This window comes from Amphiura filiformis, chromosome 9 (assembly GCF_039555335.1).
Source record: "Amphiura filiformis chromosome 9, Afil_fr2py, whole genome shotgun sequence".
Classification (NCBI taxonomy): domain Eukaryota; kingdom Metazoa; phylum Echinodermata; class Ophiuroidea; order Amphilepidida; family Amphiuridae; genus Amphiura; species Amphiura filiformis.
Genome location: NC_092636.1, coordinates 56,937,779 through 57,458,601, shown reverse-complemented (window position 1 = coordinate 57,458,601; position 520,823 = coordinate 56,937,779). Strand labels below are relative to the sequence as shown.

Below are 520,823 nucleotides of genomic sequence, written 5' to 3'. Positions count from 1 at the left end.
TTAGATGATATACGCACACCGGCGCGGAGGTTATTGATATCCATCAATGACCTCCGCGTATGCTTACGCGGTACAATGACTTCCGCGTAGTGCGCGCGCATATGCTGCGCCGGAACACTTCACACGCACGCAACTACCATATTTGCACATGGCGTGATTGCGCAGTGCTGTGATTGGTAAGTCCGTTTTAGCCTGTTCGACTTTTTGAAGGGCGAAATATAAGTTTTGATAAAATTTATTTATTTCAACACATTTCGGAGAATAAAATCTTGAGATTTGGTTGAGTGATGAGTTAAAAGTGACGGTTATGAATTCGGTTAATAACTTTACATCAGTTATATGTCGGGCATTGTGAAAAATCTAAACATTTTGCTTTGGACCTAGGAATATTCCTCGGTTCCAAAGGCAAAATGTTTAGATTTTTCACAATGCCCTCCAAATAACTAATGCGCAGTTATTAACCTCTAATTAAGAGACGGGTAACCATGTTGCTTTGCTTTGTGTGACTACATTAAAAACATTTCTTTGAATAGCGAGTCGCAAGGTGAATTTTCCTCACACAAGTGCATACTGCATATATATGAAAGGCAATGCATGGACAGTTGGACACCCATTGATTAGGACGATTGTCTGTATAAGTACACAGCATGTTGCTCGAGATTTAGTTGATCCTTTTACATAATGTGCTCGTGTTAACGATTTCTTATGAAAGCCCTTTTTCTATTCATGCAATAGAAACGGACGAATGCAACATACATTACAATGATTTGTTGCCTCAAATCCAGGGCAATGAGGATCTTCCTTCAGGAAGGATTTACAGTAGCTTCAAGATCTAGGATAATGGGACTTGTGGCGTGAATAGCAGACATGATAATTGATGACGAATTTAGTGCAAGGACAGAAACATCTGGTCTTTTGAAACTAGGCGCCCGACATATCAACTCAAACTCACGCACAGCATGTTAATTTAGAGGGCATGTAAACTGACTGATGATATTCATCATTTCAATTAAAACGTTCCGTATTATCGAACATTATCACTATGCACATAATTTGGATTGTGTGCAGTCACCCGTTTGCATCGTCCTTCTAACTTTTTAGAACGGATCCACTTACCGGTTTTACATTCTTTACATAATATTTTCAGATTTGTGCATTGTTTTCTTATTTCTTGTTCGAAGGCCTAGTTACCTCATTGGCTTGTTTTGCATTGTGGTTTGAACAATAAAATAAGTCTAAATCGAAATTTACTAGAAACACGTGGTCACGGTGCTGGTAAATAACTATAAATCGAAATGTACTATGGTCTGTTCACATAGAAGTACAAAGTAAATAGACCTCGGAAACTAGAGGTATGAGAATAATTATGTCAGTGCAATGCTTCTTTTGTGCGTCAATTGCTGCGCGATTTGTACTTGCCGAGCGCACCACGCTCTTTACGCGTCGCGTTCGCGTGTGACGACCCCGATGCCACAGATTTGGTTTGTACTTCTATGTGGACAGACTGTAGAAACACATGGTCGTGGTGGTAGTATATTATCTCTACCCACTTCCTGTGACCCGAGGTCCCGATATTGCTCTTATGAGCCCTCACTCTCCTGATATACCATACGATAATGGAAGCCTCTAGCTCTCTTAATCCCTGTCTTTGTAATTGACGCCACGGGCATACCGAGCACATGGGATAATGAACGCATCACTTTCCCATAAGAAAATCGTCCAAAACACATTTTAAAATTATAACTTTGATGTCTCAAGCCACATGTGCTAACCTTATTGCCCTACTATAATTTCTAAAACGATTAATAACAATACACAAAGTAACAGAAAAATAATATTATATTTGACATCTCACCTGATAACGTCTGTGAAAGCAGAATAACGAACGGGTTTCCCACGTCACCACGTACGGGCAAGAGGCGGCCAATCAGGGCAGGCCATTTTCATGATGTAATGCAGACATAAAAATTAAATAGATACTACATAATTCGGAAATGAAAATTAAAAGGATATTACCTATAAAAAATTATATGAGTTGGTTTGTCCTACCAATACAGTTTCAGAAATAAAATATAAGACCAGACTCCATTACTCTACGACAAATACCATTCGTGTCCTGTACAGTCTGTTAAAGCTATAAATGTATTTAAGAAGAGGCAAAAATTGAGATGGAAACATACGATATGACGCTCATGGTTATGAAAGAAAGGGCCAAAATAGGTAGCGTAGTACAACTTCAGCTTAAATGCTTTCGAATGTATAGTGTATACTGTATATAACTAGAACGAGGTCAGCCATATAGTAAATATTCAACGAAACAAATCAAGTGGGCTTTTAGTTTCAAGCATTAATTAGACAAAATGAGATTTGATAATAGATTTGAATGAAACATGACGGTGTAATAAATAATCAATTATATGGCTTGATTGTGGCAAGATATACTTTATAATATAATAAGGGTAATTGTAAAACTTTTTTACCAGATATGGCGTGTTACAGTCAAAATAATTGAGAGCTTGCGTCGCCACTGCGTACTTGTACGCGTACACCCGGTAAAACTATTCAATATCACTCTTCTGTTGAAGGTTTTTATTTGGCGTAAGTAATGACATATGATATGAAATCAACACCTCTCAACCCGGGCCTCTCAAATCTATTCACAGATCAGATATGATATCTTTTTTACGTATTATAAAATAATATGTGACGTCGTCTACGCTTTCCGGCTATGTTGCAATTGCGCACGCTACTACTGCTATCCAGGCTATTCTGTCTTTGGTCTGTGTCAGAATTTGTTGATCTACTTCTTTCTGGATTTGCGCCACCCACGTTGGGTTTGTTCGCCCGACAGGGCGTTTAGTTTTACGATGGACTTCAGCTAGGGCTTGATATGCTGGAGTTTCGTCTGGGAGTTTGTATAGATGACCTACCCAGTTTAGTCGTTTTCTTTTGATGGTTTTGCTCCATGGTTCAGTATTTGTGTTTGTATATAGATTTTGTCTAATTTTATGATTTTCTTTGAAAAACATCTACTTTGTGTTCTAGTTTTGTTATCAGTGTCCATAATTCACTGTTGTATAGAAAAATGGACCCTACATAAGAATCATATAATTGAATATATGAATACAAAACCCACCCAAGTCCATACGTTGGCCAAATTGAGTTAAGCATGAGAAATTTTTGCTATACATAGGCCTGTCATATGTATGAAAGAACAACTCAAATTCATCATCTGTGTCTATTGAGCATGTGAGAAATAGCATGTATGAAAGAACCACTCAATTCCGTATTTGAGTCTTGTAACACATTGATTCAAATCCAGTATGTATAAAAGTCCACTTGTAACACATTCATTGCAGGAGAGTGACTTTTGAAAAAAAAAAAAAAGGTTTATTAAAGGAACGGGTGTGGTTTATATTAGATGGCAGAATGCTTATCAACATTATACATACCTGTGTGCTTTATTTTGTATTATCATACTAGTGGTAATCTCATTCAAACATTGTTGTCTTTGTATATGATTCAAAAAAACCACCCAAGTCCAAAAGTTAAAATGAACACCACGACGCCCCAGAAATGCTAATCGTCATACTTTATACAGTTTAATCCACTCATTTGCCCGCAAAACTTACCATATTGACCAGGTAAATCTAACTTAAGGAATTAAAATGATACACAGGTTTTTCTCTCAAAATCACTTCCCATGGACTTGCGTGGGTTTTGTATTCATGTATTCAATTATATTCAAATCTTTGCTCTTTTGCTTTGCAGAGATTGTTTGAGTTCATTATATATATGATGCTATTTGTTATTTTCTCCTTTTTATATCTTCGTTAGTATCTAGTAATTTTCTTAAGTATTTCCATTTTTTCCAGTCTGATGGATCATCATTGCAAGTTCTAAACTATTTGTGACAAATATACTTAGATGGGATATGTTGTCTTCGTGATTTTTCCATCCGTAAAGAAGGTGGATACCCACGGTAACATATGAGTACATGTACACGCAATTTCCTTTGAAATGAGGTTCAGAAATTACTGATGTCCCGGGACAATTATCTCATTCACTCTATAAACTGGTCCATCTGAGTCGGTACAATTTCCATTATCATTAACGCTGAAGTGTTTAAATGTAGAAATCAAGTATATTTACGTGACTCTTGATTCAAACGATGTACAAATAAATTACAGCTTTTTCTTTCATTGTGCTCGAAATAAACACAAACTTTATTAGCATTCGTGCTCTGCGGGTTTTGTGAATGATCATTTTGCAGCTAATATCATTATGTTATGCTAATAGCTGTTATGCTAATAGCTTGAGTCCGTGTCTTACATAGTCTATGAATGTACATCAAAACAGACGAAGGTTCCGAGTTTAATTTTCACCTGCAATTTCGAGTGTGGTTATGCATTCCAAATTTCAAATGAGGTAAACTAAAGTAAACATTACTAACGTTGGAGCTAATACACAAACGCACGTCATGATTTGTGGTTGTGAAGTCAAAGTTTTGAAGTTAGGAAACAACACTTAACTCCAGACTTAATACTTCTTGCATCTGTCACGCTCATACTCATGGTATCTTAATATCATCTAGGCAGCTTGCTGCTAGTCTTCATTTCTTCCGCCTATCTTCCGCCACCCCTTCCACAATTGATTTCTCAAAGCATGCATGACATCCAAAATAGGACAGCTATCGTTAAAATATTTCACCACGTAGTGTGATCTTTGTTCTATTCTCTCTTAGGATCATTCGTTTGTTATCTTTTCTGTCCAAGATACCCTTGGGATTGTGAGGTAGCACCAGAGTTCGAATGAATCTCTAACATTATTAGATTATTTCGGCAAACTGCTTGCAGCTGGGCTAACAGTAATTATCACACTAATTGAAGCTCTTAAATATATTTTGTGTTTCCAGAATCGCTAATATTACCTAAAAGGTACATTTAAGTTGAAAGAAAATATGATATTTATGAGGATCGGCAATGGGAAGTGGCGTATCGTGAGGCATCCCATGGGGGTACCGACTATAATGGATGGCACCGGGCCTGATATTGGGCACTAAGCTGTTTTGCAGCAATTTTCCTATCGGATTTTCTAAATTTTCAAATCGATGGGGCATGGTAATCTATGGTACAGTACAGAATTAACATTGTAATGTTATGATATATTTAAGAGTAAACCATTAGAGTAAACCAGTCCTCTTTATTTTTGAACGTATTTCTTGATTTCCTGTTTCCCGTATGGAGCTCCAGTCGGATGTTGTTTATGCCACCACCTTATATTTCTTTTATATATTTCCATTCAGTAGGTCTAGGCAGGTTTATCCCTGGAAAAACTAACACTTTTCCTTGCTAGAACCATGCTTGGTACATATGTTACTGGGGTTCAAAGGATAAAAAAAAAAGGCCACGGGCCACCTCGATTTTTTTCTGAATCCCAGATGGCGGTAAAAATCCCAAAATTCCACTAAAATCATTAATAACTCATGTTTAAAGTCTTAGAATGTTATGGAACTATTTTATTTTTGAGTAAGTCAAACAGCGTATAACGTTTGGTCATTTTACGGTCACATGATTAGTCGGTTTAACATTTGTTAAACGATATAAGTTACTTTCTTGTGAACAGAAGCATATTATTGTCTTACCAAAAACAAATTACATTTTGGTTTAATTTAGGTTATCATTTCTGAATTTTTCAATGTGTCCCATGCTTGATATTAACAATATTGACGATGTGGGTAAATCGCGTCAATTTGTGCTAAACTTAAATGTAAAAACGACAGTGTGCTTGTACAACTAGTTTCCGTTGTAAATTCATATCCAATAGGTTTTTAAAAAATTTTTTTTAATCAGTCTTGATCCTAATATTGATCTACACTTGCCGCTGGAGTCAAAACATCCCACTCGAGTATTCCTAGTATGTTAGTAGTCTAGGTCATGTAATGCTCTGCAGTTGAAACCCTGTTTGTGATTAATGAATACGTAAAGTGGCTTTATATGAAAAATGATACTTAATGCAAGAGCACATCTTCATGTTCATAAACATAACTCTGGTGACGCCAGAATGAAACCAGAAGCAGTCCCCATGACAGTTTATTCCCACTATGTGCTCGATAAATTTAATAGCTGTACAGTTTAGGTTTTGATCCTATGAGTTCTATGAATATGAATTGTGATAATATCAAAACGATAAATGGCAAGACATTTATTTCATCACGCATCACCGACTTTATTTGCACACATAAAATATCTTGGGACTTATGAACCCTACTCATTAGGAACATATAGACGAATCCAACGAGCCAAGTCATGGTCAGGATTTGGTCGGCCATCTTTGGGTAGCCGCTAGCACCAACCTGGTGTTTTGAGCGCCCCATTGTGCAAATAAAAGCCGCCTAACACCTAGAGAAGATGCAAGGACGAGGAGGGTTAATATAATAATTTATACAATAGAGGTAATCCCGTCGCATCTATTCATACATAGTCCTTTTGTTCGCAAGTACATCCATTTGTAGGGTTTGATATGGTGTAGTTAATCCGATTATTATGTCACTTCAACAGCGAATAGACCATGTAGAAGCTGTGTGTTTTGCCGAAGGAACTATAGGGCCTATTGTGTTGTAAACTTTAATCATTCTTTTGTCTACCTGTGTTTCCGAATCTAAATTCACGCATTCCTACACCTGACTAGCAGCCTTTAGTTGGGTAGCCGTCGGCTACAATGTACTCAAAATGTGAAATGATTCGGCCTTGGCTGAAATTTTAAACTGCATTCCATCACCCGTTTTACACCTTAATACATAATAATCGGATTAACTACACGCGGTATCTATGCATTGATGTACTTGCGAACAAAAGGACTATGTATGAATAGATGCAATGGGATTACCTGCGGAATTATCTGTATTATATATATTATTCTATTAACCCTCCTCGTCCTTGCATCTTCTCTAGGTGTTAGGCGGCTTTTATTTGCACAATTGACGCTGAAAACACCAGGTTGGTGCTAGCGGCTACCCAAAGATGGCCGACCAAATCCTGACCATGACTTGGCTCGTTGGATTCGTCTATACACAGCAGCCGGCAAAAAAATGGTACACGTTTGTAATAATATATGCAATTATAAAAATTAATATATGAAAGAAAACATTCAGTACTTAAAGACAGACAAATAGACAGACAGAAAACGAGAAATAGAGCAAAACAGACTAAGATATAACAAAGATGAAAAGAATAAAAAGAAAACGAATTCTTTTGAAGTTTTTCTTTTGAACAATGGTTGCTTTAAAAGTTTACTACCTATAAAAATATACAAAAATCATTACAACACACACGTCAGAATCGGACGTTTGTAACAAACATTTGTTATAACAAATATTACAATGATTGCGTTTGTTCGGCTCTTGTGCTATTGCTCAAGAAGCATGATAATAACAACTATACACAGCAGCCGGCAAAAAAAATGGTACACGTTTGTAATAATATACCGGTATGCAATTATAAAAATTAATATATGAAAGAAAACATTCAGTACTTAAAGACAGACAAATAGACAGACAGAAAACGAGAAATAGAGCAAAACAGACTAAGATATAACAAAGATGAAAAGAATAAAAAAAAAAACGAATTCTTTTGAAGTTTTTCTTTTGAACAATGGTTGCTTTAAAAGTTTACTACCTATAAAAATATACAAAAAATCATTACAACACAAAACGTCAGAATCGGACGTTTGTAACAAACATTTGTTATAACAAATATTACAATGATTGCGTTTGTTCGGCTCTTGTGCTATTGCTCAAGAAGCATGATAATAAAATTGCTCGTGACGTCACGCCATATTCGATTTGCGATTTCGTGTTGAGAACTATTATTCATTTATGCTGGTCTGTGTTTTGAACCTGTAACGAACTACTTTTCTGTAGGATTAAGTTGAGCAAAATATCACACCAAATCAAATGATCTATGGCGATGTTGCCAAATGGTGTTGATTACAAAATTCTACCCGATATAATGTCAATTATATGAGGTTGGAGAAATGTATGTCAAAGTTTAATTGTATAAATATATTTAAGAGTGGGTAATCCTAGGTAAGCGTTAAAGTGTAATATGATTACGATCTTCTATATATCCTGTGGCTACAGAGTTAACAATCTGTGATCTTTCACTTTCTAAGCGGTTTTCAGTAAACAGGAAGAACTACTTTACAAGCACCCTGTGGCAAATGGCTTCTGCGCCACTGACGATTATTGACGAAAAAAACGTGTCTTAAGTTCAAACTTTTATTTAATCAAAATAGATTCAGACAGATTACGCAACATGAATTCAAAAAAAATGGAAGACGGTACCAATCAAGCAATACTTATTCTGTGCTACTACTTTACACATCTACGCAATATAATGCTTGATAATGATCTTCAATGCATATTGTATCACTGGGTCGTTGCTCCAAGTAATATTCAAACATCTGTCGACTGCACGAAAATGTCTTCATACATCCCAGGTTTATTGAATGTCAAGAAAGAACTTGCATGTGTATTTTTTTATTCAGATGATCTGGCTGCTAAGCCAAAGAGTAAGTGAGCGCAAAATTCAAAACTGATATTTAACTGAAAATGATAAAGGCATGAGAAATATTATCACCTGCAAAAGTTAATAATAAAGAGATTTTGTAACAACAAACAACGTTATGTTAGAGGGTAATATTGATTGTGTTTTCATCCTGAAAGTTCCGATACGATATCCGCATTCTGTAAAATATCATTTAATGACATGGATTATCATCATATAAATCGTCGGTCGCAACATATGGTGGTGTAGAGTGATTCTTTTAAATCTTCCGTTTCACATAGTGCCGTAAAGGTTTGGAGCTAACTATATCGTACATTGGTTATAGTTATTTAAAAAAAAGGAGAGATAGGGTTAGGGATTAGAGTTAGGGTTTAGGGTTAGAAAAAGAACCACTAACCGCGAAATGTGGATATCCAACTAGTTTGCCCCGCAGAGGCTACAAAGAAGTACTAACCGCGAAATATTGATATCCAACAAGCTTAAACTATACATTAGCCCCCGAAAGACACAGGGCTTGAAGAATGAGGGAAATTATGGGGTAAAAAGTAAAAGAAAAAAAAAAGTAGAGTTAGGGTTAGGGATTAGGGTTAGGTTATAGGGTTTAGGGTTAGGGTTAGGGTTTAAGGTTAGGATTTTGGGTTTAATGTTAGGGTTAGTGTTTAGGGTTAGGGATAGGGTTAAGGCTAGCAATGTCCATCTTCGTAATCTTTACCACATCCGTAAATTCATTGAGCAGGATACCTGTCACCATGCTGTTCGTTCTATCATACTGTCCCGACTTGATTCTGGCAATGCAATTCTCTATGGTATCACTTAAGGTGAATGTAATAGACTGCAGAAGCCTGTGCGTTTGATATTCTCTGTTTTTTGCCCAGGACTTTGCTCTGAGGGTCCAGATTTTAACATTAACAATCAATACAGCATAATTGTAAATCTTTGGGAAAATAGTTTTATTAGATGACAAACAATTATTTTGTGCGCAACTTTTTCGTGTGTGGTCATACAAAATTGCTGTATAGACCTTTAATACGAGAAATTTTACATCTTTATATTGTATATCCCTAGGTTGTCAAGTTTGCACAGAAATTACTGCGAGACAAAATAATTATAGTGAATTTAAAATGCCCTTTAGTTTTCCAATTGCTGCAGATTTTGTTGCATTTCCACCATATGTGGCCGCCCTACTAGAAGTACATATTTGTGTTTAATGCACGTTCGCGCACTCCGCGCAGTGCTTTCGGACGCGTTATTTTTTTCTTGCGGTTTGATGTATTGATATTTGTAATCCCGTGAATTTCAATATATTTCCGACATTTTAGTAACATTTTTTTGTTGCGATGGATTTTTTTTTCGTGCATCTCAGCATTATTTTGTACAATTTCGCTGCCAACAAGTAATACGCATTTATTAACCGATAACTTTTATCATCTGGATACTAAAGTACAAATAGTTATAGAATTAATTAATTCATCATCGAATTCGCCAGTAGGCTATAGTGTCTTGTACTGCTACCTTATTTATTTTAATCTCTGTATATATAAATCCAAAATGGTAAAATAATTGTAATTGTCATTTTCCCAATGTTTCTTTATTTTAAACTGATTTGAACTGATTAAACTTTAACATAAATATCAAATACTTCTTTTGTGAACTTAAAAATCTGTCCAATACTAAGATTGCCTCTTACTAATGAGCGGCACGTCGACGCGTGTGCTACTTAACTAAAATTGGACCCTCGGGATGGACCTTGATACGTAAATGACGCGTGTCTTTTAGCTTTTAATTTTACATTTTCCGTAAGAGCCGAAATTAAGGTCAACATGGAATAAGTGCTGTAATATTTTTAAGCGAAGCTGTTTTTTGTTTTGTTTTGATTGTTTGTATATTTTGTTTGTATATTTGTTTGTTTGTTTGTTTTGTTTTATGTTTGATATTGTTTTTTTAAATAGGCAAAGGTTAAAATAAAAACGATTAAAAGAAAAAGAGCACACATGGCTTTTTGAATTTTTACTCCAAGTAAACACAGTTACGTTGTTACGTCGTCTGTGATTACAATGTCATTTTACAGCTTACACTATTACCATGAACTAACTCATAACACGATTGCATATGTAATGTTAGATGTTTTAATATTTGTTTTTGTCAAATTATTAACAAGACCTCGTGAGTTTTCTATTACGATAGATAGGCCAAGTGGTATAGAGAAATCAAATTATCAGATGCACCGAGATTCATGGCGTCACTTGCTGTTCTCGTTGCAGTGAGCATATGCGCAATTAAGTTGAGTCCAATGGATAAAGATGCTTCCTCTAATAATCATTATAAGATACGTATCTTTTTATACAATAAGCACGTGATATCTATGTCTCTCTGGGATTATTCAATTAGGTATGATAATTGTTAGTGCAAAAAGGCTGACTTGTATATTTGTTTTGCCATAAGCCAGATGTTACATGAAGGTTATTGTGTAGCACTTGATGGTAAGTCACAGTATTAATGTAGTAGACATATAACCTGGTCTTTAGCTTAACCTAAATTTATAGATGAGTTTATATACAACAAATTACTTGAATTGTATCAAGGCGCTTGCAGTCTAAGCAGCTGGACTAATTGATAGTAAATGTGTTGAACTAGTAGATTGGTTGAATCAAGATCTACAATTGTCTCGGTCCCAGCCGGTTTGTGTTCTTCCGTCACTAAACAACGCGTTTGTTTAGTGACGAAGGAGCACAAATCGGCTGGGACCGAGACAAGATCTACAATAGAGAGGAGCCAATTGAAGTGTATGCTATCCATAACCACTATTGTTTTTTCCTAAATTTCGGGTATCTATGTAGATATATTTTATGGGAAAGTAAGATGCAATATCAATGTCGTTCTTCCTGAACTTGGGTGGCCCATGCATGAGAATAATATTTACTCAACAAGTGCTATACTAGCCATGAACTGAGCCACACCCTCATAGTCGCTGAAGATGTCGATACAAATTATTTAAGGTCAAGTTTATAGGCACCGAATGGGCCTCCAACAAGACCACTTTTTTTCATGTCTCATGGTAGTAAATGACTGCGAAGAGCAACTTAGGGGACCTTTCATGAATACGGGAGCAGCATCAGACGATGTACAGACGATGTTCATGGAATGTAAACGGAAAGACATTTTAGCTTGACAAAACCCAGTGAATTTTTACTCACTACAATATTCCGTCATACATCGGAGGACTTCATCAGGTATGACTGATGTGGTCATCTGATCCACTTTCCCGGGAGATGGGTTTCCGGTGATGTTTAGACTCATTTCCAGTCTTTTTTAAAAGCGGATCATATACGTGGCTAAGGAAATAAAGTTCATGGAATGTATAGCTTGTCACTTTTAAACTGGAACTTCGTCTATTCAATTGCCTGTAACTTTACTTCTTGAAGTCACATTGGATTCAACGTGGTGTCATAATGTGCAGAATTGGATAGTGAATTCTAATATGGTTCAGTTTTGCAATTGCAATAATATTCCAAGTGAAAGGATACTTTTGGGCGCAGTATAGATGGCATAGTGAACGAGTCACAACGAGATATATAATCAATTGCACCTGTGCGTCTTCTCGTTTTCTGCCTCCATTTATTCTATTTTGGCCTTTCAATTCCTTGACATTATCAAATGATATCTTTTTTTCGTTGACAAATTCTCTCTTTTCCTCATCAACGTTTTTCTGCTGTTATTTTATGTGCAAAAGTGTTTTCCATCATTTACAGTGCAAAGGAGTTTTCCACTTTATTTGTTATAGGGCCCCTGCGTTTTTATGTGCATTGATGCTAATCGTTATGATATGTCTCTGTCCTCCTTTTCTCTATAATTATGTAGGTAAGATATGAAAACACAAACAGGCATTTTCTTAAATTCTCAAATTTCTATTTCCAAGTTGAAAAATCCTACACAAACCAGCCTTATATAAATAAAATACTATTCGTTCTTTACTTTGCAAATTATTTCTTATAACTATTAGCTGGTTTCTAATAAATCTAAGATCCGATGCTATTTAGTTTCATGTGCTCTAAATTGAATGAATGAAATGGTGTTTAGAATGAAAACTCTCTGAATCCATTATTTCGATTTAATTACGATGTTTAGAATGAAAACTACCCGAATCCATTATTTCGACATTTACTTACGATGTTTAGAATGAAAACTACCTGAATCCATTATTTCGACATTTAAACGTTTATTCAATGATAATTCAGACAATAAGAACGAGGGAGTTCTGCTATATAAGAGTTATATAGGAATAATAGATGGACTTGTTCTCTAATGCACTGATTGCGTCATTCTTTAACCCAGAAAATAGTACAAATAATTCCTTTTAAATTTCAATACAAACATTAACAGCACAGGCCATACCTATTCAATTCCGATCCAAAAAAAACATCACCCATGCAACTTTCGATTTGCAATAGCTACTCTCTGTTGAAATCAGACGTATTACGCTGTATTCGATTTAGATGACAATTTTCTTTTCCATTTTGAAAGTGGATACCTTATCGACTGTTTTGCCTTTTGAACCGGCATCACAGAAACCAATCATGCTGCATTCTGGGAAACACATCTGGTGATCGTCTCATCTGTTACATTCGCCCTATTTTGTCGATTGTTTTCATTTGGAATAAAATAAAATTGAATACAGAACGAAGTTTGTGATCTCAAGGTATTCATTACATATACATGGAAAGAAAAACCATGCTTCGTGATATGTTCTTATATTTTAACACTATTTATCTTGTGTACTCGGACGGATTATCAGGCTGGTGTAAATATAAAAGCAAAAGCAACACGTGATACATAGCATTTCACTAGCGATTGCAAATCGCAATCTTTAAATAGCAATCTAGTGTACATTCAGCTGTTTATATTCACGATGATACACATTTGTCATTTGGCAGAGTGCTTTAGATTTACACGAGTCATAAGTACATTAAGTTCTCTTTCAAGGGCAAACTCCATACAACATACACCCGCTGTGTTTTTTATGATTGTATTTGCTGTTTACTTGTCCACGGCAAGTGATTGTGAGCATGTTTCTTCTGATCAATATTGATGTTAAAGGGTCGGTCACCCACCATTACACATCAATTTTTGTGGGGCATTAGAGCACACCAGACATATCAAATTGTATTATGAATACGAAGAATGTCCTTCTGATGTCAAATGATTTTTGGAAATTTGTGGGATTTTCGGATTAGCGACCCTTCGGACTAGAAAACCTTCGGACTAGCGACCCTTCAGTCTAAACGCAGGACAGCCGATTGTTATTGTTCTGCAAGGCTCACTCAGTCAATTAATAAGGCAATACAAACGATCGAATTTGGTATTCAAATGAACAAAATTTTGAGTTACACCTTTTCAGTGTAAAATTTTTTTTCTCGGCCAAATTTTTTCAGTAAATGTCAGGAAAAACTGTAATGCTTGATACTGTATTTTTTTTCAAATCTTAGTGTTAAACTTAGTCGTGAAATTCAGTCATTTAGTGTAAGATTTTCGATTTTGATAGGCTTCAACTCTGCCCGCGAGCCTTTTTTGGATCAACCTTTTAGCTTTTCAAAGTAATATAGTTCGCTAAAGAAGGATTTTTCCCAACTTTCTAACGCACATCACCGTGAGCGATATATCATAGTTTTGTCAGAATTTCCGTTTTGATTCCATAATTTTTGACTACCAGCTGAAAAATTTCAAATCCACGCGTGAAATACTAGCATTGTGGATCGATATCTCTGGGTGCCCGGCCTGGATACAGTTTTGCCAGAACTTCAATATAGCAAAGAAATTACCTAGTGTTTCGGTATAGTGCCTTTTGTTTGTGTTTGTTTGAAATTGCTCAAACCCACCGAAAGTCATAATGAAGCAGCCAAAACAATACAAGGTTAAACACGGAAGTTTATAACAACCTATTATAATGACCTAAAGGAAAAATCATTTATGGTAACAATGAGCCTTGCATTGTAAGTCATGGTTAAAATGTGTTGAGTACCCACCTCACCCCCATAGGCCTACATAATATTACATACCGGTACCTTATAATATTTATATAGCACGGCTATAGCTATACATTTAGAAAGTAGGTCATATAGCGCTAAATTATGACAAATAGGCCTACAAAAACCCGAACGCAAGTCTGAAGGGTGTAATGAAAATGCCAACTCGCGATGGGGGGGGGGGGTCATTCAAAATTCACCTGGAGATAGGAGGGACAGAAAATTAGAATCCCCTCTAATAACACGCGAATTTTTCTAGGTTTGGACAGTGGATTTTCCCATGGATCTCATCCTAGGTAAATAAATAAACAAACAAACAAACAGACAAAATGGTTTTCATAATCATGGAATCCATAGCCCCTATAAATTGAAATTGCAGGCTATCACGGGAGCAAATTTCCAAAATCCACCTCATTTACCAAATCGCTGGTCAGGCAATCCTGGTTTTCAATGGAAAAGGGACCTGGGTTGACAACAATTGAAATATCGATTATTTCTGCTGGTTGCTCTCGAGGTAAACTACTAAGTTTGACATTTTCGGAGCATGAAGGGGAAAAGGGTAAAATAAAAACGGAAATTCTGACAAAACTATAATATATAGACCCACACGATGTGCTTTACAGAGGTGGGAAATGTCTTTCTTCAGCAAACTATATTAGTTTGAGACGCTAAAAAATGAATTCTGTAAAAAGCTCACGGGCGAACTAAAGGCCTATAAAAATCAAAAATATCACACTAAAAGACACAATTTGATGCTTAATTTTAACACCGGGATTTTAAAAAAAAATGTTCATCCAAGCACTATGTTTTTATTTGACATTACTGAAGAAAAAAAATTTTGCTTTATATTTGACCGAGAAAATAAATTTCATAGCAAAAAGGTGTATCTCGGAATTGTGTTGATTTTAACATGTATCGATCGACTTTTAGCGCGACTAAGCAGAACAAAAGATCGGTTGTCCTGCGTTTAGACTGCCTTTGGACTAGAGAGAAGTCACGGTATTCAGAATATAATTCGATATGTCTGATGTGCACAAAAATACTATCCCATAGTGGGTCATATTATTTTGTTTGATTAATTATTGACAGCATTTACTGCAGAAGCTTATATTTGTCTCTCCTGTATTGCCATTTCATTGTTTACGTGACCATTTTTATTTGTCTTCAATCACAAGCAAAATAAACACTCACTACACAGACATTACAGATAAACCATAATATGAATATATACCATAGTAGCAGTTGTTAGGAAAGAGTATCATATAAATGCATTATATGATATTACAACAGTCACTTATACTTCAGAAAGACACAAATAACAGAAACCAGGAAAAATTCAAGAAATATCTGCCATGGAGAAAAAATGTCTAGACTAAATCTTTGTTGCCTCTTTCATACTTTTTTCTTGTATATGGTATTGTGGCTATATGAACTTGAAGTCAACTTGTAGTATAAAATTATGTATTCTACATGAGTTTAATTTGATTTGTAGGTCGTTTATCTTGTCGCATTAAAGTCGTTATAAATAGACGTCTTTACGTCAGACGTTCTATCTGTTATCCTACATCGTGAAGCTAAAAGACTTCAAATTTTGCCTGAAGAACGATTGCCATGGCTTGGTTTTTTCACACGATAGACCGTTCAAAGAAGAAGAAAAAGCTTCGAAATATCCTTTACACCGTGTGTTTTAATAGATATGATTTAAAATTACGGAATGGGATAACAACGTTTGCACAGTATTTTTGTGGATCACAACGGATAAAGATAATACACATGGAAGTTCTCTATAATTCAATGAACTTTGAATGGTAGACATTTAGTGTAGTCGGCGAATAATGTTTTAATATTATTTGCAGAAACAAAACAAACTCATGATAGAACATACAAGTCATGTTATGTACACACTCAGAAATAAAATGGCCAAAGATTTTTTCTGATAGTGTAATAATGTCTGAATCGATTTTAACTGACCAATCGATTGCATTTTAAGTTTTCCCACGAGGTCAAGTAGTTTTCCTGTATACTGCAAACTGCTTATAAAGTTAAGGATTACAGAGTATCAGTCTTTACCCAGAGGACATATACACGATCCTAATCATAATTATTTGCAATTGTTATGAGTCGTAAATGACTCAAGGTCAAAAACATCTTTTATCCAAATTCACTTCAGAATGCACAGTAAAATACACTGTTTATACATGTTGTATAACTTAACAAAATCTTAATCTTTAATGAAAAGTAAAGTATGATTTAAAAATATCTAAGACATTTATTTCATCACGCATCACCGACTTTATTTGCACCCATACAATAGCATGGGACTTATAAACCCTACTCCTTAGGAACATATACACAGCAGCCGGCAAAAAAATGGTACACGTTTGTAATAATATCTGCAATTATCAAAATGAACATATGAAGGGGTGGGTGTAATAAAGTCCTAACCCTCTCCCTTTTTTCGGTGCACTTGTTACTGGTTTCAAATCAGTTGCAGTTAAAACATAGATTGGACAACTACTTAATCCATTTTTATAAAAAGTAATCTTTATATTGTACTTATTAAAATAATGTGTAATTGTTGCACCAATATGAACTTATTGGCATGATTACAGCTATGTTATGTTCCCTGTTTTTCTTCAAAAAAGAAATGTGGGTTAGCACTATAATGCTACCGACTTTAATCAACAACGACTAGATTCGATATTTTTTTTGAAAGAAATATCCATCTCATAAGTAGTTCCAGAAACTAGTGTGGAATTCGTGGGGCAAAAAGGTCATAACCCACTAATTTTGACTGGTTTGTGTGTAAAAATTGTACGAATGATTTCAACAAAACAGTTAGTCTGTTGAAGAAATCCTATACTTTATGCTTGTATACTTTACTTATGGAAATTCTCATGTACTTGGTCAAAAAACAACTTGTCGCGAAACCAGTAACATGTGTTTAAGGTGGGTTAGGACTTTATTACACCCACCCCTTCATATGAAAGAAAACTTCCAGTACTTAAAGACAGACATAAAGACAGACAAATAGACAGACAGAAAACGAAAAATAGAGCAAAACAGACTAAGATATAACAAAGATGAAAAGAATAAAAAAGGAGACGAATTTTTTTGAAGTTTTTCTTTTAAACAATGGTTGCTTTAAAAGTTTACTTCCTATAAAAATATACAAAACAATCATTACAATACACACGTCAGAATCGGACGTTTGTAGCAAATATTTGTTATAACAAATATTACAATGATTGCGTTTGTTCCGCTCTTGTGCTATTGCTCAAGAAGCATGATAATAAAATTGCTCGTGACGTCACGCCATATTCGATTTGCGATTTCTTGTTGAGAGGTATTATTCATTTATGCTGGTCTGTGTTTTTGAACCTGTAACGAACTACTTTTCTGTAGGAGTAAGTTGAGCAAAATATCACACCAAATCAAATGATCTATGGCGATGTTGCCAAATGGTGTTGATTACAAAATTCTGCCCGATATAATGTCAATTATATAAGGTTGGAGAAATATATGTCAAAGTTTAATTGTATAAATATATTTAAGAGTGGATAATCCTAGGTAAGCGTTAAAGTGTAATATGATTACGATCTTCTATATACCCTGTGGCTACAGAGTTAACAATCTGTGATCTTTCACTTTCTAAGCGGTTTTCAGTAAACAGGAAGAACTACTTTACAAGCACCCTTTGGCAAATAGCTTCTGTACTACTGACGATTATTCGCGAAAAAACGTGTCTTAAGTTCAAACTTGTATTTAATCAAAATAGATTCAGACAGATTACGCAACATGAATTCAAACAAAATGGAAGACGGTACCAATCAAGCAATACTTATTCTGTGCTACTACTTTATACATCTAGGCAATACAATGCTTGATTATGATCTTCAATGCATATTATATCACTGGGTCGTTGCTCCAAGTAATATTCAAACATCTGTCGACTGCACGAAAATGTCTTCATACATCCAAGGTTTATTGGATGTCAAGAAAGAACTTGCATGTGTATTTCTTATTCAGATGATCTGAGCGCAAAGTTCAAAGCTGACATTTAACTGAAAATGATAAAGGCATGAGAAATATTATCACCTGCAAAAGTTAACAATAAAGAGATTTTGTAACAACAAACAACGTTATGTTAGAGGGTAATATTGATTGTGTTTTCATCCTGAATCCAAGTTCCGATACAATATCCGCATTCTGTAAAATATCATCTAATGATATGGATTATCATCATATAAATCGTCGGTCGCAACACATAGTGGTGTAGAGTGATTCTTTTAAATCTTCCGTTTCACATAGTGCCATAAAGGTTTGGAGCTAACTATATCCTACATTGGTTATAGTTATTAAAAGAAAAAAGTAGAGTTAGGGCTAGGGATTAGAGTTAGGGTTTAGAGTTAGAAAAAGAACCACTAACCGCGAAATGTGGATATCCAACTAGTTTGCCCCGCAGAGCTACAAAGAAGTACTAACCGCGAAATATTGATATCAAACAAGCTTAAACTATAAATTAGCCCCCGAAAGAGGGCAGGGCTTGAAGAATGAGGGAAATTATGGGGTAAAAAGTAAAAGAAAAAAGTAGGGTTAGGGCTAGCAATTTCCAACTTCGTAATCTTTACCACATCCGTAAATCCATTGACCAGGATACCTGTCACCATGCTGTTCGTTCTCTCATACTGTCCCGACTTGATTATGGCAATTCAATCCTCTATGGTATCACTTAAGGTGAAAGAAATAGACTGCAGAAGCCGCAAAATCGTGCTGTGCGTTTAACAATCAATACAGCATAATTGTAAATCTTTGGGAAAATAGTTTTATTAGATGACAAACAATTATTTTGTGCGCAACTTTTTCGTGTGTGGTCATACAAAATTGCTGTATAGACCTTTAATACGAGACATTTTACATCTTTATATTTTATATTCCTGTGTTGTCAAGTTTGCATAGAAATTACTGCGAGACAAAATATAGTGAATTGAAAATGGCCTTTAGTTTTCCAATTGCTGCAGATTTTGTTGCATTTCCACCATATATGGCCGTCCTACTAGAAGTACATATTTGTGTTTAATGCACGTTCGCGCACTCCGCGCAGTGCTTTCGGACGCATTAACGGGTTGATGTATTGATATTTGTAATCCCGCGAATTTCAATATATTTCCGACATTTTAAGTGACAATTTTGTTATCATGGATTTTTTTTTCTCGTGCATATCAGTATTATTTTGTACAATTTCGCTGCCAACAAGTAATACGCATTTATTAACCGATAACTGGTATCATCTGGATACTAAAATACAAATAGTTATAGAATTAATTAATTCATCATCGAATTCGCCAGTAGGCTATAATAGTGTCTTGTATATGAACTGCTACCTTATTTATTTTAATCTCTGTATAAAAAAAATCCAAAATGGTAAAATAATTTTAATTGTCATTTTCTCGAATGTTTCTTTATTTTAAACTGATTTGAACTGATTAAACTTTAACTTAATATCAAATACTTCTTTTGTGAACTTAAAAATCTGTCCAATACTAAGATTGCATCTTACTAATGAGCGGCACGTCGACGCGTGTGCTACTTAACTAAAATTGGACCCTCGGGATGGACCTTGATACGTAAATGACGCGTGTCTTTTAGCTTTTAATTTTACATTTTCCGTAAGAGCCGAAATTAAGGTCAACATGGAATAGTAAGTGCTGTAATATTTTTAAGCGAAGCTGTTTTTTTTTTTTTTTGCTTGTTTGTATAATTTTGTTTGTATATTTGTTTGTTTGTTTGTTTTGTTTTATGTTTGATATTGTTTTTTTAAATAGGCAAAGGTTAAAATAAAAACGATTAAAAGAAAAAGAGCACACATGGCTTTTTGAAATTTGACTCCAAGTAAACACAGTTACGTTGTTACGTCATCTGTGATTACAATGTCATTTTACAGCTTACACTATTACCACGAACTAACTCATAACACGATTGATAGGCCAAGTGGTATAGAGAAATCAAATTATCAGATGCATCGAGATTCACGGCGTCACTTGCTGTTCTCGTTGCAGTGAGCATATGCGCAATTAAGTTGAGTCCAATGGATAAAGATGCTTCCAGTAATAATCATTATAAGATACGTATCTTTTTATGCAATAAGCACGTGATATCTATGTCTCTCTGGGATTAGTCAAGTAGGTTTGATAATTGTTAGTGCAAAGAGGCTGACTTGTATATTTGTTTTGCCATAAGCCAGCTGTTACATGAAGGTTGTTGTGTAGCACTTGATGGTAAGTCACAGTATTAATGTAGTAGACATATAACCTGGTCTTTAGCTTAACCTAAATTTATATGCGAGTTTATATACAACAAATTACTTGAATTGTATCAAGGCGCTTGCAGTCTAAGCAGCTGGACTAATTGATAGTAAATGTGTATAACTAGTAGATTGATTGAATCAAGATCTACAATTGTCTCGGTCCCAGCCGGTTTGTGTTCCTCCGTCACTAAACAACCCGTTTAGTGACGAAGGAGCACAAATCGGCTGGGACCGAGACTAGATCTACAACAGAGAGGAGCCAATTGAAGTGTACGCTATCCATAACCACTATTGATTTTTCCTAAATTTCGGGTATCTATGTAGATATATTTTATGGGAAAGTAAGATGCAATATCAATATCGTTCTTCCTGAACTTGGGTGGCCCATGCATGAGAATGATATTTACTCAACAAGTGCTACTAGCCATGAACTGAGCCACACCCTCATAGTCGCTGAAGATGTCGATAAAAATTATTTAAGGTCAAGTTTATAGGCCTCTAACAAGACCACTTTTTTCATGTCTCATGGTAGTACATGACTGCGAAGAGCAACTTAGGGACCTTTCATGAATACGGGAGCAGCATCAGACGATGTGCAGACGATGTTCATGGAATGTGAAAGGAAAGACATTTTAGCTTGACAAAACCCAGTGAATTTTTACTCACTACAATATTCCGTCACATCGGAGGACTTCATAAGGTATGACTGATGTGGTCATCTGATCCACTTTCCCGGGAGATGGGTTTCCGGTGATGATTAGACTCATTTCCAGTCTTTTTTAAAAGCGGATCATATTCGTGGCTAAGGAAATAATGTTCATGGAATGTATAGCGTGTCACTTTTAAAACTGGAACTTCGTCTATTCAATTGCTTGTAACTTTACTTCTTGAAGTCACATTGGATTCAACGTGGTGTCATAATGTGCAGAATTAGATAGTAAATTCTAATATGTTTCAGTTTTGCAATTGCGATAATATTCCAAGTGAAATGATACTTTTTGGCGCAGTATAGATGGCATAGTGAACGAGTCACAGCGAGATATACATTCAATTGCACCTGTGCATCTTCTCGTTTTCTGCCTCCATTTATTCTATTTTGGCCTTTCAATTCCTTGACATTATCAAATGATATCTTTTTTTCGTTGAAAAACTCGCTCTTTTCCTCATCAACGTTTTTCTGCTGTTATTTTATGTGCAAAGGAGTTTTCCATCATTTACAGTGCAAAGGAGTTTTCCACTTTATTTGTTATAGGGCCCCTGCGTTTTTATGTGCATTGATGCTAATCGTTGTGATATGTCTCTGTCCTCCTTTTCTCTGTAATTATGTAGGTAAGATATGGAAACACAAACAGGCATTTGTTTGAAAGTTGAAAAATCCTACACAAACCGGCCTTATATAAATATAATACTATTCGTTCTTTGCAAATTATTTCTTATAACTATTAGCTGGTTCCTAATAAATCTAAGATCCGATGCTAGTTTCATGTGCTCTAAATTGAATGAATGAAAACAAGTATGGTGTTTAGAATGAAAACTCTCTGAATCCATTATTTCGATTTAATTACGATGTTTAGAATGAACACTATCCGAATCCATTACTTCGATTTAATTACGATGTTTAGAATGAAAACTACCCGAATCCATTATTTCGACATTTACTTACGATGTTTAGAATGAAAACTACCCGAATCCATTATTTCGACATTTACTTACGATGTTTAGAATGAAAACTACCTGAATCCATTATTTCGATATTTAGACGTTGATTCAATGATAATTCAGACAATTAGAACGAGGGAGTTCTGCTATATAAGAGCTATATAGGGATAATAGATGGATTTGGTCTCTAATGCACTGATTGCGTCATTCTTTAACCCAGAAAATAGTACAAATAATTCCTTTTAAATTTCAATACAAATATTAACAGCACAGGCCATACTTATTCAATTCCGATCCAAAAAAAACATCACCCATGCAACTTTCGATTTGCAATAGCTCAATCAGACGTATTACGCTGTATTCGATTTTGATGACAATTTTCTTTTCCATTTTGAAAGTGGATACCTTATCGACTGTTTTGCCTTTTGAACCGGCATCACAGAAACCAATCATGTTGCATTCTGGGAAACACATCGGGTGATCGTCTCATCTGTTACATTCGCGCTATTTTTTCGATTGTTTTCATTTGGAATAAAATAAAATTGAATACAGAACGAAGGTTGTGATCTCAAGGTATTCATTACATATACATGGAAAGGAAAACCATGCTTCGTGATATGTTCTTATATTTTAGCAATATTTATCTTGTGTACTCGGACGGATTATCGGGCTGGTGTAAATACAAAAGCAAAAGCAACGCGTGATACATAGCATTTCACCAGCGATTGCAATCGCAATTTTTACATAACAATCGAGTGTACATTCAGCTGTTATTCACGATGATACACATTTGTCATTTGGCAGATAGTTGAATCATTTTCTTACGATCCGTGACCATTCATAGCATACCTTTGTTTCTCTGTGGATTTGACTAGATGGACATATTCTAAGAAAAAATAGCTCCTATGTCCCTCCCAAAAATGGCGGGAAAATCTATTTATAGCTCATTTTTCAAAATGGCCGCCGGTGACATTTTGAAAAACATGAATATCTATATACCATGTTCTGGATAGGCTACAATGACAAATAATATGTCCTTTTCCACTATCTTTGGCATGCCCAACCTTTAAAGATAAAATTCAAAGTGTTGAGAGGTCATCTTGAACCCTAAATCCAAGATGTCTGCCAGTTCCATATTGAAAAACATGAAAATCGATATATCATGAAGGGGATAGGCTATAATAACAAACAATGTGTCGTTTTCAACTACATTTGGCATGAAAAACCGTTTAAGATCATATTCAAAGAGTTTGGGGTCACATTGACCACTAAATCCAAGATAACCGCCAGCGCCATATTGACAAAAACATGAAAATCTATATACCATGAAGTGGATAGGCTATACTGACAAACAATGTGTCGTTTTCCACTATTTTTGGCATGCCAAATCTTTTTTTGTCATATTCAAAGTTTTTGGGGGTCATCGTGAACCCTAAATCCAAGATGGCCGCCAGCGCCATATTGAAAAACATGAAAATCGATATATCATGAAGTGGATTGACTATAATAACCAACAATGTGTCGTTTTCAACTATTTTTGGCATGCAAAACCATTTAAGATCTATTCAAAGAATTTGGGTTCACCTTGACCCCTAAATCCAAAATGGCCGCCAGCACCATATTGACAAAAACATGAAGTGGATAAGCTACTCTGACAAATATTCCACTATTTTTGGCATGCCAAACCTTTTCATGTCGTATTCAAAGTGTTTGGGGGCATCTTGACCCCTAAATCCAAGATGACTGTCTAAGCCATGTCGAAAAACATGATCGAACGATATTTAAGATGTGACACACATGAGGCCAATACTTATTTTTACTCAATTACTTATACTATAGATTTTGAAAGTTTTATCTTTGTTCTCTCAGGAAAGTGGCACGTTAAGAGCATGTGATGGAGAACAGAACAGACACTGAAGAGCTACAGAGCAACCAAGAGACTGATAAACTAGAATGCATGCTGAAAGATCATTGCCCTGTAAAAGATAGTTTAGAAAAAGTAAAGAAATGGGAGAACATTAAGGACAAATTTTTACAATGGAAGGGCCTTGATAAATTTCAACATATCAATACAACAGTTGAATGGGATAAAGGACTTTGCATGTGTTGCGACATTGTTGACCAACTGGTCATCCGTTACTCCCAGTGATAACAGCGCGGCCTCGATGTATGTATCGGAAGTGCTTGTATCATACACAAGCTCACTAACTTTCTTCTGAATACGTACGTGAAATCCTCTGACTTTTCCAAATTCTTTGATCAGAAGTTCCTTGAGGCAGCTGGATCTTACTTGGGAAAAGTGCCCGTAGTTTGAAGTAATGCGAATGCAATCTTGGAGCAGTCCTTCAAGGGTGCGAATTTCACGATCTTTAAATATGACTTGTTGGATATGTTGAAAGAACAAAGCTTGAGCCTCCCGAAGGTTAACATGCTGTAGATGCTCTGCATTTTCACTGAGATTATTTCTCGCTTGATTGCTGACATATTGACGCCAGCAATGACCGTGGTATCTGATTTCCAAGCAAAAGGCTGTTTGCCTGTCTGGGATTGACGTTATAAACGTATCTAACCGCTCTCTTGTATCCTCATCTGCAATGTAGATAGTGTGTGCCTTGAATCTCTTCCACGCATCTTGTGTCAAAAGTAACAACAGTGTTTTTGTCCCGGTTACCAGACTTTTGTGGACGCACAATGCCTTATCATGCAGAATACCTATACTTGAACGAAGTTTCTTGGGAGGAGGTCCTGAGAAAGATGATTGCTGACCGGACATGATTTCTCAGATTTGTGCTTGCGTTTTGTGGCTTGGCAGTGAGCGTGTGTGTTAGACATCGTGGTACAACAAGTAGCATGCATATGACAACCCTTAGTTCCTTTATCCCATTCCACTGTTGTATTGACATGTTGAAATTTATCAACCCTGCCATTGTAAAAATTTGTCCTTAATGTTCTTCCATTTCTCTACTTTTCTAAACTGTCTTTTACAGGGCAATGATCTTTCAGCATGCATTCTAGTTTATCAGTCTCTTGGTTGCTCTGTAGCTCTTCAGTGTCTGTTCTGTTCTCCATCACATGCTCTTAACGTGCAACTTTTCTGAAAGAACAAAGGTAACACTTTCAAAATCTATAGTATAAGTAATTGAGTAAAATACGCATTGGCCTCATGTGTGTCACATCTTAAATAAGGATGTTCATGTTTTTCGACATGGCTTAGACAGTCATCTTGGATTTAGGGGTCAAGATGCCCCTCAAACACTTTGAATACGACATGAAAAGGTTTGGCATGCCAAAATAGTGGAATATTTGTCATATAGACTATCCACTTCATGTTTTTGTCAATATGGTGCTGGCGGCCATCTTGGATTTAGGAGTCAAGGTGACCCCAAACTCTTTGAATATGATCTTAAATGGTTTTGCATGCCCAAAATAGTTGAAAACGACACATTGTTGGTTATTATAGTCAATCCACTGCACTTCATGATATATCGATTTTCATGGTTTTTCAATATGGCGCTGGCGGCCATCTAGAATTTAGGGTTTAAGATGACCCCAAACACTTTGAATATGACAAAAAAAGATTTGGCATGCCAAAAATAGTAGAAAACGACACATTGTTTGTCAGTATAGCCTATCCACTTCATGGTATATAGATTTTCATGTTTTTGTCAATATGGCGCTGGCGGCCATCTTGGATATAGGGGTCAATGTGACCCCAAACTCTTTGAATATGTTCTTAAACGGTTTTTCATGCCAAATGTAGTTGAAAACGACACATTGTTTGTTATTATAGCATATCCACTTCATGATATATCGATTTTCATGTTTTTCAATATGGAACTGGCGGCCATCTTGGATTTAGGGGTCAAGATGACCTTTTAACACTTTGAATTTTATCTTAAAAGGTTGGGCATGCCAAAGATAGTGGAAAAGGACATATTATTTTTCATTATAGCCTATCCAGAACATGGTATATAGATATTCATGTTTTTCAAAATGTCACCGGCGGCCATTTTGAAAAATGAGCTATAAATAGATTTTCCCGCCATTTATGGGAGGGACATAGGAGCTATTTTTTCTTAGAATATGTCCATCTAGTCAAATCCACAGAGAAACAAAGGTATGCTATGAATGGTCACGGATCGTAAGAAAATGATTCAACTAAGAGTGCTTTTAGATTCACACGAGTCATAAGTACATTAAGTTCTCTTTCAAGAGCAAACCCATACAACATACACCCGCTGTGGTTTTTTTATGATTGTATTTGCTGTTTTACTTGTCCACGGCAAGTGATTGTGAGAATGTTTCTTCTGATCAACATTGATGTTAAGGGGTCGGTCACCCACCATTACACAGCAATTTTGTGGGGCATTAAAGCACACCAGACATATCAAATTGCATTATGAATTCAAAGAATGTCCTTCTGATGTCAAATGATTTTTTGAAATTTGTGGGATTTTCGGACTACCGACCCTTCGGACTAGAAAACCTTAGGACTAGAGAGAAGTCATGGTATTCAGAATATAATTCGATATGTCTGATGTGCACAAAAATACTATCCCATAGTGGTTCATATTATTTTGTTTGATTTATTATTGACAGCATTTACTGCAGAAGCTTATACTTGTCTCTCCTGTATTGCCATTTCATTGTTTGCGACCATTTTTGTTTGTCTTCAATCACAAGCAAAATAAACACACACTACACAGACATTACAGATAATAAAATTGGATAAAAAACTATAAACCATAATATGAATATATACCATAGTAGTAGATGTTAGGAAAGAGTATCATATAAATGCATTATATGATATTACGACAGTCACTTATACTTCAGAAAGACACAAATAACAGAAAACAGGAAAAATTCAAGAAATATCTGCCATGGAGAAAAAATGTCCAGACTAAATCTTTGTTGCCTCTTTCATACTTTTATCTTGTATAAGGTATTATGGCTATGTGAACTTGGTGTCATCTTGAAGTATAAAATTATGTATTCTACATGAGTTTAATTTGATTTGTAGGTCGTTTATCTTATCGCATTAAAGTCGTTATAAATAGACGTCTTTACGTCAGACGTTCTATCTGTTATCCTACATCGTGAAGCTGAAAGACTTCAAATTTTGCCTGAAGGACGATTGCCATGGCTTGGTTTTTTTCACACGATAGACCGTTCAAAAAGAAGAAAAGGCTTCGAAATATCCTTTACACCGTGTGTTTTATAGATATGATTTAAAATCAAGGAATCGGATAACAACGTCTGCACAGTATTTTTGTGGATCACAACGGATAAAGATAATACACATAGAAGTTCTCTACAATTCAATGAACCTTGAATGGTAGACATTTAGTGTAGTCGGCGAATAATGTTTTAATATTGCTTGCAGAAACAAACTCATGATAGAACATACAATTCATGTTATGTACACTCTCAGAAAAAAGATCAAAATGGCCTTTAAGTACCTTTTTTATATTAAAGTTATTTGTGGCCTATAATGGGATATTTCCGGAAGACCTGAGCAAATCAATCTTTATTGCTCTTCCCAAGAAACCTGGCGCTGTGGATTGTGAACAACACCGTACAATTAGCCTTATGAGCCATGTTACAAAGATAATTCTAACAATCCTATTACTCCGTGCAAGAAGTAGAATAAAACCTGAGATTGGCAAAGAGCAGTTCGGCTTTGTAGAAGATGCTGGTACCAGGAATGCGATTTATGTCTTGAGAATGATAACAGAGAGAGCGGTAGAGATGCAGAAGGATGTTTTCATGTGTTTCATTGACTACTCAAAAGCCTTTGACAAGGTGAGACATGATCAGCTTTTTGAAGATCTTGATAAGCTAGACCTGCATGGAAAGGATCTACGACTGTTGCAGAACCTTTATTGGAACCAAACAGCGTGCATAAGGGTGGGTGGAGATTGTAGTGAATATACAAGCATTAAGAGAGGGATGTGTGATCTCACCAGATCTCTTTAATTATTACAGTGAGCTGATCCTAAGGGAGCTAGAAAAGGAAATGGTCTCGGTATAGGTGGACATAAAATTACGAACATAAGATATGCAGATGACACTGTCCTATTAGCTGAGTCTGAGGAGGATCTGCAAAGGCTTCTTGATGTGGTGGTTTAGGAAAGTGAGAGGAAAGGTTCATCGTTAAATTGCAAGAAGACAGAATGTATGGTGGTATCAAAGACTGAAAGCCCGACATGCATATTGAAGGTGAAAGATCAAAGAATTAAGCAAGTTTCCTCCTTCAACTACCTTGGCAGTCTAATCACAGAAGATGCCAGATGTATTAAGGAGGTTAAGAGAAGGATTGCACTGGCTAAGTCTGCGTTCTCAAAATTAGACATGATCCTAAAAAACAGTGCCCTCAGTATAGAGACCAGAATTCGGGTACTCAACTGCTATGTCGTCCCTGTATTAATGTATGGAAGTGAAGCATGGTCAATAACAACAGACATTAAAAGAAGATTGGAGAGCTGCGAGATGTGGTTCCTTAGAAAAATGATGAAGATCCCGTGGACTGATAAAGTGTCTAATGACGATGTCCTAATTAGAGCAAATGTGAACAGGAAGCTGTTACGTGAAATCAGAGTTAAGCAGCTCAAATTCCTTGGTCATATCCTCAGAAAGGATGGTTTTGAGAGCCTAGTATTGACAGGAAGAATAGAAGGAACAAGGAGCAGAGGCAGGAAGAGAGTGATGTGGTTATCAAATCTGAAAGACTGGATAAAAGATAGGGGAGCTGAACATAAAGCGACAGAGCTTCTGGAGATGGCTTATAACAGAGAATTGTGGCATGACATGATCGCCAACGTCTTAGGATATGGCACCTAGAGAGAGAGAGAGAGAGAGAGAGAAAGAATCTTTTGGGCCAGTTACAGAATCATAAGAACCCTTTTTTTTCTGATAGTGTAATAATGTCTGAATCGATTTTAACTGACCAATCGTTTGCATTTTAAGTTTTCCCACGAAGTCAAGTAGTTTTCCTGTTTACTGCAAACTGCTTATAAAGTGGAGGATTACAGAGTATCAGTCTTTACCCAGATGACACATACACGATCCTTATCATATTTGCAATGGTTATGAGTCGTAAATGACTCAAGGTCAAAAAGATCTTTTACCCAAATCCACTTCAGAATGCACAATAAAAATACACTGTTTGTACACGTTGTATAACTTAACAAAATCTGAATCTTTAATGAAAAGTAAAGTATGATTAAACAAAGCTTTTACAAATAAACGTAAATACATAAAATCATTTGGAATCAATAAAATACACTGTTTATGACTGTTACTTATCCAGAAGCCTTCTTGTTGTTATTGTTGGATGCTAAGCTCTGTTTCAATCAATGTTTTGGACGACTGATCTATTATCCTGATTCACTTGTCCTGTAAATATCACTGTTTAGCGAAGTCTACTGTTGATTTGAAGTATATATCCTTTGGGTATAAAATCCTTGCACAGATGTCAATTTCCAAAATGGTGCTGCTTTCACCAATCATTCACTTTCACCATGTTCACCGGGAAACATGTTTTTTTTCTCTGCACTGACCCATTTTGTTTACAGTTGTGTTGTTTCATAAACCAGACTTCATCAAGTCGTTTGACTTGGCTATGTAAATTGACTGACTCATAGGTACCTGTTTTTGTTGAAGGCACATTAGAAAGTCTTCAACCACTTTCAATCAGAGCTGCCACGAGGGTTTTCGTTTTTCGTTTTTGCAGATTTGAATGGCGCTTTCAACTCAAAAGGTTATTAATTGCGCCAGTACTCACTCCTTTGTTAAACTTCGTATAATCACAAAACGTGTTATGCTTCACTGCACCTTAGTTATTTCCTATCTTCTTGATGCCTCGTTGTATGTCTCTTGCGGTATACTCGTACGGTGAATCCAAATTCATTTCCTTGCAGACCTGGTCAAAAACCAAACGGTATCTCTTCAGAGCCACACCAGGCTGCGTTAACCGAGGAAGGGTTAGAACGTGGCCAAAACTCATACATGATCCTCCGCTAGCTGACTTCCTCGCACCCAAGCCTGCTCCCCATTGCCCAAGTTGGCGTTACCCATCCGACACCACGTGGAGGTTTGGGTTGAGTTGCCCGCGAACAAATACTATACCAGCTCTGCGGACCTTGCCGGACTCTGCCACGGGGGAAACTCTGCATTGCCATTTATACCTAAGTAGTGAGACTGACGATTCCATAGCTACGAGGGTCATTCAAAAGGTTCTACCTCCATCATCACATCTCTGTCATAAAAATGTTTTCCAAGATGTTGTTGTCCAATTGCTTACTCAGGATACATATTTGGTCCGATTTGAGCTCACTGACATGTCTTGGGACTTCAAAATAAAATGAAAAATGTTTTATATGAGAAGAACGCATCGAAGGGTTCAACAGACATTAATGGTAGTGAAATTTGCTCGATTTCGAATAGATCACGTTTGAGGGTAATTCCTAATTACGCCCTATTTAAAGCAATGGATGCATCTAGATTACTATTTAATAACTTATGAAAGAATTAATATGACTTAAACCAACAGGTGCTCATCCGATCGAAGTCAACAACCTATGGAAAGGGTCAATACGAAGGCTAGTCTGAACATGTATCGGTTTTGTTGTACAAAAGACACGATACCCAATAAAACTGTACTATCTGCACGCAAAAGATATTGATTGAATTATTTGAAAAAAAGATAAAGCAATTTAATAATTTTCAGAAATATATCTGTAATGACTTCCACATAGATGTTGGCAAAATTTTTAATCAAAATCAGCCTTTCTTTTCAGACCGTTGCCGACGTATCAAATATGTATTCACTTTAAACATCACATCTTATCAACATTTTAATCAAATAAGTTTTATTTTGTAGCCAAGATGTAAGAGTATAACCATGGGTAAATATAATATTCTGGCACGTAAGATAACAGAGATGTGATGATGGAGGTAAAACTTTTTGAATGACCCTCGTATAATTGATCATCTCTGTCACCTTTCCCTTCTTTCATTCATGAGGTCTTTCCTACATCACTCAATAAAACGCTTACTTGGCACTACACATCCTTTGATAAAAGTGTTTTCAATACAGGAAATACTTGAATGGGGTGTTTTTACTCCAACGGCAAGTTTAGATCAATATCAAGATCAAGATTACTTTCCAAATTCAGAACAAGGATTTTGTTAAAACCTTTGAGCATTTACAACGGGGACTAGTTTTTGCCACCGTTTTGTCATCATTATCATCAAATAAATACAAACTGTCAAGCTTTCTTCAGGATTAATTTTGATATTTCAGGAAGATCTAATATTATGAACTAGGTCGTGCGAAAGTCTTATTGGGTTTTCACAGCATATCAACAAATTGGATATGGACGTAATATGCAAATCCCGGGACATTAAGACATATAATGCTATATAATGACAATTTTAGAGACCATTAATTGTCATCCTAGAAAATAAAAGTCGCACCTTTAAGGTTTCCGATGTAACGTCCGTTGCACACAATGGAGAATGACTATTGTGGTAGCTTTAGATACTAGACAGCGGTAGGTGAACGAAGTACGTGAAAGCGTGATGTTAATTTGATGACATTCAAGAGTACATTACGTGACATCGCGCTTTGACGTCCGCGCTCATAGCGCTGTCTATTATCTGCGTGCGTTACCAATATTGATGTAAGCAATGAACAGAGATGAAGTGAGTTTTATTTTTAGAGACAACGATAGGTGTTTTTTTAATTTATATCTGGTATTTCGTAATTACTTTTAATAAGCGATGTCTGAAATTGAAGGTAAAAGTTGTTTAATTTCAGATTTTTGACAGAATTTAAAGTTTTAATTTCAATTTCTGTGTTCTAATTTGAGTTTGATTTGGCCAAACCACCCAATTTAATCAAGTAGGACTTAAACAAACTTGGTATTATATTATCTGAAATGCCGGTTGTGAACCGACATGGGGCTCATCTGTCAATATTATCTCAAACTTAAAAGCGTTTTGCTGTTGATTTGCCTTTTGCTGTATTGTATTTTAAAAAATATAAGCTTGTTAGACATTATTTATCATTAGGTAAAATAAGGAAAGTGTTGGATTTTTTGTTGTTGAAAAAGTCAATATAATATGAAAAGTAGTAAGAGAAAAATTAGTATGTTGAAAATTAAAAAGAATTTAAAAGAGGCATTGTAATTCGAAAAGTTATAAAAGAAAAGGGTTCAAAAAATTCATGAATTGCCGTTTTCAAAAACCAGCTATAATCTGTGAATTTAAGTGTTGATTTTTAAGGAGGCAATGTAACATGTTAGCTAGGAAGGAAAAGGTGTTAAAAACGAAGGAACAACGTAAAGGGGAAAAGTTGAAAGGACGGAAAATGAAGAGGGGAAATAAATAAAATGAAGAGGCAAGCGAATTTACTGGAAAAAGTAACGGAAAAGGGGGCTTCGAGTCTTGCACAGGGCCGCTTTTTTCTATCCTATATTGTGACTTATTGGGCATTGCTGTGCGTGGTACATACCTGGACAAATATACCTGTCTTTGTTTAGTGCGGTGACTAAAAGGTAGGGATATACTCAACTAAACCATGATAATATTGAGGTCAGAGCACATTTAATCTAAGATTGAAATGTTTAATCTAATAGATTAGAGTTTAATCTAATATGAGTTGACTTTACGAACTGATATTAGATCTTCCGTTTTAGAATGCTTTTCAATCTTTGTTTCAATATTTGTTTCTATTTCTCGGTGAAGTTAAGACCCAATTTTGATAAGCAAACCATAAAAGTAATGAGAAACGCTCCTAGTGGTGTTTTGAGAGATCTAACGACATGAGAACTAGAAAACGATCATCGGTCGTCGCTAATAATAGAATTGTCAAAAATATAGTCAAGAATAAAGGTGTTAAATATATATATTTCTTTTCCACGTGGTAAAAATTATAACCAGTAATTAAAGAAAGATATATACCTAATGGTAGGTTCCTCACACGTTAGTGACGTTAACTAGCCAATGTCCTATTACCTATAACATACACTAACCCAGCAAACACAAAACGTTTTCGACATAATTCGCAAAAGGTTATAAAAGGTTGTCAGAAAACGTTTAAATGTCGGGTTATATAAAGGGTATATTAAGAGTATAAAACGTTTTCATAACCTTAAAAACATTTTTGATAATCTACTGCTCAGCAAACAAAAATGTTTTACAGAAAACGTTTAAATGTCGGGTTATATAAAGGGTATAAAAACGTTTTAATAACATTCCAAAAACATTCTTGAAAACTTGATACAAAACATTTTAAACAAAATGTTATATTGTGGATGAAAAAATATTCTGCGAAAAATGTTTGACCAAAATATTTTCAATAACGTTTTAAAACCTTTTTCATGAACTTTATATAACCCGACATTTAAATGTTATTAAAAGATTTTGAAAAAAACATTTTAAGAACATTTCTGTATTTGCTGGATTCAAATATTTTAACATAATGTTATTTAAGTATTGACACAATATTTGGCAAAAATGTTTGCAAAAGAAGTTTACAATAACATTTTTTGAAAACATTTAAAAATATTGTTGTAGTGTGTTTTCATACAAAACGTTTTAAAACGTTATCATAACCTTTATATAACCCGACATTTTAATGTTATTAAAACGTGTTTACCTTAACCAAAAGCCAAAATATAACTTATTTAAAACGTTTTTAAAACGTTTTTGTGTTTGCTGGGAAAACACCAAAGTGCGAATATTTCCAAACACCTAAATTAGCTAAAAACTTAGGACATATTACAAAACTATATTTTCCTGAATTTCAGAGAGTACTTTAAATATTGGCCGGTTATTTTTCACACAGTGACGTTAACTAGGCAATGGCCTACACTTCTATCATACACTATTTGTAGAGGTCACATTTCAATGGTGAGAGCACTGTGTATTGTGTATAGGAACACGGACAGTAACTGCAGTACGGTTTAAATCAATATCGAAAGAATAGCTATAACATAAACACAAAGTCCTTATATTTTAAAAGATTTGTGTTTATATCGAGGAACACAAAATTGTGAATACAATTGAATCACAAGTCACGAAACACAGTGACAATAAATAAGTAAATTAGTTCAAGAACATTGATTTATATATATATGTACATCAGCTTTAATGCTATTAATGGTAACGTATTCGAGGAACTTCACATTCATTTAGCCATATAATGGGAATAGTGACGACTTAGATGGATTAGTTTATAGAGTAAATGAGCTGATTGTTCAGGGAGACCAAGCTATACCAGTCATTTAGTAAATTCATTTGCAAGTACATGCATGTCTTTGAGTATCAACTTTCTTTACAGCGGGAAATATTACGAAGACCTCATAAATTTTGATCATAGTAACAGAAACTCACTTTTAAAACTGTATATTTCAATATAATCAGAAGAATGTTGTTGTAATTTTTAGATTACAAATTGTTGTAAGTGAACTGCGTTTTACTTTGTGCAGGTACGTTTGAAGCAGTATAAATATCATAATAAAAACCCTTTCTTTGCGTATTGTTTCTATAATGACTCGAGCATAAAAAATACAGTGTGTGTGTCAATCCGCATCGATCTCTAGGTATGTGCTTTAAGGAATAGGCAACGTTTGCACAGTATTTTTGTGGGACATCAGAGCACATCAGACATTACCTTTTGAAATGTGCGATATAATACACATTTTATGGCAAATTATTAAAAATTTATATTTTTTATTTCGCATATTTAACAGTTTTAGAAGTAAAATTATAAATCTAATGAAAAAGCCGATGATCATTTGAAAGTTTTGACCTTTCGTATTGATTTTTTTCCTAAAAAGGCCTAATATTTTTTAGGTTTTTTGTGAGTTACAATTTTCAAACGATCGTCGCCTTTTCCTCCCAGGTACATAATTTATATTATATACCTCATATATAGATTCCTGTCATCTGATTGGTTAAAAGTGCAGTCATAAAATTAGCTATGCCCTCCTTTTTAAGAATTACGTAAAAACTTAACTATTCCCCGGGCAATAGTCTTTTAAAAAGACTATTCCCCGGGCATAGTCATTTTCACGTGCGTTCCGATCAAACTCTACGCGCGTGATGGCGTGTTCGCATTACATACGCGGCGCCAACGCGCTGCCTGCCAGTTGCGGTGACGCGATCGGTTCATAACGAAAAACTTTCTTTGTAAATTTTACCATGGCCTATGAACAATAAAATAGGCCTTTTAACCAATCAGATGACAAAAATCTATATTAATGCGGTATATAAAACAAATATTGACTGCTTTATTCGAGTCATGGTTAACATTATAGGCCCGCGGTGATCTCAAAACCATGCTATAACCCTCGGCTGCGCCTCGGGTCATAGCATGGTTTTGAGATCACCTTGGGCCTATAATTTTAACCATGCCCCTCATAGCAGTCAATATTTGTATACTGTGACCCTAGAACTACGAAGGGGGGGTCGCATTTTGTTTTTGGTTAGTCGTAAACCAATTTTGCCTATACTTTTGTGCATAGCCAGAATTCCCCAAATGTGCATGGGCGCTCTCACATGATGACGTCATAGCGACATTATGTGGGGAATGTTTGTACTTATTTTGGTATCACTGGATAGAGGAGACCCATAGTTATACATTAGTACCGCAGGTCCAGATTTACTTTTCTGGGGGCCCTGGGCCAGGCCGAAATTTGGAGGCCCCCAACTCCCCGTGAGGAAGGCATGTGCACTTAAGACTATAGTAGCCTATTCCAGAAAAATAAACTTTTGGGTGGCAACAGCCAAAATAGATTTTGCTTAAAAGTCGAGTGGCCTTTGCCTCATATGAACACTGGTAGTTTTAAATATAAAATTAAACTAGTTAAAACTATTCAACTGGACTCACGGTTTTGAGAGGCAACGGTTTCACACCTTATCCTAGGTGCATATTCAGGCCGTCTGTTGGTCTGTCGGCAATTGGTCACTGACCAGTGGCGAGATGGTGTTTAGCTCCTTGACTAAAATACTGTTTTATCTAATAAATCTGTGTCAAAGACACTAACCTCGGGACGTTTTAGGTATATCATCTGGTGATCGTCTCATCTATTCCATTGACCTATATTTATCTCGATAGTAACCGATTTCATATGATTTAAAATGAAACTGATCTTTTGTATTGAAAAGTAGTTCGACAGGAAGTATAATACAGTGTCCCGAAGAATGAGAACGAAATACGAATTAAAAGGTCACCATACAACAGGTGAAGAAAATATTTCAGAGTAATAACAATCACTGATAGTAACCCGAATAGCTTTGAGTTTCGAATGTGTTTATTAATTTAAGTGAATCGTATAATTGTATTTATAGTACATCCATCTCAAATAAACCTTGTGTCACGCATCCGTTTGACATTATGCATATCAGCAACTGGGAATTCACTGCACCACTCATGACTAGATAAATCTTCTATCTCTTTAACAGTAACTTCACAACCATGAAATGTATGGATGCAAATCAAGCAATAAACATTAGCCTGTTGAATTTTCAATGGCACAAAATATGTGCGCTATAACAAAAATACATGAGTTGGTTGCTCCATAGTCTTGAATTACTTGCTACGAAGTTTCTTAGTTGCGACGGTTTCCAAATTACACTGATCGTAGTATATAGTGACATAATGCCACGAGTATGTGCTTATTTTGCCCTCACTGGATATAAAAGACCTGTGGTAGCTTTACATTTGAAGTCCATATTTGGCATTTTGAGATATGATCGTTTAAACTTTTTAAAATAAGATAATTTGGAAACCAAAGAAGCCATAATAGTGATACTTCTCAGGTACATGGGTATAGGCAAGAAGAATCATTTTGTATATCAACCAAGTAAATATCTGTAATATTGATCGATATTGATCGATTTATCATTTTTGGACTTATGGTCTTCTTGCGCTCGGATTGAAACAAAAGCTTATAACTCAAAACGGAATGCAGATGTTGAAAATATTTAACCATATTGGTAATTTATGTGCAAAGACGAGCAATTTGACACCTTGTTTGTTGAATTTAAAGGTTGTTTTAAAATTTGACCTAAGTTGACCTTTAACCGGAAGTAACCCTCTAACTCATTAACCGAGCTCAAAATGTATGATAAATTATATATTTTCGTAAAACGAGTAATTTGACATGTCTCCTGACGACATTGGAAAACTTTTCATTTTTGACCCCTCACGTGAGTCCTCAGGGGAGGGGCCAAATGTCAAAATAATTGTCAAAATTGTTGTCTTCATCCAATAAATTCAAAACCACCTGCAATTCAATTTCGTCAAAAGTGGACTTACAGTCTTCTTGCGCTCACGTCTTCATTTGTATCAAATATAACGTTTAAGATAGAACATTAGCAACCTCGCCCCCTCTTTGTAGTTTGTGTAACAATAAGTAGTTCAGTAGAACGATGATTAATGGCATTTTTGTCTTTCCTGTTCATTTTAGGTATTACTGTTGTTTGTCGGCTTTTATTAAAGGTGGTGGAAAACAATATATTAATTATTCATTATGTGATTCAGATTGACAGTGTTTTCATAAATTCACGATTGTCTGATGCCGCTATAATGATGTCCCAATTGGTTATATTTAATCAAGTCATCGAATTTATACTATGGCCCTGCTCAGCTAGGATTTTTAAAATTGCAAGAAAATGCCAGGTTGTGTTACAACGTTTCTGTCATCTACGCAGATATAAGGTGACAGAGACAGGTGTAACACATTTAGAGGAAGTCGTTTTTCCGTTGATCCATATCAGAAAAGTCTTTAAACCTTCATCTGAAACATGTAATGCTATGTGTTATGATATGTGACTTTGTACTGTCTTTTTCTTCTACTCAGTCATCTTCTAATTTATCTTAATATTATTTGTACCTTTCTCCATTTCATCTCCTTATCAAGTATTTGATTTTGAAAGCCTCTGTATTGGTGAATTAAATAAATAAACCATATATTACCAAGTCCAATCAAATTTGCTTCCATATTTATTCAGCAACTTTTGTTGTTGTTGTTGTTGTTGTTTTCCTTCTTATTCTCTTTCTTCCAACTCTTCTTTTATTTCGCTCTGTCGTCTGAATGACGTGACCTCTAGCAGAAAACGTACCCTACAAATTGAGTTCACTACCTCCTAGCAGTGATCTAGGGGGGTTTATCTTAACACCTCATGATGACAAACATTGGTAGACATGGGTGTTGAACTCAAACCTATTAAGGCCCGTGTGAGACTGTGTACAAGTAAAGTACACAGTTTAGAAGGTAAGTTCTATACCGTTCCTTGATTCTTATATTAAGATGAGCAATTTGCCAACAATTTTGCCCAAATTGGAGTAAGTTGACATTTTGACCCTCGTACAACCAAAAACATGTCATTTTGCCTAAAAATGCGGTTTTTGTGAGATAGATAGCGCATTATACATTTTCTTAATCCTTGTCATCAGACGAGTGATTTGGACAGTCTCATAAGAAGATCGAAGAATTTTCAATTGTTTACCCCTGGGTGACCTATCGTGACCTCTAGCAAAAAAAGGACCATACAAATTTAGTTCACCCCCCTTCTAGTGATCTAGAGGGTCTATCCATGGTAACAAACATTGGTAGACATTGGTGTTGAACTCAATCCTTAATTAAGGTCCGTATGAGTTTAGCTCCTAGACTAAAATACTGTTTTACCTAATAAATCTGTGTCAAAGACACTAACCTTGGGACGTTTTAGGTATATCATCTGGTGATCGTCTCATCTATTCCATTGACCTATATTTATCTCGATAGTAACCGATTTCATATGATTTAAAATGAAACTGATCTTTTGTATTGAAATGTAGTTCGACAGGAAGTATAATACAGTGTCCCGAAGAATGAGAACGAAATACGAATTAAAAGGTCACCTTACAACAGGTGACGAAAATAGTCCAGAGTAATAACAATCACTGATCGTAACCCGAATAGCTTTGAGTTTAGAATGTGTTTATTAATAATTTAAGTGCATTGTATAAAATATTGTATTCATGATACATCCATCTCATATAAACCTTGTGTCACGCATCCGTTTGACATTATGCATATCAGCAACTGGGAATTCACTGCACTACTAATGATTTAGATAAAACTTCTTATCTCTTTAACAGCAACTTCACAACCATGAAATGTATGGATGCAAATCAAGCAATAAAAATTAGCCTGTTGAATTTCCAATGGCACAAAATATGTTCGCTATAAAAAATTACATGCTGAGTCAGTTGCTCCATAGTCTTGAATTACTTGCTTCGAAGTTTCTTAGTTGCGACGGTTTCCAAATTACAATGATGGTAGTATATAGTGACATAATGCCACGAGTATGTGCTTATTTTGCCCTCACTGGATATAAAAGACCTGTGGTAGCTTTACATTTGAAGTCCATATTTGGCATTTTGAGATATGATCGTTTAAACTTTTTAAAATAAGATAATTTGGAAACCAAAACAGCCATAATATTGATACTTCTCAGGTACATAGGTATAGGCAAGAAGAATCATTTTGTATATCAACCAAGTAAATATTGATCGATATTGATCGATTTATCATTTTTGGACTTATGGTCTTCTTGCAAAACTGAATGCAGATGTTGAAAATATTTAATCATATTGGTAATTTATGTGCAAAGACGAGCAATTTGACACCTTGTTTGTTGAATTTAAAGGTTGTTTTAAAATTTGACCTAAGTTGACCTTTAACCGGAAGTGACCCTCTAACTCATTAACCGAGCTCAAAATGTATGATCAATTATATATTTTCGTAAAACGAGTAATTTGACATGTCTCCTGACGACATTGGAAAATTTTTCATTTTTGACCCCTCACGTGACCCCTATGGGGAGGGGCCAAATGTCAAAAAAATTGTCAAAATTGTTGTCTTCATCCAATAAATGTAAAACCACCTGCAATTCAATTTCGTCAAACGTGGACTTACAGTCTTCTTGCGCTCATGTCTTCATTTGTATCAAATATAACGTTTAAGATAAAACATTAGCAACCTCGCCCCCTCTTTGTAGTTTGTGTAACAATAAGTAGTTCAGTAGAACGATGATTAATGGCATTTTTCTCTTTCCTGCTTACAATTCCTGTTCATTTCAGGTAGTATTGTTGTTTGTCGGCTTTTATTAAAGGTGGTGGAAAACAATAGATTAATTATTCATTATGTGTGTCCCAATTGGTTACTGTATATTTAATCAAATCATCGAATTTATACTATGGCCCTGCTCAGCTAGGATTTTCAAAATTGCAAGAAAAATGCCAGTTTGTGTTACCACGTTTCTGTCATCTACGCAGATATAAGGTGACAGAGACAGGTGTAACACATTTGGAGGAAGTCGTTTTTTTCCCGTGATCCATATCAGAAAAGTCTTTAAACCTTCATCTGAAACATGTAATGCTATGTTTTATGATATGTGACTTTGTACTGTCTTTTTCTTCTACTCCGTCATCTTCTAATTTATCTTATCATTATTTGTACCTTTCTCCATTTCATCTCCTTATCAACTATTTGATTTTGAAAGCCTCTGTATTGGTGAATTAAATAAATAAACCATATATTACCAAGTCCAATCGAATTTGCTTCCATATTTATTCAGCAACTTTTGCTTTTGTTGTTTTTTTCTTCTTTTTCTCTTTCTTCCAACTCTTCTTTTATTTCTCTCTGTCGTCTGAATGATAAACAAATCTACTAACAAATAAATAAAGAGGTTATATGAAAATCCAATCCAATTACCTTTTCTGATAAAAGACTCCCAGGTGAAAAAATGTGAATCATTGGTTGTGTCATCTAAAGGGTGCTTTATTTTTTCCCCTACATGTACACGCGCCAATAATATGGTCTTACTACATGTAGCGTATCATAAAAACAGCATTGTTGGTCGACCACAATCATCCTGCGGGCGTTGTTAGTACATTCCGTAATCATTTTCCTGACATAATCTATCTTTATGTGTAACTTTTACCCATAGTGATCACTTTACAAATGTAATATTGGCAAACACAATAATGACACGATGTTGTTGCTCAATAAACGATGTGTGGTGATCAGATTCGTCTAAATGCATTTGCACATTAACAATCCTCGCAAAACTATGTATTATGTAATACATATTTATTCCTCGCGATACTTAAAGGTGTTTTAATCATTTAAATTGATAGCAATACTGTTAACTCTAAGCGTGTGAAACCTGATTCAATTGAATTTTTGAAGAATAAAGCGAAGGATTATCCCAAGTTTAGTATTTGTGACCCATCACATCGAAACAGACCACCTTGCGGCAGAAATGAAAATGGAGATTTAAACACTAGGATAAACTGATGCTTTTTAGCTTAAAAATGACACCTTACTTGTTGAAATACAGATACAGTAAAAATGTTTTATGAGGCAAAACAAGCTCAACATTCTTTTCTTTATAAATTATATTTTCATCTTCTTTCATTGTTATCTGCCAATGAAGCTAGCCGCGAAGTGCTCTGTTTCGGTATTATGTACGAAATATTAATGCAAAAATTCGGAGAGCTTTAAGTGATCAGATGCCTGAAACTATCGCCTATACATTTTTTTTTCAAATTGGAAAATATAGCGCAATTTTGGTAGAATCTAGTCTGTAGTATTAGATTGGAATGTAACGTACATTTTCATTTATCAACCATTGCAAATAGTTGTAGGTGCAACCTCACATAATATATAATAATACTTTCGCAATATTGTCTTTTTATTTGTAGATTTCGAGATTATTTTATAGGCATAAAAAGTCGAAATATAAATAATGAAGCTATGAACTTATTACAATAAGCAGTAACTATTTATAAATTCACAGTTTTAAGTTTGTTTTAAAACCCCTTATCGTCATTCAAAATAGTTATTCATTAAAAAAACAGAATTCCGAATCCTTTATTGATGTCCAGGAGATACATCATGCACAACTTGCATTCAAAGCTTGCGAATCCTTATTTTCGTCACGACATCATATCTAAGTATGTAATAATGGAAACATTATTAAATCCTAAAGCATACCTTTATAAAATGACAAATCAATACAATCAACGCAGAATTTATTAATATTGAAATTCCAACATTCAGCAATGTTAATAAATATCCTTAATATTGTCTGAAAAATACGATAGTAATTTAATTTGTTGTTGACATGCTACTGGAATACTCTATGGCTGATTCACAACGAAGAAATGTGCCTATTTAAAAGTTATTGTTTAGTTAACATTTGGGAGACGTGTCTAAGACATATCAAATTGCATTCTGAATACAAGCAATGTCCTTCTGATATCAAATAATTTGAATCTTTTTAAATTCGCGATATAATACAAATTTTATGACAATGTATTAACATTTTATATTTTAAAATGTTTGATATTTAACAGTCCTCAAAGTAAACTTTATATATCTAATGATATGTACGTAAAGCGTATGTATAGTCTGTCCACATAGACGTACAAGTAAATAGACCTCGGAAACTGGAGGTATGAGAATAATTATTTCAGTGCAATGCTTCTTTGGCGCGCCAACTGCTGCGCGATTTGTGCACCACGCTCTTTACGTGTCGCGTCGCGCTCGCGTGTGACGCAAAGCATCGACCCCCGATGCCACAGATTTGGTTTGTACTTCTAAGTGGACAGACTGTAGCTGGGATGAAAATGCGAAAGGTCAAATTTTTCAATTGATCGTCGGCTTTTCATCCCAGCTTCATACACTTTACGTACATGTCATTAGATTTAAAAAGTTTTCTTCGAGGACTGTTTGATATCAAAAGTATTAATTTTTAATCATTTGCCATAAAATGTGTATTACATCGCAAATTTCAAAAAATCTAAATTATTTGATGTCAGAAGGACATTCTTCGTATTCTAATGCAATTCGATATGTCTGATATGCTCTCATGTCCCACAAAAATACTGTCCCAACGTTCATACCCCAGCCCTTAAGGGTACACTAGGTATTGTTGATCGAAGCAGTCAAACAATCGATTTTCATTATCTAAATCAATATATTATTGAAAAATAACACTTTGATGTTTTGCACAAGTTCATACTACAAATCATGTACTTTGAAAACTTGTTTGATTTATTGTTGTTAATGAGTTATGTACGTTTTACAATATAACTCAAGAACCACAATAAAAGTACACACTCGCTATAAACTGATTAATGCCATTTTTGGTAAAGCTCACTACCTTTTGCAAGATTCTTTAAAGTACCAAATCGCAACAGTTTGAAATATATAGTTGCTAACCTTAAATTCTTAAAAGAACCAAAAGTTCAGACCCATCAACTACAAGCATTCATATGCGGAAAATTCTTGAAATTGGATACGTGGTGATAAGGAAGATTGCAGATTTAGGAACAGTGGATACCTTTAAATACCCACTGAATGAGTAACCCAGGTAAAGGGAAAAATAAAACCATAGAAGCATTTACAAATTATTTTTTCTTTGTGTCTGTGGTAACGGGAAAACAAAAGAGTCTCAACATTGGCCCGAAATATAGTATCTTAATTCAAACAAAAATATTTAAAAAAGACAAGTTTCCATGTAATGTCAGAAGAATTCTAAATTAATATGTGAAAAATCCTATTGGAAATTATTCCAAATATTGACTTTTTCAACTTTGACATCATGTAAACACTAAATGTGATGAACTTCACGTGGGCAGTTTTATTTATCAAGTGTAGCAGTGAATTTTGCACTTGATTTGTAGGTGTCAGAAGCGAGCTTGTTCCATGGATTGCCAATTACCTCATATCTCGGCGTCATAGAGTGCAATATCAATATGCACTATCTGAGTTGGATGTCCTATCATCTGATCATGTGGTGTACCATTTGCCCTAATCATTTCATTGCTCTTATCAATGATGCATCTGAAAATGCCCAAACTTGCAGTGTCACGTATGCCGACGAGGCTTACAAAGGTCCGCCCTGCCAAGTACATTTAGTCCAAAACCAATGCGTCCAAATACTTTTTATCCAACGTCTCAGATAGATTTGGATGTCCAAGACCGAGGTGATTTGAAAACGTAAGCCACATCAAGCTTAAGGTGAGTCTGCTTCAAAAAGCATCCACCTAATCAACCTGTCGTGATCTAATGATTGCTGGAAAGAAGCTTGAGGGTGTGAATGAAATCAAGATTCTAGTTATCTGTTATTATAAGTTTGCCAATGACGACGATGTATAACGCTTTTATCATATTAATCTGCCTGTCAGATCCTGTCAACGGATCTATTCTTAGAAACACTATGGATAACATTTCAAGTTGTTCCAACATTTAAATAAAACAAAATGAGTTATGAATTATGCGTGATAGCAAGAGTGAATGACTTCAATAAAATCGATATCGCTACTTAATTAAAGACGGTCCCATCCAAATACATGTACAACGAACACGTCGAAATGCTATTGATCGTACAGAAAGTACATGTGTGCGGATTTTATTTTGAAATGCGTGGTAAAACAAGTGCTAAAACAAATAATCATGTTTGGCAAATTTCTCTTATACAGATACTACACCACATTTCGCCATAATTCATTCTAGAAACGCTTGCTGTTAGAATAAGAAAAATTTTAATGCTAAATTATTGCACATTCTAGGGAAGCGTGGTTACTGTTTTGAAATAACCGAGTGAGAGGGTTTTCAAGAAAATATTTTTCCTGTCAAAACTGAAGCATCCTCTGTATAAAAGAAAATATGAATATTAACTGCACATCATATATAACTATTCGTGATACCCAATTGTGGCATATTTGAGGTCGTTTATGAAGCAGAGAATTTTATTTAAATTTTATATACGCCAAAATATTTTTTTTATTGAGCAAGAATAAGGATAGAAAAAACGTTAAAAAATCTATGTATAAATAACATTAGACCCGGCAAAAGATTACTGTTTCGTTTTTATGGTATTCTAATCTTTTATTTCCAGAAGAAACATTTGGGGTCTAAAATGGATTTTTTATGTAATTGATAAAAACATCGAACGTGTATACAAGAAAAATGGTAGGTTTTTCTCTATAGTATTTTACTGACCATGGAAATGTACTGAGACACAAGCACGTGTCAAAATCGATATAATGTATTGTCCATATAGACGCCCAGTTATCATGCTTATCGTTGATTTTTTTGTATAAAACACGCAGTTAACAACAATTGAGCGCTAATAATACACATAAATGTTTTTATTTGAAATATAATTCCAAAATATGGTACGTTTTCTGCCTTTGCTTGTCACGTGGTAGGCCTATGTTGAAGTTGCGATTATATCTTCGAATAAGTTCCAAATGAATTCCAACAAGACGAGTAGCCGAGTGGTCTAAGGCGCTGATGGGTTTATAGTGTGTCCAAAGCAGTCCGCCGCCGTGAGTTCGAACCCCGCCTCCGCCAAACTTTAATGAAGTAAAATTAAAATTGAAATTTTACTTTTAAAAAATTTCATATTGGGGAAATGTGACTGGCAGAATTTATGTATGGCGTGGAGTGGTGTGTACAGATACGGAGAACGAAGATTACGTGAATTACGAAGAAGTTGACGCACAAATCAACAGTGTCTCTAATTTTAAAACGTGGCACACATACCACTAACGTATTCTGTTACTTTCTTAATACGGGGAATTTGAATATTGCGTGGTGAGACACGGCTGTTTATATTTGTTTTTAGGCCAATTTGTTTTAGATAAAACATCGTGATTCATCTCAGGCTTACGCATCAGAATCGATAACAAAATTGCACCAAAATAGGTACTAACAGTCTATAGACCTCCAAAGAACACATAAACCAGAGCCCCAAACCAAAACCAAAAAAGGCTGGTTCATGGAGATCTGTAGACAGTAGGAAATACCTTAAACTACAGCATATTATAAAAAAAAAACATTCTAGAAAAAATATAAGTCCAAAACGAGAAAGTCAGAAACACGCGAACATAAGAAAATTAGATTTTCCAGCCGTGAATATTGAGTTTGAAGAGATGAGTTTTGAGGACACGTTTGAATGAGTCAACAGAGTTAGATTTCTTGTTATGGTCAGGTCATGGTACTACCTTCCAAGTAGTAAGTACCCAGCAAACACAAAAACGTTTAAAAACGTTTTAAAAAGTTATATTTTGGCTTTTGGTTTAGGTAAAAACGTTTTAATAACATTAAAATGTCGGGTTATATAAAGGTCATGATAACGTTTTAAAACGTTTTGTATGAAAACACACTACAACAATATTTTTAAATGTTTTCAAAAATGTTATTGTAAACTATTTTTGCAAACATTTTTGTCAAATATTATGTCAATACTTAATTAACATTATGTTTAAATATTTGAACCCAGCAAACTCAGAAATGTTCTTAAAATGTTTTTTTAAAAACCTTTTAATAACATTTAAATGTCGGGTTATATAAAGGTCATGAAAACGTTTTTAAAACGTTATTGAAAATATTTTGGGCAAACATTTTTCGTAAAATATTTTTTCAACCGCAAAATAACATTCTGTTTAGAATGTTTTGTATCAAGTTTTCAAGAATGTTTTTGGAATGTTATTATAACGTTTTTATACCCTTTATATAACCCGACACTTAAACGTTTTCTGTAAAACATTTTTGTTTGCTGAGCAGTAGATTATCAAAAAATGTTTTATACTCTTAATATACCCTTTATATAACCCGACATTTAAACGTTTTCTGATAACCTTTTATAACCTTTTGCGAATGATTTCGAAAACGTTTTGTGTTTGCTGGGTATAGTACATTTAGTCTAAATCCAATTAAATGCGTCCAAATACTTTTTATCCGACGTCTCAGATAGATTTGGATGTCCAAGACCCAGATGATTTGAAAACGACACATCAAGCTTACGGTGAATTTGCTTCAAAAAGCATCCACCTTATCAACCTGTCGTGATCTAATTATTGCTGGAAAGAAGCTTGAGGGTGTGAATGAAACCAAGATTCTAGTTAGTTATCTGTTATTATATATTTGCCAATGACGACCATGTTATGGCATATTTGCTTATTTCTAACGCTTTTATCATATTAATCTGCCTATCAGATCCTGTCAACGGATCTATTCTTAGAAACACTATGGATAACATATCAAGTTGTTCCAACATTTAAATAAAACAAAATGAGTTATGAATTATGCGTGATAGCAAGAGTGAATGACTTCAATAAAATCGATATCGCTTCTTAATTAAAGACGGTCCCATCCAAATACATGTACAACGAACCAGTGGCGTAGCCAGGATTTTGGAACCGAGGGGGCACAACTTGCAAATGTACCGACGGAAATATTTTTTGCCGACGGAAGGTGTGATTTGTTGACCCAATTGTTTTTTGCATGGTTTGAAAAATTGAAGAGCAAAAAAAAAGTCCAAAACGAGAAAGTCAGAAACAAGCGAACATAAGAAGATTAGATTTTCCAGCCGTGAATATTGAGTTTGAAGAGATGAGTTTTGAGGACACGTTTGAATGGGTCAACAGAGTTAGATTTCTTGTTATGGTCAGGAAGCTTGTTCCACAGTAAAGGAGCAGCGTGGCAGAATGCTCTTGAGCCATATGATACCGTAGACCAGTTCTTGGTTGGTGTTTACAGAAGATTTTGCGTACAAAAATTGGTCGAATCCAACGAAAAGTGTACACGGCATGTTCGGGGTCATAACTTAAAAGTATTAATCAATTGACACTCGTTTTTGTATTGTGTTTATTCGCCTTGGTCATACGCTTCGCGCCATATATAATAAGACCCCCTTCTGTGAAAAACGTAGACACAGAGACCCCAAAACATGCTATTTTTACCCATTTTTTCAAAATATTTCTTAAAGTATTTTTAAAAACATCTAAATCAGTTATGAAAAGAAGTCATTGGATTGAATCTAAATTGATTTCCTGAAAGGTGTGTATTCAAAGATTGCCTGTTCAATTTTTCACATATTTGTACATAATTATGAATTTTTGTGATAATTTTTTGAGTGGTATTTTTTACATTACCTACGAATACAATTTTTCATAGCACTAGATATATCTTTAAAAAATGGAAATCACTAATAAATGCGCAATTGATACAAGCTTTGATATGTCCAATACTGAAATGCATTGCATTCGGACATCATTATTATTGTGTTTAGCTGCCAGAAATTCTAAATGGCACAAAGGTAGATTTGGTAAAAAATATGCATTACCTCCGAATACATGTTAAAAGCTGTGTCATTTCCACAAACTGAGAGAATAGTAAACAATAGTTAAGCAATACACTCTTTATTTCTACCAAGTTTCAATAGCCTGCGTTTAAATATTTCTGAGATGTCAACAATAAAAGCAAGTATTCGTAGGTAAATTTCGATAACCGAATGTTACCTACGAATACAATTTGACATCATGACAGTATTGTGAAACACCGCCATTCATGCCAATGCCCATATTGGTATATAACGAAGGCCTGTATGTTTGCTATCAAATCATATGTCAATGAAAGTTGCGAATTCACATACATGCCCACCATGCAAAACTGAATACGGCTTAATTGTTGAAAAATATGTACTGAAATAGACGACGGTCTGCTCATTTGAAAGAAAAATCATATTCGAAGAAGATTAGAAGGGGTAAATACTTGGATTTGTCAGCTGTCATGTGTGTTTCATTTTAAACGTTTACCGACCTTCTGGTTTCTGAGTAATTTGTGTCCAAATTGGTTTATTCGAAGGTAACTTTTGACGTTTTCGCTAAGTTTACCTACGAATACCATAAACAAAAACGACTTTTCTCATTGTCTCATGATCTAGACAACACAGTGGTGGACCCTAGTATAAAGCTAATTATACTTGCCCTCAAACGAAAGGCCACAAGACGTAACTGACTCCAAGATGGACTTCACAAGTCTGCAATAACGGTTTTAAGCGATTTGTGTGCAATTACAAATTAACGTCACTTTAGTGCCTTTGTTTCTTACTTCAATCCTCTTTCAACCACTGTGAACCGACATTAAATATACATGACAGGGTCTCAAGTATCAATAAACGCACATAAAGAAAATAATACATTCAAAGTGCTTTATAAAATGAAGATTTGATTGCGATATCCACCAAAAGTCTAATTCTTACCTACAAATACTGAAATGTTACTTACGAATACAGCATAATACATGACATATGTAATGGAGTGTCCCTACCAATGGAAATTAATAGACTCCCAGACAATATTATTACCCATATACGGATTCATTAAACAATTATTTATTACATAATAAAATGAATATTAAATCTGTTCATCTGGACTTACTATTTTTGATGCGTCTTGGATGATACGCGATACTGTCGCTATCAAAAATAGTAAGTCCAGATGAACAGATTTAATATTCATTTTATTATGTTTATCTACCTGGATGACTGAGAATATTCACAAAATTATTTATTACGTAAATTTGCTGTTTAACTACTTGTATATCAAAATGAAGTGTTCAAAATCTTGCTAAAAGAATCAAAAAAATTTGATCTAAGGTAATAGTATTTATTCATTTGGACGTACCATCTGAAAGAGATCTAAAAACTACCATTTTATTCATTCATTATCATAATAGCAAAATTTGAACCTCTAAACGTAATATAGATATTGTTAAATCGCTCATGTTACCTACGAATACCCGGGTCTCTTAACCTATTATTTTATAAAGCGTTAGGTGTATGCGTATAATTCCTAATATTCCTGAAAACAGATATCCCACTCGTTCTAATACAATATGTAAATTGATTCATACTCATTTGATAAATAAAATACAGAAACTGACCTAAACTTTATTTTCAAAAATAAACTAGCATAAATTGACTAAGATCATATTGATCGCGTTATAAAAATAAAAACAAATATTTTCTGGTTGAGCTAGCATTTGGTCTACATTACACGAAAAAAGCGTTAATGGGAATATTCCCTTTGCTTTAGGTTGATTAGTATTGCGATAGTGAAAGCATCCTAGTGGTATTCGTAGGTAACATTGGGTTTTGATGTCACATTTACTATCACACGTCCTGGATTTATTTTTCAAGATTAGTGATGGCACTTTTGGTTCCTATAAGGCCAATATGTTATCAATCAATGGGCAAAAGGAAAACATTGTGGAGACATTTTTATTTTGGACTTTTATTTTTGGCCCGTGGACACTTTTGGTTGGATTCGACCACTTGATCTGAGTCCACGGTGACCAGGAGAGTATGTTGTCAGAAGCTTGGTGAGATATGCAGGTGCCAGACCGTTCAGCGCTTTAAATGTCAACAGCAGTATCTTATGGATGGTGGATACCTTCTAAATACGCCTAAGATAACACGCCTAACCTTTGACGGCTAAGAAGCTGTGTCAAGTTGTATACATTAATTTACCTGTTTGAAATTGCGTATAAAGCACAAAGGCCGATCGCCGTTGACACTGTGCAGTCTTGTTCATGTTCACCGAACCAGAAATTACCCATCATGCATAGCTAGTTTGCCGAATAGTCGCGTCCATTTAGTTCCTCGTGGTGACCTCATCCCGCTTGGGATTGATACACAATACAGGTTGTTCTGTCTAGGTATGAGACTACCAGGCCAGTTTGTGTTTCTAAATTTTATTTTACAGTCATATAAATTAATTGCAAAAAACGAGTTAAATCGACCTAAAAATAAGCGAGATACGATGTTTTATGGCATATTTTTTACACAAAAATGGATATTTTGACTTGTTTTCACACAAGAAATTTAGATTTATACCAATAATAACTTTTTATTTCAATACCATAAGCATTGACTGTCGTGCTCATTAAAACTAGAAACACATTTGGTCGGAAATGAAATGAAAGTAGTGAATTTCAACGATATTTGTGGGCCGTATTATGCACTGAATTTTGACATTAAAACATTAAAAACATGTCTGCTTGTTCGTTGCTTGCGTGATTCTTAAGGAAGGAATGTGTATGTTTTATATAGTAAAAGAAGCAAAAATTATATTCTGTGATTTGATACTTTTTTAAGTGAAAAAATTAATATAATATATAAATCATGTAAGAAATGATCACGCTAATGTCTCGATATTAAAATGCCACGATGCGTTTACGCCTATGCACTGTAGATGTAGCGAGGAGATGCTGTATCGATTTTTAATCAAGTTCATTGTTAAACAAATAACGGATGGCCGGGTTAACAATAGATGGGTCAGAATTGGGGAATAATCAATAACTAACGGTACAGTTGTTGATGGTTCATAGTGAAAAATTATTCAATTACTTGTATAGAGGGCAGTGCGAACAAGATTCCCAGATCGGTCGTCGTGAAAGAATCGCTGGGTACACTCTCCGTCAATAGTTGTCAAAAAAAGCATGTGAGTACGCAGAGGGGGGGGGCGGCAAGATTGACTGAATTTTGACGTCGTCATTGGTTTTACACGTAAACACAAAAATGTCTCAAATAATTTCGATAGTGTATGCATGTTATCAAGCACTATTTTATCAGTCTAAATCCGTTGAGGTTCGACAATGAACCTCATTGTAAGTACTGTTTTAAAAAAATTTTTTTGTATGAATAACGCACGATATGTTACGATATATATACTGAAAATTTCCCCCATGAGTACCAATGCGATTACGTGGTGAAGTGGTTACGAATCTCGCCTTCTACGCGGAGGGTCCCGAGATCGGTTCCCCGGCGATGATTAAAAAATGTTCTTCTTCTTTTTTCTTTGAATCTAAAATTATTTATTTTCATGTGAAAATGTATACATTGCACTGGGAAATATATTTTGTGCATTTTTTTTCTGTAATGGGGCCACCCGGCCAATAGAGCTAAAACGCATCTTGGCTCTAAAAAAAAAATTGCGTCCAACGTGCAGGCAGTGTTGCCGTCATATTGTCTGTTTTGTTTACGCTTTTGGCTGTTGCCACATTGAATAATGTCGTCCACCATCGTCTGTGAGTACGCCTGATATCAGCGAGAAATTGATCGGATTGCGTCCGTCGGTACGTTTTGATCAACTTTCCGATACCGTCCATCACTAGTCATGGTAAATGGTCAATATTAGACGTGTGAGCAATCTTAGGCGTGTAAAGTCTTACGCGTCTAAGATCTCATTGGTCAATAATTCAATACGCTTAAGATGATTGGCTGTTTAGGATTTCTGGCCCTGTGATTCGTTGATTTAAGTCTACCGCGAAATACTTAGATGTCTAAGATTGCATCTTAGATGTCTAAGGTTAGGCGTATTATTTCAGGCGTATATAGCGGGTATTCACCATGAGTGGCGGAAACATTCTGAATACGCCTAAGATAAAACGCCTTACCTTACACGTCTAAGATTGCATCTTACACGCATAAGGTTAGGCGTATTATCTTGGGCGTATTAAGAAGGTATCCGCCATCCATAGTAGAGAGATTGCGAAATTTACGTGAAACCTAATACGGGAACGCCAACGGCAAGCTACATTAGTCGAAAATCAGTTAGTATGCCCTGTAGAGGGTGAAGTCTATTGTGAATTGGTCATCGTGGAATTGCCGTAAGGCGATTACGTTGCGGTTGGTAACAAGAAATGGCGTTCCAAAATGACAAAAAAACGCATTATAAAATGCAGAAAAATGTTATGTTTGTCGTGTTATGAAGCAAATCAAAGTATCCAAATAGAGAATAGAGTCCGCCATGTAATATAATTCATTTTGGGGGTTACAATTTGACCTAGTATATACAAGAATAAAGTGAATAAATCTAGATTTTTTTCGACGCGAATTCGTACGGGCAGATTGCCTATTCATTTGTGTATGGAGAATGCCGTCCAAAAATCAGCTTGCGAAGAGGCGTTTTAGGCAAGATCGTGACGTCTTACGACATAATGTGGTAGAATTGTCTGTTTTGGACGAGTGACAGCAGTTCGTGCAACGTCATTTTTAGCCATTGCTATTTCGTTGCATTAAACAGCTAGCTGTCAAAGTGTTTGCTTATCGATAGTATTCAGCAAACACCAAAATATTTTTTAAAACATGACAATGCATAATTATGTTTTTTGGTTTTTAGTTTAAACATTTTGATAACATATCAATATCGGTTTATATAAAAATAATGAAAACACTTTTTTAAAACGTGTTATACTGGAAAAAAAATACAGTGATATACTATCATATTTTTTGACCTTGGCAACGAGTCTGTCAGCTGTATTTTGCACCCGCTGCAATTTCATTATTTACGAATCAGGAAGGCCGTCCAAATGAGACGTAATGAACGCGTGTACGAGACGCTCGGTTGTATGTTGGTCAAGGTATGGACGGATCTGACTAATCTTCCTGATGGCGATGGTAGCAGATTTACAGATGTTGTTCACGTGTGCGCACACAGACAGGTAACCGTCCATGGCAACACCGAGGTTGCGGGCAATGTCAGAAGTCTCGATCGACGTAGCACCAACAGCTACAGAAGGCATTGCAGGAAACGCGACCTGATATGAATGACTTCGGTTTTACTATCGTTTATCATCAGTGTAGTAACGACAGCCCATCAGATATACACTCATCTAAAAGCGGCAAGGCATTTGATCTATCAGATGGCTTGAGAGATGCAAGAATAGTTGAGTGTCGTCGGCGTAGATCATTGAGTGTATTCCGTGAGCAGAGATGATGTCCTCAATATGTGAATATATATTCAAAAATATTGTTCACACATATTTCAAGCAACAGCAGGGCTGTCCTTTAAATTGAAGTGGTTTGTTTACATATTTTGTGGTTACCGTGACATCATACGCTCATACTTGATTGGTTGCTCAAAGTTTACGGGATTCCATTCCCGAGCAATTTCCGAATGGTGTTTGACAAGGTCGCGTGCATTTCATGAGGCTGGAAAGTTCTGCGAGATAATAAGCTAAAGCCACGATTTCTCCGTGTTACAAAATCTAAAATCCGTGTTACAAATTGGACGATTTCCGTGATTTTCCGTTTTCCACAATAAAGCACTGAAAACTTAAAACAAACATGTTTTATTCTGTCTTACCTTTTATCATTGTTTATTGTAGTTTGACCAGAGTCTTGCATCGAAGGCCTAGAATTAATACTGGGATTATTGTTTAATGGTTGATTACTGCTAAATGAACACTTTTCTTTGTTTTATTTTGCAAATCAACACAAAAGGTAGACATTTTGCACACTTTTTGTGGCATTTTCAAATTTCCGTAAGCAAACCCCGAATTCCGTGAATTGTTCCGTTTTTCGGTATCACGGAGAAATCATGGCTTTGTAATAGGCTAAGCCATAAATCTGTTCCAAAGTACTCAAATAAAATTCGGTGCGATGTCGTGTCAAAATAGTCACACTGACGTCAAGCTCGGTTTATCGCTTTAAGTAAGAGAAATCTGCCACACACAAATATCTGTTTTAGCACTTGTTTTCGACACGTATTTTATATAAAGTAGGTAATGGGGTTGAGCTTCCTGCACAAGAACAAAACACAATACTAAACGATTGTTTAACTATTTCGTAGTAAAAGCCCTACTTCGTGCTACTTTGTATCTTAGTTTTAATTTTAATCGACGCGTAGAAAATGCTGCTTTTCAGCCCCAATAGATTATATTATGGAAATGGTCTTATGATCGTGAGTCTGGAGTACTAATGTAATTGATTTGCTTTAAATAACAACCACTGGTATGTAGATCAGAGGCCACATTAAAGGGGATTAAATTTTAAAATTCTTTAATCGACTTATGAAAATTTACCAGTTCTTCCTTTAATCCCAGGGAGTATATTCGAAGTCAATAGTCATATCTTTAGAATCCCTAACTAGTAATATATAGACGAATCCAATTCACACAATCCTACACCTCAATGGCAGCCATTAGCTGGGTCCCCGTCGGCTCTATCTCACCTAAAATGTGAAATGATGCGGCCTTGGAGGGTATTTTAAACTACATTCTATCATCACCCGTGTTACGCGCAGACAAAAGAATGATGACAGTTTACAACACAAATCGAATTTTAAGCGGCTTTAATCCACCCAATTGGGCACTCACAACACCTGTTTGGTGCATGCGGGGACCCAATAATGGCCGATCAAATCCTGACCATGACTTGGCTCGTTGGATTCGTCTATAGTTCAAAATAGATCAAAGGGGAAAATAAAGATTGTACAGGGGTGAAATTCCGATTGCTCCAATTACAAGTCTCAAGTTATCCGTATTTATAAAAGAATATTTATCCGTATTTATCATTATCATTGGTATTATATTTATTCAATTTGGAGCATTTTTAACAATTGATCTATAACATCGTTATTGTACACTTTGACCTATAGCTTATTAATATTAATTATAATTAACGAGCTATTATGTCAAAGGGTACAATAACGATGTTATAGATAAAGTGGGAAATGGTGAATCCAACGGACGAGGACACAAAACACATCAAGGATCAATAAATGATACAAGAGGATACCTTGAATAAGAACAACAGGAAAGAAAAAAAGCAAGGTACACCAACTTGATGTGGAGAAACAAGTAAAATGCAGATTAGACAGTATGCAGGGGGACAAAACAGCAAATGTAGGCAGAAGAAGTAGGCAAAGTTCGATAGCCAAAAATTACCAGTTCCGAGGCCCACAGAAGTAAGTGCTGAACCTGCAAAAACAACAAGGATCAATGGTAATACAAAACTGCACTAGAACAAGTGATGAAAATCACTGTGCATATAAACAGACACGCTAAACCAAACATCCAGAGTAGGCACAAAACAGGCAAAGTTCGATGGCCAAAAATTGCCAATTCCAGAGCCCACAAAAGTGTCAGGAAAACAGTACACTGGAAGTGATGAAAATCACTGTGTACATAGCAGTCAAACACTAAACAGACAAAAAACAACCGACGTTTCGAGCAGATAAACTGCTCTTCTTCAGGGACAGACAACAAAATATAAAGCAAACAACAAGAACTACATGCTGTAGTTTAAAAACAAATTCAAGTCAAAAATTGAACTTTTTTTAATGCTCCAAATTAGCATTCAGTCGAGCAGCTTGATATATTTTATAACTTAAATTATTTTCAAACTTTTATCCCCTGTGTAACCCCTGTGTCGACGTCAATAACTCTAATTTCTCAAAGGTGCCTTCTTAACACCCGGAAGATTCCGAATCTGCATTATCTTCCTTTGATACTTCAAGCAAATAGGAACCATTAGTACGCAACTTCAAGGCTATTCTGTGTCTTCAATGATCTTTTTTATCCTCTGCTTATAATATCTTCAAATGTTGGTCTTTTTCATGTTCAAGTTTTGAATTTTCAAGTGAGGATGCTTTTATGTTGCCAAGTTATCCATTCTATGTAATCAATCATAGAGAGCTTTGCATTCCAGTGTCATGACAAAAACAAATTAAATTTCCTGCTTATCGTTTTGTTCGGACAATATTAACGATTCATATTAACATTGCAAGTTGTTGAAATTTCGAAATTAGATTTTGCGTTGATTGTATTGATTTTCATTTCAGCTGGGAAGATGACTGATTTCTGTGAGTTATGCTTCAAAATTATATATTTTTTTATAAATATATCATATATATCCTCAACCCCATGGGGATTTTGGATGACCAGTTCTACCCCCCGGGTAAGGTGCTGGGGTGAAATCTGTATCACTAAAATGAGCGCAATGGATGTATTTACGATAAGATTAGGTCGTTAGCGCATAAACATACGCGTTTTTATGACGGATAAGAAATCTTGGGGTACACCCCCCCCCCCCCTTCGTAGTTCTAGGGTTGATCTATTGAAAACATACTCAGAGAATTTCCTAATTTCTCATATGCAACCTTAATACTACTAGCAAGTAGGATATTGAGATAACAATGATATATATGAATGGACACGTGAGTAGCCAGAGGTCATGGGGAGGTGATCTTATGAAGAATACCTCTACAGCGCTCCCAACTCAAAGCGCAACTATAATGAACAAATCAGAAACTACTCACATCTGATTGATAAGGTCTTCAATTATTCAGAACAAAAATTAAGTTTGCAGTCAATTTTATTTTGAAGCTATTGCCACTTTATTTGATATCTTGGGTAAAATATGGGGGGAAATCACAAAAAGGACATTTTTCAATCAAAATGTCTCAGTCCAAATCACTTTTCAGAATTGCCAGCCGGGTTAAAGACTTAATCGGTTAATTCTAACCCGGCTGGCACATTTGTCCAAAACTGTTGCAGGGGACCCTGTGTAACTACGAAGTGAACTATCTACTAGTAAGCACACAATAGATTTACGTCATTCAAAAGCACATCACCGTTTCCTATTTCTCGCATTTTTCACTACTTTGAATCTTAGTTTTAATTTAATGTAGAAACACGGACGTCTTAAGTCCCTTAAGCTCCAATAGATTTGTCTCTCAAATATTGATTGAACTTGAGTCAGTTTTTTATATAGGCACATGTGCAAGTATTGAATTTAATAAAAGTGCGTATGCTTTTATGTTGTCAAGCTATTCATTCTATGCAATCAATCATGTAGAGCTTTGTATTCCGCATCATGTCAATAATAAATTCTTTTTCTCGTTTATTGCACTTTTCAGATAATATTAACGATATATTGCTTAATGTTGAAATTTTAAAATTAGATTGTATGTTAATTTGATTTTTATTAAACGTAAGTGAGTTATTCTCCAAAACGTAATGGCTCCATAATTTAAAAAAATTGATGTGAGGTCATTATATAATTTCTAGGATTCGAAAACAATGCCAGCAAATTGTACATAATGTTTCTCCCAGGCATCTTATCTAAAAAAAATTCATGCTGAATTTGGAATGATGGTATGTGTGTTTTAAACAAACTGTCCATTAATATATGAATAGAAATCGCCAGTGTGGGATCAGATCACAGAATAGTATTGGCAAGAATAAGATTTAGCCTTTGAAAGAATAATACATTACCAAGAAAGAAGCAGTATGATTGGAAGTCCTTGTGCACCGACATCAATATGCAAAACTTATATACCATAGAAGTACGTAACATGTTTGAAATCCTTCAAAATAAGGACGAAACTGCCACTGATAAACATTGAAGATTTATCATTGCCAACAAACAGCAGAGCAGGTCATTCCTGCAAGGAATAAACCTCGTACACGGTTGTTTGGTGGCATGTAAAACTGAGTCATTTTAAAGAAAAATTGAACAATGCTTGGAAGTCCTCTTAACTGTATTCATTTTTAAGAAAAGTTGAACACTGATGGCGCTATTTACATTAAATCTTGTTTGCATCTTTACAAGACCTTTTGCATCTTTACAAAACTACTTTTTATCATAAAATGAAAGAAATAACAAATAATTTAACATATATGTAAATAGCTTTCTCATTTTTGACAAAAATCCAGAGTTTATAGAATAAAAATACCACAAAAAGGCAAAAAAAGATGTAAAATTTGATAAATCTCAGTTAAAAATATCTAAAAATATATATGTGTATATTAGTATGACAGATGTTGGTATTGTAAAGGTCAAGAACTGAGAATTATGTAATGTTTTGTTTGAAACAATAATAAATGATCACAGCAAACTACCGTAGATGAAGATGAAGAGATAACACCAATCCTAGATGAACTAAACACCAAATTTGAGTCATTAGACCAGGTGTAATATGAAGAAGGTAAGGCTTCACTTGTTGAAGGAAAGAGTTGCGAAAGGATGGCATACCACCAGAGGTACTCGAAAGATTTGATTTGATTTGATTTGTTCGGGTTTTTGACAACCCTGGATAACCCAAGAAAGCCTCTATTAAAGCTTATTTCAATTGGGGTCCATTTTAACACTGGGACGGGTTGGGAACAGTCAGAGGTTAACACCCTACTCTTTTCGAAACTGGCTGCGAGATACATGTACAGGTATATAATGGCTCTCTGCACACGGGACCGACGGCTTGACGTCCCCTCGGAAAGACGGAGTACTTTCATGATTCATTTACCCAATTCTAAATGAACCATGGGGAGAGCGGAAGTCTGAATTTAGTTTAATCTACTGAAGTTGCCAATTAATTTCAGACTTTTTTTTCAAGTCAATATCCCAGTAAATCGCCACAGCTGTGATTTCAACCCGGGACCTCATGTACTAAAGGCAAGTACCCTAACCATTGCGCCACGCTCCCCCACTGAAAGATGCAACTTGGATGACATTATATTAGACTTCTGCAATGACAATCCTAAAAGAGAAGAAGCCATACCAGTGGTCTATTCTCAACATTGTTCCAATCTCCAAATCGGGAGATTTCAGCTTGGGAGACAACTACTGAGGCATCACTTTGGGCGCTATAGTTGGCAAAACCCAGAGCAGAATGATTCTGAACAGAATTAGGCCAGAGTTATACAAGCAGAATGGCCTTAGAGTTGGGAGATGGTTGATGTAAGAGGTGAAGGCAAACAACCTGCCTGCAATAATCATATTTATAGACTTCAAGAAAACATTTGACACAATCCATCAGGTCAAGATGTTGAAGATTCTGCAAGCCTATGGTATACTCAAACTGATAGTTGATGCTATTGGAAAAAATGTACAACAACATCATGATGCAGTCATGTCTACAATAGAATTCATCTCGACCTTTGCAGGACTTCAAGCCCATGAAAAGCTGTTAAACCCAGATAACACTCATTGAAGCAGCTCAACTGATTAAATCAGATCTTCTCTGGTTGTGCACAAGTGTCTGTTTTACATATGCGACATCGCAATAAAGCTGGTATTATAGCTTCAGTTGGGTAACCGATTATAAAGGAAACGAAAGGAAACAATGGTATGTGTACCTTTGTTCACGAAATGAGACAATGGCCTGCTTTTTGTTAACCAGCATTCATCAAAATGAGCAACATAATGATTGTTGACTTAACACGGTTTGGAAATAATTTCTTCATATTTTTGGTGTTATCTGTCGTTTACATATCCTTCCTAAAACACAAAAGTGCGACCCTCTCCAAACATCTAAATTAGCTAAAAATTTAGGACATGTTACAAAACTATATTTTCTAGAACCTATTTAGAATATTTTAAATGTAGCTTGTACCGTTTTTTTGTTGCATCCTTCAGAACGGAGCGGTCCGTTACCAATATAGCTCAATATTTTCGGTCAAATCTCCATTCAATTAACACGGGGAGTTGGCTAGCTATGAGCTAGCTATGGTTTGCCCTCACTCATATTCTACGAAAGTGCGACCCTTCTGAACATCTAACCTAGCTGTAATTTTAGGTCATGTTAGAGAAATATATTTGCTAGAAGTTTGGAGAATAGTTAAAATATTGGCCGGTTATTTTTCACACAGTGATGTTAACTAGGCAATGCCCATATACCTATAACATACACTGTTTGTAGAGGTCACGCGTCAATGGTGAGAGCACTGTGTATTGTGTATAGGAAAACGGACAGTAACTGCAGTATGTCAGAGCCAAAGTTCTGCTGTAAATTATATAAATGCAGTTTTCGTCCATTTTCAGAAATATCATTGTCACGCCAAAACGAATCACGCTATTTCCATGACAGTCACAGAGTAAGAAGGCGACATGTGTGCTATTATATTGCACTAATCAAATTAAATACACTGTTGACTATATATTTTTAATATTTTTTCAAACACACGGTATAGATCATTCTGTGACACCTTGTACAAAAGCTGAGCTTTGGATACTAGTAATCTTTTGCTAAAATTTAATCTTTAAAAACTCACAAAGTTCATAGCATCGATATCAATTTCAATGATTAAAAAAGGATGTTGTAATCTGCCAAATGGATTTAGATTAATCTGACCCGTTTCATCACAAATTTTGTTGAGCATGACATCGTGAACAGGACGTTTTGCCAATATTAAATGAGTAAAGTGATATATTACCTAACGCACTAGTCAACATGTGTAACAGTTACATAAACATGATAAATAGAGATCATGTCACAAAAGGTAATTACCAAATGTGCTAACAACAACCGGAGGATGCATTGCAGACGACCAACAATGCTCTGTTATACGGAAATAACAACACAAAGAAGTTCCTGTAAATGTACAAAATGTAGGGAAGATGATTTTTAAATTGGATTTGGTGATGAAGAATTTCCAAATGGTATCGTTATTTATTTACTTTGTCAGCATGGTTAGATTGTTGAGAACAGAAACAAGAAGAGAAGGAAAACAAGAGAAAGTAGTGAAATATTTATTTATTTTGTCTAGATGCTTTAAAAAACACATGACGATAAGGAGATGTAGAGGGAATAAGTACATGTATAAAAACAATAAGAAGAGTAGGAGAGCGAGGAAAAGGAAACTAGTAGAGGAGAAGAAGAAAAATAGCAATTAGGGTAATAATTAGTTAATAAATTATTTCTGTATCTTGTGAAGGCCGTCCTTAAAAGTATTCTAAATTACAGATTAAGCTACTGAATTGAAGGTTGTACAATGCCGATGCAAGCTCTACAAGATTTGTTTGTATAGATATCTTGTCTTTATAAATGAATTCATCTTCGAATTTGCCAATAGACAATATAGTCTTGCATAGGAATTGCTACCTTCTTTATATTGATCACTGTATTTTGAGTCCAATGTTTGAAGCACTACTGAAAATTTGAGGTCTTCCAAACAGACTTCTTGAAACTTGAATAATATGATTAAATTAAATATCAGATTTTGTTGTACAAAATTTACTCACGTTTTAATGAAACGTGTAAAATATGAGTAAATTTCGGGACTTGTAGAACAAAATCTGATAATAAGACTTCTTGACAACTTTGTGAACTTAATGACTATGCATTACTAGATTTTCCTCTAATGAGCCGCACGTCGTGTTCTACTAAACAAAAGTGGCCCCATGACGATAGACTGGTACGTAGATGACGTCTGTCTTTTGGCTTTTGAATTTGCATTTTCTGCATGAGCAGTGATTTAGGTCAGCATGGAATAAATAAATGCTGTAAATACTTAAAAATATTTGAAAAATAGCTTAAGTTATTGATGTTCATAACTTTTACTTGCCTTAATCAGTGATACCCATGGTGCAGTGATGCATGAAACAAATAAACTTTAACTTAACCTACCAACCCACAACAAGTAATCGAATGATATCAGGGTGTGTAAATTATGCAAGTCGAAATAGCTGAATAGTATGAACAGGAATCAAGATATTTAAAGTGTGTGCCATATCTGCAGCTACGAGCAATGGTCGGTATATATTCAGGTTAAGGTCAAAGAGGGCTCCCTTCATCAGGTTTATTAACTGTATATAACACTATATTGAACAGCTAAAATGGCTCAACTTTGGGAAGCTTTCTGTCTGCAACTTGCTAGACAAACACATGGGGGCGCTGTTGTATGTGCAGACGTCTCAATAGCGAGGTGTAAACTGCTGTTAGGTGGTACTGGCCGCCGTCCCTGTTCAGACTACTTCCGCTTTTTCTGATGTGTAACGCTTCCCGGACGCCTCTGCCAACCCATGAAGAATCTGTATCCAGGATTATTGGCATCTGCAGTAAGGATGGAGTGTCCGGTGTTCTTGTCGTGTTCTGCTACTATTGAGTGTTCCCTCTATGTAATGTTCTGAACCTCTGATTCATAGGGAGCGTTTTGGTTTTGCCAATATAAGTGGCATTGTAGTTCTGGCATTTGGATGTTATACACGGTATGGCACTTCTCATTCTTGTTAATTGCAAACTAATTCATTCAACTGACCCCCTAGTTATTTATGATACATTTTTTAATTAAAATTATTTAAATAATACATATTTATTACTCTTTCAAAAAAATTGTCCGCTCAGAGAGACAAACATTTATTGCTAATTAGAATTCTGCCTTATGCAGGCTTCCTAAATAATTGTTTATTGTTATGGTAATAATGCCAACATCATTTAATATTTTTAACAAAAGAAAGTGAATAGGAGTCCTTCACTTTGATAGATAGGACAAATAATTAGAACAAAAACAAGTTTGACAACTCAGAATAAAATCGGCAAATTTTGTAGGCACGCAATACAAGAAACGTGCAGCGCACAGTCTTCTCGACCTTATTTGTCAACTTTCCATTTGGGTTGGCCCTTTTATAGTTGTTTTATTTTTCCAATTTACTTCTTCGATAGGCACCGTTTTGTCTGACCCTATTGATCTGTACGAACCCCCCCCCCCCCCACGGCGTCATCCCAAGGTGAATAATTATTTTGTACAGACGGAAACTAACCTATAAAAATACGTCCTAAGGCGAAGCACGTGGCTCAGCAATTACACCGCCAGACCTCTCGCTTACAGGGCGAGCGCTCTAACCACTGAGCTACACAGAAATAAATGAGTAGCAATGAGATGATTTGAAATAACCGAATTGGTATTCATACTTAGATCTTTGAATGCCTACATCTTGACCTTGGTACGAAATCATAACTCTCATTATTTTTGATTTCGAAAACACCTATTGTAAGACTTGCACTTGAAACCCAGCCTGTGCATTGAAATTAAAAGCTGTGAAAAATTCAGATTTTATATGCGCAGAACATAAAAATGAGTCCAACTAGATGCGGGCTGCCGCGCATGCATAATGGGGGAAAAACATACCAATCTATCGTATTTTTATACAATAGCCTGAGTCGGAGTCCGTTGGCTCATCTTTCAAAACTATTAAATAGGTCGGAACAAAATGGCCATGCGTGGCTGTTGAAGAACTAGTGGATTCGGTATACAATCATGGGGATTTCTGCCATGAAGATGACATTCCATCTCTCTCTCCTCTCTCTCTCTCTCTCTCCCTCTCTCTCTCTCTCTCCCTCTCTCTCTCTCTCTCTCTCTGCTCAAGTGTCTGCTCATTTTATTTATTTAAAAATTATAATAACGATATTTAAAAACATTGCTTGATCTTGACATTTCACAATATTCATCTCGATTTCGAGTGAAAACATTATCATTTATTAAGCAGAAATCCAAGAAATCAACCAAACATGCGGTTGAATATATTACAAATCACTCCATCACATACATTATTTTAGCGTTGATAAGTGGCAAGATGCCAAGCTTTGCGCTTGTAATTAGAAGGCTTATTTCTATGAAACACCCCTCTTTAGCTTTAAATCTGCTTAATTGTTGTGGTGCCAACTGCATAAATCCTATTTGCACAAAATGTCGTAGCTTGAATTGCACACTGCAGGTTTCACAGAATGTTTGTAATGAAATAACGTGTATATTAATTTATGATGAATCTAATTTCCTTTTTAAATTTAATCTCTCATTAAATAGTAACAGTTCCTTTTTGATAGTACTGATGCAAATTACTTGAGTTGAATACTAATTGTTTCACATAAATGAATTCATCATATCCCATTTTATGCCCGTGGATAAATGGTCTATGTTTAAGCATTTATTCTGAGGCTTTTTAATACTTCCTTTGTAGAAATGGGGAACTGGTGATAACATTATTACCATCCGAACATTTTAGTATTTTCTATAATTTCTAGTTTAATCTTATTTTACACTGACAAATTTTCCACCAGCAATTGTCCGTTTTTTAACCAGCATTTTTATGCAATGGTATCTCCACATGCTGTTAGCCTAAATGATGTTATCTTGATTTCGCAAATACATCTCACTATGTCGGTTGTGCTATGGCACTCTGGGCTTCTTGATCCCATGCCCACATGGTTAATCAAGAAATTACTTGATTCGCTGCTGCATATTATCACATCCATCGTGAATATGTCCCTTAAAGAAGGAGATATTCCATCTTCAATGAAATCTGCTGTGATTAAGCCTTTGCTCAAGAAACAGAACTTGGATGCTAACAACTTAAAAAACTATCGTCCTGTTAGCAACCTTTCTTTCCTGTCAAAAGTCCTTGAACGTGTTGTCGCTAAGCAGCTCAAGCATTATATGTCTGATCACAATCTCAACGAACCTTTCCAATCAGCATATAAGCAATACCACAGCACAGAGTCTGCTTTGTTGTCTGTGCACAATGACATTCTATGTGCAATGGAGAACCAAGGTGTTACTTTGCTTGTTTTGTTGGACCTCAGCAGTGCATTTGACACTATCGATCACGCTGTGTTACTTGCCAGATTACAGCATCATCTTGGAATAAAGGCTACCATCTTGGACTGGTTTTCATCATATCTTTCGGATCGGAATCAATGTGTGCATATAAACGGGAAGTTCTCTGCTCCACAACATCTACAGTATGGAGTGCCACAGGGGTCTGTGCTTGGGCCCTTGTTGTTTTCGATTTACATCCTTCCTCTTGGTGACATTATTCGTAGACACGGGATGAAACTTCACATCTATGCTGATGACACCCAAGTTTATGTGTCTGTTTGCCCCACATCTTCAAGTGGTGTGAATCTTGCTGTGTCCAAACTTGAGCAGTGTGTGAATGACATAAATACATGGATGTCTGAGAATTATCTCAAGTTGAACGCTGATAAAACCGAGGTCATTATGCTTGGTTACAGATCTCAACTGGCCAAGATCCATCTTCTGAATGTTAACATCGCAGGTGTTGATATAGCTGTCAAATCTGACCCAGTGAAGAACCTTGGAGTTATGTTTGACCCGGGTTTGACAATGGCTGCTCAAGTTGCAAGTATTATTAAGTCCGCCAATTTCCAACTTGTCAATGTTGGTAGGGCGAGGAAAATGTTAACCACAGACTCCGCCAAATTAGCTGTTCACACCTTAGTCACATCTAGACTCGATTACTGCAACAGTTTGTTAGCAGGTATCAACAACAATCTCCTCAAAAGACTCCAGAACATTCAACGCACTGCAGCTAGGTTGATCACCAGAAAGCGAAAATACGACCCCATCTCTGACGATCTCATCAACTTGCATTGGTTGCCTGTTAAGCAAAGAATTGACTTTAAGATCATGGTTCTAACATACAAATCTCTCCACCAACAGGCTCCTGAATATCTTTCAAGCATGCTCCAGATACAGACTGACCGCAGGCCGTTACGTTCCTCCTCTGCACCACTATTATTCGAACCCAGAACTCACCACCGAACATTTGCAGACCGTGCTTTTACATGCTACGCACCTCGTCAATGGAACCGGCTACCGAAACATATCAGAAATGCAAACTCTCTTCTCATTTTCAAAAGACTCTTGAAATGCCATTTGTTTAATGTTGCCTATGGACTGTAATTTTATTTGGTTTAAGTGTTTATCAGCGCCTTAGTACAATTGTTTGGTTTTAGGCGCTATATAAATTTCAGTTGTATTGTATTGTATTGTATTGTATTAGTACATTACAATCGTGTAAACAACTAAATTGTGCAATTGGCCCAAAACATAAAAAGGAAAATGCATAGGGCAATTTTGGAGGACTTAGGCCCGGGCCCATCTGGCTCAATGATATATCCGGTCATGACAATTACACTCTCCTAATTTAGTAACATTTTAGCCTAAATCGTAGACCTACAATAGAGGTACGTTGGATATGGAGCTGAATCAGGCCCATGCAATTTCTCATGATTAAATAATAACAAAAATCACCATTGCTCGAAGTATGGAGTATTGGGTCTTTCAACAAGCAGTCGATTTTTTATTAGAATTGCATATGGAGTCACTTTCAAGTGGTTTATATACGGTGCGCTTCTGTTAATGTAGGCCGCTATGACTTTCATTAAAATGTCTATGTTAGTATAAGGATGAGTTTAATATTTGTGGTCATATTTCATCCAAACTTTTATGTAGGAATGACGATGCGAATATGCCTTTGAATGAGGCCTCCATCATTTCCCCGGTTACTTATGAATATCAGGCCAAAAAAGGGTTGTCTCAAGGCTGACGCTCGCATTGGTTACATTCGTAAAAACGTACTCGTTCCTTTATGACAATAAGATTAATATTTTTAAAAAAATAACTAAGTATAAGACTACCGATAAATACAAATTTTAATCAAAATCCAAGGAAATTATGAGGATTTGTGCAGGGAAAACTATCTGGCAGTTGTTGTGACCACTTGCCTCTCGACGAAGCGATAATCTAGTTGTGCCATACGAGTTCTGTCTGAGTGTTATTTGTTTTGAATTCAGAACATGATAAGTAATGCGAAGCAGCGTGGCTTGTCTGGTATTAAGGAAAACTCTAAGGTGACAAAAACTATAAATAGCGTATTGAAATTGGAAGTTTAAAAAAATATAGGAAGTTTATGCATCAATATTTCTTCTGCTGCAGTATCTATCCTGGTCAAAAGTGTGTGTTTTTATATATACTTTTTACCGATTGCATCAGTGCTTTTATATTTCTGTCTTGCGACCAGTTGTTTCTTATAACTATGATAATGAAGTGTTAGGAAATGTGTTTTCCCTCACCCAAGAATTCCTTCCTCACATACATAAATAAATGAAAGATTAATAAAGGCCACAAAGAAGTAATGTGTAATTTATGGCGTCTGAAATACAGACGATATGCGGCACTGCAGGATTTACCGTGCGGGATTACTAGGTCAGTGTCAGGAAAATATTTTCCAAAGATGCTATGGCTTATTTGTCGGGCCAATTTTCAAACTCAGTCAAAAAAACAATCTGTCGTATACGATCGTCCCGTGTCTTCTTCATCTTTATAACATAAAGTGTATCAGACATCTATTGCTGCACTTTAAATATCAACAACAACAACAACATGGTGAGGTGAACAAAAATGCTATAGATGAGCGTGCCGAACGAGGCGTGTATACAGTGATTCGTGAAAGTAAACTATAACGCTGAATGCTGGCATTTTTAAATGCCGAAATGCTTCAACAGAAGGAACTGCAATGAGAGATAGAGGAATATCATTCCACCACCTTGATAGTGTATGAGTATTTGAAAGTTAATGTCCTTGCACATTGTCGGATGAAATTATAAGTGTTGGCCTCTCAGTGTATCGGTGTTCCGTAAGTTCTGATGCCAAGATATTCAGCAGCAAGAACACTTGAGAGCTCACATCCTTTGGTGTCCCAAATTCCCATTCAGGTTTGATTTCACTTTGAGCAGTATTAGATATCATTGATATCTACGTTTGTGTAAACTGGTATAAGTACATTTACAAATACCAGAAAACCTAGTCTACAAGCATAAAGAGTGTTTTTGATGAAAGCTAAATTAATGTGAAACAACCATATAAGTATGCCAACACAATACAGTAAGTCGAAAAATTAAGATACCCGTTATGTTCACACCCTGTACAGCATGTCTCAAAAAACATGTGTGCAAGTGAAAAGCGCCCTCTTTGGCAGTTAGAAAACACCAACGTCAAGGCCGCAGTCTTAGCTCTCAAATGCCGTTTGTTCTGTTCAATTTGCTAATTTGAATCTCGAGATATGTTTACTTAACAACGAAAGGGTAATATCACAATTGTGCCAGTTTTACTAGGGAAGAGGGCTGTACATGCAAATCAATGATAGCTTCAAGTTTATCAAGAGTTCCTTCGTGAAATCAAAAGAATGCATCGATTACACAACAATACAAAAATTTTTTAACTTTTTTAATCATGGTTCAGGTATAATGATTCTCTTTTCCCACTTAAAACAGATTAAAAGATAAATAAATATTTCACATTCTGCTGTAAAATAAATACATGTACATGTCAATGATTTTATCATGGTAGTTATACTGTTCTCTTTATCACTCACATGCTCAAGACATGTTAAAAGATTGCACACTCTGTTGTAAAATTAAATTAATGCCAATGAAATATTGCGCTAAAAATTTAAAATCCATTGATGATTTTCATCACATTATAATATTTCCGAGTGTGCAGCAGCTAAATCTGACATTCATAGGGCCTGCACTTTGGCTCGTTTTTTGCAGGTTTACATGGTCCAATAATCACAAGATGACTGACATGTGGTAACAAAGGAAGCAGTCACTGCAATTTGATTATGTCCCATATGATTGGCCATTCAAGACACCCCTGTGAATATACTATAGCGGCCTTTTCAAAATATAATACCTGTTTGCTTGACTGCATTGACAATACCCGGGAACAATACACACAGTATATGCATTGGACAAACTTTTTACAATAAGCATGATAAGTGATGATGTGACCTCCAGATTTATACATCGTTCGTCTCGCACAGTGACGACATTTGATTGAATGGACTGCGCCGTGATTACGGTGAAGGACACCGGTTCAAATCCTTTGTTTGGAGCCAATCGATAAAAGCATGCAGGGCCTCTATACCCTATACCCATGTACAGTTTATCCCTTACATAACCTATGTCTTGAATACGCTGGCAAAGTTATGTAATAATCGGATTAATACTATATAGCAGTAGGTAAAAACAAGTTTTGAATAATCCGCGCTACAAAGTCCCATTCAGTGATCCCAGCGAAAGTGAAAAAAAAATCAAATTGTTACGTTTATAATTTTTTTTTAATGAAAAACAAATGGAAAAAAACACAGGAAAACGACAGTATTGACGAAGTTGAAGCCCCATTCAAATACATGTAGCTAATTTATATACTGTCAGTACCGGTATATAAATTACAGACTCACGTAAATGCATTATTTTTTTGTCTTAGACACACGGCTTTCGGCTGAACCACTACACTAGCAAGCTATGTTAGCACATCTATGACAATGACGAAACGTACAAAATCAGCCATAGGCCTTTTATGACCTTTGACATTCTTTTGTGGCGAGTGACATGGTCTTTCAATTCACGCCGAGTGTCCTTGACAGGTTCGACTATGCTTCAGTGGTCATGAAAGAATTCAAAAGATAACCTCTGCCCCAATAATCCCAGGCAATTATCTGAAACTGCTCCTCGGATCATAAGAACTCAGTCCTCAAATGATAATCATAATAATGTCCAAAATATAAAAATTACTGACTATCATTGAAGACTGAGTTCCGCAGTCTAGTATCCAAAATCTGAATTTTGATGATTTTTACGATCGTCGGGATGAAAAAAAAAATCAAAAAATCACTGAATGGGCCTTTAGTTCCCTACTCTCCTTACCCTGACAATATAAATCAAAGAAAAATAAAGAAAAAAATAAATAAAACAAGAAAAAAAGAAAGAAAAAGAAAACGCATTCTGAATACGAAGAATGTCTTTCTGATATCAAATAAATTTCATTGTTTGGAATTCACGATATAATACAAATTTTATGACAAATTATTCAAATTTGATATTTTTCACATTTTTGATATATAACAGTCCTCGAAGTAAATATAATAAATCTAATGATATATTCTTAAACAGTCCCTGGCATACCATACATGTATAGGCCTATGTATAGTACATTAGTCTGCTTTATCTGTTTTGTGCTGTTTAAGCAAATTTAAACATAATTTCCATAAAATGTAAGCTTTTACTGTCAGATATGTCCCTTTTAATTTTGAGCAGAACAAGTGAGGTAAAGCAAAGAAAATTGGAATTTACTACTACTAGCGCCAATGAATGTTATACGATTGTAAAGCGGTACGATCCTCTGGGTGTGTGTGTGGGGGGGGGGGGGGGTGCGTATGTGTGTCCTGCACGCGTATTTTTCTGCAACTATAACGGGACGCAATACGATACCGGTATGTTATAAGAATCAAACTTACAAGAAAGATGGCTCTTGTCAAATCCTACAATTCTGTCAGAGAAAATATGCATATTTGCATTAAATTTTTATTAATTGACATAATTGATTAATTAATAAATATTTTATTTAATGATTTACCATAATTCCAAACATGTCAAACAATATGTCAAATTAAAGCTAATGAAATGCTTTATAAATTGGTAAGAGCACATTTTGCAGAATGCATTTAGTATTTTAGTTACATGATTCCAAACATTCTATTCCAATTTTTTGCTCCGCATAGGAGCTGTACTTTTAGAATCCGCGCCTAATCAATAATAATCTAATAGTCTTTCACTCCATTGTCAAAGTACTGTGCTCCAACGCACTGAATGGTCTATTGTTCTATTGTGTCCGATTTGAGCGCTGACATATTGGAAAATGTTGCCAATCAATATTCATGAGAGTGTACATTCAACGTCCAATTTTCGAAATTGGGTGACTTGTGCTTGGCAGGTGTAAAATACATCTGACTGGGCGTTTTAAATACGTAACGCATAAAGGCATTGGCATCATCGAATGGCTGCCTATAGTGCTGTTAGTGTTAGGCCGGTGTGTGGGGGTGTGTGTGTGTGTGGGCGGGGGGGGCTGTGTTTAGTTTCTATAATAATTATTATAAGGCCTACATTTATTTGTCATTCATTTCTTTTCCTTTCTCTGTACTTGCTAACGTATCACTCCCTCTTCTTATCTCCCTTCCCTTCTCCATCCCCTCTTACGTTTTGTCCCCCTCATTCCTATCATTTTCCTTACCTTTCTATTTATTTACGTCTATTTATTTATATCTCTTTATTTCTTCCTCTTTCTCTCTTCCTCCAGTCCCCTTTCATTCTTCATATCCCTCCTTCAACCTCATCCCTCCCAAGACCTCTCACAGAAGAGCTGCCCCTTCAGTACGCCACTGATTATGACATTCTCCTTCTTAAAATAAAATAAAATAAAATAAAATCTCAATTTGTAAAACAACTTTTATATAGGCCTATACCGGTATACTTATTATATGTTACATGTATACGTAGCTCCCGGGACGTAGCTATTTAATACCATTATAGACATGGCAGGCATGATGTGTAATCATTCAGCAGGCGCATTCAATTTATTTAAATGAAGCACCTAATGTCAGTGGGGTGACAACGAACTATGCATTAGCGGCTAATGTGTGCCTTTTGTGCTTACGGCTACTCAATCACACCCTTGGGTTTATGTATAACAATAGGTACTTTTCATTCCATTAAGCGCTTTCACGCGACTTGCATTTGATCACTTATTGACAGTAGCCTGCTAGGTATAGCGTTAATACACTGTCGGGTCAGCTTACCGATTTAATGGTGGAAGCCCTTTGTCCCAAACAAAAGGTACCTTTCGATGAATAGCTTGTCAGATTTCAAATCGGCACAAGGTTTCAATGCGTTACGTAATCTATTTCCTCTCCATCTTATAATAGCTCCATGCTGTGCTCCTGTAGCATTATAGTGACCAGGTCGCGATATTTATTTTCCTAGTCAACATTTGCATCACATAATACATTTACATGATATAGGCCTATATGAGGCTGGATTGAGCTGTGTTCAGTTTTATACGGCGGATTTATTGCCATAATTATTACCTCTTACTTAAAGGAGGATTTCGTGATCCTAGCATCCTCTTTTTATGACATTTTTCAGTAGATATCCACGAAAAAAGCTTATTTCCAAAATTTCAGTTGATTCCTATTTTGCGTTTGCGAGTTATGCATGATTATGTGTATTACACTGCTCCATAGACAATGTGTTGTAATTTCGTTCTGGTGCACCAGAACGAAATTCAAATTTGGCGATATTTTTGTTAAACGAATTAATCTGCAAGAAATATTTGGTACATAAACATTATGTAGCCAGAGGTATCCAGTGGTGTAAAAATCTCAACTTTTTTGGGAAAAGTGGGGGATGAGGCTGTGGATCACGAAATGCCCTTTAACAAAAGAAAAACAAATTTATTCCAATTAAAATTCTACCAGGGTTCGAACCCACAACCTTTTATTTAACAGTCGAGATCGAATACCACTACGCTGTGAGTGCTTCTGCCAGAAATGCGTTTGTTCATCATACTTATTGATTACGGAATAAATCGCAAACACACGATATACTAGTATATATATATTACTTGTCTATTAGTAATAAATACGTATATAATCTCCAATCAATAATGAACCTTGCCTCCGACTATGCGGTTCCTATGCAAATGTTGACTAGTAAATTAATATAGGCGACCAGGTCCTAGAGTGTGATGGTTTTGTAGCAGATGACAGTGCTCATTCAAGCCTGTCAAGGTCAGTTAGTAGCCACTTGCTGAATGGATGGCCATTATCAGCTATCAAAGAGATGCCTTGTGCAGCTGCCAATCACAGTAGAGGTTTGATAACATTTTGTTAAAAACCCAAATGTGATATAAGGACAAAGCTGTGCATGTTGGTACTTAATTGTTTGGATTCTTATGTTGAAATTCCCTTGTATTAATATTTTTATGTGTAGTGTATATTGTTCATAAATTATATAGCTTTTAAATTTTGGGCATTTTTGCTCTGTTGCACTGTACCATTATGGAATGTGAGCAAATCAATTACCGACACAAGCAGGTAGGCCTATACAGTGTATTATTTTATTTTTATTTCGTATCTCAGGAGCACAGCTCACTTGTAAGGCGTCAGAATTTGGTACACGAGCGCTTCGAACTTTAAATCGGAAGGTGGTGAGTTCGAGCCTCATCACGGTCACATTAATTTTATAAACCAAATATTGTTCGAACTTTTCATATTTGTTTTTCTTTTATTGTTTCTTTTTCTTTGTCTTTTTTTTTTCTTGTTTTATTTAATTTTTTCTTTATTTTTCTTTGATTCATATTGCCAGGGTAAGGAGTGGAGGGAACTAACGGCCCATTCAGTGATTTTTTTCATCTGGACGATCGTAAAAATCATCAAAATTCAGATTTTGTACAATGATATAGTCAGTAATAATCTTTTGATCATTATATGACTATCATCATCCGAAGAGCAGTTTCAGACAATTGCTTGGGATTGTTGGGGCAGAGGTTATCTTTTGAATTCTTTCATGACCGCTGAAGCAGAGTCAAACCTGTCAAGGACACTCGGCGTGAATTGAACTGATTTAATTTATATACTGACAGTATATATAAATTAGCTACATGTAGGCCTATTTGAATGGGGCTTCAACTTCGTCGATACTGCCGTTTTCTTGGGTTTTTGCCATTTTTTCATTAAAAAATTTATAAAAGTAACAATTTGATTTTTTTTCACTTTCGCTGGGATCACTGAATGGGGCTTTGCAACGCGATATATTCAAAACTTGTATTCACCTACTGTTATAGCATTAATCCGATTATTACACAACTTCGCCAGCGTATTCAAGACATCCAATGCAAATAATCACCTAGATTATGACGTTCATACCGTAAATATGGCGGAGTACTCAAATTCATTCAACAAAAGCATGATTACAAGCTATTGCAATCTACCGCGACAGCTCGTCTCACACACATAACAAATGCACTATAGGATCAAATAGGTTGACGACAACGTTTGATTGAATGCACTGCATTGCGCCATGATTACGGTGAAGGACACCGGTTCAAATCCTTTGTATGGAGCTAATCAATAATTTCACGCACATCCTCTATTATTGCCCAATTATTGCCCGGGATGATTGCACACTGTAAAAGAGCTATTGTTATAATGTTTGATGAAATCGTGTTTAACTATTTGCTTAAGAAAGGCACAATACAGATAAAGCAGACAGATTTACTACATGTGGTACATGTATATACATATAGGGAATGTGTTCGAGTATTACCTAATTATAATAGGGGCGTATCCAAAAATGAATTCACACCCCTTTCAAATGTCGAGCCAAAGTGCAGGCCCTATGGCTTGAAATCAACAGTTTAGTCCCTGAGGATGATTTAAGGAAGCCAAATCATGCACTGCAAAAGTGTTATCACTAGAGTCTCAACTGCCACTTTACTTTTCAAATCCCATTGAATTATGTGCAAAAGATGTTGTTTTGGAATTGTGTGTGTGTCATTATTACTTGGTCGATTTCAGAACAAAAGCGATGTATGCATAAAGCATAATTCACACCTTCTGTAGATAACATAAAATGTGAAATCGACCAGCACTTTGAATGTGTTTTTATTGTAAATATATCTGTCCAATTTCAAATTTAGCCATGCATGTCTATGCAGTGGGCGAGCAGTGGTGTCATGTTCACTCACACAGCTATGCTAACCGCAAGTAGTGCTGGGTAGTTATGTGTGATTTGCTTCACAGCGACGCCCTCAATTTTACTCGGATTTCTACTTTTTCATAATTATAATACCCAATGGTGTACTAAAATACCACGTAAAAGACTAAGCCTGAAGTGCTTCAATAACAGTAAAATTTAACTTTTTATATTAAAACTGGGTCGACCCGGTTTTATTCACAGAGTTCATCGATCGACTGCTTGATAACATCACCCGTGGATGTCAGCGTATGTGTGCACACGTCGAGCGAGATGCTCCGTGCAGTATTACATGTTATGATCGGCGAGCGTAATACACGCATTGTAGGCGCTGGACTGAAATCGCAATTTTCTTCGTTATACCTCATTTGCTTTGCTCGAAATTAAAAGGGGATAATGTGATCAGTGAAAACAAACATTTAAATAGGAATATATTCTTTTTGCAAATCACACATTATTGCTTTAAATCATCCTCTGGTTTAGTCCATTCTACACTTTGGTTTTAACATTATTGTTCTTGTACATGGGTCACTCAGAGCCCCTTCCTTCTAAGTGACCGCCGCCTGTAGCAATGAATGTTGCTGCCCTGGCCTTGTCTCCAATTACATTCTGAGCAATTGTTACATACTCATTTCTAATCCTTCAAAACAAACGGTATGTGAAAGCTACGAATGCTCCCTTTACATTGATGTAAGCATCATGTCACACGAGTATTTTCTAATTGCCAAAGATGGCGATTTTCAATTGCACAATTTTTTGTCATAATTGGAACCAGCAGCCAATAGCTGCATCTTTTAGCTCGAATTTGAAATCCAAATACCCAAGGAAGATGCCAATTTCAAAGGTTGCAGTTTGCTCCATTGCAAGCCCTTTTGATTTGTACACAAAGCATGCGCGAACAAGAGAACTAACGCCGTGCTTCCATTGATTAGCACGTTAAAACTAGCGTCCGAAAGCGTCGTGCTTTTATTGATTAGAACACAACAGTGCAACTTTTACTTTCGTTTCTTCATTAGGTTCTAGACCACCGTTTCTTTAATTCTCAACCAATTTTGACAAAGGTCTTAAATCAGAGATTACAGGTATTGGCTGCTTGTTCTAATTTTAACATACTTGTCTTTATTTAGATTATACAGGGGTGACCACAACTGGTACCTTAATTTTTTGTCTTACTGTAGATTGGTATTACAATAATACTGGTTTGTTTACACGTGTATCGTCTGGATTAACCTAGATTTCTTCAACAGCACTGTATTATGCTTGTAGACGAGGTTTTACGGTATGTCATTTAATCATAACAATTTTTATTAATTTTGGTCACAAATAGCAAACGCTTCCTTACTATAAAGATAGATGCCATGATTAAAGTCATAGCGGACTACTTTACTGAATCATATGCGACGCGATCAAGCAAAATCAGTCGGAACTCGGAAATATTAAATTTTCAATTTCTTATAGGATAGTAAAAAACATTTACAAATCTGGATTTTGCAGAAAACACCATTGAAATTGAACAGCCGGTTCCAAAGATATGAGCAATTAAAGAGTTTCCAAAACAACAGGAAACAAAAGGAAATATTTCCTTTGTATGGCTATATCTCAAAATCAATATTTGCGAGTTCCGACTGATTTTGCTTGATCGCATCACATATATCTTGCACTGTCAAATAAACCATTGTAAAGCCGTATGAACGTGTCGAAAAACCAATATTTTGGTGAGTCTTTTTAAATTACTATTACACCCATGAGAAATTGCCTGGGTGTGATTAATTACAATTGTTAATATTTGACCTAGAATTTTCTCAGGTTGCGACATTAAAATTGTTATGATTAAAGCCATTTAAGGCACTAAAGGTCCGCGGTATTATAACTATTATATAAAGAAAATGGCGTATCTTACTAGCGTAACTAGAAATACTACAGCGCCAGCACAGTTGTTGTGGAGCGTTGTCGTGTCGTATTCGTTTTCCTAAAATGTGAGTGGACACTACGAATGAGCCGTAAACTCGGCAAATTGTATTCTGAGATACAGTGCAAAATGTGCGTGCAGGTCGTATTCATAGGTGTCTCAATTAGGCGCGACATGTTTCTCATTTGATAGAGTTTAAACCAATCAATAATCCTATTGCTGAAGAGGATAATAATCTAATCATTAAATAGCTCTAGTCTTTGTTTGCTTTGGCTAAATCCTGTTCAAGTGGTGGGTTACAATTGCATTGTATTTTGTCTAGGTATGTATAAACAACAATAGCAATGAGAGGACATTCCTGAACCTCGTTGACTTGGGGATGATTTGAAATGACCGCCAATTATGACCTTATTACCAGCAATGTGGAAAAAGAGACACACGTAGAATCGAAAAAAGTTACCATTTTGTTGAAGGAGCAGAGTTCAACAAACCACAACACCGCTTCTGGATATCGTTTAAAGTCAAATGATATACTATTTTAAAGCTTATGATAATTTTCTAAACACGAAATAAAACAAAATTGACTGGGGCCGACTTTACGGCTGATTCGTCGTGTCCAGTCACAAATAGATTTTAATAGTATTGATCGAGTTTTTGAGAAAATAATAAAGGGCATTGGGCTTGTGACCATTGTCCAAAATAGGAAACAAACTTTTCCTATAAATGCACACCGAGTAGTTTCTTCAATGAAAATGTTACTTTAGAACGTACAGTCAGCTACCTGCACAACCGATTCTTTTGTTCTGCAAGGCTCACTCAGTCATTTAATGAGGCAATACAAACGATCGAAATTGGTGTTGAAATGAGCAAAATTTTGAGTTACACCTCTCAGCCAAATGAAAAGCAATAATTTTCATTTTTTCAGTAAATGGCTGGAAAAACTATAATGCTTGATACTGATTTTTTTAAAAATCCTGGTGTTAAACTTAGGCCTGAAATTCAGTCATTTAGTGTAAGATATTCGATTTTTATAGGCTTCAGCTCGGCCCGCGAGCTTTTTCTTGGATCAACCTTTTAGCTTTTCAAAGTAATATAGTTCGCTAATGAAGGATTTTCCCCAACTTTCTAAAGCACATCACCGTGAGCTATATATCATAGTTTTGTCAGAATTTCCGTTTTGATTTCACCATCTTTCACTGTCGGCTGAAAAATTTCTAAATCAACACGTGAAATCTAAAGGCTAGTACTAGCATTGTGGATCGATATCCCTGGGTTTAATAGGAATACCGGCATGGCTATAGTGTTGCCAGAACTTCAATATAGCAAAGAAATTCCCAGACCTATAGCGCTCCTACTGATCATGTTTAACCAGAACACCCAATTGGGGATTTAATCGCTGGTCGGGCAATTTGCTTTCAATGAAAAATTGACCTGGATAACAACAAAGGAAATATCGACTATTTCGGCTGGTTGCTCTCGAGATAAAAGTACTCACCATTGCCTAATTTTACTTAGTTTGACATTTTCGGAGACTGAATGGAAAAAGGGTAAAACAAAAACGGAAATTCTGACAAAACTATAACATATAGACCCACACGATGTGCTTTACAGAGGTGGGAAATATCTTTCTTTAGCAAACTATGTTAGTTTGAGACGCTAAAACATGAATTCCGTAAAAAGCTCGCAGGCGAATTCAAGGCCTATAAAAATCAAAAATATCACACTAAAAGACACAATTTGATGCTTAATTTTAACACCAGGATTTATAAAAAAATGTATATCCAAGCACCAAGTTTTTAACTGACATTACTGAAGAAAAAAAATATTGCTTTATATTTGACCGAGAAAATTAATTTCATAGCAAAAGGTGTATCTCTGAATTGTGCTGATTTTTACATGTATCGATCGACTTTTAGCGCGACTAAGCATTTCTAAAGAATTGGTTGTCCAGGCGGCAGACTGCGTAGATACTGCTCCACAAACGAGTGCTGCAATGATAAGTTATTGATTTCCTTGCTTTCTGCCGACAAGGGGGGTTAAGGGGGTCCTAGGGGATCCTAGGGGCCCGTAAAAATAAAGAAAATATACATTAATAGGAAACAAAAGATACCTCGGGGGCTCGTAAAAAGGGGCCCGTGCGTTCATTTTACCCCGGGCCCCTAATGGCTCTCAGCGGCATTGTTTCCAAGCTTTCCTAGATTTGCCAGCTTTCCTTGTTACATTTCTTATAGCAATTTTAAGTAATTTTTTTACTTAACGTTTTTGGTAAATAACACAGAAAATTTGAACTTTATTTTGCGTATCCTGGTAGTGAGTAACAATCACATTAAACTCTCCGACGAGCTAGCAACAGTGCAACGCAATTTAAGTTAGTGTAGGGAAACTACTCTACGTTCATTTGAAAAAGGCTGGTAGCTGATGGTGGCAGCATTCACGTTTCCTATACAATTACATACACGTCTGAAACCATAGGGTTATACTGTTCAAACCAGTTGAAGCCATCAGGCAATAACCACATTGTCAAAAACAAAGATCTAACAAATGCTAATTATAGAACAGATATCATATTTCATCTAATGATTGCTTTGTGCTGATAGTGAAGGAATTTTTTTGATATTCTATAAATATACATAATGCTATGAAAAAAACCTGTTTTACGGGATTGTAATTTGTCTTTGATTTTTCAGATTTGTTTAGAATTTTCAAATATTTTTAGCCTTTGGAATGCTTTAGGAAACTTCATACAAATTTTAAAAGAAGTTTATTCGAGATCACTCCAAAGTCTTTCATGGTACTCTTGGGATTTATTCCTCAGCTGTTTGAAATTTAGAAAATAGAACCTTTTATTTCTGTTCTGTTGCCACATAATACTGCGATTTAAACATAAAATATCACTTTTCGTCCAACTATTTAAAGTTGTTTACTTCAACGTGCTTACGTGTTGATGCCAATTTAGGATTTTAAGCATTTGCGTGTGTGGCGTTACCTTAAGCGATCTAAATTTAGCTCATCACTGTAGTTGCGCTACAGAATTTGTGTAAACAATTTAATCAGACAGACAAAATGGCGGTTTCTAACCTGTGGTATTTACAATTTGTTCTACCACTTAACACACTAAAATGACTAAAAACAGGCTAAGTTAGTATTTTACAGTATTGTGAATCATCAACGAGTATTAAAGCAGTATTTTATTAAGTCAAAACTGTCTTTGGTGCGTATGTCAATGAATCCCAGGTACATTCTGCAAGTAGGGAACAATCTGACTCACATTGGCCAAGAATTCATTCGTCAGGGCGAATTCTCCGAAAAAAAACACTACATTACGTGGAAGAAGAAGAAGAAGAAGAACCCTTGCAAATAAAGAAATATGATTTAGGATAAATAGCGCCATCTATAGTTTGCATCTATAGTTTGAAGAAGAAGAACGATGAGGAAGAGGAGGAGAAGAAGATGATGATGAAAATGATGATGATGGCGATGATGATGATGATGATGATGATGATGATGATGATGATGATGATGATGATGATGATGATGATGATGATGATGATGATGATGATGATGATGATGATGAATACTATCAACACCGTTACGTATTGTTATGAAAGCTAAATCAAGTTCACCTGAAATCGTGAAATCGAGATTAATATTTAAAAATGTCAAGATTGAATGATGTTATTAGATATCGTTATTATAGTGTCTAAGCAGGAAATTTAATTTGATGCAGGCATGCTATAAAGTTCTTCTCATGATTGATGGAATAGGATTGATAACTTGACAACATAAAAGCATCCGCACTATCGAAACGTGAAAATGTTTCTTTTAAAGGCCTTTATAAATTAAAATTAAAAATTTGATTCACACAGTGAAGAAACTCGAGAATCAGATGATGGTGATGTGTTGCAAAATGAGATAAATCTCTTACGTGATTACCGTCATCGGTAATTATGGAATAGATTCTTTGAAATAACAAATGGTTTTAATTTGTTCTTATGTTTAAATGTAATATGTCTAATGTGTCAAATCAGATACTTGAGGTCTTTTTATCTTTTCAGTTTCTGTTTCCGTATTCGTTCCCGTTTTCGTATGTCATTGTTATTCTGAAGTGTAAGCCTCCTAGGTGTGACCAATCTTTTATTCGAGCCTTTTGTTACTTACTGATATCTTGAAACAAGTGAATGTTCGTATTCATTTTCGTAAGTTACGTAAATTTCTGACTTCAAAACTCTAGGTAAGTGGGTACGTGCTCATTTAGACAACAGGAGTATCTAAATTTACGGTCCAAAATTCACGAGAAATTGCACGGCTTCATTCACTTATGTGTACTTACGACTAGGAGTGACTTGCTCGCGAAAATAGTCCAGCATCAAAATATATACTAATCGCCTGGTATTGGAAGTATTGGCTGGCTTTAGGCCTGTATATAGGTATATTTGTTCGTGCAATCGCGCAAAAATCGGTCATATGATTGTGTAGAGATGAAACAGGGAATTATTTTCGTCCCAAGACACACCTTAAAACTTGCGTGTGTGGTAATATGCATTACCAAAGAGTTGCGTTGAAGCAAAACTTATTGATTTCATTAATTGTCGTAACAATTGGGATTGGTAACCTGATAATAGGTTGGGCTTTCATACGAGACCCGAGTTAATTCTAAATGTTTATTTTTGCGGAACTGATTTTTTGTTAGTCATTGATCAAAATGATAAATTTCGCAAAGACGGAGGGGGGGAGATACTTGAGACATTCAGACTGAACAAGTGAGAGTGGGAGGGCGAGGGAGAAAGAGAGGAAAGGGAGATGGAATGACTAGAAAAAGAAGAAGACGAAAGGAGAGAGAAAGGACCGGGGAAGATGGGAGACTGATTGGGATGGGGTGGGGAGATATACATTGATACAAAGACCCGTAGCCAGGATTTATTGTGGTGCGACCGGCTCATGAGGGGACCTTTTGTGATTTAAGGGATTTTTCTTTCAACGTTTTTACTCAAAAAAGTGGACCTTTTTATTCGGATTGGCATTTTGTTCCATTAATCTGAAACAATTTAACAACATCAAAGACCACTAAAAACACCGGTGTTCCATAATCTTGTCTTATCCAGCATTTATCTACCTCTATTGAAACAAGCTGATTCAGCACTTCAAACTTAACAATGAATTCAGGTTACAGATCAACTCACTTAATATGTAATCCTTTGTGTTTTCGTTTCTGAACAAAAGACTGAAAATATCAAAAAAGACATGATGCAGTCATGTCTACAGTAGAATTCACCACGACCTTTGCAGGACTTAAACCCCATTAAAAGCTATTAAACCAAGATAACACTCATTGAAAACAGCTCAACTGATTAAATCAGATCTTCTCTGGTTAAATCCACACTACACATGTTTCTGTTTTACCTGTGCAATGAGCAATGAGCTGGTATTATAGTTTCAGTTGGGTGAACGATTATAAAGCGAACGCAAGGTAACAATACTGGTGGGCTTTTGTTTACGAAATGAGACAATAGTCTGCTTATTGTTAACCAGCGTTCCTGAAAATGAGAAGCATAATGGTTTGCAGACTTAACATGGTTTGGAAACAATTTCTTCATATTTTGTCGTTTACATATCCTTCCTAAAACACCAAAGTGCGAATATTTCCAAACACCTAAATTAGCTAAAAATTTAGGACATGTTACAAAACTATATTTTCTAGAATTTCAGAGAATACTTTAAATATTGGCCGGTTATTTTTCACACAGTGACGTTAACTAGGCAATGTCCTATACTTCTAATATACACTACTTGTAGAGGTCACGCGTCAATTGTGAGAGCTCTGTAGCTGTGTATTGTGTATAGGAAAACGCACAGTAACTGCAGTATGACCCTTGCACCTTAAGGGATGGGGTATGAACGTTTGGACAGTATTTATTGTGGGACATTAGAGCACATCAGACATATCGAATTGCATTCTGAATACGAAGAATGTTCTTTTTTTTAAATTCGCAATGTAATACACATTTTATGGCAAATGATCAAAAATTTATATTTTGATATTTAACAGTACCTGAAGTAAAATTTATAAATCTGATGATTTATACTTAAAGTGTATGTAGGTGGGATGAAAAGCCGACGATCAATTGAAAATTTTAACCTTTCGTATTGAAGATATGGATTTTCTTTCCCAAAACACCAAAAAAATGAGTTCTTTTGGGAAAAAAATCCATATCTTCAATATGAAAGGTCAGAATTTTCAATTGATCGTCGGCTTTTCCTCCCAGCTACACACACTTTAAGAATATATCATTAGATTTATAAAATTTACTTCGAGGACTGTTATTATATCAAAAATGTGAAAAATATCAAATTTTAATAATTTGCCATACAATTTGTATTATATCGTGATTTTCAAAAAATGAAAATTATTTGATATCAGAAAGACATTCTTCGTATTCAGAATTCAATTCGATATGTCTGATGTGCTCTCATGTACCACAAAAATACTGTCGAAACGCTCAAAACGCTCATTCCAGATCCCTTAAAACATTTTAAACCAAGAATTTTGTTGTCATATTTACAACAAAACACGCAATACATCAGTGACCACTCGTCTTTGTTATGATCATGCATTTAAATGTGGCTCGTGAATAAGTAAGTAGCTGTTGTACACTGCTCAATGCGTTTTATATACATAGTTTGGCTATGAATAAATACATCCTAAATCATAAAATATTAAGAAATTCATTGATCATTATTGTATAACAATAAATAGGCGACAATTAGAGAAAAATAGAAGCTCATGGGTGAAAAACCAAGAATTTTGGTCATTTTGTAACAGCAAATAATGATGATTTTAAAAGAGGCCGTGTATTAATTATGGGGTTTTTTTTAAAAAGGTTCGTGTCTCACCCAAATATATTTCATTGATATGTTGTAGTAATGCTTCTTCCACCTTGGTTAAAAATATGGTAATGACTGGTGACTGTAACCGTAAGTTACCACATTTAACTTGCCGCAAGTGCCACTTATTTTAGCTTGCTACTCACACGTCGAACACAACATACTCATTCACAGTGAATAAGTTTATTACCAGTAAATGTCGCTCCAATAAGCAAGTTGACAGGGTGGCATGCTGCACTGAACCGTGGGTGTGAGCCCCAAGCCAAGTCCATGGGTTTTATCTAAATATTTAGACCCTTGATTCTTGTTCCGTGTGAACATAGGGCTTATAAGGATATAAGGTTTTTCATTGCCCTGTTTTTCCCCAAAGGAAAGTATCATTAATTTCTTTTGCGGTAGTGACTATTATTTAAAAATTCGAAGCCAATTTTTTTTTCTGGGAAAGTTGTCCAATAGCCATCCCTGTGTTAATTGGCCTTGGATCAATCTATGGTGGAAAGTGCAGACATCAAACTAAAATTACGTGTTTCAAAAACTACGAGTCTCACCTAAAATATTTAGTACGTAAAGGTGTGCAAAGGTTTCTCAAACATAAATATCATCCTGGAAACGTTTGATATGAGTAACCATTACTTGCCAGATTTGTTAGTCGTGACTGTAATAACCGAAAATGTACTAAGATACACATCGTATATCGACATTTTAATATCAGTTTTAATATTTAAATTCAAGGCAGGATAAAGTGTACTTTTATTCTACTTGTCTGAAATTGTCAAGTCTGTAGCTTTATTTTCAGACACAAAACACGAGTGTTTCTAGAAAAGTTGATAAAACATTTTACGTGACTTCTTCGCTAAGTGAACGATTTTACGGGCTCATTAATTGCACGGTTTCTATGCTTTATAAAGGCGAGTGGTCACTGGCGTATTGCCTGAAAAGTGTTTTTCACAGAGCTGACGAGAAGTTATTTGCGACATGTGGATTTTTAATTTATAATAGTTAAATGAAACCCATTTTTGAGAGTTTTGACTACGAATATTCATAATGACATTATATTCTGATCTATTTCAACGTATATCGTTTTCGGCAGCAGTTCCGTAAAAAACTATGGATAATATTAGTCTTTATTTCATGGATAAAAAAATAAACCCAGCAGTTGTGATTCCACTAGAAATGGCAGAGGTCGGGTTCATAACGTAAGTTATATTCAACATACTAAAGGTTGGCGCAAGAATTTTGATGTCATTTATGTTCAGAAATCGAACATTCTTCCTTATATTGACTTAAATATGTTAATGAAAGTCTTAATAATTTAATGGCCTACTTCTTGAAGTCCCGGGTTGAAGTGCACAATATAGCATGTAATTGTGACTCCACAATTATTATCGAAAGGCCCAATAGGCATAGTGATTATTTTATTATGATGATAAATTGCCAGGAGCGCTTCCACTACATACCTAACATGCTGTTCAGTGTTAATATTACTTGGAACTTACTTTATTTGTGATTATTAAAGCTACTCAAGGTAAGGGAACGTTTCGCATTTGAATCACTCCATTTGATCGTCGTGTTATTCTACTTGGGAACCCAATGTAAGGGAAACTAACATGTGCTTTGATTGGTAAACTCCGAATTACTCAAATGCAAAATGCCCAAATAATACACAAGAGTGAACCAAAAGACTATAGAAATAAACTTTAATTCATGCACTTGCGCATTTATAAATCTAACGGGTTTTAAGCCATGCAAAAGTTATGAACGTCAATCTCTTCGCTCTATGAAAAAAATATAAAGCCATGCAAAATCCAAGCGAAATAAAGGACAAATAATCCATATCTTATAATGATTATCAGAATAAGCATTTTTATCCAATGCACTCAGAATTTAATTGCGTATGCTTACTGCAACGAGAACAGGAAGTGACGCCGTGAATCTCGGTGCAACTGATAATTTGATTTGGCTTATCTGTCGCAATGGAAAAGATGTGGGTTTCTTACTTACTCGCTTACTTTAAGTTATTTGACAGAGACAAATAAAACATATAGTATTACATCTAAAATCGTGTTGTTAGTTACTTCTCTCTAAAACTGACAAATGGCATACGTTACAACGTTACTGTGTTTAGTTACAAGAGTGAAATAATTTCAGAAAATCGTATCTATTTACTTCCTCTTTGATGTGTTTATTTTAGCCTATTCCTATTTTTCAAAACAAAATATTTTTGCTTCTTTTTCTTAAAGTATATTACAGCACTTGTTCCATGTTGACCTAAATTACTGCTCTTACAGAAAATACTAAATTTAAAGCCAAAAGACACACGTCTTATAAAGTACCAAGGTTCATCCCCACAGGGCCACTTTCTTCAAGTAGAACGCGACGTGCCGCGCATTAGTAACATGGAAATCTAGTATTAAACAGACTCTTAAGTTCACAAAAGTTTCCAAGAAGTCTTGTTGGAATCCACGTTAAAGTTTCATCACTACTTTCATAATAAATCACTTTCAAAAAATTGAGGTACCTATGAATACGACCTTCACGCACATTTTACACTGTATCTCAGAATACAATTTGCCGACTTTACGGCTCATTCGTAGTGTACGCTCACATATGTGTTTAACTGGTAAACACATCAATAAAGATTGATATGCTAAACACAACGTTTAAAATAGGTGATATGTGACGTGTTTAGAAACTCAACATGTGACCGAGAATGTGACGTGTTTAGATTGAACTTATTTCATTTACCCCTGCAAAATGGGAAAATGTGGGGTCACCTGGCCTAAAATTGATTTTATGAATTAATTATTGCATTTTGCTTGAAATTATGACTATTTTGATATTTTATGAGTATGTTTGCTGATATCCCTAAATTATGCATGTTAATTAGCATAATTTATGATTTTAAGCTTTTATCTCAACACAAGATGGAACATGGAAATGGTAGAAGGAAACTTCTGAAATTTGGTTAATTAATATAATGACTGCTAAAGTTTTTGGCTAAACACATTGTCCCAAACATGTCATAAATTATGTTGACTAGGCGGTTACCCGTATTTCGCGGTTTTCGGCTAGCATGGTTATTGGCTTTTGCAGATCTCAAAATCAGTGTGTGCCCTTTGGCTGGGATCACTTTCCTCACAGCTGAGCTCAGTTGCAGCTTTTTGTAATTTGACCTGACTTTCGCCCTCAATTTGAAATTTGACCTGACCTTTAACCACAGATGACCTAACAAACGCAAACCTGGGCTTCCTTGGCCAAAGTTATACCCACCCACAAAGTTTGAGCTCCATTATATGAGCAATTTGAAAACGTGCTTTGACCTATGACCTCTTAACCGTAGATCTGACAAAAAGGTCACTGAGGAAAATTTTGTTTGTTAGTCCAAGATCCACCCACCCACCAAGTTTGAACTCCATATGGGCAATTTGAAATGTCTACCTTTTTTGACCTATGACCTCTTAAACGTAGGACTGATGAAAAGGTCACCGTGGAACCTTTTATTTGTTAGTCCAAGGTCAACACACCAACCAAGTTTGAGCTTCATAAGAGCAATTTGAAATTAGACTTCAATTGGACTTGACCCGGTCGTTGACTTTTGACCTTTAAAAATATAAACTGGTTTTTCATCATACCAAGCTGCACCCACCCACCAAGTTTGAGGAACGTGCGATCCCTAGTCTCCGAGAAAAGATGCGGACAGAGACAGACAGACAGACAGATTCCGGTAAGATTTTGTTCAGTTTGAACACCATTTAGTGTGTAATAAGTGTTACAGGTAATTAAACATGCCACAGTGTTTAGTTTCTAAATGCTGTGACAAGTTTAGTTTCTACAGCAGTCAACACCATACTTAGAGACTAAACACTATAGTGTTTAGTTGACCTGGACACTAAACACGGCGTTGACTGTTATAGAAACTACACACTGTGACATGTTTAGAAAATAAATACTGTGACACGTTTCATAAGTGTTACAAAAATGTGTTTAAAATCTAAACAGTTGGATTTTACAGTGTACGTCTTACGCTTCTCAAACTGAAAGCTTGGCCATTTTCCTTCTCCCGATAAAAGCACGTGACACCCCTTATCTCAAGTCTTTACATCTCTTTTATAGAACTCATAACATTGCTCTTGTTTGTTAATTAGCTTATTTGTCTCAATATTTTGATTGCAAACACTGCCGGAATTGAAGTTCGAACTAATGAATTAACTAAAGTTTGATTGAAACAGTTTCCGGGGAAAAGTGACGCAAAACCTTGAAATTAATTACGAAGTATTTTGTCAAATTTTCCTTGTGCACTGTAGGAAGAATTTATTCGATGAGGGTTTTAAACCGTAGGCACAACATCAATTAGGCCTAATGGCTTTTTATTTCCCTTACTATTTCTTCTTTTTCGTAAGATGGTAAAGGATGCTTTGTTGGCGATAATCTTGGCAGCTTGGTGATGTTAAGGGTAAAGCGTTTCACTAATTATTGCCGAGTACGTGATCAATTTGGCATATAGTGTTGACTGAGCATTAACTCTTTGCACTTACATCTGAAACCTGCATTGTTTTGTGGTATGGTTTGTGAATTTGGCTTCAATCGTACTCTATTGTATTCATCCTCTGCTTCTTCATTTTCTCTTCTCATCTCATTCTTATTTTTCTTCGTCATCTGCGTCGACATTTTTAACGGGCCAGCCTCTAAATAATAATGGTTCATTTTGACGTGAAAATCTGTGGATGGATAAACACATTTTTCGCTTCTGCTTTGGCATGTTTGGACACCCAACACTATATATTTTAAGCAATAATTTCTACAATATAGCGAAAACATGTCCACGAAATGGCTTTAATATGGCCTTCATTTCACCAATATAGGGCTTTTTTCAAACAAAATTGTACACAAGTATAGTACCAAAATGGTTTCAATTAGGCCTTCATTTTGCAAAAGTGTCTCATTTTCGAACCCTCGCATTCCCTTTTTCATTGATGGATCCACGAATTTAAAATCTTTTTTTCAACTGTCAGCATTTGTTTCTTTTTTACACCAGTATCGTCAGGAACAAAATGTCACAAGCAGACTCAATAACCTCACATATTTAACTATTGATATCCTCATGAATATATAAATTATAAAAAATGTCAAATGCTAAGATTTGACTGAAGCGGATATTGGAATAATGTGCACAGATTTTGTGTTTGTTTTGCAAGGTAAATGCTCGTCGGCATTTTGTTCATTTTTTCAGCGTACTGTTTTATCTAAAGTTTAGATCAGCATTGAACAAATTTGCCACAGGTTACATCGATCAAGTAACGAGTGTGTGCCTCACCAACCCCCCTCCCCCTTCAATGGTCATTTTTGATGACCAGTCCTGCTCCTGGGTAAGGTGCTGGGGTAAAAAATGTATCACTAAAATGAGCGAAAATGATGGATCTACGATTAACTTAGGTCATTTGGGCGTAAACACCCGCGTTTTTTGTTGTTGAGTCTTGAGTCTTGAGTTGATTCACTCCTTCAGTAAGCTAGGCTTGTCCTAGGAGGATTGTGCTGTGCATACGTGTCAGAAGGTGCTCATAAATTTACAACGTGCAAGTAAAAACCGAAGACCGGCAGGTTACAAGAATTGGTGGGTTGGTGTAGTAGCCATATCCCTGAGGGCTGGTAGTGCCAGGGTCTGGAATTGGCTGACTGTTGTTGCTGCAATGACTGGTTGTGGTAGTCTGTTCCAGATTGGGATGGTGCGAACAAAGAAGGAGTATCTGTATGTGTTTACTCTCGACTGAATGGGTTGGTAACTCAGGGTGTTGGTTGTTCTTCCCAGAGGAAGTGATGGTATAACTACAGTCGGGAAGGGATGTTCACAAGTCCATGGTGGATTTTGAAAACATGGTGCCCTGGTTGAGTAGTCGTCTGGTGGCAAGGGAATCCCATTCAAGGCGTTGTAGCATACTGGTCACACTTGCGGTTCGCTCGTAATTGTTATAAACAAACCTAGCAGCTTGACGCTGGACAGACTCCAAAGCATTCACCTGCTCACAAGAATACGGGTTCCATGCAGCTGAAGCAAATTCCATTTTTGGTCGCACTAGAGCCTGGTAAGCCTTGGTCTTAACATGTATCGGGCAAGATGACAAATTCCGTCGCAATACACCCAGGGTGCTACGGGCACTAGATGTGATGTTTAGGACGTGATCCTTCCAGTCAAGATGTTTGTTAATTGTAACTCCAAGATATTTGTGCTTCGATGACTTAACAATGCTGTGACCGTCTACCTGATAGATGTGATTCAGTGGTTTGGTCTTGCGGGTAGCATTTAGTAGCGTTAAAGCTCATCTGCCACTGGTCAGCCCACTGGAAGACTTTGTTTAAATCATCTTGGAGAGTGTCTTGGTCTTCAGTGCTCTGGATTTCACGATACAGGATACTGTCATCCGCGAATAGACGGAGAGTTGAGTTGATGTTGGTTACGATGTCATTAATGTACAGAAGAAAGAGGGTTGGACCTAGGACTGAGCCTTGTGGAACTCCTGAAATTACCGGTGACCACTTGGAGTGGGTGCCATTGATGGTAACACATTGCTCACGTCCCCCCAGAAAATCCTGAATCCAATTGAGTGTCATAGGGCCTGCACTTTGGCTCGACATTTGAAAGGGGTGTGAATTCATTTTTGGATACGCCCCTATTATAATTAGGTAATACTCGAACACATTCCCTATATGTATATACATGTACCACATGTAGTAAATCTGTCTGCTTTATCTGTATTGTGCCTTTCTTAAGCAAATAGTTAAACACGATTTCATCAAACATTATAACAATAGCTCTTTTACAGTGTGCAATCATCCCGGGCAATAATTGGGCAATAATAGAGGATGTGCGTGAAATTATTGATTAGCTCCATACAAAGGATTTGAACCGGTGTCCTTCACCGTAATCATGGCGCAATGCAGTGCATTCAATCAAACGTTGTCGTCAACCTATTTGATCCCATAGTGCATTTGTTATGTGTGTGAGACGAGCTGTCGCGGTAGATTGCAATAGCTTGTAATCATGCTTTTGTTGAATGAATTTGAGTACTCCGCCATATTTACGGTATGAACGTCATAATCTAGGTGATTATTTGCATTGGATGTCTTGAATACGCTGGCGAAGTTGTGTAATAATCGGATTAATGCTATAACAGTAGGTGAATACAAGTTTTGAATATATCGCGTTGCAAAGCCCCATTCAGTGATCCCAGCGAAAGTGAAAAAAAAAAATCAAATTGTTACTTTTATAAATTTTTTAATGAAAAAATGGCAAAAACCCAAGAAAACGGCAGTATCGACGAAGTTGAAGCCCCATTCAAATAGGACTACATGTAGCTAATTTATATATACTGTCAGTATATAAATTAAATCAGTTCAATTCACGCCGAGTGTCCTTGACAGGTTTGACTCTGCTTCAGCGGTCATGAAAGAATTCAAAAGATAACCTCTGCCCCAACAATCCCAAGCAATTGTCTGAAACTGCTCTTCGGATGATGATAGTCATATAATGATCAAAAGATTATTACTGACTATATCATTGTACAAAATCTGAATTTTGATGATTTTTACGATCGTCCAGATGAAAAAATCACTGAATGGGCCGTTAGTTCCTCCACTCCTTACCCTGGCAATATGAATCAAAGAAAAATAAAGAAAAATTAAATAAAACAAGAAAAAAAAAAAAAAAAGAAAAAGAAACAATAAAAGAAAAACAAATATGAAAAGTTCGAACAATATTTGGTTTATAAAATTAATGTGACCGTGATGAGGCTCGAACTCACCACCTTCCGATTTAAAGTTCGAAGCGCTCGTGTACCAAATTCTGACGCCTTACAAGTGAGCTGTGCTCCTGAGATACGAAATAAAAATAAAATAATACACTGTATAGGCCTACCTGCTTGAGTCGGTAATTGATTTGCTCACATTCCATAATGGTACAGTGCAACAGAGCAAAAATGCCCAAAATTTAAAAGCTATATAATTTATGAACAATATACACTACACATAAAAATATTAATACAAGGGAATTTCAACATAAGAATCCAAACAATTAAGAACCAACATGCACAGCTTTGTCCTTATATCACATTTGGGTTTTTAACAAAATGTTATCAAACCTCTACTGTGATTGGCAGCTGCACAAGGCATCTCTTTGATAGCTGATAATGGCCATCCATTCAGCAAGTGGCTACTAACTGACCTTGACAGGCTTGAATGAGCACTGTCATCTGCTACAAAACCATCACACTCTAGGACCTGGTCGCCTATATTAATTTACTAGTCAACATTTGCATAGGAACCGCATAGTCGGAGGCAAGGTTCATTATTGATTGGAGATTATATACGTATTTATTACTAATAGACAAGTAATATATATATACTAGTATATCGTGTGTTTGCGATTTATTCCGTAATCAATAAGTATGATGAACAAACGCATTTCTGGCAGAAGCACTCACAGCGTAGTGGTATTCGATCTCGACTGTTAAATAAAAGGTTGTGGGTTCGAACCCTGGTAGAATTTTAATTGGAATAAATTTGTTTTTCTTTTGTTAAAGGGGCATTTCGTGATCCACAGCCTCATCCCCCACTTTTCCCAAAAAAGTTGAGATTTTTACACCACTGGATACCTCTGGCTACATAATGTTTATGTACCAAATATTTCTTGCAGATTAATTCGTTTAACAAAAATATCGTTAAATTTGAATTTCGTTCTGGTGCACCAGAACGAAATTACAACACATTGTCTATGGAGCAGTGTAATACACATAATCATGCATAACTCGCAAACGCAAAATAGGAATCAACTGAAATTTTGGAAATAAGCTTTTTTCGTGGATATCTACTGAAAAATGTCATAAAAAGAGGATGCTAGGATCACGAAATCCTCCTTTAAGTAAGAGGTAATAATTATGGCAATAAATCCGCCGTATAAAACTGAACACAGCTCAATCCAGCCTCATATAGGCCTATATCATGTAAATGTATTATGTGATGCAAATGTTGACTAGGAAAATAAATATCGCGACCTGGTCACTATAATGCTACAGGGAGCACAGCATGGAGCTATTATAAGATGGAGAGGAAATAGATTACGTAACGCATTGAAACCTTGTGCCGATTTGAAATCTGACAAGCTATTCATCGAAAGGTACCTTTTGTTTGGGACAAAGGGCTTCCACCATTAAATCGGTAAGCTGACCCGACAGTGTATTAACGCTATACCTAGCAGGCTACTGTCAATAAGTGATCAAATGCAAGTCGCGTGAAAGCGCTTAATGGAATGAAAAGTACCTATTGTTATACATAAACCCAAGGGTGTGATTGAGTAGCCGTAAGCACAAAAGGCACACATTAGCCGCTAATGCATAGTTCGTTGTCACCCCACTGACATTAGGTGCTTCATTTAAATAAATTGAATGCGCCTGCTGAATGATTACACATCATGCCTGCCATGTCTATAATGGTATTAAATAGCTACGTCCCGGGAGCTACGTATACATGGAACATATAATAAGTATACCGGTATAGGCCTATATAAAAGTTGTTTTACAAATTGAGATTTTATTTTATTTTATTTTATTTTAAGAAGGAGAATGTCATAATCAGTGGCGTACTGAAGGGGGCAGCTCTTCTGTGAGAGGTCTTGGGAGGGGATGAGGTTGAAGGAGGGGATATGAAGAATGAAAGGGGACTGGAGGAAGAGAGAAAGAGGAAGAAATAAAGAGATATAAATAAATAGACGTAAATAAATAGAAAGGTAAGGAAAATGATAGGAATGAGAGGGGACAAAACGTAAGAGGGGATGGAGAAGGGAAGGGAGATAAGAAGAGGGAGTGATACGTTAGCAAGTACAGAGAAAGGAAAAGAAATGAATGACAAATAAATGTAGGCCTTATAATAATTATTATAGAAACTAAACACAGCCCCCCCCCCCACCCACACACACACACACCCCCCACACACACCGGCCTAACACTAACAGCACTATAGGCAGCCATTCGATGATGCCAATGCCTTTATGCGTTACGTATTTAAAACGCCCAGTCAGATGTATTTTACACCTGCCAAGCACAAGTCACCCAATTTCGAAAATTGGACGTTGAATGTACACTCTCATGAATATTGATTGGCAACATTTTCCAATATGTCAGCGCTCAAATCGGACACAATAGAACAATAGACCATTCAGTGCGTTGGAGCACAGTACTTTGACAATGGAGTGAAAGACTATTAGATTATTATTGATTAGGCGCGGATTCTAAAAGTACAGCTCCTATGCGGAGCAAAAAATTGGAATAGAATGTTTGGAATCATGTAACTAAAATACTAAATGCATTCTGCAAAATGTGCTCTTACCAATTTATAAAGCATTTCATTAGCTTTAATTTGACATATTGTTTGACATGTTTGGAATTATGGTAAATCATTAAATAAAATATTTATTAATTAATCAATTATGTCAATTAAAAAAAATTTAATGCAAATATGCATATTTTCTCTGACAGAATTGTAGGATTTGACAAGAGCCATCTTTCTTGTAAGTTTGATTCTTATAACATACCGGTATCGTATTGCGTCCCGTTATAGTTGCAGAAAAATACGCGTGCAGGACACACATACGCACACCCACCCCCCCACACACACACACACCAGAGGATCGTACCGCTTTACAATCGTATAACATTCATTGGCGCTAGTAGTAGTAAATTCCAATTTTCTTTGCTTTACCTCACTTGTTCTGCTCAAAATTAAAAGGGGACATATCTGACAGTAAAAGCTTACATTTTATGGAAATTATGTTTAAATTTGCTTAAACAGCACAAAACAGATAAAGCAGACTAATGTACTATACATAGGCCTATACATGTATGGTATGCCAGGGACTGTTTAAGAATATATCATTAGATTTATTATATTTACTTCGAGGACTGTTATATATCAAAAATGTGAAAAATATCAAATTTTAATAATTTGTCATAAAATTTGTATTATATCGTGAATTCCAAACAATGAAATTTATTTGATATCAGAAAGACATTCTTCGTATTCAGAATGCGTTTTCTTTTTCTTTCTTTTTTTCTTTTCTTGTTTTATTTATTTTTTTCTTTATTTTTCTTTGATTTATATTGTCAGGGTAAGGAGAGTAGGGAACTAAAGGCCCATTCAGTGATTTTTTGATTTTTTTTCATCCCGACGATCGTAAAAATCATCAAAATTCAGATTTTGGATACTAGACTGCGGAACTCAGTCTTCAATGATAGTCAGTAATTTTTATATTTTGGACATTATTATGATTATCATTTGAGGACTGAGTTCTTATGATCCGAGGAGCAGTTTCAGATAATTGCCTGGGATTATTGGGGCAGAGGTTATCTTTTGAATTCTTTCATGACCACTGAAGCATAGTCGAACCTGTCAAGGACACTCGGCGTGAATTGAAAGACCATGTCACTCGCCACAAAAGAATGTCAAAGGTCATAAAAGGCCTATGGCTGATTTTGTACGTTTCGTCATTGTCATAGATGTGCTAACATAGCTTGCTAGTGTAGTGGTTCAGCCGAAAGCCGTGTGTCTAAGACAAAAAAATAATGCATTTACGTGAGTCTGTAATTTATATACCGGTACTGACAGTATATAAATTAGCTACATGTATTTGAATGGGGCTTCAACTTCGTCAATACTGTCGTTTTCCTGTGTTTTTTTTCCATTTGTTTTTCATTAAAAAATTTATACACAATTTGATTTTTTTTTTTTTTTTTCGCTGGGATCACTGAATGGGACTTTGTAGCGCGGATTATTCAAAACTTGTTTTTACCTACTGCTATATAGTATTAATCCGATTATTACATAACTTTGCCAGCGTATTCAAGACATAGGTTATGTAAGGGATAAACTGTACATGGGTATAGGGTATAGAGGCCCTGCATGCTTTTATCGATTGGCTCCAAACAAAGTTTGAACCGGTGTCCTTCACCGTAATCACGGCGCAGTCCATTCAATCAAATGTCGTCACTGTGCGAGACGAACGATGTATAAATCTGGAGGTCACATCATCACTTATCATGCTTATTGTAAAAAGTTTGTCCAATGCATATACTGTGTGTATTGTTCCCGGGTATTGTCAATGCAGTCAAGCAAACAGGTATTATATTTTGAAAAGGCCGCTATAGTATATTCACAGGGGTGTCTTGAATGGCCAATCATATGGGACATAATCAAATTGCAGTGACTGCTTCCTTTGTTACCACATGTCAGTCATCTTGTGATTATTGGACCATGTAAACCTGCAAAAAACGAGCCAAAGTGCAGGCCCTATGCTTTCCTCTTATGCCATAGTAAGTTAGCTTGGATGCAAGACGTTTATGGGGCACCTTATCGAACGCCTTGCTAAAGTCAAGAAGCAAGACGTCTGTCTGCCCTCCTCTATTCAACACTTCTGACCAGTCCTGCGTAGCCTGGATCAACTGGGTTTCACAGGCCTAAATCCGTGCTGCTCATCGACAATGATGTTGTTCTTGGCGAGATGTTTTGCAGTATGTGATAACACGATATGTTGTTGTTGTTGTTGTTTTGTTGTTTTGTTGTTTTGTTTTTATGACGGATAACAAATCTTAGGGGTGGCAGTACTAGGGTTAAAAGATTAGAGTGTTTTCGAACTGCCAAATTTCCAATTTTTTCTGGCATTTCTGGCTATATATTTTGCATTGTCACATGTCCCCAAGACATTAAAATCCCAAACATACTAGGGGCCGTTAGTATGTAGTGAGAGTTTACTGGTAACCCTGTGAATTATTTTCATGGAATTTCTCTGTGATCACATAAACACTTTTTTCTTTATATAATTATAGAAGAAATTAATTTCTCTCAATTCTCTGTCATTCTCCTAAATCTTCTTGTCATATGCTATAAACAAACACTGAAGTCAATCAAACAATAAAACTACTGGGGCACTTGACATTGAGTGGGTATTATCCTCGAAAACCCTAAACACGTATAAGCATTGATCTGAAAATGCAGTAGGCAAAATACATACCCTAAGTATTGGCAATATTTTACTTCAAAGGTGAGTAAATTATCAATTTCCTCAACTCTAAACCAGTTTATTTGAGACACAAATCCCAGGTTGTAGAACTGGAAAAGACGTTATACCTTATGTCATTGAATCTTTTCTTACAGGATAATTAATGTGTATATATGATTTTTTTTGCGAAAGGGGATACCCCATCTACATTACGAACGTACCTGATATGGAAAATTACTCTATTTCATGATTTAGGTGAATTTTTGTTCACGGATACTATTCCGAGGTCAATGGTAAGTGCCCCCCACGGAATAAAACACAATTATGTCTCAAAGAATACGGTTTTTATGGAATTCACGGGTCCTGGATTTACTAGAATACTAGTAATTCAAGTTGCTGAAATGCATTATTCAATTCCATTGGGAGCCTGTATAGTTTATCCTGAGCACAGCATAGCCTACACATTTTGGGAAAATGTTTCTTCGTGTGTACGTATAGGGATCAAATCAAAACTCGACCGCCGGTTGACCGCCGAATCTGGACGGTTCCGTCCGGTTGGAGCCGGTTTTTATTGTTCTAAACAATGGCATGCGATTCAACCGCCGTTAACCGCCGGTCAATCGGCGATAAAGTTTTGATCATCCCTTACTCTTCGTGGGGTAGGTGAAGTTGGTATACAAAAAAACCTATACATACTATAAACAAACTGAACCATAATGTCTCAATTTATTTGGAATTTGTAACCTCTTAATTCTGTATCATAAGTGCGAGGAAACAAAACAATGTGGTCAGGTATAAAAAAAAAAGAGGAACAGGAAGCCTACTCGACCAGCGACATAATATATTATATTGCATATGTTGAAGTGTATTATAAAACTACTCATCTCCAAATTGCGGAAAAACGTGTCACAAAGCTTACTTTATTCTAAGCTAGCCTGTGAGCTAGATTTATTCCAGTATTCAGAGTTGTTAATGCTTTTACTTGTTTTTGTTCTCTAAATGATCCATTAGTCTCATTGTGAGTATTCTGACACATATTCATCAAGCACCTGTCCAGTGTCAATGTGACTGATGTCTTTATTTTCTGGGCTAAAACTGACATTCTGTATCTGCATTCTGAATTAACAAGATAAAATGAGTACTCGGTCAAGAATTAGACAATAAAGGTATTGTTTTAGCCGATGTCGTGAATCTATCGTATAACACGGGTACGTGACATCATTATTTCAAAGCCATAATGTGTGACTTGCTTTATTTTTTATCGAATTTTTTGCACCATTGTAATGGCCATCGATGTACATAAATGCCCTGTGAAAGACTAAGCCTGAAGCGCTGTAATTATAGTAAAATTTAACATTTATTCTGAACTCACCGATCGAGTGCTGAATAATTACGTCGCCTGCGTGTGTATATTGAATCATTGAATAAGTGACTACTCGGTGAAAGATGTATTATAACAATCTACCTTTCACCTCGTGATTATCACACTCATAGACAGTTAATATAAAAGCAATACCATTCTATGATATTCACATGATACTCGTTTCATCAATAAATGAACAAGAATATATTAATGAAGGATAAAATAAAACATATACAAAAGAACCATTGGATGATTCATTTCAAACACAAAAAAACACACAATAAACTTCCAAAATTCATCATTATCTTTCAATGTTAGCATTTTACTTATATCAAGTTATATCAATCATTCATATCTTCAAAACACAAATTTTGTCTTGCCAATACTTTAAACAAAAACACCATCCATTCATAGTATTATAGTTGCTCCAGGCAGCAGATAGAATGTTGGACAATTTTTAATCAGGTTGCAAATTTCCCCTGACATTTTAGCGGGGATAAGAATAACACCATTACATTTAGGTCTTCGGAGTATTCATTTCCAAGCATAACAATAATATATAGCACATACATAGCTATTGATGTAAGATACATATTAACATTCGAAGTCATGCCAAGGTCATCCATGATGACAATACAGGAGAACTTGACTTTCTCTTTTTTTTAATCTTCTTATTAGCTGATTACACGCAAAACGAGGCCAATCAATCAATGAAACACAATTATGTCCCAATCATTTCTACTGAACACAAGCATTACTACCAATGAGCTTAGATAAGAAGGAGAGGAAATATATTACGCAACGCATTGTCCCTTTGATGCCGATTTCATTTGCCGACAAGCTGTTCATAAAAGTGGTACCATTGTTTCGAACAAAGGAGTTCCTCCATTAAATTGGTCACTGCCCGGCATCATATTAACCACTTTTCCTGGCATGTGACTATCAAATAAGTGATGGATGGAAAGTTATGTGTACGCGCACTACTTGAGAAAGTGGTACCGTTGTTCTCACGTATCCCAATGGTGTGTCCTTTATCCTATGTAGCATGCTTTTACTGTCGATGTTCATATCTTTAACCGCTTCATTTAAATAAATTTAATGCCTATGCTGATCGATCACACGTCAGAATTTCTTAAGGTTGTCAGGTCCATAATTATTTTTATAGTGCTTTATAATGACAACTGCTACATCTACAACGTGTATAGACCTATAATGTATAGTATAAGCTTATAAAACTTTTGTCATTTCCATTTAATTTTATTTTAAGAAGGAGTTTGGCATAGAAACAGTGCGGGGCAAGGGAGAAGCTGCCACCGTCCCCCTGTGAAAAATCTTACCTCTTACTCATGTACTATCTCTTATTATGGAGGGGCCATAATTGGTCAATTGGCAAAATGCAGTCAGATTAACCTTATATTACCTATTCTATGAGTAATTAAATTTAATTGTTTACAAGCTAAAAGTATTTCATGAGAGATATGAAGAAGGGAAAAGCCCTTTATAGCAATGGTGCAGGAGTTTGTGTGTTATGACATAATTTAGGATAAACACCCATTGGGTTCAATGCTCAAATTCAATGCTCAAAAGGGGTATTAATAATCTTAGGATATCCCCACGGTGCCAGAATGTTTAGTGCATTAGCTAATGTTAATTGGAAAATCCCAGTTAAGTGAATGTGGCAGAATGGTCTATTAATAGATTGTGGGTTTTTTGTGTGTATTAAACTTTGAAGGTGAAAGCAGTTTAGTTTGCTCTTGGCATTTATTTAATATGAAGAGAGATTGTAGACTCTTTTTGTGTTGGTTGTCGTCGCTTCAAAAGAGTACATTTGAACCAGTTTGCATAGCCAATAATGAAGGATATGTTGAGTACAATAATGTGCTCCTCCTCCCAAATGGATTAAGATCCATCTGTCGGAGTTTTAAATAAAACAACACATCTGTCAAAGTGGTTCAGTGTAAGGAAAAAGAGAAAGTGTCATCTGTGGAGATCAGTGCAAGAACAAGCTTGTTTCCTGGAGAAAGTTGTCGTCTATGGAAGGATTTTATGTACGAGGATTTTATGCGTAAGAAACGTAAGAATTGTATACGCAAAGGATATGTGAGTGCAAGTGTGCAGTGAATGTCGCTGAACAGAGATGTTTGCATGACAATAAGGATATACATCAGTCGTCAGAACATCAAAACATTGAGGGCAAACTTACTCATAACGGCTCGTAACATATCAGATACACAAGTTTTCACCATGTGCACTACCTATGTATCAGCCTCTAAGAACTAGTTTGGTTACAAGGAGGTCTATATCATCTAATGAGCCAATCAGAGATGTGGTAAGAATGTTCAGTAAAAGCTATGCTCATGTGGTTAAGTTCCATGGCCATGATAACAGAACATGCATGTGTTTGGAGGTATATGACATATTTTTTTACTGACTTGTTAACAAACGAAGAATAGTTTACTATGGGAAAGTGAATCACCTGTTGATGGAAAACATAATTTTTGGATTTTTTTTTTCATAACCGTATCAATTCATCATTGTTAATATGGTAGATGAAATATTTTATATCTCAAATAAATTCTGAACAAAAAGTAACGCAGCTGTTATAGGTACGCCTACAGCTTGAACAGAATTTGTTATCACAATGTTGTGAAATACAACAAAGGACGGTGTATTTAAGTGATTGGTACCCATCAGTTTCCAGTGATTATGGACATGCAGACTGCTATATCAAAATGCAGCATTCGATTGTGGATGAACGTTATTCAGAGGTCTAAAAAAAAAGCGCAGAGATTTATAGTGCGCTACGCACAGGCACAACGCCTAGACGTTGATCCACAAGCCTCAGACACTTTACAGGTTGTCGCTGACCACTACGGCCCCACATCATTCCATAAACCATTAACAACAAATCAGGGACTTTGCTGCTACAAGAGCGCACACCCTAGACATTCCACAAATAACCATCGCAACCAGGATCAGCTCCCCGAGTTTCGTACGGGTTACAACGAGACAATTAATTAAATTCCTTGTCCAGCGGAATTTCAAGTTAACTCAAGTCCTACATTGGTTATTTCTGGTCATATCAAGAGCATCCAATGTTACATTTCGGAGAGGCAGGCCTTTCAATCAATATCAAAACTAACGGGTACCAAACATTTTGATACAGCTTGTACAATTAATAGTTTAAAGCTTTAGACGTATCTATAACAGCTGCGTTACTTTTTGTGCAGACTTTATATCAAATATATGAACTCCCCAAATAGAGCCTCAAGCATTCCATTAATTTGGTAAAGTAGGTAATGGGGCTACGCATCCTGCACAGCAAATAAACACAATGGGGAACGATTGCTCGCTGCAGAGGAAATTGAATATAGTTAGTGAGAAAGAAAGAACAGTTTACCAGCCTAAAGTGTTACAATGAAACAAGACAACAAATAAACACAAATCCCGACCGGCAAATAACCCAACTGAAAAGGGCAGCAGTCCGCTGGCAACAACACTAATTTACTGGGAAAGTGTCAAAGCCGGCTTGTAGGTATGTTTTCTTTAGCCTGTGTATCTTAATTGAGCAGTTTCTCTCTAGGTCTACCTTTAAAGGAGCATGAGGATGACAGTCCCACATCAGCAAAGAAATTCTGACAATTTCGTTTCACCTCAACTTTAGTAGTGACATAACTACGTATTTATCAAATTTGTGTGGCCTAAAGAAAAAACAAAACTTTATTTTGGGACACGGTGCATTAGGTGGATATGGTTGGTTAGTATGATAGAGCACAAAATAACACGTCTTCTCTTCTTTTCACTTTTATCTTCATTATAGTTTTATTACAAATAGTGTGTACATAATACATGAAAACAATACATGAGAACAAAAATATAAATAAGATGTGGTATTGGCATTTCACTTTATTGCAATGCACTAAATAAGTAAACGAACAAATCTTGATCAAATATATACAGGAATGTAAATCCAACAGTAGGACATAATCAGCTTCAGATGTATTACTTTTGTATTATAAATAAATAAACCATAACATATATCATAAAGACGTATAATATTTATACATTTATTTAAACATCCACGGACTGGATTTCTAGTTTGAGTGGTGGGTGTCCAATTCATGCGCGCCTTTTATTTATTAAACTAACTGAAAAATAGACTTCTGAACGTTTTGAAAAGTACAGAGAAGAACAGAATGAAATAAAAATCAACTGTTTTATGTAAAGATTGACTGAAGAAACTGCGTTGTCTATTTGTTGCGCTTATCGGAATCCTTTCGCCCTGGTCTAATCAAATGCTTGTAACTTTGCTTCTTGGAGTTTCATTGGATACAATGGGATGTCATTCTGTGCAGGATAAGAAAATATATTTACCCAAATATGGTTTAGTTTTAAAATTAAGATTTTCGGATTAAGAATAAGATTAAAGTTAAGATTTAAGAATGCTGATACTTATTTGCATAGTATACAGAGCACAATTTTCACAAAAAGGAGTTGAGACAGGATTGAACTAAACCCTCGATTTATCACATTAAAGGATATTTCATATTATATCAGTGTTAAGATTATGAATGATAAACAGGTAATGAAGTATGATAAAATAACCACGACATGATTGATTTGTATCTTCAAACACAATGAGCAACACAATAAATTTACCTTGACAAAATTCATTATTTCCTTTTAATGTTACCAATATAATTATATCACCTTCAATTCATAGCTTCAACATGAAATCAACACAAATAATGTTTCTTGTCAATATTTTAAACTAAAATACCATCCGTTCATATATCTGCATTTGTCTTGCTCCAGGCAGAAGCTAGAATGTTACATAACTCCCAATCTGGATTCAAATATTTCCTCTGATAGTTTTACCTACATATTTTGCTTCATTCTCATATCCCCACGATATTCAAATCCCAGACAAATCTTAAATTTACCTCAGTAATGTATCCTCTTTTTAGCCTTCTGAAACCTAGGGGATAGAAATAACACCACTCAGTATATTTAGGTCTTTGAAGTATTCATTTCCGAGCATATCAATAACATAATGAACGTAACTATTTATGTAAGATATATCAAGTTCTAAGTCATGGCAAGGTTGTTCCCCCTAAAGTGGGAAAGGGCCACAAAGACTCGTTATCAATCGCGATGAGGGACTTAATTCTTTGAGTCGTGTATACGATCAGCTGCAGCAAACAAATATACACCCTGGAGATGAGAGTAGGATGACCAGAGGTGGCACAGTGGCTGTATCGGCGCATGACAGATAAAATCATCAGCACGGAAGATGAAGCTTCTAAAACTTGAGTAAAATTCTGGACTTGAACAACATAATTTGATATTTAATTTAATGATAAACCTATTCAAAGATATTGTCCAATACTATACGTTTCATTAGATATTCAAATTTAGTTAACTTATACAGTGTGTTTTGGGCCTTAGGTCAATTCGATCCATCAGCAGCTATCTCTCTACACCCTTCTGCAGAAGTACCGCAAATTGCAAAACTACTAAATGTGGATATTCCACCGATCAGTTACTTAAATCATTATAGTGCAACTGATTTTAGTTCGTATGCACTACAATCGTGCAAATTATGTTAAAGTTGTCATATTTGGCAGATGAATAGTACTTATATTGCTAATTAATCTAGGCTATCCAGTTAAAATTAATAGGTAAATTTTCACGGGAAAATTTTCTGGACACGTGACACCCATGGGCGCAGACATATTAGCATTATGGAATGTGACCCCGAGCACAGCGGGTGGTCTACCAATGTATTTGAATAGGAAGAATTCCTCATTTGATGCAAAATAAGTTACTTGTCGCAAGTTAATAATGTTATGGTAAGAGTTTCTGCAGATAGATATTTTTTCCGCAGATAGATATTTTTGAAATTACGTTTTGATGATATTGTGAAGAAATTAAGCTTACATAACATTCAATAAATAAAATCCCACCAAATAAGGGTGCTGTTGAAATGCCTCCAAGTAGTCTATCTCTGCCAAATACGGGGGATATGGCAAATTTAACATGATTTGCACGATTGTTATGGGAATTTATTGGACTATATACGGTATTACACATATTTGCCATTTATACTCTGTGGTAAACATTTTCAGGTGTACTAGATAATTGGTCATCTCCAAAATGGCTGCAGGTCATATGAAAAAACTGTCACAAACATTTAAACCAAGCTATATTATGAATTATAGCTGGATTTACTCTACAGTTTAGTTGTTAATGCTTTTACTCCTTTTTATTCTCAAATAATCCATTGGTCTCATTGTGAGTATTCTGACACATATTGTCAGCAAGCATCCGTCCAGTATCAATATGACTAATACCATCATCCTCTAGGCTAAACTTAGATTCTGCTCATCTCTGAAGGAAGCTGTCAAGTACACTTCCTCAATACTACATTCAATACTTACAAGAATCTACAGGTGATCCAATTACCATGATAAAATGAGAACTCGGTTCAGATTTGTGTTTATAAAAAAATCTTGTAACCCATTGAGAAGCTTCTTGCTATTAAAAATTGAAATTTGTCTCTAGGATAAGGGTTACAGCAAAGGCGACTAAATGCATGAAAGGAGTGAAGCCATTCGCTCTGACATGCTCACTGCTATCAAGAAAGCGCGGACAGTTATCTACCTGATTTTGAATGTACGCTTTATTTGAAATTAGGATATGTGTATGTATTTAAACTAGTGTTTTTCAATATTGTGAATGTCATTTTTTATTTGGCCTCGTCGACAAAACTTGAAATTAAATCTCAGGCATACTCGTACATACATATTCAATATTTCGTTTCTTCACATGGCACCGTAATAAACCTGTTCTGATTAAACTGAGCAAATGTAATTTGCCATCAGTGTCAAAAAATGCTGTAAGATGAACTTAATAGTTACATACACAACTGGACCTCAGGAGCACTACCTGCCTGTGTATCAGCCTCTACTATGACATACATTGTTTATTTTGTTATTGACTTTTTACTATGGAAAGTGCATCACCTGTTGCTGGAAAACAACATTTTTGATTTTTCTTTTTCATAACCAAATCAATTAATATATCCTTATTGCAGATGAAATAATTATGTTATGTCTGTATCAACTATATTAACTCCCCAATAGAGCTTAAACAATCCAATTGGGCTAAACATGAGTTCTATTTGTCCGCTGGCAACCACACTAATTTACTGGAAATGTGTCAAAGTTTTTATTTATCTTTTCAGTTTTCGTAAGTCTATTGTTCAAATACGAAAACGCAAGGGATTAAGTAAGTTTACTGTAATTTGACTTCATTGTTAACTTTGAAGTACCAATCAGCTTATTTCAATAGAGGTGGATGCCTGTGTCAATAAAATTATGGAACACCGGTGTTTTTAATAGTCTAGCGCCCTCTCGTGTTTGATGTCGCTCTGCTGCAGATACAACTCGGCTCTTACTGTACATAAATTAAATGCCAAATCTCTCCACTCTGCCGCAAATAAAGCTTTTTCTCTGGCTGCTCCTGGACTGAGGAACAATTTACCCATCACCATTCGTACTGCAAACTCATTACCAGTCTTCAAGAAATTACTCTTCCCAAAAATTTAACTGTTTTTATTGCTCACTTTGTTTTGTTATATTGTTTTTATGCTTTGAATTTGCTTATGCGCCGTGGTCTAGATGTAACGGCGCTTTATAAAAGAACTGTGTATGTATGTATGTATGTATGTATGTTGTTAAATTGATATGACAATAAATACCAATCCGAATAAAAAGTGCACTTTTTTCTGTAAAAACGTTAAAAATAAACCCTTAAATCACAAAAGGTCCGTTTATGAGCCAGTCACACCCCAATAAATCCTTACTACGGGCCTGTGCAGGGCCGCAGTGTAGCCCTTCCCTCGTATCAATGTCAATCTCCCTATTTTGCTTCCTCCTCCCTCCTCCGAATGAACAGTCTCTCCGCTCCCTCCCCGGTCCCTTTTCTCTCCTCTTGAGTTCTTCTCTTTCTAGTCTTTCCGTCTCTCCCTCTGCTCTCTATCTTCCTCGCCCCCTCCCACTCTCACTTGTTCAGTATCAAGTATCCCCCTCCTCTTTCCAAATTTATCAGTATGATCCATGACTGAAAATAAGCTCTCCAAAAATAAACATTTAAAATAAACCCGAGTCTTGCATTTTGGCCCAACCAGTTATCAGATTAGCTTGCCATTGTTACGAATGAATAGAATAAATTATCTTTGCTCCAATGCAATTCTTTTTTATTGCATTTCAATATAAAACATGATTACCAAATCGCCACCCACTTGTACGCGCCTCATTGGGAGATATTTGGCTATTTCAAGCGCTCGTTTCATCGCCAATATGAAAGAATTTTGCTTATAACTTGGCAACATGGTTAGTATATAATTTCAATGCCAGAGTATTTTTACGAGTCACTCAAGCCTAGGCGTAAGTGCATATACACCAACGCAAGTCAATTGAAGAATTTATGACCGTAAAATTTAGACTCTTCTTTTGTCTTGATTAGCACCAACCCTCTCATCTCAAGGTTTCATGTCAGAAATTAACAATACTTACCAAAACTGATATTCACTTGCTTCAAATTATTAGTAAGTAACAAAAGGCTAGAATAAAAGATTGGTCACACCTGGGAGGCTACCACACAAAAACGGATACGGATACGGAAACAGAAACTGAAAAGATAAAACGACGGAAAAAGCCTGCTTGTAAATACCTAGACTATGCCATAGTCGAATTTTGATTTAAAAAAAAATATGTTATTATTAATCATGATGAACGCAAAATTATACTGATGTTTATTAGCATTAAATTGTTCAATAGTAAAATGGTCATAAAGAGTTTATATAATTAGATGATTAGTGATTAAAAGTTATATTGAATGCAACATATCTTGCATAATCACTTAATCTCACTTAATATTGAACAATTCTGATTTTGGAATCTACCAGTTTATTGATCGCGAAAGCCCGAGTAAAAAATCCGACTATGTACTTTGACTTTTAAGCAGAACTTTACCCCGGGACTTTGGTCTTTAAAACACACTGTCAATCATACTTGTTTATCAATCCAATTTAGCCGCAAGTACCAAGCATAGTAGTAAGACGCGCTAAATGCACGTCCATGCACACCACTGAGAGTTTAACTTTCGCGCCAGATCAAACGTGCCACAAATTCCATAGATTGCTGTGTACGATATAGTTAATGGTAATGGTACGTGCCCGGAGGATTTAAACCATATCGAGATCTAGGCGACCAATCACAAGCCAGATCCATTTAAAGATGCATTAGATCATGGCCAATTTTAGTTAGGCCAGCAATTGGCCTAACTCTCCATAGAGTCCCGTGTTAAAAATGTTAACCGCAAGTCAAATTAAGTAGTCCACTTGGGAAGCTAACTAACAGAGGGAGTACGGTGACTGAAAATATCAGATGTGAAAATCTATCAATTGCACACAAATTAATACAAATCAGCGTTTTATGCTTAAATGTAATAGCCAGAGTATGCAAAATGGGCAAATGGACTACGGAGAAGTCTAGTAAATACCTATTTATAATCATATTTCATTGTCATTCCAGGTAAACGAACACACTTTTCCTTTCACATACTTTTTATTCCACACAAATCGCACTTGCGGTTCCCAAGAAATTGTAACTTGAAGTGAAGCATCTTGAGCGATCAAATGTATTATTTATATATTCTAGTTGCTTTTCAAGTAGTGATATTTATTTATGTATTTTGTTTTTCAAGTGGCGATATATAATATATTTACAGTGAAAAAATATGTATCTCAAAAACCAAATGAGCCTTTATCATGATTGTTGCCAACAATCATCAATATCTTGGTGTATCCATATCCAATAAATTAAACTGGAACAGTCATATTCACGATACCTGTGCAAAAGCAAACCGTTCATTAGGATTCATAAAACGTAATCTTTACTCATGTAACTAATCCACTAAACTTACAGCGTACAGATCACTAGTCCGGCCGCAAGTCCGTCTAATGTCTAATAATATATTATCATTACATAAATTACATTACATTACATTACATTACATTACATTACATTACATTACATTACATTACATAACATTACATTACATTACATTACATTGCATTTTACATTACATTACATTACATACAAGGCATTTATAGGGCGCCATTTCATAAAGACCACGGCGCCAAGATGGAACACAAAATATTTGAAAGGCAAAATAAAACAGCAAACTGAAACAAAGCCACCAGATTATTGTGGGAACAGGAAGGTTTTGAGACCTTTCTTGAAACTTGGCAGAGAAACAGCAGTACGGAGTTCAGATGGAAGTGAGTTCCAGAGTGCAGGTGCGGTGAGAGAAAAACGTGTAGTGTATGATGCAGAACGCAAGCCGAGACGAGTTTGGTTGTACAATGAAATTGATTCAATGAGATAATTTGGTCCATATCCATGCAGACATTTGAACACATAGAGCATGATCTTATATAAAATTCTCTGCTTTACAGGGAGCCAATGAAGTTCTTGCAAAATACGGGCTGGCATGGTCATACTTAGAAGCAGAGAAAATTAATTTTGCACTCCAGTTCTGCAAGCGTTGTAATTTCATGATGTAAGTTGCATTAGTTCCTGCTAATAGTACATTCCCATGATAGTCTAGTCGTGACAGCACAAGAGATCGAACAACATGGGTGCATGTTTCATTATCAAGAAAACGACGGATCCGAGTAATATTGCGTAAGTGATATGTGATGTTCTTTGACAGTGAAGTTATCTGCGGCAACATACTCATAACATCATCAAAGATAACGCCCAGGTTTCTGACACTAGTGGAGGGGTGGACGATGTCATCTCCAATGTGACGGCATGTATCAGGCATCTGGCGTTTGAAGTGCGGTGATGATATAACCAAGAATTCCGTTTTGTCGTTGTTTAATTTCAAGAAATTAAATGTCATCCATGTTCTGAGTTCTTTGATACAAGATGTTATTGATAGTTAGGTCAAAAACCTCAATTTGGTGACCACTCTCTGGCTAGTAAGGTTTGACGACTGATTCAACTTCTATAGACCATAAAGACAAAAAATAGCCCCCATGTCCCTCGCGAAAATCCCGGCATTTTTCGCTAGAGGCCAAAATCCAAAATGGCCACCGCCACCATTGTGAAAATTTAAGTTTTGAACCAGAACACCTATAATAATGCACAAAGACACTTTTTCGGATATGTCGAGTACAAGGATTCCGATTCTGACATTAGTTTGACATTACGGCATCATTTTCACCCAGAAATCCAAGATGGTGGCCGGCACCATCTTGAAAAGTTTAGTTTTGAACCAGAGGACCTAAAATCGTGTACAAAGACACTTTTTTGGATAAGTCGACCACAAGGATTTCATATTTGACATTACTTTGACATTACGACCACATTTTTACCCAGAAATCCAAGATGGTGGCCGCCGGCGCCAGCTTGAAAAAATAAGTTTTGAACCCGAGTACCTAAAATCGTGTAAAAAGACACTTTTTCCGGTAAGTCGACCCCAAGAAATCCGAATCTGACTTTAATTTGACGTTATAACATACTTTTTGCCCAGAAATCCAAGATGGCTCCATTTGGTAGAGCGTAAATGTGATTTTTGAATGAGAGCAGAAGCATAAGTGTGTCATTTCCGCCTTATCTGGGGTTCATATCCCTTATAATGGGTTTAAGCTGCCTTATCTTGGGTTTACATCCCTTATCTAGGGATAAGGCGCCTTATCTGTGGTTTAGACGGCTTTATCCTGGGTTTACGTTCCTTACCTGTGGCTAAGGTGCCTTAACCTTAGCATATCGCAGTCTAAACCCAGATAAGGCATCTAAACCCCAGATAATGCGCCGTAACCCCAGATAAGGGACGTAGACCCCTGATAAAGCAGTCCAAACCCCAAATAAGGCGCCTTAACCCTAAATAAGGAACATAACCCCCAGATAAGGCATCTAAACCCCACATAAGGTGCCTTAACTCTAGATAAGGGTCGTTAACCACAGATAAGGGTCGTAAACCTCAGATAAGGCATCTAAACCCATGATGAGGCGCCTTAACCCCAGATAAGAGACGTAAACTCAGATATGGCAGTTTAAACCCCAGATAAGGCGCCTTAACCCCAGATAAGGGACGTACACCTCAGATAAAGCAGTCCCAACCCCAAATAAGGCGCCTTAACCCTACATAAGGAACATAAACCTAAGATAACATAAACCCCAGACCTGGCAGTCTAAACCCCAGATAAGGCGCCTTAACCCCAGATAAGGAACGTAAACCACAGATAAGGAATGTAAACCCCAGATAAGGCATATAAACCCCAGATAAGGCGCCTTAACTTCAGATGAGGGACGTAAACCTAGGATAACACAGTCTAAAACCCAGATAAGGCATCTAAACCCATATAAGGCGCCTTAACTCCAGCTAAGAGACGTAAGCCCAGATAAGGCAGTCTAACCCCAAAATAAGGCGCCTTCAATCAGATAAGGAGCGTAAACCCCAGATAAGGTATCTAAACCCCAGATAAGGGACGTAAACCCCAGATAAAGCTGAAATGACACACATATGCTTCCATATCCATTACTATTTTATAATTAGCCAAAAAATGGGAGTTAATTCATGATCGTAGGTGCTCCCATTCAAAAATTACATTTACGTTCTACTACCAAATGGGGCCATTTTGGATTTCTGGGCAAAAATTATGTTATAACGTCAAATTAATGTCAGATTCGGATTTCTTGGGGTTGACTTACCCGAAAAAGTGTCTTTGTACACGATTTTAGGTACTCTGGTTCAAAACTTATTTTTTCAAGATTGCGCCGGCGGCCGCCATCTTGGATTTCTGGGTAAAAATGAGGTCGTAATGTCAAAGTAATGTCAGATTCGAAATCCTTGTGGTCGACTTATGCAAAAAAGTGTCTTTTTGGTTCAAAACTAAATTTTTCAAGATGGTACCGGCCACCATCTTGGATTTCTGGGTGAAAATGATGCCGTAATGTCAAACTAATGTCAGAATCGGAATCCTTGTACTCGACATATCCGAAAAAGTGTCTTTGTGCATGATTATAGGTGCTCTGGTTCAAAACTTGAATTTTCAAAATGGTGGCGGCGGCCATTTTGAATTTTGGCCTCCAGCGAAAAATGCCGGGATTTTCGCGAGGAACATGGGGGCTATTTTTTTTCTCTAAATGGTCCATAGAAGTCGAATCAATCGTCAAACCTTAATACTAGCCAGCGAGTGGTCACCAAATTGAGGTTTTTGACCTAACTACAAGGCTGCCTGATGCGTGCATTCCGGGTTCTCGTAACCAATGGAGCATGCTGGTCTAAAACATCAATGACAGTCTTTTCATAAGCTTCAGAAAGTTCATCTACATCAGCAGCAGAGTGGACTAATGATCTAAACTGGTGACCAATATCATTATCAAAGCACTCTTTGTAAATATTGCTAAACTTGCGTGCGGTAAATGTTTCAACGTTCTGAGTTGGTTTTTTAAAAGACAGTTTACAACTAATAATGTTGTGGTCGGATCCACATCTAGGACCAATTTCACAATCCCTGACCAAGTTTTCATCCGGGCGGGCAATGATTAAATCAAGAGTGCCCCCTCTTGATTTATATTGAACGAGAGTGCCCCCTCTTCATCTATATTGAACGAGTTTTGTTTAACAAAACAGTTAAAATAGCTCACCTTTGGGAAGCTTTCTGTTTGTAATTCGCTAGACTTTCTTCAGCCCGTAATAAACACGTGGGAGTGCTGTTGAATGTGAATATTATCATCTGACACGGAAAAACAGAGAACCTGGTAAAAATCATTTTTATTTATTATCATCTGATTTGCATACAAAATCAAAAGTTGTTTTTAGATATAAACGCATTTTTCCCAAAATGATGATTTGTAACCTTAAAAAGATTTTTTATGGATTTTTATGAAATTTGGACAGAATCTACGTCAGGTCGTTTGTCACAAAATGGTGGAGTCATATTTCCTGATCCCCTCTCCCCATTAGTTTGATCTTAGGCCACTTTTGTCCAAAAAAAGGTGCTTTTTAAGTGTTTGGTTTTGTGGGGTTTTGTATGTTTTTGACCAATAAAAATAAAACTGACCCAACATATTTTTTAATAATTATGACCTTTCTCTTTCATCTAAAACAAAAACCAAGTTCCTAGCTTATTTTTGGTCCATACACTATTTTGAAATTTGGCCCTACAGACCAAATTTGGTAATCATAGCCCTTTATTAAAGAAAAAGTGATTTTCATGAGGGTCTTTCTTTGATCATGGTCTCTAGGTCTACCTTTAAAGGAACATGAGGATCTGATGATAGTTCCACATCAGCAATGGATTTCTTACCTGACAACCTCATTTCACCTCAACTTTGGTAGTGACGTAAGTACGTATTTATCAAATTTGTGTGGCCTAAAGGAAAACTTTACTTTTAGGACACTGTATTAGGTGGATATGGTTAGCTATTACATGAGCACAAAATAACACGTCGTATCTTATTTTCACTTTTATCTTCATTATAGTATTATTTCAAATATTGTGTACATAATACATGGTAGTTGCATTGTAACAAACACAAAAAAGATGTGGTATTAGCAATTAAATAAGTAAACAAATAAATCTTGATCAAAGAAATACAAAGGAATGTAAATCAAACTATCTGCTTCAAATTAATTGCTTTTGTATTATAAATACGTAAACTATAACATAATACTGCAAATAAAAATGTATATAGTAATAAAGTGATGTTACTATCACACACAAAAGAAACAAGAACATTGACATTCTATCGCATTATAAATTTATTTTGAATACAAAAACGTTGTTATAGTACTGTTGCCATGATTACTTGCATGTTTTAACGCTACACACAACATGTTAGAGAAATCACAAAATGTTGTAGCAATTGCCGGTTATGCTATAATATGTTATTTTAATGGATACATGCTACAATATATTTAATGGATACATGATTCTTATCGCAGAGATATATAGACCTTGTAACAGTCTATCAGATCTACATTAATCTCCAACTACTTCCATTACCTGCATCCCATCTATGGAATGATATTGCAATACGCAGAGGAAAGTTTATTCCTTGGTTCCGTTTCGATGTGGGAAGAGACGACTATTTCTTATTCATTATTTTCCATAACTTCATTTTCAAATATCCATGGTGACATTCAACACTAGAATCTAGATTCATAAATAAAACATGTTTATGAACACATAGGAAGTTTCTGACTTGGTAACGTAATTAATCAGCTACAAGTTTTGTTTTTTGGAATTTTGCTGGACATGTGCATTTTGTCTCAGGAGTGCAAGCAGCATAATATGGTTATAATTTGGATGAAAATACGAATCGGCTTCAAAAGTAGTACGGTGATGTAATGCCTGAAATGTCATGTTATTGTCCCTGTTGCTGTGCCCCCACTGATATGAACCTCTGTAAAAATGATTAGGAGTAGGAGAAGTATCGACAAGTACGGTTAATTTTCTTTCGTGGGTAATGAAATAATTACAAGCAATGAAAACTATTGGCTGTACAAATTCGTGCAGGCGCGCAACTGGAATCAGCGAATCTACTTTCCTAGATCAATACAATTCAATACAATACAATACAATACAATACAATACAATACAATACAATACAATACAACCAAGCATTTATATAGCGCCCTCCAAGGACCACAGCTCTTTCCAAAAAAGAACACATATAATAATAATAAAATAATAATAATCAATGCCATTCTACATAATAAACATACAATTTCCAGACAAGCAAAGAATTAAACAAACAAATAAGTTTTTAGATAATTAACTTATTCCAATATAATTCTACTTTTTGTAATTCATGAATATTTATACATACATATACTTGGATTCAGTAATGCACATGTTTGACACTCTTGGGTAAAGTTACTTAAGGAAATTTTCTTCTTTCTGCATCACAGATTGAAATTCAAACTTGATGATGTGACTTCATATTTTTATTGTTTAACTTTTAAGAGGGAATTAACGTCTCTTATGTTATTCAAACCATGATACGCAATTAACACGCTTATGGGAAATTGAAAGCACGTGGCGAATCTGTATTCGGCAAGAACAACGCAGATCATATTACATAGCATGGACTCACCAGGGGAATACGTAAGAGGTTTTTTACCACATGAATTGAGTTGCGCTTTTTTATTTCGTTATGTGCATTATAAAATATTAGCAGGTTTCAAAAAGTAAGAAGAAGTAAGAAGATGAGCTGAACATAAAGATATACAAAATAACCACTGCATGATTCATTTGCACCGGGCTTGTTCACATACATTATGTTACCAATATAATTATATCTTCAGCATAAAATCAACATAAATCATTTACCATCCATTCATACATCTGTATTAGTCTTGCTCCAGGTAGTAGATAGAATGTTACACAACTTGCAATCTAGTTTCAAATTTCCCCTGACATCTTTAGCTACATATTTTATTCATTCACATATCCCACGACATTCAAATCCCAGACAAATCTTAACATCGCTTTTGAAACGCAACCTCTCTTTAGCCTGCAGAGACCTTATTTAGGAGCTTTTAGGTCACCGGAGTATCCATTCCCGATATGTAGGATACATATCTACGTTCGAAGTCATACCAAGGTCATTCATGATGACAATAAAGGAGGTCTTCTCTTTCCTGTTTGTTTTTAATCTTTTTTGAGATGATTACACACGAAACGAGGCTAATCAAGAAGTGAAACCCAATTATATCTCAAATATTTCTGCTGAGCACAATTATTACTACCACCAGTAGGCAAATGTATCTTCATTTGTTTGTTTAAACAGTGCCCCGTTTCAAGTTATGAGTTTTCGTTTCTCTTTTGTTCAGAAGGGGATTGTTTATCAAGGGATTAAAAAGATAGGGCATAACTTGTTTGCAATCATAACATCTAAAGTTGAATTTATACTACAAGGTGTCCCAAAAAAATTAAATTTTATTGTACATCACATATGCAAATTTTATTTGATTCGATAGACTGGTTGCAAATTACACAATCGCCCATCAATTCAATTCATTCCAAGTTTGATCAACATGCGCTTTTTATACTCGCTCTGCTCTTGCTAACGTTTGTGTATTTCAGTCAATTGAGTCCTCTTATCTATTTATTTATGTTGTTTTATCAACGTTTTCGCTGAAGGTGAACAACCTGAATATAACTTTTTATTTGACTTCACATTAATACACAGTGGTTGAATTATGAGAAACTTAACATGGATTCCTGAAATTGGATAGTTATAACATTAACATCTTTAATTATTTATGCAATATGTTTTCTTTATTTTTGTCTTTTCAAAAAACCAAATGGATAAAGACATGAGTAAGTGATGAGCTTGTAGCTTCTAATTTTTGATACAATGCAATATCATATTCAATGTTTTAATTATCTGCAATGTTTTGCATTAATTATCATGACAATACTTGAAGCAACAGTTTTTCAAGAAAACTTTGATTTATGCAATTGGAAATCGCACGCCGCTGGATTTTCCTTTCTCCGTGCAATTTCATTTGTTCCGCGAAATTTACTGTGAGATGTGAAAAAAATGGTCTTTTGTTTGTCTGTATTAAAATATAAGCTTTGTTTGAAGCGTCACAGTAATTTAACCATAGATTAATAAACACATGAATGAAACAATTTGCTAATTTGTCTCGTACCATTGCTTACTTTCGCGTACTGTGGGTGCTTCACCTTGGTCTGGGGCGGTCATTTTGAAAATGAATTTAGAAGAGCAGCAACGACATCACTTGCATTACATTCCAGATGTTAGATCTACATCATATGCAAAATTTGAGGAAATTCGCACGAGTCCATTTTATTTTAGGGCCATTTGTCTATAACTGGTCTTTACATGTAGCCTTATGGAGAGAGTGACCGTTGAGGGCGCTATAACCCCCATTTTAGTGATTAAAAAAACGGACTCGTGCGAATTTTCTAAAATTTTCAGAGTATGTAGTATGAACATGTAGAAATATAATCAAGTAGTTGCCCTACCTGCTCTTCTACGAAAAAATAAAAAGTCTTATACCTCAATGATAATGAAACCTAGGTGGCTTCTCTACTTCTGTAACATAATGCTAAAAATACCCTACATGACAAATTTTATAATTTACGTGTGTGTTGTGTTAAAGTTCCGCGCAATCTCCACGCAAATTGCTATTTTCCGCGCAATTGGTTTTTTTTTTCGGCGCAATTGGCTATTTTTTCCGCGCAAATCATTTGTCCCTGACCATAACATACATATTCAATGATCCGTGTCTTGCCATGACACAGTAATAAAAGTAGTGCCCATCTAATGTGCTGATAAGACACAACCTGTTCTGATTAATGTAATTGGCCAATTGCAATTTGCCATCACTGCCACATTTTCTTTGATAATTAGCCTAGCATGACGTGATTTCATAAGAATTTGCACGTACCACTCGACAGTGATGGCAAATACTGTCTCTTGATATGGAGTGAGTGAGGCCATAATTGGCCAATTTAGCAAAATTTAGTAAGAATTTTACTATTATATTAGATACACAACTTATCACCATGGGCACTACCTGCCAATGTATCAGCTTCTACAAACTATTGATTGGTTACAAAGAGTACTATATCTTCTATTGAGCCAATTAAGAATGGTTAGTAAATTACTAAGAGAAATAAAAGTGTTATGTTGATTGCTTACTCAGATCAGGTACCAGGTATATCAGGTAATCAATCACAGATAAAATGCTAGTACCTAATATGTAGTTAAGTTTCATGGCCATGATAAAAGAAGCTGTGGAAGAAGATTTTTAAAATGGAAAAGTACATCACCTGTTGTTGGAACACATAATTGTGATTTTGTTTTCAAAACCAAATCAATTCATCTTTGGGTATGGTAGATTAAATATTTTATATCCAATATTCACTCGGTCGGACATCCGGGAACATTGTCCCCTTCGTCCCCTTTGCACAAGCGCACGCATAGCAACCAGCTCGAGAAAGGGGATCTGCACATGCGTACACTGGTTTTACAAGGCTATTTCCCCTTAGTGACGTCAGCCCGACCGAGAGAATATCAACTCCCCAATAGAGCCACAAGTCTTCCAATTGGGTTACACATGAGGTCTAATTGTCTGCTGCCAACCACGTCAATGTGTCGAAACCAGCTTCTAGGTATGTTTTCTTTCGCCTGTGTATCGTAATTGAGCAGTTGGCCTTTATTTCTACCTTTAAAGAATGAGGATGACAGTCCCATTTTTTATCTGACAACTTCATTTCACCTCAGGTTTGGTAGTGTTGAATGTATGTATTTATGAAATTTATGTGGCCTAAACGAAAGCTTTACTTTTGGGACACTGTATTACACTGACATTGTGAACATAAATAACCCTTCTTCTCTTCTTATTACTGTTACCTTTATCAAGGAAACACATAGGGATGTAAATCAGATAATACTATATAATCTCCTTCACATGAATTGCTTTTGTATTATAAATAAATAACAGTATACTGTAAATAAATATTTAAATCGTAAGTTATGTTACTATCACCCCTCCCTCTCTCACAAACACACCCCCACGTCCTATAACAACCTCCACCCCACGCACACCCCACATACACCCATCAGCATGAACTGTGTCATTCGATCGCGTTACAGACAAACAACTAAAGACAAACAACTAAAGAAAGCACAACACGTTGTAGCAGTTGTCGGTTATGCTAATGTTTAATGGTTCCATGCTACAATATACTTAATGGATACATTATAGTCATTACAATAATACATCAACCTTGTAGCAATCTAAATAGGACTGCAGATTGACATATGCATCTAATGTATGTCAAGCTCCATGACCGGCATCACATATAAACATATCAAAAAAAGTAACTAAACCCCCTGACATACTGACCATTATTCAAAAACGGGTGATTGTATTACAAATCTTTAAAATGCGTTGGAAGCAGAATTTATTTCTGCACATTTTGACACCTAATTTGTAGCAATTGACTAAATATTGACGTCACAACGTACATTTAAATCAATGTAGCCCAAGATTTGAAAGTTGCAGTAAATTCTATTGATTTTGCATTCAGTGTAATGGAAGGAAATCTTTGTAATGATATCTGAGTGTTTTTGTATTGTAAAAAAAAAATTTGTATGTAAGTGCAACTTTTAAATCTGGACCTCACTACATTAAATTCACCGGTGATTTATTGTTTTCTGGCATAAATGCGCATAAATATATTCTGCTTCCAACACATTTTACAGATTTGTAATACAATAGCCCCTTTTTGAATAATGGCCATTATTTAAGGGGGGTTAGTTACTTTTTTTGATATGTTTATGTTATGATATTGCATTAGGCTAATGGAAGTTGTTTCTTTAGTTCCTGTTTCATACTTTTAGATCTGGGAGGAGGTGACTATTTTCTTATTCATTATTTTCCCTTACTTCATTCGCAATTATCAATGGTGAAATTTAGCACTAAAACCTAGATTCATGAATAAAACATGTTAATGGGAAGTTTTTGACTTATTAAACCAATTAATCAGCTTTAATTTGATGTGAAAATGTTTTTGGAAATATGGATTTTCTCTAGAAGTGCAAGCAGCAGGGTGTGTTAATAATTTGGTTGGAAATATTAATACGAGTTGTATGGTGATGTCATAGTGCTGTACACGGTTTTAGTTATACTTAAGGTTATTAACAATTTTAACCTGTTGCGATTTGGTAGTTCACAGCATCTTGCGAATGGCAGTGAGCTTTGGCAAAAACTGCATTACTCATTTCATAGCGAGGGTGTAGAAGAATTCAAATATCACAGATATACTTGTGTAGGTCCTGTGGTTCTTGAGTTATGTTGTAAATAGGGGTGAAACAACAACACTTTTGTAAACCTTACATAACTCAGTACCCATAATAAATTAAGCAAGTTTGCAAAGTATAGGATTTGTAGAATGAAGGTGTTAACAAGGTGTTATTTTTCAATAATATATTGATCTAGATAATGATAATCGATTTTTTGGTTGCTTCGACCAATACTACCTCGTCTACCCTCAAGCGCTCCACAGACTCCGAGTATTGTACGTACAATATTGTATGCAACATATCTACGTTATTTTATCTATTGCCATTCTATTTCCAGTAATGTTTAAGTTCTAACGAATGTTTGATGACGAAAAATCGATAATATGTTACATGTAATATCTAGTAGAAATATATTATCGATTTTACGTCATCAAACATTCGTTAGAACTTAAACATTACTGGAAATAGAATGGCAATAGATTAAACAACGTAGATATGTTGCATACAATATTGTACGTACAATAAAAAGTCTGAATATTGCTTTAAGGAAACAGGCGGACATATTGTAGTATTTGCCTGTCTGGTTACATTGGCGGTATTGTTAGAATCAAACACTTTTGCTAATTAGTGTAATTAATTAATTAAAGTCATCAGTGGAAGTCGCCATGTTGGGCTATAGTGACGTCACATTGCACACATTGGGCGGGCGCTTAGGTCGTGTGATAAGCGATATTGGCAACACGGAAATCATCAACAAATCGAAAACAACGTACAGGTGCAACCATGACTGTTTCAAAATAGTCCGCCAAAGTCTAGACTACCCCGTAGTCCACTTGCCCATTGTGCATACTCTGGATATTGAATTTAAGCTTAAAACTCCGATTTAATTAATTTGTGCACAATTGATAGATTTTCACAACTGATCATCTTTTCAGTCACCGTACTCCCTCTGTTTGTTAGCTTCCCAAGTGGACTACTGACTTTGGATTGTGGTTTACATGCTTAACACGGCTGTCTATGAGCTTCTATGGATGAGATTGTCAGATCCTGGCCTACTAAAATTGGCCATGATGTAATGCATCTGGCTTGTGATTGGTCGCACAGATCTCGTTATGGTTTAAATACTCCGGGCACCTGTCATTACCATTAATAACTACATGGTACACAACTATGCGGCCTTGTATTTCCAGGCTTTGTGCGTGCGGTTAAATTGGATGATAAACAAGTATGATTGACAGTGTTTGTGTTAGGGATCAAAGTCCCGTTTAAAATTGAAAGTCCATAGTCGATTTTTAACTGGGACTTATGCGATTAATAAACTGGTAGATTCTAAAATCAGAATTGTTCAGTATTGAAGTGCTTATATAATGACATTATGATGTTGCATTCAATAATATAAGCCTACGTATACTTTACTTTTACTGTCACTGATATAATTATATAAACTTTTTCATAACAATTTTATACTAGTATTTTGATGTAATAAATATCAGTATAATTTCGAGTTCAACTGAATGCTTTCATCATGATTAATAACATGTTTTATTTATCAAAAATCGACTTTGGCATAGTCTAGCCAAAGTCATGCAGGTAACTCCGAGGTCATGCATTGAATTGGTTTGAATGAGGAATACTACGGGAACCAGCTCCTTTGGTTAGAAGTCGCACATGAGTGAAGTGAATAACCTCCATATGAAAACCTAGCATTGCCCTCTCGGCTGTATCGATACTTGGGCTCAATGTGCTGTAGTGACGTCAAGAAATTATCGAAAATGGCCGCCCCCATACCGGGAAATTTAAAGATATTTTAATTATATTTCTTTATAACAGAGAGGGTTTTTGTACTTTAAACGAACCAGTTATGTTTATTAATTCATAAACAATGATAATAGGGCAAAACACAACCTGCTGATCCCTTTAATAAACTGGTATTAAATGAACAAGTGTCACGTAACTTACTGCAATATAATACTACTTTTTAATTCTTTGTACTTGAATTTAGGACTGAACCGGTTTAAGGCATGGGGTATGGGCGAACTTGAAGTACACGTATCTGGAGAGGGGAAGCAACGAGTTACCCCAAATCACAGCGGCAGGTAGTGACTGGGCCGCCGAGTGCTAATATATATTTATTTTGGAAGGTTCGTGTTTGTTTTAAATTTTGGGGCGTTTTTCCAACATTTGATATTTTTGGTGATATTTCAAAAAGCGACATGTCAAAGACAACTTTGGGCACATAGTTTGTTATTGTTGTTGCAGTTCTTTTCCACATACCTACGTTACCATTCGCTTTGGTGATTTACGAATATTATATATTTTGTGACTGCAATTTGGCGTTTTCAATGCAATTTAAGCTTATCATGAAATTAAGAAAAATATCTGGTCATGCTCCTTATAATTTTTACCTGATCGTCGGCTTTTGCAGGCAACAGAATGCAGATTGGCTCACACGATAGATGTCGTATTCCTCTATGTGGGTCACTTGATGATAAAATTACTTTTAATTCCTTGTATCACAGATGAAAATGTAAACTTCTTTTTTCATCACAGGCATATGCCTGTCAATAACTTTTTATCGAATTTAAAAGGGACAACGCAGCACGAATGATGTTTTTTGTATCTCTGGGGTAACAAGAACTTTATATGTGACTTTAATTTTAAAAAGGTAATTAAAGTCACTTAAATCATTCAAACCATGATACGCAATTAACGCGCTTATGGGAAATTAACGTCCTGTGATGAATCTATATTCAGCACGAACAACACAGATCATAATGCATATCATGGACACCACAAGGGAAATTAATAAGAGCTGTTTCACTACATGATTTTTTTTAATTACGTTATGTACATTCTAAAATATATATTATTCATACTTTTTTACATCTTCAGTGGATCATCCCATTTCACAATCTCCCCTAACAAGTTATCAATTATTCTAGAGTAAGTCTCAAAGGTAAGAATCAGAAAAAAAAGGCGTTCTTCCTGATTTACTCCGTGAAGATGAGCTGAACCACTGTATTATGTTACTCATTACATGTTCATCTGGAGTATTGTTACTTTTACTAATCTATATTGCACATTACAGCTGTGTAGCAGCTGATTGCAACTGCAAGACAGATAAAGCCCCTCAGCAATTTACCCTGGGTAATTAACATCAAGGTCCTTCGCAACATTAGCATCATCTCTATTTTTGCCGAAAATAAGATATATCCATTAAAATAATATATTATAGCATAACCGGCAATTGCTACAACATTTTGTGATCTCTCTAAAGCAGTATGCAGACTCCGAGTATTAGACGTACAATATTGTATGTAACATATCTACGTTATTTAATCTAGTCCCATTCTATTTCAAGTAATGTTTAAGTTCTAACGAATGTTTGATGACGTATAATATCTGGTAGAAATATATTATCGATTTTACGTCATCAAACATTCGTTAGAACTTAAACATTACTGGAAATAGAATGGCAATAGATTAAATTAAATAGATTAAAACGTTAATAGATTAAATAACGTAGATATGTTACATACAATATTGTACGTCTAATAAAAAGTATGCATACTGCTTAACACATGAACATGCTGTTTGTAGCGCTAAAACCAGCAACAGTATTGCAGCGTTGTTGTATTCAAAATAAATTTATAATGCGATAGAATGTCAATGTTCTTGTTTGTGTGTGTGCGTGAGAGTAACATCACTTATGATACAGTATAAATATTTATTTGCAGTATTATGTTATGGTTTATGGTTATTTATTCATATAATAACTAGCGGAACGCCTGCGTTTCGCGAGGGCCTACGCTAGTTGAGTAAACGGGAGCGATTACTAAAACAGGATTATCGCTGAACGGGTTATATGATGATGATAAAGGACCTACACCACACCGAATTGCTATTTTATAACGTAATACTTTAAACCATAACCCCGTACCCCCGTACCATAAGATCCATGTATCGTCCTTCACTGAAAAGGTTAATAATCTGTCCATTCTTACATTTCCTTTTTAACTCTTTTTCCTTCGTGCTTTTTTTCCTTCTCTGCTATCTCTCTCTCTCTCTCTCTCTCTCTCTCTCTCTCTCTCTCTCTCTCTCTCTCTCTCTCTTCTCTCTTTTTGTCTCTCTCTCTCTCTTTCTTTTCATTATTTTTTCTTTCTTCATTATTTTTTCTTTCTTCATTATTTTTTCTTTCTTCATTATTTTTTCTTTCTTCATTATTTTTTCTTTCTTTCTTCCTCCCGACTATTTTTGTAATCTTCATAATCCCTTAATCAGATCGCCTATGTGTCCCGTACGTGTGAGGCAAGTACCGTGTACGGCGACGCGCTAACGACATCGCGCATTCTGCTAGATACGTTGACGCGCCGGTTGGCATAGCCCATACATAGCAACCGCTATTATTTGCGAAAAAATTTTTTTACCGATTTTGTGGCCAATTCTTGACCGTATCCAACCAAATAAAGTTCGTTGCCCTCCTGGTATATTCCTCAATCTCCCGTATGAATTTGGCGATATTTGGATCAAAACTGAAGGAGCCTTTCACATACATACCCACCCACACACATACAACTTTTCCCTATAGTAAGATACAAAAGCGATTAATCTGAAGCGGATTGTTTTATAAAATTTACATTCCTTTATTTGGTTTACTTATCCAATGCATTGTAATAAAATAAAATGCCAATACCCTATCTTATTTGTGTTTGTTATCAATGTAATTAGCATGTATTCTCACTCACTCATTCATCAGGCTGTTTCACCCACTGCTGTGTGAAGCCCCCTCCAGCATTTTCCATCTACTTCTGTTCCTAGCCGCTGATGCCCAAGCTGTTGTACTCATAAAGGTGGTGATGTCATCTCTAGGCAAGCACTTGGTACCCCCTTAGCCTCCCTGGCCAGGGTTACGGCGAAGACCAACGGCGGATCTAGCGAGCTAGCACCAGCAGTTAGCATCGGTAGTGAAGGCGGATGCGTTACGACTTCCAGAGTCAACGGCAGTCTACTGGCGGATGAACAGAGGAGAAGGGAAACGGTGGTCATCCTTAGTCCACCCTGTAGAAAGCTACAGTATTAGCTTAGAGGTAGAGGGTGGTCATGTAGTTTGGTGTGCTAGGCTATCGGTCGGAAGGTTGTAAGATCATGAGCTTTCTCATTTATCCTCTATCCCACTCATTGTGGCCCTAAACGTGTAGACACCACAGCATAGCGTGCAGTGGTTCAGAGAGTCACGTAAAATGGTGGTCCCATGTACCAGAAGAGCAATATCTGGACATTTAAAAGTTGCAGGCCTTTTCGTAAAGAGCAGGGGCAGGGGATCAGCCTGGGCCTGTTGTCTGTCACACTCAGCATTGAGGTCAACCTGCGCTGCCCTTTGTGGCTTGGCAGTGGATAATGCGTGGAATGCGTGGATAAATGCCGTTGTGTTATTATTTTTATTATTATTCTCCTCTTTCTAGTCTTGACTGCCATTCTGTAGGTCTCTTTCGTCCACTAGTTTAAATACATAAACGTATCCAAATAAAACATTTATAATCCAAATGTGCACACGTGGGCGAACAATTAAAAGGGCAACCATACTTCATCATCATAATAGCAGTTTCATGAGATTACTATGAAATACTACCGCGCTTGGAGTGGTAAGCATGTCAGAGCAAATGGCTTCCCTCCTTTTATGCATTTCATAACCTTTGCTGTAACCCTTATCCTAGTGACAAATTTCCATTTTAATAAGCAACACACTTCTCAATGGATTACAATTTTATTTTATATAATTGTTTGCCCATGTGTGCTCATTTTATCACGGTAATTAGATCACCTGTAGATTTATGTTAAATACATGATTCCTTCTTGTACGTATTGAATGTAGTATTGAGGAAGTGTACTTGACAGCTTCTTTTAGAGATGAGCAGAATCTAAGTTTAGCCCAGAGGATGATGGTATCAGTCACAATGACACTGAACAGATGCTTGCTGACAATATGTGTCAGAATACTCACAATGAGACCAATGGATTAGAGGGCATTTAATATTATATCAGGGTTAAGATTATGAATACATGTACGTAATAACGATATAGGCCTACAAAAAAACCTCTGCATAATCATTTGAATCTTCCCCCGCCTTGTTCACACCCACACACCCACACCCCCACCCCACCCCACCCCTACACCCCCACACACACACACACCCACACACCAATGATCAACACAATTAATTTCCAAAGTTAGTATTATTTTAATGTTACCAATATAACATCTTCAATTCATATCTTCAAACATAAAATCAACATAAATCACTTTTCTTGTCAATACTTTAAACCAAAATACCATCCATTCATATACCTGTATTATTTTTGCTCCGAGCAGAAGCTAAAATGTTGGACAATTTTTAATCAGGTTGCCAATTTCCCCTGACATTTTTCGCTACATATTTTGCTTCATACATGGCCCCAAGACATTCAAATCCCGGACAAATATCAAATTATCCCTGTAATGCCACCTCTTTTTAGCCCTCTGAGACCTCGGTAATAAGAAAAACAACACTATATTTAGGTCTTTGGAGTATTCATTTCCGACATATCAATAAACATAATGCACATAGATATTGATGTAAATTCATCCATGTTCTAAGTTATGCCATTGTTATCCATTATATAACAATAAAGTATAACTTCTTCCCATTTTTTAAATCTGATGATTATACACTAAACGAGGCCACGTCGCAATCGACATGTTATGTCGCAAATCTTCTCTTCCTCCTTCTCCTCCTCCTCCTTTTTCTTCTTCTTCTTCTTCTTCTTCTTCTTCTTTTTCGTCGTCTTCTTCTTCTTCTTCTTCTTCCCCTCTGGTATAGCATAGGAAACGGATATATTCTTAAAGTAATCCCTTTAATTTTTATAACAAGTATTGTAAATATTTCCGGAAAAGCATTTAAATTGCCTCAAATATAGCTTTTGATGTGCTGAACATATCAAAATATGAGGTAAAATTAATTAATATCCAAGATGGTAGGAAAATATCATCAATGTTTATAACGGTGTCAAATGTAAAATTTCTCATATCTTGTTGACATTTCATGCCATCTTGGAAAGAAATTAATTTAGCCCCATAACCAGATATGTTCATCGCAACAAAATCTGTACCTTCTATACCTTTCTGCGGAATTCTGAAAGACGATGTCAAGTACACTTCCTTAAAACTACATTTAACATTTACAGGAAGAAATCATACATTTTACATAAATCTACAGGTGATCCAATTACCAGGCTAAAATGGGACCTTGGTCCAGATTTTTCTTTATAAAAAAACGTTTGTTGCTATGAAAAAATTATCTCTAGGGTAACTGTTACAGTAAAGGCGGCTAAATGCATTAAAGAAGTAAAGCTATCTGCTCTGACATGGGGGTGCTAACCCCTTATACTCATAATTTGAGGTGGGTAAAATCTCATGAAACTGAGATATTAAAAACTTCATATTTTTGTAGTAAATTTGCTTCAAATCTATAAGAAATTGAAAATCTGTTTTGGTTTAATTTTGTGTGTGTTTAATGAAGTGCGGATACTTGATTATAAATGTTTGTGCTTTATGTATTTTTAATGTGTATTTCAACTGATTTTCAACATAATTATCTTGTTTTCCTTATCACTTCTGGAGTGCAGTTTGAGGAAATAAGATCTATGTTATAATTTTAAATCATTAAAAAGAAGAATCTTTATACACGACACATTTTTACGAATTTGTGTCACAATTTTGAGACAAACTGTTTTTTATTTGGCTTCATCAACAAACTTTAAAATTAGTTTATGGGCATAGCACATTATATCCAATGGACTGTGTCTTGACATGGCACCCCAAATAAAGTGGTGCCCATCAAATGTGCTGATAAGGTACAACCTGATCTGATTAATGCAATTGGGAGATTGCAATTTGCCATCACTGTCTAATATGTAATCAGTCTAATATGATTTCTTTTAACAAGACATTGCAAGTACCCCTCGCATTGATAGCAAATTACTATCGCTTGATATGGAGTGAGATGAACTTTATATTTCTTACTCTATCAGATACACAACTTAACTCCCAACAGTACTAGCTGCCAAATGTATCGGTCTCTAAGAACTGTTTTGAAATAAATTCAAAGGGAGTTATATATGTATCATCTATTGTGCAATCAGAGATACTTTAAGGTAAGCATGATCAGGGCTTCAAATTACTAAGGGTACTAAAATCTCTATCATGATTGGTGATTCATGCTAGATGAGTGTATCATGTAGTAAGCTAATCACTGTAAAAGAAACCTGCCTACGTGGTTTAGTTTCTTCAAAAAGATGACATTGACTTGTTAACAAAATAAGAATTGTACTATGGAAAACAGGATTTTGATTTTGTTTCATAACTATTTTGATTGGAAATGAGCGCACATTTGCTTTTATGTTCCGACTCGCAACTAGGGCCTCAGTAGTCGAATTGGGTCATACACGAGTTCTTTGAATTGTCTGCAGGCATCCATACTAATTTACTGGGAATGTGTCAAAGCCAGCTTCTAGGTATGTTGTCTTTGAACTGTATCTTAATTGAGCAGTTGGTCTGTAGTAATAACTATAGAGGTCCCACATCAGAAAAGGAATTTCAATTTGACATAGTGTTCTTTAAAAAAAGAGCAAGAAAGTGAATGGTGCCCCCAACCTCTTGGATGTCTATTGTAAGCATTGTGGTTCATAGAGGAAAACAAATAAGGTTCTATTGGTATATACGAACAGTTCCTAGCTATTTCTGTATTACATTCCACTTTATCAAGTGTTATGGGAAAGGGCATTGGCATAATGTCTACGATCCAAAATGCGACGTCCCCATGTCACAACAACACAGCAATGCATAGAATACAACGAAATGATAAATAAACTAAATTATTAGTCTATACTTCATTTCAACTCGGTGCGTATGTTGCCAATCGCGTGATAACCTACCACTGCAGAGCATAATACACACGCGTATACACTCATTTAAATGCATGATCATAACAAAGGCATTTCTCGTTAGCTTTCTGGCTGATTATAAACTGTAGTGAGCAATGTTCTCACATAATCATTTGAACACAGTATTGAATAGGCCAAAGTGCGCACATTTTCAAATACATGCGTGGTTTCTGAAGATGATTACATTAGCTACATAACTTGCGACACCTTGACATTAGAGTCTATAAGCCAGCTTCAACTATGTATAATTCCAAAGCATATGCTGATGATATCGAGAGCAAAGATATTATATATAAGAACATTTTAGAAGCGTTTGTTAACGTTATGCCAGTTATAACAATTTCGTTTGATCCTTTTATTTTGAGATGTATTATAGTTTGACGCCACATAAAAATGTCAAGATAGATGAAACATTAGTCATTCGTTCCAAGGTTATTATCAAATGCAACTCTTATTTATCATGAACCTGATACAATGTTCCATCACAAAGCAACAGTTGGTTAGTCAAGCATAGTATAACCTAAAACGCTCTACATATCAGACACTTTACATTCTTACTGTTTTGATCAAAAACGGATATATTTGTACATTTGGGAAAACTTCAATAACTCAGAATTTCGTGAAATAAACACACAGGGGGACTTTATCAATAGTAATACACTGATAGATGGGTAATAGTACCCTGGGACATTACAGTCAGCATATCACATTTTACCCGCATATAAATCCATAGGTGTTTCTTGTCAGAAATTCTCTGACACCTCTTCCATCAAAGATTGTACACTTCACTGCGTATCGAACATTAAGTTCATGGATTAGACTACCATATCCATTATTTGCAACTTTACTAGATTGCATTGTAAGAAATATTTACAGAATAAAAGATAGGATTTTGTCCTTTGCCTATCCAATATTGTGCTATAATGGATGGGCTGGTCAATATTTTGAGTAGCGGGTACCGGCTACTCATTCTTCCCAGCAAACACAAAATATTTTCGACATCATTCGTAAAATGTTAGATAAGGTTGCCAGAAAACGTTTAAATGTCGGGTTATATAAATGACATATAAAGGGTATAAACGTTTTCAAAATATTGAAAAACATTTGTTGATAACCTACTGCAAATATTGTAACATGATGTTATTTAAGTGTTAACAAAATATTTTGGCAATAACATTTTGAAAACATTTTAAAAATATTGTTGTAGTGTGTTTTCATACAAAACGTTTTAAACGTTTCCATGACCTTTGTATAACCCGACATTTAATGTTATTAAAACGTTTCTATCTTAACCAAAACCAAAAATATAACATGTTTAAAACGTTTTAAAAACATTTTTGCGTTTGCTAGGTTATTCAGTTTAAATGTAATTTTCCCGTTGCTTTTAAATGAACGAAACACGAACATCTAAGCCCCCAAACCAAGTTCTTAGTTCTCCAACGTGTATTACGCGAACGCATTATTGCACGATCGTTGAGGAGCCGTTGCGTGGCAGCGCGCGCTCTGACTAATATCACTGTCCACTATTGTGTGATATTATACACCTGAAAACCAATCAAATTAGTTGAATGCTTGACAAGACGCACCAACTGAATTAGAATTAGAGAATAAAAGATTGGATTTTGTCTTTTGCCTATCCAGTATCGTGTCAAAATATTGGCCAGCCCATCCATTATGACACGATATTGGATAGGAAAAAGACAAAATCCTCTGTTATATTCTCATTCTTATTCAGTTTTGTGTAATTTTCATAAGTAAACTGCCTTTCTTTTCAGAAAAAATAAAGTTACTTTTGTCAGGACATCTCCGTTGTTTTAAATGAACGAAACCGTCACGAACATCTAGGCCGCGCCGCCGAACTGCGTTCTTAGTTTGCGCACGTGTATTACGCGAACGCATTACCGTGAGATCATTGATGATCTACAACCTTGCCGCCGCTGCGTGTTGGCGCGCTCACTGTCTTATATGACTATCCAGTTATCGTCTCTTCATACACTCCTAGATAGTGCGAACCAATCAGAACAAACGTTAGTAAATTACTAGCCGTGCATAAATGTTGTATAATTGTACGGGCGCGCACGTAGTACTCGCAGTGCTTTCGGACGCGTTCATTTTTCTTGCGGGTAGATTTATTTATATTTGCTTGCATTTTCCAACATTTTTAGTGACAATTTTGTTATAGAAATAGCAAAAATTACACGATTTTTATTTGAAGGTTTTATTTCAAACTCTAATGGTGACCCGCAGGTCAAATGGCTAGAATTGTACATTAAACACATCTAAACAGACACAATGCAATTTGCAGGCAGCAGCTTAATCAGCGCCGATATTGCAACATTGAAACAAACAACTATAGAAACATCCAATCCAACCCAACCCCATCCCCCAGTAGGCAATGAGGATAAAGTGCCTTGCCCAAGGACACAACACGTTGGCACGAGCGGGGCTCGAACTCGCAACCTATGGATTATGAGTCGGGCGCCTTATCCACTCGGTCACACGTGCTCCTAATTAATGCGTATCACTTGTTGCTCGAGAAATTGTGTAAAATAATGCGCTTCTACTGAGATGTTAATGCGTCTAATGCACTCCCCCCTCCGGGGCTCGTGTATTAGACGCATCAACATCTCAGTACGCGTACATTATTTGGTACAATTTCACTCACAACAAGTGATACACATTTATTTAGAGGTTAATAACTGCGCATCGGTTATTTGGAGGGCATTGAAAAATCTAAACATTTTGCCTTTGGAACCGAGGAATATCCCGAGGGCGCAGCCCCGAGTGATATTCCGAGGTCCAAAGCAAAATGTTTAGATTTTTCACAATGCCCGACATATAACCGATGCAAAGTTATTAACCTCATTCATAACCGTCACTTTGATCTTTTAACTTTACAAAATAACACAAAATTTTTCCTCAAAAGTTTGTAAAATAAACAATTCTTACATCTTCCCTTTCCCAAAATCGATCAGGCTAAAACAAAACGACCAATAACAAAAGTGCGTATCAGAATCTGTGCAAATATGGTAGCGCGCAATCCAAATACGGCAGCCAGCGCGCGCGCAGTTCGTTGGACGCACAATACGGCGCACGCAGAAGTCAATTGTGTGCGACATTGGAACTATTACGCATTTCGCGGTCAATTGTCAGATATTAATGACCTCGATTTGCGTTCGCGTTTTCACAAATAATAAAATATGATTGGATCGCACGCATCGCGTTTATTAATGAGGTTATGAATAACCTATAAATAATGTATAGGTGAAAACCAATCAATTTGCGTGTTTTCGTGACACGACGCACCAAGTTATTTAGAATTTCTAATAAGATGTCCTGGAAATTGAGTAATGGAAGTAGGTTGATACAATAATACCTTACACATAGCCATGGTACCAGAAAATCAAAAGATTGTATCGCATAATGAATTGTAAAGGTCCTATAATTTCTACATCTGAAACAAGTTTACAAACAAAAAGTTAAAAATCAAAACTATAAGAAGAAATCTGCTTAAAAGCTGATTGTTGACAGCCCTTTTTACTTCATCATTTGTGTAGTACTGGGAAAATGAACTTAATGAGGGCAGCATTGATTATAAATGAACTTAATGAGGGCAGCATTGATGATAATCTCCAGTGCTATCAAAAATTCGCAGGAATAGCGAATAAATATTAAAATAAAAATTCACTAATGTAGCAAGGGGAAATTATAAAGAAATTCCGTCAAGCAACTAGAGGGGGGGGGGCGGTGACTTTTGATCTATGAGTTTGACTTAGCCACCATGGTACTGCAACTTACAAGTACACAAAGCAGTGATGTGTTACCCTCCCCCCTCTTAAGGCAGCTGTGTACTCTCAGACATGCATGTAGTAAAAGTGCCATAACTTTGTAATTATTCACACAAGACATATAAAAGTATACATTTTTATAAAGGCAATACATCAATGCATCTTAATATAAATACAGATTTGGTGTAAAAACAACAATTATGAAGAAAATCACCAAAAAGTGAGTTTTTGGCAATTTTTGTTCGGTACATCATAACAAAAAAACACTCTTTCCAAAAATTTTCGTTTTGTTTTTTTCTTAATCTTGAGACACCATTCCAAAAACGGTTTTTTAGTTTTTTGATATTGGCCTTATTTTTTTTTATATTTTCCAATGAACATAATGCATCAAAATGAACTTTTTAAAATTCACAAACGCCTATTTACTCAAAATGATGCCTAAAATCGGAAATAGACCAAAATATAAAAAATTAGAAAACCGTTTCTTAAGTCGATCATGCTTTTTATGATGAGCATAATTGCTTACCTATAGATGCTGTATTTATTGAGTTATCGTGTACCTAAATCGTCATTTTACCGAGAAAATGAACATTGAAATAAAGGCCGTTGAAGTTTAAAGTGGTCACATTTTGCAATTTGATCGAAGCTCACAGGAGAATGCGACAGTTCTCGTTTTTCTACCTTACATTACGTGAACATCGGGTAAATCCACAGCCCCTTGGGAAGTTTGGGCAAAATCTATTCATATCTTGATGTTTAAATCGGGGGAAAGAACTTGAAAAAATTCACATTTTATCGGCTAAAACGGAGCCATTTGAACGCTAAGTTTTTATGAAATCAGTGCTTCCGTGGTGCTTCCATAAGATGCGCCGCGCATGCAGATACGCGTTGCGTATGCGTAGCGTGTCTGTGCTTTAACAAATTGCGCGTCTACAAAACGCGATGTATTGTTGCGCGTGTATACCCCGATGGTACAACAAAGATTTTCTTTACTTTTAAATTGCGGAAACAGTGAAATAGTGAAATAAAATCCATAAAATAGAGCAGTTGGAGTTAACAAATCTGGATTTTCTTTCCTTGTATTTATAACAAACATAACAAAGTAAATACATTTCAAAAAAGCTCAATTTCGCGAAAGAAACAACGCCTAGAGTACACAACCGCGTTAATAAAGATACGACCCTTTTTACTTCATCATGTATGTAGTCCTAGGGAAATGAACTTGATGAGGGCAGCATTGATGGTAATCTACAGTGCTTTCAAAAATGTGCATTGCGAGGAAAAGTTAAAATAAAAATACACTAATGCAGCAAAGGGAAAGTATAAAGACATTCCAGCAAGCAAACATAGCGAGTGAAGTTGTACTATCCCTATTAAGAAAGATAAGGTGATATCATCTAAAATCAAGAAGCGGGGATCAAATTAGTTCCAAGCGAGAAAAAAGCCAGAAAAGTATACACTTTCTCAAGAACAAAAAAGGTGGTACAAGAAATTTTACCGGAACATTACGTCATTTACCGGAACAAAATGTCATCAACAGATAATGCATGTCTAATTATTCCTATATGTGACTATGAAACATCAGAGGCAATATCCAATGCCAGACATTGCTGCAAGCATCCAGAGGGGGAACGGTGTACACATAGCAGTGAAGTTGTATTATTAAGATAGATAAAGTGATATCATCTAAAATCAATTAGATCCATGCAAGTGAGAAAAGCAAACACTTTCTCAAGAAATTTGGGTACTAAAACTGAAAACATTAAACGTGATCCATATTCCAGAAGCTTAATATTAAAATTACTACTCCAGCTGTTGATTTTAGATTCAGAAGCTCCGGCCTCGTTGAATACGGCTAAGACATCTTCGATCCCCAAAAAGGGAAACCTAAATGAAATATTAAGTGATATAATTTGATCATTTAACTGTATTCATATTTTATATATTTTATGAAAGATGTGAATCATAATAACAAAGTCTATCAGATCTATTATGGAAACTCCCAAAAGATAAATGGAGATCATTTAGGAAATTTTGGGAAAATTCAATTCCCTATGCAGTGTTGTAATGCTAATGTATAAATTTAAGCGATAACGAAGACGATCTGGAATACGCCAAACTGCGCACCTCTTCCAAAAAAGAACATGTTCTTCTGTGAACATGCTGAAGTCTGGTTTATTTTTGAAAAGTCACGTCTGTCAATTTTAGTGGCAAACGAGTGAGTGAGTGCTGGTTTCCTGATGAAAGTGAGTGAATGGTAAAGGAACCACCGTCTGGAAATTATCATATCTGCAAGGAACTTTTACTCCAAATTTTGGTCTTTGCAGTATTTATATCCGAGCATATCGATAACATAATGCACATAGCTATTGATGTAGGATTAAGATCTACGTTCGAAGTTTGATGACAATAAAGGAGAACATCTCTTTCCTGTTTGTTTTTAATTGTTTTGAGATGATTACACACAAAACGAGTCCAATCAAACAATGAAACCCAATTATATCTCAATTATTTGTGCTGAGCACAATCATTACTACCAGTAGGCAAATGTATCACTTCATTTGTGTTTTTAAACAGTTTAGAAGTGTGGGGAAACTGTTTTAAAATCTCTTTTGTGAGGGTTTTAACATTTTTAAAGGAGAAACTATCCTTTGTCTTGCATCCTAAAAATGTGGTTATATCCATCTCTTCTTTCTCACAAAACAAGAAAATCATGACTTGAATAATTGTATCCTTTTAAAAAGGAGTCTGACAAACAAACAATGTTTTGTTTTCCTGGTTTAAATTAGGGAGCCGTTATCCACAACCCTGGCGAAAAATGTTGCCACACCAGAGCGTTAATTGGCCAACATCCTTCCCCGCTCCCTTACTGTAATGTTGATTTGTACAAAATCGTCATCATTTCTACATTAAAAGAATTGGGGTGGGGAAGGGGTGAGTGTAATATGAATGTGCATTTGCAACTATTATACAAAATAATGCGGAACTATCGTATATTTAGCTCCGATTGCATAAGTTCCTAAGTTCTAAAAATTTGTTCTGTACATCACATCCCCTTGAGACTACCCATCTGGTATTACATAGGAGAATGATATCTACAGAATCCTTTGAAATGTGTTATTATGAAAAATTGAAATCTGTCTTACAATTTGTAGGACTGAAATATCATGTAACTACAGTAAGCCAAATAATTAAGGTACCAGTTATGCCTATCCATGTATATCCTACACAAAGACAGATATGTCATACATGTAATTGCACCCAGAAAGAAATAGCTGCATCTTTTAGCTCGAATTTAAGAACTCATTCGTTGAAATTGTTCAAGAAATAAGACACGACGATCCAAAACTCCAAGGAAGATGCTAATTTAAAAGTTGCAGTTTGCTCCATTGGATGCCCATTATTTTGATTTGCACACAAAGCATTCACGAACAAGAGAACTAGCGCCCTGCTTCCATTGATTAACACATTAAACCAGCGCCGTGCGTTCAATGATTAGAACACAAAAGTTTTGATTTCGTTTCTTTATTAGGTTTTAGATCACCGTTTCTTTAATTCTCAAACAATTTCAACAAATAAGGTCTTAAATCAGAGCTTAAGAGTTCAGGTATTGCTTTATTGTTTTAATTTTGACATATTTGTCTTTATGTAGGATATACAGGCATGAACAAAACTGGTACCTTAATTCGGTGGCTTACTATATTAAAAGATGGTGAAATGTGATTTGTTTTTATTGTTTGATAAATGAAGACCTAATGTGCACATTTTGATTGTGAACGTGTGTTTTATTTATAAATGAGATATTTTTATGTATTTAAACTAGCGTTTTTCAATATATCTTGTGAATGTCAACATTTGCATAAAACTTTTCGAAAATGAAATCTGCATATTTTAACTACATGTAAATGTGTGTCAAAGTGAGACAAACTATTTTTAATTTGACCTCGTCAGTCAACAACGCTTTAAACTAAGATCTCAGTCATAACATACATATTCAATGATCCGTGTCTTGACATGGCGCAGTGATAAAAGTGGTGCCCATCTAATTTGCTGGTAAGTCACAACCTGTTCTGATTAATGTAATTGTGGTGCGATCAAGCAAAATCACTCGGAACTCGGAAATATTGGCTTAGAGATATAGCCAAACAAAGGAAATATTTCCTTTTGTTTCCCGTTGTTTTGGAAACTCTTTAATTGCTCATATTTTTGGAACTGGTTGTTCAATTTCAACTGGGTTTTCTGCAACATGCAGCTTTGTAACTGCATTTTACCATCCTATAAGAAACTGACAATTTCATATTTCCGAGTTCCGACTGATTTTGCTTGATCGCATCACAATTGAGCAATTGCAGTTTTCCATCACTGTCACAATTTTGTTGATAATCAACCTTGCGTGGCTTGTTGTCATAAACTTTGCACTTACCACTCAGCAGTGAGTGGACCTAATTGGCCAATTCAGAAAAATGCAGTAAGATTAACTTTACATTACCTACTCCTATCAAATTCACAACTTATCCTCATGGGCACTACCAACCAATGTATCAGGCTCTACGATCTATTTTGAGAGGGCTAAAATTTTCCTTTATTCGCGCAATTTCATTTGCTCTGCCAAATTTAAGTTTTTCCGCGCAATTCTCTATGAAATTGAACAACAATGGTATTTTTTGTTTGTCTGTATTGAATTGTCAGCCTTGTTTAAGAAGTCATAGTATAAATGTAACCATTTGCTAATATGTCTCATATAACCAGTGTTACTTACTTTCGCGTATTTATAATTATTAGTTGCGTGTGAAGAAACTTTGAGGCATGTTATTTAGTCTAAAATATGTTGCATATGATTTGAAAGGGTTTTTGTTTTGTACTTTGAGGTATGTAAAAAGTATGAAATGGTCAAAATGGTGGGAAACTCCCGATAGAGGGCGCTTTTCAAAATGGCCGTCGAAATGCCTAAAATGGTCAAAAATTGCCACAAATTGTGTGATTTGGATATCATAAAGCATTGAGCCTTGACGCGTGGACCAAGCAGTCTTCCAACCAGCAGGCAAATCATCCAGGAACAAGCTGCTTTTAGCCAATCACAACCAATATTTACTTCAGCCAAGCCCTAACAGCCAATCACACACTTCAGCGTAGTGTGTGAGACTACCATGAATGACTGTTCGACCAATTAAAAGCTTCAGCCTTGTGCTTGACACTACTATCAATTAAATCCAAGTATTTTAAACCAGTTTATATTTTAAATTGGTCAAACCACCGAGAGTTTCAATTTTTACTTCAAACTTTTGTTGGAAATATGGATTTTCTTTACAAGTGCAAGCAGCAGGGTGTGTTAATAATTTCTTCAAAAGATACTTAAGGAAATTTACTTCTTTTGCATCACAGATGGAAATGTAAACTTTTTTTTTGTATCACAGGCATATGTTTTTTCATAATTTTTTATCTGATTTAAAAAGATGTTTTGTATCTCTGGGGTAACACGAAATTTCGATATGGCTTTGCATTTTTGTTGTGTAATTTTTAAGAGAAAATTAAATTCAATTAAATTATTCAAACCATGATACGCAATTAACGGGCTTATGGGAAATTAAAAGCCTGTGATGAATCTATATTCAGCACGAACAACACAGATCAAAATATATAGCATGGACACCACAAGGGAAATTAATAAGAGCTGTTTCACTACATGAATTTTTTTAAATTTCGTTATGTGCATTATAAAATATTATTATTCATACTTTTTCACATGTTTAGTGGATCATCTCATGTCTCTGTCTCCCCTAACAAGTTATCCATTATTCTAGAGTAAGTCTCAAAAGTAAGATTCAGAAAAAAGTGTTTTTCCTGTTTTACTCCATGAAGATGAGCTGAACCATTGTATTAAGCTACCCATTACATGCTCATCTGGAGTATTGTTACTTTTACAAATCTATATTGCACATTGCAGCTGTGTAGCAGCTGCTTGTAACTGCAATACAGATAAAGCCCCTCTGCAATTTACCCCGGGCAATTTACATCATGGCCCATCGCAATATTAGCATCATCTCTATTTTTGCCGAAATAAATAATATATTGTAGCATAACCGGCAATAGCTACAACATTTTGTGATTAATAACATGCTGTTTGTAGCGCTCAAACCAGCAAGTAGCCATGGCAACAGTATAACAACGTTTTTGTTATCAAAATAAATTTATAATACGATAGAATGTCAATGTTTTTTTGTGTGTGATAGTAACATCACTTATGATGTTGTGTTTTATTTATTTATTATACAAAAGCAATTCATCTGAAGTATATAGATTGTTTTATTTACATTCCATCTTTGATCAAGATTTATTTGTTTACATATTTAATTCATTGCAATAGAATAAAATGAAAAAGTCATATTTTATTCTCAATGCAACTAACATGTATTATGTGCACCCTATTTTTGTCCCAAAACTCAAGTTTTGTTTTTCTTCAGGCCACAAAAATTTGATAAATACGTACTTTCATCACAACCAATGTTGAGGTGAATCGAGATTGTCAGATTGGAAATCCCTTGCTAATGTGTGGCTGTCATCCTCATGTTCCTTTGTGAGTAGAACTACAGAGCAACTGCCCAATAAGATATACAGGCTAACTAAACGGTACCTACAAGCTGGCCTTGACACATTTCCAGTAAATTAGCGTGATTACTAGCGGATAAATAGAACTAATGTTTAACCCAATTGGAATACTTGAAGCTCTATTGAGAAGTTGATATATGAGATTTAATATATTTCATCTACCATAAGGAAAGATGAATTAATTGGGTTATGAAAAAATCAAAATGGTGCACTTTCATTTAGTAACATTTTGCTGTTGTCAATGAGTCAATATGTCATAAACATATATCATAACCTTCAAAAATATCTTCTTTTATATTAAATAGAAAAGAAAAACATGAGCACTATCATGTTTTCTGATTGGCATTTATTATTATTAATCAACACTTATATGGCGCTCTAAACAATAAGCACAGCGCCAAAATATGCAGGCAAAAATGAAGCAAGAAACAAATACAACCAACATTAATACAAATGTGTTTTACGAATGATCACCAGCTCTCTTATTTGATCGTGGAACCAAGAGCCTTGTTGTATCTGAAGAGTCTGGACCTATCGGAGTCTGGGCCTATTTTCGTGCGTTACCGTGTCGCTGAGCATGGTAAGCAGGTCACATAAATATGGTGGAGCGACATTCATCAAACACTTCTAGACATACAACAATATTTTAAACTGTATTCTGTCCTTCACTTGAAGCCAATGCAAGGAGTTCAGGAGATCCGCAGAGCACCCGTCCCGTCCACAAGCAAAAACTAGCCTGGCCGCCTTATTCTGGACACGTTGTAGCGTGAGGTCGGCTTCACGAGCACCAAACAAAAGAGACAGGACAAGTGCTCTAACGGCATGATGGCAGGCTTCCTGAGAAATAAAACGGCGTATGCGCCACAGATTGCGAATGTGGAAATTGATAGTTTTCAATCAGGTTGCTAATTTCCCCTGATATTTTTAGCTACAAGTTTTGCTTCATACATGGCCCCACGACATTCAAATCCCAGACAATTCTTAAATTACCTCTGTAACGCAACCTCTTTTGAGGCCTCTGAGACCTCGGGAATAAGATAAACACCACTATATATAGGGTCTTTGGAGTATCCATTTCCGAGCATATCAATAACATAATGCACATAGCTATTGATGTAAATTCATCCATGTTCTAAAGTCATGCCACTGTCATCCATTATAACAATAAAGGAAAACTTCGTTTCTCTTCCCATTTTTTTAATCTTCTTATGAGATAATTACACACTAAACGAGGCCACGTCGCAATCGTTATGTTATGTCCGTGTCGCAAGCTTGTAAATATTTACAGAAAACCATTAAAATTGGCAAAAAAATAGCTTTTGATGTGCTGAATGTATCTGAATACGGGGTAGAATTAATTAATATTGGAAGGAAATTAATTAAACCCCATAACCAGACATGTTCGTTTGAACAAACTCTATATCTTCTACGGAACTATTAATTGCACATTGCAAGACTACTACTATACATCAAGTAATCATTACAGCTCTTTATTATTTGAAGACCTGAGCGCAAGAAGACCATAAGTCCATATTTTGCATTTTGAGATATGATCGTTTTAATTTTTTTTAAATAAGATAATGTGGAAACCAAGAACGCCATAATATTGATACTTCTCAGATACATGGGTATAGGCAGGAAGAATCATTTTGTATTTCAACCAAGCAAATATCTGTAATATTGATCGATATTGATCGATTTATCATTTTTGGACTTATGGTCTTCTTGCGCTCGGATCGAAAAAAAAGTTAGAACTCAAAACCGAATGCAGATGTTGGAAATATTTAACCATATCAGTAATCTATGTACAAAGACGAGCAATTTGACACCTTTGTTTGTTGAATTTGAAGGGTGTTTTAAAATTTCACCTTAGTTGACCTTTAACCGGAATTGACCCTCTAACTCATTAACCGAGCTCACAATTTATGATAAATTATATATTTTCGTAATCGTTGTGGTGAGACGAGTTATATGACGTGTCTCTTGACGACATTGGACAATTTTTCATTTTTGACCCCTCTTGGCCCCTCACGGGGAAGAGGCCAAATGTCAAAAAAAATTGTCAAATTTTGTGTCTTCATCCAATAGCTTCAAAACCACCTGTAACTCATTTTCGTCAAAAGTTAACTTACAGTCTTCTTGCGCCCAGGTCTTCATTTGTTCTCTGTGTATCTACCTACGGCAGCCAACTCTTTGAAGTATACTAGACAACTGGTCATCTCCAAAATTGTTGCAGGTCACATAAAAAAAAAGCTTTTAGAGTTGTTAGTGCTTCTACATGTTTTTGTTCTCAAATGATCCATTATTCTCATTGTGAATACCCTGACACATATTCAAAGAGCATCTGTCCAGTGACTGATGTCACCACCCTCTGGCTAAACTAAGATTCTGTTCATCTCTGAAGGACGTTGTCAAGTACACTTCCTTAAAACTACATCTAACATTTATAGGAAGAAATCATACATTTTACATAAATCTACAGGTGATCCAATTACCAGGCTAAAATGGGAACTTGGTCCAAATTTGTCTTCATAAAAGACGTTAAAATTTATCTCCGGGGTAACAGTTACAGTAAAGGGGCCTAAATGCTATCTGCTCTGACATGCTAATTGGGCAAAACTGGAGGTGCTAACACTTTATACTCACAATTTAAGGCGAGCAAAATCCCTGAAAATATGGAATTTGCAATACATTTGCGAGGGCGCTGTTCGAAATGTGAATGAATTATTGTGACCTCAAAGTTTTGGATATGCATTGTATTTATCCTATATATAGCATCCGTAACAATAAACAACAATTAATTTGACAAGATATGTGGATCTAGGGGGACTAAACCAGTTTACAAAACGTTAATTTTATTTTTGCATATTTAATGAACCCGTAACACAACGCGCACATCCCTCCCTCCCTCCCTCTCTCTCTCTCTCTCTCTCACTCTCTCTCTCTCTCACTCTCTCTCAAATTGCAATTTGCCATCACTGTCTAATTATGTAATCGGTCTGATTTTCTTTTAACAAAACATTGCACGTACCCTTCGGCAGTGATAGGAAACTACTATCGCTCGATATGGAGTGAGATGAACTGTACATTTCCTGCTCTATCGGGATACACAACTTAGCCCCATGAGCACTACCTGCCAATGTGTCGGTCACTAAGAAATGTTTTGAATTAGTTTCAAAGGGAGTTATACATGAATCATCTATTGGACAATCTGAGATAATTTATGGTAAGCATGATCAGGGCTTTAAATTATTAAGGAAACTAACATTTCTATCATGATTGGTGATTCATGATAGATAATTGTATAATGTAGTAAGTTAATCACTGTAAAAAAAGCCCATGTCATGTGGTTTAGTTTCTTCAAAATGAAGATGTAAGGTATGTGACATATTCTTGCTATTGAGTTGGTAACAAGATAAGAACTGTGCTATTTTGATTGGAAATGAGCTCACATTGGCTTTTATGTTCCTACTCGCAACTAGGGCCTCAGTATTCTAATTGGTTCATACACGAGTTCTTGTCTGCAGGCATCCATACTAATTTACTGGGAATGTGTCAAAGCCAGCTTCTAGGTATGTTGTCTTTGGACTGTATCTTAATTGAACAGTTGGTCTGTAGTAATAACTATAGAGGAACATGAGATGAGAGTCCCACATCAGAAAAGGAATTTCAATTTGACATAGTGTTCTTTAAAAAAAAAGAACAAGAAAGTGAATGGTGCTCTGAACCTCTTAGATCTCTGTTGTAAGTATTGTGGTTCATAGAGGAAAACAAATAAATTTCTATTGGTATGCACGAATAGCTCCTAGCTATAGATTCCACTTGATCAAGTGTTATGGGCAAGGGCATTGGCATAATGACCACGGTCCAAATACGGCGTCCCTATGTCACAACAACACAGCAGTACATAGAATACAACGAAATGATAAATAAACAAATTTATTAGTCTATACTTCGTTTCAACTCGGTGCGTATGTTTGCCAATCGCGTGATCACCTACCACTGCAGAGCATAATACACACGCGTACGCACGCATCATCCATGTGGCACAACAGTGTAAAACCACTAACTTTACTGCCAAACTCGAGGTGAAATATAGAGTGGCACTGGTTATTATACTTCAATGATAATTTTCATAAACATCCCTATTACCATCTGGTAGTACTTTGATGCTCCATAAACAATGAACTTCTACCAATACTGTAAAGACGGTCCGCAACAGTGGACGCACACATGGATATCGTGAAATTGGCGATCGCATGTTCGAAAATATGGGTTTTGTATGGTATATTCATCATTTATGGAACAGTTTGGTTGACAAACATTATTATTATTTATTTATTTATTGGGGACTTACATACGGAAGAATATGACATTTCTTTAAGTATCTCACATGCAACTCCCTGCTGAAAAGTATTGCAAATATAGTAGGAAATGGTAACTATTTTTACGATGGCATTCACCTACACAAATACACATTTTTATGAGAATGAGAGAGAAAGAGAAATACTCGGCCTCTTTTAGCTTCTTTTAGAAAATGACCACAATTCTTACTTTATTACCTTATTTCATGATTTAGGATATATTCATATCCAAACTACGCACGACCATTGCACAGCAACTACTTACTTATAATCATGAGCCTTACTTAAATACATGATCATAACAAAGGCGTTTCTCGTTAGCGTTCTGGCTGATTATAAACTGGTAATAATAGAAATAACAAAATATAGTGAGCAAAGTCTTTCACATAATCATTTGAACACAGTATTGAATATGCCAAAGTGCGCACATTTTAAAATACATGCGTGGTTTCTGAAGATGATTACATTAGCTACATAACTTGCGACACCTTGACATTAGAATTCTCGAATTCTCTTTTAACTTTCAAAACTGGATTGTTGAGCTTATTTTACATCTAGTTACATGCCTCAATCATAAAAATTTGCATCTCCAGTTCCAGATAAGGGGTGTTTTGAAGAAATTTATATAAATATTGATAAAAGTTTCATATGGCTGGGTGCCATTTGGGTGGGCAATTAAGTTATCTATATTAAATGTGTGTCAAAACTTTACATTATCAATGTATGTCGAGGGGTTACACCCCTAACTGAATTAATATTTTCATTCTTATTTTGCTTGTTACACCCTGTATATTATTTGGGTCACCCTGTATAATGACTCCCATTGTATCGGTTCTGAAATCGTCTGAGTATATGCTCTCAGAATATATATACTATTATTGGGTTCTAATGTAAACTTTTGAAGTAATAGTACCAAACCTGTAAAAGCATGTGATTTGTTTGAAAAATGCACATGCAACGCAACTGGTGCCCAACATAAAAAAACATGATCAAGCGTTTGTTAACGTTATGCCAGTTATAACGATTTCGTTTGATCCTTTCATTTTGAGATGTATTATAGTTTGACGCCACCTACAAATTTCAAGATAGATGAAACATTAGTCATTCGTTCCAGGGTTATTATCAAATGCAACTCGTATTTATCATGAACCTGATACAATTTTCCATCACACACTAACAGTTGGTTAGTCAAGCATAGTATACCCTAAAACGCTCTACATATCAGACACTTTATATTCTCACTGTTTTGATCAAAAGCGGATATATTTTTACATTTGGGAAAACTTCAATAACTCAGAATTTCGTGAAATAAACACACAGGGGGCCTTTATCAATAGTAATACACTGATAGATGGGTAATACCCTGGGACATTACAGTCAGCATATCACATTTTGCCCGCATATAAATCCATATTAAAAAATACATAAGTGTTGAGTGACTTTCTTGTCAGAAATTCTGTGACACCTCTTCCTTCACATATCGTACACTTCACTCCGTATCGAACATTAAGTTCATGCTTTAGACTACCATATCCATTATTTGCAACTTTACTAGATTGCATTGTAATAAATATTTAGAGAATAAAAGATTGGATTTTGTCTTTTGGCTATCCAATATCGTGCTATAATGGATGGGCTGGTCAATATTTTGAGTAGCTGATGCCGGCGCAGCCAGTATCCACTACTCCTTCTTATTCAGTTTAAATGTAATTTTGCGCGATCGTTGAGGAGCAACAACCGTGCCGCCGCGGCGCGCCGTTGCGCCCTGACTAATATCACTATCCACTATCCACTATCCACTATTGTGTGATATCATACACCTGAAAACCAATCAAGAATAAAATATAGGATTTTGTCTTTTGCCTATTCAATATCGTGTCATAATGGATGGGCTGGCCAATATTTTGAGCAGTGGATGTCGGCGGACTACGATATTCTCATTTATTCTCATTCTTATTCAGTTTAGTATAATTTGCACAAGTAAAACTGCCTTTTTTGAAAAGATTTAAGTTACTTTTGTTAGGACATCCCCATTGCGTATCACTTGTTGCTCGAGAAATTGTATAATATAATGCACTTGTACTGAGATGTTGATGCGTCTTCGGGGCTCGTGCATTAGACGCATCAACATCTCAGTACAAGTGCATTATTTGGTACAATTTCACTCACAACAAGTGATACGCATTTATTAACCTATAAATAGCGTATTTTGTGAATAAAATGTATTCTTGACAAGACGCACCAACTGAATTAGAATTTCTAAGCAGATGTCCTGGAAATTGAGTAATATATTTAAGTAGGTTGATACATTAAAACCTTACACACAGCCATGATGCCAGAAAATCAAAAGATTGCATCGCATAATGAATTGTAAAGGTCCTATAATTTCTACATCTGAAGCAAGTATACAAACAAAAAAGTTAAAAATCAAAACTATAAGATGAAATCTGCTTAAAAGCTGATTGCTCACAGCCCTTTTTACTTTCATCATTTGTGTAGTACTGGGAAATATGAACTTAATGAGGGCAGTATTAATGATAATCACAAGTACTTTCAAAAATTCGCGAAGAAATATTAAAATAAAAATTAACTAATGTAGAAAGGGATAATTATAAAGAGGTTCCATCAAGCAACTAGAGGGGGAAATGTGACTTTTGATCTATGAGTTTGATTTAGACACCATGGTACTGCAACTTACAAGTACACAAAGCAGTAATGTGCTAATACCCCTCTTAAGAAAGTTTAAGCCCTTTTTACTTCATCATGATGTAGTTCTGGGGAGAATGAACATGTTGAGGGCAGCATTCATGGTATAAAGACATTCCAGCAGGCAACGGTTGCTTTTCATGTGTGAGTTTGTCTTAACCACCGTGGCCCTGCAACTTGCAAGCAAACATAGCAGTGATGTGCTGCTACCCCTCTTAAAAAAGATGAAGGCCTTTTTACTTCATCATGTATGTAGTCCTGGGGAGAATGAACATGTTGAGGGCAACATTTATGGTAATCTACATTGTTTCAAAAATGTGTTTGACAGACATTGCGAGGAAAAGTTAAAATAAAAATACACTAAAGCAGCAAGGGAAAAATATAAAGACATTCCAACAAGCAAACATAGCAGTCAAGTTGTACTATCCTCATTAAGAAAGATAAAGTGATATTATCTAATATCAAGAAGCATGTGTCTAATTAGTTCCATGCAAGTGAGAGAAAAAAACAGAAAAGCATACACTCGCTCAAGAACAAAAAAAGGTGATAATGAGAACATTATTGAAGAGCTGAATTGGCACATGAAATTTTACCAGAACGATATGTCATCAACAGATAATGCATGTATTCCTATAAGTGACTATGAAATATCGGAGGCAATATCCGATACCAGAAAAGGCCCCTGGCCTGAATGATGAGGACATTAAATGTGATCCATATTCCAGAAGCTTAATATTAAAATTACTACTCCAAATGCTGGCTTTTAGACACGAAAGTTCCGCCTCGTTGAATAAGGCAGAGACCTATTGAATCCCCAAAAGGAAACCTCGATGAAATTTTTAAAAAATTCACTAATTTAATTTAGTCATTTCATTTAACTATTTTTATTTTTAAAACTATTTCATGAAAGATATGAATCCCCTTTCATGTAATCATAAAAAGAAAAGTGTATCAGAACTATTTATTAATTAGGAAACTCCTAGAATAAACATGGAGATGACATCATCTGTGAAATCTTAGGAAAATCCCATAGGCAGTGTAGTCATGTGTAATGGTAATGTCTAAAAAGAAACTTGCAAAATCTCAGATTGCATCATATTTTGCTAAAATTTGTTGTTTACTTTTCAAGTGAATGTAAACGTGATTTGTGGCAGATACTATTGCGTTTTGTGTGATATTTCATGTGATCAGAGTCAAGTGTAAGATGTCAATATGTTACTAATCCAGCAATAACGAAGAGGCCCTGGAGTACGCCAAACTACGCACCTCTATCAAAAAAGGAATATGTTCTTCTGTCAATCTGCTGAAGTCTATTTGAAGTTTATTTACGCCGGTTTCCTGAAGAAAGTGAGTGACTAATGAAATGATCATCTATACGCAAATGATTTCAGTCTATAGTAAGAAATCATCGCTAGTCTAACGCTGGACAAGTTTGAATCAGGGTATATAATATAAGTCGACCAGAACTTTGAGATTGCAAGAAAAGTAAACGTTGTAAATTATGGAAATTCATTTATTGTATGCATTTATGTTTATACGCAAGAATATTGTCCAATCATATTATGCTTCTCTTTTTTTTACTTCTCAAAAAGTGTGTTTTGTTGTGCTGACCGAAGTGAACGTGGGTAAAAGCTGTTTTGCGCCTTCGGTTGTGATTTTGACCCGAAACACAATTTTGTTGAATTCTGGATAAAAAGCTGGTAGATGCGAGTGAATTGAATGTGAAGCAAAAATGTTTCCATGAAGGCGGAAGAGTGTGGGGGCAACATTTTTATGTGTTTGTGTGTTCGTATATCAAAAAAGAGGGAAAATGCATCACATAATCTTCGTTGACCTTCGTTATATATAATTTTGCGGTTAACTCGGTAGCCGGTAAAGCAAGGTAACCGGTTAACTAGGCAACTAATTAACAAGGTGACCGCTTATCTAGAAGACATGTTAACTATATAGGTGACCAGTAGGTAACGGTTTAATTATAACCGGTTACCTAGGTTTACTGGTTCACTATGTAGTCGGTTACCAAGGCTGTCTTACCTGGTTGCCTAGTTACATAGTTACACCTGTATTTTTCATAAACTGTGCAGTCTAGTTTGCAGGCTACGCACAGAACCCGCTTAGTAAACCCCAAACACACACACACAACCCCCCCACACCCCCCCACCCCACACACACACCCCTACCCCCCCCGCCTACATACCAACCACACACCGCACTTGACATTTTGCACGCGTACATAATGTGGCAGATCATATCTCACTTTGGCTGGCAGCTGAGGTGTTTTACCTATTCGCCACTTGCACGGTTCCGCCATTATGCACTATGTGCGGGGAGAGCCTCGAACTGGCAGCATACATGAATGGGGATTGAACCAGTCATATAACATTCTGTGTAAGGTTACGTAATTATTCCTTTCATGTATGCTGCCAGTTCGAGGCTCTCCCCGCATATAGTGCATAATGGCGGAACCGTGCAAGTGGCGAATGGCGGAACTGTGTAAGAAATAGGATGCTGCCCTCTGTGGATTACTTGTTTTGAATGAAATACAAATCTTATTCCTCGCGCCGGGAGGCGCCATGTATTAGTGTTTTACTTCTGAACATGCGGAATTGAAGAAATACCGGAATAAATGAAATGATATTTACCTTAACTTTTTAATTTATGATACTTTCATATTCAATCGACGCTAGTGTGTTAGTGTGACAAATATAACATTTCACTATTTTCAGAGAAAATAGTGGGGTTTTTTTAAATGTGATGCGATCATGCTAAATGAGTATGATGTCGATCAAAATCAGAATTCAGTTTTCAATTTCCTTACTCAGAACAATCAAATACAAAGGAAGTTAAATAATAATGCTATATTTCAAAATCAATATTCCCGACATCCGACTCAGAGTTTGAGTTACTAAGTGTATTGAGCATGCGTGGTGATTAATTGGCAAAAACTTCTTTCGTTTGGGGCGTTTGATAAAATTCCCTTTAAAGGGAAAGCACGGAGGGAAAGCTTAAGCAATAAAATATACGTGAATTTAAAAAGTTATTGATCAAATTATAAAAGGCCGTGTCTGTGAATTTTATTTTGGATCCTTGGTTCTCAAGTGCCATGATAAGGAGGCGCAGGGGTGAAGGGATGTCGGGGTAGGTCATAGGATGTCATTGTTGGTCAAGAGTTGTCATTAAGAGCAAGTGGGTGTCATGATGGGTCAAGAGTGTTATGGTTGGTCAAGGGGTGTCATGGTTAATTAGGGGTGTCATAGTGGGTCAATATAGACTTTGGTGGCCAAGGGGTACATGGTAGGTCAAAAGGTTTTATGGTGGGTCAATGGTGTCTACCCAGCAAACACAAAACGTTTTCGACATCATTCGCAAAAGGTTATAAAGGTTGTCAGAAAACGTTTAAATGTCGGGTTATATAAAGGGTATGTTAAGAGTATAAAACGTTTTCATAACCTTAAAAAAACATTTTTTGATAATCTACTGCTCAGCAAACAAAAATGTTTTACAGAAAACGTTTAAATGTCGAGTTATATAAAGGGTATAAAAACGTTTTAATAACATTCCAAAAACATTCTTGAAAACTTGATACAAAACATTCTAAGCAGAATATTATTTTGGGGTTGAAAAAATATTTTGAGAAAATGTTTGCCCGAAATATTTTCAATAACGTTTTAAAAACGTTTTCATGACCTTTATATAACACGACATTTAAATGTTATTAAAAGGTTTTGAAAAAAACATTTGAAGAACATTTCTGTGTTTGCTGGGTTCAGATATTTTAACATAATGTTATTTAAGTATTGACACAATATTTGGCAAAAATGTTTGCAAAAATAGTTTACAATAACATTTTTGAAAACATTTAAAAATATTGTTGTAGTGTGTTTTCATACAAAACGTTTTAAAACGTTATCATGACCTTTATATAACCCGACATTTTAATGTTATTAAAACGTTTTTACCTAAACCAAAAGCCAAAATATAACTTATTTAAAATGTTTTTAAAACGTTTTTGTGTTTGCTGGGTAATATGATAATTGATATGTACTGAACATAAATACCAGTAAGTGTTGAACTGTACTCAAATAAACAGCGTGAGTTCATTGGACAACCAGTAATACGCACAGTTGTTTTTGTACCGTATATTTATAATATTTGACCCTAGCTGGACATTCAAATTTTAATGCTGTCTATTCAGACCCGTTCCAAACTAGTCTTGGCACTTAATGTAAAGACTGCAGGCTTAGTATGACCCACATGATGGTGTCAAATAAATGAGAAAAAATAAGGAGTAAAACAAAAACAAACATGGGGTCGAACACCTAATAGTTTTATAGTTATAAGAAAAATCATAAAATTTGTGTCCCTATTTTCAAGGTTAGCCATTTCTCCCATGCTTAAACAATAAAATATACGTCACTTAAACGTCAATTTCAAATTAACACCATAACGCCTCTAACACACCATGACCCTTCTTGATGATCCATGATACTACTTTACCCGCCATGACACCCCTTGATTCATCATGACACCCCATGAATAAATAAAGGTTATTAACATACAAAAGAGAATCGTTTGTCATTTTGGATCCTTGGTTCTGGATATTCAATGTACCCCTTGGTATCATGTATTGAATATTGATGATTTTTTGTGTCATCATTTGGTGTGTATTTATTATTACCGCTTTTCTTTCTTTTCTTTTTTATTCCTTTCTTCTAAGTGACATGTAAAAGGTGGCATGTAAACATATACAGGTTGTCCCAATAAAAACAGAACCCTCAGTGTGCCCTCTTTTTCTCCTATTTCTGACAAATTAATAAAATTTATTTTGAAATGTAAAGATATACTCCACAGAGGAGGTTCAAAGATTGAAAGGAATACAAGTACCATGTATGAATATCAAGCATTCCTCAATGATATTTTTATAAAATAACGACCTTTATTTAGGGAATGGGCGTTACCGGTGTGCCTATGGGATATGGATTGTGTTAAGGGTCATTACCTTCTCGGCAAAAAGGAAGTGGAATGGGGCTTCTCTTGCTATTCCTTCAATTAAACTTTTTTTCTTGGTTATGCCTTTTCCCTATGTTTCTTACGTTCTTACTTTGTTTTTTCTTGCTTTCTTTTTATTTACAGCATGTCATTTTCTCTTTTGGGGATAAAAGGTAGCCTGAAAAGGGCTGGTTGGTATGTCCTTGGTTCTTCTGAAGTGAGTTTACTGTGCTACTTTGCCCTCCATCTGGTTGATTCCTTGACGAATACAGGTTTCAGCCCTGGTCCTCATTGCATCAATTACATTGCGTACCCTCCTTGTGCGCCGTATACTTGCGAATGCAGCAGTAATACGGTTGCGAAGATGTTGGAGGCTAGCTGGTGATCCTCGCTCATAGTGAATGCGTTCCAAAGCCTATTGCTATTATATATTCATGTCATTAACCGTGTGTTTCGTTTTAATCTTTGGTGTAAGCAAACCTCATCCGGATAAAAAACGGATACATTTTTTAAAGAGGGCATATCTTCAAATATTGTGAGCCGATTGAAATAATTGTTTTGGTTTATTAAAGCTAACGATTAAAGGTTTCTTTACAAATCAAAATACATTTGATCAACTTTTCAGAAATGAAAGAAACAGGGGGCGCAATGATCGTTTACATCAATCATTCAATTGTACGTGCACTTATGCAGAAAACAATCGAATTTTGACAGATTTTAAGGACAAATCAAACGACAGCCTCAGTAAATAAAACAATCAACCGGAATAAAACTCCCTGTCAGCTTACACGTTACATAATTCAAGCAAATGTTTTGTGGCGCTATTTTATGAACATACGGACATCATTTTGGTTGAGTTGTTAGTATCTAAACCACGCGGGTAACAGCGTCACGTCACTGATAGTCTTTGCCATTGATTGTGACAACTCTAGCTATATACAATCTGCGTTCTATCTGTTTATTGCGTGATAATCCTGATCTCAGACAATGGCTACGACAATTTTCTTTGTCATTATCTTAGGGCATATATTGTTCATCGATTACGTGGCAGCTTCACCCATATATCTCTTAGGCCTCTATCCCATGACTGGGGATTGGGCAGGTGGCCAGGCCATGTTACCAGCAAGCCAAATGGCAGTCATTGATGTCAATGCTAACGTCAGTTTACTGGCTGATTATGAACTCATCATTATCGTCACTGATACGCAGGTGAGTTATATTTATGTGAATCTGCTGCAATTTCTGCAGCCAACACTAGTGAAGTTATGAAGTTCATGATACAACTCCACCAGTGTCGTAGTGTTAGTCATATATGATGGGCGGCACTGGTCGTTTCGTTTTGGTAATTATTAAAATTATTGTTCACTTCAATTAATTTCCTCGTGGTGTTCTAAGACACTCAACATGCCACCAAATGTTTCAAATATACATTATTTGCAGGGGAAATTTTATTACGTATATAACGTATATTTAAATAATCAATAGAGATGCTTAGCCTTTGCTTACGGTCACCTTCAGGTAAAATGTCAATTTTGCGTGCACCCCTTTTCTTACAAACCTAATTTCATTAGGATCGATGTATATAGAAATAGTTTGGGAACCGCAGGCTCTGACACATGTGAATGTGCCGACACATTCCCTTGTCTTTTTTTCCAAGTTGGTGTGTGTGCCGGTCGGGAATTGTGTTTATTTGTTGTCATGTTTAATTGTAACACTTTGGGTTGGTAAAATGTTCATTCTTTCTTATTCAGTTTCCTCTTGTAGCGTGCAATCGTTCCCCCATTGTGTTTATTTGTTCTTGTGCATTACATACTTTACTTATAATTATACTGGGGAAACGATTAAGCATCAGTAATGATCTCCTTCACTTGTGTACTTGCGTAATATTTGTTTGTGTGTATTGTACACCATGACTGCTATAACATTAGACCCAGCTTTAACCACCGTTTATCAGTGGGAGCTGGTAGCCTAATGGATAAGGCGTTTGTCTAGAGATCGGAAGGTCGTGGGTTCGATTCCCATGCCGGCACATTCCCTTGCTTTTTTTTAAAGTTGAGTTGTGTGCCGGTCGGGAATTTTGTTTGTTTGTTGTCATGTTTAGTTGTAACACTTTGGGTTGGTAAACTGTTCATTCTTTCTTATTCAGTTTCCTCTTGTAGCGAGCAATCGTTCCCCATTGTGTTTATTTGTTCTTGTGCAGGATGCGTATCCCCATTACCTACTTTACTAATAGATATGACCTTTAATAAAGGCTCGTTAGCTTTGTCAATTTCATATTCCCATTTTACAACACAAAACGTACCTAATGCCTTTCCCTCCTCCTCCATACCACCTTTATTACAAGGCTCAGCCTATGACATTATATTTAAAAAATATCATGCACCTGTTATACTCTTCCAGAAGTATACTACACTGCTCGTTCCAGTAAACTTAGACTGGAAGTCATGACTGATTTTGTGTACGTTTGGAACAAAAATTATTTAAATCTAATTCAGCAACACGTGGCATGTTTTTTACCCAAACCAAATTAGATTTCCAATAATTGGTATTTTAATCCAATAATACATAAAAGGTAATTATGTAGTATATGAGAAAACTATTGTTCTTAAATTGGCGTATTTTCGTTCATAATTTACGGTTCACTATTATATTTTCGCGTGAAAGGGAATATATATTGCTCGGCCAACATCATATTATTGGCAAGCTAATATTATGAGGACCATGTAAATGACTCCTTTTTTGAGAAAATAAGACGTTTAAAATTAATATTCCGCAAAAGCCAAATGTAAGCGGTGAGTTATTTCGTACGAGACAGATTTGACCTAGAAAAAAAGTTTGACATCATGAAATGAGATGTGCCCGCTTTGAAAGAATGGACTGTAAACACTCTCAATGCACAGAACGTATACTGTTGTTGTTCTCAGAAAAAAAACACCTCCGAATCAGGTATTACAAATTTAATGGTTTTTAAACATATGGATAAAATTCAACCGCTTCTTTTTTTATATATATTAGTAAATTGTGATATTACAGTTCATATGTATATCAACATCATGAGAAATATTTGGACTAACAAATATTTTAGCTTAGCATTTGAGCGTGATCGATATTGTATTTATTGTGTAAATAAACAATTTCAATGGGCCGGTAGATAACCATTTGTCGACCATTGAAGGCCGCGCATTTATACATGAATGAACATAAAAAGAGCTCTAGGCCATGTGTAATCATGACATAGGAGAACGGCGGATAACCCCACTCTTGATATTGGTATGGTTTATTCTACAGTATCTTTCGTTGTTTTAATGTGTAGTAATAGGCTTAAATGAAAAAGTGTTCGGGATTACCCCACCCTCCCCTATACTTTCCTCTTCATTGACTTACGTCATACAGCCCGCTGCCTTGAAAATTAATTTCACTTCGAACGGGAGAAGGACCCGTACGAGCCTGCACTTCACCAACACAATTTCTCTTTTTTTTCAGGAGAAATACGCATTAAAAAAATAATCTATTTTATACATATATCATGCTTAAAATCAAATAATGATAGTTTGATGTTTTGTCCATTTTTTACATATCTTGCATGAAAGAGGAAAAACATTATATATGTAACCTAAGATGAAAATAGTAGTATATTTCTAATCAAGTTGATATACATATGAATTGTAATATCACAATTAAAACAGCGGCCTGATTTTATCCATATGTGTAAAAACCATTAAATTTGTAATACTTGATTTATAGATTTTTTCTGATAACAAAAACAGTATACGTTCTGTGCATTGAAAGTGTTGACAGTCCATTCTCTCAAAGCTGGCACACTTCATTTCATGATATCACATTATTTTTAGGTCAAATCTCACCGCTTACAGTTGGTTTTTGCGGAATATTAATTTCAAACGACTTATTTTCTCAAAAAAGGAGTCATTTTCATTGTCCATAATAATAATAATAATAATAATAATAATAATAATAATAATAATAGCATGCCAATGATATGATGTTGTCCTAGCAATATATATGCCCTTTAAAAGAGGCTGAAATCCGTCTCTTGCACTCGGAAGATTCTATATAGCTTGTTTCTGAGTTGTTTCTGGCCCGGTGTCAGGTTATTTGAACCCGAACTTTAAACCTTAACCCTAACCCCCTAACCCCTAACCCCATGACACTAAACCCTAACAGAAAATGAATCGCGGTTTTTAACGACTAAATATACCTCCCGTATGTATAACTTTGGGCCTACTAAAACAAAGTTAGTGAGAAAAATGCGAAAGTTGTAATGACAATAAAGAGAGATGTCAAAATCAAGAAATAAAAGTTAGAAAAAGAAGATTATTTTTGACCCAAATATAGTTCAATCGTAAGCGACCAATAAATAATAATCAATCCTGTACAATATTGGTGGAGAATAATAAGTTTGACAAAGAAGAAAATGATAGACGAATGAAAGGAAAATAAGACAGGAAAATGTAATAAAAATAATGGTATTAACCGTAAATAGATGAATAATATGAAATGAAATAAATAAAAATAAAAAGAAGGTGAACCTGAACACAACAAAGGAAGAGAAATGTTGAAAGAATGAAATTGAAATACTGCAAGTAATAAAAACATTAATAACGAAAAAATGGATACAAATTAATATAATACAATTTATTGATTCGATAAAAATACGATTTCCTGCATGTTAAGGTGTCCATTATACACTTTGACGTTCATTAAAAAAAATTATACCAAAAAATAGTTTCTTCTTTTGCTGCAACAGGCTTTATTAACGTTCATTTAATAATGCGCGACAAGAAAAAGGTGTCTTTGTCAGAGAATGAATCTCGCGAATCACGTTTAGGGGGTTAAAAACGCAAGTAGGTATGCTTAGTTGGGTGTTATTTCATTGATCCCGCTATTTCGCAAAGCGTGTTGTTTCCTTGACTGATTTGCAACACTTTCAATATAATATATACTTTTGGCAGTGAAAATTTAACTACAAAAAACCTCCGCAATTTTATGACGTCATACGTTTGTAAAAGTAGTTTCATCGTCCTCATTGTATCCAAAATGTAAATTTCGACAAAATTAGACATGTAATATGTGACCGTCCAAGGCGAATGAGCCGTAAATTCCTCCCCCGGTCAATTTTGTTTTATTTCGTGTTAAAAAATAAACATCATAAACTTAAAAATGGTATATCATTTGACTTCAAACGATATCCAGAAGCGGGGTTATGGTTTGATAAACTTTGCTCCTTCAACAAAATTATAGCTTTTTACGTTTTTACATGTGTCTCTTTTTCCACATTGCCGGCAATAAATACCAAACAGTCATGATTGGCGGTCATTTCAAATCATCCCCAAGTCAACCAGGTTTAAGAAAGTTCTCTCATTGTTAATTGTTGGTTATGCATACCTGTACAAAATACAATGCCTGGTAACCCACCACTTGAACAGGATTTAGCAAAAGCAAACAAAGACCAGAGCTATTAAAAGTTCTATAGCCATCTAAGGTAGAAGCTTATTATCCACTTCAACAATAGGATTATTGATTAGTTTTTGACTATCAAAATGAGACGGATGTCCGGCCAGCTTAAGTTACCGATGAATATGACCTTCGTACACATTTTACACCGTAACTCAGAATACAATTTAGGGAATTTACGGCTCATTTGTGCTGCCGGGTCACATATTAAAAATTCAACCAACCAATTAAATTTAAGCATTTTGATGACGTCATACATTATACTTTATATTTACTTTCATCAGATTAAATGGGACCATATACTCCAAAAATAAAATTTAACCTTTCGATGTAGACAAAGACTTCAGGAAACAGGCCTGCATTGCATTGCAGTTGTCCCCCTGTTACTTTGACAGATGCGTTGTTTCATAAACCAGACTTCTGCAAGTCGACAGAGGAATGCATGATATATTCCTTTCTTGGAAGAGGTACGCGTTGTGACATAAACTAAATCCTCTACGACACTACTGGCAGTAATGCTTTTAAGAAATTGGACTGTAAGCACATTAGCTAGCCCAGAACAACACGATAAACTGTGAAGAATTATGTTTACATTTTCTTATATACCAAGCACTGGGAAATCCCATTATTTTAATTGCCAATTGCTATTTTACAACACATGATGTAATCTTAGAAATTTCCAAGGCTTAATTATAACATTAACCTTTCACGTGACGTCACCTCTTGAGGGGATTCCCATATAATATGTTATAAAGTGTGTTTTTGATCAAGTTGATGCAGAGGGGAATTCCCAGACATGTCATCACTCATGAAATGACTCTAATTTTGTAAGCAAAGATAAATAATCAAATTAAATTACTCAGGGTACATCACAAGTGTCATAGAACTTTTGTTTCTTAAGGATAGCAACTATTTTAAACTGGTGCGATTTGGTAGTTCACAGCATCTTGCGAATGGTAGTGAGCTTTTGCAAAAATTGCATTGATCGTGTCATAACGAACACGTAGAAGAATTCAAATATCACAGATACAGGCTGAGTCAAAAAGAAGTAAACTCATGTTTGAGGGGCTGTAACCCGAGATCTGTAAGGAATCTGCTAAAAATGAAAATACCACTGGAAAGAGCAAATTCTACACGTCTAAATAAAAACAGCAATTGTTGCAATTGCACACAGCAAACTCGAGCTATAATCATTTGAATACAACCACCCATTTTTGTAGCTACACACGGTTTCACTTCCCAAGTAGGGCATACCTATTATATTGATTGGGAAGGCGCGATATTCAAATGCAAATAAAGTTCTGTGGCAGGTGTGGTTTCGATCAATAATTCCTACATGTTAAAGGGCTCTTTTCAATATGAATTTTACCTCATTGCACTAAATTTATTATAAAACGGGTCAAATGACAACATGGCACCACAATTTACCGCACGGGAGCGCACGTTTCTGTCGACGAAGTATCATGAAACTAAGAGTCCCACTGAAGTTCAGCGTCCGGGTTTCATGTAAGGGAGCAGTATATAAGAATGTGAACAAGCTCAATGTGCATGGGACACTAAGGAACAGACAGCCGGAAGCTTCAGGCAGACCACGAACTGCTAGATCACAAGTGAACATTGCTAGAGTTAGACATGCGTTACAGCAAGACCAAAGATCAGCTCAATCCTTTACCCAACATTCCCCAATCAAGCTTCTGCCGGAACGTTCGTAAAGACTTAAATTGGTATCCCTACAAACTATAGTACCGTCATGGACTTTGTTGAATATAAATTAAAAGCAAAAGTTGTCTTTTCAACAATAAATCCTGTTAACACTTCGCTGATTCGTCGAGATTGAAATGGATGAAAATCAATCAGCCGTGTGCAGCTACAAAAATGGGTGGTTGTATTCAAATGAGTATAACTTTAGTTTGCTGTGAGCAATTTCAACAATTCTTTGTTTTATTTAGACGTATGGAATTTGTTCTTTCCAGTGATATTCTTATTTTTAGCAGATTCCTTGCAGATTTTGCGTTACAACCCCTCAAACATGAGTTTACTTCTTTTTGACTCAGCCTGTATACTGTGGTTCTCGAGTTATGTTGTAAGGAGGGCTGAAACAACAACACTTTTGTAAAACGTACACAACTTATTAACAACAATAAATCAAGCACGTTTTCAAAGTATATATATGCTTCGAGCAACAATATGTCGTGTGCCCTTAACATTGAGTGGAACAATATTGAACGCCTGTACAATCAATTTGTTGAATGTCTTCTTATAAAATGAAACGTAATATAAACATCTCAAAAAAAGTAACTAACCCCCCTTAAATAATGACCACTGTTCAAAAACGGGTAATTGTATTACAAATCTGTAAAATGCGGTGGAAGCAGAATTTATTTCCGCACATTTTGACACCTCATTTGAAGCAATTTAATATTGACTTCACAGCGAACTTTTAAACAATGTAACCCAAGATTTGAAAGTTGCAGTAAATTGTATTGATTTTGTATTCAGTATAATGGAAGGAAATCTGTGTAATGATATCTGCGTGTTTTTGTATTGTATGTAAGTGCAACTTTCAAATCTGGACCTCACTACATTAAATTGACCGGTGTTTTATTGTTTTCTGGGCTATCGTATCAAATGAGGTGTCAAAATACGCAGAAATAAATTCTGCTTCCAACGCATTTTACAGATTTGTAATACAATCACTTTTTGAATAATGGCCATTTTTAAAGGGGGTTAGGGTTTTTTAGATGTTTATAATGTGCATGCTACAGTGGTTGCTTTCAATAAAGATATCGTTCACCATTGTCAAAGTATTTGACCTGCTTATCATATTAAATCGTATCGTGTATTCTCTAAAATTAATATAAATCGTTGGTCGCATTGCATAACTGGAGGATAGTTTCGGCAAAAACTTAGTTGCGTATGTGCGCTGTATTTGGAAATATCCATGAGGTAAAACTTTTAGCATTAAAAAACACGTATTAAGAATATCAAATCACAATATATGGGTATATTAAGGCTTAACTAATTTATGCGTTTACTATTTCATGACATGATAAATGATCACAACAAGTGACTTGTTAGCAGAGGTACATGGCATCAGTCCAAAATGTCTGTCCGCAACGGCTTCGATCGCTAGTCTTTAGTCCGTCTTTCAAAGAATATCTTTAGTCCGAGTTTGAAAATGCATTAAAAAGCACGTCGCTAGTCCGACTCTGACAAACGCATCTGACAAATTCGAACTGGAAACAAAAAATAGATATGTTGTGTTCACATAACATGGACCTATCAATAGCATTTCAGTGACCTTTTACCTAATATGTGAACACCCAATCAACATGGAAGGTGTGGGTTCGGCTTTTTATTGCGTTAGCGCTGAGTAAAACCCGTAGTCCCTAAAATGACCGTTATTAGCGCTACAACTGTATGTAGCGCGATAATAGCGACACAACGCTAAATTGTGTAATATTGGTAAACGCTACTTAGCAATACTAGGCCAAAAAAATAGTTTGTTTGTCCTCCACAGCTTTGAAAGAGGATGTGCGGGCGGGCGGATTTTTTTTTTTTTTTTTAATTTTTTTTTTTTTGGATTTGCCGTATTCCTGGACCTAGAGAGCTAATTGCTACAATCATTCATGGTGACTTAAAAACCAACATTTTGTTTCTTTAATAACTTTAAAGTTATAATTTGTGTTCATGTCATAGTCTTTTAATGATTTCAAATCCAATGTATTTTGAAGTCACTAAAAATAATAGACTATGACATAAACACAAGTTATAACTTCGTATATTGAAGACACGAAATGTTTTGGGGGGCTTTTTGTATTTTCAACCATGAAAGATTTTAGCATTTAGCTCTAGCTAGGTCCAGAGATACTCCAAATCTGGAAAGAAAAAAAGAATTTTACTTATTTTTATTTTTTTTTAAATTAAAAAAATATTGGTCAGGTCTTAATCAGAGGAGCGGGCGGTGGAGGACAAACAAACAACTTTTTGGCCCTATTATGCGATATTTAACCGGTATTCTACGTTAGAAGCAAGAAAATAGCGAACCAATGCTTAGTTCCAGCAAATGTATAGTTCCAGCAAACACAAAACGTTTTAGAGGAAAAACTTGAATGTCGGGTTATAAGAAATGGTATGAAAACGTTTTAATCACTTTCTGCAAACATTTCTGAAAACGTGATACAAAACATTCTAACAAAATGCTATGACAAATCATTTTGCTAAAATGTTAGACAAAAATATTTTTCAATAACATTTTTTTGTTGGGATGTTAGTATAGTAACGCCAATTTGCGCTGATGAGCAATAATAAGCTCTAATGACGCTAGTAACACGATAGCAATGATTCAATGCTAAATTATGTATTAATAGCAACGATAATTAGCATATTATTGCCGTTAATTAGCGATATGATGCTTCAATTCGTTTGTGTGTTACTGTCAAACTTGTTTATTGCTGATACTTAGGTGAAACGCATGTTAAATCATCAACATTATACACGTATTTTAAAAGCCCTAAATTGGATGACAGGATGTACAGGAGCAAGACGTTAAGTTCAAAACATTCGTATGTACACACTGGAATAAGATGTACACGTATATAATATCACTTGAAGGTTACACGTCAATGATTTAAAGCAAATCAGGTGCGTTTTCAATAAAGAATAGATTCTTATTTGCTATTTATCTACTGGAATTGTACGAAAAGTACACTGTCCATATGGTAGCTATGGATTACTTTCATGGCACCGACTGAAGTGCTCTCATGCGTTTAAACAACATTTTCTGATTTTCAATAACCGAACGTTAAGGTATTTGGATACTTTATGGCAACTTATAGCTACGTTTTGCATTGCCACTACTCTCACATGGCGATGAGTAGGAAATTAATGGATGAAATGAATGAACTAAGAAATCAAATCACTGTTGTTACACTTCAGATCATAAAAGCCTTTATGAAAAGCAAGTTCTACAAGAAACTTATGGAAATTAAGTGCAGTTCAAAGAACATCTTACGACGCAATTAATAAGTAGCTACAAAAATTATATATCAATTTTACTAGTGCTACACTATAGATAAAAGCTTTTAGAATTTTATTCCGTCTATATTAAAAGCAAGTTCAAAAGTTTGACCTTACATTATCTAAAATTCAGTTCAGTTCAGGGCACATCTTTAATACGGCGCTATAAAAATAAATAAATATAATATCGCTATTGATAATGTTTTTGTTACCCTACAGATGAAGCTTTTAGAGCTTAGTTCCTTCTTTAGTGAAAAACCTGCTGAATTAAGTGATCGGATAGCAAAGTTTGCACAGTATTTTTTGTGGGACATGAGGACATATCAGGCACATCAAATTGCTACTCAATACTAGGAATGTCCTGATGATATTAAATAATTTAGATTTTTTGAAATTTACGATATAATACAAATTTTACGTATGTCAAATTATTAAAATTGACATTTTGACAATTAACAGTCCTCATAGTAACTTAAATTAATCTAATGATGTCTATATGTGTAATTAAGTGAATGTAGCTGGAGGAAAAGCTATCTATCATTTGAACAAATTGCATTTTAACTTTTTGTATTGAAAATATACATTATTTTCCCAAAAAGTCAAAATTGACCCCCTAGGATGAGGTAAAACAAAAAGAAAATTGTTATTTCATTCCAGCGACTATTATCGTCGTCAATGCGTGTATAATGTTTGTTTAGCTGGGACGTATAAATAGGACGTAAGACGAATAGCGATATACACACAGTTTATGCACGTCTCAATAAAAATAACCCTGTGGTTTGAGGGGACATAAGTTAAAATATCGGTCGTAAAAGTAAAACTTTCTTAACGATTCACAAACCATGAAGTGTCTTCTATAAATTGGTGCATAAATCATCAAAATCCCTTCACTCATCATTGAGATAAATGGGAAACTACAAATTGACTCATTTTGGATCATGTAGTATGATATTATCTTATTCGGAGGTCGAATTACACTGTACACAAAAGGAAAGCAAAAAACAACAATGAGATAAAGAATAATAATATATTACTTTTGTATTTAAAAATATAAACAACAATTGAGGTCTGAACCCGCTAAAAAGAATCTAAACACACACTATGACAATGTTGTTATGCTGGAGATGGGGCAAATCGTGATTGTTAATGTGTATGTGTGCTGCTACATTTAATTATTTTGCTGATCAACTCGAGTTACTTGCACAAATGTCACTACGTGGAAAGAGAAAGTGACACATTTCTTTATTCCATTAATATAATTAATGGCCAGTGTAATATATTTAAGAGTGAAAACGATGTAAGGAAAAAAAGTAAATATAATATAATAATTTTGCCATAAAAATGGGCACCGTGTCAAATTATCATTAAACTAGTATCCATGGTTTAAGGAATTGGATAGGAACGTTTGCACAGTATTTTTTGTGACATCTGAGAGCACATCAGACATATCAAATTGCATTATGAATACCCAGAACATCGTTTGATATCAAACAGTTTTGCGATAAATTCGCGATATAATACAAATTTTATGGTAACTTATTAAAAGTTGATAGTTAAATTTTTTTGATTTATAATATGTTTAACAGTCCTCGAAGTAAACTTTATAAATAAATGATATGTACTTAGAGTGTATGTAGCTGGGATGAAAAGCCGGCCATCAATTGAAAATTTTGACCTTTCATATTGAAGATATATATTTTTCCCCAAAACTCATATTTTTTTGTGTGTTTTGGGGGTGGAAATCTATATATATCTTGAATACGAGAGGTCAAAATTTGCATATGATCGGCGGCTTCATATCCCAGCTACATACACTTTAAGTGCATGTCATTAGATTTATACAATTTAATTCGAGAACTGTTAAATTTGTCAAAAATATCAATTTTTAATCATTTGCCATAAAATGTCTATTATATATCACTAATTTCATAAAAATAAAAATCAGAAGGACATTCTTCGTATTCAAAATGCAGTTCGATATGTCTGCCGTGTTCTCAGGGCCATAAACAAAACTACATGAAAACGTTCCTATCCGAGCCCTTAATGTCGACAAATTTAGTATCCATGACGTCTCTCTTAAAATCAATTTCTGCCATTTGAAAGTGATGTATCTTTTCATTTACTAATGTATTCAGTACAACTTCAGAGCATATCTCATACAAAACACATTATAGTATAGGAAGCAATTATTTTCCACACAACATCTTAAAGAATTAATTCAGTCTATCAATTTTAAATCATGAATGAGGTGTTTTTTAATAGATTTGAAACATTATTTGAAATAAAAAAAAAAATGCATTTTCTCATTCCTTACAAGTCCTTGAACATGCAAAATTAATCAATCAATCTACACCTTAAATGTTGAAAGAATCCATTATGTTTCTTACTTTTCCTGTGATTCTACCTGAGTCTTTATTATTTTGTGCAACATTTGGGCCTATGTGTTCATTTTAATATAAGAACTGTTAAAACAAACATTTTAGTAATTTTACTGTTACTGTGGGCGGGGAATACCAGGGAATACGATATCGTAAAGACGTAGTATTCACCCACAGAGCATTGAGTGTAAAATAGAGCCAGTCTGAGACGAGCTACTTTGCCTTCGGACGCATTATTTTCATACCAATCTGTCCGACAAAAATGTTGAAATGTTGCCATTTGTCTAGTGGCGTGTCCACCGCCAAAATACCATGACAAAATTAACCAAATTTGTGATGTTTATCTACCGTATGGCCTTTTTATCCTTACTTTGGCCCATTTTATCATTAAATTTTTTAGCGTGGTAGCGTGGCAGGTGAACGATTTTGCATTTTTGCCCACCTAGGAATTTTTGTTTACTGGTAACCAGACACTAGAGCACCGATACAACAAACCAACGTTACAAATAAAATGTATGGTCAGGTTACTAGGTTCCATTTAGGAGCAGCTGATTAGTTGCTTTTGTAATTTTACATACTGCCATAGAGCCAACAACTTTTTTTAAAAGCCGGAAACAGTATTACCTTATTGGCATACATCAATGTAAGAACTAAATTATAATAAATTGCCGTAAACCTAATCGAGCGCGTATTTTAAGCATACATCGCGTATTTACTGCGTTGGACGCACGTGTCTCTGATTGGCTGCTGAGGCGATCTGCTGTTGACGAGTGGAAATTTATGAATGAACTGTGCGCCGTTACACGTGTTTAGCTCCGAATTTGCAACATCACGGTAGTCGCGCTCGTCAAAGGTTTACTGCAAAATAATATAAACATGACACTGCCCCCTTTAAAGTGATAATTGATATAAGTGAAATGTATATAAATTTCATCTAAATTTGTTACATTAATGCTTGTCTACGTGTACTTCCCGTTAATCATGACTAGATCAATATTCGGGGTTATTACATGAACCATCTACATCCAAACTGTTCAGAAAATGAGAAGCTCGCTGCAAAGGGTGGAAACTTACAACAATTGAAAGAGTCCATTTGCTTGAGCTGATATGATAATGAAGAGCATCAAAGGTCCATATTAAGGGTTGAGTCACTTTTTACATCGACGCCGATTTCCACACAAAAACGACAGTACATTTTGGAAACTCTGAAACACCTAGATGTCATTAATTACAGGTGCCCATTCAGTAAATCATTTCCCTGATATAAGGGCCCCAAATATTATCCTGATTTATCTCGCTGAATCATACGCGCCGAAGTAGGCTCTTCTCATAAACATTCCCCCGTTTCAATTAATAAGTGTTCTTGTCTGCAAGCATACATCTAAGCTAAATTTATACTACATAGATGAGCGACAGCGATTGATGAGGTAGAGCGCTTTTTGTTCCGTTGGGAAAGCGACATTACATGTACCTCATTGGTCAACCATCAACCGCTTTTCGCCCACTGATAGAGTAATCAATTCTTTTTTTTTTTTTTTTATAACATTCGGCCGAAGCCAGGGTAATCCCAATAGTGCTCAGAGGCTACTAAATTTAAGGGACGCCATCCGGATATGACGGGACAGGGATATGGGAAGAGGTCCGATTTTAGATGCAGGAGGAAAACCGGAGCACCCGGAGAAAAACATGCGAGGACGAGCATGGATCGGCAACCAAACTCACATGTGGCGCCGCGGGGAATTGAACCCGGGCCACAGTGGTGAGAAGCGAGTGAGAAGACCACTACACTAACCCGCCCTCCCGTAATTTTAACTTAAGTGTACAGACGACCATAAAGATATAATTGCCCATTTTCATGATTGTGCTAAGCAAATATCGGATACATACCCGGTTGTGTTAATATTGAATGTAGACAATTACATATGGATCAGATATCAATCACACGTGAACGGTAACTGGACTGGCGTGGCATGGGTGCTGAAAGTGTAAGCGTCATAAAAACTTTTGTTTGTTTGTTTTTTTTGTTTTTTTGTTTGTTTGTTTGTTTGTTTGTTTGTTTGTTTGTTTGTTTATGTGTTTGTTTGTTTGTTTGTTTGTTTGTTTGTTTGTTTGTTTGTTTGTTTGTTTGTTTGTTTGTTTGTGTGTATGAAACATAAACGATACCTGATGATGGAGATCATTTGTATTATTTACCCCGGAAAGCACAACCCATACCTCTAACATAGACTCCCCTCTCCCCGGCTTAATAACCTCATTCTCTCCCTCTCGCCTCCCCCATACTCGATATCTCCTATGCCCTACACACTATTCCACTTCACTCTCCCCCCTCCTTTCCCATTTTCAATGCTCTATCCCCTCTGATTCTCTTTCTCCCTCCCTTTACCTTATATTATACATGTAGCTTTCTATAAATCCTCTTGCATGCAATATTCACATAAATATAGTAGTGTATATAATGTATATATCACTCTAGTGTCAATTCTTTTGTAATCTCGGTGGAAATGTTTCGATGGTCTATATTTTAGCTTTTAAATGTAGATTGCACTGTACAATTCAAAAACTTCTTTTGTATACTTTGATCAAGGTAACTTCAAACCTGATTTCCTGGGCTGCGGTCACACGATTATGTAACAAACTGAAATGAAAACCGAAACGGCTTTCTACAATTGTTAAGTTTCTTACAAAGGGTACAAACAACGGTATTGGTAATGATGTCAGTCAAGAGTTTATGCAGGATAATAGGAAACCACGTGATCAAAACCAATACCAAAACTTATTATTTGAAACGACGGTAATGTGGGGGTTTCAACATCATGCAGGAAAGGTACTTTGTTCACGGACCCAATCGGGACCCAAAAGTGTCTCCGTTTAACAAAGAATGAATGAATGTATGGATGGATGAAATGAATTATTTAATTAAACAATTTTGGAGCGTTATATAAATGTTAAAATTACTTTGTATTGTAATATACATATCTTTGTTTTTAATGTTGGTAGTGTCTTGGAGGCACCGGTACGGATGTCATGTACAGAGAGCTGTATGACAAGAAAACCACCAAGACCATCATCTTAGGAGGAGGGTGCTCAGTGGCAACAATCCCGACCGCTGAGGCTAGCAAGCACTGGAACCTAATTCAGGTTAGCACGAATAGTGGGACGTTATTTATAAGACAAACATCAGTTCAAATATTACACCATACTCGTATATCCAGACCAGAACGTAAGGTTACGTTCCAAATATAACAATAAAATCGTGTAAGAAGGGCAGTGAAATAAGGTTTTGTATGTGTATGGGCAATGATCTCGATCGTCATCCCCAGAACACCATGAAATTTCAGATTCCTACTTAAACTTCTTAACTGAAACTACTGAGAAGTAAGTACCCTTAATATCGCCGACGCCGACAGTATAGGCAAACATTTCAATCAATCTTGATGTTCACGCTAAATGCTGCATCGTATACTGCCAAATAAATAATAACATTGTTTCAAATTCTTTTTTACAGCTTTCCTTCAGCGCATATCATCCATCATTATCAGATCGAAGTTTGTATCCTCTTTTCTTTCGCATGGCACCAGGGGCCGTTTCTCAGAATCTAGTCATGGTTGAAATCATCAAATACTTTGGATGGAAGAGAGTAGCAACAATTAACCCAGACGACGCAGCCTACTATAATGTGGTAAATCTGACAAATTTGAAAATATTGAATTGTGGACGCATTTTAGGTTTAAATCACGGGTCACGTGATCCTAGCATCCTCCTTTTATGACATTGTAAGTAGATACATAAAAAGCTTATTCCAAAAATTACACAGCCGTGACGTTTAATCATGGCTGTGTCTTTTTTCTTACACATTCATCTTCTTTCTTTCTTCTGTCTACCTTTACATTTGCACTGACCTACATGTCACGGGTCACGTAGGGGTCACAGGTGTCAAAAACGTGTTTTATGTCGGCAAGAAATATTTAAGTTTGGGGAAATATTCTGTACCCTTGCCCCGGGCGCCACAACCCCTAGCTACGTCACTGGATACCTCATGTGTCTGTATAGATCAAAGTTTTTGTCCATTGTGACGCCTCGACTGAAAAACAATGCAGGATCAAAGGTTGCACTAATAAGACACTCAAGTCAGTGTACCGTTACATTTTCTACATGACTGGTCAAAGATGACACGTGGTTGCGAGTGACGAAGGCACTCGAGCAACAAAAATCGGTTTAGGTACATTCTATATTTGAATCTTTTCATTCAAAGGGTCACTATAGCAAAACATTTTCAGCTAAGGCATTTTAATAAAACTGGGTTACTTTTAATAGTTCATTTGTAAACTTTGATACATGAAGGTGGGTAATTACTTTATGTGATGAGATGTTTCATCAATGCCATATATAACATCCAAGGGTCTTTACTACGCATCGTCGATGAAGCAAAGTATCTTGGAGTCACGATTCAGAGTCACGAATAACATCAGCAAGAAGTCAAATAGCACCCTGGGCTTTCTACGCAGGAACCTACGGAAATTCCCACCCAAAGTAAATGAACAGGCTTACAAGACGTATGTTCGACCAACGCTTGAGTTTGCCTCCTCCGTATGGGATCCTCACACCAAGGACATGGTTTCTCAATTAGACATGGTGCAAAGACATGCTGCTAGATTCGTTGAGTCCGACTACCATCCTAGACACAGTGTGACCCAGATGCTTGTAAATCTCCAATGGCAGTCGTTAAATGAACGCCGAGCATATAACAAAGTCACTATGTTATTTATACCGGATTGTTCACGGCCTAGTCGCCATTCCAGGTGGTCCACCCTACTTCATTCCAGCTACTAACACAACCAGAGGCCACCACCTGCAATTTAGACAACAACACTGCAGGATCCAGTCCTACCAGTTCTCGTTCTTCCCGAGCGTCGTTTGCCTGTGTAACACACTACCAGCTTCAGTCGTATCTGCCCTGTCTTTGGAGACCTTCCGAAGCCAGCTGAGTCCACTGTCGCTTCGTTAGACTGGAAGAGGACTTTTTACTCGCACATCAGCACCACTTCATCTGCACTCAGCGAATCCGTGTTTCCGCTCGCACCCTTTGCACCGCACACAGTACGACTATACTCGGGAGTGAAAACTCTTAAATGACTTATTGGAATAAAAAGAAGAAGTGTTTATAACAGTATTATGACGTTTATAGAGTTTCGTAGTCCGTGTTACAAAATATGACTCGTTAGGAAGACGGTTACGGGTGGTGGATTTGAATTCGGGAAAGGCTCAAATTGTTTTCGATGTTGAAAGTAGTGATGAAACCTTGGTAATTCTCTTTAAAAGATCATCTCTCTTTAAACGTTCAGTAAGCATCATATTGTAGCTTTGGATAATCTCCATAACAATGTTCTCAGGATGTGATTGTCCAACTGTTTTCTCAGGATAAATAGTTTAGTCCCAATTTGAGCTCCCTGTGTTTTATATGAGACGAAAATATCGGATGGTTCAACAGACACACAAATGTTTGTGAAATTTGCCAGATATTGACTAGATCGCGTTTAAGGGTAATTCGCGATAACGTCCTCATTTAGGCAATGTATGCATCTTGAGGTGGAATAAGATAAGACGTTTGTTAATAACCTTGTATAATACTTACACAATACAAAAGCTGTGCATAAGATTTATTTGATTTTAACTTATGAACCAATTAATATTACTTGAACCAACAAGTACTTACCCGATCGAAGTCAACAACCTATGGCAGTAGAGTTTTTTCATAGACACCATGGCAACATGGAACAGCAAATTATCATTTATAAACTAATATTGAGACTTTTCGTTTGATGCGCTCCCGATAAGACGGATGTTTTAATTGCTGTTTGGATTCTTAAAGAACATTTTGTAACGTAATATTTTAATGAAAGTTAAGAAAATATTCATTAAGTCCATTTATGAGTATACTTGAAAAGTCAAATATTGAAAATCAAGTTTTATTATTCTTACTATAAATGGATTGACATTCTGTGAAAAGGTTTTGACCTTCATAAGAGAAAATATTTTTTTTGATAGTGTAAAGGACCTATTGTTATACATTCTACCAATAATAAAAACGTTAGGGGTTTTGGTCATTACACAATGAAAATGTATTCATGTTTGTTCAATCAATCTTTATTAACACAGCAATCAAAATTCATACCGTCGGGTGAGTTTGAAAAATGCCGATTTATTATAAGGTTGTGTTGTTGTGTTTTTGCACTAATTTCCAATTTACTGTAGTGTTTAAAGCACCTTCTTGTACTATTTTTACTGAAAATTTTTAACTTTAAAATCGGTAAAAAACGAGTCCAACGTTATACGTCAGTATGTGAAACGGAATGCATCGGCTAGATCAAAAATTGTGACATGTATTGTCTTTTATTATTGCTTGCATGTGCAAGAAGTTCATTCATGACAAATGAGTGTTCTTTTTATTTTGCAGCATGTAGGAAGAGATCCTGATAGACTGACACTTCACAAACTGGTGGAAGACTTTCCCAACACATGATGTCGTTTGGCTACTTCAAAGATTGAAAAGGAGTAACATGCATGAATATCAAACATCCCTTAATGATAACTTTATAAAATAATAACTTTAGGGAATGGGCTTTACCGGTGGGCTTATGGGCGATGGATTTTGTGAAGTGTCATGTGGGCAAAATGGATGTGGGGTGGCACTTCCTTTTGCTATACCTGTATAATTACTATTTTCTTGGTTATTTATGTCTTTTTGTTTTATTATGTTTCTTACTTTCTTACTTTCGTCGTATTTCTTTATGGGATAAAAGGAAGTCCTGAAAAGGGCTGTTTGGTTTGTCTTCGGTTCTTCTGAAATGAGTTTACTGTGCTGCTCTGTCATCTACCTGGTTGCCTCCTTGACGTATACACGTTTCAGCCCTGGTCCTCATTGCATTAATTGCGTTGCGTAACATACTTGTGAGCCGGATACTTGCGAATGCAGCAGTAACACGATTATGAAGATCTTGGAAGCAGCTGGTGGTTTATCACACTAGTGAATGCGTTCCTAAACCTTACGTTTTTATCGTTCCATGTCATTAACCGTGTGTTTCATGTTATTCGTTGATGTAGCCAAACCTCATCCGTGGACAGAGTGAAAACGGGTACATTTCTTTAAAAGGGCATATCTGCTAAAGTTGTGAGCCGATTGAAATAATTGTTCTGGGTTATTAAAGCTAACATTTAAAGGTTTCTGCACATATCAAAATATAATTTGGTCAATTTGTCACAAATAGGAGAAAAAGAGGGCGCAATAAGGGTTCTTTTTTGGGGGGCAGGCGGCGAGTGGCATGATGGTCGGAGAGAGCTGGCAAAACCGCTCGGCCGTATGGCATTTTCCATATATTCGGTTAGTTTTGTGGGGTTCATTATCAAACCCCAACGGTTTTAGCTTGTATTTATGTTATTTATTAACATATACCTATTTGTTAATTGTCAAATTTCAAAATAATCCCATTCAATTACACGGTTGACGATGGACATTTACTGAATTTAGAGAATGCACGGCGCATACCACCTGTTTTTGTGGGGACCACCCTGTACATGTAGTGTATTTTATTTGGGTTCATAGGTCATTAAGGTGTCACTTCCGGTCCGAGACGAAAAACTTTTCAAAATGTCCCTCAAAATAACATGGCAGAGTGATGCAACGTGCATACATGCATTGACATTAGCCAATATCTATGTGATTTTCATAAATTTTGGGGTCAAAGATCATTAAGGGATCACATCACAGCTGTGTTTGTGGTGTTAGACCACAGCTATATCTATTTCAATCTATGTTTGCAAACATACACAGGTGATGAGTGAAACCTGTTCGTAGTGCAGGGCAGAAATACAAAACTGTATAAACCTATAGAGGCCGTCAGCGTGACGTCATATGCCGCCATCTTGTGGGTACACGCTGCGATGGTCGTTCGATCTCCATGCGTGAACAGCAAAATCACTTGTATCATTTGTACCCACAAGATGGCGAAAGGCTGACGGCCTCTATTGCTATGGTAGTTAATCCTGTTACATTAACATTTCTACGTATAAAAAGTATTCAGTATAGCATTCGTTAATCACTTTAATTACAAACTTGGCATGTTATTGTTACCTTTACAATTATTGATAGAATCTATTTAATATTTTTTGCCATGTGCCGATCTTTATCTGCCATTTTCATATTGTACACGAGATATGTTAATAATAAATATAGTGTGTATTTTGAATGAGTAGAGGCACTCGAAATTTAAAGAAATAGTAAAAAAATCAATGTTGATATAAAATTGGATCGACTGAGTCCATATTCATTGGATGCGCTATGAGTCTTAAAAGTAGTCGAGTCCAATATGTTAAAACTCATAATATATTGTGGGTGTTAAGAATCCAATATTATCATTATTATGTTTTGGATCCAGTATTTTTACACACTTGGATTTATCAAAACATAATAATGAGTAAAAAGGGAGCAGAGCAACAAAACTCAATTGATTAAATTTTTACTCAACATTAAAAAAACATTGAGTTCAGTTCATGCAATTTGCTGTTCTGTTCACCTTTTACTAAAATATTTTGTTGTGTGGAGACATGTGTAAAAAATGGATACCTTTGTTCAATTAGGTGCCGATTTGGATAGCATTGTTCAAAGTAAAAAAGGTCTTTTGAGAGCTGATGGTGAGATCTTTCTAAAAATTAATAGAAGTCTAATAGATGTAAACCCTATTATAATTTTTACTGTTCATTAATGAATTTCACAAAAAAAATCGCAAATCTGAGTCAACGCTTTTTGAATGAGGTTGTATGGCAAATAATGATATTGGCAATCAGGATACCATCCGTCCATCCTTTAATTGTAAGAAGCAAACCTCTTCTCATTTTGTCTCGGACCGTCACGATAGTAATTTCATTGTGTATTTGTTATTTTGATTTAATTAACGTCGGAGCTTGATTGGCATCTCTGCAAGCTTCAATTGTAAAGTCAGCATCTGAAACATTTTGTGCATTTCAGTTGGGTTAGCCCAACTCTAGGGGCCTTTAGACCATGGCAATCCAAAAACCATACAATATCATACCCTGGCTATATCCAGAAAACTGCTAAACCCAGTGAACATTCCCCCAGAATTTACACTTTCGGGTGCATTGGTCACTAGATTTTAGTAGTAGTTGTGTAGTATGTTTAAAAGGCACATTAGCATGGCTGACTTGGATGTGCTATATTGGCTAATATATAAGTAAACCCTTTATCCTTTCCCTTTTTATGCAGGCTACTCTGGATTTTCGTCTACAGGCAAAAGCCAACGGCATTGATGTTGTCGTGTCTGAGTCGTTTGAAAATGACCCCACAATTCATATAGCAAATATAAAGGTGACTTTATTTGAGTTTCACTTTTTCACTTTTGTTGTTGTTATTATTGTTATTGTTATTGTTATTGTTATTCCTCACTAACTGCTGCTGTTGTTTTTTAACAGCTGTTATCATTGTTATAAACATCGCAAAAAAGTAAATCATCATCTTGATTAAGGACAGTAATATTTAAATGACAATTTTGTTAGCTACAGTTTGATGCCTCATTCCAACAGGATTTCTGAATCGTCCCCATGTTAACGATCTTATGAAAATCTATTAGATTTCTGTCTCAACACTATTGTGACGACCTTCTGCTCACCAATAGTTGCTTAGCAACACGATTGCTTGTTGGTTTCTTTGTCAAAAAATCATTAAATACGTTCTTTATATGGTGCGTGATTTTCAATCTCACCTTGATCCAACGTCTATATTTGTCTGCCTCTTTGCCTAGAATCTTAGCCTCATCCAAGTCTATGATAAGGTATTTTCTAAAACATGGCCCAAGATCGCCGTTTTGTTAATTGCGAATTGAGCAGCTTTTGAGTTAACGTTGAGAAGGTTTTGATAAACGTTGGATTAAAGAGGAAGTGAAAATCGGGCAACAAGGTACCACAATGAACAGAGACGAAGGGCAATATAATCTCACACACGTATTTGACGATCTTTTGAAGATGAAACCAACTGGAAACCGCGTTGCTCAGCAACTAGTGGAAAATAGAAGGTCGTCCCAACAGCAGTGTTGAAAAAGAAATCTGATAGATTTTGAAACGTCCACAGTCAGTGCTGTTTAACTAAAATAGAACTAAAAATGTTACCTATTGATGACACACGTTGACAGCCACTCACTTCAGACGAGTAAAAAAAATCTCAGGCTAACCAATTTTATACTTCGATTGAATTTTCCATTTTTTCAAATGGCACCAATTTTCACAAAAAATCTTTATACATAGTGAGATCTCAAACTGCAGCCACGAATTTATGTTTATACCAATTCTAATGTTCTTAATCAAGCATGTTAAGAATAATATTATAATGACCACTCAAAGAAGTGCCAACTTTCTTTTTGAGTGGTGTTTATTTTGTAGAACCTTTTTTATTTTGTAGAACCTTCAACATACTTGGTTTTGTTGTAATTTTTTTCTATATTTCACTTCAATTCATATTATTCTAGTTATTTTCAAGTCAATTATTATTGTTCTACCGATATGCATTATGCAATATACGTATTTCATGTTTGCTTCCTCACCTACCAAACACACAAATAAGATGTAAAAACCAAGTAGCAATAAATGAAATGTTTTCCTGCAACAGTTCCTATTCTATGACCTCTTCCACCATATCAATAATCAGATTTGTTTTTGTTTCATTTTGTAGATAATATTTATTCTTATTTCTTGGGTGCTCTTCTCTAAATGAATGTTATTGAGTCAAACCTGAGTGGAGATACATAATGTAGGAGATTATAGGGAATTATTGTTCATCCGTTGTATATCACTTGATGCTTTAACTTATGTAGCCTTCTAATTAATAAATGTTCTGCCAAATAAAATGAAATAAAATGAAACGAAATAATAATTAAATAATTATTCATTACGGAATTCATAACAACTTTGGCCTATTCCATTTTATTTAGCGGCAAAATGCCCGGATAATTATTGGGAACTTCTGGGAACAGGACGCAATCAAGGTCATGTGTGCTGCCTACAAGGAAGGATTATATGGAAGAAAATACGTGTGGATATTGCCAGGTAAATTTAACTTACACCTCCTATATCAATAAAAACAAACAGAGCTTCATTTATCTATACTTCGATAGAAAGTAATCAGATGCATATATTTATCTTCTCATTAAATGTATATCATCATTTCATTTACGCAAGCACTTTATACATAATTATACTAAATATCTCAACAAAAAAACTAACCCCATTTAAATAATGGCCATTATTCACAAACGGGCTATTGTATTGCAAATCTGTAAAATAAGTTGGAAAGAGAATTTTATTTCTGCGCATTTTGACACCTCATTTGATACGATAGTCCAGAAAACAATAAAACACCGGTCAATTTAATGTAGTGAGGTCCAGATTTGAAAGTTGCACTTACAACAATACAAAAACACTCAGATATCATTACACTGATTTGCTTCCATTATATTGAATACAAATCAATAGAATTTACTGCAACTTTCAAATCTTGGGTTACATTGATTTAAATGTACGCTGTGACGTCAATATTTAGACAATTGCTACAAATGAAATAAATTCTGCTTCCATTATTTAAGAGGGGGTTAGTTACTGTTTTGATATGTTTATGTACCTGTCAGTTGTACATGGAGGAAATCCGCCCCATAGCTTTCAATCCCCAATTACCCCCCCCCCCCCATCATAACCAAAACCCATCGAAAATTTGGGCCCAAAAAATGCCAAATTTTCTGATTTCATTGTGTTTCCATTTCCCTGGTGCAGCCAATGACCAGAGTATGAGCTATATTTGGCCAAAGAATGTCAAGATCTAGTAGCTGACTTTTTTTGCAAACTATATACATTTTGTTTGCAAACTTGCAATACTAGTATTTTACTCATTTTCTTGCTAACTTAATAACAACTGTGCATACTTAAAAAAATATAGTGGCAAACTGTTTTGGGTTTTTTTTGTCGAACTGAACAATAATGTGTTTAAACCTTTTCCCAAAAATTCAAAAGTCGCACATCAACATCCAGCTCTCTTCCAACATGCAAGATGTATAGGCGAATCCCACGAGCAAAGTGATGGTCAGAATGTAGTCGCCCATGACTGGGCCCCCGGCGCAACAAACTAGTGTTGTGACTGCCCAATTGGGTGGATTATATTAAAGCCGCTTAAAAATCGATGTTATGTTGTATTGTGTTGTAAACTTTCATCATTCTATTGTCTACGTGTAACACGGGCGATGAAATGCAGTTTAAATTCCCCGCCAAGGGTACATCATTTCATATTCTATGTGGGATATACACTACGGGGACCCAGCTATGACTGCCATTGAGGTTTAGGAATGCGTGAAATGGGATTCGTCTATACAGAGGTTACGATTATACGATTGACTGCAGTGTATTGCTGTTGTGCGTAAGATCCGAACGAGGCATGCTAATACAGGGTGTCCCCAAAAAAGAGGGCTCTCATTGCGCCCTCTTTTTCGCCTATTTTTGAAAAGTCGATCAAATATATTTTGGTATGTAAAGAAACCTTTAATTGTTAGCTTTAATAAACCAAAATAATTATTTCAATCGGTCAACAACTTTTGAAGATATGCCCTTTTAAAGACAAGTACCCGTTTTTCACTCTGTCCACGGATAGCAAACAGAGTGGTTAGGATGGGTCATGCTGTGGAGTGGCCTGCAAGATCACCAGACCTCACACCATTTGATTTGTGGGAAAATCCAAGATCTTTGTATTACTGCTATATTCACAAGTATCCGGCGCACAAGGTTGGTACGCAACGCAATTGATGCAATGAGGACTAGGTCTGAAACCTGTATTCGTCAAGGAGGCAACCAGGTAAAGGGCAGAGCAGCACAGTAAACTCACTTCAAAAAGAACCAAAGACAAACTAAACAGCCCTTTTCAGGGCTACCTTTGATTCCAAAAAGAGAAATGACCTGTGTTGTCAATAAAAAGAAAGCAAGAAACAATAAAGTAAGAAAGTAAGAAACATAAGAAAACAAAAAGGCATAAAATAACCAAGAAAAACATAAGGAATAAGTCATCCCACATCAATTTCGCCCAAATTAATGACACTTAACAAAATCCATAAGGCCACCGGTAAAGCCCATTCCCTAAAATAAAGTGTTTTATAAAGTTATCATCGAGGAATGTTTTATATTCATGCATGGTATATGCACTTTTTAATCTTTGAAGTAGCCAAACCGCCTCCGTGGACAGAGTGAAAAACGGATACATTTCTTTAAAAGGGCATATCGTCAAAAGTTATGAACCGATTGAAATAATTGTTTCGGTTTATTAAAGCTTACGGGTAAAGGCTTCTTTACATACCAACATATACTTGATCAACTTTTCTAAAATAGGAGAAAAAGAGTGCCCAATGAGATGCCTCTTTTTTGGGAGACGCCCTGTTTGTCGTTATGTAAGGAATACTGAAAAGGGGTGCTTGGTAGCTAGACAGAATTAGGAATACCGTCGACGGTGTTAGGAGTACCATGGACTGAGTCAGGATACCAAGGGAAATATTTAGGGGCTGTGCAATAATTATGAGCCCCCCGGTAAAATTTCCGAACGTTCACCAAAAATCGCTTGCCCCCCCCACCGGCCTGCCAAAAATCGCTTGCCCCCCCCCTTTCCACACATGCCAAAATTTTTGGATCCTAATTTGCAAACCTTAAATGGTCTAGATATCTGTTGCGAGCGCAGCAAGCAGGAAAATTTGCATATTAAAGCGTTTCAGTACTGTTTTCCTAAGCCTTTTTAGAGCGATTTATTTAAAAGGCGCCCAATGAATGTGTGCCAACAATCGATAGCCCCCCTCCCTCTTGGCTGGCCAAAAATTGCTTGCCCTCCCCCCTTTCGGCTCGCCAAAAATTTCTTCCCCCATTTTACCCTCCCCAGGGCTCATAATTATTGCACAGCCCCTTAGAATGCCGGGGAAAGCAGTAGGAGTACTAAGGACAGTGTAAGAGGTATCGATGTTAATAATACCACATAAAGGTCGTCCAGCGGTTTTAATATATGAGGGCAAAAAAATTTATTTTGCTATTCAATTCCATTTCCTTATCAAAACTACATTATTTCCAGAAATAACATCCACACCATTAGAAAAACATAATGATTACGTCATCAAATTTCATATATTTTTGCCAAGCTCCTTCAGTTGATTTTGACCAACGTTGGTCACAAGTATAATCAACCTAAGATCAAAATATGTCAAGCAAGGCCATTGATTTATCCCTCAAAATACGTCATCCCCAAATTTATAGCACAGTAATGTCATATAACCAGTGTCCGTGGGTGCTCACAGAATCGGGGTCAAAGGACAAGGATGGGATGGGTCATTTCAGGTATGCGACCAAATACATTAAAAAAATTTTACTTTCCCCTAGTAAGTTATACGCCAGAGTGATGTATACACAAATGGGATCGCTGACGTTGGAAACCCGGGGTCAATGTTACAAAGGAAGACAGGAGGATTAATATGCTAATTGACAATATTTTCTATTTACATTATTTTCCCGTTAAGGTTGGTTCCCTCAAAAGTGGTGGCATGCAGATAATGACAAAGTGAATTGCAGCATCACAGAGCTAGATAAAGTAGTTGAGGGATACCTGGCTGCAGAACTGCTTGCTTTGGCTGGCGGAGACTCTACCACACGCGTGTCCAACATGGTAGGTACAACGAGTATTTGAGGCGTTGTGATGTTCCTTTTACTTCTTGCCACAAAGGACTACAGAGCGCGTACCACCAGTCAAAGGCTACGCCTCATCCGATAATGAGGGCCGATTGTTCCATGAAATGCTCCAGGCGAGACTGCTACGCAATTACCGCGTATTTTCATGGTCTATCGCGTAATCGCGAAAGCACGCAACGCTCTATCGCGTATACGCGAAGCCACGCAGCGCTGGCGTGATTGTTTGACACGGCACGATCGAACAATCGGGCCTCATGAATATGCGAAAACTGGTAGCATACAATACACGGGGACTTTGACAGGTGGTACTTTCTCTGTTTATCTCGTTCCTCTATGCTTCTTGCTCATAATGATACATTTGCCCGTTTATACGCCCGTTAATACCGCATGATGACGCTATGTATCCCAGTTTAAGACGTTAAACAACATATTGTTACACGTGAGCGACGGGGGTTTGCCATTTGGTCTAATACCATCTGGTCTAATATCGATTTCGTCCATATCCATTTCATCTAAACCCATTAGGTCTACACTAGGCACAAAAAGAAACTCGTCAGTTATATTCATCCTTCCTGTTCAATAACTTGATAACTTTGGATTATTCTGAAATATACATTTTGTTAATTTGACTTTGCTTTCTCATTTGACACCCTGTTCGTGAAAAACGAACAAGAATTGACCAAGATATGCGCCTCCAAAGCCTCAAACCCCAAAATCAAAAGTGGCATTTTCAACGATTTTCAATGGGAACGCATCGTTGTATTGCACACAAGCACCACGGGCCAATCAATAAAGCACACAGTGTAACAGGCAAAATTGAATCGTTAAAATTGCAACTTTTCATTTTGGGGTTTGAGAGTTTGGAGGCGCATATCTTGGTCAATTCTTGCTCAATGTTCACGAACAGGGTGTCAAATGAGAAAGAAAGTCCAATTAACAAAATGTTTGTTTCAGAATAATCCAAAATTATCAAGTTATTGAACAGCAAGGATGAATATAACTGACGAGTTTCTTTTTGTGCCTGGTGTATATCCACTACGTCCAATAATAATTTGGTCCTGTAACCATTTGGTCCGATAACCATTTAGTCCGATAATCATTAGTCTATTAACCAATGAATCTAAAACCATTTAGTCTATTCATCATTTAATCTATTATCCATTTGGTCTATGACCAATAAATCTAATAGCCATTTGGTCTACCCATTTGGTCTACAAAAAATTTAGTCTAACAAGCATTTGGTTTACTAACCGATTGGTCTAATAGCACGTGTGAGGCTGCATAGGCACAATAACGCTATACACATATTGTGAGGTCATAGTCAGGGGTCACCGTGGTCCTATAATTAAAGACACAGATAAAAAGAACTTATCGCGTCTGACGTCATCTGTCAATCAAATTCGAGCACGGTTTGTTTACAAAGTGTCGTAATGATGACTTGCTGAACGCGGATTTATAACCGGGCGCCTTATTGTTAATTTTGCACCTTTCGACATGCAAACCATCTCAAAAGTTAGGTCTTTATAGTAGGAAACTTTCTTAACCGAAGGCACCATGTCCACAATGCCTAGAAAAGCTGCTTTTTGCCTTGTAAAAGTACGGCATTTTTCGCCATTTGCTGCTATTCCTTTTCTCCGATCAGCACAAGATAGATCGGTCTTCCTTTTACGCGCTGATTAACCTGTGTTAACCAATCAAAGATCGTAATTGACAGTGACATCAGACGCGATAAATTCTTTTTATCCTTGTCTCCAATTATAATTGAGGGCCTCTGCTCTCGGGGTTCCATAAACAGTGTAACAGGCGTATACATGTATTATCTGCACATAACTACATATGCAAGTGACAAAAACAAGAAAAACCTAATTTTATTTTAACGGTGGAATGAAAGATAACTCATACCGGCACATGCCCCGCACCTCTGATGCATGATCACAATATAATTTAACAGTCTAAGGCTTATGCCCGGTTCTTTTGTCTACTTTCAGCATGTTTTTTTATATCATTATTATAAACCAGGAATATTATGTCGCTTAAGATTAATTGTATTTCAATGCTTCCCTAATATTGTGGTTGCCAAAAACAAATATGTTGGTATATTCAAGGACCACTATATGCATATTTATCATGACTAAAATTATTTACAAAATGATATTTTTGTGGGGAAAATTGGTCGCGTTGCATAAACATTACATCACGTTGCATTACAAAACTACCAATTGCAACGTCTTTTGGGCATTACAGTGGATATTTCTACGGCCAATTTACACAAATTTCAATAGGCATAACAATTGATGTTAATTAATTGTTCGTATGAATGAATCAAATTTCTATACCTCACTGTTGTTTTATTATAAATTTATGACGATTCTTACAAACGAAATGGTTCATATTAATAGTCGGACTTCTCTTCGCATATTTAACATCTTTGAATGTCTTGAAAATTGTATATATTGTAAGACGTACACATTTGTGCATTTTCTGTGTTGTCCACGCGTTCATTTCATTCGTGCAGAATCTTGCATACTGGTTAGATTAGGGACCTCGCTCCGTCTCAGAAGATTCTGTACATTAAAATTAAAGATCTCAAAAAAGGAATGTCCCCATTTGTTTGAGTTTATAAAGTTTCGATTATAATTAAATTAATCCAATAAAATTAAAATAAAATTTTAGCTGCAGTTAATACCTCGCTTTAAGAATATAATAAATAATAAAAGGGAATGTAAAATTGACAATGAGGAATTAGTCGAGAAATTAATGATTCTAGAAAAGTTGTAGCGTCGTTAACTGTGTAAAATGATATGATTTAATGAAACCAACCATGCAATGCTCTCCAAATTGACACGACCACGGATCTTTCTCATCGATGACACATCAGGAATGTGGAGATATTTAAAAGGCAACAATATGATCATTGAAAGTAAACTCCAATGTCCACACATTTGTGATCCTGCTATCACTCCCTTCCTAAACGAAATTCACTGGCTTACTGGTTAAGGGACACATTAAGGGGGTATAATACCATGATTTTCATCAGTACCCCTCTTTTTTTTTATTGCAAATTTATGAAGTACATAAATATGTTCATCACCTCATGTCCTGAACTTACAAAATTACTCTACATACAAAGTGCTTTTATTAAACCATTTTAATAAATCATTTTAGCCCTATATAACAAACCATAATTTATTCTATTCAACATGTTCAAGTAGAGTACATGAATAGAATGCATTAAATCCTTTGTTATACTATCTATAGAAATGTACTCAATGATGCATGCTAAATAACACTGAATACATTAAATAAGCTCTTCCACATGTGGATGCATAGCCAATTTAATACTACGCCATGTATGTATCTTCTATAATGTGTTATTAGGAAAAGAGATTTTAAAAGGCTATATAGGTCATCATAGGTCAGGTTATAGGTCACTTGGTTCAGGTCAAATTTAGGCATCCATTTTTAATACATGTGATAGTCTGTAATATCATAATGAGGCATCAATTTTGATATGTTGTCTGTTACTGGATATATAATGGAAATGTGTGGGTGGATATACTAAAATACCTTGGGGTGTAAATGGTGAGTACAATTTAGATTGGACAAATAAATATAAAATAATTACCAAAATCACAAAAGTGAAGCTTACGGAAAACTACCTAATATGGTGGTGTAGGTGACAAGAAATACAATCTCTTTCAACATTGCTGTAGTGTGGTTGTGGTAACCTGTTACCCATGGCTTAATTAAGTTTCAGTGAAATAATGTCGCAAGTTAAAAATACAAAATATAGCTCAACATTGAAAATAGAAGCATTTTAACCAGTTCGTTTTTTGATAGTTGTGGAGCACCAAGTTCATGAAGTCATAAAAGAAATCAGGAACCACTTATTCCCATTTTACATATCAACATTATATCCCTAATGTGTTAGCAACACATATCCAAAATTTTAACGAAATCCGTTGATAGTAAGCTTTCCAAAATGAAGTGAATTTAAAACATCAGTGATGTACCACCTTTTGGTTTCTACCTTTAGAAGCATGTAAGCTACATTGATACCGATGCCACCAATAGAACGAGAAGATTTGCCCCTTCATTTTGCATACCACTTTGTCCAAATATTTTCTCATTTCTTCACAAAATGCAAAAAATGCAAAAAAAATGGGTGTAGTACCACCTTAAGGTTAGCAACTATTTTAAACTGTTGCGATTTAGTAGTTCACAGCATCTTGCGAATGGTAGTGAGTGAGCTTTGGCAAAAATTGGATTGATCATTTCATAGAAGAATTCTAATATCACAAATATGCTTCTCTAGGTCCTCTGGTTCTTGAGTTATGTTGTAAAGAGGGCGGAAACAACAACACTTTTGTAAACGCACATAACTCATTAACCACAATAAATCAAGAAAGTTTTCAAAGTTTATGATTTGTAGACTGAACCTTTGCAAAACATCAAAATGTTATTTTTCAATAAAATATTGATTTAGATAATGAAAATTGACTTTTTTGGTTGTTTTGACTAACAATATCTAGTTTACCTTTAAGATCCTCCTTTACATTTTCAAATGCGTCAATGGAATTGCTTGGTTGAGCATGCGATCATATTATTCTATTCAGAAAACAAAATCAATTAGAGAGCTAACAAAGTGAAACTTGTTTCTTTCATTTTACCTTATTATTTCGGTTCAGGATAATACAGGCGGTAACCTTTGTGACAGGCCAACATTGTGTGACAATCTTCTGAAAAAACTTTGATTGCCACAAAGTGTATTGTCGCTATTATTTTTACTATTCCCAAGGTCTCGCAATCATCATTTTGAAAGCGCATAGGCTATAAGAACAAATTATGATCAAATGTAGCGAACATCGTTCGAATACAAACAAATTATTTTGCTTGTAATAACTAGATTAAATCCAATTATCTACCAAAAGTGGTTCTCAATTACCATTCTTAGTCAGTGGGTGTGGTTTAGCTTGTAAGCGCTGAATTTAATTGGTTTCTGCAAAAGAGCAGTGTCGGCATCCGCTACTCTGTCTGTCGTGTATCACATGGTAGAGAATAATAAGAACAACAATTCTTTTCATTTATTCTCGATTTATTTTTCAGAATGCGGACGAATATTCAGCTCGTTACAATTCCTTTGTTAGCAACACTCAGGAGTCTCTTGTTGGTTTAGATCACGGTCCGTATGGCTACGATGCTGTATGGGCTGTGGCATTAGCGTTAGAAAAAGCTGACAAAATACTCAAAGAAATGGGTAAGAATAATTATTGTTATGATATAAGATGTAGCCTATATGTTTGTGGAAGTTAAACTGTTGAGGTATATCCATGATAAACAGAGATTTTTAAACAGTTCTATCAACAAATATTTGACTTACTTGATATTTCATCCCACATCCATGGGATTTCATCCGAAAGTGAGGTAGAGCGGTAAACACCTAGTCATGTGAACCATGTGAACCCGGGGTCACATGACGTGATGATCGGCTTGTAGACGCTGCACTGGGTAGCTCGTGTCTCCCTTTGTCCTAGTTGAGATCGGGGTCCAAGGCGGCTATATAGTAGGCTTCCTTGATGCCTCTTTGAAGCCATCGTGAGTCTGAGTCCAATATTTGACATTATCCGAACTGAATTCATGCCCTTCTGAGTTCAAGTGTCCCCCGGGGAAGACGGCCTTTGTGTTCTGTGAGTCGCTTTTGCAAGGGTCTTTCGGTTTCGCCCACATACTGGGAAGAACAATTGTTACACGAGATGCCGCCTTGGACCCCGATCTCAACCAGGGCAAAGGGAAACACGTCATGATGCAGTCATGTCTACAGTAGAATTCATCTCGACCTTTGCAGGACTTAACCCCATTAAAAGCTATTAAACCAAGATAACACTCATTGAAACAGCTCAACTGATTAAATCGGATCTTCTCTGGCTGTGCACATGTGACTGTTTTCATGTGCGATATCGCAATAAAGTTTGCGTATTATAGCTTCAGTTGGGTAACCGATTATAAAGGAAACGAAAGGAAACAATGTTATGTGTACTTTTGTTCACGAAATGAGACAAAGACCTGCTTTTTGTTAACCAGCATTCTTCAAAATGAGCAACATAATGATTGTTGACTTAACACGGTTTGGAAATAATTTCTTCATATTTTTGGTGTTATCTGTCGTTTACATATCCTTCCTAAAACACAAAAGTGCGACCCTCTCCAAACATCTAAATTATCTAAAAATTTAGGACATGTTACAAAACTTTATTTTCTACAACCTATTTAGAATAATTTAAATGTAGCTTTTACCGTTTTTTGTGGCATCCTTCAGAAGTGAGCGGTCCGATACCAATATTTTCGGTCAAATCTCCATTCAATTAACACGGGGAGTTGGCTAGCTATGCCTTGCCCTCACTCATATTTTACAAAAGTGCGACCATTTCTGAACATCTAACCTAGCTGTAATTTTAGGTCATGTTAGAGAAATATATTTGCTAGAAGTTTTGGAGAATAGATAAAATATTGGCTGGTTATTTTTCACACAGTGGTGTTAACTAGGCAAGTGTCCATTCTCCCAACATACATCATTTGTAGAGGTCACGCGACAATGGTGAGAGCACTGTGTATTGTGTATAGGAAAACGGACAGTAACTGCAGTATGTGCTACCCAGCGTCTACAAGCCGATTATCACGTCATGTGACCCCGGGTTACCCCGTGGGTCACATGACTAGGTGTTTACCGCTCTACCTCACTTTCTGATGAAATCCCATGGATGTGGGATGAAATATCAAGTAAGTCAAATATTTGTTGAGAGAACTGTATAAAAATCTCTGTTTATCATGTAGCCTATATACCTTTGTCACCCCTTTGTCTGTTTGTTTGTCCATTGAGAAAGACATAAACATGAAGATCAAGACACGCAGCTATTATCTTTGTTATTTATTTATTTATTTATTTATTTATTTATTTATTTATTTATTTATTTATTTATTTATTTGAGTTACAGTGAATTGTCGCAGATAAAAGTGACTATGTTTTTCCAAACAGGGATACTTTTCGACCTGTTAGCGTATACTGTTCAATTTAAATTGCTATTAGACTGTCCCTGGTTTAATTGTAATTATTATCTTTTTATGTTACTCTCAACAAATAGCAAAGCCACAGCAGCTGCTGTTGACATGAATATATGTGCCTGGACACCTCGAATAAGCCGTAAAGTCCCCCTCTAGTCATTTTTACCTTTTTACATATTTGCAAAGAGCATGTTTCAGGGATTAAAATGATACCTCAATGAACTTCATATGACAATCAGAAGCGAAGTTATGGCTTGTTATAGGTTGTCATGAATCAAAACGCGAAACCGAGAAAAACGCGTTCAAAGTTAGGGAAGTAAAATGACCATTTTTGAAATGAAAACCAGCATATTTGCATAGTAACCAGTATGTTCCTTACATTATAATTGCTTCAAATTTTACAAAGACACGTTATGAGTATTATTACAATAATAAAACAAGATTGAGACTGATATTTTATTGTTTTGCATATTTATTGAGCTGTTAATTAAGCACTGTTGTATGTTTGTTTTATCTATTCTTTTCATCAGACGGGCCTCAGAAAATGTAGATTATTTCATATTTCCACTTATTTCTTTTAAATAAAACTTTGTATGTGTTTAGAAGAAAGCTTAAACATTTCAAATCTGCAAAATCTCATCTTCGCCAAAATATGAGATTTGCATATATTTTCACCTGTAGCTCGAAATGAAGTTTGCCGAGTTTACGGCTCATTCGCCGCGTCCAGCCACATATATCAGACTTGTACCCGAGTCCAGCTTGTCCGAGTCCGAGCCGAGCCGAGTCCATTTGTATCCGAGTCCGAGCCAAGTCCGAGTCCTTTTGTGTTCGAGTCCGGACTCGAGTCCAAGTCCGGGGGTGCCGAGTCCGAGCCAAGTCCGAGTCCAACAAAAATAAGACAAGAGTCCGGACTCGAGTCCGGCTCGAGTCCGGACTCGGTCAGAGTCCATGCCCGGAGGTGGGGGGGGGGGAGGTCATTCAACTTGAATGTGACATTTATATGCTATACTGGCATTGCTTAGTAGGAATTTGTATAAAAATGGGTCATTGGGTATAACAAAATGAAAAAGGGTAATTGGGTATAAAATTTTGAAACAAGGGGGTCATTTGGTATAACATTCTGAAAAAATGGGTCATTATTTCCAAAAAATGGAGCAAAATTATATATTTTGTTTCTAATTTGAAAATTTACAATACAAATTTGCTGAAAAAAAGACAATTTCAAAGTTTCTGCATAATTTTATGGCATTTTGAAGCTCTTTTTGATGATAAAATTGCAGAAAAAGAAGGTCATTGGTCAAGGATCACTCACTATACCACACGCCACTCTCCCTATACACACCCACCCTACTAAACCCCACCCACACAGTTGACATTTCAAAGACTCAACCCAGGGCAACCAACCAACCGTACACATGGTACACACAATACTTCAAAGACCCATACCCATGAGCAGGTACATGTAACTCCTGAAGGTAAAAACTACATGTATCAGGCCACCTGTATCAGACAGCAGTCATGTGGATGAAGTGGGGGTGTTTTTGTGTGTGTGTGTGTGTGTGGCACACTACATGTAAACTCAGGACTAGAGAAGTGTACCAGGCTGTGTGAAGCATAGTGTAAATGAATTGCAATGTATTCAAAATTTCAAATACATTACAGAAAAATAAATGATCATCATCATCAGAGATGCCAACCCTCCATATTTTAGAGGGAAGCTCCCTATTTTTTTTAAAACATTTTTGTCCATTTTGACACCCACATTTGCCAGCCTCCCTACTTCTGGCAAGTTTTGTGCTCTTGAAGTTGCATGCAATTTTGAAAACCTCCCTATTTTTTGTTTGAATCCTCCCTATTTTCTGGATGTTAATGTTGGCATCTCTGCATCATCATCGTCATCATCTTTATCATCATCATCATAATAATAATAATCATACTAACAAAAATTCACCTTTAATTCTAAACATCTTTTCACAATTTTCCCACACAAATGTACTGTGAGTAGTGCAGTGAGCATACACAAACTACAGACACCATAGCCCTGTCATGGTTGAGTAGGGTCCAGTGTGCATGTTTCTCTCTTAAATTTTAATGGATTGGAAAGTTCCATAAAAGAACTCTTAGATATTTTTTATAGTCCAAATATTTAATAAAATTATGCATTTTTAAAATGAATTATCAATTATTTCATTAATACATTAATGATAACAATAATAATTATGATTCTGCTAAGTGACAGATAAATCTAAATAATTTGGTGGATATATAGGATGACAGATCACAGATTTGACAGCCCCCAATTAATTTGGAAAATGGCCAAATAAGTAAAGTCAACAAATTTGAGATCTATTTTGACATTTTAAAATTTATCATTTCACATTTTACATGGATTTTATTGGACTGGACTCGGACCGGACTCGGCTTCGAGTCCGAGTCCTTTTGTGTCCGAGTCCGAGCCAAGTCCGAGTCCAACAAAAAGTTGACTCGAGTCCGGACTCGAGTCCGAGTCCGACTCGAACAATACATCACTGATATATATAAAAGCAACAATTATCGCGACATAATCAAGTATTCTTAAACTTGTGAAATACATGTTTCTTGAATTAAATTGAATAAATTATGTGGGGCAACATAACGGTTTGTCTTTTATTTTCATTTATTATAGATCCACCGAGTTCCTTACTAGATTTTAATTACACCAATGATAATATGACGCGCTTATTTTACGACCAATTCAGCGCTACAGACTTTGAGGGTATTAGCGTAAGTTCAACTACGAAGGGACAATACATTTTTCAACAGCCGATCGAAAACTAATTTAAAAGAGGTTACATACAGGAAACAAATATACCACTACCAAATACTCACTGGTGACAGAGTGTTCGATGATAGCGTGGTATTTTTCAAACCAATCATGCACCGTTCTAAATTACTTGGCGCATCTTATTGAATGTGTTCACGAATGCACGATCAATTGCTAGAAATGGATTGGTTGAATATGTTTTGATGGTCGCGTATCATCAATGTTTTTCGTAAAATCCTCCTAAAAAGGTCTATGGGATCATTGAAATGGCGTAACAATGAAAATGCTTTAGCCTAAGCAAACAAAGACTAAAGCTAATTAAGAATTCTTTACATAGCTAGAAGCTTTATCCTCTTCAACAATAAGATTAATGATTGGTTCAAAAGTTGTTTAACTGAAAGTAGTAAAAATGAGATTCATGTAGCACAAACTTGAGGTACCTATGAATACAAGCTTTATGCACCTTTTGCACTGTAACTCATAATACAATTTGCCGACTATACGACCGGTTTGTGGTGGATGATCATGTGATATAAACAGTTCGGAAAAATCTTTCATTAGGGAATTATATTAATTTGAAAATGATATTAACTGACAGAATGAAAATTATTACTATTTCAAATGGCCGAGAAAATGTATTTTAAGTGAATAGCTCCAATTTTGCTCATTTCAACACGGAATCCGATCGGTCCAGTGCCTAATTAAATGACTGAGTGAACCTTTTATAACAGTAGCCAGAGTGATTAGCGTTCTTTATGCATGTTAGATTTCCAAATGGCTTGAGTTTTTGATGTTTTACCAGCAGTCTAGATCATTGTTTTAACATACTCGCTAAAACTTTGATTCAGCTTTACTCCTGATCTGTAATCACATAAATAACACACATTGTCTATTTTAAAACATTGTTTAAACATTGACAGGGAAAAGTGCAATTTACAAATACTGGCGATCGTCTTGGGCCGATGCGACTGAAACAGGTACAAAGTAAGTAAATAAGGCCAAGAAAAGGGGGGTTTTAAGGGCTACGTGTATTTTTTTTAATGATGGTTTATGATGGTTTGGCAAGATAATGTAAGATACTAAAATGTAAACCTGTATATTAGCTAGGGTATTTCGAGCTAGAGCAACCCAGGATTCACATGTTGTTTATTTACAAGCTTAATAATGTACTTGTTACTTTCCCGTTAATAGACGGTATTATTACAAATGTTGGTTTTTACAACCCTGGCTTATCTGGTGAAACATTATCATGGACAAAAAAACCACCGGTTCATTGGAAAAGTGAGTACAAACGTTTACTTTATTCATTTAGAAAGCACAGCACGTGTTGGTAAAGTTACACATACGAGGGGGTATCCACAAGTTTTTGACATCACCAAGAAGCGAAGGAGCTATATCGATGAAATTTTGTCAGTGCAATTACTGGTCCTTCTCTACATTATGGTCCAAAATGGTCTCATAAGTATGTTTACTTTTTTTACAGGTGGCGCTAGATGGGCAGTAGGCGCATAACCTGTAATATGGTGAAAATTGAGGCACGCAGCGTGATTAAGTTCCTGCATTTGAAGGTTAGGCCTACAATGCTCAGAAAATCTATGATGAAATGAAAGCTATCTACGGTGATGATTGCTCATCATATGGCACTGTTGCTTTTTGTAAAAGGAATTTCCAAACTGGCCACATGTCCCTCACAGATGAGCCAAGAAGTGGACGTCCATCACTTTCGGATGATGCAGCCACAGTGAAGAAATTCAAGAAAGTGGAGGATCTTTAATCATGAAAAAGTTATGCGCCTACATCTAGCGCCACCTGTAAAGAAAGTAAACATACTTATGAGACCATTTTTGGACCATAATGTACATAAATGACTAGTAATTACACACTTAGTCTCATAAGTATGTTTACTTTCTTTACAGGTGGCGCTATGGGCAGTAGGCGCATAACCTTTTCATGATAAGATCCTCCACTTTCTTCAATTTCTTCACTGTGGCCACATCATCCGAAAGTGATGGACGTCCACTTCTTGGCTCATCTGTGAGGGACATGTGGCCAGTTTGGAAATTCCTTTTACAAAAAGCAACAGTGCCATATGATGAGCAATCATCACCGTAGATAGCTTTCATTTCATCATAGATTTTCTGAGCATTATAGGCCTAACCCTTCAAATGCAGGATCTTAATCACGCTGCGTGCCTCAATTTTCACCATTTTACAGGTTATGCGCAGGCGGTGATGGAAGCGATATCGCCAATTTTGAGGTCGCCATTGGATTAACACATAATCATGAAATCTTCACAAACAATTCTAAATTTGTTATGTGGTGTCAAAGCAAAATTATATTACTCTAAAACCGTCGGGGTTCTACAAAGTACCCCACTGCAAGTATGTTAATTTTCCATTTGTAATTGCTAACCGTGTATTTTGAATGGGGCTGTCAGCCCTGTATCTTCGCCAGCCTCGTACGTCACGTGTTGCGCTTCCTATGCCGCCTGGGTTATGCGCCTACTGCCCATCTAGCGCCACCTGTAAAAAAAGTAAACATACTTATGAGACCATTTTTGGACCATAATGTAGAGAAGGACCAGTAATTACACTGACAAAATTTCATCGATATAGCTCCTTTGCTTCTGGGTGATGTCAAAACTTTTGGATACCCCTCGTAGGCCACGGGTGGTTAAAGAAGAAAGGAAATCAAATTCAACAATTTGTACTTACTTTCCAAAAAATACTTTCATTTGCATAAAAATTATTACTTTACGTATGAGTAAAGTAAAAATAAGTGACGAAAAGCCACTCTGTCCTCAGGCAACTCCTATTAAATTAATTATATCATTTTCAATCTCCATTGAATAATAATAATAATAATAATAATAATAATAATAATAATAATAATAATAATAATAATAATAATAATAATATTAATAACACTAATAATAATAATAATAATAATAATAATAATAATAATAATAATAATAATAATAATAATAATAATAATAAAAATAATAATAATGAGACAATACAAACGATCGAATTTGGGGATGAAATGAGCAAAATTTTGAGTTACTCCTTTGCAATGTAAAATTAATTTTCTCGGACAAAAGAAAAGCAATAATTTTCAATTTTTTTCAGTAAATGTCAGGAAAAATCTTTAATACTTGACACTGAATTTTTTTCTCAAATCCTGGTGGTAAACTTAGGCGTGATATTCAGTCATTTATTTTCTAACACATATCACCGTGAGCTATATATCAAAGTTTTGTCAGAATTTCCGTTGTGATTGCACCATTTTCAATTCCGACTACCAATTTTGTCAAAATCAACTCGCGAATGTACCAATGAATGGATGAGTTTGCAAGCCACAATAGAAATATCGATTATTTCTGCTGGTTATATTAAAATGAAGTACTGGTTGGACAATGCTCAGAAAATCTATGATGAAATGAAAGCTATCTACGGTGATGATTGCTCATCATATGGCACTGTTGCTTTTTGTAAAAGGAATTTCCAAACTGGCCACATGTCCCTCACAGATGAGCCAAGAAGTGGACGTCCATCACTTTCGGATGATGCGGCCACAGTGAAGAAATTCAAGAAAGTGGAGGATCTTTAATCATGAAAAAGTTATGCGCCTACATCTAGCGCCACCTGTAAAGAAAGTAAACATACTGAGACCATTTTGGACCATAATGTAAAGGACTAGTAATTACACTGACAAAATAGTCTCATAAGTTGTTTACTTTCTTTACAGACATCCGAAAGTGATGGACCATCCACTTCTTGGCTCATCTGTGAGGGACATGTGGCCAGTTTGGAAATTCCTTTTACAACAAGCAACAGTGCCATATGATGAGCAATCATCACCGTAGATAGCTTTCATTTCATCATAGATTTTCTGAGCATTATAGGCCTAACCCTTCAAATGCAGGATCTTAATCACGCTGCGTGCCTCAATTTTCACCATTTTACAGGTTATGCGCAGGCGGTGATGGAAGCGATATCGCCAATTTTGAGGTCGCCATTGGATTAACACATAATCATGAAATCTTCACAAACAATTCTAAATTTGTTATGTGGTGTCAAAGCAAAATTATATTACTCTAAAACCGTCGGTGTTCTACAAAGTACCCCACTGCAAGTATGTTAATTTTCCATTTGTAATTGCTAACCGTGTATTTTGAATGGGGCTGTCAGCCCTGTATCTTCGCCAGCCTCGTACGTCACGTGTTGCGCTTCCTATGCCGCCTGGGTTATGCGCCTACTGCCCATCTAGCGCCACCTGTAAAAAAGTAAACATACTTATGAGACCACTTTTGGACCATAATGTAGAGAAGGACCAGTAATTACACTGACAAAATTTCATCGATATAGCTCCTTTGCTTCTGGGTGATGTCAAAAACTTTTGGATACCCCCTCGTAGGCCACGGGGTGGTTAAAGAAGAAAGGAAATCAAATTCAACAATTTGTACTTACTTTCCAAAAAATACTTTCATTTGCATAAAAAAATTATTACTTTACGTATGAGTAAAGTAAAAAATAAGTGACGAAAAGCCACTCTGTCCTCAGGCAACTCCTATTAAATTAATTATATCATTTTCAATCTCCATTGAATAATAATAATAATAATAATAATAATAATAATAATAATAATAATAATAATAATAATAATAATAATATTAATAACACTAATAATAATAATAATAATAATAATAATAATAATAATAATAATAATAATAATAATAATAATAAAAATAATAATAATGAGACAATACAAACGATCGAATTTGGGGATGAAATGAGCAAAATTTTGAGTTACTCCTTTGCAATGTAAAATTAATTTTCTCGGACAAAAGAAAAGCAATAATTTTCAATTTTTTTCAGTAAATGTCAGGAAAAAACTTTAATACTTGACACTGAATTTTTTTCTCAAATCCTGGTGGTAAACTTAGGCGTGATATTCAGTCATTTATTTTCTAACACATATCACCGTGAGCTATATATCAAAGTTTTGTCAGAATTTCCGTTGTGATTGCACCATTTTCAATTCCGACTACCAATTTTGTCAAAATCAACTCGCGAATGTACCAATGAATGGATGAGTTTGCAAGCCACAATAGAAATATCGATTATTTCTGCTGGTTATATTAAAATGAAGTACTGGTTGGACATTTTGGCAGTCACTTGTGAAAAAAAATGTGAAATTAAATCAGATATTCTGACAAAACTATGATATATAGACCCACACGATGCACCTTACAGAGGTGGGAAATATATTTCTTTAGCAAACTATATTAGTTTGAAACGCTAAAAAGTTAATTCCGAAAAAAGCTCGCGACCGAAATTAAGGCCTATAAATCTTACGCTAAAAGACACAATTTCATGCCTAATTTTTTACACCAGGATTTGTTTTTAAATGAATACCCAAGCACCATGTTTTAACTGACATTTCTGAAGAAAAAAAAAATTTATTGCTTTATATTTGACGGAGAAAATTAATTTCATAGCAAAAAGGCGTATCTCTGAATTGTGCTGATTTCACCATGTATCGGTCGACTTTTAGCGCGATTATGCATAACAAAAGAAGCTGGTGACTACCATTGTGAATGACATAGAGACAAAATTAATAGCATGCATTTATGTATAAGACAGCCCTTAAAAATGTGACCCTTCAGAGCTTTCGTTTTTCCCCGATAGTTTTCTCAACGTTATTCAATGTTGTAGGGCATGATGGTATAAATGTATAAATAACTGTTTGATGTGCAATTTTGTTATAATAGAAATATTTTTATTATTGCTCAGATAACCAAACCCCAGCTGACTCTTTCACCCACGTAGAAGAATTTCAGGTTATATCGGTTTTGTTATTCAGTGGAATTACTGTGTGTACTGTGTGTGGCATACTTCTGGCTATAGCATTCCTGGCATTCAATTTGGCATTTAGTGATAGAAGGTTCGTAGGAACAGTGCCTTTATTTTTTTAATATAAATATTAGGTGACTATTTTGAAAGGAATATAACTGTCGTCATCTTCAGGGTTGATCATTTTGACAACCTTGACAGCCACGGAAATCTCAATATATTTTAACAAAATATGTGTTAATGGCGAAATTAATTTCAATAAAATTAATAAATATTCACGCTTCGCAGATTATTGATGTAGAAGATTCGTGCGTTGTTGTTGTTGTTGTTGTAATGCTTAGACAAACAACAAAAGTCATATTACCGGTGCTGTTATCATTACGGTATGTCAAAAAGAAGGTCAATTTGACACAAAGGAGCAAAGGAGTTATTATTGTTACATATCGGTTGACTGTATTGAATGTATGTACATGTATGCTAATTGAATTAAATCTATACATTTGGTATGCTTGCAATTTTCTAACCGCCCAGAGGGCTTGTGGAGAGGTGAATCTACGAGCAATTGTATCATAATCAGACGGTGTCTGAAAAAGATAATGATACAGGGTGAGTCAAAAAAAGTCCAATAGAGAAAAGAATCCATTTTTATTTAAGAACCGAGTTGAACCTTTTAGGTTTCAAAACATTTTATATATGGTATATCCATCAGTGACCTTGTGTGAAAAAATTAATGAATTAGCATTTACCGTTTTGTTTTTATGACACATTTTATAGCGCTACCCAATTTTAATGTTTGTCCAAGAGACATCTAAAATTTGAATGTCTGTGTAAGGTAGATTTGGGACTACTGCCATTTTATTAACATCATTGGCATTGAAATAAAATGGAGCATCCAAAGTGTTATTGCCCTTGGTCTTGTTGAAGGAGAAGAACCATTATTTGTTGTTATTTTCATTTTACCATTACTTTAAAGATGCTTATTCTCTATCAAAAACATACACATTTGTAGGCGGGGTTTTCAAATGTCAAAATGAAATGCGCGCAAATTGAAGTGGAGTGAATTACAAAATATCCAGTAAGTTGGACATATTGGGATTAAAGAAACTGGAGTTGGAGTCGAGTGAGGTATGAAGGACTTAAAGTAATGTTAGAAAGTTTGTTTGAACAGAAAAAAAAAAAAAAAAAAAGAAATTAAAATAGCGCAAAAATCAACCTTATTTAAGTTAAAGTCAGTTTCAGATCTGGTGCGTTTACCGTGCACTGTGTGCTCTCATTCAAAATACATGGTACCTCGTAGACAAACAACGAAATAGGGTATCGCAGCAAAAGGACTAATAAAAATTAAACGGTAGTCGCGATTCACTTCATATTTTCACAGAAGGTGGCCAATGAGTGTGGCATTTATAGAATTTTTCAATTTTGGGAAAGTTCGACTTGGTTCTTACATAAATATCGATTCTTTGCTCTATTGCAGTTTTTTTACTCACCCTGTATGTAGGGTGTCCCATGAAAAACTACCGGGTGAATAAATTTGGACATAAGTCGAGAAATAGACATTATAATAAAGAAATTTATGTAAAAATGTAGCTTATTTGTTGTGCATCACATATGCAAATTGTATTTAATTCATTTGACTTGTTAAGAATAAAATGAGGCATTACACAATGAGCCTGTTTATAGTGAGCCAGATTATCCGGTATTTAGGGTATAAGTACATCTTATACGGTATTGGTCGCCACTATAAACAGACCAATAGCGCTATTTGCCGCACATATTATACGGAACTGATATCCTTCGATATCGATGGATATTGCAGTATATTCATTCCGTATACGGCCACTATAAACAGACAGGGATTAACGATACCGTTATTCAAGGAAGTGGAGCAGGGTAATATAACTCTCCGAGCTCAAATTTGTCACTGCAATAACACATCACCTAAAAATATAGTACGGTACTGTAGCAATAATGTTTAAAAAAATGGCCGTTATCGTTTCGACGGCAAACTATTTGAAACTGGCTCCATATTTGTGTCTCCCACATTGCATTGCGGTGACCTCGAACACGCTGAGTTCAATCACCTCAGTTTCAGAATAGCGCTATTGATTGCCACTATAAACAGCCGAGATAACGGTTAAGTCACATTCTATCCTAATCCCATATGCGTATAAGGATACCGTATAAATACCGTACCGCTATAAACACGCTCATAGTGCGCATCAATGCAATTTATTCCAAGTATCATCAACAGGTGCTATTTTCATACTCACCCGCTCATTAAATTTATTATCTGATCCATTTTATAATCATGCATTCACGACCTAAATATAACTTTTACTTTGCCTCCACATTGATACACAGTGGTTATATTGAAAGAAACTTATCATGGATTCATGACATTTGATAGCTATAATATTAACAGCTTTAATTCTTAATGCAATTATATTAAACTTTTCAAAAACCAAGAAGAACATGACTATTAAAGTGATGAGCTTGTAGCCTCTGTGTAGCAACCCTATGACAAAGAAAACTTTGATTCCTACAATTGGAAGATTCACAGCTTTTAATTATTTATGTTTAAGGATTTCATCGTACAAAATATAAAGCCCATTGATATGCTAACACCAGTGCGCATTGTGTTGAATGATCTTTCTTTCAAACTTGGAATGAAGTGAATTGACACATTCGTTATGTAATCGCTCATCTCTTCGCAATCAGTCAACTTATTCAAGTAAAATTAGCGTGTAAGATGCAACATAAGCTTCAGCTACACGCTTTATTTTACATTTCTGGTTTATGATGCCTATTTCTAGACTTATGTCCAAATTCATTCACGCGGTATTTTTTACGGGACACCCTGTATATGTTGTTTTATTTGCCTATGTAGAATAATTAAGATGTCAAGTCCAAGATTAAACAATCTGATCCTATTTGGAGGAATCATCGTGTATTGGTCGATCATATTTCTGGGACTTGATGTGAATCTTTTGTCGTTGTATCAATATGAAATCATTTCTAAGGTACGTAATGCAGAATTTGTATGGAATTTGTTGGCATTTTATCATATGCATAAAAATATTAGGCGCCTCCAACTTGATCAAAGCGTCATGAAAACAAATCAAAAGCAAAACAGAGTACAAAAGCAAACATAGAGTCAATAGGATGGATTGAAACAGACAGGCGTAGCAAGACGGGAATGATCTCCCATCAAACATCAAGGGATTGCCTACCAAGTCTGCTTTTAAACAAAGTGTCGAACAACATCTGGCCAGCAACTCTCTCAGTCAAGAGATGTCTGATTTCACTGTGTAGGCTTTTTTCCCCTTTTGTTCTCTCATCTTTTCTTGGGACCCCATCGGAAATAAGCTTGCCTTTTCTGCGTGCTTAATGTGTTATTCCGGCTTGTCATTTTTTGTATGTGTGTCCTGATCTTAAATGGCTTTGTGGCTGTGGCTGATTTAATTAAGCTTTAATTAATTTGTCACATTGCTTTGCTTTTGTAATGATTTTTCTGTCTCTATAATTTGTTTTTGTATTCCAATGATCTTGCCAAATAAAAAACAAAGAAACAAACAAGAGCATCGGGGCCCATGGACAAGGAGCAGTGCGGGGCTCCTTTATCAGCCATATCTTTAACTCATGCAATAATACCCAATAATACTAATAAGTTATCGGACGTACGTCGATCTATTTAAAACCACTCTCCTGTATCGAAGCGAGGTCACGTATTTAGCCAGTTTTGAAGATTTTCCACGTGCGAAATGAACGTAGATACAACGTTGAAAATGCACAAAATTTGTCCATTTCACGATATGTTAAAGACATTCAAAGATAATTAACATACGAAGAAAAGTCTAATTATTATTATGATCCTTTTTGTTTGCAACAAATCATTATAATAACGGTACAGCGATGAGTTAAAAGTTGACTAAATGTATACGCGATGTCCATACGCAGATATTGCCCATTGAAATGTGTGTGATACTTTGCGTATAAATTCACATTTTGGACTCAACGTAGCATTACAACGTTCGTTCCACGTTGAAATATGCTGATTTTACGACATGTCGAAGTTCATGCAACGCACTTAATTTTCAGGATGAAAAAGTATCATTTTGAATGTAAAGTAATGATATGGATGTAGTGATCCTTAATCTACCAAAATATGGGCAACTATAATATTTGGGGAGCACAAAAATACAGTTAAGTCAAAATTTTAGTCTAAATCAAAAGCGTGCTGTTTGAATCAGGCGGAGACTCGGTAACCAGCGGATACTATTATTTGTTTTTCCCTCTATCGACCTAGATCCGCCTAGATCAGATATTAGAGTATTTATTCCAGCTGCCTTGTTCTCCTTCGTGACGAATGAGCACAATCCAGTTTGGAACCGAGACTAGCAATATTTAACACCGTAATAATGTACGTAAAAAACGCACGTTAAAACGTACGGTCCACGTGCTGCGTATGGAACATCGCAATCCCTCTATTGTCTTCTAACAGACGCGAATAGAGGCGATGGGCTTTTACGTCTGTCAACACAGAAAATATGTTTAGCGGCATTGTTTAGGAGAGATCCGGTCCAGGTACTTTGTTTTGACTCCAAACTGGAGTGCAATGCCGGATGAAGGCACACTTTTGGTTTAAGTTCCTTAGGGAATTAGTCAAGGTCACAATGTATCCATGTTAATTCTATTCTGTCTGTCATCAAAGCAACAGGTGTAAGTCAGTTCTTCTGTGGGAACTAGCCAAGCGGGTCTTCCTGTTTAAGTGAAAGTTGATAGTCATGGACACATGATCGTCGAAAATTATCTACGGAAGTACTGGGTTCAATCCTTTCACTATCAACTTTCAGTTCAACAGGAGAAAGTTTGTTCAGTCCTTGGGTGGTCCCATCAATAAAAAAAACAGTTTTACAGTGATTGCGTCTTAATTTAGTGAAGCACAGTTCGAGTTTTGAAATTGAATTGAATGTCGCGAATTTCACAAATTATTTGATATCAGATGGGCATTCCTCGTATTCAGAATGTAATGTGATGTGCCTGATATGCTCTCACGTCTCACAATATTGCGTAAACGTTGCTATCCGATCGCTTAAACACGTACCTTCACTACAATATAAAGGGCTCGCTTTTTGGGATGATTTTGCAGCGTCTGTTGCAATCTGCAACATTTGAATTTGCATCTTTTTTGTAATATTGGATCACCGTGTCTTGATTTCTTGGCCGAATTCACCAAATAAGATCTTAAATATGAGCTGGAATGTGCTTGTTTTAATTATGACATAAAATGGGGACGGTAAACAGTAAAGTGTCTTTAAAATGTCTCAAAATGGGACAATTTGACCAAATTTGGCTTTGCTCCTCCCACTAAAATCCTGGCTACGGTACTTTATACAAGGGTGAAAGTAACTAGAATCTTAATTCGTTTGCGGTCTGTAGGATGAAAACTACTTAGAAAGTTTAAAGGAATCAATTTTAGAAATTTATTAATTTAACCTTCTCTTTCTGTAGTGTTTTACCTGGTGCTTTGTGATAGGATTTTCTTTGGGGTTTGGTGCTATGTTCAGTAAGACATGGCGGGTACATCGCATCTTTGCACAGAAGAAGCCAACACCATTGAGGGTGAGTTAAAAAGGGTTCTTATCATATCTATAAATAAAGAATAACGAAGAAAGAGTGCAGCCTGTGGGTCTTATTATCCTTTCAGTTTTCGTTAGTCTATTGTTCAGACATAAAAACGCAAAGAATTAAGTGATCTGTAACTTGAATTCATTGTTAAGGGAGTGATCATAAATACTTTGGTGGGGGGTTGGAAAATATTGGGGGATCAAAAAAAAAATTCAGTCCTTAATAGGGGGATCAAAAAATTTTGTTGGCAAAAAGTGCTGGATTCACTGGACTTTAAGAAATTTTCTCCAACCCCAATGTCAAAAAGAAATCTATGCCACTGTTAATGATGTATATTTTTGGTTTCTTTTTTAGGACATGAAGGGGGGGATAAAGCCACCCTTTTTAGGGGGATCAAAAAAAGTCCGAGGTTCCAACTTTTCCAACCCCCCCCCCACCAAAGTATTTATGAACACTCCCTAAGTTTGAAGTACCAATCAGCTTATTTCAATAGAGGTGGATGCATGTGTCAATAAATACTGGATAATACAAGATTATGGAACACCGGTATTGTACACGTAACACATTGTGACAATACGGCCGTATTGGCACGGTAGATGCCGTGCTGGGATGGATAATCTGTATTACAGCATACGTATGGTCACGGTGTATCCCGTTGTCAAAATACCACATACCTTAGTACAGTATTAGCGCCCTCTGTTGGTCATAATTCACTTTAATACGTATTTTCAACGTAGTGAAGAAATATTTGAGGTAATATAACACTATAGAATATAAAAACTAGTATTTTTAGAAGTTACATTTCAAGGTCGTTACATTAAGGTTACTCAAGATTTTAACATTAAGGTTAATTTGTTTTTTAATAGAGACAGCCCGTCACCTTTAAGTTTACAATATCAACCAAAAACATCAAGACAGCAGGGCCAGCAGGCCCGAAGCCGGCGACTCCCATACGACGACTAAACACTCCAAGCGGGACCCCAATATAAGGGCCCCGCAGGGCAAGAAAGCAAGAGTAACCTTAAGGATGACGAGCTGATAACGAAAATTCTGTTATATTTACGGACACCTCGTCACCCATTTATTTCATAGGCCTACTTTTACATTTTTTTACTCTTTACCCCATAATTTCCCTCATTCTTCAGGCCCTGCCCTCTATCGGGGGCTAATTTATAGTTTAAGCTTGTTTGCTATTGTTTTTGGAGCAACATTGTTTCTTTATAAGCCTGCGGCGCAACCTTGAACAATATTGTCTTTGAGCAATATTGTCTTTTGAGATAACGCCCGTAGCCACCCCCAGCCAACCCCATACCTCATTTTGATATTTAACATACCAATATTCTGCTTTTTATTTTCTATGGGGTAGCATATTACCTCAAATATTTCTTCACTATGTTGAAAATACGTACTCAAGTAAATTATGGCCTGCAGAGGGCGCTATTACTGTACCAAAGTACGTGGTATTTTGACCACGGGATACACCGTGACCATACGTATGCTGTAATACAGAATATCCATCCCAGCACGGCACACAATGTATTACGTGTACATAATTTATGTGTGTATCTCGTCTGTGATGCCAATCCACTTTTTGAGTACAAACGTTGAAAATAAGCCCTTAAATCACAAAAAGCTTATGCGCCGATCGCGCCCCAATAAATACTGGCTATTTATTTAGTATACTAAAATAAATTTAAAGACCATTATCAATACACAGGTCATTTAAATTTCCGTCAAAAACTTAGTTACTTTAAAGCCTTAATGTACGATTTCCGTTAAATTTTAATTATGTTATTCTTTATTTAAAATGTTGAAATAATATTAGTAATAACTGCCGCGAAGGGTTACTGTCCATTTTAAGCTGATATAACAAGGTAAAGTGAAAGAAACCCCACTGGTTATTTTGGCCATTTAACATGCAGTTCAATGGGGGACATATTATTATAATTTTTAAATTATGATAATATGTCGAACTTTGCTCTGTTGACCTCCAAAGACAACAAATTTGGTCGATTCCATATAGATGCAAGTTGGGACATGTGTAAACATTACAAATATGCAAAAAAAAAATCGGGTTTAAAAAAATTAACCAATTTCATATTATAAGATCGTACATTATGGCTTTAACTACCTACTTCGAATACATCATCTGTAAAGTTATAATACGATTTATTTTAGATACGAGACAGTCAGTTAGTGGGTCAGGTGGCGGCCGTTGTCGGCCTGGATCTAGCTATCCTTGTATTATGGGAGATCTGCGATCCTCGTCGAGCTAGTACTTACAAAGGCATTATTAAGGTAGGCTATATACTGAATTATATACCTCATATAAAGATTCCTGTCATCTGATTGGTTGAAAGTGCAGTCATTGAATTAACTATGCCCGCAAAATGAACTACATCCATGGAAATGAACTATGGACCGGTCACGTGCGTCACGATCAAACTGCGCGTAAATGATATTACGCACGCGTTAATGTTTTCACGCGCTATAATTACGCAGAAAGCGCAGATTGTAATCTGTGTGCCGTTCGCATTGAAACTATTAATTTCTCTTCCCAAAATCGATGCTTTTAACCAAACAGATGACAAGAATCTTAAGATTTGGTATATAAAACAAATATTGACTGCTTTTTATTCGGGGCATACGCCGAGGGGCATAGTCATGGTTTTGAGATCACCGCGGGCCTATAATTTTAACCATGCCCCTCATAGCAGTCAATATTTGTATACTATTCATTCCGATTAATCATGACATAGCCTATAAACAATAAGCAATTCTGTTAATATTGAAAATAATTATGCAATCGCTCTGTATCTATGTATATATCTATGCCTCATTCTGCATTAAGTTTCTGATGAGTGAGGGCTTATTGGCCCTTACGAAACAGCTCTGTAAAACTATGTAGTGTCAACCAAATCCAAATTCTTTATGTTTATGCTCCCCTAACGGGTTGAGCACTTTTCTTTTGGATGGTTTCAACTTACCTGAATTTAATTATGTATATATATATTAATCTTGAGATGACAGCATTGCGTTAACTGTTTGACCAATTAACACAGAGGACAGTGAACTGAACACACCTGCAGTTATCCCTTAGACTTCTGACCTGTGTGAAGCGGCTAATATCCTCCTATTCTTCAAAGTCTTCCATGAAATTAATTAATTAATTAATTGTTGGAAGGACATCAATGATGGAGTCTCTCCATGCTTGCACTATAGTTCTGCTGGTATATTGTCCATTACAGGTGCCCCCTTACCAGTTTCTTTTATTGCAGCTTAAGAGGCAGTTAATTAATAGATAGATCGATAAATAAATAAATAAATAAATAAATAAATAAATAAATAAATAAATAAATAAATAAATAAATAAATAAATAAATAAATAAGTAAATAAATAAATAAATAAATAAATAAATAAATAAATAAATAAACGAACGAATAAATGAATGCCAAACTATAATTTTTATCATAATTATGGTATTAGACCAATTGGCAATAGACTGACTTCATAATGTTAGAGAAACGTATAAAATCATGATAATTAATTCTCGATAATTTTATTGAATTGACATTCTCCTTGGTTTCAGCCTGATCCGGAAGACGATGATAACATAATTACCGAAATATACACTCAGAACGTGTCAAGGTATCAGCTCTATTGGATCGGCGCGTTATTCATCATCAATGGTTTACTGCTCATATTTGGGGCATTTCTGGCTTGGGAAACACGAAACATTACTATGGCTGCCCTCAATGACTCCAAACACATAGGTTAGTTATAAACGTGGACAAAAATAGGTATTTTGAGGAAAAATATGAATCTTCAATATGAAAGGCCAGCTACACACATTTTACGCACATATCAGTAAATTTTTAAATTTTACTTCGAGGACTGTTAAATATGAAAAATCTAAATTATTTGATACCAGAAGGGCATCCCACGTTTTCAGAATTCAATTCGATATGTCTGATGTGCTCTCATGTCCCACAAAAGATACTGTGCAAACGTTGTTATCCGATCCCTTAATTCCTATTTCGGGATACGCCGACAGTTTCATTACAGAAATCTGAATGAAAAGAAGCACATATCTTTCCAAATAATCCAAAAATTAGAGCAACATACTTAACCATGCATTTGCATCATTTCTTTTGTTTCAGGCATGAGTGTTTACACCGTCGTTGTCATGTCGTTTACAGGGGTACCTGTTTCATTCGTAGTGGAAGAACCAAACTCAAACTACGCTCTTCTGTCTTGCTTCATATTCTTTTCAACTACAGTTACATTATGTCTCGTGTTTGTACCAAAGGTAAGCGGCATCAGTGTCTTAGAAAACCGCAACAACTTCTTATAACTCCATGTACAGACCGCAAAAGAATTAAGGTACCAGTTATATTTACCACTGTACTAGTATATATATCATAAACAAAGGCAAATATGTCAGAATTCAGCAGCCATTACCTTTACCCTTTAGCTCTGATTTAAGACCTCATTGGTTGAAATCGGTTGATACACTAAAGAAATGGCGATCAAAAATCTAAGGAGGGAAAGAAATCAAAAGTTGTACTTTAATATTCTAATCTAATCAATAGAAAACATGGCGCTTGTTCTCTTGAGAACGGTTTGTGTAAAAATCAATAGGACATCCAATGGGGAATTCAGCAACTTTTAAATTGGCATCTTTCTCGGCATGTCCTTATTTCTTGACCGATTTTAACGAAATTGAAATTTGCAGTAGGACAGAGTTTGCAGTTTGGGGACACTTTGGCCTCTGTTATTTGTGCGTAACAGAATATTATTTAAAATGTTTTACTTGAATAAAAATTGTTTTAAAAATATGATTATTTCAGAAATTAATTAATTAAACTATTGCTAATGATAACTTTATTACAATAATAAATGATATTAATAATATTTACAGCAACTTCCCCGATATGTCACAATAGGAATAGGCTTATTCCGAGCTAAAATATACACCTACGGTATTGGTTGCTGTTTCTGGTTGCATTGATCAGTTGATACATATATGTCTTTGTTTTGGATACGATACAGGGGTGAGAATAACTGATACCTTAATTCTTTGTGGTCTGTTTATTTTTGAATTGCAAATATGTTTACATTATCTAAAGAGCTTGGATTCTTATTATTCTGTCTCTTTAACATCTTTTTTTTAAATTCAGTAGTAGCCCCAATAAAAATATTTGACCCATTTCATTTAAAGTTTATTTATAGTAGGTGGACAGAATGTTTACATATTCGGAAACTCTATTGTCTTGAAAAATGTTTGCAGAACAAAATTGTGAAATATTGGTATCATTACTTAGAAGAGCTAAATTAGTTACCTAAAATCCTAAATCTATTAGTAGTATATAAGGGATAAATTATTGTCTTGCGATAGACAAAAGATATTGGAATTAGTGTAACCTAGATCTGAACAACGTTCACCGTCCCGGCTGAAGCATGCATGTAAATTAATAAAAAGAGGTACGGCAAGAATTTTTTTCGCACCACGTACGTCGAAGTTCATTAATAGAGAGATTGCGATGTTCCAAACGCAGCACGCGGAACGTATGTTTTCACGTACGATTTTACGTATGTTAATATGGTGTTAAATATTGCTAGTCTCGGTTACAAACTGGATTGTGGTCATTCGTCACGAAGGAGAACAAGTCAGCTGAAATAAAGACTATAATATTTGATCTAATCTAATCTAGGTCGGTAGAGGGCACAGTGATTGAAAAATTAACAGTAAGCTGAGTCTCTGCCTAATTTAAACAGGCCGCTTTTGATTTTGACTAAAATTTTGACTTAGCATGCTGATTAAACTTTTTTTTTTTTGTGCTCCACAAATATAATAGTTGCCCAAAAACATATATTTTGGTAGATTAAAGATCACTACATCCAAACATCATGACTTTACTTTCAAAATGAGACTTTTTCGTCCTGAAAATTGGGCGCGTTGCATGGACTTAGACATGAGGTAAAATCAGCATATTTCAACGTAGCACCAGCTGCGTTTTATTTTACGTTGGAATCCAAAATGGAAAATCGCAATGTCATTTTTGTACGCAAAGTATCACACACATTTCAATGGGCAATCTCTGCGTATGAATATGCGTTTAAATTTAGGCCATTTTTAACACATCGCTGTACTTTATTATAATGATTTGTTACAAACAAAAAGGATCATAATAATAATTAGACTTTCCTTCGTATGTTCATTATCTTTGACTGTCTTTAACATATTGTGAAATGGACAAATTTTGTGCATTTTCAACGATGTATCTACGTCGATTTCGCACGTGGAATATCTTCAAAAATAGCTAAATACGTGACCTCGCTTCGATACAGGAGAGTGGTTTTGAATAGATCAACGTACGTCCGATGTCTACGTTTGGAAATCGCAATGTCTCTAATAATTAATCAGATAAACCCAAATATGGAGGTATACAAAAGTATGCTAATTAGAAGTTCAACTAATCAGAATACGATCCTGGTATCCAAAATTAAGTTATTGAGTTGAGGTTACGTGAACATGTACAGTACTTCGAATCTAGGGGATACTATTCCAAGATCTTTGCGATAACAGTAACTATTGAATTACGAGCTATGCGCTCAGTTGCAGCTGCGATATTACAGAATTCGTATCTCTGGGTTAAGTAGAAAGTTGCAAACTATTATTGAAGACCGAATTAAAAAGACTAGTTTGCGTATGACGTTTCTGTCAACTATACCAAAAATGATGTACTGCGCAGATCAGCAACTAATCACGTCGCGCTTTTGCCCTGACGTCAGACGCAAACTAGTCTTTTTAATTCGGTCTTCAATAATAATGTATTGCGAATTGAGTTATAAAAATAAAGGTCAAAGGTAAAAAAAAACATTTTCGCACCACGTACGTCGAAGTTCATTAATAATTAATTAGATAGGGGATACTATTCCAAGATCTTTGTGATAGACAGTAACTATTGAATTACGAGCTATGCGCTCAGTTACAGCTGGGATATTACAGAATTCGTATCTCTGGGTTGAGTAGAAAGTTGCAAACTAATGCATTGCGAATTGAGTTATAAAGGTCAAACGTCAAAAATAAAGGTTTAATTAAGATTTTAATTGACTTGATCAAGATATAAAATATCATAAGTTCTTCCTTTGGTCAAAAGGGGTAAAGGATCAATGGTCATATATCTCCAGAATGACGAATTAATGAGGTATAGCTAAACATAGGTCAAACAGTAAAAACGAAATGGTACATAGTTAAAATAAATTTAAATGCTTCAATTGCAAATTTAATTAGTTAAACAAAATCTTTATTAACAGCAATGTTTATGTTTCGTTATCTTCAGATCAAAATGCGTAATGAGGTACATCCTGGCGGTACTATGGCAACGGGAACAACGCATTCGGAGAACGTTACTCAAAATAAATAAAACATGTCTTCTAAATCAAATCATGTATGTCACTTCGAGACTTACTATTTCCAAGCTGTGAAAGCAGCACGGAGGTGGTCACGTGCGTATTTATAAATACGTAGTCATAAATGTAGTCGAAGCATACTGGTGTACTAATCAATAGGGCATCCAATGGAGCAACCCGCAACTTTTGAATTTGCATCTTCCTTCCCGGGTCTTTATTTTTTAAACCTTGTAGTTAGAGGAATATATTGGTATGGTTTCCAAACATTTGACAAACGTTGACATTATCCATGCATAAGCGGCAAATCTCGTTTTATGCAAATTGGCAATTTTCCCCAAACATAACTTGTCTCCTTTTTCAGTAATACAGGGTGTCCCAGACGTCCCGATACCATTTTCAACGTTCATAACTTTAGTATACAGCAACCGACTATAAACATGAAGGTATCTTTGCACAGAGAAAACCCGTGCAATTACTTTGTTATATAAATCCACAGATATAGTACATAATCCACGGTGAAACAGTTGGGCATATTACACATAAAACCATAAAAATAAGTATTCTTAGAATCCACTACCTCCACACAACATCTAGACCAATTTCCCCCATTAAATTAAATTTCAATATTAAAAAGTTCTCATATTATAATAATAGACTATCAAGATGATAATATACAGTGGCGTAACTACGGGGGGGGGGGCAGAGGGGGCAACGTGTTTTCAAGAATTGCCCGCGTCTAAGATATTCTGGGTGTGTAGGGGTGCCAATTTTGTTTCTTGCCCCGGGCGCTACCAACCCTAGTTACGCCACTGTAAAGCCAGTAAAAGCTATATACTTTGTATTATCAAAGTACTTGGAATAGCAATCCGGTGAGTTCAATGAACTACGCCATAATACTGATGGAGTTTTAATGGCGTTTAATGTCGTTTCTTCTCTCCATACACAGATGAACAAATACAATAGATGAAGGTCAACACGTATGACCTCCTACGTGACATGTTATATGAGATGTTCAAAAACCTGAATATCATACAGATCAGTATTCGTTTGTGCATATGGACTGCACATTTACGATGCTAAATATTACTCATTATATATTATGACAAATTAATATTGGTATTATGACAATACGGTATATACATTGTATATAAAACGACTAATAGATCATGGCGTGAGGTCAATGGTTCATCATATCCCGTATGTTTCTTAAAATTCATTCACATTTGAGACAAATTGCTGTGCCCATTTTATAGGTGCACAGGGGGATCCGTGTTTTTTATTTTCGTTTCTTTTTAATGAAAGAATTAAGGTTTTCCACTGCACGTGGCCACAAGGGTGGTACTAAATTAATGCTAACATGAATACGTGTTCCCGGTTGGCTCTATAGCGATTTCACAGAAAAGGTATTTTTAGTACAATGCAGCGTAGCCTAAGTCATTATAGACTCCAAGAATGGCTCTCCATACACAAATGAACAAACACAAAGGAGGGTATTCTCCTCCGTGACCAGCTTGATTTCGATGGAGCGGAACCAAATTGGCTGCGGAGGAGACAGGTCATTTTGCCATGCAAATTTTCCAGTGTCAGCCGCCTTGTCTTATCTTCGGGAAGCTAAACCCCTTCTTCATAAACTGCACTGGCTGCCTGTTGAGCAGAGAATTCTGTTCAAAGTCCTTTTGTGGACAACTTAGCTCCTAATTACATCGCTCAACATTTCACTGTTTATGTTCCATCCCGGCCCCTTCGATCAGCCATGGACACAAACCGGCTTGTGATACCCATGTCTGAATTTGTCACTGTTGGTGATCGAAGTTTCAAAGTGGTCGCGGCAAATGCCTGGAACTCTTTACCGAGACAACTTCGGACTGCTGGATCTACAGAAATTTTCAAGGGAAATCTTAAGACTTTTCTATTTTAAGAACTTAGTTTGTAATTCATTTATTTGTTGTAAACGCTATGGTACCTTGTGAATAGCGTCCTAAATACCTGTTTGTTGTTGTTTGTTGTTGTTTTAATTTTTTCAATTCAAATGTTTTGTGATCACTCATGCATACTAAATACAAGGTCGTTTTCCCATATTTCATTTCTACAAGATAAAAAGTGCAGCTAAATACAAATTAATTAAACTATCTATCTAAATTAAATTAGTCAAAATATAGGCTATATAATATTGTGAATGATCTCAATCATCCAAGCATATTGATAAAATAAAGTAAATATTAAACATTTCCATCTGGTCTTACTATTTACGATGTCTGCAGTATCGAGTCTCATACGAGATCCATAATGATATGGTGCTAACACTATTAAACTAAATCATACGCTTTAATTGTCATTGTTTAGCATAGCAATCATTTCACATTCTAATTTTCCCTCAATATTAAATTTTGAAATTCTTTTCTTTATCTTCTTTATTCTAAATATCATTTTACTATTGCTAGGGTTACAGTTGTTTTTCGTTTGGCTTTCCCTTGATTAATCTTGCGATAATCAATTGTAGTTGTTCTTTGTCTTCGCAAAAAGCCGAATCCGTAGAGGTTAGAATCTCTGTTTCGTCGAAGTCAGACGTCTCGTTTGTGCAGTTTTTATGCGTTGTTGATGGATAGTGTAGCTCCTTTCCTGACATCATCATAAAAGCTCGTCTTGATTCAGAATTTGGAATCTGAAGACAAAACGGAGAAAAAGAAAGAATAAAGAAACAGATTATAGAAGCTTGTATTTTTGAATAAGAATTCTTTTTTGGGTATCCCACGAAAAGCATGAGTTGAAGCCATGAAGAACATGAGTTAAAGCCATATCGAGCTGGGTGCTTTGAATTGAGAATCGCAAAAGACAAAATCTACAGAGGAAATCGTAGTGTTGAAATACATTCGGCCCGTTATTCTCTTGCCCTCGTTATTCTCTCGACAGGTACGAATATTAAAAATTAACAATTAAAACAATTAAACAAATTAATACTAAACCTAGCGCATCAAAGGGCATCAACAATGATGCTTATAACTAAGGTGATTATTAAAACCATTCTTTTCCTACCTTTTCAATCAGAACACAATCTTCATTAATATGTCCATGTGCGATGTTGCTGTTGTGGAGATATTGAAGAGCTTTTACCAAATCTGCACTTATAGCCTCAATGTCTTTCATTGTAAACTCGAAATCATTACGTGACTGGTATGTTGACAACAAAAACGCTCGACACCTGGCGCGTGTCATAAACGGCAGAAGTCGGCAACTTCTTTGAGTAGTAACTGCCATCTTCATCAATGTTCCCACACCTGTGTGGCCAAGTTATTACATTTCATCTTAAAATTCATTTACTTTAAGCTCTTACTTATTCTTTTGTCCATTGTTGGTGTTTGCTAAAGGATTAACAGGCCTCGTGGAATTTTAAAATGTCCACTATCCCGACGCATCGGGCAAGTGAACATTTTACGGCGCCAGACAAACTCTCATGGAAATCCACATGCCCGATTTGATACTACTTGTCCTGCTCTTCACCATGTTTGCATCCATAAACCGTACAAATTTACCATCATGCGAGCGAGGTATATAAGGGGCCCCTTTTATTATCAAAATGTTGAAACGTGCAATTTTGCTATAATTTTGTATAATTTTGATGCGAACTGAAAACGCAGTTGACCATACCATCATATCAATTTCACTCTGGCACAAAAAGCGAAATGTGCATAATATAATTTTGACTGGGGTCAACCACTCACACGTTTATGCGTGCGCGTTTTAAGCCATTATAATATATACGTCTGAATGTTTATAATATTAATAAGGATAATGTCATAGATTATGAGAGTATTGGGATGAAAGGTCAGTGGTTAGCTCCGGGTACTACTAACGGGAAGGGAGATATTTTAAATTTTAAGTAATGGCATTTTTCTGGATCTACACAGGGCCTGAGCCAGGGCAAAAATTTGGAGGGCCCGTTGAACTCACGGCGATGCAGGCATTTGAACTGTGGCTTTGATTTTAGTTTACAAACATGTGCCAACTATGAAATCGATAGTCGCGGCGGAAGCATTACAATTTAGAAGGATATAAGCATATTTTGCTCAGATTTAACGAGGGGGTTTGTTCGCGAAGAGCGCGAAAAAAATTCTAATTTCAGACTATCTTAGGCCAAAATGAATGATGAAATTTCGCTATGTAAATGATGGCCAAAACATGGTATTTTCGGGAAATTTGCCCCCCCCCAAATGTTGGCGGCCCATCTGGCCCAATGGTAAATCCGATACTGGATCTACAGCTCAAGTGGGGAATTACCTAGTATCTTACCTTCAAGTTCATTTTGAACACTTTGACTGATGGTCATCTTGGAACATTCACGACTACTGGACTGTGACTGTAATGACGTCAGTTTTGTTGCACCGGAGTCTTTATCACGGCGCCTCTTCTTCCTAGATGTTTCACTCGTCAATATTGTATACAGGTAAGGATTTAACGACGAGTTCAAAGGTAATACTAATACTGCCGTCCATGCGTACACGTCACCCGAAATAAAAACACCGACTTGAGACATACATCCCATAATGATAACCGGCATCCAGCAAAACAAATCGGTAAGAACTAGAAACACCATACGAGTTGCCAGTTTAATATGATCATTATTTTTGCTGTTACTATGGAGACTTTTAGCTGACGATCTAACGTTAACATAGATTGAAATGTAACAAAAAGCCATTACCAGAAAGAGGGCTAAATTTACTCCAAGAAACAAAGCGACCGAATATTGCCATCCTTTGGGACGTTGGATTGTAAGGGGCAGTGCAAGACACACACTGGACCGTCCATAAAATGCATTGCCAAATTTATTTACGCCTAATACAGGGACAATACTTAAACTGAAGGCAAGTAACCAGATAACAATTACGGTTATTGTTGCCGACTTATTTCTAAGACGAACTTGACTCAGTGGATAAACAATACACAGATATCGGTCAATGCTTATAACTGTAAGAAAAAACAATGATGCTTCGCTCGATACAACAGACGTTAAACCGGCTAATTTACACCCAAAACTATTTTGCCATTGCTCGGCAAAATAAATGTAAACATCTCTGTAATACAAATCTGCAGAGGCAATGACTAACATATAAATTCCCATCAAACAATCTGCAATGGCAAGATTGGACACTAAGATTGATTCAACCTTATTTTTCTTCTTTTGCGTTGAATGCTGCGCTCTGAACCTCCATACAATTACAAAGATGTTACCAACAAGTGCACTTAACCCTAATATCCACATAAGCACTCGTAATGTCCCATTCCTCATTAAGTCTTTGCAAGAAGAGAACTGATCTGCTTCCGGGAGACATTGAGATATTTCTCCAACTAGGCAACAAAATAAGAATTTATCCGTATACCTGTAGAATTTTAAAAAGATCAAAGAAGAAGATTACGATATATGATAATGGTTCTTTTATATTGTTCTATTAAAGCATTTTGTTAATCGAAAAAATAATTTTGTACTACTATATGTCATCAAACATTACACAGTTCCATTATCTATAGTAATCACTTACAGAAAATCTATTTTCGGTGTTTCTACAAATATACTATAATCGAATGTATCCAATTGTGTCTGTCTGATGTCACTGTTATATTAAGAAAAAGACAACGGTAAACATAAAATGAATTATTAAAACTTACAATTATGAGGTCAGCATTACACACAAATATAAGCCTTTACAAATCCCATTTTAGATAGAAAGCTTCGAATATGCTAGGAAATGTTAGGTGTTACAATGATTTGGTTTAAATAAACATGTGCCGATGTTTCTCGTACAAATAACGTAATGCAATCATACTACTAATAATGCCAGATCTGTCAGTGTGTGTGTTTCTCCCTATCCTGGCACTGGCAGGTTGCCAAAGCTCCATAGCCAGCACAGCCTGCATGTTACTGCATGTAGGTACAGGTAGTTTTGGCCTGGACAGCATAATCAGGGGCTTGCACTATAATTGCACAAGCAAGTGCAACAAGTGGCTGAAGCAAGAAGTGGCTAGATTTAATGTATATTTGTACATGTATGATAGAGGAATATCTGTCTATCTCCCAATTGCACAATCAGTTGAAACAATTACTACAAATGGCATTGGCTAAAAGTCATGTAAAGTTTTCAGTATTGAATGAATTGGTGCATTGTGGTATGATATTATTTAGCCCTACATGCAGATCCAGAGCAAGTTTGCATTTGCTAGGTCCTCCAAGGTCAAAGGTCAGCTCAACTTTAAAGTTGCTCCAATTGGGCTGTAACTCGGGGGAAAAAGATCACTGACACTTGGGGAGTATGAAACCGCAAAGGTCATACGAGGTCAAAGGTCAGGTCAAATTTAAAGTTGCTCCGATTGGGCTGTAACTTGGGGGAAACGATCCCTGACACTTGGGGAGTATGAAACCACAAAGGTTATCCAAGGTCAGAGGTCGGGTGAAATTTAAAGTTGCTCCGATCGAGCTGTTACTCGGGGGAAACAATCCCCAACACTTGGGAAGTACGGAACTGCAAAGGTCATCTGAGGTCAAAGGTCAGGTCAACTTCAAAGTTGCTCCAATTGGGCTGTAACTCGGGTAAAATGATCCCTGACACTTGGGGAGTATAAAACCGCAAAGGTCATCCGAGGTCAAATGTAGCAGCAAGAAATGCTGTCGTTCTCTAGTATAATAATTATAAAGATATAAACTCCTACTGCAAAATACGCTCTAAATAGGCAGAGAGTGAGCAAATAAATACTATGTGGTCTGGCTACGCAACTGGTGAATTTGCCCTTTCATTTTAAATCAAGTTGATTTAATATGCAAAGTAAGTAAAACGAAGAATGCTGATGACATTGTAAAGTATTAGCGTTTTATTCTTACAGTATAGAAACGAGTTTTAGTCCTTTGAAGGCTCCTGGCATTACTTCTGTAAGAGGATTATTGGAGACATCCCTGAAAATATATCAATATCATTTTGGAGTAATCTAACTAAAATGACATTCAATTATGGATAGAAAACTACTCATGTTTATTTGGATTTATAACACCAAGCTTTTTATCTTAGCATTTCTTTATATATTGTTCCGGTTGCTAACAATGCCAACCCTGACCTATATCATTTTATTAATTCACCCGACTGATAGCAATCTTTGTTGTTTTGCCTACTTGTGTGTATATTCATTGATGTATTAATGAAGATTGAATGAGCTCTTTACATCAATATTAATTTATTAAGGGGGTACTACACCCTTGTGGTAAATTTGTGACTATTTTTGCATTTTTCTCAAAAATAATAACACTCTGGTAAAAAAAAAGTTATGTATATTATTGGGGCAAGGAATCCAATTACTACACTGAAATGTCAGTGACTCAAGACAAGCGGTTCAGTATATATGATAGGAAATAAAGTATATCCTAGCGGTACCTTATTTCTTATCATAAATATAGAACAACTTGTCTTGGGTCACTGAAATTCCAGTGTAGTAATTGGATTCCTGCCCCTATAATATACATAACTTTGTTACCACTGTGTTATTAGTTTTGAGAAACATGCAAAAATAGACACAAATTTATTGAGGGGTGTAGTACCCCTTTAAGTAGGAGTAAGCGAGTGAATTGTCTCCGACAATTGTTAAAACACTTACAAGTAGTGTAGTCTCTGCAATCCATGAAACACATGGGCCTCTAAGATACTGATTTTGTTACCTACCAATATCCTTCAAAACAAAACGGGAAACAAAAGCTTCAAGAATATTGTTCTTGGCATGGGATAAAGCAAAATTGGACACTTAAGTGTTCGGTCTCCCACCTTTGCACAGTATTATTGTGTGATCTGAGAGCACATCAGGCACACCAAACCTTTTTTTTTTTTTTTTCGAGATATAATACAAATTTTATGATAAATTATTAAAAATGGTCATTTGTGACATTTAACAGTATGTTTTCTATAACCATGATGCCTAAACTTATTTTGCCGTAATCCTTACCGTTATGATAAGGTGTTTCAATTGCAACGCGTCGTATAAAGTCTAAACCCATCGTAGGTTTGTTACATTATAACTCACATGAAAGGGCTATGATGGGGTTGCGTCATTTTGAATTCTTTCTATTTTATTATGTTTAGTAAAGATATTAATCGAACTTTTTCTTTTAATGCGTAAGTAAATTAAAGACTAAACCAACCAATATACTCACAATTGTAGAAGATTCCTTGTTAAAGAAAAGGTGTTTCTTTCGATATATTCAATACCGCAATAGGCGAGTTCTCTGTTGTAGATTAATAACCAACAGAATATTATATTATATTATATTATATTATATTATATTATATTATATTATATTATATTATATTATATAACTTTTAACCCTAGAACTACAAACGGGGGTCCCTAAGATTTTTTATCTGTCACAAAAACGCGCGTGTTTACGCCCTAACGACTTAAGCAAATCGTGGATCCATCCTTGTCTATATTTTTGTACATAGCCAGAATTTCCCAAATTTGCATGGGCGCCCTCACATAAAACCATATCGACATTATGTGGGCAATGTTTGTACTTATTTTGGTATCACTGGATAGAAAAGACCCAATAGTTATACATTTGTACTAACGTTGGTATGACGTTTATAATTGAAAATTAGGGGGATGCAAACCCCCCTCCTTTCGTAGTCCATTTTAGTCCAAATATGGCTGGGTAATGCTAGGGTTAAACTTGTTAGTTTTTCGGCCATCTCATCCATGATTCGATTGATGGTATTTTGTTGTATTGATGTTGCATTGCATGTTTTGTTATTTTCTGTGAATTGTCGGAATTAAATAAATAAATAAATAAATAAATAAATAAATAAATAAATAAATAAATAAATAAATAAATAAATAAATAAATAAATAAATAAATAAATAAATAAATAAATGGATATTATTCAGTTTGAAATACAGGAGAGCTGGTAAAGTACAAAGCAAATTACAGTTTTACAGTTTATACTTACAAATAAGCGACAAGCTCGTAGTCGCTGGGGTGAATGAAAATCGTATCATAAATTGTCTGGTTTGGTTCAATCATCGGAGTACGTCGAACGCGATTGGAGGTGTGCCTTACATGAGATATTATTCTATAATTGGAGTAATGAAACTTTTAATGGTAATCATTAACTGGGTCTATATTATAGTACACTTGCAAAGAAAATACAGATGTAAAAGCAAAAGAGCAAAAAAAAAGCAAAAAAATAAAAGTGGCAGCCTGTCTTTAATTTAGGGACGAAAGAAGACAATGTTGGTGAATTATGGTAGATTTCCTAATAAACCTGAATTCCATAACCTGGAGAAAAAAAACTTACATAGCTCGAGCTGTTCTTGGTATACTTTTTGCCATATTTGGTGTCCATGGGATACCGACGCATTTATATGAGTAACCAACACAATTGCAGCCCTCTGGACACTCATAACCTGAAGTGAGAAGATGATGAGATAGTTTCAACCTTAACCCTAACCCTCCTGAATACTACAAAATACTACTTGATATATGCGCTGTTCGTGCATGCATCCCACGTGGTGTGATGACGCAATCGCCCTAAGTGATATATAGGCACGGTTTCGCTGGCCAGCGAAGCCCAAGACCCGTGGCCAAAAAGCCCCTAGGCGGTTGGGGTTAATAGCTCTGTCACTACCCTTTATACAATATTTTTTGTTAACTTGAGAGCACATCAGTCACACTAATGTCCTTCTGATATTAAGTATATTTTTTTTGAATTTGCGATTAACTACAAATTTAATGGCAAATTATTTAAATAAAAATTTAACATTCTTTTACTTCGAGGACTGTTTTTAATAACTTGCCATAAATCCGTCCTGGAAGTTAACTTTGTAGTATTTTCTGTAGAGGTGGGGTCAAGAGTCCCCCAACCAATTGAATCCCTGAGCATATTTCAAGTATTGGACATATTAGTATATCAAACAAAGAATAAAAGAATATTATGACATTTCAAACTAAAAAGGAACAAGATGTTTGGAATCTAGGAGTTGATAATGAGACATAATGTGCCGACAGAATAAGCTTGGAGTAAACTATAGAGTAAGTTTTGGTACTTCTCGGAACATATTTGGTGCCTGTTTCCATTTAATACTCTTACCACAAAACAGTTCGTCATCACCTCGTGGACATTGTTTGATTCCATCACATGTCTTTGCAATAGACAGGCAGTAACTTTGTCCTTGGCATCGATAATATCCGGGACATGTGTACTCCTCACATCCTACTTCATCTTCTCCATTAGGACAGTCCATGACGTCATCGCATCGATATTGTATGTCAATACAATAGGAACCTGGACACTTCAATGTGTCTTCAGAACAGTTAAAGTCGCCTGTAACATAGAAGTAATGTATTAGAAAGAACACCATATTATAATAGCAAGGCAACCCAGGTTTATTTGGAGCATGAACTACCAATCCTATTAGAAATGTTGGTAAATTATTCACTTTTTCGATTTGCCTTACCACAATTTTCTAGGTGAGTAGCATCACGACATCCCACTGGATATCCAAGTGCGTTGAATTGATACGTACACCTGTTGTTCCCTTTCACATATGCACCATTTTTACATTGAAGATCTGTGCTATTGAAGACGCTAGTCGCTACAAAAATGACAACGACAAAGAAGTATAATAAATTGGTTGTACGTCGGACCCATTATGCTAATGTTGTTTTGAACATTCCGCAAATTTGCGTTTTGAAATTTGCTGTGTAATATAAAATGTATTATCATAATGAAAACGTTTATATCCAGTTTGTAATTACACAAGATATTAGAAAATATTATATGGCCCTTCCTCGGCTAATTTCTTACAACATTCATTAGGTTCATCTTCCCAAATCTTTCCCGTACAGTCTCTATGCTGGTCACAGTAAGCTGACCTCGGAATCCACGAACCATCATAACACTGAAATCCGTCCAATGAATAACCTGGCAAAATAATAATTGCAGGTCATTCTTAAACAAACGCATTGTTTACTGGAATACGGTTACATGCTTCTGAAGAACTATTACTTATTGCTACAAAACTGTTTCAAACCAATTAAGATCATTAAAATAAGTTAGAGCACAATAATTTATTTACAGAATGAGGGGAAAAATTAGGGGAAGAAAAAGAAAAAAAAATGTCTTACGACACTGGTCTTCATCACTTCCATCAACGCAATCGGTGATAAGGTTACATTCCAAAGACTCGTCAATGCATTCGCCATTAGCACAACGAAACTGCGAGGCTGTGCAATTAGGAAACACTGAAAAAGAAGCAGCAAAGTAAAAGTCACTACTACCTTATTATTTACATAATTAAACTTCTCACAAAAAGTGTTTTTCGAGCATCTATATCTCAGATTATTTGTGACATGTTTATATTGTGTTGCAAATCAATCAAAAGCTAATTTGTTAGCCAGGCTATTGTGGCTCCACCCACTATTGAGGTTAATGAATAGTATTGTTTGAGCGCAGAATAATGGTCCCACATTCTGTTTGAGACCCCACCATTAACCATTCACAAGACATGTACTGAAAAGTAATATTAATTTAAATAAGCAATTTATTCAGGAAGAGTCATTAAGGAGAACAAATTGCCGACTTTATCATTTCTCCTTCCGAGAAAGGGCTCCATTCCCTATCCTTGTACCACAAACCTCGTTACGCCCCTGTTGTAAAGACTTTTCGGAATCACCGAAATGGTCTAAAAAATTTACTCTGTCAGAATAATTTTTTCCGGAAAATATCATTCTGCAAAAGGTGTGTGCAGACAAATTTCTTCTTTGGGCAGATGTCTACCGCAACACATAATAGAGATACCTTTCGACAAAAAAATCATTTTGAAAGATTTTATTTTAGTGTTTTAGATTTGATCGTTTTCATGTACATGATAAAAACAGCATCACCGGATTCTGATGACATCTGTTCAAATGCCAAGCTAGCTGAAGTTCCATTCGTCATGTTACTTTTCAAATCGCAACATTTGTTTCCTGATATGAAATTTTAAAACTTTTCGACAAGACGTTGAAAGCAACTATTGAGGCGAATGCCACATAGCAGCCATTTAGGAACTTGTCATAAACAAGCACACATATACATTATACTATTTTTACACCACTCGTAATACATTACCACAGTCATTTTCATCAGATGCATCTACACAATGTGGAATAAAATCACACAAGTATGATATCTGGATACATCCACCGACGGGACATTGGAACCAGCCTTGTGCACATGCCGAGGAAATATCTGTTTCCAAAATAGAAAAAGGTAGTCGAAATATAAGTACGGGTAGATACAACCTCGTATCATTAGCATCACATCGTATTGCGTTTCTTTTCGGGGGCGGGGTAGTTTGAATTGCATGGTATTAACATTAACAACCTTGGATCATAATCCATGAACCCTCCAAATACTGGCCTATTTAAATTGGGATCTAACATCAGATCACTTTCTCCAGGGCTGTAACATAACAATGCACATTATTTTCGGATTGTGACAGTGTAGTAAAGACTTACCATCTTATTGTTTTCAAACCTGTCTATGAGCTAAATGTACAGATATGGCTCTCTGTGTCGAGGGCGTAAGGTAACTTCCAAAGGACGAATTGCTCTCATGGTTCTTTTACCCAATTTTAAATGCGAATTGAATATACAGATATTGCAGATGAAGTTAGGAACTTCGTGTATACCAACCGAGTGGACACCCTACCCTAACCATACTATAAAACATCGATCCACGCTGTCTCTATCAACGAAACTAGTCACTGGACGGGAGATGCCATTAATGATGTGTCCTGCAACTTCGTCTATAATAGCTCGACCCCAATAAACAGATATCGGGTTCGGTATGTTTATAATATCAAAGGTAAGGATTTGTTTTGTTTTGTATAAATATGATATAATATACAAAATCGTACATATAACGCAACATTGGAATTACTGAAAATATGGAAAGAAACGCTTTTTCGTTTATATCTGTAACGAGATGTTATAGTATATGGATTTATGTAATACCGCCCAGCCATATACACCGCGAATGTTACCTAGCTAATTACCGCCCATCATGGCTTCTACAACATGGCCGATTTAGATAAAACCACGTTGACTTTGCCTACTGATTATTCTTATATATTATGCGACTCATAGCCTCCTGATTATTCTTATATATTATGCATTCAAGCAGACATATTGCAATATCATACCATAAAAGGAGGATGTTTGAATTGCAAAAGGTTCCACTTTCTTATGCCAATGCAAGTTTTAGTATTCAAAATCAATGAACCGAACTGTGTGTGATTTACTTCGCAACTTCTCAAATATTTGATTATCATTTTCGGTTCGGAATTTACCTCTGCAATTGAGTTCGTCAGTGTTATCTTCACAATCACGCGTTCCATCGCACACAAACAGACGTTGAATGCATTCACCGGATTCACAAGTAAACATTGATTCATCGCACGTGGTATTATCTATTGTAGAAGAAAACATAAAGCAAAAATAATGGTTCTGATTTTCTGTTAACATCAACCGCTTATATATTGCCTATATATATTGAAGATCCCATTCTGGTGTTTCTAGTTCTATCAAACTAAATACTCCTACAAAAATGCCCCTTCCACATTGGGGTGTTAACGTTTGAAATCCTAGGTCTCACACCATTAGCAAATTGTCTTATTCAATATACATATCATAATCCTTATTATATACCGTATCACATTTCAATAATTACCGTTTAAGTTCTGAGAGTGCGGTGATCGTCCACCTGTAAAATAAAATAGAGGCAAAAAAATTTCAGACAGCTGTATCGAAATACATTTATAAAGAATGTTGGTCATTTTGAGAAATGATAAAATAAAAGCTTAAAAGCCATTAACGGGTCCGAAGAGTTTTATTGATTTGGTGGGTACCGGGTTTGTGTGAATGGTGATGGTGCATTGTCAGGATCTCATGTATAAAAATGAGTCATAAAATGGTTAACAGAAGGGATGCTATTTCGAACCACTTAGTTCGTTATTTAATTATTATTTGTTATTTGTAGCACCCTTACCGAAAAAAGTTTAATTTTAATTTTAGACAGATTTTGTTTAAATTTCTAGACTATCAGTATAATTTGCATCTTTTTTTCATTAAATAATTTCGTGATCATTAAACCATATCAAAATCAAGAACCCTCCTCTCCTCTACTCAAAGCAGCAGAGCATCCGCTTGCATCTAATTTGTTAAGGGTAGACGAGGTATTGTTGGTCGAAGCAACCTAAAAATCGATTTTCATTATCTAGATCAATATATTATTGAAAATTAACACCTTGGTGTTTTGCAAAAGTTCATTCTACAAATCATATACTTTGCAAACTTGCTTAATTTATTGTTGTTAATGAGTTATGTACTTTTTACAAAAGTGTTGATGTTTCAGCCCTCTTTACAACGTAACTCAAGAACCGCAGCACCTATAAAAGTATATCTGTGATATTTTAATTCTTCTACACACTCGCTATGAATTGAGCTATGCAGTTTTTGCCAAAGCTCACTACCATTCGTAAGATGCTGTGAACTACCAAATCACAACAGTTTAAAATAATTAATAACCTTAACGTCTTCAAATTAAGAAATGTATATATATAATAAGATTGTATGTACCTGTTGAAGATAAGGCTGCCTTCATGCAGATAAACTGCTCCGTTTCAGCAGATACACATGGTACATCATGCCAGTTATTAGTAGAATGGATCCGCTCCAAGTTGTACAATGAACATTTCTCAAATTTACCGCCATCGGGTTGCCTTTTCATGAATTAAAATAACACAAAAGATTTTGAAAAGAAAACTGCCAGGGGTTGAGTTCCCGCTCCAAGAAAACCATTTAAATGTTATAGGTGTTTTCAGCAACTTCAGCAACAAGAGCAGCCTCAGAGCCCAGACTTGGTATAATAGGACTAAATGCCCTTATTAAGAATGCCCTAAAAAGTTCTAACAGCTTTAACTTCAAACTTTGAAATCGGATAATTTGGGTGATTAGTACCAATTATTATGTAGAAAACACTATGAAAAACTTGGACCCATTATCATTAAAAAAATATGCTAATGATTCTCTATACTGATCCGGAAATATACTTACTTCTCTGAAACTGACCAGGAAGTAAAACTTACAGGACGTCCATCGGACCACATAAATTCTACGCCTTGTTCCTTGCGTTTCAACCCTGCAAGAGAGACATTCATGGAGACTGATTTCATAATACTTTGTCTAATCTATAGCTTATAAGTCACGGGAATTCATTAGAACAAATGTACCAAATATTCAAAAAAGATAATATCGATGTTTTATAATTACAGGGAAACATATCAATTGAAAAATGCAAAAACACATTAAAATTAATAAAATGAAAAAAGGCTTAGCGACCGGAGGCCGAAAGCTCATGTAAGTGAACATTTTTGTTCGAATGGTGCTGAAATCATCCACATGAATAACATGGGGGATATCATTATTTATATTATTTATATGGTAACAAAGTTATTAAAAATGCAAATAAGTATCTGAAAGCTTTAAACTCTTACCAATATATGTTTTTGTGACATTATTGCTCACGTACGCATCTACAAGCATCATGTGAATAAAGTCCATATCCTCTTGACTTCTGATGCTAGCCAAGTCAGTATCTTCACCGAGTAGTCTACACTGTTGTTGTGCTTTTGACCAAGACACCTTAACGTCCCATTGAAATATGTAATAACATAAGTCGTTCTGAAGCAGCCAATTTTCTGGGCAAAGCGCCTCTGTCGTGTCTTTTGAATTAAAAAAGGATCATTGATTAAAATATTTACGTTGATTTCCTCTATTCGCTGACATCGAAAATCATGCATGCAGCTACTTTTAAAAATAACGGTTATAGATTGCAATTTCCGTACGCTTTCATAAATTACACTCAACTATGAAATTGTAACGCACTCATGTAAGGGGCTGCTTAAGTTGGGATTGGGTGTTCGGGACCGCTGCGCGCCGTAAGATAGAAAAATCACTATTTCAGTATTTCCTAGAATTCTTGCAAAAATCGCGACTGTCACTGCGAACGTTAAAATGATCCAGCATGCGATGTAGTTCCGGTTTCATTTACAAAAGTTTTCTGGATACGCCGAAATTTGAGTTTTCTATCCTTTTAACTATTTTAAATTTTGTCAATGATCTCGGCATTATTAACGTGTCACTTGTGTTTTTTTGTCGCGGTAGGGCAAATGTGATAGCTTACTTGTGATGTTCAGTGACATGTCATTCTTGTCTTGAAATGTTGCCGCGATGTATTCAGCAATAAACCCGCGTCCTCTGTTCAAATCACCATATGTTCTGAACGTCACTGTGAGTATGTTGAAACTTGACCTGACGTACGAATTACCAGGCAGTTTTGAATTACAGAAAGTCCCAAGAAGAACATTTCTATCCACCCTCCCGTCAAATATCGCAACATTATTTTGTCTACAATCTTGTTGGGAAGGCACGTCCAAGTCTTGAAACATCATCTTTACATACGTCCCTTTTGTTGTTGTTATTACCCAAATGCAGTCGGAGTTTGGTTCGTCGGTGTTTGGGTAGTTGCATGATGCTATAATGGCGTGGTCAAGAGTACACGCGTGTTTGCAATTCTGGCATTTAGTGAAGCCGACTTGACAGCCCGGTGTGTCTGAAAAATACCATACGATTCAAACTTAATAAAAAATTGACTTTATTTCAAAATTAATTTATTAGGAATTCCTCGTAATTATTTTGTATTAATAATTTGAAATAATGTTTTAATAATATATCTGTAAAACAAAAAAGCTTCTCATGCAACGTGACCAAAATATGTATTACGGTATAATTTCAGTTTTAAAGTTTCGGATTTTTTCTCGGGAGATTTATTTTTTGGTGATGTATTCCTTTTCAAAAGACGGAACAAAGTGAAAGTGCCTAGCTAGATAACCAATAATACAGCTTAATTTGGGCACATTTTAACAAAAATACACAACGCAAGCTACACTACTTCCCAATGTAAATTAAATTCCGATTCTTTTTTTATTTTATTTCACATCTTGGCCATTGGACTAAAATGGTAGGAAATATTTTAGGAAATATTATACATTAATTGATCGGAGTTCAAATTAGTGAATTCAAGCCCTGGTATATTTGGATCTGCTACAGTTTTAGTTTATATAGTATATAGCAATACAAATATATAATTACTCTTGCATGTATAGAATATTTATTGTTTCGAAACATTTTGAAAAGAATGATCTTAATTATAACTATAATATCTTACCTCACATTGATAGAAAGCAATAGCATTGTCTACATTTTGAACTTATTATTTTGCTTCCACGCAAACAGCTCTTTTTAACTTTATTGTTTTTTGATTGATTAGAAACTTGACAAAATAACAACAAAGACGGGATGTCGTTACAGACCTGATGCAGTATATTGTGCTTGAAATCCCAGAGACTCTGATTCTAGCTGGCTTATGAACTCTAAATTCATTGCAGAACTTGACGATATAACAAGCGGATGAATATTACCGCAATATTCCCATGTGACTGGGTTGCCACTGTATATATCCATGGTAACTAGTACTTTTTCAATACATTCTCCATTTCGCCTTGTATCTCCAATGAAGAAATCTTCAAAGTTCAACTCAATGAAACTGTTTGTAGGAAGAGAAATAGTCCAAGAGCATCTAGAAAACGGCAGCAATATAGATGGATAGTTTGGTGTTGAAATGTTACCATGAGTCTGCGTGAAACTACCTCCGGTCTTACATTCAGAATGACAATCATCAAAGGAGCAATCTGCGTAGATTAAAGGGAGGGAGACAGTTTAAATCAATTGAATTGGTGGTAATACGTTCATGCAATATGTAATTGTGGAGATGGGAGTCGAGTCTTAATCTACTTCCGCCTATCGAATTTCGTCGACCCAAAACAACGCCCTACATTTCATCAACATTTCAAATTTTATTAGTGGAAACATATGATAGAGGCACAAAGTGACATATTTCATAACGACATATTAATATAGTGCAAATGATCGTGGAAATTCTTACCTTTGGTTTGGTAAATCATCTGAAATCCAATCTCATCTGGCATGTTGACATCAAGCTCTCCAATTTGCAATGTTACTTTTACTTGGTTTGTTCTAGACGATATCTGAATGTCAGCCCAATCCCCACAATAGCGCCCTCTTCGTTCAGTTGTTCTATCCTGGAATGTATCATCTATGTCCAAATAGTCTAAGCATGCTATTTGATTAGACCCACTACCACGTCTGAGAGACATTCGTTGTATGAAAAATCTAAAAAGGTTGCATACAATGTAACAATAGACAGGTCAATAATTTCAAACAACTCCACAACGATAAGTCGTTGATAAATGTAACTATACTAGACATTTTTGCATCCTTATGGTGAGAGGAATAATTTTAGACAAAATCTGTTGAATTGTTAGTCCTATATAGTAGGCATATCACCTCAAAAATAAGCGTAGCAGAAACACGTTATTTAATGTTTCTACATGAATGAGCTTTATTAAAGTATCAAAAATCAAAAAACGGAATTGAAATCGGTCAATGCATTGTGATGTAGTGTCAATTTTAAGATGCTCATAAATGGAGTTAAAACCTGCCACAAATGGCTATAATGACACAATTGGCACATTTCGAGATTTTGAAGGTTTATTTGGACCCTTGCTTGAAAAAGCAGCGTTAATTTAAGTATCACAGGTTAAATGCCTATCTTTCCGTACTTCGTTAAAGAAAACAAAATTTAAAAATATATCATTGAATAATTATAATAAATTAACCAAATATACTATTTTAGCTATTTCAGCCAATCTGCAGACAAATTAAAGGTGAAAAAATGACTAAGTTCAGCTAATTAATATGCAAAATTGATGCCAATAGAAAACCGTACATGATATAAGGGTGCGGTTTTTTTGCACACATATGTATACAAATTTATTTCAATTGATAACAAAAAATACACAAAAAGTAATTAATTATGCAAATTAGCTAATTACAGCTAATTATGTATTCATGATATTATTATGTAAATTAGGCATGCGTAATTTTGGGTTTTTTCAATATTTAATGAAAATCTATTCATTCACCATAAATTTGTCAAGTATGAACCTGTTATGATGTTGAATAAAGAAACTGCAGTTAATTACTTAAATATAATACAAAAAATACAAAGTTTGACATTTTGACGATGTCTGGAATAGAATTTTAATTTTTTTTTCTGTAAACATGGTATGTGTCACCATTGCTCAAAGCTAAATCCGAAAAGTAAAAATTAAAAATATTTTGCAATGAGACTTTAAATTAACATTTTGTTATCTGGATTAACATGGGAAGATAAATGGAAAAAGAAACAGCCATTGTACTGTATCGCGTATACAAAAATAGTATGGCCTTGGACACACACAATGGCTTATAGCTATTGTGGTTTGGAAAATTACTCCCTACAAATTTCTTTGATAATGTTTTGTTTTTAATTAGTTTTACTCGAGGCAAGGGAAGTGTTTCATTCGTTGTCGACGGAAATAATTTACATGCTAAGAAAGATTAATATTTCAGCTAAATGGTGGTAGGTCCCTTTATTTCAATAGGCATATATTTACTGATTTATGAGCGATCTTCAAAAATCCATAAAAACAGGCAGTAGCTCTTAAACAAAACAATATTTATTTTTTGCGGACCCGATGGTAGCCTCGGAAAGTCTTCACACACCATATATTAAAAATTCAAACAATTTGGATAAATGAAGCATATTGAGAAATTCATTTTTTGACATAGATGTTTTCTAAAATTGGTCAACTTTGAAGCGCGCGCTTTTCAATTCACTGTTATGCTTGCATGAACATTGTGGCAGAATTATTGTGCAGCCACTGTGACATACCTACTCTATAGCACCACCGGCGATCTAATTTAGTACCACCCAAATAATCAACAAAGAAAAACACTCAACTGACAAAACCTTACCCTGTCACCATACTATTTTCCTACGATCACATTGGAAAACATGAAAACGTAAATTTTCTGAGGTTAAAATGGTTTCTCGTTCACGTATCCGGTATCAGTTTCTGTCAGCGATGTTTCAAATTGAAACATTTGTTCAAGCTATGTGTACTTTGTATCCTTACATAATATTTGTGTCAAGAGTTTTGGTGTTTCTTTATTTTAAAATAGTTATTGAAATGAGGAAATTTATATTATATTATATTATATTATATTATATTATATTATATTATATTATATTATATTATATTATATTATTATACAATTCGATTGACTAGTGCAAAATTGCCAAAAAGGACTGCAATTTCAGATAACACCTTCTTGTACTAACCCCTCGATTTATCAGATGCCAACACTTTTGACATCCACTTTTTGATACCTAATACAATACTTACTCAAAAATGTTACCATTTCTGGTTTTCAAATAAACAACACATATTGAGCCGGAGTCGTACCAAGGTGCGCTACTTATGGAAGATAGATGACCAAAATCAGCTGTACCATTTACAATTGATTTACCATTCTGCCATAAGTTTTGACACTGGATTGGGTCATAATCTTCAAACAAATGGTGAAATGACATGACATTACGACCAAGAAATTAGTTCTAGCTAATGAAAAAACTGTTATCATAATAGCATCAAAGTTAAAACTTTTCATGACAATTATTCTATTTACATTATATTAAATGCCTTGCAATAGTACCGCAGATAAAATCTTTCTGCACAGCTGATTTTCCCTATCCCCTTTTTCAAAATATGTCCATTATCACCCACAGTCCTGATGATACGTCTTGGATATGTGAAACGTGATACTGTAGCCAGCATAAACATGATAAATGTTAAGTTCATCCGTACTCAAATAGGTGAGTAAGTTCAACAAAATGTTTTGAAATGTACTTGCTTTGTTTACCTTTTGTGCAGTAGTATGATAACTTTTCTGAACAAGGAAGCTGAAGGTCTATCGAACTGGGACCGAATATTTGTGCAGCATGGCACACGTCACTGATGTTGTTGTAATATTTAGAGGTGTTTGTTTCTGTATCAATCCACGAAATACTATCTAGCTGCACTGTTTTTAACTGCAATGAAAACGTATTTTGCTAATGAAGTTTGTATTAATAATAGTGTAATCATTATAATTGAAATCACCATCATCACCATCAAAAAAGCAACAGCAATAACCATCATTATCATTGACCATAATCGTCATAATCAACATCTGATCATCAACAACAATATTATCACCATCATCAGCAACAATTATAATAGTACCTTGTCTAATGTTGGTAAAAAGCCCGAAATAGAGTCGCACTCATGTTGCGCATTTGTAATATTTGAATGTCTCTTTGAAACAAACCAACAGCTGTCGTTACTGTGTTCCTGTTTTACGTACTCCAAGGTGTCAGTCAGGTGTTTCCTTAAGCATATATCTGTGAAAAGAAATAATCGAGGTAACTTAGCATTTTTATGTCAACACACGCTAGATATTGTATTTTAGCCAGAGCTGGACACAACGCTTAGCAACATTATTGTTCTCTGCAAGGCCCTCAGCTTCGCATTCTTGCTTCAAAATAGGGCATCTCAAGGTGATCCATGGTTTCTGGTTCACTGCCACATATCACATGTCACATTGTTCTTGTACCTGCTGCTACATTAAATCTCAACAGAACAGATTAAATTCTGTTCTGTTGAGATGTAATGTGGCCCACTTGCTTTTCATGGCTTCGGTAAAGAGATGCCCTTTACAAGCTCTTCCATTGTCAGAAGTTAAGTGTAACCTGGGTTCTTTGACATATCGGTTGATTCTATCAGGGCTTGTCAGATCTTATGACGCTCATGAGATATGGCTTATATCGCTTTCTAGTCTACTTCACTTGTTTCTTCGGAGCAAGGATCTTCTTCAAACATAGTAATATACTCTTCATATAGTTATGAATGTTCTTGGAAAATCCAGGTACATAGAAGAAGAAGAAGAAGAAGAAGAAGAAGAAGAAGAAGAAGAAGAAGAAGAAGAAGAAGAAGAAGAAGAAGAAGAAGAAGAAGAAGAAGAAGAAGAAGAAGAAGAAGAAGAAGAAGAAGAAGAAGAAGAAGAAGAAGAAGAAGAAGAAGAAGAAGAAGAAGAAGAAGAAGAAGAAGAAGAAGAAGAAGAAGAAGAAGAAGAAGAAGAAGAAGAAGAAGAAGAAGAAGAAGAAGAAGAAGAAGAAGAAGAAGAAGAAGAAGAAGAAGAAGAAGAAGAAGAAGAAGAAGAAGAAGAAGAAGAAGAAGAAGAAGAAGAAGAAGAAGAAGAAGAAGACATTTGTGAAAGTATCGATATCTAGAACACAGACAGATTTGACAAGTGCTTGCCATTCTAAATTTTAGTGATAAGACCAGTCTTGAATAATAACACTTCAAATAGGCCTACACTTCAATTCATTTGGACAGTATTTTTGTGGGACCTGAGAGCACATCAGACACACCAAATTGCATTCTGAATACGAGGATTGACATTCTGATATCATTTTATGAAATTTGAATATAATATAAATCTTACAAGCTAATAACATAGACTATTATATTTTCTCGTCGTCAAACATTTGTTAAAATGTTAACGAATGACTTGAAACAGACAGAATACGGAATACTTGTGGAAAGTATGCGACACCGACTGAAACATTCTATATAACAGTCCACAGTATGAAAACCTTATTTTGTGCATTACAGTGCTAATTTTCAACATACGTTATATAATTTTAAAGAGTAACATGAGGAGTGAGTTGTTTTAAAAGCACTTACCTACGCATTTATTCTCATTGTCCAAATACATTCCAGAAGGACAGGTGCAGTAATAACTCCCCGGTACGTTGACACAATCATGACTGCACGTATTATTCGCTTGTAAGCATTCGTCTATATCTGTTTAAAATAAAATTATGAAATCCATTTTTTCACGGCGCACGAAATGTTTTTGAAGCAGTTTTTACTCCATCTTTCCTCCTACTTCCTTTCTCCTATAAGTAATATGCGATACACAGACTTTATCAATGTGATCTGTACACCAAATTTGTAAATAATGTTATTAAAAGGACGGTCATGCAACTGTAAATCCTGGTTTTTACTATATCCATTTTTTACTATATCCATTACTTTTATCTAGTTGTACGTCCAATACCTATTTGACACAACGTGGCAAGTTGATATACATCTGTTGCACAGTTATAAATCTTCCAAGTCCCACCATCTCTCCTGTCAAGTGCTACGCAAACGTCTGACACATCAATAACAACGGGAAAGATATCAAAATTATCAAATATTAGCGGCGTGCCGTCATTCCACGAGAACGATTGGTCATTTTGAGTGTAAAGTAATCCTATTTTATATAAATCATAGCTGTGTATTCCTTTAAAGTGCAGATTAAGTGCAGTTTGGGTTTTCTGTTCTTTGATGATTATAGGTTGTGCGTATTCAGATAATATGGTTTGACAGGCGTTGGAATCCCTACTCGCCACAGCATCAATGCAATACCCATCATGATGCAATCCAGTTTGACTGCAAATTATTCCATTACCTAAGCAGGGGAATAAATCAATACATATGAAGGGTAATTCCCAGCATTAGCATTAATTACACTTGAATAACATTAATTATATCAGTAATTAGTCAAATCCAAAAATGTACAAAGGTTTGAATGGTCTGTCTCGCCAATGTAAGACTTGTCACACCAAAAAAGACAACCTTTTTTGCCTTGTCAAAAGCCCAGTTTGGATAGCCACAACTGGTGGCGATTACCTTCTTAACTCTACTCTCTTCTTCTGTCTTCACGTTTCATGTTACTTTTTCTCTATCTAACAATGATAACAGAGCAGTAAAAAGATGCTGAAGCAGTAGTAAACAGAAATTTCACCAGGAAAATAGGAAATTTCCAACTACATAAATTTAAAAGTCAGCCATAACCTAATACCGCCATTGAAAGCCAGCCCATAAACAGTGAAAACCCGAAATACTTGAAAAAAAATGGAAACCGGGAGAAGCGAAATGTTTGCTGGGTTGAAGGGTTTGTGTTACAAAAATGTATTGGAAAAATGTATTACAAAAATGTTTGGAAACTTTTGACAATGTTTTGATAATGTTAAGAAAAAGATTTACAACCTATTTTTGATAACCCATTATTCAAAGTATGTTATCAACGGTACACTACTTACCCATCAATGGGCATCCAATGAGATCAAAACGGAAGCATAGATTTTCTGGTACCCATTGCTGGGGATTAATCCTGACTTTGCGAGTTGTAAATGGACGTTCAAACGTATGAACACGTACTGTTTCTGAGTCAGCATTGCCTTGGAATATCTGCCAATAAAAGTCATCAGGAAAGTAATTTATGTTCCTTAAAATGTAGTAATTGAAATCCCAATTAAACACATGGAAATATTAACTATATAACACATATATTTGTGTCACGAAATGTCGTGAAAGTGCCCGCCATTAGACGGGGTAATTTCTGCCTTATGTCCAATAACAACAAAACGATTAACCACCGTAGATAGAATATAAAACAATGTGAGAAAACATAAGAATTCATAAAACTGAAACCAAAATTCTTACTTTATTTGATCCATCAATCTCCTTGTAGGTTATCCAATTTCCATCCATCCTTACAAAATGAATCATAAATCGCTGAATCCAAAATCTAACGTGATCCATGTAAGCCGTCCCTTGAATTATGATTCCAGTAATCGTATGAAGCTCCAACAGATCAACTTCAACATATTGCGTGGTGTCAATTATATTACCCACGCCTACCCCCATTATGTTTATTACGTGTGACTCATTGAACAGACGAAACATTGAATCGGTAGTACAGAAACCTCTGCCGTCCACCGATATCTGCGAATCAGAGATGGATCCTGACTGCATGCCCAGGCGACTGTCACAAACTTGTATATAATTATGATTAAAAATAGAAAAATATTTTAACGGTTTTAAACAATTACATTTTTGTCTACACTTTACTTTTGGGTGGTTTTTTTTCAAACATTTTGTCTTGAAATCAAAACCTTTGTATCCAATTGAATATATGAATACAAAAGCCACCCAAGTCCATACTGTGGCCAAATTGATTTAAGCATGGGAATTTGTTGCTATGCATAGGCCTGTCATATGTATGAAAAAACAACTCAAATTAATCCACTGTGTCTATTGAGCATGTGAAAAATAGCATGTATGAGAGAACCACCCAAGTCCATGATTTGAGTCTTGTAACACATTGATTGAAATCCAGTATGTATAAAAGTCCACTTGTAACACATTTCATTGCTTCAGAGTGACTCTTGAAAAAAAATGGGTTTAATAAAGGAAAGTGTGTGGTTTATATTACATGGCAGAATGCTTATCAACATTTTACACACTTGTGTGCTTTATTTTGTATTATCTTACTAGTGGTAATCTCATTCAAACATTGTTGTCATTGTATATGATTCAAAAAACCACCCAAGTCCACAATTTAAAATGAACCCCACGAAGTCCCTGAAATGCTACTCGTCATACTTAATACAGTTTAACCCACTCATTTACACGTAAAACTTACCATATTGACCATGCAGGTAAATATAACTGAAGGAATTAAAATGATACACGTGTTTTTCTCTCAAAATCACAATGGACTTGGGTGGGTTTTGTATTCATGTATTCAATTGTAGCATATAATTATTGAGTTGACGATTTTTATATTATTATACATACCAGACTTCCGATCGTTAGGCCAAAAATACATGATTAAAACTATCCAGATGATAATACAATATTTAAAATACGATAACGTGTCATAATAACAACGAGAAAACTACCGGATCCTGTGAGAATAAAATACTGACACCAGCAAACACGAATATCTATGCCCATAACCCCGCCCTAAACCAGTATGACATATAATCCACCATAACAACACTTAATCCACCATGACAACCCTTAACCCGCCATTAGTCATCGTGAGATTCTATTACCCACCCTAACACCCTAAACCCACCCTGACATATCTTAACCTTCCATGACACTTGACATCGTGACTACCATGACACGCGCACCGTAACACATTATGACACTAAACCACCCTTACACTCTTGTTATAAGCTCTCATTTGATATGCCTCTCATATCTTTATAACCTCAAAAATCCTAAATTTGTGGAATTGAAAATGTGGAAGCTATTGTTATCAGCTTTCATTTCATCCTCATAGCAACTACATTTTCAAAAGCGCCAAATTTGGCAACAAATCCAAAAGTTGATGACCACCATGACAAATCCAAACTTCGTGATCACCATACCTTAGGCCTATATAATATGTACCAAAAACATTGTTTGTACTTCGTATACCTTTCTGGTAGCAACCTATAAGCTCTAGTCTGAGTGCAGGAAGACCGTGCCAAGATATAGGTGCAACTCGAACTTGACTCGTGGAAATTTCAGGTATTATTCCGTTTTCAACAATGCTGTCACGGTCATTGTTTGCCAAGAAGATCTGCATATTAAAATAAATTTGACGACATTCTGATTCATTAACAGCAGATGACGGTTATGAAAAGAATTCTAATTTGTGAAATTGTGTTTTATGTTAAAACACCTTTTAAAATGACACCATATAAATTCTTTTTTCTCCGAAAGTAAACCATTTATTGTTCTCACTATGCACTGCAATCCATATAGTTGGTGTTTGATTACGCTTTGTAAAAAATACATATACCTAGTTTTAAAATAATAAGATACGGAGATTAGCGCTGGCTCCCGTCATAATCTCTGTTGAAATGAGAAGGATATCACCCAGTGAGTTCATTCATGTTTATTTAAACGAAGCCTAAGGCCCCGGTGCTCAATTTCGCCGATTAACTCTGCGTCGTCTCGGAGCATTTCGATGGCTCTCCTACGGCTTGCAGTTTCAAGCCGCAATACGCCGACGAATTAATATAGTGTAGCCATATCCCTGGTTGCGAAATCGCGAGCAGTTATGGGCATCGAGTTCGCAACATTCATTACACGAAACCTTTATATTAATGTTTATTGTAGTACCTACTTAAGTTTACTCACCTTGAGCAATTTGCGGATTATTCGATATAATCCGGCAAAAAATCAACGCACTCAAGGACACTTATTAGTGTTATAAGCCGGTTGCGAGAAATGCAGGAGTTGGGCCGATCAAGCCGATGAACGGGTGACTGAACATGGCTTTTCATCGAGCAGACACACATTTAGTTAGTGCGCATATCGCAACAGTATTTTATTTCTCTGCATATGTGCATCGGCGTGGGTGTGCGGCTAAGGTTCCGGCCACGCCGAAGAGTTAATCGGCGAGATTGAGCACCCAGGCCTAAGGTACGTAGAGCCTCTTGACTTGAAATGTGACCAACAACCCACTTGACCAAACAAAAGGAAGAAATTTTCCTTCAGTCGCTTACACATACCCTTCTTTTGATTGCCCATTGATACACAAGCTTTAAAAGTTAAATGATGCTGTTGGTGCAGTTACCAATCAGACGTTTGCGTTGAAAGAAATCTGAGTATGTAAAGTTGCCGTAGAAGTTGAAGTAAATTTTTAAACTACAACGTACATTTTGGAAAAAACTCTGTATTTTCTATTAATAACAACATAACGAAGTTATTTTCTTTGGCAAGGTAATTTCAGCCTCAAGTCTACGTACGAAAGAGTGTAGAACAATTATTATTGTATAACAATCCTTACCTTCCTTTCTCCCGTGCTTCCGTTAAAATAATTTTGCCAGGAAGCCTCATGGCCCCAATATTGCAGCACGTACTCTGTTGTCCAGTAGTCAGCATCTTGACATCCTTGGGTCCAAACAGATCGCAACATAAACGGATCTTGTAAATTGATCTGAATCCATGGGTTTGTGTCTACTTCAGAGGCTACCCATCCTAATCGTCGTCTTCCTAGTGTGTCAAGCCTAGCGTTCTTTGGTGCATAGTTAGTGTCATAAGCACTTGAAGCAGTTATTTGGCTCCCGAGAATGGTCTCAGATGTTAAACCAGATGTTTCTTCGCAAGCTGAAGAGTTAACATATTGCCCAGTAATATTTCATATTAAAAACACGAGCATAATGAGTGTTGCTTATGCGTTATCTCCTGATCCTTCTTTCTAATAATCTATCTGTATTCACCAAACATTTTCAACCAACAACCAATTAGGGCTCGGATCTTGAGAAAACAGATTTTAGGGCTTAGAGCCAGACCCACTTTTGTCCAAAAATGGCATTCTGAGAAAAACGAGTTTGAAAGTTTGATCACAGATGAAAATCAGACAATGTAGCATAAACACTATTGACATAAACACTATTGACATTGCTATGGCGCCGTCTTTTCTTCACTCATACCAAAGAAAGAGTATCCATACACGTACCTAACAGTGGACTTAACTCATTTTGGCCAAAAGTGGACATAGGTGGTTCTGACTTTAAGCCTTCGAAATACTACAGGCATGTCTTACCATTGTCATAACAGCCAAGAAGTTCTACCCTCATTCCAATACTACGAGCCCAGTCAGTCGGATGTATTCTTATATGCACGGCATGGATTGGGGGATCTAATGTGATAAGACTTTCGCAATGTGGTTCGCTATTTCCAGGTAAAATCTATTAAAATATAGATTTAAAAAGAAAAATTGTAATAGTAAATATTCTAAACACTTCATACATTGTATACCACGTTATGCACGTTATGCACGTTTTTTGCTTTCTAAATTTGTAAACAAGTCGTTTTAATCATAAGCTTCAACAGAGCGTGAAACATTGGACCATGCCACTTTAACAACTCAACGAATTAGAATTTCACAATCCCTGTTAGGAAGATTAAGGTCATGTCATGTCGTCCATAGGATGTATGGATTTAAGGTGGAATAATAGCTTAAGATAATATTTTAACTCTTCAAATGTAGATGTCTCTCGGACGCCAAATCTAACACCAAAATGATATATTAAAATCAACAATGGTCACCAAGACATAAAACGTGGCTCTAGCCATCTAATACACCTACTGTTTGCTGGTCGCCATTCATCCTTTTAACATACGTGTTCCATATAAATTGGGCTCTTTCATCGCGGGTAAATGATAAATTAAAACGCTTGACCCATCCTTCAGAATCATTTCCGCTCCCTTGTATCACTATGCCAGTCAGCATTGCCAGTCGTTCAAATGAAACCTGAATTAATGGGATATAAAGATTAGAGTACATTTGAATTTTAAAATAACTTGGTGATATACATGCAAACCAAGGTACGCAGGTAAGTTAGTTTCACGTGTCATAACCCATCCAGTTTTCAGACATCTAACCAATCTGGCCCAAGATTACTCCATAAACTATACTTATAATGCAGTGACTTGTAGCTACAAAGCGCCCACTATTGCATTGTCTGAGGCCGATCCCGTGTGCGGCCCTAAGTTACTCTTCACAGTTGTGTTGCAGACCATGAGTCTTGATATAAAAAAAAGTGAGGGTAGACTTTGTGTAACCCGGTAATAACTCCGCTAGAGGGCGTTTTCAAAATTAACCCCCCCCCCATCCCATTGAATTATGTGCTAGAGCTTTAAAACATGAACTAATTAATGCAAACTGAGTCTCTTTTCAACTCTTTATTAATGACATTAAAATTACGTGTTAAGGCTTGAAACAAATACAAATTAATGCAAACTAAATTTGTTTTCAAATATTTATTAATAGGAGAGGAGGTACAAGAAGGTACTATGACTCAATTTCGACTATTATGGGAACGTACATGTAGAGGAAGCTTTTCAAAATGGCTGCCAAATCCAATAAAATTATGTATTAAGGTTAAAAACAGGTACAAATTAATGCCAACTGATTATGTTTTCAACCATTTTTATATGAATAGCATAGGTACTAATGAGTACAAACTGATTCTACTTTGAAATGTTGGTTAAAATAAGAGGTGCAGCAAGGCAATATGACTCAATAAAGACAATGGTTGCCAAATTTCTGTAAAATAAGATAGAAATCATCACAGAAAACTTACCGACTAATGTAAACTATATACGTAAGAAAGTTGATCTAGGTCTGAAGTACACATTATCTGTATCCCAGTCATTCCACCAAATTTGATTAATAATTCACATTTTATGCCGCTTTCAATATTGCATTTTGGGATGTCCTATAGGAAACCATTTTGCATTTTTTATCTACATCCTGGCGGATTCTTACAAGCTAATATTAAGCCTTAAATCATAATTTAATGGGATTTTGACCAGTGCCCTCTACATGTACGTTCCCATAATAGTCGAAATTGAGTCATAGTGCCCTCTTGTACCTATGCTATTAACATGATTTATAAATAGCTGAAAACAGAATCAGTTTGCATTAATATGTATATCTGTTTTAAGCCTCAACACGTAATTAAATGGGATTTAGGAGCCATTTTGAAAGCGCACTCTACATATACATCCCCAGTATAGTCTTTATTTAGTTATAGTGCCTTCTTTATTAATAAAAACTCAGTTCACATTCATTAGTGCATGTTTTTAAGCTTTAGCATATAATTCAATGGGATTTGGTGGCCATTTTGAAAACGCCCTCTAGCGGAGTTGTTTACGGGTTACACAAGGTCTATACTCACTTTTTTTTATCAAGTCTCATGGTCTGCTACACAACTGTAAAGAGTAACTTAGGGCGCTCTTGCGCTCCCGGGATCGGCCTCAGACACCCAGTTCCCCGAGGTTCGTACGAATCGTACCATTCTTGATTAGTCAGTGTGTTGCCAGATTTGTAACGCTTTCTAATCTGGAAATTTGCGCGGACTGTTTAAATCAACCCATCATACCTGCAACCACTGGTCGTAATCGTCCTCAGCAGGTCTCCAGTAAGATGCATTTCGTAGCCTGCCATATTCATGGCCATGAGATATATCTTGGAAGCTTGAAGAGGATATTTGTGTGTCCGAAAGTACTCCTCTTTCGAGCCCCATTGGCAGTGAGCAAACGGCTTTAAAAGAAAGAGGAAGTCCAGATAACTACAAATTGTACAAGGCGCTTGAGTACGTGTGGTTGTGAATGTAGCATACGGGAAACCTTTAAATAGGCTCAAGTTATTAAGTTGTGTAATTTTAATATTCAAAACAAATTGGTTCATGAAACTAGCCTGATGATTTATCTTTTGTATCTTACCTGGAATAATTTCACGTTGAAAAGGTTCACAATCTGCATAGGGTGAATAAAAAACTTAATGATAAACTGACATGCTTTTGACTATTTACGTAATTTTACAAAATCCTTTAAAAGAAACCAAGACTACGTAAATGTCGATGCCCATATTGCCACTTATCCTATGGTTGAGGATGCGCACTGCGCAGTGCAGTGACAATGATTTTATTTATGTGTGTTTTGTTTTTGCCAATTCCAAAAACGCACTTAACTTACAGGCTTTGATTAATGTAAACAGATCGTATCTGGTATTATGTGGTGGACTTTCATAGAGATCCAATGTTGCCAATGTATCATTCAACCAAGCGCAATATCCAAAATCTAAGGACGTTGCGAAGACAACACTCCTGCACTTGAAATCCTCTTGCGCCAGACACTCTGCTACGCACTCGATATCGGTACCTAGTCGACTATAATGCCCGCTATTTTGAGATTGGTATGAACGACGCCACAATTCTTTTGGGATATGCACCCCTACTTGAAGAATGAACATGTCTTGGAATCGTATGCCTGCTGGAAGATTACCTGAAATCGAACCAATAACAGTGATGCATACTAATTATTTGAATCTGAGATGTTAATCCGATACATAACATACATTGCGTCAAATGGGCACGTGCCCCCTGCATCGAATTGCAATTTCTAAATTACTTATACCAATATATGTTTTATGGCAAAATACAGGCACATGATAATGAAGGCATGTTTAGCGGGCGTTAGTGAATTCGGCACTTACACTAAATTCGCTGTAAAGTCAACCCACTAACAATACTCAAAAATTTCCTCACAAATTATATACAAGGTGTCCCATAAAAAGGTTACATGTAGAAAAAGAACCGCATTTTGTGATTGTGCAACAAAACAATGTCACTTTTTCAGATATTATTTATTATTCCTTCTTGGAACTGTTTGTTAAGTTTCAATTCCGTATCTTAAAAGCAACTTAACTTATGGCGCATGATGACAGGGATGTCAAGAGTGGCTAACCATCAAAATATCGCACAACGAAAGTTGAATACAAGCATAACTTTGTTTCCAGATTTTTTTCTTTATTACTTTTCATGTTTCTCTAATTTTTCATTGTTGAACTTATTGCACAAAAGAAACATATTGAAAAATTAAATATTGTACACTGGAAATATATCAGTTTTAGAGCTTCTTGACTCTTGACGGTAACAAATAAAGGAAGATGGTCATTAGAGAAGAACAAGTTTTTGGTGAAAGCAGTTCTGCACGCGGTATCTCCTGTCATCAACATAGTGAAATCAATGACAATCTTTTGCATTTAGGCATGCTTGGATTTTGTTTACTTGATATCGATGCTGTTTGTTTTTACATTTCTGACTGAACTATTGAAATAAAGTGGCACAATTGTGATTTTACCCTTTCGTTGTAAACTAAACATATCTCGAGATTAAAACAAGCAAATTGAACAGAACAAACGGCATTTGAGAGCTAAGACTGCGCCCTTGCCGTTGATGTAAGCATCATGTCACAACGGTATTTTCTAATTGCCATAGAGGGCGCTTTTCACTTGCACAAGTTTTTTTTTTTATGCTGTAGATTACAAATCGTGACTTCAGACTCAGATAGCTAATTGTTGAAAGATGTTCATGAACTATGTAGTGCATATGACAACAATGGTGCAAAATTTCGAGCCTAATAGAAGAAACGTTATTTATGCTACTTGTCTCTAAGTGCAGTTAATAAATTATCATACCTGGCGTCATTTACAATTATTTACTTATTCGAACTTACTTCGTCCACATTTTGTTTCATCAGACTCGTCAGAACAATGTACATATCCATCACACTCAGCAGACATTTTATAACACACTTGATATTGATTAGGACAGGAATATCCATCAGCACAAATTGCTGTACAAGGCAAAAACGTGCACAGCATTATTGAGTCATTATCAATTTCGCTTAGTGGCATTGTAAGTAAAGAACCAATTTTGGTGTGGATGATCATGTTGTCAACATGGTTCAGAAGTTACCTTAATGATAGATCTCATATAACTGGTGTAAATGGGTCAAAGTCTAATGACCAAAGAAGTTCTTGTGGAATTCCACAAGGCTCGATACTTGGGCCGCTATTGTTTATTTTATATGTTAATGAACTGCCTAAATATGTTAATAATGTAAAGGTGAGCATGTATGCTCACGATACAGCAATTTATTATTATTCAAAAGATGTTAATGATATTGTTAGAATACTAAATAATGATTTAAATAATGTTGACAACTGGCTTGCAAGTAACAAATTAAGTATTAATGTTGAAAAAACCCATTTTATGTTAATTGGTACTCCACAAAAACTTGCAAATTTATGTAACGATGATCTTAATGTAAACATAAAAGGAACCCGTCTTCAAAGGGTTAATCATTGTAAACACCTTGGCATTGAAGTTGATGATAAACTGTTATGGAACAATCAGATTGACCAAGTTAGAAAGAAAGTTTTAACTGGTTTGTATTTTCTAAGGAGAGCCGCTAATTTTATCCCCAAACACCATCAGTGTCTACTTTATAAAAGCATTGTTGCCACTCACTTTGACTATTGCAATGTTGTTTGGGGAAGATGTAACAAAACCCTTAGAAATAAACTTCAAGTCTTACAAAACCGAACAGCAAAAATTATTACAGGTGTAAGTAGATATGAGTCAAGTACAGAAGCTTTAAATGTTTTAAACTGGAAAAATCTTGAAGAAAAGTTATACATAAACGACGCAGTTACAATCCATAAAATTGTAAACAATCAAGCACCAAAATATCTGTGCAATAGATTTGTTAAAAAAGAAACGTGTTATAACACCAGAAATAAAGATGTTTTTATCATGGATAAGCCAAATACTGAATATAAGAAGCGTAGCTTTAGTTATAGAGGTGCTCAACTGTGGAACTCGATAGATGACAATGCTAGAAGCATGTGCAATGTGAAACATTTTAAACAACTTATTTCTTAATATTTGTGAATAATTTATCATTTTGTATATTTTATATTGTTCAATATCTGTATTATTTATGTAATAGTGATCTTGATGATGTGTTTTAATAAGTTAAATTTAATTTGTATATAAATCGTATATGATGTATGGATCTTGGGTATGGATGATGCGTGTTGAGGGGATGAAAGGGTTTAACAATATGCTTGGTGAGTTGGGGTGTGCGTGTATGTAAGTGAGGGGTGAGTGGAGTGTATGTTGTTTCATGGTGGGAATATGTGTGATTGTATGAGGATGAACGTAGGTGCTACTTTTATAGTATTTTATATTAATATGAAATTTCTGTATTTGTGCAATAGTGGGCCTGCAAATTATCATGATGTGTTTTAATCATTTATTTCCTAATATTTTTGAATAATTTATCATTTTGTATGTTTTTGTGCAATAGTGGTCTTGATGATGTGTTTTAATAATTTAAATATAATGTACATAAATCATATAATAACGTTTTATTATGAAAGATGTATGGAGGGTGTGTGTTGAGAGGGTGATAGAGGAGTGCATGTGAGAGTGACTGTATGAGGAAGAATGCAGGGTTACTATTTTATTTATTATATATAGTTTGTCTTTTAGTAAAAGATCGTATTAATTTTAGTTTTTGTATTATGTATTATATTTTAAATTAACTTGTGTTTGTTAGTAATATTTTTAATATCCACACGGACATGTGGAAGAACAATACTGTATTGAACATGTTTTTACCGTGTATAAATAAAGCTATTATTATTGTTATTATTATTAACATTCATACTTATTTCAAGCATAGGAAACATATTGACACATTAGTTTGCTCTCAAATGTACACAAGCTTTTCACAAGAATCCAAACCAACAGACTGGAATTGAAATCACTCGATGCGGGGAAAAGAAATTGGCACATGAAAAGAGGAAGAAGTGGAAAACTGTACGATATAAATCGCCATTCCATAGTCGTCGGACCAATATTTTCAACGCATATATATGGAAAGAGACGTCTCATAGTAGTATAAAAGGTCAGGGTAGGTATATGGGTAACGTGTGTTGGGTAATTAGAGATATCACGAGAACCGCCCAACCCGAGAACCGCGAAATCTAGTACTTTATATTTACAAGTCTGGAGCCAATGATGTGTTTGGAAGTTATATGTTTTTAACCCTAACAGTACCAAACATCAAAAAACCTCAATTCAGAAAGCGTAGTCACAAGCAGGTATCCCACGTGATGCTATTGCGTCATCACGCGAACGGAAAGCTCGGCCGGGCAAGCTACACCCCTGTGGCAAGGTAGGCACGTGCACGGGCATGGCACCCAAGGGGTCGGGGGTTCAAAACCGCACCCGAGAAAAAAAGTATTCTCTTCTTCTTCTTCATTCTTTCCTCCTTCTTTCCTTTCCCCTCGCCAAAAAGCAACTGGGGTGTTAGGGCTAAAAATACCGAAAACGGATAGAGAACAATCATTTTGATACAGCCTCGTATATCGAACCTGATGCAACTCACCTCGGTGCCAATTGTTAAGTTGTGAAATTAATAATTCAAATCCCGCATCTTCTCTCCATTCATCAGTTTGGAAAAATAATCCTAGACATCTATCCGATGACGTCACAGAGAGCAACTTGCGTCCCCATTTTGTATTTAGAATCACGGATCCATTTTCTTGAAGATAGTTGCATTCATCAGTAAATGTTAGCGTATCATTCCCCAGTATATCTAAGCTAAGATATTGAACTTCAACCAGAATGACTTTCCCCGGGTTTGTTTGGAAAACCCAAGAGCATTGTTGGTTTGGTAGATAGTTAACCGGAAATGCTTCTGACCTGATCAGGTATTTCTTGTTTTGGACGATATCAATAATATCAAACGTCTCATCGGGACAGGTGGAGGACACGGTGACCATGGAATCTGGAAAACAAAATCGCAACATGACATCAAACAAGATAACAATGATAAACTAGAAACCACAGTTGTGTTTGACCAAACACGAATATCTATGCCCGTGGCCCACACTCTCTCTAACACCCCACCAGACCATCACTCTCTTATACTCCACCAGACACTCGCTCGCTCTAAAACACCACCAGACTGGACCACACTCTCTCTAATACCCCACCAGACCCGCACTCTCTCTTATACTCCACCAGACACTCACTCGCTCTAAAACACCATCAGGCTGACCCATACTCTCTCTAATGCCCCACCAGACCCCCACTCTCTCTTATACTCCACCAGACACTCACACGCTCTAAAACACCAACTGGCTGACCCATACTCTCTCTAATACCCCACTAAGCCTTCACTCTCTCTTATACTCCACTATACACTCACTCTCTCTAAAACACCACCAGGCTGACCCATACTCTCTCTAATACCCTACCAAGCCTTCACTCTCTCTTATACCTCATCAGACCATCAATCTCTCTAAAACACCACCAGACTGGACCACATTCTCTCTAATACCCCACCAGACCCTCTCTCTTATACTCCACCAGACACTCACTCGCTCTAAAACACCACCAGGCTGACCCAAACTCTCTCTATTAAATACCTCACCAGACCCTCACTCTCTCTTATACGCCACCAGACACTCACTCGCTCTAAAACACCACCAGGCTGACCCAAACTCTCTCTAATACCCCACCCAGCCATCACTCTCTTATACTCCACCAGACACTCACTCGCTCTAAAACACCACCAGACTGGACCACACTCTCTCTAATACCCCACCAGACCCTCACTCTCTCTTATACTCCACCAGACACCCACTCGCTCTAAAACACCAACAGGCTGACCCATACTCTCTCTAATACCCCACCAAGCCTTCACTCTCTCTTATACTCCACTATATACTCACTCTCTCTAAAACACCACCAGACTGGCCCACACTCTCTCTATACCCTACCAAGCCTTCACTCTCTCTTATACCCCATCAGACCATCAATCGCTCTAAAACACCACCAGACTGGCCCACACTTTCTCTAATAACCCTCCAGACCCTCACTCTCTCTTATACTCCCCTAGACACCCACTCTCTCTAAAACACCCCCAGATTGGCGCACACTCTCTCTAATACCTCACCAGACCCTCACTCTCTCTTATAATCCACCAGACACTCACTCGCTCTAAAACACCACCAGGCTGGCCCAAACTCTCTAATACCCCACCAAGCCATCACTCTCTCTTATACTCCATCAGACCCTCACTCTCTCTGAAACACCACCAGACTGGAGAATACCCCTTTAATCCCAAAACATTGTGTCCCTTTAAGCGGTTAACCTCTTAACCCCATTGTACGTCTTGACGTATATTTGAAGCCTTCATCATTGCAAATACAGGTAGCTACCAAAATGCTACCTATTGCGATACACTGTGTTAACCGGTCGTACCTATTTTGCTTTTTAAAGCATATGAACTTTGACCTCTGGGGTTGCGGCTAGCATAGCATACTTCTAGGGTCATAGGCCATCATTGTACCAAGTATGAACCCTGAGGGCGCTATAGTAGTTGAGCTAGAGCTGTTTGAAATTTTTCACATATTGCCCCCTGTAGCCCATGGCCTTTGACCTCTGGGGTCGAGACTACCCTACGAAATTTTCTGGGGTCATAGGCCATCATTATACTAAGTATGGGCCCCGAGGCTACTTTAGTTCTTGAGTTAGAGGGGTGCAAAGAAGTGGTCTTAAGAAGATGAAGGAGAAGGAGAAGAGTCCGAAGACTAACTAGAAACCACAATTGTATTTGCCCAAACACGAATATCTATGCCCGTGACCACACCTAACCCCCTTCCCCTTTTCACAAACGAAAGCTTGGTGATCACCATGTGAAAGCCTTTGTTTTAAGCTTTCATTTGATATACATGTAATGCTCATAACACTGGACTGGCCCACACTCTCTCCAATAAACTACCAAGCTTTCACTCTCTTTTATACCCATCAGACCATCACTCTCTCTAAAACACCACTAGACTGGACCACACTCTCTCTAATACCCCACCAGACCCTCACTCTCTCTTATACTCCACCAGACCATCACTCTCTCTAAAACACCACCAGGCTGACCCATACTCTCTCTAATACCCCACCAAGCCTTCACTCTCTCTTATACCCCATCAGACCCTCAATCTCTCTAAAACACCACCAGACTGGACCACACACTCTCTCTCTAATACCCCACCCCTTAACCAACCACACCCCTTGTCCCATCATGACAACATTTTGAGGTGGTCCAAGAAATCGAAATCAAAATGCCTACACATTCCCTTTTAAGGGAGTTTTTGACATACGATTCAGAACTTTATTATTGCACACAGGTAGCTAACAAAATACTACCTATTGCGCTACACTGTGTTAGTAAGTTGTACCTATTTTGCTTTTTAAAGCTTTTAGACTTTGACCTCTGGGGATGCGGCTAATATAGAATACATCAAGGGTCATGGGTCATCATTGTACCAAGTATGGACCATGAGGGCGCTGTAGTTCTTGAACTAGAGCTGTTTGAAATTTTACACATATTGCTCACTGTAGCCCATGACCTTTGACCTCTGGGGTCGATGTTATTGCAGGAAATATCTAAGGGTCATGGGTCATCATTGTACCAAGCATAAACCCTGAGGGCGCTATAGTTCTTGAGCTAAGGCGGTTTTAAAAATTTACACATATTGCCCCCTGTAGCCTGTGACCTTTGACCTCTGGGGTCGTGGCTACCATAAGTTACTTCTAGGGGTCATGGGCCAGCATTGTACTAAAGTATGAAACCTGAGGGCGCTATAGTTCTTGAGCTAGAGCTGTTTGAAATTTTACACATTTTGCCCCCTGTAGCCCATGACTTTTGACCTCTGGGGTCAAGGCTACCCCAGGAAATTTTTAGGGGTCATGGGCCATCATTGTACCAAGTATGGGCCCCGAGGCTACTTTAGTTCTTGAGCTAGAGGAGTGCAAAGGACTGGTCTTAAGGAGGAGAAGAAGGCGAAGACGAAGGAGAAGACTAAACACAACAAATACAATATCTATGCCCCGTTGCACGGGCATAGATAAACACAACAAATACAATATCTATGCCCCGTTGCACGGGCATAGATAAATTAGAAATAGTAGGATGAAGATCAATCAAATGACTTCATTTGATGTCATCCATTAAGTCAATCATTTCATATTCGTTTATTCAGTCAATGTCTCACTCATATTCGATCAGTCCAAAAAAGCAACAACAAAAAAGGCGCTACGACATATAAGTTCACCAGTTTTTAAGATGTATTGTAATTTAGTTTTGACACGCAACAAAGCTTAACATAATAATTGTTAATATTACTATGCAATAATAAAGCAAACATGAGCTTTATAAAAGCAAACATTAATTAAGTAAATTACAGGCCACTAACGCTACCTTGCTCGTTGCGAGTGCAGAAATACAATCACAATATTATTAATAGGACTGAACAGTACTGACCCCTGTCGCTAGGTTACCTATGTAACAAAATATCCTACATAGTGTACACTATTCTTTTCAGGGGATTGTTATAACAAGAAGAAATATTTGCTACCATTTTCATCAAGATCGGATGATATTTTCTATTTTAACTCGGGTGGAGCTCAAATGTTGACCTTCGACCTTTTCGCTAATAACTCCAGAAAATATGTAAATTGGTCGAATATTTTCTAAATCCAGTATGAACACGGAAATGTACCTCAACTGTCAACATAAATGAAAAACAAAACAAATGACCCCTGTTGGCCGCTAGAGGTCACAAAAGGTCATACAGGGGTACAAAATTACATAACTTTACACAAAAGTGCAAGATTATTTTCAACTTGTTAGAAGCTTGGGAAGCTACGTCAATTTGATGCGGTTTAGTATTGTAAACTACAATATTATAACTTTAACTTACAATTACTGTCACTTTCAAAGAATTGTATTTGAAACACCTCGTCAGTGTCATATGAGACGCTAAATGCGACCCACACTGCAGGGGAATACACGTCAATCTCGTAATGCTCAATTCCAATTCGCCATCTGAAATCAATGGTTGAAGACAAACTTGGCTGGTCTCCTAGACCAATTTCAACCGATGAATACAATTGATCCTTGCCATATTGTATACGGATATTGTTTCCTGATGTTGAACGAATTATCCATACACAAGAAGATGCATTCAATGTCTTATCAGGGTAATTTGGTGATGTCAGAGTGTACCCTTCATTCGTAATGAAAATATCATCATTACACCCTGAAAGAAACAAATGAAACAAAAGAAATAAAGATTTTTTTTTTTTAATAACAGGGTTACATTATTATTTGATCATTTCAAAATATATAGAACCTTTCAACTGGACCTGAAGCATGCATGGCAACACGTTATATATTGTTGATCAATTTGATACCTCATTCCATGATTCAGCGAGATTAAACTATAGGTATATATATTAACTAACTATACATTTTCTACTCACGACAAGTCGTGCTCAGTTCGTCAGAATAGTCTTGACATTGACCAACCCCGTCACATGATGCTTCTTGCGCAATGCACACAAATGGATCATCTGCGCATTGTATACTAGGCCATGTACAGAAAGGCGGCACAGTTGAATTTGTTCCACTCAATCGAATAACAAAACCATCTCTTGCTGTGGAATATGCAGTTGAAAATGAAATCCAAAGAGAGTGTGAAGTAATGCTGAAATTCGCTGGTAACACTCCAATTGCACCTGGCCATGTGTAATAATGTTCCCTGACTTCGAAATCATTGATTATGTCAAGGCGAAATGTATGTTCAAAGCCAACATTGAACGTCAAAGTTTCTACTAGAATAGAAGTGCTCCAAGTTGCCTCTATTATCCACACACATGTGTTTCCAATGTTGTAGCTACCCGGATAATTTGGAGACTGAATCAAGATGAATCCGTCGAGAGGAAGTTCCATTTCATCACTACAAACTGCAATTATAATATATATTACAAAACTCAAAAACAAAAAGTATATAAATAGGTTCTTTTCCAATATACAACCATTCATCCATATAATGTCGGTTAAAAATTCTACGAACATGCAATTTCCAGCAATTTATCTACTATTATGAAAAGAAAGGACTATTTGAAACTAACTAACAAGTAAAAAGTCAATATATCTTGGAATAATTTTACAAGACCGTAATTAAAACATTGAATATCACTGTAGAAACCTATGGTGCCCCCGGTCATTCTTGATGGTCGGTGCTGGGGCACAGCGTCAACACCCTATGTTATAAATATTTTTCATTTACCACTCCATTGGTGAAATCAATATTCTATTATTGACATAGATAAAGAAAGTTTACATTTGCATTGTGATATACACGTGTGATCGAATATTATAATACAAGCACCTGGATTTTGCTAAATGTGTTCCTTTATATAATTGTAATTCTCAAAATTAAATATATCACAATTTTAACTTACGATTTAAAAATCGTTACGCCAAAAATGCAGTAAAAATGTATCCAGAGCAAACAGCAATGGCCGCTAATTAGTGTATTTAATTTCAAGTTAGTGTATTTAAAAACAAAACCTGGGTTTTCCTGAAAACAAAACGAATGTCCTTGTAATACCAACACCATATGGGATACTAGAGCATGCGCAAATCGTATATAACGTGTAGAATAAAACTTGGCGGTATCTCATATGATAGTCGTACTATGCTTAGCCTGAGTCGCTCGGCCTATCTCGAACAAAATTGCCATGCGTAGCTATTGAAAAACGAGAGGATTCGCCGTACTATCACGGCAATTTTTGACACGAAGATATAGGGATGATGACGCTGTGTGGGGTATATGTTACTGAAGTGTGCGCAAGGGATAGGTCTACGATTACCTCAAGTCGATTGGCAATTAAAAGGCGCCCATTTCTAATGATGAATAAAAAACACCGCATTGTGGGCTAGCGGACTGTTCTTTTGAACACACATGAGACCAATGCTATTGATCCATCACGCCTGTTAATAGACCAGTCCGTTATATACTGTGTACAAATGTTCAAAGAGTATCCGTACACTTCAAACAAATGCAATATCTTAAAGAGACTAATCCTAAATTACCACATCTTCACACCACATTCGGCGACATGCTACTTTATTCTCCTCAAGCTTGAATGGAAAACTGACACATTTGAGATAAATTACCACCAGCTTTTGTAACGGGCTAATTACAGCGGCACAGATCAACAACCAATCCCTGTACTCATGATTGGTGTGTAACGATAGAATAGCCTATGTAAACCTTTGTCGCTTTTGATATGCTCTCTTTTTTATTCAAATTGGTATAAGTTAGGGAAAATAAAGTCGCATCATCCCGTATGAGGTATCAAAAATACGCAGAACGCATTCTCCATTAGTTGACTACTTTAATTGGTAAATTACGCGTTATTATATTTTTCCAAATCTTATTATTTTCCAATCATAGTTTTTGACCATCAAATTTCTAGATTTTATGGCAAGATGGACAATTTTTTTAAGTGTAAGGATACTTTTGTGCGTATTTGTTTGTCAACATGGCTATCGCCTCATTTATATAACCAGAACATTTCATGGTGAGAGAAAATATTGAAACGACTTACGGCATTGTCGTCCTATTTCGTCACTACCATCACTACAATCGTGGATACCATTACACCAATCAGATGGGCTTACTCCTACACATCCTTCATACAAAACCCACCAGTCAAACATCTCTAATAAGAACCCCCGTGAAGTAGTAGATGAATCGGAACGAAACGCCACCCATACCGCGTCATCTGTGAAATTAATTTCTCCTTCTATGTTGACATCGCCCGTATAAATAAATCTTTGTGTCCCGTTGAAAGTGTCCCCATCTCCAAATGTTAACCAATCATAACCAGATTCTATGGATAAGTCTAATATGCGTACACCAATATATCGTCCTGGCGCGACTCTGGTAATCCATGTACACGTAAATGACGTATCGTAGTTTGACGGGTAGTTTGGTGAACTTAGTAATAGAGAACTGTTCATTGGTATGTATAGGTCTTCACTGCACTCTGTATTTAAAATAGAAACATTATTTAACAATGTGTGTGTTGGCAAATGGGGTTGTGGTTATGATGCATGACCATGGAGCAAAATGTCATCAAAGGATCTTGATAAAACATATCTATGAATTTCACCATGCAATGTACATCGCGCAGTAAAGTGAGGTAGTATTCGGAAAGGCAACATGCATATTTTTGAGCGCGGTTAGTAAGCATAGTGCCGGTTACAATTACTGATGTGCAACGATCCCGGTGAAGCTCAAGCTACTGTCCATTCAATTAGCTTAGATTATTGTTTTCTAAAGTTATTTGAAAAAATAGCAATTTGTGTAACAATTTGTGGTCAAGTCCACATTCAATTTGAAACCCCATTACTTTCCAATTTTGCCTCATTCCTTGGGTCCACTTAACATGCTAAAAGGGTTCACGATTTTTTTACAAAGACGGTCTATTCTAATTGAAAATAAATGTGTAGTTTTACCCTCTAAGACCAATCCACACAATAACAAAATAATATAAATAAACGAATTGTGATGTATCTTTGCTTACTATTTAAAGCTATGCATCGTCCCCTTTCCATGTAATCACAATAAACAAAGACTGTTTTAAGATGGGGAATTAATGATTAATTTAATTTGACCATTTATCTTTGCTTATAATTTAAAGCTATGGAATGAAACTTAAGTCAGGACTATTTATAGATGGGGAATCCCCGATAATGTAAGGTGAATATTGTGATATGCCTTCAGTAATTTAATTATTTAACTTTGTTTACCAGCTGAAAGTATGTCAGTAGAAATATAAGATAAGGGGAAACCCTTGGAAGTAATCATGCAAGAGTTTGTGTATTACAACATGTTCAGTGTATTGCAGCACCAGTAGGGGAATCACTGATAATAGATTGTTAAATGGACATCATTTTGGAAATTCCCCCAGGAAGTAAATGTGACAGAATGAATAGATTGGGAGTATAAAAATGTGAGAGCTTGAATTTGCTCCTTGCAGAATAACATGAGAAATTGTAAACTCTACATGTATGTGTTGGTCGTCATTGCGCTTCAAAAGGAGGTATATTTTAATCAGTTTACATAGCCAACAGCAACGAAGGAGATTTTTGAGTACACAGATGTGCTCCTCCTCATCAAAGGATTAAAGTTCCTCTGTAGACTTACTGGAGACTGGTTAAAAACAGCACATCTGTCAAATACAGTGGAGCAGTGCAGAAAGAAGCCTGTTTGCTGGTGATTTGGTGAATGGTGAAAGTGATTGGTGAAAGAAGAAGTGCAAGGAGATAAGAGTTTGGAGAAAGCAGCACCATTTTTGTGTGAGGATTTTATACGCAGGGATTACGTAAATGGAAGTGTACAATGGACTTCAGTGATTTTCGCAGGACAAGTGAATAAGGGTATAATTTATATCATTGTGCTTCAAAAGGAGGTAAATTTTTAACCGGTTTACATAGCCAATAATGTGCTATTTATAATATAGCAACGAAGGAGATTTTTGAGTACACAAATGTGCTCCTCATCATCAAACGATTAAAGTTCTTCTGTCGACTTGCTGAAGACTGTTTTATAAAACATCACATCTGTCAAAAATAGTGGAAGCAGTGCAGAAAGAAGCCCTTTTCCTGGAGAAAGAGTGATTGGTGAAAGAATCACCATTTTTAGATAAAGCAGTGCAAAGAGATATGGGTTCTGAGAAAGCAGCAGCATTTTTGTGTGAGGAGTTTATACGCAAGGATATATATAAATGGAAGTGTACAATGGACTTCGCTGATTTTCGTAGGACAAGTGAATATATACATCAGCTGTACAGAACATTGCAAGAACTCAATGATCACCTAAAAGAAGACTGCTGGTTAAGTACAAAATCAGAAACTGAAAAAAGTTTTACCAGGGCCCAAAGAAAAGTTTCAACAACAGAAATTCACAAATCAGCCATCGCTGAGCATATAGCAGCACGAAATCACGTAATAGGGTGGGAGGAGGCACAGATCATTGACCACGAAGCTGACAAAACAACCCGTTAGCTGAACATGCTGAAAGAAGCAATTTGGATCAGAGGCAGGAGACACAACACCATGAACAAAGACGAGGGGGCTTACAAACTAGACAAGATCTACGATCAACTCATCAACAAACGGCAACCAGGACGTTTGGAAACATCATAAAGACCAAACAGTGTTGCCGTTTCATCAAACATCTAGAAACACCACAACAGAGTGATCAAGATTCCTGATAGGAATTGAAATATTTCTGAGTGAGTACCAGATTATTTGGATCTGAAAAAGAATCTTTCCTACTTTAATATCTCATGTAGTCAATTTACTACTATCCAGTAATAACGGAGAAGATCTAGAATACGTCAAAGTGCGTACATCTTCCAAGAAAGGAATATATTCTTCCGTCGACTTGCTGAAGTTTGGTTTATGAAACAATACATCTGTCAATGTAAGTAAAAACAGGGGAGTGTATGGACGCAGGCCTGTTTTCCGTTAGAAATTGTGTGAAAGGTGAACAAGAGCACCATTTCGGAGATTGTCATCTGCGCGCGGATTTTATATGCAAAGGATATTAAAGTCCTCAGTCGACTCCTCAGTGGACTTCGCTGAACAGTGATCTTCGCATGATTCAGACTTGTTGCATGTATTTATGTTCACTCACCAAAATTATTGTTAAATCGTACTATACTTTTGTAAAGATTCAGATTTTGTTAACTTAATCAATCAGTGTGCTTTGTTGTGCATTTTGAAGTGAATTTGGCGAAAAGGTGTTTTTGGCCTTTAGTCATTAACGACGGGAAACACACCGTAAATACAAAAGTTTATTATAATTTAATGAGTATGACTTGAAAGTGAAAGTACAGTAAAGTGAAAGTACAGTATGGTGATCAATGCAGATGAAACTATAAATTGGGAGAAGTTTGATGAGTTGAAAAGGCCTGCATTACTAGAATTTGCAAAATACTATGACTTGAAAGTAAAACAATCCATCAGATTTTAGAATCAGATTTTGTTAAGTTATTCTGATTCTGAAGTGAATATGGGAAAAAACTGTTTCTGTGGCTTGAGTCATAGAATAAATTTTTCACATTCATCACACTATATATATATATATGGGTTAACATAAAAAAGAAATGGTTGTCTTTAGTCGAACGATTTGATAGGGTGGTAAAATCACCTGTTTATGAAGCTTCATGGTTTACTTACAAACATGCCTCCATATACTGTATATCTATATACTCTTTTCTCCTATTTATGAAAAGTTGATCAAATATATTTTGATATGTTAAGAATCCTTAATCGTTAGCTTTAATCAACCAAAACAATTATTTCAATCGGCTCACGATTTTTGAAGATATGCCATTTTCTAAGAAAAGGGGGAGTAATGAGGGCTCTGTTTTTTTAATTAGGACACCCTGTATATTACTTTCAACATCAAGATCGTCAAAATACATTTTTCTCTGCTTTATCAACAATATTTGTTAAAATTTGGTACAGATGACAGTAATTGACAGTTTTTACATTTCACCAAAAGGCAGCCCATGAATACTAAGTACGTACGATGCGAAAACAAGTAAGTAATTCAATATGAAACGGGCATTTAATTCAAAAGGCTTCAAATCTATACTGATTTAAAAAAAAATACATACTGCACTGCTCGTTAATCTCATCCTCAATCAAGCGGCATTCTTCATTTCCATTGCAGAACACATCTTCCATGTCAACACATTCCGACTCCGATTGACACAACACTTGAGTCGCATTGCAGTCCTTCGTCAAAGATAATGTGTAATTCACTAGTCTCACATCAATTTGGAATCCTTTCTTTGTCACTGAATAATCAGACGTGAATCGGATCTGGATTTCATCAGCGTCAATGGTGAAATAAACAGAGGGCACCTCCCCAGAAAACGTAAACAAATTCAGATCGTTTTTGGGACCGATGTAAACAAAATCATATCCTTCCTCTGTCATAAAGTCAATTATGCTTATGAGAATGTTGTAATTGGTGGATCCATGGAGTATCCAGGTGTGTTCGTGGTCCGAGTCATAATCTTCAGGGTAGTTTGGTGACGTGAGCGAATACACTTCTGAAGTTATGTTTACAGATTGTGTATTTTCACCTAGAGAAAACATAAAATTTAATATTGATTTAATAATAATAATAATAATAATAATAATAAAAATAATAATAATAATAATAATAATATTAATATTAATATTAATATTAATATTAATATTAATAATAATAATAATATTAATATTAATATTAATAATAATAATAATAAGCAGCAGCAGCAGCAGCAGCATCAGCAGCAGCAGCAGTAGCAGATAAAACAACGAAACCACATTAGTTGTTTTTACCAAAAGCTTTAAGTGAGCAGGAATCGACCAAGTTTCCAGCAATAAAATATTTTCAAATAATAGCTAAAGGTTTTACTTACATATTATCCTTCCGAAAAAAACACCCAGTAGCAAGCTAAGACCGATAATTATCCGTAAAGCCATTGCGGACATGATGGATTCTGGCAATGACATAAGCGGTACCAGCAACTCATTAAAATGGTCATTTATAATTCAAAATTATAAATACCGTAGCTCAACTGAAGCGATTATAAGTAAATATAATCATAGTACGATATAGTTAAACTCTATTTAACATGTCTAATGATGCACGAATATCTGAGTATATATACAAGCAACATTCAGTGCATTTATACGTCATAGCGGTGATTACGCATACTCAAACGATGGCAAAGTGTCTCCGGGCACGAACTCGGTTTTTGTAAAGCAAGCAAGTTGCTGGGTTTGCGTCGGATCAAAATAGTTAAATGAATTAATATTTAGTCTCAAGCTATCTTAGATAAACGAGGTTTATAAAGGAGCTCACTTTGTTGAGAGGTCTCCCCTTTTCAGAAATGTCACATACAAGTCGTAGAAAGATGGTTCGGCCTGGGAGTACATATCATTTGATTGCAATTTTTTTTCATTACTTTATTACCTGTACTTCCAATTCACTTTGGAAGTGACGGGGATGTGCGGACAGTAGTTCGAAACTAGGGGTCTTTCAATGAGAGCTTAGACATCGAAAAACAGGGTTCTTTCAGTGAGAAGCCCCCCCCCCCAAACAAAAGGGGGGAGACCGTGAGACTTGGGAAAATTTTACCATAAAAGGGGGCTTTCCGTGAGACATAAACAATATTTGGGTCAAAATATAAAAGTAGATACGGGCTACAACTCATAATCGGAAGGTTGCGGGTTCGAGCCCCGGCGACGCCATCGTGTTGTGCCCTTGAGTAAGGCACTTTATCTCGATTACTCCTCTCCACCCAGGTGTGAAATGGGGAGCTGTTATGAATACTGTCCATTGAGCGCCGCCCAAAGGTATGAGCATGCCTTAGGCATTGTATGGCAGCTGACATATTCTAACGACGGCGGAATAAATGTAAAGCGCTTTGGTACATGTTCACATGTGAAAGGCGCTGTATAAATACTAACATTTTTATATATATATATATATACAAAATTTTCAAAAAATCATCAAAATATGAACATTTTTGAAAAATTTGAGAATAAAAAACGGGGTCATTCGATAAGAGATCATCAGACACTTTCCCAAAATTTTTGAAATAAAGGTCTTTGGGTGAGAGGGAGTTCAGTAAAACAAAAAAGGGGGTCATTGGATGAGATGGATGAGAGAGAGTTGAAAAATGGGGGTCAATGTGCAATGGCCCTGGTCTAATACCACTACAACAACATCTAACATGTTAACATGCAGCCTCTCCCCTTACAACACCATGAACACTGATAAAAGCAGAAATATTTTGTGGAGAAGAATAATTATGTAACAAACTACCCAGCAAACACAAAAATGTTTTTAAAACGTTTTAAACATGTTATATTTTGGGTTTTGGTTTAGATAAAAACATTTTAATACATTAAGTGTTCGGTATAAAAAGGTCATGGAAACGTTTTAAAACGTTTTGTGTGCAAATACACTATACAATAATATTTTTTAAATGTTTTCAAAATGTTATTATAAAATATTTTTTGTGAACATTTTTTACCAAATATTTTTTCAACACTTAAATAACATTATGTTAGAATATTTTGCAGTAGGTTATCAGCAAATGTTTTTGAATGTTATGAAAACGTTTTATGCTCTTTATGTGTCCTTTATAAAACAAGACATTTATGCGCTTTCTGACAACCTTTTCTAACCTTTTGCGAATGATGATGAAAACGTTTTGTGTTTGCTGGGTAATATGATTAATACTACATTATGTTATAGATGACAAAACACCCAATGATAATGACTTTAAACCCAAGGATATTAGATGCATTACTAAATGTAATTAAGAACATTATCTTTCACTTTGAATTTGATATTGAGTAATAAAACTAGGCCAAATCATACATCATGGTTTTCTAGGGTGCTTTGATAAACTTGTAAGCCTTCCCATCTGTATGTAGCGCTTTGAACTGTGCAATTAGATATGCGGCGTTATGGTTCATAAAGCTACAATATCGGTAGCAATTACCTTTATGATATTATAAGAGGCAGGTTCCATGAAAAGAATTAAGCATGATGTGGTCAGTGATCGATGAATGCTTTCATTTATATGATGCTTAATTCTCCTCTAATATGCGTTGTTGCCTCGTATTTTAATATTACTTCGTCAATCAATTTAAATGATGGACAATTCAAGTACTGAAACGTAACGAACGTGACTTACATTTCCTTTTGGGGGGACAAAAACCTAATTACAAAATTAAAAATTTTATGGTTTTAAATAATTAAAAGTAGTTTAGGGCTTACAAATGGTAATTGAAAACACGTAGTAATAAGTTGTCTGCCCTGCCCATCATTTACACAAATGACTTAAAAGCAGGTTACATATTCCGGAAAGTTGAAACGTAGGTTAACCATTCATTACTTACAAGGGAAAGGTCGTATAATTTTAGTTAGAAAAAAAAGGTGTCGTGTATTACTTTTTATATTATTTTGTTTTTATTTTTTGTATATTTGATTCTTATATTCTAAAAAGAGACAAAAATTAATACACAAAATAATACTCATCCCCACTTCTGACGCTAGTTTCATATAACCTCAAATAACGTTGTTAAGATGATGAACCCTGCTCAGACCTGTTGATGTTGATTGTGTTCTCTCCACATAACACTCCAAGTATTTCATATATAAAACACTGGATATCTGTACATTTACTATACCGAATATTGACAGAAAGACCGAGTTCTTTATGTGCTTAATATTTGCCATCCCTCTTCGATTATTTATTTCAAATCGGCACCACAACCATCAAATTATCTATAGTAATGGATATATCGTGGATACAAGCCAGTTTCATATGACAGTTTGCTCGAGCCCCAAAATGATCATTTAAATATTGACAGAAAGACCGAGTTCTTTATGTACTTAACATTTGCCATACCTCTTCGATTATTTATTTCAAATCGGCACCACAACCATCAAATTATCTATAGTAATGGATATATCGTGGATACAAAGCCAGTTTCATATGCCAGTTTGCTCGAGCCCCAAAATCATCATTTAAATATTGACAGAAAGACAGATCATGATGCAGTCATGTCTACAGTAGAATTCATCTCGACCTTTGCAGGACTTAACCCCATTAAAAGCTATTAAACCAAGATAACACTCATTGAAACAGCTCAACTGATTAAATCGGATCTTCTCTGGTTGTGCACAAGTGACTGTTTTCATGTGCGATATTGCAAAAAAACTGGTATTCATAGCTTCAGTTGGGTAACCGATTATAAAGGAAACGAAAGGAAACAATGTTATGTGTGGCTTTGTTCACGAAATCAGACAATGTCGTGCTTTTTGTAAACCAGCATTCTTGAAAATGAGCAACATAATGATTTTTGACTTAACACGGTTTAGAAATAATTTCTTCATATTTTTGGTGTTATCTGTCGTTTACATATCCTTCCTAAAACACCAAAGTACGAGTATTTCCAAACATTTGCTAAAAATTTAGGACATGTTACAAAACTATATTGTCTAGAATTTTAGAAGAGTACTTTTAATATTGGCCGGTTATTTTTCACACAGCGACGTTAACTAGGCAATGTACTATTACCTATAACATTAACTAAAACACCAAAGTACGAATATTTCCAAACATCTAAATTAGCTAAAATTTAGGACATGTTAAAAACTATATTTTCTAGAACTTTAGAAGAGTACTTTTAATATTGGCCGGTTATTTTTCACACGAGCGACGTTAACTAGTCATATCCCCATACTGTTAACGTAGGGCTATTTGTAAAGGTCACGCGTCAATGGGAAAGAGCACTGTGTATTGTGTATAGGAAAACGGACAGTAACTGCAGTATGTTTCTGTATGTGCTTAACCTAGCCATTCCCTCTTCGGTTATTTATTTCAAATCGGCACCACAAATATCACATTATCCAAAAATAAGGGATATATCGTGGAATTTGATCAATGTTTGAAATTATACAAGCCCGTTTCATGTGCCAAAATCATCATTTTTAAATCACAATATCTCGGGCTTGCATAATTTATTTCCGAGTCTCGCATGGTCTTACGTCCTGCTAAGGGACGCACCATTTGATACTCAGGGGGGGGGTAGGAAGTTAGGGTCGGGGAAGAATTTTTTTTTTTTTTCGCCGCCGAAGGCGGGAAGGTTTTTTTTTTTAAATTTCATGCATTATACACAGTTAGGTGGGGAAGGTTTTTTTTTTTTTTTTTTTTTTTTTGTGTTGGTGGGGAAAGTTTTTTTTTGCTCATGTAGTGGGTGAAGTTGTTTTTTTTTGGAAAACTTCCTACCCCCACCCTGAGAATCTAATGGTGCGTCCCTAAGGGTGAAACATATAGGCCGTCTCCTTCTTCATTATAATTGACCGCTACACAGCGAAAGAGTTATCATGAGGGTTTCAATAATTGAGATTTCCCGATACGAGTACCAACTGTGAACTCGGGTAGTACAGTAGTTAAGACTCTGGACAGGTAATCCAGCGACCAGAGTTCAATCCCCGCCGCATTCTGATTTTTTCTCTCAAAATTTTCACATGCCAGTTTGCTCGAGTCCCAAAATCATCATTTAAATCAGAATAGGAACTAGAGATGACGTCTCTAAGTTCATTGTAAATATCAACAATCCATTTCCAAAAGGTTGGGCATCTGCAAATGGTCGTACCTCCCTGATATGTAAATGACAGATAACACCAAGAAAAAATACTACACCCATCGCATTTTTTGCGGGTTTTTTGCATTTTGTGAAGAAATGAGAAAAAAATGGTCAAAGTGGTATGCAAAATGAAGGGGCAAATCTTCTCGTTCTATTGGTGGCATCGGTATCAATGTAGCTTACATGCTTTTAAAGGGACATGCCCAAAAGCGGTATATAGGGGCACTTTCACTTTCAGAATTGCTACCGTGAAACCAGTCACACACACATATTAAGCATTAATGTTAGACCCTAAAAGTACCAGGCTTTAAAGAAAATAAACTAATTTTTCCCCTTCCAGTTGACAATGATATTCACAATTTATGTTCGCTAGCCAGCACATCTGTTTCAGGTTTGAAACAGTAAAATCTTAATGATAAGATAATGCTTGGTTTTCAGTACTAGGTGAATTTTAGGGTCGTCATCTTAGCAAAACACGAACACTGAATTATAATTATTGAACAAAATCAACTAAAGTGGGAACGTTGACAGTGTTGGAGCATGATTAATATGCCACCCTGTTTTACTTACATCAGACAAGTCAATCCAGACAATTTCAGCTATAAAAAATCCTGCCAGTGTCTTCAAAGTCCCGTACTGGACGTCGTCATTTTTGTTTACGGAGCCCATAGCGTTAGGCGATACTCGATATCGCCGATACCAGTGGTATCGGTAGTAGGGTCATATTTGGACCTCCAGTGACCATCATTTCTGAACAGCAATTTTTTGATGGATTCTTGTACTTTGGGGTATTTTAAACAAAATAAGCTCCTATGTCCCTCACCAAAGTGTGGGCATTAGCTGGAGAGGTTAAAATCCAAAATGCCGCCGGCGGCATTTTTGAAAAAGTGAATTTTCGGTATCTTCTGAACGCTTTGGTCGTTTGAAGTCATTAAGGTGTCATTTTCGACTAATTTTGTGGTGAGAAATCCATTATAGGCATTATTTTACCCATTTTTGGCCATCTTCGTCATCAAATCCAAGATGGCCACCTTTGGCTGTACTAGCAATACATTAAATTATACAGTACATTGAGAAACAACTCATATAAATGTATTACAATTTACAAGTGCACTTAATTCATCGTTTGTATTATAAATTGAACACCGATTCAATGTTTGTAACATTTATTCACAAATGAGATCGTCTGCTACTGAAAACAATCCAAAATGGCCGCCCATAGCAACCAAAATCCTCATAGCAACGCATTAAAATAACAAAAATCAACGTTTTTTGACATATATGTGCATTTATTATACCTATTCTTAGTAAATCAAGGTTGACTGATTGTAAGAAAGTGAAAGAATAGTCATATGCATAGGGGAATAAAAAAAACAAAAAGTTCAAAATGGCTGCCCTTAGCAACCAAAAACATCACAGTAATGCAGTAAAACTACTATAAAATAAGTGATTTTTGACCTTAATGTGTATGTAATTAGTCTTATCCTAGCAAATCGAGGCCTATTAATTAAATGAAGATACCAGTTTGATCAAAGGAGGTCAAACAAGTCCAAAATGTTCAAAATGGCCGACCAAAGGAGACCATAGCAACAGGGGCGTAGGCAGCTTTCTTGGTCAGGAGGGGCAAAACTAAATTTCGGGGAAAAACGAAAAAAAATTGCAGTTGCATCATACAATACATTATACCGGTTTTGTATTTAGAGAGGCTTTATTGGGACGATGCGAGTGTAGGGCGCAACAATTTGTATTTTGCACTATTTTTGCCCATGATTGGGATGAAAAGGGCTTTATTGTGACATTGTGCGAGCGCAGCGAGCATTAGCAAACATTTTATATTTTACACTATTTTGGCCTGTGGAAAAAGGGGCTCCTTGCCCCTTTTCTTTTCCTTTGCCCTCCAGGTTTTCTCTTTTATTTTTTGTCAGAGGGGCACTTTTTTCTTTCATTTTTGCAGGGGGCACTCTGCCCCCCTTGCCACCCCACTGGCTACGCTACTGCATAGCAACCACATTTTACCTAGCAACGCAATAAAATGTCTATAAATCATGCACTTTTTGACCTGGTTGAGTATTCAATGTGTCTTTTTCTAAGTAAATCATATCCTATTGATGGAATGAAGATAACAATTTGGTCAAAGGTGGTCAAACTACTGAAAAAATATGCAAAATGGCTGACTAAAGACGGCCATAGCAACCAAATTCCACTTAGCAACGCAGTAAAATTACTACTACAAACATATCCAAAATATTCACTTAGGTTTGGCTTAACCCACTAAAAGGTAAACCTTTAAGGCTGATCATTTTAATTATAAATGTAGTGTGTGTGTATAAGTATATTTCTCAAAAGGGAGGAGAATAAAATAATCTATTTTTAGTATCAAAATTCACTGAAAACGTTAAATTACATTAAAAATGTAAAAAAACACACTTTTTGGCTCAGAATCTTCATAATGGGCTACAAGATTTATTTCTTAATTAGAAATTCTAAAATTTGGTAAAACTAATTTTGGGACAATTGTCTGGGCGTTCAAAATATACAAAATTGTTTACAAATTTCAAAATTGCCGCCGGCAGCCATTTTGGATGAGGTAGCAGACGATCTTATTTGTTGATAAATATTGCAAGAATTGAATAGCTTTTGAATTAATAGTGAAAACAGTGAATAAAATGCACTCAAAACATGGTTTTATCGGTTTCATTTAAATAAATGCATACTGCAAAATTCAGTGGATTTCTAGTAGTGCAGCCGATGACGGCCATCTTGGATTTAATGATGAAGATGGCCAGAAAACCTAACAATAGTACCTGGAATGGATTTTTATCACTAAATTAGTCAGAAACAACCCCTTATGGTTCAAAACGGCCAATGACTTTTAAAATATAAAAAATATATACATTTTCTAAATTTTACGAGGTATAGCAGACAATCTCATTAATTAATTTTACAGCGTTGCTATTTGAATTTTGGTTGCTATGGTCACCTTTATTCGACCATTTTGAATATTCTGGATCCCAGCAAACACAAAACGTTTTCGACATCATTTGCAAAAGGTTATAAAAGGTTGTCAGAAAACGTTTAAATGTCGGGTTATATAAAGGGTATATTAAGAGTATAAAACGTTTTGATAACCTTAACATTTTTTAATAATCTACTGCTCAGCAAACAAAAATGTTTTACAGAAAATGTTTGAATGTCGGGTTATATAAAGGGTATAAAACGTTTTAATAACATTCCAAAAACATTCTTGAAAACATGATACAAAACATTCTAAACAGAATGTTATTTTGGGGTTGAAAACATATTTTGCGAAAAATGTTTGCCCAAAATATTTTCAATAACGTTTAAAAAACGTTTTCATGACCTTTATATAACCCGACATTTAAATGTTATTAAAAGGTTTTGAAAAAATACATTTTAAGAACATGTTTGTGTTTGCTGGGTTCAAATATTTTAACATAATGTTATTTAAGTATTGACAAAATATTTGGCAAAATGTTCGCAAAAATAGTTTACAATAACATTTTTTGAAAACATTTAAAAATATTATTGTTATGTGTTTTCATACAAAACGTTTTAAAACGTTATCATGACCTTTATATAACCCGACATTTTAATGTTATTAAAACGTTTTTACCTAAACCAAAAGCCAAAATATAACTTATTTAAAACGTTTTTAAAACGTTTTTGTGTTTGCTGGGGATATGTTTGGCCTTCTTTGATCAAATTGCTATCTTCATTCCATCAATGTGCTTTCATGTATTAGGAAAGACACATTTGATACTCAACCAGGTCAAAAAGTACATAATTTATAGACATTTTATTGCGTTGCTAGGTAAAATGTGGTTGCTATGGTCTCCTTTGGTCGGTCATTTTGAACATTTTGGACTTGTTTGACCTCCTTTGATCAAACTGGTATCTTCATTTAATTAATAGGCCTCGATTTGCTAGGATAAGACTAATTACATACACATTAAGGTCAAAAATCACTTATTTTATAGTAGTTTTACTGCATTACTGTGATGTTTTTGGTTGCTAAGGGCAGCCATTTTGAACTTTTTGTTTACCTCAACCCCCTATGAACATTCTTTCACTTTCAGTCAACCTTGATTTACTAAGAATAGGTATAATAAATGCACATATATGTCAAAAATGTTTATTTTTGTTATTTTAATGCGTTGCTATGAGGATTTTGGTTGCTATGGGCGGCCATTTTGGATTGTTTTCAGTAGCAGACGACCTCATTTGTGAATAAATGTTACAAACATTGAATCGGTGTTCAATTTATAATACAAACGATGAATTAAGCGCACTTGTAATACATTTTTATGAGTTGTTTCTCAATGTACTGTATAATTTAATGTATTTCTAGTACAGCCAAAGGCGGCCATCTTGGATTTGATGACGAAGATGGCCAAAAATGGGTAAAATAATGCCTTTAATGGATTTCTCACCACAAGATTAGTCGAAAATGACACCTTAAGGGTACATGCCACCAAATAGCTTTCCATAGACTTTACGTGCAAAACAGGGGTCACGTTTTAGGCTATAAGTCGAGTTACGTCTTACTTTGAAATATATATTTGATATCATTTTAATCAGAACAAAATTCTGCATAACATATCTGAAAATGACACCATATTTTAGGTCTACTTTTTTATTTTTTTAGCGCTATATAAAAAGACCCGATTTTCCCGTGTTTACGTCTAACTGCTAACCGCGTTTTGACCTCGTGTGTTCATGCGCTCATCATCGTAAACATCACTCAAATTTTCGCGTTTTCTGTTCAAATTAGTAGAGATCACATTCACAAGTTCTAGCAAAACACGATTTGCAACACTAAAATTGTTAATATTGTACCGATTTTGCACATTTTTTATGCAAAGTTGGGACTATAGTCGTGATAAACTTTTACCGGAAACCGCTTCACACGCGGATTTAGTGGCATGCACCCTTGAAGAGGCTAAAACATCGTTTTTAGGCCTTGAAAATGATTTTGTTATCTTTTTCACTACATTTTGAATTAATTGTAAGAAATTTTGGGTTATTTTCTTTCATACTTTAGACAGGATGCCGATTTCAAGCACAAGCATGATAGCCGACAATTGCCATTTTTCGTCATTTTGATGCACATGAACGCACAATGGTTGCTGATTTGCTATTTTCATGAAGATATTAATTGATGTTAATAGTAGCCTAAACGTTCTTTGAACATCTTTTGCAAGTGCATAACTTCAAAATTAAAACATTCTCAGTACCTGCAGAATATTTAAAAAGACAAGAAATGTCAATCAAGTAGGCCTACCCCCCCTCCATCGTCACTTTTAACCCGTTTTGTCCAAAAAGCAAATGTAATGAATGGCTATTTGAAATTGAATATTAATATAAATTGAACTTTGAATGTTATAACAATTTAAAATACTGGACAGAGGTATAAATAAAGCAAACTAGAAACTTAAATATCTTAAATCTAATTTTTTATGTAATTTTATTAAAATTGAAGGCCAAAACTTGAGTTTAAATGACAAAAAAATTGGTTAAAAAATAACAATGACATTGAAAAACTTCTTTGTAATTTAAACACCAATAAACAATGTTTTCAATATTTTGAAACTCTTCTTTATTCATATCAAAAGGTTTCAAACTTCTACCAAAATCGGAACTTTTATTAAATTGGAAATAAAAGCAGGCCTATTCGCGGCAAACGCACATACAGCGAAAAACCTGGCGGCGTCCATGAACGCGCTTGTTGATGTCCCTCCTCTTTTCTTCGCGTGCATTTTAAATAGATAAAGACGCGCGGAAAACGCATGGAATTGCTCCTTAAAGGGTACATGCCACCAAATAGCTTTCCATAGACTTTACGTGCAAAACAGGGGTCACGTTTTAGGCTATAAGTCGAGTTACGTCTTACTTTGAAATATATATTTGATATCATTTTAATCAGAACAAAATTCTGCATAACATATCTGAAAATGACACCATATTTTAGGTCTACTTTTTGAGAAAAATAGCGCTATATAAAAAGACCCGATTTTCCCGTGTTTACGTCTGACTGCTAACCGCGTTTTGACCTCGTGTGTTCATGCGCTCATCATCGTAAACATCACTCAAATTTTCGCGTTTTCTGTTCAAATTAGTAGAGATCACATTCATAAGTTCTAGCAAAACACGATTTGCAACACTAAAATTGTTAATATTGTACCGATTTTGCACATTTTTATGCAAAGTTGGGACTATAGTCGTGACTCCCGGCTAATGCCCACACTTTGGTGAGGGACATACGAGCTTATTTTGTTTAAAAGTACAAGAATCCATCAAAAAATTGTGTTCAGAAATGATGGTCACTGGAGGTCCAAATATGACCCTACTACGGTATCGGATGGTCGATACCATTAATTAAGCCAAAAAAAAGGCACGACAAAAGGCACATATGAACAAAATTGTGTTAATGATGTTTTAAACTGAATTATCAACAGAAAGAGTCAACTGATCATCAGGATGTCTTCCGTTAAGGGGGAATAATACCCTGATTTTCATCAGTACCCCTCTTCTTTTTTTTTTTTTGCAAATTTATAAAGTACATTTATATGTTCATCACCTCATGTCATGAACTTTTAAAATATATCTATATACATACAAAGTGTTTTTAAACCATATTAGTAAGTCATTTTAGCCCTATATATTTTTTGTTTACTGTAACCTAGTAACTGAGATGCGTGTTTCATAACAATCCATAATTTATTCTATTGAACATGTCCAAGCAGAATACATGAATAGAATACATTAAATCCTTTGTTATACTATCTATAGAAATGTACTCACTGATTATAACACTGAATAAATTAAATACGCCTAATCTCTTCCACATAGACAATTTAATTCTACACCATGTATGTATCTTTTATAATGTGTTGTTAGGAAAAGAGATTAAAAAAGGCTATAAGGTCATCAAAGGTCAGGTTATAGGTCAATTGGTTCAGGTCAAATTCAGGCATCAATTTTGAATACATGTGATAGTCTGTGATATCATACATGTCATAATGAGGCATCAATTGTGATATTTTGTCTGTTACTGGATACATAATGGAAATGTGTGAGGTGGATATACTAAAATACCTTGGGAAGTAAATGTTGAGTACAATTTAGATTGCCTAGTTGTGATGGATTGGGCAAATAAATATAAAATAGTTACCAAAATCACAAAAATGAAGCTTACGGAAAACTACCTAATATGGTGGTATATGACAAAAAATACAATATTTTTCAACATTGCTGTAGTGTGGTTGTGGTAACCTGTTACCTATGGCTTAATTAAGTTTCAGTGAAATAGTGTCGCAAGTTCAAAATACAAAATATAGCTTAACATTGAAAATAGAAGCATTTTAACCGGTTCGTTTTTTGATAGTTGTGGAGCACCAAGTTCATGAAGTCATAAAAGAAATCAGGGACCACTTATTCCCATTTTACGTATATTTCCCTAATGTGTTAGCAACACATATCCAAAATTTAACGAAATCCGTTGATAGTAAGCTTTCCAAAATGAAGTGAATTTAAAACATCAGTGATGTACCACTTTTTGGCTTATACCATTTGAAGTATGTACGCGTCATTGATACTGATGCCACCAATTGAACGAGAAGATTTGCCCCTTCATTTTGCATACCACTTTGTCCAATTTCTTTTTCTCATTTCTTCACAAAATGCAAAAAAAATGCAAAAAAAAATGCAATGGGTGTAGTACCCCCTTAAGCAATGTTAAGAGTGGAAACAAAGGAACCCAAAGAATGTGCAAAGTCATAGATTGACTTTGGCTAGTGTCTTAAGGGCGTACTACACCCATATATTGGTTTGATTGGTCTAAAAAATATTTTTTCATTTATAGCTAGGCGATATATTCACGGATCATGTGAAATAAAAAAAAAACTTCGTAAAAGTGTCCTGTTTCACCTTTTTGTCGTAAAGTTGACTGGTTGATAAGGACGCTTATTTTTAGCGATATTCCTGTAATACCTCTATCAGGCGGTGATGGAAGCGATATCGCCAATTTTGAGGTCGCCATTGGATTAACACATAATCATGAAATCTTCACAAACAATTCTAAATTTGTTATGTGGTGTCAAAGCAAAATTATCTTACTCTAAAACCGTCGGGGTACGACAATGTACCACACTGCAAGTATGTTAATTTTGCATTTGTAATTGCTAACCGTGTATTTTGAATGGGGCTGTCAGCCTGTATCTTCGCCAGCCTCGTACGTCACGTGTTGCGCTTCCTATGCCACCTGCGTCTATGTCAATCTCCATAGGGATGAGCGATACCAGCTTTTGGTACCGATTGTCGATCTAGACATGGAAATAATATTTCCATGATCAAGAGCAGTGAGGGGGTGGGCCGAATTTTTAGAGAAAAAATAAAATGAAAAAAAAAAATGGGCGCGGAGCAGCTTGCGCGACGCAGGGGGGTTGTCTAAGGGGATGTTCCCCCGCAGAAGTAAGAAACTTGTGCAAAATGAAGATCTAATTGAAGCGATTTAGTGGACAATTTCGGCACTATTAATAGTGTAAAATTTTAGTTGAAAAAGCCGCAAATTTGTAAAATTAATGACGGTCCATGAAACCTTCCGTGGACAAGTTTTCCCTATAAATTGTGTTAACATAGGAAATTTGCAAATGTCGAAAGAAGAGCGAAAATGGTCATATGTTTATCCACTACGCTGTCGAGGACGGATGTTCCTCCTGTTTGAAAAATTTGCAAAATGATCAGGGATGCAAATTGTGCGGGAGCGGGGAGCACTGCTCCTATGAAATGAGAGTTAAAATTAAGGAAATAATGCCATGGGAAGAAAAAAGAAAGACAGGAAAAAGGAGGGAAGAAAAGAAAAGAGTAGAGGAAGGGGGAAAGAGGAAAGAAAAAGAAGAGGAGTGAGGTACAACTTAGGGGAGGGCTGTGAGGCAGTGAAGCATACTGCAGTTACTGTCCGTTTTCCTATACACAATAGACAGTGCTCTTTCCCATTGACGCGTGACCTCTACAAATAGCCCTACGTTAAAAGTATGGGGATATGACTAGTTAACGTCGCTGTGTGAAAAATAACCGGCCAATATTAAAAGTACTCTTCTAAAGTTCTAGAAAATATAGTTTTTAACATGTCCTAAATTTTTAGCTAATTTAGATGTTTGGAAATATTCGTACTTTGGTGTTTTAGTTAATGTTATAGGTAATAGTACATTGCCTAGTTAACGTCGCTGTGTGAAAAATAACCGGCCAATATTAAAAGTACTCTTCTAAAATTCTAGACAATATAGTTTTGTAACATGTCCTAAATTTTTAGCTAATTTAGGTGTTTGGAGAGGGTCGTACTTTTGTGTTTTAGGAAGGATATGTAAACGACAGATAACACCAAAAATATGAAGAAATTATTTCCAAACCGTGTTAAGTCAACAATCATTATGTTGCTCATTTTCAAGAATGCTGGTTTACAAAAAGCACGCCATTGTCTCATTTCGTGAACAAAAGTACACATACCATTGTTTCCTTTCGTTTCCTTTATAATCGGTTACCCAACTGAAGCTATAATACAAACTTTATTGCGATATCGCACATGAAAACAGTCACATGTGCACAGCCAGAGAAGATCCGATTTAATCAGTTGAGCTGTTTCAATGAGTGTTATCTTGGTTTAATAGCTTTTAATGGGGTTAAGTCCTGCAAAGGTCGAGATGACTTCTACTGTAGACATGACTGCATCATGGCTACTGAATGGAAAAGAGGAAATCTTTAAAGACACTGGTTGTGCCAATTTGGAGGAATTCACAATATTGTTCAAGCAAAAAAGAGGAAGGTGTTGGTGTTAGAATATGGAAATGGGATATGAGGAAATTTACAATAATCATCACCATATAGGAGGTATTCAATATAATTTAACAGGAAAAAAGGAAGTTGGATGAAGACAGGTGGAAACAGGGCACATAACTGAGGAAATTTACAGAGGCGGCAATCATATCTGAGGAAATTTATAGAGAGGCAGCAATGAGGATTTTATGGGAACAAAAGTTATGAAGGAATTCAGTGTATCAATACTAATATTGACAGAATTTAAAAAGAAGAACCATAAAGCACTGAACAAGTTGTACTCCCTCTGACAAAAAATGAAAGAAGAAATGGGGGGTAAAGGAAAATAAAAGGGGAAAGGAGCCTAAAACTAGTGTAACATAGCATTTTTTTTGTGCGCTGCGCGCGCACATTTTTCTCATATGTGCCTGGACACCTCGAATAAGCCGTAAAGTCCCCCTCTGGTCATTTTTACTTTTTTACATATTTGCAAAGAGCATGTTTCAGGTATTAAAATGACACCTCAATGAACTTCATATGACAATCAGAAGCGAAGTTATGGCTTGTTATAGGTTGTCATGAATCGAAACGCGAAACCGAGAAAAACGTGTTCAAAGTTAGGGAAGCAAAATGACCATTCATCAGATGGGCCTCAGAAAATGTCGATTATTTCATATTTCCACTTATTTCCTTAAAATAAAACTTCGTATGTGTTTAGAGGAAAGCTTAAACATTTCAAATCTGCAAAAATCTCAACTTCGCCAAAATACGAGATTTGCATATATTTTCACCTGTAGCTCGAAATGAAGTTTGCCGAGTTTACGGCTCATTCGCCGCGTCCAGCCACATATAAAGTCTTTTTTGGAAACTTGAAGACTTTAACATTGAGTCGTTCTAAAAATACACAATATGTATAACATTCCCATCTTTTGAAATATAGAATAAAGCTATTTATGCATGGTATGATTGAGGAAATTTTGAGTCTAAAAACCTTGCTCCTGAGGAAGAAATCACAATTTGCACGCCTGGTCCAATTCAAGCCATTTGGTGCATCATTTTTACACTATTCAAATCAATTGCTTAAAAAAAAAGGGCCCGAACTCAATTTGCAAAATTCGAGATTCGTAAACATGGTAAAAGCCGTGCATAAATCGATGAAGTCGGCAGGAATAATGACTTTGGTGGCAAAATGTGACGGACCCTGCATATCGGCGGGGCCGCAGTAATTTTCACATGCTTTAGGATGCGGACCCTATTCTACACTAGTAACAGTGCCAAAATGGTCCACCAAATCGCTTCAATTAGATCTTCATTTTGCACAAGTTTCTTATTTTTGAGGGGGAACATCCCCCTAAGACAACCAAAATTTATGTCACAGACCAGGGGTTGTTGGAAAAATGGAATAAAAGTCGGACTTGCGACGAAGTCCGACAATTCCCTGGCCGTGGGTAGCGTGGCCTAAAAATGGAAAAATATGAAGGGGAATCAAGTGCTTAATTTATACTCTCGAGCTTGAGACGAAATAAATTCACCCTGAATCTAGGTTGTAAAGTTCAGTAAATTTATGAATTATTTTTGGATTGCAAAAATATAAATATCAATATTAATATAAATAGTAAATTCAATTTCTCTGGTATATATTGGAACCAGGGACACAATATTTGAGATTTGTTTCCCACATAAAATAACGATTCAACATGAATCGAGACAAAAATAAATTCCCGATTAATCAATCGGCTTAACACTTTAAGAAATTAGTCAATATTATAACTGACCAATCAGTGAAGCCCTAAATACCCCAGTGCTGATCAATAAAATGCACCGAACACCCCTTTTTAAAATTTGGATGAAATTTGATTAATAAAAATTATTGCTCAATCGATTTTTAATAATCAATCCGATCAAGTGATCGGAAAATACCTTGCCAATAATATCAATCAACCCGACCGATCAATTGAATCGATCAATTCCCTTTCAAAAATTTGGATGAAAGTTGATTTAATAAAAATTATTGATCCATCGGTTTTTAATAATCAATCCGATCCAGTGGTCGGTAAATACCTTTCCAATAAAATCAATCAACCTGACCGATCAATTGAATCGATCAATTCCCTTTAAATTTTTGGATGAAAGTTGATTAATAAAAATTATTGATCAATCGATTTTTAATAATCAATCCGATCAAGTGATCGGAAAATACCTTGCCAATAAAATCAATCAAGCCGACCGACCAATTGAATCGATCAATTCCCTTTCAAAAATTTGGATGAAAGTTGATTAATAAAAGTTATTGATCAATCGGTTTTTAATAATCAACCCGATCAAATGATCGGTAAATACCCTTCCAATAAAATCAATCAACCTGACCGATCAATTGAATCGATCAATTCCCTTTCAATTTTTTGAATGAAAGTTGATTAATAAAAATTATTGATCAATCGATTTTTAATAATCAATCCGATCAAGTGATTGGAAAATATCTTGCCAATAAAATCAACCAACCCGACCGATCATTTGAATCGATCAATTCCCTTTCAAAAATTTGGATGAAAGTTGATTAATAAAAATTTTTGATCAATCGATTTTTAATAATCAATCCGACCAAGTGATCGGAAAATACCTTGCCAATAAAATCAATCAACCCGACCGATCAATTGAATCGATCAATTCCCTTTCAAAAATTTAGATGAAAGTTGATTAATAAAAATTATTGATCAATCGGTTTTTAATAATCAATCCGATCAAGTGATCGGTAAATACCTTGCCAATAAAATCAATCAACCTGACCGATCAATTGAATCGATCAATTCCCTTTCAATTTTTTGAATGAAAGTTGATTAATAAAAATTATTGATCAATCGATTTTTAATAATCAATCCGATCAAGTGATCGTAAAATACCTTGCCAATAAAATCAATCAACCCGACCGATCAATTGAATCGATCAATTCCCTTTCAAAAATTTGGATGAAAGTTGATGAATAAAAATTATTGATCAATCGGTTTTAATAATCAACCCGATCAAGTGATCGGTAAATACCTTTCCAATAAAATCAATCAACTCGACCGATCAATTGAATCGATCAATTCCCTTTCAATTTTTTTTTTGGACGAAAGTTGATTAATAAAAATTATTGATCAATCGATTTTTAATAATCAATCCGATCAAGTGCTTGGAAAATACCTTTCCAATAAAATCAATCAACTCGACCGATCAATTGAATCGATCAATTCCTTTCAATTTTTTTTTGGGACGAAAGTTGATTAATAAAAATTATTGATCAATCGATTTTTAATAATCAATCCGATCAAGTGCTCGGAAAATACCTTGCCAATAAAATCAACCAAACCGACCTATCAATTGAATCGATCTATTCCCTTTCAAAAATTTGGATGAAAGTTGATTAATAAAAATTTTTGATCAATCGATTTTTAAAAATCAATCCGACCAAGTGATCGGAAAATATCTTTCCAATAAAATCAATCAGCCCGACCGATCAATTGAATCGATCAATTCCCTTTCAAAATTTAAGTCACTTCACATCGAAATGACCACAAAATAATTTGTATGTGCTTCCGCGGATGGTACAAATACAAAAACTTCACACGCGTTTGATTAGAAATTATTTTGCGGACTTTCGAGATGTTTTTAGAGGACATTTCTTCAATATTTGGACAAGTTGACGTAGAATTTACTATTCTATATTGTTTTGCAATAATGTTTGTTGCTATGATAGCATGTCCAAAGTTGTAATTTTGTGTTTTTGATCACAAAGATTGATTTTTATTCCGAATTCGAATTCTGTAAACGCCAGGATATGGTCAGGAGGCTTCGCCAAGTTTCAGAATTCGGCGGAAGTTTGACGGTAATTTCGCCTTTTTGGAGACTAAAAAGCATTCGATCCTTGATTTTATTGCTATAAACCTTTTTAATTTGCAATAATGAGCAGGGTACCAATTGTATATGTTTATTAAATTTTAAAGAAATTTTTGCCCAGGTTTGACCTTCGCAAATCGTTAAGTGTGTATTGCCAATAGACCTACAAAATGGTGTGTGTCAGTCCTAAATATATATAAGCACAGCGTATTATAGGACTGGGAGCGAGTCTAACACTGCATGTGGCTATCGACGAGTGTTAGTAACGGCAGAAACCGGTTGTGAAGACTACGTGGATCACTAAAAAATAAGCGTCCTTAACAACCAGTCAACTTTAAGACAAATAGGTGAAAAAGGACACTTTCATGATGTGTTTTCATATTTTTTTTATTTCACATGATCCGTGCATATATCGCCTAGCTATAAAATGAAAAAATATGTTTTAGACCAATCAAACCAATATATGGGTGTAGTACCCCCTTAAGTCTACAACCATTATGTTTCTCATTTTCAAGCATGCTGGTTAACAATATGCAGACTATTGTCTCATTTGGGAAACAAAGGCCCAAACAGTATTGTTACCTTGCGTTTGCTTTATAATCGTTCACCCAACTGAAACTATAATACCAGCTCATTGCAATATCGCATCGGTAAAACAGAAACATGTGCAGTGTGGATTTAACCATAGAAGATCTGATTTAACATAGTTGAGCTGTTTTCAATGAGTGTTATCTTGGTTTAATAGCTTTTAATGGGGTTTAAGTCCTGCAATGGTCGTGGCGAATTCTACTGTAGGCATAACTGCAGCATGACTTGCATTGGCGGCGCTTACCTCGTTTGTTTGACGCAAAATTAAAGGGATATATCTAACAGCAAATGCAATGTTTGTAAAATAATAATAATCAATTTTGATGGCAATATTAGAACTAGCGTAATCCATAACGCCCGTCGAATAGCGCGATCATTCAGGTAAGGCCCATCACAGAGCACGTGCTAAGGGTATGGCAGGAATGGCAAGCTTCCTATTATTATTGATAAACTCCGAAAATGTTTTTTTTTTGTTTTTTTTATAAAATGCAAGGTGAACAATAGCCCAATAGGAATGACTATGTCAAGCACTTATATAGGCAACAGGGCACTATATTAGTAATCCGTATGGGCTAATCAGTGCTTCACAGCAGCTTAGGAGAGTGACAAGAACCCTCTGCTAAATCTTAATCCCAAAAGATGTTGATGTACACGGCTCTTGAAGGATTGAGCCCCATAATCAGTGATCTCTCCAACTACACAATCCGGGATTCCATTCCAAACATGTACTGCAACATGGACGAAAGTTCTGCCTGTTGACAAGGTTCTTGAGACTGGCTCAGTCAGTGCATGACTTGGCATTGAGAGACTGGTGCGAGTGGCTCGTCTGATCATGTAAGGCTTGGGCAGCAATGCTTTCAAGTCTGGCGGGCACAAGCTGGTGTGCATCTTGTAGAGCACAGATGCAGCAGCCACCTGTCGTCTGTGATGTAAAGAGGGGATGTTAAGATCCATTCTTGCCTGCTGCTCGTCTACGCCAATAATCCTCAATGCTTTGCTCTGTATGGAGTCAAGGAGCTTCAGGGTGGTGGTTGAGGCACTCATCCAGCATAGTGAGGCATACTCCATAACACTACGAACCTGGGCCTTGTAAACTGTGGCTCTCCCTTTAACATCAAGCTTGTTTGCTACCCTCCTTAGTGCTCCAAGCTTCTGTCCAGCTCTGGCAGCAGTGTTGGAAATGTGCTTAGCCCAGGTGAGTTTCTTATCAATAATAACACCCAGGATTTCCAGCTCATCCATCTCTGCCAGTTTGGTGTTTTGTTTCCAAAATAAAGTGCTAGTCTAGTTGGATTCCTCTTTCTTGAGATAGTAAGGGCTTTGCACTTGGAGGGCTCGAAGGTAACTTTCCACTTGTCTGCCCAGATCCTCATTCTCTCCAGGTCCCGGTTGAGGCTCGCTGTTGCAGCTATGCTGTCATCACTTGATCTGATATCGCAGAATAGGGTGGAGTCATCTGCATACAGATACAGGGTGTTCTCGCATTCATCTCCCAGATCATCAATAAAGACAGTGAATAGCAGCGGGCCCAGGATTGAGCCTTGTGGTACAGAGGCATTGATGGACGTACTGTTTGAGGATTGGCCAGATAGAACCACTTTGATGGACCGGTTGGATAGGTAGCTCTCAATCCAGGTCAGAAGCTTGCCAGAAACTCCTTTGCCTTTCAGCTTAGAGCAAAGTCCTTTGTGCCATACCTTGTCAAATGCTCCTTTGATGTCCAGGGCAACTAGACGCACTTCATGACCTCTGTCTAGATTTGGACCATTGCTGAGAGAGGATGGTTAAGATGTCAGCTGTGCTGTGATGGGGTCTAAAGCCAAACTGCCTGTCTGAAATGAGATGGTGCTGCAACAGGTACTTCTGAAGCTGCTTCTGTACCACTGCCTCCATAACCTTGCTGATGTTACTAAGAAGAGAGATGGGGCGGTACATGGATGGATTAGACTTTGAGTCCCTCTTATGGACCGGGATGACTGAAGCACACTTCCACTGGCTGGGAAACACTCCATTTGCGAAGCACAGCTCAAATAGGCGGCTGAGAGGTCTTGCTAATTCAGCACTGCACTCTTTCAGGATTCTATTGGGGATCTCATCAGGTCCATTAGCTTTATCAGGTTCTAATTTTTGCAAGAGCCTCCTGATGTCCTTGGCCTTGAAAACTATGGAGTCCTTAGAATTTGGTGGTATCCCTTTACTTCTGGAGCAGGTTCTTCTGCATTCTCAAGTTGGCATTTCTTAGCAAAAGTCTGTCCTAGTATTTCAGCCTTCTCCTTTGCGGTAGTGTAGACCTGGTTTTGATGTTTTATATACACTAGTACACTAAAATATTTAAAAATTACCGAATATAAAATGAATGATTGAAAGTTTATACATGTAATATAACTTACCTTATTATTCATACTTAGTACTCATTTATTACATAAGGCGCATTTAACGGCATGGTTACCTTTATTTTCAAAATCGACCCTCACTTTGGCTGTAAAGTCATGATTAAAGAATTTCTACCTTATCTTTTGCACTGCCGACCTGTACTCAATTTCCATGCTAGAACCTATGTCATAATTATTTCACTTGTGTACACTCGGTCGTTTCAAGTATTTTAATACTTAAATATTTTAAAACTTAAAAGTTTCCTGATTGGTTTTGCTCACGTAGTTTCCTATTATCCTGCCGAAGCTCTTGACTGACATGTTTATCAACACTTTTGTTTGTACCCTTTGTTAGAAACTTAAAATTTGTATCAAGCAGTTTCGGTTTTCATTTCAGTTTATTACATAATCGGAAAACCGAAGAATATTAGGTTTGAAGATACCTTGATCAAAGTATACAAAAGAAATTTTCAAATTTCGCAGTACAATATTCACGAGCAGAGAAGTCGAACAAGTCAATCTTCATTTGAAAGCGTGGGTTCGATTTCCGAATAAGTCTAGGCTTATTCCCCTGTGAAAAATATAGACCATCAAAATATTTCAACCGAGATTACAAAAGAATAGACACTTGGAGCCTTCCCAAGTGTCTATACGCTGGCGAAGTGACGTAATAAATCAAATCGGATTAACTATACCATAGCATTAGGTGAAAACAATAATTATTGAATACACACGCTGCACTACAAGCATGTTACACTCATCACCTGTGTATGTCTGCAATCATAGATTGAATACAATGCCCCTCTTTTAATCCACTACTTTTTGGTTTCTGAACAAACGAGAAACGGAAACTTATAACTCTAGATGGCAATTGATTTGACTAAATAAGACGCCAACATTCCTATGCTAATACTATATAAATATAAATGCTTAACGCAAAACACCACCTTTTATGTACGATTAATAGCGCATATATTGTAAGGAAATGGAGTCAACAATGCTCCTAGCTTGGGCTTGATATTCACACTTTCCATCCCCGCAGGTTTCTTGAAGGTGTATCGATGCATGAGATGAGTGTAAAAGATGAAGAGTTCCATTCGGGCAAGTTGCTCTCCCAGGCACACACGCTTACCTGGAAATTGACACACACAAAAAGCATCGAAAAATAAACATCTCCCAAAACAAGATTCCGCACAATATTGAATGTACATAATTATTATTAAAACATTTATTGAACGCAATTGATATGAACATGTGTAGAAATTGTACGATGTAATATGACCCCCCCCCCCACAATTTTTTTTGTGTAAAAAGTAAATCGGAATGATCGAGACATTAGAAAGATTGCAAAGAGGCGTTTACTGCTAACGCCATGTCTCACGGCTGTGGAACGTCATAGTGATGTTCGCATCCAATTAGTCTCCTACATAGCCAGTTTGTGTCAGTCCTAACGCTCGTCTTTCATAGTATGTTTTATTGATAGCCGCATACATGGTGGCGCTATGCTGAGTCAAATTTGATTTGTACACAAAGCGTTCGCGAAATAGAACTGGTGCCTGCTTCCATTGATTTGCACGTTAAAACTAGCGTCGTGCTTTCATTGATTAGAACACAAAATTGCAACTTTTGATTTCGTTACTTCATTAGGTTTTAGATAATTCACCGCTTCTTCAACCTATTGCAGCAAATAAGGTCTTAAATCAGAGCTAAAGAGTACAGGTATTGGCTGCTTGTTTTTTATTTTGACATAATGTTCACTTTCTTATACAGCCTGTCTTTAAAAAAATTGTGCAAGTCAAAAGCGCCTTCTATGGCAATTAAAAATACCGTCGTGACATAATGCTTATATCAACGTCAAGGGCGTAGTCTTAGCTCTTAAATGTCGTTTGTTCTGTTCAATTTGCTTGTTTTAATCTCGATATATGTTTAGTTTACAACGAAAGGGTAAAATCACAATTGTGCCACCTTTTCGCAAGGTGTTTTTGACGGCATACTCCACACACATATGAATAGGTAATCTGCGCCCGTTCGAATTCGCGTCGAAAAATCTATTCACCTCATCTTATCTATACTAGGTCAACTTTTAACAAACAAAATAGATTTTATTACATGTCAGACTCTCCTTGTTCAATTTAGTTACTTTGAATCGCTTCAGAACATATTTTGCATTTTCTGATGTGTTTTTTGTCATTTTGGAACGTCATATTTTGCTACCAACCGCAACGTGGCCGCTTTACGGGAATTCTACGATTGACCAATTCAGATCTCACACCACCAAATCAGAGTCCCATTGAGATAATGTGCTAAATTTGCCTTAAGAAAACATCATTTTTTCTTCACAAGTGCGACTCAAATTTAAACGACAGCTAAAATGGTTGAAATCAGCCCTTGCCGGATCCCTCTGACTGGTAAAAAATATAGGTTGATTACTTATACTGCTCATTCACTCATTTCACTACTCATTCACTCATTTCACTACCCATTCGCTCATTTCACTGCTCATTGACTCATTTTCATGACTTTTAATTCGTTATATATTAATGACGTTTATTTGACATGTCTAGTCATGCTAATATAATCGTATCTAATTTTATGCCTCTATAATTATCGAGCGTTTCGTATCTCCTCGTCGTCGTGTGTAATATCTATGGGATTTTATCGTATTCGTTCGTATCGATTTTTATGCATCTATTCAGGCATTTCGTATCTCTTCGTCAGCGCGTGTAACTTCGATAGGATCGTGCCGTATCCGTTCGTATCGATTTCTATGCGTCTATTCGAACCCATCGACACTTCGAGCGTCGATTGTCTTAACTACGAGCGTCGAACGTCTGACGTTTCAAGGTTGAATGTCCCAACAATCAAACGTCACGGGCTGAACGTCCCAGAATCTGAATGGTTCAAAAATTTATTTAGGACGTGGATTCTGAACGCCCCATTATATTAATTTCGAACGTACTCGCTCGAAATGAGTTGGAAACCTTAACATCTAAAGTCATGAGTTGAACGTCGCGTAATATGAATTTCAAACGTGCTCTTTCGAAATTAAGCGATACCCTAATGTCCCAATAAACTGAATTTGATGAAGTGACCTTTGACCAGGGTTGACCTTTGACGTCGTGACCCGGAAGTAAACGTCCCTACAGACGTATTTACTACTCACAAAGATTGATACATGGATTCGTGTAAGAAGAGCAATATTATTTCTTACCTGCACCGAAGACACCGATGTTTTCTGGAATCTTTATGACCTGTCCTTTCTCGTTTAGGAATCGCTCGGGTTTGAAGTCATCTGGATCCTGCCAGATTGAGATTACTGCGGGCCCGCCGATATGCAGGGTCCATCACATTTTGCCACCAAAGTCATAATTAAGACGGACTCCATACCGACTTCATCGATTTATGCATGCTTTTACCATGTTTACGAATCTCGAATTTTGCAAATTGAGTTCGGGCCCTTTTTTTAAGCAATTGATTTGAATGGTGTAAAAATGATGCACCAAATGGCTGTCATTTTGCAAATTTTTCAAACTTCTCAGGAGGGAACATCCCTCCTCAGACAGGCCCCCTTGCGTAGTGGATAAACATATGACCATTTTCGGTCTTCTTTCGATATTTGCAAATTTCCTATGTTAACACAATTTATAGGGAAAACTTGTCCACGGAAGTTGTCTTACATCATTGAAGAGATTCATCAGGATTGTCTATATAAATTATTACTAGAGTTCTCTCAGCAAATCCAGGTACTCACAATTAGTAGTGACGTTTTGCAACCTTACTAGCTGGTTGATAAAAGATAAAAGGGGCATAAGTGAAACATCATGATGTGTGTATGAAATTCAATGTCTCAACTGCACCCACACATATGTTGGGGAAACAGGAAGACAGTTTGGAACTAGAATGAAAGAACATCAGAAAGAAGCAGATAAAATCAGTCAAAGGACATGCACCAGAGCCGCTCGGTTATCATCAGTTTCAGAACAACACAAGTCTGCCATTTCAGATCACGTTGCAGAACACAATCACATCATAGACTGGGAGGGGCCAAAATTCTTCATCGGGAAAGTGATAAGTTTCCAAGATGGATAAGAGAATCAATCTGGATCAGGAGGCGCAACGAGCAAGCTATGAACAATGAGGGGGCGCAGCTTATTTTCTCAGTCATGCATACAACCAGCTTATCCAGGAAAAATCAACTGGCAACACTACAGCTGAGACAGCAAGTGCTAGTACTGGATACAGCTCAGTCAAGAAGAAGCAACCAGCCAGTAAGGTTGCGAAACGTCACTACTAATTGTGAGTACCTGGATTTGCTAAGATAATTCTAGTAATAATTGTCCACGGAAGGTTTCATGGACCGTCATTTTACAAATTTGCGGCTTTTTCAATCTAAAATTTTACACACTAGTGCCAAAATGGTTCACCAAATCACTTCAATTTAGTCTTCATTTTACACTCCCCTGCGTAATCGATATACAATTTCGCTTCTGCTTTCGCCGATTTATGTTTAAAACAATATATAGGCCTACGATAATCATGATAATAGGAAACTTGTCAACGAAAGGCTTCATGAACCGCACATTTCACAAATTTTCGGCCGCCAAACTAAAATTTTACACTAGTAAATAGTGCCAAAATTGTCCACCAAATCGCTTCAATTAGATCTTCATTTTGCACAAGTTTCTTACTTTTGAGGAGGGAACATCCCCGTCTGAAAACCCCCTGCGTCGCGCAAACTTTTTTCTTTTTTTTTCCTAAAAATTTGGCCCCCACCACCTGACTGCTCTAGATCGACAATCGGTACCAAAAGCTGGTATCGCCCATCCCTATGGAGATTGACATATATTAATCAACACATGACTTCTACTTTCACCACGATGATTTCACACGCGTTTGAATAGAAATTATTTTACGGACTTTCTTAATGTTTTTAGAGGCTTTTAGAGGACATTTCTTCAATATTTTGACAAGTTGACGTCGAATTTTATATTCTATATTGTTTGGCAATAATGTTTGTTGCCATGATAGTATGTCCAAAGTTGTAATTTTGTTTTCTTGATCACAAAGATTGATTTTTATTCCGGAATCGAATTATGTGAACGCCAGGATATGGTCAGGAGACTTCGCCAAGCGGAAGTTGACGGTAATCTCGCCTTTTGGGGGACAAAAAGGCATTCGATCCTTGATTTTATTGCAATAAACTTCGTTAATTTGTAAGCATAATGAGCTGGTACCAATTGTATATGTTTATTAAATTTAAAAAAAATATTTTTGCCCATGTTTGACCTTTACAAAACGTTAAGTGTGTATTGCCAATACACTTACAAAATGGTGTGTGTCAGTCCTAAGTAATAGGCACGGCGTAGTATAGAACTGGGAGCGAGTCTAATACTGCATGTGGCTATCGACGAGTGTTAGTAACGGCAGAAACCGGTTCTGAAGAAGACTACATGGATCGCTAAAAATAAGCGTCCTTAACAACCAGTCAACTTTAAGGTGAAAAAGGACACTTTCACGATGTTTTTTCATATTTTATTTCACATGATCGGTGCATATATTGCCTAGCTATAAATGAATAAATATGTTTTTAGACCAATCAAACCAATATATGGGTGTAGTACGCTCTTTAATCGGAACTAAAGAGTACAGGTATTTGCTGCTGGATTTCAATTTGACATAATTGTCTTTGTTTTGAATATACAGGAGTGAAGATAACTTGCACGTTAATTCTTTTACTGTCTATATATACAATGCTTCCCCTGGTATTAGAACACAGTATTGTAACATTAAGCATTTGAATTTGTATGGTTTTAGATTTTGTTCTAATGCTTTTCTCTTAAAGTGATGCTATTTGCTTAATCATCAAATCAGAAAAGCCAACAAATATTCCAAAATTTCAGTATTTCATTTCAGCTCCCCAATTGTGCCAGATTGTGACTAACCCAGCAAACACAAAACGTTTAACAGGTTATATTGTGGATTTATGGTTTTGGGAAAATCGTTTTAATAGCATTAAATGTCGGTTTATATAAAGCAAAAACAAGCCATTATAGCCTCATTCCTGAAGAAACGTAAACGTTTGAAACCGTTTTATACGAAAATACACTGCAAAAATATTTTTTAAATGTTTTCTAAATGTTATTGTAAAATATATTTTTGCAAACATTTTTGCCAAATATTTTGTCAACACCTAAATAACATTATGTTACAATATTTGCAGTAAGTTATCGAAAAACGTTTTTAAATGTTATGAAAACGTTTTCTACCCTTATAATACCCTTTATATAACCCGACATTTAAACGTTTTCTGGGAGCCTTTTCTAACCTTTTGCGAATGATGTCGAAAATGTTTTGTGTTTGCTGGAAACAGGTAGAGTTTCGAGTCAAAATCTGGAGTGGATTATATGCTGATCTTCCCAGATTCTTGATTTAATTTTTCAAATAATTGGTCTATGTTTACGAATGACATAATATGAAAAACAGAGAGCTAAATACAAAATATATGGTGCTAGGGGCCGTGGCGACAGCTCACTTGGATTTCCACAAACCACTAATCTGCTATAAACATATATATGTACCTACTCATTAGATTATTTATTACATAAGGCACATTTAACGTCCTAAATATCGTATAATACAAAATTGAGATATTCTTAGTTTACATCATTTTCATTATGTCATGTGTATATTACCATTTTGCGCTAGATGGCGCAATTGAATGACGCAAAACACCAGCATAGTTTTAGATACGATCAATAGCGCATATATCGTAAAGAAACGGCGTTAACAATAATGTTGGCTTGGGCTTGATATTCACACTTTCAATCCCCACAGGCTTCTTGAAGGTGTATCGATGCATGAGATGAGTGTAAAAGATGAAGAGTTCCATTCGGGCAAGTTGCTCTCCAAGACATACACGCTTACCTGGATTTTGAGACATACAAAATAGTAAGCATCGAAAATAAACATCTCACAAAACAAGATTTCTCATTTATTTGAATGATCACAATGTTAAAACATTTATTCAAAGCAAATTGATATGAGAAATTGTTCGGTGCAATATTACCCACCCACACCCCCTCCCTTCTTGAGATATCAAAAAATGATTTGAAAACTTTATTTGTAATATAAAACTTACAGATGAGCATGTTTGAAACTATAACATGGTGCGAAGGTTAGCAAAGTGGGTGTTCTGTATTGTGGAGTACAGCATCGTATAATGATTATTCTGTAGACTTAACGTAGTGTACTCTCTCATGATAATATGACGTGAAGTGGTCAATGAAGGCACTGCATGGCAGATACCAAAACAATTTCTAAACACAAAGATCATCATGAAGATTGATACATTGATTCATTTAAGAAGAGCATATTATTTCATACCTGCACCGAAAACCATGTTTTCTGGAATCTTTATGACTTGTCCTTTCTCGTTTAGGAATCGTTCGGGTTTGAAGTCATCTGGATCCTGCCAGATTGCGATATCTCGTGAAACAGTGTAAAGACTAGGTTGCACATAGGAGCCTTTGGGGATAGTAAATCCTTGGAAATCGGGTACATCTTCGTTAGCATATCGCGGAAAAGGCAGAAATGCAATACTGGCAAATCGCTGGATCTCGTGGATAACCGCAACTGTATAAGGCAGGTCAGGTTTGTCTGACAGCTTGGGTAAGCGATCCCGTCCAACAACTGAGTCGATTTCTTCATGCACTCGTTTTTGTACATCAGGATACTTCAGCATGTACAGTAAAGCCCAACGTAAGGTGGTTGCAGTTGTTTCCGACCCTGCAGCAAAGAAATCGTAAACCACCGCAAGTAGTTCTACATCGCTGAAGTGAGTGTGCGTTCCTTGATCTTTCTTCACCTGCATATCATTCAAATAGACATCTATATAATCTCTCATGTTTTCCTTATCAAACGTTTCATGATGTTTATTCACAATCCCGTGCACTGTCCGACGAATTGATAGTAAAGATGGCATTGCTCCCTTGGGGAAAAAGGGGATCATGGTCAAGTAGGCTAAAAGTCTTGGTGCCGTTACAAAAAATATGTAAAAGGCAGTGTTGTCTAGCAGGTCTTCAAATGAGTGCAACAATTGCCTATATTCAGGGTCATCGTATTCAAACCGCTTTCCACAGACAACGGAGACGATGATATTGGAAACAGCATTACTGAGAAGGTGTGTCGGATCAAAAGGCTTGCCTTGTACTGAGCTAATTTCGTCCATGAGATGTTCACTCTCTTTAGCAATTTGATCTGCAAAGCTTCTTTTTCCTACTCCAAATGACCTAAGAACCGTCAATGAAAATTTCCGATGTTCTTTCCACAACTCACCCGTTGACATTACGCCTGAAAGTAAATAATGATAATCGAAGCCTTCGTTATGAACATCGGTTTTTGCTGTAGTTGCTGTTGTTTTCATCGCATTCATGGACGTTGGAAAAAATAAATTTCGGTATATATATATATAATGTATATAGCGCCTTACCACGGATCACGGAGTGTTCAAAGCGCTGTATTGGGTATTTACCTATCACCTGGGCTAGACCTTAGTAAGAAAGATTTATTAAGTGTATAATCCTAGAACTAGAACTAGATATCTAAATAAAATTAACATTCTAGTATGAGACAACGAAGAAATTATTCTTAAGTAAAAAAGATATTAACTAGAATTTCGCGGTTTCCGAGATGCGCGATTTTCGGTGGTAGCAAACAGTAGGCCTATATTCAGAGAAATTCATAGAATATTGGTAGGTCGGTTTTATCTTATGATGTACCCATCCTCATCAGGTTTATATCCGCTATATAGCTCAATCGGAGAATTTTAAAATTTGACCCGATGACCTTTGACCTCGAATGACCGCCACATGATTTTAACATGTGCCCTCTCCTAAGTATTATGTGACTTCGAATGATCTCTGCTTGCCTCCTCAGAGTTATGTCCAGCAACTTTGAGCCCAATTGGAGCAATTTTATAGTTTGACACCTTGTGTCCTCATTTGACCCCTTGATGACCTTTGACCACACATATATCGACTCACCTGATGTGAGATATGACATTAACATTTCCGAGTGTTAACATTTTTGACAACATACATCGATTCACACCCGTTCTATACGGTCATTGCTAAGCGGTCCTCCCAGCTAAGCTGGCGACCATAAAAGGTAGGTCAAACAAGCAGTTCTATGCAGGTCACACCATTTCATTGGAAAATGGAAATTTTGAGCATATGCCTTCAAGATGAGGAATCACACAATTAGACCATTTTGTAGGCATATTGATATTCAAATAATATTTATGTAGTACTTATAAAAAATAAAAAATTACCTGAACCATTCAACAAGTCTATAGGATTATTCACATGTGCAAGAGGTGGTCGTTGATCGAACTTCAGACTGGTGAACACTTCATTGACACCTTTGTACCCACTGACGAGTACCACATTCATACCGAATGGCAATGGTACGTTACATACAGGCCCATACTTGGCACATAGATACACAAATAAATTGTAAATGTTTCTCGTCTTTAGAATCATAAACAGAAGTTGTGGTAGGCAGCCGACAAGAGGCCAGGCGATTGGACCTGGAGGGAGATTGATGACTCGTTTCCGATAACTGCGTAAAATCCATGACAACGTGAGAAAGACAAACAACCCAATGAGTACAGTACGAATATCTAAAACCATAGCCATGTAACGCATAAGAGTTTGCAAGTCCGCCATTTTGGTACCTTAACGTGTACGTTGCACGTCTTACTATGAAATATGACCTCGGTAAAGTGCTGTTAAACCATGCATATCACACTTTGTTGTATTGTACAGCAACAGTACTTGTAAACCTTGTAACGTATCGAAACCTTTGGAAACGGGTGGAAATGGATGGAAAAGGGTGGAAATGGGTAGAAACGGATAGAAATTGGTAAGAATGGATGGAAATGTGTCAAAATATTCCAACATGGGTCGAAATTGATGCAAATGTACTCAAAAAATGTACAAAATAAACGAACAACTGTTCAAATCACCGGCGCATAAGCAGTGGCGGCGCTGGGGGGTGGCAAGCCCCCAATTTCCCCCCCCCAGTCCCCCCCCCCCTCACACACACACACACTTTTGAGGCAAAAAAATAAAATACATAAATTTTCACATTTTGCGGCAATTTTGCGCAAAATTTGTCGATTCCCCCCCCCCCTGAAATTCACTTTGCCCCCTCCCCCCTCCCGAAAAAATTCAGGTGCCGCCTCTGCGCATAGGGTGAGCACTAAGCTAAGTAATGCATCGATACTTGTAGCTAAATTGCATGGAAGAGAGTGTGTGGATTGTGCTCGGAGGATTTTCATTATGAAAAAGTTTGTTTGGGTTAGTGGGTCAGGGTCACCAAGTTCAACACATCAAAGTTGCAAAAAGTTCCTGCATTAGATTTAATTCCAAAAATCACTTAAAAACTAAGTTGATAAAATGTTACGTAATAAAATTTTGACTACACTAGAATGCAACTTGGGTTTTCGATCACCGTTTCTTTCATTCTCAACCGATTTCAACCAATGAAGTTTTAAATCAGAGCTAAAAAACACAGGTATTTGCTGTTTGTTTTCAATTTGACATAATTGTCTTTGTTTAGCATATACAGGAGTGAAGATAACTTGTACATTAATTCTTTTACTGTCTGTATATTATTTTTCCCTTGGTATTAGAACACAGTATTGTAACAATGAGGGAATAAGTTCAATCTATTCAACCAGATTCACGTACCTCTATTCAACCAGATTCACGTACCTTGGAGCAACCAACGTTGCGGCCAGTACCAGTACGTGAATCTGGTTGAATAGATTGAACTTATTCCCTCATTGTATGATTCCCAGATGATTGAGAGTATTCACAACAGTACTGTAACATTAAGCATTTGAATTTGTATGGTTTTAGATTTTGTTCTAATGCTTTTCTCATAAAGTGATGCTATTTGCTTAATCATCAAATCGGACAACCAACAACATGACACATATTCCCACTGCAGTATTTAATTTCAGCTCCCCAATTGTGCCAGATTGTGACTAAACTCGTAAAGTTTCGGGTCAAAATCTGTAGTGGATTATATACTGATCTCCCAGATTCTTGATTTAATTTTTCAAACAATTGGTAACGAATTATATAATATGAAAAATGTACAACAGAAAGCAAAGTACAGAATATGGTGCTATGGGCCCTGGCGACAGCTCGCTTGGATTTCGACAAACCACTAACCCTTTGCTATAAAATAGAATATATTTACCTACTCATTAGAACTTATTTATTACATAAGGTGCATTTAACGTCCTAAATATCGTATAGTACAAAATTGGGATATTCTCAGTTTACATCTTTTTCATTGTGTCATGTGTATATTAAAATTGTGGCGCTAGATGACACAAAACCAGCATAGTTTTAGATACGATCAATAGCGCATATATCGTAAAGAACTGAACGGCGTTAAAATTCCTCCTTTTTTGGCTTGATATTAACACTTTCCATCCCCGCAGGTTTCTTGAAGGTGTATCGATGCATGAGATGAGTGTAAAAGATGAAGAGTTCCATTCGGGCAAGTTGCTCTCCAAGGCAAACACGCTTACCTGGATTTTGAGACATACAAAAATAGTAAGCATCGAAAATAAACATCTCACAAAACAAGATTTGCTAAAAACTTTGTTAATTTGCAAGCATAAATGAGCAGGGTACCAATTGTATATGTTTATTAAATTTTAAAGACATTTTGGCCCATGTTTGACCTTCGCAAATCGAAACCACTAGTGTAGTGGTGAAACGTCACTAAAACGTGAGTAAATCACCTTCGTTTTTAGTTGGAATTGTTGAAAATGAACAAAATTCACGGGTTTTCATACATTTGTGTTTAGTGAAGCAGGTATCTGGATTGCTAGGCCTGCTCCCTTGCCGTTGATGTAAGCATCATGTTACATACATACATACATACATACATAACACAAGAGTTATATCAGTTGCAGCAAAAAGTGCTCGATGCATTATTGCAGAGCTTATAATAATATAAAAATTAGGTATTTATTGCAACCATTGGTTTCACGCACGTTTGCACGGCGATCATCAGGCAAAAATGACCTGTTTATATTGCACGGAAGAGGAATTACTTTGCGCGGTCGCGACGCTCAATATTGCGAGCGTAACTGCGAGAGTCGCGTCAACGGCGGGAAAATACGCGCGTAGTCCAGTTCAGCCGGTGTAGGACCGTGCGGAACTGGTGCTGCACGGAAAAAACTATTTCTTTTTCTTTTTGTGGTCCGACGATTTTGTTTTGCCTTTGTTATGCCGGCATTTGGAGATAAGTTCGGACCTACGATTGATTATATTGTCCTTGTTCATGTTTATGGCAAATTTTTCTTCTAGGCATAAGTTGCATTGACCACTCTTACGGATACCTGTGTTTGATTTTTGATCACGTCCCATCTTAATTTATAGTCAATATTAGTTTTTTTCAAGTCCCATATGTATTTAGAAAGTTCAGTTTCCTTTTCATATTTGATGTTCCGGAATGACTTGGTGTGGTTCCGGTATCTGTCTTTGAAGGTTCCACCAGCAAGTCCGATATAAGCTGTCGTTGTGTTGTCGTGGGTCACGGTGGCTTTGTAGACAACTGATTTCATCAGGCAGTTTCCTCGCAGTGGGCATTCTGGTTTGACTCTGCAATTACATGTCTTATCAGAAATATCCGTTTGATTAGAATTTCTGACAAGACTTATAAACCCTACGAAATCTGAACTTGGTAGAGTTAGCAAACAAATGCTCGACCGCATCAACGCCGATATCAGAGCAAAGACAAAACCCAATCAATGGACAAACACAACCGACGTGATTGATTGGTTCGTGAAACTCCCAGACAAAGATACTTTAACCTTTTTAGTATTTGACATAGTGGATTTTTATCCTTCAATCACCCAAGACCTACTATCAACATGTCTCGACTGGGCGAAAAAGTACACTAAAATCAAAGATATCGAATACGACACGATATTGCATGCGAGGAGAACATTGTTGTACGACAACAACAACGCAACATGGGTAAAAAGAGAAACCAAACAAGAATTCGATGTTTCTATGGGAGCCTATGACGGCGCGGAAATTTGCGAACTTGTAGGCCTATATGCATTATCTAAATTAAAGAATAAAATCAACGCATCCAGTATTGGATTGTATAGAGACGATGGTCTCGCCACCCTGAAAAAATCATCAGGTAGCCAGGCCGACAGAGCAAGAAAAATCTCATCGCAGTTTTCAAGGATCTTGGCCTGCAAATCACAGTAGAGACGAATCTGAAAGTCGTAGATTACCTCGACGTAACATTCAACCTGGAAACAAAGTCATACCAACCTTACAGAAAGCCGAATGATACGCCCATGTACGTTAACGCCAATTCAAACCACCCGCCAACAATCATCAAGCACATACCAGTAACTGTAGAAAAACGAATATCGTCTCTTTCATCAAGTGAGGAACACTTCAAGAAAGCTGCGCCGAAATACAACGAAGCACTAAATAATTGTGGTTACAACCAGACGATCAAGTTCTCTAAAGACGACTCTGCAATACCGAACAAAAAAAGAAAAAACCGATCTAGAAAGATAATATGGTTTAACCCACCATTCAGCTCAAACGTCAAAACAAATGTCGGTAGATCACTCTTATCACTGATCGCTAAACACTTTCCGGCAAAGCACAAACTGCATAAAATCTTTAACAAGAACACCGTTAAAGTCAGTTATAGCTGCATGAAAAACATGAAATCGGTAATCAAAGCTCACAATGACAAAATTATCAGAAATTCTAATCAAACGGATATTTCTGATAAGACATGTAATTGCAGAGTCAAACCAGAATGCCCACTGCGAGGAAACTGCCTGATGAAATCAGTTGTCTACAAAGCCACCGTGACCCACGACAACACAACGACAGCTTATATCGGACTTGCTGGTGGAACCTTCAAAGACAGATACCGGAACCACACCAAGTCATTCCGGAACATCAAATATGAAAAGGAAACTGAACTTTCTAAATACATATGGGACTTGAAAAAAACTAATATTGACTATAAATTAAGATGGGACGTGATCAAAAAATCAAACACAGGTATCCGTAAGAGTGGTCAATGCAACTTATGCCTAGAAGAAACATTTGCCATAAACATGAACAAGGACAATATAATCAATCGTAGGTCCGAACTTATCTCCAAATGCCGGCATAACAAAGGCAAAACAAAATCGTCGGACCACAAAAAGAAAAAGAAATAGTTTTTTTCGTGCAGCACCAGTTCCGCACGGTCCTACACCGGCTGAACTGGACTACGCGCGTATTTTCCCGCCGTTGACGCGACTCTCGCAGTTACGCTCGCAATATTGAGCGTCGCGACCGCGCAAAGTAATTCCTCTTCCGTGCAATATAAACAGGTCATTTTTGCCTGATGATCGCCGTGCAAACGTGCGTGAAACCAATGGTTGCAATAAATACCTAATTTTTATATTACATACATACATACATACATACATACATACATACATACATACATACATATAAGAATTTATATTGCGCCTTATCATAAAATACCAAAGCGCATTACAATAGCTTACGCTACAAAAAACATGCAAATGGAATATAAACAAAAACAATATTATGCAACGGGAAATAAATGTGATTTGAGGAGTTCTTTGAACCGGTTTAGGGTGGGGGCCTCACGGATATGCTGTGATCCTGCCTGATCCCCTAGGCAGCGGTTTGTATATGGAATGTGAAGTTTGGTTGTATCAAGAGAAGAACGAAGCAAATGATGTCTGGTGTTAACAGATGAATAAAGGTGAACATAATCCTGCAAATAAGTTGGAGCTAACCCATGCACACACTTCAGTATTTTATAATTCCAAAAGATGGCGCTTTCCACTTGCACAATTTTTTAGACAGGCTGTATATATCATACTATTTTATTATGCCGCTTGTATACCAAAATGGTGCTCTAGATGGCATGGCGCAACTGATTTGAATGAAAAAAACGCCAACATTCATATGCTAATACTATATACCTCTAAATGCGTAACGCAAAACACCAACTTTTAGGTGCGATTACTAATGCATATATTATATGGAAACGGAGTTAACAATGCTGTTGGTTTGGGTTTGATATTCACACTTTCCATCTCCGCAGGCTTCTTGAAGGTGTATCGATGCATGAGATGAGTGTAAAAGATGAAGAGTTCCATTCGGGCAAGTTGTTCTCCTAATCATGAACGCATACCTGGATTTTGATACATACAAAACAGAAACCGTCATGAATAAACACTCACAAAACGAAAGTGTGCACTTATATGAGTGGTCACAATTTTAATCATGTAAATTGAAAGCAATCTTAGTGATAATATCATGTACTTTGATTTGTTCATTACTTGGTCTCCATTTTAAAAATGGGAGATGGGAATTCCCAGTGTTGTGGCCGGGTGTGCTGTTTAATGTAATTGCAGCTCTTCGTGCTTTCTCGTTTGTTTTGCATAACCTATAAGATGCTATAATCCAGCTAGAACGAAGGAAATTTGAAGTGTGCCAAAAGTGCGCATCTTTCCTAATATACTCTTCTATCTATATGCTGACGTCTACTTTATGAAACAACACGACTGTCAATGTAAGTGTAGAAGAGTGGATGAATAACTGTTTCTGATAAGAAATTGAGCGAATGTTTAAAACAAGCACCGTTTTGGAAATTGTAATCTGTGCAAGGATTTTGTACGCGAAGGATTACGAAAATCTACAGTGGTGAATCTACAGTGTGAATAAGTTTGGATAATTCTTAGCAACAAGAACGAATCCTTTGGTTGCGTATCCACTATATAAATATTGTAGTAAAAGATCCTTAAGGGCTGGTATAGCGACGTTTTCAGGTATTTATTCTGGTACCTGACAGCACATCAGACATTTTTATTTTGCATTTTGAAAACAAGGAATGTCCTGATATCAAATAATTTGATCAATAAATTGTATAAATCTAATGATATGTTCTTAAAGCGTATGTAGCTGGGATAAAAACCGTCCATCATATGAACATTTTGACCTTTCCTATTGAAGACATAGATTTTTTTCCAAAAAAAAACCCATTTAGGTCTTTTTGGGAACAAAATATATATCTTCAATATGAAAGGTCAACATTTTCAATTGATGGTCGGCTTTTCATCCCAGCTACGCTTTAAGTACATATCATTAGATTAATAAAGTTTACTTCTAGGACTGTTTAATATCAAAAATATCACATTTTAACCATTTACCCAAAAAAATTGTATTATATGGCGAATTTCAAAAAATCAAAACTATTATCAGAACGACATTCCTCGGTTACAAAATGCAATTCGATATGTCTGGTGTGCTATCAGTTCCCACAATAAAAACGTGAACACGTCGCTATCCGAGTCCCTAAGCAGCGATTGTTATCTTTTTTTTTCTACTTAATTTTATAAATCACCAGGAAAACAAAATAAATTAAAAGATATCTAAATAATTATTTATTTTAGAAGCCACACCCGCACCTATAATTGACGAGTCAAGGTGGAAACCTCGCGCTATACGCTCGCGAGTCTGTCAGCGTTGCTATGGTAGCTCTGCGTCCGTGCAATGGGAAAATAAATATTGCACGGACGCGTAGTTCATCGTCCTTTTGCAGCTGGCCTCTAAAAATAGAAGAAATAATCAATAGTAGTTGACCAAACAAATGACAAGAAACTTTGTATGAGTTATGTACAACTGAATAATTGATGTGGTTTTGCGATAAACCAGCTATACTTTCTGAATTTTGACAATCGACTGCTACGTTCTTGAAATGCAACAATTTTACAAAAATACCTCAAATAGCGAATAAACACATCCCAAAAATTAATTACCCCTTTATAATGAGGTAATTACTCAAACCAGCGGATACCCGCGCTTCGTGCAGGTCCTCGTTAGATGAGTAAATGGGAGCGTTCACTATAACAGGAAGCTTCGAAGAATTACTGAACAGAGGAAAGGTACATTTTATTTATCTAAATCTGTCTCTTCTTAATACATTTCCTTTTCTTCTTCTTCTTCTTCTTCTACATGTGGCTATTTTGTTCCCATTTAAAAAAAAAATATTTGCTGCTTAACATCGTCAGGCTAAAATCTCCTCAAATACAGCTTATTTAGCCAGTCTCATCATGGCGTCATCATGGTCATCGCAGAGAATATTTTCCTAGCATAATGAGCTAACTCCTCGGCTACTTGGTTTTTCACAATATGATAGTAATGGACAGAAACGCCCAAATGCTCGTCGTTTTTCGCCATTTAATTTTTTAAACGATGAATTAAACATGCATCACCTGTTCCACAAGTCAACATCTTACACAGCGCATGCCATCACATGCATAATCGCGCAATTGATTCAAAATAAACTATATTACGGTATAATTTTTGCTATATTTTGCCATATACGACTCGTAATTATAGCATGTGATCAACACTGATTGGGCAACTCTGGCTAGAAAAGAAATAATAAGTAAACAAATAATTATGTTAATTAATTATAAATCTGGCAAAAATGCATCTTCACGAACCAGCAAATTATGAAGCCCATGTAGCCCCTACCAAAATAAATGCGTTCAACCCCAATTTTACGAATGTAAATGTACATGAGTATGAAAGATGAGTATGTTTTAAATCCTATAATTGAAGACTGAATTTTTTTTAAACTAGTTTGCGTCTGAATCGACGTCAGGACAAAGGCGCGACGTGATTGGTTGCTGACCTGATCAGTAGGCCTACAGCATTTTTGGTCTGGTTGACAGGACGTCATACGCAAAATAGTCTTTTAATTCGGTCTTCGGTTATAATGAAAATGTGGTAATAATGATGGGAAGGTGAGTGATCTATTGACTTTACGGTAGTGAACTCTCTAATGCTGCTAATTTTCATATAATATAAGTAGTCAATGGTGCACTATAAACAGCTACCAACCAAACTTCCTAATTACAAGGATGGGTTCATTGATTCGTGTTATATTTCATACCTGCACCGAAGACCATGTTTTCTGGTATCTTTATGACTTGTCCTTTCTCGTTTAAGAATCGCTCGGGCTTGAAGTCATCTGGATCCTGCCATATTGAGCTATCCCGTGAAACACTGTTAAGACTGGCCTGCACATAGGAACCTTTTGGAATAGTAAATTCTTGGAAATCGGTCACATCTTCACTAGTGTATCGCGGAATAGACAGAAATACGATGCCAGAAATCGCTGGATCTCCTCGATAACAGCCACTGTATAAGGTAGGTTAGTTTTGTCAGACAATTTGGGCAAGCGATCTCGTCCAACAACTGAGTCAATTTCTTCATGCACTCGCTTCTGTACGTCAGGATACTTCAGCATGTATAGTAAAGCCCAGCGTAAGGTGGTTGATGTTGTCTCTGTCCCTGCACCAAAGAAATCTTTGACCACCGCAAGTAGTTCTACATCGCTGAAGTGAGTGTGCAATCCTTTTTCTTTCTTTACCTGCATATCATTCAAATAGACATCTATATAATCTCTCATGTTTTCACTATCAAAAGTTTCGCGATGTTTATTCACGATCTCCTGAATTTTCCGACGAATTGATAGTACGGCCTGCATAGCTCCCTTGGGGAAAAAAGGGATCATGGTCAGGTAGGCTACAAGTCTTGGTGCTGCTACAATAAACACGTTAAAGGCAGGGTTGTCTACTATTTCATCAAATGAATGCAACCATTGCCTGAATTCAGGGTCATCGTATTCAAACCGCTTTTCAAAGACAACAGAACAGATGATATTGGAAACAGCATTACTGAGCAGGTGTGTTGGATCAAAAGGCTTGCCTTGTACTGAGCTGATTTCTTTCATGAGATATTCACTCTCTGTAGCAATTTGAATTTGATCTTCAAAGCTTCTTTTTCCTACTCCAAATGACCTTAGAACTGTAGATGAAAATTTTCAAATCCTGAAATATGTGGAATGAAACACTATTAATATATTATTATATAACCACGATTATTACCTCATATATAGATTCCTGTCATCATTTATCATTTGGATAACAGTGCGGTCATTGAAATAACTATGCCCCCACTTTTTTTTAAGAATTACGTCAAAACTTAACTATTCCCCGGGCAATAGTCATTTTAGATCTCTTCTTCCCGATCGAAAAATATCCTGAAAAAAAGCCCCTGCCTTACACATGAGTCTATATTTAAAAGAAAATCATCCCAAGTCCCAAGACAGGGATCTGCTTAGAAAATGTTCAAGTTCCCCGCGAAAACTTGCTGATAACATGATAATCAAATGAAATTGATGAAATTAGGGTAAGATGTTAACAGGTGCAACTTATAAACAGATAGATATATTATACAATTAATTGTTAATATAAGATCATTCAAATTGGGATTAGAGACAATGATATTTGTATCATCAGCATAAGTGAAAAAGGTGAAGGTATTGGAGGAAAACGAGATATCATTTAAAAATTAAATAAAAAGTAACGGACCTAAAACCGATCCTTGTGGAACACCACATTGGATAGAACTGATAGACGATTTATGATCCTTGTAAACAACAACATGGTGACAGCTGGAGTCAGAAAACATATGACAGCTGGGCTCATGTTTGGGCTACACCCTGAGGAATCACGCAATTCGGCAAAAGAACAATACGTATTTGTATGTGTATAATATTTACAGCCTGTCTCAAAAAAAATTGTGCAAGTGAAAAGCGCCCTCTCTGGTAGTTAGAAAATACCGTTGTGACATAATGTTTATATCAACGTCAAGGGCGTAGTCTCAACTCTCAAATGCCGTTTGTTCTGTTCAATTTGCTTGTTTTAATCTCGAGATATGTGTAGTTAAAGACGAAAGGGTAAAATCACAATTGTGCCACTTTTACTAGGAAAGAGGGCTTTACATGTAACAGTGATAGCATCAAGTTTATCAAGAGTTCCTTCGTGAAATCAAAAGAATGCATCAATTACACAATACAAAATTTTTTACTGTTTTTACTATTTTATCATGATGCAGGAATGATGATTCTCTTTTTCCACTTAAAAGAGATTAAAAGATAAATAAATATTTCACATTCTGCTGTAAAAATTAAATACATGTGCATTTCAATGATTTTATCATCATGGTAAATGCTGTTCTCTCAGTCACTTGAGACATGTTAAAAGACAAACAAATATTGCGCACTTAAACATGTTATAGGTTAATGAACGCGTATTACTTCTTGGGAGAGATATTAGTCAAAATAATGCACGCGTGCTAATGTTGATACGTCTAATGCATGCGCCTCGAAAGGAGGAGTGCATTAGACGCATCAACATCAGCTATCCTTGATTTACATGTACAGGTCTCTTCCCTAGTAAAAGTGGCACAATTGTGATTTTACCCTTTCGTTGTTAAAAAAAACATATCTCGAAATTGGAACAAGCAAATTGAACAGAACAAACGGCATTTGAGAGCTAAGACTGCGCCCGTGACGTTAATGTAAGCATTATGTCACAACGGTATTCTCTAATTGCCATAGAGGGCGCTTTTCACTTGCACAATTTTTTTTGAGACAGGCTGTATGTTATAATGATAAAAATATATATAATTGATTTACCTGCGCCATTCAATAAGTCTATAGGATTATTCATACGTGGAAAAGGTGGTCGTTGATCAAACTTGAGACTCGTGAACACTTCATTGACTCCTTTATACCCACTGACGAGTACCACATTCATACCGAATGGCAATGGTACGTTACATACAGGCCCATACTTGGCACGTAGATGTACAAATAAATCTAATATGTTTCCTGTCTTTAAAGTAATAAACAAAAGTTGTGGTGAGCAGCCAATGAAAGGCCAGGCCATGGGACCTGGTGGGAGATTTATGAGTCGTTTCCGATATCTACTTTTAATCCATGACAACAAAGGAAACGTAAACAATCCTAGAAGCACTGTACGGGAGTCCAAAACTATAGCTACGAAACCTTGCAATGCTTGCCAGTCCGCCATTTTGGCGACTTTTAACTTGACCACACAGAGCACATATTCTTCAGAGGGCACTCTGGTTTGCGTGTGACGACGTATTACTTTTAAAAAGGTATTTCTTTATGGTTCTCCATGCACAAATGAACAAACACAGTAGATGGGTGATTCTGCCATGCATATTTTTGAGTGTCACCTGGTAGTTGACAACTTACTGGATATTTTGTTGAACAACATATGACCATGACCATGATTTGTTTACTTCGCTGAGTACAGCAGTGGACGCCGTTCACCAGTATTTCTAAAAGGCTGCTAGAATAAGAACAATTTTAATGCTATTTGCTTGCACATGCTGAGGAAGCCTGATTACCTTTTTTAATATAGCCGAGTGGGAGGGTTTTCAATGAAATATTTTTTGTGTAAAAACTGAAGCATCATAATGTATAAAAATATTTGAATATTAACTGTACATCATATATGACGATTCGCGATACCCAATGGTGTTAAAGTTTATGTGGTTTAGAAAGCAGAGAATTTTATTTCAATTTTATATACGCTAAAATGTTTCAAGATGGATACCAACAAGTTAGGTGGCCGAGCGGTCTAAGGCGCTAGGCTCATTCAGAATTCACGATAGCGGTGCGGCGTGAGTTCGAGCCCCACCTCTGCCGAACTAAATTTCCCATTAAAAAAAAATCATATGTGACCCGGCAGCACAAATGAGCCGTAAATTCCCTAAATTGTATTCTGAGTTACGGTGTAAAATGTGTACGAAGGTCATATTCATCGGTAACTTAAGCTGGCCCGACATCCGTCTCTTTTCGATAGTCAAAATCTAATCAATAATCCTATTGTTGAAGTGGATAATAAGCTTCTACCTTAGATGGCTATAGAACTTTTAATAGCTCTGGTCTTTGTTTGCTTATATTGCTAAATCCTGTTCAAGTGGTGGGTTACCAGGCATTGTATTTTGTACAGGTATGCATAACCAACAATTAACAATGAGAGAACTTTCTTAAACCTCGTTGACTTGGGGATGATTTAAAATGACCGCCAATTATGACTGTTTGATATTTATTGCCAACAATGTGGAAAAAGAGACACATGTAAAAACGTAAAAAGCTATAATTTTGTTGAAGGAGCAAAGTTTAACAAACCATAACCCCGCTTCTGGATATCATTTGAAGTCAAATGATATACCATTTTTAAGTTTATGATGTTTATTTTTTAAACACGAAATAAAACAAAATTGACCGGGGGAGGAATTTACGGCTCATTCGCCGTGGACGGTCACATATTATTTTAGGGTGGCTGGGAGAATTTATGTATGACGAAGAGTGGTGTGCTTCGCTGAGCTAGTCAGTGGTCAACCATGCATGTCAGAATATTATTGGTGACCACTGACCTATATGATAAGGATAATGAACTGAGTGCAAAGCATTAGCAGGGCACCGACACTACCTCATTTGCATGGCAAAATGACCCGTCTCCTCCGCAGCCAATTTGGTTCCGCTCCATCGAAATCAAGCTGGTCACGGAGGAGACTACCCTCCTTTGTGTTTGTTCATTTGTGTATGGAGAGCCCTTCTTGGAGTCCGTAATGACTTAGGCTACGCTCTCAGCATGAGTCCGACGCTGCATTGTACTAGAAATACCTTTTCTGTGAAATCGCTATAGAGCCAACCGGGAACACGTATTCGTTTTTGAAAATATAGCATTAAAATTAGTATCACCCTTGTGGCCCCGTGCAGTGGAAAACTTTAATTCTTTCATTAAAAAGAAATGAATTTTTTTTTTTAAAACCGGATCTATCTGTGTACCTATAAAATGAGCACAGCAATTTGTCTTAAATATGAATGAATTTTAAGAAACATACGGGATATGATGAACATTGACCTGACGCCATGATAGTAGGATCTATTAGTCGTTTTATATACAATGTATATACCGTATTTATATACCAATATTTGTCATAATATAATGAGTAATATTTAGCAACGTAAATTTGCAGGTCATATGCACAAACGAATACTGATCTTTATGATATTCAGGTTTGTGTACATCACATAATTATAACATGTCACATAGGAGGTCATATGTGTTGACCTTCATCTATTGTATTTGTTCATCTGTGTATGGAGAGGAGAAACGCCATTAAAACTCCATCAGCGGTATTAAATGGCAGTTAGTAGTAGTAGTAGTAGTAGTAGTAGTAGTAGTAGTAGTATAGTAGATAGCACTTGAGAATTATACATATGTACATGAGCCTCGTAGGTCAAATATTATTAGCCCCAGGGCCCCAAATGTTAAAACAAAGGGCCGGCCGTTTCTCATAAAGCAGCTTCAGGGCTCAGAGTTTGTACACAGATTGCGTGACCTGAGAATTATATTTACCCACCCACCCCGCCCAGCCCCATACACGTAGGACTAAACAGACAGATATTATAAAATAGATGATGATAATTGGAAATACCAGTGTGAAGCGTTAAGGCTGTTCCAGTTAAATTACATACCCATTGGTGGTCATTTAATTTACATGAAACCTGGTGGGTTCAGTCAACAGTTAGAGCCACATTGGAACGTCATTTCGGGGTCATCTGAGGTCAAATTAGTATAAACTGTCGTATGGAAATGAAACTTGGTATTTACAGTCACCATTCAGCATGTTTAGAGCCAAACTTTTAGAAAGTTATTGTGGGGTCATCTAAGGTCAAATTAATATAAACTGTGGTATGCGTATAGCGTCTTGTGCAGTTTGTAAATGGCAACAGCCAGGTGACCGCCTAGTTAGTAGTTATAGTAGTAGTATTAGTAGTATTAATTATTAATTGTAAATATCAGAAATTAAATAGCAGTTTGATGGAAATAGTTTTGCTATTCTTTATATATTTTATAGGCCTATATTTTTGCGACACCCTGAGTACATGGAATAGTATTTTCTGAAGCCATTATGGCTCTGACTACGTATTAACTCATTGTAAATTGTAGGCTTGTGTATAAAATGTGAATGTATACAAAACACGCAGGATTGAAAACAGACACGAAATTCACTCAAATCTTGTTGTTAGAATGTAGAGCTTTTTATTGTTCATCCATTATACATATTTCATCTTGGCATTTGCAGTTGTTTTCTTGATACTATTTGGCTAATAATAACGTTTGCAGATATTTTGCCTTATATCCAATAATGCACAATTCCAGAGGTTCACGTACTCTCATGTTACTAAACAAATTATACATAAACCCGACTTCGAACACGGATATCAGAACGTCGCCGAGGGGATTATCCCACCGGAGGAATGCATTCTGGGATACATAAGAATGGTTTCTTGTTCATTTTTCTGCATGGCCTCTCGAACACCTTTATCTCATTAGTATAATTGTAATCAATAATCGTCCTGTAGTGTTCTAAACAAAGGTAGTTTGTGACTTGAACATTGGCAAATTAAGTTTAATAAATTAACTGATTACTCAGACCTTTTATGCCTACAATAATTAGTTGCATTTATAGTTACCCTAGGTCTATAGCTTGTCATTTATGCCAAGAAAAACATAGTGTGTTCTTATTGTACGTTACAAATTTACTGTAATTTTATATTTTTCGTTTTTGGTCATTTCGTAAAGGATGAACCCTGTAATAAATACTTTCATATATTCAGTTTACACGTGTGAAAGAAAATGAAAAAAATTGCGCAACACAATCGACTATTATAATTATCCAAATATGAACTATTCATCGCGTGTAACATCTCTATCCGCGAATCCGCAGATACAAATATTTAACACGTTAGATGATCTAAAATGTTGAGCAACTTTTTTTTCTTCTTTGTATAGGGATATCGGGTGCTAGAGACATGGAACAGTCATTTTCCTACATTCTTAAAACATTTGACATTCATAGTTTTGATTCAGCAGTTAACATCTATTATAATCAACATTAAATACTTCCCTTTGTATATGTATATAAGTAACACACCAACGTGACCAAAGACAATACAAAGTCATATTATTCTTTTTCTTTTCTTGTTTTTTTTCTTTTATACAAAATATTATAAAGAGAGTCACATTATATGGTATTTTACATTTTTAGTAGCTTCTTTACATATTAACCGCTATATCTCTACTTATACCTAGCTATGTGAGTAATCTAATACCAATTTATAAATATATGACAATAGATTTATATATGTTATTGCATGAAACACATAACAATATCGAAAGTAAAACAAATGTCAAAACATATATTAGACGTATGTTTGATCAGATTTAGCCAAATGGTGCAATCTTTGATCAGATTTAGCCAAATGGTGCTATCTTTAGGTACATATATTTTTGTCAAATTTTCGATAATATACGTATAGTGGTCTGTTATCCAGCAAAAGTACATATACGTACCTCTATGAGATTAATGTATTTGATGACGTGTCTCTTTTTGGTTGGATATTAGCAGAGTAATTAACAGTGGTTCCAGTGGGTCGCAACCCCAGAGTCCCGAGCTCAAAACGAGCGTCTCAAAACTACCTGGAAACAAGGTGAGACATTCGACGCAATGAAATGTAATCGGGTTGCGAGAACTCCTACTTGATGGGCTATTCCAGTTGAAATTCGTGTAGCACTGGAGAAGACAAAATTGAGCCCAAGGTCATACAAGTTACAGAACTGACACATACACTCCTTATGTGTTTCTTATTATGAAAACGCCATTAGCCAAATTTAAATCCAGATGGCCGGTATTTTTTAAGATGGCTACCATTAAATGACAAATATTAATGACCAGACAAATGACAAATAACCAGATAAGTACCAAATTTTGCAGCTACCCTCATTTGAATCATTGAGGCTGGCAACCACTGGATCAGATTTATCTCATGACTTGACATTATCCAACATTAATATTGAATCATCATTTCATTCAAAAAATTCCACTATTAATACATCTTGGTTTAGCGGGAATATTTTATCATATCCTATTTGTGAATATTATTTTTTTTATCCTTTACTATTAATGAAACCCAGAGTACTCAGTAAACATTACAATAAAGATGTCGTCGTAACATTACTACAAAGGTAAATAATACAAAGAAATGTACGCATAGTGTGAAACATTGACAATGCAAAACTTTAAATAATTAATCACTACAGTCAGTCTACTCTGAAGTACAAAGTACAGACGCGGACGCAACATTGTGCCGACTTTGAAGGCACGCATACCTGCAGCTGAGACGCAGCACTACGCACTGTTAACGCGCTGTATACGCGCGCATGGTTACTTTGTACTTCAGAGTGGACAAACTGTACAGTAGTATTGTTTTATATAAATTTTCACAAACTGCTATAATCACTATATTGAATCGGGCTATCATTATAATGTTATACTAATTCTACATCTGCATCTAGTCACAATATTACAGAAAACAATAACACAGTATTTAAGGCCGTGTTCGCGCAATTCAATGGATTAGAACACCTCAAAATGATCAAAATTCATATCTTGGGATGTTGGAAACAATTAAACGTGTTACAGAAACCAAGTAAATAATAACCGCGAAGTTCCGCGAACTTGTGCGAACGCATGTGAACATAAACCAACATAAAGCTGAATAATACTCGATCGCTTTTTGCAGAAAAATGAACTGCGCGCATGCTCAGTATGCAAAAACGATGCTCAATGAGCAAACTGTGCATTGTTTTCACATACTGAGCATGCGTGTGATTCGCCTTTTTTTTTGAAAAAGCGATCGAGTATATTCAGATATTTTGCCTGAAATTGAACAACAAAATACGTTAGATATGGTCGTGATGGTCATAATGGAAGAAGAGACTGGATTCCACCTCCAATCCCGAAGAAGAAACATCACTTTTATTTAGATTATTCTCTTTTCTAAAATTATTCCTTCCTTACAAAATCCCCAACCGCGGCCTTCGGTTTGGAATGTTCCTCACTGAAGTGTTCACCTAATTCTATTCAAAAATAAAGTTTTGCCCTATTGTATAACCTTTTTCAAATCATTAAAAAATATTGCGCAAAATTCATCCACAGCAAACTCGGAACAGATACTTAACAGGTAAAAACCTGTTACACAAAATCAAATCTATGATATTAAAGACCAATAAAATGTCAATGCAAGAATCTTTGGTGCTTCAAAATAATATTGACAGACTGGTGTACCAGTTGGTTCCACGGTACGTCACTATTTCAACATATACATATTTAGACGAATAGGGCCATTCACTTCAGCAGAAAATGGAACTTTTTTGCAATTACAAAAGCTTACAGATCCTTTTCTTCAAATTTAAATGGTGTTTTCAAGAGTTGTAATAGAGTACATAATTATTTTCTTCAGTCAAGTGTGGCTTTCGAAACCATTTTCTTAAAATGCCCGCTAGTGGTGGCATAGGAAGTCTTCGCAATGGCTCCTCTTTGATGAGCCATAGTCTCGGGCCATAGTATACAATTGTGGCAACTTTCTATGCAGGTAAAAACCCAACCTTTTCACACATACCTGCCGCATGTACGGGTATCACAAAAGTCATCAAATCTTATTTGAACCCTCAAGTACAGCAAGATTTTAACAAGTGGTTTTTTTTTTGTATTGGTATAAGTTGAGTTGCCCATAACCTTAGCAACTCAATATAACACTTGTTTATTTATAACCACAAACTTTGTTCAAGGTTTAATAACTTTTTGACATCCCAAAGAATGGTCATTTACAAATGCGAGTGGCGCAACAATAGTATTTCGCTATGAATAAATTGAAAACCATAGATTACAAATTTACAATAAAAAGATTTTATGAAAAACTAAGCAATAAATAATATAAACTGATCGCAGCCATCTCTTGCTATGTATGTTGATGGCACTTATTCTAAAAAACAAAAAACAGGAAACATGTCATACTCTGTAATTTCTGTAAAAAGAATGAAGTTTTTACATAATTAAATATCTTAACAAATCGATTATATACAAATCAGTCTATCAATTCTGCTCATTATAATAATCAATTATTCCTATCGGAATCTCTCATATTATCCATAACATCTTCCAATGCGTCCTGTACAATTCCTACAAAATCATTGCCCATACCGTTGATACCAGGTATTCGACATCGGCTGGGTCCTAATCTCTTGTTTCGTTGGCTACGACGTGTAGGTTCTGGCGCTTGACATATCAAACCTGTGATAAAGAAAAAGGGGATTGGTTATTAACATTTGGATTTGGCTCTGTGCAATAGTCATATCTTATTGGATGCAGATGTTGTGTTGTGCTTGTTTGTTTCCGATAAAAACATACAGTACACAAAATTATTGCAACATTTGTTGAAAAAAAAAAGAATGATTCCGCAAACTGTAACATTGTTCAAATATCCTGTCGAGTGTCAATTGCATATGACTGGATATAGAAATGTTCTTTGCAGAAATAGGTAAGCTTAGGCTAATAAATGGGATGGAGTGTGTTACTCATGTAGTGCCATCGTGCGTCTATTCCAATGCTTACAATGCCGTTTGAATGCAGAGAAGAAGAAACATTAGAACCACAAAATGCCCATATGCCTTTATAAAGGTCTCTAAATGATTTAATTTGTTCCTGCAAGGTATCAGGAAAATGGTAATGGGATAATGATTCATGGATGTGTCGAGTGTGAGAAGTGATCAATCTTAGAAGATAAAGGTCCTTCAAGGACTGGAGGACTCAGACGAAACAAAGATTACGTGGCCAACCCATAAGGCACCGGATGACCTTGAATCGCACCAAGAATGGTGTCTTGTGTGTTCATCATGTTAATACGTGTTTAGGTGCCATTGTCCTTTATGGAGTAACTATGTGACCATATTATTGCAATTTAAATTCCCGAGTCCCCCCCCCCCCAAACCTTGCAAGATGTCAGCCATCTTTGACTGTTATTCGTCCAATCTGTATAACCTTATTCCGTAACCATTTTCCTGACACCTATAGCAGAAACCGATTAAACTATTTGGCAACTATTCTAAAAGCATCTTGACATTTTCTTGACTAACGTTTCTTTTTCTCTACATTCAAACGGGATTCACGCCTTTCCGCCATTGTAAGCGCCGGAATAGGCGCAGGATATCCACCCCAAGTGACACCTTCCATCACATTTATTAGCCTAATATTACTCATTTCAAGCAATGAGCATTTCCATGCAGTACATCAAGTGAAATCAACAGGACTTGGTGTAGCGTCATATACTGGGAGCATGTGCCCCCAATCGATTTGAAAATTTAGAAAACTGCTGAAATTGGCTTGTGCCCCTTCCATCAAGCCCGGTGCAACACCACCCCCCGGTCCATTCCCCACCGCCCCCTACGGGGATGACTCATGCTTCGCCACTACGCGACAGGATATTAGATCAATGTTCAACAGTTTGCGGAATTCTTTTTCAGGAATGTTGCAATAGCCTTTGTACATGATCCCGTTTTTATTTTAAAAGCACTCTGACATGTACTAGACAATTCCTTGACATTTCTGATAGATTTAGTGTTGTGTTCGGTGTCTCAAAAACCTGTGAAACCATTGAGATAGTATTTAATACCTTTCCCGACAGTTCTATGTAGACTATTCTGGACATAACTACGTATTTCTAAGCATTAGGGTTTCCATGGAATATTTAGGAATGAGTAGGCAGACGCAGTAACAATTACAAAGGCTCTCATCTGTTTGTTTTTTCACTGTATGCCTACCTGAATGACATGCACAGTGGTCTCTGCATTTCTGTCCTTCTTGGTGATTGTAGTCTCGGCATATTTTGGATCGTTCGTGTACCTCACAACAGCTTCCTGTATGGAATGAAAAACAAATCAGAAGATTCAAAACATCGTTGGTAATCATGATTATCTTTGATCGCATATCTTTAAGGCTTACAATTTTGTCATCAAGAACATTCCTAAGAAGTTCGACTCAAGATCTACGACCTCTGGCAACACCACCTTGTCACAGGTTAACGACCTATGCCGCCCGATCATCAGATGGCCTGAAGATGTGTGATACTGTAGCCTCTCAAATAAAAATGAGTCCAGTTGACCATTTTTATATTCCAATTTAATATTTATTACTCCTGGATGAATGACAACCTTCACAAACGTATCCTTACCCAATTTGGCCAGGATTGCCTAGAGAGATTTAGAGAGAACTTCTAGGAAATTAGCCGACCATAGGAACCATCTACGCTTTAATTTGCGGTGTCAACATTCCAGCGTTACACCGCGAAGTTTATGGATCAAACCCTTGGTGAAAGGAAAAGCGGGTAAGATCATCGCTAAATCACAGAAAGAATTTATTGTTAAACGAACGTGTACGTTAAAACAATTTTACGATCGGTGTTTTGAAGAAAGAAGTAGATCGTATTTCTGAGGAATTACGCACTCAGTTACCAGTTGTTGTTTATGAGGAAGTGGCACGGTTCACTACGCATGCGCAGTTACCCAAACATCGACGATCTAAAGAGAGGCTACAAAACAAGTTCACAAGGTTGCAGAATTCGACGCGATCGCGTTCTGATTTGGATTTCAATTGGAGGAACAAGGATGGTTTACAACCGGACAATGGAGTAAACGATAAATTTGTTGAGAATCTTTCCAGTAGACCGTTGAGTAAGACTGAGAAAGACGTGCTTGCGAAAAGTTTGAACTTCGCTGTGACGCCGAATTCTATTCCACATGTGGAACTGATAACAGCTACCGAGTCGGCCATTAGAAACAACAAGCTGAACACAGATGACACTGATTAATTAAAAACCTAAGGTAACTGCTTGTCTTAATAACGCTAAAGTTCCCAATTCCAACCACAGTAAACAACAACGGGAAGCTATTAGAACACTCGGTAAAGATGACGACATCATAATCTTGCCTGCCGATAAGGGCCGTTGCACAGTAGTTTTAGACCAACCTGAGTACCATGAGAATGTATGTGAGCTTTTGAGCGACACTAAAACATATGAACTTCTGAAACGCGACCCCACCAGCGGTTATAGAAAAAGGTCATTAATAATTTACAAGAACTTGAAAGTGCTGAAATGATAGATCGTCTTTTGTATCATAAATTGTATCCTGCTTAATCGGTGCCCGAATTTTACGGCCTTCCCAGGATTCATAAAGAACATGCTCCATTGAGACCAATTGTCAGTAGTGTAGATTCAGTTACCTACAATGTAGCCAAACATGTGGCTTATGTAATTGGTCCTTTGGTTGGGAAGTCGGAGCACCACTTTGTTAATAAGATCCCAGCAATACAGTTACAGGAAGAGACGATAACTTCGTATGCTGTGTCAGCACTATTTACATGTGTACCACCCAAGGAAGCGGTAGACGTCGTACGCGGTTGCTTGCGGAAGGATAACACATGGAATGATATATAGAACGGAACTTAGTGTATCGCAAGTGTGCTGATTATTGGAACTGTGTTTGAACACGTATTTCATCTATAATAGCAAATTTATAGACAGCGCCATGGTTGCGAGATGGGTTCATCTGTGTCACCGATCGTAGTTAATTTGTTCATTGAACAGTTTGAACGCTCTAGATTCGTTTACTGGCACGCCACCAACGCACTGGTTTCGCTACGTCGACGATACCTGGGTGAAGCTAAGGAAAGATCAGCTTGCCCCCTTCTTTGAACATATCAATTGTGTGAACGAGCACATCAAGTTTACCCAAGAACATATCAAAGAAGGAAAACTTGCCTTCCTGGACTACTCGGTGCTGATCGGAAACGACGGTAAAATTGAAACATCTGTATACCGCAAGGCCACACATACAGATCAGTACTTTATTCTGTTCGACTCGCACCACCCCTTGGTATACAAGCTGGGAGTTGTTCGCACTCTGTTTCACAGCCATCTCTACGACTGAGACCTTAAAGGAAAGGGAACACGATCGTCTCAAATCGGCGCTGGGTGTGTGCGGGTATCAAATGGACCTTCCACAAAGCGCTTTCTGTAATCACAGCTTCCATCACTCGCGACACTCGAAGCGATGACACACCGGTTGAACGAAAGAACATCACCATCCCCTTTGTCTGAACTGTCGGGAAAACTCCGCAGAATTTTCGGAAAACATCAGATCCCTGTCTCGTTCAAACCAACTAACACCTTGAGACAGAAGTTGGTTCATCCCAAAGACAAGCCGCCTAAGGACAAACAAAGCAATTTAGTTTACGCAATACAATGCAAGGACGCTGATTGCCAGGACTTGTACATAGGGGAAACCAAACAGACATTAGCCAAACGCATGTACTAGTATACGTGTTAGTACTAGTTGCGGGGATTCAGCCGTGTTCACGCTCTGATTTCTGATTTTGGACAGAGAAAGCAGGTGGTATGAAAGGGTCGTCAAGGAAGCAATCTACGTAAAGAAAGAACAACCTTCACTAAACAGGTTGCGGCCTGCAAGTACATTCCTCAAGACTCAAGATCTACGACCTCTGGCAACACCTCCTTGTCACAGGTCAACGACCTTTTGCCGCCAGATCATCAGACGGCCTAAAGATGCACCTAGGATTAGGTGCGATACTGTAGCCTCTCAAATAAAAGTGAGTCCAGTTGATCAGTTTTATGTTCCAATTTAATATTTTTAAAAAACACCATCTTTCCACATTATTCCTCGACAAAATTTCTCGACGGACTTTAGACGTTCTCGTGGCAATTCAATTCTAAATCTCGCCACCATACTCCATGGTCTGACAGAAATCAGATATGAAGGAGACTAGCCAATAGTAGTAAACTCTTTTGTAATGACGGTCGAACAGATTTTTATTCAACCAAAACTCCTATTGTTGCAGGGACAATACGCTATAGATTCAGTATAATTGTTGGCTAGCTGTTTGTCATAACTTGCAAGACAGCACAAGACGTGACTTGGAGATGTTTTGTATGTAAAAAGAGACACGTGTTGTATAGGAGCCGACAAGTGCCTCATTTTGTAAGTTGTACGCAACAGTACATAATGTAATCGCATAACGTCAGCCTGCTACGCTAATTGCCAAAGTAATTTTTTGTAATTTTGACTGAGCACAAAGTACAAAATATTGTTCAAGCACGCATTTAAACATGTTTTTTCACCAATCTTTGCACAAGAACAAATGATAATGATACAAATGAAAAGGAATAATCTGAAATAATTAGGGTGATTATGTAAATGATGCATGCTTGAACCACATTTTGTACTTTGTTCTCAAAATTACAAAAAATGACTTAGGCAATTAGCGTAGCAGGCTGACTATAAGTAAAATTCGAGACGAGTGACAGGATAGATTGACCTTGTTATATTATGTGAGGGATAGTGATGTATTGTTCTTTTGTATTGATTAATCGATAAAAGTTCACATTAGGGACATTTGGGCTTGGTTTTTTATGTTTGAGGTAGATAGAAGAGGTTGTGGACGGCGAGATGTAAATTGGGTGATGATGTCACAGCTCATTAGAGTTTGTCACTCGGTCTATAGCAACGTGTTGTAATGAAGCTTAGACACAACATCTTTTTTGGTCCTATAGCACTATCAGTGCCCGAAGAGGTACCGATGGCACTTTTTATCGTATTTTCTTATTTTATTTAAATGAAAAACAATAACACTTGCAAATAATCATAATGCTCAAAACACTTTATTACATCTACAGAGAGTGATGTTAAGAGTCATCGGTACCTAACAGGGCACCGATAGTTCTATAAGACCAAATTCGATGTGGTTCCTTACTTACCCTGAGAACAGTCCCGGTCACTTTTACATTCATCTAAAGTTGCAGAGCTGCTTACATCCAATGGCTCACGTAGTCTGTCCGTCTTCTTATCTTTCTTTTGATTGCTGTCTCTTCGTGTCCCGTCGCTTTCTCTGTTAGGTTTGTCTTCCCCCTTCTTCTCAGCAATTGTTTCTACTTCAGGTCGTCGTTCAACATTTGATTGTCTTTCTCTGTTACGTTTGTCTTTATCTCTTTTTGAGTGACCTTTTTTTCGTGATTCTGGATTTTCAGTTTGTGTCTGTGAATCTGGAGTTGGAACTACATCATTGACTAGTTCTTCCGGGTTTTCAGGAGCTTCGGATTCTTCATTCTTCTTTTTATCTTTCTTTTCTTTCCTCCTCCCTTCCCTGTCTTTACGTCTGTCTTCTCTTCTTGACGATTCTACAACTATAGTAGTTTGTGGTTCAGGCTGCATGGTTGGTGAAAATTCAAATTCTGTCGGTTCCACTTCATATTCCTGAATTTGAAGGGGAAAGTTATTTGAACAAGGTTGAAGCTTGTCTTATTACACTGTGTTATGAACTAAAGTATTGTTATTGTCATTTAAATTTAGCATGCCTTTTGAAAGTTGAATATTGTTATGTAGCATCAGTAACCAGGATGTAACAGAGGTATATTGAAAGACAGCAAAATAATGAAGGTACCAGTCATGTTTACCTCTGTATATCCTAAACAAACACAAATACGCCTATATGTCAAAATTAAAACCAACAGCCATTACCTGTACCCTTTAGCATTTTTAGCTCTAATTTAAGACCTCATTTGTTGGGACCGGTTGATAAGTAAAGAAACGGTGATCGAAATCCAAGAAAGGAATCACAAGTTGCGCTTTAATATTCCAATCATTGGAAAGCAAGTCGCTAGTTCTAGAACGTTTTGTGTACAAATCAATATAGGGTATCCAATGGAGCAATCTACAACTTTTGGATTTGCATCTTCCTACATACATACATACATACATACATATTGAGCATTTATAAAGCGCTGCTACATTAAGAGCGTAGCGCTACACACAATATTGAAGGTGGCAAAAGGCCAAAATATAAACACAAGCAAAATATATATACAGAGCAACAGAACAATTAGGACGATTTATACAAATGTGTCTTTAGAGCCTTCTTAAAACAGCAAGTGATGCAGATTCACGGATATTGATCGGTAGACGATTCCACATTCTGGGAGCATTATAGTAGAAGGCCCCGCGCTCAGCAGACTTCAGCAATTTAGATGTATTGTGCTCTGCCAGTCGTGTGGTGTCAGATGCTGAGCGCAGTCCAGCTCTACCAGGTTGATTGAGAGTGATACAAGAGGAGATGTAATTGGGAGCCATATGATTCAGGCATTTGTAAACAAATAAAAGTACTATAAACACAATTCCCTTGCCATCCTTGGCATTTCCGATCACCGTGTTTTTATTTCTTGATCCATTTCAACGAATGAGGTCTTAGTCTAAAAGATGCAGCTATTGTCTGTTGGTTCTAATTATGATATAACTTTGTTTAGGATATACATGGGTGAAAATAACTGGTACCTTACTTCTTTTATTGGTGCATGGGGTCCTTGGTTCAATCCTCGGATTAGGTAAAAATCATAAATAATTATAATTATCAGCTCTCTCTAATACTGCATTTGAATCGTGGGGCAGATGCATTTAATGACAATGACATGCAATAATAAGTAATAAATCAGTAAAAATGGTTTTCATTTTATGTGAATAACAGTTAAGTTCTGGATATTCTATGATATCGCTTGGTAATATAAATATTGATATACTCTCCCGACGAAATGTTTTTCCGCACCCTCTATAACCGCAGAAAATGTTAAATTGTAATGATACTACAAATGGAAAACGTATCAAACCTAACTGTCACTAAAATATAAACCCTTTAATCAATAATAGTCATAATTGCAGGAACTTGGAGCCCTCATTTATTATAAAAATAAAGAAAGAAAAAATATTCTAATTTTGCGGTAAATTACACAGTAAAATTCCATTGAGATAAAGTGGCGGCGCTGTTTAATGGGGCTCATTATGACGTCAATATTACCCTGTTGCTATCAAAAAGTTGTCATGATCGACTTGCAGTTATCCCGACGGGCACTGCTGGTCATCATCAACAATGTTTGATGCAAACGCTATTTGGGTTCGGTTGTTATTATTATCTTGGTGTTGTTTTTTTCGGCCGTCCAGATTTCGGGCGATTGTCCATTGAGCCATGAATCTTCTTTTTTTCTCAAATCATATCGAACAGATCCCTCGTCAATATTCAATAATCTTGCAAATTCACGGTTAGATTTTCCTTCACTATGATATGCTTACTCATTCCCTTCTGGTGATCGGTAATTTTTGGCATTTTGAGCCTGATCTGATGTTAAAACTGAGCAATTTTGGAAGTCGAAATTAAACTATAATGCGCTGCTAGTAGGAAATCCCTGTAGTGAGACTGCATGATATTAACTGAATGGAATTTATCTCTTTTGGATCGTGGCAAATAACATAATCGCATAACAATTAATAATCCGTTGTAATCGGGGATAGCTTTATTCCTCTAGTATCACAATTCATAACCTTGATCATTTGTTATGCATCACATGTTTTAAAAAAGAATTCAAATACCCCGGGCATCATCTGTTGTTATAGTGGTCGTTAAGGACTGGCGTCATAATTAGCTAATTAAGCACAGCGCCGCCACTTTTCCTATAGGGATTTTGTACAGGTTTTTCATGAGATCATAAGAAAGTTTGTTTCGTTATTTTCCAGCAATGTTTTGATGTTGAAAAGTTGATTAAAACTGATTAAAGGTAATATAGATGATATTGAAGTAAATAAATAGCTTTCAAGTTAGTATTATTTTCTAAAAAGTCAACAATTGTTACTGCGGAAAAACATTTCGTCGGGAGAGTATGATATAAATCATTAACCCAAATGTTATAAAACATTCAAACAGGATTTTGATTATATAGGTTTGTTGAATTGAAATGAACTTCGTAAGGCAAATTTCACTTCAAAAGTGTCATTTCGATTCGTTCATTATTCCCTCTTACCTGCAAATCTTCCGGTAATTGTTCTTTGTTTTTGTCTTTGTTTTTGTCTTTGTTTTTGCCTTTATCTTTTTTCTTGTTATCTTTTTTCCCTTCCCGCCCTCGGTCTCGCCGTCTGCTTGATTCTGTCTCTACTTGAGGTGTAGGTGATGGCGTAGGCTCCTCTGTCATCTGCTCAGTCGTTGACAAATCTACCTGCAAATAATTCTAATAAAACAAAAAACAAAAACCATTTGTCATCGTTATTATTATGGTTTTAAGATAAGCCTAGTTGGTAATATGCATAGCTTTAAGGGAGTCTCCGGCAATCACAACATTATGCCTTATATGTTAGAAAAATAATTATCAAGCACGAATAACGTAGTTTTATTTAAAACAAATTCATATTGAACATAAAAACGAATACTAACAGTCAGCTCTCAACACGCGATATTCAAAATTCCCGCGCCGAAATTGTCTAAGTGCAATGACGTAATGGTTATTTGAGCTCAATTGTCGTCAGGCTTCATTGTATTACTGGTACGTCATTACACTCGACAATTTCGGCGCCCGGGAATTTTGAATATCGCGTGTTGAGAGATGGATGTTTTTATTCGTTTTATGGTCACTATGAGCTTGATAATGTTGTGATTGCCGGAGACCTTTAATTGCAAAACTTAAAGCCATAATCCATAATGTACGATTTCAGTCAAATTGTAAATTTTTCGTTCTTTTCCCAAAATGCTGAAACATAACTGCTGGGAAGGGTTTCTGTCCATTTGAAACCAAATTCTTAAACACTGGAGAATGTTCCTGTAACCTTATTGGTTCTTACCCGTGTGATATGACACGATATCACACGGTTCAGCCTGTGTGCATCGACGCGATACGCGTACTCGCTATTTGAACCAATCGGAGTCGCATAGCAACAACAGGACTGATCGATTCTAAGGCACTAGGTATAATTCCTTGCAAAATGTAGGATTTAATTTGATTAGAATTTGAAATACTTGAATATTTTTATTTGAATGGAAGTGTTTAAGAATGGCGTAAAACAACGAGACCAGACAGTCCATGCCAAAATTGTTACTACACCTTTACATTTCATCGAATCTCTTTTGGATGTCTGTCATTTTGAACATCACACTTGAAAGATGTATGCTATGTAGCAACTTTATTTTGCAATTTCATAATTTGCATATTATTAGCATATTTGCAAGAAAAATCATGAAAATCAATAAATACCTATATTTTTCACAATTTCAATATTTTATTAGAAATTAAGCATGTAGGCCGTTTGTTATGACTTGATGAATGAAGCTGTTAAACAGATTTTGATATTTTTGCTTATTTTTCCTTTTTTGCCCCAAAATATGTAAAAATCCAAAATTTTTGGATGACCTATATTTTCTTTGAATATTTATAAAATTTCTTAATTTAGGTATAATACAGTGCAGAAAAAGATGTCAAAAAAATCTGTTAAACAGATTTCCAATAAATTGTTCCATTTTCCATTTTGGGTTAAATACTCAATTTTCATGCGCGGGATATTTGAAACATAAAATGAAAACATGTCCATTGCACTTTTTCCTCGAGATGTACTATAATATCAAGGTTACGGATATATTATAACCCCTTCTTATCTTCACTGATCCATCAGATACCTATTGTTATGAATGATCAATGAAAAGGTTCAGAACTGGGCTACTAATGGTCTGTCAAGTATCTATAGTTATTTTCATGACTGTGTCAACTCAAAAATCATGCAAGGTCGAATGTAGGAAAAGTACGATCAGTTGAGCTGTACCATGAAAAAAAGTCGGGAATAAAAAATTAAAAAAATCGCATTTCGCATTTGTTTTTAAATTTCTCGTGAGCTTTGAGACAAACCTTTTTTTTGGCCTTATATCTTTAAAAGTAATGATGATAAGTGTATAAAAGTATACATTTTCAGAAAGGAAATGATGCAAGGAATTCAACTAGCACGGCAGATTCCTGCAAAAATGAGCAATATTTCCGAAAAGCGCCAAATTTGATTTTCCATGCCAATTTTTATCGGTCCACCATAACAACTTACCCTAAATATCCAAATTGAGGAAAATTGCTTATTTGTGTTCTAACAAAACTAGATTCGGTTTTCTCAAATTGTTGAATTTTGTCTTCATTTTAAAAAAATTGGTCAAAAAAGATCAAAGTTTGACTTTTTTTTTTCAATTTTGACAAAAATTTTGGATATTATAAGGTATATAAGAAAATATTCAAACATTTGAGAATCCGAATCTAGTTTTGCGTCTTTAGAACACAAATGTGCAATTTTCCTCAATTTGAATAAAGTTGAGTTTCAGATATAGCTAAACAAAGACAATGATTTATTTTGTTGCATATTATTATAACTAAATGTTCAATTTCAATGGGGTTTCTTGCAAAATGAAGTTTTGCAAATGTTTTATACAATCGTGTAAACAAAAATTGAATATGCCCGACTTCAGACTGATTTTGCTTGAACACACCACACTTTTCAAGGGGCATATTTTATACTATAAAAACATTCAAGCTTACTGTATCTTCCGCTGTTGTTGTTGGTTCCACATTGGTGGTATTGTCAACAATATCATTGTCAGCCGGTATTTCCTCGGTCATTTTATCTTCCTTGGAGGTTGGCGCAGGCGCGGGTGCTGGTTCTGTACGGTCATCTTCTCTTAGCGCTATCATATCGTCGAAACTCACTATTTCGGGTTCCATTACCTCACCAGTACCTGGATTGATTGATTGATTGATTGATTGATTGATTGATTGATTGATTGATTGATTGATTGATTGATTGATTGATTGATGGATGGATGGATGGATGGATTACTTTAGAGATGTTAATGAAACATCACTTTAATACTTTGGTATTAATGTATAATAATATATTAAACTGTCAATTTAGACAAAAGCATGATGGTTGTCGTTACCGTCACAGTCATCAACATCATCATGGCAATCATCATCATAGCAATCATCATCATCATTTTCATTGCCATCATCATAAACGTCTTCTTCGTCATCATAACTACCATCGTCATCATGATCTTCATCACAATCATTACTACCACCATCATCGTCATTATCATTATTGTTAATTCTGTGTTTATTCATATTCTTTGGTTTAGTTTATCGTACGTTTTTAATTGTTCAATTAGTTCTCCGGTTAGCGCAACTTTTTATATATATACAAGACAACAATGTTAAGGGGGTACTACACCCCTGTGGTAAATTGTAACTATTTTTGCATTTTTCTCAAAAACTAATAACACACTGGCAACAAAAGTTATGTATATTATAGGGGCAAGGAATCCAATTACTACACTGAAATTTCAGTGACTCAAGACAAGCGGTTCAGTATATATGATAGGAAATGAGGTACATCCTAGCGGTACCTTATTTCTTATCATAAATAACGAACCGCTTGTCTTGGGGTCACTGAAATTCCAGTGTAGTAATTGGATTCCTTGCCCCTATAATATACATAACTTTTGTTGCCAGTGTGTTATTAGTTTTTGAGAAAAATGCAAAAATAGACACAAATTTATCGAGGGGTGTAGTACCCCCTTAATGAACTTATATCATGTTAGTGTGTTATGATACGTAATGAACATGTTAATAACTCTTTTTATGACGTATTTCACAAGATATACCATAATTACGAGGCATATTCTTCCAAACACTAAAGACTTACATCCATTAGCACCGACGTTTATTCTGATTTTGATACCCAACGCTCCAAGTAATACTACAAAAATGAATAATAATTGCATATTATGTGTCTATAATTTTCTAATCAAACTTAACCAAGAATATGTCATGTCTGTACCTGGAGAAATACCTCCTGCAATAGAAAATAAAAAATCATGCATTATTTTATTAGCAGACTATCGAACCTTTCTCACGACGGCGCTCTCTATCCTTTATATGTTTCTTGGCTTTTTCTCGTTTATCTTTTCCCCGTGATTTATGATGATGACGATGAGGGCGTTTAGTAGCCTCCAACACGGGATCTCCAAAAGGTGCTTCGGTTCTGTCTACTGAATTTGTAGTTGGTACAGGAAATCCAGGACCTATATCTGGGTTGTTGTCTATTTGCCTTTCCTTTTCCCTCCGTTTGTCTCCTAAGATAGAAACATGTATATAATGGTTATTAAATACATTATATTATGCTAATCATCAATTAGTGAACCCATTAGTGAGTACGTCCGTGTATGCAGAATGGAATGTGCCAGCACGATTCGCCCTTATCCATTGCAACAATATTTTATTCAGGAGACTAAATTGATAGCTTTCTCCATTTACAAACACCTTAGAGGAATCTTACCGCTGTGTAGACACAGAGTGCTCACTTTTTCGATGCTCTTGCATCATGGCTGAAGATTATCCCATACATGTTTAAGGGATCTAAAATGAGCGTTTATTGTGTTTCGACAGTATTTTTTGTGGGACATGAGAGCACCTCAGACCTATCGAATTGCATTCTGAATACGAAGCATGTCTTTCTGATATCAAATAATTTTCATGTTTTGAAAATCACAATATAATACAAATTTTATGACAAATTATAAAAATTTGATATTTTTCAAATTTTTGATATATGGTCGAATCCAACGAAAAGTGTACACGGCATGTTCAGGGCCATAACTTAAAAGTATTAATCAATTGGCATTCATTTTTGTATTGTGTTTATTCGCCTTGATCATACGCTTCGCGCCATATATAATAAGACCCCTTCTGTGAAAAACTTAGACACAGAGACCCCAAAACATGCTATTTTTACCCATTTTTTCAAAATATTTCTTAAAGTATTTTTAAAAACGTCTAAATCAGTTATGAAAAGAAGTCATTGGATTGAATCTAAATTGATTTCCTGAAAGGCGTGTATTCAAAGATTGCCTGTTCAATTTTTCACATATTTGTACATAATTATGAATTTTTTGTGATCATTTTTTGAGTGGTATTTTTTTACATTACCTACGAATACATTTTTTCATAGCACTAGATATATCTTTAAAAATGGAAATCACTAATAAATGCGCAATTGATACAAGCTTTGATATGTCCAATACTGAAATGCATTGCATTCGGGCATCTTTATTATTGTGTTTAGCTGCCAGAAATTCTAAATGGCACAAAGGTAGGTTTGGTAAAAAATATGCATTACCTCCGAATACATGTTAAAAGCTGTGTCATTTCCACAAAGTGAGAGAATAGTAAACAATAGTTAAGCAATAGGTGCAGGGTAATACACTCTTTATTTCTACCAAGTTTCAATAGCCTGCGTTTAAATATTTCTGAGATGTCAACAATAAAAGCAAGTATTCGTAGGTAAATTTCGGTAACCGAATGTTACCTACGAATACAATTTGACATCATGACAGTATTGTGAAACACCGCCATTCATGCCAATGCCCATATTGGTACATAACGAAGGCCTGTATGTTTGCTATCAAATCATATGTCAATGAAAGTTGCGAATTCACATACATGCCCACCATGCAAAACTGAATACGGCTTAATTATTGAAAAATATGTACTGAAATAGACGACGGTCTGCTCATTTGAAAGAAAAATCAGATTCAAAGAAGATTAGAAGGGGATAAATACTTGGATTTGTCAACTATCATGTGTGCTTCATTTTAAATGTTTACCGACCTTCTGGTGTCTGAGTAATTTGTGTCCAAATTGATTTATTCGAAGGTAACTTTTGACGTTTTCGCTAAGGTTACCTACGAATACCATGGAAAAAACGACTGTTCTCATTGTCTCATGATCTAGACAACATAATGATGGACCCTGGTATAAAGCTAATTGTAGTTGCCCTCAAACGAAATGCCACAAGACGTAACTGACTCCAAGATGGACTTCACAAGTCTGCAATAACGGTTTTAAGCGAATTGTGTGCAATTAAGCAAATTAAAGTCACTTTAGTGCCTTTGTTTCTTACTTCAATACTCTTTCAACCGCTGTGAACCGACATTATTAATACATGATAGGGTCTAAAGTATCAATAAACGCACATAAAGAAAATGATACATTCAAAGTGCTTTATAAAATGAAGTTTTGATTGGGATATCCACCAAAAGTCTAATTCTTACCTACAAATACTGAAATGTTACTTACGAATACAGCATAATACATGGCATGTGTAATGAAGTGTCGCTACCAATGGAAATTAATTGTCAAAAACTTTAAGCGGTACCCCAGGACACTATTATTACCCATATACGGATTCATTCAACAATTATTTATTATGTAAAATTGCTGATTAACTACTTGTATATCAAAATGAAGTGGTCAAAATCTTGCTAAAAGCATCAAAAAAATTTTGATCTAAGGTAATAGCATTTATTCATTTGGACGTACCATCTGAAAGAGATCTAAAACTACCATTTTATTAATTCATTACCATAATAGCAAACTTTAAACCTCTAAACTCAATATAGATATTGTTAAATCGCTCATGTTACCTACGAATACCCGGGTTTGTTCACCTTTTCATTGTATAAAGCGTTAGGTGTATGCTTATAATTCCTAATATTCTTGAAAACATATATCCTACTCGTTCTTATACAATGTGTAAATTGATTCATACTCATTTGATAAATAAAATACAGAAACTGACCTAAACTTCATTTTCAAAAATAAACTAGCATAAATTGACTAAGATCATATTGATCGCGTTATAAAAATAAAACAAATATTTTCTGGTTGAGCTAGCATTTTCCTGACACCCTGTGGTCTACATTACACGAAAAAAAGCGTTAATGGGAATATTCCATTTGTTTTAGGTTGATTAGTATTGCGATAGTGAAAGCATCCTAGTGGTATTCGTAGGTAACATTGGGTTTTGATATCACATTTACTATCACACGTCCTGGATTTATTTTTCAAGATTAGTAATGGCACTTTTGGTTCCTATAAGGCCAATATGTCATCAATCAATGGGCAAAAGGAAAAAATTGTGGAGACATTTTTATTTCGGACTTTTATTTTTGGCCCATGGACACTTTTGGTTGGATTCGACTATATAACAGTCCTCGAAGTAAATTATATAAATCTAATGATATATTCTTAAAGTGTATGTAGCAGGGAGGAAAAGCCGACGGTCAATTGAAAATTTTGACCTTTCATATTGAAGATATGGATTTTTTTTTTTTTTTTTACCTAATTTTTGTTGGTGTTTTGGGAAAAAAATCCATATCTTCAATACGAAAGGTCAAAATTGTCAATTGATTTTCGGCTTTTCATCCCACCTACATACACTATAAGTATAAATCATCAGATTTATAAAGTTTACTTCAAGTACTGTTAAATATCAAAAATATCAATTTTAATGATTTGCCATAAAATGTGTATTAAATTGCGAATTTCAAAAATCAAAATTATTTGATATCAGAATGACATTCTTCGTATTCAGAATGCAATTCGATATGTCTAATGTGCTCTAATGTCCCAAAATAAATACTGTCCAAACGTTCATACCCCAGCCCTTAAAGGGTATTGATTTCTCTTTGGCATGATAGATAGCTATGGGTGTTCAAATGCAAATCTTTGGCGCTCTCTCTGTCTCTCTCACATGAGACACGATTGAAACACTGACATGAAACTATACACATAGATTCAACCATAAGGGGCTGACTTTTCCTTCTGAAGGGGAGTCCCAAATTTACAAAAAGTCAATAAGATTGCGACCCCCTCCTATTTCGGCAACAAAAATTTTGTTGACCCCCCCCCACCATCACCACCTACACCGATACACCTTACCCCCTAAACAGGGTAAAATTGTATTAAAATCAGTCTTTATGAATAAAATAAACACACTATCTGTGGTCATCATGTGACTCCCTTTACATGTTGTCATCAAAATTTTATGACCCGCCCCTATTTTTCTTTCCAAAATGTATGACCCCCCAGTATATTTGGGATTTGGTTACATCCTCCTTGTAAGCCTACTAAATTACATTGTTTTTCTTCATAATCTTAGTAGTAATTTGAAATCAAACAACATAATATAAACGAACTAAATTATATAAGTTTCAGGAATCGTGGCTGTGATTGTTTGTTGGTGCGTTGTTTTGTTTATTTGTTTGTTGTTGTTGTTGTTATTGCGTTGTTTTACCTTTAAGTTGACCGCTACCCACATGTTACAAAATAAGCAAACAAAATATAGGCAAACATAATAAGCCTGAAGAATATTGTTTGTCATTGGGTTGCACTTAGAGCGTGTAAAATGATAGTTTAAAACCTGGCTGAGAGGCATGTTCACCGAACAGCAAGAACATTTTGAAGTGGTAAAACTGGCCGCTTCGCTTGGTAAGCACTCTTGAGTTTGAGAGTTTGCCTATCGCCTAAGTACACATGTACGGGTGATCTTCTTTCTGATTTACAAAATGAGCAAAGAAACACTCAGATAATTTATTTAAAAAGTAATAAAAATGTGTTTTCAAATGAGCTGCTAGTGTCGAGACTCGATGCAAAATGAATACATCATGGACATCAGTTAGCTTCGACTATATTTATAAATACTTAAATACGCATGTGACCCATGGGTACGACAAACTAAGACCAACAAGCGTGACCAAATCCTCATGCCATTGAAAAGAATAGGAACTCTTTAGATATTAGCAAATTTATTACACACGGGGGATTCCGAATTTGTAATATGTTATCAAAAAACAACATTTTGAAAGTATTTGCCGACGGAAAAAATATTTATCGACGGAAAAGTTTAAAATATAATCACAAAGTTGAACACAATAGACAAATTTGCTGCACAGCCTCCTATGTTTACCGCCTTTGCACTCAAATGCACAGGAAGACCACTATATAGCTCTATGTAGAAGGTCACTTCGAGACTTACTGTCTAGGCTGTTATGGTAGCGCGGCGGTGGTCACGTGCGTATTTATAAATACGTATTTATAAATATAAACCAACTGGACATGTACCTTCTCACCCTAGTTTGTGAATTATTTTATTCTGTCACTGGTTTGGCTTTTTTTTTTTCAGGTGCACCAAAGCAACTTATTTTCAAAATAATAGTAATGTTACAAATTTTAAAATGTACCTAAGAAGGGCTAAATTAGAAGAAAAAATAACAAATGGCCACTTTTTGTATTCAACTGTTAAAGGCAGGCACTTTTAGGGGGTTACATGTTTCAAAACTGTTTAAACATCCTATTTATACGGGCCTGATCAAAGCAGATCATATTTCACAAAGCTCGCAATAATGAGAAGAAAAAAAAACAACCAGAAATGTTTCCATTCTGACGATGATTTGATTTATTGGTACAGAAAATAAATACTTACTTCTTTCTTTTCTTCGTCTGTCTCGTTCTTTTGTGTCTTTATTCTTCTTGCCATCCACTCCATATGTAAACAAAAGTAAAGTAAAAAGGAAGGCGAAAAGTAGCACCGAACCAAGCTTCATATTTGCTTCCTGAAAAAATGGACAAAAAAGTCGTATTAAAAACTTCGGTCGAAGTTTTGCCACAAGTTTTAAAAAATAACGGTTAGTTCATGAAAAAGAAGAAGTGAAATTTAGCAAAACGCGACGAGGTTTATTTGCCCGTAAGAGAGCTCTATTGTTCCGCTATTGTATCCGCTATTGTATCCACTATTGTATTCTATTCATAAAAGCTACTGCAAGAATCGCGGCAATCCCTGATATTGCTGATGTCTACCGCCGGCGTTTCGCATTTATTAACAATCAAAATTATCCCATACTCTTACATTTATAGTCTTATTCTCACCTTTTATATAATATTCAGAAATTGCAATTCGGAAAACTACTAACTTTTCAAGTGAAAATATATATTCCATCGAAAATATATCAGACTTAATTGTATACATAGAAATCTATTATACCCAACCCATATGACTTGTTCACAAGTTGATGCTTTACAAATTACCCTCACTTGACCAAACACGCATAATACATGATCGAAACACCCAGCAGAGTTTTACATAAGATTACGTGGCTTGTCTTAACGACTCAAAAGATGCCACTTTCTTACCCACTGACACTAGCTAATTTGCATGGCAGAAATCTATAGTGCGGACACTCTTCAGTCGCAAACCAACAAAATTCGTGCTATTTTGGCGTTCTTGCAAAAGAAATCTCGTGAATCGAGTGCCCTCTCAACAATATCCCTAGATGTTTGCCAATAATGACACACTCTAGAAACGCCAACATAAATCACCCAACGGCTTCATTTTAAGAATTATTTCAGTATCCAAATCAATAGGAACAGAAAGAGTATGGTCTACACATTCCAGGAAAATGTTTTATTTGTTTCTTCCGCCATTCTATATTTCCCTAAAATTATCACCTTTTTCTCCAAAATCCTATGTAAATGATTCTCCACGCTACGCAGAAATTATGTGCGATAAATCATACAAATTTGCCACAATTTTACATCACTTTAGACAGTATTGCAATATCTTGATGATTTTTAGGCATTTTGAACGGCAACTTGAGTATTTTCAGAAATCAAATATCGCGCCAAGGGGATGACACTCTTATTCACGCATTCATTTACAACGCAAACTTGTATCGAATCCCGGTGGTTTGCGACCAATGAAATGTCCGCACCCCTGGATTTATTAATCCCTGGTATGAATTATGTATTAGATTTGTCAAGGCAATAACCACGATCCGTTTTGTAATAATATAAAAGCACTTGCAATAGAATCCCGCTGAGTTCAATGAACTGCGCCCTGAAACCGATGGAGAAGTGCCCCATAAAGAAGCTATCCCATTGACCTCTACAATGTTCAACACAAAGTGAACGATGTTATAACTTGGAGGGCTAACAAACCAACACCGCCAAATTCGACTGACGTGTGTACAACGTGGGATGCTATGAGGAAATTGAATACTCGTGCATGTGTGTTTATGGTTCGGATAGCGGTTACTTAGCAACTCTCATTCCGCCTTGGGTTTATTGAATACACTCTATATAAAGTCATCAATATGTCGTTTCCAGTCCTTGGCTGAACAATTGGGTTCAGCTATTAATTTTTTTAATAATTCTGTTACCCCATAGCATTCAAAAACTAGTATTTTGATAATTAAAATAGCTGGATGCGGTATGCAGCTGACTGGGGTGGTTACGGGTCGTTAAAACCACTAGAACCACAAACCGCGAAATATGGATATCCAACTAGTTTGCCCGCAGGGTCTACAAAGAACCGCTAACCGCGAAATATGGATATCCAACTAGTTTGCCCCTTAGAGCTTCAAAGAACCACTCACCCCAAAATATGGATATCCAACTAGTTTGCCCCGCAGGGCTACAAAGCACCATTAACCGCGAAATATGGATATCCAACTAGTTCACCTCGCATGGCTACAAAGAACCACTTTTTGTTATTTCCTCAAAAAAGAATTAATATCTACCAAAAACGTTTCAAAACGTAAAAAGCGGCCAAAGTTTAAAAATCTTTCCTGTGTGGCTTTTCACCCTTTTTTAAACTTGGTCCCATTTATGAAAGTTTTAAAGACCCATGCGAAGTCATCTATAGGCTACTTGTTGATTTTCTTAGTTGTCAATGTTTATTTTGTAGAGCAAATGAATTAATGTTCGTGCGTAATTGAAGTTTTTTCCGTATAGACGTTATAATGTATTTTGTAGCAAATACTCACTTTGTTAAATTCTTCATGGTCATGTGCAATTCTGCGCCTTATGTACAGATGTAGGGCCTATATGTAGCAGGTTGACACACAGTCAATTTGCTAAGTATATATAATACTCTACTACTCTTTATGATCACGCAATATAATAAAACATAAACCTTGAAATATTTTTGATAATACATACGGTAGCCTACGTCATATTGCACCGCTTTCGAACAGTCTTAAACCTATAAGAGTACATTGTTGCATGTAAAATTAGGACTCATTCTTCATGTTAATACTACTTTACTAAATGGGACCAAGTTTAAAAAAGGGTGAAAAGCCACACAGGAAAGACTTTTTAAACTTTGGCCGCTTTTTACGTTTTGAAACGTTTTTTGGTAGATTAAGTGTTGCGTATATCATAACTCATGTTTTGCAGTTTTATGTAGCTTGAACAAGGGCTCTCATTTCAATTTTATCAATAATATACCATAAATAGGCGATCAGACTCTAATAAATGGGTAATTATTTTAAATACATGTGATCAAGTACCATCGTGACCATATGTCTGCTTATAGTGATGTCTGCTATAGCAAAGCAACTAACGCCCTCAATGCTTTTTCTTTCTCAAACACAAAATCGAGAATAATTTTCAACCCCCGGGTTATGGTAATAAAAACTCAAGATATGATTCAAGTCCCTTTCTAGAGTTTGATATTCACTTTCATTGTATTTATTTATTGTGATAACCTAATCATTAAAGAGATTTAATGTATCTATTACGTCTCGTAAATGTCACATGTCTCAAGTACGAGAGGCCATCTTGAGTTGTGTTCATTGAATACATAATTCATAACATTAGCTAGAATTTGTTTTCAGCACATTCATATAATAATCATATACGTTTAGTTAATGTTAGGGCTTTCGATTTATATCATTATATTTCATAATTATTATGATCATTAATAAGGTGTTCGGTTTTTGTTAAATGCTATTGGGCTATTCCAGAAATTAATGGCACCCCCCCCCCCCCCTCCATAAGAAGGCATGTAAGTTTGTACCATAAATTTTTGGGAATTCCAAGACCGATTTTTTTTAAAGATGGGAATTCCCATTTTGACAATAAAATGATTAAAAATTTGGGAATCCCCAGTGTCTCTTAAGAGAACAGGCAAATTTTTGCCAAATATTTGGGAATTCCCAAGCCTAAAATAAAAAGGTGTCTTTTTCATGGGAATTCCCATGTCTTCTTTAGGATTGTGAAAATAATGACCAATGTTTTTTTGGAATTTCCAGAGCAAAACATTTTGAAAAAGTTTGGGAATCCCATATATGTCTTCTTTAGGGGGGTGCCTTTAATTTCTGGAATAGCCCAATAGACCTGTCAATTATTCGAAATCATTGATTTTAATGCGTAACTTTCGGAATAGTAAATCGCTCACTCACTCACTTTCCCTCTCTCTCTTGCTATATTTTTTTCGTGTTCGTGTTGTTAGTTAACATATTGAGCAGGTTGAAAGTCTGAAACTTTTATAATATTGTTTTCTGATAACAATATTTCACTCTTTTAAAAATGATGTTGATAAAATAATGATAAAAACTGCGACAAATGTAACTATTCACGTGTTTATATTATACATATAAAGTTATTTTCATAATTAAAAAAAAGATAGCGTCCTTGAAAGAGGCAAGGTTTGATTTGATGTGATTGATGATCGGAGTCAGTTACATAATCTGACAGGGGTGTAGATTTCAAATGGAGTCACCCGTTCAGGTAACTCCTTTTTGGAATTCACACTCCCTGTGTGCAAGATTAAGGTCATGTCTTCCATAAGGAGTGTATGGATTTCAACTGGAATAGTTCATTGCTCCTCACTCTTTATTTCAGGGCAATTATTTTCTAGTCTTTTATTTCAGCTTTTTCCCGATCATTCTTTGTATATACAAACAGGTAATCTATATTGGTGATGCCTCTGACTCATCATGTCCTAAGAGCAACCTGCATTGTATGAAATATCACCCAGATTCACCTCCTCTTTGACCAAGATCATCTCTCAAATCATCCCTTAAGCTTTCTAAATCGTCTCCATACAGGGTGGCATAAAATCCAAGACTGTATAACATTGGAAAGATGACTACCAATTTCCAGATACGAGGCGATTCATGATGTACATCATAAATTAACTATTATAGACCATTTGTGCTATTTAACCAAATAAATTGATAGTAAAATAAATTATGCATTTATGAGTAACAACAAGTTATGACTAGATAACAATTGTCCGCAGATACATTATAGTCACTTTATCACCATACTGTCATAATTTGTTTGATCTTGTCAGAGATAAACCATGGAAATGGTCGAATTGAGCTTTTACTTTATTTGATTTCACTAGGGATTTTACAACGTGAACAAAACCTGCCTGAATATAAAAAATACAAGCTATCTTGTAAGTGACAGCGGGTCATACTTTGAGCTATCGACTGGCTTCACTAATGGTAGTGAACCCCCTAGGCATTTCATGCAGACCTTATGGACACTCTGCGCCATAGCTATGTCTATATTGATAAAAATGAGCAGGATATCTCCCGGTTATGTTTACAATTACCTTAGTTCTACTCGAAGTTACAAAGACAATAACCAGAGTGGTCAAGCGCGACATTTTATATTCGGCTATATGTATTTTGAGTTTTCTTATAATACAGACAAAAATCCGTGATACAATGTTTTAAAGAACGGGTCGAATTGAGGTACCTTCTTATGATGTGTTTGTTTTGAAAAGCATCTGATGTGAAGTACTTTTATAGAACTTTGAAGAACTAAATATTGCAATAAAAGAATTGATTCCATACAATTCGGAGTGCAATGAAAGATACACCATACCAGTAAAATAGACATATAATTATTTATTTGAGGAATAAAGTTTCATTAATAAGAGGTGGGATTAACTTCAAAGGGCGACCTCTTCTTTGCTTGAAATAATAATTGAAATGGAATAGACAAAGTAACAAGGACGGGACGGAGTAATATTATTTCAAGGAATTTTAATTTCTTGTAATAATAAAATATGTTATTATGTGAATTGTGCAGAATACAATACGTGTGCAAATTTATGAAAGTAACAAATAGCTAGACGAATACTGGTCAATATGTATTTGTAGTGCTTGGTTGAGAAGATGTATTATGCCCTGCACTATATAATATATAGCTTCTTACAAATGGTCTGATAAGGTTTGAATTAAATTGCCCTTTTGCCCATGAGGTGTAAAGATCGACTTAAAATGGACAATCAGTCTCAGAATCTATACCTCAGTATGAAATGAGTTGAGAAAGTTACGAGTAGAACATTGTTCTTTTGTGAGATCTAATTTAAAAATATTATTGCTATCTTCATTCAATTTAACACCAAGAGCATTCATTGTATTTTCAACTCTCAGTTGGTGTTTTTTAGTGTAAGACCATTAACGTATTCTTCAATGGCAATACTGTTCAAAATAATATAAAACTAATAGGCATACTCGTATATGGTATTCCAATAAGAGGTTTACTTTTATCAAAAGATAGCATTTGTTCGTCGAAGTAGGCCTACTCAAGATTATTGCATTATATATCATCAGCGTACTCAATTGCTATCTTTAGTAAATAGCTCCTATAAGTACTCGATTGCTATCTTCAGTAGATAGCATTTATAAATTGGAATACTTTAATCAGAGTACTTAATTGCTATCTTCAGTAGATAGCACTTATCTATTGGACTACATTCACCAGAGTACTCAATTGCTACCGTATCTTCAGTAGATAGCATTTATCAATTGGAATACTTTAATCAGAGTACTCAATTGTTATCTTCAGTAGATAGCATTTATCTATTGGACTACATTCACCAGAGTACTCAATTGCTATCTTCAGTAGATAGCATTTATCAATTGGAATACTTTAATCAGAGTACTCAATTGTTATCTTCAGTAGATAGCACTTATCTATTGGACTACATTCACCAGAGTACTCAATTGCTATCTTCAGTAGATAGCATTTATCAATTGGAATACTTTAATCAAAGTACTCAATTGCTATCTTCAGTAGATAGCACTTATCTATTGGACTACATTCACCAGAGTACTCAATTGCTATCTTCAGTAGATAGCACTTATTAATTAGAAAATATCATTAGAGTACTCAATTGCTATCTTCAGTAGATAGCATTTATCAATTGGAATACTTTAATCAGAGTACTCAATCGTTATCTTCAGTAGATAGCATTTATCTATTGGACTACATTCACCAGAGTACTCAATTGCTATCTTCAGTAGATAGCATTTATCAATTGGAATACTTTAATCAAAGTACTCAATTGCTATCTTCAGTAGATAGCACTTATCTATTGGACTACATTCACCAGAGTACTCAATTGCTATCTTCAGTAGATAGCATTTATCAATTGGAATACTTTAATCAGAGTACTCAATTGCTATCTTCAGTAGATAGCACTTATCTATTGGACTACATTCACCAGAGTACTCAATTGCTATCTTCAGTAGATAGCACTTATTAATTAGAAAATATCATTAGAGTACTCAATTGCTATCTTCAGTAGATAGCACTTATTAATTAGAAAATATCATTAGAGTACTCAATTGCTATCTTTAGTAGGTAGCTCCTATTAATCAGAGTACTCAATTGCTATCTTCAGTAGATAGCATTTATTAATTAGAATAACAATTGTATGGGTTTACATTTTGGACATTACCCATCTCGTCCAGGTTCAAATTCTCCATTTCAAAATTGTTGTCCTTGTCCAAGTTGAAATTGCAATCAATAAGACTCATATTAAATCCCTCTATCAATGCTTGCTCATTCCATTGAAGTAAATATTAATATTGATCTGATTTATGGACAAGCTAAGTCAATTTGACTATGATCCATTAATGGACATTACGTAATATCCTTCCTTACGTGGAAATTGGTGAACGCGTCATTTTATAAAAGCAGCAACTCTGTACAATTAAAACACAGGGGACCTAAAACAAAAATAATTGGAAATCGATGAGGACATGTTATGTTAGCCTCCAAATATAATCCATACGTTCGAAATATGAGAAGGTCATATGTAAGGGTGCTTTCATAGAAACATAATCGTGTGTCCAGTCATAGTAAGGTATATGTTTATTTAATTGTATAAGCTGCTGTTTCATGCGGATACTCGCTTTGGCCTGATGGGACCAAGCTCGCAACCAAATTGCTTAAGTCGTTTCAGGTTCGAAAGTCAAAACATACTGGCCGTATGAACATAATGGAAATTTAATAAACAGAAACGAAGAAAAATTCCAACAAATCAACTGAACAATATTATACTCTCGAACTTCGTGCAAAAAATACAGTTATTTCTTTTCATTTTTCTCATGATTTGCTAATTAATACGTGTGGTTCGAACCCTGGCGGTGCCTGGTACGCTCACGGGGAAAGAAAATTGAGTTAGCTTGAAATTCCCCTGGACAAGGAACTCACTGCTAATTTGTCTCGTTGTAACCCGTACAAAACTCGGGGAGCTGATCCTGGTTGCGATGGTTATTTGTGGAATGTCTAGGGTGTGTGTGCGCTCTTGAAGCAGCAAAGTGCCTGATTTGTTGTTTAATGGTTTGTGGAATGATGTGGGCCGTAGTGCTCAGCGACAACCTGTCAAGTGTGCTGAGGCTTGTGGATCAACGTCGAGGCGTTGTGCCTGTGCGTAGCGCACTATAAATCACTGCGGTTTTTTTCTCGCATCTTTTCTGTACTAATGACCTTTTTACGATATTCCCTTTTAATTAAGGGGTGATTGCCCCCATGATTTGAGTCACCCTTTTCCATGTCTTATCATTACTTTTGGTAAATAAAAATATCAGCCTAACCTGATACTCGCATGATTGAGCTATTCCAGTTGAAATACATCACCCTTATGTAATCTTCCACACAGGGGGTGAATTTCAAGAGGGCCCATATGAAGGGGTAGGTAAACAACATAGCACATGCTACATTTTTGGAAAGCAGAAAGAAAGAAATCTGATTCCTAAGTAAACGACAGTATCTGATGGTTATTCACACACGTAGATAATGCATTTCTACTTGAGAGTGCAATATTGGGCTATTCCAATTGAAATCCATACACGCCTATGGAAGACTTGATCTCCCTCACATGGGTGTAGATTTCGAATGATTCACCCATTCAGGTAACCCCACTTGTAATCTCCACTCCCTGTGTGGGAGATTAAGGACATGTCTTCCATAGAGGGTGTATGGATTTCAACTGGAATAGCCCATTGTATTTGAGTAAAAAAGCTCTACACATCAACAACTCTATGTTCTAAGTTTATAGTTACTTATACCATCGAGATAAAAAATAGAATCTCGATGCTTATACAACGCCCGAAAATTACGAATTCATCCAAACCTGGTGCAATGATCTACAAACATGTTAACTTGCGCAAATATTATCAAGGATGTCTACAGAAAAGCTAATAAAGTGAAGCAAATTAGAGACAAATATTTTGATAATCTCATTATGGAACATAACTCCGGGCAAAATTTGATAGCTAAAATAAGAGTGTAGATTCTAAGACAACAAACATGTGACAGTTGAGAGCGTAATTTACTCCATGTGCAGCAAAATGTTTTCTCTAATTATACCGTAAAAGTTGAAGAAGCCTTTAAGAATGTAACTTGAATAATTGTCTGTGTTTTAGTTTTATAGAATTTGATTATGTTTTGCGGCCGAAAGTAAAGTCATAATTCAATCGCTAAGAGATGTGGTATACGCGTAAGCCAGTTCAACATTTATAGATTTCTTAAGTCTAGAATATGCATTTATTTGACCTACAATGTCAATATGCTCTATTTTAAATTTTCGTTACGGGTAATCAAGCACAATTTATGTAAGCACCTTATCTTATAGGTCCCGCGGTGAGCTTGAAAGTCAGTATCCTGGTTTACAGTCGTGTTTGCAATATAATCACGATGCATAACCTATTATTCGAATTCGTATTTTGAAATTGAAATATTGAGTAACTTATTGCCATGGTAACACAGGTGGTCAAATACATGGATGTTGCGGGGGAAATCCCGCGGGAGTTCAGTATTCTATTTCAACAGATTTGTAATCAATGACAAAGCAGCGTGATCTAAAAGAAATAAACACCCATGAAGCGTGTATTTTAAGAGTAAATCGGTTTGACGTGTTTCAGGAAACGATCTAAAGACCTGGAAAAAGATAAACATTGCACCGTCTGGTGTGTCCAATCAACTTGTTTGACATGATTAGTAAGAGTATTACTGATAGAACTCTTCACATGGGGCACGTGCCTCCTCCTCACCGTAAAGAACATTTGAAAATATTAATTGAAATAGCAGCACAAAATAATCATCTCCCTCACTCAGGCAGGTCTCAATCAGGCCCAGTGGGGGAAAACTAAGCCAAAATGATGCCCACCGGGAATTGTTTTTATCCCCCCCCCCCTCCCCCTCCCACACCCCCCCTGTTTGTAAATACGTTCAAACGAGGACCTCGACTTTAGAAGGATCTAACCGAGGACTTACACACCCGCTTTTAATCGACACACCGTGGACCTCACGCAAACACACCAGGCAACTTACTATCCAACTGAGACCCGTCCTATACCCGCTATGGGGGACCTATCTTATATGCTATCTTATATGCATATTTGCATCATTTACGTCATCCTGGGCATAGTTTCAAAACGAGGACGTCCTCGTTTGGAGGTGTGTCCTCGTTTTACGGTGTGTATCCATATGTAGGTCCTCGTTAGACGGCATTTACAAACGCCCCCCCCCACACACACACCACATACGCATAGAATGCAAAGGACACACCCCACACCCATACCCGCACACCCCCACACATATCATAGACAAAATTGTTTTGTGAGCATAAAATCTTCCAAACTTGTATTCAACAACATCTGACATAGCGAGATCCAAATTCATAACTCTAGTTCTTATTAAGTGAAGACATAACACTGGAACACAAGTGACAAATCTACCATGACACATTTCTCTGCGGGTATATGAATCGAAGCAGTCAAGGTTATCTTCGAGTCGGATTATATGCATCAATAATCAAATTATGTTCCACTATCATCGATTGCAAGTTGGTAAGATGTCTTTCATTTACATCTTTACCATTTTTATGTCGTTTGTAATGTTTCTGGTTTCAGTAACGTTGAAGCCTACAAGGGTGTTCAACCTTCATCATAAGGTCGCTATTCGCAACCAATTTAAAAAACATTTTGAGTTTGAAGTGTGAATGCATTATTATTATTTTGCTGTCTTCGGTAGATAGCATTATTATATAGCGCTCATCATCTGATGAAACAGCAAGGTGTTCAACTTTAAGCAATGATATTAAAATCATCGCGATTTTGAAGAACTATGCATTAAGTACGGTATTGTTGGTTGTACTGTCTTTGGTAGATATGAGGTAGGCCTATAGGTATTTAATACGGACATGAATGAGATAAAACATTTCAAACTTTAACATACGATGTACTTTTTGAAGAGAAAGTAACCAATCACTATGATAGCCGGTGCAAAGTGGTCAAGTGATAATTGCTGGTGGCTTCTTCCTTACATACATTCCTGTGAGCCCGCGTGTCCATGCACCCTTAAACTTCTTTTAAGATACCACCGTACAAACCTACACACATTTTATAATACACACTCTCGGTCCCACGCACCTCTAGCTAACTTACCGTCTAGCATCCATCCCCTATCCTCCTCACTACCAGACGCACACACATAATGTTTCAATATTCAAGCTTATTCTGTTTCTGGCTTTTTCTATTAAAATAAATCTAACCTACCTAATATGGCGTCCGCAAAGAGGCAGAAATATAATTATCGGCTTTTAACGCAAATTGAATACAGCTATATTAAACATCACTTTAAGCAATCTCAGTGTTTTCCGTCAGTACACTTGCTATCACTGTGCTTGCTATCTTCCGTAGATAGTACGTGGCTCGTACGATTGTGTAGAATCCATGCCATGAAATGCATCAAGTCACGCTAGTGTAGTTATGATAATTAGTACTCATTAAGAGAAACTAATAAACGGCAGGTTTAAAGAAATCACGATCTGTTATGATTATTAAGTGTTCCAATTAACTATCCTTTATTCTCATTTGGACGAAATGAGTTCAATCTTCGTATAGGCTTGACTGAACGATGAGATATAGTTAAATCCTACATAAATTTGATCGATTGATTACATTCATTCATCCCTAAATGTATTCATTCGTAAGTCCATTTATGTAACAATTACTACATTACATTACATTACATTGCATTACATTACATTACATTACATTACATTACATTACATTGCATTACATTACATTACATTACATTACATTACATTACATTACATTACATCATATAGGAGTTAATATAGATTACCGCACATTAATTAATCCTTGCATTAATTTACATTCATTCATTCATTCATTCATGTATTCATTCATTCATTCATTCATTCGTTCGTTCGTTGATTCATTCATTCATTCATTACATTCATTCACTCATTCATTCTTTCTTTCATTCATCTATTAATTTCTTATATTTATTCATTCATCCATGTATTAAAGTTAATAAATTAATAGATTTATTTATTTATTTATTTATTTATTCATTATTTATATATTTATTTATCTATTTATTTATTTATTTATTTATTTATTTATTTATTTATTTATTTATTTATTTATTTATTTATTTATTTATAAAAGATGCACTGTTTAGAGACTTTCAGAATTTAATTTCATTATTGACGGTGCACTAGTGTTGCTATTAGTCAATATAATTTTAAATAAACGGATATCATTTAGTCCGTAATGTTTTAGGACAACCTCAATATGTGTCATAAAAGTATTGTTGATGGCTGCTTGTTCATTAATTATTAAGCAAAGGGAGCCAATGCGTCTAGGAACATTATTGACATGATTAAAGGGAAAACCACCTGCTAAAGCCGGACATTAGAAATAGTTATTATTTTTATTTATTTATTTATTTATTTATTTATTTATTTATTTATTTATTTATTTATTTATTTATTTATTTATTTGTTTATTTATTTATTTATTTATTTATTTATTTATTTATTTATTTATTTATTCGTTCATTCATTCGTTACATTAATTCATTCATTAATTTTTTTATTTATTCAATCATTCATGATTCATTCGTGATTTAATCATCGAGGTAATAAATATGTGTGATTCATAATGGCATGGCTGCCTCACTTATTATGATTTGTTTCCTGTCAAACAGCATCCCCTTGTCTTCAATCCGTGATTTTCACACAGAATCAGTTCAGCAATGAGCATCACACTCGGGCATCACAAAACCTCATTGAATAATACCCTCCAATTTGATCCACTGGTGTTTGTGCATGAGTTTATTCAGTCTTGAATTAAACAGAACCCGGGAAGTCAACATTGAGTTCGACTCATAGGCCGGAAGATTAAATCAATCATTGTTTATGATGATAAGTTTTGTTTTCTGTAAAGGGTGTTTAAATTGAAATTTTTCCATTTATAAATACTCACTTCAGTAAATTTGAATTTAAAAAAAATTAATATGAATACCAAAACAACTCCTACAAAACTTACCATCCTTCAATTGATTATTAAAAAGTAATAATAGTATTTCTTTTTGTTTGAAAAATACTTTATCTAAACAACTTTATAAATTATTAATTAAGGGCTCTGCGCTAATTATTTGGTTCCGTGCCAGACAAATATGCCAAAAGGACAGGCGAACAAGCTTAAACATGCTAATTTGCCCCCCCCCCCTTCCATAAAAATAAATTTCTAAATACACAAAAAGAGGAGGAAACGGACAGAAGGGAACGACCAAGAGAAATACTCGGAGTGAGAAACACTGTACTCCAAAATCCGCCCGTCAGATTAACTTTTGACCTCATAATTATTCTTAAATATTTTTAAATAAATATTTTTACACCCACTGCTCATGGTATGTTCGTGTTTTATTCCAACTTGAATCATGTTTGTTATCATAAAGCAACCGTGGTATTCAAGATCAGATAAACCTATTATTTCGATGATTCAACCACAAACAACGTATACTAATGTTTGCCTTATATTGTCAATTTGAGTCATTTTCAATAATTGCTGGGGCGGAGCAAAGCCAGATTATAGAGTTTCAAGCAAAAAGTGGGATACTGGTCTGCGGTTATAGAGCATAACAATGCGTTACCTTCCAGGCACAATCACAGTATCTGTAATTGAATAACTTGGCAAACAGGCCTACTGTCCTTTGACGGGTGTTTTGAATGTCTGCGAATTTGCGAATAAATAACATACCAGCTCGGATATTTGAACGTGTTTGAATCAGTGTGCTTCCAAAATACAAATCAGTATTATTCTGTTGGTTATTACATTTACTCGAGGAGGCATGTTTTGTCTCATCATCAGTAGTCTGTTGGTTATTAGCAAAGCAGATTTACTTGGGCCAGTATCTGCTGGTTTATATTACGAGTAGCAAAGCATATTTACTTGGGCCAGTATCTGCTGGTTTATATTAGCAAAGCAGATTTACTTGGGCCAGTATCTGCTGGTTTATATTAGCAAAGCATATTTACTTGGGCCAGTATCTGCTGGTTTATATTACGAGTAGCAAAGCATATTTACTTGGGCCAGTATCTGCTGGTTTATATTAGCAAAGCAGATTTACTTGGAAAGGAATGTGTTGTCTCATCGACTCTTCATTTGTTACAAACTTAAAGGCATATTCACGATTTGCTCATCTGGTGGATCGTAAAAATCATACAAATTGTGGCACCTTTCTTAGTGTCATAGAAATTTGAATGGGACTTCAACTTTATCAATACTGTTGTTTTCCTTATTTTGCGCTTAATTTTTAATTTCAAAAATGAAAATTTTAATGATTTATCCTTCACTAACTTTCAATTTATAAACATGCGAGTGGATACGAGTGGATATACGTAGTGGTAAACAATTTTAATTTTTTTAGCTGGGATCACTGAGCTGAATGGACCTTTTAAAACCAGGCAGCTGGAGTATTAGTTTTTTTACATGCATTAATTACTTCTTTTTTTTTTTATTAACTTTTCTTTTCCTTTTATTCTTACATATATACAGATGGCCCATAAAAAGATGATTGCTTTTATCACGTTGTCCTGTTTTTTTGACAAAAATAGCTGAAAAGTGTTCATTGTTTGGAGGTCATATCAATAAGAAATCGTATCTGCACCATACCATGGAAACCAGTCGTACTCAAAGAAAACTAATACAGGTGGTACTATTTATGCTATATAATGCACAGAATAACACTTGTCAGAGAAACATAACCAAACTCAATAGAACTCATTTCAATATAAATCACATTTTGAGGAAAATAACGGTAGCTGGTTGGCCCAAAGCACGGGTCAACGCATTTCAAGGCTGTACCTTTTGTTACCTGAAGTCCTTTAATATCGCTGTGTGCAAACTTTACCACTTTGGACACAGATCACAGACTTATTGATTGTATAACGTCCAAAAACAGAAAACTTATTATTTAGTGTTTCTAGTATTAAACCAATATTTCCTTCTTTAAAGCAATTGTACCTTTATAATAAAATTGTATCATAATCATTAAATAATATAATTAAAGCTTTTAATTTAATATAGTTGCACACATGAATCAAGTTAAAACGTGACATTAAATGACACACAAAAAAAGTTGGCTCACGTTCACTACTTTACATTTTTCATTACAATGCGCTTGCGCATGGTACTCCTATAATGACAAATTGCCTTGGTCTATTATGATGATTATTTCTAAATAGGCCTTTTGACTTTTCTCGTTCTCTGAAATTGGTCCTAATCCGACCACATTAGCGCCATTTTACTGATCAGACGCCGTATGAAACCAAGATGGGGAACCCTGGTGCAGGTTACACATGTCGTTATATTTTACTTCTAATGGCTAGTTCTGCAACCCTTGCTGTGACGGTTTTCCTTAACAATATTAGCATGGTACCTATTGACATCGGTAAGTATACATTGTGTTTATATATACTTCAAAAAGTACAAGTGGTATACCAAATATGGTTTCAATGATTGTGCATCAATTTGGAAGCCATTATCCCGGGCATTATCCGTTTGATAGAGAAGTCAATTTGTGGCCTAATTATTACTTGTGAAAAGTCAAAACTATTTATTTATTCTTATTAAATTATGGAACTCAACTCAATGGAACCTTATATTTTGAAAACGCGTAATACAGTAGTCTAGTCGTAGTGAGTTATCGTTATATACGAAAATAATGTGCTTGCAACCCGAGCTTCCAACAATCAACAATTTAAAGCCATAAATGTACGATTTCCTTCAAATTTTTAATTTGTTATTCTATACACAAAATGCTGAAATAATACTAGTAATAATTGCCGGGAAGGGTTTCTGTCCATTTGGCCGAAATAACAAAGTAAAGTGAAAGAATTTGACCGTTTAAAATGCAGTTCTAGAATAGTAGTAGAAGGACATAAAGTAATAATTCATGAATTATGACATTGTGTCGAACTTTTCTCTGTTGACCTACAAACACAACAAATTTGGTTTGAAAAAATAACCAATTTCAAATAATAAGATCATGAAGTACATTACGGCTTTAATTTAAATTAAATGATGGAAACAGGTTGTACCTTCTCTGTTTTATTCATAACTTATAAAATACAATGCAGATCACATGTGTGGGGGTGCGTGTGTGGCCTATTTTGCTAACTTTTACCAATACAAAATATCAATAGAAATTTTGCTAATCAATAATATAGGCTGTTCATCGATATCTCGATGTTCTGCTTATATATACTAGTAAATTGAACAAAATTGTAAGGAAATAAACATCAATATTGTGCATACTGTGAACATGGAAGAAAGAGATAAGATCTTTCTTCCATGGTTTGAAGATACCTTCACCTCCACACATCATAAGACGGGCAAAATCAATGGAATAGTCTGACTCAGGCTAATTCCACATGATATATTGATGTCATGATCAATATATTGGTTGTACTTGGTTTGTAACCGCTTTCACCTCATCAGACAAGATCTTCTCTGCCTTATTAATATCAATAATATGCTTTCACTCTATTTATCGTTGATTGATCCCTGGTTCTTATTCTTTTCTTATTAATTTACAGGTTCAGGCTGGTTTCAACCTTTTAATGACACAAAACAATTCCCCTATCCCGTGAGTATCCAACCAAGTGACTTCACCTTCTTCATGTGGTCACTTGTATATCTATGGCAGGCCGTTTGGCTCATATATTGTTTAACATCTCTATGCAGAAGAAATGGAGCTGGAGCAGTATTTTTAAATCCACCTATAATCACGCCAATCTTTTTAGCCATGTTTTGTGTCATTATGGCCCTCAATATAGGATGGTTGTTCCTTTTTGATATGGAGTTAATCGTCTGGGCTGCCTTCGTTTCATTTCTTCTGACGGCTTCTTTGATCGTGATGTTGTACATCAACTGTCGGAATGTTGATATATATGGAGTCCAACTTTTACAGGAGCATAAGTAAGTATTTTAATTAATGGACCCACTTTTGAACCTTGGGGTATCACGCATCTATAGTTTTACAGGATGAGGCTTATTAGTAAAATTAATAAATGGTGATGTTGACGTTGAAGACGACGACGACGATGGTGGTGATGATGATGATGATGATGATGATGATGATGATGATGATGATGATGATGATGATGATGATGATGATGATGATGATGATGATGATGATGATGATGATGATGATGATTACAATAACGATGATGATGATGAAGATGCCAATTATTGATGTAAGCTATATTTAAATGATGCAAGGGCATTAAAGGCCCTTTCAGTGATTTCACAGGAACATTAAAAAATGGAAATTTGTCAGAGTTGCTTAGAAATAAAGAATAAGTCTACAGAATTTCATTAAACCACTTTTCCCCTGATACATCGACAAATTAGTCAAAAAACAGAAGTTTTAGAAAGGTTTTCTACTTCAACTCAGATCGACTCGAGAAAATCGAGATTGTCGTACAGTGCGCCACCAATCGACTGGAAAACTTCCTAGTCCAGTGTTTCTAACACGGGGAAGTAGAGTCTAAATTGATTTAAAACAGACGCTTAATTTTTGTAGTAGAAAACAAAATAAGCAATTAAAGGTCACCGAGGCAAACTAACGGTCAATTCAAATATGATAAACAGTTAAAATTGTGTATTTTGTTTAAAATAGTAGCTACTGATGTAATAAGTAGTAGAAACAATACGCAACGCGTGTTGGTACGGTGGAGAGGGAGCTTCTCGATCTCGAGTCGGACTTTTTGTACTGTCAGTATCAAAAGTCCAGAATCATGCAAATGCTTTATTTTGTCTAAAATACACGGCTTTCGACCGAACCACTAGCAGGCTATGTTAGCACATCTATGCCAATTACAAAGGTACCAAAATCTGAATTTTGATGATTTTTACGATCGTCCGGATGAGCAAATCACTGAATGGGCCTTTAATGTTCGCGTTATTTTTCTTTCAATTACAGATTCGACTTATGGGCTAATCGGATCCTAATCCAGAACGGTCTGGCTTTGTACGCTGGATGGTGCTCTATTTCAACTATACTCAATCTAATCTATACCTTTGTATACGGTGGAGTAATGACGTCATCAGGTGGAAATATGGACGAAAATCTAGCTAGTTTAATCGGAATATCCCTGATAGGACTGAACATCGTCCTCTATTTTTATCTGGAAAATTTTGTCTGGGAACGATATATGAGATACACGTACACCGTTTGGGGCGCATTTCTATGGGCTGTGATTGGGATAATGACCAAGGATTTTTCGTATGATGTCAATACTTTCATAGCATTTGGATTGCTGGGGATGACCTTTATTTTGTTTATTGTCAAAATAATACTCAGCATATGGCGTAGCCATGCTAAGCCGCTTTATATAGCACTAAGTCCAGTGCCACAGATGATATGAGGAAGACCCTAAAGCCATTCGTCATCTTTAAAGTCAATTTTACCCGTTTTGACTGGTCCATTTGTTATTACCAAAATCCTAGACAGGTTTAGCCAAACGTTTTGCTGCTTTAAAATGTCATTGTATTCTATTATTAGGCCAACAATGAAAAAATGCGTCTTGGATAGCTTAATTGTCATATTTTCTTACAAATACATTTTGTATTACATGACTGTATCAAAATAATTGAAAACATATGTCTTGACTGCAGATACCGTCTAAAGACACTTATAATTGAAGACCGAATTAAAAAAAAGACTAGTTTGCGTCTGACGTCATGGCAAAGGCGCGGCGTGATTAGTCGCTGACCTGCGCAGTATGCCATTTTCACAGGTTGACAGGACGTCATACGCAAACTAGTCTTTTTAATTCGGTCTTGAATTATAGGCTCATGACCTTGAGATGGGTTTTCAAGCATGTCTGACCCTATATATATTATTATGATGTCTATGATTTATTTTATACATAGTTCTAAAACAAATTCAATACAAAATAGGTTGAGAGTATTAGCCTGTCCCCTCTTAAAGGCACATAAAGGAATCAATTTGGATACGAAAGAGGGGGCAGGCTAATACTCTCAACAGGGATTGTGGCAACTACTTCCTTCCGCACATCTATGACCAGTTACTAACAGCACCTACGTCAGCTACCAACAGGAAGCAACAGACGTCTAAGGTCAAAGCTGGTCATTCAATTTGAGAAAGTGCGGTGTTACAGCACGAAACGTCATTGAGGTATGTCAACAATACCTATTTTATATTGGATTTGTTTTAGAACTATTTCAATTATTTCAAAGGACAATCCTGGTGAATATATTTGCGGATATGATGTATGGTCCGACCAGAGGATACACAACTAAAAACATGTTGGTTGTAGTGTGTATTAGGTGTTATCAGTTGTTTTTGTGATTATCGTCGTTCGTTTGTTACTCCAGCTCCAGCTACTTTTTCTTACATCGCTTATACAGGACTTTTCTGAAATTTCTAATATTTATCATCCGTGGACAATAATCGGTGTCATGAAATATTTTGGGGACATCGCTGTAAGTTTCTAAAACAAAATTAAGCAAATTCCAAATTCGATGATTTAAAAGGTAAAAACCCATACTTTGTGTTTCTGAATTTCATTTTGGATATTTATAATTGTAAGTAATATAATAATTAAACTAGCGCCAGTGCCAGTGCCAATCTTTCAGAAACACCCTGTACATAAAGAAAGAAGCACTGTAAGAAAAAGTAGCTGGAGGAAAACAAACGAACGATGATATTAAATCACAAAAACACTGTAAAAACAACTGATAACACTTAATAAACACTATAGCACGTTCATTTGTTACTTTACACGTAAAAATATAGAAGGTGTTGCATATGTTTAACACTATAACATATGCATAGAGGGATTTATTGATGGATTATTAACACTTCAACATGTTGAAGTGTTTATATTTTTGACACAAATACTTCAATATTCGTGTTAATATAATAGTGTTTATCATATGCAACGCCCCTATAATTTAACATACAAAATACAAAAATAAACGCGTTGACGTGTTTATTTAGAGTTATCGGTTGTTGTTGTTTTTTACAGTGAATGATCTGATGAAGGTGGTGAACAAAAACATGATCATGAATAAGCGAATGCAAAATACCATAAACGTATAATATCCCTATATTTAATCCCTTTTTAACCAGTTTATAAATTAATGTAATTTAATATTTTAGCACAACATTTGAGCCATTATCAATATTGAATTTGACTTTTTTTTAAATATGCTATTTTTTAACATAATATACGATTTTAATGTTATTCTTCAATCAAATGGTAAAATAGTATTGTGTATACTCGTATTCATTGGGAGAGTTTACATTACTCTAGTCGGGAATCGAGTCAATCAGGAAACTGGTTTTGTTATATAGATCTCCTGCGATGGAATCACCGCGTATAAGTAATGGTGTGTGGGTGGTTTCTTTCCATTTTTATAGTCCGAAGTACATGTAATAAGGTATAAAATGAAAAAAAACACCTTACTATCTTTAACCGGGCTCGGAGTTCTATGGGGAATTTGTTGTTGTATTTCCGATAATAATACAAATTGCCGACAAAATCACTACATTTCTTACAAACACAAAGAATTTGGCTGATAGGTCATTGTGTGAATATTACAAATATGCCAAAGAAATTGCTAAATGCCCTTTTTGCGTGTAAATCTAAAGCTCGTGTATTGTGATTTTATGTGGTTTTAGCTAAGATGTTGAATAAAATTTACCTGATGTCACTATGTACCCTTACTGAATAAATGTTTTAACTCCCTATGGGTCTATTTAAGGATGGAGTTCCAAGCAGCGATTTACCTTTTTACCGGTAGCTGTAAAAGACAGAAAACAGAAATGACAGAAAAGACGGAAAATTTTGGAGTTATGAATTAGAGAGTTGACAGGAAGCTGTGGGAGTTAAAATGTCGGGAGTTAATGTTTAAGAGTGCAAGTTCTCATTAGTTGATGGTTGAGTATCAAACTTGGTGGATGGGTAATTAATGGCAACATGCACCCTTAAACATTAACTTCCAACATTTTAACCCCCACGGCTTAAGGTCAACTCTCTAATTCATAACTCCAAACATTTCTGTCATTTCTGTTACCGTCCTTTCTACTTGTTAGTTTGTTTCATGGTAGCCTATAAACTAATTGGTCCCATTTTGTAATGTGCTATTTTATTTCTTAACAGTACATGTAAACCGTAACTGTATTAAATCCCCTTATTTAATATTGAGGTACAGATACACATTCCTATAGAATCCATATCGTTTTTAATTTATTTATTGTTTGTTTCATAATGTAGCCTATAAATAAACTAATTCCCATCATAATAATTAGTATAATGTGCCTAGTTTTTCAATGTGAAAATTTGATCTTGTTATAATTTATTTATTTTGACGTTGAATATTTTCCCGATGCATGCAAACCACTTGACCGAGTACCTTGACAGCATTTGCAAGCATTGACCTCGTTATCCAATACCGTTATTTGAAATGAAGTCAAGCTCAGGTTTGTTGTTTTATCGACGATCTTTTCTCTCTCCTCCTTCCCTTTCCCCCGTTAAGCCAGCCATTGGCTGTGTTTCTATTATCCCTTCATTTTACATGACGAACCCGTAAGGCGCAAGAGGTCAACAACACGGTTCAACTGAATTTCTACCGTGCGTTCCTTGCCCAACCATATGAATATGATGTATACAGTATAGCATACTTAACTTCATGTGCTTGAGGTTCCTTCTTACCAGTCACTCAATCCTTCCAAGAGATTCGAGTTGAAATACAATATTTAATGCAATTCAAACTGGATATACATCCTAATTACGGATGATAATAACGACAAATAAACAACAAAATGGCAATAACGTACTTGTGTATATTTGTCTAAAGCGCATACGTACGTACACGACATGACAATTTTACTGCAATTTTCCAACATTAGATACAGAAGCAGAAATACTTCGTTTGCTTCAAGAGAAAGGAACTGGGTTTTTTTAGTTATAAAATGCAATGCACTCTCAATGACGGTGTGGTTCTAAGCAACCTACAGCATTCATGAAGGACATTAATGTCGGCATTTTGGCAGTGCAAAGACCCTCTATCCAAACGTAAATGAATAGACATATCCTTAACTCTTTACAAACAGGAAAGTTATTCTCTATCCTCAGGCCCAATACGTGTCTACAATGCGTGTATTTTCATGTTGGAACTGGAAGTACAGTTTTCAATGTTTTCATATGCTACTTCCCAATGTTAATTTGACCCAGTTTGAAATTATTTTATGCTACCAAATGAAAAAGATAGAGAGCTTACACCTGTAAGTAATAATTAGCCATTCAGGCGTCAATTTTGGCTCCTGTGAGCTTATTCCTCGATTCGTTTCAGCTTGGTAATACATTTAAAATACTTTTTTTTTGCTCGTTAATGTTTATACATGTGTATAGCGTATATCATTATACCTGACAAGCACCTTGCCACATCAAGATACAGTTCTATAAACTTGTCATTTTCCCGAGACACGTTTTTCGCTAAATTACTTCTCAAGTTTAACATTCAATTTTTACTGTCAACTTGGTATATATGCTCAGTCAATCAAATGAAGTTAAACCATAAGAGCGAGGGAAAAAAGGGTCAAGTCCGGTGAAATCACATCCATATCCAGTGGCGGCGGAAACATTAAAATTTGGGGGGTGGGAGTGTCGGGGATAAGCATATGTTGTTCCGGTTTTACTTGAACTTGTGGCCAGTGCGCTCGAAGCGGGAAAAACTTTTGCAATATTATCCTATTTGGGTCCAAAACACGGGTGTTTTTTATACTAAAACGGCAAATGTACAGGGAAATTATCATCTTTTATTCTGTTATGATTTTTAAGGAGACGATCACCCCTTGCAAAAATTTAGGGGAACCCTAAACTCCCCCACCCAGCTTCCGCCGCCTATGTCCATAACAGAACCTCTGAGAACAACAATTAAAGCAAAAAAATGGATTCTTCATAATTGTGTGCTATCTACTGAAGATAACAATGGCTTATTAATACTAGCAATTACATGCACTGCATGCATGTTATCTACTGAATGGATTTCTAAATAACATAATTATACCACTATATGTATTCCTATACTTCATGTTATCTACTGTAGATAGCAATGAATGTTATGTTGTAACGGCATGCTGTCTACTGATGATAGCTCCAAACGTGTTCTGTTTCACGTCCTATCATGCACGCACCCCCCCCCCACACACACACACCCACCCCACCCCACCCCTACCCACACACCCCCACACCTCACCCCCACCCACACAGCTTCCACACACACCCCAACCCTACCACTCAATGCACCCCCTATCCTTATGTACTATTCAACATAATTATGCACGTTTCTCTTAAAATGTATCTTATTATAAACTCTTCAAACGCAAAGCATCAGTGGGCATGCACATTTCGTTTCCTGAATTCACACCCGTGAGTAAATTGCCGAGCTAATTCGACTCATCGTGCATTTTCAAATGAGCAGGGCGCATGATGTATATTTCATGGAAACCCCGGGAGGCAATATTTTTTTCCGTAGTTAACATTTGAATAGGAGAAACTTATAATGCATAATGTACATGTATAGTGTTACATGTATTATAGGCTAGGTTCCACCACATTGCGATTAATTTCTTCTTACTTAACAAAAAGAAATTAAATACATTAGATTTAAAATTCTACCAAAGGATTGATCGGGGTTCGAACCAACAACCTATGTATGCATAGTCAGACGCTTTACCACTGTGCTACGAGTAGCTCTGCAAGAAATGCGTCTGTTTAACATACTTATTGATTACGGAATAAAGCGCAAACACACGATATACTATTACTAGTGAATACGGTATAATCTCCGATCAATATTAATAGGTATATAATTGCCTAAACAGGCTCCCTATTCAAATGTGAACTACGGTAAAATAATCCGCCCCCGGGAGTACATTTTATTCCCATTTGAACATCATTCACCATTGTTAACATCACACTGACAAGTATGCATGTTTTTATACTGGTAAGAACTAAACCTAAATGTATCCATCGTTTAGTGGTAATTGAAGTCTGATGTGTTATAAAATGGACATACGTCGCCAATCTAAATTTCATTATTAAGACAAGTTTCCACATGCCTACAACTATACACACATTTGTAACACTACAACATTTCCCTTTCAATAAATATCATGGATTAGGGATACTGAAAGAAGAAAATTAAACAGAGGATTTTGTATAAACGTCTTGCCCGTTATTCTTCTTGTACACCTCTCGAGAATTTACATGTAGTCCATGGCCTTATGTCACAAAACGCTTTCTGTAGGCCTTGCGTCTTCATTGTTGTTTTTTAACTGTAATCCAATCTACACGGTCAAGTGAATCAAATGAAACATGCTGCCAGTTCTTGCTTGGGTTAAGGGGTCAAATACAATATGGCGGCCTAGTTTAAAAAAAATTGAAAATCAACATGGTCCAATCTAAAATTTCGACAATGGTCGCATATTGGTTAAAGATTAGAAGGTGAAATATGCAAAAGGTCCAAATAGTTTCGAATTATTTGGTTTGTATTAACATTTAGAAATGGGAGAGAGAAGGCAGGCGATGAGCAGGAAAAGGGCATGAAACTATTATTATTGTCAAAGGAAGAAACACCAATGAATATTCATGAAGAAAATAGTCTATTCGACAAAAAAGGTTATAAGCTCAAAAGATATTTATGCAATCGATGAAAAAAGTTGTATGATGAGCAGCAGAAGAAACATTCGTCCGACACGCACTTGTCATATTCACATGCATCTGTTTTATGAACACCCAAAATGAAAACAAGCTCCATTCATTCCCTATTAAAACTTGGCAATGACATTTACGTTTTTTACTGTCTGCAGGTTACAATAACATTAACTACAAGAAATCCTTTTGGAATTCAAGATGATATTACTAGTAAATGCTTAGCATGCACGTGGTAACGTTGAGGTGGGGAGTATTTCTGTCTGTTAAATGTAAAGGAGGGAAAGAGGTAGGAGACAAGAAGACCTTAAAGGTATGAATGATGTCAACGTCCTGGCAATGGCATAATTGGTGATTTATTGCGATAAGATAAATGGATTACGACATACGAGAGAGGAGGGCTTTGGATGGCAGCTAGTGGTTTCCGAAAAGTTATTGACTGATTGGAAATGAGCCTCATTATCGTTGACGCATCGGTGTTTAAAGTAATGGCTCTCTACACTTTCTATTCGATGTGTGTGATTTCAGTGTTATGCAGGCATGATGCATCTTGATAATGAATGTTTTGTTGATAGCAGTAAGGTTATTCTATTCACTATTATAAAAGTGACGATTTCCAGTATACTTTAGCCATATTTTTCGCAATAAGCCGGTTATAAAAATAAATTTCTATCAAGAAAAATCATCATTTCAAAATGGGTGTTCTTTTTTAGATCGAGCCTTAAACTAGAGGAGTCATATCTTTTTGTACAGTTTCCTTTAAATGTGACCACCGTGGTTTATAAATGCTTTGCAGTGGGTTTGTTTTCCCTTTAAGTCTGGACGCAAGCTGTGTACCAATATAAGGTGTGATGTGCATGTAGGCTTAAGGACATGATGACCGGTCCGATCCTACATTGCTTTAAAACAATAGCACACATTTGTAACATAATTCAATAATTTCTTCATAGGAGCTCAAAAACTATAGAACGCCGACAGCGTGGCCCTTAACCAGTCGGTCCGACGAGACACGTTTGGGTCCTGATGGGACCAGGCTCAAACAAAATATTCAAACCAAGGTAAATATCAAACATACTGATCTGTATGGAAAAATAGAAGAGAAACAGAATTGAAAACAAGGAAGGCCACTCCCAACAAATCAAGTTAACAAATTTGCTCTTAAACCTTGGGTCGAGAAATCAGAAATATGAACATGAAGTGCATTTCTTATTACATGTCCCGATACAAAGGCTGGTATACAATGTCTTTGACTCTGGTGCGAGCTATCAGCTAGCACGAGTTCGATCCCCGATATAGGTAATAATTATTACTTATCAAAAATGTGCTTTCTCCATTACTGCATCAGAATAATAACGCAGATAATCTGATGTATTAAAATGTAAATCAACATCAACAAAGATCTCGCCGCCAATTACGATGATTGTGACGCCGCCGCGCCTGACCGTTTCTCAAAGGTTGTATGAAATTCAAATGGAGCTGCCTCATGTGTTCATTTCATTTGAAATTCATACTCCACCTTCGGAAGATGTATCTAACATCTTCCAAAGAGTAGTATTGATTTGGAATAACCCATTGTGCTGTTGCTGGACCCTGTATCCTACAGAAGACAAACCCGGGAGAGAAACCTACATACGTTTCTTCAGTGTCACCTAAATAACCATCCATGCAACATCTGTCTTGCGTACGTCCATACATCCGGCCAGACACACTTCATAAGATGTTTTTTCCCTTCTTCTTTTTTCTTGAGATATATCAGGTTACCGACGGCTTATTTACTGAAGTACAGCCATAAAGGTATGATAAACGGTGGACGTTGTTTATCAATCATACATAAATTCTACGCGGTTCATTGGTTGATTGCCATTTATCATGTTTATCATTTTTACCATCCGTCTCTGTGTGTGATTTTTACCATCACAGTGCTGCGCCGTACTAGTACCGGTACCCATGCACCAGACTCGCCGAAAACAGCTATGGGGAGTGTTATGTAAAACAAATATCAACTGTAAATTCGTTTAATATAATCACTCGGTGAAAGATGTATTGTTCCATTCCACTCGCTGTTCCGGTCCGTGGAATGAAACAATCCATCTTTCACCTCGTGATTATACATGTATTTCGATAATATTATATTTGAATATTGTAGGGAATATGCTGTGCGTAACAAAACACTGCCGGGTATCACGGAGAACAGTGTCTAAAAACTGAATGATTAACCTGGTAACATACTAAATAAAAGAAATGATTAAAATCGCGTTGTTAAGTCATATACCTATGGTGAACTTTTGCGATTATTGACACATCCTCATGTAAGACAGCTAAAGTCTAATTTCACGACACTTGTTTTTAATCCATACTTGACTTCGATATATGAAAGTGATGTGAATCCACCTGAGAGAAGATCCCATTACTTTTTATCCATATCACAAAGTGCAAATTGTTACCAAACAATAATTTGTCTCTAGTTTAGATTTACATAATATCTAAAAGTCGGTCGGGCTATGAACTGCAATTTATATATTTGGATCCGTCGGATAGTGTGAAGCAAAATGTAAAACCAAAACCAAAATGGTAACTCGATCATTAACCTGATATAAAGAAAATAGCAAGCTCTATTTTTTATGGTTAGAATCTTACGACTTGCCAAAGCGCCTCGCTTTTGACTACTACAGTATAGCAAAGGGAATCCGACCTTCTGCTATGTCTAAATTATTCTGTTCGATGAGCAATTTTAACTGCTTCCCATTTTGTCAAGACTTTTAATTTCTTTGGTGAGAAAGTGATTTTTTTCTTGACACAAAAACGAACTCGTAGATACATTTTCTTACACTAAATATACGCCCCGTGTCATTAATGTTGCCTTATATATTTCTATGTCCGGCTTTAGCAGGTGGTTTTCCCTTTAATCATGTCAATAATGTTCCTTGACGCACTGGCTCCCTTTGCTTAATAATTAATGAACAAGCAGCCATCAACATCACTTTTATGACACATATTGAGGCTGTCCTAAAACATTACGGACTAAATGATATCCGTTTATTTAAAATTATATTGACTAATACTAGCAACACTAATGCACCGTCAATAATGACATGAATCCTGAAAGTCTCTAAACAGTGTTTAAATAAATAAATAAATAAATAAATAAATAAATAAATAAATAAATAAATAAATAAATAAATAAATAAATAAATATTATAGACCAATCAATCAATCAATGAATCAATAAATACATAAATAATTATTATTTTATTTATTTATTTATTTATTTATTTATTTATTTATTTATTTATTTATTTATTTATTTATTTATTTATTTATTTATTTATTTATTTATTTATTCATTTAATGACATGAAATGATATGTTTAGTAATAACCTTCTCTCTTTCTCCATTTATATTCTCATTTTAATACTGTTGCCTTTTTGTTATCGTCTGTTCTTATCAGTTTATACCACACAACCCCTTCTCCATATCCACAGCTTCTTTAGAACATTGGATATCTTGCTTTGTTACTTTTTTACAGAAGAAAAACACCAAAATGTGTTTTGTATTATCTCTCGGTTTACTGCTTGTCCATTTTCTCTCACATCAATTTGAATTGGAAGTAGGCCTAAAGTAGGTTTGAATAAAACGCTTAAGCTGCGATTCTTCATTTTTGTTTTCTTCATTCCTATACATGAACACACTTGAACGATGGCATGGTAAGCTCCTTTGCATGCTATTGCACTATGGCAAAGTAAGCTTTCTCGTAACGGCGTATACTATCACGACGGCAATGTTAGCTTTCATGTACCTGCATACATCTGAACTACGGCAATGTAAGCTTTCCTGCACCTGCATACACAAATACAACGGCAACGTAAGCTTTCATGTACCTGCATACATCTGAACTACGGCAATGTAAGCTTTCCTGCACCTGCATACACAAGCACACCGGCAACGTAAGCTTTCATGTTCCTGCATACACAAGCACAACGGCAATGTAGGCTTTCCTGTACCGGCATACACCTGAACTACGGGAAATTTGCATCAATTTTCTGCCCAATGTAAACTGTATACTTCCTTTTCTTCGTTGTCCTCTATTTCATCTTCTTTACCTTCCTTCTCCTCCTCCGCCAGTTCGTGTTTTGTTCTCCGTCCTCCTCCTCTTCTCTCTCTTCCTCCTCCTTTTCATCTTTTCTTTTTCATCCTCCTCTTACTATCACTTCTTCTTCTTCCATTTCTTTAATTGAACATGAATTTTGTTGCGCCCCCATATGACACTGAAAATAAGTTGGTATGATCGTGTTTCCTCCTGCACAAAATAACAAAATGGTAAACCGAGTGCATGCAACGCAGATGTATCAAGTCCCCAAACAGAATTATGAGCACGGAGGCTAAATCACAAATGCAAAAAAAACACAATAATATCACAAAATGAAATCAACTGTTTAATAATTCCGTAATTAGAACTCGGACCTAACTGCAGCTTGTCCTACGATATTAAATATGAGATAATGTGTATAATCATATGAATTGTGTTTACTTAAACAAAGTCAACCTACACATGACTTTAAATTGCACGACAATATTAGCTCATAAAACTATACCTATTATAATTTGTTCATATTGGTTATTGGAAAAAGAAAAGTGCTTGACCTTGCAAATTATATATATAGGTTACTCTCTCGCTCGCTCGATCTAATCCGTTAATGTCAATTTCAATCAAAATAAAACAATAAATAGATCAGAACTTTGACCTACTCTCTAACAGGTAATATGATTGTATTGTAATCATTTGAAGCATTTACTGGTCAATCTTAAGGGATCTAAAATGAGCGTTTATTGCGTTTCGACAGTATTTTTGTGGGACATGAGAGCACCTCAGACCTATCGAATTGCATTCTGAATACGAAGCATGTCTTTCTGATATCAAATAATTTTCATTTTAGAAAATCACAATATAATACAAATTTTATGACAAATTATAAAAATTTGATTTTTTTTTTGGTGTTTTGGGAAAAAAATCCATATCTTCAATACGAAAGGTCAAAATTTTCAATTGATCGTCGGCTTTTCATCCCACCTACATACACTTTAAGTATAAATCATCAGATTTATAAAGTTTACTTCAAGTACTGTTAAATATCAAAATATCAATTTTAATGATTTGCCATAAAATGTGTATTAAATTGCGAATTTCAAAAAATCAAAATTATTTGATATCAGAATGACATTCTTCGTATTCAGAATGCAATTCGATATGTCTGATGTGCTCTAATGTCCCAAAATAAATACTGTCCAAACGTTCATACCCCAGCCCTTAATGACGGCAATTTCAACAGAAGTGCATTTGCTGGGATGCACTATCGCCGTAATCATGGACATGACCTTATGGTCGTATACATAAAGCCGAAGACTTAAGGGGGTACTACACCCCTGGCCAATTTTGTGCCTATTTTTGCATTTTTCTCAAAAATTATAGCGTGTTGGTGAGAAGTAAGATATGTATATTATAGGGGCAAGGACTACAACTACTGCACTGAAAGTTCAGCAACTCAAGGAAAGTAGTTATTGATTTATTGATCAAATATTGGTTTTCCCTCATTTTTGACTGTAACTCCACAACTGTTGTCTGTGCTGAAATAAAACTTCCAGAGCAGTAGTTGTAGTCCTTGCCCCTATAATATACATATCTTACTTGCCCCAAATGCGCTATAATTTTTGAGAAAAATGCAAAAATAGTCACAAAATTGGGCAGGGGTGTAGTACCCCCTTAACTGGTCATCAAATGCGTTTACCTCGTAAGGGCATATCCCCATAGATTGTGAAAGTACTGTGGCAGTGACTACAATAATATAAATAAACTACGCGAGTTTTACTTTCATTTTACGCCTCAAGGAGAACATAACAATCATACACCGTGTTGGCTAGGGAGTTTTATGATGCAATTCGCAGGAACCAATTTAAGATGAAATTTTGTATCGAAATCCCTCGTCGCAATCAAGGCTTCAAATTTCATCGATTATATTGAATCATGATCTGAACTTTAACGCACCCTAGTTTCCGTTTTTATGCTATAATATTACTACATATAATAATAACCCTGAGCAGATCGCAATACTTCAATATAGTTTTACATAAATGTATCTCCTTTAATTTGAACCCAACCCTATAATAGGGCTGCACTTTTAAAAAATCAAACACTTTATATAAAACACGGTTTTTTAGAGACATGATGCACAAATATGAACAAAATGGCTGCCGATGTTGTGTACTCCCGATTGATACGAAACGTGTAGATAATATTTTCAGGCTATAGCTTGGGGAATGTAAATAGGTAATAAACAAATATCTTGTGGCGTGTATGACATAAGTAAATTAATTACATTTATTACTATTTTGGGAGTCACGATGTCTATTAATATTTGTTGTTTGTTTGCTTGTTTGCCATGTCTGTATGGAGATTAAAAACAGAAACAGAATTGAATTGAAGAAAAAGTGCAAGGAAAAGAAAGTCACACCCAACAAATAAAGTAAGAAATTGTCTCTTAGCCAATGGGTAGAGAAATAAGAAATTGGAAGTTATTATTCCATACGAGTCGTTACAACTCAAGGCCAAAATTATAACAATAACACACTGTTTGATTAAGTTAACAAAATCTTAATCTTTAATGAAAAGTATAATATACTTGGTAATAACAGTACACATGAACTATATTAAATATGCATTCAATATAATCACACTAATAAAAATGTTACTACTTATCCGGCAGTCTTCTACTTGTTGATTATAAAGTTCTGTTGCACTCAATGTTCTGACGACTGATGTATATCCTTATTCACTTCACCTGCGAAAATCACAATTGAGTGACGCCCATTGTACACTTGAATTTATATATCCTTTGCGTATAAAATCCTCGCACAGATGACACTTTCCAAAACGGTGCTGCTTTCACAAATCATTCAAATCATCGAACAAGTGACACTTTCACCAGGAAACCTATTTATTCTTGCACTGATCCACTTTATTGACAGGTGTATTGTTTTATAAACCAAACTCCAGCAAGTCTTCAGAAGAACATTAATCCATTGGGGAGATGTATCAATAGCACATTATTGGCTATGAAAATTACTTCACAGGTACCTCTCACATAAGGCACATAGATGACCAAAACATAGAGAGCCTTCAAGAACTTATAATATGTTTTTCCTTTTCTTTATGTATTCACATTAGGTAATGTAAATATACATGTACGAGATTTTCTGGCTGCATGTGACTTTGTTTGTCGTTACGCAGTTCAACAGTAGGACATCACATTAAAAACGTATAACTGAGAAAACAGGGTTTAAACAGGGTCTAGAAACAAAATCGTAAAATGAAAATGGGTACATATTGCAAACACATACTCTTCCAACAGGCGGACATGAATTTTACAATTGGACTATAAGTCTTATGCACGTACTTATAAGAATGAAAATAACTACGAAACATCTGATTCCCACTGACATTTTACATTATACTAGTTTCAATTTCACATCTAATGTTCTGGCAGGCGGAGACATGATATAAAAGAGAGGAACTCAATCCGCAATCAATAACAGATTTTGTTATCTACTGATGATAGCACAGAAAATCAGCTGGGAAAATGGAGGTGGGAAAAGCCTTTCAAAATCATTGAGTGATGTAATGTATATTTTAATGCTTCATGAGATCAAACAATAAGCTTTAGTCCACTCGTTTCATAACATTTCAATTTTGTCGATTAACCGCCCATATGAACAATTTTATTATCAAGTATAACAATCAATGCATTTGTCTAGTTCTGAATACAGGTTTATTTATACTGTATAATAATTTCTTACACTCAAGTAGAAGTATTACGTAAATGTTGTAACTAAAAGTAATGATTAACTGATGATAGAAATTTCAGCGGTTTGACTTTTCAAAAGAAAGCAATTTTCTACCTGATTTGGTAGAACCCCATTTTGTATGCATGCATGTTTCCAACTATATGACATTACCCATTCATCCACTATCAAATTCCGTCTCCTTATTAAATCAAAATTACCTCATTTCAAAGAACAACGACCCGTAACGTGTGTTGTCAACCCCATTCACTGAACTTTGGTGAAATAGTGTAATACTTTACATGTGCAATATCCTAGACGAAGTACTGAGTCGAGTTTCCACGCACTTTGAAAATCTAATTAGCAACATACGGCAATTTTGTTGGACCCTGTAGACCGTACGTTGCATGGAAATGCTTAAATCTCAGGGGTTATTTGTTATGGCCCGGATCTGTTGAAGGAGCTGACATGAATTTTTATTTGCAATCCCCATGGTGCGTTTTTCCTCTCTTTTTTCTACACCTGATTTGACTTACTTTATTGTATGGTGATGAGATTTGAAGTCAAAACAAGTATTGCGACAGTCGACCCAGTGGGACACGTGAAAGAAGAAAGAGTAGAAGCGAATACTGTGGTGAGACAGTCATGTTGTTGGAAGGGTTTTTTGACGAAATTAAATATTGGGAAGATAATTTGTTTATCGCAAACACGCATTTCGTGAAGTATAGTCATGATAGTGTAGAAGTTACACAAGAACAATTACTATTCTACTATAGTCACATGGTCTGGTTTTGATCTAAATATATCGCGAGTAGTAGCCATTGTAATGCTCTTACACACAACACTTAATTAATGTTAGTTTCCCGGGCTAGTTTCAGAAGTAGAAACAATGCCGCGATCAGCAGAAGGTATAATCATGTTATCTATAGCAACACGAGAAGCCCAACAGCTACTTCATCAGCTTAAGCTTATATAAACTTCACCAATTACAGTATACCTGTAGACTACTTCAACAATGCCAACATCAGGAGTAGATAGCAACATTGTCAATATTATCATGATAATTCCATGATCAACAAATAAAAAAAGAAAAGAAGCACACAGATTTTCATCATTTGTTCTATATAATATAAATAATCGTAACGGATTCATACTACTTTTACTCACCAAAAGGCTATATAGAAACATCTACAGCAACACGAGAAGCCGCATGAAGTAACAGCAACATATTAGGGTCTAAAACAACAGTATTAATCTGTAGGGTACTTAATTATGTTTCTACGCACTACTTAATCAAATTCCATAATGCCACCAGTGGATTTCAACAGCATCTTACGGCTTTGTATAGAGATCATGTGATAAAGATTCAAGAAACTGATAAAATAACATTGTTTGTTTTACCTATATCGCTGATCTTCCCTGAGTGGGTTTTCATGACCTTATACGACGACGAATTCCAAACGTGCTGATGCAAATTAAGTCCTCAATGTGCAAATACATAAACACGCCCCAAGCAGGTTGGTTATCAACAACGTCACATAGCCCCATGTTCCTTTAAGCCTAATTTAAGTTCACTGTTGATATAGGGCGCCTGTAAAAACACCGTGAATTCGACAACCTTACACAGATCTGTAAAGTATACTTTACCTACGTATTAAGATCTTACAGGGTTATGCGCAAACATGAGACAAGTTAGTACGTACTAATGGAATCTAAATTGCACCTTTTCTGCATACTTAACAAATTTCGATTTTGTTTCAGTAAAAGTTAGCTTACACCTGTTAAAACACGCGTATTTTGATCGCTAAGAGTGTAGATAAACTTCTGATAAATCTATAGAAATTGAAGAGGTTATCTTGTGAAGTTATGTGTCACATAGCACCATATACGTGAGCTATAGTTTATTAAACGCATTCAAAGAGAGTATAGATGTTGTCTATGCAGTGTCACGACACCTAGGATATAATCTCTTCCTTAATATTATCATTTACTATATTCCAGTACGTGCTTACATTTCTGTTCACATTCCTTATCAGCTCAAGATAAGTCAGCTCATGCTCTGGCGTATACTTTTGTTTATGTAATTCTGATTGTTCATTAATGCAAGGAATAATGGCATGCACGATTCAAAGAATTAATTGATTAATTGATTAAAATAATCAATGAAATTTTCGGAATTTGAACCCAATATGCGTATTTTGGACATTTTGGGCATGAGGAGAAATGTCAGGGAAATATGATCGTCTATGAAATTAATAAAAATTTTAAGATATAATTGAGCAAATATAAAACAATTTTTTCTTAAAAATGTAAAAATTAGTAGGTTACAATACTCAATGGTTTAAATGAATCATAAGTTCGTCATTATTTTTCTTGGTAAAGAGAACAACGGCATATTTAATTCATTTTAGATGCACTGATTTATCTATCGAGAGAGAATGGAAAGGCATTGAGAGTAAATGTGTCAATTATGTTCAGCATTGTATTAAACACATATTCATGATCACACTTGCTTACCAAAACTAATTGCAACGATATTCATGCTCAAAGGAACAACTACGTGATTATTAACCACAGTATAACCTTTGCAATGTGCTTGAGCCAGGCCTCCTTCAGAGCTGGTCAAGTTTAGATGCAACTAATTCATCTATCAACATAGAATGTGTTGATATTAAATGTGGCCACGTTCAATATCGTACGAAATGGACATTCATCGCACTTTTTGCCAACAAAATTTCTACTGTGGTAGACATGTCATAACATACATGTAGTGAAAGCTTTGTCACTATGTTGCATAAACTGGGCTTTAATAACTCATATTACCAACGCATAATAAAAACAGATCATCCTTTACCATATTGCATTACCATTGCCATGATAGGAATTCGGGGATAGGATGGGAACAATACCTATGTAACCTATAGGCTTATATAGGGCACAAAATTCAAGGTCAACTTGACAAATAGGCGAAAAATCACCCGACGATCCCCAATATGACGCACCCATGGTGGGTTTTGTTGGTATGTACTGGGGTGTGTGAGGGTGGATGTTGGGCGGGTGATATGCGCAACGCACCCGCGGTGGGAGGGGTGTATGGGTGTGGGGTGGGGGTGTGTGTGTGTGGAGTTTGTTTGTCGGGGTGTGTGCGGATGGAAGAGTATATGATATTCAATTGTAAGACGTGGTAAGACTACATTACCCGTATTGTTAATTGCAGCAGTGCGTTTAGGTAATACAGTAAAACAGTTTCGTTTATAAACTTGTTTGTTCTCCCATGGTTCTACAGACTATATCAAAATGATTGGTACCCATCAGTTTGCAGTGATAATGGACAAGACTGCCGCATCAAAATACAATATAAGATCTACCAATTGTTGTTCGATTAATGTAATAAAATGTTATAAATTCTGGCCATTCCTAGAGGGTCGTGTGTTACAAGAAAAAGAAGCGGGCTTTTCATAAACACCTGTGGGTACCAATCATTTTGATACAGCCTGTACATGCTATACATAATATTGGTCGGTATAACAAACACATAATTGAGGACTACCATAGTAGACCTTGGTACATGACCCAAATAAATAATCTATTTCCCCAATTACATTCTGACAACATCATATGATAATGTTCTACACGATTACAGATCCGCACAACATGCATGACATACATACAAATACATGTAAATCTATAACATAGTGCATTGAATAAAATGATCAAATGAAATTTGCGTTTAGGCAAATCAACATACGTCTGCGCTAAGACATAATAATTCCCGTGGGTGTAACATTTGTTAAGCTATGAGGCGTAGATATTTAGAGTGCTCATCTGCTGATCTAGATATTGACCTAATTTTTATCTAATTTATTAAAATTTTACCCGATTTTCCCTTATCTATTATGTGACACAATTACGCCATAACAAACAGCTTCCAAACCTATGTAAAGAACGTCTAGTTTATTATTTATTCAATGAAATAATGTATTTGCCACAGATTTCATATCAAACAATATGCAAGCAACTATGTTATCAATTTGCATTAGAGAAAATTCAGTCATTTCTGTATTACTCTATTCATTTAATATGTCAGTATTGAAATAGCTATTTTTAGCAATTGCCTAGCCACATGTTAACACGTCAACAGCATGATTCAGATTCAGAGAGAGGTAAACTTCATATTGTCGGCATATTATCAATATCACTGTTAGCAGTAGTTAACTATAATAATGTAATAACAGGAATGTTATGCCCAAATCGTCATCAATATCAAGGCTTGGACAAGACAAATGATTTATATTGTCGTGTCAATTGGTATGCACTTCACAAAAATTCGCAAAACTTTGCAGCCGCATAAAAACCTGCAAATGAAATATCAATATACATTTAATTTAACCTATTTAATCTAATAGTATTATTCAATAAGTGAAAACGTGATTACTTGCTTTACATTAATATCATAACATGTATAACTAGCCGGGCTGACATTTTAAAAGCGAAATTGTAACATTTAAAAACATCCTCCTAATCACGAACACTAACACTAATATAAATTGAGTCAACAAAATTGCACGAACTGTCCTAAGTAAACTGTAATCATAACGATGCTCATAAAATACACCATAAGATCCAACTGGACTCGCGTGTGTCGACATGAGTTATTCTACCAGAAATAATGAACAACGGCTAATGTAAATGTTGACTAATTAATTCTAAACAATGAGACAGCCATTGATGGATGGTTGTCCTGCTGCAACTGAAACCTCAAGTCTTCACTGCCATTAGATGTCATTCGCCAACAAAGGACATCTGTACCAAAGTTGCAAAAGTTCAAAGACAATCACTTTGTATAGTTTGATCAGATTGTAATCGGCGGGCCTTATAACATCGCGGATTAATATCAATATATTCTTTTGATAATTGTCTGGAAACATCTCGCCAGAAGCATCACAAGTTATTCATTGAAGTTCTATACTTTGTCTACTTTCTTTACCACACAAATATAGATCATACATGTCAACTATATCACTCTTAACGCCGGTACTACTTTTCGGCGTAGTGGTAAAAGCCCACGGTAAAAGCCTAACAATTCCCGCCGAATACGAGCTGGTCAAAGTATAATGTTTTTACACAGTATCTCCTATTTAATTCCATTTCACATGTGGCTCTGAAAAGAGCCGTCGAGGGATTTCCATAAAGACAGTCTGTTCAATTGCTACCCTGTTCTCCATATTCACGATACTATATTATGTAAATGGTTTAACCAATAGGGCTACATCATATTCATCTCCCAACTCGTTGTAAAAATGCTTTTCAGCAGCGACCATAAAGGCAATCTATTCAAATGTTGCCCTGTTCTTCATCTTTAATATAACATACGTACGCTATAAATGATATGATATGCATGTCCCACGTCATTATAAAATGCTTTCCAAAAGCGACTGTCTTTAGACCTGACCTTTTTTTAAACAAATTTGCGTTAAGAAAAAACACCCGCTACATAAATTATGTTGCATCATCACCACGACCCTACCTGTTCCTGACCCACCAAGGGTATTCCGATTTGAGATACAATCGACATATATACTGCGCCAATAAAGTATCCTTTATACACTTGGAAACATAATCACAATTTCCAAACTGAACAATATTGGGGTATATTTGTTTTTTTACTAGATGCACTATCTAATCCTGCACATTATGACACCACATTGAATCCAGTGTGACTTCAAGAATCAAAGTTACAAGCATTTGATTAAACGAAGGTCCAGTTTTAAAAGTGACAAACTGACCTATTCAAAACTTCACAGACTAGACATCTGGTGTGAGAGTGGTGAATGGCTAATTTATGCGTTTGGCTTTAATTTAAAACAAAAGGAACAAAATAAAACTGAAACAAAAGAACTGTTAAATTAAATAAAAGTTATGAAAAGTACAGAGAAGTAAAAACTGAAATAACAACTGCTTTAAATAACGCTTTATTGAAGAAACTGTGTTGTCTCTTTGTTTCGCTTGTTGGAATCTTTTTGCGCCTTGTATAGGCCAGTTTGTCACTTTCAAAACGGGATCTTCGTCTATTCAATTGCTTGTAACTTTACTTCTTGAGGTCACATTGGATTCAATGTGGTGTCATAATGTGCAGGATTAGATAGTGCATCTATTAAAAAAACAAATTTACACCAATATTGTTCAGTTTTGACATTGTGATTATTTTTCCAAGTGTAAGGATACTTTATTGGCGCAGTATATGTATTCTCTGTTTGATTACTTTCCAAATACACAACATATGGACATGATGGCCATAATGAAACGTTATTTGCATGTTCTTACATAAGGAGAACCAACGCTAGATTTCAACACCCCTTTCTTTGCAAGGGAGCCAGGCAACTGACAAATTATGGGGCTTATTTATTTCCTGACATTGTATTGTTGAACACATATCCTTGTGTTCATTTTGCTCATCATATTTTATTTATTTCCAAACATTTGCTGATGCAAAAACAGAAGCCAAAGTATGTGATCGTCACAGAAACACAATGTAATACCGCAGTGTACACACAATGTTAATTCAGCAATTGTTCTATCTACAGCATTTCCCTTTCCTGCCTCTTTTCTCATCCCAGTCATCATTATTACTCTCATCTTTCCATCTGATTGATAATAATATAATACTGTAATACATTGTACATCGACAAACCCAACACATGGTTTAATCTGTATCATTCATCTGTGTCCGTCACCATATTTCTGCTAGACTCATAAGAGATCTGCGACCTTTAATTTTAATTTTCCGAACGAAGGCCACATGAACGCACTTTGTACATGACTTTCATGCCTGCTATGTTAAAAATAATCTAAAACTCGAAGCCTTTGATTTTTCAAGAACAAATTTAGAAATCTACTTGAAATATACATTTGAAATAAGTGTGCTAATGGATTCATCGATTACTGACTATGTTAAGGTCTATAAATATGTTGAAATTTAAGGATTTGGTAATATTTTATACAAAGTTGTTTTCATAATTGAACCAACGTTTGGTAAATTGCTTTATAGCTGTGTGGTTTAGTTGAAATACCTAATTTAGTTGTAGTTTCTTATTTTACATTTTGTTATCCTATTAAGGTTAGCAACTATTTTAAAATGTTGCGATTTGGTAGTTCACAGCATCTTGCGAATGGTAGTGAGCTTTATCTGTGCTTGTCAGCTTACGAAAAATCTGTTAGACACTACCGTATTGTATTGCCTATACAGGCTTACGACATTTCGTAACTTCTGTTAACAAACACTCGTCACGATAAACAGAGATTTTAAACAAGTTCTCTCAACAAAATGTTTGACTTACTTGTCACGTTATACCAAGTTGATTTAAATTAAAATCTAGTCAACTGGACTTACTATTTATTGACTGGCGACGTTTCACATCCCATCCTGGATGCTTCCTCAAGCCGCCGAAAAATCAGACGGCTTGAGGAAGCATCCAGGATAGGATGGGAAACGTCGCCAGTCAATAAATAGTAAGTCCAGTTGACTAAATTTTAATTTTAATCAACTTGATATTTTATATACCTGGATGACTGAGAATATGCACAAAAAATATCTCGTCACGTTATGCATACTTATATAGTATTTGCGACTTACTATGATGAAATCACACATTTGAGCCAAACCAGTGTATCCGACAGTCTTATCACATTCCAGAGCTACGAGGAAGATAATGTTATTAATGATGAGACATGACAAAAGACTCGACAACACACCGTAGTTTAGGTGTCGACTCCTTCGGCCCGCGGCTTCTCGACCAATGTGAACCAACTCATGGTCATCCCATTACATATAATAGATCGCCACTTAATGTTGTTTTAAAAGATAATATCAATATTAAGATATCTAACATTTCTGGCAAATTCGGTCTTTTGACAAATACATCGTACAATTTGTATTATCTGTCATCAAACAGAAATTACAAGTCAGTGGGTATACCTAAAATCATGCGTAACTCACTAATTCAATATCCGTATCATCTGAAATTTTGGAAGTAATATTTTGCGGATATCTATTAGAATCACGAAATGCTCCTTTAACTAACACAGCTCTGAAGAAAAATAATTGATGTTAATTAATACGCACACGAGTTTCAAAATCGACTTAAATGTTAAATACATTCTCTACTTGCGAAACAAAATAGGCTTCTGCTTTCAGTTAAAGGTAGACGAGGTATTGTTGGTCGAAGCAACCTAAAAATTGATTTTCATTATCTAGGTCAATATATTGTTGAAAAACAACACCTTGATGTTTTGCAAAAGTTCATTCTACAAATCCTATACTTTGCAAACTTGCTTAATTTATTGTTATAAATGAGTTATGTACGTTTTACAAAAGTGTTGTTGTTTCATCCCTCTTTACAACGTAACTAAAGAACCGCAGCACCTATAAAAGTGATATCTGTGATATTTTCATTCTTCTACACACTCGCTATGAATTGAGCAATGCACTTTTTGCCAAAGCTCACTACGATTCGTAAGATGCTGTGAACTACCAAATCACAACAGTTTAAAATAATTAATAACCTTAATAATGTCCAATTGAAGTGAAGAAACAATGTAATATACATTGTATTATAGTTTCAATTTCACATGTAATGGTCTGATAGGTGGAGACTATACTCAATCGGCATTCAATAACAGATTTTGTTATCTACTGATGATAGCATCGAAATTCAGCAGGGAGAATGGAGGTGGAAAACACTTTTCAGAATTACTTGAGTGGTGTAATGTATCTTTCAATGCTTCAAGAGATGGGGGATTAAGTTTCGGTCCACTTGTTCTATCAGATTTGAATTTTGTCGATTAACCGCCCATATGAACAATTTGACATCAATGTATTTATCGAGCGTGTTCAAAGCAATGTTCTGGATACGGGTTTGTTTATACTGTATAATGTCTTACATTCAAGAAGAAATATTACGTAAATGTTGTAACTAAAAGTAATGATTAAATGATGATAGAAATTTCAACGGTTTGACTTATCAAAAGAAAGCAATTTTCTACCTGATTTGGTAGAACCCCATTTTGTATGCATGCATGTTTCCAACTATATAACATTACCCATTCATCCACTATCAAATTCCGTCTCCTTATTAAATCAAAATTACCTCATTTCAAAGAACAACGACCCGTAACGTGTGTTGTCAACCCCATTCACTGAACTTTGGTGAAATAGTGTAATACTTTACGTGTGCAATATCCTAGACGAAGTACTGAGTCGAGTTTCCACGCACTTTGAAAATCTAATTAGCAACATACGGCAATTATGTTGGACCCTGTAGACCATACGTTGCATGGAAATGCTTAAATCTCAGGGGTTATTTGCCCGGATCTGTTGAAGAAGCTGACATGAATTTTTATTTGCAATTCCCATGGTCCGTTTTTTCTCTTTTTTCCACACCTGATTTGACTTACTTTATTGTATGGTGATGAGATTTGAAGTCAAAACAAGTATTGCGACAGTCGACCCAGTGGGACACGTGAAAGAAGAAAGAGTTGAATGGTATGCTGCGGTGAGAGTTATGTTGTTGGAAATTTTCTTGACGAAATTAAATTTTGGGAAGGTAATTTGCTTAGAGCATAAATGCACTTCGTGATAGAGGTGGTTCATGTAATTCTGCCATAGTCACATGGTCTGATTTCTAAATATGTCACGAATATTATCTATTTTAATTAACTTATGTTTTTATACACAATTACTTCATCAATGCCAGTATCAGAAGTAGATAGCTACTTTTACAATACTACGATCACGAACAGCCACAGAAACATTAGCTACAGCAACACGAGAAGTACCAGTAACATACAGTATTAGGGTCTACAATAACATTATGTTTCTATTCACTACTTAATCAAATTTCATAATGAAATTTTCAATAGCATCTTACAGGAATGGTATAGAGATCACGTGATAATAATTTAAGAATCTCATAAGATAAAACTGTCTTTGTTTCTCAAATCGCTGATCTTCCTTGAGTGGGTTTTCATGACCTTGTTGGAAGAAGAATTCCAAACGTCCTCAATGTGCAAATACATAAACATGCCCCAAGCAGATTTGTTATCAACAACGTCATATAGCCCCAAGTCTAATTTAAGTTCATTTTTGATATAGGGCGCCTGTAAAAACACCGTGAATTCGACAACCTTACACAGATCTGTAAAGTATTTTTTACCTACACGTAAAAGATCTGAGAGTGTTATGTGCAAACATTAGACAAGTTTATATGTAATAATGGAATCTAAATTGCTCCAGTAAAATTTATCTTACACCTGTTAAAACACGAGCATTTTGATCGCCAAGAAGCATGAGAATGTAGATAAACTTCTGATAAATCTATAGAAATTGAAGAGGTTATCATAGGGAGTTATGTGTCACATAGCACCATATACGTGAGCTATAGTTTATTAAACGCATTCAAAGAGAGCATAGATGTTGTCTATGCAGTGTCACGACACCTAGGATATAATCTCTTCCTTAATATTATCATTTACTATATCTTCAGTACGTGCTTACAATTCTGTTCCCACTTAAATGTAATCATGGATGAGTATGAGCCGACTTATCTATACTATAAGCACGTCAGGAAAGACTGGCGTATCCTGTCTTTCGTTTATACTTGTAATTTCGACATCAAACTATTTCAAAATTGTACTTTTAAATCCAGTATTCGTATTTTGAAATTGTGAGCATTTAACACAATTAACTTTCGGATTAATTGTTTTAAGAAAATTATTCTAATAAATTTTACATTTGATTGAGCAAATTTGACACTATTTGTTCAACAATCTTCTCTTAAGAATTCATAAATTATTAGGTTACAACAGGATATTTGAGAAGAAAGGAAAAAGTTTACTACTTGTTTAAACTACATGTATCATCTATTTTGAATAGGTAGAAATACACATTGTTCTTTGTACTAGACATGTTGCTCAAGAGAGCAACATATTGGTGTTAATCTGTTTAGCCTTTGCAATTTGTTATATATTGAGCCACTCAATCTCTTTCAGATTTTACCAATGTTGGATGCAACTGATTGATCTATCGAGAGAGCGAATGAGAAAGAATTAAAGGTAAATGTGATCACGTTCAGCATTGTATTAAACACGTATTCCTGATCGTACTTTCTTACAAAAACCAATTGCAACGATACTCTTTGTCAAAGGAGCAACAACTTGATAATGAACCATTGTATAGCCTTTGCAATGTGCTTGAGCTAGGCCTCTTTCAGATCTTTTCAGATCAGTTTTGGATGCAACTAATTCATCTATGAAGAAAATAGAGAATGCATTGATATTAAATGTGGCCACTTTCAATATCGAAAAAAGGTGCATTCATTGCACTTTCCTAACAAGAAAACCAATCACAGCGATACTCTTCTTCTATAGTAGCCATGCCATAATATACTGGTAGTGAAAGGTCTGTCACTATGTGGCATAAACCGCGGCTTAAATAACTCATATTACCAACACTGAACGAAAACAGATCATCCTTTATCATATTGCATTACCATTGCCATGATAGGAATTCGGGGACAGGATTTGCACAATGGGTTTAGTATTCTACTATGGGTTAAGTACTCCGCTGTAGGGGTTTAGACGGGTTACTTTTCGACATTCGTATACCTTACGGAGCAATACGTATGTATATACCTTATAGACTTTAGGGCAAAAACTTGTAATTTGAGGTCAACTTGATAATATAGAGGTAGTGATATACAATGATATTGCAAGAAGTGGTTAGACTACATTATACATTATTCGTTCTAATGCATGAATGTTGGTATTTATATATCCCGGTGTAGGTACGTGTGCGGTTCGGGTGAACGGTGGTATGATAAGTTCAGTTTTTATCCAATATCTCGTATTTAAATCATACCACTGATGGCTCTGGTCTTTCCATAAAGGAAGTCTATTCAAATGTTACCCTGCTCTTCACCTAATTAACAATATTCTGTAAGCGCCCTGCTCTTCACCTAATTAACAATATTCTGTAAACGGTCTAGCCAATGATATTCGTGGCCCATAATCATTATAAAATGCTTGCAAGAAGCGATTTCTCTAGAACTAACATCTTTTCTTTAACTGCGTCAAAAACAAATCCAAAGAATCTGCCTGATCGCGTTTCATGATTGCATTGTTACATTCCTTACCCACCAGAGGTACAGGTTTGAGATACAATCGACATCTGTGTATGCTCTGTATGATTACTTTCCAGCATATAACTCATGAACATGGTGAAACATTATTTGCATGTTCTTGTATAACGAGATCCAAAGCTAGAATTCAATACCCCATTCTTTACATGGGGCCAGCAAACTGACAGTTCCACTGACAATATCATTTCCGTTGTTCTGTACCAGGAATGGTGACGACCCAAAAAATGAGAATCGGTTTGTTTCTTCATTTATAACAGTAACCGTATTCAACATCACACAAGTATGTAAGTTTTTGATATTACTTCGTATTGTTAGTCATCTATGTGACATTGGCTGACATTGAATGATTAGGTCAACGGCACAACAGTGCCAAATTAGCGGGAATCTCATGGTAAAATAAATATGATTGTGATGTTAATATACTTCAAACAAATAATAGTGCAAACGCTCACAAAGTTATGAGACCAAATTCCTTCAAAAGGCAGTATTTGTATACAAAACATGATGTGTGTTTGTTTATGAGACAGGTGTTTCCGAATATCAAAAAATACAATTATGTGCTTTTTGGGGGTTTTTTTTGTCAGTATTAAAGCGGATTCTTACTTCAAGAACAGCCATAGCCATTTTAAAACATTTGATGTAGGTGGAAATTGTTCAGCGTCGTCTTGTGTGTATTATTATTATTACGGTTTTTAAATTCGCGGTTCAAGTGTATACAGGGTATAAGTAATTCATATTGTTATATTGCGGTTATTGAATAAAGTATTCATAGGAAATAGAACCCTCACTGATATAATTTAGATAATTATACAGATGCATTAATACTACAATCTGGACTGCTTACGATCGACCGACGACCAATACGGATTCCTAAATATATCCAGGATGTCTATGTACATTTTTATCAAAGTTATTAACCTACGTTGTTGTTGTTTATCGTGATAGAAACACCGTGTTCCCCCAGTGAGGTAGACTAATCTGCAACTTCTGGATTCGTCTTCCACTCTGGGTCTTAGGGGTATATTTTGTATACTAATAATATTTCATATCCATGTCTATGTACATTTTATCAAAGTTATTAACCTACGTTTAACGGAAGGTGTTGTTTTTTATCGTGATAGAAACACTGTGTATCAGTAATTTACAACTTCTGTATTCGTTTTCCACTCAGGGGTATATTTTGTATTCTAATAATATTTCATGGGTTGAATATCGAGGATGTGAATCTTGAATTTCGAATTGCTGATTAATATCATATTAATTTAATTTAATTTAATCCGTATCAAAATAAACCCAACAAAAGAAGGGGCCTGCTACTTGTTCTAGAAGCTAAATATTATAATGTTGAACAAATTTCCCTCTGTTAATTTTGTCAACAAATATCTTATTCGTTTACAAACATTTGCAAAGATGAACAAACAAAAGCCAAATAAATGATCGTCACACGAACACAATGTAATACCGCAGTATATACATAATGCTACTTCAGCAATTGTTCTGTCTACAGCATTTCCCTTTCCTGCCTCTTTTCTCATCCCAGTCATCATTATTACTCTCATCTTTCCATCTGATTGATAATAACATATTCTGTTGCCTCTCTACTGTAATCAATTGTACATGGACAATCCCGACACATGGCATAATCCACATCACTCACCTGCGCCCATCACTTGTATTTCTGCTTATAGCCTTATGAGAGATGTATATATTGTGACTTTTATGTGTTCGCAGACGTAGCCCACATGAGGGCACATTACATGTTATGTTAAAATAATTTACAAATTTCGAAAGCGTTTAATTTTCAAGACCAAAATTAAGAAATCTATTTGAAATATGCATTTGAAAGCAATAAGTGTGCCAATCGATTCATTGATTAAAGCTGAAGTTAAGGGAGCTAAATATGTTGAGTTGAATGCCTTTAATAACCACGTGGAAAGCCTTAGAGATACGTTAGTCCGATATAAAGGATATTACATTTTCTGCTCATTAGTTAACGTCTTGACGATGACTTGCAATGTCGCGTCTTAAATACACTGTTAAAACGCTTTGTATTTTTTACCCAGGATGTTCAGTTAAAAACAACCTTGAACTATCTGGGTAAAAAACATTCCACTTAAAATAATTCAAAATATTTTACACAAAGCTGTTTTCATAATTAAACCAATGTTGTGTAAAATGACACCAACTTTGAACCAGTGGTTTGATTGAAATGTTTGATCCAGTTTTAGTTTCGTATTTTATATTTTTTAATTCTATTCAATGTGCTTAGCTGTGCTTGTCAGCTTGCGAAAAAGTTGTCAGACAATATCATATCGCCTATTCAGACTTACAAATCATTCGGACGACATTTTCGTAATTACTTTTGTCTTATCTTATTAGTAAATCAAACCAGTGTATCCGACTGTCTTGTCACACACCAGAGCTACCAAATGAGTTACATAATGTTATTAATTTATTAATTTTGTCAGGATTGCTGAAATTGCGGGACACGACAAAAGACTCGACAACACACATAGGCCCCTTCATAATTATGTTGGTAACGGTTACATGTCGCTCTCGAGCATGGAAATACTATTTCCATGTCTCGACCAAGTAAACCAATTTAGGGTCATCCCGTTACATTACAAATCATCGTCACTTGAAGAATCAAGGGTTGTTTTTTTTAAAGATAATGCCAACTTGTTCATTTTCTTAAAGGGCCACTTCGTGATTTACAGCCGCATCTCTCACATAATGGTTCTGTGGAAAACATATCTTGCCGATTCTGTCGTTTGGCAATTTAAGACATCGTTCAATTTACACTATCTGCCATCAGACATAGATACAAGACAGGTGACATACTTTCAGTTATCTCGCCAAGTCAATGTCCGAATCATTTGAATGTTTTTTCGTGGATATCATTGAACCATATCCTAAAAAGAGGATGCTAAAGACACGAAATGCCCCTTTAACTATTACAGCTCCGAAGAAAAATTGTCATTAATTTATACACACACATGAGTTTCAAAATCGACTTAAATGTTAAACATACAATCTGTAGTATAACACAAAATGAGCTTCTGCTTTCAATCAATAATGCCCGATTAAAGTCAACACATAATATAATAGATAAAGTTAACGTACCTGATTATCGAGTCATTAAAACAAAAATCTGTATGCGTGGTCGTCAATGTTCCATACAGCACGGATCTATATACAGAGACACAAAAATACAAATAAAAAGATTTCTTTAGAATATTGATGATCATGCCGCAATAAATATTCTTGAAAACTTCACAATGTGACTGTACAACCACGACACTAGGATCATGCACATCTCTTAGTACGCAGTTCTTTAACCCCAAATAAGCTTCTTTATGTATAGAATGACATTTCATTGCGTTGTGTACAAAAACTCATATTCAACAACTTGAGGTCACTTTTTGAGCTATGCTTGTTGAATGGGGTTATTGAATTATGCCACAGGGAATGCGATCATTATGGCTGATAGTGCGATAAGAATAACTCCCAGGCACCCTCACACAGATGCATATATCAACAGCAAGTATTCCCGATGAATTATTCCTTGATGATAAACAAGACATGACTTGAACATGCGAAATTAAAACCTCAAGTAGGTGCTTGAACGCTTTAAACTCAAAAATATTATTTCTACATTATAATGAGATGATTTTGTTATCCGATTTGGGCATGTAAGAAGAGTAAGAAGTTGTTATTATAAAACATTAAAATTAAATCATGCTGAAAGTTCAACATGCGCAGATTTTTGTTATGTTACATGAGTATTAAAAGTTTCTAAGCTTAAGGCTGTTTTTGGAGCATCAGGAAACATATGCTTCAATTTTGTAGAATAATATTTACAGAATAGAATTTTATCTGTATATTTCTTCCAATTTTATCACGTTTGAACAAATTACAACATATCTTGCCTATACAGCAGTCGTTTCCTATTCAAAGTTATGGAAGATTATCAGATAAAAACACAATTGACACCCGAGTATTCATTCAATATTCAACTAGATGTTCGAAATACACATGCATTTGTAAAATAGTTTGCCTTACAGAGAAATATTCAAAAGCTAACCTAATTGAAGGTAATGTATTCAATTACCCTTCTTTACTAATTTAAAGACACTTTAGAGTAAACTTTGTACACAATAACACATACGCTGGAGTGTTTTAGTGAGATTGGTTGAGCATGTTATGTATTCCTAGTTTCTGCGTAAATGATGAAAATCTAAACTTCGTTAATATTGAACAGTGAAATTCTGGTACATTTCTTTGATAAGTCTTGCATCGATGTTGAGCATAGAGAGATTCTGGTACAGTTATTTGATAAATTTGTATCAATGTTGAGCACAGTGAGATTCTGGTGCAGTTCTTTGATAAGTTTAAATACATATTGAGCATAGTGAGATTCTGGTACAGTTCTTTGATAAATTTGCATCAATATTGAGCATAGTGAGATTCTATTACAGTTCTTTGATAAATTTGCATCAATATTGAGCATAATGCGATTCTGGTACAGTTCTTTGATAAGTTTGCATCAATGTTGAGCATAGTGAGATTCTGGTACAGTTCTTTGATAAATTTGCATCAATATTGAGCATATTGAGATTCTGGTACAGTTCTTAGATAGGTTTGTATCAATATTGAGCATAGTGAGATTCCGGTACAGTTCTTTGATAAGTTTGTATCAATATTGAGCATAGTAAGATTCTGGTACAGTTCTTTGATACGTTTGCATCAATATTGAGCATGGTGAGATTCTGGTACAGTTCTTTGATACGTTTGCATCAATATTGAGCATAGTAAGATTCTGGTACAGTTCTTTGATAAGTTTGCATCAATATTGAGCATAGTGAGATTCTGGTATACAGTTTTTTGATAAATTTGCATCAATATTGAGCATAGTAAGATTCTGGTACAGTTCTTTGATACGTTTGCATCAATATTGAGCATAGTAAGATTCTGGTACAGTTCTTTGATACGTTTGCATCAATATTGAGCAAAGTAAGATTCTGGTACAGTTCTTTGATAAGTTTGTATCAATATAGAGCATAGTGAGATTCTGGTACAGTTCTTTGATGATAGGTTTTCTATCATTCTATCATTCTAGAATAGACTAATATTCGCCAACAGGGAAAATACCATCATCACCCTTTAATGATGGTCAATCGTCCCATGAAGTGCACTAGACGAAACTGCTCTGCACATACCATGTATTTTTACGCACGGTCTTTCGCGTAAACGGGAAGACATAAGTGCAATGCTCTGTCACGTATACGCGAAGGCACGCAACGCTGGCGTGATTTTGATTGAACGATCGGCCCTCATGACTGTGTATGACTACTAAGCATGGGAACGTTGGCTCTTGGTGAATAATCTCTATATTTTCTCGTCTGTGCATTTTATACTTCAAATTCCATAAGCAACATTAAATAAAGATGAAATCAACGCTGGAATCTGTTTCGATGACTTTTCAAAAAACGTGTAATTGTGTCGAACAATCTACCTTTCAGTTTCAGCAGTAAAATTGAAAGTATTAAGGTTATTAATTATTTTAAACTGTTGTGATTTGGCATCTTACGAATGGTAGTGAGCTTTGGCAAAAACTGCATTGCTCAATTCATAGCGAGCGTGTAGAAGATTTAAAATATCACATAATATACTTTTATAGGTGCTGCGGCTCTTGAGTTACGTTGTAAAGAAAGCTGAAACAACAACACTTTTGTAAAACGTACATAACTCATTAACAACAATAAATTAAGCAAGTTTGCAAAGTATACGATTTGTAGAATGAACTTTTACAAAACATCAAGGTGTTAATTTAGAGGGACACGGTGGCTCAGTGGTTACGGCCTTGGACTCATAATCTGAGAGCTTGCTTGACGTGCGTTGGTTCGAGTCCCCGTCCCACCACCGTGTTTGCGCCCTTGGGCAAGGCGCTTTGCCTCGCTTGCCTCACCCCACCCAGGTGCAATGGGAAGCTGTCAGGGGTAGTCACCGTCGTTGTACTGATGAACCCTGCGCCAATTGTAGGCTGCAAACGTGGTTCTGACATATTCTAATGACGGCGGAATAAATGTAAAGCGCTTTGAGGCTGTTTACGGCATAAAGCGCTATATAAATATCTACATTTTTTTTTAAATTTATAATAATATATTGATCTAGATAATGAAAATCGATTTTTAGGTTGCTTCGACCAACAATACCTCGTCTACCCTTAAAGTATACTGAACTGTGTAGAATGTTCAAATATCAGTCACATTTCGAAGCACCCTGTATGAAAGTGTTTCCAAAACAGAGCTGGTATTGCATTGCAGTAATGTGTTTAACCTATGCGGCAAACTGTAACATGAAACAGCCAGTCATCCTGTGAATAAGGAACATGTTGCCAAAACTGATTCAATCATTTTTTTTTACAATGTTAATGATATTCTTTTCAAGACAATGTACCTGCTGTAGCAATATCTTGTATTCGGTCTTGACGTTTATTAACTAATATTGAGTAATTGAGGTATGTGCAAATTTAACGAAACAATGGAATCGGTTTAGAGGTTTGTTTTTCAAGATATACATGGGTTTAGCCATGGGTTATACTTAGCGAATTCACTGAACCTAAGTGATGCCGAGTAGTTAGTAAACATTGAGTTATCTGTACAAGTATAACCACATGAAAAAACTAAGTAAAAGAAATTCCGTATTTCGATCGGACCAAATTCGTACCAACATTAGACGGAGTAAAAAATGCATCAGCTGTCATCTCTCATAATTGTGTAATTGTACAACATATTCAATGCATTATATTAGCTATCAATGTGAACATTTTGTTAATATCAAGATTATCAGCAGCACATATACTAGTAGTCATTTAATCAAACCAATATAACACTAGATAGTTACTTCATCAATTGCCTTATCAGCAGTAGATAGTTAAAAGCTGTAATCTAAATTTCATAAAGCAATCACAGTAAATCGAAGTACAAAAAGGTATACTTAGGTTAAAGTCAATTCAGTTTTTCGCTACTATGTTTGGAGAGCAAACCATACTTGTATCAACCCCGGCCTCTGATAGGGTTACGACACTCTTTTAACTCAAAAAGTTACAGGATATAGTGCTTTAAACTTTGCTTGTGATCCGTATAAGTGAATGCCACACCAATTTAACACTTGTATACCACTCCATCTATCTCAACTCCGTCTATAAAGTACAAATTCCATCAAACCCGTAATAGGGTCGGCACGCTAATTAAATTCCAGAATAAAATGAATGCTACTGAGACATGCAATATAGACAGGCAGGACTGTATTGAATGCTACTGAAATTTGACCAAACTAGCGGACAAAACCCAGAGAGAGAAATGCGTTGCCAATGGCGGAATCATTTGAACGTAATGATGCTATTGTATGGCTACCATTCCTATCGACATTTAATGTTTTTAAATGAAATATAACGCCGGGAGAGTTGATACAGTGAAGGAAGAAAAAACACGGGGTGTAAAAGAAACTTTGCGTCTTCACTGTCTTGTATGTACAATAGAAGCATTGGTTGAGATTCAAATAGAGCAAACATATTTGAAGATGTTTGCATTTAGCTAAGATGCAAAACATTGTGTTCATAATATCAGATGTATCACAAACTCCATACACCGCCATTCAAATGAATTCTAGAAAAGGGTATTGTGCGATGCATCTGTTCCAACATGTCCTCATGTTTTGCTACAGCTCGCTATCTACTGATGATAACACATAATACAATCCCACCTGTTCATTTGAGAGGATTAAGGAATGATTTTTGGATTTGAGAAAATGCTAATCTAGATTTATTTCTGTCACTCTTAATGATGCACATCAATTATTTATTTCGCCTTCAGCACAATACATACTTTTTAACATCAGTGATGCACTTTATAGTGCTGATTATTCATAATGCAATTTTTCTTTCTTCTCAAATATATCAATATGACGAGCCTGAGGGAGTCTCTTCAATTTTATATAAAGGAAATCATTAAATAAGAATTAAATTATGAAAAGATGATGTCATTCATGTTATTTATAGCTCTATAGCGTAGGTGTTTATCCCCTAAAGGTTATGCACTCCTTGTCGCTATTCTAAGGATTGCAAAAGGGTGAAATGTAACTTTAAATGAAGAACATTTCAGGCTCAGACGGGCCTCTTTTCTGCCTTTGAAGCTTGATGTGATTGCTAGGCTTATTATTAGAGGCGGGCTTTAAGGTAATGATAAGTATTATTATTAAATATTAAATATTATCAACTTCTCAGTTTCAACCAGTGTTATTTTATATATGGTCAAGAATTAAATCCAGAATAACATGAATGCTACTGAGACATGCAATAAAGACAGGCAGGACTGTATTGAATGCTACTGAAATTTGACCAAACTAGCGGACAAAACCCAGAGAGAGAAATGCGTTGCCAATGGCGGAATCATCTGAACGTAATGATGCTATTGTATGGCTACCATTCCTATCGACATTTAATGTTTTTAAATGAAATATAACGCCGGGAGAGTTGATACAGTGAAGGAAGAAAAAACACAGGGTGTAAAAGAAACTTTGCGTCTTCACTGTCTTGTATGTATAATAGAAGCATTGGTTGAGATTCAAATAGAGCAAACATATTTGAAGATGTTTCCATTTAGATAAGATACAAAACATTGTGTTCATAATATCAGATGTATCACAAACTCCATACACCGCCATTCAAATGAATTCTAGAAAAGGGTATTGTGCGATGCATCTGTTCCAACATGCCCTCATGTTTTGCTACAGCTCGCTATCTACTGATGATAACACATCCCACCTGTTCATTTGAGTGGATTAAGGAATGATTTTTGGATTTGAGAAAATGCTAATCTAGATTTACTTCTGTCACATCTTAATGATGCACATCAATTATTCGTTCACATTCAGTATAAGATATTACTTTTTTATTATCATTATTGCACTTTATAGTGCTGATTATTCTTGATGCAATTTTTCTTCTTACATATCGATATGACGAACGCTTAGGGAGCCTCTTCAATTATATATAATGGAAATCATTAATAAGAATTTAACTACAATATCATTCATCATTTTGCCTTTCATATACGTTTACGCATAACCCTAAAATGTATAGTGCACTCTGACGACAGTCAAGCTAATGCAACTTTAAAATGTTGAACTTTTCAGGTTTAGACGGGCCTCTTTTCTGCCCTTGAAGCTAGATGTAATCGCTTGAATTATTAGAGGTGTGTGTTAAGGTATTGATAAGTACCATCATTGGCAAACCTTCTCTCACAATGAGATAAATTTAACTTCACAGTTTCAACTTGCGCCATTTACATTATACGGACCCTGAAAACCGATTAATTTAAGAGTGCATCTAATTTATTTTGCTAAAAACACTCTAATGAAAAGATAATCATGACGCCTTCATCTTCTAATGTTGTAGTCCTGGTGTTGTCGTGTATGCCCAGGAAGAATTGATTGATATTTACAACATTTGCCATGTTTTTTAGATAAACTGGTTATTCTGAATTGAGCAAAATCAATGGCATAGTTCAATACGCCATTCAATAATCATACACCACAAGCTGAACCTAAAGTTAAGATTGTGAGCTTTTGTTTTCAATATATTCGAAGTTCATTGTATAAATATTGTACAACTAACTATATTAAGGGTAAAGAACTGTGCCCTGGTAGATGTTTATGTTCCTGTTGTCATCCACAACTTAACAGCGTATAAGGCCAAGTAAAAAATATAACATGTTTCACGTCCGGGTTTTCAAAAAAAAGGAGGAAGAGGGGGCTTTTTATTTTCTATTTTTTATCGCAAAATTGATGTAAATACCCATAATTAGAGCTATTTTAGCGCACATACAATAATGCCTGGAAAAAGGAGGAGGCCCTTTTTTATTTGTTGTTCTGAGAGTAACACCCCCTCTAATGATCACAAAATCTTCCTAAAATGTTTCTTGTATCTTAACAAGGCTACAGAAAGCATCCCAACTTCCTAGACATATTTTTTGAAAAGTTATAAGTGAATTTCAAAAATAAAAATATATTTCAGGAAACCTCAAAAAAGGAAGCGGGAGGGGACGTGAAACATGTTTATTTTTTATTTGGCCTAATAAACCATCAATACATGCCAATAGCCACATAAACCTGGCATCTGTGACTATCATCTATCCGTGTTTATTTTAACAGTCTGTTTTTACCCGGATTTAATTTCTGAATCAATGGAATAGTTTTTTACGATTTCAAAAGTAATCTTGTTATTGCAATATTATATTACATTAATCGATGTACTGTTAAACGGCATTAAAGTATTAATATGAATCAGCTGCCGACAATGAAACATAAGCCAACATTGGTGGACACTTTTATCCGCATTACTAGAGCTGCAGGTAGTTTTCTGAAGGTGAATTATGCATAATTCACTTTCACACATTAAATTAACATTTATCCCGTTGTAAAATGACGTTCAATTCAGTCATATTACAGTCATATAATCACGCTATCAAATAATGTTAACGTTTTACAGACAGAAAAGGAAAGCACAAAAGGGAAAACACGAGATACCCAAATTTAGCTTTGTATGCTTAATGATGAAATCAAATCTCTTTACATGTGCATAACATATATTTCATATCCAATTGTTGTTGTTATACTGTAGTTAAAATAAACGAGAAAAAACCCACACAATATTCATGTCAACATTTCTGATCTTTGAATTTCTGTTCTTCAAATTCATCCAAAGGGAAACACACTTTGCCTTATACATTGTAAATAGGTTAGACCTACATCGCGTGGTGTATATTTCTTCTCTCAACAAAAGCTTTTTCAGTTTACATAACCTATCGGTGGACTTACCTGAAAATGTCAGATTTGTCAAGCATCATCTTTCACCTTTGTTAAATTTGGACGTTTTACTGATGTGTAATCAAAGCTAAATATTCTGAGGCTGTTGTTGGTGATATGGGCCATATCATGATACTCGGCAGGGCATTTACAATATCGTATGTACGTTGCAAAAAAACAAACCTCGAGTTTCAGTTCTTGTAGCAGAGAATTGACGGTTTGCTACGAAAACGACGCATTTTTATAAATTTAACTTTGTTAAATTATTTGATTTAAAAGAAAGTAGGATCTATTATGTAATGTGACAAGGTAATAGTTAATAAAATGTTAAAAAGGCAAAAACGTAGAGTAGTTGTGGTGTTCTAAAAGCCTATTGGTTTCTCTGACCATGGTCGTGTGATAAGTAGCGTAGTAGTGACAATAATTAGATTCAAATCGGTCTTATAAAATTATCATTTCAGCCTTATTTATATGATACCTGATTGTAGCTTTTTTTCTAATCCATCACCACAAATCCTTACACTTGCCCTAAAATATGCATTAATTAAGATTTATCACATAGAGTACCACGGTAACAATCTCCGCAATACTATAGTATGAATTAATGGAAAACTGAAAGCATATCGCTGCGGTAAACTCAAAATCCAGCTGTGTGGTGGTCTTATTACTGAAACAGGAGTAATGTGTTGTGCAAGCTTCGGTGATAGATTACAATAAGGATTCATGTGTGATGTTTTATTCAGTAATGGTTTGTTTAAAGATATTTAAATCACATTGAAGTAATTTTTGTATATTTTTTTAACAAATTTAGTAATTGGTGAAAGCAGCACCGTTTTGGAAATTATCATCTGTGCAAGGATTTTGTATGCAATATTTGAATCCGGATATAAACATCTCAAAAAAGTAACTAACGCCCCTTAAATAATGACCGTTATTCACAAACGGGCTATTGTATTACAAAGCTGTAAAATGCGTTGGAAGCAGAATTTATTTCTGCGCACTTTGACACCTCATTTGATACGATAGCCTAAAAAACAATGAAACACTGGTCAATTTAATGTAGTGAGGTCCAGATTTGAAAGTTGTACTTACAACAACACAAAAACACTTAGATATCACTACACAGATTTTCTTCCATTATACTGAATACAAATCAATAGAATTTACTGCAACTTTCAAATCTTGGGTTACATTGAATTAAATGTACGCTGTGACGTCAATATTTAGTCAATTGGGGTGTCAAAATGTGCAGAAATAAATTATTTTACAGTTTTGTAATTCAATCGTCCGTTTTTGAATAATGGCCATTATTTAAGGGGGGTTAGTTATTTTTTTTTGAGATGTTTACATCAGATATAATTTGAGTGCAACAGAACTTTATAATCAACAAAAAGAAATATACTGTTGGAGAAACAAACACTGTAAATCAATGCATTGATTGTGTGGACTAATGTTTAAATATGCAAGAACATTGTCCAGTCATACTATACTTTTCATCAAAGATTTAAATTATGTTAACTTAAGCAAACAGTGTGTTTTGTTTGTGCATTCTTAAATTAGCATTGGTAAAAGGTGTTTTTGGCCTTAAATATTTTCAATCAATTTCAGGAACATAATAATCATGTTCAATTAATTTTGCAAGCTTTTTTATCATAACTCTTCACTTTTCACATGTTATTTCAATTTGAGAATGATGCTAAACACAAAACACAATGCAAAAGCGATGACCGGTCAGTGCCAGTGATCGAGTAATTGACTTACTGTAAATTGGATTGAATTGAACAGGGACTGATTTGAATTGAATATGTCCTTTAACTTCAAGATTGCTTCAATTTGAAGCGTTCTTATAAAGCTATTAAATATGGGTAAGTGGAACGAGTAAAATAATGCATAACCATTGCAGGTGGACCACGCATGTTATATAGCCCAGTTATCAATTCAGTCATCCTGTGCATCAAAGGCGTAAATAAAATGCTAAATGTGGTGCTGAGGTATACATTAATGTGATGTATGTGATGCATTCTCATTCTGCGACCGACTATAATAGACAGAGTATGGAGAGTAGAAAAAATCGGGCCCAAGAGTAGTGTCATTTCGTATTCTGGCCTTTATTTCTACTAAAAGATGACTATGGTTTGTTGTTGTTGTTTACTTGTTTTGTTTTGGGTTTTTTGTGACTGTTTTCCCATGATGGTCGGTGGCTCCACGGTAGGGTGTACGATCAGTCCGGTGTTATCCTGATCGGTACTGGCTATGAGATCTTTGTCATCACCTGCATCTGCTCTATAATTCAAATGCAGTAATGGAGAGAGCGAGTTATTGCCTCCACCGGGATCGAACCGAGGACCCCTTTTCATTAGAGTCAAAGACCTTAACCACCACTGGGCCGCTCTCTTTCCAATATTGATATATTTCCTACAAAAAATAGCGAATTTGATCAGTTAGATAAGAATAACTTCATTGAATAAGTTCATCAGGTTTGTAGATTAAATAAACAAGACATTTTTGAGTGACAAAACCAAGTGAAAATTAACTCACTACAATATTTCGTCCTTCACGTCGGAGGACTTCATCAGGTATGACTGATATGGTCATCTGATCCACTTTCCCGGGAGATGGGTTTCCGGTTGGGCTTAGACTCTTTCACAGTCTTCAAAAGCGGATCATATACGTGGCTAAGGAAATATGTGCCCTCCTCTCTGTTTAAGGTCTTGCTCCCCCTGAACAACAGGCAATTGCGACCGCGGCTATAGATTGTAAGCCGCGGCTCTGGCGCCGATATGTCGACGATGTTCTTGAAATAATCAACAACGGTCAAGTGCAAAATCTTACGGACCATCTCAATACAATAGACCCAACAGACAGTATTAAATTTACTTTCGAAAAAGAGAAAGATGAAAAAATTCCTTTCTTGGACACACTTATTATCAGAAAACCAGACGGCTCCATAAAACTCCATGTGTACAGAAAACCCACCCATACTGATCAGTATCTTGATTTCAATTCCGAGCATCCTCTCCATCAAAAATGGGAGTTATCAGAACCCTTTTGATCGTATGAACTCTGTCGTCACAGAAACAAGTGATAAGATCAAAGAAGAAGAGCATATTCGCACAGCCCTTAAAAACTGTGGCTACCCGAAAATGGACGATGGACAAAGTAAAAGATCAAATGCAAAACAAAATCCAAAACGCTGAAAAACCAATCTCTAAGAAAACTAAGACCACGGATGAGAAAAGCAAAGGCATGGTGGTTATCCCATATGTTAATGGCGTGTCGGAGCGCATTCAAAGAATTTTCAAGAAACATAAGGTAGATACGGCCATGAAACCTCACCAAGCACACAAGCGTATCTTAGTACACCCGAAGGAAAAACGCGAGAAAGAAAAAACAGGCAATTGTATCTATGAAATTGGATGCCAAAACTGCGATCAGTCCTATGTCGGTGAAACATCTCGCATGTTTGGAACCAGGATGTCAGAACACAAAGCTGAAGTCAATAAGGCCACTAACAAAAAGTACACTCGATCTGAACGCAAGGTATCAGAAAAAGAACAGACCAAATCAGCAATTTCTGATCATGTTGCCCGGGCCAACCACGTTATCAATTGGGATGATTCAAAGATCCTTGGGCGGGAGCACAACAAGAAGTCTAGAGAAGTTCGAGAAGCCATGGAGATTAGAAGAAGGGGGAGCAAGACCTTAAACAGAGAGGAGGGCACATATTTCCTTAGCCACGTATATGATCCGCTTTTGAAGACTGTGAAAGAGTCTAAGCCCAACCGGAAACCCATCTCCCGGGAAAGTGGATCAGATGACCATATCAGTCATACCTGATGAAGTCCTCCGACGTGAAGGACGAAATATTGTAGTGAGTTAATTTTCACTTGGTTTTGTCACTCAAAAATGTCTTGTTTAGATAAGAATAACTTTTTGTTTTCCATAATTTTCCAGTAAACATGGTAAACAGATATATCTGCTTTAAAACATCCATGACTTGGAGCGTATTTCTAGTTATTTTTGTTTTAGAAATAATATCTGAAGAAATAAGTGAGTAGAGCAGTGCTTAATTAATCATCATATTTAAGAAAGTTGTTCACTTTTGCATCACCCTGTACTAGCATATCGTCTTTCTCCTTGTTTGCCACTTAACACTCCATGCTTGCTTCCTGTAGCTGACATCTGAATATATGACACGCTTCTTCATATTATGTCATGTAAAATTAACTTGAATTCGCACTGTATAATTACTGACAACTGACATGGCGGGTTAACTTAATATATTATATTGCTAATGGTTAAATGTACTGAATATTGAAAATGTCGTCGCTTGAATGTATTATAGGTTTAAGCGCAGAATGTATGGAATTGGGAGCTTTATATGAGTGCATCAAAATTATTTATTTTAAAGAAAAATACGAAACTGGTGACCTGATTCTAACTTCATTTGCATTGGCTATATTAAACCGTCAATTTGCATTGCCTACTATCGTATGACATGATTAATAATTCCATTTCACCTCCATAAGGGATACAATTTATAGGGTAAAGCTATATATATAAAAATAATACTAAAATATACATTAGTGTTACTGGCAATGCATATCGCCATATATAGTAGCTAGCAAGCAGGATGATGTGATAAAAAACAATAATCATGTGCTATATGTTTAAGGTTGGCATATATGGTCTATAGGACTACGCGTACGAATTACATACTAAACTCAACCCAGAAAGTATCGAAACGATTATAGATGGTCAGATATATCGGGAACTGAAATATATAGCAAACACTTATTTAATGTATATAAAGCGCAGCTTTCTCCTGCGCATTTTGATACCTCTTTTGTTGCTCTACGATATCATTTAGTCGAGTTATGGGTGCTTGAGTGGCTTCAAGTCGGATTTTGAAAGTTGCACTTAGCTACTATTCAAGCCAAATGCGTTCGTTGTGTACACACACACACACGCACACACCCCAAATCAAGACAAAGGACACCGATGTGCTCTGTTTACTTAACCATGAACTTTAATTTATTTTACTCCTTCGACTTCCAACTTCAATACTTGCTACCCTTTACTTATCTCTGACTTATCTCATGAACTCTTTCTGCTGACATCTCAATACTTGGTGTGCCCACCATCATTGGCTATCACTGCCTGGATGTCGTCGCATGCTCTGAACAAGATGTCTTATCTTTCCTTGGCTTGGATAGGAGCTAAGTGCAACTTTCAAAATCCGACCTGAATCCACTCAAGCGCCCATAACTCAACCAAATGATATCGTAGAGCAACAAAAGAGGTATCAAAATGCGCAAGAGAAAGCTGTACTTTATATACATTAAATACGTTTTTGCTATATATTTCAGTTCCTGATATATTTTACCATCTATAATCGTTTCGATACTTTCTGGGTTGAGTTTATATTCGTTGGGCAATGCATAAGAATTGGTTGAGGTGTGACATCAATTGTGATACCTTAACAACACTGTTAATGGTTAAGCAGCGCAAAATAAAATCGTGCATCAGCAAATATTTCATTAATGAATATCAATTTCTAGGAAAAACGTGATGATTATGGTTTTGATTTGATTTGAAGGAGGAAACGATATATGTTTTTATAATGGTTGCAATCAATTAACCTTTAAACTAGATTTTATTGTTATACATATTTAAAGATCTAAGTGATGTAGATATGCATTACGTTCAAGCCTTGAAAGCTTTGATCAGGGTATTGTTTTAAGATCTGTAACAGATAAGCATCGTCGGCTATCTTGACATCTAATACAAAATACATCATATGATGTGAGTGTTATTTTTACCCCGACGGCAATGAATGTACCAGACTATGCTCAAGCTAAAGGTGTTTACATTACGTTCGTTACAACAATGTCAACTTTTTTCTTTCCTTCTTTCTTTCTTTCTTTCTTTCTTTCTTTCTTTCTTTCTTTCTTTCTTTCTTTCTTTCTTTCTTTCTTTCTTTCTTTCTATCTTTCTTTCTTTCTTTCTTTCTTTCTTACCTACTTTCTTTCTTTCTTTCCTTCTTTCTTTCTTTCTTTCTTTCTTTCCTTCTTCTCTCTTTCTTTCTTTAATCTTTCGGTAGACAATAACGCATTCTTTTATTCTGTCTTCCTTCCTTCTTTATTTATTCCTTCTTCAAAATTCAGACTGAAATACTTGCGCTTATAACGCTTTTTGATTTATTGATTTTGTATATGCTAAACTTATATATCTACTGAAGATAACATGAGTGCTATGTACGCTAGTTTCCACATTGAAATTGGCCTATCAAGTTGGTATATCCAATGTGTTACTGTCTACTGAAGATAGCACATTTAACATTTTTGGCGACACTCGTTAATTTATCTTGCATGGTAATTACATTAATCAAAGTAATTTAACCTTTCCTGGTGCTAGCTTTCTGAACATACCAGAGTCATGTGTTATGATGTAGCATGTTATAAAACGAATACAAAGCTGAAAGATACGTAACACTAGATCATCTTGAATTCGGTTAATTTAAATTTGAGATTCTTTGTGTGAAAACGACAGTGTTATTTGCTAAGTTCTTCCCCTCAATCATGCAGGCATGACGAACACGTAATTATGAGGGAGAGAGTACATACCAGTACAATATTTTCATAGCCCACATAACCACACCACAAGTGTGATTTTAGTATGCTGCGTTTCCTTTTCACGCTAATTTCTTCCTTGTTTCACACCATATGGCATCAAATAACAATCGTACTCGTTTACTTTTCAGTCTTATATATGGTTGTTTTACTTTTGAATCACACATGGACGAGACAGAGAATAGTGAAGTTACTCATCCCCTGATATAGTGTGTATTTGCCTGTTGTTTTATATATTTTCTGTATCTATTTTATATTGACAGTATGAAGAAAAAAAACTCTTATAAAAATGTGACTTGATAGAAAAACTTATACCAAAAGCTGTCACATCTTTGCAATCAAGTTTGTCAGACTCACAGGCTGTTTGCTGTCCAAAAACCATTTGTAATGAATTTTAATATTTATTCAATAATTATGTATTGGTTAAAAGTATACGTAGTGGGATTGACTTGAATCTCATCAACGCATCAAAGCCTTTGTAAACAAAACTAAGATACATCAAAATACTGTATAGATTCGCCTAATGGCGCACTTGGGCTCCCTTTGCTTAGGGTAAATTTCATGTGCAAATAGAGAGCTCCCTCATCTGAAATCCCAACTAGAATTAAGTTTCTGTGCCCTTATTTGCTGGTGGGAATTTTACAGGAGGGGACTTTTTCTTAAGTTGTGCCTAAAATTCCACTTATGTCGAGGGAGCCCATAGCACCATTAGCCGAACTTTTACGGTAGTGGAAGCAAAACAGAGTGGTATCTGTTTAAATATTCACATCCACGTCATTGCATCCAAATCTGTTCGAGGAAGAAGTAGCTTTTATACTCTAAATTGATTTTGTCTATATCCATGATAGCCCGGTTCCACTCTCCTAAACCATAGAAGCCATGCTTCTCATTATTAATCGTTTTAACACATGGGCTCGACTGGTAGGACTCATTAAGTAGTTTATTATTAATACCGAATACATCCAGGATGGTTCTTTTAAGCCTATTGTAAAATCAGAATGCGACTAATGAGTAATTTATTGGCGCAGTTGACGCTCTGTGATTGATGAGGATTCTCAGGTTCAAATAAAGTAACGCCTTTGCAAACTCGACTCATCAATGGCATTCATTATGAAGACGATTAGGGCGCTCGTCATCATCAGGCTAAATATAGCCTTGCCTGGTTATCCGCGATTCACTAAACCATCAAACTATAAAATGAAGTAAAAATCTGATTGATTTTGACATTTTTGAAAAAGCATAATGTGCTGCTTAAATAAACTATAGAAATGGCAAACGTGAATGTATTAATCAATATTAAGACAAGACTCTGATATAACATGCAGATATGTACGTATTTTTGAGCAATCAAGGTTGCACAAGTTCGAAAATAGGACTACAAACGAGCGTGAGCACCCAACGCTGGGCAATAGTAAAACCATCAACGCTAACTACAGAACAAATTGTTTGCGATATAATGAAATAATGATGGGCTATACTGATTGAATGTACCAATGTATACTTGTTGGTCAATTGATGAAGCAGTTATGTTGTATCGAAATCACTGATTGGCTCTTTAAATTAAGCTCAACTTTTGCATCAAGGCCTGAATAGAACTGAATATACTATGCCCATGATGACACTGATAATTGGAATATTTGTATTATGAAATACACTGATATCATCTATGTGCAACTTGTACTGTGAGTGCTCCCTTGCAATGCTTGTTAATATAGTATAGTATAACATTATTAGATTGATATTAATATGACGTGTCATTTTGGGGTCACAACAACCCCCATACATAAGTCTACATCATAATCAATATGATCAAGAAGAAACAACATAAACAACTCCTCCCTTAAGCACATATTTGTTACACTATAACCCGAGAAAATAGATCACTGACTCTGGAAGATAGATGATGGCTTGCTAACTGTAAGCTTACATTTCAAATATAAATGGTTCAGCTGTCGTTAAACTGAAGCAACATGCACAGGAAATGAGACAGATTGGAGGTTGTATTTAATTGCCCGTGTGCCTCTAATTATAGTCAATGATTCGTTTATCCTTTAGCGGCTAAATAGTGAAAACTCTAAAAACGTATACGTTCTGTGGAAACATTTCACAGAGCAAAATGCCGGTGAAAGTTAACATGTTTTCTCTGAGTAGTCGGCATCTCTTTGATTAATTGATCTGCTTGTCGCAGATAAGTACAGAAAGTTAATATTATTATGTTCTCGTTTGATTTGGTAAAAGGTGTTTTTGGTCTTCAAAATTAAAATTTCAAAATTAAAACATAATAATCATGTTCAATTAATTTTGCAAGCTTTTTTTTATCATAACATTTCACTTTCCGCATGCTATTTCAATTTGAGAATGATGCTAAATACAGAACACAATGCAAAAGCGATGGCCGGTCAGTGCCAGTGATCGAGTAATTGACTTACTGTAAATTGGATTGAATTGAACAGGGACTGATTTGAATTGAATGTGTCCTTTAACTTTAAGATTGCTTCAATTTGAAGCGCTCTTATAAAGCTATTAAATATGGGTGAGTGGAACGAGTAAAATAATGCATAACCATTGCAGGTGGACCACGCATGTTATATAGCCCAGTTATCAATTCAGTCATCCTGTGCATCAAACGCGTAAATAAAATGCTAAATGTGGTGCTGAGGTATACATGTGATGTATGTGATGCGTTTTCATTCTGCGACCGATTAGACAGAGTATGGAGAGTAGAAAAAATCGGTCCCAATAGTAGTGTCATTTCGTATTCTGGCCTTTATTTCTACTAAAAGATGACTATGGTTTGTTGTTGTTGTTTACTTGTTTTGTTTTGGTTTTTTTGTGACTGTTCTCCCATGATGGTCGGTAGCTCCACGTTAGGGTGTACGAACAGTCCGGCGTTATCCTGGTCGGTACTGGCTATGAGATCTTTGTCATCACCTAGTACCTGCATCTGCTCTATAATTCAAATGCAGTGATGGAGAGAGCGAGTTATTTAATAGGAATTTTGTCACCACCGGGATCAAACCGGGGACCTCTTGCATATCAGAATCAAAGACCTTAACCATGACTTTGAGAGTATTTCTAGTTATTTTTGTTTTAGAAATAATATCTGAAGAAATACGTGAGTACAGCAGTGCTTAATTAATCATCATATTTTTTTTTAAGTTGTTCACTTTTGCATCACCCTGTACTAGAATATCGTCTTTCTCCTTGTTTGCCACTTAACACTCCATGCTTGCTTCCTGTAGCTGACATCTGAATATATGACACGCTTCTTCATATTTTGTCATGTAAAATTAACTTGAATTCGCACTGTATAATTACTGACAACTGACATGGCGGGTTAACTTAATATATTATATTGCTAATGGTTAAATGTACTGAATACTGAAAATGTCGTCGCTTGAATGTATTATAGGTTTAAGCGCAGAATGTATGGAATTGGGAGCTTTATATGAGTGCATCAAAATTATTTATTTTAAAGAAAAATACGAAACTGGTGACCTGATTCTAACTTCATTTGCATTGGCTATATTAAACCGTCAATTTGCATTGCCTACTATCGTATGACGTGATTAATAATTCCATTTCACCTCCATAAGGGATACAATTTATAGGGTAAAGCTATATATAAAAATAATACTAAAATTTACATTAGTATTACTGGCAATGCATATCGCCATATATAGTAGCTAGCAAGCAGGATGATGTGATAAAAAACAATAATCCTGTGCTATATGTTTAAGGTTGGCATATATGGTATATAGGACTACGAATTACATACTATATTCGTTGAGCAATGCATAAGAATTGGTTGTGGGTATGATATAAATTGTGATACCTTAAGACTAGGGGTCTGTTACCGTCAAGCAAAATTTTAAATATGTGGACAAACTCAAAAAAATAGAAATCCTTAATTCTTTTAGCATGGAATGGGTTTAGGGGGGACATTTTAAAAATGACATTTAAAAAGTGGCATTTGGCCTGTTGGCATGGTAACGGACAAAACAAATATTAGTCGAAAATGACCAAAATTTACAATTTTCATTTTTGAAAAAGGGCAAAGTTTGGTCGAATGCCACAAATATATAAGATGTGATATAATTTTTAATTTTTTTTTCTTCAGAGAGGGCATGCTTTGGTAGTCCTTGCAAATGAAGAAAGAGCTTGTCACTCTTTTAAAAGATCCTTTAATTTTAAGTAGAAAAAACACATTTTGGGCAAAATTGTAAATGTCATTTTACCCCAACATTGAAGGGGTGTAACTGTAAAGAAGAAGTTGATATTTTGTAATTGTATAGTGGCATAGCTAGAGTGAACCCTTGCTGACAGATATATAGTTTCAAAAATTGGGGTCTCAACTTCTAAAGAAGTTCTGGCTTTTAAAAGTACCAAGTTTTTGAAAAAATGTGTATTTTTAAGGGAATTTATGGCAAAAAAGACAAGTTTCGCTTAAAAGGATTGTGTTTAAATAACCATAATGAAATAATTATTGAATATATTTCTATTGATGAAAAGATTAAGTGACTTCTTAAATTTGAGTCTCAGTTTTAAATGGTACAAACAAGCTATATTATACATACAGGCCTTTTAAGCATGTTAAGCAGATTAGACAGATCGCAGCGCTATTCAAATACAGATAGAGGGAAGCGCTTGGCTACCCAGTACAAACAACAGAGTTCACCAACTTTACGAGAACACCAATCAGGGGCTGTGCAATAATGATAAGCCCTGTAGAAAGGGTAAATATGGGGGGAGGAAAGAGAAAAAAGGGGGGGAGCGATTTTGGCAGGTCAAATGAACCTATACCATGGTTCCTAGCCGTCGCAGAGGAGCTCATAGGGTAGTGTCAATATACCGGTAAACGACATATCTGATTTGCCCAGGTTTTTGTAAGTTTGCCACTGCTTTTAGCATCAGACAGCTAGATACCCGGTACAAACAACAGAGTTCACCAACTCTACGAGAACACCAATCAGGGGCTGTGCAATAATGATTTGCCCAGGTTTTTGGTTGCCACTGCAAGCTAGGTGGTGGCAATGGACATTGGAGCACATTTACGGGGCAGACTATACTACAGACACGCTCTGATAAGGGCTTAGAAAAACAGTGCAGAAATCTTCAAATATGCCAAATTCTTTGCTCACTACGTACGCTTGCATTATACATGTAGGCCTACATCTAGACCATTATTATAAGGTTTGCAAATTGGGAACTCAAACATATGTCATGTGCGGGGGGGGTGCAAAGATTTGTTGGCAGGCCGGAAGGGCAAGCAATTCTTTTTGGCACGCCGTTTGGAAGTTTTAAGCTTAGCCCCAACATCAGGAAGCATGTAAAGTTTCATCTCCAGCAGATGGATCTTCAGGGAATTCAACATCAGAAAATGTTAACCAAGAAACATTTGAAAATCATCAACATCATGAACTATGTGCTGCTTTTAACATCAGGCAGCTACTAGTGCTAACCCAGTACAATCAACAGTGTTCACCAATTCTACGAGAACACCAATCAGCAATAGGAAGTATGTGAAGCTTTATCTTCAGTAGATGAATCTACTAGCTACGGTGGATTCAATAGGTATTGCAAACGCTATTTAGTTACCCAAGGAAACATGTACATCGACATACATAAAGTATTGAAGCATTGACGCTGCGCTCACATTCAGTCAGGAAAATATGACAAAATTACAAACATCAAAATTAAAAAGCCTTCTAGCCAAGATAAGAGGAAATACAAATGGACAGCAATGCATTCTTTCTGAATCAGAGATATGATTAGGTCATGAATTGGCCCTAAAGGTTATATACCACTAATAGGCCTGGGCGATACATGGAAATACGACGAGTAACTATTTGTTTGCATGGCATCTGAAAAGACTGCTTTAAAATCGCTGAAATTGACCAAGTAATATAGCCAAAAAGTACTTTTTCGGGTTTAATGCTTCAAAATGGTATATTTTCTCTCATTATATGACATTTTTGTTGTAATAGTACCAAAATTCATACGCACGGCTACGGTTTTAGTAAATATTCGCCCTACCATATTGTAACTTTCAGCTTCGAGCGCGCACTGCCATTTTGAGGTGTTTACGGTTCAGTGCCTTAAAACAAGAAAAGTCTCAGGTCAACCTATGTTGAGTTTTTGATCATTTGGCATCTAAATCATATAGTTTCACCTGATATTAGTGGCATTTAACTGTGAGAGTTCTGAATATGAGAAACGTCCACCCGAAATTAGCCATTTTGCCATTGAACCCCGTGTAATACATAATTAGTGGTATTTAACCTATAGTCAGCAAGAAACAAACAAACCCAATTTCCAAGAAGCAGAAAGAATTTATTATTGATGGGTATGAGCATGGAGAGGTCACTGGGAATCCGGGCTGCCCTTCTGCTGTTGCTAAGCAAATGCGTTTTTTGGCGGATGTAAAATAGCAACAAGAGGGTATTTAGCATGTTTAGCAGGCCTACATCTGAGACGAGTATCTGACCCCACAACACACAAGTAGTTTTTTCCGAGAGATCAATGATGAACTTGCAGATCCTGCAGATACAATGGTATATCAAGAGTGCCTAAAGCAAACGGTGCAGAAACCAGAACTTTATCATCCCATTACTCCTATTACTTAAATTTGGGGACAAATAGATTATTTAGAGTACAAGATGACAAACTTAGCAGTGTCAGCATCAAAACTCTCACAGACATCTGTCAGGCACTGTTCATGATCTCATTAGAAAATCCCACACATGAGCGACTCCGTTTATAATTCTAACAACAATCTACACAAAGTAAAGACTTGAGCATCACTTTATGATGGGTTGGCAATGGCTTCACCATGTCCACATTTAACTTTAAAAAAATGTGACATTGCATTTTAAAAACAATAATTCAAGTGCATTGTCCAGTCCCCCATGTTTTTATAAACATTTTTCTATTGTTTTGTACAATGTTTGATCTTTCTTACATTTGAGATTTGTTTTCAGTATCATGCAGTCTTAGAACTAGATTTATAGATAACATTGTATAAAACAAAGAAAAATGTTACTTTGTATGTCAGTTGCTGTTGTTGCTATAAACCCCAGATAAGGTAAAAACAACTGGTAAAAAGGACTTTAATATTATAAATCCACGAAATTATCACATTCTCATTATGTTTAAACCATATTTAGATTATTGGTGAGGTATTTCAGATAAAGTCAATCAATGAGTCCAGTAGTGAATATAGGCCTAAATAAGAAGTAGAAATGATTATTATACATGGAAAACCCCTAGCCTACTCCAGAGTAGTGACCAACTGAAATATAATGTGTTTTATTTGGTTTCAATAGTTATAATCGATTTATCCATTGTTTAGGAAGAGTAGAGATTGTAAAAGACAGATAACCACCACCAAGAAATTAATGCCCATGGTAACCATTTTGCGCCCAACTTTGCACATTTTTCATGCATTAAACCATATGGCTGGGGCAGGGGTCACTGGCAGTTTACTAAGTGAAAATTACTTAAATAAATGATAACCAATGGTTATGATGGGTCAATGAACTATTCTGGGTATGTTATTTGCAAATCACAAGCCAATAAAGGATTTTTATACTGTGAAAGTGCTATGTAATTAGCTCATTTTTATCGAAAATAGCGAACTTTCTTCAAAGTAAAACTTCGTTATGGGGTAAAGACCCCAATTTTTTTATTGGTTGGTTGATCATCCCCATTCATAGTCATTCTCATCCAACCCCTGACTTTAATCAGCAAACTTCTTCTTGAGAGTTATTGAATTTCAAAGTTATACCACTTTTACTAATGAAAAAATTGCAAAAAGAGGATTTTGCATTGCATATTACACAATATTCTAGGTGGGTGAGAAAACTGGCAATACTATTTTTGTAACGTCTAAGACATAGGTATTTATCAGCAGCAATTTAAATTGTTCCATACTTCTAGCAATTTCATTAGTGCTAGCTAGAAAAATGTGTCTTTTTCGAACTGTAAAATTGAAAAAATGAACTTTTCCTGTGGCAATCTTCAAAGTACCGTTACCATGGCAACAAGGGATTTTCGAATTTTTGATCAAGTTACAAAATCATTAGACCCAAATACCTTTCCTATCACAAGATTTAGGCAAATTCCATGAACCTTTATTTTTGGCTTTGTCCGCACATTGCTGAATTGATCCAGACCCCCAGTCTTAATAACACTGTTAAAGGGGCACTTCGTGATCCACAGCCTCATCCCCCACTTTTCTCAAAAAAGTTGAGATTTTATATCACTGGAAACCTCTGGCTACATAATGTTTATGTACAAAATATTTCTTGCAGATTAATTCGTTTTGCAAAGATATCGTGAAATTTGAATTTCGTTCTGGTGCACCAGAACGAAATTACAACGCATTGTCTATGGAGCAGTGTAATACACATAATCATGCATAACTCGCAAACGCAAAATCGGAATCAACTGAAATTTTGGGAATAGGCTTTTTTCGTGGATATGTACTGAAAAATGTCATAAAAAGAGGATGCTAGGATCACGAAATACTCCCTTAATGGTTAAGCAGCGCAAAATAACCTCGTGCATCAGCAAATATTGCCTTAATGAATATCAATTTCTAGGAAAAATGAGATGATTATGGTTTTTTTTATTTGATTTGAAGGAGGAAACGATATATGTTTTTATAATGGTTGCAATCAATTAACCTTTAAACTAGATTGTATTGTTATACATATTTAAAGATCTAAGTGATGTAGATATGCATTTCGTTCAAGCCTTGAAAGCTTTGATCAGGGTATTGTTTTAAGATCTGTAACAGATAAGCATCGTCGGCTATCTTGGCATCTAATACAAAATACATGGTATGATGTGAGTGTTATTTTTACCCCGTCGGAAATGAATGTACCAGACCATGCTCAAGCTAAAGGTGTTTACATTACGTTCGTTACAACAATGGCAACTTTTTTCTTTCCTTCTTTCCTTCCTTCTTTCTTTCTTTATTTCTTTCTTTCTTTCTTTCTTTCCTTCTTTCTTTCTTTCTTTCTTTCTTTCTTTTCTTTCTTTATTTCTTTCTTTCTTTCTTTCTTTCTTTCTTTTTTCTTTCTTTTCTTTCTTTATTTCTTTCTTTCTTTCTTTTCTTTTTCTTTCTTTCTTTCTTTCTTTCTTTCCTTCTTTCCTTCTTTCTTTCTTTCTTTCTTTATTTATTTCCTTCATTCTTTTTCTTTTTTCTTTCTTTCTTCCTTTTTCTCCCTCTTTCTTTCTTTCTTTCTTTCTTTCTTTCTTCTTTCTTTCTCTCTTTCTTTCATTCATTCATTCATTCTTTCTTTCTTTCTTTCTTTTAATCTTTCGGTATACAGTAACACAATCTTTCATTCTTTCTTCATTCCTTCTTTATTTTTTCCTCTTTCATAATTCAAACTGAAATACTTGCGCTTATAACGTTTTTTGGTTTATTGATTTTGCATATTTGTATAGCTATCTACTGAAGATATTAAACATGAGTGCTATGTATGGTACGCTAGTTTCCACATTGAAATTTGCCTATCACGTTGGTATATCCAATGTGTTACTGTCTACTGAAGATAGCACATTGAACATTTTTGGCGACACACGTTAATTAATCTTGCATGGTAATAACATTAATCAAAGTAATTTAGCCTTTCCTGGTGCTAGCTGTCTGAACATGCAAGAGTCATGTGTTATGATGTAGCATGTTATAAAACGAATACAACGCTGAAAGATACGTAACACTAGATCATCTTGAATTCGGTTAATTTAAATTTGAGATTCTTTGTGTGAAAACGACAGTGTAATTTGCTAAGTTCTTCCCCTCAATCATGCAGGCATGGCGAACACGTAATTATGAGGAGAGAGTACATACCAGTACAATATTTTCATAGCCCACATAACCACACCATAAGTGTGATTTTAGTATGCTGCGTTTCCTTTTCACACTAATTTCTTCCTTGTTTCACACCATATGGAATCAAATAACAATCGTACTCGTTTACTTTTCAGTCTTATATGGTTGTTTTACTTTTGAATCACACATGGACGAGACAGAGAATAGTGAAATTACTCATCCCCTGGTATAGTGTGTATTTGCATGTTGTTTTATATATTTTCTGTATCTATTTTATATTAACAGTGTGAAGAAAAAAGACCCTTATACAAATATGACTTGTCAACTGTAACTGACAAAGAGGATGGTAAAAGTATGATGGAAAAATTATACCAAAAACTGTCACATCTTTGCAATCAAGTTTGTCAGTCTCAAAGGCTGTTTGATATCTAAAAACCATTTGAAATGAATTTTATTTATTTATTTAATTAATTTATTGGTTAAAAGTATACGTAGTGGGATTAATTTGGATCTCATCAACGATTCAATGGCTTTATACACAAAACTAAGATACATCAAAATACTGTAAAGATTTGCCTAATGGCGCGATTAAGCTCCCTTTGCTTAGGATAAATCTCTTGTACAAATAGAGAGCTCCCTCCCCTGATATCCCAACTAGAATTAAGGTTCTGTGCCCTTATTTGCTGGTGGGAATTTTACGGGAGGGCACTTTTAGGTTGTGCCTAAAATTCCACTCATGTCTAGGGAGCCCATAGCGCCATTAGGCAAACTTTTATGGTAGTGGAAGCAAAACGGAGAGGTATCTATTTAAATATTCACATCCACGTCATTGAATCCAAATCTGTTCGAGGAAGAAGTAGCTTTTATACTCTAAATTGATTTTGTCTATATCCATGATAGCCCGGTTCCAATCTCCTAAACCATAGAAGCCATGCTTCTCATTATTAATCGTTTTAACACATATGCTCGACTGGTAGGACTCATTAAGTAGTTTATTATTAATACCGAATACATCCAGGATGGTTCTTTTAAGCCTATTGTAAAATCAGAATGCGACTAATGAGTAATTTATTGGTGCAGTTGACGCTCTGTGATTGATGATGATTCTCAGGTTCAAATAAAGTAACGCCTTTGCAAACTCGACTCATCAATGGCATTCATTATGAAGACGATTAGAGCGCTCGTCATCATCAAGCTAAATATAGCCTAGCCCGAGATTCAGTAAACCATCAAACCATTAAATGAAGTAAAAATCTGATTGATTTTGACATTTTTGATAAAGCATAAATGTGACCGTACAGCACGAATGAGCCGTAAATTCCCTAAATTGTATTCTGAGTTACAGTGTAAAATGTGTATAAAGGTCGTTTTCATCGGTAACGCAAGCCGGACGCGACATCTATCTCATTTTGATAGTCAAACACCAATCAATAATCCTATTGTTGAAGTGGATAATAAGCTTCTACCTTAGATGGCTATAGAATATTTAACAGCTCTGGTCTTTGTTTGCTTTGGCTGAATCCTGTTCAAGTGGTGGGTTACCAGGCATTGTATTTTGTATAAGAATGTATAACCAACAATTAACAATGAGAGAACTTTCTTAAACCTCGTTGACTTGGGGATAATTTGAAATGATTTGATTTGATTTGATTTGTGCGGGTTTTGACAACCCTGGATAACCCAACAAAGCCTCTATTGAAGCTTATTTCCATTGGGGTCCATTTGAACACCGGGACGGGTTGGGAACAGTCAGGGGTTAACACCCTACTCTTTCCGAAACTGGCTGAGAGATACATGTACAGGTATGGCTCTCTGTACACAGGACCGACGGCTTAACGTCCCCTCCGAAGGACGGAGTACTTTCATGATTCATTTACCCAATTCTAAATGAACCATGGGGAGAGCGGAAGTCTGAATTTAATCTACAGAAGTTGCCAATTAATTTCAGACTTTTTTTCCAAGTCAATATCCCAGCAAATCGCCACCGCCGGGAATCGAACCCGGGACCTCATGCACTAAAGGCAAGTACCCTAACCATTGCGCCACGCTCTCCCTTATTATTGACCGCCAATTATGACTGTTTGATATTTATTGCCAGCAATGTGGAAAAAGAGACACAAGTAGAAACAAAAAAAGCTACCATTTTGTTGAAGGAGCAAAGTTAAACAAATCATAGCCTCGCTTCTGGATATCGTTTGAAGTCAAATGAAGACAAATACACCAAGGCAAACATATTTAAAGCAGAACATTTGCGCATTTAGGTTAACATTGTTTTGCTTTAGTTTGCCTCATGCGCAGTTTATGATGTATATTTTCTAAACACGAAATAAAACAAAATTTACCGGGGGAGGAATTTACGGCTCATTCGCCGTGTACGGTCACAAATGTGCTACTTAACAAACCCTATAAATGGCAAACGTGAATGTAATCAATATTACGACAAGACTATGATATAACATGTAAATATGTATACTTGAGCAAGGTTACCAAGTTCGAAACCATGGCTCACATATGAGTATTCGACGCTGAGCAATAATGCTAACTACAGAACGAATTGTTTGCAATATAATGAAATAATCATGGGGTATTATGATTGAATTTACCAATGCACAGCGTCATCATCCCTATATCTTCGTGTCAAAAATTGCCGTGATAGTACGGCGAATCCACTTTGGCGATTTTGTTCGAGATAGGCCGAGCGACTCAGGCTAAGCATATCACTTACTCAATATGAGCAGCGTTTCCATTCATACACGTTTATACGATCTGCGCATGCTCAGTACCCCATATGGCGTTGCCATTACAAGAAAATTCGATTTGTTGTCAGGTAAAACGCAGGTTTTGTTTTCAATACACTAACTGGAAATCCAATACACTCAGCTGCGATTGCTGTTTTCTTTAAACACATTATATTTAACTGCATTTTCACCGTAACGTTTCTAAATCGTACGATAATAATACAATGCACCATAGTGAGACACTATACAACTTTCTTTATCTGCGTCATTAATAGAATACTGATTTAAATGGAATTGAATACATTTCTACATCTGAGTTTGTACTAAATCACTAAACGATCTAGCGATCGGTTTCTAGCCAATCAGATAGGACTCCTTTTCTTGCGTTCGGAAAGGCGAGGTATCTTATTAGTGAAATACCAATCGCTCGTCACTCACGAACGGAGTGTTAGGACGTGATTCATTGCAGGAAAAAATATTTATTTTGAGGCTGTCGACACTGTGCAATGTATACTTGTTGGTCAATTGATGAAGCAGTTAGGCAGTTATGTTGTATAGAAATCACTGATTATCTCTTTAAATTAACGGGTTAGGCCATTTTAAATCGACTTTCGAAAAGTGTTTTGATACATTCATTGATTTCTCAAAAAGTAAAATCGCAGTTTAACAAATAACGGTTCAAATGAAAGCCATTATTGGGGGCTAATTGTTGTATCACTATGAAAGGCCTGACACCAATATAAACACTTATTTCGGTGACCCAAGTTCATGGTCATTTCTGCTCACGCACTTTTTACAGATGGCCTAGAATTTCATATTTCGGTTTCAGCGATTGCCCGAAAAAGGTGGTATGTTTTTGAAAAGCGTTTCCGCTTGGAATGTAGATAGTTGTTGTTGCTATTACTGTTCGCGATTTTTAATTTATGCACTTTTTAGCCGACAATTTTCAATGCATTTTACATAATAGAAATGTCGCTGGCATAAATACCGATATTTTTAACAGTATCGTTTTTTTAAATCAAAATACCATCCAAAAGAGTTCCCAATACTTTTATGAAACCATAGATACCAAATCGGACTGCAGGTGATGAACAGATTTTGAACTAGAATTAAAAGAACCAGCGTAGGCCTTCTCAAAATGTACTTTTTTAAAATATCGAGTTGTTTAATTTTGGACTGCTTTTTCCTTGTTTTTTATAACAAGAAAATGCTTTACATACCCCAAACTTCTCACATAGTCTTGGCTAAGTGTCCGTTACTGGTTGATATTATTAGAATTAAACGATTTTCATGATTAACTTACTTTTACCGCAATGTTTTCCCTCGCAATGTTCAAATATATCCCCAAAATGGCGTTGCTTTCTGTCTCACATTAATGACAAGGTTATCCCAAGATGTGTGAGAGTTTCTGACACTATATATTCACGGGTATTCTATAGCTATTCAAACATATACAAATTTGGCTGGTTTGCGATAAGCTATACCATTTTCACCCTGATGTGGTAGACTGGATCCTTCAGTTTTTCAACAACTACGCACGGTCATCGGGTTGTGCTGTTGGTGAATAAGGCAAAGTGACGGATTGTGGGTAAATAAAAGACGCCGTCATTAGAGGCCAGAAGGATTCAGGCTACTGATATGGCAGTGACATCAGCACTGTATGAATTTCATTACACTCCCTAGCGTTCGATCAAAGCGCTGGTGTACACTCGCACGCGCTTAAAGACACCGCATAGATGCGCGAGCGAAACAGCTGCTTCAACGCGTTGACGTCACTGCCACATCGGGGTGAAAACTGGTATAGGTCAGGCTTCCTCAAATAGGTTTGTTGAAGCGCCACATGAAATAAAGACTGAAAAGCGCCACTCAATGGCTGCGAAGCAGCTTTCGCGGTGCTTTAGCACGGCCGGGGGAGTCAGAGGGGTGCCCCCTGTGAAGTTATCGTTGTTGTTTTTTTAAGTTGAGGTGCAAATGACGCCATTTGGTGCAATATTTTGCACTATTTTAGCCTGTCTTTACACGGAGAACATGGGAATTTATTTATTTATTTATTTATTTATTTATTTATTTTAAATCTAAACGGCGCCTCGCGCCACTCGGGAAGCCACGCTATTTGCGGACCCCTGGTATAGGTAATAGATGACTATGAAAACTTTCCGCATACCGAATATGGGTTTAGCCCATATTTAATTGCCTTTAGGCCCTATGATTTATTTTTAGAAAAGAAAGCCTAAGACTGGAGCCTAATCAATTGAGAAGGGAATGGATTTTGTCACAGTAATATCAAAATTAATATCGTTCATAACAAGAAGGAATGCATCACGATTTTTGATATCCAGCTATAGTATTTTAATTGATTTACACTGAACATGAAGCTATAATATCTCTACTATATAGCTTCATGCATGGACATTTGCAGACCGACCTTCTCCATGTAGCGAGTACCACATTAGATTGTGTTTACAAGAAATATATAATAAGCGCCACTTCCACGAAATGTCCTATATGCCAGCAACTTTGATGATAATATATTATCTACAACATCACACCTGTTTTTCAAGAACTCTCTTTTATCTATTCACCTCAAAGAAAGGATTAGAATTATTATAATAGAATCCCTGACCTGATGCAACGCATTTTTAATGAGTTGCTGAGGGACTAGAAATCTTTATGGTCGAATGAACAACGTATGACCACTTCACAGGTCAATGGCCTTATTGTGTTCTGGCGGGTTATTTAAAAGCACTGTCCCTGAATTTTTCCAGACAAGGAACAATAGGAACAAATTGCCTGGCAATGGGGTCACATATAATCCCAGTCTATAGTGTGATCAGAACATTATAGGCAGGTAATCATTATAGTATAATCAGTACGAAAAGTCCAATGCGATTTTTAATGTATTTTAAAAATTCAAAGAACCACTTTTTAGCGGGAATTTTTGCAAGTTACACAGCTGAAGTTGTAAAATGGTTGAAATACTACAATATTACGGCGTAAACAAGAATATGTTTGTTTGGTCTTTGTTCCTACAGCCACATCCCTTAAGCTCAACATTTGCATGAAAGTCTGAATAGAACTGATTCCTGAATATACTATGGCACTAATTATTGGAATCTTTGTATTGTGAAATACATTAATATCATGTGCAACTTGTACTGTGAGTGCTCCCTTGCCATGCTTGTTAATATAGTATAGTATTACATTATTAGATTGATATTAATATGACGTGTCATTTTGGGGTCACAACCACCCCCATACATAAGTCTACATCATAATCAATATGATCAAGAAGAAACAACATAAACAACTCCTCCCTTAAGCACATTTTGTTGCACTATAACCCGAGAAAATAGATCATTGACTCTGGAAGATAGATGATGGCTTGCTAACTGTAAGCTTACATTTCAAATATAAATGGTTCAGCTGTCGTTAAACTGAAGCAACATGCACAGGAAATGAGACAGATTTGAGGTTTTATTTAATTGCCCGTGTGCCTCTAATAGTCAATGATTCGTTTATCCTTTAGCGGCTAAATAGTGAAAACTCTAAAAACGTATACATTCTGTGGAAACATTTCACAGAGCAAAATACCTGTGAAAGTTAGCATGTTTTCTCTGAGTTGGCGGCATCTCTTTGATTAATTGATCTGTTTGTCCCAGATAAATATAGAAAGTTAATATTATTATGTTCTGGTTTGATTTGTATGTGATTCTGCACAATATATCTTTATTGAATACAGATATGTATTTGGGTATGACTTGCTAAAACCAAATATTCACTAATGGGTAACTAATTTTTATAAGTTACCTTACGACTTGAATACAAAATTCATGTCTATTTTGATAATATAAGTCTCAGTCACTCATTTGACGTGATAAAATAATATTGAAATAAGTTTTTCAAAATTCTATTCACAGTACTTCGTGATCAATACGTGAAGTCAATTATATCCCAAATATTTTAATAGCGATTGCAAATTAGTCAGGGGAAATTACACTTATTTCAGTTTAATGACTATAATTATAGATGTTTCTTGACTAAAATATACTTCCTTAGCCTACTATCAAAATTTTGCTGGATATAACATTATTATTGACTGATCTCTTTTGTAATGTACCAAAACAAAGTAAACAATCCAGTAGCAGATGTTGTTTTCTATACATATTAATTCGAAGGAATTACTTCGACATAACTTAATTGTCCACCAAGGAAGCTATAATACTTATATTTTACACGGGATTGCATAAACGAATACGCCTAGGCTGATATCTACAAAAAGCAGTTAGTCACGCTTCACCCACATTCACGTGATAGTCAATTTGACTAGCAGACCAAACATAGAATCCGAGATCAGAAAACTGAAACTAGTAAAAGTATTATTATGTAATACGAAAAAGATAAAAACTACTTTTAGCCTTTGATTCATCCGCCCATCAACATCATGACTAATGAAATACTGATATAAAAAACACCTACAGCTTTTATTTATTCAGTTATGTATTGTTATTTCACATTTCTATGTCAAATATTCTCATATATTCTTATTTATATTTCATCCATTTATTCCCTCAAGATGTATGGTTTGTATTAGATAACGTTCATAATACGGATATGCATACCAAATGTATCACTGTTACACCAAAATGGATTAATATCAGCTCAGTCTGGTTCGCAACCAAAAAACAATCTAACAAAATACAAAACTACCAAATAATACATAGTTACGATACGAAGCTGAATAATTTCAATGCCTTTTTTTATAATTTATAATTTGAATTATTTGCTTGCCAAATACTATTAATAATCAACCAAATATACGGGATACATTCAAATCCACAGATCTTATTGCTGCAAATCTTCAGAATGATTAAGAGTCATTCTAATTTCATGACAATGCTTTCATAATAGTTCTCAATCCAAAGATTTCAATAAGGAACATAATTATAAAGGCTCTTATCATCATGTGTGCATTGTGGGAGATCACTGCTCCCTGGTTCACTATAATCACCACATTAATATATGTAATTATTCATACCTGTTGTCGTTATTTTAAAGATTAGAAGTGACACGCATTCTACAGTCGTCTACCCTCCCTCTCCCATGTCTGTTGACCATATCTGACAGATAGCAGACATGCTGCAAGCAGGAGACAAACTACCTATTATGACCTGCCGATTTGTGCGAGGAAAATGTAGTCAAGTAGACAAGAATTCACTTTAATTTGTAAGACTTGTTATAAGGTATGATGACAGACCATACCATTTTAATACACTCGTGGGGGGCACACAACTTTATTATTGATGGTATGTATCAGCGTTGAGCCGTATGCAACGGATGGTCTTTGTAATTACTTAATATGGGCATACTGATTCCATATGTAGATTATCGTAAAGTCCATCGATGTTACTACAAATACATAAATGATACAAGCGATGAACATCTGTGTAATAGATAAATTTATACGTGTTTTTAACATTTCTGAAGTCGACGCCATGTATCAAAAGTTAAGTTTAAGTAACATGAAACTTTTTTCCTGTCGATTGCATGTCATTAGCACCTTGATTTTTATTTTTATTTTTTGCCTGCGAAAGGTATTGGTCGTAATTCCATTTTTCCGACGAAGGTACATTGTACCAGCCGAAATATCCGTATTTTATCAATGTAATGAACAGAATAGGAATCAATCCGCAGTGGTAAAAAGTACACCAATTTTGAAGCGATCAAAGTGTAGACTGAAACTCCTCGCGCAGCCATTATGGCCTCGTTATTTCATCTCAAACCAAAACTTTTTGCGAGTATTTTGGTATCACATTTGTTTGTCAAATATAGATGCTCCACAGAGTTCATGATTTAACAGAGTATAATACAGGTAATGGGGAAATAAAGTAAAATACTCGTAAATGACTTGACTTTACACAATAAGTGCTGCATCTTTCCAGCTTATTAGGTTTCGTACCATATCAAGCTTATTCAGATATTTAAATACCCATGAACTTCGCACCCTGGGCCTCAAGGAAGAACAGATGATTAATTGTGTTTTCAACTGATTGAGTGTCCCAGGTTAAAGAAGAAATAAAACAAACAAACAAACAAACAAACAAACAAACAAACAAACAAAAACCCTTATGCACTGTGCCCTTGGGCTTCGTATACCTCTTGATGATAAACTTTAAATCACTGATCATTTAAAGGGAGTCTCCGGGAATCATAACATTATGCCTTATATGTTAGAAAAATAATTATCAAGCACGAATCACATGGTTTTATTTAAAATAAAATCATATTGACCAAAAACGAATAAACACAGTCGGCTTTCAACACGCGATATTCAAAATTCCCGCGCCGAAATTGTCTAAGTGCAATGACGTAATGTTTATTTGTGCTCAATTATCGTCAGCCTTCATTGTATTACTGGGACGTCATTGCACTGGACAATTTCGACGCCTGGAACATATCGCGTGTTGAGAGATGGATGCTTTTATTCGTTTTTGTGGTCACTATGAGTTTGTTTTAAATAAAACCACGTAATTCGTGCTTGATAAATATTTTTCTAACATATAAGGCATAATGTTGTGATTACCGGAGACATCCGTCAAACACATTGGAATATATTTTAAATCACTTTTTAATTCAATTAAAAGATTTACCACTTTTTGACATTTTAATGACAGATTTGTACAATTGCGTCTATTTACCACATCCACGTAACAAGCGATGGGATCTGTGAAACTTGAAAGCATGCAAAAAGACCTTGATGACACCATTCATCGATAAGGATCATGTGTGTCATGGGTAGGCTCTGTCGATATACAGTCGATTTCATGCGGAAAGATAAAATTACAGGCGCATTTAAACTCATTCAATCTCAAGACATGTTCGTCTCCTGTTAAGCTTAAATTCTACCCATGTACGTGAATTGGGTATACAAGTAAAGAAATCTGTCTGTCGAGAGGTTGGTTACCTGCAGTCTGAGAGGTTCGACGAGACTCAAAGAGGTTATAGGTTGTGAATGGTTGAAAACTATGAAGACTTGGAAAAGGAGAATGACCTTTACGGTCTGGGAAACCCCAAAGGGTACTGTACAGCTATACATATATTTTTCCTTATATCGTGTACTCTCATCTCAGTTTGAATGCGGCAGTGAAATCGTTAGCGGAAGTACCCCATGAATGGTGCATTGTGGGATCGGTACAGGGGAAGAGTGTTTAGAGGATAGAGACTGGTGCAGTCTACAGATACCGTATAATTCCATCTACAAGCATACATGTGTCTCTAAATGGGTGGTTGACGAATGAGACGAAAGGCAGAATCTTGTACAAAAACACTGGAGTGTGCGCAACTGTATTACTGATACATGCGGGTGTACAGACATGTATTATTGTAAGACCAATCTATTATTCGATTGTAATTTTTTTGTGGATGGTGTCTGCTTTTCGTCTCTTTCGTCAAAAAAAACCCAACTCATTTAGAGTTATATATGCTTGTAGACGGAATTCAATGGTATTCAATTAATTCTTTTTGATACCTAATTCCATAACTTATTCCTAATGCCTATAGACGAATCCAACAAGCCAAGTGATGGTCAGAATTCAGTCGGCCATTACTGGGTCCCCGGCGCACCAAACTGGTGTTGTGACTGCCCAATTGGGTGGATTAAAGCCGCTTAAAAATCGATGTTATACTGTATTGTGTTGTAAACTTTCATCTTTCTTTTGTCTACGTGTAACACGAGTGATGGAATGCAGTTTAAAATTCCCGCCAAGAACGCATTATTTCACATTTCTGGTGGGATTTACTCAGCGGGTACCCAGCTATGGCTGCCATTGAGGTGTACGAATGCGTGAAATTGGATTCGTCAATACGGGATATGATCATCATCAGTCGGCTGCGGAACACTACAAGCTTTCTCCAACTGTTGCGATCTTGCGATTTTGTTTGGCTGCAGCATCCACTCAGTATCTCCCAGGAGGTGCTGTACATACTACAAGTATACAGTGTGCGTGGTTGTCCCGGTTTCCTCAATATCAAAGGGCATATTCTTTCACAGGCTCGTTGTCTGTGAGACGCAGTATATGGCCGAGACATTTGAGTTGATTCTTGACTCAGGTAACCAGTGGAGTGATGTTGGTCAGATTGTAGAAAATGTTGCAAAGGCATTGATTGTTTTCCATGTCCTTAGTGATTACCCATGACTCGCACCCGTACAGAAAAGTGGTAACAGCTCGAACAGCGTGATTTTTGTTTCGATTGGCAGGGATGGGCTCCAAAGGTGTTCCAGTTTCCAGAATGCTGCCCAGGCAAGTGCTATTCTTCTTTTTAGATCTGCAACACTAGAGCCCAAGTGCTTGAAGTCTGTGACACACAGCCATAGACTTCAAGTCGGGCTGAGGGTTACAGTTTGCAGTCATATATTCTGTCGTAGGTGCACTGATGACAAGACCTAGACCTGCTGCTGCAGTTTCAGCTCTAGTATGCTGTGACTGGGCCCGGGCTATGAAAGATTCCAACAGGCCAAATATCATCAGCGAAATCCAGGTCATTCAGCATCCTAGCAGGATAACTCATTAAGTAAGATTTTATCTTTCCCTAGAGAAGACCTTTTCAGAGGCCTGAGCATTCGAAACTCTAGTAAGTGCCATCTTCAGAGCAACTTATAAACAAGATGACGGCACTTTTGGAATCCTTATAGACCATTGACCACAACCTTTGGTATTCCATAATGCCGCAGCACTGAAAACATGACAGACCTGATGGATTCGAAGGCTTTTTGAAGTCCACAAAAGTGACTGTCAAGGGAAGTGGGTACTCCTTGACGCATTCCATGATCCTCCTCAAAATGTGTATTTTTGGCTGAGCACAGCTGCGTCCAGCCTGGTTGCTTCAATGGGAGGTCAAATCCTGTGCAAAAGAACCTTAGTGTACAATTTTGCAGCAATAGACATAAGCGAAATAGATTGTCATGAGAGAAGGTCGCCTTTCTTTGTTAGAGGAATTATTGCATTTGTGACCCATTGAAGTGGCGGTGTCAGCTTTGAGAATACTTCCATACATAATTTGAGAATCATATCAATCATGCTATCCCCTCCTCCCTGAAGTGCTTCAGCAGTTATAGCACAGTCCAATGCTGCTGCCTTGTTGATCTTCATGGCTGCTATTGCTTCGACTACTTCTTCACAAATTGGAGCTTCAGTGATAATAGGAGGATCTTCAACAGCTGGTATTATTGAAAGACCAATGTATTGTTCGATTGTAATGTTTTAGAAGATGGTGTCTGTGTTTCGTCTCTTTCGTCAAACAAAAACAAAACACACATGTAGAGGTATATGCTTGTAGACGGAATTATATGGTATTCAATTAATTTAAAATGATGATGGAACTATGAATCTATAATTGAATACGATATTCCCATATACCTCATATTTGATACCTAATTACATAACTAATTCCTAATGATATGTGATCAACCATAGACATGATAGAACATATCGCATGGTCTATGGATCAACCAAGTCGCCGAGGCAAAGCTCTTCAAATCCACGTTTTGGGAATTATCTATGAAAAAGATTAAGAAAACGCCATTGGAGACTCAGAAACCACATAGCAGTTAATAACGTTATGAAACACAATTACCCAGCATCAGGCCAATGTTATCGTCTGTCTTGGCAGTATTGTTTTTGATAGCAGTGCTGCACGGCACCAAAGTGATCTGGGACTGTCATAATCTGCAGCTCGCGTTTTTAATACAGCCTGTATGAGGTGCAAGAAAACTAAACCACAGGTTTAGATGTTTTTGTAAAAAATATTTTATTAAACCATCAAACAAAAAACTTTCATAAAGTCTGTAGCAATGTTCTGGTTGTTAATAAACAGGCTGCTCTACTAGTTTTTTAAGTTTTACTATAGTCGTGAAGGTTAGTGTAGTCATTTTAGCATTGTTGTAAGGAATTTAGATCGAGTTTCATGATAAAACAAATCCGACCGACCGACACAGACTGTTTTCTACAGAGAGACAGCGGACAACCAAACAACTTGTCTTTCTTTTCTTTTTTTGAGGGGGGGGGGGGCTTAATATAATAGCGTGAAATATCAGTAAAGCATAATTTTGATATGATCAATTGAATTTACAAATGACCTAGAGAAAACCTGTGGTAGATGGGAAATCAAGCCCAATGTAAGATCATATCAGAGGACCCACGTGATATCACAAGAAGATTTTGTTTTCCTTGACAGTAGTGTTCCAGCAGTAGAGGAAGATGGTAAGAGGCGCACCAGATGGGCGCCATGGGCATTTAGCGGACTCCGACTAAAGAGCACCATCTGGTCCAATCATGACATGTCAAGGTCACGTCAAATGCGTATCTTCAAATACAACACTGTAGAAGAACGGAGAACGTCTGCTAGATCCAAGGGCAATCGAAGACAGTAAATAAGTAGAGTATTTAATTTTCCCATATATTTTTATTTGCTATACTATCCTTATATTTAACATCGACAGACACAGCTTGTCAATGTCAACAGTATTCAGTATTATGTAATTATGACAAAAGAAAAATGAATTGTAAATGGATATCAACAGTCAATAACTGTCTTCGGAGTCTTTATATAATTGTTGACATGACATTTCATTGCTGTTTTCGGTGTAGAATCGAATTTCATAGGATGAGTTATACTCGAGTTTGCTTTTCTCTGTAAATACATTGTCTCAACATTTCTCCAAATGTTAAGTCTGAAAACACAATCCTTATCTCTCCAATGTTTATGAATCATCTTAAGTATCGAGTGAAAAAGGCTTCGCTGGTTCTGATGTTGTAATAATACTCTCAAAATATTGAAACTTTTACATTTCTTTAAAGCAACAATATAGTATTTTCATAGCCTTAGAGAAACAACATCTTAATATTGAGGTAGATGAACCATGGTTTATGTATTATTTATGTGTTTGCTACTCTCTGTTAGCATGTTTTATGCATTTATTTTTCAGATATGATCCAAGTTGGACAATTATTTTGAATAATAAACTTCACTAATTCAATTTTTGTCAATTGTTGTAATAACATCTCTATTTATCTTGGGATTGTTTGACTTATTTCACTTTCATATTCCAAAGCTTTATCACGTTGTTATTTATATATTCACTTTTGTTTTTCCAATGAAATCGTTTAATACGCTGCAATATGCAAATTGGCTTGTCGTCTTCAAAATGTAAATACACGAGAATATGCAAATTAGCATGTCGTCCTTCTGCAAAATGTAAATACGCGGGAACATACAAATTGGCATGTCGTCTGCAAAAGTATACACACGTTTATTTTCTTAACATTATTGACTCGTCTGCTTGTCATACGAATGTGTTTGAATTCAACAAAAACGTGATATTTGCGATATTTGTACTGAGCTCAAGTCTAGACAAAATTTGAGGGATTTGAGGATTTAACAATGTTTAAGGAATGACCTTGAAAAAATCCAAGAAAACTTAGACACCTTCTTTAAACTTTACCTTCGACGTGTTATTGTGAACCCGTCGTTGCATTCAAATTACAATTCACATAGCATTTTATTATGTTCTCGTCATTTCTACTTACTTCATCTCGTTTACATTCTCACACTATTTGTACCAACATGACCATGTCAGGAACCATCCTTTCAACTTTCAAGAGGTGCATATAATGTAGAGACAAAAACACCTTCGGTCGGCCTCGCAGCAGACATATTTTGATATGTTGGAACTGCGTATTGGGTTTGATATATAGTATTAAATGGTTATAGAATGTAGAATGACGAATTTTCTGTCTTATGATGGAGTACAGCATTCCGTAGAGAATAACAAAGATAATCTCGCGTGTTTTACAACATTGGTAATCAGCTGGATTGACTGTTGATCACAAATATTCATAAAGAAAGGTATGATCGGGATTGTATTCTGTAAGGCGTTGATAGAGCTACTCGCCCAAATTCACTCAGTCCATGACTTTCTGACAAGGACTAGGCACGAAAATTACGCCATTCCTAAATAATTATTGACGCCTCAATCGTGCATACAAAATAATGGAGCGAAGAAACAATAGCATGACGTCACGTTTGTGCTTGAAATATATGTATTGATTAAAACAAGAGAGTATTGTTATAATAAACGGAGTTCTGGATATTAGTGTATGAAATACGATTCTATAATATCCGTTGCTTCAAATCCTGGCTTCAATTAATCAAGCAATGTCATCAATTAATATGTAACAATATAGCATGTCTTCATTAACACAGCTACAGACTACTTTGGAAACTAGGTTAACACAAAAGATCTTCAATGGTATCACAAACAAGGTGAGACAGATCCTTTATAGAAATATCTGTTTATCAAGTTTTTAGCGGACATATGATATGTGAGCGGAACATCTTTAGGCTTGCGGCTGAAAACTGAAGTGGTGGTATTATGTTCAAATCAATGCACACTGTCTGACATCTTAAAACAAGAATGTCATTGTAACCTTATTGCATGCATGTAAGGGGGTCGATTCACCACACATAGGAATGCTACCTAGCCACAAATGTTGACCGTAATATTCTATTTCATGTATCAGGCATATTGCAATCATGTGACGTATGAGTAGGAACGCAACAGGCAATTCATTGTGTGGCTCGTCTGGTTTCTAACAAAACAATTTTTTAAAGAGATTTATGGTCCAATCAGAAAACGAAGTATATGCTTATATCATTCTATTACGATATCACTCAACTTAAGGGGGTCATTTTGTGATCCACAGTCTCATCTCCCACTTTCCTATAATATATTTTAAAATTGAGATTTGCATACCATCGGAAACCTCTGGCTACATAATGTTTGTGTGCAAATATTTCGCGCCGATTCATTCGATTGTAAATATATCATCACATTTGTTTAAAAAAAATCATCAAATTTGTATTTATGTTCTGTTTTATTAACAGTTTACAAAGTGTGTACTCGTATATGACGTATATACTAGTATATAGTACGTATAATCATGCGTGACTCGCAAGGCAAAATCGGAATCAAGTTTTGGAAATAAACATTTTTCGTAAGTCCTCTTCTCGTTAAAGGTAGGTTACCCGATAGAAAGCCCATCCCTACCCCGCTCCATCTAAGATAAGGATAATGAACTGAGTGCAATGCATTCGTCAAGATAATCGCACGCGCCGTGGAGTTATTGCATTTAGCTCAAGAGCCGATAGGCTCAAGAGCTAAATGCAATAACTCCATGGCAAGTGCAATTATCTTGACGAATGTATTTGCACGAGTACATTATCCGTCATACACTTTGAGTGTAGGCCTATTAAAACAATAGGCAATATTAATTGCTGCATTCATTATATTAGTTTTAATATTAGGAAAATATCTTACATTTTAAAAACACCGTCAGGACATTGACCAGCTACGTAGCATTTAACTGGTAAAGAAAATCAATCCCGTATAAGTTAGCTATCAATGGTATCGATTGCGCCATACGTCATACTTTAGTAACTTATTCACGCATGGTTTGTAACCAATTGACTTTATGTTGTGATCATTTAATATCGTGGTTTCGAACACAGAGAGCACTGAACCAGTTGGAAACGATCGATTTAGATGTCCGACTAGTACTACGGTGAATATCAACTGGACTTTATAGCTCTATAATTTGAACTTTAAAATCTACTTATATTAAAACACACGACATTAGGATTTAACAATTTGTTCAGTATTATCATAGGCCTTCAAACACATGTGTTTGAAGGCCTATGGTATTATAAAGCATGATCATGATATTATGCGCTAGTGTGTGTTTCCCAGGCCCGGCTATGTTATTTTAGATATAGGCCTACATGTATTTCATTTGTAAAATGCTGAATATTTTGCAATGGTGTCATCTTGTATAATTATGATCCACCTGTTTTTGGCCCTTTTTAATTAATAGAAGCTCGATTATTCTCATTTGATGTTTGATTTATTTGAGGTCATTAATCATAATTTATGACAATGATCTGCCCTTTGCACGAGCGATTGCCGAATAGGGTGCAACTCTACTAGTCTTATTACAAGACTGCCCTACCCCAACCCTAACCCTAAACTCCGTAAACGAGGACTGGACTCAAGTCTAACGAGTTGCACCCTATTCGGTAATTGTACCCTATTATAGAACACCGTTTGTAACTATACCATTTTAACACCACAGAATGTATATTCGTACTTTTTTGATGGTATATATATCGAACATACAATTATATAGTTATGTGACCTCTGTGTCGAAAGCGTCACCTAACTCTACTATATGGTTATGTGAAAGTAGTATTTCTAGTATTTGAGCGTGCACGTATTATCTAGAATCTATTGTTTAGCGTGCAGGTTTTAGATAATGCATTGTTTAGCGTGCAGGTTTATATAATTTGGGCTGTGAAGGGTAGTTCGCGAAAATAATGCACGGGAGAAGAATACATAACGATGAATAGAAACGGGCACTAGAAGTGTATATTGAGATAGGGCAATGTATTTCTAATATCAGGCCCAGGAGGATGGTATTGACAAAAACGTGGTATATAACAGGACAGTGTACCCCAAGATCATGTATTGTTTTATAAGAGCGACTGCCTCGCGCATTTCTTGCAAACATTTGCTTACAACCTCTCTTTAGTAATAATTATAAACTCTATACACATGTGCTTTTATGCTTTTAAGGCTCGACCAAAAGCCTTCGTCGTATTAAGTCTAGACAATTTTGTTTACAAACGTCTTACATGCAGGTAAGCACTGTATGGTTCTGACTGATAAAGCCAATACCCAGCCATGAGCACAAATGCAATGTGTTGGTGTTGAGTTTTAAATCGATACAACTCTATCCAACACTGAATTTAAAAGGCAACAATGACATAATGTAACCTTTATATAATTGAGCTTCTATATATATATGGAAGAGATTCGCCGATATCCGTTTTGAATGCTAAAGACCAATGCATTTAAAACCACTCGTAATGTATTGTCTTCATGATCTTAGGCAGCAATATCTTACAAAATCATTTGGACAAAGCATCTGAATTTCAATGTGATGTGTTTAAAGCAATGATGTAAGATTTCTGACCAATCAGATAACGGGTACGAAACAGACCATTGCAAAAAATAATAGGCGTGTTGTTTCACAAATGGCTAAATGTTAGTTGCTTTAAGGAGACATTTTCTTTTTGGTGGTAATTTTTGGCGGGAATAATCCGGGCAAAATGTAAAAGTAATCTTTTTCAACATCATAGTCAGGAACATAATGATATATCTGGTGCTTAAGTAAAGACTTTCAGTTTCATATACTTAGTTGCAATTATCCGAACAATTCTTGAGTTGTTTTTACGAAGTCTTGAATCGTTGAGGCTTTTGATCAAAACACATGCATTCGGTGTATTTTGAAACTCGAGGCCATAACTCTTCTCAAACTAGCCCCAAATCATTTATCCGGTCCCTTCTTATCATTTGTGAACAAAATATGTCTCAAAATCACGTCCGGTGTGGCTATTATATCGACACAGCGAGGTAATGAAGAGAGCTGTTCACAAGGGCATATCTATTGTAGGCTATTATTGTACGGGTATATCTTCCCGCAAGTATAGAGTGACCGGATATGTCAAGCAGGTGCATACAAGCGCGGTATATTCAAATAGTATTGTCTGGATCATTGAGTATCGATCGCGTGAGTATACTATACAAGTATGTTAGACTATGCCATAGTCGAATTTTGATTTTAAAATATGTTATTATTATGGTGAACGCATTCTGTTGAACTCAAAATTTTACTGATGTTTATTAGAATTAAAATGTTCAATAGTAAAGTGGTCATAAAGAGTTTATATAATTAGGTGATTAGTGACAATAAAAGTTATATTGAATTCAACATACAATGTATCTTGCATAATTATAATATTGCTCACTTAATATTGAACAATTCTGATTTTGGAATCTACCAGTTCATTGACCGCGAAAGCCCGAGAAGCTAACAAACAGAGGGAGTACGGTGACTGAGAATATCAGATGTGAAAATCTATCAATTGCACACAAATTAATAAATATGGAAAGATAACTTTAATTTTCATTTTGCCTTTGTTAAAACCTCAGTGTTTAACCATCTAGTGAAATCAACACTGACATAAAAAGCGTCAACTTTTCAATACAAACTAGTTCATCCTAAAATTCAGTGCTGCTCAAAATCAGGTCTTATAGTTTCGTTTTAATATGCTGCGAATCATTTTAACAAAAATAATGTCAATAGAAAACAAGTCCTCGTTCTTAACTCAAGCTAACCCAGTTTTGGTCTAATTTGGTTCACATACTGCAGCAGATTAGCAAACATACACCGCCGGGGTTTTAGTAAAATCTCAGCATGGATGGAAGTAGGTCAAGAGTGATAATCGGACATAATTTAAAGTCTCAAGAGGGCGGCGAATTTCTACTTCAAAACACTTACAGGATGGTAAACACCACGCGAAATATCAAATAGCAAAATATCAAAGTCCCTTCTTTAGACGAGCATGGCCGACAAAACAAGTCATCACAAAATCAAAATAATATTTAAGTTTTAACACCATAAAAACTAAAAACTAAATGAAATGGAGCACGAAGATAACTAATTGACAAACCTTTAATAAAACTCACATTTGTCAAAATGTGTAGCCTATGAGGAACCAGAGGAGGGGGTTATTCGAAAATAATTGCACGGGGATGTGCCGCACAGACTTTCGGATGCTGACTTTCTCTATACCTACTTTTTGCTGCTTTGCCACCTATCAGAATTTTCCAAAATCGTTTTTCCCAAAAAGCATCATATTTTGTCCTGATTAATAGTAGCTTTTAGGGGCACATTTGACAATATGCGAAGTCAAGGGTTTCTCCTTAGGGGATTGGGTCAATATCAGTCCATCTTTGAAATATATAAATAAGAATATTGACCCTTAATTGTTTAAGTAAACTATTTGGTCTATTGAGTTGTTTCAATTGAAATCCAAATGAAAGACATGACCTTAATCTGCCACAACCTAAATGGGTGACTCCTTTTGAATCTACACCCCCTCCTCTGTTCCAGATTAAGGTAATTCTTCCATAGGAGGTGTATGAATTTCAACTGGAAATTGTTTTTAGAATAGTTTCAATGCCACTGGTAAAGAGAGTTTAATGTCGGGGTTTACTGTTTTAACTTAAGCTTGGCCATTGTATATGTTTGATTGTTGACATGACATTTATTATCCCTAGCTTTTGATTTATACTATTGAGACTTACTGCTCATTTTTATTCCCTTGCATTGTCCACTCGGCAAGCCAACAGCCATCGTTAAAAATCTAACCATGGCATTGAGTCCCATGAGGCGTGCTAAAAGCCACGTTCCACGATAAAATGACATATGAATTAAAGATGAACAAATACATTGGGGACATTTTAACCCGCGCTAGTGTTTTACTAGCACTATAAAATCCAATTATGACCACTATGGCCTATGTTTATTGAATGAATTTTGTAATTCCAGGTAGTTTACTTGGCAAAAGGCTATTTAACGATTGTCACGATGGTCAATAGGTCCTTAATGTTACATGTCCATTCCTATTGACTGCAGCTTTTAAGTATCAATAATTTTCATTCTGAACAATTTACATAACCATGTTGAAGCATTACTTAGCAAAAGAACATGTAAATTGAAGGTTAAATAAATGTAATAGTTAAATCAATTATTTGATTTCAATTATTATTTTTCTAAGCAGCTTGAATCGAGACAAAAGGTAAACAAACATATTTATCGTCAGCAGACTCTTAAATTTGCAACGAGAGTTCAGCAGTGCCATATGGTTCTCAAGTGGTATTGACATTAACATGCACTTAAGAAAAACAAAATAGAAACAAATTTATGTATAACACCTCTTTAAAGTACATCGAACTCCTAAAATTGATGTGCATCCCAAAATAAATTTCTCCTGTAACACTCGGTTCCCATGGTAACCAGTACAACGTATCTGTACCAATCATCTAAGTAAATATAATTATGTTATGCTCTTATCGAAAAAGATTCCTCGGTAATTCCAATCTCATGATTGAAGATTTTATCGACAAACCTAATTTAATAGTCAGTTAGTCATCTTCAATTTCACGAGTTTCCATCGGCTGGGAAGGTTCATATGGGTTTCATAATGTGAAACTCCCTTCTCGCTGTGATGTTCGCAAATAGATAACCAGCAATGGCTGTAAGCTTCCCCTATTTCCAAAATTGCCTTTTAACATTTTAGAACATATTCATCTGCTGATTTAGTGGAAATGAAAAAGCTTATCGACATCTACGAGCGCATTGCATTTTTAAAATGTCGGATTCTATTCTGCATCAATTTTTCAAGTCAGAAGTAAAATAATTCAAAAACGTAAAGCAGACCCGTACATGTTGGTTTCCAGGAGGAAATAAGTGTACTCCAATTTGAAGAAAGGTCTCTTGTTTCTCCTGCTTATGAGAAGTAGTAAAGTGAAGATTTCGTTCCAGCTCTTCGCTGCTAAGACAGATAAATTCATATTGTATTTCCTTTTCATTATTTTAACATGAGTTTCCTAATTCATGTATTGTTGTTTTACGAATATTGATTTTTATTATTTGTTAATATGGGCAACAATCAAGATGTTTCCTTTAGGAAATTAACACATATAGATTAACAGATATTACAGAATTTCGGATGCTGACTTTCTCTATACCTTCTTTATGCTGTTTTTATCACCCATAAGTGTACCCAATTTAATTGTTTAAGTAAACTATTTGGTCTATTGGATTATTCCCGTTGAAATCCATTTGGAAGACATGACCTTAATCTTCCACAACCTGATATAGGGTGACTCCATTTCAATCTATGCCCCTCTGTCTGTGCCAGATTAAGGTAATTTAGAAGGTGTATGAATTGCAACTGGAAATTGTTTTTAAAATGGTTTCAATGTCACTGATAAAGAGAGTTTATTGCCGGGGTTTATGTTTTAACTTAAGCTTGGCCATTGTATATTTTTGATTGTTGACATGACATTAATTATCTCTAGCTTTTGATTTATACTATTGAGACTTACTGTTCATTTTATTCCCTTGCATTGTCCACTCGGCAAGCCAACAGCCATCGTTAACAATCTAACCATGGCATTGAGTCCCATGAGGCGTGCTAAAAGCCACGTTCCACGATAAAATGACATATGAATTAAAGATGAACAAATACATTGGGGACATTTTAACCCGCGCTAGTGTTTTACTAGCACTATAAAATCCAATTATGACCACTATGGCCTATGTTTATTGAATGAATTTTGTAATTCCAGGTAGTTTACTTGGCAAAAGGCTATTTAACGATTGTCACGATGGTCAATAGGTCCTTAATGTTATAAGTCCATTCCTGTTGACTGCAGCTTTTAAGTATCAATGGTTTTCATTCTGAACAATTTACATAACCATGTTGAAGCATTACTTAGCAAAAGAACATGTTAATTGAAGGTTAAATAAATGTAATAGTTAAATCAATTATTTGATTTCAGTTATTATTTTTCTAAGCAGCTTGAATCGAGACAAAAGGTAAACAAACATATTTATCCTCAGCAGACTCTTAAATTTGCAACGAGAGTTCAGCAGTGTCATATGGTTCTAAAGTGGTATTGACATTAACATGCACTTTAGAAAAACAAAATAGAAACACATTTATGTATAACACCTCTTTAAAGTACTTTGAACTCCTAAAATTGATGTGCATCCCAAAATAAATTCCTCCTGTAACACTCGGTTCCCATGGTAACCAGTACAACGTATCTGTACCAATCATCTAAGTAAATATAATTATGTTATGCTCTTATCGAAAAAGATTCCTCGGTAATTCCAATCTCATGATTGAAGATTTTATCGACAAACCTAATTTAATAGTCAGTTAGTCATCTTCAATTTCACGAGTTTCCATCGGCTGGGAAGGTTCATATGGGTTCCATAATACTCATATAAAGTGAAACTCCCTTCTCGCTGTGATGTTCGCAAATAAATAACCAGCAATGACTTTAAGCTTCCCCTATTTCCAAAATTGCCTTTTAACATTTTAGAAACATATTCATCTGCTGCTTCAGTGGAAATGAAAAAGTTTATTGACATCTACGAGCACATTGTATTTTTTAAATGTCGGATTCTATTCTGCATCAATTTTTCAAGTCAGAAGTAAAAGAATTGAAAAACGTAAAGCAGACCAGTACATGTTGGTTTCTAGGAGGAAAATAAGTCTACTCCAATTGAAGAGTCCTTTTTGAACGTCTCTTGTTTCTCCTGCTTATGAGAAGTAGTAAAGTGAAGATTTCGTTCAAGCTCTTTGCTGCTAAAGACAGATGAATACATATTTTATTTCCTTTTCATTATTTTAACATGAGTTTCTTAATTCATGTATTGTTGTTTTGCGAACATTGATCTTTATTATTTGTTAATATGAATAACAATCAAGAATATGTTTCCTTTAGGAAAATATTTATAGGTTAACAGAGCTCCCTTTGACCTTGACCAAACATCTTGACATTGACCGGAAGTGGCTGTGGATTGGCACGTATCACATCTTATTATTCTGTTCCACTTTAAGGTGACACTTAAAAAGGAGGTTAATCTTTCCCGTTTCCATGAGATTGTGGAAGTAGAGTCAATGCCCTTGAGTCAAAGACTATAACAAATGTGATATCAAAAATAAAGGCTGGAAGGTCTAATTTAATATGAACCAAAATGCACCTGGTACAAAAAAAAATTATAAATCACCTGTTTCATTTAATACGTTGATACCTTGACGTAGACCATACTGAATCAATATACATATCGCCGATGAAAGTAAAATGGAATGCCACCTGTACATATGTAATAATAATATTACCCTTTAATCAAATAGGCCGAGGTAGTTGGGTATTTTTAACAGGTAGTCGTCGGTATTTGTAGGCTTCTACGGTAGTTCATTCCACGTTATACCATGTGTATACCACGATTGTGCGTAATGTATCCCACATTTCCACATATCCCTTCAATGTGATCGCTTTTAATAATAATTGTTCTTCGCTTGCATGCATGTACCTGTATAAGGGATTTTGTTCAGTGCATGCAAATAATTATTGTTGCTTTATAAGGTTAAAGACCACTAATAGGCCTGGGCGATACATTGAAATACGACGAGGAACTATTTGTTTTCATGGCATTCGAAAAGACTGCATTAAAATCGATGAAATTGATCAAGTTATATAGCCAACAAAGTACTTTTTAGAGTTTGATGCTTCAAAATGGTACATTTTCTCTCATTATATGACATTTTTGTTGTAATAGTACCAAAATTCATACGCACGGTTTCGGTTTTTTAGTAAACATTCGCCCTATCATATTGTAACTATCTGCTTCGAGGGCGCACTGTCATTTTAAGGTGTTTACGGTTCAGTGCGTTAAAACAAGAAAAGTCTCAGGTCAACCTATGTTGAATTTTTTGATCATTTGGCATCTAAATCATATAGTTTCACCTGATATTAGTGGCATTGAACTGTGAGAGTTCTGAATATGAGAAAATTCCACCCGAAATTAGGCATTTTCCCATTGAAACCCGTGTAATACATAATTAGTGGTCTTTAACCTTGAAAAACCGTTAAGCTGCTTGCTTGCTAATACTGCTGCCGCTAGTAATGATTATTTTTGTGGTGTTTTCGATTGTCTGTTTTACTTGCTTTAATTTTATTAAATCTACAGAACTCTACAGTAGTTCCGAAGTATTTGTGTGTAAATCAGACTTTCCAAATAAAGCAGACTTTCCAAAGAGAGAAAAGTCTGCGTTATTGTCGTATTTGCTTAATTGATGTTGATCTGTTGGCATGGTTGTGGTGGTGAGTAATTTGTGTGCAAAAGATTTGGTGTATGGATAGCCTAAAATATATATAAAACTGAGTGTCAACCTTAGACTCCTACTTGCTTCATTGTTGTTGTATATACTATGATGTGGATGTATTTTAGTGTGTTTATCCAAAGACAGGATAGTCTACTTTTTTTCTTGTTGTTTTTATGTGTCCACATTTAACTTGAAGGTTAACCTTACATTCTTACTTCCTTTTGTGGTTGATCTAGGTAGTTTGAGTGGATCTCCAAAGACTGGGAAGTTTGCTTTACTGCCAAACTTGCTTACTGTTGCTATGTTTGAATATGATGGTAAGTCTTATTACTTGCATTAACCCCCTTCAAACGAAGGTTGTAGTTGCAACCCCACTCTGGATTTTCCCTATAAAATGTCCTCCTCTTTAACAAACACATATCTCAAATTTGGCTTAAAATGATGTCATATTTTTGCGGTATTTATCCCTAGAAATGATATAAAATCATTATATGAAGTTCCATATCCATAATATCAAAATATATTATAAAATGAACAAAGGTGTGTACCTGGGCCTCAACAACTACCCCCAACCTCGACACGGTTGTTTCATGTGATTAATTATTGATTTTTCTAACAAAACATTATTATAATGTTCAATTCTAGACCTGAATAATACCAACATCTATCACACTAATAAACTGAAAATACACATACATTTTGTAACAATTTTTAACATAGATTTTTGTTTCTATATCAAAGTATTCATCTGTTTCTGCTTTTTTGAAGTAATTTAAACTCTATACACTGTACATTTGTGTGCAAATTGAGGGCGCTATTTACATATATTTTTTTATTTAAATTAGCCAAATAATATGTGTTATACCTTACATTTCATGAAAAAAAGTTTTTTGAAAACTCCCTTGTCATTTGTTAGTCTGTTTGCTGATGTTCTAATACCATCTTACAAGTGTCTACTCTTGTAAAGATGCAAACGAGATTTTAGACAAATAGTGCCATCATTGTTCAACTTTTCTTTAAAATGACTCAATTTCACATACCACCAAACAACCATGTCGAGGTGTTGTTAAAACTTAAGACTAGAAAATCTGCCTGACTGTTTAACTTGCTTTTTTTTGTTGTTGAACCTGGTGTGTAGAAGCCCAAAGCATGCAACACTACTTTGCTGTCTTTTCTTACTCTGCTATTGTTCAACCTGTGGCACATTCTATTTTTATGCCGATATTGTCATGGCTTAAACATCTACATTATTATCTTGCTTACGAATTATTGTTGAGCTGTTGGTTATGTTGTCGGCAAAGTATTTTGAATGTATGCTGACAAACATGAAAACAGGGTGTGTTGATTTCTTTTTACAATATCACACAGTGATGACGATACATTTTTAAAATAACCACCAGACTGAGGAATTCTCATAAACCACTTTTGAGTCTTGATATAATTGACCAGAGATGTGCGGCTTCGGGGAATAATCTTCTTATTCGCAACATGTGTAAGAAAAAGCAATATGTTATGTCAACACGGTTATCTTTTTCTTGCCGTCGACTAAATTATATCAGCATAAAAACAACTCGGACGATCGATCACAACACTATAAAACATTATGCAACAAGATGAGAAAATTGAGAATATTGAAACACATTTTGTGAGAAATATATTTACTTTAAATCTTCTTTTTTTTTCATTTGATCTTATTCAATTTATATCAAAATCTGCATTTTATATACAATGTCCAAACTTATACCTAGATGGAATATGCCAAAATTGGTTGCGTTTGTAGCCAGTGGGGTTCTTTCACCTCATCTCGTTAACTCGACTTAAAATGGACAGAAATCCTTTCTAACAGTTTTTAAAATTTTGCAGAAATCGTTCAATATGGCTTCAACATGATTAACAATATGATCATTGGTAAAATTTTTCGTACCTTTTGTGTTTGTCAAAGACAATAACCAAACAAATATTACTTACTTTTATATTTATTCGGCACTGCTTCATTCAATGGTAATTCAGACCATCGGCAGGAAAAGTTTTTTTGAAAACTCCCTTGTCATTTGTTAGTCTGTTTGCTGATGTTCTAATACCATCTTACAAGTGTCTACTCTTGTAAAGATGCAAACGAGATTTTAGACAAATAGTGCCATCATTGTTCAACTTTTCTTTAAAATGATTCAATTTCACATACCACCAAACAACCATGTCGAGGTGGTGTTAAAACTTAAGACTAGAAAATCTGCCTGACTGTTTAACTTACTTTTTTGTTGTTGAACCTGGTGTGTAGAAGCCCAAAGCATGCAACACTACTTTGCTGTCTTTTCTTACTCTGCTATTGTTCAACCTGTGGCACATTCTATTTTTATGCCGATATTGTCATGGCTTAAACATCTACATTATTATCTTGCTTACGAATTATTGTTGAGCTGTTGGTTATGTTGTCGGCAAAGTATTTTGAATGTATGCTGACAAACATGAAAACAGGGTGTGTTGATTTCTTTTTACAATATCACACAGTGATGACGATACATTTTTAAAATAACCACCAGACTGAGGAAGCCAAAGATCAAAATCTTAATTCATTGAAGCCTTAGTTATTGCAAAATCTCAACAAAACACAAACAAATATCTTGTGCCAACTGATTCAATATCAATACCCCCGGAGCGGCATTTTAAAATGATGCCATGGAGATGATTTCATGAACCTATGCACTACTACCTGACCCTGTTATAGATAAGACACAAGTGACATTATGACATTTATTGCATTAGAGCTGCTAAAAATAGCCGGGTGTATTAGAAGCACGAGTTGGTGAGCTCTCATTATCGTGAGACAGTAACAAGAAGATGAATATCTATGAAATGGAAATGACATATGCATTCATGGTATTACATCCACGACTTGTTATCGCTAGGAGAAAGAAAAGTGTCCGAAAGCTTGATTGACAGAGTGATCTACAAACTCTTTATCATAATACTAGTACACAATTACTCTCATATAAATACAAGTCAACAACAGTTTTATTTTTTAATATTGAGTGTAAAGGTAACAATTCAAGACAAATTATACCTATTGTTCTCTCCATCTGGTCAGAATTCAATCATGTGCATTGTTTCAACGACATAAAACCACGATAAAATCAAACCATTGTAGCGTTTGTTCACCTATCTAGAACCCGGAATATGCTAGAACTTAACATTCTAGATTCAATTGCACACGTTTTTAGAATCCAAGATTCCTTTGTACACATTTAAGAATATCGGTGTCATTTTCCAACGCGGTTACCGTTGCATCATGAAGTTTCATAGTCAACCCATGCACAGATAACATATATACATGCGACGAAGATTCAATTTCAATGAAATGTGGATACAAGACGTATTTCCTTTCTATTAGACTTAACTTCTTGATTGATCATAGTTCAACTGATCAAGTTCAACAACCTCGTAGATAAGAAAGAAGGCGGGAAAGAAAAAAGGGTAACAAATATGCTTAATATCTACTTCCTTCATGCTTGCTTTCAATACAAAGTATGGTGTAGTGTAGTCGATGAAATAACAATACTCTTGCACATAGTCTATCAGTGATACGTCTCTAGAGTAAATTTGATAAAGTTTTCTTTGGCGGGATTTAATTTCAATCCGACCTGCGTGAGCAATTTGCGTAATAAAGACATGTCTCTGGTGTGCTTTTAAAGTGTGCGCGCAAAGACAAAATAACGTAATGTATTATTCTAGAGTAACTTTCCCTTCTCCTGATAATCTACATGCAACCAGTAGTGTAAACTTAATCAAAATTTGGTTAACAGGGATAATATTTGTAAGGTCGCTTGAGAGTATTTTAAAATGATCTGATCCACAAAAGCAAAAGAAAGCAATCTTTAAATAACGTTATAATTTATTATATATAATAATATTGCTGATACCTTCAGGATGATTGGTTCTAAAGTTGTGTCACAGTCGTGTGCGCATGTTTGTTTTTATTAACATTAAGTTAGCTTGCATTTCAGACTTCCAGATTTCGTCATATTTTGTGCCCACAGGAAAAAGGATAATACTAAAGTATCCCAATAATTTGAATACGCTGCTAACCAATTCAAGCTCCGGAGCATAATATAAATGAATACATACCGGCAATGTAAACATGAATGTAATTGGTCAATTTGGTAATATAGAAAACACATTTGAAAATTCAGAATGAAATCACCATTTTCATATGTCGAGTATTACCATACCAAGACAATTCATTACAATACCTTGAAAAGCAAGCAATGTAAGCAAAATGCAAAGCTATTAGTTGGTCTTGAAGGTTTACAAATACTTTTTATCTGTTGCCTTTCATGTTGTTAATTCTTTGCGTCTCAGATCCATTGGGTAGTCTAGCTCCGCAGGCTATCCTTTTTACTATAGTTATTTCTACTTTCTTTCGTTTCTAAATTGTTTCTGTACAACATTTATTGGGTCGCTGGAAGCAGCTAAACACTCATTTTGTTAACAAAATACGACGTGGCATCTTTGTGGAAATTTTCCTCTACTACATAACAAAAGAAAACATGATAGATGAGCAATCTTTTTTTCCCCTCAAGAAGCAGAATACAAGCTCTATACCCTGATCAGCAAATACCATGGCACAATTATAATGTTTGATGAATTCTAAATGTGTTTTATGTTCATTATGAAATTGAAGTTTATCTTCATCTATAATGGAACACCAATATGTGATGCGATCAAGCAAAATCAGTCGGAACTCGGAAATATTGATTTTGAGATATAGCCAAATAAAGGAAATGTTTCCTTTTGTTTCTTATTGTTTTGGAAACTCTTTAATTGCTCATATCTTTGGAACTGGTTGTTCAATTTCAGTGGGGTTTTCTGCAAAATCCAGCTGTGTAAATGTTTTTTACTATCCTGTAAGAAACTGAAAATTTATTATTGCCGAGTTCCGACTGATTTTGCTTGATCGCATCACATATGTCAATATAACCAAGCCATATTTCACTTTACTTTATCTTTCACTTTAACCAATCTATTCTCTTAAACCACTTTTGAGTCTTGATATAATTGACCAGAGATGTGCGGCTTCGGGGAATAATCTTCTTATTCGCAACATGTGTAAGAAAAAGCAATCTGTTATGTCAACACGGTTATCTTTTTCTTGCCGTCGACTAAATTATATCAGCATAAAAATAACTCGGACGATCGATCACAACACTATAAAACATTATGCAACAAGATGAGAAAATTGAGAATATTGAAACACATTTTGTGAGAAATATATTTACTTTAAATCTTCTTTTTTTTTCATTTGATCATATTCAATTTATATCAAAATCTGCATTTTATATACCATGTCCAAACTTATACCTAGATGGAATATGCCAAAATTGGTTGCGTTTGTAGCCAGTGGGGTTCTTTCACCTCATCTCGTTATTAACTCGGCTTAAAATGGACAGAAATCCTTTCTAACACAGTTTTTAAAATTTTGTAGAAATCGTTCAATATGGCTTCAACATGATTAACAATATGATCATTGTAACTTTTTGCGTACCTTTTGTGTTTGTCAAAGACAATAACCAAACAAATATTACTTACTTTTATATTTATTCGGCACTGCTACATTCAATGGTAATTCAGACCATCGGCAGGAAAACACGTAAAACGAAATTGAATTTCTTCTTCATATTTGTATTAGTAGAATATGCGTCCTAGTTCACCTAAGCTTAGATAGAGCATATATGCATCATCTAATAGAATGTACTCGAATTGAAGTGTCCTTTTTTGACGTTTCTAGTTTCGCCTCCTTGCTTGGCTCAGAATTTGTAGCAATTAGGTTCAGTCATGGATGCCTTCAGGCAAATCAAAGCCTGCGATATATTTCTAGCTAGTATAAATACATGTTTCATCAGTAGGTATTTTAAAGTGGGGGAATTGCTTACATCGGTAAAACAACACGTTCTTTTAACTGCAAGAAGTATAGATTTATAAACTTTTCGATCGTCAGGTTATGTATGTTAATGGGCGTCAGTTACATTTTACTAGTATATTAGAACATATCATTTCTTGACAATTCAATTCTATCGGCAAAAGAATGTGATTTTTTAATTATCTGTAAACACGTGGACACAAAGAAGACAAAATGTTTACTTGATTTCAGAATCTCAAATATAAGTTCACAGAGCGGATCCATTATCTATATTTATCCCCAAGTAAGTAAAGTAAAGCAAGTAAACGCAGTATTTGTGGACACATTACAAAACATCAAAGTCAAAATGAAATATTTGCAAGTACACAACAAAGCATGCTTTTCCTGGAAAGATAATATTTTGAATCAATCTGCTCAAACAGTAAAAGAAAGCATCTGCTTGAAAGTAACAAAGCAGATATTGCATTTATACTGGGGAGGGAAGCACTGTTATCATACGTCCTTCATGTTCTTATGTATAAGACAGCACATATGTGATGCGATCAAGCAAAATGGTGAAAAGTCGAGTCTGATGTCGATCAAAATTCAGTTTTCAATCTCATTACATGAGCCATTTTAAGAGCTTTATTTCGCTGAAACTCACATCATAATTAGACTTATGGTTCCAGAGTTATGGCCATATTAGTGTTGCTCGGAACAACAAAATACAAATAAAGTTGAAGACTATTATTGGTTATATCTCAAAATCAATATTCCCGACATCCGACTCATTTTGCTTGATTGCATCACATATTGGTTTAAGAGTTTCTCGATGGATAGTCAGTACTTCAATTTCACTCAAAATCAACACAACTTGGACTAAATAAACTGCACAACTATCTCACTCATATCTTTCCAAATTACGTTTTTTAAACTACGTACCACCATCCCCTCCTTTGAACGCCGTGTATTTTTTGAGAAAGAAAATCTTTTTCTATGGAAAGAACAAATAACGATATGCAGTAAGCATACGTTTCTTTGGCGTATTACATCACGTGCAAGTTATAAACCCAATAACATGAGTTGCATATAATTCAACCAGCAAAATAGGGGAGTTTTGAGAAGTTGCTTCTGGCTATGGCGTTGCAATCAAAATCGATGTATCTCTGCCGAACAGAATTATGTAGAAGACTAAAGAATGACATTATGACCTTTATTTAATGTTAGTCGCTTCCAATAACAGTAGAAGGAGGGAACCACAAATGCAATGTTCATGGATGTATGCAGCAAGTAATACTACATAAGCAAGACTGACAAGTATTATTGGTCTGTTACAGGAATACCTTATACCAATGACAGGTAGCTGATTGGTTCTCTACTACCCCTGGGCAATTCGGTATTTTTGTCTTCTACATTGTTATTCTTACTTATGAAAAGATCCAGTGAAACACGTATCCAGTGGCGATGGGGTACCGTATTTACATTGATTCTACATGTGGAAATCTACATGCTGTACTCTATTGTTCTTGTCCTCAAACCAAGTCAATTATTGATGAAAAATATACAAAATGTAACACGATAGTATGATATGTATTTTATTAATTACTTAGTATAGAATGCAACTAGCAAATAAGAAAAAACAATTAAGTTCTTATGTGACCTATTGCAACAACAAAATATCACTCAAAACGGTGATTTCATATTCATAGGTTTTCCTGTGTAGTTTTCAGGATATTATGATTTTATTTGACTTTTACGTGTACCCGTGCCAGGTGCGTAAATGGAATCTGAGCCTATACTACTGTGGATCTGCAAAGCTTGTGACTAAACGTATCCACATTAAACTGAGTTGTTATTAAATTTTCATGAATATGTATTTCACCAACGTATTATAAGTGATAAGGTGTCTTTGATTTGAACTACTTATATTACATATGTTTTAAGTCTTACGACTTGAGCTTCGATTTGATTTCCCAATCTTTGCACCAAATTCGCCGAAGGCAGTAGGAATCGTTCTATCACAACAGCAGTATCTATTTCAAGCTTATAGTATTAGACGATGTCTGCACTACGACAAACCATCCAAAGTTTGCAACGAAAACCATGACTAAAAATGTAATGATAAGTAAATTCCTACACTTTTTTTTTAGTATTATGCGTAATAGAGACGTAATACCATCGAACTTAGATGTTAAAAACTATGTCATCCTATGACATTTTGGGAGACGATTTAGTGCCACGATGTAAAGATATGCACTTAATTATGTTCAACGTCCGCCCGTTTTTTGAACTCCAGGAAAAGCGATATTATATGCCAAACCCAGGAGACACTCTTAAAGTCCTGTTTTATGTGATGGTGTCGTGTAAATTAAAGATTAGCAAATACATAAGGGATATTCAACCCTTCTCTTCGTGTAGCAGTAACAGAATGCTACCATATTAACGCTTGAATGGTGTCACCAAGAGGAGTTAAGGTGCCTGTCTTGTGTGGTTTTATACACTAATTGGACATACATAGGACTGTTTCTCATAGGCGTTTCATGGTCACGTTTTGGTGTTGTTTTACGTTACGACACGGAAGTATGATGCTTAACCAAAAGGCTTACGAATGTTGAATCATGCTATGATAAATAATAATAATAATAATAATAATAATAATAATAATAATAATAATAATAATAATAATAATAATAATAATAATAATAATAATAATAATAATAATAATAATTGGAAGTACTTCATAGCGCATTACATCACAAAAGCTTTCAATGCGCTTTACAAACGTCTTAAAAATACAACATAATATAATAAAGAAAGGGAAGCAAACTATAGTTACGCAATAACGGCAATACATTTTCACGTCAAATAAAACTTTCTTGTACTTAGTATATTATTTGATTAGACACACATAATGGTTAAGTGATAAAGACAAGCAATGCATAAGCAAGTAAAAAACATTTGTAATTCAAATGTGTCACAGAAATACCTGGGTTTTAAGAAGACATTCATGAATGTCAAATATTTGCTCTCAATCACCACATGTGGACTTGTTTTTTTTTTTTCCTAATACAAACAAGGTGACTTATAATATCATCTATGTCTGTAATGACCAGTAATAAATTGGCGTCGCGTCAAGTTCTTAATAACAAATCTTAAACGACTTCTTCTTTAATGAGATATTTCTATTCGTTATTGGTTTGTAATGGTGAACCATTGAACTTAGAAAGCATACACAGTCTACTTTGCCGTCTCAATTGCTTTGCTATTGTTCAACTTCGTGGTATATATGTATTGGATGTGTAATATCTTGAACACATACAGTGTTGTCTTACTTACCTAATTGTTGAGCTGTTGGTTATGTTGTTGGCAAATTATCTTTAAAGTATGCTGAAAGACACACAAAAAAAGAAACTCATTTGTATTGGTAGAATTTTAAACCGATACACACAACTATTTTGTTCACTTACGTGAGCTTTCGACACGACGACTCTGTGTCTTTTTCATACTGATGTAAACTGGTTATTGATCTGGGTTGTCACATGACGAGCTGACGATGTCATGTGACAGAACAGGTTCGTAGACCGGTGGTAGCTGTTGGCGGCCTTTGTCCTTGTTGAGTGTGCTGGGGTTGCGTTTGATGTTAATGGCTTCCCTTACACCTCACAAACTCATTTGTCTTTTCTCTTTTTACAATTACACGGCAATGACGATACATTATTATGAACAACGACTATTTCTTATCTTGTACTTTATCACTACTGCTAAACGTTATCCGACCGTGTTTTATATGATTTGTTATTCAGCAGTGTTTATTCACTTTTATGCGAAAACAAACCGCCTTACGTGTACATTGTTAAGACATGCATGTCCAACACTCTAAATAATAGCGTTTCTCGGTCGGTAAATAACCACCTAAGAAAACAAAAGACTAGTTTCAAATCACAATTCTTTGAAGTTTTACTCTCCAATATTTATTGCAAAATCTCATCAATAACATCAAAAACACACCACAAAGTTGAGTTGGCTCTCTTGTGCTAACTGATTCACCAGTGTACCTTGGAGCGACATTTTGACGTGATGCCACGGAGTTAATTTCATAAATCGATGCACTACTATATCACCATGTTATAGATAAGACATCGGTGACATTATGACCTTTATTGCATTTGAGCTGCTGAAAATAGCCGGGTGTATTAGAAGCACGAGTTAGTGAGCACTCATCATTATGAGACAGTCAAAAGTAGATGAAAATCTATGAAATGGAACTGACATATATGCATTCATGTTATTACATCCACGACTTGTTATCTCTAAGGGAAAGAAAAGGTGTCCGAATGTTTTATTTGACAAGCACAGAGTGATATACAAAATGTTTTGTAAACAACTACTCTCAAATAAATACAAATGCATACCAACAACAATAGTATTTTATCCGTTTTGCCCGTAAAAGCTACAGTCCAAGTTCAATAATTTCTGCTTTTTTGTTTTGTATTGTTTAAATACGACAAGAAGCCTAAAAACGTGCAAAAATCAAACCATTATAGAATTTGTTCATCTATCTAGAATTCAACATTCTAGATTCAATTTCACACATCTTAAATTTCAAGATTCCTCTGTTCACATTTTTAGAATATCAATTCCATTTCCCAACGTGGTTACCGTTACAACACGAAATCCCATAGTCAACCCATGCACAGATAACATATATGCGATGAAGATTCAATTTCAATGAAATGTGGATACAAGACGTATTTCCTTTCTATTAGACCTAACTTCTTGATTGATCATAGTTCAACTGATCAAGTTCAACAACCTCCTCCTAGATAAGAAAAGGAGTGGGAAAAGAAAAAGGTACTATGTGTTTATTTTCTACTTATTTCATGGTCGCTTACGATACAAAGTATGGTTTAGTGTAGTCGATGAAATAACAATACTTTTGCACATATTCCTTCAGTGATACGTCTCTAGAGTGACTTTGATAGAGATCGCTGTGGTACTTTTTTAATTCCAATCCGGACCTGCGTGAGCAATTTGCGTAATAAAGACAAGTCTCTGGTGTGCTATAAAGTGTGCGCGCAAAGATAAAAACAAAAATTATTATCCAAGAGTAGATTTCTCCTCTTCTGATGATCCTAATGCAACCAGTGCAAACTTAACGAACACGTTGTTTTCAGGGATGAAATTGTAAGGTCTCTCGTCATTCTCGTTGGTATCGTAAAATGAACAGATCGACCAGGGCCAAAGAAAACAATTTCGAAAATTAAAACATTACATTTTAATTTATTATCATTGCCATTCTAAAAGGCCCTGGGCCTCAAGGAAGAACAGATGATTATGTTTTCAACTGATTGAGTATCCCATGTTAAAGAAGAAATAAAACAAACAAACAAACAAACAAAGACACGAAACTTTGCTATTGTTGAAATGTTAGTCGCTAGGATGATTGGGTTCTACAGTTGCGCCCAAGTTTGAATTTTGATGTACGCCGTTAGCTCTGTCAAGCTCCTAATTATATGATATATACTGATAAATACAATGTACACATGAATGTAATTTCAATTGTTTTGGTCAATTTGGTGATATACCAACACATATGTTCAAAATAAAATCAACATTTTCATATGTCGAGTATTACCATGCCAAGATGAGAAAACTCATTACAATATCTTGAATAGCAAACAATGTAAGGCATAATACCAAGCTATTAGTTGGTCTTGAAGGTTTTCAAATGCTTTTTATCTGTTGCCTTTCATATGACTAATTATTTGCGTCTCAGATCCATTGGGGAGTCTAGCTCCGCAGGCTATCCTTTTTATTATTATTTCTACCTTCTTTCGTGTCTAAATGTGTCTGTATAACATTTATTGGGTCGCTGGAAGCTGCTAAACACTCATGTTGTTAACAAAAAAATATGAAATGGTATCTTTATGGAAAGCTTTACATTTTCCTCTGCAGCATAACAAATGAAAAGGAATGTAAAAATTTCAAAACGTTTACAAGTTCTTAACCGTAATCGGCAAAGAATTTGACACAAACATTTGTCTCAGGAATCTCTGATGAATTCTAAATGTGTTTTATGTTATGATTAAAGAGTTTAATTTCAACACTACACTATTTTTCGCTCACCTGGAACATTTTCACTAGTTCGACTAGCGTCTTCAGCAGATGGTGATGCTGTGATAATATCTTGTCTACGATCATATGACGTCATCAGTGAAGGATATCCCGATTGTAGACAAGATATCATCACATCACAGCATGATCACCATCTGCTGAAGACGCTAGTCGAACTAGTGAAAACGTTCCAGGTGAGCGAAAAATAGTGTAGTGTTGAAGTTTAACTCTTTAATCATTTTATCTACCACTACGTATGAATATCCACTCGTATGTGTTTTATGTTGTTTATGAAATTGAAATGTATCTTCATCTATTATGGAACACCAATATGCCAACATAACCAAACCATATTTAACCAATCTTTCACTTTAACCAATCTGTTCTCTTAAACCACTTTTGTGTCGTGACCAGATTGTCCAGAGACATGAGGCTACGGGGAATCTAAGAGAAGTAATCTTCTCCGTCACAACATGTGAAGGAAAAAAAGCAATTTGTTGTGTTAACACGGTTATCTTTTTCTTGCCGCCGACTGCATTATATCACCATAAAACAACTCAGACAATCGATCACAATGCAATCAAACATTATGCTACACGATTGAGGAGTATTGAAACCCATTTTGAAACAAAAATACTTTTTCTTTTTAATCTTATTCAATTTACATCATAATCTGAATTTTATACGTCACACATATTTAACTTTGACACAAATTTCTCCACTATTATAATTGTCATTCTTTGTCGGAGCTAGTTACAATTATAATATACGATCTTATAATATGAAATTCCGGGGCCTTTTTTAAACCTAATTTACTGCTTATAGTGTAATATTTACACATGTCCTAATTTATACCCACATGGCACCATTTGTTACAATGTCAGTCAACGGTGCAAGTTCGAAATAAACCTGTATTACGATAATACGTCCACCAATGGAACAAAACTGCCAAAATAGCTTTCACTTTACCGTTATTTTGGATTAAAATGGACAAAAATCAAAAATCCCTCCTGGCATTTATTACTGATATTATTTCAATATTTAGGGTAAAGAATAATAAATGTACATTTGACGGAAATTGTACATTATGGCTTTAACATGATTAATAATAATGATCATTTAAACTTTTTGATTTTGGGCAAATTTGCCTTTCCTGGCGCGGAAAATACCGATTGTGTTTTGTCATTTATGATTCAACGACATAACAAAACAAATATTACTTTATATTTTATTCGCCGCAGATTTTATTTAATGGTAATTCAGACCATCGGCAGGAAAACACGTAAACCGAAATTGAATTTCTGCTCCATATTTGTATTAATAGAATATGCGTCCTAGTTAACCTAAGCTTAGATAGAGCATACATGCATCATCTAATAGAATGTACTCGAATTGAAGTGTCCTTTTTTGACGTTTCTAGTTTCGCCTCCTTGCACGGCTCAGAATTTGTAGCAATTAGGTTCAGTCATGGATGCCTTCAGGCAAACCAAAGTCTGCAAAATATTTCTAGCTAGTATAGATACATGTTTCATCAGTATGTATTTATAATAAAGTGGTGGAATTGCTTCCATCGGTAAATCAACACGTTCTTTGAACTGCATCAAGTCAGAGTGAAGTATAGATTTATAAACTTTCAATTTCCAATCGATTGATTTAACTCCATGATCTGTCAACATTGAACTAATTGATATTATGCATGTTATTGGACGTTCGTTTCATTTTTACTTGTACTTGAACATTATCATTTCTTAAAAATTTAATTCTATCGGCATATCAATATGAATTTTACTTGATTTACCTGCATATAAAATTATGTGTAAACTTGTGTAAATATCTGATTTGATTTTTGCTCTTAAAAACTTGAAAATAAGATTTCATTGTTACGCATTTTGTACATTATTACTTGAAGAAACAAATGCTTTGAGCTCTGAATCTCAAATATAGTTTCTCAGAGCTGATCTATTTTCTATTTCTGTCCTCCAATGCCTGAACAAGTTGGGCTATTCCAGTTGAAATCCATACACCTATAGAAGACATGACCCTATTCTTCAAAACAGATAGTGTGAATTTCAAATGGGCAAATGGGGCAACTTGAATGGGTGATTCCATTTGTAATATATACACCCTTTTGTTCCATACGGGGTGTATGGATTTCAACAGTAGTCCATTACAAAACATTGTACTGTCTTTCACATTGGAGGTGTGCGTCATAATGCAAACAAGTAAACAGCCGGACTACTTTTTCCTGGAAAGCAATTATTGTGAATCAATCTGCTTACAAAGCAAAAGACAGCATCTGCTTGAAAGTAACAAAGCAGATGTTGCTTTTATACTGAGGAGGGAAGTTGTAAGGCACTGTTATCATACATCCTTCATGCTCTCATGTATAAGATAGCACATATTGGTTTAAGAGTTTCTCGTTGGATAGTCAGTTCTTCAATTTCACTCAAAATCAACACAACTTCCACTACATAAACTGTAAAACTTGACTATCTCACTCATATCATTTCAAATTATGTTATTTTAAACTACCAAAATCTTTTTCTATGTCCCTCTTTGTATGCTCTTGGATGCTTTGTATTTTTGTACCTGATAAACAGAAAGGACATCTCTTTTTAAAAATGAAACAATGCTATAGAAAATACTGAAAACGACATGGAGTAAGCATAAGCCGTTTTGGCTTATTACATCACATGCAAGTTATAAATCTAATACCACGTTCAAAAGACGATGATGGATAGAATACAATATTGCATATAATTCAACCAGCAAAATAGGGGAGTTTGGAGAAGTTGCTTCTGGCTATGGCGTTGCAATCAAAATCGATACATCTCTACCGAACAGAATTATGTGGAAGACTAAAGAATGACATTATGACCTTTATTTAATGTTAGTCGCTTGAAATAACAGTACAAGGAGGGAACCACAGATGTAATGTTCATGGATGTATGCAGCAAGTAATACTACATAAGCAAGACTGACAAGTATTATTGGTCTGTTACAGGAATACCTTATACCAATGACAGGTAGTTGATTGGTTCTCTGTTACCCCTGGGCAATTCGGTATTTTGTCTTCTACATTGTTATTCTTACTTAAGAAAAGATCCAGTGAAACTCGTATCCAGTAGCAATGGGGTACCATGTTTCCATTAAATCTACATGCGGTAAAATATTGTACTCTAATTTTCTTGTCCTCAAATCAAGTCAATTGGTGAAAGAGAAAGCATACAAAAATAATCCCGATAGTATAATATATCTTTTACTAATTGGTTAGAATGCAACTACATATCATCACTCTGCTACGATAAATGCCTTTTTTGTGTAAATTTGAGAATAAGTACAAAATATGGATCAAGCTTGCATCACTTACGTAATCACCCTATTCATTTCTGATTATTCCTTTTATTTTCTCTCATTATCATTTTGTTCTTGTGCAAAGATTGGTACATAAATATGATGTATATAAATATTGTTAATTGCATGCTTGAACCATTTTTTGTACTTATGGTAGATGTGAGATTGAAGAAATGAATAAAGTGCTGTGTTCCCAAATTTTTGAGCTATTACAAAAAAAAAAACTCATCTATGAAAATTTTCATAGGTTTTCCTGTGTGATTTTCAGGGTTACTATCATTTCATTTGACTTTTATGTTACTTTGTTACCAGTGCCAGGTGCGTAAATGGAATTTGAGACTACATGCTATTATCGATCTGCAAGGGTTGGGGAAAAAGTATCCACATTAAAATAAGTTCTGATTAAAATTTCATGAACATGTATTTCACCAACGTATTATAAATGTAAAGGTATCTTTGATATGAACTACTTATGTTACAATCAGTTTTAAGTCTTACGACTTGAGCTTCGATTTGATTTCACAATCTTTGCACCAAATTCGCCCAAGGCAGTAGGAATCGTTCTATCACAACAGCAGTATCTATTTCAAGCTTGTACTTTTACACGATGTCTACTACGGCAAACCATCCGAAAACTAAAACCACGAGTAAAATATCATGACATGTAAATTTCAAGCCTTTCTTTAGTAAAGAGACATAAAAGAGACATAGTAGCATCGAGTGAATGATGTTGAAAACTATGTCATCCTCTGACATTTTGGCAGACGATTTTAGTGCCACGATGTAAAGATATGCGCTTATTTTTGTTCAACGTCCGCCCGTTTTTTAGCTCTAGGAAAAGCAATTTTATATGCGATATATGCCGAACCCAGGAGACGCGCTTAAATTTCTGTTTTATGTGAAGGTAGCATATGAATTTAAAGATGAGCAAATACGTAGGGGATTTTCAAACCTTCTCTTAGTGTAGCAGTAACACTATAAAACCCAATTATCGTCAGGTAATGCTGCCATTTTAGCGCTTGATTTTTGTCACCCAGAGGAGTTTACCGTGTCCTGCATGGTTTTATACAGTAATTGGACGTGCATAGGTCTGATTCTCATAAGAGTTTCATGGTCACGTTTTGGCATTGTTTTAAGGTGCGAGACATGGAACTCTGTTGATTAATCAAAAGGCATACCGAATGTTGAATTATCAACCGATGAATTTGAATTGTGAATTTAAGTGATAACGTTATATCTATTTTAATAACTCTTAGAATATTGCCATCCGACTGTTCAAACGGAATGGTTATTTTGATTTCCTGATATGATTTATATTTGATCCACCAATCCTCATAAATACTTTTCCACTCAAGGAGTGTGAATTTCTAATGGGATTATCTGAATGGATAACTTCAATAATAATCTACACTCCCTGTGTGCGAGATTAAGGTCATGCCTTCCATTAGGGGTTTTAATGAATATTAACTGAACATTTAAATTTACTTCTGGCTTTCCCGGTCATTGTTATTATCTCTTTAAAATAGAGGATCCCGATTTCCGTTTACTGATCTGACCAATAGGCATCTTGTTGTATAACAAATAGGTATCAAATGGAAATCATCTGTAAAAATGATGTATGGAGGTTTCTATACAAGAATAAATTCTCAGCCAGTTTTATGACCTTAGCAACAACGTATTCAGTAAATATTCAATTTCATATTTCAAACTATAATTTGACATCTTCTCCAGACCAAAATTGGATCACATCTAAAAATGATGGATATATTATTGAAACTTTATTACCTTTGGATCGCCTTCGGATATGTATTATTTATACTGAATCTGTCTTTTAGTTTTGACAAACCTACTCAAATATGGATAAGTCTCATGTTGTCTGTTAATTTGTTCGTAGTGTCATTCACGTTCTCTATAAGTTCGTTGGCCCGACAGGTCGTTTGTATTTTTAACATAGGGAATAATAGCTTGCATTCATTTGAATATACAATAGAAATTAGTCTTCGACTCTTCAATTGTTTTAGCAATGCTTACGTTTGGAGAAAGTCGCTTTGTGTGTTTTTTGACAGTGAAAGCAAAAGGGACAACTGTTTTACGTAAAGTAATTTATAATGATAAAAGGGCAGAAGCCTTCACAATTTAAAAACGGAATGTGTTTGGTTGCGCCACAACTCCAACCCCTCCTCACATCATCTTAACTTTCAGGGTAAATGATTGTTTTCCATCTGGTTTTGGTGTTCCTAATAGATCCACTTGAAATAGCAAGACGTTATACTTATACTGCCATTGAAGACCAAATTAAATGACGTCCTGTCAACCAGACCACAATGCCATACTGCGCAGTTCAGCAACCAATCACGTCGCGCCTTTGCCCTGACGTCAGACACAAACTAGTCTTTTTTAATTAGGTCTTCAATTATAATAGGCGACATTAGGGTTTCTCTACCGGAAGTCAATTTGTACCGAAATTCCTCCCTACAATGTAATAGGCGTATTGCATAACAATAAACACAATTAACCTCCGAACTGTATCTATTGTTATGCAATACGCCTATTGCATTGTAGGAAGCAATTTCGGCACAAATTGACTTCCGGTAGAGAAACAACTGAATCCGCGTATTAGACGCACAACTGATTAAGTGATTGACATTAAAGCTTAAGTATAAAGACATAAAGCTTAAGTATAAAGTAAAGACATTCAGTAATTACAATATATGTATGTGCCCATCAATAAGACATTCATAAAACTTGTATCCCAATTCAACCATAGTGAATTATAATGTCATCATGTCTGTTATGACCATCTATAAAATGGCGTCGCATAAAGTACCTAATTGCATTATTAAAAGACTTCTTCTTTAGTGAGATATTCATATTCATTGTCTCATGGACTGTATAAATGGCGAACCTTTGAACTTAGAAAGAAGATTTTTGCAAAGTCATAGTCATTATGGCAAAGCTATGTTAATGTGATTTGTGAATTCAATCAATCATTATTTTGATGCATTTAGCAATACAACCCAAACGACTCGCCTACATTGTTGGGCCAGGCTTTTGCACCCTTAATCACATAATTATGTTCTTCGCCATCTTGATTGATCCCTCGGTGTTCACTTACCAAAAGTGTCCACATATATGCCATTTAAATACTATGCTTAATTTGTTAAAAATAAAAACAATACAAAACTTTAATGTAAAGCATATTTTTTCTTATAGTTTTCTTTCAAAGAGCAATACAAATATATTAACATTACAGCAAGTCTTCAAATGGCCATGAAATAAGTACACCCACCTTATCCTGGGAATCCTCTTTTACCTTATACCAATGTAACGTGCCCCATGGAAGAATAATGATTACATGATCAAGTGTGGTGTTACAATTTGTACTGATAATAAATGCGTTGATGAGTCATGTGAAAGCTGTTTAAAGAGACTCATCTAGGGCGTACATGGTCATATGGGCGTACCAAAACATGTAGCTAATCTCTTAAATTCGCTTTTACGATTCGCAGGGAGATAAACACTAATTCTTGCAGGTGCCAACGTGTTCGTTGCAGCAATAGAATGTCAAACGTTTTTATTTATTTGGGTGGGGTTTTTTTTTGGGGGGGTATTATTATTAATATTAATGATTTCTTTTTCAAATGGCAACAGATCATAGCAAATACTAACATTGCAATAATTGTAGTAGCAATGATATCGATGATTCTTGCCGTACAGGCTGACTCGTGTTCGCGTCGGTATACAAGCCATACAAAGTGGTAAACATGACATTTACAGAACTCGAGGACATACAATACTCAACGTTTAGCTAGATTCATTCACACACTAGTAATGGTCAAGTTCTTCGGCCAAGTTCGATGTCCACTCAACATGTCCAGGCAGGTGACCACCGGCCAACAATGACCACACATAACACACGACAACCTAGCAATATAAGCAATCGTAATTAATATTATTGCTCTAACATTCAATAGAACAACAGATATGACGACTTGCATTAATGAAGGTCCATGTAGGTTCACGTACTATATACGCTATAGCTGTATGAGTTGTCACTTTCCATATGAAATCAATTTTTCAAACCTCGTTTTCCCCTGATACATTGTTGTAATAAGGGATGAGTTTGTGGAGCGCTAGAAATGTGTACTAATTTTGTTAATCATATTGTACATGGATAAAATAGTGGTTTCAAAGGAAAAATATCCTTTAATGAAACTGAGAAGTGCACATAAAGAACAAGCTATCACGCCTGGCAACTTAAATATAGGGTCCTAATGTTGTGCTTTAACGTATTGTGCACATTGAGTGAGAGCTAGTAAAGCACTTCTTTGAGACAAGTGATAGTTTCAAAGGTTCAAGTTGCATTTGTTTATCAAAGGAGTCGTAGTCAAGACATTTAATACTTCGCAACATACAACACAGATATTTCACATTATATTGAATTATAGGACCAATACACAGACGCCATTTTGGATTTTGTAGCATCAGCCAGATTACCGTCGCTTGTTTAGGATTTGTAAATAAGGATTGTATTTGATAAACTAGTCTCAAAGTGTATACCACTTGATGATTCAGATTCAGCAACGACAAGAATTATATATCCAAAATTCACGTTCAACCCGGTCTCCTTCATACGATATCTCCAAAAGAGTTAAAATAACATTAAGCTAAATAGACGTCTGAAAATATACTACTACAATAAATAAAAGGGTAAGACCTCAAACGGCTTTGACAGTAACAACATGTTTATATACGATCCAATGTGAATATAAGTCAATACATCCCAAACATGCGTATTGTCAGAAAATATCTCACGGTGCGCAGTTATCATTTGTGTTTTATTTTCATTGTGCAACCTGCCAAAGTGAATTTACTGTTTAGAATATCGTTTGCCATCTTTGGGCGTCGACAGTGGTTGTTGTGAGTGCATAAAACACTCCAAGTTGTTTAGTGTATTTTATAAAATAGGTTACAGATTATCAGCATGTTTACTCTGACTTACGTAAATAGGATTTGACCTGAATTTTACATCCTTGTGCCTTTCAAGTTGACCGTCAAACAAAATAAAGACTTTCTTAACGTTTAGCCACTTTGCTTTTACACTAGGTGTTTTCTACTGTATTTTAACATGTAGTAACGTCTATGAATTATTCATTCAGAAAGAGCACATAATTTAAAAAGAGACATGTACAATGCAATGGTAGTGCAATAATATGACTCCTGACCTACTCCCAAAAATTTTACTCAGTATCACGTGATAAAGATTTAGGGTATTACCTCAATATCCAGATTGCTGCAACGGAAATATCAAAACTTGTGCTTTGAATCGGCGGTCATCAGACACCGAATTGTGGGGAGTGGAGAGTGGCGGGTGCGAATCATGTAACAAACATATCTTAAATAATCAGATTTGCTTGGTAACGCACTCAGTCGCTATACCACTATGGTACAAAGTTGTAGATACAGGGTGCAGAACCCTTATTGGGTCCTCTTTTTCTTCTATTCCAGAAAAGATGATCAAATATATTTTGGTATGTAAGAAACTTGTAATCGTTAGCTTTAATAAACCGACAAAAATATTTCAATTGGCTCACAATTGAGGGTTCTGTTGGGGGGTTTTTTGGGGTTTTTTTGGGGGGGGGGGCACCCTGTATCAACGTCCTAACAAAGCAAAGAGTTACATGACTGGACGGGTAGCTATTGTTTTCTATTATGCTCTTGTGATACCACAACCTTAAAAGTTGTGATATCACAAATACAGAATGGAATATATTTTCTACTAACGACATCCAACTTCCCTTGAGAGTCCTCTTATCCAAGCCTCCCTGTAACCTAGATTACTATGTAAGTCTATATTTTGCTATTGTGTGCGGTCTGCGACAAGTACCATTCGTAATCAAATTTACTCCATCGACCTTTCCTATTCACTGGTAAGCCTTAGTTTACACCAGTCTGCGATATGAAAGTGGCTCTCAGTCGTAAAATGATTGTTAAAATTGAACCAAAACAAAAATTACCGTAAGTATCTTTATAATTGATGCATCAACATGTGTAGACATAAGTAAGGTAATTCTTAATATCTAAGGCATTTGATGACATCAAGACAAGAGTGCAAACTTTTAATACATAGCCAGTCAGTGAGTAAATATGCTATCCTATATCATATTCCTGGACATTTGAAAGTCTTTTTCCACTTTGCAAAAAAGTCTTACCTAGGTAATGTGAAACGTTAGATTTTAATGGCGATTCTTTGCGAAAGCCGAGACTCTCAGAATAAAGTATTAAGATATTTCAATCAGCCTTCTGACAAAGTCATACACAGATTTAACATCCTATATAAACTGCTTATGTGACTTACAATTATTCTGTGTTTCAAGTCTTTACTCTTTAATGTGGGCTAAAATGGTCTGCATTCGAGTGTATAGTTTAATAGCCTCTATTCTTCAATCATGGCTCAAATCAAGTGCTGACCTGAACTTGTAGCTACCCAGCAAACACAAAACGTTTTCGACATCATTCGCAACAGGTTATAAAAGGTTGTCAGAAAACGTTTAAATGTCGGGTTATATAAAGGGTATATTAAGGGTATAAAACGTTTTCATAACATTCAAAATCATTTTTTGATAATCTACTGCTCAGCAAACATGAATGTTTTACAGAAAACGTTTAAATGTCGGGTTATATAAAGGGTATAAAAACGTTTTAATAACATTCCAAAAATATTTTTGAAAACTTGATACAAAACATTCTAAACAGAATGTTATTTTGGGGTTGAAAAATATTTTGCGAAAAATGTTTGCCCAAAATATTTGCAATAACGTTTTAAAAACGTTTTCATGACCTTTATATAACCCGACATTTAAACGTTATTAATACGTTTTGTAAAAAACATTTTAAGAACATTTCTGTGTTTGTTGGGTGCAAATATTTTAACATAATGTTATTTAAGTGTTCACAAAATATTTGGCAAAAAATGTTTGCAAAAATAGTTTACAATAACATTTTTGAAAACATTTTAAAAATATTGTTGCAGTGTGTTTTCATACAAAACGTTTTAAAACGTTTTCATGACCTTTATATAACCCGACATTTTAATGTTATTAAAACGTTTTTATGTAAACCAAAACCCAAAATATAACTTATTAAAAACGTTTTTAAAACGTTTTTGTGTTTGCTGGGTAATGTTTTTTGTACCTAGAGAGTCAGAGGTCATCCTATGAATGTATGGGATTTATAGAAGTATGTCCTTGAAGATGGGATGAACATTGTTTGGTTCTAGACATGTTAGATATCACATTGTTTCATCATTCCCTGTTCGGTATTTCTTGTTTCCTTACAAGCAAAGCTTCAATTGGTGATAGATAATGGCGAGTCTAGACAGCTTAAGGCCACATAACATTGCCATTTTGAAACATTCATCAAACCTAGTTTCTAAATCAAGTCAAGGATACGTGACCTAAAAAATATCCACAAAATCAAATTACTTTTGTTATCATTGCACAGTCTGTTTTATATTATGTTGTTTATTAATTACATTTATAGCTGACTAGAATGGAATTTCCAATACGATTAGGCAATTCGTCACAAATGTGATTTTGGTTATTGGTTTTTATGTGCGATAAGACAAATCCGTTGAAAATGTACACGTTATTGAAAACATCTGCATGTGTACCCATCACCCATCCTTTGTATTATCTATTGAAGAGTACATTGATCTCTATAGTATCTTCCATCTACAATATCTGAGTATCATTTTTTATGTAAAGAATATAAATCTCTAATGCAATCACTATTATTACAAATGACAGACATTTCCTGCTTTGTTTTCAGCGTTGGAATGTTCCAAAGTGAATAACGCGTATATTGACTGTCACTGTAAATAAATAAATTGATATCTTAGGATCGACTTAAAACGAATTTAAAATTGAAGCTTAGAAGGTATAGGGTGAGTCTGAAACAACTGTCATCTCGAAAAATCTGCTTTTGAAATCTACTTTTCGCCAGCTAAGAGTTGGCTATCTAATTCGGAGATCGTCTTTGTTTGCTAAAGAGATTACGGGGTACTAGCATTGGTTTGAATTACTTAGCAGAACTTTTTATGGTGAAAATACATGTAAGACCTGTTATTCGATTTGTAAGAAAAAGAAAGTATGTTTAGCCGTTTCAACGAATGAAAACGAGTGAGAATTTCAAAAGTTATGGTTTGAAGGAAATATGACATTAAAAGTTATATGCCAGGCCTATAATAGTTTCCACAGCATATCAACGAAAAAAAATGATAGTATCCTTGTTATCAGGCGTTCTTAGATTTTCATTTGCAGACATACTGGAGATCAGCACAGCATGAGATTTGAGTGTATTGATAACATGACTAAAACCTTCATGGACCTAAAAGTAAAAGTAAAAATATCCTATATCCTGTATCGTTTTATGGATAAAAAGGACTCAAAATGTCATTTATGAAATAATTGATATCTTCAACATCAGTTTTGTCTTTTCAACATGAAAAAAATCGATGTAATTTCAGGGCCTATTTTTGATATGGGTATAATTGATATACATGTAGGCCTATTGAACAATATCAGTCTTTATACATCTTATAATGTGCTATGTATAAATTGCGAATTAATATATAAATTAATATAAAATTAATGTGCATGTATAAGGCAAGTAGGATGGCAGTTTTTAGCCAATTAACTAAAACTGCAGTGTATTTCTTTGTATTAATAATGAGCTACGGGTAGCCTAAAAGGCATTAAAGACAAAAAGACAGAATAATTTGGAGTAATTAATTAAAGAGTTGACAGGAAGTTATAGGAGTTAATGTTTGGTTTTTCTGTGCATGTTCTTATCATTGATGGTTTGGTGCAGGCGGCGAATGGCATAGAGCCGGCAGCATGTGAAACCGCCCGGCCGTATGGCATTTTCACCTAGGTTTCATTATCATTGAGGTATAGGACTTTTTATTTTTTCGGAGAAGAGCAGGTAGGGCAACTATTTGATTATATTTCTACATGTTCATACTACATACTCTGAAAAGTTTAGAAAATTTGCACGTGTCCGGTTTTTTTAAATCACATTTTTGTTCCTAAAATGGGGGAATTTGAGTTCTTTTCCAGTTATGTACATGTTACAACTTAATCATGTAGTCAGTATTGTCAAATCACTTGTTACAACAACACAATAATAACATTCTTAGCATAAATATTGATACTACAAATTGCTGATTTATTGGATTGAATTTTTCGAGGGTTAAACCAATGTAGTTCAGGATGGAAAAAATACATTGCAAGCATTCAGAAAGTAGCTGTAAGCTGATCTTATCATTTTATTTAGTAAATTTCAGTTTTCAAAAAAGATATCTTCCGAGAGTAGGGTTCTTTCAGAATCACCCTGTATATTAGATGTCTTCATATTGTGTACACATATGAAAGCTAATTGTTCCGCTGTTGGTTTTAATTAAATTTTCCATCTGCTAAAACATTCTGCGGGCGGGATGATCTTATGTGTATATACCCTGACAGATTTTATGTTAAGCCTTCATAGCACCAGCCTGTAGTGAAGATTAATTTATTTCTGCATGTCCGTGGATGAGTTAGAACCTGATTTTGATCATGAGGTATCTGTAGACTATTGAACATGTGTTGGACATGTACAATGTATTGTTTTCTCTTGATACAGATTTTCATGTGGAACATAATTGGAGGAGAGGAAGATTTGTGATCCCTGTCAGCGTGTAAAAAATAGCAAGAATCACTGTACAAACCTAAATTTACACTCAGCCGCGAATGATTTTAACCAATGAAATAGCGTTTGCTATTTGCTATTTGGGAAATCCATCGCTCGTCGCTCAAGTGAAAATTCAAACATACTTGATGTGTGTTGAATCTTAGACGCTGACAAGATTTAGATTTTCGACTATGTATACATTTTATCATCAATCTGCCAAAATCAGCATAAACTAAACTAAATTTTCCATTGTAAACATAATTGTACATTTCACTAATTATAATGTATATCACCCATGTGGTTTTTTATACAAAGTGCGTGATGATAAACATTCACACATCAGAAACGTTTGACCTATAAACGATATACGGTAATTCCCTTTCGTGGCCTGTTGTCAGCATGAGTATTGATGACGAGCTTTTAAGAAAGGAGTGGTATTGGAAGATCAAAATAACATTGAACCGAATGAACTTTAAATCATTCTGTTGACGTAAGTGGTATCTTTGATTTTAAGTTGCGTAATGATATGGACTATGACTGTATAGTATGGTATCATGATGACTATATTGATGGATACAAAGCCGTGTCCATATTTCAATTTGATATTATAAAAGCCAATAACATTTTTGCTATAAATATTATATAGATTTAGACAATAAGATTTATTTTGGTATTATCCATCCAAATACACTAACGATGTAGCTCAGAAATAATTACTTCCCAGTTTGAATGAATTACTTAAAATGTAATAATCAATCAAGATAAGAAAAAATATTTTTTCAATCAATACATCAATTAATCAATCAATCAATCAATCAATCAAGATAATAAAAGTGGTTTTGTTTTTCAAATATATCCGAATATTTATTAGCCGAAGTTCATTGTACGTTTACAGCTACAGAATATCATAATACAGCATAATTAAAGCTAACAATCTTTGTACGAGGATGTTATCCCAATGTAAGCATCTAATCCCATCTTCTGCTTACTCACCTTGCTAACATTTCCTCTTTACTGGATTACTATAAAATAATGCCTTAACCTCGTCAATTACTTTTGCTCCAAATATTTCCTTTTGAATAATAAAACTCATAAGATCCCGTCCGCCCGGTCTTTTTAATGCCTCTTTTTTTTTGGTAAGACATCTTCCCATTTGATATGCTACTATAGACGCAGCTGACATTTTGCTCCAAGTGTATCTCATCCAAGCAAAACTAAATGTTTAATGATATGTTGGCGACCATGGGCTACACTGAATGATTCAGTAATGTGTCACGAAATGCTATCACAAGAACCACTGGACCAATACTAAGCATGTTTGTACTCATTCAAATGCATTTTACATGACGAATTCAATTAAAACCATAAAGATTTGAAATAATTTAAATGTTGACCAACTTTTTATCAAATGTATTCATGTCAGCATCTAAAGCCACATGCACGTCGTTAAGGCTCGAAACGATAGAGTACGAACGAAAACCAGAGAGGCAGTACCTAAGTCACACGAATGCCTTTTGGCCATCATCTAGCAGGAAAACATCGTCATATGGGGCGCGGTTCATTTTTTTATATGCGAAAATACACGCCCAAGGGATTGGAATTAAAATAATCTGAGTGCCTTATGGGCTATTCCTGATATAAAATCAAATCTGCGCAGCTGACACACAAATTGAAAGCATTAGAATTTATTATTATCTACAAAAAAGTAGTTAAAATTGAATTTCTTACAAATATGGTAGATTCAGTCAAACAGAAGATTTTGTTTGTAACTTTCTTGTTTACATGAAAATAAACCGACGTCAATATTGCGCAACTAAAAATTCCTTATTTGGGCAATAAAACCCTGTACATATCAATGATGTTAAGTTTTGGTTTACTCTTCCTTGGTAACTGGAAGCTCAAATTCGTGTCAATGACTTCTGAATGTTATCAATCTGCGGTTTTAGATGACAGTAAACGACTGAATACAAGAAGGTCATAAGTGCTTTGTTATTTTGACATTCTTGCATTCACCTGATCCAGACATGCAGATTAGACTAAAATAAATTGATAAAATCAAATATTTCTATAAAGTCGTATATCAGGTGTACCCTATCACATTCAGATTTTGTTTCGTTTTCATATGATTATTAAACATTATTCATATCATTTCTATATCAAATTCGATGCAGGGACAATGTGTTATAACACAGGTGGTAGTTTGAGAAGCCGAGGCCAACAAGTCTTCCTTCTTTTCTGAAAACTACATCCACACCATATAAAGTACAGAAACCCGAATCGAATAGAAAATGTTTCTAATACCGGTACCTTTTTCTTTTATACACTTCAAACTGATGGTGATTTTATATGGAGACTATTTGGTTTATAATAAGTTCCTAATAAAATTAGAAAATGAGGTGATCAAATTTGATCAATTTCGTGACCAAATTGACACACACTTGAAATTGAACAAGTCATATTTTGACTTTGAATGTGGCCAAATAATGGACAGTTTCTATGCAGTCTAACAAACCTGTTAAGATCGTGAAAGCAATGTGTTCAATAAGTAGGTTAAGAAGTAAATAAAGCGAATGATAAAAACCAGGTTATTACTTTGAATCCTCCCGTGCATAAAATACGGTGCTCATATTCCCGTTACCTATAGCTTTGTCTCCGAGTTTGTTTGCAGTTCTGTATTTGCTCTATTTAATATATTATGATTTCATCAATTCTGCATCTTTCAATTATGAGTCTGTAGATTTATAAGCACGAAAACAAGATTCTAAAAGATTCAACAGTTCTCTACTTGTTTATGACGATGACTATAAACACATCGATAAATCATGATTACATAGCCCTCAAATCCTTCTCAATTATTCAATTATTTTGCATTCAAATTTGAATCTCTTGTATTTCCCAAAAATCAATTTTAACACAATTGAAAGTGACAAAATATTGTTATCAATTTCAATAATTGGTAACAATTGATATTTTTCATTTGAAACTGGATTACCAGGTAAATTAGGACATTAAAGACCTACAAAATATTTGGCCACAAGTTTGTAACAATATTATGCGAAAAATAATTTCCAATATTTGCTAGAAGCCATTTTGAAAGGAATAGTTTCAATAAGCCCAATCGCCATTCTAACTTCCGGTTTTTGAGAGCAATTTTGGGACACTTTGACCTCTGACATGTCGGGGAAATTGACGTAATTATTATTAATTTACTTATTATTGTCATAATGTTATCATCAAAAATACTTAAATAATTAATTTATAAATAATTATATTTTTTATATATTTTTATATTTGTTTTAATTATTGTAAAACATTTTAGATTATATTTTGTACGTACAAAAATCCAATATTTGTGAATTTTCTCAATAGGTCAAAGAACAAAGTGTCCCAAAACTGCAAAAACTGTCCACAATGCATTGCAAACTTCCAATGCCGATTTGGCTTATTTACAAGGAACATAATCTCAAAGACGCAAGCTTCAGTTTTCTTCATATTTTGTCGATATTTCTAAAACGAAAATGACATTTAGGGAAGTTCCTCAAATATCAACCATTAATAAACGACTTCAGAAAGTTTTATAGATTTTTGGTCCCGGGTTTTTGTTGTTCTCGACGGATCTATCTCCGAAAGTCCCTGTAAAACGTCGTTGATGTGCAGCATTTATATTCTCATAAAAGATGTCTCGAAGAAGCAGATGCAAATCAACTTCATTTTCAGCCAAAAGGGCCCCGTAATCATGGTAATAGAATATCTTATGCTGATGATTTAATCTCCGTCAATGTTCTTCGTAATCTTGACCGAGTCTAATTTACCAAAGGTGTTCAAATAATTGCCATTATGTAGCCTATAAAAAAAATGTAAAATATTTCAAAAGAATTCTTTCTCACTGCAATGATAACAACAAATGTACTAAAATAACAGCGCGTCTTCTAATGGCCATGAAATAGATGTTGCCACCTTAACGTATCCGGGAAGTTGCACCTCTTTTACCTTTTACCAATATAACATTGTGGAGAATAACAATTACACTATAGGGCGTAACGCATGTGCTCATAATAATGGGCATACCATTACCAAACATGTAGGCTAATCGCTTTAATTCATTTATGAACGTACCAAACATGTACAGCTGTAGCTAATCACTTTCATATGATTCACAGGAAAAAAACGTTATTACCCGTAACAAATTGATTGTTGCATACAGCAACAGATTTGTATGAATATTGCGAACACAAGTAATCCAATAAATGATTCAATTTTTCATAAACCATTATTGTAGCAATAACCTTGATGATTCTTGGCATTCAGGATTAACTGATATGGTCTGTGTTTGCGTCTGTATACACGCTATTTGAGAAAACATTTACAGATCTCAATGATATACAATCCTCAACGTTTAGCTAGATTCATTCACACACTAGTAATGGTCAAGTTCTTCGGCCAAGTTCGATGTCCACTCAACATGTCCAGGCAGGTGACCGGCCAACAATGACCACACATAACACACGACAACCTAGCAATATAAGCAATCGTAATTAATATTATTGCTCTAACATTCAATAGAACAACAGATATGACGACTTGCATTAATGAAGGTCCATGTAGGTTCATGTATTATACGCTATAGCTGTATGGGTTGTCACTTTTCATATGAAATCAATTTTTCAAACTCATTTTTCCCTTATGCATTTTGATAGGGGATTAGAGTGTGCAGAGTGCTAGAAATGTATGCTAATTTTGCTAATAATGTTGTACATGAATACGGTACATCTGCAAAGTGAAAAAACTAGCTATCACTAGATAAATATAATGGTGTGCTTTAAAAAATGTCTTTTGCAAATGAGAGAGGGCTGGCACTTCTTGAAGACAAGCGCCAGTTTCAATTGTACAAGTTGCATTCATTTTGTTTATCAAAGGAGAATACTTTGTAATATATATATCACAGATAATTTAACGATATAGGGTTTCACATAGCTCACAAAACTCATGAAAAATTTAGTTTTTAATAATATAAGTAGTCTTGCAGTATTCAAATTCAAAATTACCCTCGCTTGTTTAGAATATATTTATTATCAAGGAATAGACTATTCTGGAAAATAAATGCACTTCCGCTAAAGAAATGTCTGGATTTCCAAAATTGCTTTCTGAAAACAACTGGAATTCCAGATCACAGATATGAAAAAGCTTGGAAATGCAATAAAATGACTGAAAAATCACGAAAATGTCCAAAGTGAGCCTCTCAATTTGAGGATTTCTGATTTTGAACTATTTTTGCTGGATTTTGTTACTTTAAACACATTAAAAGTCTAAATTTTCAACAATCATAACTGGTCAAAAAGCCTGGAAATTTGAACTCCTCTATAGGGGGTATGCATCTATATTCTGAAATAGCCCAATGTCTTTGATAAAGTAGCTTCAATATGAATTCCACTTGATTCAGATTCCGATCAGCAACGACAAGAAACATCCAACTTTACTTTATATCTTACCTCCTCCATATCTGCCGATATCTTCAAATGGTTTTTAACTAGCTGAATAGACTTCTTGCTAGAGTGTAAATACTTATACAATAATAAGCTATAAATGACCTCAAACGGCTTTGACAGCAACATCATGTTTATATACGATCCAATGTGAAAATAAGTCAATACGTCCTAAACATGTGTACTGTCAGAAAATATCTCATGATGCACAGTTATCATTTGTATCTTATTTTCATTGTACAAGCTGCCAAAGTGAGTTTACTGTTTAGAAAATAGTTTCCATTTTAGGCATCGACAGTGGTAGCTGTGAGTGCATAAAACACTCTAAGTTGCTTATTATGTATTCTATAAAATCACTAGGTTACAGACAGTAGGTTTACTCCCTATTTGCTCTGTCTTACGTAAATACGATTTGACCTGAATAACAAATCCTTCTGCTTTTTAAGGTGACCGTCAAACAAATACAAAGACTTTCTTAACGTTCATCTCCTTTTGACTCCTGTCTCATATTTTTGTTACGTCTTTTCTAATGTATTTTAAAGATTTATTAACTTCTAAAATTATAATTGATTTATTCAGAAAGAGCACAAACAATTTAGAAAAACATACAGGTATAATATACCGGTAATGACAATAAAGAAAGTATATGCTTTGGATCAGCCGCCTTCTTGGAGAGATTACTGAATTCTATTTAGATTATCTAGAATTGGAAATGCCTTCGATCCGTACTTAACAGTTTATATTACATCAGCAAATTGAGCATAGACACTAAGTTCAATAATTATTGAATGTGGAGAGTGGAGGGTGCGAATCATGTAACAAACATATCTTAAATATACTGCGCCAATAAAGTATCCTTACACTTGGAAAAATAATCACAATTTCAAAACTGAACAATATTGGGGTAAATTTGTTTTTTAATAGATGCACTATCTAATCCTGCACATTATGACACCACATTGAATCCAATGTGACCCCAAGAAGTAAAGTTACAAGCAATTGAATAGACGAAGGTCCAATTTTAAAAGCCGTGAAAAATGTTATTGTTTCAAATAGGGTGTCATTGCAAAGGGGAGTATTGTAGCTATCCATTGATATGCAACACGATATGAATATGTCACAAATAATTTGAGATACAGATGCTTGAAAAAACTTTCCAAACTTTTGTTGAGGACACTGAATAGATTCATCAGGTTTGAAGATAAATAAATATACAATTTCTTCTAAACAAAACCAAATTTTACTCACTAGTTTGACGGTTTCGCTTTTCATGGTCGAAAAGCATCATCAGAATATTGATTGTTGATCACTTCTTCCGGTTGAACGATTCCCAACCACAGAGGGTGTAGAAATGTCACTCAGTAGAGGATCATATACGTGACCTAGGTAGTGTGCTCCGTCGTCCCTATTCATGACGTTTGGTCCTCTTCTACGAATCCAGATTGATTCCTTGATGCGTCTTATATTTGCATTACACTCCTTACTAAGGATTTTTGAATTGTCCCAATCTATTACGTGGTTCTGTTGAACTGCATGGTCTGCAATAGCTGATTGTTCAGTTTCTGACTGTTTGCGTGTTTGACGCGTGTAGTTTTGTTTTGTCTTTTCCACCTTCATACTTTCTTTTTGATGTTCTTTGAGTCGCGTTGCAAACTTCCTTCCGGTCTCACCAACATAAGTGTTGTTACAATTGAATATATGAATACAAAACCCACCCAAGTCCATGGGAAGTGATTTTGAGAGAAAAATCTGTGTATCATTTTAATTCCTTAAGTTAGATTTACCTGGTCAATATGGTAAGTTTTACGTGCAAATGAGTGGATTAAGCTGTATAAAGTATGACGATTAGCATTTCAGGGACTTTGTAGGGTTCATTTTAAATTTTGGACTTGGGTGGTTTTTTGAATCATATACAAAGACAACAACGATGGAATGAGATTACCACTAGTAAGATAATACAAAATAAAGCACACAGGTATGTATAATGTTGATAAGCATTCTGCCATGTAATATAAACCACACACGTTCCTTTATTAAACCCTTTTTTTTTCAAAAGTCACTCTCCAGCAACGAATGTGTTACAAGTGGACTTTTATACATACTGGATTTCAATCAATGTGTTACAAGACTCAAATCACGGAATTTGGTGGTTCTTTCATACATGCTATTTCTCACATGCTCAATAGACACAGATGATGAATTTGAGTTGTTCTTTCATACATATGACAGGCCTATGTATAGCAACAATTTCCCATGCTTAACTCAATTTGGCCAACGTATGGACTTGGGTGGGTTTTGTATTCATATATTCAATTGGTACAAGGCATCTCATAGACGCAATCCGTGCTGTTAATAGGGTCAACCTTGTCCTTGGGGTGGACTAGAAGTTTGCGGAGGTTAGTGTTTGGCTTCATGGCTGTGGCTATGCCATGCTTTCTGAAAAATCGGCTATTGCAGACCATGCAGTTCAACAGAACCACGTAATAGATTGGGACATGTCACGTATATGATCCTCTACTGAGTGACATTTCTACATCCTCGGTCGGGTATCGTCCAACCGGAAGAAGTGATCAACAATCAATATTCTGATAATGCTTTTCGACCATGAAAAGCGAAACCGTCAAACTAGTGAGTAAAATTTGGTTTTGTTTAGAAGAAATTGTATATATTTTTTTCTTTTGTTGAGGAGTTTAGTTAATCTATCATTGCAAACATACACATACATCAAGCTTATAAGTTATAATGCAGCTCAATACATTCAAAAAAATATTGTAAACACGTTGATATGGTAATAAATCCTGTTACATGACTATTTCTACGACGAAAAGCACCATTGTACAGATGTGTAATTGTAGATATCAACGCGGCCAGTGTTTTCTGTATGTCCTTGTGTACCAGAACCATTTAAGTTGCGATATCACAATCGAGAGTGCTCTTATCCCAGTTTCCTCGTAACCTAGTTTATCTCAGTCTATATATTTGCTGTTGTGTGAAGTCTGAGACAGTGGCCATTTGTAATCAAATTTACACCATTGACTTACTCCATTCACTGGACGTCTTAATTTACATCACGTTCACTCGCAGATATATTGTAACCATCTGGAAACGGTTCTCAATCGTAAAATGATTGTTGAAAATAGCACAAAAACATCTGTGTGCTAGTCAAAATGACCATGATTACCGTAAGGATCTTTATAATGTGCATATAATTGATGCATCAAAATGTATACAATAAAGTGTGGTACCTTTTGCTTCGGCGTAGTATGTGAGCAAATTCTTAATACTAAGTATCTAAGACATTCAATGACATCACGAGACGGCTATAAAATGTTAAGACATAGCGAGTCAGTGAGTAAATAACCTATCCTATATCATATTCCACAATATTAGGAACTCGTCCTTTATTAAACACGCTTTTGCACTTTGCCAAAAAATCTCAAGTAATGCAAAACGTTAGATTCTAATGGTGATTCTTTGCGACATCCTGAATTTTCAGCAATTACTCAGGTACACTCAAACTGTACTATTCTGATCCAATTGAGCTTAGACTGATTTACTAATTATAGGTATATTAGTTTCAGAATGAAGTATTAATTGCGATATTCCTGCAGAATTAATACCCAATATAAATAAGACTTACAATAATTCTGTGTTTCATAGCCTTACTCTTCATTCTGCGTGTTTCTACTGGGATTATAGGTTGGCGGGTGATGCGGTTTAGTTTAGTATTTAACCGGTTAATGCGCTCAGTGTAAACAGAACGGTTCGGAGTAATGGGCTATTCCAGAAAATAAGTGCACACCCCCATAGAAGAGTAAATTTTCAATAAAAGAAATGTCTGAATTTCCAGGCTTGCTTCCTGAAAACGACTGGAATTCCAGCTCTCAAATTGAGGATTTCAAATTTTACTACTATTTTTCTGATGGATATTTTCATCTTTGAGCATGGACAAAAAGTCTGGAAATCCGAACTCCTCTATAGGGGTGTGTATCTATTTCCTGGAATAGCACAATTCGGTGTGGACACCCGGCAAACCGTGATCCACCTCATGAGGTAGACCATGCGGTGTGACACCTGCTATTTCTGCCAGTAGAAACACACCTGTAATGATGGGAATGATCTTGAGTGTTGTGTTTTTTAATGATCATTTTATGTATCCCATCGTGACCTTAAATGCAGCTTCTGGTTCGAGAGTACATGTACTGCGCTAAAACTCTTATTTTAAGCACCAGTAGAAGCGTGCTGGTTGTTGGTGAATCTGATTGTGGATTGCTAGGTAAATAAAAATACAGAGTGCTCAGTGTTAAACACGCCGCAGAAATATTGACGTGGGTTAAGGATGTGATGAGCATTGTTAAAGATCCTAGTGTTTGGTGCTAGACATCACATTGTTTCAACAATCCCCATTCGGTCTTTCTTGTTTCCTCACAAGCAAAGCTTCAATTGGTGATAGATAATGGCGAGTCTAGACAGCTAAAGGCCACATCACATTGCCATTTTGAAACATTCATCAAACCTAGTTTCTAAATTAAGTCAAGGATGTGTGACCTAAAATATTTATCCACAAAATCAAATTACTTTTGTTGAAACTGAACACGTTCATGAAAACATCTGCATCCCAACATTTGTATTACCCATTGAAAAGTGCGTTAATTTATCTCCATGGTATTTATCTTCAGTTTATAATATCTGACTATCATGCTTTTGATGTAAAGAATTATCTCTAGTGCCGTCACTATTATTATAAATGACAGACATTTCCTGCTTTATTTTCAGCCTTAAAGAATATCTGATGATACACATTGAATGCTCCAACGTAAAATAATATAATTTTATATTATATTGACTGTCCTTAGACAATATTTCTATTATACAATATGGGACAGAACGCATCAAGTACATGACGGTTCTGACTAAAATGACACGAATATGGAAAACTGTATAATATGTGTGCTTACGTTAGTTAATCATGTAATCAGCTTTCATATTTTTGATTTTTAAATTGACCGTTGCAATACTGGACTGCATTGATACAACAAAAAATGCAAATGTTCAATTGATTCAACGGATTCCTTGTCCGGCTGCAAAATGTACCCATGTTGTCTCTTTTGTAGTTCAAAAACTTCAGGCTAGATTGAATTATAGTTATTGTCCAGTTATGCAACAACTTTGTGATGTGTGTGGTTGTACAAATTGACACTGCTGGTTCTTGAAGTAGAAAGTGAATCAATGGAATGGATCTAAAATTGCATCTTTGTTTCCCTGCGATATACATTTCAGTTATCAACAATATCAGTATTTTTCGAGAGCATCAGACTCATGGTATATGCGATGTCTTCACATCGTGGAGATATATGTAAGCTAATTGTTCCGCTGTTGGTTTTAATTAAATTTTGCATCTGCTAAAACATTCTTCGGGGTGGGATTATGTTATGTGCATATATACCCTGACAGATTTTATGTTATGCCTTCAAACCACCAGCCTTTAGTGATAACATTAATTATTTTTGCCCGTCCTTGGATGAGTTAAGACATGATTTTGATCGCCAGTGTTCTGAAATTGAAAATGTGTAGGGCAGATTTTCGCCTAGGAGATAACTGGTGGTAAAACAATTGGGACATGTGGACCAATTTTACTGATTTGATAATTTGAACCATGTCAGCTTGTAAAAATTAACATGCATCAATGTCCATCAAGCAATTTACGTTCGGTCTCAAGTGATTTGAAACCAATGAATTAGCGTGCTTCTGCTATTTTGTAAATTGAATGGTCAGAAATACAGTACTGACGCTCGCTGAGCGACTGAGAGTAAATTCAATGTAATGCGCGTCGAATCTTACATGCTGACAAAATTCAAATTTTAACTAAGTGTACACTGAATCATCAATCTGCCAAAATAGGTGAAATTTGAGAACAAAATATTACATTGTGACCACCTATATTTACAAAATAAGGAATTAATACACTAATTTCTGTAGCTGCTTTATAATTTTTCCGTCATTTGTTAATCTGCTATTCGGCAAATGACCACTGCACTAAACAGTATTCGAACCCCTTATGTTCCACAAAAAGAAAATGGTGTTAGCCTAGTTTTCCAGCTGTTTACTGATTTGTTTACATGATATTGATATTATTCTCAGCTTGGATAAGTCAGTACAAACATCATTAAGGACATACTGATTATTGTTGCACCTTTGTTGTTTTTTAATATACAAAGTGCATCATGATGAACGTTCACACTTCAAAAACGTTTGACTTATAAACGATATTAATATAATTCACTTTCGTGGCCTGTTATCAGCCATATGTGTAGCTACGAGTATTGATGAGCTTATGAGAAAGAGGCGGTATCGGATGATCAAAATAACATTGAACCGAATGAACTTTAAATCATTCTGTTGACGTAAGTGGTATCTTTGACTTTAAGTTGCGTAATGATTACAGACTATGACTTTGTATTATGATAACTACTAGTATATTGATGGATACATAGCCTTGTCAATATTAATTCAATATTATGAATGCCAACAACATTACTTATTATAAAATTATATAGACTATGGCAATTACGCTGGTAGATTTACCTTGAGTATTATCCCATCAACCTAAATTAGCAATGAATGAATGAATGAATGAATGAATGAATGAATGAATGAATGAATGAATGAATGAATGAATGAATTTAATATCAAGTTCCCGTTCATGATAGCTTCTGAAGTGATGTGTTAATAACTCTTAGATGACTAGAAGTTTTTCTTAAAATCAAAAGCGAAGTTCATCGTACGTTACAATCATAATACGGCATAATTAAAGCTAACAATCTTTGTACGAGGATGTTATCCCAATGTAAGCATCTAATCCCATCTTCTGCTTACTCACCTTGCTAACATTTCCTCTCTACTGGATTACAATAAAAATAATGCCTTAACCTCGTCAATTACTTTTGCTCCAAATATTTCCTTTTGAATATCAAAACTCATAAGATCCAGCCCGCCCGGTTTTTTTTAATGCCTCTTTTTTTCCTTTAGGTAAGACATCTTCCCATTTGACATGCTTACTATTCCATACTAATACATTTCTATTGACGCATTTTGCTCCTAGTGTATCTAATCAAAGGAAAACTGAATATAAAATGGTATGTTCGGTTCAATGGGCTCTTCAGAATGATTCAGTAACATCGCGTAATACCTAAATCTCAAGAACTACTGGGCTAATTATACTAGGCATGTTTGCACTCATTCAAACGTATTTTCGTGAAGAATTCAATTATAACTATAAAGATTTGAAACAATTTAAATGTTGACAACTTTTATAAAATGTGCTTATGACAGCATAAAAAATCACATAACATATCGTTAAAGTACGAACGAAAACCGAAGAGGCAGTATCTAAGCCACACGAATGCCGTTTGGACATCATCTAGCAAGAAACACATCGTCATAGGGGCGCGGTTCATTTTCTATATGTTAAAATACACGCCCAAGGGATTTAAATTAGAATAATCTGAGTGCCTTATGGGCTAAGTATATACCGTTATAAATCGGTACCATTGCTGATATAAAAAAAATCTCCGCTGCTGACTTACAAATTTAATGCACTGTGATTTATTATTATTTATAAAAAGTAGCTAAATTTGAATTTGTTACAAATAATTATGCTAGATTCATTTAAGCCTTTAGTTGAACTTTTTTGTTTGCATGAAAATATACTGACGTATATTATTCTTATTCAGCAACAACACCCTTTAGGTCACAGTGATAAATCAAATTTTGACCGTAGTAAAACGTAAATTTTTACGAAAACGAAATATCCAATTTTCTTGGACCTTTCAAAAATTGATATATTTTGGCCTCATTCATATATATATTTAGACACCAAAAGCTCATCAAAATACTAAAAAATAAATACTTTGCAGAATTTTGCACCCAAATGCACTCATTTCACAGTATAAAGTATGGTGACACTTGAGGGCGCTGCACACTTTTTTGTTGGGTCTATATCCAAAAATTCTCTCATTTCATTTTGAGATGGGCCAAATGGAATTCAAAAAAACTGTTAACGGAGCAAAACTAAATTTGACCCCCATATAGCTCACTTCTACTTATACGATATGTATAAAGTTTTCCTTAAGTATTCCAAAGTCTAAAACATTTTGCAAAATAAAATAAAAAAGCTGACAAATCCCAGAACCAAAACATTCATTTTTTCGGCCTTACGAATGATGTTAAGTTTTTGGTTTACTCTTCCTTGGTATCTGGAAGCTCAAATTCGTGTCAATGACTTCTGAATGTTATCAATCTGCGGTTTTAGATGACAGCAAACGACTGAATACAAGAAGGTCATAAGTGCTTTGTTTTCACTATGCACCTTCTTACATTTAATGACCGTGATACAGTCGTAACGACTTACTGACAAAAATGATATAAAAATATAAAATATTTGTTACAAAGTCGTATGTCAGGTGTACTCAATCATGATTATTATCATTTGCATATGATCATGAAGGGATCTGGAATGAGCGTTTTGAGCATTTCGACAGCATTTTTGTGTGACATGAGAGCATATCAGACATATCGAATTGCATTCTGAATACGAAGAATGTCTTTCTGATATCAAATAATTTTAATTTTTGAAATTCACGATATAATACAAATTTTATGACAAATTATTAAAATTTGATATTTTTCACATTTTGATATATAACAGTCCTCGAAGTAAATTTTATAAATCTAATGATATATTCTTAAAAACATCTTCAATACGAAAGTCAAAATTTTCAATTCATCATCGGCTTTTCATCCCACCTACATACACTTTAAGTATAAATCATCAGATTTATAAAGTTTACTTCGAGTACTGTTAAATATCAAAGATATCAATATTTAATCATTTGCCATAAATGTGTATCACATTGCGAATTTCAAAAAATCAAAATTATTTGATATCGGAAGGATATTCTTCGTATTCAGAATGCAATTCGATATGTCTGATGTGCTCTGATGTCCCAAAATAAATACTGTCCAAACGTTCATACCCCATCCCTTAAAATGATTCATATCTTGTTTCTATAATCAATTCAAGGGAAAAGTTGTTATAATAGAGGCGTTAGTTTGAACCAGCTGAGGCCAGGAAGTCTTCGTTCATTTATGCACGGGCTTTTATGAAACCTACACCATACCATAAACTACATAAAGCCGGGTCGGCTAAAATTGTGTTGGGACTCATTGGTTTTTCTATGTTCCCTAGAAAAATTAGGTGGACAAAATGTGATTCCAATTCGTGATAATATTGACCCACACTAACTTGAAATTGAATTTATCAAATTTGTCTAGCATTTGTTTCCCAAAACACTGTTATGATCGTGAAAGCATTTTTTGATACAAAAGTAAGGCAAGTAAAGCATTGGAAAAAAAAGTAAAATCAAGGTAAGTTGTTATTTCCTATCTATATTTCTTTTGTTCCCCCGTGAATTAAATGCAGTACATATTCCGCTACCTATAGCTCTGTTTGTTTGCGGTTCTGTATTTGCACTATTCTATATATTTATGATTTCATAAATTCTGCATTTTGCAATTATGAGGCTGCAGATTTATAAGCCCAAAAACAAGCAGTGGTTCTAAAAGATTCAACAGTTGTCTCCTACTTCATCGATTAATCACGATCACGAATTGCATATCCCCAAAATACATCGCAACAATTTTTCATCCAAAATTTAAATCTCAGATCCCACTAAAATCAACTATGTCACAATGCAATAGTCTGTATTTCGATCATTTTTCATCAATTGATATTTTTCATTGGAAATTTGATCACAAATAAACAAAACGCTTCAATTTCATTTACAGGACAATAAATTATGCATAAGAAATCTTAGAACCCGTGTTGAAATGAACTATATATGTAGTTTTAAAGCGGTTGTGTTTTTTATGCATTTTGACCAGGGAAGAAGTTTATTTATTGTTTGCATGACTTCATTCGATATAAAAAGGCGCAGTTTTGAATATCAATAATCGGCTTTCTCAAACTGGGAAAGAAAAGTAGAGTTTTGAGTAAACTAAAACAGTCCCTATATCTTTTTTATTTAATGCTTATTGCGACGCAATATCAACAATTATTAATGTAGTGTTTGACTAGCACAAAAGAAGACTTTTAAAACATAACTCCATTTTATATGACATTTTGGCATTGTTGCAGAGATTCTTTTTTCATTTTAGAATTTTGTGGGCAGCAATATGAACTTAATTAACATGTTTCAACTTTTTTTTTTCAAAATTATCTTGTGTCATGTTTAACGCATATTGTTGCCAACTGACATTATGGGCCAGTATTAAACAGTGTAAAGTTAATTACGTTTAACTTCAAGTCGCATGTGACTTGATTCAGTATCTTTAATTTACATAATTATGTATGAAAATAAAGATAATTTGCTTTATTTAAATTTACTTTTCAATCTTTTTTCCGAAAAGTATCCTGTTTAAATTGACTTACCCCGTTTAACCAAAATGTCAATCCCAGCCTCCTTAAATAAACGATTTCGGAATAACTTGTAAACACGACGTCCAATCTTATTCGTACATTCGACTGACTTAGCGCTCAAATTTACTTAAACCTTCACTAAATAAAGGAAAACCGAAACTCGCTTTCAAGTAATCAAATAAACTATGTGGGGCATATAGGCTCTAAAAATCCATTTCAATTACACACAATGTTTGAGATAATTATGTTGATCATAATATGGAATGACAGTATTTGTCTACGGTTTGTATATGCAATCCCTCTTCATCAAATTTGAGTACAGTTGATGTGCAATATATGCACCATCTGTAAAAATGAAATAGCAGCAAGATAGATGCTTAAATAGAATTTTAATCATAGTGTGCTTCCGTTGAGAGCGTAGTTTAACTGATTGGCTTCCGCAAACACTATTTTCAAATTACAAAAAAAACAGAGTTTTCTTCTGATGCGAGTTTTAGTTGATACATTTTAAGGAGTAGTGGGTTAAATAGTTAAACTTAAACCAACTGTTTAATTATCAATCTTTAGAATGCATAATAATGTATTAACTTGACCCAAATTAAGTTTCAACTGCCAGGATCTTTTATGTTAATATCCAGCTTCTTTTAAAATTTCCCAGATGCACAGATGCGTATTATAGCACTGACACAGTTTATGACACCCTCTTAATGTAACTTAATTCCGGAGGAACGTGCTGCCAAATACATCAAATTCAATAATGTTCTACGATTTTGGTTCATTTCACTGCATCGGATTTCTACATTTCCTCGCTCTGTTTCCTCCCTTATGAAATTATGAAATGAAGTCAAGACAAAGAAAGAAGAAATGAAACATGCACACCTGCTAGCAGGGATGCAACATACATCATGTACATTGAATTGTGCATGAGAAAGTGCCGTTTTGGTGTCTGAATCTGATCACGTCCAATTCATTCCGTTACTTTGTTGCATAACATCTTTAAAGTGCTGGTCCTCCTACACATCACCAAATTATCAATATAATGTACGAACATCATGGGTGATAGTATGCTACGCCAAACCCACAAGGCCACGGCATACTTTACAGAAATTGCTAATCAATTGGTGGTCGAAAACACTACAATTTATTCAGGGACGGAGTTCTAAACAGACACAAAAAGCGTAGAACCTTTATCAGCCAAACATTAAGAAATATCATCGCACCCCGGATCAGATCCCCGACTCTTTGTACGGATAAACGAAGACAATTTAGTTATATATTTATTTGTAGTATTGTTATAAGATTAAATCCTTGCTCATTATTTCCAAAAATCGCTATGTAAACAAACAAATACGTGTTAACTTTCCCTAATTTCCTGGAGAATTATAATCTCACATGGCCATCTTGTCGCACATTTTTATATTCGAGACCTGGTGATGAGTGTGTTGTTTTCACAGGTGTGTTGGCTGAACACATCTCAAAATAGCTGCTGATATATTATTAAGTATTTTGATCAAGTACTTTCTCCAAAATAAGAACTCAAATAGCCAAACGTTGATTGACATGATCTTAGAAATTTCTAAAAAAACCAATATGCTTTTCTCGTGGTTACCTTTAATATTATAGGCTTGTGCACTTCATGTTGTCATCGGCCAGTCGGTCAGACATATCAACAAAAATAAGGTCTACCCTATTTGTACTAGCTCAACGGCGACTTGTCACTTGGCTCGTGTCTGGAATTGACAAGCGGTTTGGTATTTCAACATTTCTCGCCGATAAAAATGATAAGATGTAAATGTATTTCTGTTGAAGGAGCAGCGCGAGTTAAGTAGCAGTGTTAGCCAGGACTTTTTCGGGCGGTGATACGATAATGAAATCTACTATTTAACATAACATTAGTTAAACTAGAAGAACAAATTAAGCATTATGAATGAGATTGTATTTAGAATGCCTATTGACATGTAACTGATTATAACTTTAACGAAACAGAATGTATAATAAACTGGCCTCAAAAAGAAACTTATATTTTTTCACAAAGTCATATCTTAAAATTCTCTCCATAAAAATGAACACAAATTGCACACAGGATTACTTCAATACTCTACTCTAAACACATGTCAGTAACCAAGCAGTTGTCCAACTGACACAACAGCAAAATACACTGACATGGAGCACCTTCCTGGACCAAAATTCACATCCCAACAGATTTTTTTTGTTGGGTTCCAATTATTCGCTTGTACATGAACAAAAATTACACACAGGATAATTTCAATACTCTACTCTAAGCACATGTCAGTAACCAAGCAGTTGTCCAACTGACACAACAGTAAAATGCACTGATACGGAACAGCTTCCGGGACCACATTCACAGGCGAATAACTGCAACCCAACAAAAGACATCTGTTGGGATGTGAATTTTGGCCCAGAAAGGTGTTCCATGTCAGTGCATTTTGCTGTTGTGTCAGTTGACCAATTGCTTGGTTACTGACATGTGTTTAGAGTAGAGTATTGAAGTAATCCTGTGTACAATTTTTGTTCATTTTTATGGAGAGAATTTTAAGATATGACCTTGTGAAAAATTATAAGTTTCTTTTTGAGGCCAGTTTACTGTTTTATGAGCTATTATAGCTTTCTTTTTACTTGTGTTTCTTGGTGCATATCATTGTACCGAGAGCGTTCGTTTTCAACAATTATATGTCTACTTGATTTTTGTTGCTTTTTTATTGAATTCCTACTTCACAAGCATACAGAGGTCTAACTGAAGCATTATTGTGGCACGTTTAATGAAGTGCTTGGGGTATTTCTTGCAGCCCCTCTGGATGTTCTCTATAATTCCTCCAATGTCAGACTATGATTTTGGTATATATATTGGTTATCCATTCAATTGATACCTTCACAAGTACAAATATTCCCAGATTGATAACACAATGACGTTATGATTTACCAGTGCCGGGGAGCGGGGGTGGGGCATTTTCCCCAAAATACTTTTCTTGCTCCCCCACTGTTTGGCGCCTCCGCTGTGATTTACTGAAAAGGAAGTTTTGTGCCCAATATACAAATATCTTGTTCGCTAAATGAGTGCAAAGGATGGCCGGACATTATTACATAGAGCCATTTGATGGTTTGTTTAAGTGTTTTACGGTGACAGGAAAAATATCTACGATAATTAATTCTCATACTTTATGTGTTTATCCGTGGCCGTGTGGGTTTGGCGTAGCGTACTATCACCCATGAAGTTCTTACATTGTATGGATAATTTGGTGACGTGTTGGAGGACGGGCACTTAGAAGATGTAATGCAACAAGGTAACGGAACGTATTTGATATGTTCAGATTCAGACACTTTCTCTCTCTCAATTGAATGTATGTTGCATCCGTGCTAACAGGTGTGCATGTTTCATTTCTTCTTTCTTTGTCTTGACTTCATTTTCATAATTTGTCAGGGAGGAAACAGAGTGAGGAAATATAGAAATCTGATGCAGTGAAATGAACCAAAACCGTAGAACATTATTAAATATGATGTATTTGGCAGCACGTTCCTCCGGAATTAAGTTACATTAAGAGGGTGTCATAAACTGTGACGGTGTTGTTATTTTGTGTAACACGCATTTGTGAGGAATTTTAAAAGATCCTGAAAGTTGAAATTTAAGTTTTGTGAAGGTAATATTATGCATTCTAAAGAATTATAATTAAACAGTTGGTTAATTTAAATATTTAACCCACTACCGCTTAAAATGTATCTACTAAAACTCAACTCTCGCTTTAGAAGAAAACTCTGCTATTTTGTAAATTGAAAATAGTGTTTGCGGAACCCAATCAGTTAAACTACCCTCTCATTTAACGGAAGCACACTATGATTATAAATCTATTTAAGCATTTATCTTTCAGCTATTTTGTTTTTACAGATGGTGCATACATTGCGCCTCAATTGTACTCAAATTTGATGAAGAGGGATTGCATATACAAACCGTAGACAAATACTGTCATTCCATATATGATCAACATATCTCAAACATGGCGTATAATTGAAATGGATTTTTAGACCATATATGCCCCACATAGTTTATTTGATTACTGGAAAGCGCGTTTCGGTTTTCATTTATTTAGGGCTAAGTCAGTCAAATGTACGAATAAGATTGGATGTCGTGTTTACAAGTAATTCCGCAATCGTTTATATAAGGAGGCTGGGATTGACATTTTGGTTAAACAGGGTAAGTCAATTTAAACAGGATACGTTCCGGAAAAAAGATTGAAAAGTAAATTTAAATAAAGCAAATTATCTTTATTTTCATACATAATTATGTATATTGAAGATTGCTGAATCAAATCACATGCGACTTGAAGTTAAACGTAATTACTTTTACACTGTTTAATACAGACCCATGATGTCAGTTGGCTACAATATGCGTTCAACATGACACACGATATCTTTAGAAAGTAAAAAAAAAGTTTAAAAGCGTTAATTAAGTTCATATTGCATGTACTGCTACCCACAAAATTCTATAATGAAAAAGAAAACTCTCTGCAACAATGCAAAATTTAAAAATGGTAACTGTTTAATGATTATACGAGTGAATAATACGAGTGGGTAACTGTTATATTTTAAAAGTCGCCTTTTTTGCTCGTCACACTATAAATGGTTGATATTTACTACTATCTCGGTTCGGGAAATTCGATTATTGATATTCGAAACTGCTTCTTTTCTTGCTTTTAATCCAGACATATCGAATGAATTCGTGCAAGCAATAAGTAAACTGTATCCTGGTCAACATGCATAAAAACAACCGTTTTAAAATTACATAGTTCATGTCAAGACAGGCTCTAAGATTTCTTATAATTTATTGTCCTGTAAATGAATTAGTCAAATTTAGAAATGTTTTGTTAATTTGTGATCACAGTTCCAATGAAATATATAAATTGATAAAAATTATCGAAATATAGGCTAATTTGCCAATTTGAATTGCATTGTGACAGTGGAATATCAGAGATTTAAATTTTGGATGAAAATTGTTGAGAAGGATTTTGGGATATGCAATTTCCATCGTGATTGATTGATGTGTTTATAGAGCAGGCCATCATCATAAACAAATAGAGAACTGCTGCATCTTTTATAGTTCGTTGTTTGTTTTCGTGTTATACATCTGCAGACTCATAATTGTAAGATGCAGAATTTATGAAATCATAAATATATGAAATGGAGCAAACACAGAGCTGCAAACAAACAGAGCTATAGGTAGCGGAAGATGTACTCATTAAATTCTGGCGATTTACAATACGATGCGCCGCCAGCCGTTGCCCTTGCAAGACCCAATTTTTGACCTTCAGGGTCGACATCGCCGTTCTAGCGTCCATAGGATTTTCACACGAGTGTGATAATAATAATGTTGAAAACAGCTCCACGAAGGATTCCGTGTGATCAATAGATAGAAAATGGATATTTGTAAATTACTGTTTTGCTGTGCATTCGCGTGTAACATCGTTATATTCACATTTAAACACACAATGACATACGGTATGTTCCTGTGCTATTCGTATTACGCGGGCTTTACTGCGTATTTTGACCTCTCCCTAGCAAACGCTGGAGGCGCATCGTATTATGAATCGACCGAATTCACGGGGGAATAAAAGAAATATACATGTAAATAGGAAATAACAAGTTACCTTGTTTTTATAGTTTTTTCAATGCTTTATTTGCCTTACTTTTTCACAGCGGATAGTTATAGCGTATGATCCAATTCTATACAGTGCTTAATAGACACACAATTGATTGATAACATTAACGAAACAGGATGTATAATGCTGTTTTATGAGCCATGATAGATTTGTTTTTGCGTGTGTTTCGTGATGAGAGCGTAAACGTTTTTAACAATTATGTGTGAACATTTTTTGGTACTTTTCATTGAATTCCTACCTCACAAGCATACCGAGGTCTAAATGAAGCATTTTTGTGACACGTCTAATGAAGGGGTGGAGTAGTTGCACTTGCACCCCCTCTAGATATTCTCTTTAAAACCTGCGATGTCAAGCTATGATTTTGGTATCTTTTTTTCTGGAGACAATGAGTGATTGGTGAAAGCAGCACCATTTTGGAGGTTGTCATCTGTGCGGGGATTTTATAGGCAAAGGATATATAAAATCAAGTCTTCAATGAACTTCGCTGAACAGTGATCTTCGCAAGACAAGTAGTTTCAATCATAATATACATCAGTCGTCCGGAACATTGAGAGCAACAGAACAAAAGAAGGAGACTGCCGGTTTAGTAGTAATTATTAGTGTGATCTATATTAAAAGTGTCTGCTTTTATGTTATGCATAGAATCATTGTCGATCATGTTATAGTTTTCATTAAGGATTCATATATTGTTAACTTAATCAAACAGTGTGTTTTTGTTGTGCATTCTGAAGTGAATTTAGGTAAAAGGTGTTTTTTTATCCTTGAGTCATTAACGACTCATAACAGTCTTTTCGTTGAATTGATACATTCACAAGTACAAACATGCCCAGATTGACAACACCACAATGACGTCATGATTTACCAAAACCGCGAAAATCACTGATTTTCAGCAGGAAGTTTTGTGCTCATAATATACAAATATCGTGTTCGCTAAATAAGTGCAAAGGATGACCGGACAATTACATAGAGCCGTTTGGTGGTTTGTTTGAGCGTTTTGAAGCGACAGGGAAAATTCTCGAGATTGCATCTCCCTCTTAGATAGAATAATTCCATGTGCAAACAACATTCACAAAATCAACTTTAAAAAAAAAAGGAATAAAGAAATGAGGCTAATGGTTTTCTTTTCATAATGGAGCTTTTGAGATTCAAAGAGAGATGTCACTAATATAAAGCTAATGCGATGGAAGCTTGATAAAACTGTTAAATGTGAGATTGTGTTACAGCAAACTCTTCATTTGATTCCATTTCGTATCATGCTTACATTACATTTGATTTTAGATTACAATGTGTGAAAACAGCGAGGCAATATGCAAGATTGTCCCACTATGTTACATTGGTTTCAGGTCTGCTCAGAATGACACAAATCCATACCATTTGATATAACTGATGTATATCTTACTTGAAAACTAAGACACCTATCTTGGGAATATATGTCCTTCAGTTTAATTTTCTGAAAGTACCCACGGGGTTTTCCTATTAAAGAACGAAGTTACATTATAAGTTATATTTCGTTAGATAAGGGAATATACTTGGGAACCTCAATTGTCATAGGTGAAATATAGCCATGACACATGTGCATTGCAAATGAGCATAGTATTGTATAATGGTTATTGTTTCATATAAAATAATAATGTGCTCCTCTAAGTAAAAATACAATATCTATGAGTAAGTAATAAAGCAAATCCTGTGTTCTTTCAGTCTACCCCAGGGTAAATGTGTATAGCAACAGAGTAGACAAAGCATAATTCAGCAGCTTTGCTCCGTGTAGAATTACGCTATATTCTCGATGTTATCCATTTTAAAGTCACAAAAAGTCAATGGAAAGTAATTAAAATCTTCAATCAGTACATCAAATAGGTTCTTAAAGTACAAACAGGTATCTCGAACTTAAATCAAAGTTCAAAACTATTAGGAAACAAATATTTAACATATTGGGAGCAACAAAAAGAGACGTGTAACTATCAGAGGGCGCTATAAATGCTGGGAATTAATAATTCTGGTTGGTAGCGAAAACCATTTCCGCCAAGGTAAATCCAGTAGCGACAAGTAAATATTTAACACAGCAGACACACAGTGTTTTTACTTGTTACTGTCCTATTTAAAAGTAAAAAGACAGTATCTGAAGCAGATACTACGTTTGTCACCAGGAAGGGAGAATAATCCTTGATAAATCCAAGGATTCATTGACTCATTGCACAGGTAATGTGATCGTAATAAACAAGTTCGGATATCAGTAGTGTGAAGTCTATTCAAGGTGTAATAGGGAATAAGGAGTAGTTTCGAATGACAATGGACGGCTACTCAAGCTTACTGACCCTGTATCAATAATCAATCTTACAAATTAGGTTTTAATGAATAACACCAACAAATAATTATTGCAAAGAAGGATGGCTAAGGCATTAAATGGAATCTTCATGCATATTTGATTATAGCCACCAAATTGTACTCACAAATTATACACAATGTATAATGCAATCATTAATACAATCATTTAAGCTAGGGAAATCTCACAGGTAATGTATTAAGCACACCGTCATGATTTACTTTCTAGCAATACATCACAAGCAAAATGAGACACACTTAACCCGTGTGGTGCTGACCACCCTGATATTTAAGATTTGTAGGCCTTTGTTGTCATTTTTAGCCCATTTTAGGCCATTTTCGTCCAATGTCCCCCATGTTGTCTCTCCCCCCCCGAACAATCATTATCATACGCTAATCAGCCGTGATATTATGGCATCTTTTCGTTGGTTTATTTCAATAACCTACAAATACAAATGTTGAAAGTTAATGTAATTGTTTGAAGAAAAAATATTTCTACAATTTGATTTCATTATAGTACTGTAAATAATTCGGTAGCCAGAACTGCGTCATCGGGAGATAGTGCTACAGACTATGTTGTGATGCAGACTATTTAAAGAGAAAATCGAAAAAGTGTTGAGTGGTTAAAAAGGTTTCGATCCGTGTTCTAACATGTATACCTATGCTTACACACACAACATAGTATACAAGTAAATTGCATATGTATACGTCATTAAAGAGTGAATTATCATTGCCGTGTTGAATAAGCACATGTCGCAAATTAAGGTATTCCAGTTGAAATCCATACACCCCCTATGGGAAACATGACCTTAATCTTTCACACAGGGAGTGTGAATTTCAAATTGGTTAACTGAATGGGGGACTCCATATTCTCTATTTGAAATCTACACCCCCTATATGGGAGATTAAGGTCAGGTCTCCCATAGGGTGTGTGGACTTTAACTGGAACTAGTGTTAGATACAGTGGCAATCTAATTGCTGTTATTATAATAATGAGACTTGCATGATAAATGTAGTTCAGGTTACAACGTAATGTAACTCGTATGCGTGCATAATATTACAGATAGACAGTCTGTCTAACTGTGAGGCAAATAGATAGGCAGACGCATGCACCCAACTCATCCCCACATACTATACACCACAAGCACCCACCCAACCACAATCACTCCCACACACCCCCACACACACACCCACACACTACCTCCACCACCATCACCACCACCAGGCTAGATGGTTCAATTATGTTAAACGTAGACTTCCCCGGTTTAAGGTATCCACACAAAAATAGTTCTCCACTGCAGCAAGGTTGAACAGTAGTAAAGCAAATAAGACAGCAAAGTACACTTTCCAGGTTTCGGGTATCCACACAAAAATAACTCACCACTGCAAGGCTGAACCGTATTAAAGCAAATAAGACAGCAAAGTACACTTTCCAGGTTTCGGGTATCCACACAAAAATAACTCACCACTGCAAGGCTGAACCGTATTAAAGCAAATAAGACAGCAAAGTACACTTTCCAGGTTTCGGGTATCCACACAAAAATAACTCACCACTGCAAGGCTGAACCGTATTAAAGCAAATAAGACAGCAAAGTACACTTTCCAGGTTTCGGGTATCCACACAAAAATAACTCACCACTGCAAGGCTGAACCGTATTAAAGCAAATAAGACAGCAAAGTACACTTTCCAGGTTTCGGGTATCCACACAAAAATAACTCACCACTGCAAGGCTGAACCGTATTAAAGCAAATAAGACAGCAAAGTACACTTTCCAGGTTTCGGTATCCACACAAACTAACTCACCACTGCAAGGCTGAACCGTTTTAAAGTAAATAAGACAGCAAAGTACACTTTCCAGGTTTCGGGTATCCACACAAATTAACTCACCACTGCAAGGCTGAACCGTATTAAAGCAAATAAGACAGCAAAGTACACTTTCCAGGTTTCGGGTATCCACACAAATGTAACTCACCACTGCAAGGCTGAACCGTATTAAAGCAAATAAGACAGCAAAGTACACTTTCCCGGTTTCGGGTATCCACACAAAGTTAACTCACCACTGCAAGGCTGAACCGTATTAAAGCAAATAAGACAGCAAAGTACACTTTCCCGGTTTCGGGTATCCACACAAAATTAACTCACCACTGCAAGGCTGAACCGTATTAAAGCAAATAAGACAGCAAAGTACACTTTTCAGGTTTCGGGTATCCACACAAAACTAACTCACCACTGCAAGGCTGAACCGTATTAAAGTAAATAAGACAGCAAAGTACACTTTCCAGGTTTCGGGTATCCACACAAAAATAACTCACCACTGCAAGGCTGAACCGTATTAAAGCAAATAAGACAGCAAAGTACACTTTCCAGGTTTCGGGTATCCACACAAAAATAACTCACCACTGCAAGGCTGAACCGTATTAAAGCAAATAAGACAGCAAAGTACACTTTCCAGGTTTCGGGTATCCACACAAAACTAACTCACCACTGCAAGGCTGAACCGTATTAAAGTAAATAAGACAGCAAAGTACACTTTCCAGGTTTCGGGTATCCACACAAAATTAACTCACCACTGCAAGGCTGAACCGTATTAAAGCAAATAAGACAGCAAAGTACACTTTCCAGGTTTCGGGTATCCACACAAAACTAACTCACCACTGCAAGGCTGAACCGTATTAAAGCAAATAACACAGCAAAGTACACTTTCCCGGTTTCGGGTATCCACACAAAAATAACTCACCACTGCAAGGCTGAACCGTATTAAAGCAAATAAGACAGCAAAGTACACTTTCCAGGTTTCGGGTATCCACACAAAAATAACTCACCACTGCAAGGCTGAACCGTATTAAAGCAAATAAGACAGCAAAGTACACTTTCCAGGTTTCGGGTATCCACACAAAAATAACTCACCACTGCAAGGCTGAACCGTATTAAAGCAAATAAGACAGCAAAGTACACTTTCCAGGTTTCGGGTATCCACACAAAATTAACTCACCACTGCAAGGCTGAACCGTATTAAAGCAAATAAGACAGCAAAGTACACTTTCCAGGTTTCGGGTATCCACACAAATGTAACTCACCACTGCAAGGCTGAACCGTATTAAAGCAAATAAGACAGCAAAGTACACTTTCCCGGTTTCGGGTATCCACACAAAATTAACTCACCACTGCAAGGCTGAACCGTATTAAAGCAAATAAGACAGCAAAGTACACTTTCCAGGTTTCGGGTATCCACACACAATTAACTCACCACTGCAAGGCTGAACCGTATTAAAGCAAATAAGACAGCAAAGTACACTTTCCAGGTTTCGGTATCCACACAAATGTAACTCACCACTGCAAGGCTGAACCGTATTAAAGCAAATAAGACAGCAAAGTACACTTTCCCGGTTTCGCGTATCCACACAAAGTTAACTCACCACTGCAAGGCTGAACCGTATTAAAGCAAATAAGACAGCAAAGTACACTTTCCCGGTTTCGGGTATCCACACAAAATTAACTCACCACTGCAAGGCTGAACCGTATTAAAGCAAATAAGACAGCAAAGTACACTTTCCAGGTTACGGGTATCCACACAAAACTAACTCACCACTGCAAGACTGAACCGTATTAAAGCAAATAACACAGCAAAGTACACTTTCCCGGTTTCGGGTATCCACACAAATGTAACTCACCACTGCAAGGCTGAACCGTATTAAAGCAAATAACACAGCAAAGTACACTTTCCAGGTTTCGGTTATCCACACAAAACTAACTCACCACTGCAAGGCTGAACCGTATTAAAGCAAATAAGACAGCAAAGTACACTTTCCCGGTTTCGGGTATCCACACAAATGTAACTCACCACTGCAAGGCTGAACCGTATTAAAGCAAATAACACAGCAAAGTACACTTTCCAGGTTTCGGGTATCCACACAAATGTAACTCACCACTGCAAGGCTGAACTGTATTAAAGCAAATAAGACAGCAAAGTACACTTTCCCGGTTTCGGGTATCCACACAAAACTAACTCACCACTGCAAGGCTGAACCGTATTAAAGCAAATAACACAGCAAAGTACACTTTCCAGGTTTCGGGTATCCACACAAATGTAACTCACCACTGCAAGGCTGAACCGTATTAAAGCAAATAAGACAGCAAAGTACACTTTCCCGGTTTCGGGTATCCACACAAAACTAACTCACCACTGCAAGGCTGAACCGTATTAAAGCAAATAACACAGCAAAGTACACTTTCCCGGTTTCGGGTATCCACACAAAACTAACTCACCACTGCAAGGCTGAACCGTAGTAAAGCAAATAAGACAGCAAGGTACACTTTTATGTCTTTAGGCATCCAGATAAAAAACAAAAAATAGTTACTGTAAGATGGTAAAGCAAATAAAACAGCAAAAATCTGTTTAGTGTACATTTCTGCAATATATATTCGCTTAATTCTGTAAAGACACTATGAAAATAATTGTTAATGAATTTATTTTATAGTACTTTTTAAAATCTGTTTTCTTTTCTTTCTTTTTTTTCTTCTTCTTCTTCTTTTTCTTCTTCTTCTTTTCTTTGTGTGTGGGTGTGTGTGTGTGTGTGTGGGTGGGTTTTGAATATTGGTATATTATGGCCATTGTGACACCAAAGTACTCCTTAAAATTTACCAGCACTGACAATACATTTTCACATGTTATTTATTCTTTTTGTGAGTTCGACCTGATCAAAATGTGCCGGACCAATAATGGAGTTAAATCTTGACGCTGGTGATATAAGGTCCTCAATTGATCCATTCTGACGATAAACTGATGACCATCTTAGGCTACGTTAATGCACTCTATATAAAACCAAATTGGTTGAAATTCATCAGGTCAACATATTGGCCATTGCCTACTCTATGTCATTGAGAATAAACTCAGTGAATAAGAATTTTGAGGCATCTGTATATAAATTGTTTTAAGTATACGGTAAATGGGAGACATCAGACGAGTGCGTGATTTAATATAGATCTTTTCGCATCGACTTGAATCTCGCCTGGAATATATTTCACCTAACCTATATACTTTTCCTTATCTTATTAGCTAAATTGAGTTACGTTTGCCCTTCATTTTCTTCAAATCTATCACCATGATCACGCGAGGAATCTACTCCCATAGTACGCTTCATTCCCCATATTACTCCAACTTACTAACTTTTGCTAGATATAAATTTTAGAGCGAAATGCGCAGAGCCATTCGATAAATTCAGCTAAATTCCGGCGCTATATTGCGGAGCTTGCACGGCCGGATGTCACATGGGTTGAAATCTATAATTATTGGACCCCTTTGGCAAGATAGATTTCCTTCCTGACAATGTACGATGAATTATTGAACTTGTTGTGTCAGTCATGGTACATAATATGATATTATACATGGCACACATTTTTTCTATAGGTACTATCAGTAAGCTTACCGATCCACACGCCTCTCTGAATGCTTGAAATCCAATGCTCCTATAAACCAGCCACAACTGCGCTAATCAAATGCCAAGTCGAGCTAAATTCCTGCGATTACACCCGTCATTCAATTGTGCCCGTGGTTCCTTTTTGCCGTAACTACATCAGGTTATTATTGTCCTGTTCAAAGAGCTCTCTGATTTCGTCTTCAATTTGTAAAAGGAGAGTGTAGTCTATCGACATGTAATTTGTGTTAGCGTTGAATACGCTTACAATCAAAAGGAAAAAAACACTTTGATGTATTCAATCAATATAGAAATAAAGATTACCACGGCTTTTGTATGTGCTATCTACTGCTGATAGTAAATTGCTACAATGGTTTTAAATGTCTCTATGGTATTTATATGCTACGCCGTCAGCTTATCATAACTATAAAAAAAAGTATGTTGTCGCTACCGAATAGATATATAGATTGTTAAAGAGTTTTCAACATATGATGAACGACAAAAAGAAATAGAAATTGCAGCTTGATTCGACAGTTTAATATGAGACAGTATTTTTCTGGTGATGAAATGAATGGCTTATTCTATTTATGAAACTTTTTCGTTTCACAGCAAACAGTTTCTTCAAATGCCTTACAATGAAATATTTACATGTTTTTCTACCCTCCTTAAAGTTGGCCTCTTTCACAATCTAATATGGATTGTATCTAAATCGGTGGCTCCTGGTGAATTTCTCTTCTTTTTAGACTTGAAAGATGTCGGTTTATGGCAGAGCACGCATTGCCGATATATGTAAAGGACTGGGGCGAGAAAATGTTACAGTAGCGCTGCAAAATACATCAATAGCTTTTATTCATTCCGCTATTTGATCTTTTTTCTCCCCTTATCTCGCGAGATTAAAGCAACGTAATTGGTAACAGGCAATAAGGGCTTTCTTTTCTCTTGCATTTTATTTCGCTATACCCAGGCTTTAAATGAAAAGGTGTGACAAAGCAATAATAAAGATTCTATGGGGAACTGAGTGTGATGTGAGGGTGACAATTGATCTGGCAGACATACATGATATCCCTTGCAGGATTCTACTCTCCTGATTACGTTTGCATCTGCTATGTTACCAACTCCTTTACTTTTTAAAATCAAAGATAGAGCAAAGCTAATCAATTGAAAACTAAACCTGGCTGTGTAGCTTGCTCATGCATTACAGGAAGTCATCATGGTCATGTACAACATGTTTGTATATTTGTTCGGTTTACAGAATCAGTATTTTTGAATATGCCAACAACGCTGTCAATTCATAGATTCCAGTAAAAATGTAGCTTGCATAAAAAAAAAGGCGTGATAACTACAGAAACAATATCCAAAAATGCTGAGAGCAAGGAACCAAAGGGCCTGGATCTAAATAGGTACAGTAGCCGTACAAAGCAATGTAAAAAAACAATTTTCGGTCTCATTTTTCTATTTTTGTTTACACCCACAGATGATAAAAATATTTGAGTTTGATTACTTCAACATCCCTCATACACGAGGTGATGGAAAGATGCCTGCACGTTACCACAACCGTTGACCTAACCCACATAGCCGTCTCTTTGGGAATTTTAAAAATCAAGATGGCTTCTGATATATCCTCGAAGGTGTCAATATACTACAAAAGGCGAAGATCCTATCACAAAGGGCGAATATACAGGTGTCAAGTTGATCACCACACGACCAGAATGGAATGTAAAAACGGCGGTCTACGGTTACAAATACATACGAGAGGGCTTTTATACACTTCATCGTATGCATGCTTATTATCCAAAACACCATCCAAGTATACTTGATTGTGGACTAAAATGTCAAAAAATGAAATATTCAACAGTAAAACAACACTTTTAGCCTCAAATAACATAAAATCATTTCTAATGTTATATTGGATTCGGTAAGTGAAACACTTCTCAGCTAGAACGCAGCAGTATAGCTATATAAAGAGAAATACAAAAGGAATATACCGTTCATACTCAATGGCATTCCTGCAAGTGGCAAGTCTGTATTACTATGGCGGGTGCTATGGTAAGGACTTGCTCTTTGATGCGGTTTGTACTATCGTGTTCCTAAAGCCAGAGTGCTTAAAAGACTAAATATATTACACATTTCTTTTCTGATATCCATTTCATGGATTAAGAAAAACTGTTTGAGACTCAATATGCACATAGGATGCATGCATGCAATACAAGGGTTTATATAAATTTAGCGCAGTTTGGAGCAAACGTAGAACCTAGAAACGATGCAAGTAAGCAATCGGCATTTGGTACGATACAATATTGTCATTACTATGAACAAGATGAAGCTTTTAAAAAAACAGGTTACTTTGTATTTTCAGACGGCATGTTTTAAAATGTCCCATGGACCAGCGTTTATGGATTGGGTAGGCTAATAGTGTTTGACGAGTCTGGATTGTGATGACACACGATACTAGAATTCACAAACATTACAAAGGATAAAAAGAAGTAACGACATAACCCGACCTACATTGCCTTACGGTACTTGAAATATCCACAGAAGAGGTAATATTCGGCTTTTTACGTGTCAATATCAAACCTATCACATTATTTGAATCATGACAGGTGTCAATGTGATAAGCACATGACCGGAACTTGTTTCTTTACTGAATGCAATGTAATCTAAACTTGAATATATTCACTCAGTCGCTGAATGAGGAGCGATTGACTTTTGACCAATGAGCAGGTCCAGCGCTTTTCCTATCGCAAAAGTAAGAGCATTATACCCATGCATTCATCAATCGCTCAGTGTCAACTGAGTGTAACATAATTCAGATTAAGGCTGTACTACAGTCGATCGCTAGCGACAAACTTGAGAATTGGCCAATGGACTGGGTTGTTTTTTATTAATGTGGAAAGAACGTGCTTGCTTTACAGTTCACTGCTCAAAAATTAATTACTCGTTACTAGCGACTCGTGTATACACTCAACATCAATGTCTCAGATGAATCTAGCTGACACCCAACTGCCACAACGGCGTTATTGTCTCGAACACCTTCAGCGAAATACTTCCGTCATTACGGCAAATGCAAAGATACAATATTCAAGAATATGACTCGTGGTCTTTTACATGATCAAACAATTTCCGATGGCATCAGATTCATTATAGGAGCTTCCTTTTTACAACATCTTTAAAACTTTTAATGATTTTCAAAAGGAAACTCCGTTTACGAAAAATGACATAAAGTAGCGTTTAAATTGAAACTATTCCCATCTGCCTATTCTATCCTTCTAGCTTTTACCGGTTACATATCTCAGAGTGATATTGCACTGTTCGCGAGTAACCTTGCAGCTTTATCAGGTTATTATTCTGCAAGCTGGTTTGTTACTGCTATGAATTTTACTGTCAAGCCATGGAAATTGCACAATTTCCAGTCAGGTTTAACATCGATTCAATCACCTAGTTCCTTCACATATTCAACCAGCATTTGTCAAAGTATGATTTTATGTATAGACCTACTTGAAAAATTGGGATATAGGCATAAACATTATAATAATTGATAATAACTATTCAGGCCGACTCGCTTTTGGCCTTAATTCAAGAGTAACAACACGCAATTATATTAATTTTCATATTCTTTTACTAAGTACCTCAAGCATGTTTCTTTTAAGTACCCAATACATGAAGTCACCTTAAGCCATGTAAAATGGCGGCTTGCATTATATCCCCTTAGCAATCGTTATCCATCGTGTATTTTCTCCGTCATATATAGCAACGGGTGTAGTAGGTAGGGTGGTGGTTTATAGCCGTTGATAGAGAAAACAAAAAGGTGTGATTTAGATGGCTATATGGTTGAGGCGGGAATTCAGGGTGATTTGAAGGTGAAAATTGACGTGACAGACGACAAGATACACGAAGCAGTAAAACCTGCGCTGATTTATTTACCCTTTGATGAATCTCAACACATACAAATTCGACTTCTCTGGATATTTACTCGCATCCACCATTTTTCTTCAAGTTTAATACTGGCAATAAATCATGAAACTTGGTTTTTACCACTTTCTAATCTATAAAAAAAATTGATATATGCTGCCTTTATTTAAAAAAAAATATTAAACAAGAATGATCACAAATTAGGAAGATACACTGTTAACATGGTTAAGCTTTGCGTAATGCATAAAGCAGATTAAATGTAGAGCTTATAATCACACGGCTACAAACATTTGTAACGTTATTTTATGTCAGAGTGAACGGTAAACAACCAGCTTGAGATATTTGTGAATGATCAAATGTAGTCACATTTTGGTGTAGTTTGAGTATAAGACAGTTGTAGATTCCTACCTCCATGGTTTGAGCTTACAAGGAAATTGCTTGTCATCACAATAAAATGTCACATAATGCTCTTTTTAATTAACGAGCTAGCGAGCGATCATATATTGCAATTGCAATTGCAATTGCGGTGGATTAGCTGCAGCATCGCAAACAAATTATAGATCAAAAAGCAAACTTGCCGATCGCATGGTCAGTGCGTTTACTGCATTTGCAAATAAGAGTAATTGCAGACTGAACTTGAACTTTATGATACTGATGTCATTATTGCCAAACTATACCGAGAAGTGAAAAGCGGCCAGGGTTGCCAATATTACTTGATGAAATTGTCTGTTATAGCCTCTATACATATACGCTAAAAATATATATCCTCTGATATAATAATTGCTGTACTCTGTTTTAAGGCTGCGCAAAGCCTCGATACCGGACGAGTTCCTCCTATACATCAAAGTGATTTAGTCTTATATATATAAAGCATTTACCTGTGGGAGCAATTAGGGATCTTCTCCCAGCATCTTGGTGATAATGTCATCTTACTTTGTAAAGGTAATGCGTCCTGGCAACATCACATAACTTCAAGATATATGAAAAATTTGTAGCATCCATATTAGGAGGCAAAAACACATCAAAAAAGTCTACAATTGCCATTGCAAAACAACCGAGCGGAAAACATTCATCTATCGGGAATATGTATCAGGGCAATAATTGAAATATTTTTGATAATTAAACCAAAATTTGATTTCTTATTGTGATCACCCGTAAGAGAGAAACGGCATTGAGTAGGTTTTGCCTAGCTTGTGATGCATGTAATATTAGGGAGAAACTTGGATGTATTTCATTATGTACGGGCATTGAAACCTACAGCAGCATAAAACGAAGAAACGAACGAGTGATTTTAATTTAAGTCATTAATTTCATTAAAAGACGGATATTCCTTTAAAGCGACATATACTATAGCTAACCAGACAAAGAGGTGTTTTTTATTTCTCATGTTCGACAAACTGCCTGAGTAGGTTTAGCCTACTACCTATAACTTGTGAAATAAACTGGGTAATTTTAAGGAGGAAGTAGGATACATTTAATTATATACGGAGAGTGTAACGTAAAGACCAAATAATTGTGGGTCGTCGATTCTATTTATATAAGACTGACATCCCTTAAAAACGATATTTAACACGGGGTTCGTTAATGCTTAGCTATCAGACATGCAGAGAGATGTCTAGTTTTCTCATGTTCATCTCAAGAGAAAAACTGCCTGAGTAGGTTTAGCCTGCTATACCTAACTTGTGAAATAAACTGGGTAATTTTAGGGAGAAAATTGGATTCATTGCATTATTTACGGACAGTGAAACCACAGCAGCGTATATGAATACCAGAACAAATAATTTCAGGTCATCGATTTCATTTGAAAGGCCGATATCCTTTGAAAACGATATTAAGCTTGGATTTGATTAATGCTTATAGGTACAGAGAGGTGTCTGGTTTTTTTTTTTGGTTTTTTTTGTCTCATCGTCGCTTTTAGACAAACTATAACCGACTAGCTAACTTGTGAAATAAACTGTGTATAATAGGGGAAATTGAATGCAAACTAAAACCTACCAGCGTAAAGCAAATACCAAGTAATTTCAGGTCATCGATTTCATTGGAAAGGACGATATCCCTTAAAGGACGATATCCCTTAAAAACGCAATGAAACATGGGTTTCATTAATGTATCAAATTAGTAATTTGACGGGGAGATCTATTATACCTAGACGGAAAGGTGTCTTCACAATCATCCATCGCAGCTCTGCAAAGACATGTGAGAAATTAAACACGTTATTTTTTGTGAAGTTTTGGCCACTTCATGCTGGATCATGTTTTAAATGACTTTGAGGCGTATCATGACTATTATATATAACCCTCGTAAATTATATCATGTGCATTTTGATCAAAAACGAACACAAACAGATTTTTATGGCGTTTTATATTGTGAAATAAGTGGTTTTGTGTATGTATTTGTTTATAGGAGTAATTTTGTATCTCAAGGTCACTCAAAATGAGGATATTGCCACCAAATCTTGGTATTTGCACAAATCAGACCAAAGCTTGAAGCATTCGAAATGAGATGTCTTATAGCATGTATAGACTATAAATGAACAATATAAGGTATGAGGAGATCGGGCTAAGGCTGAGCATAACAAAGAAGAAGTATAGCCGTACGATGGATAAAATGGTTTGACCGTATGCCCAACCACAATCTTGATCTCCAAGCCTACCAGAACGCATTCGCTGTCCCTATGCCACCAGGTCGACTTCATACATGTCATACCAGATGGAGTACCCAATGACATAGGGATGCCGCTGCAAGATGCTGAACATCAGGCCCGAGGGAGACTGAAATGGAAGAGGATGGATCATGGATTAGACATTATCTGTGGAGATCACTCAAGTCAAAGTCACAAATCTTTAATAATTAAAACAAATGTTGTTCAAAACACATGTTCATTTTAACAAATTTGTTTGAACATAATGTGAGCTTGGAGGAATCGTCAGCTGTAGGATATGTGTCGCGTCGTTTTTTGGATTGCATCATTCTATTCCGGCTGTATCCGTCATACACATGTCGTCGTGTTCCAGATACCAGATGTACCTAAAGGAACGACGACGGAACAGCAGTTCTACGTTTCCTTGTGTCCTTGAGGCTTATGTTTCTGATCAAATGGTATCTTCAATCCAACATGAATGGATTTTTAACTTGTATTGCATGCATTGTGCGGTGCGAATGTAATAATACTAGTGTAATGTGGCGCAGCTTAATACAAATTCAAATATAAATATACAAATATTAATATACAAATTACTTTCTAAATCTGTTGGAGGTAGTTTTGTTTTATGTTTTGGAATGACAGTCAGTGGTAGTGGCCTTTTTAGAAGTGGCATATCAAGGGTGACAGACCCCTATGTACGGTAATCAAATTGAAATGTTTTTTGAAGAGTTCATTTAATTGTGATAACATTAGTATGTCTTTCAGATAGGCTACATGCGTACCCGGAGACTTAAAGTTTATTAAGTCGCTAAATCGCAATTGTTACATGGAGCGAAGTTATTGTAAAAATGTGTGCCATGATTAGACCTAGTGCTACCACATGGCATTTATAACCTCAACAAACGTGAGTAAAGAAAAGAAAAATGAGTAACATTTGACGGAACCTATTCCACTATCAAGCGAATTCACCAGATTGGTATATCATCCAAGCCGTCAATTCACCATTGATTGACGTAGTATTCAAACTAATTTCAATATTTTGATTCCATTCCATCCCAGTCCTTGCATTAAATGCTTCTGGCAATGAGGCATTTGAACCTAGCAAAACATTGACCATGCAATATATAGCGTTGAATGTTCATACATTGGCATAGTCTGCGTTATAGATATCCAACGTGATTTCCTAATCAAGGTGCTGATACTGATTCGCTTCGGGGCTAAATTTCATTTCATTTTACCTCTTCCATAGTTTAGAGTCATAATAAGATATCATGAAAATATCATGCACCGGTGTACTTTGAGGTTTTGTTGAAATGTATATTTGTATGGGCGGAGCCATAGGCGGAGAGCCATACTTTAATTTTGTTTTGCAATATTTGTTCGCACGTTTAAGGGTTTATCTAGCCACTGTATAGATTGAAAGTTGCAGGGTATATAGTATGTAATCGAATGAAGAAGTAGATAGATTTTCTATAATAATATGTGTTCAGGAGAGGAGATATTTAACAAAACAAAAACACCCAAGTCCGTCAAATGCACGAATAAGAATACGTGTATAGTATAGGCCTATCCACCATTGGGGAATTGCCGCAGCTGATTAGAGTCGTTCATTTCGTGCGGTACATGATTAGAGTCGTTCATTTCGTACGGTAAATAGCGGGCAATGGGTGTATTTTTGTTTGCTTTTGTGTTGCTTTTGGAAACACTCGCGCCCGCTATAAAGCCGTTAATTTGTTTGCACAGACCTAGTCTCCTACACAGCCAATTTGTGTCGGGCGATTTGAACAAACATCGTGATAGCCACATACAGTCTGGCCCGAGGCACACACTATCAAGTGTTTATTTACCAGTGACCTTCAATAAAATCGATACTGTAGTACAATTTACAAACATGCTATATACAGGGTGTCCCTGAAAGAACTGTTTCGTCAGAAACTTAATTGTTTGGGTATTTTAACGCCACAACTAAACAAAACTAAATACTTTTTGAATTTTGACAAAAAGACGAAATATTAAGATTAGAAATTTAATAACGTGGCATAATCACTGCGCATCATAATTTTTACTTCATTTACTGTATAAAACACATCTTTTGACTCATTATGACCCCAGATTTTTTTTTTCTTTTTGAGAAACAAAAATCCTTCCAAACTTTTACATAGAGCCAAACATTTACAAGATTAAATTTTTTATTTTGGCATAACAATTCAGGGAATTTTGTTTTTGTTTGTTAACGTTTGTTTTAATACGCAATCACTCAGGCACACCCTTTCCAACGAAAAATGAAAACTTTAATCTCAACATTTAATTTTGAGCATGGAGAAAGGAAATCATAATTTCCCTCCCGTTTCTCCCCATTTTCCCCTTCTGTTTTTCTTCTCTTTTTTTTTTTTTTGCTTTTCACCTTTCCCCATTTTTTCTTCTCAGACAACCCTTGTTTACCAAAAGTAATAAATTTTATTTAATTTATGACGACACAGCATTCTGTCATCCCTGTCTAGCCCTGCTCCAAAGGTCTGACCTGGTTGTTAAACCGGCGCAGGCCAGATGTCAGAACTGCAAATCAAATGCAGCAAGGTAGAGGTTGTAATATCGTGCACATAGCTACCTATACCTTGCTGTGTATAGTGAACAGAGCACGTGTATTTTGCTCACTGGCAATTGATACAAACAGAAGGTATCAATAAATGGGACAGTATGAATGGATCGTTTTCGAAGTTTATGTTGTGATGAAGTTTGGCAGTCAACATGTGCGATGATGCCGAGTATTAGGGAACAAACCAAAAGATCAATGACGTCCTATAAACGAAACTAGTTTCGTTTAGGGGTGAGGGGGTAAAAATACTCAATTACGTTTGTACAAAACCATCGGTCTGAAGAATGTGTCATTATTATTATTATGTCAAAATTTTCAACATTTCATTATTACGTTTCTGGCAGGGAGGGAGGGGTCGGCTGAGAAATGAAACTAGTTACGTTTATAGGACGTCATCGATCTTTTGGTTTGTTCCCTTATAGGGTCTACAGGGTTTTAACAACATGGTGTATCGCCTAAACTTGGTCAGTTGTATTTGTAGAGCTGAATAGATTTCGGGGTCATCCAAGGTCACCCAGGGTTCATCTGAGGTCAAATGACTAAAAAACTGTCATAATGGCACGAAACTTGGTGGGTATAGTCAACACTTGGAGTAAATTTTTGGAAGGTCATTTCAGGGTCATCCGAGGTCACCCAGGGGCATTTGAGGTCAAATTACTAAAAACTGTTATATGGGCTCGAAACTTGGTGGGTATAGTCAACATTTAGATTCAAATTATTGGAAGGTCATTTCGGTGTCATCCGAGGTCACCCAGGGGTCATCTGATGTCAAATTACTAAAACTGACATAACAGCATGAAATTTGGTGAGTACAGTCAACATTAAGAGTCAAATGTTTGGAAGGTCATTTTGGGGGTAATCCAAGGTCACTTAGGGGTCATCTGAGGTCAAATGACTAACATCTGTCGTATGGGCATGAAACTTGGTGGGTACAGTCAATATTGCTAGGAAACTGTCTATACATACACACTGAACTTCCACCACTGGCACGGCTCGGGTTGTTTTGGTAAAGCAATACCAACACCTGTAGTGAACTTGACACCACGAGGGGATATCCCATATCCCAACCCGTGCTCTGGGCATCTTGTAAAACATAAACATTACACAGCCGTGCGGCCTATAACATTTCCATATTATTACCTTCTTTAATCACCCCACACTCCCCATCCACCATCCAGGCTTCGCCCATACAGGGTTCTGAAAAGAAACTCACATCTAAACACAACCACTACCATACCATCACCCAACAACCTTACACACCAACCGCGTATGACGAAAACCGCGCAACCCGAGAACCGCTCTAGTTTAGCTATCGTTTTATTTTAATCCACACACTGTGCCTACAACTATAATGAACTTAATAGTTGATAATAAACGTCATTGAAAAGCCGGAATAAATATCCCTTTATTTTTGCCTTTGGGTCATATTCTTCAGTTCAATAAACTCAATGAGTTTGTTTCACTTTCACAGCACATCCATTTTACATCTGGCTGAAGAGATTGCCCGATGAGGTGAAGGACTTTTCCTGACTTGCGCAACACGATGACGCCGTCGGGGCTTGAACCTGCTGCCATTATTAATAACTGGAAATGAGGAAGTTCGTACTGCTAAGCTGCTATTTATTATTTTACAAAATGTCATAAGAAGTGCAATTCAGTGTGTTGTCCAAGCATTATAATTATTATTTGCAAAAATGTTCAAGCATCGAGATACAAAAGGTTCAAATGGCTGGGAAATACAATTCTGAGCTTTTTTGACAATTCGTATAACGACAATGAAGCTGAAATAGCGTTAACCAATTATAAACCATGTCCACTTTTTACGTCAGTGTAATTTATAAAACTGCATTTCAAAAAGAAATCTGACAACAGCGTTGGTAAAGTCAATTTTACAAAAACATGACGGGGAACAATCGAATGAATCAAATTGCAGGCATTATTAACATTGCGCTACAACCCTTTCGTTACAAACGCTGTTTTAATCTGAGTTGTTTTTCTGTCATAAATAATTCTAAACAGGTCGGCAAGACGACCTATTTTCACCGTTTCAGGCAGTTGCAATGCACACCTGCTATGTGTGGATACAGGTGTCCGCCTCGATCAAGTCTTTTTACGCCAGTTTTTTCCCTTGCCGTTCCATGTATCCGCACCCCCGGATTTCATGTGACATGATTTTAACAACAAGAATCTGTCATGCTACCAACCCTCATCAATCATCGAGTAACTAGAGTGTAAAAAGCCGACAAGATTAATATTATTTCATTTACATACAGAGTAAAAATGAAACTTGATCACGAAACTCGAGAGTACAAGCTTACCGTTTTGTTTCATTTTTTCTTCTGAATAGTATGGAATTCAGAAGAAAACTTCAAGTTGTCTTGAGGTGTAAGAAATTTAAGTTCGACTTCGGTAAGGACAACTTGTAAAATTTAGACAAGTAGTCTAGTTTTTACAAGTTATTTATGCGCCACCAAACAATCTGCCTCCCTATCAGCATGATTATATATAAGGGAGGGCGAGTTAGCGCAGCGGTAGTTCCCTCGCTTTGCACCACTGAGGTCCCGGGTTCAAGCCCCGGCGCGGCCCAAGGACTCATGTGCACTTGGTTTATCCCGATCCATGCTCGCTCTCGCAGGTTTTCTCCGGGATCTCCGGTTTCCTCCTGCTTTCAAAATCGGTGATTAGTTGTTTCGTTATCAAAACTTCCTTCACCCAATGGAATTTGGGGAGCTGCAGAAAATGGGTGGATGTTACAATCTAAGTGCGGATAGGTTTGCGCCGGGTTCGGCTGCAACTAGCCTAGTTGATGCGATCTGATTGTGATGATTCACCACGCAGCGAAATTACAGCGCTTTTAATCCTCTGGAAAAAGCGCTATATAAATTCCGAAATTTATTTTTTTAATTTATTTTTTATTTATAAGTCACGTGACCCATAACGTCGAACCTCGAGATCGAAATACATTTTGGTATAGGTCACGTTTGACACACTTGTTTTATATTCGAAGAATATAAAGTGTCGACATCCATTCAATTTTCATTTCATCTCACCTGTGCAAGCTCATTCCATCGCCAATTAAAAGCCCTTTGGAGATTTAAAAACTGGGTCTTGGTTTAGACAGTTTGTGTATGTTTGCTTTGTTGAAAACTAACTCTGTCAAGAATGATTTTGTCTTTAAAGGAGCACTGAAACATTGTCTTTGTTGCTTTAAATTAAGGTGGACGGGTCATGCTCGACCACACCATTGACGGGCACGGTTTAATGACATTCTAAAGCATATCGCATGACGGTATTTTAATAACATATTTGACAGAAGGCTCGTGATATATCACAATCTGTGTCATGAGAATGATGGCCGGAATATTGAACCACTCATCACGTTCCGATATCGAGCTTGCTCACGTTTCCTAATTTCCATATTTCACGACTGCATATGACAAAGGATAATTTTGTTGAATATGAATGTGTTTGCTTGTTTAGGTGTGTGTTTGTTTGTGTGCGAGGTGTGTGGGTATGATAGTGGTGGGTGGATCTGAGCGTGTGTGCTGATCGAGGTAGGGGTATCGTAATTGATATGTGTCATAGAATTCAATGGTACGCCGTACTGCGATAAATAGTAGGTTGCACATATTTCTTGCTAGATAGATTTTGTACATGTAAACAATGGTAAAAGGGTGCAATGTAGGATATCACAAGCATACAAATTATTAAGCAGAGGTTAAACTCAAATTTAGATACTTCGCATCCTCATTTATATAAATCGATTGTCATGCTCACCGATGCGTGGAATGCTTGATGTGTGGGGATGGTTGTGTACATGTGGGGTGGGTAGCTGTGGGTGGGTGGGATTTGTGTGTCTGTAACTGATATTTTTGTACAAAAGCTTACATACAATATCACAAGAGTTTTCGCCGTAGAATAAGCCGCCTTTTTAGAATTAGCATATCAAGAGCATCATAGACAATATAATGTGATCGTACAGCACGAATCAGTCGTAAAGGCGGCCCGGCCAATTTTGTTTTATTTCGTGTCTAGCAAATATATATCATAAGCCTTAAGGGGTACTACACCCTCGATAAATTTGTGTCTATTTTTGCATTTTTTCAAAACTAATAATAACACACTGGTAACAAAAGTTACGTATAATATAGGGGCAAGGAATCCAATTATTACACTGGAATGTCAGTGACCCAAGACAAGCGGTTCGTTATTTATGATAAGAAATAAGTTACCGCTAAGATGTACCTCATTTCCTATCATATATACTGAACCGCTTGTCTTGAGTCACTGAAATTTTAGCGTAGTAATTGGATCCCTTGCCCCAATAATATACATAACTTTTGTTACCAGTGTGTTATTAGGTTTTGAGAAAAATGCAAAAATAGCCACAAATTTACCACAGGGGTGTAGTACCCCTTAAAATGGTATATCATTTGACTTCAAACGATATCCAGAAGCGGGGTTATGGTTTGTTGAACTCTGCTCCTTCAACAAAATGTCACCTTTTTCGGTTCTACATGTGTCTCTTTTTCCACATAATTTGCTGATGGTAATGAATATCAAACAGTCATAATTGGTGGTCATTTCAAGTCATCTCATTGTTTAATTGTTGTTTATACATACCTAGACAAAATACAATGCTTTGTAAACCACCACTTGAGCAGGATTTAGACAAAGCAAACAAAGACTAGAGCTATTTAATGATTCTATAGAAATAGGTAGAAGACGATGTTTGACTCGCGCTATCAAATGAGAAACGTGTCGCACCAAATCGAGGTACATATGAATACGACCTTCGCGCACATTTTACACTGTAACTCAGAATACAATTTGCCGACTTTACGGCACATTCGTAGTGTCCCACTTATGGTAATCAAGTTTATGTTTATTTTGATGTTTTCATTCAAATATTTTAAAATAATAATACCATTATCATAACTTGCAAATACATAAGTAACCCAAACCTAAAAGCTTGCTAAATCGTTGTTATTCATATGCAACAAAGCGTACGAAAATATGCACCATGATTATTACTTTCACTTAAACATAAACATTATCAAACGTGAGTAAAAAAGCAAAGAAGAAATGTATAAAGCTAACCCACTATCAATTCACCGGAACGGTATATCATCCAAGCCGTCAATTCACCATTGATTGACGTAGTATTCAAACTAATTTCAATATTTTGATTCCATTCCATCCCAGTCCTTGCATTAAATGCTTCTGGCAACAACATTTGAACCCAGCAAAACATTGGTCATGCAAAATATAGCGTTCAATTTTCATCTATATGGTACGAGAGTCTGCGTTATAGATCCAACGTGATTTCCTAATCAAGGGTCTGATACTGATTCGCTTCAGGGGCTAAATTTCACATTAAAACTTATATAACTGCTTTATAAGACGTCTCGGATCGTATAGCGTCATAATAGGATATGGTGGCATGCATCGGTGTACTTTGAGGTTTTGTAAATTGTATATTTTTTCACTTTCGTTTTCATTCATATCCATAAACACCGTGCCTACAACTATAATGAATCTAAAGATAATAATTGTCATTGAAAAGCCGAGTTCAATATAACGGCATGGCCGCTGTGTCATGCTCCTCAGTTCAAAAAACCCAACGAGTTTCCCAGCGCAGACATTTAAATACACACCTGGGTGGAGAGAGACATATGAGGGGAAAGACTTGCGCAACACAATGACGTCATCGGGGATTGAACCTGTTGTTATTAATAATATAATAATTGGAAAGGAGGAAGTCCGCACCACTGCTATATTGTTATAGGCTGTGTTATTACCAAAGCTTGAATTCAACATTCAACAAATGTTTGGCTTATAAAAAGCGACATTCTGTCCAATCCCTATAAAATATCATTATATTTACAACAAAGTTCCAGTGTCGAGATGCAATTGTTTTAAGGGATCTGGAATGAGCGTTTCGACAGTATTTTTTGTGGGACATGAGAGCACATCAGACATATCGAATTGCATTCTGAATACGAAGAATGTCTTTCTGATATCAAATAATTTTCATTTTTGAAATTCACGATATAATACAAATTTTATGACAAATTATTAAAATTTGATATTTTTCACATTTTTGATATATAACAGCCCTCGAAGTAAATTTTATAAATCTAATGATATATTCTAAGTGTATGTAGCTGGGAGGAAAAGCCGACGATCAATTGAAAATGTTGACCTTTCATATTGAAGATATGGATTTTTTCCCGAAAAGACCTAATTTTTTTGGTGTTTTGGGGAAAAAATCCATATCTTCAATACGAAAGGTCTAAATTTTCAATTGATCGTCAGCTTTTCATCCCACCTACATACACTTTAAGTATAAATCATCAAATTTCTAAAGTTTACTTCGAGTACTGTTAAATATCAAAAATATCAATTTTTAATCATTTGCCATAAAATGTGTATAACATTCCGAATTTCAGAAATTCAAAATTATTTGATATCAGAAGGACATTCTTCGTATTCAGAATGCAATTCGATATGTCTGATGTGCTCTAATGTCCCACAATAAATACTGTCTAAACGTTCATACCCCATCCCTTAATCAAATGGCTGAAAACACGCAGCTGAGCTGGGTTTGTTTAATTCATATAACGACATCGAATGTGAAAAGCTTAAAGATAATACGCGGACTAAAGCCTACCCAGATCCACATTGCAAAGAACAACACATTGCAGGCATTATTAACATTGTGATACAACCCTTTCCGTAAGAACATAGCTTTAATTTGAGCTGTTTTTCTATCATAAATAATTGTAAACAGGTCGGCAAGACGACCTATTTTCATCGTTTCAGGCAATTGCGATGCACACCTGCTATACGCGGATACAGGTGTCCGCGAATTCCTATTACGCCAGTTTTTCTTTTCCCTTGCCGTTCAATGTATCCGCACCCCCGGGTTTCATGTAGCATGATTTTAACCACAAGAATCTGTCATGTTACCAAACCTCATCAATCATCGAGAGTGTAAAAAGCCGACAAGATTAATATTATTTCATTTACATACAGAGTAAAAATGAAACTTGATCACACAACTCGATATTGCAAGCTACCCATTTTATTTCATTTTTTCTTCTGAATTAGTATGCAATGATATCGTATCTTGAGGTGTCAGAAATTTAAGATCGACATCGGGTAAGAATAAGTTTGATTTCTTTGTTTTACGTTAAAATCAGCATAGCAGCATGAGCTATTTTAAGTCACATGACATCATAACGTTGGACCCCTAGATCGAAACGCATTTGGAACAGGTTACATTTTACACACCTGTTTTATGTTCAACGAATTCAAAGTGTCGACACCACTAGTGGTCGACACCACTGTGGTCGACACCCATTGAATTTTTATTTCATCTCACCATTGTGAGCTCATCGCCAGTTAACATGATTAAAAGCTCTTTAGAAATTTGAAACTTTGGTCTTGGTTGATATTGTACATTGCTTTGTTGAAAACTGTGTCTAGAATAATTTGTCCTAAAAAGGAGCACTGAAACATTTTCTTTGTTGCTTTAAGCAAGGTGGACGGGTCACACTCGACCACACCATTGACGGGCACAGTTTAATGACATTCTAAAGCATATCGCATGACGGTATTTTAATAACATATTTGACAGAAGGCTCGTGATATATCACAATCTGTGTCATGAGAATGATGGCCGGAATATTGAACCACTCATCACGTTCCGACATTGAGCTTGCTCACGTTTCCTAATGCAGTGACGGCATAATGAATCAACGGATTAGTTAGATATTGTTTGTTTGTTAATGTTTTGCGGTGTCACTGTGTGGGTGTGGTGGTGGGATGAGTCTGTGGGGATGTGTGGGTGGGGTGGGTAGGATGGGTGTTCATATAATTTACGGAAGTCTTATGGTATTGCGAGAAGTGGTAAAACAGTATTGCACATATTCTTGTGAGATTTAATATATATGCATGCGTTTGCGAGTCGGGTGCGTCGGGATGTAAGTGTTGCGTTGGAGTGTTAAATGAGGGGGGTGTGTGTTTGTTACTGTATGCACATACAAGAGAGTATCACGCAAGGTATTGCAAGCAGTGGTAAAACTACATTGTTCAGTATTTGATATATTCATGCTCAAGCTCACGCGTGTATGGGGTGTGCTGGGTGGGTGGTGTGGGTGAAGTGTGTGTATTGTCTGATTGGTGGTCATCGATATTGCACTAAATGATAAGTTTCAACCATATTGAAGAAATCAGATAATAATATCATATGATACTGTGCCTCTGTGTTATGGTGCTACCTTTAACAATAACCAGTTAGCTAAAAAGGTCACATTTTCTACCCGGTCAACTTTTTACACAAACTGAACACCTATACACTAATCCATTAATAACATCTTTAATGCAATCTGTGCATCTGAGCATATCAGTAGGTAGAGACGGAAGCTATGCTGCCAGGAAGGAGGCTGGGCTATTCCATCTGAAATCCATACACCCCCTATGGAAGACATGATCTTAATCTTTTACACAGGGGTCAGTGAGTATACTTCAAATGGTATCACCCATTCAGGTGACTCAATTTGTATGTGTAAAGATTAAGGTCAAGTATTCCATAGGGGTGTATGGATTTCAAACGGAATATCTCATTTTGTGAGCCGATGATGCATTTGCATCCTCTTTGCCTCCTCGGTTTTGTTGGCTGTTTTACGATATATGGGTCACGATCTGTCATGCACAGAAGACTAGGGTTGCAAACATGCTCATTTGTCAGGACGCAGTTCTAAAGCCTATACATTTGTACAGTCAAAGAATGACATTTGAATGTCGCAAGGAAAATAAAAGACCTTTAACTTGTAGGTCTTTTTGGAAACTTCATGTTTATCTTCAATACGAAAGGTAAAATTTTCATATGATGGTCGGCTTTTCATCCCAGCTACATACACTTTAAGTACATATCATTAGATATAGTTTTACTTCGAGGACTGTTAAATATTTAATAGCATGCCATAAAATGGAATAAGTACGTGGATGAAATATGGAGGCAGTGTAGTCATAGGTGTCTAATTCAGACCAATAATCAGATCACTTTGTAGCCTAAAACGAAATCTAATTACTAACAATGGCAGATGTTTATCGGCAACTGGTAATTTGATTAAATGATATGGTTCAGCAAGTTAGCTCATAATTCGATTTTACACTTTTAAAATGTTGTATCATAAAAGTCTAAAGATGGATGGTCCGATCACTTAACGTTTTCTATTTTTCATGGAGGCACATCACCCAAACATTCTTTTCCAACTTTTGAGTTAGAACGGCTCCAGAAGGAAAACCTGAGTATTGCAGTGGTCCATAATGCGGTTCGGGTATAGGACACCGCCATACTATTTATAAGCCACGTTCACTTTCATACTTCTAAAAGGTATGTACGAAAAATATATCAGACCTAAAATTGTACTACATTTGAATTTAGGGACGAGGTTGTCAATCGTGTCACCTATCTTATTAAATCACTCTCTAATTGATATATATATTGAAGTGAGTTTCTGCATCAATTCATTTCCTAATCATATTCTATTATATTTACATCAGTAAGTACATGTATAACCAAAAGGAAATTATACTGTTAAATTGACACCATACATGTATGAGATGATTATAACAACAGACAGATGTGCACATTTCACGTAATTTCCTGAATTAAATTCGATGTTACAAAATGTATTTGATCCTTTTAAATATAAGATGAACATGCACATTCAAATATTTCAGAAAATAAATTACCCCACTGGCAATGTTATATACCGCGTGCATTCAACTTATAAATATATCAATTTTTACCTTTGAAATATATTAATTTGTAGCTTTCAGTTATTATTAACTTGTATTTCATATTCATTCTACGCCTAATGAACCGCTGCATCCGTGGCATTACGCAACACTGATCATTACAAAAACAGTCATATTATTACCCGCACAATATTAAGCTTAATATATGAGCATGCATATATTTGTGGTGAAATCATTTTAGAGTTTAGCACTTAGTACCAGCGATAATCAGGTTCAATCGATAGAAAATATCAATGATTTTGGTGAAGGCAATTAGCCCATACATATCTAAAACGTGCTCCCTGCCATATTGGGATGTTGTCACTAGAAAACATAGGACAGTTGCACCTTGTGAGATGTAAATATATACAACCTGTGAATACTCCATCATGTTCATGTACCGTAGGGGTTGATCGTGAAGTAGGCCGGGGTTTTCTTTCATTTATTTAATGCAAAACAATCATTGTTTTTAACATTGGAAATAAGTAACATGTCTTGCCGATTATTGTTCCTGTATTATGAAATTGTTTAAACCGAAGTTACCCTTAAAGTCGATACGATTGATGTGACTGATATAAATTGATTTAAGTGACATGTGGTGTGTGCCATATTATGCTCAATATGATCAATCCAACATTTCATAACATTATTATTATGACTCAGTTTTTTGAAAATTAATAACAACAAAAACATGATATCAATTGATAACCTGATACGACAGCTTGAATACTACACTAATTCACAATGCTTAAAAACCATATTTCTTTCATAATTATTCACGACTTTTCGTCCTTAAGGTAGGCAACCCGACCTCGGGCCGGGGCTCGAGTTCATATTATTTTGACCATATGTCCGTAGGTGAAGCTTTTATAGAACATGTAGAAAGAGAAGGTACCATAGTTTAATGAACTCGCGACCATGATTAACTTAAGGGCAAGTGATGGTCTGATGAATATAAATTAATAGTAATTAAGCAGAGAACAAGGATTTGTTTTGTACAAAGGGCTGTGTTATTTCCCTGGGTGTTATTAAATTGAATCCATTAGACAGACACTTGATGCAGGTAGCTCATGTGAAGGCAGCGTTGCGTAAACCTCTCACTCTCTCTCACTTTCTCCTTTAGACCAAAGTACTATTTTTCTCTCGCGCTCTTTCTCGTTTAGACCACAGTATATAAAAATAAGTTTGGAACAGCATTTGCTGCTTAGAATTCTTAAATTGCGAGGGTTTATTAGCTACAATGACCCGATATGTTGTTTTCACATTGCCACGATACTAATAAATCATAAACACTATCATGTTACTATTATTATGCATTCAAATCATTGCCATGTATGATAGTTTTCGGTGAATTTGATGTGGTAATCAGTGGTATTGCGAGAAATGGTAAAATGCCATTACTCGCACCATTGCTTAATGTATTATTGTCAGTCTTTTTTCTTTCTTTTTTTTTTTATGAAATGGTTCTACCCATTTATTTATCCACAATGGGTGTGGTGTGTGCATGGGGATTTGTGCGTAGATAGGGGTTGGTATGTCTGTCGGTATGGGTACATGCTGTATGCATGGGTTCCGGGTCAGTGTGGGGATTAAGTGAGCAGGGGTGCGTGTAGGGGTGTGAATATGGATGTGGGGTGGGTGTGTTCGTAACTTGGCATTGCCCGTTACAGTGCGTGCACGCTATAGTCTAATACGATACTATAGTATATAGGTGTTCCGGTAAGTGGGAAAAACACATTTTTAATGTTGCTTGCAAGTTTGTCCTGTCGGGCCGGGGTGTGTTGGGGTGTGTTTGTTATGCGGGGTGTGTGGGGTGTGTTTGTGGTAGTTGTGCGTGTTTATTATGTTGTGTGCATGTGTTTTCGATATTGTGAGCCACAGCGCGTGTCGTCGGCTTTGAATGCTAGACGAACACGGGTATTCCGGTAAGTGGTAAATCTACATTGCTTTAATATATTGCTTGCATTAAAACTGCAGTAGCCGCGCATTAGGAGTTAAAATGCTATACTTTCCACTGTTTGTGAAAATATTGTATTTAGAATAAAATCACAGCGCTTAAGAATACGCTAAAAAATAACTTTTAGAAAGTACTTTCATGGTTGGTTGCAATATACTTATCTCCAAACCTTCATTCTTGAAATAATAACTTGAAACAAACACCAAATTATGATCACATTTGTCTGAAGCACTATTGGATAAAAACTTTTTGAAATTATACATAAACATTTGCACTTACCTTTCAAATGTAATCCTTGCTTTGTTTCAAGATCCAAAATAAGATATATCCGCTTGAATCCAGGTATAAAGAAGTAAATATATGTCAGAATGTTTGGAATCCAATATTACCAATCAAAGTATATTATTCTATAAAGATATAATGGTTTCCCTGTACGTTCACTTAGCCAGTCCAATAGAAGCAGATTACACCTACACACCATACGCCGTGTATGGGCAAAACAGGTTGACTCATATAGTGCTCCTCTGCCTTGAATCCAATCAATTTGGCTGGTTTCTTTTATCGCCTGGATATACCGTGTATGCAAATTAACGTGAATCGAGCCGAGGTATAGTGGTCGATTCGGAGTAATAATTCGATACAATGCAGATCATATCATCAAAATTTAAATAGTGTCCGTGATTTGATGATATTTTTGGCATTGCTTTATTTTTTTGTCATATATTCTTATTAGATCTACTTTTGAATTTGTAGTTAAATTACTTAAAATTAGAGAACTGTTTCAGTATAGCTTTTAATTTCCTTTCATAGGGCCTACAACAGGTCTGCATTTTGGCCTGTTATTTTCCTTTCTTCTTCTTGATTTATTTTCTTTTGTATTTCGTTTAATTTATACCTTTTAACCATTATTAAACAATATCGTGGCAACTGCCTTACCTGCCCATTGCAACCACGGCCTTGTAAATGTTGTTTAATCATTTCCTTACGCGGTAAATTACTCCTTCAAAATTCTTCAGATGTTTAATTTCCTACCAAACACCAAACCTTTGCGGTTCAATTTCGTTTTGTGAGTAGAAACTTTGAACAGCGTTTTCTTGTTTCTTTTGCGCCTTGAATATAGGAATATGTTATGTAGGAACAAATTTTAAGTACATTTTTAATTACTAATATACTTCCAAAAACTGGTAATGCTGTTTTAATATAATGAATCTAACACTTTAAATGCATTATACAGGGTGTATTAAAATAAAGTATACAGTTTGAAAAATGCCATTAAGTATGAGGTATTTGGTCAAACTACTATAACTGACAGCTGAATCAATATCTTGTCCTCCCATAACTGTAAAATCACTGGCGTGTGACCATTAATAAGGACTCAGTGCCTATTTGTGTGATCGTGAGCTATTTATTTATGTTTAGTTGTGGCGTTAAAATACCCAAATAATTAAGTTTCCGACGATACAGTTCTTTCAGAGACACCCTGTATCTGAATACGAGGAAAGTCCTTCTGATATCAATTAATTTTCCTGATATAAAATATTTCTCCCGATACTAAAATATATTGGTTTCACACTAACCGTAAGACAAAAATAACTAAGAATGGGTGAGAACCGCAAGTCTGGAAACCAACCCACGGAAAGAGGAAACCCCGGGAAGGAAACTATGGATGGCGGAAACCTTCAAAATACGCCTAAGAATACGCCTAAGAATACGCCTAACCTTAGACGTCTAAGATGCATTCTTAGGCGTCTAAGATGCAATCTTAGGCGTCTAAGAAAATCGCGGTAGACTTAAATCAACGAATCACAGGACCAGAAATCCCAAACAACCAATCATCTTAGGCGTATTCAATTATTGACCAATGAAATCTTAGACGCCTAAGATTTTACACGCCTAAGAATTCTTACACGTCTAAGATTGATATTTTAGTGATGGACGGTATCACCAATGTGATTTTCTCTGAGGACTTGCAGCAAAATTGATTAATTGGTTTGATTTTATTTTCGTTGGTTTGGTGTGCTGTTGGTGTGGCTAGGAGTAGTTGATGAGCATGATGACGGCGACGACGATGACGACGATGATGATATGATGAGGATGATGATGATGATGATGATGAAAATTAATACACAAACAACAAAGAGGAACAAACATGCCTAGCATATATTTATATACCTCCATGATTCTATTTTTAACATAGCAAATTTGACCTCTTGTCTTCTTGCACTTTGCAGACTGAAATTATGCATATCTGATCTCTTCAATTATAAAAGACGATTTGGCCTTGGCCCGGGGGCCTTAGCGAAAATATGTCACACGCTGTTCGAGTTATAAACACATCATACCCTACACCGTCAGGTTAACTTTCTTGTTGAATGGAGGTATCGAGGTCTCTTAACTGTGTATTTTGGCTCAGTCATACCATACGTGTTAAGAAAAAACATATATAGGGGAGAGCGGGGAGTGTTCGCCCTATTTTTTTTCTGACCAGCCTAGCGATGTCACTTTTAAGGTTAGGGATGACCTGATTAGCCCATGTGAAAGCCCTATGTCTTAGCTATATACGACCACAATCTCAGAACTATAGGCCTTACAATAGCAACAGGATAGAGCAAACAAAAAAGTTTTGCAAAGTGGCGAACTTGCCCCATATTGGGGCAGGTTCGCCCATATGGTGGGGTAAGTTCACCCCAATCACAAAAAAGGTTTAAACATTGCGTAACAATAACATATTCAATGCAAACATTTAGCAAGAGTATACAGGGCATTCATTCTCTTCTGGGGAATCACTAAATTTGTTGCAGGGGTCGGGTCAAGGTATATAAAAATCGTAGGGTTCCAAAGTAAGCTTAAACGTATCATGTTTACAACTTCGGGGGGATTATGGATTAGGACATAAACGGTGGTATGTGTAATACTGATACCACATAGGCCTAACTTTAAAAAATATGCTTTTCAGTAGTTTTACCTTGTTTAATGGTATAATTATCAATATTTTGCATAATACGCTGATGGGGCAGGTCCGCCCTCCAGTTTGGGGCAAGTCCGCCCGGGGAAGATATAGGGCGAACATGTCCCATCCTCAAAAGGGCGAACGTGCCCCTTGTACACATTTTTATATTTTGTTTAGGGTATGCAAATAACAAATCGAATAAGGAGTTTATAACTATATTAAATCTTTAACAAATCCCATATGTTCCAAAAACAGATTTCCATTAAAACCATCTGTATTTATGTATCAATGATAAAACAACATTATTAATGCAAGAAAAAAATTACGTTTTTGTGTAATTTTTTTGTTTTGGCTGCAGTTCGATGAACACGTCCCTATATGTTGCGTAGCTAATATGAGAAGTTTATAGTGACCTATGTCACCTAATTTTGCCATCACCAAATTCCCCGATAGCCGTAGTGCTGAGAAACAAGGGGTGGGCGAACCTGCCCCTAGGGCGAACACTCCCCGCTCTCCCCTACATGAAAAGTGAGCAGGGTGACATCATAGACACGTGCTCTTTGTTTAAGCATTACAAGTAACATGAGTGGCAAACATTAATGTTTCATGAAAATTTCATACTAAATTTAATCCTTCATCACTGCCATCATCATCACCACCACGACTCTAATAATCATCTGACATCATTTGTATTATCCATCATCATCATCATCATCATCATCATCATCATCATCATCATCATCAACAACAACAACAACAACAACAACAACAACAACAACAACAACAACAACAACAACACCATCATCATTATCATCATCATTTACACTATAGCCACACAAATAGAAATCTTACATTAACTGCAAGTCATCAGAAAAACAAACTATTTAAAACAAATTAAAGTTTTATCAGTTTGCAACAACAACATCAGCTGCTAGATTATGTTCAAATGAAAAAAAAACCTATTATGTAAAATACATTGTTCAGCCTGAATTGTCAAAAAGTGGCTGAAAAGAACAAAACAATGGGCCATTGTGCCGAAAGGTGGGGGAACATGTACCCTATCCCCCTCCCACCCCATCACCCCCTTTCTCTTTGGGATTGACGCGGTGGCTATGGAGAGAAAAGGAGTTTATTAAAAACACACCACCCAGCCATTGTTCGAAATATTCTCTAACGCACAGCGTCCGTTGTACGTTTTGATCGAATTTGCGATACCGTCCATCACTAGTCACGGTCAAATGGTCAATCTTAGACGTGTAAGAATTCTTAGGCGTGTAAAATCTTAGGCGTCTAAGATTTCATTGGTCAATAATTGAATACGCCTAAGATGATTGGTTGTTTGGGATTTCTAGTCCTGTGATTCGTTGATTTAAGTCTACCGCGAATTTCTTAGACGCCTAAGATTGCATCTTAGACGCCTAAGAATGCATCTTAGACGTCTAAGGTTAGGCGTATTCTTAGGCGTATTCTTAGGCGTATTTTGAAGGTTTCCGCCATCCATAGGAAACATGCATGGACGCCCAAGGAAGACAGCAAGTGCTGAAATGCATGACTCTCCTCTATTGTTTGAAAACATGAACATGAAAACTCACACGTATTCTGTTTTGTGTTCAGGGCCGCACACCGACATCGCCTGGCTAATGGGCTATTCCAGAAAATAGATGCACAACCCCTATAGAGGAGTTCGGATATCTGGACTTTTTGTCCAATCGTGACTGTTGGAAATCCAGACTTTTAAAGTGCCCAAAGGCAAAAAAATCTGGCAGAAAAATGGTTGAAAATCAGAAATCCTCAATTTGAGAGCTCATTTTTAACATTTCCGTGATTTTTCCTTCATTTGATTGGATTTCCAAGCTTTTTCCAGTAACATTGGCAACTGGAAATCCAGCCGTTTTAAGAAAGCAGACTTGGAAATCCGGACATTTCTCTGATTGAAAATTTACTCCTCTATAGAGGGTGTGCACTTATTTTCTGGAATAGCCCAATAATTACTTGGTACACCAGAGATACTAAAATCAATATCCGGGATCGATACACGTGAATGTGCTATGCACGATTTTGATATTCAGACGAAAATCTTTGCATACCGGGGTAGAAAATGATGAATATCTCCCGTAAATGATTTCGTCTAAAGAAACCAGATGTGGTTCCTTGCACTTGAATATATGTGTTGAACAGATATGATAGTCGTTAGCTTGCATCTTGAGAAAGAAGCGTGCGTCTTGAACTCAAAACCTGACAATAATTCTGATTTTATATGTGCCGAATTATATAGCGCAGTGTATATACACTACGCAAAAAAAGTTTCTTTATGGTTAGGAAATTTACCCACTATTAAAATCTAGCGAATAATTTTGTACGTTTGCTCAATAATCGCATGCAGGTGATTGTCCTGCACATTTTGACACCTCAAACACTACTCTACGACACTCCTGAGAAAAGATATGAATGTTTAAGTAACACGAGGTCGAAAATGAAAATTGCAAAGAGGCCTATTCAAGTTTTCAGCATAAAAGAACACAAAAACAACAAACATGCAGATAACATTTTTTGTGTAATTGCTGAGTACATTTCAGGCATCATACTGCCGCTTCCAACTTCACTTGAGATTAATCTCTTTCTTTACCCGTCATTCAATACTTTGTGTGTCCACCGTTGGCTTCCCTTACAGCAGCCACGCGGCGTCTCATACTCCTAATGAGGAGTCGAATGTTACCTTGCTCAACCCCGTTCCACTCGTTGATAACGATGCGACGCAATCCCACCAGCGTTATCTGCCTTTATCTTCTTTTTGACTCGTTTCTTGTGCTGATCCCAAAGGTTCTCCAAGGGATTAAGATCAGGGCTTCTGGAGGGCCACTCTATGTTATGTTATGTTCTAGTGTCTCAATTCCTTCTGCTTCCAGACCATGACCTGTTTTGAATCCCTTTTCCAAATCCATCTCTCAAAACGTAAATGTCTTAGTACCCACTCACCTTTGTCTTTAATCATTCATCTGCATAATAAGCAAAGGATTATCCAACATGCATCAAGGAAAACGCTTTAAATTAAAATTTAAAAGGCAGGAATAATGAAACCGTCTTGGATCAGTGAATCAGCTCTAAAATCGCTGAATAGGCCTCTTTGCAATTTTCATTTTCGACCTCGTGTTACTTAAACATTCATATCTTTTCTCAGGAGTGTCGTAGAGTAGTGATTGAGGTGTCAAAATGCGCAGGACAATCACCCACATGCGATTATTGAGCAAACGCACAAAATTGGTTGCTAGATTTTAATATTGGGTAAATTTGCTAACCATAAAGAAACTTTTTTTGCGTAGTTTAGGTCAATCGTGGGTAGTCTAAAAGCATATGACCCATGGCGTACCATGCCCCGGGGGGGGCACATCAAAAATTTTGGTGGGTATGCTCCCCCGGAATTTTGAGGTGGTGGGGCTTTGGGAGCTGACGGCGTACCGATAAAGGGGTCTTTCGGAGCTGCGAACCAGGCTGTGAACAAGTAAAATGGGGTCTTTTGGAGCTGCGAAAAGTCAAAATCAAGGGTCTTTCTTGGCTTTTTGGTTGAAAATCGCCTGAAAAAACAAGAAATATGAGGAATGAGCAATTTTTGGGTCTTTTAGAGCTGAAATTATCAAAATCAAGGGTCTTTCAGAGCTTTATTTTGGTCATATAGGGGGTCTTTCGGAGCTGCGAAACCCAAAAGGGGGGTCTTTCCGGGGAGCATACCCGTATGGTCATTTGTGTTGAGTGCCCCCCCCGGGTACCATGCTCGACTCACACGCAGCGAGGTCAGTCACCGGCAGTAGCCTTAGTCAGATGTCCTTCGGCCCATTATGCGTCTCAAAACTATTAAACAGGTCGGAACAAAATGGCCATGCATGGCGGTGGATTCAACCTACCATGGTGATTTCTGCCATGAAGATATCGGGGCGATGACACTGTGGGCCGTCGCTAGACCATTTTCTCATCAGGGGGTGTGGAGAAATCACAGCCGGGTTTACCTTTTGCTGATGGCCCCTGGGCGGCAACATGATTGACACCCCTGGCTCTTCGGATCGAAGTGTTACACCCCTCGCGCGCCCACAACTGTAACCCAAGTTTTTTTCCAAGCCGTCCCAAGCGTCATGGGGGTTGACTGTATAATAATACTCCAACTTTTGTTTTATTATTATTATCTTCCTATCAAAACTATGCCCCCTTCCCAGGGCACACGTGCCCACTAGGCACTGTGGTAAATTCGGCCCTGACTGGTATGTGTTGAGCGCAAAGTGTCAGCTCGAGGGTTCGCCTTGGCCCTTTCATGATGGAATCCATGGCGGCGAGCCAGCGAGCAAAATTTCCAATCGTCCCACTGTTCTGCTACGGTACTATACACTCTAAATTACAGGGACTTATTAGAAGGACAAAACCTTGAAAAGACTTAAAATTCAAATCTAATGGATTTAAATTTTACTCTAATAAAGATTTGAATTTTAAGTCTCTGAAGGTTTTGTCATTCTAACAAGTCTCTTAGACTTATTTTTAAATCTTAGGAATTTAGAGAGTAAAAGAATACTGCCATGTCCCGGTATTTTGAGCCAACTCACGACATGCACGAGGTTTGGGCCTTTTCCAGGCATTTGGGGGAGCTGCCCCAGCATAGCACTTATTATGAGCTAAATGCGCTCATTTTTTAACAAGTTCGAATGAACGACTTTACGAGGACAAATGCTCGCGAAGCGCGCAGAAATTGGGCACTTTAATGCTAAATGGGGTTAGGGTCTAAAATAGACCAAAAGGAAGATGCAAATCGTCATCAAATTTTGTCACAACATTTCTGTCGCAGGGCAGAAGAACTTTTCACCCTGCCCCAGGGCGATAGTCAATTGGTGCGCATGAAGGGTGTGGTGCGAAGGGGTGATGGAACGCGTACCATATTATATACTTGTATCTTGCAAAATCATTGTGCACATCACATTTTAGGCCCAATAGACCGGTCCAATAAGGTATATGAACAATTTATTGTAGCTTCTATACCCCCCGTCACATGAACTACTCTCACCTCTCTTCCACCTCTCCTCTCCCTCTCTCTCCCTCCCGTCCCTCCTCTTCTCTCCCTTTCTCTCTTTCTTTCCTTTTTAGGGTTCGCCAGGAGTGTCGAACCCCCACAAGCCACAAGGGTCCTGTTTATGTTACAGAATTTTATTGAACTAGCGGGATAATTGAGTAAATGGGAGCGTTCACTACAACAGGTATAAGTTAAATTTATTTTTAGCTTCTTTCCTTCTTTTTTTTTCTACATGATATTTTTGTGTCCATTTTTATATGCTGCTTAGCTTGTGATTTCCCGTTTCTATGTTATTAATTTATCTGTCCTTTCAGTATAGAGGACGTGCAGCCAAAAGTGCTCTATATTTAACAGTTTCATAGGACAGATGTTTCAAATGGACAAATCAGATATCAAAATGTTTAGAAGAGTCTGGAGAATCTTTTCTGCCATATCGGCAAATTTATCCCGCACGTTCTATTCCAGAATTCCGTTTCTGTGGCAAAAGTTACGCTATTAAAGGGTTTTTGTCATTTCTTACCCAAAAATGTTACATTTTAACTAGCCATTTCTTTAAAATTAAATGGAGTAGAAACTTCATAATTATTTGGTGTGCAGAACACATGACACATGAATAAATGTGAGCAAAGCCATCACTTAATTCAATGCATATGGTTTATGGATGAAATGCCATTTTTTGTATGTGTTTTTTGCAGTTTTGACCCAAAAAAGTAATTTCAACATGCGATTTTTTTTAATAGTTCATTGCATTTCCCGAATATATTCCCCAATCCCCCGTTTATGAATTTGGTGACATTTGCATCAAATTGGCGGAGCCTTTCAACTGACATGTATACATACACACTCACTCACACCTAACAACATTTCACTAAGATTTACTGAAAACAAGAGTACTGCAAGACATGTATATTTTATAAATGTATTTTCTTGTGTATAACGATGTTTATTTAATAAATATGCTATTCAATTGAATAAATTACACATGATTGATTACAGATTCCAAAGTTTACTAGAGTGCTTCAAACCGATTGCCTTTCATGAAAAGCAATTTGAAAATAATTCATTGATTAATGACCAGAGCCATGCAGTTTCCAACATTAAACCTTTTTTGCAAATTGTGCCTCACTAAAACATCAGAATATGTGACAATTCGTTTCAGGAACGAAGGAAACCAGTAAAATCAAACTAAGTCTCAATGTCTTTTAGTCCGGAACTTCAAAATTGAAAAACAAAAGATAATCAGTGCTTAAAAAGAAGAAGCGCCAGCAATGCTAATTGCAGCAACCAACACGGTGACTTCAAATAGGTGGCGCTGTGCACCTGAGCGTTTAAAACTGTCTGCGTAGCCTGGAGGCTCAACCTGGACCACTTTTGAAGGGTAAATGTCCCAAGAGTCAACCGCGTCGTCCCAATTGTTTGATAGAAGCTGGGGGAGTTTGGTGGGAGGGTTTACGTTGCAACCGTCAAAGAATTGGTTGTTGTAACCCTGCTGCCATAAGGCGCAGCAGTAGATGCATTCGGCGTTCGGCCAAGCCGTAATGTTCAACCCCTGTGGTTGGGGACCTATGTCTGGGTTTCCAAAAAAGCACGATATCAAATTGAAGTCGTCCCATTGCCACATATACGTTTTCATGCATTCTTCCTGTGAAGCAAAGACAAAAACGAAAGTACACAGAATTAATAACAAGCATTTGTTTTCGGCAACATTTGACTTATATTGAAGTTTTTAAAGAATAAAACAATCCAACGATGCTCCAAAACTGCCCTACTTTTCGCCGTCAATAATGCTATCCACCAGTATTTTGTTCACATCTAATTTCATTGTAATGAGAGGGTTTTTCGACGGTCAGTGGCGGCAGAAGCATTACAATTTAGGGGAGTAAGCATATTGATTCTAGAATGAAGGTGAGTTTTAGTATTGGATCATGGGCCAGTCTGAGCAGAGCGCATGAACGTTTTTAATTATAGCCAATATTGTCCCAAAACACGGTGTTTTCGGGTTAAAGATGGAGATACACCGGTCAATTATATGTCCACCATGGAAATGTTTAGGTGCCCCGCCTATGTCGACAGTTCGACAATGCAAAACGGGAAATATTTAGGGACCCACCTATGTCGACAGTGCAAAAACGGGAAAAATTTAGGGGAACCGCCTATGTCGATAGTGTAAAACGGGAAATATGGCCGGCCCCGCCTGCGTCGACAGTGCAAAACGGGAAATATTAAGGGATCTGGAATGAGCATTTTGAGCGTTTCGACAGTATTTTTTGTGGGACATGAGAGCACATCAGACATATCGAATTGCATTCTGAATTCGAAGAATGTCTTTCTGATATCAAATAATTTTAATTTTTTGAAATTCACAATATAGGCCTAATACAAATTTTATGAGAAATTATAAAAATTTGACATTTTACACATTTTTGATATATAACAGTCCTCGAAGTAAATTTTATCAATCTAATGATATATTCTTGAAGTGTATGTAGCTGGGAGGAAAAGCCGACGATCAATTGAAAATTTTGACCTTTTATATTGAAGATATGGATTTTTGTCCCAAAAAGACCTAATTTTTTTTTGTTTTTTTGGGAAAAATCCCTATCTCCAATACGAAAAGTCAAAATTTTCAATTGATCGTCGGCTTTTCATCCCACCTACATGCACTTTAAATATAAATCATCAGATTTATAAAGTTTACTTCGAGTAGTTTACTGTTAAATATCAAAATATCAATTTTAATCATTTGCCATAAAATGTGTATTACATTGCGAATTTCAAAAATCAAAATTATTTGATATCAGAAGGACATTCTTCGTATTCAGAATGCAATTCGATATGTCTGATGTGCTCTAATGTCCCACAATAAATACTGTCCAAATTGTTCATACCCCATCCCTTAAGGGACTGGGAAATATTTAGGGACCCGCCGTTGTCGACAGTGTAAATCGAGAAATTTTCACAGATCAAAATAATGCACTGTATAAACAGTGTTTACAAAGTGGTGGCAAGAATGTGTTGAGAAACTTTATGTTTAGAATATGGATGTCAGATGTTTAGAAATTAAACACCATCACTGACCAATGTTGAGAAATTTGACACATGATGTTTAGCTTTTAAACATGTTTACAAAGTGGTGGCAAAATTTTGTTTAGAAAAGTGTTTAATCGCTAAACACTGTTTTTACAGTGTACCCGAGCTCGAAAGTAAGTGACAGGGTCATTCAAAAAGTTCTACCTCCACCATAGTTTCTTCCAATAGTAACCTCTTCAAATTTTCCATGATTATTCCCTAATCATGCTAATGTCTCGTGAGAATATCTTTTATCATCTGTTGTAGACGAAGTAAAAAGAAAATCAGGATTCAGCGCCGCGGAAATGGAGAACATCTGTAGGCCTACATGATATAGGCCTATCTACAAGGAAGCCATAAGAAGACCAACTTGAAGAGACCATAAAATACAATTTGGTCACATCAGATGACTTAAGGCTGGGCATGCAGCGATTAGGAAAGAAGGAAAAGAGGGATGAAAAGGTGGATTCATAAAAGGTCAAGAGTTTTCCTCATATTGTGAAGGATTAGATCGACAAAGATCAATTGAGAGTTTGCGAAATGCAGTTTACTTCATCTTTAAATAAATTTGTATTTATTACACAATGATCATGACAATAACAAAAATTGTTAAACTTGAAATTGAATACAATAAGCTAAGGCCCTTCAACATGTTCAACCCGCACCTTCCGAGATTCTGTCGAGCTTGTTAGCAAAGAAAAGATAAGTTAAGAGCAGATAAGAACGGTTATCAAATTTAGTGGGTTTTTTAGATGCCCAAAAGTTATTGTTTGTATAGAGTAAAATGACTAACTGGAATTTTATAACCATTGCATATCGAGCAAATCTCGTAGGAGGGAAACGTTGTACGATTTTGTACTATTTCCATTTTGCTTCTGAGGTCACCTACAAAAATCTGGAAAGGGTATCATTCAATAAACATTTGCAACTAACAGTCAATGTAAAAGCATGCTAAGTTTGAAGAAACTGCAATGTACCGAACCAAATTTATAAAAGAGAAGGTAGAACTTTTTGAATGACCCTCGCATATAATTTTGAAATGATTTTAGTTCTTCTCTCGGCGAGTCGGTGATGTCAACCTTTCATATTTGTTTGCTACAGGCCTAAACAATAATAAGCTGATTCTTAAATTTTACCGGGCCTAGTGAAATAAATGTACTTACATAGTCCATGCAGCCTTTGGAGATTCTTTCGCCAGTTTGAGCTGCATTCATTTTGAATTGATAGAAACATGTCGGGTTGTCAAAGAGGCAAGTATGCAAGGTACCGTTGCCATGTGGGCTTGTGGAATGGTCAAGCTAAACAAAAAAACAAAAACACGAATCGATGAAAATTAAAAACCTGCATATTTTGTGGAATTAAATATTTGATCGGCAAGACAAATAAGATAATATAGGCCTAATTATGTTTACAACTTCACGATGCAGTTTAAGAGATTTTATTTCACATGCATGACACTTTCAACTATTATGATGCTTTCTTATTCACGAATCTCATTTCACGCATTCCTACACCTCACTGGCAGCCATAAGTGGGTCCCCGTCGGCTACAATGCACCCAACATGTGAAATGATTCGGCCTTGGCGGGAATTTTAAACTGAATTCCATCACCCGTTTTACACCTGCGGCGAAAACACACGTAGACAAAAGAATGATGAAAGTTTCAACACAATAGAATTCCCTTCGGCAAAACACACAGCTTCTACATGGTCTATTGCTTTTTACGTGCGGTACAAAGAAAATAAAATCATGCACCATATCAAACGGTACTTCAAATGGATGTCTATAGAAGGGCCTACTTGCGAACAAAAGGACTATGTATGAATATGCGACGCCCCGCGGAATTATCTCTATTATTAACCCTCCTCGTACTTGCATAGGCGTTAGGCGGCTTTTAGTCGCAATATGGCGGTCAAAACACCAGTTTGGTGCAGCGGGGACCCAGAATGGCCGACCAAATCCTGGTCAAATTAAAGCACTGGAATCCATGACATAATCAGGAGGTGCAACCATCCACATGGCAAAATAATTGGACTTTGCAAAAGCTTTTGACAAAGTGCCTCATGAGCGGTGATAAGAAAGTTACGACGCTGTTCGTGTATGCTTCAAACTGAATGAGAATGATGCTTGTTCCTATCATCTCAGCTCATGTGCTTAAAAGAGTAGCATGACATGCAAAACAACATTCCAAAATTAAAGAAATATTTACAAGACTCGAAAATTGGTCAATTTTCCCAATTTTGAGTTTCAAGTCAGACTCGAAATTGGTACAAAGTCAAAGGGCCCTTTTTCGAGTTGCGTAATAAACAAAAAATATTAAATATTTTTGTCTTCAAAAAGAATTCGCGCAAAATCCTTTTGTAAACAAGCATGCGAATATCGCATATTTCATTTTTGTTTTTGATCAATCAAAATCATCTCAAGAATGGCCTATGTTCTGAGACTGAATCAAGATAAACCAGGAATATTTATAACTCGTATTTAATATTACTTACATGGGCGCCATTGCATTCCTCGCTGCTGTCGGCACGTTCACAAGTAAAGCATTTTCTGATCCCGGTTTGGGGGACCGCAACTGTCAAGAAGACGAAGAATACATTAAACCTTGACTAAGTGTTTGGCAACTGTAAAACCTTGATGCAAAAGTAAACATTGATGCAAAAGTAATAATTTAGCGAGGTAGTCAGTAGGCCTACATAGCCGCTTTCGCCAAACGTTTGACAAACATTTAGCGATCAAAACGTTTGCCAAACGTTTATGGGCGTCTGCGAAAATGTTTGACAAACGTTTGTGCTCGGCAATTGTTTGACAAACGTTTGGCGAAAACGGTTGTGTAGTCTAAACGAAAAGATCGCCGTCAAATTGTTAACGTGCCGGGATCTTACTCGTAAAAGATCTTTGAATACAAATGTCAAGAATAAGCTCAGTTAAAACAAACCTGCTAGCGCAACGGCAGCTAGAAAGACCACCCACTTCAGCATTTTGAGAAAAAATTCCTCTTCTTGTCCTCTTTCCGTATGGCAAATTGCTGCTCTGCTTCCTGTCAAGCGGAAAAAAGTGTTCAGCGTATTTTGTTGTTCTTGATAAATTTTGCGTGAGAGTTCGCTTAGCAACATGGCGCACGCGTTGCGTAAGTGGATTGAGCGATCCGCGTCACGCGTGCGCACTGCGCCATGTAACCCTCTTACACGCGTACATTTAAAAGTGAGAGGCTTGAGTATTTTCCGTATTTTCTTTGCTCATTGCCCTTTTTTTCGCAGATCTTTATATAAAACTAGATTTCGCGGTTCTCGGGTCGGACAGTTCTTGTTATAGGCCTATCTCTAATTGCCCAACACCCGTTACCAATATACCTGTCCTGACCTTTTTAACTACTATGATATAGGCCTAGCGCCTAGGCCTACGTCTTCCAAGGAGGATCCCGAAAATACCCCGAAATTAGTAAACGCAATAACGCCTAATATAACGGGTTATAATGCCTTAACTGATTAATTTAATCTGGATGACCCTGGAAATAATCATGTTCAACTGAAATAGGCCTATGCACGCGTTCCGTATTGGTTTAAAATAGGCCTATTGGTCCGATGAGATGCACCTGGTAGTCACACTGTTAGTGTTAGGCCTAATGCTTTCAGCTGCACACACTGCGCCCGTAGGTACTCAGCGAAAGCGATCCGCCGGCACGCGATAGCGCGTGGACTCAGCGCAAGCGATCCGCGCGACGCAATAGCGCGCGGACTCAGCGAAAGCGCTCCGCGCGACGCGATAGCGCGCGGACGGACGGACGGACGGACGGACGGACGGACACTCTGTAAATAGTATTAAAAATGTGTTACCTAATTAAAAAGGACTTCATCAAATCTGATCCATTTTCACAGGAAACACTGAGGTCCGTATGCACAAAAGAGTTAGACCATGTCTAAAGTTAGACTTGGTGTAGGCCTAAGTGGAATTTCCAGGGGTTTCTTTAAGCATTTTGCTGAAGGGGTATTTTCAAAAAATTTTGGACCCTTTCAATTGTGAATTTTTCCTCTGAAGGGTTCCAAAACATTGCCCAAGGGGTATTTTTTATTTTTGTTTTTTGAAGACATGGGAGGGCCAAATAGAAGAAAGTAATAAAATGAAGCGATTTGGTGGACCATTTTGGAACTATTATTGTGTAAAATTTTAGATTAGAAAAGCCGAAAATTTGTGAATAAGCAGTCCATGAAGTCATTCGTGAAATAGACATCAGAATCCAAAAATCTAAAAATCAACGTGCAGCCCATCTTATTTTGCATCTTATGCGCTAATTTTACTGAAATCGGTTGACTGATTGCGAAGAAATAAGTGATTACATAACGCATGCGTCAATTCACTTCATTCCAAGCTTGAAAGAAAGATCATTCAACACAATGCGAACTGTTAATGGATTTCATATTTTGTTCGGTGAAATCCTTGCAAAACATTTAGGTTTTGTTCAAATTTGAAAATCTGCCCGATATTGAAAATGAAAGCTTGCATGTAAGATGATGCTCGGTACTTGTTAATATCTTTTTTCGTTAATAACTAAAAAGAAAGAAGCTAAAAAGGAAATGTAGGCCTAAGTATAAGGAGGGTCAGGTTCAGATAAATAAACTTTACCTTTTCAATGATTCTACCGGTTCAGTTATTCCGCCTGTTTTAGTGAACGCTCCCATTTACTCATCCGTGTCCCGCTATATTACTATATCCACTATCTACTGCTAATAACACACCATCCACTCTCTACTGCTGATAACACAGTACTTCATCTACCATCTTCTGCTGAAAGCACGTAATTCATCACCTATCTGCTGCTGATTAGCCGCTACTCCATCCAATATCTACTGCTGATAACACACTATACTTCATCCACTATCTACTGCTGATAGCAAACTACTTCATCCACTTTCTACTGCTGATAGCACACTACTGTATCCACTATCTACTGCTGATAACACTACACACTACATCATCCACTTATCTACTGCTGATAACATACTACTTCATCACCACACATCTACTGTTGATAACACACTACTTCATCTTCTATCTACTGCTAATAGAACACTACTTCATCCACTATCTACTGCAGATAACACACTACTTCATCCAATTTCTACTACAGATAACATACTACTTCATCACATATCTACTGCTGTAAACACACTAGTTCATCCACTATCTACTGCTGATAGCACACTCCATCACATATCTACTTCTGATAACACCCTACCTATCTACTGCTGATAGCACACTTCTTCCTCCACTATTTACTGATGATAGCACACTACTTCAAAATCTATCTACTGCTGATAGCACACTACTTCATCACATATCTACTGATAATAGCACACTACTTCATCCACTATCTACTGCAGATAACACACTACTTGTCCACTATCTACTGCTGAGCTGATAACATATACTACTGCACTTTCTACTGCTGATAACGCACTACTTCATCCGCTATCTACTGCAGATAACGCACTACTTCATCCGCTATCTACTGCAGATACATACATACATACATAAAGGTGATTTAAGGCGCTTATGCAAAAAATTGATCTAAACGCACAAAACTACAATACCAACAACAAACAATAACCAGCCAGTGGAAAACAAGAAAAGTCAATGTAAAGACAAAATGAAAAATACTAAAAATTGTACAAGTGAGTTTTCAGCAGCTTTTTGAATTGTGTGAGTGAAGAAGCTTCCCGTATGTTCCGTGGCAGGCTGTTCCAGATGGACGGTCCAGCAGCTGTAAATGACTTATCACCACAGGTTAACTTGTACATGGGAATGTTTAGGAGAGTTCTGTCCAGGGCAGATCTTGTAACAGGGCCACTGGAAGGTGTTGGCTTAAGACTAATTGAATCGATGAGGTATCGTGGAGCAGAGTCAGTCAGGCACTTATAAATCAAAAGACAGAGTTTGAATTGGATGCGGTTGCTTATCGGAAGCCAATGAAGATTGTTCATGAGAGGTTTTGGATCAGTACGTCTAGGAACGGAGAAAATTAGCTTAGCTGCTTTGTGTTGAAGGGATTGAAGGCGGCGAAGATCTTGAGACTTGAGTCCGTAGAGAAGGCTGTTACCATAGTCCAAACGCGAAAGTATAAGGGTCCGGACAACATGATGTTTAGTGTCCGTATCCAAATGATGCTGTATTCTTCTGATGTTGCGAAGCTGGAGGTTGACAGAGGAAACGATGGAGTTCACCTGTTTTGTCATAGACATATGACTGTCAAAAATCACCACGAGGTTGCGAACATTTGGAGATGGTTTTATAATGCTTTGGCCAACTTTGAGTTCAAGATTCGGAAGCTTTTGAAGGCGATAATGGGATCCAGCAATGAAAGATTCCGTTTTGTCACTGTTCAGTTTGAGTTTATTTATATTCATCCAGTTTTGCAGTTCGTGGATACAGGCTTCAAGTTTTTGCAACGCCTTCTCAGCAGCACCCGGGATGTTAGGACAAAAGGAAACATACAATTGTGTATCGTCTGCATATATATGAAATGAGACATTATGTTTACGAATTATGTCCCCCACTGGCAAGGTATAAATAACAAACATCATTGGCCCAATCACAGAACCCTGTGGAACACCAAATACAAGGGGGCTAGAATTGGAAACACAACCATCAATAAATACACGACTACTTCTACAATTAAGATATGTACGAACCCATTGCAATACATTACCAGACAAACCAATTCTATCCTGTAAACGTTTGAGCATGATACCGTGGTCGATGGTATCGAATGCCGCAGACAGATCTAAAAGTGCAAGAAGGACAACTTCCCCTGTTTGCGGCATTCAACACATCACTTTTCACCTTTAAGAGAGCGGTTTCTGTACTTGTGTTGGCTTTGTAAGCCGATTGATAGATTTCACCTAAATTACAGTCATTGATATGATTTGTTATTTGCTGAGTTACAACCTTTTCAATGAGTTTGGATATAAAAGACACATTTGATACCGGCCTGTAATTTTTAAGTTCATCATGATCAAGAGAAGGTTTCTTAATGATAGGAGATATAACAGCTTTGCCCAGAGGTTCTGGGAAAATACCAGATGAGAGAGACACATTAGTGATATGAGTAATTGATGGAATAAAACGCTCAATGTGGTCTTTCATCAACCAAGTAGGGATTGGATCAAGAATACAAGTACTGGTGGAGGAAGCATTGACAAGTTTGCAAACATCCTTTTCAGAGACCAACATGAAATCACTGAACACATGTTCAGTGCAGTAGTCAACAAATTGAGATTGGGTACCAGGATGCAAATCAAGACCTTCTCTGATTGTGGTGACCTTGTCATTGAAGAAAGTGGCAAACTGGTTGCACAAACTCACAGTGGAGTCTGAGGAAGGGAGGATACGCGTATTTTGGTTGAGAAGGGTTTTTACATTCTGAAACATACCCTTGACATCGCTATTCGCAAATTTGTTTTGATAGAATTTAGCTTTCTCAGAATCAATAAGATTATTAACAGCATTCTTTTGATCAAGATAAGCTCGCTTATCCTCATCAGATCCGGTCTTGCGCCATTTACGTTCTAACTTTCTACGCGCTTGCCTTTCTTCTTTGATAGTACTATTATACCATGGAAAGCGGGTTCTTACCGTGCGCATTTTAACAACCTCAGGGGCGTGGTGATCAAGAATATCCCGGACCTTGCTATCAAATAAGATAACCAAATTGTCAATGGGATCATTAAGTTCAGTAAAGTATTCCAGTTTAGTAATAAGATCACTTCTAAATTGCTCATTATCAATGAGTTTATAATTCCTTACTCTACTGGGTTTCTTGGTTTGAGATGGCCTTTTCCGATTCAGGTAACAATGAACAATGCTATGGTCCGGCAGGAAAATGCCTTGAGAAACACAATTTTGAACAAGATTATCTTCAGGTCTTGAAATAATCAAATCTAAAATGTTACCAGACCTGTGAGTGGGTTGGTTAACGTGTTGGTGAAACCCAGAGACCTCAAGGCACGTCAAAAATCGTCTGACATCAGATTTCCATGGTTTATTAACATGCACATTGAAATCCCCGAGTAACACAACCTTATTTGGGAACAAGGCTATCTCACCCATGAAATCCTCAAACTCATTAAGAAAGGTAGATGTTAATAATCCATTCTTTTTGGAATGAGGGGGTCTGTAGATAACAATATATTGAATGCCATAAGCCGGGTCAATTACAGAAGCAGATTCAAAGGTGGTAACACTATGTTGAATCTGAACAGTGTGCAGTTTCAAAGAACTTTTGGAGATTATTGCAATGCCACCATGATCACTTGTACCTCTGGGTACATTAACAAACGAATACCCTGGAGGGCTACATTCACCAATTACAACATTATCATTCTGATTTAACCACGTTTCTGTTATAAACATAATGTCAACATTATCGCCAATAAGGCAGTCAGATACAGATGTAGTTTTATGTCTGACCGACGTGGGGTTCCATAAACGAATATTAAGACAGTCTCTTGTATTGATGGATGTTGTTGCTCTGGAATCAATATGTGCTAATGTAGGCCTTGACACACTACTTCATCCAATTTCTACTACAGATAACATACTACTTCATCACATATCTACTGCTGATAACACACTACTTCATCCACTATCTACTGCTGATAGCACACTACTTCATCACATATCTACTTATAACATCTGATAAAACACTACCTATATCTACTGCTGATAGCACACTTCTTCCTCCACTATTTACTGATGATAGTACACTACTTCAAAATCTATCTACTGCTGATAGCACACTATTTCATCACATATCTACTGATAATAGCACACTACTTCATCCACTATCTACTGCAGATAACACACTACTTGTCCACTATCTACTGCTGAGCTGATAAAATACTACTGCACTTTCTACTGCTGATAACGCACTACTTCATCCGCTATCTACTGCAGATAACGCACTACTTCATCCACTATCTACTGCAGATAACGCACTACTTCATCCACTATCTACTGCAGATAACACACTACTTCATCCAATTTCTACTACAGATAACATACTACTTCATCACATATCTACTGCTGATAACACACTACTTCATCCACTATCTACTGCTGATAGCACACTACTTCATCACATATCTACTTATAACATCTGATAACACACTACCTATATCTACTGCTGATAGCACACTTCTTCCTCCACTATTTACTGATGATAGTACACTACTTCAAAATCTATCTACTGCTGATAGCACACTATTTCATCACATATCTACTGATAATAGCACACTACTTCATCCACTATCTACTGCAGATAACACACTACTTGTCCACTATCTACTGCAGATAACACACTACTTGTCCACTATCTACTGCTGAGCTGATAACATATACTACTGCACTTTCTACTGCTGATAACGCACTACTTCATCCGCTATCTACTGCAGATAACGTACTACTTCATCCACTATCTACTGCAGATAACGCACTACTTCATCCACTATCTACTGCAGATAACACACTACTTCATCCAATTTCTACTACAGATAACATACTACTTCATCACATATCTACTGCTGATAACACACTACTTCATCCACTATCTACTGCTGATAGCACACTACTTCATCACATATCTACTTATAACATCTGATAACACACTACCTATATCTACTGCTGATAGCACACTTCTTCCTCCACTATTTACTGATGATAGTACACTACTTCAAAATCTATCTACTGCTGATAGCACACTATTTCATCACATATCTACTGATAATAGCACACTACTTCATCCACTATCTACTGCAGATAACACACTACTTGTCCACTATCTACTGCAGATAACACACTACTTGTCCACTATCTACTGCTGAGCTGATAACATATACTACTGCACTTTCTACTGCTGATAACGCACTACTTCATCCGCTATCTACTGCAGATAACGCACTACTTCATCCACTATCTACTGCAGATAACGCACTACTTCATCCACTATCTACTGCAGATAACACACTACTTCATCCAATTTCTACTACAGATAACACACTACTTCATCCAATTTCTACTACAGATAACATACTACTTCATCACATATCTACTGCTGATAACACACTACTTCATCCACTATCTACTGCTGATAGCACACTACTTCATCACATATCTACTTATAACATCTGATAACACACTACCTATATCTACTGCTGATAGCACACTTCTTCCTCCACTATTTACTGATGATAGTACACTACTTCAAAATCTATCTACTGCTGATAGCACACTATTTCATCACATATCTACTGATAATAGCACACTACTTCATCCACTATCTACTGCAGATAACACACTACTTGTCCACTATCTACTGCAGATAACACACTACTTGTCCACTATCTACTGCTGAGCTGATAACATATACTACTGCACTTTCTACTGCTGATAACGCACTACTTCATCCGCTATCTACTGCAGATAACGCACTACTTCATCCACTATCTACTGCAGATAACGCACTACTTCATCCACTATCTACTGCAGATAACACACTACTTCATCCAATTTCTACTACAGATAACATACTACTTCATCACATATCTACTGCTGATAACACACTACTTCATCCACTATCTACTGCTGATAGCACACTACTTCATCACATATCTACTTATAACATCTGATAACACACTACCTATATCTACTGCTGATAGCACACTTCTTCCTCCACTATTTACTGATGATAGTACACTACTTCAAAATCTATCTACTGCTGATAGCACACTATTTCATCACATATCTACTGATAATAGCACACTACTTCATCCACTATCTACTGCAGATAACACACTACTTGTCCACTATCTACTGCAGATAACACACTACTTGTCCACTATCTACTGCTGAGCTGATAACATATACTACTGCACTTTCTACTGCTGATAACGCACTACTTCATCCGCTATCTACTGCAGATAACGCACTACTTCATCCACTATCTACTGCAGATAACACACTACATCATCCACTATTTACTGCAGATAACACAATACTTGTCCACTGTGTACTGCTGATATGATAACACACAACTGCACTTTCTACTGCTGATGACACACTACTTCATCATATATCTACTGCTAATAGCACACTACTTCATCCACTATCTACTGCTAATAGCAAACTACTTCAAAACCTATCTACTGCTGACAGCAAAGTACTTCATCCACTATCTACTGCACACTACTTCATCACCTATCCACTGCTGATAGCACACTATTTCTCTCACTATCTACTACAGATAACATACTGACTACTTCATCACATATCACCACGGATGGCAACCAGCTGCGTTCTACAGGAAAGGTAAGACCTAAACCATGAGAGTAACGGTCCGGCAACACCGGCGGCCCTAAGTTTGAGAAGTAGAGGGCGATGTGGCACACGGTCAAAAGCCTTGGACAGAACGAAAAGTATCGCGACGATGTTTCTGCGTCCTTCCAGGTGGCCATACCATTCACGAAGGGCAGTAGTGAGAGCATCCGTGGTAGAGGACTTAGGCAGAAACCCAAACTCTCTGTCGGTTAAGATATTGTTGGAGCTGAAATGACGGAGGACATGGCCATGGATGACCTTTTTAAGAAGTTTACTGCAGATGGGTTGAAGGGAGATGGGTCTGTAAATTGGAAGCAGCGTGAGAGTCGCCGGACTTCAAGACTGGTATGACTCTAGAAAGCTTCCAAGCATCTGGTGTGCGGCCGGTAGTGATACTTAAATTGAAAATGTCAGACAAGATTGGATAATCTAATTCTGATTGCACACTACTTCATCACCACCTATCTACTGCATGCTTATAGCACACTACTTCATCCAATAGCACACTACTTCAAAACATATCTACTGCTGATAGCACACTATTTCATCGCATATCTACTTCTGATAACACACTACTTCATCGCATATCTACTGCTGATAACACACTACTTCATCCACTATCTACTGCAGATATTGCATTACTTCATCCACTATCTACTGCAGATAACACACTTCTTCATCGCATATCTACTGCTGATAACACACTTCTTCATCCACTATCTACTGCTGATAGCACACTACTTCATCACTACCTATATCTACTGCTGATAACATACTACTTCTTTCACTATCTACTACAGATAACATACTACTTTATCACATATCTACTGCTGGTAGCACACTACTTCATCCACTATCTACTGCCGACGGCACACTACTTCATCACCGATCTACTGCTGATAACAAACCACTCCATCACATATCTACTGCTGATAACACACTACTTCATCACCACATATCTACTGCTGATAGCACACTACTTCATCCACTATCTACTGCTGATAGCACACTACTTCATCACCTATCTACTGCTGATAACACACTACTTCATCACATATCTACTGCTGATAACACACTACTTCATCACCTATCTACTGCTGATAGCCCACTACTTCATCACATATCTACTGCTGATAGCACACTACTTCATCACATATCTACTGCGTGAGGGTCGCCGGACTTCAAGACTGGTATGACTCTAGAAAGCTTCCAAGCATCTGGTGTGCGGCCGGTAGTGATACTTAAATTGAAAATGTCAGACAAGATTGGATAATCTACTTCTGATTGCACACTACTTCATCACCACCTATCTACTGCTTATAGCACACTACTTCATCCACTATCTACTGCCTATAGCACACTACTTCAAAACATATCTACTGCTGATAGCACACTATTTCATCGCATATCTACTGCTGATAACACACTACTTCATCCACTATCTACTGCTGATAGCACACTACTTCTCTCACTATCTACTACAGATAACATACTACTTTATCACATATCTACTGCTGGTAGCACACTACTTCATCTACTATCTACTGCTGACAGCACACTACTTCGTCACCTTTCTACTGCTGATAACACACTACTTCATCACATATCTACTGCTGATACACACTTCTTCATCCAGTATCTACTGCCGACGGCACACTACTTGGTCGCCTATCTACTGCTGATAACAAACCACTCCATCACATATCTACTTCTGATAACACACTACTTCATCACCGATCTACTGCTGATAACACACTACTTCATCCACTATCTACTGCTGATAGCATACTACTTCATCACCTATCTACTGCTGATAGCACACTACTTCATCGAGCATCTACTGCTAACACTAACAGCACACTACTTCGTCACACATCTACTGCTGATAACAAACCACTCCATCACATATCTAGCTGGTCACCGCTAGCGTTTTTAGTGAGATTGCGCAGTGAAGTAAAATCATCTTCAGAGCGGCAAAGCGGCAAGCGGCAGGAAAGTATGAAACCAGCATAAGAGTATTCAAATTGTGGGATAGGCTTTTACGACGGGAATTCATAACAATTAGTATGTTTTTAGCGGGTTCGCCGTCGGACAAGTTTAGAACTGTCAAGCTTTCGTCAGGAGTAGCTCTGACTTCTTCAGGACAAAGTACCTGGGTCATTCTTCGGTAAGGTGCACGTTTGCAGTCCCGCCACTTTCAGGAGTCATAACTAAAATACGAAACATGATTTCGAATTTTATTTTTTGCAGTTGTTTAGTATTGACGTTCCTTTTATATCTCAAAAGCTCTCAAAACATCAAACTATTAAAAGAAGTTCTTATTTTCGAGGAAATTGCTTATACAGGGTGTCACACCCTGCAAAACCCCATGTCCCGATTGGGGTCATCAAAATTTTTGATGCTGATATCTTTTAGTGAATAACTTCACCATCGTAAAAAGCACCGGGAATGACAAGTTATTTATTGTATATTGTAGAAAAAGTTATTGTAACACATCTTTCATAGCCAGGAGTACAAATAATTTCACCCTATATGTCTAAAATTTCCTGTCCCTATGTCTGTGTCATCTACCGTCACGAAAATTTAGAAGCGCCTGGAGTAAAATACCAATTTTGTAAGGTCCTTTATTTGACCTAGAGAGCACAATTCAATATGCAGTAAATTCATTTGGACATTTTTTCCTCATGTTGGCGCAATAAATTCATCAAAACTATAACCATTTCTTCACTCATACGGGTGGGTACCTTTATTAATCATCATCTCCGAACGCTTCTGATACCTAAAATGTTTGCATTATTTATTTTACTTTTTTCAAAATTACAACAGTTGTACGTTTATTTCTATTCACCTCCTTTATTGACCATGTGTATGTTATAGTTGTACCACTAGGTCGTAAGTTTGTTAATTTCGTAATATACCATCACGTCATATCCGTCACAATTGTGTGATGGATATGACGTTTGAAGGTGATTTTCACTATGAGAGAATCATTTCCGTCACGTGACGGAGATGATACAGCAGAATTTCCATTCCTTGACATCATCTCCGTCACTCTACAGATAATGCCCTGCTTTGACCTTAAAACTGGTCAAATGGAAATGTAATGATATGTTGCACATTCTTGGTTATACTCCCTTCCTCTGTAGGTAAAAAACAAATGTTCAATGTGCGACACATTTTTGGTATCAGTTGAACTTCGTTGCAATTGTGACGGAGATGACGACGGTGATGGAGATGACATTAGCTGCAGAAAAAGCCAAAAAATTACATCAAGCTGCTAATAAAGATTGGGCCAAACACTTTTTACTACACTGGAGACATGTCTCTTTCTTAATCTGTAAAAAAATTAACAGAAAAATCATTTTGAAATGTCTATTTTCCAAACCTTCAAACGTGCACCTTACCGAAGAATGACCCACCTAAGAATGAGACATGTAGACCGCCCCTTGTCTACTGATGACTCTGAAAAGAGCCGTTTGCTGAAGACTGCCCCTTGTCAACAGAAACTAGCAGCTCTCGCCTATCTGCTGATTTTGTAAGTTTTGGTGGCTCTGAAAAGAGCCGTTCAATGAAGACTGCCCCTTGTCTACAGAGAACTAGCAGATCTCGCCTATCTGCTAATATAAAGGTTTTGGTGGCTCTGAAAAGAGCCGTTTGCTGAAGACTGCCCCTTGTCTACAGAAACAAGCAGATCTCGCCTATCTGCTGAATTTGTAAGTTTTGTTCGCTCTGAGGAAGAGCTGTTCAATGAAGACTGCCCCTTGTCAACAGAGAACATGTAGACTGCATATACTGTAATAGAAGTATACGGCTTACCAGGAACCGTTTGGCCACTCATGGACCAATTGATTGATTGTATGCACGATGAGCGTTTATATCACTTA

At 35.9% G+C, this 520,823-nt stretch overlaps 11 protein-coding genes and 2 long non-coding RNA genes across 14 annotated transcripts; 2 read left to right on the top strand and 11 right to left on the bottom strand.

The window, feature by feature from the left end:
* The first annotated feature begins 151,761 nt into the window (after window positions 1–151,761).
* Window positions 151,762–207,395, top strand: LOC140160171 (gamma-aminobutyric acid type B receptor subunit 2-like). Its single transcript, XM_072183447.1, has 17 exons — window positions 151,762–152,079; window positions 166,737–166,877; window positions 167,245–167,418; window positions 168,138–168,440; window positions 173,017–173,118; window positions 174,734–174,848; window positions 178,331–178,476; window positions 183,606–183,756; window positions 188,224–188,321; window positions 189,282–189,345; window positions 194,157–194,307; window positions 197,104–197,236; window positions 199,728–199,838; window positions 202,023–202,142; window positions 203,435–203,618; window positions 204,006–204,154; window positions 207,192–207,395. The coding sequence occupies exons 1-17, from the start codon at window positions 151,858–151,860 to the stop codon at window positions 207,273–207,275; spliced, it is 2,448 nt and encodes an 815-aa protein (XP_072039548.1). The 5' UTR covers window positions 151,762–151,857; the 3' UTR covers window positions 207,276–207,395.
* Window positions 207,396–207,997: 602 nt separating this feature from the next.
* LOC140160368 (G-protein coupled receptor GRL101-like) lies at window positions 207,998–212,630 on the bottom strand. The gene is made up of 3 exons (XM_072183611.1): window positions 211,549–212,630; window positions 210,295–210,536; window positions 207,998–209,923 (listed from the first exon to the last, which is right to left on the bottom strand). The coding sequence occupies exons 1-3, from the start codon at window positions 212,543–212,545 to the stop codon at window positions 209,705–209,707; spliced, it is 1,458 nt and encodes a 485-aa protein (XP_072039712.1). The 5' UTR covers window positions 212,546–212,630; the 3' UTR covers window positions 207,998–209,704.
* Window positions 212,631–212,791: 161 nt separating this feature from the next.
* On the bottom strand, window positions 212,792–220,726 carry LOC140160169 (uncharacterized). Its single transcript, XM_072183446.1, has 12 exons — window positions 220,621–220,726; window positions 219,399–219,518; window positions 218,414–218,530; window positions 218,094–218,210; window positions 217,744–217,881; window positions 217,377–217,610; window positions 216,585–216,693; window positions 216,237–216,359; window positions 215,444–215,515; window positions 214,894–214,965; window positions 214,130–214,201; window positions 212,792–212,867 (listed from the first exon to the last, which is right to left on the bottom strand). The coding sequence occupies exons 1-12, from the start codon at window positions 220,715–220,717 to the stop codon at window positions 212,792–212,794; spliced, it is 1,347 nt and encodes a 448-aa protein (XP_072039547.1). The 5' UTR covers window positions 220,718–220,726.
* A 1,188-nt stretch (window positions 220,727–221,914) lies between these two features.
* On the bottom strand, window positions 221,915–223,047 carry LOC140160367 (uncharacterized). The gene is made up of 3 exons (XR_011859973.1): window positions 222,826–223,047; window positions 222,386–222,470; window positions 221,915–222,051 (listed from the first exon to the last, which is right to left on the bottom strand). It is a non-coding gene; the product is annotated as an uncharacterized lncRNA (long non-coding RNA).
* A 414-nt stretch (window positions 223,048–223,461) lies between these two features.
* LOC140160168 (protein tolkin-like) lies at window positions 223,462–225,584 on the bottom strand. Its single transcript, XM_072183445.1, has 3 exons — window positions 225,336–225,584; window positions 224,704–225,081; window positions 223,462–223,943 (listed from the first exon to the last, which is right to left on the bottom strand). Exons 1-3 carry the CDS (start codon window positions 225,565–225,567, stop codon window positions 223,462–223,464), a joined length of 1,092 nt encoding a protein of 363 aa, XP_072039546.1. The 5' UTR covers window positions 225,568–225,584.
* Window positions 225,585–227,706: 2,122 nt separating this feature from the next.
* On the bottom strand, window positions 227,707–228,724 carry LOC140160366 (uncharacterized). Its single transcript, XR_011859972.1, has 3 exons — window positions 228,580–228,724; window positions 228,218–228,386; window positions 227,707–227,863 (listed from the first exon to the last, which is right to left on the bottom strand). It is a non-coding gene; the product is annotated as an uncharacterized lncRNA (long non-coding RNA).
* Window positions 228,725–231,864: 3,140 nt separating this feature from the next.
* Window positions 231,865–240,325, bottom strand: LOC140160167 (lactadherin-like). The gene is made up of 8 exons (XM_072183444.1): window positions 240,259–240,325; window positions 238,717–239,025; window positions 238,122–238,282; window positions 236,324–236,488; window positions 235,778–235,922; window positions 235,019–235,338; window positions 233,659–233,803; window positions 231,865–232,223 (listed from the first exon to the last, which is right to left on the bottom strand). Exons 1-8 carry the CDS (start codon window positions 240,323–240,325, stop codon window positions 231,865–231,867), a joined length of 1,671 nt encoding a protein of 556 aa, XP_072039545.1.
* Window positions 240,326–274,584: 34,259 nt separating this feature from the next.
* LOC140160166 (uncharacterized) lies at window positions 274,585–275,232 on the bottom strand. Its single transcript, XM_072183443.1, has one exon. It carries the CDS (start codon window positions 275,230–275,232, stop codon window positions 274,585–274,587), a length of 648 nt encoding a protein of 215 aa, XP_072039544.1.
* Window positions 275,233–281,912: 6,680 nt separating this feature from the next.
* On the bottom strand, window positions 281,913–286,095 carry LOC140161219 (cytochrome P450 2J3-like). Its single transcript, XM_072184671.1, has 3 exons — window positions 285,691–286,095; window positions 283,746–284,711; window positions 281,913–283,286 (listed from the first exon to the last, which is right to left on the bottom strand). The coding sequence occupies exons 1-3, from the start codon at window positions 286,085–286,087 to the stop codon at window positions 283,105–283,107; spliced, it is 1,545 nt and encodes a 514-aa protein (XP_072040772.1). The 5' UTR covers window positions 286,088–286,095; the 3' UTR covers window positions 281,913–283,104.
* An 8,492-nt stretch (window positions 286,096–294,587) lies between these two features.
* On the bottom strand, window positions 294,588–297,405 carry LOC140160165 (cytochrome P450 2C11-like). Its single transcript, XM_072183442.1, has 2 exons — window positions 297,009–297,405; window positions 294,588–295,333 (listed from the first exon to the last, which is right to left on the bottom strand). Exons 1-2 carry the CDS (start codon window positions 297,403–297,405, stop codon window positions 294,588–294,590), a joined length of 1,143 nt encoding a protein of 380 aa, XP_072039543.1.
* A 3,031-nt stretch (window positions 297,406–300,436) lies between these two features.
* Window positions 300,437–495,012, bottom strand: LOC140161217 (uncharacterized). Of its 2 annotated transcripts, XM_072184669.1 has the most exons (10): window positions 494,783–495,012; window positions 428,361–428,411; window positions 370,311–370,376; window positions 322,489–322,618; window positions 317,072–317,299; window positions 315,708–315,904; window positions 313,173–313,376; window positions 310,089–310,584; window positions 306,079–306,174; window positions 300,437–304,552 (listed from the first exon to the last, which is right to left on the bottom strand). In XM_072184669.1, exons 4-10 carry the CDS (start codon window positions 322,607–322,609, stop codon window positions 304,377–304,379), a joined length of 1,518 nt encoding a protein of 505 aa, XP_072040770.1. In that variant the 5' UTR covers window positions 322,610–322,618; window positions 370,311–370,376; window positions 428,361–428,411; window positions 494,783–495,012; the 3' UTR covers window positions 300,437–304,376. The 2 variants fall into 2 exon arrangements, with proteins under 2 accessions (XP_072040770.1, XP_072040771.1); XM_072184670.1 differs by lacking the exons at window positions 428,361–428,411; window positions 494,783–495,012 and adding an exon at window positions 420,400–420,455 and having other exon boundaries at window positions 370,311–370,379.
* On the top strand, window positions 337,600–343,750 carry LOC140161216 (uncharacterized). Its single transcript, XM_072184668.1, has 3 exons — window positions 337,600–337,862; window positions 339,010–339,391; window positions 340,398–343,750. The coding sequence occupies exons 1-3, from the start codon at window positions 337,745–337,747 to the stop codon at window positions 340,840–340,842; spliced, it is 945 nt and encodes a 314-aa protein (XP_072040769.1). The 5' UTR covers window positions 337,600–337,744; the 3' UTR covers window positions 340,843–343,750.
* An 8,473-nt stretch (window positions 495,013–503,485) lies between the features above and the next one.
* Window positions 503,486–508,671, bottom strand: LOC140160365 (63 kDa sperm flagellar membrane protein-like). Its single transcript, XM_072183609.1, has 4 exons — window positions 508,508–508,671; window positions 508,065–508,144; window positions 506,733–506,867; window positions 503,486–504,142 (listed from the first exon to the last, which is right to left on the bottom strand). Exons 1-4 carry the CDS (start codon window positions 508,548–508,550, stop codon window positions 503,747–503,749), a joined length of 654 nt encoding a protein of 217 aa, XP_072039710.1. The 5' UTR covers window positions 508,551–508,671; the 3' UTR covers window positions 503,486–503,746.
* Window positions 508,672–520,823: the final 12,152 nt, after the last annotated feature.

What these genes read in the sequence shown, in the direction of transcription:
- LOC140161217 (XM_072184669.1), bottom strand. Translation starts at nt 322,609, where the DNA reads ATGAAGCTTGGTTCGGTGCTACTTTTCGCCTTCCTTTTTACTTTACTT. An exon ending in AGAGCGCCGTCGTGAGAAAG is followed by an intron (nt 315,905 to 317,071) that starts GTTCGATAGTCT and finishes CAATCAATCCAG; the next exon opens with GTACTGGTGAGGTAATGGAA. An exon ending in TGACCGGGACTGTTCTCAGG is followed by an intron (nt 306,175 to 310,088) that starts GTAAGTAAGGAA and finishes CATTCCATACAG; the next exon opens with GAAGCTGTTGTGAGGTACAC.
- LOC140160168 (XM_072183445.1), bottom strand. Translation starts at nt 225,567, where the DNA reads ATGTCTCTCAGACGTGGTAGTGGGTCTAATCAAATAGCATGCTTAGAC. An exon ending in GATGATTTACCAAACCAAAG is followed by an intron (nt 225,082 to 225,335) that starts GTAAGAATTTCC and finishes TAATCTACGCAG; the next exon opens with ATTGCTCCTTTGATGATTGT. An exon ending in AGCACAATATACTGCATCAG is followed by an intron (nt 223,944 to 224,703) that starts GTCTGTAACGAC and finishes GGTATTTTTCAG; the next exon opens with ACACACCGGGCTGTCAAGTC.
- LOC140160365 (XM_072183609.1), bottom strand. Translation starts at nt 508,550, where the DNA reads ATGCTGAAGTGGGTGGTCTTTCTAGCTGCCGTTGCGCTAGCAG. An exon ending in AGCTGCCGTTGCGCTAGCAG is followed by an intron (nt 508,145 to 508,507) that starts GTTTGTTTTAAC and finishes TCTTCTTGACAG; the next exon opens with TTGCGGTCCCCCAAACCGGG. An exon ending in AGGAATGCAATGGCGCCCAT is followed by an intron (nt 506,868 to 508,064) that starts GTAAGTAATATT and finishes TTTTTTGTTTAG; the next exon opens with CTTGACCATTCCACAAGCCC.
- LOC140160167 (XM_072183444.1), bottom strand. Translation starts at nt 240,325, where the DNA reads ATGTCTGCTGAGTGTGATGGATATGTACATTGTTCTGACGAGTCTGAT. An exon ending in TGAATGGCGACCAGCAAACA is followed by an intron (nt 235,923 to 236,323) that starts GTAGGTGTATTA and finishes ATATTTTAATAG; the next exon opens with ATTTTACCTGGAAATAGCGA. An exon ending in TATAGGTTGCTACCAGAAAG is followed by an intron (nt 232,224 to 233,658) that starts GTATACGAAGTA and finishes ATTATATACAAG; the next exon opens with TTTGTGACAGTCGCCTGGGC.
- LOC140161219 (XM_072184671.1), bottom strand. Translation starts at nt 286,087, where the DNA reads ATGGCGGACTTGCAAACTCTTATGCGTTACATGGCTATGGTTTTAGAT. An exon ending in AGACTTGTTGAATGGTTCAG is followed by an intron (nt 284,712 to 285,690) that starts GTAATTTTTTAT and finishes ATTTACTTTCAG; the next exon opens with GCGTAATGTCAACGGGTGAG. An exon ending in AAACATGGTTTTCGGTGCAG is followed by an intron (nt 283,287 to 283,745) that starts GTATGAAATAAT and finishes CTCAAAATCCAG; the next exon opens with GTAAGCGTGTATGTCTTGGA.
- LOC140160166 (XM_072183443.1), bottom strand. Translation starts at nt 275,232, where the DNA reads ATGGATGAGCTGGAAATCCTGGGTGTTATTATTGATAAGAAACTCACC.
- LOC140160171 (XM_072183447.1), top strand. Translation starts at nt 151,858, where the DNA reads ATGGCTACGACAATTTTCTTTGTCATTATCTTAGGGCATATATTGTTC. An exon ending in TTATCGTCACTGATACGCAG is followed by an intron (nt 152,080 to 166,736) that starts GTGAGTTATATT and finishes TAATGTTGGTAG; the next exon opens with TGTCTTGGAGGCACCGGTAC. An exon ending in CAGACTTTGAGGGTATTAGC is followed by an intron (nt 188,322 to 189,281) that starts GTAAGTTCAACT and finishes AAACATTGACAG; the next exon opens with GGAAAAGTGCAATTTACAAA.
- LOC140160368 (XM_072183611.1), bottom strand. Translation starts at nt 212,545, where the DNA reads ATGAGGAATGGGACATTACGAGTGCTTATGTGGATATTAGGGTTAAGT. An exon ending in TGTTCAAAATGAACTTGAAG is followed by an intron (nt 210,537 to 211,548) that starts GTAAGATACTAG and finishes TTGGCCACACAG; the next exon opens with GTGTGGGAACATTGATGAAG. An exon ending in ATTGTGTTCTGATTGAAAAG is followed by an intron (nt 209,924 to 210,294) that starts GTAGGAAAAGAA and finishes TTTTGTCTTCAG; the next exon opens with ATTCCAAATTCTGAATCAAG.
- LOC140161216 (XM_072184668.1), top strand. Translation starts at nt 337,745, where the DNA reads ATGGGGAACCCTGGTGCAGGTTACACATGTCGTTATATTTTACTTCTA. An exon ending in CATGGTACCTATTGACATCG is followed by an intron (nt 337,863 to 339,009) that starts GTAAGTATACAT and finishes ATTAATTTACAG; the next exon opens with GTTCAGGCTGGTTTCAACCT. An exon ending in CAACTTTTACAGGAGCATAA is followed by an intron (nt 339,392 to 340,397) that starts GTAAGTATTTTA and finishes TTTCAATTACAG; the next exon opens with ATTCGACTTATGGGCTAATC.
- LOC140160165 (XM_072183442.1), bottom strand. Translation starts at nt 297,405, where the DNA reads ATGGCGGACTGGCAAGCATTGCAAGGTTTCGTAGCTATAGTTTTGGAC. An exon ending in AGACTTATTGAATGGCGCAG is followed by an intron (nt 295,334 to 297,008) that starts GTAAATCAATTA and finishes TTTCATCTACAG; the next exon opens with TTCTAAGGTCATTTGGAGTA.
- LOC140160169 (XM_072183446.1), bottom strand. Translation starts at nt 220,717, where the DNA reads ATGTTTACTTGTGAATCCGGTGAATGCATTCAACGTCTGTTTGTGTGC. An exon ending in TACTCACCTAGAAAATTGTG is followed by an intron (nt 217,611 to 217,743) that starts GTAAGGCAAATC and finishes TCTATGTTACAG; the next exon opens with GCGACTTTAACTGTTCTGAA. An exon ending in CCAAGAACAGCTCGAGCTAT is followed by an intron (nt 216,360 to 216,584) that starts GTAAGTTTTTTT and finishes CTCCAATTATAG; the next exon opens with AATAATATCTCATGTAAGGC.